Source organism: Caretta caretta, chromosome 9 (genome assembly GCF_965140235.1).
Source record: "Caretta caretta isolate rCarCar2 chromosome 9, rCarCar1.hap1, whole genome shotgun sequence".
Lineage (NCBI taxonomy): Eukaryota > Metazoa > Chordata > Testudines > Cheloniidae > Caretta > Caretta caretta.
This window is the reverse complement of record NC_134214.1, coordinates 39,817,025-40,393,740: the sequence shown is the minus strand read 5'-3', so window position 1 is coordinate 40,393,740 and position 576,716 is coordinate 39,817,025. Positions and strand designations below refer to the sequence as shown.

The 576,716-nt window shown below is 41.5% G+C and overlaps 2 protein-coding genes and 1 long non-coding RNA gene across 12 annotated transcripts; 1 reads left to right on the top strand and 2 right to left on the bottom strand.

Annotated features, from left to right (window-relative positions):
* Window positions 1–114,077: 114,077 nt before the first annotated feature.
* On the bottom strand, window positions 114,078–440,140 carry SPSB4 (splA/ryanodine receptor domain and SOCS box containing 4). 7 transcript variants are annotated; one of them, XM_075132230.1, is made up of 4 exons: window positions 439,655–440,140; window positions 279,204–279,288; window positions 229,032–229,887; window positions 114,078–115,347 (listed from the first exon to the last, which is right to left on the bottom strand). In XM_075132230.1, the coding sequence occupies exons 3-4, from the start codon at window positions 229,723–229,725 to the stop codon at window positions 115,220–115,222; spliced, it is 822 nt and encodes a 273-aa protein (XP_074988331.1). In that variant the 5' UTR covers window positions 229,726–229,887; window positions 279,204–279,288; window positions 439,655–440,140; the 3' UTR covers window positions 114,078–115,219. The 7 variants fall into 7 exon arrangements, with proteins under 7 accessions (XP_074988331.1, XP_048720776.1, XP_074988330.1 ...); XM_048864819.2 differs by lacking the exons at window positions 279,204–279,288; window positions 439,655–440,140 and adding exons at window positions 262,879–262,932; window positions 274,276–274,738; XM_075132229.1 differs by lacking the exons at window positions 279,204–279,288; window positions 439,655–440,140 and adding exons at window positions 262,879–262,929; window positions 274,276–274,738.
* On the top strand, window positions 194,608–217,287 carry LOC125642897 (uncharacterized). The gene is made up of 3 exons (XR_007358525.2): window positions 194,608–194,841; window positions 208,291–208,359; window positions 215,997–217,287. It is a non-coding gene; the product is annotated as an uncharacterized LOC125642897 (long non-coding RNA).
* A 70,055-nt stretch (window positions 440,141–510,195) lies between the features above and the next one.
* On the bottom strand, window positions 510,196–576,045 carry SLC25A36 (solute carrier family 25 member 36). Of its 4 annotated transcripts, none has more exons than XM_048863395.2 (9): window positions 575,750–576,045; window positions 572,287–572,509; window positions 571,833–571,941; window positions 553,134–553,304; window positions 538,665–538,742; window positions 533,440–533,540; window positions 523,081–523,147; window positions 516,667–516,956; window positions 510,196–514,790 (listed from the first exon to the last, which is right to left on the bottom strand). In XM_048863395.2, exons 3-9 carry the CDS (start codon window positions 571,838–571,840, stop codon window positions 514,597–514,599), a joined length of 909 nt encoding a protein of 302 aa, XP_048719352.1. In that variant the 5' UTR covers window positions 571,841–571,941; window positions 572,287–572,509; window positions 575,750–576,045; the 3' UTR covers window positions 510,196–514,596. The 4 variants fall into 4 exon arrangements, with proteins under 4 accessions (XP_048719352.1, XP_048719351.1, XP_048719349.1 ...); XM_048863394.2 differs by lacking the exon at window positions 575,750–576,045 and adding an exon at window positions 573,646–573,831; XM_048863392.2 differs by lacking the exons at window positions 571,833–571,941; window positions 572,287–572,509.
* Between the last annotated feature and the right edge of the window lie 671 nt (window positions 576,046–576,716).

The window sequence follows — 576,716 nt, the reverse complement described above, 5'->3', positions numbered from 1 at the left end:
GGCATTTGTTAAAGTCAAAAGGTAGCAAATTCAGACTATATAATGAGGGAAGCTGCTTTCTTGTCACATTGAACTATTGTTTTAAACTGAGTTCAGAGCACCAGGCTTGTTTCATGCAAGACTTGAACCAGAACATGACAGAAAAGTACTTTATCTCCTTCAAGCCATAGGATTCCCACTAGAATCATTACATCTATAATTTAAGATAAAATTTCCCAGGGTATAAGAACATTAAGCTTACCTTCAAAAGTCATTGACAGGACTGCAGCCATAGAAAACTGTTGAAAATAAATTTCAGGTTAAAAAAAAAAAAGGCCCAGCTAGAATTATCCTAACTCCTCGCATTCCTCCTCCCCCTTTGAAGGTGTCCCTGGGACTTTCAGTGTACTGTAATTACCTATAAGGGAGCTAAAACTGTATCTCTTCCTGGGCAACTCTACATCTGAAGCAGTTAGATATTTGTACCACTCTGTACATTTTGTATACATACTCCAATACGTAGTAATACAATCAGGAAGCAGGTTGTTGGAGAAAAGGCACAACTCTTTTACTAACTGTATTCCCATTCCATTATTCTTCTGTGGTTTGAGTACACCGGAAATGGTGCCAGGCCCAGTACAGCATCCCATACAAACATCAAAAAGCGCACGGGATGTGAAGGATCACATGCTGCACATTATCAGTAATTGGTGTTGATAGGTCTTTGGGATGACGCCCTGGGTCCCAAATCACTTCCAGTCATCACTCCTGTTTACCATTTCCTAAATGTCGGCAAATTATTACACAGTAAATGTAACTGATCTGTATTTATCGCATCATCGTAAACACTTGTAACAGGAGATTTTGAGCTGAACAAAAAATACCAGTCTTCTTCCTCGTTCTAATCAGTACTTTATCAGGCACAAACTTCCACTCCATTCTGGGCCTATCTGCAAAAAATGCCAAAGAAGGTGAATACTGGGCACAATAATTGCATGAAAAACAAGGTATATTAGTTCTACTGTTTTGTCTCTTTCTTTTATTATTCCATAGAACCTCTGGAATATCCCATTTGCCAGCGCGCCTTAGAATATATGTGTATACACACGTGCTTCTACCTACACCATTGTTTTGCTCATCTTTGTGTCATAAATTTATATTGTAGCTATTTATATGTTCTACTTTTTTGAACATTTCTTATGGGACAGATAAATCCAATAATAATTTCCCCCTCTTTCTCAGATCTATGAAGTTTTCATTTGTCACACCATTCTTTTTGTCAACTTGCCAAAAAAATAAAGCAAAGTTTTCCCTCCACCTTTTCCTTAAATTATGACCTTTGTTAAACTGGTGCAAGCCCACTTCTATACAAGTTCTTTTAACAAGTCCTTCACTCTGGTATCTGACTATGTTGAAATAAATGAGTTTAAAGGGGGGAAATCAACATCAGAATTTGGCTTCTGTTTGGTAACAACAACCTAAATCCTATTTCATCTAGCAAATCCTATTGCAATAATTCATTGTTCCTGATAATGTAATTTTTGGAATACTAACTGTATTTGGGGAAAGAACTTGTTGCCTGCCCATTAAACATCAAAGCAAAGATTGATATTCGCATCATTGTTTCAAAAGCTAATTTCCAGTATACTGAAAAAGATTAATACAATTTTCCCAATGACTTCATAATAAATTATGTTTTAGTTAAGGTTTATAGAAATGTTGTTCTCTACCCTGCATCTTTCTGAGAAACACTTCAGTTAATCCAAGAATCAGGCAGTTTGGGATAGAAGACCATCTTATGCTGAGTTAGAGGTTATCAAGTGTATTGCATCCTCTCTCCAGATTGATGGGATATGCTTCTATGATTTATAATACACTAATCTCACTAGAGAGAGTGAAACCCAATTATTCTTAAAATCTTGCCGCATGCACTTAACAACTTTAGAACCTTTGTTGTGTACTTCCCCTGCATTTCAAATATAAACTGTACTCCCCAAATGCCAAAGCAATCCTTTCCACACAGAAATTCTACATGCTGCAATTCAACAGGAAAATATTTTAATAATTTCTCAAGAGAACAATGGATTTTAAATTAAACACATATTAGAAAATAAGCACCACAACATTCACTTGCTAGAAGGACAGGTTATAAATATAAATACCCAGTAGGAGGCAGCCGTGTAACCCTTAGTTTCCGAAGACTGAAGTCTGACTGAGAGCAGTCCAGGAGCACCGCAAGTATGAATTAAGGTGTATTGCTCCAGAGTTGTTCACAAAAGTTTGCAACATAGAATCATAGAATATCAGGGTAGGAAGGGACCTTCGGAGGTCATCTAGTCCAACCCCCTGCTCAAAGCAGGACCAATCCCCAACTAAATCATCCCAGCCAGGGCTTTCTCAAGCCTGACCTTAAAAACTTCTAAGGAAGGAGATTCTACCACATCCCTAGGTAATACATTCCAGTGTTTCACCACCCTCCTAGTGAAAAAGTTTCTCCTAATATCCAACCTAAACCTCCCCCACTGCAACTTGAGACCATTACTCCTTGTTCTGTCATCTGCTACCACTGAGAACAGTCTAGATCCATCCTTTTTGGAACCCCCTTTCAGGTAGTTGAAAGCAGCTAGCAAATCCCCTCTCATTCTTTTTCACAAACTAAACAATCCCAGTTCCCTCAGCCTCTCCTCATAAGTCACGTGTTCCAGTCCCCTAATCATTTTTGTTGCCCTCTGCTGAACATTTTCCAATTTTTCCACATCCTTCTTGTAGTGTGGAGCCCAAAACTGGACACAGTACTCCAGATGAGGCCTCACCAATGTCGAATAGAGGGGAACGATCACATCCCTCGATCTGCTGGCAATGCCCCTACTTATACAGCCCAAAATGCCATTGGCCTTCTTGGCAACAAGAACAAACTGTTGACTCATATCCAACTTCTCATCCACTGTAACCTCCCTAGGTTCTTTTCTGCAGAACTGCTGCCTAGCCATTCGGCCCCTAGTCTGTAGCGGTGCATGGGATTCTTCCATCCTAAGTGCAGGACTCTGCACTTGTCCTTGTTGAACCTCATCAGATTTCTTTTGGCCCAATCCTCTAATTTGTTTAGGGCCCTCTGTATCCTATCCCTACCCTCCAGCGTACCTACCTCTCCTCCCAGTTTAGTGTCATCTGCAAACTTGCCAAGGGTGCAATCCACACCATCCTCCAGACCATTTAATAAGCTATTGAACAAAACCGGACCGAGGACCGACCCTTGGGGCACTCCACTTGATACCGTCTGCCAACTAGACATGGAGCCATTGATCACTGCCCGTTGAGCCTGACAATCTAGCCAGCTTTCTATCCACCTTATAGTCCATTCCTCCAGCCCATACTTCTTTAACTTACTGGCAAGAATACTGTGGGAGACTGTGTCAAAAGCTTTGCTACAGTCAAGGAACAAACATGTCCACTGCTTTCTCCTCATCCACAGAGCCAGTTATCTCGTCATAGAAGGCAATTAGATTAGTCAGGCATGACTTGCCCTTGGTGAATCCATGCTGACTGTTCCTGATCACTTTCCTCTCCTCTAAGTGCTTCAGAATTCATTCCTTGAGGACCTGCTCCATGATTTTTCCAGTGACTGAGGTGAGGCTGACTGGCCTGTAGTTCCCAGGATCCTCCTTCTTCCCCTTTTTAAAGATGGGCACTACATTAGCCTTTTTCTAGTCGTCTGGGACCTCCCCCGATCGCCATGGGTTTTCAAAGATAATGGCCAATGGCTCTGCAATCACATCCGCCAACTCCTTTAGCACTCTCGGATGCAGCACATCCAGCCCCATGGAATTGTGCTTGTCCAGCTTTTCTAAATAGTCCCGAACCGCTTCTTTCTCCACAGAGGACTGGTCACCTCCTCCCCATGCTGTGCTGCCCAGTGCAGTAGTCTGGGAGCTGACCTTGTTCGTGAAGACAGAGGCAAAAAAAGCATTGAGTACATTAGCTTTTTCCATATCCTCTGTCACTAGGTTGCCTCCCTCATTCAGTAAGGGGCCCACGCTTTCCTTGACTTTCTTCTTGTCGCTAACATACCTGAAAAAACCCTTCTTGTTACTCTTAACAGCTCTTGCTAGCTGCACCTCCAGGTGGGATTTGGCATTCCTGATTTCACTCCTGCATCCCCGAGCAATATTTTTATACTCTTCCCTGGTCATTTGTCCAATCTTCCACTTCTTGTAAGCTTCTTTTTTGTGTTTAAGATCAGCAAGGATTTCACTGTTAAGCCAAGCTGGTCGCCTGCCATATTTATTCTATACTTTCTACACATCGGGATGGTTTGTCCCTGTAACCTCAATAAGGATTCTTTAAAATACAGCTAGCTGTCCTGGACTCCTTTCCCCCCTCATGTTATTCTCCCAGGGGATCCTGCCCATCAGTTCCCTGAGGTTGTGAAAGTCTGCTTTTCTGAAGTCCAGGGTCCGTATTCTGCTGCTCTCCTTTCTTCCTTGTGTCAGGATCCTGAACTCAGCCATCTCATGGTCACTGCCTCCCAGGTTCCCATCCACTTTAGCTTCCCTAATAATTCGTCCTGGTTTGTGAGCAGCAGGTCAAGAAGAGCTCTGCCCCAGTTGGTTCCTCCAGCACTTGCACCAGGAAATTGTCCCGTACACTTTCCAAAAAGTTATTGAATTTTCTGTGCACCGCTGTATTGCTCTCCCAGCAGATATCAGGGTGATTGAAGTCTCCCATGAGAACCAGAGCCTGTGATCTAGTAACTTCCATTAGTTGCTGGAAGAAAGCCTTGTCCACTTCATCCCCCTGATCTGGTGGTCTAGAACAGAGACTCCCACCATGACATCACCCTTGTTGCTTACGCTTCTAAACTTAATCCAGAGACTCTCAGGTTTTTCTGCAGTTTCATACCGGAGCTCTGAGCAGTCATACTGCTCTCCTACATACAATGTAACTCCCCCACCTTTTCTGCCCTGCCTGTCTTTCCTGAACAGTTTATATCCATCCATGACAGTACTCCAGTCATGTGAGTTATTCCACGGAGTCTCTGTTATTCCAATCACATCATAATTCCTTGACTGTGCCAGGACTTCCAGTTCTCCTTGCTTGTTTCCCAGGCTTCTTGCATTTGTGTATAGACACTTGAGATAACTTGCCGTTTGTCCTGCTTTCTTTGTAAAATGGGAGGGCTCCTGCCTCATACTTTCTCCTGCTCATGCTTCCTCCCAGTATCCCATGTCCCCACTTACCTCAGGGACTCCTTCCCCCGGTGAACCTAGTTTAAAGCCCTCCTCACTAGGTTAGCCAGCCTGCTTGCGAAGATGCTCTTCCCTCTCTTCGTTAGGTGGAGCCCGTCTCTGCCTAGCACTCTTCCTTCTTGGAAGAACAGCCCATGGCAAAGAATCCAAAGCCTTCTCTCCGACATCACCTGCGTAGCATTCGTTGACTTCCTCAATTCGACGGTCTCTACCCGGGCCTTTTCCTTCCACAGGGAGGATGGACGAAAACACCACTTGTGCCTCAAACTCCTTTATCCTTCCCAGAGCCATGTAGTCCACAGTGATCCGCTCAAGGTCATTCTTGGCAGTATCACTGGTGCCCACGTGGAGAAGCAGGAAGGGGTAGCGATCTGAGGGCTTGATGAGTCTTGGCAGTCTCTCCATCACATCGTGAATCCTAGCTCCTGGCAAGCAGCAGACTTCTTGGTTTTCCCGGTCAGGGCGGCAGATAGATGACTCAGTCCGCCTGAGCAGAGAGTCCCCGACCACCACCACCATCCGCCTCCTTCTCTTGGGAGCGGTAGTCGTGGAACCCCCATCCATAGGACAGTGCATCTCATGCCTTCCAATCGGCGGAGTCTCCTTCTGCTCCCTTCCCTCAGATGCATCATAGTCCACTCTCCACATTGGTACCTGTGGAGAGAACATGATAAAGGTTGCTTACTTGTATCTGCACTGCTGATACATGGACGCTCCCCTTTCTTCTTCTGGAGGTCACATGCTGCCAAATTTCTTCACCGTCCCCCTGTCCCCGCTGCGCAGCCTGCTCTGAATCTTCAGAATATTGTGCCCACAGAGGCATATCCTGATGTCTGTCCAGGAAATCTTCAGTTTCTCTTATGTAACGCAGGATCGATACTTGTTTCTCCAGATCTTGAACCTTCTCTTCCAATATGGAGACCAGCTTGCACTTTGTACAGACAAAGTCGCTTCCGTCTGTGGAAGAAAGACAAACATGGCACATCCAGTGCAGGTCACAATAGCTGAACGCTCCCCATCCATATTACCTTCCTTCTACGAGCTTCCTCAGGAGTTGTAGTAACTACTCAGAAGCTGGCAAGATGTAAGCCTCAGTGGGCTCTCCCCAGGTGAACTCCCAGGCAAACTGTCTGTTAGCCTCTCTGCTGTTAGCTGTGAACCAGCTGAGCAGTGGACTAGCTTTTTATAACAGTCAGGCCTACTCAAGGCTCACCTGGAACAAAGCACTCCCAATTCACACTTTTCAAACAAACAACCAATCAAGCACGCGGTCAAACTGTCCCCACAACAGACACTCAGATACTCACCAACACAGCCTCCCTAATGCAGCCCTTAGCGTACTTCCTCTCAGACAGATCCCAGGCAAACTCCCTCTGTTAGCCTCTCTGCTGTTCACTGCTCACAGCAAATCATTGACAGATCCAGGATTATTAGGACACAATTTTATTCCTAATCCACTATACCTCAGTGCCATCCTGGCAAGTCACTTTTTTGCATCTCGCTTTTCATCTTCAATAGGAGTAGTGACGTTAAGCTATTAAAGAATATTTGTAATATACTATACAAATGCAAATTATGACACTTACATATTAAAGACAGATGGTGGAAAAGCTGGTTTTGGGAGGAACTCTCAGTCACTCCAAGTTCATTTCAATGGGTTACAGGGCAATTGAAAGAGAATTTTGTCTAGTATCTGTCCCTGGGCCTGTCTCCATAACAAGATGCCTTAATATGCTATTTAGTATTTAGCTATAATTAAGGCAGATAATAATAATGCTGCCTATACAACAACGAGTAAATTCTTTAGGATCTTAATGTTTTTCTCATTTCATTCTTCAATGCATTCAACATCAGATAAAAAGAATAGTACAATGAAAGACAGATGAAAATGAAAACAACATGAAGAGAAAGAGAGGAGTTCAAGAGCCATGCACAGCTGAATGGAAATTGTAAGAGGTTATCTTCAGTGACAGGGAATACAGTATTGTAATTTAAAACAAATCTTAATGGAAGCCCACAATAGAAAGATAATACAATAGGCTAATTTTTATAGCCTTGATGTCTTAGGGAAGGATTAATTAACTTGTCCCATGAAGTTAAAGAATTAAAATATCCTAAAAATATTGGTGGCCTAACACCTCCTAATTTCACAATCTGCTGCATCCTTGCCCTGAGACTCCTGGAGTCTTGACGAGGGCCCAGTGACTTGATCATGCCCTCCCTCTCTTCATTACAGTTACATTCAACTGATTAGGGAAGGGACATAGAGCAGTACCATGTAACTAACATGACCAATCCCATAATGAAATACAGACAGCAAACATGAGTGACAAAGAATCCATAGGATGAAAGATTTGGTGAAAATGTCAAATAACGTACAAATTAATATTTACCTAGGTCTATTAGTAAACAACCAGCAACAAGATGCACAATTCTTAGATGTAAGTATTCGCTACAGATATTTCACCCACAATCTGCTGGCTGTGTGGTGGCCTGTATGGAAATAGTTGGTGTTCAGGTGTTCTCTCTTTTGTGGAGTTGAGGTACATAGTTGTAGCAATGGGAGAAAGCTAGCACTGCTGCTAACTCAAGCCGTACCTGTTCTGAGGATATGCAGAGAACTTCAGTCTCCAGAGCAGTCAGTCTGGTACCTCTCACAAGAATGAAGGAAAGATGTTAACAGTTATTCAGAGTTATTAGAGACTGTTGTGTCAGTCTAGCTGTCTGTTCTGTTCTCCTTCCCATGCAATCTTGCATCTCCTATTAACATCAGTCTTATGGAGACAAAAAACAAGCCCCTTAATCTACATGGTAAAAAAAATCTTTAGTGCCAAATATTTTGTTGTAAAATTTGATTTTTTAAAAGTTCTGTTATTTCTTTAATTTGCTGGGTATGCAGAACTTTGCTAGGTGCTATACAAACACATAAGAAAGGAAGGCACTAAGTGCTTCCATTGAAAGTCTTAGTGAGGGAAAGCAATGCACAATAAAGGTGGAAAAAAGAGAGGGATGGATGAAGGTTTCAGCAATAAAGTTATGTGGCAATTTAAGGTCATTACATGGAGGTGATAGGTGTATACCTGGATGGTTGCAATAAATACTTGTGAGAAGCATGCATTGTGTGTGTTTGTGCAAAATATGAATGTTGTCTATGTATAGATTTCATTTTTGTCATGTATTTGTTACTTAATTGTAAAATAGCTGGATTTTTAACATTTATTTTTGTACAGGTGTGATTTTTGCTGGGAATGTGAGAAGCAGTGGTGAGGGAGATGAGAGGGAGTGATGATAGAAGAGCCTGACGGAGTGTAAGGAATGGGCTAGGAAATGTGTTAAGGATAGACATGGGGAAAAGGAGGATGAACCATGAGGACAAAAGCAGGAGATATGGCAAGGTGACTAGGGGCAAAGAACAAATGAATGACAGTAAATGTCGATAGAAGAGTCTACTAACTGCAGCTGGAAAAGTCTGGATACCAAAGGTGCAGATTTGGAGAAATACAGCTGAGGGTGATGAAGAGTAGAAATGCCAAGTTGCTGCTAAGGTGTCGCTTCCATCCCTGGGGATTCCATATCTGCTGGAACTTTCAAGCTCTGTCAGTGGTTGTGGTAGCTCCAGGTCTCCTGGGGGCTTTTAAGTGCTGCTCATTGGAATTCAGAATAGTGGAAGACATGGATAGTTTCCCCTGGGCTCTGTCAGGGAGGGCCACGAAGTCCAGCTGCCCCTTCATCTTCCCCCAGTTTCTGGTGCTGATGGCAATTTCACATCCACTGGGGTTCCATGGGAGGTAAATTTAATATTTTAGTCCACGTACCAGAAGCAATTATACTGCATTAGGCAGTAATCACCAATTGAATTTAATTGTTAATGAGGGATGTTTCTGAATGATGGGACTATGAAAAAGCACCTCACTTCTGTTTTACATATTAAAACTGTGATTTTAGCCCAGAAGCAGTTCAGAATATATGGTTGCTGTATTCAGGTATTCAGGACTTCTAATGGAATAATGTCCCAGTCCTTTGAACTTTAAAGTGGTAACAGATAGCCTTGTCTAGACACCAATTTTGTCTATCATAATTTTGGAAAGCCTGGCAGAAGCTATCAGAAAGCATTTGAGAATTGCTGGAGTTGTGACAGAGGGAGAGGAGCATAAGGCATTTTACTACTTGAATTATATCTTTTAGTGTGAACTAACCCAGAGAAATCCATAGCTCATTTAATGAATTAATACATGTTCAAAATTCTCTATATACAAAATAAATTGGAAAAAAATGTAGATTCCCTGTCTCAATTCTGATCTAATACCCTACTATCAAAATGGAACTTTGAAGGGCTACCAAAGGATAGAAAATACTCAGGCACTTCATTAAACAAAGGACTAGAAAATATGATAATAATGTTATGGACAATATCAATCTGGTAATCCATCCATTGGAAGCCCACTTCATGACCAGCATCAAATTGGTGTTCTCACTGTGGGATCAAACTCAAACCATCAAAATGAGAGTAGCTCTGAAATTAAATTACTTATTTAATATGCTGTCACAAAATCTCAACTAATTTGTTCTGTCAATGGGAAGGGACCAGACCAAGCATTTAACTAGAAAGTTTAAAAGGTCATAAAGCAAAAGTTGGCTTAAAGCTTCCAAATACAGACCTACATTACATGGCAAATGGTCATTTGCTATTGATTCATTTTCTTGTTTCCACTTATCCCCTTCCTATTTGGATACATTTAGAAGCTACAGTTGCATCTGTTCCATTCCAATCTGGCCTAGTTACACCAATGAAAAATTTGATCAATCAGGTATTAAGACACAGTATAGTTAGAATCCTTAGGGAAGAGATCGTAAATTCATGTGTTTTACCATGATTAACCTGTGATTCGTCACACTGGAACAATGCTGAAATAAAAAGTGAGGGTACATCTCTTCATTGAGAGGAATGGGAATTGGCAGGGATCACTTTTCCTGAGGATGGATATCAGGACCACTTATCAGCTACATTTTTGCAAGATGGTTTTAATTTGTGAAGCAATGAATAACTGAGATTTCTATCATTTCAAGTTGTCTGCATCTCTGCTTGCCGAGAGCCATCTCCTATAGCTCTTTCAGTATCAAATCTTGCATCCTCTTCTTACCTAAACTCAAAAATTGTAGTTGGCATTAGTTGAACTATTTTATCCTACTTGTGCATTTCAATCCCTTAAACTGAGATTTGTATGCTAGACAAACACATGTTGATGAGAGGTGATGATAAAATCTATTAACCCGTCTGACAAGAGCTGCTAGTGGTTCTAAAATGAAGTTATAAATACTTGCAACTACTGAAAGAAATTACTGGATGCCAGCACACTTGTTCAAATGGGTCCTAGTGGAACAATGAAGTGTATTGGTGGGGTAGGGTTTGGGGTGATAATTTGACACATATTATTTGGCAATGTCCTAATATTAGACATCTTTGGTCTAACGTTACAAATGTTATATGTACATATGTACAGCCTCATAAATTATCAGATGAGTAAGTACTACTGTATTTTTGCTATATGATTTTTCTTCACCTCATGGGACAACAAATTTTTTTCTAAAGACTGGACTTCATTAATTTCCAATGGGAACTGAGCATCCAAATCCTCAGGCAGCTTTGAAAATCCAACATGCTTTTTAGAGTTTTATATAATTGTTTTTAAAACAATGAAGGCTTTAAAAACATCCAAAACCTGTGTAATTACGATGGATTCTTCTAATTAAAGTAGCAAGTGAGAGCCCCAGTCATATTATAGTAAGAACTGTACACACATTTTTTTTAAAAGACAGTCCCCTCACCAAGGAGTTTAAAACTTAAGTAAACTTCTCTTTTGTTTTACACTCATTGAGGCAAATTCTGGGGAAATTGCACTTTTATAGCTGAGGGCAGAATGGCTCACACAATGCAGCTTAAGAAATGGCGAAACTAATTGTTAACAAGAAAGAAAACTTTAAGCACCTATTGAAAGATGGCAGTTCAAAGATGACATTTTATGGCTGAGTTATAAACCTTTAAAGAATGGGGTTTCTAATGAAATTGCTAACACCTTAACTATAGCAGCAAGAACAAACCACCATAATATACTTTAATGGCATATTCAGAATTCTATAATAGGTTTGCCAGTGACACTCACTTGGCTTTTTCACAGCTTGTAAGCCCTTTACTTGAGAGAAATGAGCCAAATTTCTTTAGATGTCTGTTTGGGGATGTACAAGAATGATGTATTCCATCCTTCCCACAAGAGGCTGACTATATCACCTCTGCAGTGTGTCTAGCTTCCTTTATGCCAAGGCCTGACTTAGACCAGAGATTTAGATCACAGTGACTTATTGTTATGCCAGTTAACAGGCTCTTTTGGCATTGCTTCTTTGCATATGCCCTTGCAATATTTCTGTGCCTATAGCGAATGATCCCTTTGCTCGTGAGTTCTTTTTAAGAAAGATGTAACAAAGAGACAGTGTTAATGATTGCAGCACTCGGGAAAACTCTTCATATTATACATTCCACAGCAGGCCTTCTGCATCTGTGAAGTTGATAAACTTCTGTATATCTCATACAAGCTCTGTATCTGTAGATTAAATAGAATTCTAACAAAGATACCATATAGAAATACATCTCTAGGGCAGCTTGATAGCACCAAGGTACCTTGTAAAAGACCTGGGTTCAAAGCTTAATCTTAGCCTTTCATACATTAAGATTGCAGGGAATAGAGTTGTGGACATAAAACTCTTAGCCTCGGGAGATAAATTATAGTTTTCTCATATATAGTTTCTAGCGGCTGATTTTCAGCAGCACTGCAATCCTAGAAGAGACTTAAAGGCCCTCTCTCTCAGATATTAGTTCAAATGCAACAGCATACACTGAAGAGCAGGTTAAGAAACATAATACTCATAATGGATTAAAGCCCACATTGCTGGGCAGACCAGCCTTGTTCTGCTGCGGGGAAGTGAGGGTCCCCTTGGCACACCTCCCAGCTGGAATCAGGCAGGGTGACACAAATGACAGTGCATTACATAATAAATAGCACATTTCTCCAAAAAAAGTTACACCACCCATCAAACTATTTTATTTATTAGTGATATATTGAACTGCTGGCAACTTTGATTCAGTATCTTAAAGCTAGGATTTGACAGAAACATATACTCGATTTACGGGGGCATTACCTGGTAAGGGGATGTATCAGATCAACTGAATTCAGTAGTGATATGGTATAAATGCACAGTGCATTGACTCAGTGAATGGCTTCAGTACTGCCTATGTAAAATGCATTATACAATCAACTACTTTCAGTGTGTCACATCTCACATGCCAAGTTTGTTTAGTCAGCGCTTGTGAAAAGTAACAGATTGGCAGCACCAAAATCCAACTTCCTCAGTTTATCTATAGAACAGGGATAGGCAGCAGCAATGCAAGCTCCTCGTACATGCTGCCCTGCCTCAACTCGAGAGGGCTTGACTTGAGACGGCTACCTCCAGGAAGCAGAAGACTATGCAGCCTCCAGACGGATTCAAATCTGGGCTCACTGTTGGAATTAACTAGATACTATAATAGGTGCCCCACAAATACCATAAACAGATAGAAGTAATGAAAATGTGGATATGATATGAACTGCAGTCTACCAAAAGTTGGACTGAAACCACCAAAGTCTTATTGAATGGACCACCAAGAATCCAAAAGACATCAAATACTTTCATTTACTAACAAACTGGGCCAAATTCAAATGAGCAATCTTTGGTAAAAGGGTCTATATCCTATGATCAGTCTCCTGAACTGCCCAGTCCCTATTTACATGCATATTCTTACAATGCTAAACACTTTATGCAGGTAATTTTGTGGAGTACTTTACCAGTGCTGTTTAAACAGAATGGCTATTTTTTCCATCTGCATTAATTTACCAGTCCCAGGTCAAAGAGGTATCAATTAGGCATTACTCTTCAATGACAGATCCAATACCACATCCATCACAAACCCAAGAAATTACAGTAAAATTTTCACTTTGAGCACCAGGGGTATGTTTATGTTCGAAAGTTCACTGATGTCTCTGGCCTCAGATAAATACAAGGCTCTTAGTGAAACAAAGTACATTGTAGACTTGTATAAGTCATGTGTTGTGATCATGAATATCTTGTGTAAATCTTACCATGGAAAAATTGCAAACAGTGATTTTTTTATTTAAAAGATGCCAGTCAGAGTGTTCGTTTCTTGTTCCTCTGGCTGTTGTGAATTTCAATGAGAGAGTTTTGAGTGAAATGAAAATTAAGCAGGACATTGTACAGATATAACACATAAAATGCCTGAGGCTCAGTTCCGTATATTCCAGAGCCTGTAACATGTGATTCTGAAATTCTGCTTACAGAGTTCACTCCAGTGAAGGAGGGAGGAAGCAATGCAACCTCCACTGCACCACTGCAGTAAATTGGCAGTACAGAGGTAGAGCTAATGAATCTTAGCTTTTATTATCAAAGAACAGACATTTTTAGAGAAGCATTTCAGCTATACCTGTAAATGCTTTATTCTGATTTTTCTCTCTCTCTCTGTCAAACAGACCCCTGGCTTCAGTGGAGCAGCACAGGTGTAACTGAGGGAAGAATTTGCTCATCAAAAGTTAAGGCCACAGTCATAAGTGATTTTAAGTTGTGAAGTACATCACAAATCACAATCATATCAAGCAGTTCATGGCCTCTTTTTTCCCCATTTTAATTTCAAGGAATAAATGAAGCAGTGCATAATCTCAAATCCCAGTGCACCTTTTAGACTGTAGCTTTAAAGGGCATAGTTGCTGGCTTCATCTGCCATTCATCAGCTCCTTATGCAAGCATGTCCTGCCTTCCCCCCCAAGTTGCCCCTTATGCATGGAATGACGTCCCTGAACTGATCCTCTCTTTCTTCACATCCCTTCAAGACTTACTACTATCAGGATGCTTATAGGAAAGCTGCCATTTAATAATGGTTTGAGGTGCAGGAGGGGATAGCGGTCATATAATTAAATTAAATTAAAATTAAAGTAAAAATTGTCAGAGTGCAAACACATAAAATTGCATTTATTTAGTCCTTTGCCCCACCCCTGCAGGGTAAAGGGCCCTCAGAATGGATGTAAATGTAATTTTAAAATATCAGAGCAGAGTAAAGCAGTCTCAATATAAATGAGATTAAGGATCTGTTTCTTAATAGGTGTTTGTAGACCATCTAACATGATGATGATTGCAGCATCTGGGCCGTATCATAATAGCATTAACAAACAATAACAAAGAGAGAAAGGACTTTGTCTAGGAAAATATTTACCTCTTCTACCCAAAGATCATTGCATCCAAGCATACAACACTGTTAGTTCTCCAAATTATCAGATGTTTTCCTAGAATCAGATGACAATTTACCAGGTTTGTTCTTTACCGAGTCCTTTCAACATCTCATTATTACAGACAGCATCTAAGACAGACAGCAAGGCAATCTCCCTCTCTTTCTCAGGGATACATACACACAATGTCAGAGGGCAGCTACATGCAAAATTTCCTCACATGTAACCTTTCTGTGGTTTGCTCATCTTCCTCCTCCATTTTCTTTGACGTGCTCAGTGAGCAGCACTGAACTCCACACCTTCTGGCAGTCAGAGAGGATGATGTGCTTCCTCCTTGGCCGCATTAACACTGTAGATGAATCACTTTAATACAGCTCATCAAGCACTTAAGACAGAAGAAAAAGGTTGGGAAGCAAGAGAGAAAAGAGATAAGTGAGGGGGAAGCATATTAGATTCCTTTTAGCATTAACATACTTACAGAGTGCATCTGTGTTTGAAGGATTTGAAATCTCTAGCAAATAGATCTTCTATTTAATAAGAATATCTTTGTTGTGTATTCTTATGCATGCACACACACACTTTGTTATATGCAGTACAGATATCATTGCCTATAATTAAGGTTGCTTAACATTTCCCATTATAAAAACCTGTTTCCAGTTCCTCATAAATTTTGCCAAACTTTAACCAGTGGCCTGAAATTTTCCATGCCACGTGTTTGCCTCAGACTGAATGTTTTTGGAATGTTTCAGAAAAAAATTGTTCATCTATTTCTAAGGAAATGATTCATTCGGAAATATGTTTTGCTCATGTTAAAAAAATTCTTTGAATTTTTTCATTGAGAATCTCTTGAGCATCCATTCTTTAGAGCTGTTCAATTTTCCTTGAAATTTAGCAGAGGTCTTTGTGTCAGTGATGTGCCTTTTGTTGTTCCTGTAAAAAAACACCCAAATTTGGCCACATTATAAGACTTTGAAAAATCTCAGTTCCCACATGCCCAAGAGTTTCGCAGCTAAATTCTCTGAAGAGTCCATCTGTACTGAGCATGGATAAACTGTGCTTGGGGATGAATAAGAGTTGTATAGTGAAGGAGACAACTGTCTGTAGGATCCCTGCCTGGTTTGCAGCAGAAGTTGGAAGGTGCATAATGAATGAGTAAGGGGACTGCAGGAAGAGAAAGGATGGTCTCATGGTTAAATCAGATGAGTGCTCTGGAGAACTGAATTCTGTCCCTACCTCTGACAAAGAGCTCCTATGTGATGCTGGGCAAGTCACTTAGACCAGACTCTTCACAGGTGGTCATTAGTTGTGTCCCTCGTTTTCTGCAAGCCTGTCTTGAGACCTACAGTTTGATGTGCAGAAGTGCTGAACACCATCAACTGAAAACAATGGGGGGTTGTGCTTTGAACATATAAAGTGACATCAAATGCTAAGTACTTTGATAGAAAAATGGACCAGTGGAGCATTTTCTAACAAGTCAAGGTTGAATATTGTGTAGTAAATAGGACATTGGGGGACACACTGAACAACAAGGAGAAAATAAAACATTGGATAGCTGTCCATCCAGGGCTTTGAAGAAGGCAGGGCTCCTGTGAGAACAATAGCATGTGACCATGTAACTAAAGGCTGAGTCATAAAGTACCTGCACAAGGGGACCAAATTAAGTTGCATAGGCAGCTTAAAAGCTGGAAAATGCCAGAATTAAAGTATTTGACTTTTCAACCTTAAAATTCATTTAACATAGTGTGTACGCTATATATAGAGGAAAAACTGGCGCTCATAGCATGACTGACCGGATTCTTCCAGATCCTCCAGGTTCGTTGCAACAGGCAATGGCCAAACTGTGAAGAAAGCAGTGGGCTGTTCTTTTGCATGCTGCCTCAACATCAAAGGAAATATTAACAAAGCAGGGAATGTAGCCAAAACTACGCACCAACAGTGTACTCCTCAACGTTTGGCCATTATGTGATGAACACACCTGGAGAAAAGATGGGAACTTGCTAACAACTCCTCCCACTTCCACAAATTCCAAGACCAGAAGGCACCAATATGATCATGTGGTTTGAACTCCTGCACTGGCACTGGTCATAAAATTTTGTCGCATGACTCTTTCTCCCAACTTGTGGCTGGTGTACACAAAACATGGTAAAATACCCTTAAGGCATCCAGGCCTCTCTGATATTTTGTTTCAAAGCCTGAGAGAAGAGACAAATTGTTAGTGTTTCCGTTTTTTTCACGGTGAGTCTGTGCTGCTTGTTTTCCCCTTGTAGATAATCAAACTCACATTCAAACAACTCAGTTCGCAGAATGTGGAAGTTTTATTTTGATGGCAAAGAAAAGCAGAGACACCATATTTTTCTGGTTATCGTTGTACAAAGTTGCTAAACTACAGCCTCTCCCTCAAAGAAATAGGACATAATTGGTTTTGTTGAGTGCATGAGGCATATATAGCCAAGGAGGGAACAAAAACCAATACCATCTAACCAAACCCAGCTGGAAACTAGAAAATACACTGCAAAAAGCTGCCTCCCATGCTGCCTTCTCTTGGGCAGCTATATTGCGGAAAATATTTTTCATGTAACTTTGGCATAGTTTTTGTTTGGATGAACAGTTCAAAGCAAAATGCGGAGCTCACATGGGAACCCTGGAGAATTAACAAAACTGGACTGGTTTTATTTTGTTTCATGATTAATATTTTGCACAGATCCAACAGCAAAATTAATATCTGTTTTTGCTATACAATGGCAGACTGGAAGTTATGACAGGGAAACTGCAAAATCCACCTAGCTTTGAAGAGACTTAAACCCAAGCTCCTACTGAGCTGTACAAAAGAAAGTTGTGAATCCTGAAAATAAGTTTACTTTTTCTTTTAATCAGTGGTAGGTTTTATTTTCTTCATATAATTATGCACTTGTGTTGTTCTCCACCCCCTTCAGGCCAAGGGACAAGAAGAGAGAATTATGATTACTTTTATTTATTGAGCACTGTGATGGGGTTAGGACTCACCACCGCTGGCGCCTACCACTGGTTGCTCCGTGAATTAGCTCTGTCCAGTCATGGAGCACCTTTTTCGCGTGGTGCCTCACCCTTCATCTGCTCTGCTGCTTTGGGGACCCTCATTGCTCCCTGCTCAGCAGCGTCCTCTTCATGACACTGCCCTCCGGCAGTGCTCACTGCTCCGGTCTCACCCCCTTCCAGGGTTGAGGTGTTATCAGCAGTCCATGATCTGCACCTGCTGTAGTGGCCGGCTGCAGTCTCTAAGTCTAGCCCCTTGTCACAGGGACCGGCCACAGCCTGGATCAGGCCACGCTCCTTTTCAGCCAGGTGTAGCAAAAGGGGAAGGGGGGGACCCAGGCCCACGTGCTACTCTGGGTCCCGACCCAGGGACCCTCTAGCAGCAACCTCTCTGCCCTCCTTCTCTCCCCTTGCCCTGCTATTGTCCCTGGGCCACTTCCCCTTCGGCCCTATGCACCTGCCTGGCCTAGACCAGCAGCCTGGGGTTTTCCTTGGCCAGAGCTCCCCAGCTCCTGCTGCCCTTCCCCAGCACCGCTCTGTCCAAGGTGCTACCTTCCAGCTCAGGAGACAATCCTCCTCCCTTGACCACCCAGGCAATGGGCAGCCTTTATATATGGCTGAGTCTGGATCTGATTGGCTGACTCTAACTCAGCCTCTGATTGGCTCCCTAGCAGACCTTCTCTGATTGGCCGCCCACATGCACTGCCTTCCTGGCCTGCTGAAGCCCCATCTAGCAAAGGAGTGGGGCAGCCACCCCACTACAAGCACCCATACACAGATGTATAGGAAGACACGCTATCTGTCCTGAACAACATGCCATCTAAAAGAGGCAGGAACTAACAAAGGATGAAGGAAACGAATGCAACACAGAAGTATTGTGAGCAGAGTGATACTAGTATATGTCTTGTTAGTTCAAAAACCCTTTAAATTATAATCATTCCCAACATGCCCCAATAACTAGCCATTGTTATTTTCATGTTTTCCTAGTCAGGGCAATCCCTAGCTGCACTTCTGTTTATCTGTCCCAGATGGAACCATCTCTCTTTATTACCCTGGCTCAAAAGCACCCTCTAACACCAAACTTCCCCTGCCTTCCTATTCACCAGTGCCCTCTTCCCCATCATAAAATGCATAGGCACCAACTCCATGGGTGACTCTGCAGCTGGAACACACAAGGAAAAAAAACAGTGGGTGCTCAGCACCCACCAGCCGCTCACCAATCAGCTGTTTGGGGCCCCTGCCAATCAGCTGTTCAATGACAGGCAGGAAGAGTAGGAGACAGGAGGCAGACAGGGTGGAAAGGGCAGAGTGAGGGTGGGTTGTGCTCATGGGAGAGGCATAGCGAAGGTGGGGGCGGACTCAGGGCTGAGCAGGGGTGGGGCACCCACACGGAAAGAAGAAAGTTGGTGCCTGTGGTAAAATGTGAACATAAGAAGGAAGATGGGGAGGAGGTACCTGGAAGCTCAGAGATCTAGTTGCCCAAAGGTTATATCCAGATTCGTAGCTAGAGTAGAGGCTTCTCCTCTTTACTGACTTTGGAGCTTTCCTCCGGCCAGGTGACATGGGAAGGGAATCATAAGTGAGACTTGGAGGAAACAATACTACAAGGGGGAAATCAATGTTCATGTCAGAGTTAATAGGTTTTGACTAACTAAAGGAATGTTTATTTTCCTGTCCCTGGAGGGATGTTTTAAAGATTGACAATCCTGAAGGGAGACTGCTATAAATATGAAGATGAACCCAGGAGTCAAATACACTAATTGTAGGTGCAATTGAACAGTAACTGTCAACATTTGGATATCTTGATGCCATCCTAAATTGTCATACTTCACTCCTTTGAAGTACCTCTGTTTCTCCAGAGAAAGATATATCCTACTTTTTCTTCTATAGTGTCGCTAACACCTTTCAGTTGTTAAACAAACAGTACAGCTGAAACTCCCACAGAACTTTTCTCAGTCTTGCAGGGCATTCATCAGAACATTTTCTGGATATTTTTTTTAAAGAAGCTTGATTGTATGGAATATGACCCAACATAAAACCTCTTCCATTTAGCAAGGTTATTTGTCTCAGCTGATGATTTTTTACTATTCTGCACTTCTCTAAAGCAGGACTCCTCCACCAAAGTTAACCACGAATACTCCAGAACATCAAGTGACAGGCCTGAGGACTGGAGTGGAGGAGGCAGCTGTGATTCTGTAAAATTAGGTCTGTGTGAAGCAGGAATGACCGTGGGGAATTGATTGAGAGGTCCAAGAGCTGTGAAAACAAGTGTTGACGGGGCGATGCTGGGGCAATCAGTATAAAACAGGCCTTGTTCTACTTGGCCTTGCACAGAACTCTGGGCGGAAGAAGGATGGGGGGAAAGCGCACAGAAGAACCTCTTACCCTAGAAAAGAAAATTGTCCATCAATGAACCCGGGCTGTATCCTGCTCTGTAGCAAAACTGGTGACATTTTTTTGTTGTTCTTCACTGCAAATGGATCCACTTGGATTGTTCCCCAGAGCTGGAAAATGGACCTTCTATGTCTGGGTAAAGAGACCACTCATGATTATTGATAAACCACCCGTTCAGGTGATCTGCTACCATATTCTGAACCCCCTGGAGACAGGCCAATTTCAGAAATATAGAGTTGTCAGTACAAAAGTCCCAGAATAGTGTTGCTTCCCAGCTGAGTAGTGAGGACCAGTCTCCCCACCGATTGTTCACATAAAACATAAAAATATTGTTGGTCCGCACCAATACACCCACTCCCCTGATGTGAGGAAGAAATGCCATGCAGGCTAATTTGATAGCCTGCAACTCCCTGATGTTTGAGATTTTGGAGAGACCAGAGACTTGCCTCTGCAGGGGTCACAGGTAACACCCCCCCCCAACCAAGGTCTGAGGCATCTATGACTAAGGTAAGAGACTGTCAAGGTGGAGCAAAAGGAACTCCTTTACAGACACTAGCTGAGTCGATCCACATTAGGGATGATAAGATGTGACTTGGTGTGACTGAATGCACCCCTCTATTCAGAGCCTACACAATATTGTAGTAATCTATGTATAAAATATACCTTGTGAGGTATCATTTGAAAACCTATAACTCACCAGTCAAAAGAATCATGTGAAAATGTATGTAGCAACATTATATGTAAAGTTATGAATTCCCCCTGAATTATGTTGTTAGCACATGTTCAAGCCCACATAGCCCTGACAAGGCAGAAGTTGTTAAACAGGCCTATCATAAGCAAAGAAATGTGTGTTCACCTCATTTTACATATAAGCAGTAAACAGGGTCCTTGGGACAGCAAGAGTGGGTAAACCAGTCCCTCAAAGACAAAGGAAAAGCTAATGCCTTGAGCCAAGTGTCATCAAAGTTGATTGGCAATCAACTGTCAGCTGGCCATCCTTTGAAAACGAAGGGGAGCAGGAACAGATCAATTGGCATTTTAGCAAGCAACAACATGGACCCTCTTTCACCACGAGACTCCACGTCTCCATCCTCACAGAGGGAAAGAACTTTATCTAGGGATAACCCTCAGAAAAATGCATTTCAAAGGGTGACTGAACTACAAATGTGAGGGGCAAAAACACCCCAGGTTATCTATCTTTGTTTCTCTCCCTATCTCTCTTTCACAAAAGATGACAAAGGAACCTGAAAATTTGGTCAGAAATGTTTCTGGGAACCTGAGGTAAAGATCTGACCTTGAACCAAGCCTAGCTAGTTAAGTTTTAGTTACTAGAAAGCGTTTTATCTTCATTTCTCTTGTAGCCACTTCTGAATTTAATGCCTTATACTTGCTGATTTAAAATCTCTTTCTTTGTAGTTAAGCAAATTGTTGGATATTCAACCAATCAACTGGCTACTAAACTACACTAACTATACAATGGTTACTATTTACAGGTTTTGACTACAGACTTGCAGAAGCAAGAACAGGGAGCTCCAACAACTCTCACAGACATAGGAAGGAACTGTGGGAGGTCAGGAGCAGTTTGGCTCTTCATGCCTGCACATGGTCCACGAAGCAGCAGAAGACACTCAAGACGCCCTGATGGGTACTACTGTGGGGAAAAAGTCATAGAATCATAGAATATCAGGGTTGGAAGGGACCTCAGGAGGTCATCTAGTCTAACCCCCTGCTCAAAGCAGGACCAATCCCCAACTAAATCATCCCAGCCAGGGTCTTCTCAAGCCTGACCTTAAAAACCTCTAAGGAAAGAGATTCCACCACCTCCCTAGGTAACACATTCCAGTGCTTCACCATCCTCCTAGTGAAAAAGTTTTTCCTAATATTGAACCTAAACCTCCCGCACTGTAACTTGAGAACATTACTCCTTGTTCTGTCATCTGCTACCACTGAGAACAGTCTAGATCCATCCTCTTTGGAACCCCCTTTCAGGTAGTTGAAAACAGATATCAAATCCCCCCTCATTCTTCTCTTCAGCAGTCTAAATAATCCCAGTTCCCTCTGCCTCTCCTCATTAATCATATGCTCCAGCCCCCTAATAATTTTTGTTGCCCTCAGCTGGACTCTTTCCAATTTTCCACATCCTTCTTGTAGTGTGGGGCCCAAAACTGGACACAGTACTCCAGATGAGGCCTCACCAATGTCGAATAGAGGGGAATGATCATGTCCCTCAATCTCCTGGCAATGCTCCTACTTATACAGGCCAAAATGCTGTTAGCCTTCTTGGCAACAAGGGCAAACTGTTGACTCATATCCAGCTTCTCGTCCACTGTCACCCATAGGTCCTTTTCTGCAGAACTTCTGCTTAGCCATTCGGTCTTCAACAATTGTGCACTGGAGCTCACAAACACCTACAGTTGAATCAACATGTCCAATCATTTGAGGAAGAATAGAACAATTACTTATAAAGAGAAGGGATTCAAATCCCAGGAAAAACTCAAAAGACAGAGCAGGTCCTCAGCTAGTGTAAATTGGCATAGTTCCAATTAAGCCCATAGAGCTACAACAATTTATACTAGTTGAGGATCTAGTGACTAGATTCTAGTCCTAAGAATACGACCCTTTGCTTTGATTAAATACCTGATTAGCACTGTTTTCATGTTTAATATATATTGTATATAGACGGCATATTATTAATAGTATCAACAAATACAATGAAGGAGGCAATGACCAAGTCAAATAAGAAAAGGGGACAACTTGTTCCCAAGATTTTGATTGTGCTAACACTAAGTCATCATTTTCCCTGTGAAGAGACAACTCCAGTAATCTATGTAACACTGCCATCAATAGTTTATATAAGGGAAGTGCAATCAATCTTTCATACAACAAGAAAAGTTAGTGGGAGGGTAATCAAGCCAAGCTGTCTGCCTGTTTTAATTTGTATCAAGAAACACCAAAGGATAGCATTTTGCAAAATGCATGCTATTCAGAACAGAGGTGTTTATCCCCTCAGAGACTTCTACACATTATAGTGTCTTTGGAAGAATTCCAATTAGAAGTGATGAACACTTTAAATAATTAACCATATTCTTCAAATAGGTCCCAGAAGCTAAAAATACTCGTGGAAAAGTCTCCAAGGGACAGTTTGCATGTGCTTTGCGCTTACCTGCATCCTACCCAGAAAGCCAAAGGGAGCTGTAATAGCAGTGACATAACCCCCATCTATATTCTATATTCCCTAATCTACATTTTATCACAAAAATAATATAGTTCTAACAACTCTTGTTCGCAAACAACAACAAAGACAGAGGGCTTCTGTCATAAATATAAAGGGAAGGGTAACCACCTTTCTGTATACAGTGCTATAAAATCCCTCCTGGCCAGAGGCAAAATCCTTTCACCTGTAAAGGGTTAAGAAGCTAAGGTGACCCCGCGGGCACCTGACCCAAAATGGCCAATAAGGAGACAAGATTCTTTCAAATCTGGAGGAGGGGAACAAAAGGTTTGGTCTGTCTGTATCATGCTTTTGCCAGGAACAGATCAGGAATGCAGCCTCACAACTCCTGTTAAATTAGTAAGTAATCTAGCTAGAAATGCGTTAGATTTCCTTTTGTTTAATGGCTGGTAAAATAAACTGTGCTGGATGGAATGTATATTCCTGTTTTTGTGTCTTTTTGTAATTTAAGATTTTGCCTAGAGGGATTCTCTATGTTTTGAATCTGATTACCCTGTAAGGTATTTACCATCCTGATTTTACAGAGGTGATTCTTTTACCTTTTCTTTAATTAAAATTCTTCTTTTAAGAACCTGATTGATTTTTCATTGTTCTTAAGATCCAAGGGTTTGGGTCTGTGTTCACCTGTACAAATTGGGGAGGATTCTTATCAAGCCCTCCCCAGGACAGGGGGTGTAGGGCTTGGGGGGATATTTTGGGGGACGACGTCTCCAAGTGGGCTCTTTCCCTGTTCTTTGTTTAAACGCTTTGTGGTGGCAGCATATCGTTCAAGGACAAGGCAAAGTTTGTACCTTGGGGAAGTTTTTAACCTAAGCTGGTAAGAATAAGCTTAGGGGATCTTTCATGCAGGTCCCCACATCTGTACCCTAGAGTTCAGAGTTGGGAAGGAACCTTGACAGCTTCTGAAAAAGAAAAGTTTTCAATTCGAGAATGAGACAACCATTGCCATCTAATAGTAATGTAATTTCCAATGGAGCTAAGGGGACTCTAAGAGCCATATATTATGTCCAGCTGAAAAGTAATAGGTAGAAGTGATTTGATTGAAGAATATGATTGCAGTAATATACACCAGTGTTCTCTCTATGCTCTCACGTACCATAGAAAGTGCAGACTAAGAGAAAAAATACTTAAAACCATTACCATTGAATTGAGTTGTGTGTAGGACAGCCCCATTGAAATTAATGGGAAACTACATATACAGCTGCTTAAAATATTTTGAAACAGTGTAAAGAGAGCCCAGGCTCGTGGGTCAGGGGGCCTCAGTGTTACCAGGTGGCACCCCAGGGGAGGGGGAAACCTGTCACAGTATGTTTACACAGCAATAACTGTGGACAGGTTAGCCTACCCAAGCTAGCTTGAATCCAGGTAGCACAGGTAATAATAGTATTGCCAACAGCACAGAACAGGCTTCAGAACAGTCTAGTAAGCCAACTACGTACCCAGGGTCTGTGCCAGGCTTGTACTACCCGTAATGAACCCCGCATTGCCCTGTCTTCACAAGTACTTGAGATAGCTGGTAGCTTGTACAGGCTAGCCTGTGCACAGCTATCACTCAGACACTCCATACATGACAGGGTTAGTTGTACGCTTCAGGTCTCTTTATTGTTATCAGGAAGTATAGCTCTTATCTATCATGCATGGTGCTGGGTAGCAATGCTTTCAGAAGGTGTTAAGCCTGCCCAAGGTGATACAAAGGAGTCTATTCCTTCCTATATTTCACAAAGAAAAAAAAAATCAGATCATCAATAACATTCTGAACAACTCTGGTAAACTCTTGCAGGATATAAAGTAAAGTTGACCATGCCAATCTATTTTCTTCCGTTGTTGGTGTGAAATATCACAAACCTTAGGGTTGGAAAAGTTTCCTCTCTACTCATCTTTGACATTGGGATGTCAGTAACCTCCAGATGGTTGAGCGAAATTGCTGAGAACAGGATGCGAAGGTACAAGAGCCATTTTGCAGGCCATTCATCATTACTCTTTCCTCTCCAGAAGTTTAGCCATATTGCATACTACCCTTGAATTTTATCTTTTGTCCTTTCAGACAGAAATGAGTCAGAAAGTTTTATAGCTTGGCAGCAAATCATTGAAAGATGCTGACCTAAAAAAACCCCAAACGATTTAACGTACTATCAGGGCAAAAAGGGAATAGAGAATGTTCTGTTGAAAGCAAAACAGCTCTTGAAAATCTGCTAGAAGATCATTTAGAAATACTGCATAATATAGCCATTCTGTAGTAATTCTCTACAGTTTTAGTGTCATGGGATCAGTTCTCCTCTGGATGAATCTGCACGAACTTCTTGATGCATCATTAATGCTAACAGGAATTACATGCACACATCAAGAGGAAAGTATACTGCTATGAGTTTACAGTTTTGCTGTCTGGAAGTCAGCTTGGCTTTGCTTTACTGCAGACCCATCTGACAAGCAAGTTCACTAACTACAATCCATAAATCATTAAAGGTATTCTGTGATTCTGAACACTGCTGCTCCAATTTGTTGATAGTTATTTCAATCAGAGACACCAGCAAAGTAGGTCAACGCTGGGTTTCTGAAGCACTACAGAAAGGCTTGAGAAATGCTCAGAATTGCTGATTTCCACCCGCTCTACTATGAATGGCCTTCTACAAACCCTTAACAGGAGAGAAGGCAGCTCATGTCAAAATTAATCAAGACAGTTGTCACCTGAGGGAAAGAATACCTTAAAAATCAGAGCACAAAACAAGGTTTGTTCTGCAAGTAAATCTTCACATGCTTATTTTATGCTTGTAAAAAGCCACGATTTCTTAAGTGTTATTATAGAGATGCAGACAGTAAAAACATTATTTCACTGATTGTTGCCTCATATTTATTATTTCAAGCAAATATGTGTCTTTGGTTGGTGGACATTTAATTAGTTGGATATTTAATTGCTTAAAAAATATTTAAAATGTACCTTTTAAATATTTATTTAAGCAATTAAATATCCAACTAGATGCTTCTATCTGTTTTCATTTTCATTTTTAGTACCTGAAAGGATCCATAGGCTGCTGCTCCAATCCAGTCTTTATCCAGTCACACACAGTGTACTCCAGAATCATACATGTTGCCAAATATAGCATGAGCTATTACATCAGTCTCATGAACAAACTTCAAAGTTAGAAGGCTGAATTCAGAGCTGATGTAAAGTTAGATTCCATACACTAATTTAGATTCCTTACACACACAATTGGATTCCTTTAGACCTATTTACACCTTCTGTACCAATTAGTAAGGGTAGGCACAGGTTTAAAGGTGTAAGTAAGATAGCTCTTTAACTTGCTTTAACTTGCACTCTGTTCCAGCTCCTCAGTGTGTAGGTTGTACCAACACACCAGTTGAATGGGTGTAAGTAGGTTTGACTGTGAAGAGGATTATATATGTGAAGAGGTCTAAGTCACACCACCTTATTGATCATCCCTCTGAATTTCACGTAACCTTCTCAGGGTTATTCCTTTCCCTGACCCAGGCCCAGCATTTCTTTGATCCTGCAATACTGCCTTGGTAACAGAAACAGTAACAGAAAATGTTCATAGGCCAGGGTAAATCAGGAGTAACTCCACTGCAGAAAATGGAAAACATTCAATAAATACCTGGAATTATTACTATTAGTGAGTGGGCTTGTCATAGGATGCACTCACTGCATGTGGTGCCTCCTCCTGGTGGCTCTAGGAATTAGCTCTTGCCAAGCGTGTTCATCCTTCTCTGGCAGTGTCTCTACCCATTGTCTCTTTCACCCTGTGACCCCTCTCACTCCCGGAGCTGCAGCTTCCTGTTTCTGGCTTGGCCCTCTGGTCAGGTCACGAAGGTCCTCCCTTTCCAGGGAAATCAAAGTCCTTCCAGACCAGCTGTCCAGCTGACATCTCCAACACCCTGTGCCACTTTCCCAGCAGCTGGTAGGGGAACCCAGGCCTGCCCTTTATACTGGGTTCCAGCCCAGGGACCCTATAACAAGCAGCCAAAGTCCGTGTCATATCCCTTGCTGCTGTTTCCCTGGGCTTCTTCCTAATTATCTGGCTTCCCCCTCTTTCTGGGTTTGCCAGCCCAACCTCTTTCTTCTCAGGGAGTGGCTGTAGACTACCTCCTTGCATCTCCCTTGCTGCTCACAGCTCCTGGACTTTATATATAAAGGCCCCTCCTGACCTACTCTTGCCAGCTGAGCCAATTTCTAGTTAGTGGCCTGCTCCCTGTCTCCTTCTTCAGGTGCAGCTGGGCAGTCAGTTGACCTGCCTAGATACTTTAACCCCTCCAGGCACCCCATCACAGAGATATAAAAAGTTTACTATGAATGGAATGGCGCCATTTTGGTCTAGTCCATAGTAAGTGATGTACAAGCACACTGCCACAGAGGAGTTTGCAAGGACTGGTGGGTGAAGGGGATTCTCCTTCAGTGAGGCAGAATTCCTCCCTGAGCTCCACAGAATGCAGGGGCAGCTACATCCCTTCAGGGGCTTACATCCCCTACTATATGGGTCCAGCTTTGCCAGCCAGTGCAGATGCAGGGAAGCCAGGGCCCCTGCTCCTTCTGTCTCTTATGTCTCCCCTCCCCCAGCACACACACCTTAAGGGCTGTTCACCCCCAGGAGGCATGGGAGGAAGCAGACCCTTCACTCTGACAACTGAAATTCTGCATGGCTATTACATGAGCTTGTGCAACGTGGGGAGGCTCTTTGGAGCTTCTTTAAACTTTGCACCCACACTAAGGCCAAGCACATCTGTTAATATAATCTACATGCAGCAGCAGCATCCTGTTCTTTACCAGGGATTGAAATGGGATCTCCAGAGCCAAATCATGAGCTAAAGGAGTAATTCTCCTAGCTGGGAGCTGTAGCAAAATCACATTCTTTGTGGACTGAGCATAGAAAACAGCGCTTTGCACGCTCATTGTTGGCATTATGCACACATATGGAACTGTGATTTCAGATACTAAATTGTATTTCTCTCTATTTTCTTCCCTTTCACTGAAGCTAGTGCAAAAGCTTCCTTTCCCTACCTCTGACAGGGGGAGTTGGGAATTCTTGTGGAAGGATCCAGGCCAAGTTACTGGGGGGTGCAAAAGCCATATAACATGTTGAGCTCTGGCTTCAAGTCAGAACACCTGTGAAGGGCAGGTAGCTTTTGGGAACTCTCCATTTGTGTTGAGAAGGCTGTGAACATGAGGTAATTGGACCTCAGGGAATGAGCTAGAAAGACTGTCAAAGAACATTCCAGAAAGTCCTGAGGCAGATGAGGAAAAAGAAAGAAAGTCTGTTTGTGCATACCTAGAGACTAGGGTTTTTCCTCAAAATTCCTACATAACTGCATGTTTTTATTTCATTTTGGGGATGCTTCATTTAATTTGTGTGCTATCAATCGGGTGTTTAATTTCCAGTAATAGTGAATTAAGTGTGGCATCTGATTGTACAACCCTGAAATGCTGAGTCTATTTTACAAAGACTTGGTAAATCCTACCTGAAATTTGTGTGCATCATCATTGGCCTCGCAATCCTCAGTTATATGGTGTCTGATAACAATTGCTTTGGTTATCCTACTGATTTTTTATTGCTGTGATATTATTCTTGACACTAGTACTAAGATGGTGAAATTATATTAAATCGTTCTTGTGTGCCTCAAATACGAGAGCTACATAAAACAAAGAGAATGGTGGTGTTATTGTATAGCTATCACAAGTGTTTCAGACTGGGTTATCAATACTGGGAGGCACTTTTCATAGCTCATTAAATAACTTATGTCACCGCTATATTTGACACAATGCTCAGTTAATTCATTTTTCACCCTCCTGATGAGTTATGTTGCAGTTGCCAAAGGACCCTCAATGTGTTTAATCAGTTTCCACTAACTCTTGCAGCCTATATTGAAGAAGTACATACAAGTTGCTATAATTTACCAAAAGGCTTTTCAGCCACCTGCAAAGTTCACAAAGAGAAATTCTGATCATATTTCATATGCTGGGCCTCATGCAGCACTCCAGACTGATTCTAATGCACCTCCATTGATTTCAATAGAGTTACACCACCATAAAAAATGGTGCATCCAGCACAGTGTTCAGAGTCTCCAAAAACTCAAAAAGGTAATTTGTGATATATAAACACCAAGTGATAGGTAAGAATGTACTTACTGAAGTGGAAATGCTGCATAACAAATTCATATCTTATCACATAGCTATTAAACTTCAAACATGTTGGTGATCAATTTGTATTTAAAGATGTACAATAAACACTGCAATTAGATGTATTGGTATATAGTTAAGAGATATTGCATGTTAATTATATAGCAACTGACTTCTCTGAAGTGTGAAATCTGTTATTGCTACATAGTTTTTTGATAGCCTTAATTTCACAGTCAAAATATCCTTGAATGAGATGTTTATTCTGGGTGAATTTCATTACTCGGAGAGAATTAGCACAAACCTAATGATCACCAGATCCAGGTAACAAATGCTTTTCTTAGCCCATGAATATTTATGATAATTAATTTGTTTTCCCCATTGTGAATCAGGACACAAAGTAGAAAACATGAAAATATTCATAAACACAAACAGATTTTGTTTGAGTCACAAAACATTGTTTTAATTTTGGCCATTTTTCTTTTTTTTTTTAAACCTTTCACTCCCTTTCTCCCCATCTAATTAGCTAAAATTTCAAATGAAAAGTAATTTCAAAACAATTTTATTTTTGTTTAGAAATGTAAAAATTAAATGTTTGACAATTTATTTTTGAGTTGAAAAATCAGACCACATTTTATAGACACATTTTAATTGGACAAATAAGCATTTTTCAATGAAAAAATGATTCGTTGAAAATCTCCTGAACACCTAATGATCATGTAAGTTGTACTTATGATCTCAAAATAGTGTTTAAGTGTTACTTTAGTGCTACATAGGCCTTGTGCATAAATAAGAGGGTTACTTACCAGTCTACTGTAACTGTTGTTCTTTGAGGTGTAGGCACAGACATTTATTAAACACAAGTGTTGGATTCAATGTTGATTTTCCTTCAAAATCAATCCCAGCTGATTGAAGAGGCCCAGTGTCAACTCGACATGATGAGGACTTGTTCTTCGGATCTGCTCCTCAGTAGCCAAGTGTCTAGGTATGGGAAGACATGAATTACCCTCCTTCACAGATAGGCCTCTACCACCAACATACATTTGGTGAAGATGCATAGGGCTGATGACAGGCCAAAGGGAAGAACTGCATACTGATAATGTTGACCAGTGACTAGGAACCTCAGAAACTTCCTGTGGCCCAGGAAAATCGTGACTTTGAAATAGACATCCTGAAGAAAGTGAGCAGCAAACCAGTGATTTTGATTCAATGTGGGAAGAATAGTAGCCAGGATATCCATGTGCAATCTCATATACTTGATGTACTTCTTGAAACCACAGAGATCAAGGACAGGTCTCTGCCCTCCTTGTATGGATACGTTCTCAGAAAGGTTTTGTCAGAAATAGAGCTGGCTGAAAAAATAGAACAGTTTTGCAAGAAATTTAAAAACTCTTTCTATTTCACAGGATCCAAGCTGCACACATTTGCATTTTCAAAGGATGTTCCCATGACCATTTCTAATCACTTTTTTAAAACCAAATTGAGTTCAAAATCATTATTGAACACTTGTTTACAAACAACTGCTCAATAACGATATCAAACATGACTGTAAAAAAATATTTTAAAATATAATGTAACCCCTTGGAGTTTAGAGAGCATGGCCCCTTTAAATCTTTTTCCTAGTGGGGAGGGGGAACAGTGAGAGAAAGGAGGGAAACTTGGGGGTGTGGCTCTGGAGCCCAGGGAGAGAAGGGCTGCAGCAAGGAGGCCCTGGACAAAGTGAAGGAGAGAGAACCTGCCTGAAGCCTGGGAAGGACGGGGCGGCCGGTCAGGGACACCCCAGGACAGGAGCCAGGAGGAGCACTGTGCCAGGGAGGAATCGCCCAAGGAGGACAGGCTGGAGCTGGACCCAATATCACTGCTGCCCAGAGCTGCATGGGGCTGTAAGTACTGGGGCCTGTGCCTCTGCATTGGGAATAAGGAGGAGGCTGCTAGCTAGTTAAGTGGGGAGGTTGTCACTCTGTGCGGCTTTGCAGAGAGCGGCAGAAGAGGGCACCAGAGGTTTGTTGGGGAAAGTTCACTGGCGCTGAAGGTGACCAGGAGCACCCAAGACTCACCACTGGAACTTTGCTCAGGACTCCTGAACTCTGAGTGTAGACACATTGCTCAGTGTCTGCCCTTTCAGACTGTGCTACCACTGGGCCTGTGGGGCCTTGGTTTGGATGCAACCCTGTTCTACTGCTCCCCCTATACTTCCCCTTGTTTTTCTCCTCTCATCCCTCTGTAAATAAATATCTCCCTTTATTATATCCATTGTACTTTTCCTGTGGGTGTGTGTGGGATTTGGAACATGGGGCGGAAGGAATTTTTCCTGCTGCATTGCTGCGTGCGCTGTCTCTTGGCCAGAGCTGCCTGCAGAGCAGACTCCATCTTGGCCATGAGGGCACTAAAGTTACAATAATTATAAGTGTCATGGGAACGTTTATGAGGAATGGAAATCTTGAAGTTGATAATTTGTCATAAAAATTGCATTTTTGAAAAAATGGTAATTGTTTGTTAGAAAAACTATGCATGAAAAATTTCAACCAGCTTTAGTGACAAGACATAACCTGTAGATATAGGAACCTATTGGCAACAACTATAATCTATCAACTCACTTTTCGCACAGCCACACAAATACATACAAGTTATACTGTTTCCTCACATACAGTATCTACAAAACTTTTGCAGTTTCCTGTGCTCATGGGCATACACTTGCTGAGCCACTGGTCAGTCCATTATTGATTCAAAGAAAAGATGGCCACATACTCAACCACCAAGACTTCTCTCTTGGAACATCCAATTACTGGCCCATCCTTATAATATTTATATTATGATACAAGCTAGGATCACAGCACCAAAGTCTACACCTGCAGGCCAAATATATGTGGCTCCAACCACTGAATTGTATAATATTAGACACTAACTCTTGCGTCTAAATGGTTAAATGATGACAGAATAGATGAAAGAAAACGTCTTCAGCAAGATGGTTATTAAAATAGCACTGTGCCATGATTCTCATCTGCCAGGATTTATAATAAAAATGTAGACCCCTCTACTCAGCATGTGTTATATATCCCCCTTCTGTGACTCATCCTCTAAAGATGTGATTCTGCTATAGATATCAGCTGAAGAAGTCACACCTTTGCCTTAAGTGGCATGATGCTTCTAATGCTAGAGGCCCTGGGCTCAGTACCTGGCAATGACCCACATTTATTGACCTGATTCCCTGGTTATAAATGAAAAATCTTCCAGGATTGCAAACAAGCAAGTCAGAATTTTCTGACTGATGGCGCTTTAGAAAGTATCACTATCACTTAATAAACAGAACCCACAGCCTTCTTGTCTAGTCCTGAAAAAAATCGGTTATTTCCATAACCCCAACTATTTATTTTTAAAACACAGGTTTCATTCCTCACCCTGAGGTTCTGCTGATTTTTTACATTTTAATGCCTTCAAAAAGCATAGCTTCAGTTCCTAAAAAAAGCTGTGATTAGTGTTTTTGGCAAATGAAAACACTGTGAGGCTGTGGGTGTAATGAAATGTTTTACAATCTACAAGTAATATAAAAAAGGCAAGAGTGAACTGAGGTGACACTTTCCTTTGATCAAAGTTCTATCAATTCAAATCTATTAGGTCTCACAAAATGTGACAGTTAAGATATCCATGCAGAAATTCAAACCTTCGCAAGAACTAGGAGAGAAATCTACAGTGCATTTTATCTGACCAGCAGTATATCACAGTTCTAATTATTTATGGGCGATATTTTCTCTTCCTCTTTTTTCTTTGATTTATTTCTGTAAAAGGACAAAACATGTAGAAGAAACTGCTTTTGCTGTCTAAATAAATATGCTATAAAATATAGAGTCAGATCCTCAGCAGGTCCAAACTGGCAAAGCTCTATTGACTTCACTGATGTACACCAGCTGAGGATTAGTGGGCCAGTGGTTCTGGAACAATTTTTATAGTGGGGATGCTGAGGGCAGAACCATGTATTTGGGCTGTTATTACTACTTCAAGCTGTGGGGTGCTGCAGCACCTCCCGAACCCCTAGTTCCAGCACAGGACCCAACTCTGCAGTAAAAGTGAGGAATCACTAAACCAATTAAATAGCTGAAAGCATCTGCCTGGGCTTAGAGGTAAGTTGTAAATGGTCCGGCCTGCATACTGCTGGAGGCAAAGGGTAATAAGGATAACCTTACAGAAGCTTGATCTTGTGACCAAGTAACATGCATTTTAAGTGTCTATGCTGAACGCTTGGGTTTTGAGTCAGATTCTGGCATATTTTTAAGAGAGGAAAAAGAAGTGATCCGGGTAACTACAGGCCTGTTAGTTTGACATCTGTAGTATGAAAGGTGTTGGAAAAAATTTTGAAGGAGAAAGTAGTTAAGGACATTGAGGTCAATGGTAAATGGGACAAAATACAACATGGTTTTACAAAAGGTAGATCGTGCCAAACCAACCTGATCTCCTTCTTTGAGAAAGTAACAGATTTTTTAGACAAAGGAAACGCAGTGGATCTAATTTACCTAGATTTCAGTAATGCGTTTGATACGATGCCACATGGGGAATTATTAGTTAAATTGGAAAAGATGGGGATCAATATGAAAATTGAAAGGGGGATAAGGAATTGGTTAACAGGGAGACTACAGCGGGTCCTACTGAAAGGTGAACTGTCAGGCTGGAGGGAGGTTACCAGTGGAGTTCCTCAGGGATCAGTTTGGGGACCAATCTTATTTAATCTTTTTTATTACTGACCTCGGCACAAAAAGTGGGAGTGTGCTAATAAAGTTTGCAGATGATACAAAGCTGGGAGGTATTGCCAATTTAGAGAAAGACCGGGATATCATACAGGAAGATTTGGATGACCTGGTAAACTGGAGTAATAGTAATAGGATGAAATTTAATAGTGAGAAGTGTAAGGTTATGCATTTAGGGATTAATAACAAGAATTTAAGTTATAAGCTGGGGACGCATCAATTAGAAGTAATGGAGGAGGAGAAGGACCTTGGAGTATTGGTTGATCATAGGATGATTATGAGCCGCCAATGTGATATGGCCGTGAAAAAAGCTAATGCGGTCTTGGGATGCATCAGGAGAGGTATTTCCAGTAGGGATAAGGAGGTTTTAGTACCGTTATACAAGGCACTGGTGAGACCTCACCTGGAATACTGTGTGCAGTTCTGGTCTCCCATGTTTAAGAAGGATGAATTCAAACTGGAACAGGTACAGAGAAGAGCTACTAGGATGATCCGAGGAATGGAAAACCTGTCTTATGAAAGGAGACTCAAGGAGCATGGCTTGTTTAGCCTAACTAAAAGAAGGTTGAGGGGAGATATGATTGCTCTCTATAAATATATCAGAGGCATAAATACCAGAGAGGGAGAGGAATTATTTAAGCTCAGTACCAATGTGGACACAAGAACAAATGGCTATAAACTGGTCATTGGGAAGTTTAGACGTAAAATTAGACAAAGGTTTCTAACCATCAGAGGAGTGAAGTTTTGGAATACCCTTCCAAGGGAAGCAGTGGGGGCAAAAGACATATCTGGCTTTAAGATTAGACTCGATAAGTTTATGGAGGAGATGGTCTGATGGGATAACATGATTTTGGCGATTAATTGATCTTTAAATATTCATGGTAAATAGGCCCAATGGCCTGTGATGGGATGTTAGATGGGGTGGGATCTGAGTTACTACAGATAATTCTTTCCTGGGTATCTGGCTGGTGAATCTTGCCCATATGCTCAGGGTTTAGCTGATTGCCATATTTAGGGTCAGGAAGGAATTTTCCTCCAGCGCAGATTGGAAGAAGCCCTGGAGGTTTTTCACCTTCCTCTGTAGCATGGGGCATGGGTCACTTGCTGGAGGATTCTCTGCTCCTTGAAGTCTTTAAACCACGATTTGAGGACTTCAATAGCTCAGACATAGGTGAGAGGTTTTTCGCAGGAGTGGGTGGGTGAGATTCTCTGGCCTGCGTTGTGCAGCAGGTCGGACTAGATTATTATAATGGTCCCTTCTGACCTTAATATCTATGAATCTGTGAATCTATGAATCTTTATTTAGAAGTCACTGAATATTCTGTGCAGCATGCCCAGGGCATGGAAGGAAGCAAGGGCCAAACCCCTTCTTTGCATCGGTCACATTGGGTCTTCCTGCATTGAAGTTCCTTGCAGCTGGATAAATTATAGCTCAGGAGAAGTGTAAGAGCTACTTCCCTGTGGGAGAAAGTAGGCAGGGAGCCAGGGTGGAGCTGAGTGGATGTGCAAGAAGCAGTATGCTGCACTCCCTAAAGGGGTATTGCAAATCACTTTCTCCAAGTGGAACAGAGAAGCCCTGGCTGGAACTGTGCTTCACTGACATACATGGGAAGCTTCACCTGGACATTGCACCCATACGCTGACCCTTACTCAAGCAGAGTTTAGTAATAATTCAGGATGCTGTTTTAAGAAGATGAGTAACCTACCTGGCGTTCATCTTGTGGAAACAAGGAATACTATAAATCAGAGAGGAAGCAATACTCCTTTCTCTAACTTAGGTCACTTTCAAGTCTCAAGCAGAGAGCTAAACGCCTATGGAATGGCAGAGGTGATTTGCTGAATTGTGATGGAATACATCTGAGAAAAGATGAAGCCAGAGGACAGGCATAAATTGATAGATTCATTCCATTACCCTCAGGACAGGAGGGATATATAGGGAAAGAAACTTAGTTTAACTCATTAGGCCAAATTAATTTGTGGTACAACTGCATGAATCCTACACAAGGGATAAATTTTGACCATTGGTACTAATGTTTTTATTTTGTATCTTAAATATTTTATTATTAACCCCGTTAGATTATGACATTTTTTCAGTGTAAAGTAGGGAAATGAATTTCCATTTTAGTGGCCAGGCCCATCTTCTTGTCAACATTTATTCAGATGTTATGTTTCACTTTAAATTTTGATTCTAGCTGCATTGGTATTGTTTTATAATTACATTTCTGCCTGAAGTTTCAGCCTGGTATTTGTATGATCTGAATTATTCACATTTAGGGTTTTATTGCACCTAAATTACAAATTTGGAGTGTTGCTTCACATATGATTAGTTTGAGTAATTATCAAGAGTCTGCCAAACAGCCTATGTCCACTGAGATGAGGGTTGTATAAATTAGGCAGAAAGTGAGTCTACCAGGAGAATTTGTGCAATAGATAAAGACCCTGAAATAGCTGGTAGTGTTTTCATGTGTAATTAGAAAATGCATTGTTCTCCAATTAAGGAAATTAATTAAAACTAAGCAGATGGTAATCAAGGCATATTGTAATATAATCTTCTCTGGCACCTGTATTACTCTCATGCCCTACCACTGTATTTATGTACAGTATGGTTTTACATTGAAAATTTAGCTGCAGGATATTTTATCTTGGATAGCTGTCTTTTAATGCACTGTTCTTTCTCATTCTTTCCAGTTGCTACTGCATCCTGCCATAGGAAATCTTACTTATTCTTTGGTACATTAAAAGATATTGGCAGCAAAACACATGAGTTGCTGGGATTTTTTTTTCCTTTCCTCAGTAGAGGCTGTCAAGGAAAACAGAAAGTGATTGGCAAACATTTTTGTGAATGAGCGTGATAGGTTCAGTTCACTGTTGCTTGTGAGGTGATATTACTCATTGTTTGTGAGAATGTGGACAGTTTTCAGGTACACAGGAAAATATTTGCAGAACCTGAAAATAACATTAAATTTAGCACAGATATTTTAGAAATCTGTTCTGAGAAATTGCATTGTTTTTCACTTTTTTAAAAGTTTGAGTCATCCTTTCAGAAAGCAGACTTAATACAGTGGGACCATGGGACTAGTCACACTCCATAAATAATGGACAGCAAGCACTTGAAGCAAACAATCCAGAAATGAAATAGAGACTGACATTTCTTTCCATCACTTATTTGGCAACTACTTATGAATAACAAATGAACTCGTAGAAATTAGGCTCAATTCATAAAACAACTGGGCAGAATTCTCAGAAAAATATTATTCACAATAATTAATTAAACCAGCTCTATTCCCTCAAAAGATGCAAGGGGATTTAGGTAAATTGTTACCATTAATGCAATGAGGATTTATACACACCGATATCCCTATGTATAAAAACGAGTGTATACTCCTGAAAGCTCTCAGGTCTCAATGCAAATCCATCAGGAACCCTCTTTCATTCCCATCATCGATCCATTCAGGATAGGAGTGACAGATTTCATTCAAAAACAACGAGGAGTCCTTGTAGATCCTTGATGATGCGCTGGAGAGGATCTACATCATCAAGGATCTACAACCTATTCTGAAGGACAATCCCTCACTCTCATAGACCTTGGGAGGCGGGCCAGTCCTTGCTTACAGACAGCCCCCCAACCTGAAGCAAATACTCACCAGCAACTACACACCACACAACAAAAACACCAACCCAGGAACCAAACCCTGCAACAAACCCCGGTGCCAACTCTGTCCACATATCTATTCAAGGGGCACCATCATAGGACCTAACCACATCAGTCACACCATTGGGGCTTGTTCACCTGCACATCGATCAATGTGATATATGCTATTATGTGCCAGCAATGCCCCTCTGCCATGTACATTGACCAAATCGGGCAGTCTCTAGGCAAAAGAATAAATGGACACAAATCTGACATCAGGAATTATAACACTCAAAAACCAGTAGAACACTTCAGTCTCCCTGGTCTCTCAATAACAGACCCAAAAGTGGCAATTCTTCAACAACAAAACTTCAAAAACAGACTCCAACCTGAAACTGCAGAACTGGAAATAATTTGCAAACTGGACAACATCAAATTAGGCCTGAATAAAGACTGGGAGTGGCTGGATCATTACAAAACCTAATTTCCCCCTACTGTTACTCACACCTTCGTGTCAAGTGTTTGAAATGGGACACTCTCATTACCACTACAGAAGTGATTTTTCCTCCCTTGGTATCCTACTGTTGATTGAATTGTCTTGTTAAACTGACCTCTCACTTGGTAAGGCAACTCCCATCTTTTCATGTGTTGTGTATTTATACCTGCTACTGTATTTTCCACTCCATGCATCTGATGAAGTGAGTTTGGTAAAAAAACATATAAAGTACCTGAGGTTTAATATTAAAAAGTCAAATGAGTTAGTAACTAATGCCCTGCAAAAACAGGAAGAAAGTGTGAGTGCCACTGGGTTTGGCCTAGAAGGCAACATGAGCATATACACTTTGACAAAATCTTGCCCTACATTGTACAGATACACTGAAGGGGTCAAGGAATGGGCACAAGCAAGGCTAGCTTAAAGCTTAAGCCCATGCCTAGGGCCAAAGCTCTTGGAATCATGTGATTACATCAGAATCCCAGATCTCTTTTTTTAAGTAAATTTCCAGCCCTCATGGTTGATTTAAAAAAAAAAGCTTGAATAGAAGAACCGGGGGTAACCAAAGCAGTAATAGCTATTTGAGTCTACAGAGAGCCTGAAACAATAGCTCTGAGAGGTATGAACTGCCCTATGCATCTCAAGGAGGTGTTAATTCCAAGATTCATGTGCTAGGGAGATCTGTCAACACCACCTATCCAGCAGAAGATTCCATAGGTAGCATGAAGGAAAGAATGCAGCAGGTTCAGTCACCTACCCAACTAGATACTCCCAGCTGCAGAGGTCCCCTTGCTGCCACCCCACCCTCTCCGCTGAGAAGAAGTCCCTGCTGCCATTCTTGGGACAAGACGGGACCTTGTGTCTCCTCCCCTGCTTCCTGGGAGGGGGCATCACTTGTTACTGGAGTACAAGGGGAAGGGGTCAGGTGCTGGGATGGAGCTACAGTCCTGTGTCATGGTACGCTAGGGCACTGGATGGTCTCAATCCAGCTCCAGGCATTCAAGGTGTTTATCTCCCTTAGCACATCCATGCCCAATCTGAGCTGTAGCAATTGCACATTTCTTCTGATTTCATCTCTCGTTAAACACGTGCCCAAATGCTAAGGATTCAAGAGGGAGTCAATGGATTTTCTGTAAGAGTTTATTTACTCTTCTTAGAAGAATAAAGGAGGTTTGGCCCATGTTATAGATATGGGCTAGCTGCAAAATCTGGATTCAAACCTGTCCCAAGTTCAGGAGATATTCATATGGTGCTTTGGTGTTCGGTCCTGTATCTAGAATGAAGCAGCTTTTATTCTTAGTAATGTCACTAATCAAGGTGACAATTCCTGGAAAATGTTTCCATTGATCAAAATATTTTTAAGACCATTACCATCCACCACAGTAAAACAGATATGTCTATGATGTCACATAAATAAGTAGCTGTTTTATCTTGGCTTCTGTACAAGTTGTTCTTCACTAATATATTGTGAAATGCATATTCAGGGATGAGAAAGAAAGGTGTTGAGGAGAAACTGCAATGTTTCCAGATGTCAAAGAGTTAATCTTTTCATCTGTTTGCCTGGTAATCAGTGCTGCTGCTTCAGGAGTAAGTAATTAGCATTTTTGCACCTTTTTATGAATCCGCCATCATCTACTTTGAAGAGTGAACATATGTTCAGTTGAACATAATTCCCGAAAAATGCTGCAAAATAATCATTCATTTGAACTGGATCAGCAGCAGCATTGCTGTCTTCAGAGACTAGAGAGAAAATAAATGTGTTATTTCTATTACTTTCTTTTTATTGATGTCTGATGCAAATACCTCAAGTGCTAGAGAAGGTTTTACACTTCTACATTTAGATAGGAGTTTACTAAGCACCAGCCAGCATAAAGAACAGCTCACACTGAAAATCATTATTTTCAGCCTAGTGGGCAGCTGTATAGATTACATAGACTTGCATTAATGTGGTTTAAGAATATTATGGTTCATCTATACCATGGAGACAGTTCTTGTGAGACAGGTTTTTAACAGCCATAGGATTACATTTGTGTTTGCACCTTCCCAAAGTCTTGACTTACAGGCATGAAAGAAAGATACAACTGCCCAAACTCCCACCCACGTGAAAACATTGGGTTCTCAGAACTCTGGGCCTCGGGTCCCATAGGCTCCTCTGCAAAGCACTGCTAAGAGTAACTTCTAATGTCTAAGGCCTAATTAAGGAAAGCACTTAAGTATGTGGCTAGCTTCAAGCATGTGCTTAAAGTGGGGGACTTGCTTAAGTACCTTAATGAATCAGCATTTAAATATGGATTTAGATGTCTAACTTTAGTCATCCAAGCCTGAATATTTTGGCTCTGGTTTTTCTTCTCAGCTCTGCAACTGACTGACTGTGTAACCTTGGACTAATCACTTAACCTTCCTGTACCTCATTTTCCCCATCTGTAAAATGGGGATAATACTCACCTGATTTCCAGGAGTGCAAAAAAGACTTAATCAATGAATGTTTATGAAGAATATTTGAATCGTCAGATGAAAAAGCCTTCTCGGAGCATGATCCTGATTTACATTTAGGGCTTGTCTTCCAAAGCAGAGTAATTACATTGGAATAGTCACTTTTCTTCCAGAATAGGGTGTTCACACACAAAGTTGCAGTATAATTATTCCACTATAGCTAACCCAATTAATGTATCTGTGTAAACACTTCCTAGGGACCCTTTACAATGCTCTGGCAGAATGACATAAAGAGGTCTTTTAGTAAGTGGAACTACGGCCCTGGGACTTCACAGTATCATGATGAGATTACCAGTGTTTAGCAAATAAAAACTAAGTCCAATGATCACAAAAGCAACCAAAAGAGTAGGTGAAGCTGAAAGCAGCACTGTGTTTACCCCATTATATTACGTGTATGGGTGTCTGTCTGTGTTTCTTTTCTTCTCTTACTAGTTTTTGTGATGAATTACATTAGAATCATAAGCTACAGCTCACAAAAGCTCCATATAAATTGGTTAGTCTCTAAGGTGCCACAAGTACTCCTTTTCTTTTTGCAAAGACAAACTAATACGGCTGTTACTCTGAAACCTGTCATTAGAATCATAGAATATCAGGGTTGGAAGGGACCTCAGGAGGTCATCTAGTCCAACCCCCTGCTCAAAGCAGGACCAATCCCCAACTAAATCATATATTGTTATTTGCTCTGAATCTGATGTGCTAGTGCGTTTCTTATTCCTCTGGCAGATTCATACAATTGTCCATAACTGTGCTCTTCATGTGCAAAGGACTGAACTCAACATTGGATTAAAAATAAAAATTAGACAGTGAATGGCAAAGTCACCTGGACAGCCATCCTGCCTGCACAGTGTGAGGGTTAAAAAAAAAAAAAAAAGACGCAGACCACAAATATAGGAAGTTGCTGGGTGGGAGTGGGAAGAAAAAAAATCACTATTTTCTGCAGAAGGAAGTGTTTGCCTCTGTATTTAAAAAGTTTAATCAAGTTTGCTAAACATCTGCACAACTTTTGAACTGCTCAAGGATTGGAAGTGGCCATGGAATGATCGCATAATAAGATTTCCATCTCCTCTCACAATTGCAGCCAGTTTATCACATTTAGTAAAGATTACCAACAATTTATAGCATAAATTTCTCAGAATGCCACAAGGATAATAGATGTTTCCAATAACAGCAGGGTCAGAAAATAATAAGCATTTGACAATAATAAATCTACAGGACCCAGCTTCACCATCTCGGCTACTAACAGATAGAATGAAAAGAACTTTATAAATCAAAATGGAAATGGTGAAACTGAGTAGCAGGTGTGACCCTACTCTCCTTCCCCCCCAGCCTCTAAGTATCTTTACTACTTTGTGGCAAAATGGATTTCCTGTAGATATTTGATTTTGCCAGGTTTTTTTTTTTCTATTTAACAACATTGCTGACCCCCCTTTCATGGGCACAAAGCAAATTTTATTGCTTTGAGAAACTGAAATCCATTAGTGAGTAAGTGGAAAGTGCAATGTATGAGTTGATGTGGTTTGCCTGCCAGAACAGTCCAGAAAAATTAATATCAGGAGGAAAACTAGGAATAATGAATGGATTTAATTTGCATGCACAAGTAACCATGGCTAGTTGATTTAAAAATAGTTGATTTAAAAATAGCTAAGAAGTTATCTCTGTCTTACTGTCCTCAGCTCCCACACACCAAAAATTACTATTGAATCCACATAAAGGAAATGTAAGCTCTTTTATGGCACAGTGCAGAGCAGCTGTCTTGGTCCTTCCTTAGTTCCTAACTGATGGGTAAAGTGGACATTGCCCATAATAAAAAAGGAGAAATAACCCAAAAACCTGCCACCTCCTCCTCTCACTTACACTGCTGTAAGGCAGGAGTAGTTCTACTGAGTTACATAGATGTACAACGGGTATGCTAGAACCTCAGAATTACGAACCCCTCCGGAATGGAGGTTGTTCATAACTCTGAAATGTTCGTAATTCTGAAAAAAAAACATGCTGGTTGTTCTTTCAAAAGTTTACAAATGAACATTGACTTAATACAGATTTGAAACTTTGCTATGGAGAAGAAAAATGCTGCTTTTAACCATCTTAATTTAAACGAAACAAGCACAGAAAGTTTCCTTACCTTCTCAAATCTTTTTTAAAATTTCCCCCTTTTTCTTTTTTAGTAGTTTACATTTAACACAGTAATGTACTGTATATGGGTTGTTGTTTTTCTTTTGTCTCTGCTGCTGCCTGATTGCATACTTCGGGTTCCAAATGAAGTGTGTGGCTGACTGGTCAGTTCATAAGTCTGGTGTTCATGACTCTGAGGTTCTACTCTGTAAACTAGATTCAGATCAGGTCCTAGATCTTGGGTGTAGGTCAGAGAATGTCAAATATAAACAGACCTCTAATGGCAGAGCCTGGATTCAGAGTTTGTCTGGTCACTTGCTGCTTCATATTACTAGCATGGCATGCTTAAAATATTGTCCTGCCTGTAGTATCCGAGTCTGATCCTTATTGTAACCAAATGATCTCTGAAAACTCTACCAAGGTCTTTCAACTTATCGGGGAACACTAAACTAGCTAGTAAGTGTTTGGAAGTGGGGCAGGAAGATATTAATTCAGCTTTGCTCTCACCTGGTTTTTTAGATTGCCATCTGCCTGCCAACAAAGTCAAGTTTATTAAATTCTGCAATAAATAAGATTTAGGATTTCTTTCACAGTACTGAGATCTGTCCTCTTCAAATGATATTACACTTTGCTACTACCTACCAGTTTCACTACTAACATCTTACAGAGCACAGAATTTTCCCATGTTTGCCATGAATATGTTACTAGTAAAAATGAGTGCTCTAATACAGCCGTGACCTCAAATACATTATCAGTCCTACTAAAGCCAGTGGGACTAACTCGTGGTTAAAATTAAGCACAAATCAGGTTTTAAATTAAACTGTATAATCAGTTAATGCACAAACTTTTCACAACCAATAAACAAAACCACCAACCCCAAGCACAGCCTCCAATAACCAGTGAAGGGAGAAGCGTAGGATACTCCATATGGTCCACTGGGAAACCTTTACGTGCATTTCATTTACTTGATTAGTGTTTAGTGCAATAGAAAACTCAGAGATAGATAACTACACATACACACACACACAGCTGTATGTTATGAACTGTACTCCTCACTCTGCCACCTAATCAAAAACCGATCTGGAGCTTGGTCGCTTACCAGCCTGCCATGCTCATTGCCATCTTGTTGTCATCCAGTTCTCTGACATCTAGCATCTGCCCAAGAATGGAGTGGATAGGACTACAATTCCCATCAACCTCAGGTTATGCAAGGAAAGAGTAAATACTAGCTTCTGTTCACATCCCTCACTACCTACTAGAAGTCCAGATACACAGTAATATGCGTACCTGGCTAAATAGACCTTTATTTGCTAGATGATAGATATTATGGAGCAAGCTGCACAACTTCACTCACACACACATATTCTCATGTATTTTTTTCATTTCTATACTCAGAATAATGCGTGCATAAATCCTGTGTGTCTGACAGCAATAAACAAATCTCAGTATTCACAATCATTATTTTGCTTTCTTTATACTGTCTTTTTTATAGCATGATATACAATAATGGGTTAATCTTTACCCCTAGCTATAATTTAAATTTTTAGTTGCAATATATTTTGCTACACAGAAAACTCTCAAATTTATTCATTTTCAGCCTGCTATCTTCATGGGGGGGGAGGGGGAAGGAGAGTCTCATTTTAGCTGAGACATCAATTAAATGAGGCTATCAGCCTTTTTGTGCTTCTTTAAATACCTCCTACCAAGAGGTATCTCTTGCAGGAAAAAAGTGAAAAGAACTGTAGTGACTGAGAAAATTTCCAGCCGGGAGGTTAAAATAATTTAGCAAATGTCACTGTGTTGTTTTCAGAATTTCCACAGTGGAAGCAACTTGCTATCTGGAGATGAATCTAATTACTTTAGATGGCTGCTGTGATGCACAATGCTCCACTGCTATAGAAGTGGGGAGCGGGGGAAATTCACTCAAAGTCAATCTGGTACAGTTGAGTTAACCTCCTTTCCACTGTCATAAAACAAGGCAACAATTGTCACTTTATCAGGCACAGTTATGCAAACATCACACTGGATGATATCTAAGCCAGAGTGTCACAGTGAAGAAGAGATGGCATGGTGGATAGAAACAGCTGTAATTAGAGTTGCTGCTTTCAGAACTTTGTCCTCAATGTCAAAGTTAATGCATCTCAGCTTTATGACGGTTGTGTCACTGTATTTCCACATGGGAGCAACATATGGTGGAACATCACTACTTGATGGCTCAGCTGTCAGTGCTCCTATGGCCTGATTTTCAAAAGAGCTAGTGCCCATTTAGCCACCTAAATAAGTAGCTGGATTTTCAAACGAGCTCAACCCACTGGGGGGGCACATTGAATGTCAAGTTCTTTTGAAAATCCGCCCCTAAGTGTCACAATAGGAGCAACTGGCTACTGAGCACTTTTGAAAAATCTGTGGTGAAAGCCTGGCCTCATTAGTCAATGAGTGTTTTGTTGTTGACTTCACTGGAGCAAGGGTTTCACTCCCGGCCCTTAATATCCACCAAAATTAACTTGCAACTTATGGGAAAGCTATATCAAAATCAGAGCTGCCCATAAAAGTTAGGATGGAGAGTAGTAAAAGTTTGAATACCCAGTATTCCACTTACGTTTGTATTGGGAGATAAGATATTATTTTGATGATAATTTTAGAATGTATGTGTACATTCAGATAAAATTGTAACAGGAGAAGGACCCAAGGTACACCTGTCACATTTGGTCTAAGGGGATTCCATTATATATTTCAGGCTATTCTTACTTCTTACTGAATGAGCAAGGCTAAAGCGTGAGCTCTGGTGGATAGAAAAGTGAGCACAGCAGCAGCACAGAAGTAAGCGAAGAGGAGAACCGAGGGCCAGATCCGTAGCTCACCTGACTGTTTTATGTTGCTGAGGCTGTGCAAATCAGTTAGAAAGCCTCTCTAAGGGGTAGGGGAATTGCCATGTAGCGGAAGTCAGCATAGCCAGCTCCTCCTACTCAGTGTTGGGGCATATTGGGGGAGGCTCATAGGACAACTGGAGCACTTTGAACTGCAGCAATTCCTGTCCAATGGAAAGATCTCTAGGAAAATGTTCCTGACAGAATAATTTAGAGGAAGGTGGAAAGGTGGCTAAGACCAAGTTTTGTCACTAACACTGCATGTGCTTTTGTGTACTGCACATTTGTACATCAGTCATTTTAATTCCCTGCGCCTTTACCAGACTCATACAGTACCTGCTACCAGTGTGGGTGAATCCATGCGAGCCATTCTCTCTTGCAACCCCAGAATGTGGGCTCTTCCGGGCTCGCATTACAACATGACGATGTTTGTAATGACTACTGACCTGGCACCCATGGTTGGCCCTAGGAATGCTGAAACTATTACATATTATGGTAATTATTATTGTTTCACTGTTTTCCTTGTCCTACGCCCATTTATTTTTAGAGATGTACAAAGATGGAAGTTTTGTTTCATGAAGTATTTCAAGAGTTTGAGATTTGGCTTCATTCCTAATCAGAACGAAAACTGAAAATGTTGAAACTGTCATTGAAGGAAAATATCAAGGTTTTTTGTTTGTTTGTTTGTTTCAGGTTAATCAAAACATTTCATTTTAACAAAATTAAACCTCTCTCCCTTCCCCCCATTTTAGTTTTTTACACACACAGCACAAAATAAAACATTTGAAATGAAAAGTTGTTTCAAAACAAAATCCAAAATGTTTCATGCTGAAGTTATCAAAACAGGATGTTTCAACACTGATAGAAACATTTTCCAGTTTTCTTCCAAAACGAAGTTCTGGTGAAAACCATGTGATTTTGCAAAGCATTGCAATTTCAACTGAGATACATGTTCTGATAGCATATGTTTCCATTGAACTTTCTCCAAACAACTCTATTCATATTATCTGTTTTATTTCCCCATTGGCTCATGTCATATGTGTAGATTGCAAACTCTCTAGGATAGGCAGCATGGTCCAGTAGACAGGCCACTAGACCGAGACCAAGGAGACATGGGGTCTATTCCCAGCTCTATCACTGAGCTGCTGTGTGACCTCAGGCAAGTCACTTCCTCTCTCCTTCCTTTTGTTGTCCCTTCCACCCTTTAGGAGTCTTGTCTGTCTGAAATATAAGCTCTTGGGGATATGGGCTCTCTCACACTATGTATCTATACAGTGCCTAGAACACTTGGGGCCTCTAGTAACTACCAAAATAATGGGGACATCCTTGAAAACATGGACACCGAAGGCTCATGGTGTGCATGCACAGTGGGGCCCTGAACACCAGTCAGGGCCCCAGTAATATAAATAATGATAAAAATATTCATGATTAACACAAACTCACAAAAGTTAATTTTGCCTTTATCAGATTCGAAAAGACCTGGTTTGGAGCAAGTTCTAATTTTTTTCCCAAATATGTTCGTGCAACTCAAGCATCCCTCAAATACCAGGACCCCATCAATGCAGCTTCATTTGGTACAATATCCATGCCTACTCATCACCAAGCTGAAACAACAAGAAAAAGGGACATCTTCCTTGTGTTTCCCTCTCCCCTCCATTTACAAACAACTGAATTTAGAGAGGAATTGCTTCCAAATGCTTACATCGCCATCTGGTGTCCATCTTGTGTAAATGTAAATATTTTCATACAGTAACGTAAAAAATGTGGAAAGATAACTTAAGAAATATTAAGGAACAGGAAAGAATGTTCAGATTATAAAAGTCCAAATATAGGATTTAAAAATGAAGCACCTATTGGCAGCTTGAGGCAGAAGTTAGAACTAATTTATTTAACCTTGAACTTCTCAAGCCTTAAGGACAGGTTTCAGAGGAACAGCCGTGTTAGTCTGTATTCGCAAAAAGAAAAGGAGTACTTGTGGCACCTTAGAGACTAACCAATTTATTTGAGCATGAGCTTTCGTGAGCTACAGCTCACTTCATCAGATGTTGTGAGCTGTAGCTCACGAAAGCTCATGCTCAAATAAATTGGTTAGTCTCTAAGGTGCCACAAGTACTCCTTTTCTTCAAGCCTTAAGGAATTCATATGCAGCTAATCTCCATTTTATAAAAAGGTATAAATGCCACTCAGAGAGGGCATTCTACAAACTGTTCAGATGCAGCCTAGGTGAAAAAGCTGAATGTGAGACTTCCATGTCAACAGAACACATTGTGTATTAACAACCACTCACTGTCAGACCCATACATGAGCAGGCTGACATAATGGTCAGAGCCCAGAGTAGAGTCAGGGTCCTGGTCAGGAGTCACTCCAAGGGTCACAGTCAGAGTTAGAAGCCACGCTGATGGTAAAACTGGAGTCAGAGTCATGCCAAGGGTCAAGGCAGAGTCAATAACTGGAGTTAGGGAAAAGAAGCAGGAACAAGGAATGAGGCAAGGTAAAAGGACCAAGGAGCATGAACCAGGCCAGGAGGCAGGAACTTGGTCTCAGGGGTCTGGTCAGCAGCAAGCCTAGCAAGCAGTTGCTCACATGAGGTGTGTAGCAGGAACGGGAAGCTTTATGCTAAGAGATGGCAAATCAGAAGTCTGCTGCTAGTCTCATGATCCTCCTGAGTCAGCTGGTGTAGCCCCTGTTTGTGGGGTATCAGCTACAGTTTCCCTATCTGGCCTTGTAGCACTGTGGTGAAGAAAGTAAGGTACTTGCTTGGTGGGCCTGCGTTCAGGGTGTGGCATACCTGACCCTCACCCTTGCAACTACATTCAATATTGCCAACCCCGTACATTCAAAAACTATGAGTCAGGCCACAAACTATCCTGATTTTGATTTTAAAATCACTCATTTTTTTAAAAAAATACATTTTTGGTGCGTTTTTTTAATTTGCCTTCTGGTTTTTGAGCCTTTAGTGTCCACATTTTCAAGTTTGTCTCTGAATCCCAAGGATCAGAAAGTTCCTTTTTTCCATAAATACTTAATAAAAATGAAAGCAGAGATTTTCATGCAATCTCTTGATTCCAGCAGCTGCAATGTTAAGAAAAACATCAAGTATCACAAAACTCACAATAAACGACATCATATTTGGTAACAGTGAACTGATTTCATAGCAGAAGTATGAGACTTTAGGACCTGCTGCAACACCAGCTGAAGTCAAAGTTCTTTTTGTTGAATTCAGTGAGCTGTATATTAGATCCAAAAGGAGTTAATTATTCTCATATTTAGATGTTTGTCTCAATAGTCACTCAAGTCTTCCTTTGGCATCTAGCCATAGAAGTGTGCACCATTGTGGGGTCAGAAAGCATTTTTCGGATATTATTAGGGCTCTCAATTAATCGCAGTTAACTCACACGATTAACTCAAAAAAATTAAAAGCGATTAAAAAAATTAATCACAATTAATCACAGTCTCAATCATACTGTTAAACCATAGAATACCAATTGAAATTTATTAAATATTTTGATGTTTTTCTACATTTTCATATATATTGTATTCTGTGTTGTAACTGAAACCAAAGTGTATACTATTTTTGATTACAAATGTTTGCTCTGTAAAAATGATAAAAAAAAGAAATAGTATTTTTCAATTCACCTCATACAAGTACTGTAGAGCAATCGCTTTGTTGTGAAAGTGCAACTTACAAATGTAGATTTTTTTTTGTTACATAACTGCACTCAAAAACAAAACAATACAAAACTGTAGAGCCTACAAGTCCACTCAGTCCTACTTCTTGTTCAGCCAATTGCTAAGACAAACAAGTTTGTTAACATTTACGGGAGATACTGCTGCCCACTTTTTATTTACAATGTCACCAGAAAGTGAGAACAGGCATTCACATGGGACTTTTGTAGCTGGCATTGCAAAGTATTTACATGCCAGATATGCTAAACATTCATATACTCCTTCACACTTTGGCCACCATTCCAGAGGACATACTTCCATGCTGATGAGGCTCGTTTAAAAAAAAATGCGTTAATTAAATTTGTGACTGAACTCTTTGGGGGAGAATTGCATACCCCCTGCTCTGTTTTAACTCCATTCTACCATATATTTCATTGTTCATAGCAATCTTGGATGATGACCCAGCACATGCTGTTCCTTTTAAGAACACTTTCACTGCAGATTTCACAAAACACAAAAAAACCCAAGGTTTAAGAATTTGAAGTGCCTTTCAAAATCTGAAAGGGACGAGATGTGGAGCATGCTTTCAGAAGTCTTAAAAGAGCAACACTCCAATGCGGAAACTACAGAACCCGAACCACCAAAAGAGAAAATCAACCTTCTGCTGGTGGCATCTGACTCAGATAATGAAAATGAACATGTGTCGGTCCATACTGCTTTGGATTATTATCGAGCAGAACCCGTCATCAGCATGGACACATGTCCCCTGGCACGGTGGTTGAAGCATGAAGGGACATATGAATCTTTAGTGCATCTGGCATGTAAATATCTTGCAATGCCTGTTACATCAGTGCCATGAGAATGCCTGTTCTCACTTTCACGTGACCTTGTAAACAAGAAATGGGCAGCATTCTCTCCTGCAAATGTAAACAAACTTGTTTGTCTGAGTGACTGGCTGAACAAGAAGTAGGACTGAGTGGACTTGCAGACTCTAAAATTTTGCATTATTTTATTTTTAATGCAGTTTTGGTACATAATTCTACATTTGTAAGTTCAACTTTCATGATAAAGAGATTGCACTACAGTACTTGTATTGAGTGAATTGAAAAATACTATTTCTTTTGTTTTATTACAGTGCAAATACTTGTAATAAAAATAAAAATAAAGTGAGTACTGTATACTTTTATTCTGTGTTGTAATTGAAATCAATAAAATTGAAAATGTGGAAAACATCAAAAAGTATTTTAAAAATGGCATTCTATTATTGTTTAACAGTGCAATTAATCACGATTAATTTTTTTAATCGCTTGACAGCCCTAGAAGTTATCATTTTTAAGTTACCCTCCTTATCCCTTTTTGTTTCTTGATACCACATTAACAATAATTCAGGTTTGCAGTTGTGTAGCCAGAGACCTGCGCCAAACAAGCAGCTAACTTTTATCATTTGTTCAACACAAGAAAAAAATAACATCTTTAATAAATATTTCAATTGTGAGTCCCCTCATATGGCATCTCCACAGGGTTATCTTCTTCATTAAGACTGTGATACAAGGCCCATTGGTACTACAACAAGGCAGTACAACCAGGTTTGGAACAAAATGAATATGCCACCAATTCCTTCTGTGCTAAGGATTTGATTTGCCACCACACCTGAACTCCGCTCACATGTAGTGCTGAGAGAGTTGGTGTCAGGGAGTTCTCTTTTTTTCCCTTACACAGCCAACCTCAATGCAAATAAAGCCTCAGGAGAGGAAGCTTTAACTTAGGCCAGTGGAGAAACAGGCACAGTTGAGCCACTGTCCCTGCCCTCCCAGCCTCTCCTAACCCTCATACGAAGAGGTGGGGCTTTCCAGCACAGAAGGCAACACAGCTGCTTCTGCCAGCTTTATACTAGGGGAGATACCCCTTACACAGGGGAAAGTCTTCAGTGACAACTTCTGGAAGTTTTGGCTTCACTTTAAGTGGCACCAAGAGAACTTGGCAGGCTGGCACGCCTTGATTTGACTGCTTGGGAATTGCTAAACCTAGTCATTCTCCTCTGATGTATATTTCTTCCTCATTCCTTTTGTGGCTTCCTCCATGTGTGTTTTAAAAATTACAATATGCTGGAACCATACTGTCCTTCAGCTCCTGTGAGCTGTTCAGTGAATCCCCTCTTTTCCACTGGTATTGCAGAGAGTAACAACTCTCCTTTCTTTTCTGAAGAGCTTGGATTCCAAGTTCTTGGTTTTTTACACATCAGGATGGTAAATTCCAACTGTAACAGATTTCCATCTTTCTGAAGGTTCCGGCACCTGCTGAGAGTGTTCTTCTCCAGAGCCGCCCGGGGTGGGGCGGGGCAAGTGGGGCAATTTGCCCCAGGCCTCAGGGCAATATACTATACTATAGTATTGCAACTGTTTTTTTTATGGAAGGGGCCCCCGAAATTGCTTTGCTCCAGGCCCCCTGAATCCTCCTGGCGGCACTTTCTCCTCTTCGCTTGTGTAAGAGCTGAGTGATCCTGAAATATTAGACTCTTGAAGCCTGGATGATGAAGACCATTTTCTCTCTAGCATTCTTCCAGAGAGGTTTTTTGGTATTTAATCTCTCTACCTAATCTCTTGTACAGACTATAAACCCTTTGGGCCAAGGTCTGTCTTTTTAGTATGTGTGTGTAGAGTGCCTAACACAGTGGAGTCCTAATCAGGGGTTGAGGCCTCTAGGTTCTATCATAATAGAAATAATAATGACGAATCATTGACCTGTGGCTGGCTCCCAGATTAGAAATAATACATGGTGTCTCCATTTCACCACCGCTCCCTCACTCATGCTGGGTCCCAAAGCTTCTGTTACTCCACTCTGTACAAAGTTAGTTTTCCAAAATTTACAGGTACCCTTTAAGTTCTTAGATACTCTCTCTGCACACTGCAATTCTGAGGCCATCAAAATTCACTTTCATCTTTTTCTCTCTGCCCTTTGCTTTTGTACTGTCCCGGTGCACCTCAATCATTAAATCTGACCTCTTCCTCCACAGCCAAAACCCTGCCATACAAGAAAAGAATCTCTTTCTGACTCTAAAACTTTGGAATTAAACTCAACTCTCAAATATTTGAACTCAGACAGGAGTGCTGTGAAATCTGCTCTAGTTACTGGCTAGTTATTTTATTTCTTAGACTTTGATTCCTTCAGCATCATCATATTTTCTTCCAAGTCTATTCCTTCTGATTGTAAGGAGCAACTTACCTGGCCTGATCCAAAGCTCACTGAAGTTAATCGGAGTTTTTACATTGACTTGAGTCGACTTTGGATCAGATCCATAGATGCTTGCTTAGAAATGAGTGTGATGATTTGGACAATCTGTCAATGTGCAACTTACGAATTCTGGCTGATCTTATGAAACGGCTGTATCATTGAATGCCTGAGCAGAAATGAAGTCAGATGGTATCAGGGCTCTCATGTATCTCCTAGTCCAGGGACAATGGAGGATCATTAAACCTTGATGACAATGGGATGGTTAAAGTCATCGGAAACCAATCCAACCAAGTTTGTCTGCAGGGTTGGGGTTTAGAATAGTGGAATTTCCACTGAAGCAGAATGGAGAAATTAGGCGTTAACACTGGGTCTCGAAAAGCACACAAAGATTGAGAAACTCAAAAGAAACTCAGAGGGACTCAGAGAGCCACAGTAAGCTTGGATAAGGGAGGGGCAGGCTTTTGTAGCAGGGGGGACCTGTTCAACTATTGACCAGCCAAGAAAGAAGGAAACTAGCTGCACAGAAGCTAGTTTCATGCTCCTCCATGAACTGGGGGAGAATCAGGAAGTTGGGGGGGGGGGAATCCAGGACTTTAGAGGGCTCTGAACTATGCCCAAAGAATACTCAAGAATGGAGAGGAAAATGAGGCTGAGAAATGCGTGTAGGCATTCATTATATAGTCTAGATCTGTGTATTACTTGTGCCAGCCAAAGAAAGGGATGACTGTTTTTGGAACCCTTACAAAGTTTGTGTGTCTGTTTGCTTTCACTATCGTATGCCCCTGAAGAACTGAACTATAAATACAGAGTGCCCAAAAGATTGGAGCCCTGGGAAAGGCTGGACTTAAGCTTTTGAGGAGCCCAGGGCGTCAGCACTCATCCTAAGGGCCATGAGGTGCTGGGCCATAAGGTCCCGTTTCCATGAAGGGGTAAAAAACACAGAGCCTGTACCCAGGAAGTGTGCCAGAGAGGCCAAGGAAAGAGACAGTGCTGCAGCCTACCCAGACCAAGGGATACTTAAGAATGTATGGGACTGGTGTGTTGGGACCCAAACTCAGCAGCCTGGTGTGTGACCTGTTAGGGGAGCTCTACCAAGGGCTATGAGACACTGCGTTTAGCTCTTAGACACCTTCTATCATTTCCAACACTGCTTGCCAAGGCTATTATTCTCAAAAGTGGTCATTCATTTGGAGTTCCCAAGCTGAGACACAATGGGCTTGATTTTCCAAGATGCTGAGTAACTATAGCTGCTACTAAAGACAATGGAAGCTCTGGATGCTCAGCACCTTTGAAAATCAGTCTGGCCAGGTTATACTTCAAGTTCACTCCCTTTCCAGGGTAACAGAAAAGTCCAACAGAAAATCACATAAACTTAATGGCCTTTATGTGAGGCCTTCAGCCCCCATTTGGGGCTCATCAGTTTTCCCCTCTTTTAATTCTTAAATTTACATTCTACTCTTGCAGAGGTAAGGGAAAAGGAAGAGAAGCCAAGACAGCCCTCTCCACTGGTTTGCCACCCAGATACCTTGTGTTAGGCAGTTAAGTACTGTTCCCCTACAACTCCTGGGCGGCTCCTACCTTTTCCTTGTTTGCCAGTATCCCTCCTCCTACTGCTGTTCTGGAGTTCTGTCTCCTCATTTGGCTTCTGCTCAGCCCACTACTGACGAGCACCCTCAAGGCCCTCCTAAGGCTTTCTGGCAACCTCCTGACTTCAGAGTCTTCCCTCTACTCTGTTTGAGGCCTGTCTTTATGGATCCCCCTCCTCCTTCTCTGTTGATATTAAATTAGTCCTGGCCTTTCCCATTCACCCCTCCTCCCCACTGTGACCTGGTGGGCTAATTCAGTCCTCAGTCCACTCCTGTTAATTCTGAATTTACACCCTAGCACAGGACAGTCAGAGACAACCACCTTTTTGTGAGAGGTTGATTTTCTTTAAAAATTGGTGATGGTTTGAAAGCTGCTCAGTAATTTAGAATGTTGGAAGTAGTCCTGGCAGAGGTGGGTGAGAGGGTGGAGCGCAGGACAGACATTCAGAAGTTCATGATAAATGCAGTTTATCACATGATTCTGTATTTTATGACAGTATAATCATCCATACATATGAGGTGAGGGGGTAACCTTATTTCATCATTGAGATAAGCTGTAGATATGCAGTAGAACCTCAGAGTTACAAAGACCAGAGTTACAAACTGACATGTCAACCAATCAGGCAACAGCAGAGACCAAAAGAAAACAAAACAAATACAGTACAGTACTGTGTTAAACCTACACTACTGAAAAAATTAAGGGAAAGTTTAAAAAAAAAGATTTGACAAGGTAAGGAAATGGTTTCTTTGCTTGTTTCATTTCAATTTAGGTGGTTAAAAGCAGCATTTTTCTTCTCCATACTAAAGTTTCAAAGCTGTATTAAATCAATGTTCAGTTGTAAACTTTTGAAAGAACAACCATAACATTTTGTTCAGAGTTACAGACAACCTCCGTTCCCAAAGTGTTTGTAACTCTGAGGTTCTATTGTAATTGGATAGAATAAAGCTCCACCAGTTTCCAACATACAGTCAACTACCTTCATATTATTTATGAATCATATAGTGCAATAGATAGGCATTTGTAACCTAATATGCTGTAGGTAGTTGCTTACATTTAAATGATTCTACAATGAGTTTGGTTTCCAATAGAGGGGAAGAAAATGAAGTGAATCCTAATGATGAATCCCAGAACCTCTCACCATATGGGTATAGAAGGAACATTAATTTCATATAGCAGAAGAATCTCCACTTTCAGAAAGGCATGGAATTTTCTTATCAGAAAACAAGGCTGTATTAAAGCACCATCCAGTGGTAGCTCAAGAAACATCATAATTACTTAAATAGAATAACCAGGGCTGTGAAAGGTCATATTCACTGTAATATTAACCAGCTGTGATAGTCTACTATAGGTACATGAGTGCAATAGGCCACATATGTCATAAGTACCACAGACTGGTGGGTAGATAGATTTTACAGGAAAAGAACAAAATAAAATCTGGATTAAGTACAAAACATGTTGGTGCATGCCATAATTATATTCCCTTTTGTCCACTCCTAGATGCAACAAATTACTTACTGTATTTTTATTAATGGGAAGTGGTCTTCTGGCTTTGTCACAGTTCAGGGCAACAGCACCAGTACTCCCGCTCTGTGGTCCACAAGGACACCCTCTCTTAGGCTTTTGGCTCTCCAGAATCACCTTTCTTGGGCAGAAACACGTCTGTCCTCTTCCTGATCTGAGTATTTCGAGGTTTCAAAATTCCCTGCCTATACTATGAATTCCGAGTAAGTGAGACTGCCTCAGCAGGCCTGCTTTGCCTTCTCCTCAGAAGCTATAAACAAATTGCCCATAGGTATATCTTACCACACAGCCCTTTCTAAGCAAATACATTTATTCTTAAGGTGAAAGCATTACAGTGAAGACATATTAAAACAGTAAATGAACCTACACCCACCCAAATAACCTTACCAGAGATCACCCCATCTCCAACAAAGGCTCTAGCTGGTGATCTGTCCTTCAAACTCCATCAAAGGTTTTTTCTGTGGTTACAACTTTGTAACAGCTGTTAGCTCCAAACAAGCACTCCCACGAATAGGTCAAGTGCTTCCAACCTTCCTAGAAAGGATTGGGGCCTCCCTTAAGACACACAGTCCTGACCATTTGCTAGATCAGAAAGCAGGCCCTGATTCAATTTGAACTCTGGTTATTTATCCAAAAGTCCTTTATTTCTCTGTTGGTCTCTGGACAATCCAATCTGAACCAGCATATGCAAGCCTCTCCCGGTGGTGGTCCCTCTAAGCAAATTCAATCAGGTTGTAACACCTCCTGAATCACCCTCAATGTTCTTAGTTCCTGGGGGGTTGTGGTCCTCCTTTTTCATAAAATCCTTAGCCCACAGTCAGGCATAAACTTAATTCAATGAGGTTTAACTTAATTCAATACAGCTTGTCCAGGATATTGCAGAAAAGTGCCATACCTGTCGCAGGTTACTCCTCCATTTGCGTTCTGGTTGGACATGAATGTTGGGATTTTCAAAGGGGCCTAAGGAAGTTAAGAGCCTAACTTCCATTTATTTTCAGTGGGAGCTGGAGCCTAAATCCCTTAGCAAGTTGAAAAGCACAGCCTAAATTTTGGACAAAATTGAAATAATATACCTAAGCCCTCTCTTCCACACATCTGAATAGGGGTTAAAGACCTTACATACCCCAAAAGACTTGGGGATAAAACCCTCACTGATTCATCTTCACACTCTCCACATCTCCACTATTTTGTACTGTGCCTATTCCAGGAGGTATTTTTTTCCCTTTCAAAATATTTCATTTATTTTACAGTGACACCCTCAATATGAACTTTCCACAACTCTGGTTGTTCTTTTTATCTTCCTCCAAAGTTTCTAAAGTAACACTAGAGGGTGCTTTAATACATCTTTGCTTTCTGATCAGCATACCTTCCTGAAAATGGAGATCCTGCTGATATATCCGGAACAAAGTCAAAAAAGTGTTTCAGTTTTGACAGGATCCCAAACATTTTGTCTCTTTCCAGGGGAAAACAAACTCATTGGAAAATCATTCAAATGTAAGCAACAGGCAAAATTACTTATCTGTTTCACCATATGATTCTCAAGAGCTCTGAAATTAATAAATTTTGCACAGGGAAAACTGATTGCATTGCATTCTATTTATATAACTTTAACTCCATGCTGAAAAACCATTGCTCTCCATGCCAAATAAAGCTAAAGTCTGGGACTCTGAGAATGTGGGAAAACTTTTGCTTCATATAATGAGAAAGTAGGGTCATCTGTCTCCTTGAAATGCTGTGATAAAATAACAAAATGAACTCCTTTCATTAATATTTAAACGAATTTGCCTGGATTTCTGCTGGACTAATAATTCCCTCCCCCCACAGATAAATGGTGTTTTCTTAATGTTAATTTCACTGGTGGTGGTGGGGGGGAACAGCAGTGAAAATACAATGAAGCAAATACAGAGGAAAATATAATGAAGCTGTTTGTGAAGAGCTGCTGGTTTTATAGTACACTTCTTCTTTAATTCACTAGGAATCTCTATCAATTTTACAGTGCTTACATGCATGCAATTTTAAATGAGAATGATAAATGCTCTCTTGGTTGTGGCTGAATACACCCAGCTGGTCAGGAAAACAACATATAATATGGAAATACATGAGAGATTAATCTATGGTGTAAGTGCATTGGACTGCACAGAGTTGAACATGAGGTGAATATCACCTAACAAAATCAAACAGAGAAGGAAATTCTGTATGTGAAATATATTGAATAGTTAGGTTTGCAAGACTGAGAACCACTAGTAAATTATGAGCTGAAATGCACTCTTGTACAAACATGGGAGATGATGTACACATCTGGTGGAACATGGGCTACTATTGCTAAACCCTTGGCACCAAACTGATTCATAGTTTTGTGCCTATTGTAGGTCCTGATGTACACTCCTAAGGAGCGCTGAATCCTGTAGAACTTTTCATCTTTAACCGTAATTGTAAAGCTGATATATTCAACGGCAACTAACCAGCGGTGACTGGAGTGGGATCACTGAAGGCTTGATTCTGTCACCCTTGCTTAGGTTGAGTGAACCTTATTATGCAAGCAGTCCCCTATTGGAAGTAAGGTATTATGTGAATGAGGCTGATAGAACTGAGGGATGAGTTTCTGGGACTTGGAAATCATTTTCTAAATGCAATAAAGAAATTTGCTGATTAAGTGCTTGTTTGTGCCCTTAAAGTACAACTCTCCATTGGTACGTGTGTGAAGTACCACAGTCTCCCTTCTGGTTGAATCACCAGAGTGCATCAAGGGAGTCTCCTGAGATGGTGCATCATGGGAGATATGGATCATCCAGGGATCTCAGCCCAATGGAAAACAGGGACATGAAGCACCCAAATTACAACTCCTATGGCACTGAGGCAGCTCTGGCAGGCACCGTTCAATGTCAAATTGAGCTGAAATGAAAAGTTTTGATATTTCCAAATCGAAATATTTCAGAACTTTTCATTACATGAAACATTTCAATATTTTGACTTTTTGTCCCAATTAAGGGCAAAAACAAATGTCAAAACAACAAATGTCAAAATATCGGAATAGCCTGTAGGATAGAAATGCTGGTTTTAGACCAGCTCTGATGCATATGTGCATCTACATGCACACTTCTCATTTAAAGATCACTCCTATAAGAGGAAGGAAGATATCTTGCCATCTCATTTCTGAATGCCCCCACCATGTGAGCCTATATAAAGACCAGGCTCAAACTGGCCCTAAAAGTCTGGCATGAATCCTGTCTGTTCTATCTATCTCCAATCCAAAGAAGCAAACAGTTGATGCAATATGTTGTGTAACGTTGGATATATTGTAAGACTTCCCTTATACAGAGCACCAGAAAAATAGCTATTTCAGAACAATCCCAAAGCATGGGATATGCTTCAATCTTTTCTTGCTTATTTTAATGTTATTTTTTATTTACATTTATGCCTTTTTTTAATATTTATTCAAGCTGCAGAGATCTGATTACACAGATTGATTTTTTAAATCAGAGTTAAAATTTGTTTGGTTTTCATTTAATCAATAGCAGAATGGAAAAGGGAATAAGATTACATTAATTAATTTAATGAAGACCTAAATTATTTCCTTTCAGATACAGTTACAAAACCAGGTACATAAGCCAGGATCTAATGTTCCCTTGTGATTTTGCTTATTTGGCAATAAAAGTTATATAACTGTTTGTTTTAGATTTTGCTATATGAAAAGGATACGTTATCCAATACTCTCCCAGTATAATTATGTAGCTTTTATAATGAACTACATTTAACAATACTCATTGTCTATCTGATGAAGTCTGATTAGTAATTTTTATAGAAACTTCAGGATGTCTTTTGAAAACAATCTACAGCAGAAAGTGATTTTGTAAAGCAACAAAGCACATCTAAAGAAACATAGAATATGAGGCCCCAGTTTACTTGATTTGACCTTTTCTCCTGATGTATCTTCTTTCAATTGAAGCTATGTGTTTCTGTACAATATCACCGACACACTGTACAGTATTCAGCACTCAAAGTAATTTAAGTATATTTTTGTCATTCCGTTGTGTTTCAGTGTCTTACCTGGCTGCTATTAAAGCTAAGCTGGAAAAAACTAAAGACAACATGTGCCTTTCATGAACATGGAGCATTTGAATATAGACCAATCCAGAAATTCTAACAATGGGAGCCATGAGTGCTCCTGGATTTTCGCAGTAGCACCTTTAACTAGCCACATTTACAAAGAAAAAGAGTTGAACAGTCGTGCGACCCAATTCTGATTTCACTTACACTGGTATAAATCAGCAGCAATTACAACTGAAGTCAATGGAGTTAAATTGAGAAAAAGAGAGAGATTGGTGCTAGGAGACCATTCCTGATAGTGTAATTTGTAATCTGCTCTAATTTATACCAGGGGACAGTCCCACCAGCAGCCCTCTCCAGGACTGGGGAGTATAAAGGTGGCTTAGAGGTTGTAAACTATATCTTCCCCTTCCTCCTTAAGCCATGCAGCAAGCACAGCTCAGTGGAACAAGAAGTTAATCTTTTATTTGTTTTCAAGAGTGTCCTTATGATGTTGAATTATAAATAAATAACAATACAAATCTTAATAATTCTCTCAAACATCAGTGATTCTAAAAGGTCACTTCACTTTTTCATACAGTCACATTAGCTCATATCGTACAACAGCGAATTTCACAATATTAATGAACTAATCTAGTAGCATCTATGTTTCTGAGGTATTACCAATGTGGAATGGCAGGGGGAAAAGATCAAGAAAGAGGAGAGGATTGTTTTCATGGAAATAATTATTGTAGTGTTCAGGATATTAAACGTGGGCAAATCCTGTACACATTTAAAGATACACAAAAGAGAACAAGAGTTGCAAGACTAGTTTGCAGAGTTCCATGAAACTTTCATAGTAAAACTGGGGGTGTCATTACAAATGCAAAACTCAAGCCAGGCTACCTAATATTCATGCGCCTTTCAGGCCTAGTGTCAAGTAACTCTGGGCCAAGTTTGAAGTGGACAGTCAATTTCTGGTTTTGGGTGGAGACTCAATGGGCTTTAACTGTGTCTCACTTTGATCTGGTGATTTATTTGACTCTGAAAACTATAATGAAACTTGAGCAGTGTGAAGCAAAACCAGAGAGTTGAACCCTCTGAGTTTTGCACAGCTCTGCTAATTTACCTCACACCATGCAATGAAAATTTACCTTGTGCCCTTCACAGTCAGCTGTCAAAGCTCTTTGACTATCTTACCCACACTGGCTGACAAGCTGCCCGCCAGCCATTCCTCAAGGTAAGAAGGTTAACTATACAGTTGGGAGCGTGGGACGTAACCTCTGCACTGTCAATGACACTTTGGGTGTTTCTGTGATTAAAGCAAGCCTGAAGTCAGATCTTTGCCATCCACCTTTGGAGTCTGTGATAAACCATCATTTCCCAGAGGTGCTCCTCTCTCAGATCCTTCAGCTTGTGCTCAGCATAACTGACAACAACAACAAAAACAAACAGAAGAGGAATAGTTTCTCTTCTTTGGTCCCAGGGAGAACTGCATTTTCCCCCCAGGAGTTGATGTGTTCCATACTTGTTACAGTCTTTACCAGCTGAGCCAAGTGCAACACAGATACATGTTTGCCAGCATCAAAAGACTTTTATAAAAAGCATTTTTCATGGTTTCCTAAGGGGCCTATGTACAAAGCTCACTCTGTGTACCAGAGCTTTGCCCACATCCACTTCAGGGCACATCCTCCAGATGCGGTGCCTCCTTAGATGTCTGATAACATCGGAAATGTAGAAGTGACCATTTCAGTGTTCAAATATACATATCAAAGAAACCATCTCTAGGTGCCCAATGCTCTCTCCATTTCTACTGGAGGAGGAGGAAGTAGCACTGGGAGAATGGAAGAGTAAAACAGCTTTACGGCACCATCCCTACAATATCCCTATAGCCTATAGGGCCACTACATTGGCACCTTGAGGCTCTGCTGGGTGGGGTGGGGTACGGTGCAGGAAGAAGATGGACAGAACTGGAAAGCCCCTCTTTGGACCTGGTGGATTCATGGTCTGTAATCTGGATGCAAGTGAGCAAATGTTCCTGTTCTCCTGACTGTCAAAGGCAGGCAATTATAAAGCAGTCACTGTGGTATCTGAATGCTAATTTAGATCCCAACTCTACAATTCTATTCTACTGTGTTCTATATAGATTCATATACCATGTGCTTTCCCCATAGTATCTGAGTGCAATCAGATTCAGGCATACTGAACTTAACACCCCCAGAGAGCACTATTGACTTCACTGAAGCTGTGCATGGTTGAACTGTTGCAGATTTAGGTCTTACTTTTCACTCACTGTGCAGTGTGTTCATTGTTCACATTTATATCACTTTGGACAATGACGATGGGCTAGCCAGTTTGATTTGTGCTCAGAGTCAGTTTTTTAGTTTATGTTACTTTCTTGTTCTCAACACTAATGCTGCAACATATAGGTCTTTGCAAATACTGCTTGTAAAGTCCATTTTCTAGTGAAATTAGAAGATAAGTAGATGTTTCCCATTAGTCTTAGTTTTAGTTAAAACTTAGTTTTACAAAACCCAAAATGGGCACAATTTGACAAGAGAGTATCTCTGTAACTTCTCTTTTTCCAAATTTCTTGTTCACATGTTTATTTGCTTTTCATCTTCCTGAAAGGGAATTTTCTTCCCTGACTTTATTCTGTGATTCAGTACATGTTTTGCCAGATCTTCAACTGGTGCAAGCAGGTTAAAATCACTGGAGCTACCTGAAGAGCTAGCCCACTATGTTTACTGGGTTTTCTTTAAGACTAAATAAAATGCACTGATTTTAAAGAAAAGAATATTAATGCAACAAGGCTATTACACTACATTGTAAAATGCTCTGATATGATAATAGAAGTCCATGGGAATAAAATTATGGATCACAAAGTGCCCCCTCATGGTACTGTGTGCATGGAAATTGCATTAGCTTGTGAGGAGAGCCCCCTTACATTGCAAAGGGGATTACATTAAAGAGTACAACAAAAGAGCACATCTGTTTAGAAACTGCTCAATAAACTACCCCGCGGCCTGCCCTGAGGTAAGCAGGGAAGTATGGTGTTTTCAGAGTTTGATAAATGTATGTGATTCATACAAAATAAAAATCCACATTGATATATAAAGCCACACTGTGCTTATCTATGGTATAGAATGACATGAAAGACTATCCCATTTGATCTAATATATTTTCTTCTGGCATTTTCTGAACCATTGGCTTTTCTCTCTCTTTCTAAATGTACTGAAGATTAAACTAAATTCCCTGCCAGATGCAGAGGTCATATGGGGCCAGGAGTCATCAGAGGGCAACTATTTTCCAAAGGCGCTTTGAGCATGGTGTGAATGAGTCTACCATTGTAAAATATAATTCTATCTACAGACGGGCCCTTAGAACAAGGAGGTGGGGGGTCATACAGCTCGAACAGGATATCTCTATTGGAGAATGTGACAGGAGCTGTGTGATTTTTACCCTTTCTTCTCATTTAGTTATGGCCATTACCCCCATCACCAGCAGATATGAACAATGAACATCTGGATCGCTGGCTCACATGTGTGTATCCCTGTTTTCTCAACAGCAAGTTGCCAACTTGTGATACAGAACACTGGATTCAGAACCGAAGGGACAAACACACAGGCCACGTGCTGAACCCTTCCTGACAAGCAATTATTAATAGCTTTCCTCTTCCTGTTGCTGGGCTACCTGTCACCAGCAGCACTGAATCTTCACCACAGCAGCTCCTGCCAGTCACCAAGGCCACCTGCCATTTCAAGAGGGGCTGACTCCATGTGGCAGAGGACAGATGGCAGCAGCAGCTGGAAGCCTGTGCAAAAACATAAACATTAAATAAAGAACAGCATACATGGAGAGAGGTGCTCCCCCTCAGAACTGACCAAGTAGTCCAGAGCACAAGTGTGGGAGAGAAGCCATTTAATTAGGGGAATGTTATTCTTGCAATAGAAGAGCAAAACAAAGGTCCATCCAACTTAGTATCCCACCAAAAGCAGTCACTGACATGACATGGGGATAGGCTGCCAATAGTTTAACACAGGGCTCCTACAGAGAATCCCCTTCACCATATACTGTGGTGCACATGCTTGCAGAAAGGAGAGATGAGGGACTGGTTGGGGGTATACATTTGATTTTTCCATCTAAACACACATGCTTTCTCATAACCAGCACCCACTGGCAAACAAACTGACAGTAAGAGCATTGTCTGGAAAAGTTCATGCTTTGTTCTTGAAAAGGATAGAGCTGGCCCTATGGGGTGTGGTGCAGCGCTCCAGTTCCTATGGGGAACAATCAGAAAGAGCATGCTTCAGGAAGGAAAAGTTCTTCCCTGGCTATGTATTGGTGAATTTGGATGATGCAGCTTGTTCCCACCAATGCACCCAAGCCGCCTCTGGAGGCTGGTGTGAAAGGAAGCAGGGAAGTCATTGCTCTGCCTGTTTTGAGTGTCTTCCATCCCAGTGTGTACATAGATGAAAGTCTCTGATTTCCTCAAATCACAACAACTTAAACTGTGGCTGGCTAGGAGAGGGGACCATGGAGGTGTATTGGAAGGGTTGTACTCCCCTCCCCCCTCCGAGCCCACATAAGGACTAACTACATCTAGCTCATAGCGAGAATACTAATATACCTTATAGCCAATTGAAATTGAACTACAGAGCCTTTATGTGGGTCTGGGAGAGCCTAGGAAATTATTTTAAAGTACCTGCTGCAATCATATCTATTCCAAAGGCAACAAAATGTTGTCTTCAGAAGTATTTTTCTGAACCCTAGGGACAGGTCATCTCTGGCAGGGATAATTATCAGATTTCAAATGCAGGGAAATCATACAAACTCTACAATCTGGGGGAGCAGAATTCACAAAGGACTCATAAATCCCCTGAAAAACTCCCTGCAGCACATTTCTGGACTAATACCCACCTTTTCTTCTCAATTTAAATAATGTCAAACAGCTGTGCAAGCTCATATAGAGGGAAAAAATGCCTTCCCAGCTTCCACTCTTCCAGTCTCATTATTCCTTGGAGTCTAAAGTTTGCATGTCTTATCATCATTTGAATTCACATACTACTGTACCTTAAGTCCATGTATCTATGTTATACTTATCTCCGTCCAGACCCCTTTTAAATCCAACTAAACTTTTTCACTTGATTACTTGTGGGAGTAAATTCATCCCCCAGTTAATTACACATGGTAAACAAGTACCTCTTTTTATTCATGCTGTATTTTTACTAGTCAGCTTCAAAACATTTCCTAGTTAGAGTAATACAGGCAGGAGCAGCAGCATCTTGCAATCCAGGCTAAGTAAGGAGCAGCACTTAAATGTACTGTCATAGGAGTAGGGCAGGAACCAAATGGTGATTCTAAGGGTTGCACAGTTCAGTCTCTGCCTGCCGCCTGCCCTTTGCTCCATGGTGGGGAAGTAAGCAGCATTAATCCTTTTCCTGACACAGAACATCTCCCCATCCACAGAACTCAGCTGTGCTGGCCAGAGCAGTGGGGAGGGTGGAACCGAGTCTCCACTCAGTCCTCAGCTACCTGTGCAAGAGGTGAAGTAGCCACCCAGAGGTTGCTGCTTTCCCTGCTCCTCCCCTCAGGGTCTGGTGACAGAGCTAGCCCTGGGGAGTAGCCCACACCCTTTATCCCCTGCCTGGGTTTGCAACTGGGCACAACTGAATCCTATGAGACTGGAAGAGAGGAAGAAGTCAATCCAACGTAAACCTTATTTTGAATACCTCTGTCATGTTTCCCCTAAAGCTGCACAAAGTAGTTTAATTCAAATTGCAAAACTATTCAGCTTGGGCTACATACTGGTGGCAGCAGCAGCAGCCCTACTGTGCACAAGAGGGTTCAGTAAATCATGCACTACCAAAGACCTTTTGAACCAGCTGGAGATGAGATCATATCAGACTGGATGCCTAGTTTCTCTCCTTAAACACTGCTAATGTGGTTCATACAGTGTGTGACAAGGGCACCCATCTTTGTGCACTGCCTCAGCTGAAACGTTGAGGGAGTCCTGCCTGGAGCAATGGGCATGGAAAGAGGATGGTCACCAGAAACTCTGGCCATATTAGCCAGTCCTGCTCACAACACAGCACCGCACTGCAAGGAGGTGCTTCCCTGCCAACAGCTTGGCTGGCATGGCTATCTGAACACCACACTGTAATCTAGAACATTTCCTTCAGTCCCAGAAGGACACTGGTCTGCATTTCTGCACCATCTTAAGACCATTTAAGCATTTAAGAATTAGCTACATTGGTACCACTGGGAATTTTGTCTAGATTACATTTACCTGCGTAAGCAGAACACAATCGTCTCCTAAAAAGATACTTCAAGAAGTCACATTATCCAATATCAGATCGCACTTGATAGCATCAACTTTGAGTTGGAACACTGAGAGCCGGCATTTGACAGTGCAGCAGACTTCAGTTCAGGGAGTTAAATCCTTGTGTCTGCAAACAGAGGTGTACATTGCACTTTTTCAAAATATGCATCCCATTTCTCAAACAGCTGATCTATTTTAATCTCATCCTGGCTGAAAATACAGCACATTATTAGTAATGCTATAGCAGGATACACCTGTCTGTGCGCAGTTGCACAAAGACATACTGGGGTATGTCAGATAAATAAAATGAGGATGTGAGTATTAATGGAAGTATTTCTTTGCGCAACGCACAGTCAACCTGTGGAACTCTTTGCCAGAGGATGTTGTGAAGGCCAAGACTATAACAGGGTTCAAAAAAGAACTAGATAAATTCTAGGAGGATAGGTCCATCGATGGTTATTAGCCAGGATGGGCACGGATGGTGTCCCTATCCTCTGTTTTCCAGAAGCTGGGAATGGGCGACAGGGCATGGATCACTTGACGATTACCTGTTCTGTTCATTCCCTATGTGGCACCTGGCATTGGACACCATTGGAAGAAAGGATACTGGGCAAGATGGACCTTTGGTCTGACCCAGTAGGGCCATTCTTATGTAATGTCATTTTATTCCTAACTGCTCCTGGGAGGCAGTGGTAAACACCCATTTTTTCATGGTTTGTGTGTATAAAAAGATCTTGTGTACTTTCCACATTATGCATCCGATGAAGTGAGCTGTAGCTCACGAAAGCTTATGCTCAAATAAATTGGTTAGTCTCTAAGGTGCCACAAGTACTCCTTTTCTTTTAGCAGTTATAATGTGTATTATGTACCCTGACACCCAGAAAACCTACCAGCCATGCCTGTTAAATGGTACTTTTTATTTTTCCCCCTTTATAGGAAGGCACTGTACTACCCAGGATGTATGACAAACTACATAAATCACAGGGCAAACCAATTATTTCTGGGATTAACTCCCTCAGTGAAACCATTTGCTATTCTATTGACTTTATGTATCAATATATTATGAGAGTAAAGGAGCCAGAAACTCTCTTTCACAAGAGATTATAAGGAAACATAAGAATTACTGCTGGTCCAACTAGTCTTAGCTATTGGTCAGTGCCAGATGCTTCAGAAAAAGGTGCAAGAAAACCTTATAATAGAAATTATGGAATAAACTCCATTTATGGGGAAATATCCTTGCCCTAGCCTAGCGGCTCTGTTGGCTAAAAAGCACAGGTTGAGCACAGCATTCTACGGGAGGGCATACCACTGATTTAGATAATGCATCATAATATTCTCACTATTGTTTTCTCTCCCAGTCATGTTCCATCTTAATGTTCTGTTTGCCCGTCTCACTGCCACTGCACATTGAGCTGAGGCTAGTATTGAGGTCCCCACAATACCCTCCCCTGCACCAAGTCATTATTCAGGCTAGTTCCAATTAATCTGGAACCCAGCAATGAGTAGTTCAATAGATTTATTCCAGTGTGTATTACCTTGCTATCCTCAACACTGATTTTCATCTGCCATGGTGCAGCTTATTCACCTAGCTTTAGAAAGTCCTTCTAGAATTCTTTAATCTTCTGTAACCTAAATAACAGTTTGTCATCTGCAAATGTTGCCATAGTACCATCCACCATATCAGTTAATGAGTCTATCCTGATAGAGTCAAATTGTGAAATCAGCACAAGAATTTGACTGGTTAGTTCAATATATTGGGAATACACAGAAATGACTAAGAGGATGCTGAGTCATACAAGCAGAGACATGACTCACAGGAGAATTGGACATAATGAGGTGTGAGTTCACATGTGTTATGAGGGTTAATACAGTCAGACAGCAGGAAGTTGACTTGCAATGGGAACATGACTGGGTCTCTTTTGAGACTGAACTTGAGAGAGAAAACTTTGCTACACAGGAGCATATTCTAAACAAGACTCATTCCCTTTTCTCCATAAGGAAATGAGCCCTATACCACCTACAACATTAATTTGATTCATATTATTTTAGATTTGCAGCTTAGTAGTGAGAGAGTGGGAAAGGGAAAATTTAACGGCTGGGAGAAAGGCAAGGGTGGGGGACACTGTTGACTACCTAGTGCTACCAAACACCAACTTTTATCAGCTGCTAGATTAATCTTTCTTCTTGCTTATATTCTGACAGAAAAAATTATGGAGTCAGGCAAGGAACAGAAATTATTTTCAATTATTTGCATAGCATTTTTACTTTTATACTAGAAATAAGGCCCATTGACAGGGTTTCATTCATATCTTGCAAACAAGTTGGAGGCCTCCACTCAGCATGATACTTAAGCCTATAACTAATTTTATGCAGGCTTGTAGTTCCATTACATTCAATGGGACCACTTTTGTGCTTAAACCGGCGCATGCTTAAGTACCTTGCTGAACTAGAGCCTGAGTGACAAAGCATTTGAAAACCCTGGGCCTGATTCACCACTGCTTTGCTCTAATGGAGTGACTCTAGTATAAAACGGGAGTAGTGTATTGGGGAATTAAGCCCATTATTTTTCAAGTTTCTTTCCTCAAAAGTGCCTCCCCAGATCTTCAAAATAATGCCACAATTTTGGAAGAAAAATTAAGAACATCACAGAAAGTCACAATTTTTCTAATTGTTTGTGAATATGCCCCTCAAATAAAGGTTAGAATACAATGCGGGGAAAAATAATGGGAAAATACAATATGGGAAAGAGAGAAGAGGAGGAAATATAAGCAGCAGGGACCATTCTGTTCTGCTTACTTAGGGTCCACTCCTGCAAGGTGCTTAGACATCCTCAATTCCCACTGATTTCTTCCCTCTCTTTTATTATAAATTCTCCCTCTGGGACAGTTTCATCAGTGTTTGAACCTAACTTTTCCTCTGTTGCATTCACATTGGCTTCAGCAGAAGTTGTCAGTGGTCAGCACCACCCAGGACTGTGCCATTAATCATCTCACATATATTCCTAAATGGTAAAGACGAGCTTCTGTAGCTTTATTAGAAATAATTTACCTTGTGGCAGACAGATCAGTTTGCTTGTCCCTGTTGCAATTTAGTATTTGCCTCAATGTCAACATTAATTTTTTGTTACCAAGGAACTCCTCCATTAAGGAGCACCTATTGTACCCCAATGTTATTGTACCCAGCAGTGGAGTGCCCTTAAGAGCTCTTGAATGTTTGGACTTTGTTTGATTTACAATGTTCTTAGATGCTAAGGAGAATACTAGCTCTAGGTAATATCAGGACCAGCATGTTGAATTTATTCATTCAGCCGGGAAAGCAGTACAAGAATAATTCTGCCACCACTCATTCGGCTACAAAGATATCCTGCCTCTACTTGACAGTTTGGATAAAGCATACCACTTTCTTGTGTGCCACTTGTGAGGTGACTTATCATCATATCAAAAGGCAATGACTGACTTATGTGGATTACACACTAAATCCATTGGCATGTGGACAGAGTGCTGTTTAATGGGGAACACTTTTTTTTTTTTGCATGTGACACAACAGGCTGGTGTACAATCATGATTTTGGAAGAAGGCTACAAGTCACTGACCCCAAATAGGGAAGTGGCAAGAAAGAAGACCTTTTTTTTTTTTACGTGGGGGAAGTGTGATTCAGCTATTGTTCTTAACAGCATTGTAAGCCATGCAAACTCTTAAAGAGTGGCCTTGAATGTTTAATAATGAAGTCAATCCTTCTTTCATATGAGGTTTATTTTTAGTTACTCATAAAAATACTTATTTATGTCCTAAACTATTTGAATCTATCCATGTGAGGTACTTATATAGCCCCATTACCATACTATGTGAGGACCTCACAATCTTTAATGTATTTATTGATCCTCACAACACCTCTGTAAGGCAGGGAAGCGCTATTATACGCATTTTACAGAGGGGGAACTATGGGTACAATGAGACTAAGTGACTTGCCCAAGGTTACACAGCAAGTCACACTAGGGGAGGGGAGACCCAGGTTCAATTCCCACAAGTTCCACTTCAGCATCAGCCCCACCAATCCATCTTTGCTCTCTGAAAACAAAATTACCATAAACCGATAATTCCAAGCACAACTTCATTTACTAAAAAGACTTAATTTAGCATGTGTGTTAGGCAGGAGCTCAACGTCATGCAGCCTTTTCAACCCTCCTTCTCCCACCAAACTGTATTACAGACATCTTTTTAGAATATGTTAAAATTTAAATAAAAGAAATAGATATTAATAAGTTGTGCAGCTCTTTTCTAAGCTCCTGAAATACAGTCCTCAAACTTTCTCTGTTCACTGTAATACACTTTCCTTTTATGCACTGAAACAATTAATGTAAACCTAAATATACACATACCTTTCATGTAACTCCACCCCTAGGTGCATAACTGTATCCAGTGAAATATAGGGGAATGAATTTATTGCAGACAAGTAGAGCAGATTCACTTCTAGCATTCACATAACCTACAAGGGACAATTTGCACAAGTAGAATATATTGTATATATTGAAGTGTATAAAAATATTACTCTGTCATGTCACAGGTCAATTTAATGATGATCATGAAAAATATTTTTAGCTCCAAGCAGTCCTGTGCTAAGCTTCGGAATGACTGCCTTGATTAAATCCTATCAAATATAGTGCCAGTCCTAGAATACGCTCTTTAGTCACCGAAGAGTCCCATAAAATTCAGTAGGGCTACATCATGCGTAAGTATTGAACTTGTAGACTTTAATGACTTGATCCTGTTCCCATTCAAGTCAATGGGAAAATTCTTATTGACTTTGTATAGTGCAAGATCAATCCCTACGACATAAAGAATCCGGAACTTGCACTCAGGTACGCACAGATGCAAATGTGCGCCTGTGTGGAGTTGATTGCAAGATTGGGCCTATGTACACCTCATCAGAAGCTATTCTTAAACTCATTTTAAAAAAAAAATCTAGTTACCTGCATAGGGTGTGCCATGTTTGTCTTTCTTCCACAGGACAGAAGCAACTTTGTCTGTACAAAGTGCAGGCTGGTCTCTATACTGGAAAAGAAGGTTCAAGGTCTGGAGAAACAAATATCAACCATGCATTGCATAAAAGAAACTGAAGATTTCCTGGACAGATATCAGGATATGCTTCTACGGACACAACATCCTGAAGATTTAGAGCAGGCTGCGCAGCGGGGACAGAGAGACAGTGAAGAAATTTGGCAGCATGTGACCTCCAGAAGAAGAAAGGGGAGCGTCCATGTACCAGCAATGCAGTACATTTTTTTGCCTCTGTCTTCACGAACAAGGTCAGCTGATACAGGTAAACAACCGTTTTCAGGCTCTCTCTACAGGTACTAATGCGGAGAATGGACTAGATGATACATCTGAAGGAAGGGAGCAGAAGGAGTCTCCGCCGATTGGAAGGCATGAGATGCACTGTCCTAGGGTGGGGGTTCCACGACCACGACTCCCAAGAGAAGGAGGCGGGTGGTGGTGGTTGGGGACTCCCTCCTCAGGGGAACTGTCTCATCTATCAGCCTCCCTGACTGGGAAAACTGAGAATTCTGCTGCTTGCCAGAAGCTAGGATTCACGAAGTGAATCAAGCCCTCGGATCGCTACCCTTTCCTGCTTCTCCACGTGGCACCAATGATACTGCCAAGAATGATCTTGAGCTGATCACTGCAGACTATGTGGCTCTGGGAAGAAGGATAAAGGAGTTTGAGGCGCAAGTGGTGTTCTCGTCCATCCTCCCTGTGGAAGGAAAAGGCCCAGGTAGAGACCGTCAAATCGTGGAATCAACGAATGGCTACACAGGTGGTGTCAGAGAGAAGGCTTTGGATTCTTTGACCATGGGATGGTGTTCCAAGACGGAGGAGTGCTAGGCAGAGATGGGCACCACTTAACGAAGAAAGGGAAGAGCATCTTCGCAAGCAGGCTGGCTAACTTAGTGAAGAGGGCTTTAAACTAGGTTCACCGGGGCAAGGAGACAAAGCCCTGGGGGAAGTGGGATACCGGGTGGAAGCATAAGCAGGAGAGCACAAAAGGGGAGAGTTCCTGCCTCATACTGAGAAAGCAGGAAGATCAGCGACTGATCTCAAGTGCCTATACACAAATGCAAGAAGCCTGGGAAACAAGCAGGGAGAACTGGAAGTCCTGGCAAAGTCAAGGAATTATGATGTGATTGGAATAACAGAGACTCCGTGGAATAACTCACATGACTGGAGTACTGTCATGGATGCATATAAGCTGTTCAGGAAGGACAGGCAGGGCAGAAAAGGTGGGGGAGTTGCATTGTATGTAAGAGAGCAGTATGACTGCTCAGAGCTCCGGTATGAAACTGCAGAAAAACCTGAGAGTCTCTGGATTAACTTTAGAAGTGTGAGCAACAAGGGTGATGTCATGGTGGGACCAGGGGATGAGGTGGACAAGGCTTTCTTCCGGCAACTAACAGAAGTTACTAGATTGCAGGCCCTGGTTCTCATGGGAGACGTCAATCACCATGATATCTGCTGGGAGAGCAATACAGCGGTGCACAGACAATCCAAGAACTTTTTGGAAAGTGTAGGGGACAAATTCCTGGTGCAAGTGCTGGAGGAACCAACTAGGGGCAGAGCTCTTCTTGACCTGCTGCTCACAAACCAGGAAGAATTAGCAGGGGAAGCAAAAGTGGATGGGAACCTGGGAGGCAGTGACCATAAGATGGTCAAGTTCAGGATCCTGACACAAGGAAGAAAGGAGAGCAGCAGAATACGCACTCTGGACTTCAGAAAAGCAGACTTTGACTACCTCAGGAAACTGATGGCAGAATAACAGGAGGGGGAAAGGAGTCCAGGAGAGCTGGCTGTATTTTAAAGAATTCTTATTGAGGTTACAGGGACAAACCATCCCGATGTGTAGAAAGAATAGAATAAATATGGCAGGCGACCAGCTTGGCTTAACAGTGAAATCCTTGATGATCTTAAACACAAAAAAGAAGCTTCCAAGGAGTGGAAGATTGGACAAATAACCAGGGAGGAGTATAAAAATATTGCTCAGGCATGCAGGAGTGAAATCAGGAAGGCCAAATCACACTTGGAGTTGCAGCGAGCAAGAGATGTTAAGAGTAACAAGAAGGATTTCTTCAGGTATGTTAGCAACAAGAAGAAAGTCAAGGAAAGTGTGGGCCCCTTACTGAATGAGGGAGGCAACCTAGTGACAGAGGATGTGGAAAAAGTTAAAGTACTCAATGCTTTTTTTGCCTCTGTCTTCACGAACAAGGTCAGCTCCCAGACTACTGCACTGGGCAGCACAGCATGGGGAGGAGGTGACCAGCCCTCTGTGAAGAAAGAAGTGGTTTGGGACTATTTAGAAAAGCTGGACTAGCACAAGTCCATGGGGCCAGATGCGCTGCATCCGAGAGTGCTAAAGGAGTTGGCGGATGTGATTGCAGAACCATTGGCCATTATCTCTGAAAACTCATGGCAATCGAGCAAGGTCCCGGATGACTGGAAAAAGGCTAATGTAGTGCCCATCTTTAAAAAAGGGAAGGAGGATCCGGGGAACTACAGGCCAGCCAGCCTCACCTTGGTCCCTGGAAAAATCATGGAGCAGGTCTTCAAGGAATGAATTCTGAAGCACTTCGAGGAGAGGAAAGTGATCAGGAACAGTCAGCATGGATTCACCAAGGGCAAGTCATGCCTGACTAATCTAATTGCCTTCTATGACGAGATAACTGGCTCTGTGGATGAGGGGAAAGCAGTGGACGTGTTATTCCTTGACTTTAGCAAAGCTATTGATATGGTCTCCCACTGTATTCTTGCCAGCAAGTTAAAAGAAGTTTGGGCCAGCTGAATGGACTATAAGGTGGATAGAAAGCTGGCTAGATCATCGGGCTCAGTGGGTAGTGATCAATGGCTCCATATCTAGTTGGCAGCCGGTATAAAGTAGAGTGCCCCAAGGGTCGGTCCTGGGGCCAGTTTTGTTCAATATCTTCATAAATGATCTGGAGGATGGCGTGGACTGCACGCTCAGCAAGTTTGCAGATCACACTAAACTGGGAGGAGTGGTAGATATGCTGGAGGGTAGGGATAGGATACAGAGGGACCTAGACAAATTAGAGGATTGGGCCAAAAGAAATCTGATGAGATTCAACAAGGACAAGTGCAGAGTTCTGCACTTAGGACGGAAGAATCCCATGCACCGCTACAGACTAGGGACCAAATGGCTAGGCAGCAGTTCTGCAGAAAAGGACCTATGGGTTACAGTGGATGAAAAGTTGGATATGAGTCAACAGTTTGCCCTTGTTGCCAAGAAGGCTAACGGCATTTTGGGATGTATACGTAGGGGCATTGCCAGCAGATCGAGGGACGTGATCATTCCCATCTATTCGACATTGATGAGGCCTCATCTGGAGTACTGTGTCCAGTTTTGGGCCCCACACTACAAGAAGGATGTGGAAAAATTGGAAAGTGTCCAGCGGAAGGCAACAAAAATGATTAGGGGACTGGAACACATGACTTACGAGGAGAGGCTGAGGGAACTGGGATTGTTTAGTCTACAGAAGAGAAGAATGAGGGGTAGCTTTGATAGCTGCTTTCAACTACCTGAAAGGGGGTTCCAAAGAGGATGGATCTGGACTGTTCTCAGTGGTAGCAAATGACAGAACAAGGAGTAATGGTCTCAAGTTGCAGTGGGGGAAGTTTAGGTTGGATATTAGGAAAATCTTTCTCACTAAGAGGGTGGTGAAGCACTGGAATGCGTTACCCTGGGGGGGGGGTGGAATCTCCTTCCTTAGATATTTTTAAGGTCAGGCTTGACAAAGCCCTGGCTGGGATTATTTAGTTGGGGATTGGTCCTGCTTTGAGCAAGGGGTTGGACTAGATGACCTCCTGAGGTCCCTTTCAACCCTGATAGTCTATGATTCTATACTTTTTCAGTCACAGGATATTTCTAAAAATGGGGAGGGGCGAGGGGAGTATACTGTGCACATTTCATGTTTTTAAAAAATGTATGTTGAATGGAGCATTCATTTTCCTCAAAAGGTAGTAAGATGTAAAAATTGTTCAGAAATTTCATAAATGTGGCCAGAATATTAAGGGGGAGTGATTTTCAAAAGCATCTAGATTATTTAGGTCCACGCATCCTATTGGCCGTCAATGGGATTTGTGTACCTAAATCCCCTATGCATCTCAAAATTTCCCCCCAAATTGTGGACAAGGGGTAAAATTTTCAAAATTGACTCAGGGGCCTAAGTCTCATTTTCAAAAGTGATTTAGGCACTTACACATTACATGCCATTTACTTTTAATGACACTTACGCTCTTAAGTGCCTAGGTCACATATGAAAATTGGACTTAGGCTCCTAAATTACTTAGGTATCTTTGAAAATTTTACCTAAGTCACTAACTGCAGATTAGTAATAATAGGGCTGACCTGTATATTTCATGACTTTATGATTCCACCCCACCTTTTTTTTAAACGTGTAATTTTCTTAGTGTATTATTTCATTTCCTGATGCAACCAGGGGCAATGAGTTATATGGTGCCTGGGCTCCAGCAAATTCAGGGGGGTTCCAGCTGCACCAATGTTTGGGGCCGGGTTTCTCCCCCAGCCCCGCCCCATGCGCCTCCGCCAGAGTGTCCCCCAACCCCACCCGCATGCCTCCCCCGAAGTGTCCTCCGGCCCCGCCTGCTGCCCCCACGCACCTCCCCCTAGTATCCCTGCCTGCACTGGGCGGCTACCCCCTGCAGCTCTGCGCTGTGCTCCCTCGCCAGCCGCTGCCACTGTCGGCTACAAGGGAGTGGCATTGGGGGAGGCTGAAGCTGTTGCTGCATCCGTGGAGGGGAGGAGGCACATGGCAACCCCCCCCCCCCCCCCCACACACACACACACACAGACACCGGCAGGTGTCTCCGAGTTGACTCCGGGGGAGAGGGGGGTTATCCTGGCTGGACCTCCTGAACAGCAGCCTGGGGGATCTTGGATGATTCTCATGGTGTGGGGGCTGGCGAGGGGACACCCGCTCCCCTGGAGCTCGCTGCTGCCAGCGGGGAGAGGGCTGGGGGAAGTCCTCCCCTCTGGCCCCCTGCTCCAGCGCAGGCTGCCTGCTGTGTCCCAAACTCCTCATCCCCGGCCCAGCCCCATGCCCCACACCCCCTCCTCCCACACCTAAACTCCCTCCCAGAGCCTTAGGCAGGTGTGGGGTGGCGTGGGACTTGGACCCGTTCTGGCCACCACCAAAAATTATACAAACCTGCCACCCCTGGCTGCAATGGGTGGCTGTACATCCAATGAAGGGTTTTTCCCAAGCTGTTAATGAAGTGTAACTCATTAAAAACTGAGGATTCTTTTATTTCATCTCTTATTTTGATTCATTCACTCCCACTGAGACAATATTTTAATACCTCATTTGAAAACATTGTTAACAGTCACAGATTAAATTTAATGCTGGTTCTATAAGGATTTGCTTAACACAATGACTCTTATTAACATGGCTATATTTGCCCACTAAAATTAAGGAGCTTGGCGTTTTCATTGTAGGACTATTTGCATAGGTTTGCTTTGATCCATTTTCTAGTTGTAGCTGAAATGGTACTTCCATTCTGAACCTCATTCCCTCCTCCCACACCCAAGAGATCTTATTTGCTTTTTTTAAAATTACCTTTCAGAGCTAAAATTTCTCATGCTTCTGTTCACCTTGTAAAGCATTTTCATGATAGTAGTTCTTTAAAAATATACCCTTCCTCTTCAGTTAGCCAAACATGAAACAAACCGGGGTTTTCAGCTGTTTAAAAATCATACTGGCAATTTTAACGTGCACTGAGATAATTAGAGCAGCTTGGATTTAAGAGTCCATACTCTACATGTGCAGGTCCCTCCATGGGAAATGGATGCTCTCTCAACCCCTGGGGACAAAAATAGTTGAAAAATACAGTAGTAAATGAGCAATATTAAAATAAATATATTATGTTCCTTATCAATTTCAGCATGCACTATGAAATGCATGAGCCAGTTAAGATGCTCTTCGAGTCTTCTTTACCTAATTGGTTAGTTTGGCAACTCTAGACCTTCTCTGCACCCTCACAAACCATACAACCCCTTCAGGTGCCCTGAGGGGTACTGGAAGTAAGATAAGCACCACATGACTTGAAGAAATAACAATCAAATGATTTACACTTTTGTTCACTAGCTTTCAGCTCCCCCACTACAAAAATTATTCCTGTGCCCTTGAATCTCCTTCACCTTAGAAGTGGAGTAGTAGGGGCTTGATAGATGTCATGGCCTTTCCAAGGGGATCTGGAGCTGCACTTCATCATTTGTTTGTGCAGGGTTCTCTCTGCTACACCTTAAAGTGCCTCAATTTTATCTGCCGTATAGAATTTCTAAAACTAAAAACATTGTTATTTATGTGAACTTATGGGATTCATTTGGAATGAGGCAAAAGACAAGAATGGTAAGAGGTACTTTAAAACCTGACGGTCTCAAGAGGTTTCTGGAAGAACTAGACTTCACAGCCTATTAGTACAAGGCTTGTCAGCACCAATTCATTAGGCACTGATTTGGAGAGACAAGTTTTCCACTACATACAAAAATAGAGAAGAAGCTGTCATTACCAGAAAATTTGAGTGGCTTATTATATAAGAAAGAATCCCTATTAAGACAAACGCCATTATTTCTCATGCCTATCAAGAACGGGCAATAATAAATAGTATCGGGTTTTGAACTGGATGGATATTTTCCCCACTGTTTTGTCCTCCAATTATTGAACAATAATGGCTTGTCAGTAGCTTTAGCAGTTACAGGGAATAAGGAGCCTAATGGATGTTCAAAACACCTAAAAAGAAGAGCAACATCAGGGTACTAGCATTATGTGTGTTTAAAATGGAGGTTATTGGCTTAGCACTTATATTTCAAATATTAATATTAACCCACTTCAATGAAGTTATTCTAGGGTTACACCGGTGGAACTGAAATCAGAATCCGGCCCATTGGCTTTCTCTCAGGAACAGGAGAAAATCATGGAAGAACTGATGCTCTAGCAATTTTAAAGCCCTCGCCACTGTTTTCTCTGAAGAATGCAATCTCCTGTATGTTTTAAACATTCCTTTTTTTCAGTTGGAAAAAAACAGGCACCTTGATGGAAACATGCTGCTGTCCTCTTAGCCCAGTCTGCAAAAAGTGCCTCCAGCTAAACAGAAATGGTAGCAAAGGAACACACCCTTCCATCAGCATGCACAAGGAGTGAAATACAAAGCCTAACTATGGTCTCGTCAATGCTAATATTGAGCATGAGCAAGTTATTCTCTTTTTTTTTAAAAATGCAGGAATTAAGTGCCCAGCCCACTTCCTCCCCACTCTGTGACAACTGGTACCCCAGAAGAGGTGCTGGCTAGCTCAGGGGTGTACCGGGATTGCAGTTGTGCCTGACCCTTATGAAGAGGGAATGGAGGGAGAACATTCACAACATTCTCCAATAGACTATATTCACCAATAGACTGCGTCACACCTAGCCACTACCAAACTTCAGCCACCTTTGAGATGAAACAGGACAACCATTGGAACAATGTTAGCACAGTATTTTCAATGTCTAGTTACCTGTAGTGCCCATTGGCAAAATTCACATTTCTTGCTGAATGATTTTGGTTCAGATGAGTTTAGTGGATCACCTGGTTGTTTTTCTAACTGTTTCAGACAGTCCTCATTGTAGTTAAAAAAAAAAAAAATTTGATTGAATTTTTATTCCATGGGCCAAATTCTATCCTGTGCCATGCCAGTGGAGTTAAAGGCATTGCACCTGGCTTAAGTCAAAAGTGTAATTGGCTCAGTTACTTTCAAATTTCCGTAGATGAATAAAAAAAGGTTAGAAAGGTGTTGTTTTGGTTAGAACGGTGTTGTTTTGTATGGAACCTACAACTGTGAGACACCTGCCTTCTCTGTAGCCAATCCACTGTTTGATTTAAAGTTTGATATCTGTGAGCTGGAGAACCCCAACATTTTGAATCTTTTGAAGATGGGCTGCTTAGACAGTCTGAGAAAGAACCTACAGGGAACAATTCCTTTCAACATGGCCACTACCCAATAAAGTGATCTTCAGAGGTAACCCTTTTGGATTGCTTAGATTAGATGAATTTGGAGGTTCAGGACCATATTGTGTAATTTCTTTTTTAATCATAGACCCGATGCTGCAGTCCCCAAACTCCCTAAGAATCAGGGGCAGGTCCCTTAAGAGAAGCCTATGAAATTCCTCATGTCCAGTGAACATGGTAACACTCTAAAAGAATAGTAAGGTGACAGCTTTTTCAGCTCACAAGGCACTAGTTTTAATCGGGACTGCATGCCTCCTATCCAAATATTCAACCTTTTCCAAAGAGCACAGCTTTCTACACTGCAGTCACTAAATGGTATGGTAAATATCTCGTCAGCAACACATTCCCACAAATAAACCAGTATCTTAATAAATGATTAGTTTTGGGGGGGTTAATGTTAATGATGAATAAAAGATTCATTGTTCCAACCGTTTATTTATAAAAGGTAAGCAAAATAATTTGCTAATTCAAAAATGCCATTGTTACTTTTCTTTCATTCTATTTATGTTTTTATTTAATATGTATTCTGTGTATGTACTATGTAAACTATAAAACTCACATTATTAGAATTTAAATGACATAAGAACAAGTTAAATGTTTGTAGTAAGGTATATTATATTTGCATTGTATTTTGTATGTTTATTTTAATAGTAGCAAGGCTGTCACCAAATGCTAAACTAAATTATACAAGGCTCTATCTCTCTGAGTTTGTGAATTTATTAAAATAGCTCAAATATATATTAGCATATAAAAAACAAATGTAACGTTTGCATTTCATGGATCCAAATAGATTGCCCTTTAAATAAGATTTGGAGGTCATGCTTTCCTGCACTCACACTTTTTAAAGTCACCTTGAATTTCAACAGAATTTCCAGCTTGCCATCTGAAGATTTTATTTAAACAAATGATACATCTTTGAAACACCTGAAGATTTTATTTAAACAAATGATACACTAAGACTGAATAAAGTGAAAGTAATGTTAACATGCTTATAGACTAGACTCTATTACGGTCCTTGACTTTCTCTTGTTTCAGCGTCAATGCTACCTATTCTTGTTGAATAAAAAGCATGCAAGGCTCCCTTCTTTGCAGAACACCCACTCCAGCCATTGAGAGCTCTGCTCACTAAGCATGGAGCTATACTGTAGCTATACTGACTTTGTGGAAACCATTTAACCTCTCTGTATGTCCTTTCCCCATCTATGTAATGGAAGATAATGCTTAACCGCTTTGTTTTGAGATCTTCGCAAGAAAAGCGCTAAGCAAGTACAAAGTACTACTATTTGTCTGGAATTTTAACAGCTACAAATGGTTTCATAATATTAAAAAACTGCTAGTTCAGAACAAAATGTTTTTCTTCAACATTTTACCAATATGCTGTTTTATCCTTGCAAGGTATTAAATTGGCAACATCACCACATATTTCCATATAATTATGGCTCACCTGTAACTGCTCCTCACCCAGGACAACTCTGCTCACTTCTGGGGATGAAAACCAAAAAGATCTGGGAAAGAGCCCTGAAGCTGTTCCTCTGGGGAAAAATCTATTCCAGCTGATAGCATCTGAACAAAAGCTTGCCAGGAAAGGGTAACAAAATCAATGTCACACTCAGAGAGTTTAAGGCAGCAAGGGACAAATCAGTCCCAGCCTAAAGCTGTGGTGGAGCAGCTGGAGAATGGAGGCTTGCTGGGGTGTCAGGGAGCTAGAGGTCCGTTTGAATCTCCATGGGGACCTTCAATAGTAGTTGACTATTACTGCCTACAGTCCACTACTTAGGCAGCCATGCCATAGACAGACTTCAAGACAAGGGCAAACTGGATGGCCTTGAGTCAGGCACACTTCAATCCCACCCTTAACTCCTACCTGTTGTACCACCATCATGGGTGCTCAGCAGATCTGGGAAGCTCTAAGAAGCTGGCTCGCATGTGCAAATAGCAAGATTTCAGGGGTTCCTATTCCATCAGATCTCAGATTTCTGCCTCTTCCATTCATGGGATCTGTGCGGGTGCTACCGGCACATCCAGGGCCGTCCTTAGGATTTATGGGGCCCTACGTGGTATTATTAAACTGGTGTCCCTATGCCTGATGGAAGCCTGGACTCGCAGCCCGCAGGGTGAGGGAGAGAGATGAGGCAGCAAAGGATACCGAACCGCCCTGCCCGCCTCACAGTGGCGGAGAGTCACAGCTCCCCACAGAGACCGCCGTACCCTCTCCCTCATGCAGAGTGCGTGGCACCAGCACATTCGGCTCTGTGAATATGGCCCCTGCCTAAAGACACTGCAGCACGCACTGGGTGTGCGGGAGTCAACCCACTTTGACCTGCTGTCATGGGCAGTGGGTGAAGCTGCCACTTGGGGAGGATAGCTCCCCAGCCCACCTCTTCTCCCTGTGGCCTCGCCCATACTCCACCCCTGCTCTGCCACAGGCCCTGCCCAGGCCCCGCCCTCTCCTCTCTTCCCTCCCCCTCCCTGCCAAATCCCTGAACCCAAATGAAGCAAATGACATTTGAAAAAAACACTCTTCTGCAATTTCTTTCTAAAGAAAATGGAGCATGTTTTCCACTGCAAGCCAGAAGGTGAAGACTGGACCTGTAGAAGGTACCTAATTAAAAGCACTAAATTTGGGAATAAAAAATGTCAGTCACAGGTTTTTTGATAAACCCTGAAGTTTGTCAAAGATTTATTTGCAAAAACTTTGTAGTAAGGGCAAGTCAGCTATCCTGCTGAATACAATATTAAATATTATGGAATACATGATGCAGCTCTTCTCTGTTTTACATTTTCTTAGTATTTCTAAGCTGATTTTATATTTTAAATGTACTCTTAAGCCTTCATAAAGTAGTCATTCCAGATTACTATATATTTAACTCACTGAAACAAAGACATTATTTTAAATTAATCAGTCACAGAGGTTTAGTGTGTTCATAACAATGTTCATTGCTTTTAGGAAAGGGGAACACTAATTTACTCTGTGTGATCTCTATAACAATAGACATATTTATGAAATTTCACCAACTTTAAAAAATATGTTTCCAAAGATTTTAGGTATAACAAAGGATTTTATATCTTACTAAGGTACTGATTTTGCTGGAGGGCTCTCTTAAAATTAGTTCATCAAATAGTCAGAACTAAAGAAAGCTGGACAAATGAGTTTCCCTATCTGGAAGGAAAGGGGTGTTGTCTCTTTAAGGGCTCTCTTCAACAGGGGGGTGAAGGGAGAAAAGGATGGACAAAGGACAGAAAGACTTTGGAAGCAAGTTTTTTGTACTATAGTAATTACAATTAAAATGTGTATTTTAGAGAAGGGTGATCTTTTGAAGGATTTACTTAAACTATAGGTCTGAAGATCCAAAAATTTAAGGTTAAAGGTGAATACTCAGATTGTGCATCTAAAAATCTATGCAAGGATTTTTTAGAGATGTGATTTTATAATCTTCAGCAACACATAATGAAATATATTAAAAGCAAATTTTAAACTACAGTCCTATAGACTAACATGTTCTGAGTAAATATTACAGTAACGCACAACTGTTTTTGTCAGGTTTCAGAGTAGCAATCAGTAAATTCAGAAACTGACAGTATATACCTGAGGGTTGGCAAATGCCCGTTAAATGGCTTCATTACCCCTTGAATGGATCTTTAACAGTTTGCTGTAGCTCACGAAAGCTCATGCTCAAATAAATTGGTTAGTCTCTAAGGTGCCACAAGTACTCCTTTTCTTTTTGAAAATACAGACTAACACAGCTGTTACTCTGAAAAGTTTCAATGTTGTGCTCATAGGTCTGGCAGGCTTTTTCACTTTTAAGTTACTAGATCCCCTCCAGAGGAAGACTCACCAGGCTGCAGCAGCTAGCTGTGGGAGCTTGCAGGAAAAGTCAGAACAAGGATAGGAAGAGACGGGAGGGTAGACACTAAGACCCAGGGGTGCCCCAGAAGTACTCCTTTTCTTTTTGCAGACTAACACGGCTGCTACTCTGAAACCAAATTTTCGGGTGACCTACGCAGGCACATATGCTGCGTATGCCTGAGGATGGCCCTGTCCACATCCCACGAGTTCTGATGCTCTGACTAGGGGAACTCACAAGAGTTGAAGATAACAGCATCTTAGAGACCTGAAACCTAGTGGAATAATAGGGAGACCCAGTTGTGTGTTGGGAAGAGTGATTGGATGGGAGGAAGGGTCCTAACATCATGAGCCTTAGGAGGCCAATTCAGGGGCACAAACATGTGAACAGGAAGAAAAAGAGCAAATCTCCCTCTAAAACTGTTAGTGCTGCTTCTTAAATGGTAAAGCAAGTGCCTCCATGGTATAGTCACAGGCCTCTCCTTCCCCTCCTTTCCTCTGTGAATGCTTGGAATGAGATTATTTCAACATGACACACAAATCCTTCACCACTGGTAAGATATTGTTGATATGCTGCATATGAAATCATATTGGAAGATAATTAATCAACAGCCAGGCTATAAGGACCAGATCCCCACCTGGTGTAAATCAGCATAGTTCCATTGGCTCCAGGGAACTGAGGATCTGGCCCATAGATTCTCTTGAGGGTGGGAAACAAAGGATTGTGTTTATGGAGATTGAACCTTTGCAGTAAATAAAATACACAAACAGCTTGTATTGTTTGTTTCTATAGATGTAAATATAAATATTTCTACAGATGTAAAGCCCATTTATTTCAAAGAAATATCATATGGTCTCCTCAGCAAAATTGCCATCCTTGAAGGTCAGAGTATAAACTGGTTTCAGAGGAACAGCCGTGTTAGTCTGTATTCGCAAAAAGAAAAGGAGTACTTGTGGCACCTTAGAGACTAACCAATTTATTTGAGCCTGAGCTTTCGTGAGCTGTAGCTCACGAAAGCTCAGGCTCAAATAAATTGGTTAGTCTCTAAGGTGCCACAAGTACTCCTTTTCTTTTAGGGTATAAACTGTAAACTCGACAACAAGAGCTGCTTACTAACATCATGCTGTTGTGAGATAAAAACTGCTTTCCTAGCTCTGTGCAAGCAGGTAGGTTTTAATTCAGGCCACAATGTGTTTGAATAATAGCAGCGACATAGTTTAATAATTTATGTGCACACATGCCTTGCAACCCTCCTTTAGCTCAGTTCTTGCTCTTAAAATATTCCTCGCTGCAGTTGGCTCTTGATTACTGTTTGGCTCACTCCATGCCTGATTATAATGATTTTTCTATTATTTCCCTAAAAATGAATGTGGGATTAAGATGAATTTATTTTAAACCGTGCTCTTCCAGAAACCTAGCAACCTGTAGAGTTTTGTACAGCTGCACCAGGCTCATCTTTAACTTCTGCTGACTCTGTATTTGACAGCTGGATCATCCCTAACCAGACAAACATTTCAAGAGAACAGATATTGTTTGGAGCCAGGTGCACTGTGGCTACAATCACCGGGATGGAAGCGTGGGAAGCTTTATTGTTCAAATGTTCTCTTTCCACTGGTTTCGATTGACTGTGTTTTCTGCTGTTCTTGGACTCCTGTTGGAAAAGTTTCTTATCCTTGCATCAGCTATTCCCACACAGAGCTCTCTCACTGGAGTTTCAAACATTTATTCATCTTCCTTGCTTCCCTCTTTTAAATTAATGGCATGGGGGGATGGAGATATTATTGCCAATAAATAACTAGGGCTGTAATCAGGAGTTTACATGTGTAAAGTTGAGCACATGCATAAGTATTTGCAGAATTTAGGCCAATATTGGGAAATATGTTATTTGTGTCAGAGCTGGGCAAAAGCTTTTTGTTGAAAAATTTTGCCCAGTTCTAATACAAATGACACAGTTCTCAATATCGGCCTCAATTCTGCAAATACTGCAGAATCAAGCTGAACAAAATATTTTGTGACTGTGTCAAAATTTGCTGGGGAAAAAGGGGAAAAAAATCACCCGCCGAAATGATAGTTTTGTTGGGGGAGGAGGTTGGAACTGCCAGCGAAATGAAAAATCAGTTATTCAAACAACTCGAAATTGTATTTCAAATATCTTTAAAATTATGTGGACATGAAACACTGTGTGGAATAATAGGTTTACTTAGCTGGACAATTGGGGTGATCCTTCTGGGGCCAGTTGCACTGGAATCTATGGGCAGAATTCACCAGCGGTACAGTGCAGTGTGCCCATGCTCTACCCTCTAATAAGGACAGGTTTCAGAGGAACAGCCGTGTTAGTCTGTATTCGCAAAAAGAAAAGGAGTACTTGTGGCACCTTAGAGACTAACCAATTTATTTGAGCATGAGCTGAGCTGTAGCTCACGAAAGCTCATGCTCAAATAAATTGGTTAGTCTCTAAGGTGCCACAAGTACTCCTTTTCTTTCCTCTAATAAGGGTACATCTCCCCTGCAGCTGGAAGGTGTGATTCTGAACTTGGCTAGACATACATGTGGTAGCTCATTGTCCTGTTGAGATAAAAATAGCAGCGTGGCTACCATGGCACAGGCAGTGGCTTGGGCCAGCTGCCCGAGTAAAATCCCATCCTAGATCCTACGTAGGTACTCAGATAGCTAGCCCGTGCTGCCACTTATGCTGCAGTGGCCACACTGCTATTTTTAGGATGCTAGCTCAAACAGAGCTAACACATGTCCACCTATCTGAGGAGGGAATTATACCTCCCAGTTATAGAGTAGAGAATACTGCAAGCCCTCTGGCAAAGTTACATGCCTAACTAAGGCAAAATTGTGATGGTTTTAAGTGTGACCACTGCACCTAGCCCTACTTTTGAGTGTATCAGTTATTTAAAATTCAAGTATTTAAAAAGAGAGTGTCTATTTAAGATACAAGTAACATCTAAAGCTTGCAGATTTGCTAATCACTACACTGCTTACAGGTATATTTTAAAAATACACCTCAATATATGGCCTTTAGAAAGCTGACATTTCAAAGGAAGAAGATTCAGTGAGATAAACTTTAGAATTCAGCTAGCAAGATAGAATACACTCAGAACATCACATATACAATCTCTATACAATCTCTCTCTCTCTCGCTCTCTGGATACACATATCATGCATATATCAGACAGAAGAACAGTTCACCTCTACGGATTCAAAATTCACAGAAGATGTGAACTGTCAGAATGTTACCTCTGGGCCCTTTCAGAGATCATCTCTTTCAGAAAAGGTAAGCAAAAATGCCTCAGAAGAACTTGGGCTGTGATACAAGAATACTCCGAGGTTTTCAGTCTGATCTGTGTGACCAAGGAGTGATTTCCTTGAAGTCACAGGAGTTACGTGGGCATATGTAAGATCAGAATCAAGATTTCCATACTTATTATGGAAAAAAAAAAGAGTAAAGGGTCCAGGTTTAAACCAGAGAGTAAAGTTCAGGATATACTGGAAACAAGGCTAAAATATTCCCAGCATCCAGGGAAAAACTTACTCAGAAACTTCCCCAGGAAGCACAGGTGGTTGCTCCAATAAGATTTTATCCAGATAGTAGCCCTAGGCCCACCTAGCCTTAGCAGGTACACAGGTGGCAGAGGGAAGCATAAAGAGAGGCAGGGAGGAATTGGCTGCGGGTTATACTTCTAGAGTGGGGATGGGGAGGCAAATGGGCCCAGGAAGTCATCACAAACAGAGGAGCACTCCTGTATATTACAGACACATTCTCCCTCTGCTTCCTTTGGCATAAGTAAAGAATAAAATAAGTAAATAAATAATTTGTGTGTGAATTTAGAGCATCTGAAAAGTCCTGAATTGAAAGTCCTGGAGACTGAAGTCTCTGTTTAATCCATGGAGCAGATATAACAAAAGTAGCAGCAGTGCACGCTTCTCATACAACCCTGCCAATATTCCTTAACCCTGACCTAGACCTCGAAAGGAAGTATGTCTTTCTTTTGTTGAGATTAGTAACATGTACACAAATTATAGCCAGTGGTGGTAGGTTTGGGGATGAAGACACCTGTCCCCAACAAGATGGGCTGAGAACAAACTAATTTCACATGGGTAACTGATCAGCCCTCAGAAGGTGCAGCTGTTGGGCTAGATTTCAACTGGCTAAACAGAGGTGAAAGGCTCAAATCTGATTACCACTCCCCTGAATTTGCTGTTGGTGGATCACCCAGACAAGATGCTGAGGATCTGCATTTACCTTTGATTTGTTTGTCTCAAGTACTTTGCTGAGTGATGAGGTTTTCGTTTGAAAAAGAGAGAGAGGGATGTGTGTAAAGATCTGGAAACTTCTCCTTGTGCCCTAAAATAAATTAATCCCAGACACCTGTTTTACTTGTGCATTTTCAAATTTGTATAAGTCATTCATTAAGCCTTGAAGATGTGTTAGAGCTATAGCAATACTTCTTTTGCTTGGCCTTACAATTCCAGTAGCTGCAAATGCTTAAAATTTGCGGGAAGACAGCCTGTAGTGATTTAGACAATTGATGAATGGCAAAAATCAGGTAGAGCATTTATTTCACGAAGAATGTTCCCAGAGTTCTTATGACACTGAACAACACAACTCCATTAGGTATTCATACCCATTAGTTATTCCTGTATCAGGAATTCTGATTCTGTAAATATTGCTCCACATGTTTTCCTGGTAAGCTGTACAACTCCCATATCAAAGGTGCTGTGGTTGGCTTTTTTCATCTACCCTGACATGACAGAGTGAAAAAGAAAGGAGAAAGCATTAAATATTTTTATATAAGCACATTGCCTTGATTATAATTGCCCTCTTCTCTTTTCTCTGCCTACTTTCAATTTTCTCCTCCCAAAATAAATTTGAGATGCATTTTGAGTTCAGAGCCTAAGGTCCAGCCTGAGCCATAGCTTCAAAGTGTTGTCTACACAGATATTTTTAAGAGAGCTAGCATGAGTTTTCTAGCCCAAGTCTGTCAACCAGACCTGGGGGGCTCACTTTCACTGACTCCAAAATTCTGTGTCATCGTACCCTAAGTGATTTAGGAGCTTAAGTGTCAGACATTCACCTAGGCACTCTTGAAAAATCTTACTCTTGTTGAATAAGGATGGACTTGAGATTGTTCTTACAATGTTTTGCTGAATCAGGACCTTATTCTGTACATATGTTCTATCCAAGCTTCCTATTTATATCTGGGACCATAATTTACTTTGGCACCTAGTTTTTATAAACAACCAGTGTAAAAAAATTCTCTCTATCAGCTTCAGTTCAATCCCCAATATTTCATCTAATTCACTGTGACTAGACCCAGTTCCTATACTCTTTCCCTTAACTTGAGTTCTTGAGACTGTATATCATCCTTGTTGCTGTACATTGCATCCTATCAGAGGTAATATTCTTCCTGTAGTGGAGTGACCAGTACTGCATGGCAATATTCCAGGAGAGGTCTAAGCACTTCATAATCACAGTTAAGTATTACCTCCTGTCTTTTATATTGTCCTTCTGCTAATCTAACCTACTGTTCCATCTTTCCTTCCTTTCCCCCCTCTCTACTGCTGCTGCTGTACACAAGGCTAATGGTTTTAATGATTTTTCCAAAATAACCCCTATATTCTCTTCCTGATTAGTTTACTGTATGACTGTTCCATTTAGCATTTCACTCCACCACCTTTATTGACACTGTGTCACTAACCAGGACATGGGTGGTCAGGCCTAGCAATTGGAGCAGGATCCAGGGATCCGAGCTGGAGTCAAAAAGCTAGCAACCAGAGTTAAGAGGTCAGAGCCAATCAGGAACTGAAGCCGGGAATCAGATAGTGAGGAAGTCAGTATGGAATGGACTGGGCAAAACAGGAGCAGGGTTGGACAAGACTAGGAGTAGGGCAGGCACAGGATAGATTGCAGCTATGGGCGCATGCATTGAGCAGCCAGCATCCTGCTGCTGCTGGTCTTAAGAGCAGGTCTGCTGATCCCTTCAGCCAGTTGGGCAGTTGGGCCAATCAGGCGGCTAAACTGGGGCCCAGCTGCATTTGTTAGACAGTCTGAGGGGTTAAGCTATCAGGTAAGCAAGATAGTTGTAGACCTTACTCCTGACACTCTCTCTCTACACACTTGTCTCCTCCAACAAACTGCTTAGCCTTATAAATTATTTACTGTGAACTGTACCCAAGATGTGGTGTCTGTCTTGAAATCAGATTGCTGCTCCAGCTTTGAAGTCCCTACTGGAATATGTGGAACAGCTGGTCTCCCTATATAATATATGTGGAAGTTGCAAGCATCAAGCTGTCCTGCAGTGGCTGAAAACCTCAACCTCAGGGCAGACAGTTAAGAAGCAGGGCGCACACACCAAACTGGTTGAAAGTTCTGTACTTATATTTCACCAATCAATTATCAAGTGTAAACTCATCAAGCACTATATACACTCTTAACATGGAGTCACAGAGAGTCCCCTTGGGTACTCCGGTTTATCTTGCCACTCAGGTAAGTTTGACTTTATGATAGATGGTCCCTTACACCAAAGAATCACAATGATACTCAGGCTATTCCCAGTCCCAAAGGGCCGTTCAATTACACTAAGACAACTGCACCTTAAACCTCACACCAAAGACAATGGTTGTAACCAATCCCATAATAAACTATCTAAAGGTTTATTAACTAGCGAAAGGAAATAAGAATGATTTGCAAGGTTAAAGCAGTTAAAACGTAAATACACACAAATGAGTTCCAATCTTAAGTTTCAAAAAGAACTAGAAGCTTCTATAATAAGCAAACTCTATGTAACCCCTTAGGGCTAACCCAGGCCAAGCACAGGGGATCTTTTGCTTGTGCTTAGTAAATCCCTTGCCCCTCAGAATCCAAGCAGCATAAAAGAGGCACTTCCTTTTTGTTAGGGCTTTTTACTCCTTTCCCCCTTCCACTTTGAGTTGCAAATTCACATGTTGGGAGGGATTCACTTGAATGTCTCCACTTGGTGGGGGAAGGAAGGGGGGAATCAGCAAAGCCTTTTTTGTCCTCTGATATTCCACAATAGTTTGTCTGGCGTTGATGGGCCTCCTTTGACAGGCAGGAGAGAACACCTCCTGTTGGAACTAGTATTTCACAGTTGCTAATGATTCTCTGCTGCCTGGCAAGTTACAGTTACAGAGTAAACCCTTAAATAGTACCTTATAACGTGAGATACAGATATTATAAGTATGATCAATGCATTCCGCAATTTACAAGTATTTCATAAAGTCTCAACATGGAACACATTCTTATAACTCTACTACCTATTTGAGCAATACCACCACACAGGTGAGCCAGACTGATTCCAGCAATGTGTTTGTCAGTGTTCAGTTGAGACCTAGGAGCCTTGGCATGAGCTGGCAGCTGCTCTGCCACCATCACAACAAGTTATTTGAGTTGATCATCTCATTTTTCTGAATGGTACAGTGCTCTAAGTTTTCAGTAGCAGAATTACAACAGTTTCATTAACCAGCGGAAGTTGGTCTAATAAAAGAAGTCACCTCATATCTAGTTTCTCTCAAATGTTTCTTGGGTCAGAGTGCAATTATTTTGCCTCAAAATATACAACTATTGATTGATTTTGGTGGTGATGTACCAAGGCTCATTTCAATTACTGGAGCTCAGCCAGTATATTCCAACACTGAATAAAACTCTAAAAAACAATCAGATTAATATTTGTGTTAGCAGGTTTTTTAGCCATTAGAAAGCAGGATCTCAACAGGACACAATTTCATTGACCACCAAGTGGCAGTGTAAGGGGGGAAAAGCAAGCATGCTTTACTTCCACATTAATATGATCACAGAAATTATCAAAACATATATGAACGTCCACATTATTAGAGGAAATACATATCCAAGAAACATTTTAACTTGCCTTTGTTTCACATAAATTATCTTTTTTTATTTTGGTCATGTGTTTTCTTTTGCTGTCCCAATTTTTTTTAAGTATGGAAAGAAGTCTTTTACAATTTAATAGGGATGAATAGGTTTCTATAGAAATTACTCAAAAACATATAACACTGAACAGACGATAATCTCCCTCCTGTAGAATTTCATAGCGTGAAAAATCTATAAAAAGCTACTTGTTTCTCTTTTAAGTTCTATGGGATTTTTCCATAAGGGTTATAAATCAATGTAACTGCTTGATGTGCAGACTGTCATGAGGGGGAGTTGCACTCCCATATCAAATGAGTACTCCAATAATAAGGGTGTTAAAAGCTATGAGGAAATGTTTGAAATTGACAATGTGCAAACACATGAAATATATTCTACAGTGATGACCTCTGAAAAAAAATCCAATAATCTTGACATGGTATCAGAATAATGAACAGTACACAGAAGAAAATGCTGTAGGAACTCTAGTATCACAGCACAATCATAGTTTATTTCTTTTTTAAATTGCAATCAATGTGTATGCCTTTTAGCTCCTTAAGCAATTCAATCAGTTATATGATTATATATACAGCATTGTATTCAAAGAGGAAGTAACCCTTGGCTGGCCATTGCTAGTCTTTAGTTCTACCTGGAAGTTAGTTTCTAGAGCTGAGAAAACAATCCTGAAAGGGGAGAGTGTTATGATGAATTATTCATTTGTATAGCCTCATAATCTGAGGGCTGATGAGGAAGAATGGCTGAGGTGGGGAGAGTCAGAGACGCTGTATAAAGTAGTCTAAATGCAGAGCAAACTTCAGAATGAACTAGAGGGAGTAAAGAGGGAAATGTTTATTGTAACAGAGCTCAGATGTAAGAAGTTGAAGAAGGTATTATTCACCTTTGATCTGATTCATCTGCCAGAGTAGAACAAAGGACAAAAGATACATCTACATAACCTGGTGGTGAGTGCAATGGGTACTCAGATACCTACCAATCTATGTTTTTATAAGGTCACCTAGTAGTCAGAAGAAGAGGTGACACTTGGGTAAAATCCTGGCTCCACAAAAGTCAACAGGAGTTTTTTCATTGATTTCAATGTGCCCAGGCTTTCACCCACAGTCTCCTGGTTGCCCACCTAGTGCATTTGCCCTTAAACCAAACTATATTTTTAATTCCACATTAATGAGTGCAGTATAAATGCTGAGATAGGCAGATTAAAAACAAAGACATGGAAAATAGGAACAGCACTAAGACATTTACTAATATCTTTTTGGAGAAGAAAACAGGAAAAAAAGTGTGATGTGTGGAGAATAGGGAAAGAGACCTAGATGGCTTGTGCCTGGAGAGAGAATGTGGCATCAACCACCACCTAGGAAGGATTAAATAATGTGCCTTTGTCACAATGCATTCAGATGCTGGAAAGATGAAGGCAAGGCAGCTGTTTATATCAACTTTCACAAGGTAGTGCAGCAAAGGTGAATCTGACCTACTTTTACAACATGGCTTCTCAGCTCAGCTACAGTATCTCTCTAGTCGAGTGGTTCTCAACCTATTTACCATTGTGGGTCACATATGCAACCCACAATGTGTTATGTGGGCCACATCCAATACTATCTGTATGGCCCTGAGGTTGTCACATGGGCCGCAGTTGTGCGCTGATTGGGCTGCAAGCGGCCCACAGACCACAGGTTGAGAACTATTGTTCTAGTCCTTGGCTGTGCATGTAAGGAGGACTGTAATTAACTTAAAATGAATGTGAAGATGCTACTGAATTTTGCTAATCTGCTAGCAAATGGGGCTAGAGTTTCCAAGGGTCAGTTTTCTGATAGTCTGGCTGCCACACAAAGTATTCTATTTTGGGGGCACAAGGTCTTAGGAAGGTCTCTGTCTCAGAAAAGTAAATATAACAAAGACTGGGGAAGCCAGTTTTAGATTAGACAAGCTAATGCTTCGAACAGAGAGGTACCATCCCAGATGGCTTATTGGCTAGTGAATAATGTTGGGGAGAAAATGGGTTTCCAATCAGGAAAGTGATTTGGATCCCCAAAAGGCCTGATTTTGCAAATGTTGAGTGCCCTGAGTCCCTTTGAAGTCAATGTGAGCTGTTCTTTTTTTGCCTTTGCTTTCCTTGTGCCCTCTCCTCTCCGGCTACTTCCATTTCTAATGAGCAAAGGGCAGAAACTTCCTTTCTGTGGTCCTGAAATTCTAATGTAAAAGAACAACCTGGGTCTATTATGAGGAAGCAACACACATTTCCCTGCTCCATATAAACCTCTCACTAGCTGCCTAGCAATGATTCCATCTGACCCCTTCTCGCCTCTCACTCTCCGTCCAGTCTCTCACAAACAAACCTTCCCCACACAGCTACCACTCCATCTTCTAAACCGACCGTTCACCTGCTACCTACCCCCACTCAGCTAGCACCAAGAGGGGATTTCCAGTGAGACTTCTTTTCCAAATTTAGACTCCTATCCTGAAATCATATATATTTGCTTAACTTTATGCACATAAGCAATCCCATTCGTGTTGTTACCAAAGTCTGTTCAAAAGAATTTGGATGAATGTATGGCAATGCTTTCATAAAATGGACAAACAGGTTCAAGTTTTTAATCATTTTAATTTTTGTTTAATTGAACAGTGCTGAAAATCATGAAAAATGTGATTCGGAATTGGTTTGAGTAAGGTTCTATTAGAGCTCAATCATGCTTCACTCCTCCTTCAATGTAGCAAACTAAAATCCAAGGCTAATCAGGATTTCCCATCTCTCCCAGAGTTCAGAACTGAGAACATATGGAAACTGTACACCACTTATCCTGGTAAGAAATGTCCAGTTACAAATGAGTAAGCCGCAAGCTAACTAGCATCTGAGGGCAAATTTATATTTAGTGGCAAACCGGCACAGGGCATCCATAAACTTTTCTTAGAAACATTATTGAATATCTGTTGTACTTCACTCATTGAGGACAATTAAGCAATAAGACATGACAGAACATGTATTATGCTGTATTAATTTATACATAGTTTGATGTTAAACATGAGCCCAAAGGCAGAATGTCAATGCAATTTGGCACAAACTAATATAACACAATTATAATATTAGCATCTTTATTAAAATTATAAAATGGGGGCAGGGTTAATGTCTATTTGTTAATCCTCGGAACCAAGCCCAGTGAGCTGTGCCAGTGACTGGCACCGATGTTAGAATTTATAACAGCCAATAAGATTACTGGATTTCTCCTGTCTACTTTACATTAAATGATGACCTCATGGCCTGTTGCCATCACCATGGCTCTCAAAAGCTAAACAGGATCAATTTGGATGAGGTTCGAATAATTTAAAATCATTTCATGAATCTTATCAGAAAACAGATTTTGAAAGGTACTATGCAACATTGTCATGGCTGGATTGCATGCTCTCTCACACACACACACACACAGAGGAGAAAAAAAAAAGTAGCAGCCCATAGGGCTGGCTTACCTTCATTATATTTGGTTGTAATGCAAGGAACCTCCAGACCTGTATCCTACAAGACATTAACTTCAGCAAGTTAGCATAAATATAGTAGGCTTGTCACCTTTGGCACAGATAAATGATCTGACAGTTACCCTTAGATTTTGGGGAGCTAATAATAGCTTGCTTAATGGCAGGAGTTGGAATTTAACAGAAAATAGCAACTGCAGGAACGTGGAAGTGATAGCCGCAAATCTGCTTGAGTAAGAGGTGACAGATATGGTAAGTTAAAATAGCATTAATATGTTTAAATATGCTAACCTGTAGGATAAGTGCACCCCAATATTATGAGGGTGAGTTAGATTTGGGCACAATAGGCTGAGCATTAGCATGAATATTTATAATAGTGCTCAGGCCCTATAATAGGTCAGACCACCATGCGGAGGGTTCTTAGCTATCCATTATTTGACCCTTCAGCTCTATTGTTATCTACCATCAATCTTGGGCATTGAGGTACCTGGACCATGGGACACATTGGCATGCCAGAGACAGGACTGGTCCTTTTGCCTCAAAGAAGGGTGCAAGTGTGCGAATTTCAGAGCATATACAAAGAAGAATACCACAGATATCTCCAGTACTGTATTATTCGTTTCTGGTTTTCTGGCATGGAGCTTTTCTGGCTTTTTCACTAATTTTAATAAAAGTCTCCAAGGCTTTGCTTTGCTCACAGTGTGAGTGTTCTTGCCATACACCTCAAGGTTCACTACAAGATAATGAACTTGTTGGTTTTAATTCTGTGTAGCCTGATACTGGGACAAGAACCGTACTACCCCCCTGCTCATTAGTTAGATCAATTGGCAATCAATACATGTATTATTAAGCATTAAAAGGGATCAGGCAACAACAAACACACACAAAATCCTGTATGGAGAATTTCTTTGGATGGGGGTAATTAAGACTGTAGGTCAGAAATTCTGCTACCACACAGGAACAATGTGAGGGTTAGTTCACCGATGCTTGCATCACAGGGTGAGCTGGCCCTATAAGGGGGTTATTCCTCAGCCTTATCTATGCAAGGTGCAGCCTGTCTCCCCAGGTAGAAGAAATGAAAGTAGAAAGGTCATGTGACAGAAGCATGTGATTGAGAAGCAGCCCTGATGGAGGATCAAAGGGAAGCCCGTGGTCATTCTGAAGAGAAAAGACCTGTGAGTAAGTGCTCTGGTAAAGTGCATGAGACCAGGTAGCAAAGGGCCAATGAGGGGGTCTAGGCTGGGTGCATAGGAAGAGACTCTTGAAAGGAAAAACATGGAATTATGGCATCATTAGGCTCCCTGGACTGAGGATCTGCTGTGGAGGGTGTGTGTGGGGGGGGCCATCTATGTTGACATGCTGTGGGGGCAGGGGACCACCCTTTGAACAAAGGACTGAGTGGAGCCCACAGGACTGGAAGCTGAGCCCAAGAGGAAATAGTAACAATAAAGACTGTTTTGGAAGAGGACAGATCCTGATAGGATGTGCCATGCCTGGCAAGAGGAAAACTGTTTTTTGTGTTTCCTTTTGGATTTTGATCTAGCTCAGGAAAGGATGGGCACCAATAACAAAGTTGGAAAGATATATCACCACAGTGACCTAAAAAGTACTGAAAGCTGTTGACATCTGAGAGGTGAAACTGAGGCAGTGGACAGGCCTAAAGCCAGACCAGATAAATCAATACTACAGCTTGTAGCGTACTTTCAGATCTTTTCATTTGTTATAGAAGCCCAAACATTGTTTCCTAACTTACAAATGAACTATGATGTCCCTTATCATTTTGACTTACTCTTTTGGGGTTTTTTAGGGAAAACCTATTGTCATAATAATTATACAACACATCCTTAAATGGGAAAGGAAATAACTATAGATTTGCAAGACTAAAGCTCCATCATTTTCTGACTCTTACCTTTATGGAGGAAGGATGACATCCGGGGCATTGGACTAGCACATTCAGCATTGATCTAATGCAGCATTATTATCTGGATAGCTTGATTTGCCACCACATGCAAGAGAACAGAGAAGGTTCTTCTGAAGATTCACATCTTCTTATGGCCTTTGGAGCAAAAATCACAGTATGTAATTGACACATTCAAAATTTCTTTCACTGCTCTACTCCTACATCAAAATAATGAACTGAAGAGACAGGGCGATACCAATAAACAGGACAGTAGTTGCAAGGAGCCTAGGATATTACAAAGTATGGTGCTATATTATATTGAAGAAGAAGAACTGTAACTGAATATCTTGTGAGTTATTCATCACAATGAAAATATGCAGTTGTATTTTTCTACTCTGAGAACTAACTTCTTCGCACTGACATGTATTCAACTTCCACTGACCTTCCTATGGAATCTAAGATTTCAGTGGGAGCTGCTTTCACAATTTAGTGGACAAAATGTGGCCATAAGGATTTCCTATCATTGGGGATTGAGCTAGCTTTATAATTCATCACAGGGGAGTGGATCCATTCGGGAACTTCATTCTCCCTGAGTGCATCCTACATTTTCATGTCTTCACTTTGGGTTCTCATTTGTGCTGCAGTTGTGAAGGGATTATAGAATTCCTGGCACCCACAGTTACCAGAGAGGACCAGGGTGTGTTGTAATGGGGAGTTTAATAAATGGAAGAACTTTCTGATTAGGGAGTTCTCTAGTTGATGCTTGAGCCATAGCACTGTGTGTTTATGTCATCACACTACAAGATGTCAGCGGTTAGTGAATCCCTCTCTCTAAAGATTGGAGAAAGGAAAGAAAAGAGACCTACCCCCAGGCTGCCAGATCAGTGAGTGGGGAAAATGGAAAATCCAGGAGGAGATCTGTGAAAGCCGCAGCAGGAAGGAAGCAGAGACTTCTCAGTGCATCAATGGTGACCATAGCACAAATGGCTCTGTTAGAGAAGTTTGATTTTGGCAACTCAGGCAGCTGGACTTGCTGGATCTGAGTGATTCTATATGACTTCTGGTTTAACAGAAGAAGTTCAAGGATACAAGGTAAATGTCATGGGTGATGCTGATGACAATATCCTATGTGCCTGACCCCACACTGATGAGGACAACAAAGATTAAGTTAGGGGAGTTGTCAGTTCTTGTATTACATATATTATTTGTTGAAGAACTTTCTGTCCTTCCTCCTCCAGTTTCCCAGGGAACTGGCCACAAGCATCCAGTGTGGTGGTGTTAGTCCCACATGCAATTTGATTTGGTCTTTGCAGATCTCCATCACAGGAATAATAATAATATACATATTTTTGGAGTGGCAGTGATGGCTGCCCCAGTGTCACTTTTAATTTTAAGGTTTTGACCATTTAGATTTGTGCTTGTGTACAAAGACGATGTTTGCTCTATGAGGATATAGTCCATAGAAGTATGGGCTCATTGTCATCAGATGATAACATTCCCTCTTGGATTGTTTCCTCTACTCTTACTGATGTGCATGCTATTGAAAAATGTCCCATTTTGTGGCATCTCCTAGATTGTACCCCAAGGTTGCCAGCAATATAAGGACTATATGCAGTAGAAAAACTGGAATGCATTAATATATAAGAGATGTATCCATATATCTTCACAGGGCTAGGAAAGCTGTTAAGGAAGTACAAAATAAAACTGGTGCCCACCAGAGACTCCCTTCCTCTTACAGCCCCAGGCCATATCCTTAGATCATTGCGAGGGAAAGGCAAAGAAAAACGTAAAAGAAATGAAGATATGGGGGTTATTTCCCAGATAGAAGATCCACTGATTTCTGTGTGGTTGTAGTACCCAAAGCCCTGTGGCAAAATCTGGATTTCGGTGGACCTTCCACAACTTAATAAAAGTGTATGCAGAGAAAGACACATGCTTCCCACCGCTGACGAGACATTAGCTCGGTTATCAGAAGCCAAAGTCTTCTCAAAATGAGATGCTACAGCAGGATTCTAAGTAAATCCCCCTTGCTAAAGAATCTACATTAGTCAGATTGTTTGGAAGATACCATTTCAATAGTCTTCCATTCTGCATATCTTCAGCACCCAAACATTTTCGAGAGAGAATCTCTCAGATTGTGTCAGGTTTGCCAATCATCCTTTGCCATACAGATGATGTGTTGGTATATGGCACAGATAAAAATGAACATGAGGAGTAACTACATGCAGTTTTGAGATGATTGCAACAAGCTAACTTCATTCTGAATAAGAAACGTGTATTTGGCAAGGAGCAGATGAAATTTGTAGGACACATAATTAGCAAACAGGAAATTAAGCCAGATTCGGATAAATTGAAGGCTTTACCCACTTTACCCAACACACAGAATTTTCTGCTGTAAGAAGATTCCTGGGCATGACTAATTTTGGGAGTGGTGGGGGGGTGGGAGAGGAATTCTTAACAAGTTTAGCTCATCGAACAAAACCTTAAGAGATCTCCATAATAGTCACAGTATGTGTTGCATCTGCATAAGCATACAACAAAACGCATTTAAATAAAATAAAAATTACTGAAGTTTCCAATAAAATATTCCAACAACAGTAGCAGCAGACATATTTTCCTATAGTTCAGGAGCAGTGCTCACACAAAAGCAACCAGGAGGCAGCCAGAGACCAGCTGCATTCATATCACAGGAACTGAGCAGTAGTATGCTCAAGTGGAAAAGGAAGCTCTAGCAATCACGTGGGCCTGTGAACAGCTCAGTGCATGTCTGTTTGGCTTGAGTTTAACACAGAAACAGAGCACAAGTCCTTAGTGGCATTATTGGGCTCAAAACCACAGGATGACCTTCCACCTAGAATTCAAAGATTTTGACTAAGGCTGATGCGATTTTCTTTCAGCATTGATCACATACCAAGCAAAGAAGTCAGAGCAGCAGACACTCTGTCTAGACCCCCCATTGAGCAGCCACCAATGTGACCTTAACATGACTGACTGCCTGCTACTGAAAGGAAAGTACATTTTTATCCCTACAGTACTTCAGGAGATGCTATCCAAAATCCATAAAGGACATTAAGGTATAAACCAGTGCAGGACATGAGCACAGAAATCGGTAAGGTGGCTGAGTCTGAGAAGGCAAATTCAGAACTTAGGAGAGGGCTCTGAGGTATGCAATGAGGAAAAAAACAACAATCATCACCAGAATGATTACTGTCTACAAAACTACCTGACAGACCTTGCAGTGGATAGCCATAGATTTGTTTTTTCTGGAAATTTTCTAGAAACATACATTATTGAAGTTGATTACTTGTCTATATATATAGTTTCTTGGTTATACTTACTCAGACTTCACTAGCACAGGTCATCCAGAAACTAAAGTCAATATTTGCAAGACATGGCGCTTCTGAAGTCTTCATATCTGATAATGGACCTCAATTTACCTCTAAATATTCCTAGCATTTACACAGGACTTTGATTTTGACCACCTTACTAGAAGATGACCAAGAAATGGGAAGGTGGAGAGAGCAGTGTAGACTTTAAAAAGACTTCTGTGAAAATCAGTGGACACATCCTAAAGCACTCCTGGCATATCAGTCAACACCACTTGTATCTAGACTATCTCCAGCAAAATTTCTGATAAAAAGATGCTAGGGATGCCTTTACCTGACCTGTGGGATTTTGAAAACAGAATACTGAAATAAAAATTCAGCAGCAACAAAATGACAGTGTTTGGCTCAGAACAAAAGCACTGCCTGATCGAGACCAGACAACAAAGTATTGCTCCAAAGTTTCCAGACATTTGGAACTGTTCAGAACCTGCTGGAAACTCACAGATCCGAACTGACAAACTCCAAATGGACTTCTCTGGGTGAATCAGGTTCATCTTCAGTATTTCCCAGTACAACAAAGAGAGGATCTAGGGCCTGCAGGTACTGTCGGGAAGTGAGCCCCCTCCACAGGGAACTCCACTCATAAACTCAACAGAAGTGAGAACACGGTCTGGAAGACTGATCAGATCCTCTCAAACTATCCAGGGAAGAGGTGGATTCTCCATCTCTTGCTCTCGTCACATCAATACAGGATTCCTTTCTGGAAGACATGCTATAGGTAATGTCAGCACTACAGCCGCTACAATGGTCCAGCTGCACTGATGCGGTTGCACCACTGTAGGGCTTCTGGTGAAGATACTCTAAGCCAATGGGAGAGAGCTCTCTCCTGTCAGCTTAATAATTTCTGCCTCCATGAGAAGCAGTAGATATGTCGGTGGGGGAAGCTTTCCTGCTGACATGGTATGGTCCACACCAGCACTTAGATCGGCATAATTTACGTCGCTGAGGGGTGTGGATTATTCAAAGTCTTGAGCAATGTAAATTATATGGAAGTAATTGTAGTGTAGACATAGCCTCAGTTAACCACAAATAATTGGGCTCAATACAGGGGTAACTGGGTGAAATTTAATGTCCCGCGGTATGCAGACCTAGACAATCCAACGGCCTTAAAATCTATGAGTCTATGAAAAAATATCCATGAATTTTACACTCTTTTCCCACCTAGCTGCAGTGGAAAAACATGGCTCCAAGTAACACTTTTTCCTTTTGTCTCCCCTCCTTCAGACCATTGAGGGTGGGACAGCACAGTTTTCACTAACTTGCCAGATAAATGCAAACTTTCTTATGGCTTGTAGCCAGGCAGTTAGCCCTCTCTGGTGGAAAAAGGCTAGGCTGATTGGGGAAGCAGCCACAGCTGGGGCCAGGCCCCAATGGGGCCACACCTGGCCATGTTATAAGGGTTGAGGGAGGAGCTGGGTCAGCCTCTCTCTAGGAGAGAGAAGGACCTAGTTGCCTGAGAATGGGTACCTGGAGCAGAGCAGTGCTGGGGAAGGGCAAGAGGAGCTGGAGAACTCCATCCTGGCAACTCCCCAGGCTGAGGGCTTGATAAAGGCCTATTCGGGTACTGGGGCTGGGAGGTGCAGCCTGGGGTTAGGCCGAGGGAGCTGGTCCAACCTCCTTGCCAATGATGAGTGGCCATGATAGACTGCAGTTTGCCCCAGTGAGCGGGGGCTAGATGATGACTGGCAGTAGCCACTGAGGCAAGGTGGGTGTAGGAGGTTCCCTTGGAAGGGGAGACCCAGGGTGTGGGGGTACTGCTGGGGCAGAACCCTGAGGGTAAGGGGCACCGGGGTCCAGGAGGAACACAGGGGCCTGAGGCAGGTGAGACACTAGCCACCAGGAAGTGCTCTGAGTGGTGGATGAGCTAATTCCCAGGACAACCAGCAGGAGGCGCCGCACCAGTGAGTCATCACACTGCTCTTTGTGCTGCCTCATAAGTATTCTAGAGTACAACTGTGATCTTGAACCTACTTGCTATGCTTGTGCCTCAAGCAGAATGAGCATCTAGCTTGTGGATCTTGGAGAGCCACAGATGGAATCAAGGAGCACTGCACTTGCTTACGGTTCCTTGAGTTAAAAACCACCAAAATAGGGAATTCTGATTTCTGAAAGGTTTTTTGTTAAATGTGCAACATACCTGTCCCTTTCAATTATGGGCAAGTCAACACCATCACCAGTTCTCCACGGAATTTTCCAGCAAAACCAAAGAAGCTAATACCTGAGATGTTATATTTCGAAGTTTAAAAAAAACAAAACAAAAAAAAAACCAGAAAACCAACCCCCACATTCAGGCCTTCTTTCCATATCACAAAATAGCAAAACTGGGGCATCACCTAAAATTTTCTTTCAGGTTACCATCTAGGATCTTCTCTGGGTACAAAAGACTAAGATCTGAAATAGGAACAGAGCTACTCACTCAACTTGGTGAGACAATGAAGCTAATTCCCAGCTGATTTAACTGGGAATTGGTCCTGCTTCGAGCAGGGGGTTGGACTAGATGACCTTCTGGGGTCCCTTCCAACCCTTATATTCTATGATTCTATGATCTTAGAAGTTCAAACTGGAAAGAGGAAAGCTCTTTGAAAGATCTGTATTTTGGGCTTTTAACAGAGATGACAAAAGATTGTAGGACAGTCTCTTATCATTAATGCCTATTCATCACCAGCTATTTGACAATCCAAAAACCCCCCACTCTTGTTTGCATTTGAGCAAGAGGCTGGGGATTCGGGAATACCAACCAATGCACAAAATTTGGCTCTGTAGTCCTTTTATGTTTTCCAACTCAGATTTAGCAGGAAACTAGAGGTCATGGAGTTCAGACAGCCAGAAATGTCAGAGCTGTACCTAGATAGAAGTGGGTGGTGTGTTTTTTTGTTTTGTTTCTATGTCAAAATGATTCCTGACATTTTGGACTGAAATAAGTCAGCAATATAACAGGTATCTTTTAGCAGATAAATTCCTAATTAGGGAAGTTGAATACCTGAGCGAAAAAGTAAAAGCATCCAAGCAGGTCCGTTTTATTCCAATTGTCCCATTGATTCTTGTAATATAGTATGCCTTCCAAATTGTTCCTGGGATGGCCCAAGGAATTTTGACCTCTTGAAACAGACTATTTGGTGGAATATTGCACATCCTGAAGAGGAGACCCATAAATTGAGCTCCCTCAATGTCAGAACATTCACATTTATCTTCCTCTTTAATGAGAGGAAAGTGGTAGACAGGCCAGGAGGAATTGCATATAAAATACATATTGTAATATACAAAGTACAAAATGCCTGCAATCACCTTCGTGTTGGGAAGACAGCGCACTTAAGGCCAAAAAGTGAATAGTCCTTGCCAGAAGGAGTGGCGGCCAAGTCAGCAGAAATGAACAAATTCAGTACATCAACCTCATCAGGCTTTACTGACTGGGATATTAGGGAACTCCGAGCAGAGTTTAAAGATGTTCTCCTAGCAGAAATCCTGAGGGAAGGCAACAGTGGAAAGTCTCAGATTCACTTCCTAGGGTGGAACAAGGTGGGAGAAGGGTCACCATCCCAAGTGAAGTTAATCTGGCCCAATATCTGTACACTTTGATTGCTGAATGTGCTTTGACAGCATGGCATGCAGATGTCTAGCATAACTTCAAACCTGTGCATAATTTTTGTATTAGTTCATTATTTATCTGTATTAGAGTAGCACTTAAGAGGCCCAAACCAAGATCTGCAGTAGGTGCTCTGCAAACAGCTGTTAAAGACAGCCCCTGCACCTAACAGCTTCTGATATGAACATACAAAACAGACTAAGTCAGAGGGGATGTACAGAGATGTAAAGTGACTTTAAGGCACACAGCAGGTCAGTGGCAGAGGTGGGAATAGAATCCAGCTCTCCAGACTCCCAGTCTCACACCCTATCCACTGAAGCATGCAGCTTTTCACTTTTATTTACCATTTACTGATTTACTTTTCCATTATCCTCAAATATGTCCCTCCTTCTTGTTCCCTATCATTATTCTGGAAAAGGTCTGAGGGGAATAAGGGTGCCTCTTATAGTATGTTTTACAGATTGCCAAAATCTGGGCTGTGGTGAACCTAGATGGGAAATGAGTGGCCAAGCCCGAGACCCTCACCATAAAATACCCCATTACCAGTAGGAAGAATCATGTAAAATGGAATAATATTGGTAATTAGTGCCCTGCCAGTCTAACATCTATGCTCAGTAAAATACAAGGACCAAATATTCAGGAGGTAATTATCAGCCTGAGCATTAGCTTCCCAAAGGAAAGAGAAGCTCAGTGATTTATGTCCATCAGTCTTCACCAGCAAGGATCCTGGGGAGATGCCGAAGCCCAAGCTGCTCTTTGCTGGGAATAAAGAGAAGATTGTGGTGTTAGAAAAAGAAGTTCTAGGCCAAATTGATAATTTGAAAAGCAGCATGTCATCAAGCCCATCTTATATATAGCCAAGAGAAGACTAATACTTCCAGTTCTTCCCGTTTATTCCCCATATTCTTTGCATTTGTGTATTGACATCTAAGCTTGTCTACACCACAGAGCCTACTGTGGCATATCTAAGGTGCTGCAACTGTGCTGCTGTAGAGTAGACACTTGCTACAGTGATGGAAGGGGTTTTTCCTAGGATGTTGATTACCTGTTCTGTTCATTCCCTCTGAAGCACTGGCATTGGCCACTGTCAGTAGACAGGAGACTAGGCTAGATGGACCTTTAGTCTGACCCAGCGTCGCCATTCTTATGTATAAACTGGTTATTTATTGGTTTAGCATGAATATCCAGTCAAAATACTTCATAACGTATTTGTGGAAGGGATAGTAAACCTCATGCTTCAGGGCTCAAGCCATTATCTAATAAGAGAGAAGGATGAAACCTAATATGAGCGGCGGATTATCCCACCTTTGCCTACTGTAATGTCCTTACATTTTCCTCTTAAGCATCTGGCGCAGGCCCCTGTCCTATGGAATCGCATTGGTTCATACCTTTAACACTCGGGACAGCGATGACAGCCACATAAGAACCTAGAGATGTAGATGGAATTTCTTAGCACATGTTCCATTGACACCAAAGGTTGTACAATTAACGCCACTGCATATATTTTACAGTTATTATTTATATTACAGAAGAGTCCAGACATCCCTACAGAAATCATGACAGCCTACACTTAGGAAGAGACAGTCCCTGCCCCAAAAAGATTACAATTTAAATAGATTAAGCAGATGAAACAAACAAACAATCTGAAGACTGTTGCTGGTAGGGGTAGAAGCAGCCAATGCAGGGACTCCTACACTGGAGGGGAGGCTAAAACAGGACCCAGGAAGACCCATCCCTCCCTGGATCCAAAACTGTGTGGCAAAGAACTACGTCCACTCTCGGGGTACTAGAACCCATTCACCCATGGGGGAAAACTAGACAGATGTCTTCGCCAGAGACTCCAGCCCATAGGACCTTCTGCAGAAGCAGCCAAAGCAAGGACCCTTCAGCCATTCAGAGCACTTTCTGTAGTTTAGACTGTACTTTCTCTGCCCTGTTCTGTTTAGATTATAAGCTCCTTGGGGCAGGGATCATCTACTATTCTGTTTTTGTACACTGCTAACACGGTGGATCCCCATTTTTGGTTGGCCCTTAATTATTACTATAATAAATGTGAACAAGAACAAACAAACAATAACAGATGGGTGCAATACTGGCCTGATTTTACAGAAGGGGAACTGAGGCAGAGTGATTAAAAGATTCACCCAAGTTCACCCAGGAAACCTGAGGCCAACCCAGATCTCCTGAGTCCCAATTTAGCATCTTAAGGACAGATCAACAGATTCTTTTCAGGAACAGATTCAAAAGAACCGTCTACTGACGGAAGCTAGAAAAGGAAGAGACCTCTTAGGTCATCAGATCCACCAACCTATGCATGCAAGATTATTTTTATGGTTCGCAATTCTGTGTTGTCCGTAACAGCTTTAAATCTCTCCTCTCACATCAAGGGTTTAACATGAAAGGGGAAAAAAAGACTTCTCACACAAGAAAAAATGTCTGTGTGACAAAATTACTCCTACATTTTTATATTCGACTTCTTCATTTCAGGGCAATGAATGCAATTTGACAACAGCCTGTGGGAAATATTTTGTTAGCAGCAATATCTGATGCCATGGTAGACAGACAGGCCCCTGACAGATTACCCTTCTCCTATTAATTCACAATAAATATGTGCAGTTTTAATTCATTTACAAATTAGACATCAATTCCAACCCCCAAGACAACTCATGAAGGCAATTTTATTGTGTTTGAAAAGTCATTTCCAAATGCTTTTATTGAAATTCTGGCCACATGCCTTAAAGCTGTTCTCATTTTGCTATATGAGAAGCAATTCACTTGCCAAATTGATTTTCTTAATGAAGAGTAAAAAGGCTGAAGCTGTCTTCCATTAAAAACATGAGTTCGTTTTCCCAGGTATGAGTGCAGCTGGGTTATTTGTGTGTCTGTGAATAAAGCCCTAAGTGTAATATGAACATTTTATTCCCTGAAAGAATGTTAATTTTTAGGTGAACTTGAAATGTTTAGTTTTTTAATACATTCCCTGTCTTCCTCCCCTGCCCTCCCCCTTTTATTTGAGATAATGTTTGACCCAGGAAGATCACTGAACAGATGTTAACCTCATGTGAGTGCTGCTTTGACTATGGCTTAGGGGAGGTCTTTGAAACAGACAATGGAATTCATTGTACATGAGAACCATCAAAAACGTCAGCTCATTCTTTTCTTAGAAATGTGGAGATAGCAACAGTACTCTGAAATGTAGGTATTCTATGGCCAGAGAGGGCAGTGTATTGAAATCAAACAAGTTCTTCCCTTGGAGAAGACAAGGGATGTTATTCTCTTAAATAGAGCACACTTTATGATTTGTAAAAATTAAAAACATCACTTCTGCTTGTACCCCTTATTTTTCTCTTAACTAGATTAAAGGCTATATATTGGTCTTGATGTACAGGAATTTCAGAGAGACGAGAATGGAGCAATAAGGGCAAGATGTTGATACTTTCATTTCATGTCAATTGGGATTTGCAAAGAAACCTAAAGAAGTTAGGCACCCAAATCACATTGAAATTCAGGCTCCTTTGAATATTTCACCCATTGATTAATACCTTACACTGCAAATTGACCCATCAACTCTAGGGAAATGACATGTAGAATAAAGTGCCCATGTGGATATCAGATGTGAATAAAAAGAATATGGACCGAAGTTTGCACTGCACAATTTCTTTAGACACTTGAAGTACGTGCAGAAAAAAAAATAAAAGCCATGCTACTGCTTAACATTTTACTTCCGGAATAAAGATGTGTGGTTTGTAAACAAATCTCATGAAAATTCTGTTAATTTTGACATTCTCTTCAGAATTTTAATTATACATTTCCTTCTAAAAAATAAAAGATTTATGATAATAGATCAATCTCTGACCAGTTGTTCAGTACTGTATTTATACTAGGCTTTTGTAAACACTGAAAGCCATTTTGTGCTATTGACTTTTTCACCAGCACACCCGCTTCCCACTAAATGGATTCAGACTCCTTACAACAGTGATTTTAGTAAAGAATTCTACTTAACAATTGATAGTAGAGTATGGTTTGTTTTACATATGTTCAGCATAACAGCCACAAACTCTGTATTTAAAGAACTGCTGCCATCTCAGGAAAGCCACATGGAAACATTTCAGCTGGTATATTTTATCTGGTATTTCTCTCCATTCTGTTTACATGAAGAGAGTTTGCTCAGGGACAAGTTCCTATTACCAGTACCTTTGCACCTTTTCAGCATCCCTCTGCGACATCAATCTGTTAAAAAAGGGTGTGGGGGGGATTTTGATATTGTAAGTATTGCGTCTTCTGTTGTGAGATAAGCAGGAACAGATGAATTCAAATGAAGATCTTAAGTTCACAAGTATTTTTAATTAAAATTCTGGGTGATGTTTTTAAAGATTTTCAAAATCAGATTTTTTTAAAAAAAATTGCCATTGAAGAGCCATGCTCTCCCATTATATATCTACTCAGTTTCAAATAGAAACATTTTGTGGCTTAACTTTCTCAGTCTTTACCCAACTTCACTTGGCAGCATGTTGTGCCAAAAGCTTCTGCTGCAACAATCTGTCTGACCTCACTTACGTCTACATGGATCATGCCAATCAGTGTTTTGGAAATGTTTGGAGATCTTTACATGGGAACCAAAATCTGTACTGCTGACCCAGGCATACCTCCCGCTGACTGACTGCAGTGGGGATTTTATGTGGAACTGCTGGAGTTGACTAAGAACTGCAGTTGAGGGATGTGAGAACGCACGTTAGTTTAGCAATGTTAAGTTCACCAGGGAGGAGAAGAGCGCATTTGTGGCTTGCTGGTTCTTTAGAATGATGAGAAATGCTCAAATGACTCATTTGCTTAAGTCTGCTCCTAGAGCATTTTTTTCCAGATTCAACAGACTTCAGGATGAGATGCTACTTACACTGGAAGAAGGTGAACAATCCATGGAGATACAACTTGCACAGCAGAAATATTACTTTGTGAGTCCAGTACACTCTGGAGATAGGGGTCGAGTTTTTAGTCTTCTGATAAGTTTGTATTCTGAATTTGTTATATTTAGCTGAAAATGCCAGAATTTTGGTATACTGTACTTCGGCTAGTTTGAAGCCAGAAGCAAATTAATTATGCTATCAACTTTGCCTCCCCAGTTGGAAGGGAAATGTACACGACAGTGAAATCAGCAGCTTTAAAAAGCAACTAAGAAAAAAAACTTGGTGGAATCTAAAGTTCAGGTAAAAGTCTTAGGCACACTTGTAGGGAGTACATTCCTGTACTCCCAGATCATAGAATCATAGAATATAAGGGTTGGAAGGGACCCCAGAAGGTCATCTAGTCCAACCCCCTGCTCGAAGCAGGACCAAATCCCAGTTAAATCATCCCAGCCAGGGCTTTGTCAAGCCTGACCTTAGAAACCTCTAAGGAAGGAGATTCTACCACCTCCCTAGGTAACGCATTCCAGTGTTTCACCACCCTCTTAGTGAAAAAGTTTTTCCTAATATCCAATCTAAACCTCCCCCACTGCAGCTTGAGACCATTACTCCTCATTCTGTCATCTGCTACCATTGAGAACAGTCTAGAGCCATCCTCTTTGGAACCCCCTTTCAGGTAGTTGAAAGCAGCTATCAAATCCCCCCTCATTCTTCTCTTCTGCAGGCTAAACAATCCCAGCTCCCTCAGCCTCTCCTCATAACTCATGTGTTCCAGACCCCTAATCATTTTTGTTGCCCTTTGCTGGACTCTCTCCAATTTATCCACATCCTTCTTGAAGTGTGGGGCCCAAAACTGGACACAGTACTCCAGATGAGGCCTCACCAATGTCGAATAGAGGGGAACGATCACGTCCCTCGATCTGCTCGCTATGCCCCTACTTATACATCCCAAAATGCCATTGGCCTTCTTGGCAACAAGGGCACACTGCTGACTCATATCCAGCTTCTCGTCCACTGTCACCCCTAGGTCCTTTTCCGCAGAACTGCTGCCTAGCCATTCGGTCCCTAGTCTGTAGCTGTGCATTGGGTTCTTCCGTCCTAAGTGCAGGACCCTGCACTTATCCTTATTGAACCTCATCAGATTTCTTTTGGCCCAATCCTCCAATTTGTCTAGGTCCTTCGGTATCCTATCCCTGCCCTCCAGCGTATCTACCACTCCTCCCAGTTTAGTATCAGATAAAAGGGCACACCTCACTGTACCTATCATATCACATTAGCTACTGTGCCTGCACTGTAACTGGTTTTATTCAGTGTGCAGAAACGCACAGGCATGTATTGTATGAAAGCAGACTGAAGACCACAGATTTTGCCTTGTGCTTTGCTTTTGCATTATAAATGTTAATGTCAATGTCTTCATATATTTACACATTCTGTAGAAGTTTTCAAAGGATGTCAGGTCAAATTTAGTTCCCAATTTAGGCTTTGTAAAAACAAATTTTTAAAGTCTAAAAGCCAATAGCAATATTTCTATAAAACCATTTAGAAATATTTTCCCTTGCAGTGTGTGCTTCTCTGACACTGCACCACTGCTCTTCCTGAAAGTGCGATTAACTAAATACTAAGCATATACAAAAGTTTAATCCTCTATCCTATTTTCATTGTTCAGCTGGGGAAAGTTAACAAACAAGTCCATTTGTTTCGGATTCCTGCTAGCTGTTCCCTGGAAAGACATGGGTGGGTCATGCAAATATAGTCCCGCTGACTCAAGAAAGATTTGGGGCTCCAGTTGCCATAGCAATGAAAGTCTACATCTATAGACAGTAACTTATGGTGGATGGGAAAAGTCAAAGAACATTTAAATTAATCAAAAGCCAGGGAAGACATCTTCCAGGGGAGGAGTAAAAGGTTGAAGAGAAACAGCATTAAAGTTAAGGAGTGTCAGAGGGAAGCTGAGAGGGTTCAACCAGAGTCCTCAATGTATCTGTCTGCAAGTTTGAGTGCATGGTGCTGACACAAGGGATCTTAAGCCCTGTACACTACACTTTCCGAGGGGACTTCACGGAAATGCCAGGAAAGAGGACCAGAGACAAAGAGGAGGAACAATCCTTCTTAGTGTAACCCACTGGTCAGTTTGTGTTATGAGTCCCCCTCTGTGCCCAAACCACAATGAGTGAAAGTCTGTTACAGCTCTCTGCTACAGGACCTGGTTCCTTAGATCTAACAGGATCATGCTTTTAGCTATGGAGATCCCCAGTTTAATCCCAGTGTGTCATACAAAATGGCTGCCACCACATTAAGACAAAGGGAGACCTGACCCTTCCCTCCTAAGAAATACCTGGGCCCTTGGCTCACCCAGGTGTTAGTAAAAGCACGCGATTGTTTATATTAGAGGAGGTGATCTGGATAACATCCTACAGCAGTTTAGAGTAGATGTCACAGTTTCACCCTGACACAGACTCAGTAGTTGCCAAGAGATTTTCCATTACTGCTTTGAAGACCCTCTCTCCTACCCCATTACTGGAGTCCCTTAACTGATGCAAGGGGCTCAATGAAGGTAAGCTGGCAAACTTTTGTGCACTTCTGTCCAAGGCCGTGGGGGTGAGGAGAAAGGGTAGAGAAGGTTCGAAGAGTATTTGCTAGCCCAAGTGAACAAATGAGGTGTATTAGGAAAGATCGGTTACTTACTCGGTAGTAACTGTGGTTCTTCAAGAGGTTGTAGTCAGTGTGGATCTCACTATAGCTGTGCATGTGTTCCACATGTGAGAGATTAGTGTCTTTTTGAACAGCAGCGTCTGTCAAGGCCGGGCATGTGCCCTGTGCCGCCTCGTGCTCCCATTGAGGCAAGGGCAGAGTCACTATGACCCTTCCTCAGTTCTCTGGCAATTCAAATTGCTGAGTAGCTAGGAACTCCAAAAAGTGGGGATCATGGGATCCACACTCATTACAACATCTCAAAGAACCAGTTACTGAAGGGTAAGTAACCTTTACAGATTTCTGATATTGGCACATTCCTGAACCAGAGTGAGCCCTCAAATTTGGTGGGAGAGATACACCAGCCAGCTAATAGTACAGTGAAATACATTGTGTTGTCCTTTTCAATATTCTTTGTGATGAGATGGCCTAACCTTTAGAACATCAGCCTGTGGCTAAAACTAGACAGGATGACAGTCTGACTGGTTTGATCTTGTCAATGAAATAAAAACAAGTTCTGGCTGCCTCCAAGTTTGAGCAATTCCTCTCTCGTAGTGCTGAGGGTGGCTACAGAATATTGAATAAGGTGGTTTGGCCATAAGTGTCTGAAGCTCATTCACCTTCCTGGCTCACATGATAGCTGCTGGGAAGCTGACTGTGGAGAGGTGATGTAAGAAGTATTCTGAGAGAAGCTCAAATGGTGGTTTCATGACCATGAAGAGGACGATGTTGAGACCCCAGGCAGGAGTAGGTGGGTAAGTGTGTAATAGCACGTTGAGAAACTTTGACACCATGGGATGAGACAAACTGAACATAACAAGATCGTACAGGCATATGCCAAGCTGAGATTGCTGTGAGGTGAATCTTAACCGAGACAAATGAAAGGCCAGACTGTTTCATGTGAAATAAGAAGTCAATGATCTTCAGTATAGAGGCCTGGATTGGGTCCAGACCATATTGGGTGGCTGATATCAATAATCCCTTCCGTTCAGATAATTGTTAGTCTGATAGATGTTTTCTTGCTCTGTACCAGGATTTCCTGAACCTGTAGGAAGCAATCTCTGCCCATGGTATTCAACCAACCAGCGCACTTGCTGGGTTCCATCTCACTGCCATGTACAAAGGAACAGAGTGAGGGTTGCAGCTGCTCTGTCCTTCACGTCCTTACATGGCAGCAGGTGGCAGCACAGGTGCATGCATAGCACCAGCAGACACTGCTATGCAAAGAACTCCAATCTTGCCCAAGACGTCTAGGACACATATTGAAAGAACTAGTCTGTCTGTGAAGGTGGCTCCGTTGGCTGTTTTCGGGTTGAGACACGTTGGATTGTAAGGTTTTCTATAATGTTTTTGGTAATAGAGATGTTTAAACAGCTTTTTCAAAAAAATCCTGTTTTCAGTTTTTTACTCACTGTTAGTGTAAATAATGCCATTCAGGGTGACTGTCATCTTCTGTGTCTTTACTGTCCACTTGTATGTGTGGGTGTTTTTGGCTTCTTAGATTGTAAGCCTTGATCTCATCACTATAAATGGGCTGTGCTTGTTTCCCTATAAAGTTTCCTGGAAGGGGACAAAAGCCTGTTTTTGCAGTGTGATGACAGGAAGACGTACTTCACATTCATTAATCTGCTATAGGGCTTCTCTTCCTGGAGAGACATCACAAGCTACCTGCAAACTCAGGTCTCCTGCAGGTAGCCTGAGAACTTCTCTGAAGATGGCACCATGGCCAGGGGTTGAATAAGAGCAGGAGAGGCTATACCAAATGAGTGGAAGGCAAAAGGCTGCACTGCATGGAAAATCAGACACTGAAATCAATGTGCTTTTAAAATATTTTATTACTTTAAAATATTAAAACATTTTTTTTACATAATCAAATCTGCTTTTTGATATGTGCTGTTGTAATACCTCCATGATTATTAACCTGACACTTTCCTTCCCCGACACAATGGGAGAATGGTAATTGAACATTCCTCTACTGGAAGTCCAAATCCAAGCTGTATCATTAAGCCAGATATTGACAGAGTGTAAGGGGAGATTTGCTATGGATTTGTTTCAGTTCTGCTCCCAGTGGACATTAGTATATGTGTGTGTCTCTCTCACACACACACACAACTTTTGCATTGACAAAAGAAGATTCAAGCATGGGTCACGGTACAAAAGGGTTTTGAAAGATAACATCTGAAATATAACAGTTGTGTGTTGGCACAGTCATTAAAAGGAATGACTGTGGGTCATTCAATGGGGCTAAAGGACAAGACACGGATTTTCTGAAGTGCTTACCTGAGATGTCCTTCAGTTCTGCACAAAGTCTTCCTGTCACTCTGCACCATTCTAAAAGTTATTGTCTTTGCCTTACATATGTCAGACTGCCCAGCACAACGACATGTTGGCATTTCGGTGGTTTCTTATTTCCTCTCCTTACTTCTCCTCCCCATATCCTCAAACAATAAGATTATTTACATAGCACCATAGGTATACACACCATTTTAAAGGGGTCCTGTGAGTCTTCCAATTTAAACTGGTTAAAAACACAAGAGTATCGCAGGAGACATGGTGGGATGGGCTATAGGAAAGGAAGGGTATTCTGTAGCAGGGCTGCCCAGAGGATTCAGGGGGCCTGGGGCAAAGCAATTTCAGGGGCCCCTTCCCTGTCTCAGACCTCAAGATATTCTCGTGGGGACCCCAGTGGGCCTCGGGGCCTGGGGCAAATTGTCCCACTTGCCGCCCCGGTGAACGATGGGAGGAACAGTCACTGCTTTTTGAGAAGTATGATTTGCCATAGATCATACATCAGATGGGAGAAGTTTTTTTGTTACATTCTTTCAAATTTGTATGATATTTTGGGGAACACTGATTGCAAGGTTTCATGGAAAGTTTCTGCTTTGAAGAGCGAGGCTGACTGGGCACACAACTGGAAGATTTTTTCAAGAACAAAGAGCAGCAATGGAAGAAGGCATTAAGATAAGAGCAGGAGAGGATAGAACAAAGGAATAGTTAGGCAAAAGGCTTGAGTAAAGCAAAAAGTGAGTGGACTAGGAAAAAATGAGGGAAGAGATATAACATGTTTTGTAATTCGCAGCCTCCCCCTCTGCAAGACCTATTGCAATATAGTATAGAACTGATCTCGGTGCTGACAAGCCCACAGTGACTAGGACATGTCAGCAGCAGGGCATTGGCACTGTTAAGATAGAAGAGTCCATCTCCCTTTTTACCTACCCCACTGTCATAGAAACACCACAAAGAAGCAGCAGCGTAAGTGTTACAGAAACAAACTTCAACTCGGAATGTATTGCTTCTGTTAAGTATATCTAATAGTTAATGAAAGGAGACACTGGTTTCATTTTGGACAGTAGACTTTATTAGAAATTTTCTCCTCATTCATCAGTAAATTCACATTAAAATATGCTGAAGGCAGTTAAGTCTCAACAATCGACATCCTGCCATTACAACAACTTCCAGTTTAAAAACTAGATAACTGATCAGACAGATAACTTGAAACATAAGAAATGCAAACAGAAAGCAGCATCTTTAAGAACAGGTTGAGCCTGAAAAATGAATACAGCTGGGGGGGAGGGGGGAATAAATCAGTCCTTCCAAGATGGAAACAGTTAAATGAGGACTCCACAGATGTTAAACAGATAAATAAACAATATATCACACATACATTAAAAAGAGAGCAGAAGTATTTAGAGTTGGTATAACAAAAATAATAATTTTGTTCAAATAAAAAAGTGACAGGCTTCTTAAAATGTGAATATCCTAAAATCTCAAGATAGTGAACAGCTTTGTTGTTATAAACTATGCAGAACTTTGGAGGAATGAGATTTGGTCTTGAAAACACTGGACTGCATTGACTTTATTACCATATCCAATTTGGTTGATATTCCACTCTTCAGGAACAATTTTTCTTATGTATCATTAAATCCAGCACTGATGTTCTATGTAATGACTTACTTCATATATTTTAAACATGATAGGTCCTCTAACACATTAAGGGCTAAGTATTCAAGACTCCAGATAAACTGTGATTACTCAGCATCTCTGCACATCAAATTTTAAGATTTAGACATTATTGTTAACTTAACACAGTGTTATTTCTTTCACTAGTAACCACATTATTCAAAGGATGCTCTTGTGCATAAGGATAACTCTTGGGGGCCAGATTTTCAGCTGGTGTCTACTGGAAGTCAGCGGAGCTAAGCCAATAAATGCCAGCTAATGATCTGAGTGGGAGAATTCAATCTTGGATACTGTCCTAGAGGCAACAGATAATTTGTGACTCTAGATCAAATTCATATTTTTGCATTCTTTAGTATGCAAATTGTTCTGCTTCAGATGATTCAGAAAAAAATATATATTAAAAATTAAATAACACTCGTGTCCACCACAAAGATTTCTATTTTGATGTAAACAATAATTTCTGCCATTTGCATTGATTTAGTCCAATGTGAGGCCAGAAAAAGGGTTCTAAGACTTCTTATTGATACTGTAAATAATTTTTCAGAGACTGGGGCAAAGGTAGAGATTCTATGTCATGCAGGCGATCTCTGCCAAGAGCAAAGCGAATTGATCTTCGGCACAAGTCCATTAAAGGCAGGGGTTCCGCTGAAAAATGGAAGAAAAAAATATAGAATTAGTGTTTTGAAATCTACATTTTATTAATTATTAAAGAAGAAAATGGACATCAACATTTTCAAGAGCAAAAAAAGATGATGCTTGGCAAAGGATAACAGTTTGTGGTAAAATTTTCAAACTTGAAAAAATATCTACAAGTGACACTGATTTATGAAGCAGCAGAGTCAACATTTTATCACATTACATATATAGTAAAACAAGCATAATGTTTCAGCTCAGTATTTGACTCTATAAAATATGAGCTAGTAATCCAGCACTACCCCAGTATTGCTAAAGTTATGGCAATAGTGGGGGGTTAGTTTTGTTACACAAGTGTTCAGGATGTCCAATAATAATGCAAGATCTTATAACCTGTTAACACCACAACTTTCTGCACAATTACACTAATAACTCCTGACCTTTAAATACCAACTCCCTTCCGGTTTTAGGGATGATAAGGGGTCTCTTAAGGCTAAAAGCACTTCTCAGCAAACCTAGCTTGGCCCTACAGGTCATGCCTAGCCTTCCTTTCTGGGGGTTACCAAAAGTAGAAACAGGAAATTTCATTATTTTTATTTATTATTTTTCCCCACAAATAAAGAAGTTTCTTTCAGTTGACAGGTTCTTATGCCTGTCTGGCAGGTTCTGATTTTACTTTTCTAAATCTGAATTATGTGCTTATGGAAAGTGCTAGATTGACACTTTGGCAACATTGAAAACTGAAAATCCAAGAGCAATGATATCCAAGCTCCTCCATCAGCACACTTTATCCTGACCTACAAGAATCACATGGACATGCAAGTGCATAATACAGCCTCTATATCCATTCAAACCATTAACACTTCTGCCTTCACTGACAACATGGATACCTATTGTGATGGTAGCCCTCCTGATGAGTATATTGATCTGATAGGAACTGGATTAAGACCACCAATGAATTTCACAGAGGCCACCAAATCTCTGCCAAGAGTTATGACTACACAACGACTATAGCAACTGCCCCGACTGGATTTAGATGCTTGAAAACACATTCCTAAATTCTTAAAACTACATGAAATTCTTCAATACTATTGAACGGAAACAGCAACTACAGCCTTTTAAAACCACATCTGCCTGGAAACTGAAACGCTTCCAGAGGAACAAAGTGAGTTACAGTAGAACTCGGGAATGTTCGTACAATTCTGAAATGTTCATAACTCTGAACGAAACGTTATGGCTGTTCTTTCAAAAGTTTACAACTTAACATTGACTTAAAACAGCTTTGAAACTTTACTACCAAGAAGAAAAATGCTTTTTTTCTTTTAGTAGTTTACGTTTAACACAGTACTGTACTGTACCTGCTTTGGGGGGGGGGAGGGGGGAGGGGGGGTTGTCTGGTCTCTGCTGCTGTCTGATTGTGTGCTTCAGGTTCCAAATGAGGTGCGTGATTGACTGGTCAGTTCATAACTCTGATGATTCTACTGTACCTTCTCTAGAAAGGTGACTTGTGACATCATTCAGCCTACAAGCATTTGTGACTGTACAATGTCAATTTCTGTTTATAAGGTTTTTATGTTTGTTTTACATGCGTAATATATTATTTAAACTAGTGTTTTTCAACCTTTTTGATACCAGTGAGCAGTTTGCTGCCTTCCTAAACTGTGTCAGGGAGATCTGAGGGACTGGGGCCAGCCCACGGAGTGGTCATTGAGAAACAGTGATTTAAACCATTGAACTGCAGCATGGTTTACAAAAGTTACCTACGTTCAGAAAAATCAATTACAAAGCAAAAGATACACAAGTTTTAAGAATTAGTGAAGCTCCATTGACATCATGGAGTTTCACTCATTTAGACCAGCAGAGAATATGGCCCACAAAGTCCAATGATTAATCCAATCTCTTTGTCTAGTGTGTCCAGTGGTGAAACTTTTTGAAACAAACATTCTCTGGTTTCAGAGTAACAGCCGTGTTAGTCTGTATTCGCAAAAAGAAAAGGAGTACTTGTGGCACCTTAGAGACTAACCAATTTATTTGAGCATGAGCTTTCGTGAGCTACAGCTCCTAAGGACAGTGGGGTGGGAGGAGGTATTGTTTCATGATCTCTGTGTGTATATAATGTCTGCTGCAGTTTCCACGGTATGCATCCGATGAAGTGAGCTGTAGCTCACAAAAGCTTATGCTCAAATAAATTGGTTAGTCTCTAAGGTGCCACAAGTCCTCCTTTTCTTTTTGCAAACATTCTCTGGAAACACTGTTCAAAAGATTTTAAAGTTTTTTCATCCCTACCATCACCTCGACCATATTGGATAGGTTATGGCTGATGGCTATTATAGGAAACACACACACCCCAATTCAGCAATGCAGCTAAAACTTCTGCAAATCTGTGATATCTCAAGTTTCTTTTACATAGAACTAGGAACATAAATCCTAGGACATGGAGCTGTTTAATTCATTAACAAGGTTTAGTGATTATGAAATGGGGGAACATAGATAGCTCGCAGATTCCAGGACTTGAGGAATAATACAGTAGACACTCCAGATACTCCATGCTGAACTGAAGTAGTTTGCTGTTGATCTTCCAGGCATCTTTTATTTCATTTAAAAAAATGACAATGACTGAAGCTCAAAGATGTTACAAGCTCTTGAGTGACCACAGAGCACTAAGACTTTACTATTTTTACAGCCAAAATTTGCAAATAAATGTAAGTAATTAACCAGTCATGGAGTTAATCCAGAACTTTAAAATCTTATATTTAAACATAAAAGGCATAAAATATTTCTCCAGCTTCACATGCTAAATATGGGGGCAGGTGACCAAAGCCCACAGGTAAGTCAAAAACATGGAGACCTTGGAGATGGGTCGGAATCTGCGGGGAGCATGGACTGTTATAGACTAAATAAAGGAAAGACAAGACAGAACCGGGGTGGGGGGGGAGAAGGGAGATAAATCAGTATCTTAGATGTCTGTATACTAATGTGAGAAGTATGGGGAATAAGCAGGAAGAACTCAAAATGCTAGTAAACAACTATGACATAGTTGGCATCATGGACACTTGGTGGGATAATACACATGACTGGAATATTGGTACAGAAGGACAAAGCTTGCTCAGGAAGGACAGGCAGGGAAAAAAGGGAGGAGGTGTTGCCTTATATATTAAAAATGTATACACTTGGACTGAGGTTGAGATAGAAACAAGAGACAGACTTGTTGAAAGTCTCTGGGTAAGGATAAAAGGGCTAAAAAAATCAAGGGTGATGTCATGGTAGGGGTCTACTACAGACCACCAAACCAGGAAGAACCAGGTGGATGAGGCTTTTTTTTAAAACTAACAGAATCATCCAAAGCACAGGACTTGATGGTAATTGGGGGGGGGGGGGACGGGGACGACTTCAACTACCCAGACATCTCTTGGGAAAACAACACAGCAGGGCACAGATTATCCAACAAGTTCTTGGAATGTATTGGAGACAATTTTTTATTTCAGAGGTGGAGAAGGCTACAGGGGTGGGGGGGGGAAGGGGAAAGAGGATGTTCTAGATTTGATTTTGACAAATAGGGAAGAACTGGCTGAGAATTTGAAAGTGGAAGGAAACTTGTGTGAAAGTGATCATGAAATGGTAGCGTTCATGATTCTCAGGAACGGTAGGAGGGAGAACAGCACAACAGAGGCAATGGATTTCAAGAAGGCAGACTTTAGCAAACTCAGGGAGTTGGTAGGTAAAATCCCACGGGACGCAAGTCTAAGGGGAAAAACAATTGCAGACGGCAGTTTTCAAAGAGGCATTATTAAGGACACAAGAGCAAACTATCCCACTGTGTAGGAAAGACAGGAAGTATGGCAAGAGACCATCCTGGCTTAACCAGGTGTGCATTACAAAGGATGAATATAAACAAACACCACAAGTATGTAGGGACAATATTAGAAAAGCCAAGGCACAAAACGAGATCAAACTACCTAGGGACATAAAAGGAAACAAGAAAACATTCTACAGATATATTAGAAGCAAGAGAAAGACCAAGGACGGAGTAGGCCTGTTACTCAATGAGAAGGAAAAGACAATAACAGAAAATGTGGAAATGGCAGAGGTGCTTAATGACTTTTTGTTTCGGCTTTCACCAAGAAGATTGTTGGTGATTGGACGTTTAACATAGTGAATGCCAGTGAAAATGAGGTAAGATCAGAGTCTAAAATAGGGAAAGAACAAGTCAAAAATTACTTAGACAAGTCAGATGTCTTCAAATCACCACGGCCTGATGAAATGCATCCTAGAATATTCAAGGAGCTGACTGAACCATTAGCAATTATCTTTGAAAAGTCATGGAAGATGGGAGACATTCCAGAAGACTGGAAAAGGGCAAATATAGTGCCCATCTAAAAAAAGGGGAATAAGGACAACCCAGGGAATTGTAGACCAGTGAGCTTAACTTCTGTACCCGGAAAGATAATGGAGAAAATAATTAAGCAATCAATTTGCAAATGCCTAGAAAATAATAAGGTGATAAATAACAGTCAGCATGGATTTGTCAAGAACAAATCATGTCAAACCAACCTGATAGCTTTCTTTGACAGGGTAACAAGCCTTGTGGAAAGGGGAGAAGTGGTAGATGTGGCATATCTTGACTTTAGTAAGGCTTTTGATACGGTCTCGCATGACCTTCTCGTAAACAAACTAGGGAAATACAACCTAGATGGCGCTACTATAAGATGGGTGCATAACTGGTTGGAAAATTGTTCCCAGAGAGTAGTTATCAGTGGTTCAGAGTCATACTGGAAGGGCATAATGAGTGGGATCCCGCAGGGATCGGCTCTGGGTCTGGTTCTGTTCAATATCTTCATCAGTGATTTAGATAATGGCATAAAGAGTACATTTACAAAGTTTGCAGATGATACCAAGGTGGGAGGGGTTGCAAGTGCTTTGGAGGATATGATTAAAATTCAAAATGATCTGGACAAACTGGAGAAATGGTCTGAAGTAAATAGAATGAAATGCAATAAGGACAAATGCAAAGTACTCCACTTAGGAAGGAACAATCAGTTGCACACACACAAAATGGGAAATGACTACCTAGGAGGGAGTACTGTGGAAAAAGGATCTGGGGGTCATAGTGGATCACAAGCTAAATACGAGTCAACAGTATAACACTGTTGCAAACAAAGCCACACATCATTCTGGGATGTATTAGCAGGAGTACTGTAAGCAAGACATGAGAAGTAATTCTTCCACTCTACTCTGCGCTGATTAGGCCTCAACTGGAGTACTGTGTCCAGTTCTGGGTGCCACATTTCTGGAAAGATGTGGCCAAATTGGAGAAAGTCAAGAGAAGAGCAACAAAAATGATTAAAGGTCTAGAAAACATGACCTATGAGGGAAGACTGAAAAAAAATTGGGTTTGTTTAGTTTGGAGAAAAAAAAGACAGAGAGGGGACAAGATAACAGTTTTCAAACACATAAAAGGTTGTTATAAGGAAGAGGTAGGAAAACTGTTCTTCTGAACCTCTGAGGATAGGACAAGAAGCAATGGGCTTAAATTGCAGCAAGGGAGGTTTAGGCTGGACGTTAAGGAAAACTTCCTAACTGGCAGAGTGGTTAAGCACTGGAATAAATTGCCTAGGGATGTTGTGGAATCTCCATCATTGTCCAACCTGCCCTTAAAAATCAACAAACACCTGTCAAGGATGGTCTGGAGAATACTTAGTCCTGCCTTGAGTGCAGGGGACTGGACTAGATGACCTCTTGAGGTCCCTTCCAGTTCTATGATTCTATGTGTCCTCTCTCACTAAATTCTACATAGGCTCTAAAAATTCAATTACTAAATAGTAATAAGAAAATGCCCTCAAGTGTTTGCAGCAGTTGCCAAACTTCAAATATTAAACATGTTTGTATAACCTGAAATCTGAATTATTTTGTCTCCTCCCTTAAGTCCTACATCAGTTCTGAAACTTAGCTATATTAGGGCAGATTAGGTCTAAAATATTTTAAAGCAGTTTACTTTTTTTTTTTTTTTTTAGTTTAGAGCAATTTAAAGAAAAAATAAAAAACACCACATGAAAATTTTGTAGTCAATTAACTGTTTGGCACAGTAATAGGAATTCCTTATGCCAAAAAGAATGAAGACTGCACTCCTGAGCCATAGAACACCAAAAAAATACGACTATTCAAAGAAGTTGTGTGTGACACCTGAAAAAGTGAACCACATTTAGTGTGTGCAATTAACTTGCCAAATGAAAATTTATTTGATGAAGAATTTTGTAAGATGTAATAATGTGAAACATTTCTTGCATAACGCAATGTGTCTACTCTTGTATGACTTTGCATTAGTAAGAAGTAACCATTCATCTATGAAGGGCCTTTTTATTTTAAGTTGCAATTTTCAACCTGGCCTCAGAAGTCAACACAAAATTAAAGCTGGATGAAAAATTGGATTTTTCATATTAAAAAATTCAAAATTAGAAAAATTTCCAACAGATCTACTCAGAAGAGAGAAAGGAAATAGCTCAATTCAAAACTAATGAAAGTTTGATGCACAAAGTCTGGAAAACTAGGAAAATATCTGGTGCCCTTGTTCAGATCTTAGCTTTGCTACATAGATTTCTGAATAGTGCTTTCAACACTTGATGCATGTAATTAATTCCTCCTCTTGCCCCAGACCTGCTAAATACCTGTCAGCCTCCCTCAGGTTTCTGTCCTCATCCTCTTCTCCCTTCTCAAATGTTACCTCAAATGTCATCATGATTAACCTCCACCTTTATATGGATGAAGTCAAAATGTACCCTTTATGCCAAATGTTTTGACCTCAGTCCTTTCACACTTTTTTTTTAAGTTGTCAGGCTATCATAAAGAAACAAAAAAGAGGGGGAATACACACCCAATTTTTAATTATATTTGCAAGTCACCTTTAAAAATAAATTTAAGGCCAGAAGGTACTATTAGATCATCAGTCTGACCTAATGTAAATCCCAGGCGATTAAATTGTACCGAGTTACCCCTGTATTGAGCCCAATAACTTGGGTTTGAGTAAAGCAAATCTTCCAGAAAAGAATCCCATCTTAAGTTGAGGACATCAGAAGATGGAGAATCCATCACTTCCCTTAGTAGTTTGTTCCAGTGGTTAATTACCCTCACTGTTACAACTTTGTGCCTTATTTCTAATACGAATTTGTCTGGCTTAAGCTTCCAGCCACTGGTTCTTTTGTCTTTCTCCGCTATATTAAAGAGCCTGTTAATATCAGTATTTTTGTCCATGCACTTTAATCAAGCCACCTCTTAATCTTCTTTTTGATAAGCCGAACAGACTGAGCTTTTTAAGTCTCTCAATGTCAGGCATTTTCTCCTGCCTGCAAATACTTTTTGTGGCTTTTTCTGTACCCTGTCCAATTTTGCAATATCCTTTTTGAAGTGTGGACAACAGAAGCAGACACTGTATCCCAGTATCAGTCTTACCAATACACAGAGGTAAAATCACCTCCCTACTCCTTCTCACTATTCCCTTGTTTATACCTTCCAACCTTCTTGCCACAGCATCATACTGGGAGCTCATGTTCAGTTGCTTGCCCACTATACCCCCTAAAATCCTTTTCCGAGAGACTGCTTTCCAGGAAACATTCCCCCATTCCGTAGGTATGATGTGCATTCTTTATTCTTGTACATCGGGGTGGGCAAACTACAGCCCACAGGCCGGATCTGGCCCCTCAGGGCTTTGGATCTGGCCCATGGAATTGCCACCCCTGTGGCGCCATCGGCCCTGCTCTGCTCCGGGAAGCGGCTGGCACCACGTCCCTGCGGCCTCTGGGGGAGGGAGAGCAGAAGGCTCTGTGCATGTCTCTTGCCTGTGGGTACCTCCGCTGAAGCTCCCATTGGCCAGGAACGGGGAACCGCGGCCAATGGGAGCTTCGGGGGGGGGGGGTACCCACAGGCTAGGGCAGCATGCTCAGCCCTCTGCCCTCCCTCCCCCAGGGGCCACAGGGATGTGGTGCCAGCCGCTTCCCAGAGTGGGAGCGGGGCCAGGAATCTACCCTGGCCCCAGTGCATGCCGCTGCCACCCCGGAGCCCGAACCCTTCCTGCACCCCATACCCCAACTCCCTGCCCTGAGACCCCTGCCGCACCCCTCCTGCACCCTGCACCTCTCCTTCACCCAAACCCCCTGGCCTGAGCCCCCTCCCGCACTCTAACATAGTTAGCTATATAAAATATTACAATACTACATTTTTATAAAATTATTCTCAAACCCTTACCCAAATTGTATCTGTGTCAACGTGTGTCCAATTTAAACAAAACACCAGTGTCAATGTTTCTTCTATGCATACTTTTGCATATCTGACCTTGGTTCTTTAAAGTGTTCTGCTCCTAGTATTCTATTATCCTCTTCCTAATACATGTTATCTTCAAAAGTCATGCAATATAACCCATTCAATTCTTGTAACATGAGCTTAACTCTGTTACTGCTCAGAACACACGTGCATACTCCTAAATCCCCACCCCATCCCACTCTCCCCAGCCTGCCTCTTCACATACAAGCAGCTGGAGCTATTGTGTTTTCTTCTTGAAAAGACTAATGGATGATGGATGCCAAAATCTTATCAGTTAAAACTGATAAAATAGTCACTTTAATGTCTCTACCATTTATCTACTAGGGGAGATAACGTTTAATCTGGTGCCATGCCGTGACCTTATTTTTTGGCAGAGTTAAAATGTAAAAATTAATTATTTAATCACTGTTTAAAACTTAAACCAGGTATTTAAAGGATCTACTAAGTTGAAGAAAACAGCAGAGAAGCAACAGTCTCCACAGTCAAGACATTCTTACCCATCTGCATTACTTTAAAGAGAGGAAGACAGTTGAAAAGCAGACCAGAGAAATACAAACCCTAAAGCTAGCTGCATATCATTAGCAATTTTTAGAAAGTATGTGTCATTTTGAGATTGAGTAAGAGCCCGACCCTGCAATCTCCTTCTTGACATTTTCCTTGCTCACACTAGTAGTTTCATGAGGGAGGAGTTTTAGGAATGGACCCTAAGATTTTAGACCTCAATACAGGAAAGCATCCCTATTCAGGAAAGCACTTAAGCATGTGTTTAAACTGAAATCATTGGACAATACACAATATTAAAGATTTGAAGTCATTGGACTTAAGCACAGGCTTATGTCCTTTCATACATTAGGGTCTCAGTTGCCCACATCCAGATGCCCATTATGAGGAAGCTATCCACACTGTCAGGCTGAGGTGGAATATATTGTATCAGACAAGGCAATTGTGATGTATCCACAATACAATAATTTAACTCAATGGATCATCTACAGTTTGGGGGAAGGCTGTACATTCAACAATATATTTACACTATGCCTTGCTGTAGCAATTTTCTTCCAAGGACTAAAACTACTTTACAAATATTAATTCAGCCCTAACACCTCTGTATAGTAGGAAAGCAGTATCAGAATCAAAGAAGATTAGGGTTGGATGAAACCTCAGGAGGTCATCTAGTCCAACCCCCTGCTCAAAGCAGGACCAACACCAACTAAATCATCCCAACCAGGGCTTTGTCAAGCCGGGCATTAAAAAGCTCTAAGGATGGAGATTCCACCTCCCCCCTAGGTAACCCATTCCAGTGCTTCACCACCCTCCTAGTGAAACAGTGTTTCCTAATATGCAACCTAGACCTCCCCCACTGCAACTTGCACAGGGTCACACAAGTCTGTGGAAGACCCATAAACCAAGGCTCCTAAACTGTGCTCTGTGGCCCACCAGTGATGCAAATAGCACTTGCTGGTCATCCATAGGGAACTGGATGGTCAGATGGTTAGGCTCCCCTTGTTTCCAGATAAGAGAAACAAAACAGATGGGATTGAGGAAATTAAATTAAAAGCCAAAGGAGATGGTGTGATGAATTTCCAGAATGGGCAAAATGTGTTACAGTTATAACTGTCTTTATTGCATCAATAGTTTCCTCTTATTACTTCATCATATCCTGTTACTACTTTATCATATAAGCAATTACAATAATTGCCCTAGAAATGTCATATGATCATGAATGAGAGAGAAGCTGAGCCACGAAAGAATCTCAGTATTGAGTTGTGGTCCACACCATGGAAAGGTTTGAGAATCCCTGCTCTGAAATGAAACTAATCTTTCTTGTCTCCCAGCCCTGTGCCTTAACCAAAAGGCTTGGCTCTCCTCTCCTCCCCTGAAAACAGGGAAGTTTTAAGATTAAGCAAGAGTTTCTTAGCAGGGGTTAGGAGATAACTTCTTAAATCTCCACCTGATGCTAAATCCAATTTCTTGCAATCTCCAAAGAAAAATAAAAGAAAGAAAAAAATCAGATATCAAAGCGGGAGGGAATTCAGTATACGAACTGATGTAACCAAAAACCAGGCCTGAAAATTCAAGTACTGTAACTACAAAACAGGCAGAGCTGGAAGGTGTGGAAAGGAAAAGAATACTGGCATTCTATTGCATTCTGAGACGGTACATGTGGGATGCACATTGAGGCAAGCAATGAAATGCTCATGTTCCATATGACTGTGAAACTACCGGTCAATCTTGACAAAGGCTGGCTATACAAATGGGAAATGGAAAAAGACTGAGATTTTCTTAGAATACCTCATTCCCGCTCCTAGGTTTTTCTATGCTATATGGGAAAATACACTTTTTTTAAAAAATGAGAAAAACAACGTGTGTCAACTTTAATTGAATCTATAAAATGGTCGGATTTAAACTCTTCTCTATGGGCTGTTTGAACATACTAATCTTCATGCACACCCTCTAATGTATTGAGCGACAATTCGTTGACTCCAGTGTTTTTAACTATGGAAACTATGTGACATAAAAATCACCATTTCAAAGGGCCCAAGCAAATCCCACAGAGCGTAAATCTCAGGCCAGATGCATGAGGATAGACTGACAGAGTGATATTAGTACAGAGCATCTTTAGATGCTTCTTTATTGGGAACGGCCATTTTTTGACTTTTTGCTGATTACTGTGTAAGAGTTCAAGCTGCTTGGACCTTTAGGACTTATGCTGTAGGAGATGAATAATCGGTATAATCTTGAATTGCTCACTTTTATACCATTGAACCTGTACCCAAAACAGCCCCACCCTCTGAATAAGCAGAATAGCGAGGAGCAAAATTTCTTGTTGTGCTTTCTTAATGGCAGCCTTCTTAGAATAAATCAGCAATAAGCAAAGAGGCTGAATGTTCATACACTGGCTATCCTGAAGAGTTCAGCTTTCATGTGCCAGGATACCTACTTTAAATCTTTAATCATAGAAACCTATGACTGGAAGGGACCTCGGTAGGCCATCTAATCCAGTACCCTGAACTAGAATCAGGACTAAATAAGGGCACGTCTACAATAGAAATGTAAGTCAACTGTATTAGGTACAGTAATTACTGCGGTGATGCATTCCACACTCCCCTCCTTGGATTGGTGGTGGACGTCCTCATTCGGGCAGCATGTGGAGCTGAGAGCCCTATCCCTCAGTTCCACTGGGAGCCTCCTGCTGGGAGCCTGGCTGCCCCTCCCTGCTGAGAGTGGGGAAAGCCGCTTGCGGCTTTTTGGCCAGGCAACTGAGTCAATTTAACAGTTCAGGGCTATGAAATTGATAACCCATTTAACTGACACAGTGTCTACACAGTCACTGGGTCAACCTTACTACACCGACAAAAGCCTTATGCCTCTCGTGGAGGTGAAGTTATGATGTCGGTGTAGTAGGGCACTTATATTGGTGGGAGGAAGGCCGTAGTGTAGACACTGACATAATTAAATCAACATAAGCTGCCTGATGTCAACCTAACTAAGTAGCGTACACCAGCCCTTAGTATTATCTAGACCATCCTTGACAGGTGTTTGTCTAACCTGTTCTTAAAAACTTCCAATGACAGAGATTCCACAACTTCCCTAAGTAACTTGTTCTAGTGCTTAGGAAAAACGTCCTAGCTGCCAAGTAGCTAACATCTAACCTAAGCCTCTCTTGCTGCAATTTAAAAATAGTGAAGGAGAACAATTTATCACCCTTCTTAATGGAGGACAACAGAAGAAAGACATTAAGAATTATATAATTGTTCAATTGAATTATTATAAACAAACCCTAAATGCATTTGCTATTTCAAGGGACCCATTGGACTTTTGGGATAACTGTTATTGTATTAAATACCAAACCAGAACAGTATCTCAGCCCCATGTGACTATCTGCCACTGAGAGACACCTAAATTAAAGCAGATAAGGATGAATTATTTTAGCAGGTCAGTTGCCTCAAAAGACTAAGTGGGTTCTCATTGCAAGTTACAAGCAGCAGCAAAATATATCATGTACATATATGATCCCCAGCAGGATGATGGGGAAAGAGGAGAGACTTGGAAAGGTTTTGTTTTCTGATGGAAAGGTTTTAGTTTAGTTGTGTTTCTTTCATTATTAACTTTCAAATATTATCACAAGGCTATATTTGATGCCCTTAATGTGCTCTTGGACATTATACAAAGTTTGAGTAGCGACATTTTGTTGCAGGAAGCCTCAATGCTTGATGATTTCAAACATGAAAAGTATGAAGCCACAAACATTGGAGATCAATGTAAACCACAAATACTGGATCCTCCAGACTCAAACTTTTCCAAAGTTTAAGGGGGTTGGACTCAGAGTTTTAGCTTGGGCCCATATCAAATGTATACTTCATGGATTTTACAGTCAGAGGCATGTTTAACACCACTAAATCGAGTCTGTATTCTTCCAGGCCATGACAAAGGGAGGTACCAATATATAAATGAGAGAGAGATGAGAGTTTGTACAAGTATTTCAACAGATAGAGTACAAAGGCAATGTTGTGCAGTGTGTAAAAGGCAGATTTACAAACATACAGTAATAGATACGGGAAGTTAAGGGATGAAACAATGTAAATACCTATTGCAGCAGAAGTCATACTGGACAAACAGCATACAAACTGGCTTGTTCTAAACCTGAGAACAAGAATGCAATAAAATCTTGCTTTGCCTTTCTCTTCATCATAAACTCGACATGTTTTAACCCTTTTTAAGCAAGTATATAACAGTGGGAAGGCATAACACCTCCAAACCGTTTGAACATATGAAACAGCATACGAAGATTTATTGGGCTTTATAAACAACCTTACAGGCAATGTACACTTACATTATCAAGCTGGTGAAGTAGTTTAGGGAAGAGCTTTTGGTCTCCGTTCCAGAGACAGGGAGGAAGAGACAATATGCTAATAGAAATGGGGACCAAGCCTACAGCTTTAATAAGAGATTGACATAATTACACAGAGAAAGTGACCCAGTGGATCACGTTTAGGTAAAGCCTATATAGTCTCTAAACTTGAGGCGGCTGGGTTTGAAGAACAGACAAACTACTAGCCAATACATCAGGGTAGAGTCTCGTATTGCCATATTTTTCAGAGAAACAGAAATATAATTTGCACATTTTATGACATAAGGCACAAATTACTAAAAATTCACTATAATCCAATTTCACAGGAACTGTACAAAAGTGGGAACCTAGATTTCTGATGTTCTACTTTATTTATTTTGAAATGAATGCTTGGTGGCTTATTTGTCAGAGTTCTTGAAGAAAAAATAACCAAAGAGTGAAATGTACTTTTCCGGTACAGCCGTGCTTATCTGCACCAGCAGAGAAGCCCTGGTGCCTTACAGCATGAAAGACTATTAAAATTTGTATTAAACTTCAGTTTCCTTTGATCTATTAAAGTTCAAGACAACTTTTAGTTCTGAGAAACAAATTCTCCTGTAACTCAGGGGTGCAATTTTGTCAAGAATTCTAGCCTCATAAAATTAAGTCAGGTTATTTCATGTTTCCTCAAAGGTTCAATACACATAATGCTAATTACAGAACTTGTAGTACCTTATCATACAAGTTCCCCCATGTGGCAGGACTTTTAAGACTATGTGGAGTTCACTGAAGGATTTGGAGTTTACTGAGCAGTCATTCAGAATTTTTAGTTGGTTTTAGAAGGATCTTATGAGATTTAAACATGGTTGTGATTTGCTATAACATAGACAGATAAGTGGTAGGTAGATGGGAAGAAAGGAGGATAGCTTGTTTATTTGGTTTTCAAAAGAAATGTTCAGAACAGTTTTTAGAAATCACTCTTTCAGTAACTCCATTCCTTGAAGGGAGCCAGTGAGGACAGTGAGCCAGTGGCAGCCGGTATCAAGTGGAGTGCCCCAAGGGTCGGTCCTGGGGCCGGTTTTGTTCCATATCTTCATAAATGATCTGGAGGATGGTGTGGATTGCACTCTCAGCAAATTTGCGGATGATACTAAACTGGGAGGAGTGGTAGATACGCTGGAGGGGAGGGATAGGATACAGAAGGACCTAGACAAATTGGAGGATTGGGCCAAAAGAAATCTGATGAGGTTCAATAAGGATAAGTGCAGGGTCCTGCACTTAGGATGGAAGAATCCAATGCACCGCTAGAGACTAGGGACCGAATGGCTAGGCAGCAGTTCTGCGGAAAAGGACCTAGGGGTGACAGTGGACGAGAAGCTGGATATGAGTCAGCAGTGTGCCCTTGTTGCCAAGAAGGCCAATGGCATTTTGGGATGTATAAGTAGGGGCATAGCGAGCAGATCGAGGGACGTGATCGTTCCCCTCTATTCGACATTGGTGAGGCCTCATCTGGAGTACTGTGTCCAGTTTTGGGCCCCACACTTCAAGAAGGATGTGGAGAAATTGGAGAGAGTCCAGCGAAGGGCAACAAAAATGATTAGAGGTCTAGAACACATGACTTATGAGGAGAGGCTGAGGGAGCTGGGATTGTTTAGCCTGCAGAAGAGAAGAATGAGGGGGGATTTGATAGCTGCTTTCAACTACCTGAAAGGGGGTTCCAAAGAGGATGGCTCTAGACTGTTCTCAATGGTAGCAGATGACAGAACGAGGAGTAATGGTCTCAAGTTGCAGTGGGGGAGGTTTAGATTGGATATTAGGAAAAACTTTTTCACTAAGAGGGTGGTGAAACACTGGAATGCGTTACCTAGGGAGGTGGTAGAATCTCCTTCCTTAGAGGTTTTTAAGGTCAGGCTTGACAAAGCCCTGGCTGGGATGATTTAACTGGGATTTGGTCCTGCTTCGAGCAGGGGGTTGGACTAGATGACCTTCAAGGGTCCCTTCCAACCCTGATATTCTATTACTGCCTTCTTAATAATACAGCATTATGTTTCTCAACAGGAGGCCTACTCTCATGAGACAGAGGAACAATGAGAAAATTCAGGTCAAAATTATAAGTGTTTCAAAGTTGGTTTAAAGATCATTCTATTTTTTTGTTAAAACCACCATTAAAATTAAAAACAATTAAAACATTTTCCTTTGCCATTTTCCAGCTAAACGCTGCTCATTTTGTTACGTCACCTTTCCACCATGCCCCATTCCATGTGTCTATTTTGTCCAGCTGTTACATTCTGACACCTAGATTGTGAATATCTCTGGGGCAGGGACTGTCATCTTTGTCTGTACAGGGCATAGCACAATAAGGACCTGATTCTTCACTCAAGTTCCTAAGTACTACCATACTAGAAATAAATAATAAATATTCACCCAAGCACTCAGGCGTCTATTGCTCACAACCCAAATGTTTTCAGCCCTAATCTGCCCCATAAAACCATCATGATAGTTTTCTGAATGAGTGTTAATTATTCTTTATTATATTTCAGTGTTTTAGTCATTTACTCCGCTTTGTAATTAGATTTAGTGGTTAAGGTATCCTGATTAAATTTAGATATACAGTGCTGAACTGTTTAGAATGGTAAACATTGTGACCATGTTTCTTGTATCATACTGTTGTACAACATTTTCTTAATTATTTAAATTTAAATTACCTGACGCTCCAGATATCCTCAAATCAAGTGAAAAACTGGGAGCAGGCTAACATTTAAAATTAAAACTTGCTTGTAAATCAACTAACGCGCTCCAGGGGAGATTTGCAAACAACAAGCTTGATTCATCACTTCATTATTCCAGTTTTGATTTCAGCTGAATTTCATTGGCATAGGACTGGAGTAATACATTAATAAATCAGGCACAATAACTAAAGGGATCAAAATTATTATAAATACTATTTGTATTTGCATGTCTTCAAAGTGTTTTCTCCTCTTAAACACCATCATCTTTATTAGCAAGAAATTTAGTATTTGCCACAATCTGAGTTACCAAATTAAGGATTTCTTTCTTGTTGTTGAGTAGGAGAAAACAACCTATGCCTTATGGAAAGTGTTCGTAAAGCATTGTATTTAGCAATACGTCTGCTTGCATATTAATGGCAGCACTAGTATTACAGCTTTTAGTCAAGGTTGCCCAACTCATCCAATTACAAGTTCCTGTTTTCAGTTGTTTATAACTATGCCAAATTAACTGTTTAGACTGAGATTTCACATGCTGGATATATGCCTTTGGCTCATTTTGGGGGGAAATTTTCAGCAAAAATGGTTCAGCCATTTCCTCGAGTGAGTTAGGAAAAAAACTCTTACAAATCTTTTTTTAGAAGCTCTAGCACCTCAGTGCTTAGGATCAGGGGCATGCGGTCACGGATGTCCTGTCAGATATGTATCTTTTGCTATTAAGGATGAAAAAGACCAAAGAGCAAGCTGCAACTCAGGACTGTCCAACATAGGGTGATCAGATAGCAATTGTGAAAAAACGGGACAGTGGGTGGGGGGTAACAGGTGCCTATATAAGAAAAAAGTTCCAAAAAACAGGACTGTCCCTTTAAAAACAGGACATCTGGTCACCCTAGTCCAACAGGTCTTTCCATGCAATTGCTGCTTCTGGCTGCTGTGAGTTGGCGTGAGTACTGGAACCGAGAGCTAGGAGCCTCTTTCTCAATATATTCTCAATGTAGCCCCTGCTGAAACCCAGGAAGCATGGAGGATGATGCAGCCTGACTTAAATGCAGAAGAGAAAAGAGCTGGACTGGGTGTAGGAGACTGGGCCTGGCTGGGCAATGCTGTGATTCTGCTCAGTACAGAAGAGGGGACTGTCAGGGGCCAATTACAGCTCCTTGATTCTCCAGAGTGGACCTGTATCTGGAGGCAGTTCTGACCCAAGTAACCTGGTTATAGTGACTCCCACAGGACATAAGCTAGCTGAGTATGGTTGGAGCATGGCACTATGCTCCATCTCTTCCCCTTCAACCCTCCCAACATACTTCCTGTTCTGGGGCTGAATGGGATGGCAGTGCAGAGGCTAGGTATGGTAGTTTGCACCAGCTTCACTCCACCATGGGAATTCTCAGTGGACCACATCTGGCTGCTTTATGTCCCTTTGCATCTCTCAGACTGCACAAAAGGGCCAGAAAGCAAACAGGAATCTGGTCTCTGATGAGCTTGGCCAGCGACAGCTATTCTAGTGATTTCCATAAGCACTGTGTGCCTCTGATCACAGGTTTTAGCAATGGAAGAAGACTGATCTCTTTTATCCTGAGACTTTTTCCTAAGGGTGGGGTAATGTCTTCTTACTGGCCATCCATCCCTGTAGTTCTAAACATATTCTCCATAGAAAAGAGGTTTGATGCAGGATGAGCAGAAAAACAAGTATAGCTGAACTGTTGCAGTGCAATTTCACTCTAAAATACTATCATGGGGTCTGAATTTATTGTGTCTCACCGATTCATTATCAAATGTGCTCAGTCTACAAAAGCCTTTAATTCCAGCTGCCAGCTGGATAATGAGGTTGCACAGGTGTAAATGAAAGCAACATTTGGCCTGCAGAAACTTTATTACTGGCAATGATGTACGAGCAGGAAAGAATCCAGCCTGATTTCAGATCCCAAAGTGAGTTTTTGGGGCAGGCAATTAGAAAAGCATTATTAAGTGTGAGAAGTTACATTACTTGTAAATTGAGCAAATTTGACCATTCCATTAGTATGTCTAGATACTTACATGTCCCTTCACTGCTACAGTATCTGATCTGGAATCTGTGAGAAATACATACACACAGGAAACCCCACAATCATATTTGTATGGTCAGTTTTCAGAGTACAACAAAATACAGCCTATGTCCTTAGTATTAAGGTTAAAGGGAAGAGAATCAGAGAATATGCAATACATTAATAAAATAGTTTCTAAAAACTTTATGTTTTTCATATTTTGCTAAGAGGCATCAGAAAGTAACTAAGTAATTAAACTATGATAAGAAATCCTGCTATCTCTAAAAATATTGTAAAAGACTAAAATAATGCATTTATTCTACCATCAACTGCAACAAGTGCAAGATGAGTGAGAGAAAATGTCTCAAGGGGAAAAAACAAACACACACCAATGTCAACAAGTTTCTATGCCTACCAACAGAGTATACTATAGTTAGCATGAACACTATTATTATTTGTATTGGTAGTGCCTAGGAGCTCAAGTCTTGGATCAGGACTGCATGGTGCTAGGTGCTGTACAAACACAGAACAAAAATGACCCCTGCTCCAAAGATCTTAAAATCTAAGTAACAACCTAAGAACACTGTTGATCAATTAGTAACACCATGTAGCCATTCCTAGATTTCACAGCTATCTATCTCTTACCATAACCCTCAGCTATCCAGCTGAAGTGTGTGTCTATATCACTTTCAGGAAATGGAAAAGAAACTTAAAATGTAAAACTATTTATTTAACACAGTACAAGCACAATACAAAACCGGTACAATGTTCACTATCATGAATAAAGATTATATTAAAATAATATTCTTGTCTGAAACCAAATACATCTGACAGGGCCATATTTCTCAACCTTTCCAAAAGAAAAATGATTGTAATATGGAACATCAAAGGGGTTGAAGACTGGGGTAAATTTGAAAGGTGTTTTTTTTTGTGTGCGCACACGCCAGTCCCGCTGTACAGAGATCTATCATTCAAAGCCCCCTAAATAACCTGCTTTTATGTTTGAACAATATCCATTAAATAGATAAAAGATCATGTAATTTCTGAAGTTTTTAGTTTCCTATCTGCGTAGTCTATGGAAAATGCTTTAATTAATAGCAGAGGACCATTCTTATTTTTAGCATTCTATTGTTCTGCAACTTGTTCAAATACAAATTACTTTCTTAAGTATTATGAAATATGCAACACAGGCATTAAAGGCAATGGTAAAATGTTTTTTTCAGATCAAGAGAAAAAATACTTTGATATCCAGGCACTAGTATGCGCACAGATCAAGATTTTCAAAACCAGGTGCTTAAATTGAAGTGTTTAAGTCTGTATTTATTCTTTGAAATAAGTGACTTGAATCTTTACAGTACTGAGCAGCCTGCAGCTCAGTCCATAAAGACTTTTTTTTTGCCTCTGTATATGTTTAGTAGCCTAAATTTTTACTCCTACTTTTTAAAATTTTGGGCAATACTATACTCTAATCACACCCTACATTTTGTTGTCAACTGGAATTTTTCAAGGAGCATAAAGGAGTTAGGTGACCAACTCCCACTGAATTTCAATAGGAATTTGGGAACCAAACTCCCTGACACTCCTTGGGCATCAAATTTTGTATTATACTGATGAAAAATTATGATGCACAAAGGGAGAAATAAAAAGGAACAAAAGAAACTTACTTTCACAGTTTTACGTCTCAGTATCTCTTTTTGTCCATCTTTTCCAATGTGTTTTTTTAATCTAGGTTTTCTATACCGTTAATTACTTCTTTTCTCTCTCATCATCATCATCATCTTTCTTCCCTGTGTTATGTTCTTTCTCTCAAGCAGAGTGATCAAAGTGCCAGTTGGTATACACAGTTTTAGGAACGTAAAGTTCCATCGATTTCTATTTGCTGGTCCATAAACATCAGGGACTGTGCCATATTTCACCAGCTCATGTTAAAATGTGGATGATAATGATACGGTAGAAAAAACGCTGACACTATCGATATGAGATTAAAACAACAGCCTGGAGGTATATTAAAGAAGGGAAATTCTGTCAAACAAATGCATAATACAATAACTGCAGCATCAAAAGTGTGTTCAGAATTAGGCACATGCCACAAGGATCATTATTCATGTTAAATTTCTTTTAATTATAGCCCGTTTAGCCCTTCTTTCTCCAACAGACCCACCTCTGAAGCCAATGCGAATCTTGCTAAATGTGGCCCAAAGCATTCATAGGTGAGGGTAAACCTAGTTTGCCACCACAGCTTGTCTGATAATCGGTTTGCCTGTTGTAGGACATGAATATATTTCACTAAATCTCTAAAGTTCTAAGACAAATACTGAACCCTCAGGCTTAGAATACACTTGTGCCATTTTAAATTTCCAAGTATTTTAAAGCCCATTAAGCACTGTGATTCAATTAAAAACAAAAAAACAAACAAGCAAACCTGTTCAATTTCCATACTGCAATAAGACACATAAGACAACCTTAAAATCATTCTTTCCAAGGTTTGGGTGACCAGCCATCCTAGTCCCATGGAGGGGCTTTATTTAACCCTCATTGATTTGTATAAACCACTCAAATTATCCACACTGATTATGGCCTTTATCCCACTGACTAGAAGGAATGTTCAAGATCTTTTTGTATTACTTCCTGTTTCAAGTGTCCTTGCAATAGAATATAGAATCAAAATATTAAACCAGGATAAACACTTGGTTTTCAATTTAATGTCAGAAGTGAAATTCCTTACTTCCTAAGACAGTCCCCCAACACCACAATTCATCATTATAGGTGAGCAGGCCTGGTGAACTTCAATCTCTTCTACTGGCCCACTCACACATTGTGTTTCTTAGGAATACCTGGTACAGATAGGTTTCTCTCTTCCCTCCACTTTCCAAAACCACCAGATAAGGTTCTTCAAAGAGCAGTTCAGTGAGAATCCTAGAACCCTTTCCTGTTCTGTTGCTCAGCAAAAATCCTTGCCTGGTGGATTTTTGGGGGCATGTACTCTCAGGAATTTTTTGAGGGGGGGCAGTGAGAGAGAGGTGGCTAATTGGTCAAGCCTTGAAGATTCTATGTGAACAGGAGCATGGTGGGGAGAAAGAGACCAGCTGAGTCCATCCAGAAATGTTGACAGTTGGAAGCTTCCTGGCTCACTTAGACTTTCACAGGAGTGCAAGTCTCAAAGTAAATAACCACAGGGGACAAACCCACACTACCCAAAACCCATTGGTTTTAGTTTGCTGAAGCCATGCAAATCAAACAGATGAATTTTCAGTAGACCTAGTTTTAAGTGTTTTACTAGTTTTAAGTACCCTTCAAGTCAGTAACTATATTTCCAGTAACTAAATAATCCTAAATTACTGTAACTCCAGTTATTAAAATGAACAAAAGCCCTACAAACCAAGATGACAATAAATAAGCCTGTGCTTTTTGCCAAGTTGTCTGGACCACTATATTTCTCTTTAAAATTATAGATCTATGTCCATGATTTCTGATGTGTTAGGAATTGTACATATGGGTGGATGTAACAGTAACAACTGAATCTATTTGAATGAGAACCTCTACTCAAGAAGGCCCTGATTCAGCAAGATGCTTAGTGTGCATCTACACAGCCCATCATAGTGAGCTACCCAGCCCAGGTTGACAGGCTTGTGCTCTAAAGATAGCTGTGTAGACAGCTCTTTGAAATTTCAGCTCAGTCTGGAGCTCAGGCTCTGAAGCCCACCCGGTAACAGGTCCTCCTCGGTTCTGCTTCTGTCTCAGTCTATAAACCACACAGAGAACCTTGTGCTGGTTCAACACCCTGTGCAGTTTACATATAATTGAGTCCCACCACCTCCAGAGAACACCTAGCATCTTTACAAGCGGGGCAAGAGCAATCTCTCTCTCCCTCTCATTGCCTGCTTTCCCCGCTTTTCACTTCCTTCCTGTCTATTTGTGGGATCTGGCTAATGGCTTAATTAGCCTTTCTGCCCTGCCCAACCCACAAATTAGGCACAGGTCTGCCTGGTCAGCTCCAATCTGCTATGCCTGATTGGAGCTGCTGGGAACAGAGAGCTGACTCGGGGTTCCACACCCAGCACTCTGTCACACACCCCCTTCCCAAATGTTCAGAGACCAAGACACAACTTCAAAGAGCTCTCTACACAGCTACTTTGGAGTGGTAGCACCAGACCTACAAAACCTGAGTCTGTTGACCAGGGCTGGAAGACTGACTGCAATGGGCTGTGAAGATGTATCCTTAAGCGTATATCTCATTTTAATCACGTAAATAGTCTCATTCACTGCAACAAGACTACTCATATGTCCCTTACTGAACTAAGGCCTTAGCTCACCCCTCCTGCATCCAGCTCTGGGCTCTAGACAAGGCAGGAGTGCAGAAACAACTCCACAGAAAGACGAAGGACAGACCAGTGACCTCCCAGTGAAAGACTTATTACTTCCAGTGATAACGGCTCCTTTCCAAAGGTGTAAAGAAGGAAGGAAAAATGAGGGTTTACAAAGATTGGTTCTGAGATGGCAACAACTATGTTCAGATCCATCAACTTATTACACCAGTATGGTTGTTTGCACTAAAATGGGGAAATAAAGGTTCTGTGAGGCCTGTAATACTTTGTCTAGTTTTACTGCATTTCCAGGACTTTTTCACCCTTCCCACCCTTTGATGTTTTACTACCATTGCCATGATAAAAAACAATAAATCCCTAAGTGTGCTCATAAATCAATATATAGCCTCTACTACTACACAATGGGACATTTATGAAGTATAATGATGAAGGCCAGTTAAAGAAATCACTTCTGACGCTGATTGGTAACATACTGCTTTAGCATATATATGCTATTGTTTAGAGAGAGACTTTTAAAATGAAAAGTACCAAAAAAAGCCTGATATGTGATGTCATATATATATATATATATATATATATATACACATACACACACACACACACATCCACCCACCCCTTAGAATTACCTGCTGATGTTGTTTAAGTGTTCTCTGAGACACCTCTTATTTTTGAGATATATTTCAACAACATATTTACTACTACATAATCAGAACTGAGGTTTATGCTTTCAGGATCTTAGTGCAGTTTAAATTATTCATTTGACTGTCCCTAAGGTAACCTCCATCCTTAGAAAAAGGTCAATGTTTTCATATAATTTGCTTTACTGATGCACTTTAACATACAAAAGCAGGACTATACATTATTTATCATGGCCTTTCAGTTGTTTGAGATCATCAATTAAAACTGACTTTCCAAGAACTTTTTTTTTGTGAAAGAGTTAATGATCAAAGTTGCCCTATAATCAGTAAAATGATATAACTAGATTTAAGATATAAACTTTTGCCCCTCTGTCACAGACCACTTTGGAAGTGTTCTCCAGCACTTAAGCAGAAGCAGGTCATGGCAAACTTCAAAACAGGAAAATTAAGCTTGCCACTTGAAGATTCCACATAGGAACAGAAGCTGCCCCTTGAGGACTCTAATGGCAGTACTTACATTTCTTTTTCACTGTCCCATGGCATAATCTTGGACATAAAAAATGGCAAAATATACTACATTTGTAAACCTATCAATGACATTCCAAATAACTGTTCTGTACCTAAAGGACTCTTCTCGGAAATGTGTTACATACAAAGATTATCTATATGCAATGTTTCTTGCTTTATCAAACTAGTGGGCTGGTCCCTCCATAAACATTTTGTAATTGTTACAGAGAGTAAAACCATTAAATTCCTTGTGTTTCCAACCCCACATCCCTCCCTTTCTATTCTTTGTTCACATCAGAAAAGTCTCTTTTCTTACTGAAGATTTAACAAGCAAATACCCAGATCACGCGGGATTTTATTTCCTGCTTCTCTCACAGGCTTCAAAGTCAGCACTGACAGCACTGGGTTATTGGAGGTCGAAGGGATCTCCTTGTTTAGTTCAATCATGTATGCTCTGCAAGAAAACCCTTCTACATTTTCTTCTAAATGAAATTTTGCTGAAATCTGCTATTTTGTAGAAGCAGAAATATTTTGTGAAGAAGTATGAGTTTCAACAAAGTTTTCATTGGGAATTGTTTGTTTTTTGTCAAGAGAGAATGTATTCCCTGGGCCCAAAAGAACTTTCCAAATAGAAATGCTCAGGTTTCAATCCAAAAACAGACATTTAGGCAATTCCGTTTTTGCAAAAAACATCTGAAAGGTTTGGTTTACATTCCAAATTGCTATTGTCCTCTGGACATTTCTAATCTGTACATGCCATATGCTTGCCCTGAAGGCCTCTTCTGGAAATACTGTTTCTAACTTGCTAGAAAAAACCTTAAGCACCTTATTATTTCCTATAATCCACATCACAATTACAGGGTTAGCTGCACCTCTGTCCTCTTTATGGTCTCTCCGAGGGCTCCTAACCTGGGGTGGAATTTCAAAATTCTCCCACTCATCAACCCTGATGATAGTACTCTGTGTATCCACCATTTTTTCGCTGCAGGTCTGCCTGAACTCAGGCATCTGAGGTTTCTTCCTTTTGGTAGTCTGAGACCAGTGGTGAATATAGTGACCAGATAGCCTCTTAAAATCACAGTATTGTTTATTTAGGAGTATGAACAAAGCATTAGAGAAAAAAGATTTTAAAACAACGAACAGTCTGCACACATCTAAAGTCCTACCACCCCAGGATCGCAAAAGCCAGCCCAATATACAGTATTCATAAAGATTACAGGGCATCTCCGTATCCATGACAATCCAGATTAATCATATCTCTAATAAACCTATAATTCATTATCACTCATTTTAATACTAGTGTCCAAACCAATTATTATTTTGATAACAAGAGAACCCCAAGGATCAGAAACAGGGAATTCGAAGTACTGACCCTGAAGTTAATGGCAAGAAACGGAATATAAAGAGCTGATAAACTGGGGGTGGGGAACCTTTTTTCTATTAGGAGCCATTGACCCATAGGAAAAAGTAGTTGTGGGCCACACGCAGCCCTACCTGCGGTGGGGTGGGGAGTGTCAGAGGCTTGAGGCTTCCCCTAGGCTCTGGGGTGGGGCCAGAAATGAGGGGTTCAGGGTGCAGGAGTGGGCTCTTGGGGCAGAGGGTTGGGGTGTGGGCTCTGGGAGGGAGTTATGGTGCAGGAGGGGCTGTGCTGACCTGGGGCAGGAGGTTGGGGTGTGGGCTCCAGTTGAGCATTGCTTACCTGAGGCGGTTCCTTGTCGGGCGCAGCAGGGTTAAGGCATGCTCCCTGCCTGCTGGAGCTCCGCACGGCTCCTGGTAGCATCTGGCATGTCCAGCCCGTAGGCAGAGGGGCCAGGGGGCTCTGTGAGGTGCACGCTGCCCGTGCCCCAACCGCCACCCCTACAGTGGTTCCCAGCCAATGGGAGGTGCGTAGCTGGCGCTGGGAGCAGCATGTGGCGCTTACCTGATCGCCCCTCCGCCTGGGAGCTGGAGGGACGCCGAGGCTCGGGGCTTCCGGCCTACGGACCGGAGACTTGCCACGGGCTGAATTAAATTAAGCAGCGGGTCGGATCCGGCCCGTGGGCCAGAGGTTCCTATGATAAACTCTGAATAGTATGATACTTAACTAATTTTCTTTCTAGATATCCTGTGAAGCCACTTCCTAGAGACCCATTTATACAGTAAGCCTCATTCTGTTTGCAGTCACAGCACAGAATATAGTCTAGGTTGTAAACATCATGGCTAAACCCCCTACACACCATAGAATTAAATCAGCACCTTTGGAAACCTTGTCCTAGAAAGGTGAGACTAAAATATTTTCCGCTTTTAAATAAGCAGAAATAAACCACCAAAAGAACCCTCCCCCAAAAGCCACAAGCAACTCATAATGCCATGTGTTTAATCTTGATTTCCAAAGAGATGTAACTTCTTTGGATTAGGGCAGCAACAGCTCTTAGCACTTAATACTGAAAGTATTAGTGGTCAAATGCAAAATTTGCATAAGAATGGAAATGGTTCCCAATGGTAATAGAATGTTTTAAAACCTAGCTCAACCTTTTAATTTCCAATTTACAGATGTGATAGCCTTTAAGACGATGGTGGTTGCCCCTGTCCTTTCCCCATCCTCAACAGACAACTATTATCATTTGTCTGCAAGCACTCTGGAGTCTAATGATGCCAGCTGTGCTTCCCAACTAGCCATGGCCCAACTCCCAAACTCACCAACTAGGTTCAGCAGGTTGCATATTATACTTTTTCATACTGTTGTAACATATGACAAGTGAGCCTGCTCCCTCACTTTGTACCCGAAGGCATTAGGGGTAACAGAGATCACTATTTCCTTCTTTAAAGGTCTTATTCTCTAAGGCCACGTCTACACTACCTGCCGGATCGGCGAGTAGTGATCGATCCCCGATCGCTCTGCTGTCGACTCCGGAACTCCACCAGGGCGAGAGGCGGAAGTGGAGTCGACGGGGGAGTGGCGGCCATTGATCCCATGCCGCGAGGATGCCAAGTAAGTGATTCTAAGTCCATCTAAGATATGTCGACTTCAGCTACGCTATTCTCATAGCTGAAGTTGCTTATCTTAGATCGATCCTCCCCTACTAGTGTAGACCAGGCCTAAGACAAAGTTGAAACCTAACCTTGGAACTTTGGAGAGTGCATCACAAAATGCTGAACAAAGCCTGCTTTACTTGGGTCAGAACTGGCTGGCTAAAAATTGGCTCAAAAGCCTGAGGCAAATCTGTTTTTATTGTCTGAACATAAGAGAATAGCTGATCTAAGGTCAGACATTAGGACATACGCTTCAGCATCCTGAGCTCTGGTACCTAACATCTAGAATTTTTATTAAGAGAGGTTAGTAAACCAAGACTGGAGTAACGATAGGTTCAAGATGAACTGTATGGAAACAAAAGAATCACTAATTATATCTGGGCAAAATGGTGGAGGTCCTTGTAGGTTAAAAACAATAGTGTAAAATGAATTCAAGCATCTGTAGAAAGACTACATGGTGACTGAACACAACATTCTATGTTACTGGATTAAACTTATTGGCGCATTCAGGCTCAATTGCAGCACATTTTTCTCTAATGACAAGATAGGAACCAAAAGAACAACACGTGATGAAAAAGATGTGAACAAACAGCAATATCAGCCGCTGATAGATTCTTTCCTCTGGAAGCCTCTCTCAAGTTACAGGTTTTCAATAACTTCAGGTGTGACTCACATATCCAACAGGAGCTTCAATTTCCTGTTGGTGGTGACAGGAACCAGGAAATCAACATTTAAAATATAGGAAATTTGGGAATACATCTCCAAATTCACTTAATTCCAATAAGAATTTATGAATTCAGTTTTATTAATGTTTTTGCCAATTTTTAGATATCTAGCCATGCATATTACACATGCATTGAAATAACATGGAGAGGAAATAACATGGAGAGGTTATTGTTCTGGTCTGTAGGAAGAGAAAAATAAATTGAAGTGTCATCAGTATAAGAACACACACCTAGATGGCAATGGAAATTTATAGAAATCTACATTAGAAATAAAGACATCTTGTTGTCTTGCAAAATACTTAAGACTATGGGTATCTGGGATAACCACATATGTCAGGACTGGTTAGCCAGATGCTACAAATGTTACAGAAAACATTATAGAAAAAAAACCACTGGGAATTGGAGTCTAGATATCATTGTTTCTTGGGATCTCAAGGCACTGGGCTCTCATACAAGAGGCTGGTGCATACAAAGCATGCCAGAATCATGGCAGATATATTCCTCAATCTGCAACATATTTCTTGTATGATGTTAGGCAAATCACTTAACCTCTCTGAGTAGATCTTCACTGCAAAGTTAACCTAGCTCTGGCCATTCAAAGTAGTCTAGCCCATGGGGTGAATATCCATACTGCAAGCCCACTGTTGAACTGAATTCAAGTTGCCACTTCCATACCAGTACTGCACTCACCATGGTAGGAGCTAGGACTTCTTGGGGCACATCCCCTAGTTCTCAATGCTGCTCTAAACTGCACTGCTCTCTAAATTGTTTGCAGAATACTGTGGAAAAACATTCTGCCCTTCCTGGCCCCCTGGGCAGAAGTGTTCTTAGCCCACCAACTCACCTTGAGATGTCTGTGCATGACCTCCATTCCAACTTGTGCAAGGCATGGATCTAACTCCAGGACAACGATCTATTCCAAATGTTGGCATTAATGCAATTAATTTAAGCAACAAGAGATACATGAATGGCATGAGCCACAGCAGAGGGTATTTCTGCAGTGGGTTGTCACCCTGAGAAATCACCAGTGGGTTTTGGTGAAGAGATCACAGAGTGCCTGCCCTTCCAGAGCAGTGGAGACACCTGATCAGGCTCTAACAGCTGTAGAACTCCCACTGTGCTGCCTGGTGTTTCTGGGGCAGGACCACAAGCACAGAGCAGTGGAACTACATGATCATATGGACCTGGGAGGATAGGTAGTGGATTCAGAAGGTACACATGAGGAAGGCCACTTTCACACCACTGTATGAGTAGCTTGCCCTGGTCCTTCAGTACCAGGACAAACAGACAAAAAGCCATACCAGTCCAAATATAGGTTGCTATTGCCCTCTGGAAGCTGGCTACCCCAAAACTGCGACAGGTTGGTGGTTAACCAGTTGGACATTGGCAAGTCAACTCTTGGTGTCTCAATCTCCCCAACAGCAGAATGGAAATAATACTTCTCTACCCCACGGGTGTGTTGTGGAGCTTATTTCACTAATGGTTGTAGAGCACTGAGGTCTTTGGAGAAAAGGCATTAGATAAAGAGCATTATTGGTCTTTACATTCTGGAATTTACATTTTTGCTAAAACAATATTTTTACTGCACAAAATTACACTGTAAAAATAAAACACTTGCTCACTTCCCCTTCAATAGGATTTTGAAAAGTCATACCGTGATGCAGTAATACAGGATAATAGATACAAGAACAAAGTACTCACAGGTGCATCTATTCTCTTTGGCAAAGTTCAATAATTTGCCGTTATCTGCTTTCCCTGCTTAAAAAAATATTCCTTTCAAACCCCCATATTTTAAAGTATAACATGTGAAGACCTTTAGTTTCTCATATTGCACTATTTCTATTACTGAGTGAAGTAAAAGCAAGTCATTAAAGAAGGTGACCTTTATGCTAGAGTAATTTCCATTAAAGATTTTCTCACCTTTAAAACAGCTTTAAAGGATAGGCATTTATAGTTTCTCCAAATGAAATGAAATTTGTTCATTAAAAAAAATGAAAGCGGGATGAGATCTAGAAGGAATCCAGTTGCAGCTGTTAAAAGGAACATTCCGTGCAGTCAAAGTGCTTGTCTGTAACCTTCTATAGAATCAAACTGGTGGCTTAGAACAGAACTGGGCATTAGTTCTAAATCTTGTACAGCCCTGATCTTTTCCAGTAAAAGGGGAACACTGATTTTTACGGAAGGAAGAAAAAATGGAGAGGTAAAAGATGAAAAAACACACTATGGCACACTTGGTCATGATGGATGAGGATATGGATTGAGTGAGAGAGGTCTCAGCAACTCCAGGAAGAGATATGATGATGATGAAGAAGACTACCATTCCATTTACATCAGGGTGCCAAGCCACGGGGCTACAGGAGGAAAAGGTGCAGGTGGAGATCCACCTCCAGCCGGGATAAAACCAGTGAGAACGAAAGGCTCTGAGCGCCAAGACCGATCCAATACCGATGAAGGAGGGCAGGCAAACTACGACAATGGGAACAACGCCAGCAGGAAGACTCATTCCTCTAGTGGTTCGGTCATGATGGATGAGGATGATGGATTGAGTGAGAGAGGTCTCAGCAACTCCAGGAACACTATGACATAAGTTATTTTGCAAGGATATAGAACATATATGTTATAGTTGTGCTGGATAAGTGAACTGTAATGTTTGATTTGTGATGGAAAAGCTACAGGTTGTAGGGTGCTTACACTCCATAGCAATTCCTGTGGCTTATGCATTACTAGTACAACAGTCATATAGCTACTTAAGAGCTAGATTATGGTGGTTAATTACTCACTGTCACAGGTGCAGTGTAGAAGCACATTGTCCTAGCGAGGCACAGGGTCCCTGGTGCTTCCTGGCATGCTGGGAGTCAGGCCTTCAGAATGTGCTCCCTCCTCTGCCAGCCAGGAGGCTGGTACAGGGTAGAGGCATGGCCCTACCTGATCAATAGCTCGTGTTCTCCTGAGTACTCGGACTGCAACTGTGGCAGGCCCTGTGGGGGTGATGGGAACATATGGAGGGAGAAGGCTCTTTGGATCCTTGCAAAACTCACCCCAGGCTCAAAATGTGGCTCTAAAGTCTTTAAAGCTATTTTGTGCAGTTCTACCTAAAACCATTCATGCTCCCTTTAGTATCTAAATTTGCTCTTCACAAAAATGAGGAGCACATAATACTTCCTAAAGCCACAAATACAGTGGGCATAGGCATTTTGCTAATCACTCCCATAGCTCTGTCTCAATCTGATATCCAGGGAATGGACCCTACACAAACATTGCCCCTGTCATGACAGAAGTTGTGGTAGAGTTACAATGACAGAATTTCACTAAAGACCAAGGAGACTAAACTCATTCACACTTGATATTTCAACATTATTTTAATTATAGTCTTCATGTAGCCTCCAGCATTTTAAATTGTTTGTGTACTTTAACTGAAAATGTATAATCTTGTCTGTAAAACTGGACAAAATCACCTCATCTGATTCTTACCTCAATCAGATTTAGACAGATTTCATTTGTACACCATAGCACTTATGAGCCCCAGTCATGGATCGGGACCCGATCATGTTAGGTGCTGTATAAACACCGAGCAAACATATGGACTCTTCCCTCCAAAAAGCTGATAATCTAATATATTGAACTAAGAAAAGAAGAGTTCAGGCAGATAATAAAAAAAGCATTTTTAGAAAAAAGCGGTTATGTCAAAAAGGAAGGTCAGGTGAATTTATGCCAAAATGGACTGGAATATCCAGAGACAGGGTTACTTACTTCCAACACCAAATGCTAAACTTGTATTGTTGCCATTACTTCACTTGTACAAAAGCACAAAATCAATGGAATTGTTGTGCTAACTTAACAGGGCAAATGCCTGTCAGATTCATATTTGACATGGAGAATGTTCTCCTATTTGCTAAACTTATGACAAGCTGAAAAGAATCACTCTGGTTCTTGACATAGGCAAGACAAAAATTAGAGCTGTCATGTTGTGACTGGACTAATTCTAGTATTAAGCTGTTCAGTTTGGAAGAGTAAAGCTAGATATCAGTCATTTCATAACTTAGGGCTTGTATTCACGGGCAGTGCTATAGCGGCACCGATGGCGTAATAAATCCACTTCTACAAGAAGCAGTCACTATGTTAACAAGAGAAGCTCTCCGATCAACACAGCACTGTCTACACTGGGGGTTAGGTCAGGGTAACTACATCACTCAGGGATGTCAATTTTTCATGCCCGAGAGACTTAGTTATACCGATAAATGTCGGTAATGTAGATCTGGCCTTAGACTTTTCCATTTACAGATTGAAAAACTGAGGCATGTCCTGGTTAAGTAGCAAACAAGGAATTGAATGTAAGAGTTCCAAAGGCCAGTCCCCCATGCTAAACACCACTTCATCCCTTCCTTTAACAGAGTTACACAAAAACTAGAATGTGGGAAATGATGTTTGCATATTCTTCTGTCAGTAAGAACAGGCATGTATTCACTTAAAAGGACATTTAATTTATTTTAACTGTTTGTTGTACTCTTAGAAGCTTGAAGGTAACATTTATTATGCTGGCCTTTTCAATTTGACACTTCAGGGTGGGGTGAAAACATGTGCTGTATTCTGAATGGCAGTAAAGTGAATGGGAATATCATTTTAATAAACTTAAGCCAGAGATGGGTGCAAACATCAATGAACTAAGCCTGGTCAGAATGCATACCTGGATCTGGTCCCATTCTTCAGAAGGGGCTGAACAAAAGCCCTGGATCCAAGCATTCTCAAACTTTAGGAAGTTCAAAATTTGTATTTGTATTCAAATTTTGCAGCCTGGATCCATTTCTAATTTCAACAGACAAGGTTTATCATCTCAGTGTCCAAAGATGCATAGTAATAGTGCTTGCTTACTACCGTAGCAAAGCTGGCAGAAAGGCAACATAGTATTTTGCTGGCCCAACGGAAATATTGCTATGTAGAAGGGAACAGAATGACAATAGATAATTGTTTAAAATCCAGATAACTTTTGCCATCAAACTATAAATCCATAAACAAATTTTTTGGTGAGTGAATGAGTAAAAAAACAAAAAAGGAAGGCAGAGTGGGAGGGGAGTAAACAAACAAATCAAATCCCAAGTTAACAGAAAAGAAAAATCAAACTGAACTAGGGAATATTTAATTCCTCAATATTATTGATAGTGGACAAGAAAACAGCACCAGACACGCAGGAAGGGATGTACAAAAAGAATGGATGAAAAAAAGATTACAGCATCATCTTTTATTTTTGTAATGAGCGTAATGAAATACTTTATTGACTGGTGTTCTTAGCGAAAACTTGATCTTTAGTTTTTATGAGAATTAGAACCCCTTCTTCCCCTTCCAGAGCAAACTGGGCAAGAATACGATCAGCCTGTGGGAATTATGTGCCTATGTCACTTTTTTGATCCTGGGTCAATGCTTTTCCTGGATTTCCATTAGCTTCAAACAGAAGCATTACACAAAGTGAAAGAACCTACTTTCATTAAAGCAAAAAAGCCCAGAGTGGAGTCAGAATAGCAAGAAAAATTCTCCCATGAAAAATGCACCATCATCTAATTTAATATTCTGAAACAGAAGAGTGTTTTAAAAGTTCTTGCATATTTATCTTGTTGATAAACTGGAAGGAAGTCAGAGACAAGCAATACAAACGATTAAGAGGTTGAGGAATTTGACTTAGGAGAAAAGATTAAAAATGGAATGTAGAGCTTGGCAAAATGATAAAGGAGAAGGTAAGATAGGGTAACTTGATACAAAGCATAAATGGTTTTAACACTAAGGATGGAGAGTAACTGTTTAGCAGAAGCAGTTATAAGTTTAGGAATGTTTAGAAGGGAAAGTTTAGGTTGAGTATCAGGAAATAGACTATGGAATAGCTTCCCAAATAGCTTCCCAAGTGGTGGAAGCCCAGTTGCTTGGACCTTTAAAAAGTGAAACAAGTACTAGAAAATATACTGCAGGGAACAATGCTGCTTTGGCAAGTAAACGGAAAAGTCATTTAGTCCATCTCTAATTTCTGTAACTATGATTTTCATAACCAAGCAAATAAAGCTGTTTTAAATTTTAAAAAACAACATATAATCCATAATCAGGAATAAAGCTGCATTTGGTATCCTTTGTTATTACTCCAACTGAAATTGAATTGAGTCTCTATAAATAGAAGACTAAAGTATTACATTCCAATGTAAACAGAAATATTATCCACGATACAAAAAGTCAAATCCTTAACATTTTTGTGCAGATTATAAAGTGGTGACTGATTATCATGTTTCTTTCCAATTTTCCTCCTTTGTTTTTAATAAAAATCTATTTTAAATAAACAATTGACCTAAAAAAGCCCTATGTTTCAAAATGTTAACCTCTTCTTATAATAAGGCTGCCATGAAATTACTATATTTGAAAGTGAAATATATATATATTATTTTTCTCTCTCTCTTTTTTCAAGTACCTTTACCTTGTGGATTTAATTAAAATTTTTATAGTTTTTAAAGTTTTCCTCTTTTCCCTGCTTGGATGGGTCTTTTATACAGGAATAGGGAAGATAAAAATAATCTTAATACACACATGAAAATCTAAGTCTAAGACCACAAAATTAGCAGGGGGCACAGGGTCAGGTACAGTAGCTGAACAACCTTTAATTATAAAGTTTCAAAACAGACATTATCAATTTGAAATCTAGTCAAAGTGTTTGTTTCTTGCAGTTGACATAACAAGAAATAGACTAGCTGGGTAGAATACTGTAAAATTTAAAATGCTTGTTAGGTTGCTTAGGTTATTGATTTGTAGCTGCTAGCACTCAGCATAGTGTAAATGATTGCGGATGTAAATGTGTGTGTGTATACACACACACACACACACACAAACTGGGTCATAAGTAACTAGTCTTCTCAAAAAAAGAACAACAGCTACTGATATATAAGGTGTGTGTGCACACGCGCACTCCCAGAGCAACTGACACACAATTTCTTACCCTGGGCAACTGTCAGTACTGCTCAGAGTTACAACCAAACTGAACCTAGTTCTCTCATGCTATGGAACATTAAAGGTTTCAACGTTCTGTCTAACGTTGCCACTCTCATTTCACAGTCTAATAAAACATCAGCTAATGAAGGCATAGCAAATAGTGAGTAATGATGTCATCCTAAATTACTGCTCCTACCGCTAAGTTTCTTTTCAACATCACTCCTGGTCTTCTAATTAAATAATTTTTTAAAAAAGGAGAAAAATTATGTTTAGAGTCTGTCTTTTGATTTTATCGGTGGTATATTTTATTAAAATAGTCAGACCTCAAAGGAAAAAACCTAGTATGAAATATTGACATTTGTATTAAGTTAATTTTGCTGCACATCTTAATTTTTATCAGAAAAGCTATATATTTTGTGATACCCTTTGTGATACTAAAAGAGACTGAATTACACAGAATGAGACTTTCAACCTCTGTAATCTCACAGAAAATGCCCACCTAGAAATCAAGAGTTATTTTGAGGAATACATAAAGGGCATACTGGCTTAATCTCATCCCTTTTCACAAATAAATTAACTTGGATGACTCTTAGATAATGAAGTAGGAAAAATGGATACACCTGGGCAATATATAAATAGTGCTTAAATAAGGAGTTATATGTGAAATGGGCATAAGAGAAATGCAACCAAGTTTCCACATTTGGGTTTAAAAAATAGCAAAGTTAAAACATTTTAATCTGAAAAATAATTCAAATTTAATCTTAAAAATTACACACATTTGATCTAGGATTGAAATGAGGCACCAAAAAGCTAAGGGCATGTCTTCACTAGCAATGTTAAAGTGTTGTATGTCTGTGTAGTCATGGCATGGCTATAAAAAACCCCACTTCCCTGAGGGGAGTAGCTCCCAGTGCTGGTGCACTATCTACACTGCCACTTTGCAGTGCTCAGGGGTGTGTTTTTTCAACCCGAGTGAGAAAATTGCAGCACTGTAAAGTGGCAGCGTGGACAAGGCCTAAGGCTTGATTCATCAGAGTAATTAAGCGTGTGCCTAATGCTAAGCACATAATTCCACTGCTCACTCATGGCCTTCCTAATCAAGGTCTTAATGACTTCCTCAATATCACAGTCAAAAGGCAAAATTAGAAAGACACTCTAGAAGCCTGACTCATTGATGCACAATGGTGAACATCTTTATGAAATAAGATGCTCACCTTTGACACGTGGTGAGAAAGTTGCCAGATCTTCAACATCACCAGTGAAAAGCTGCGTTGTATGGGCATCCAGAGGGACAGACTGGATGCCTCAAGTGAAATTTTCTAGTTCTAACATCTGTGGTTCCACTAAAGAAATATGATCAAGGCCAGAGCTATGCTGATTTACACCAGATGAGGATCCAGACCCCCAGCTATAGAATGACAAATAAATAATAAATGGACGTAATATACTATTTAATGTATAATGCTTCAGGTCTAATGTGGAAGAAAACTCAGTCTTCACTCTAAGGTTGTTTGCAACACGTCAGACAATGTTATTTTCTGGCAATTGCAAGAAGGAAGACAACAGTTTTGGACGGAGTGTCTGTCCTTATGCAAATCTTCAAAATACAAAACAATATAAAGCAGTATTTATACCTTTTCATTATATAAAGCTGTGTCTTATTTATACATTTTTCCTTCTGATATCTTATTTGTTTTCAACATTTCCTGCTAACAATTACATTCCATTGTTATCTCAAGGCAAAGGGGAAAAAACAGCTTTGCTTGCTGTTTCTCATACACTTCACCAGTCCTGCCTCTACAAATCTCGTGTTATTATGGTTCTGTGTTAGCCTGACTGTTCCTCTCTCTCTCTCTAACAAAGTGAGATGGCTGCACTCAAATCCTTTTTCCCTCTTGCTACTTCCACACTAGTACTGAGCTGCTAACATGGTATAATAACTGAGAGTTACGACCATTCTCAGTTGTTCTTGTGCTCTTCCTTTATGTCACTACATGCTATAAAAAACAATTTTAACATCCCAGTTTTCTAATCTTCCTATAGCTTCACCTAAAATGAATCAAAAAATCATTTCATTAGGGTTTAGTTATTTCTAGGAATACTCTTCATAGGTATCAACAAGCCAGGGTACTAGTTGAGGCGCAATATATATAGCTTGAATACAGTGAATTGGTTGAAACAAAATTGTAGGGTGTCACGACCTGGCTATACCTCAGATTATGCAAGGATTATACACTTAGCCATCACCAGAACGTATTTTATTCAAAGTACAAGGAAACTCATTTCTCTATCAGCACTTTGCTTATTAAAGAAAACATTTGAATTACAGATTAAAATTACTAGCACTCCTCAGGAGCTGCCAATTCTGGCCTCTCATGCTTTACTTTTCCTACATTACTCATATAACCCAAGGTTCAGGGAGCATTTTGCTAAAAATTAACGTGGCATGATAGAAACCCATCTTTGTGCTTCCTTGACTGGGAAATTGGGGGATGGGGAAGAGACAAGCCTATGCTAGGAGAGTTCTAGTAGGCAGGAGAACAAAGAGAAAGAAATCACAGACAATAGTCCTGTATTTTATATTTTCTAGCCATCCTATTGGAATTGAGGAAAGTATCCCATAGACCAGTGGTTCTCAGCCAGGGGTCCAGGACCCTCTGGGGGGCCCTGAGCAGGTTTCAAGGGGGTCTGCCAAAATAAACCAGAGAGCAGGGCCGGAGTTAGACTTGTTGGGACCTATGGCAGAAAGCTCAAGCCCAAGCCCAAGCCCCACTGCCCAGGATTGAAGATGAAGCCTGAGCAACTTTGCTTCACAGGGCTGCCTGTTGTATTGGGCTCCAGCCTACTCCTCTGCTTGCTACCCCCCTAATGCTGGCCCTGGCTTTTCATCTACTGGATATGCAGAAAAACAGTTGTCGCAGCAGAGGTGGGCCATGGAATTTTTATGGCATGTTGGGGGGAAGGGGCTCAGAAAGAAAAAGCTTGAGAACCCCTGCTGTAGACCTACTCAGAAATAATAAAGTACACACAAAATGCAGAATACATTGGTTAGCATCTCATGTAGTCCTGAAGATGCATGGAAAGACAAAGAAAGAAAGTGTTGTGGAAGACAATGTGCTCTCTGGAGAGAGAACAAGGGGTTAAGATTAAGTAGGGTTACCTAGTAGGCAAATTGTAGATGTATTTGGACATGGTGGCCCCCCGCATGTTGTGTATCTTCCAGGCTTAGCCCTCTTCCCCCTCAGGTTCTATTCCTTTTTTTTTTTTTTTTTTTTGAAAGACAAATCACACTTTTAATCAAGGGATACTCCAGGGAAAGCAGAAAGAATAAATGGATTTAAAGAGCCTACACCTCCAACATCTTCCTTATTCAAAGTGAAATAGAAGGGGACATTGGGGATGTTTTTAAAGAAAAGATATCAGAGAAAGATTGCACAAGGTACCAGAACGTTTGCAGCTATATTTTCAATAGTAATAAAAATAAAAATAAAAAAAATATAAAAACAAAAAATCATCTATTTATCTTGATATCTATACACTACCATACCCATCACCATGGTACCAAAGTTCCTTGTAAAAGACCAACATGTTTACCACATACAGGGAGACTAAAATCTCTGCTGAAGAATTTGGAGAGAGAGTCTACTTTATGCACATAATATGAAACTCTCCTAAATTCACAAAATTTTTCTTTCCTGTCACATGTGTGGTTGGTGGTTAGCAATAACGGAAGAAACTAAAGGCCAAAAGAATTATTAACTGAGGTCTTCTTATTGCTGGCAAGGTCAAATTCCTGTCATTCCAAGTACGAGCAATTTACTAATCTGTGATCTATCTATCAATCTATTACAGCAGCCATTTTTTCACTACAGCAGACTCATCAAAACCACAGTTTGATTCTTCCCTGTTCTTAGGTTTGTGGGTAAAATAAGTAAGATCATTTTGTAGAAACTTTCACACACAGATTTGAAAAACCTCTGAGTTATAGTATAGTATGTGCTTTTCAGCTGAGCTGTAAACATGTAAAAACATGAAGTCCAATCCCGCAGTTCTTTTTTCAGACAAATACCTCCATTGATCAAAAATCCTGAGAAAGGACAGATGATTCTGATCAATGGTTTTTATGGGGAAGATATTGAAAAAAATGCATAATTTAAAGTGTGCTTTTCATTAATTTCAGACTTTCACAGTTGAAAAGCCAGCTTTAGAATTAGAGCCTCCCCTTTATTCTTTCGCTGACACTAAAATGAAAATTTTTACAATGTGTTACAGGTTAAAAACAAGGCTAGATGAATGGTGAATCTAATCTTCAACGTTTTCTTACATCAGATCAAAGACTATAGTGACTTGCATGAACATTTAGGCCAAATTTTCACAAGTGGTCTCCAATTTTGAGGAATTATTGGCCTTTTCCCTCTCCATCCTCAACATCCATTCCATGGTTTTCTACATCTGAACAGTTGCTTGTGAGTATAATATATTGGTCTGAATTTGATTGTGAGATCTTCTAGGCCAAGATCGAGGACCATTATTTAAGTTGTGCCTAGCCTCTGCTCTTCCTGCTCACTTAATGCTTTCCTAGCCTCTAACACTGAATGCCTGCATGCATTCAGCTGTGCCCTATCAGTGCGGGAGGACTGCATGAGCTCAGAAAACACGTCATTGCGAGGGTGGTTTTTTTGCCTTCTAATCTGCGATAACCTCAGGGACGGCGATGATGGGGGAGCCTAGAAACAGTTACACCTGGGGAGAGATAAAAGGGAAGAATAAAATTTAAGATGATACATTTCTGAGAACAAAAGGGAGACTCTTTCACAGTGAATCAAGCAATTCACAGCAGACAGCACATGTGCTTTAGGTACAAGGTCACATTTTGCCTTCAAAATTGAGCGCCTGCCGGTATGGTGACACATCACACATACATTGTGCAATAGAATTCGGTTTCCATGCAGCCATGGTAAGGCAAAGGGTATGCAGGGTTGGCTTCTTACGCATAACATGTGGGAATGGTTTCATATTGCAGCACCATCCTTTCTCATAGCAAGCAATGGGCTGGGTTTCACATTTAGAAGGAGGGGCTGCGGTTTTCGGGTGGATGTGCAGTACACGCCTCCCCCGACCCCACCACGTGGCTATTCTCCAGGATGATCCCTTTTAGCAAAGCACAAACAGCCCAGCATGAACGGGGTCCTTTTACTGTTCCCTTACAAAAATTCCCCTATTTCAACTAGGTGGCCATGAATTATATCGCTCTCCTGAGGCTAACACAGAAAGATATAGACCGAATGTTGCTTGAATGCAACCAAAATACAGGACCACTCATTGCCATGCTTTGTGCTGCAATGATTCCAGAATACTTTCAGAGTACCTCCAGGAAAGCTTCATGGATATGTCTCTGGAGGATTCCTGCTCCATCCCCAGACATGTGAACAGACTTTTCCAGAAGCTGTACTGGCCGTGAATGCATCCCAATTCTTCAGGGCAAATCTGACATTAAACACTATTGCTTTTAAACCCTGTACTGTAGTTACAAATGTGCACTCACCAGAGGTGCCTTCTCCAGCTTCAGGGTTGGGGATCCCGCCTTCAGAGGGTATTGGCTCCAGGGTGATGAAAAGGTCCTGGCTGCCAGGGAGAACGGATTCACTGCTTGCCTGCTTCACATTCTCCTCCTCCTCTTCCTCATCCACAAAATCCTCCTCTGTTGCGTGAGACTCCCCCCTTGCAGGTGTCCACAGACGGTAGTGGTAGGGTCCCCTCCTAGAATGGCATGCAGCTGATCATAGAAGTGGCATGTATGAGGCTCTGACCTGGAGCGACCGTTTGCCTCCTTTGTCTTTTGGTAGGCTTGCCTCAGCTCCTTAACTTTCACGTGGCACTGCTGTGTGTCCCTGCTGTAGCCTCTCTCCAACATGCCCTGTGAGATTTGGCAAATATATTTGCATTTCTTCTTTTTGACTGGAGTTCTGCCTGCACAGATGATTCTCCCCACACAACAATCAGATCCAGTGTCTCCCTTTCGGTCCATGCTAGAGCTTGTTTGCGATTCTGGGGGGACTGCATGGTCACCCGTGCTGCTGAGTTTGCCACGCTGACCGAACAGGAAATGAAATTCAAAAGTTCCTGGAGCTTTTCCTGCATACCTGGCTAGTGTATCAGAGTTCAAAGTGCTGTCTAGAGTGGTCACAATGGAGCACTCTGGGATAGCTCCCGGAGGCCAATACCGTTGATTTGCGTTCGCATTAACCCAAATCGACCCAGCAAGGTCGATTTTAGTGCTACTCCCCTCACCGGGGAGGAGTAAAGAAGTCAATTTTACGAGCCCTTTAAGTCGATGAATGGGGTTGGTTGTGTGGATGCATTCACTTTAAAATCAGCCTAACATGACTAAATTCGACCTAACTCCATAGTGTAGACCAGGCCCTATATTCCAAAGTATATGAGCAAAAGTGAAAATTTATTTAAGCCCCCAAGAAGAAAACGTTGACTAACTTAGAAGTACAGTTTTTATATTTCTAATTCATTGTACTTTAATTCTTCTGCATGCATCTGTATCTCTCATACATTATTAGGGCCAGGAGATTTTTCAACAACATCCTCAAGGAACATCTTTGCTCTTTTTGTTGAAGACTGGACTGATGAATTACTACTTCATCATGAGGCCACTATAAACCTTTCAAATTCCTTTCCACTTCTCTGTGGGACTTACTTTTCTTTCACAAATTCCTTCTGTCCTCCCAAGAGGATACAGACACTATAATCCCACGACAAAGCTCTCTGAACTCATTACTGTGGGTTACTTCAGTCAAATACTATACTTGCTGTAATATCTTTTGTACATTTCCCCATAAACCTTCCATGAAGCCAACTGCTTTTATCATACACCTTCAAACTGCAATCCCAAGCAATTATATTTAATTCTCAACGCTGCAATATTATCCAGGAAAAATATTTAAAAACGTACATTCAACATGCACGTAACATTTTTCTGAAGGTTGAAAAACCCTGTAAAAGGTTCAAAAGAACAAATTAAATACTTTTTAGAAAATTAAGCTACAAAAATCACTTCTTAATAAATTACCTGAAAAGATCAAGTCTGCTGTGTATGGACTCATAGTAATACTTTAGGTGGGAAAAGTTTATTTAAAAGACCTGTGGAATCAGATTATTTCTCATTATAATACTTCATTTAAGTATGAAAATCATCTTCTCTTTATCTAAACATTAAGAAGAGCACAGATTCTTCTTTAGCAGTTCTTCTCTTAATTCAACAATGACTGTTCCCACAAGAGGATACACCAGTCATTTCTCAGGAAATTCTGTTTCTTGTTTTATGAACCAGAAAAAGGCTTTCAGACTTTCACATTAAAGGACTCTGTACCACCATTCACCCTGCTGAGGCATGAATTGCACTTCAAGAGAAAGTTCAGTGAGCATGTCAACTATATAGAAATACAGCAGTACAGATCACCACTTCTCATCTTCAGTTCTTGAACATACCATGTGTGGGGTTACTGTGGCTTTAAGAGAATGAATAGACTCTCCATGGTGAGGGTGCTGACAGTGGAGAAGGCACCTGGTTTGGAGTTAGACTGATGGATTGATGCGAGTTAAGATGTAGTCTATATGTTAACAGTCTTTATTAGATATATAGTTAAGTTACTAGCAATAAATTATTATTAAAACAAGTGGATTATTTCAATATACAACAACATCTGGTATCACGAGTGAAGGAAGTCATTAAAAGAACTGGAGCAAGTTAAAACAAAAAACCCTGAAGTAATAATAGCTGCTCAGAAGTGAAAAACAGGTTTGAATGAAATAAGACTGATCAATTAGGAGTCCCCACATTTCTTCAAATCTTGAGAAATGCTGCAGAAAATTGGAAAAGGTTTAAACAAGAACTAGATTTATTTTTGAGGGCATCGGGATCTACTCATAAGGAAGATGAACGAAAGGTTGCCACCTTTTTGAATATTGTGGGTACTCAAACAACTTCATAATATAATTCATTGGAGTTTAATGTTAGAGAAAGAACTGGGTTTGTCTTAAAAAAAAAAATAGGCGGCATAGTTTACCAAAAAGGAATGAACCAGTTGAAGGATTTCTGTTTCATTCGAGAATTCAAATGGAGGGAGAGACTTCTGAACACTTTTTTTTTTTTTTAAACACAGATCTAAAGGTAAGAAGTCAGACATGCAATTGCTGGAACCTGAGTCAACGATAAGAGATCAGATTGTGACGGGTATAAAAGATGTCAGTGTAAGAAAATGACAATTAGAAAAGCCAGATCTAGATCTGGAAAAGCGAGTCACAATTTGCCGAACTGCTGAACTTAATCAACAACTGCAGAGTTTAGAAAAAAAACCTGATGTGAATACAGACTTACGTAAAAAAACAAGTCTGTGGAGGAAAACCAGGTGAAAGTTAAAATAAATGAGCATATGAACGAATGTTCTCGATGTGGAAGGATACATCAACTTGGACAATGTGAACATATGGTCAAACCCATCATATCCACAAGTAATAATCATGTCCCAAAAGTTTGTAAACAGAGAAGACTGAAAACTTTTATATATATTTAAAGACTCCAGACATGAAATTTGTACCAGTCTGTCAAGATTTCTCTGGGAAAACCTACTCTGCTGAAAATAGTGACTAAAGCTGTAGTCACTGTTTCAATTTCAGTATTAAAACAAGGCTGTGGCTTCACGGTAGCTGGTGGCAGAATTCACCACCACGAGTATCTCTTTCCATCCCTGGAAGGTTTAAAGAGAGGTCCCGCAATATTACAGACACTCTGGCCAATGCCTCTTTAATAATGAGCAAAGGTTGCTATGCTGCTTTGCAAGGTCCCTTTAACCCTTACGCTTCTGACGTAAGTCACAACTCCTGCAGTAATCTTGCACTGTCTCAAATATGCAAGGCCAACAGAAATTCTGTTTTAGTCTGTCACAGGTTTTTTTCCACTCCTAGATGTCCTGAAAATGGACAGTCAGAGCTACTTGAAGCAATTCTCTCCAGTATTTCTCACGCACAATTACCTGCTTGCAACTCTCACCAGGATACCTCCTTTTTCCCCTATAGGAGCTCACCTATACAGTAAACCTTCTTGCATTAAAAAAAATCAAAAAAATCTACCCTTTCCTTCCCCAGCTGGGGCATCATTCTGAGCTCCAACTGCCTCTTGTGCCAGAGAAGGGTCAGCTTGTTGGGCAGTCACAGACTCCTTTTATGTTTCACTTAAGCCCAGAGCAGACTCTGGCACAACAGAAGAATTTTCAGATTCCTCCTCAGAAGGCAAGCTGCTACTGAGCGCATTTCCCTCCCCTTCATAGCCTTCCCTGCTGACCACAGACAAAGCAGGTGAATCAGATCCATACTTTCTCTGGGCTTATAACACTAATATGCTTAGACGTGGCTCTCTCCTCAGCTTCCTCAGTTTCTTTCTCCTCCTTGAGCCTGAGTTCCACCATTCTCATTTCATGCTCACATTCTATCATGGCTTCCAGGAGCCTCAGGCGAACCAGTTCTGCTGAAGTGGTCTCTGTGGCATCTTGGGTATGGGGGTGCTCAGACGCCTCCCTGTGGTCAAAGTCCATGAGCAAAGCTCTCAGGTCCTGCTCTGAGGCTCTCTTTTTATGGGACAGTCCCCTACTTGTACATAATTTTTCAAGGTCTTTTGCGTCGAGACCTTCATATGATTGTGATTCACTCATTGTGACTATCTTTAACCCTTACAACTCTCATTATCAAATTTAAAGTTTTGACAGTGTTGGGTTATGATCTTCAAGCCCAAACTGACCTCGGGCATATGAATCCTGCCATGACAATACCAATTGTCACGCTATCTGGAGTGGCTCATGACCGTGAGTGTCTACCTCAGGGCAGACTGTCAGAAAACAGGGTAGACACCCCAAACTGGTGGTATGTTCTAAAATTAGATTTCACCAAGCCAGTAACAAATGTGAACTTCTGGATCATTATGCCAGTCCTACCAGAGAGTCCTTGGTTACAAAGATTATTTTTTTCAACTGTACTTATATGATATAAAAATAGAATATCAGTCAGGCAAATCATTAATTGTTGCAGATACTCTTTCTAGAGTTTATGATGTAACCAATGTAACTTAATAGGATGATGATGATGAGACATGTAGATATATTTAAAATTTGTTTCCTATGTCAGAAAGAGTATGGGAAGAAATTGTACAAACAACCAGACCCAATGAAAATTTACAGAGGGTTATTATAGCTATTGAAAAAGCATATATTAAAAAATGATACTGAAGCCATATAATAAATTTATACAAGACTTATCAATAATTGATGGATTCTGTTTAAAGGTAATAGAGTAGAATTTCCTCTAGGATTAACAGCAGAGATGTTGAAACACATACATGAGGGACATTTAGACATAGAAAAATGTAAACATAGAGCAAGAAAGGTTCTGTACTGGCCACAAATAAAAACAGAGGATTATATAAAAGAATGGGACCTATGTCAAAAATATAGAAATGCTTGGTCTAAGCAACCTTTGACATTTATTCAAGAAAACTTAAGACCTTGGTCTAAAGTAGTTTTAGATTTATTTGAATGTGAAGGACATGCATAGGTTATAGTTCTTGATTATTTTTTCAAATTTTACTGAAATATCTATCACATCACATGTGCGAAACAAGTCATTAACAAAATTAAATGAACTTTTTCAAGGTATGGAATTCCCAATATAGTAATGACTGAATATGGACCTCCATTTCACAGTCAAAAGTTTAAATGTTTTGCCATAGCGTATGATTTCAAACATATTTCAGAGTCCAGGCTATCCATAATCTAATGGGCTAGTTGAAAATAGTGTTAAAATAATGACAAAAAGATCACGAACAACAGCTCAAGAAATGAATACTGATTTATATTTGGCACAAAATCGGAGACATCTGCAATATTTACCGGCAAGAAAACTGAAAGAAGAAATGATATATATATATAGTACAGCAACGAGAACAGCAAGAACATGAAAATGACAGCATTCCTCTAAGTAATGCAAACAACTTCAATAATACAGCAAGTACAGACATCAGCCTGTCATTGCATCAAAGGAGACCTGTTAAGAGACTTATAGAAAGCTGTTGAGGTAATCTGATATACAGACAAATGAATAAATGTGTACTAAAAACATACAAGTAAGGAGATGTGGTGTATTGGGGCTTTAAAAGAAGGAATAGAAACTTCAGGGTGTGGGAGCTGACAGTGGGAGGTGGTGATTTGGTTTTAGGTTAGACTGACAGATTGACCTGAGTGAAGATGCTCTGCCCACATGTTAACTATGTATCTAATAAAGACTGTTAAATTACTAGCAATGAATTATTAAAGATACTGGATTACCTGAATATAAAAACATACCACCTGATTGCCCTTGCCTACTCTGGATTTAATTATTAAGATACACTAAGTGTTGTGATTAGCTAATTTTATGCATGTATGTGCTATACATAACTGCAACAAATGACTACTTCATATTTGCCTCATTGCTAATCAGGATTTCCAAACTCTCCACCCACCTAAGGAAAAATATTGGACACCTCCCAGTAATTCCTTTGGTAAAAACATTTTAGCATATCCTGAAGATCAATAAACTTGGGATCTGACATGTACATGTTGGTAAAAATAAGGGGTCCAGAGTGGAGAACCCATTATTGAAAATTCCATGGTACCAGCCCCTCCTGCTTAAAACTGAGATTTGTAATCTTGGGTATCTTAGCAGTTCTCAACTGCTGCAATGTGGATTTTAAGATTTTCAGCAATGTGTATATCCATATAACATTAAGACTGACCACGTATTACAATTTTATTCAGTCAATATTAATATATTTAGATTTTTATTGGTGAACAAATTATTTAATATATTTAATCAGTCAATAATATCATAAAAGATATTCATGGCAAATTGGACCACAACATTCAATTGTGTCTGAGTGGGGAAATATACCCTTACAACTCAGATTATACTGGAAAGTCATTAGGAGAGGGTGAGCAGCATCTGATAAGTGTAGGGAAGTGTGGAAAGAGTCAGAAAAGAGAAACAAAAGATAAGATGAGAAGGAGAGGGGCAGGGAGTTGCATTAGAAACAATGATGAAATCCTGGACCCACTGGGTACACCTACATTGGAATAAAAGACCCGCGTCAAACCCACAACTGATCCCGGGTGAGCCGACTCAGGTTCGAGAGCTAAACATTGCTGTGTAGATGTCCAGGCTTGGGCTGGAGCCTGGGCTCTGAGACCCTCTGCCCTCACGGGGTCCCACAGCTCGGGCTCCAAACTGAGCCCGAATGTCTACATAGTAATTTTACAGCCCCAGGAGCCTGAGTCAGATGACTCAGGGCAGCTGATGCTGTTAAATTGCTTCACAGAAGTACTCACTGAAATCAATAGCAAAGCTCCAATTAATTTCAATGGGGCCAGGATATCTCTCAAAGCCTGTGGTCAGTCACAAACCAGAAGCACTTGATGTTATCAGTGAAAGTTAATTAACATGTTAGATACAAAGGAGAGGAAAGGGCCAAGACACCTAATCCAAAGTAGTTCAACTAAAACAACACATATATGAGCACAACCCTTTTAAAATCTTGTCACCTCTATCTTCTCAAATGGTACACTGAGAAATTCTCCCATTCACATATTTCTGAAATGAATCTTGAAAAATGTTAAACTGCAATATGATAAGCCACTTAACTGCTAAATTAAAGATGAACAGGATGCCTTAGGCCTGATCTGCACTACGAGTTTATGTTGGATTTAGCAGCGTTACATCGAAATAACCCTGCACCCATCCACACAACGAAGCCATTTTTTCGACATAAAGTGCTCTTAAAACCGATTTCTGTACTCCTCCCCAATGAGGGGATTAGCACTGAAATCAACATCGCCGTTTCGAATTAGGGTTAGTGTGGACGCAATTCAAAGGTTTTGGCCCCCGGGAGCTATCCCACAGTGCACCATTGTGACCGCTCTGAACTCGGATGTGCTGGCCAGGTAGACAGGAAAAGCCCCAGGAACTTTTGAATCTCATTTCCTGTTTGGCCAGGCAAGCTCATCAGCACAGGTGACCATACAGTCCCAGAATTGAAAAAGAGCTCCAGTATGGATCAAACGGGAGGTACTGGATCTGATCACGGTATGGGGAGAGGAATCCGTGCTATCAGAACTACGTTCCAAAAGATGAAATGCCAAAACATTTCAAAAAATCTCCAAGGCCATGAGGGACAGAGGCTACAGCAGGGACATAACGAAGTGCCACGTTAAACTTAAGGAGCTCAGACAAGCATACTAGAAAACCAAAGAATCAAACAGACACTCCGGGACAGAGTCCCAGACATGCTGCTTCTACGCTGAGCTGCATGCAATTCTAGGGGGGGACTGCCACCACTACCCCACCCCTGTCCGTGGACTCAGGATGATGGGATACTCTCCGCCATGCCTGAGGATTTTGCGGACGGGGAAGATGAGGAGGAGGATGAGCTTGAGGAGAGCACACAGCACACCATTCTCCCCGAGAGCCAGGATCTTTTTGTCACCGAGTGAAATACCCTCCCAACCCAACGAAGCCGGAGAAGAGACCTCTATTGAGTGTACTTTTTTAAATATAATACATGTTGTAAAAGCAAGCGTTTTTTAATGATTAAATAGCCCTGAGGACTTGGATTCATTCGTGGCCAGTACAGCTACTGGAAAAGTCTGTTAACTTGTCTGGGGATGGAGCGGAAATCCTCCAGGGACATCTCCATGAAGCTCTCCTGGAGGTACTCTAAATGCCTTTGCAGAAGGTTTCTGGGGAGAGCAGCCTTATTCCGTCTTCCATGGTAGGACACTTTACCATGCCATGTTAGTAGCAAGTAATCTGGTATCATTGCATGACAAAGTCTGGCAGCATATGGTCCCGGTGTTTGCTGGCATTCAAGCAACATCCGTTCTTTATCTCTCTGTGTGATCCTCAGGAGAGGGATATTGTTCATGGTAACCTGGTTGAAATAGGGGAATTTAATTAAGGAAACATTCAGAGGTGTGCTATTTGCCCGTGGCTGAAAAGAAATCCTCCCCGCAGTTAGCCACGCGGTGGGAGTGGGGGCCATTGGCGCTGAGCTGTTTGCGTTTGGCTAGCAGGGATCTTCCCCGATACCAGCCACGCAGTGGGGTGAGGGGTAAAGCAATCATTCCAGAGAATTGGATGGGGGTGGGGGGTTAGTTTGGTTTCTGCTGCTGCACGTTAACAGGAGAACCGCAGCACTAAATGGCCAACTCAACGTGCTTTGCTTGGTATGGGAGAGGAGGGCGCTGCTGTTATGAAGGTTGCAGAAGCTGAAAGACTATGGCTTACCATGGCCGCCTGCAAGCCAAATTCTGTTGCCCGGCACTGTGTGTGTGATTTAACACCAAAGCCACAGGCACTCAATATAAGATGCAAAATGCGAACTTGTACCAAAATCATATGTGCTATGTAATGTGAATAGTGTTGTTCACCGTGAAAGAGTATAGCCATTGTTCTGTAAAATTTATCTTTTTAAATACTTCACTCCCTTTTTTTCTTCCAGCAGCTGCAAATGTTTCAAGCCTCCCTCCTCTGTCCCACAGGCTCTCTCAGATAAGGCGGCAAAAAAAAAAAAAAAAACGCACACGCGATGAAATGTTCTCTGAGCTCATGCAATCATCTGGCACTGACAGAGCTCAGCAGAACGTGTGGAGGGACACAATAGCAGAGTACAGGAAGGCAGCCGATGAATGTGGGGAGAGGTGGCGGCAGGAAGATCAGAGGAGGCATGAGGCAATGCTGGGGCTACTGTGGGATCAAACGGACATGCTCCGGCGCTTGGTGGAGGTTCACGCATGGCAGCAGGATCACAGACTGGGGAGGAGGGAACAAGGGCTGCAGCGGCAAAGTTCCCATAGCCTCCTCACCCAGATGCCCAGGAACTGCTGTTGCTTTCACAGAGGGAGGGAGGGTTGACTGACAACATTTACCCATAACGACCCATGACAAATTTTTGGCCCCATCAGGCACTGCGAGCTCAGCCCAGAATTCCAATGGACAGCGGGGACTGTAGGATAGCTATCCACAGCACACCGCTCGGAATGTCGATGCTTGCCATGGTACTGTGGACGTACACCGCCGAATTAATGTGCTTAGTGTGGACGCATGCACTCGACTTTATTCAATCTGTTCCCAAAAATCGACTTCTGTAAAATCGGAGTACTTTCATAGTGTAGACATGGCCTTACAAACACACAAAAATTTCATAGCATGAGCAAAATATGCAACTTAACTGTGGATAAGAGTTTGACCAAGGAGCCAAAGAACGGATGGGTTGTTCCTTGACTTTAGCAAAGCTTTTGACATGGTCTCCCACAGTATTCTTGCCAGCAAGTTAAAGAAGTATGGGCTGGATGAATGGACTATAAGGTGGATAGAAAGTTGGCTAGATTGTCGGGCTCAGTGGGTAGTGATCAATGGCTCCATGTCTAGTTGGCAGCCGGTATCAAGTGGAGTGCCCCAAGGGTCGGTCCTGGGGCCGGTTTTGTTCAATATCTTCATAAATGATCTGGAGGATGATGTGGATTTCACTCTCAGCAAGTTTGCAAATGACACTAAACTGGGAGGAGAGGTAGATACGCTGGAGGGTAGAGATAGGATACAGAGGGCCCTAGACAAATTAGAGGATTGGGCCAAAAGAAATCTGATGAGGTTCAACAAGGACAAGTGCAGAGTCCTGCACTTCGGACGGAAGAATCCCATGCACCGCTACAGACTAGGGACCGAATCGCTCGGCAGCAGTTTGGCAGAAAAAGACCTAGGGGTTACAGTGGACGAGAAGCTGAATATGAGTCAACAGTGTGCCCTTGTTGCCAAGAAGGCCAATGGCATTTTGGGATGTATACGTAGGGGCATTGCCAGCAGATCGAGGGACGTGATCGTTCCCCTCTGTTCGACATTGGTGAGGCCTCATCTGGAGTACTGTGTCCAGTTTTGGGCCCCACACTACAAGAAGGATGTGGAAAAATTGGAAAGAGTCCAGTGGAGGGCAACAAAAATGCATTACGGGACTGGAACACATGACTTTTTTTGCCTCTGTTTTCACTAACAAGGTCAGCTCCCAGACTGCTGCGCTGGGCATCGCAAAATGGGGAAGAGATGGCCAGCCCTCTGTGGAGATAGAGGTGGTTAGGGACTATTTAGAAAAGCTGGACGTGCACAAGTCCATGGGGCCGGACGAGTTGCATCCAAGAGTGCTGAAGGAATTGGCGGCTGTGATTGCAGAGCCATTGGCCATTATCTTTGAAAACTCGTGGCGAACGGGGGAAGTCCCGGATGACTGGAAAAAGGCTAATGTAGTGCCAATCTTTAAAAAAGGGAAGAAGGAGGATCCTGGGAACTACAGGCCAGTCAGCCTCACCTCAGTCCCTGGAAAAATCATGGAGCAGGTCCTCAAAGAATCAATCCTGAAGCACTTGCATGAGAGGAAAGTGATCAGGAACAGCCAGCATGGATTCACCAAGGGAAGGTCATGCCTGACTAATCTAATCGCCTTTTATGATGAGATTACTGGTTCTGTGGATGAAGGGAAAGCAGTGGATGTATTGTTTCTTGACTTTAGCAAAGCTTTTGACACGGTCTCCCACAGTATTCTTGTCAGCAAGTTAAGGAAGTATGGGCTGGATGAATGCACTATAAGGTGGGTAGAAAGCTGGCTAGATTGTCGGGCTCAACGGGTAGTGATCAATGGCTCCATGTCTAGTTGGCAGCCGGTATCAAGTGGAGTGCCCCAAGGGTCGGTCCTGGGGCCGGTTTTGTTCAATATCTTCATAAATGATCTGGAGGATGGTGTGGATTGCACTCTCAGCAAATTTGCGGATGATACTAAACTGGGAGGAGTGGTAGATACGCTGGAGGGAAGGGATAGGAGGGAAAAATAAGGATAAGTGCAGGGTCCTGCACTTAGGACGGAAGAACCCAATGCACAGCTACAGACTAGGGACCGAATAGCTAGGCAGCAGTTCTGCGGAAAAGGACCTAGGGGTGACAGTGGACGAGAAGCTGGATATGAGTCAGCAGTGTGCCCTTGTTGCCAAGAAGGCCAATGGCATTTTGGGATGTATAAGTAGGGGCATAGCGAGCAGATCGAGGGACGTGATCGTTCCCCTCTATTCGACATTGGTGAGGCCTCATCTGGAGTACTGTGTCCAGTTTTGGGCCCCACACTTCAAGAAGGATGTGGATAAATTGGAGAGAGTCCAGCGAAGGGCAACAAAAATTATTAGGGGTCTGGAACACATGAGTTATGAGGAGAGGCTGAGGGAGCTGGGATTGTTTAGCCTGCAGAAGAGAAGAATGAGGGGGGATTTGATAGCTGCTTTCAACTACCCGAAAGGGGGTTCCAAAGAGGATGGCTCTAGACTGTTCTCAATGGTAGCAGATGACAGAACGAGGAGTAATGGTCTCAAGTTGCAGTGGGGGAGGTTTAGATTGGATATTAGGAAAAACTTTTTCACTAAGAGGGTGGTGAAACACTGGAATGCGTTACCTAGGGAGGTGGTAGAATCTCCTTCCTTAGAGGTTTTTAAGGTCAGGCTTGACAAAGCCCTGGCTGGGATGATTTAACTGGGATTTGGTCCTGCTTCGAGCAGGGGGTTGGACTAGATGACCTTCTGGGGTCCCTTCCAACCCTTATATTCTATGATTCTATGACTTATGAGGAGAGGCTGAGGGAACTGGGATGGTTTAGTCTGTGAAAGAGAAGAATGAGGGGGGATTTGATAGCTGCTTTCAACTACCCGAAAGGGGGTTCCAAAGAGGATGGATTTAGACTGTTCTCAGTGGTAGCTGATGACAGAACAAGGAGTAATGGTCTCAAGTTGCAGTGGGGAGGTTTAGGTTGGATATTAGGAAAATCTTTTTCACTAGGTGGGTGGTGAAACACTGGAATGCGTTACCCTAGGGGGGTGGTGGAATCTCCTTCCTTAGATATTTTTAAGGTCAGGCTTGACAAAGCCCTGGCTGGGATGATTTAGTTGGGGATTGGTCCTGCTTTGAGCAGGGGGTTGGACTAGATGACCTCCTGAGGCCCCTTCCAACCCTGATATTCTATGATTCAAATGCTGTCAAATTTGCATACTGTCCCTGCAGATCTCTTTACCATCAAATCTGGTGCAATTAATACTCCCTTGAGCTTTCAAAGCAAATTTCAATGTGCATTACAAAAGGGGTAAGCATAATTTTATAGATAGGGAAATTCAGGAACAGGGAGATGAAGTGACTTGACCCAGATCCTGAGCTGGGAATAAAGCCTAAGTCTCCCGAGTCCCAGTCCAGTGCTCTACCCACCAGGTAACACTGCCTCCTCATCAGGACAAAGACATACACACACACACACACAGATGTATCACAGTTTATCATCTCAGTGGGAAATTTCGGACAGACCATGAGCACTTACTAAAATCTGTAATAGTTTGTAATTATGTCCTATGGAGTTGACTGCTCCATATGCTATAATAAGGGATAATGAGCTACCAAAAAGGCTTGTGTATGCATGATGTTATTTTAAAAAAAAATTATACATAGCTTTTTCCTTAAGGAATCCAGCCCTACTCCTGCAGTAGAATGAGTGAACCTGGCTGATTTGGAAAAGAAGAGGGTGTGGTGGAAAGGGAAGCTGCATAGCATGGGTGGGGCAGAACATGGATGTGTTCAAGGATCCACTGCTGGATAAAACCTACAGTCCTCCCTCAGCAGTAGACATACACCGGAACTGCAGAAGGCTCCTCAGCTATGTCTGGGCTGAAACACCCTCCACAGACACTTGCCTATTCGGGAGGAGCACATCGTCCTTGCTACCTATTCAAATTACTTGGTACATTTATGCCTGGGCTCACTGACTTGAAAAGGCTTTTGATGTTTTCATTTACAATGTATTTTTGTAAGATTAAACCAGGCAATATCAGTGTAAGTAGGAGAGAAATCAAACCCTTTCTGTAGTCAAAGCAGAGCATTTAATCAAATGTATTGTGTCTGACTCAATGTGAACAAATTTAGATTTCCAGGAATACAGGATGTGTCTTAGGCAAAGATATTTAGCTTCAAGATGAATGCAAACAGGATGCCCTCTTATCTAAATAAGGTACCGTTTACCCAAAGTCCTTCTCAAAGCCTTTTTCAACCAGGATGTCCAAGAGTATCCAGGTAGTTTGCTCCCCACTAGATGAAGGATGCCAGGGCATCTTTCTGCAACCCTAGATAAATTAGTAGATAGATTCATAGATTCCAAGACCAGAAGGGACCACTGTCATCATCAGTCTGATCTCCTGTATCACATGGGACATATAACTTCCTCAAAACAATTCCTGGAGCATTTTTTAAAATAAGAAACATCCAATATTGATTTCAAAATTATCAATGATGGAGGGTCCACCACAACCCTTGACAAATTGTTCCTTACCCTATCTGTCAAAATGTCACACCTTCTTTCCAGTCTGAATTTGTCTAGCTTCAATTTCCAGCCATTTGCTAGACTGAAGAGCCTACTAAAAATTTGTTCTCTGTGTAGATACTTATATACTGCAATCAAGTCAACACTCAACCTTCTCTTGTTAACTTAAATAAGTTGAGTTCCTTGAGTCTATCACTATAAAGGCATGTTTTCTAGTCTTTTAATCATTCTTGTGGCTCTTTCTGAACCCTCTCCAGTTTATCAGCATCCTTCTAGAATTGTGGACACCAGAACTGGACACAGTATTTCAGCAGCAGTTGCACCAGTGCAAAATACAGAGGTAAAATAACCTCTACTCCTACGTGGGATACTCCCTGTTTATGCATCCCAAGATCACATTAGCTCTAAGAGTTCACGTTCAGCTGATTTATCCGCAACGACCCCCATATCTTTTCAAGCATTGTTCCCAGGACAGTCCCCCATCCAGTAAGTATGCCCTACATTCTTCATTCCTTGATGTAAACATTTTCATTTAACCATATTAAAAACTACATTGTTTCCTTTCACCCAATCTACCAAGTGATCCAGATCTCTCTGAATCAGTGACCTGTCCTTGATGATTTCCTTATCCCTAATCGTTACCGGGCCAATGTAGTTAGTAGGCACCGATTCACTGAAGACAGCATCAATTGATGACTGGATGTCCAGCTGGTAGAATGTGAAGGTGGTACGGACAGATGACGGGGTAGCTGCTTTACAAGTTTTCTTGTATGAGGTATAAATTTTTTTTGCCCATGAAGCTGCCACATCTCTGCGGGAGTGAGCTCTGATACCGGAAAATGAAGTTAGGCTTTTTGACAGCTATGCTTCTGACAGACAATCTCTCAGCCACCTAGCAATGGAGAATTATGAAGCCTTCTTTCCCTTTGACTTGGGACAATATAAAGCACAAAGGGTTTGTCCTTCTGGCCTGAGCTGTGTAGTGAATATGTACTTTAAGAGCATTGCAGACATCCAAAGCATGCCAGAATTTTACAAGCCAGAGCTGGGCGGAAGGATGCCTCCTTGCCTTCCTCATTGTCTCCAGTGCCAGTGGGCTGTGCCTGTGTGGGGTAAGGCCAGGGCACCGACCAACTATAGTACTGTATTGTATGGCAAAAAAAAAAATTCCCTGGAACCTAACCCCCCGCCTCCCATTTACATTCATTCTTATGGGGAAATTGGATTCGCTTAACATTGTTTCACTTTTTCACAAGTCGCATTTTTCAGGAACATAACTACAGCGTTAAGTGAGGAGTTACTGTAATTTGTCCAGGTTCAGAAGCAAAATTTCAATTTACTCTGCAGAAAAGTAGCCATCTGTTTTGATTTCTTTGAACATTTATTTAATCATGATTCTTATTGTACTAGAGAACCGTCAACATTTAACATGCTTAATGTTTGGTTTTAAATGTTACCTTTTCCTATACGATGGCAAATGGAAATACACACTGCTAATGAGGAAAGAGCTATAAAACTACCAATTATCTGCAGTATTGCCATGTTTTGTTTTAATAAGACGACCTGCACTGGGACAGTCAATGGGAGGAGGGAAGGGAAAGAAAAAGAGAAAAATTAGTTTCCATTGACTTCTGCAATGTATGAATATTCTATCACTTCACTGCATAAAACGTGAGCAGGAACTGAACCTAAACAAGAACAACTAATGTCTCTGTGCTAAGCATTTTTCAATACAATTTAACATTATTCCTTCCTTTAAAATGAAAAAGGAACTTTGACAGAAATGTAACCACAGCACAATCAATAGAGTATACTTAAGAGGATCAGGAGCAGCACTTGAGTGTTTTTCTAATATTAGACTTCACTTAACTCTGGTGTTAGCAGTTCTAAGAAACGTCAGGGACTCCAGCTTGCACAGCATTATATTTGTTTCACAGTAGAACACTCTCTCCTCACCCCCAACCCCAAGAAATAGAAAATAGCAATTCAGTATGGAAGAGCTGGTAATTCCATCAACATGTATAACAGTCTTAACAGTTAACATCATGAATAATTCATTCTAGTCTGTCTTAAAATCTACTTGCCAGAAATTGATCAGGATAAATACACCTATAGGAAAACGTTATTTACAAATATTACTGGAGTAGTTTTCTTCCTGTAGCTGGTATTTACTTCTTAGCTGTTTCAGGAACACTTCTACAGTATTATTTCTGGCATGTATATCTGATGCATGCCAGCCAAGTCAATGAATAAAAACTATCATTTTAATGTTCAAAGCAATCCAGGAACTTAGACATAGCACCTTCCATTAAAATTAATGGAAGATATGTGCTGAAATCCTCTACACAGGTTTGAAAAATCACAACCGGTACTATTATATGGCCTAGAAAGATTTTTCCCTTTCCAAGTGATTAAGTCCAAAGTGAAATCAATGCAACGATGGTGTCACTTTCTTGTATAAAGATCACAGCAAGTAAATCAGTACAACTGATAGAATGTATATATTATCTTTCTGTAAATACCTTAACTAAGTTCTGTACCATTATCATATATTATATCTTAACAAAAATGGAAAGTTGACCTATGCTCCACTGAGTTATCCAAGTCATACCAATTTTACTCTATTTGGCTAAGCTTGTTTGCTGGGACCCAGGAGCCAACTGTGCTGTAGGCCCTGCACAGTGGTCTAATATTAAAGTCTGCTAATGGATTTATCATGTTTATTTGACCTAGCTGGACTATACCTTAAAATAAGAGAGCCAAAAGAAAGGACACTGATTTATATTCTCAGCAGGGAAAAGATGATGCATGCATAAATGCTTGGCCATTTCAAGAAGCGGGAAGTACCATAACACAGTTTACAGGCATTTAAAAAGGTAGACTTCACCCTACCCTAAGATATATTGTAAGACATGCAGATAAAAGCAGCATACTTCCAACATGCTGGAAGTACATTTTCATTACAATGAATACCTTGTCCGTGTGTTGTGTCATTTCATAAGACAATTGTATGTTTTGAAACAGGAAAAAAAGTTAAAGACACTTGAAATTAATCGCTGCTCCCCCGCATCGTTATGAAGACTATGAAAGAAGCAGAGAACTTAGAAAAGAGATTTTTGTAACCTCTATGTATTAGCTTCATTTCAAAGGAATATTGCAAGCTTCGGAATCCTGCAATAACTGAAATAGCCACAGCCCTTGTAATCATGCCTGCTTCCTCGTGAGCTGTGCCAGTGCTAGGCAGACCTTCTGAAAATGAAGGAACATCTCTTTTCTGCTGGCATCACAAAAGAATGCTGCACTCTCCAGACCTGAGAAACTTTTAAGTTTCCTGAACCAAACTCCTATCAGGAGACAGCAGAAGTAGGCTGAAATGCAGGTACTCTGGATTAGACCCAATACGCTCAAATCTCACTGACTGCAAACATAAATTGTCTTCTTGCTGAGGCTCCACACATACAGTTATCAGGATTTTGGAGGACTGTAATATTTATTTTTAATAATTTTCTTAATATATCTCCATACTTTCTAATAAGGTTTGTGTAGACATGGAATTGCTGCACAGACATAGGAGGGAAATATTCAGCACTGCTGTCTAACACTGGCAAATTTTAGAATATATAGGTGTGATGGAGTAGACTGCCTATTAAGGTTAGTGGTACCTAGTGGTCAGCCCACCACATCATGTCCCTTTAAGATTTTGAAAGGTCACACCCACCCACGTGCCTACGATATATTGATAGGGAGGAAGCAGTCCCAAAAAAAAGTGGTGATTCGATGGAACTCACATCACTGTGTCCTTAAGGCCCTGGGGCCAACCAAAGTGGGCATAGCAAGGCTCCCCTCTCACTCAGCCAACAAGAAATAAACTGGGATAAGGGGAACCAGCATAAATGCTGCCTCCTCCCTCATAGCAGGGCAGACACCAGCAGGAGAAGGCTGCCTGCTGAACCCTCTGAGCCTGAGGACTAACTGGGGGGAAAAGGGGCTAGCCAAAGGAGAAGTAGTCTGAGGCCATATTTCAGTGTGGCTCCAGAAGGAGGGCTGAGGACTCCTGTGGTGAGGAGAGAGAAAGAGATGACCCAAATTACAACACATCTCCAAGGAGGACAGTTAGGGGCTCCCAGCTCAAAGAGGAACTCCCAGCTCGAGGAGGGACAGACTGTCACCATTTAACGTGCAACTCTAGTTCCAGGATGCGGGCTGGGGGAATCTGTTGAACAGAGTCGATAGATCTGACTAGGACCCAGAGTGAGATGAACTGGAGCCACTGTGTTACACTTCATAGAGCAGATCCCACAAAGGGGGTACATGTTTTGAATCAACTTGTCTGGATAATTGGATGAAAGAACATGGGGGGCTCTCAGTGCAATGCAGGGTTGCCAGTTTTGGTTGGCCGTATTCCTGGAGGCTTCATCACATGACAATCTTTAATGAAAGATTAGTTTTTAATTCCTGGAGACTCCAGGAGAATCCTGGAGGGTTGCAACCCTAATTATGCACTTACAGGGCCACAAGGAGTGTGTGTATGCTGGAGGGCAGCGCCTCATGACAATAGGGATGAGACATAATAGGGCTCATGATCACCGCTTCATTGACAGTCTATTTCATTCAGAGTTCCATTGTCAGACTCCAGAAATTCTGATTTAAAGCTTCTATGCTTTAAATGCTATGCTTCTATAGGCATATTAGGGATGTAAATATTAGTTTAAAAAGTTAACCGGTTAAATGATTAAAATTATATCGTTTAACCAGTTAACTGAGGTAGCTCTGGGGGCCTGTCCCTCTGGATGGTGCGGGGCCATCAGGGTTAATAGTTAAGGTTGGTTAACCAGTAAGCCTAATGCTTACCAGTTAACCTTTTATATCCCTAACGCGTATTGTGAGGGTACGTACATACGAACTCTTGGCTGCTGTGGGGGAAAGGGAGGGAAGGCTCCAAATGGCTCGTGCAGTAAGATTCAGCCTTAGCCAGACTACCTATATGGACTGCTCTACAACCCAGCCTTGGTGCTGAACACTTCAAGCACAACCTCACCCACTGCCTCCCTCCCCATATATGGGGCAAAGTGCAGGGTAAAACTGATGGTCAGCTCTGTACTGCTCCTGGAGCACTGTGGCTCCTTTAGGGCCTCAATACAAACACCGAAGTATAGGAGCCAGTACAGGAGTCAGAATCCAACCCATCATATTCACACACACCTGACCCACAGCAGAATATGCACACTTAGTATCAACAAGTCTAGGAGTCCCTGTGATACGGTGATCTCACACATACAATTCTCAAGGATTTTAGAATTCTGTTATCTTGCAATTCTCAGAGGACTGTGTAGTTCAGTTGTAGACTATCCTGGATACTCTCAAATATTTGTAAGAATTTCATGAATTACTTGATCAATTTCACTGGCAATTGTTAAACTGACACTGTTCAGAAAGTAGATTCATTCACCCATCGCTTCTATAGGCAGCTCGGGCATAAGAATTGCCCACAAGTAGAGGGGTACCAGAACTCTGTTGAACAAGTCAGCACACTCCTATATACCATTATCCTAAGTGTACAGATTTCTTCCAATAAGTTGGTTTACAGTTAGGCAGCACAGCATTAATATTTTAACTTTATTCTTTAAGCTTCATTCTATAAACTGGGGTCAATTTCATTTGCTGTATTAGCATATAATAAACAATTGAAGAGTAGCTGCTAAACTCACATAGGAGGAAAAAATCTGTTTAGAACAGGCGTGGGCAAAACTATGGCCCGCGAGCCGCATCCACCCTGTCAGACCTTTTAATCCAGCCCTCAAGCTCCTGCTGAGGAGTGGGGTCGGAGGCTTGCCCTGCTCTGGCGCTCCAGCCGGGGAGCAGGGTTGGGGGCTTGCCCCACTCCACTCGTGCTGTGGCTTCTGGAAACAGTTGCATGTACCCCCATCCTGCTCCTACACATAGGGGCAGCCAGGGGGCTCCGCACACTGCCCTGCCCCAAGTGCCAGCTCTACAACTGCCATTGGCCAGGAACCACAGCCAATGGGAGCTGCAGGGGTGGTGCCTGCGGACGGAGCAATGCACAGAGCCGCCTGGCCAGCGCTGTGCCTCCATGTAGGAGCCAAAGCGGGGACATGCCACTGCTGCCAGGAGCTGCTTCAGGTAAGCACCGTGCGGTTCCTGCCCCCCTCCAAAACCTCGGTCCCAGCCTGGAGCACCGTCCTGCACCCCAAACCCCTCATCCCCAGCCCCACCCCAGAGCCCACCCCCACAGCTGGAGCCCTCACCCCCAACCCCCTCAGCCCCAGCCTGGAGCCCCCACACCCTGAACCCCCCCATTTCTGGCCCCACCCTGGAACCTGCACCCCCAGCCCAGAGCCCATACCCCCTCCCACACCCCAACTCCCTGCCTCAGCCCAGGTCCCCCTCCCATACTCCTAACCTCTCTGCTTCACCCTCAGTCCCCAGCCCGCTCCTGCATCCCAAACCCCTCATCCCTGGCCCCACCCCAGAACCCGCACCTCCAGCTGGAGCCCTCACCCCCCCCACACACCCCAATCCCCAATTTTATGAGCATTCATGGCCTGCCATACAATTTCCATACCCAGATGTGGCCCTTAGGCCAAAAAGTTTGCCCACCCATGGTTTAGAAATACAAGGGCTGCATCCAGTTAAAGTTTGACTACAATTTCATGATTCCCACTTGAAATCACCTTCTAATGTTGTGTGTGTGCGCACGCACCTGTGTGTGTGGGGGAGGGGGGGAGGAGAAGCGGGGGAGGGGAGGCAGTAGAACAATCTATGGATATTTAATGTGATAAGGTAGCTGAAGACTAGACGGCCAGAGAGAAGCAGTCCTGCTAATTCTTTAGGATTACTGCTAATGATGAGAGATTGCTGCTATAAAAGTTCATATACGTGAACTTAGCAACAAGGGACACAAACCTGCTATAAAAAAGTTACATCCAGAGAACATTATCTTAATGTAGTATAGGAAACAGTTGATAAATGGATGTCAAAGAAACATGAAAAAGCACTTTATTTCATAATGTGTTCCCCATGATTGTACACATGACAATCATGGTTGCTTAATGGAAATTTAATATCTTTAAAATGTTTTTTCTATTTGCTATTACCATTTTGCATATAAAAAATTATCACCAGATTTGCATTTGAGAGAAGGGAAGGGAAAAGGTGTGACCTGTGAAAAGCAAGGTTGCCAGTCTTCCCTGGGGTTTATTCTAAAAATAGTTTAAAAAAAAATAGTCTTATCACTGGCACCAGGCTTCCAGCCCACTGTGCTAAATCAGGACCTCCTGAAGTACTACCTTTTGGCCAGTGTCAGTTCAGCCTATTAGAGAGAGCTGCATGAATGGTAACAGTAGGATGCCTTTTAAATTTTTTGCAATTATCCAGTGCTCTGGGGTTCCAATGATCACACTGAAGCAAAGTTCTCCAGTACCTGAGATTAAAAGTACTGGCCAGCTCAACACGTATCATCAGGGCCTTCCTAAGACTTACATGCTAGGGTAAACTATGAAAAATAGCAGTTTTATAGGGGAAACAGGATCACCACATCTGTATTAAGGAATAACCTAAAGGTACATTTTAGACAGTAAACATTTAAAAATTCAAAAGTAACTTAGGTGGTTTGAAAGTTCTTAAACTACCACAAAAATTCTTGCAGATAATTAATTGAAAAGGAACAACACATGCATTTCCAAGCCAAATTGAAGAGTAGCATCCATTATCAAATATAATTCAGTGTAATGTAGACATTGTGAACATTTACCACGTTATAAATCATATTCTGCTACTCTGATGGCAGAAAAGGGATGGAACTGACCCCTACTGAGGATTCCTCAGAGGGAGACCTTCCTCCTTTGCAGCATGCAGTGGAGGGGGCATGTCAAAGTATGCCACTAGCATGTTGTACTCCACCTGGGCGATTAGGGGACATTGCCAGACAGCAACCATAAGGGCTGCTCTAACCCGTGCTAGGGCTGATCCTAGAATGAAGTAGGCCAATTGGAAAGAGTCCAGCAGAGGGGAACAAAAATGATTAGGGGACTGGAACACATGAGTTATGAGGAGAGGCTGAGGGAACTGGGATTATTTAGTCTGCGGAAGAGAAGAATGAGGGGGGATTTGATAGCTGCTTTCAACTACCTGAAAGGGGGTTCCAAAGAGGATGGCTCTAGACTGTTCTCAATGGTAGCAGATGACAGAACGAGGAGTAATGGTCTCAAGTTGCAGTGGGGGAGGTTTAGGTTGGATATTAGGAAAAACTTTTTCACTAGGAGGGTGGTGAAGCACTGGAATGGGTTACCTAGGGAGGTGGTGGAATCTTCTTCCTTAAAGGTTTTTAAGGTGAGGCTTGACAAAGCCCTGGGTGGGATGATTTAATTGGGGATTGGTCCTGCTTTGAGCAGGGGGTTGGACTAGATGACCTCCTGAGGTCCCTTCCAACCCTGATATTCTATGAGTCTATGAGTTACTGCCCACCACCACCAAACCTATCTTGCCATATCGAGTGGAGTTCTGGCATAGCTAAGAAGCTAGGTTATAGTTTTGTTTTACTAATTGTGGTTTTATGTATTAAGGTGTTGAAGTAAACACCACTTACAGTATGACAAATACACAAATTAATATATCCTAAAAATACTGTACGTATTCATCTTTTAGAGAGTGCAAGTGCTTCTCAACATCACCTTTTTGTTACACCCTTTTAACTTTGCAGTGTTTACATCCTATTGAAGCTTTTCCTGTTTACAGTGATGCAAATATATCAATGCATCCCGGGATTAATACATTATGAGTTTCACACCATATAACAAGTGATAAAGCAGTAACTGTATAATGGAATGTAGATGATCTTACTAGGCCTAATAAACAGCTGTTCTAGGATTGTAGCTTGTCTGTGATATCACTAAAAGCAACAGGTGCTATTTTATAAACACGATTTATTGTACAATATTTTATGTATTTCTGGGAGAGGAGAGTGCTGTTCAGCATTATGTAGAAGCCTTAGATTTGATTCCTTCTCATTCTTTCACTCCTGAGGATTCAGCAAAAAGCCCACTAGCCTGCAACCATATGCCAATGGGCTTTTATCTTCTTAGATCTCAATTTAAACAAGGATGGGCCCAGTCAGTATTTGGATCAGAGCCCACCAAGAAACAAAGGCCTCTATGGAAACATTCACGTTTTGTGCACTAGACTGCACCTGCTATTTCATCTGCTACAGTTGTCCATTTTTTAAATTAAATTTATTCTTAAAATATCTGTGAAAATATACTTCATTACCATCAAATTATATCAAGGTAATACTACAGCTGGGATTTTAATTGAAAACATCAGGACATTCAGAATTAAACCTGTTGTGACAATTCTGCTCTCTTGTACATATGCTTTACAGCACAACAGGGACTCTCTTTACATGACCATACATGATTGAGCATAGTGATGTAATATTCACAAAACAAAATGTAGCCAAAGACAGGGACACATTTTGCTACACCGTTAGGCACAGCTCCTGCAAGCTACTCTATGCAGGTGGGTCCTGCGCCTATCCAGAGCTCCGTTTGCTTCAGCAGGGCTCTGCAGTGAGTAGTTTGCAGAATAAGAGCCTAAGATACAAAACACTATATACAATGTATGGATTACTGGGGAAAAAATCATCTTTAAAAACAAACTAAGTTTTGTTTTAAAAACATGAAATTTCAAGTGGCAATAACAAAATTGCATAAATTACAAAACCCAGGGCACATAAATGCAAGGAAATGAACAGTTAAGGGCAACAAAACTTTTTTGTTAGTGACATAAATGAATAGAATACTCTTATGACGTATAAAGAACACTTTCTGAATGAAACCTTTCTAGTTATCACGGAGGTAACCTTAAGTTGAAGATGCTTATTTTTGAGCTGTAAAGGGAAATCAAATAAACTTTTCTAATGGATCCATGGTTACAACCTAACTATAGTGGTGTGTCAATTCTCCATAATAGAGAAAACACACCTACAGAGCTGGAATGTGAAGTCTGATACCACTGCTCCAAACACACAGGTCTCCAATACGTAAACTAAAAGAAAAGGTCATCTATATGAAAACCCTATGTTCTTTCCAAGCCACAACCAGCAAAGGCGGCAACACGCTCTCAATTACATAGAGAAGTGACGCAAAGACCATTAGGGTTAAAAGAATTACTATATTTCAGTGGACTTTGGACCATGTCCATAATGCCCAATCCTGCTACCACTAACATCAATGAGAGTAGGATTAGGCCCCAAATCTAACCATGACAAAATCAGGTATAAAACCTTGCTTAATTTTAACCACCCCTCACTTCCAAATACAACTGAAACACAAATGATTTAACTAGACGTAAATATTTTCAAGCTAGAGGGAGACAAAGAAACATGAGACAAAAGTCAAAATTTCAAATCAGGATCAATTTTGATGATTTGTTTCTCAAAAGAATATATGACATTTTCTTCAGAAACTTTAGATACATTTTCTATTACCTTCAGAGCAAATCTGGCAATATTCAGGCCAGTTTTCTCAATTACAATTATAGAGAGCTGAAATAGAATGTGTGAAAGCTGGCTGGAATCTTGACTCTTATGCATATAGCACACACCAGGGGGTAAGATTAAGATTGCTGTATGAATTGTACAGTAACTGAGTTTCCTGACTTGTCTAATTAAGACTTGCATTTTAACATTATACAAAAAAATGTTCATATATATATATATTTTATACACACGCCCCACTGAAGATTTCTTGGTACGAAAATGCATGAAACACTTCTCCCCCACCCCCCACTGACAATGGTTCATTAGTACCTTTAATACTACTACTATCTTTTTTTTTGGGGGGGGGGGGGGGGAAGGGGGAATAAAAATGGGCAACAAATACAAGCTACTTTCTGAAAATTCTTCTTCCTAAATTTGGTTTCATAGGCTAACCCAGGAGTATTGTCTTATTCATCCAGGACAATTTTGGAACTCTTGGATAGAGGTTACTAGAGCTGGAGACGTCTCTGCACCAGCGATTAAGAATTTGTTTTGAATAAGCAGTGAAGTTGGCAGGCTTTCAAGTCCTTAGAAAAAATGTAGGTGGCTGCAGAAAGGGTAAACATCATACAGCTTTGCAATACAGAACTCCCCTGGAAAAACAACACGCATTTCTCAGATTCTAATTCCAAAAAATGTAAACTGACAACTATCACTTGTTTATAAAAAACTCAAATGTAACCAATCAAAATAATTAATGCTAAATATTAATCCCCAAGAGAGATCATATTTGTGCTAGTTAATACATAAAACCAATATGTTCACTTATCTTCAGATATGGTCAACAAATTTCAAGGGCTCAGAATATCTTGACAGGGTAATTCAGCAAATAAGTACCTTTTCAATACACATCATTAAACTGATGCGTCTCTCACCTCAGATCACACCCTATTGCCCTTATTTTAATTTTTTAGTATTTGAAGCATCCCATGATGTACTGTACCAGTCATCCTGTGTGTCTTATACACATTGCACAGGGCTGGTGCTGTGAAAGGCAGTGTTCTTGGAGATGATTAAAGATAATCAAATTACCACTTTTATAGTGCAGTATGTCAGGTCTAGGCATTTATCACACAAAGATTCCTGAAGCTTTCAGGGCATTTGGTAATTTGCGCTATCCCAGATACTTGGATATTGTGTGTTACCCCAGAACTGCTCCCATTTTTAGTACCAAAATAGTAGCTGCCTAATGTCTGTAACAATGACACATGCTATTACTTTAGCAACATGTCCTGTGGACTAGTATTGTACTTCAGTGGTGCAGTTATTTTTCATCAATGATATTTTTCAAAATAAGTAAAGAAAATGTGAAAAAATGGCAAGTGCAAATAATTGAATCTCCCATCCATCCACTGATTATTTCTAGAGCAGCGGCTCTCAACCTTTCCAGACTACTGTACCCCTTTCAGGAGTCTGATTAGTCTTGTGTACCCCCATTTCACCTCACTTAAAAACTACTTGCTTACAAAATCAGACATAAAAATACAAAAAAACCTACTTGCTTACAAAATCAGACTTAAAAATACAAAAGTATCACAGCACACTGTTACTGAAAAACTGCTTACTTTCTCATTTTACCATACAATTATAAAATAAATCAATTGGAATATAAATATTGTGCTTACATTTCAGCATATAGGACATAGAGTGGTATAAACAAGTCATTATGTGTATGAAATTTTAGTTTGTACTGACTTTGCTAGTGCTTCTTACATAGACTGTTGTAAAACTATGCAAATATCTAGACCACCTCTGGGTATCCCCATGGGTACACGAACCACTGTTCTAGAGCACTAAGCATTTTAAAAAACCCTTCTAGCCTCCATGACTACTTGCTTTCCTTTAAATTAAAAACGTCCTTTGGGCCCTGATCCAAAGCCACTGAAGTCAGTAAAAGTCTTTCCAGGGCCTTCAGTGGGTTTTGGATCAGGCCTTTAATAGCTAATACGAAGATTACTGGGGGTCCCCCTGTAACACTGAAAGATTCTCTCCACACCATGTGATTTTTTTAAAACTACATTGCAGATATTTCTAATTAACTCACAGATTTCATGGATTACACATTTTGCCTATTGTTCTTAATTATACTGTTTATTAGAATTAAATAAAAAGAAAAGGAGTACTTGTACTCCTTTTCTTTTTGCGAATACAGACTAACACGGCTGTTCCTCTGAAACCTTAGAATTAAATGACTCACTTTGTGTAATTTGGGAGATATATTTCTTAAGAGAAATTATATTTATGCTTGCTAAATGTCTATATTTGGCTAATGCTGGATGGACAATTGTGAAAGTGAACAGCATCAAGTATGTTTTTTCCATGTCTTATATTTCATCCTCCCCTCCCTAGGCAGCACTAACAGGCCTATCACAAGCCCAAATGAAAACATCTTTGTTGTTCAACCAATTTCCATTTCAAAGCAGCAGAACGAGACATTACTGTTTGAAATATTTCTTAAGCCTCATTTCCATATGCCAAGCAGAACAGAAAGTCTGTCTCCTGCATTCTGTACTTTGAAAGCCTTCAAGCTACAGATTTATTTGATAAAGATATGAATACAAAATATACACTGCTCCCCTAGGCTGTATGCCGAGAACTTGACTTGTATGAAGCTAGTACAAATTGGCCTTTTTAAAATAAATCCCCAAATGTTAGTTTACCCAGAATAAAACACACATATTGTAATAGTGGAAAACAGTAAATAAATGTAACTTACTATAATTGCTTTCAGACGAGGTGGTTTCGCAGAGATCCTCCCCACACTAACCATTTTAGAAAGAAAAGGGTTTACAACAACCACAATCATCTGCTGAACCACTGTTCTGAAGAGAACTTCCACACTGGGCTACAGTTTTTGTTGTTGCTGAAGCTACAGGGTTACTTCAGAGTGAAATCTTTCCCTCTTTCCATCCTATACTCGTCATCACAGAACATATTCTAAAGTTTGAGAAAATGTAAGCAAGAGCCTGTCTGCCTTTGGCTTTTTCATACTGTATGACATGGTACTGATGTAAACGACTGAGTGAACCGCAGTGCTGCTGCTTCGAATCTCCCTTTGGAAACCAGATATTTTGCTTCACTAGCACTACCAGGTTCAAACATTCAAAGTAACTCATTAAAAATATGTAGGAGGTGTGGATTCACTGAAGACCAACACTGCAATTCTTATTTTAAAGGCTATCCCGGGCGCCGCATAGTTATTGGTTCAGATGCACCAATCCATCCGCGTCCCTACGCATGTAAAGCTACAAATTACAACTCCAAGACAACAGCAGCAGTGCATTTTTGATTCCTCATTCAAAGGGCAGAAGTGAGAGAGATCATGAGGCCGTATTGACACTTTTGAGTGGTCATTATCAGCACATTAGATGTCTGACTTCTGCCAAACTTCAGCATTTTATTTCCTGCCATGTAAAATGTCACTTTTTTTCCTGAACTCTCTCTTTTAGAGTCAGAGTTTAAGGCCAGAAGGGACCACCAGATCATCGAGTCCAACTTCATGTATATCACAGTCCATCATCACCACCCAGCATGACGGTGACCAGATGTCCCGATTTTATAGGGACAGTTCCGATTTTTGGGTCTTTTTCTTATATAGGCTCCTATTACCCCTCACCTCCTGTCCTGATTTTTCACACTTGCTGTCTGGTCACCCTACCCAGCACCCACACACTAACCCAACAACTGAAAGTAGACCTATGTATCACAGACTTCTGTGCACCACAGGCACAGAATAAGAGGGACTGAGGTGAACTGATGTCAGGGAATTAAGTGAGATATACCCAGAAGATCCCACAAAGCAACCCCTACTCCATGCTGCAGAGAAAGGCAAAACCTTCCAAAGGTTACTGCCAACCTGACTTAGGGAAAAACTTAGATCATTCTAGACAAATAAATATCAAGCTCCCTATCAGTAAAGCACAGTAGATATTCTCCTCTCCCTCACTTCAAGAAGTTCTGTCCAAACACCCCAGTGTGTCCAGTCTTATGGAGCTCATCATTAAGATGATGGAAGTTTAGTTCATATGCCTTTAAATCTTAGAAATACTAAAACCACACAAACTAAAGCAGAACATGTATTCCACATTCGTCACATAACTCTGAACTTCCAAGGGCAGAACTAGAGGTCTCATCTCATGTTTACACCTAAATCTCTACAGCTACAGAAGCACAATAAGAAAGTCGTTCTATGTATCATCAATATAACTCCAATAAGTCCAGAGAAGTGTCTGACCTGTACTTAGTTTCTTCTATTAAAAAAAGAAAAAAAAATGAGGCAAGATAATGCATTCCTGGAGTGACAGACAAGAAGTTATTCTTACACATGTATTCTATTTAGATTGTGATCCCCTAAGCAAACCTAAGAAAATGTGCATTCATTTTCTATGAAACACACAATATTTGTTGTTGATTTTTCAGTCTCCCCTCCCCCCGCAAGTTTTCTGCGTAATCCAGCAGCTATTGTATGCTGATTACTGGAATCAAATCTCCAGGCAGGATATATTTACACCTATCTACACTATCTACAATAAACTGATGGATGATTCATGCTCTTTCCCTCAAGTCACAGCGTAATGTGGAGCCACAGTGAGTCTGACATACTAGATATAATCCTTCACAATTGGTCATTTTTCATGTATACTATAACACACTACTGAGGAAAAGAGTTCAGTCTTTATTCCAGTGCAATGTTAAAACTATTTTGGGTCCAACTTTTAACACGATTTGACTGCACCATCTTTTAAAGTAGCATCAGAATTTAATTGTTGTAAATCAGAGTGAAAGGCCAACAGTAAATTCCAGAGAATTTAACAATTTTAAAACTGAAGTTTAATGGAAACACTTATAAAGGTCATCTGACCCCTCAAAAAGAAAAGGAGTACTTGTGGCACCTTAGAGACTAACCAATTTCTTTGAGCATAAGCTTTCATGAGCTCACAAAAGCTTATGCTCAAATAAATTGGTCAGTCTCTAATGTGCCACAAGTACTCCTTTTCTTTTTGCGAATACAGACTAACACGGCTGTTACTCTGACCCCTCAAGAAACTCAGCTAGCACAGGTCTAAAAAGTAGAGCAAACAGTGAGGGATGGTTTAGGGGAGTAAAGTGCCCTAAATGCCTGAACCCTAGGGTAAGCTCTTTACACATCCAAGCCAGGCCCCCCACAGCTATACTGTGATTTTTAGCACTGTAGTGTCCTGGAGCCTCCTTCCTGACAGAGCCTTTCCCTGACATAGTGAAAGACTCCAGCAGCAGGGAAAGGCTCTGGCAGTGGAAAGGCCCTTTGGTGCCAGAGCATTTCCCCACTGCCGGAGCCTTTCACTGTCACATGTAGCTCCACACTGCCGTGTGGATGCAGCCTGCCTTTCACTGCGGTGTAGCGCCGCATGTATCCTACATGCTGTTGCACATGTAGACAAGGTCTTAAGCGTTAACTTAAACTGTAAAAACAACTAGGAGTTCTGCAGTTTGTCGTTGGAGTCTGTTTTTGAACTTTATTTTGCAAATTAATTTGCAAACTGGACACCATCAAATTAGGCCTGAATAAAGAGTGGGAGTGGATCGGTCACTACAAAAACTAATTTTCCACTGCTGATACTCACACCTTCTTGTCAACTGTTTGAAATGGGCCACCTTGATTACATTGGCCTCATTAGCACTACAAAAGTGATTTTTCCTCCCTTGGTATTTCACCCCTTCTTGTCAACTGTTGAGAATAACCCACTTCCACCTTAATTGAATTGGCTCATTAGCATTGATTTCCCCCCCCCCTTGGTAAGGCAACGCCCATCTTTTCATGTGCTGTGTATTTATATCTGCTTCTGTATTTTCCATTCCATGCATCTAATGAAGTGGGTTTTAGCCCATGAAAGCTTATAACCAAACAAACGTGTTAGTCTCTAAGGTGCCACAAGGACTCCTAGTAGTTTTTGACAGGTTTCAGAGTAACAGCCGTGTTAGTCTGTATTCTCAAAAAGAAAAGGAGTACTTGTGGCACCTTAGAGACTAACCAATTTATTTGAGCATGAGCTTTCGTGAGCTACAGCTCACTTCATCGGATGCATACCGTGGAAACTGCAGCAGACTTTATATATACACAGAGAATATGAAACAATACCTCCTCCCACCCCACTGTCCTGCTGGTAATAGCTTATCTAAAGTGATCATCAGGTGGGCCATTTCCAGCACAAATCCAGGTTTTCTCACCCTCCACCCGCCCACACAAATTCACTCTCCTGCTGGTGCTAGCCCATCCAAAGTGACAACTCTTTACATAATCAAGTCGGGCTATTTCAGTTTTTGCTGATACAGACTAACATGGCTACCACTCAAACTTAAACGGCATTTAACTTTAAGGGTATCTCTAAGTTTCATTGAGTTCAATGGGACATAAGCACATGCTGAATTACTTTCTTAACAGGGTTGCTTTCCTGGGGTCTCTGGACTCAGCATTCAAGGGATATGGTCCATTTTCAGCACCTAGCTTTCTACATATTTGAAATTATGGCATTATTTGTTTCTTGTAGAAGGTGCTTGACTGAACTAGACAGCTTTGCTGAAATTTGGCTTTCACTTAGTATTATAATCCATGGCATGAATTATGTATGAGTAATTTGTGAAATTTATACTTTTTTCATCTTCTGCTTTAAGAGGCTGAACCGTAGTGTATTGTAGCACAATACTGTCTACAGTGTAACCAGATAAATAAAGGGGAATACAGTATTGTTTATACATGACCTAAAGGAGATCCAACAGAGGCTAGTGTTGATCACATAGTTCCTAACAAACTATGAAGCCTGCTTTCTTGTAGGTAAAGCATTCACCTGAAGTCTGAGTAAAACCAACTCAGCTACCTTCCGAACACCATCCCCCCCAACAGGAGGCAAGAAACTTTGCTTAAGATGAAAATATATTTGAGCCCCACGATTACTTTTCTCATCCATTAGTCCAAGTTATTGCTGAGCAAATCACAGAATATAATATTCAAGAGATGAACCTATTTACCCATTTCACTATAATTTTAATTTTTTTGTGAACAAGACAGCTTTCAACCCTTCAAAATCAGATCAAATCCTCAGTCAAACATACCCTATTCTTCCCTCTTTAGATGCAAAAGTCTATTGAAATGGAAGATTCACTGACATTCAGTGATAACTAGAAAAAAAGATGACCAAAGTAGTAAATCTGATCTCACATCAATAGCACTAAGTCCATTAAGAGTTACACCAGCACAAAATTGGTGAGATCAAAAGACTCAGTGTTTACTACGTGTATATGTAGCTAGTGTATCTCATCCTCACCCTTGGCTTAATATAAACCACACTGTTTTCCTTTGTGGAGATTGGAGAGTCTTAGTTTTAAAGTAATATGGGTGGGGGGCATTTTTAGATATATTAACATATGGAGGGAAAACTTAAGTTAAAAAAAACAAAACAGGCTTCCTTTGGAAGCTTCAGGTGATGCTAATGCTCACTAAAATCATTACCCAACCACTCTTAACAATATTCACACTCAGGCCAATCTGCATTGAAACTACAACGGACAACAAACCTTGAAATAGTATCTTTTGTAGTCCATGTAGTACAGAAAATTGTATCTATTTTTATTAAGATTCCAACATCCTGGTGATAAAAGATACCCTAGTAGCCCAATTCCAAATGCTACTGTAGATTAAAAACTACAACCTGGCATATGCCTCCGCAAGTGCGTTTGTTTAAGGGTTTGAACATGAATTCTGGGTGACATAACAAATATCACCTCAAGTTCCAGAAACAGCTCAATGCTGCTTCACACCTAAGATAAACAGGTGGACATATGCCATTATCTCATGCATAAAAAATTCAAGCTTTGAAATTTTCTCTTGCGGAGTTAAGTGTCTAAACATTGCCTTCAGGGAATGCTTTGCCAGCCAAAAATTTAGTTTGTAATCCACTATTTGGTTACCTATAAAAGGCAAATGTACATATTGCTTTCTACATGGCTATAGCAATCCTAGGTTCCGTTTTATATAATACCTTGAAGTATTTCTGCTAAATCCTGCTATTTCCTTGGAATCTGAAGGGGTGAAATCAGGCTAAATTTTTATCACTTCTTTGAGAAGGCAGTTCAGTAGAATTCATTAAACTTCCTATTAGAGTAGACCAAGTTATCAAGTTTGGCAACCGATCAGATAAGAGGCCCTGACTAACATGGCTGTTACTCTGAAACCTACTATAAAAGTGTGCCCAAATTTCTGTGACTGTGCACAAGAACATTGAGAAGTGTTGATTGATTTGACATGGGATGACACACAAAAATTAGTAAACTAACTTATAAATACCCCCTGAAAAGTAGCAATTTTCCAAATGTTTTAAAAGACTGTCATGAGGTCTACTCACGACAAGTGGTGTCTCCTTCTGGCCATTCTGGGGATTAGCTCTGCCAGTTTGCGCTCTCCCTCCAGTGTTGTCTCGCTCTGCTGCCCTGCTCACTCCTGGATGTGCAACTTCCTCTCTGTGGCTTGGCCCTTCGGCCAGGTCAGTAAAGTCCTCCCCTACCAGGGAATTCACAGTCTTTCCAGACCTCCTGTCTCCCTGGTGCCTCTCGTGCCCTTGCTACTCCCCAGTGGCTGGTAGAGGAACTTAGGCCCACCCTCTACATTAGGTTCCAACCCAGGGACCAATGTTCCCTCTAATTTTTGACAGGCTGTGTGTGCAAAAAATTTCTTCTGTGCAAATTTTTGTGCGCATGGTGTTCTGCCATGTGTGTGGGGTTTAGGATCTGTGTGTGCGCGCGCACAGCTTAGAGGGAACAGTGCCAGGGACCCTATAACAAGCAGCCACAGTCACCCTAAAGTTCTCCCTCTTGCTGTGTTTCCCTGGGCTTCTTCCTTCATATCAGGCTTTCCCCCACCCTTTAATTTGCAAGCTTCCAACTCCTTCTACTCAGGGAGTGACTGCAGTCTACTTCCTTGCAGCCTTTCCCAGCAGCAGCAGTCCCCTTCACTGCAGCCAGCTACCCTGTTCCTGGACAGGTGAGCCGGCTGCAGCCTAATTAGCTAATTGGGCTCATCTGGCCTAATTCAGCTCTTGCAGAGTTAGTGTGGGGAGTCCAACCCATCAGAAAGATTAACAGTTAAACCGTCACAATTTAACATATTTCTAGCTACACTCTTGTCTTTGTAGTATAGGTTACTTTGTTCCAGGGATATTTTTAGTATTGCATAGCCATATCTTGGGGAATAACCCCAAGTGCTTATAAAAGCAAACTGCCTAATTAGCCTTCTTGCTTCTGTTACAAGGCCACAATTAGAATCCGCAGATAAACTTGAATCATCAGCACAAATCTCTTGTGGCCAAAGACTTACATTCTGTTTTATGCTTCTCTCCCCGAACAGGGGGGGAAAAAAAAAAATCAATTCTTCAAGTGGCTCACACTGCATTATTGATGTGGATATGGCATACACTATCCATAATCCCATTAGCTGACCTCTAAAAGAAATGTTTGCAAGTGTATGATGTTTAATGATAAATAAAAATCCTACCATGCCCTTCCTACAGTCACTGCCTGGTCAGACAGCTGAAGGCATATTCTTGACAAACAACTTATTAAAACAGCTGTCAGTCAGCCATCAGTCAGCCATTTATGAATTATTCAGAGACTTGATAGGGGAGGATTTGGGACCACAAAGCCTCTCTCTTTTGTGCATTATCTAGTCAACCATGCAAAATCATTCAGCATTCAAGTTACTGTGCTACATATGTTACTGAAAACCCTTTACTTCCATACCCCAGTCAGAGGGAAAAACTAGCAGATGCTTGGTTGTGTCAGGAGTTCAAGTACAATCAGCCTGCTCTGATTTCCTGTTTCTTAAGTGCAGAATGTTGTGCCCGTTGGTGTGTCACTTGTCAAAGTTACAAACTTGTTTCACACAATTAGCGGCAAGCTAATTATGGAAATCAGGCATTAGCAATTTTGAGTGGGGTTTTCAAAAGCACTCAGCGCTGCCCTAACACTGCTCCTGTTGAAATCAGCATTACAACTCCCATTGACAAACTATTATAGACTTTCTGATTCACATATTTTAAGGCCAGATAGGGACTTTACAATCATCTAAGTCTGACCTCCTGCATAACAAAGGCCATAGAGGAATTTCACTTAGCAACTCCTGCATCTAGCACAATAAATTGTGGCTAAACCAGAGCATACACCTTTTAGGAAGGCAGCCTTCCCTGAATTAAAGAATCCAAGTGATACTGAAATACTACATCCTTTTGGTAAGCTGTCCCAATGGTAACTACCCTCACAGCTAAAAACTTGAACCTTATCTTCAATTTCTAACGTCACCATCCAGTCACTGGATCTTTTGGGCCTTTGTCTGCTAACTTGAACAGCACTCTAGTATCAGTGTGTCTCTTGTTGTGTAGGTAAACCTCCTAGACAGTGATCAAGTCACCTCTTAACCTACTCTGTCAAGAAACATTTTTGTTGCTACTGAAGTAGCATTTGGCTCAGGCAGCTCACATGGAAAAGAAAAGCAGCCTGACTTTCAGAGCTACATTTTTATAGAGCAGTCTACTTCCAGTCACAGTGGTTCGCAGACAGGAATTACAAACTGCAGGCTGCAGCTGTAAAGAGAGCAGCAGTGGTGGGGTCAGGATGAGAGCTATTCAAGGATCTGCCAATGGAGTGTTTTCCCAATCACAAATGCCAACTCATCAAAAGCAAAAACATTTTGCATACATGCATCAATTTTGATGAAATTCCATTTAGGAAAAAAGGGGCAGCCTTGCAATAATGTCAAAACGTTGTTTTGACACTTTCAGAATGGAACTGACTTTTCATTTTCAAATGACTGCTTCAAAAATTTTATGGTTTTAGTATAGTTTTTTTTTTCAAAGTTAAAATCAAAATGTTTCATTCAGAATTTATCAAAACAAAATGTTTCAATTGACTAATTTTTTTCCCCAGAATTTTCTTTTGAGTTGAAATTTTGAGATTTTTGTTTTTGGTTTCATTCCAGAAATAAGTTTAGATCACGAAATAGTGCAGTCCCACAGGCATCCTTTGAAAACAAAGGAATTTCCATAGCTGAAGACAGAGGCATAAGAATCATAAAATCAAGGTACATTTTGTTTAGTTTCGTCACATCCCAACACAAGCCTTTTATAGTTTAAAAGGTGCCAAACAGTTTTTTCCCTGTTGAATGTTTTAGGAATACCTGGCCAGTTAATTTGATGGTAATTCTAGCTGGCTAGATTAAACAAGGGTGAAAATAATAATTCCCACAAAAAAGTTTGTATGTAATAACGTCAGTAGAGTGGAATACATAAACAGTAATCCAAAAGGTTTTTTGGGGTAGAAGAGCAGGAGGGAGAGGGTGAGTGGAAGGAGGGTTGTAGAAATAAAAAAAGCAGTATCTTCTAAATATCAATTATTAGATGAGAATGCCTTTGTCTACTACATGGTTTTATAATGAACAAAAAGGTGTTTTCTCTAAACTCTATCTCTATTCCAAAATAAGTTTAACACTAGTATAAAGCTCAACTGACTTCCCCCCCCCCCCATATAAAAAAACATGTTTCATGTTCCTGCTAATATGTGAAGACTGAATTTAACTCTTAGTTCAGCTTCCTTTGGTGTTTGTGCCCACAATCCATCACATGGTAAGTACTAAAGTACTACACATCATCAAGCCATTTAGGCACTTTAAACCCAAGAGCCTTAAATATAAGGCACAAATTAACTTGTGCACATGCTACTCTCTATCCTGAAGCTTACTTAGTGTTCTCAACACAGCACCATTAGCTAAATCTGAGCTCTCTCTCCCTGTAAACAATACATAGTCAATAAGCATTAAATATCATAGGATATTACTAACTCATTGATTATCTTTATTTAGTTGGATGCTACGCTGGCAGAGATATTATTTGCTTACTTTAAATATTTTTTATTTATTCTAATTTTAAACAAAGTTAGTGCCTGTGAAAGGTGACTTAAAACAGCACTTCAGCTTGGAGTTCTTGATTTACTCCAAAAAGAAAGGTAACAGAGACAGCAGTGGCAGCAAGTTTCTTCACATTGTAATACTGACATGCTTACGTACTCCAAACTGATTACAGATAAGAAGTGTTTTCAAATGTCATGTCTATTCAATCGTCCTTGGCTGATTTGCTGCAACTGCCACCAAGATAATAATTTTGGTGGTTATATTACTCTCTCTCTCTCACACGCACAGACACACACACACACAAAGTAGGAATATCTTTTTGCACTGACCATTAGCCTAATTATTCGGTACTACTGGAAACTGAAACTTTTTCTTTCTAAAGACTACCTTACATGGTGGCCAAGATATCAGTTTCTTAAGTATTCTTCCCTTGAAATGTAAAAGCAAAACAATACTATACAAATTTCTTTTCTTGAATTTTATGTTTGCACTATCTTAATGCAAACAATCTCACCTTCAGATCTGTCATGAAGGAGTATTAAATATTCCAAAGCCATTATGTGCTCACAACATTGTTGTACTATAACATTAAAAAGTTCCACCTTTTATTCTCACTAAACTAGGGAAACGCAAACAAACAGAAAGGATTGTGAAGATTGGAATATATGGGACATTGCAAAATTTTTAATTTTCACATTTGAAATTTCACTTTGCGGTATCTAATGTGTCTGGTCTTGGAATATTAACAACAGAAAAATGAACGTAAAATATTTCAACAGATATGAAGAGGGAAAGATGAACAGAGGACTTGCTCACGCTGTGATAGTAAGCAACCTCTTTTCAAACCATCTCATGGTTGGAGTGTTTTATGAATGTGTGGCTAACCTTAATCAAGGACACAGAGCTTAAAAGGAGAAACACTATACACAGGAGAAGCCACAATACACGTCACAAAGTGGCTGCAGAAAAAGAGGGTGTTTGTGAAGTAAAAAGATAAGTTAAATAAAGTTTAGGTAAAATGTCCCTGCTTTTGAAGTGCATATATTTGGATCTAAAAAGGGTCTTATAATGTTGTTACAGCCTATGCTGAAAATAAGATTTTCTTTTATGAACATTAACCAAACCAACTGAAAACCAGGAGAGGCAAGAGAGATACCAGAATTAACATATCCTTAAATATTTTCTTTAGAGCCTAGAAAGAGCTGATCATATCCCCAGCTAATACAAATTAGCTTAGCTCCACTAACTTCAATGGAAGTGCATTGATTTATACCACTTAAGAATCTGTAGTGACAGTTGGATCCGAAATTCAGCTGCACAACTTTCAAGCAAAAGTTAAGAGAACTTGCTCCACTGTTGACACAGTGAGTCATAAGCTGCATTACACAAAGTGAAGTAGTAGCCCAATTAAAGTTCCATTAGTCCTAGTTATTCAACTCAGTATTTTGAGGCTGATTTATCATCATATTCCAATAGCTAGCGATAAAGGACTATTTTTAAAATGGCTGACATTTTAAATCTTTTCTTGGAGATTACTTTAATTTTCCTAGTCATTGAAGAAAAAGTCAAACTTAAATTTTTTAAAATAATTTATTATCTGGTGCCAGTGACATAGAAACTGCAGCAATAAAATGTTAATGATTTTTCTGTTCAAATCTTTCAGAAACCCACAAATCAGACTGGCAATAAACAGTCTGAGGGACTTAGCCTTGGTCAATGGAAGCCTTAGGCCTATGTAATGCACTACTCTTCCAGGGGCCAACACTCCCCATCACCAGCAGGTTCACCAGTCAGCATGCCATCCTGGAGTTCCTATCTGTAATCTCATCCAATTGATATCTGCAAACTGGGAGGGAGAGAGACTTGTGCTTTAGTATCATCCTCAGACCTTTGGAACCCCTGGGTGAGGAAGCTGTCAAACCACAAAAGCAAGTGGAGGCAGTGGTTATTGACACCCTCCCCCATCACCAGATATCAGAGCCTGGGCTCCAGCAAAGAAGTGAGAATGTCAACACTGCAATTTTTTCGCCCCGCAGCCCAGCCCCATGAGCCCGAGTCAACTGACCCAGGCTTTGAGGCTCTGCCATGGATTTTTCTTTAGTGTAGACATACCCTGAGATAGCAGCAGTCAGTGCAAAGAATGCAAGAGGCATTATCAGATCAGGCACTGCAAAGTACAGTATTTTAAGTGATTTTTTTTCTTCTTCACAACTTGGTCTTCATTCATTTTCCTATGGAAGAGAGAAACAGAGTAACTGCTGTTGCTGCTCAGAAGTGAAGGTAGTTTTATAGATGAGACGTAACAGTGACTAATGATCCTGCATGCATGATCAATCAGTGGCTATGAGAGCACCTAAGAACAATATGTTCATCCTATTTTAGTTTGAGAGATTAGAACTAAATATGAACAGATGTCCATATTCAATTCAATGAAAGCAGAAGAATCAATTCCCCATTACAGTTTACCAGGCGTAATTCTGCCATCTGCCTACAGTTATTGAAAGCTTCAGTTTGCAGGCACACCTACAAATATTTCTGATTTTAAAACAGATTTGATATACATGTGGAAATAACCAGATAAAAATGGTTTTCATTTTAAAGCTGATGATTCATATTTTAAAAAATATGGATAATTCAAAACTTATTCGTTTTCTGAAGATAAACTTTAAACATGTATTTTATGCAGGAGAAGACATCCAATTTATGACATGCTATACAATTCTTAATATTAGCATTTAATGTTCTTATTTTAATCTTAATTATGGATGTAAAGTAGAATTAAAATAAATCTTATAAATACATGACCATACAAAATGAGTCCCATCACCTCTGGTGCATTTTCATCAGCAGCCATCTTCAGCGTATAGCTCTCTGGAATACTTGACATTTCAGTACGTACGAGTCATGCCACTCATTCTATCAAAGACTAACATATGTAACAGGCACCCAATTCACTTCTGTTACCCTAAGGCAATCGTGGCACTTTCATTTTTAAATATACATATTGCTGAACCAAGTGCTGTATTTATTTTAATGTACGGTAAAGCGACATTCAACATTTCCCTTTTTTTTTTTTTTGGCTACTGCTACCTGCACTCTGTTTCTTGTAGGCTGTAATCTTCTGTGAAGTGGTTTTCTAGAATACTAATGTAACTCCTTTGGGGTTTAGAAAGAGCATGGCCCCTTTAAATATTTTTCCTGAGGGGGGGAAGTGTTGATTGTTTCAGAAGGACGAAGTACTATTGGTGACAGGGAGAGCAGAGAGAGAGGGGAGAGAGCAACAGAGCATATGTCTGGAGCTCCAGCAAAGCAAGCAGGCCCTCACAGAGCGAAGCAGCCAAGAACCTGCCTGAAGCCTGGGAAGGACAGGGCGGCTGATCGGGGACACCCCAGGACAGGAGCCAGGAGGAGCACTGTGCCAGGGAGGAATCGCCCAAGGACGACAGGCTGGAGCTGGACCCAGTATCACTGCTGCCCAGAGCTGCATGGGGCTGTGAGTACTGGGGCCTGTGCCTCTGCATTGGGAATAAGGAAGGAGGCTGCTAGCTAGTTAAGTGGGGAGGGTTGTCGTTCTATGTGGCTTTGCAGAGAGCCCAAAAGAGGGCACCAGAGGGGTTTGCTGGGGAAAATTTACCGGCACCGAAGTCTACCAGGAGCACCCAAGACTCACCACTGGATTGGAACTTGGCCCAGAACTCCTGAACTCCCTTTCAGACTGTGGTACCACTAGGCCTGTGGAGACTTGAGTTGAATGCAGCCCTGTTTTACAACTCCCCATATATTTCCCCTTGTTGTTTTTCTCCTTTCATCCCTCTGTAAATAAACATTTCCCTTTTGTTGTACTTTTCCAGTGTGTGTGTGAGTGAGTGAGAGAGAAAGATCTTTTATTGGACTAACTACTGTTCTGAAACAAGCTGTCAAACGTACACAACTCGTGTTCACGCGAGAAGAGCTCTAGGTGATTTAGACACTTAAAGGAAATCAGGTAAACTTACCTACCTATACACAGGTAAATTCAACTAGGTGCCTCTTGGCATCTTAGGTTCCTAAGCAGCTGGTATCTAAATCTTGAACCGAAGATCTAATCATAATTCAGATCTGCCTACCACCTCCACAGTCCAATCCAATGAAAATTCAAATCTAAAGCACAGTTTACTGTTGTAATGGAAACCCATTGTACACAGTGATAGCTGGGACTTGTTTTCCCAACTGTGGCTTCACATAAATTGAGAAGTACAGTGCAAGTAGTCCTGAGACTTCAATGGGACTAACAAGAATGTGTTCAGAGTATGAGCCCAGCAAATCACTGTTAAAATGCTGTAAAGTCACCACTCCAATGGCAGTTTTTTTCCCCTTTGACTTCATGGATGCAAAGTAGTACTGAAAAAGTGACTGCTACTGGAAATAAGTGTTTAAAATGATACACCACAGCAAATTAAAATGGTGTCCTCTATGTGGTTCCTCTAGAGAAATAAAGGATTATTCAGTACTGTTACTGATACCTTTTACTGGAGACCACCCCTTCAGCCATTACTTTACATTCAGGTGTTCTTCAGGCACAAATCTCAACAGTGATGTGTTTCTCAAAGACAAATCCAAAGGGACTCAATGCTTCTATGCAGACCGTTGGCACTCAGCTGCAAATGAATTCATGCAATATTTCCATATAGCACTTTTAGGCACTGAAAACATGACGACTGGCCTGACAAATACTTAGACACATGCACTGATAAAAGACATGTAAGAAACTACAACAAAGAAAGCACACATAATGGCACCGCCTTCTTAGGCACTTCAAGGCATGCATTTTTGTCCACCTAATTGAAACCGGAAGTCATTTACTGTTGTTAGTTTTCCCCGAAAAGCAGAAAACAACAGGAAACTGATAGGAGAAGCAGCCCAGGGAGCATTAAGAAATCCCTGTTGCAATTATCTAACAGATGAGTAGTAGTAATGCCATTAGAGACTATTGTTTGCAACAGGCACACAATTATGTGTTTAACCAATCAACTGATTTAGCTTCTTTGGAAGCTATTGGAGCACATTAAGTTTAGCAAGTAATTTCAAGACAACCCCTATATGGAGGCAAATGAATAAAGAATAACAGAATCGACTGCAATATTATTGAACGGTTATGGTGGTTGTCCACTACTTGATATTCTGTTATTAATTATTCCTCTGACTATTGCGGCAAGTACAGCGCATACTTTGTATTAGATAGATCAATAATAAATAAAAACAAACACTTGCAAATCTTACAAAACTTGCAAATCTATTTCTATGTAATCCACAGTATTCTTTTTTCATCAAAAGTACGTCTGACTGAAATCAGGACTTCCATGAAGAGTTACTGCATTTGTTTATAGTTGTACGGAACTTTGAAAATGGAAAATGCTATATGACTTATTAAAAGGTATACCAACCTATCTAACAGATAGTTGAAGGGCTCCCCTCTCCCCCAAAGCCTTGAGAGTGACAGCACCCTGCCTACTTTGACATAGAAATAGAAGAGAGATCTCCCACCCTCTGTGCTGGCTGCAAACAACTCATAGAAGTTATTTTCTGATTTTCTGACTAGCAAAGAGATTTTTTTTTAACATTTTGTTTACCTGCATGGTGAAGAATATGCTTTTTGACTGCACCCTTTTTCACTCTTTGATTTTTAACAATAAATAATGGGCATTAAAGAAACTGGCTGGCTAAGAGGAATTCCACTTTTGTGTCTCACATTTTATTTAGGGGGCTGTGTCAAAATGCCAATTGGATATGCTCTCATCTTTTTAGCAGAATTTGCACTATAGCATTTTACATACATATTTTTTTATGATTGACTTAATGTGCTTACCCAGAATTATTCAAATATAATATCTAGATTTGTCCTAAAACCTTTTCTTTTCTTAATGCTGAATAAGCTCCTGCAAAGTAACCAGCAAGAAGGAGGACAGAGTCAATTTTTTAAGCCTGCAGCAACACAGGAAATGTGACTATACATTAAGGAAAAGAAAAACAATGCTAATAATGTTTTACAGCCCACTTCTCTTGAGTCAGAACAGCACTGCATTTTGTCTCCTCTTTCATAGAAAACTCAGTATTTTAAAATATTCAGTGTAGACATGCTAAAACAAATTGAGTTATCCACATTCCTCCTCCTTCTTGGTTGGAGATATTAGTCTATCACTGCTTAAAACATCATTCAGTATTCTCCGCAAAACACTTTTGCATGAGGAGAGAGATTACCGTTAATGACAATCTGTGGTATTCAAGACAAATACTTAGTGTTCGTCTGCTTCACAGAGGATGATGATATTATAGTCAAATTAGCATCTGGAAATGGATTTACCATCTGCCTTTTTGGCATAAAATCTCAGAAAACATGACTTTATATACCTTTAGGAAAAAAAACCCTCTCATAATACTAGACACACTTCTTGAAAGAAAAACACATTTAACTGCCACTAACATCACTGTCTTAAAAATGGATCATTTGCTATTAAAAATATTTAGTTTCAAAACTTATTTCAAATACCAACCATAAAATGTGTATAGTAGCTTAAAGCTCTACTATAAAGCAATAATCTCTTTCAGAGGAAAGCAACTCAGCAAAGGCAATGGTGCCCCAAGGAGAGATAATAGGTAATAAAGAGGTAAGTTATAATAGGTTTAGTGTCTACAGCTTATCCTAATTATTAAGGGTGACTAAACATAGAATGCAACAAGAATGATAGGAAAGGACATTTGTCAGTTCAAGTAATTGTCAACGATAGAAGAAAATAGTTGTGCATAGTGCTAATTCAACTCTTCCTGTGTGGAGACATTAATATTCAGATCCAAACTGTCTCCTGTACAGAAGCCTCTCTCAAACTTTGATGGGTTTCCACCTGGAACAGATCTTTTAAACTGGAACGCTACCAACGGCCCATATGGATATAATGCACTTAGTATTTATATCTGTATGTTCACACTTCCCATCAAGGTCTTTGTGGAATAGAAGTCACATTGATAATTTAGCAATGGATATTTCAAAATGAGTTGGTGTGTATGATTTATACAGATACGTCGAGGGGATTTTTGGTATTATTTCTCCATTCAGGAAAACTGAACTTTTATTTATTGCATCAGATGTAAATTATTCTGATTCATTGAGATGCATCTGGTCTTATTTACAGTATATTAATAAATAAAATAGGTTTCAGTTAAATCATAAGATTGACTCACAGGTTAGAGCAGTAGAGGTATTAACGCTTTGTTGAAACAGACATTTAGACTCTCCTTGATCATGTTTTGTGGAAAAAAACAGGTGATGACAGTTTGTTTCTTCCTCTGTCTGGGTGGCTACATTTTAATATGATCCATCATCAGACATTTGGAACCAAAAAATGCAAGCTGTAGGCTTGGCCCACTAGTGGCCCACATTCAAATACTTTCACAGCAATTGATCCCATTCCCATGTGGTGATGTTTCTTGGCCCAAATCCCACCCTCCTTTCCAGAGAGCTAGTTTGGGGGAACATTTTTAACAATCAAACAAGACCATGCCTATCTAATCCTCCCTGATCAAAACGGTGCAGGCAAAGATTCAAAATTAGTACAATAGACAAAGGTGACCTATTTCAGCAATAGTCTCTCCTCCCGTGAAAGAGAAAAGTGATGTAGATCTCAGTTTAATAGTTCATTAAGCCAACAACATGGTACAGTGGAGCTGTAGACGTAAGAATGTTGGAAGTGACCATCTCCTCTGACAGCTTGGAGTCTAGAAAATTGAGAGATTTTATCCCATTTTAAAAGCTGGCAATCAAATGGTTGTCAAGAGCTTTGGTAGTCACAAGACTGCCAATGATGGACAAACTGAATATACAACTAGACCTCCTTAAGCATCTTGCCAGGGATCGATCCCAGTGGCACTCAGTTTGCAATGAGGCCACGTACCTTTAAAACCTGCCATGATGGAGGATGATGATCCCATTTTAAAATTAGAAATTTAAGGGAACCTCCTTTTTCAACAGCCCCACTTCAGATTTTTTGAACCGAGGGGGGGGGGGGGGGGAGGTTTGAAGAGGGGAAGGGGATGCCGAAAAAAGCCAAAAAGGCATTAATGGAACTGTGTGTCTGTGTCAGCTGGTGAGACTATCCCTTAAATGATTGCTAGTGAATGTAAAGTATTTTTAACTCTGATGCATTTTTAAAATAGGAAAGATACTTTTATATCTAACAGGATTTAAGTGAGGCTACAATGGTTGTATTTTTTTAAAATAAGTTTTTCTCTTGCATAAAGTTTATGGAAATTACATTCTGGGTTTGATGGCAGTATTTGAACTGCTTACATGATGTTTGTTTCTAGTGGCCCCTCTTCGAAACAGAGACCAGAATCTCTTTCATAGTACATAAAAAATAATGAGGCTGTCCACTTACACCTTTTTTTGAGTAATTTTGAACCAATTTTTAATGTGGAAAATGCATAGAGATGAAAAAAGAAAAGGAGTACTTGTGGCACCTTAGAGACTAACCAATTTATTTGAGCATGAGCTTTCGTGAGCTACAGCTCACGCTCACGCTCATACATCTGATGAAGTGAGCTGTAGCTCACGAAAGCTCATGCTCAAATAAATTGGTTAGTCTCTAAGGTGCCACAAGTACTCCTTTTCTTTTTGCGAATACAGACTAACACGGCTGTTCCTCTGAAACCTGTCATAGAGATGAAAGAATCTTTGCTGTCCAAGACAATAGAGCAGGGATGGCCAACCTGTGGCTCTGGAGCCACGTGCGGCTCTTCAGAAGTTAATATGCGGCTCCTTGTATAGGCACCGAATCCGGGGCTGGAGCTACAGGTGCCAACTTTCCAATGTGCCAGGGTGTGCTCACTGCTCAACCCCTGGCTCTGCCACAGGCCCTGCCCCCACTCCACCCCTTCCTATGCCCTCCCCTGAGCCTGCCATGCCCTCCCTCCTCCCCTCTTCCCCCCAAAGCCTCCTGCATGCCACAAAATAGCTGATCGGGAGGTGCGGGGATAGAGGGGTAGGCGCTGATCGGTGGGGCTGCAGGTGGGTGGGAGGTGCTGGGGGGGAGCTGATGGGGGCGCTGTTGACGTATTACTGTGGCTCTTTGGCAATGTACATTGGTAAATTCTGGCTCCTTCTCAGGCTCAGGTTGGCCACCCCTGCAATTGAGGAACGATATCTTACTGGTTTCTCCCAACTTGTTGCTACAGGTATGGAAGATACGCTGTCCAACATTTCTAGATTATTCTGTTGGATAATGAGGGAATCAATACTTTGAGACAGTTTTGCACCACTCTGAGCTCTAGTTGCCAGAATACAGATGATAGATGAATGTGTGTTGGTGGATGAGATTACCCAAGGGATAAGGGGGAGAAGAGAAGGGAACCAAGGTGAGAACCCTGTGGAACCCTCACATAAAGCTGAGTGGAGTTGAGGAAGAGGAGGATCCTCCAAAGGACAGACTGAAGCAGTAACTAGAGGTGGGAGAACAAGGAGAAGAGAGTGTCACGGAAGCCAAGGGATGATACGATTTCAGGAAGAAGAGCATGTCTGACTGTGCTGAAAGCAGCTAACGGGTCAAGGAGAATGGGGATGGTATATGGACTCTGAACTTTAGCTAGGAAAAAGTCATTAGAGACTTTGGGAGTAGTAGTTTCAGTGGCATGCAATGGATGGAAGCTGGATTAGAGAGCATCCAGAAAGGAACTGGAGAGGAACTGACAGTGACTGTAAACAGCGCGTTCAGTGAGTTTAGAAATGAAAGGGAGAAGGGAGATAGGGGGTAGTTGGAGGCACGAGTGGGATCAAGGGTGGGATTTTTAAAGATGGGAAACCTTAAAGCATGTTTGTATTGTGAGAGGTAAGAGCCAGACGAGAGTGGGAGGTGATGGAAAAGAATAAGGAAGGAGTTGAAAGTGAGCGTGAGAAAGATCAGGACATAGGATATGATAGGGCTAGGGTGGGCAAATAGAGGAGTTATAGGAGAGCAGATGAGAAGCTTCTGCATCTGACAGGGAAGAAGAAGAAAAGAGTTGTAAGAGGAAAAGGGGGGAGAAAGGTGAGCCGAGAGGAGAGGGAAGGTCATGTTGTATTTTGTCAATTTTAACTTGGAAGAAATCAGCGAGATCCTGTGAGGAGGCAGAAGTGGACAAAGGAGGTTTTCAGGAGTTAGTCAGAGATGGTGAATGGGTGGGTGTGATTTTGGGTGTGGGATTCAATTAAAATGAAGTAGAGTTGTTCACAGCTAGGAAGATGGCAGAAATGAAGGAGGCGAGAATGAATTTGTAGTGGAGGAAGTCAAGCCTGATCATAGGATTTCCAGAGATGCCTGCAACCCATGAGCAGGAGTGAGGAAGTAGGTGTATGGGTGAGCCAGGGCTGGAGGTAGCAGGAGGACCTTGCACCAGGGGAGATGAGCTGAAGAGATGAGGAAGGGGAAGAATGAAGAATGATGATCCAAAACTTTTGCTGGTGGGAGGAGGGGGAAGAGGAGCAGAGGTGATAGGAACTGTAAAGGGGTCAGGGGAACCAGGATGGGGAAATGGAGTCAACAAGTAGAAGGAAAGGGGGAGGACAACAGATGCTATGAAGCAGGAAGAGGGAGTGATGAGAGCCATTGGAGAGTGGCAGATGGGTAAGATTAAAAAAAGCAAGGTCTGAAGGTACGCTCAAGCCTGCCACTGAATCCAAGCCAGCTGGGAAGTGTCCTTTGTCCCAGCCGCAGTCCCCATTGGTGTTGAGGGGTAGGGCCAGGCTGTGAGGTCACAGCAATGGCAGCTCTCTGCCTGGGAATGCTCCTGTCCTAACTGTAGTTCCTGTAGTTTAGAATAAAGTATTTTGGTAAACCTCTCACATTTTAATCCAGAGAATAAAGCATGGTTAATGGATTTACACGTTTGATTTTCACTAGATTCAGCTTTAATGAAAAAGGTCCTTTTTTTGAAAAAAAGGACAATATAAAAGACAGGGATCGGCAACCTTTGGCACGCGGCCCGCCAGGGTAAGCCCCCTGGCAGGCTGAGCTGGTTTGTTTACCTGCCGCGTCTGCAGGTTCGGCCACTCGCGGCTCCCACTGGCCGCAGTTTGCAGCTCCAGGCCAATGGGAGCTGCGGGAAGTGGCGGCCAGCACATCCCTCGGCCTGCACTGCTTCCCGCAGCCCCCATTGGCCTAGAGTGGCGTACTGCGATTAGCCGAACCTGGGGACGCGGCAGGTAAACAAACCGGCCCGGCCTGGCCCGCCATAGGGCTTATCCTGGCAGGCCACGTGCCAAAGGTTGCCGATCCCCAATATAAGACATGTATCAACAGAGCTGCAGGTACCCAGATCCTCTGAAGATATGACTCTTACTGTGCTTTGAATCATTTAGAGTACCAATTTGTACTCTCAGAGTAGAGCTCTGAACAGTGCATATGCACATTATGTAAAAACACGCAGGCCATTTGAATGACAGTCATACTCAAGAAAGGTTTCAGAGGAACAGCCGTGTTAGTCTGTATTCGCAAAAAGAAAAGGAGTACTTGTGGCACCTTAGAGACTAACGAATTTATTTGAGCATGAGCTTTCGTGAGCTACAGCTCACTTCATCAGATGTTTACCGTGGAAACTGCAGCAGACTTTATATACACACAGAGAATATGATGGGCTAGCACCAGCAGGAGAGTGAATTTGTGTGGGGGGTGGAGGGTGAGAAAACCTGGATTTGTGCTGGAAATGGCCCACCTGTTGATCACTTTAGATAAGCTATTACCAGCAGGACAGTGGGGTGGGAGGAGGTATTGTTTCATATTCTCTGTGTGTATATAAAGTCTGCTGCAGTTTCCACGGTAAACATCTGATGAAGTGAGCTGTAGCTCACGAAAGCTCATGCTCAAATAAATTCGTTAGTCTCTAAGGTGCCACAAGTACTCCTTTTCTTTATACTCAAGAAAGTGTCCTCTTATGATCATGCTGATAAAAGAACCTTATTCCAACATTTGAAATACACTTAAATTACCCATAATGTTATTGAAAGTATTTGCATAATAGAAAACTAAGGTGCAAATATTTTAGCTGTGTGTATAATTGTCTTTCAGTCCTCAAGAGCTGAAATGGAGAAAAATCAGCATTTTACAGATTAAGATGTAGAGTTAGTTTGTATCGTTAGTATGTGTTTATTCCATAGGCTCTCTTTTTGCCAGTGAAATGCCTAGAAATGACAGATTTAATACAGAAGTTACTTTTCTGAAGATTTGTTTTCATTATCTTAATCAAAAGGGAATTTTATAAAGAAATTATATTCAAAATACATGTTAAATTAAGAGAATTAACTACCAGTATTTCTATTAGAATAACTGCAGGATCACTGTAAGTTGTCCAGCAGTCACTGGGACCCAGGACTATTAGCAGTTCACTTTTTGAAATCCTAATCGGAAAAAGATCGGTCATATGGAATAAATGAAAGGAGACCCACTTCGATTCCAATAGCGCTACAGTAACTACTGTGAGCTCTCTCATGAAGTGGCTCTCTAAGCAACATATGCTTGAGACACAGCAAATTTAGTAAACATGCGTCGACTACCAGCTGCCAGCATGTGTGAAAAATGGAAAAGCAAACCTCCAGTTAAAAACTGATTAACACCATGGCAGTTTACTTAAATAGTACTAAGACCCACCTGGTGCTCCCCTCCACTCTCCCCTTTCACCCAGAACCTTGAGGAAAAATTGCAGAAAAGGAACCAGACTCCAACCAGTAGGAGCAGCTGCAGAAACAGCTAAAGCAGGGACAGCTGCCCTGGAAGGAAGGGGGTGTAAAATGGGCCCAGCCAGGGCCACTCCTGTCCATGCATCCCCTGGACTCAGAACTGCACAGGGGAGACCCATGCACCACTAGGGCCCAGTAGTGCCTCCCCTTTTAAAAATCTAGGTCAAGTCATTTTCTAATTCATTCATGCAGGGCCATTTGACCTTCCTGTATCTCACTCAACTCCATGTAAACTTGGGTAAAGGAAAAATATCTTCCCTTACTCACCCCAATAAAAGAGCCACCTTACAAATTAAAGATTCAAAAAAACCAGCATGAATAACTGGCCAACTCTTTTTAAGCCTAATTGGGATGGGTGGGTCCACTTCTGAGTTTACTGAGCTCAACAATTAGGATGCATTCTATACAATCCTGAGAGGAGGGATTTTCTTTATGTTACTCATTAAAGATCTTGGACAGGAAAGTTGTGATGTTTCCTCAAGGTACCCACGGTTCGGACACCTGCTACATTAGAATCAGGAAACCTTGTCCATGTCTGCTGGGGATTAGCTCCCCGACTCCACCAGCCACGTGCAACACAAACATTCCTCTTCCAGCCTACGCAGGCTCCCCTGTCCCTCTGCATATTAGCAATAGGCACATTCCAACCCCCAAGAACTCAGTTTCCCCCTAGAGCATCCAGCCCCTTATCCACTGGGCACTCTCAGAAATCCCATATTATATATAACCAGACAGATAGAGAAGCATCTCTCGCCTGAAGGTAACTTTGATAGTATAGACATGGCCTCTTATGTCAGCAAAACTTATGTCGCTCAGGAGTGTGAAAAAACACCCCCTTTCCCACCCCCTGACATAACTTTCGCTGGTATAAGTGGTCGAATGCACAGCACTATGTTGGTGGGAGAGCTTCTTCTACCGACATTGCTGCTGCTGCCACTCCTGCAAGCGATTTTATTATGTTGACAGGACAGCTCCTTCCTTTTAGCACAGAGCGGCTACACGAATGATCTTACAGCGGTGCAGCTGCATCAGTACAGCTATGCCACTGTAAGGACACTAGTGTAGACATGGCCTTATTTATCATATTCTGGTGACCAGCTCCAACTCACAGGCTTTAAGAACATAATTTTCAGTATGTACACACAGCTGCTTACATATTATTCATACGTACATTTTGCAATCATTGCATTGACCAGTGACGCACAGGCTTTCTGCAGAGATCTTACATGCTACCCTTCGGTGAACTATTATGTAGATACCAGACCCTGGAAATCCCATAACCCTTATGTGCCCCCTTTGCCCTCTGCCAGTTGTCACCAAGAGGTCTCTGGATCAGGTAGCTAGTTATAATTTGAGCCCAAAGAGATTCAAGTAGATTTGTCTTATATCAGCAAACCACAGTCCTTTGCAGTAAGTCGCTCTCTTTCTTTTTACTTCAAGGAGAGGGTGAAAAAAGTGATTTGAGTGAAAGGTAACATTTCTTATGGATTTTTATAAGCCATTTTAAAGATGTATATTAACAGGGTGGAGGGGCTGGAGCAGTATAAATTAAGTGAACATTTTGCATAGAGGAAAGTAGACATGGAATATTTTGGCTACCTAATATCAATTTTAGCACACTTATTGAGAGCTAATTACTACAGCTGATCCACAGTGCACATACGTAAAACACACCACAAAAAGTAGGAGCCATCAATGTGCAATTTAGAACACAAGAAATTAGGAGTTCCCAGAAAAGCTACATTATTGTATTGGCTTAAACAAAATGAGTGATACTGTATACCAAAAAGAAGGTTTAGATTTTAATGAGAATACAGTGGGTGAACCCACAAATTCAATCTTGTCTTAACAGTGTGAGAGCTCATACATTTTGGTAAAAGTTGTAATGCATCCTCTCTCAAAATCCACTGAAAACCAAATCCAAAGATTCTCTTTAGTCAGAGTCCCTTATCAGTGGTAGATTCAGCTTCAAAAACTGAGCCATGGCAGATTGTGAACAGATGACAACATGACCCTTTTCAAAAGTGGAGGAGGTTTACAAACCAAAGGCAGTCTAACACAAGAGATTTCAGAAACATGATCCCACAGCTGGTTTTGATACAAATTGTTTAAGCCAACATACTTTATCACTTTGAAAAAGCGGTACTCTACTACTTTTGTGGTCTTTCCACACCAGTGAGTCACTATGAGAAGTCCTATACACTAGCCAGTTAGGAAACTGTATTTAGAAAAAGGAACTAAATGAAATTAAAAGAAAAGCCAATTAACTAACTTAGCCATTAAAGGGACACTAATCTTGAACTATAGAGGGGAAACAGGGAAACGGACTGCACAAAAGTCCTGATTCAGGAAAGTAATAAGCACATGCTGGAATCCATCCCTCTTCAACAGAGCACTTAAACACATGCTTACTCCAGGGACCACCACAGTGCTATCAAATGCAAACATGATATTGAAAAAAAAAAAAAAGTTTCTTCTCCTCTCTAACCTTTCAGTTGCAGTAATATTAGTTGTTACTCATAACGATATTCAGACAAGTGTGTGATTTTTTTTTAAAGTTGGTGTCTCTTTAAATAAAGTAGAACCTATTAATTAGTGAAGCAGATAACAAAAAATATTTGGAGATTGGTTACAAAGCAAGCTTTATGATCAAACACTAAAACTGAACTATAGTTAATGGACATTACATCTTGCAAGATGTTTAGAAGTTCTTCCTCTGATCTATTCAACCTTTAAACCTTCACTTGTTTTTATAAGCAGAAGCCAAAAGGTCATAACTCTAAAAATCAGCAAATTATTTACACACATGGCAGCATATATCAAATCAAACAAATGCATCCAAGGCTACAACCATAAATGAAACATTAAAGCTACTGATTCAACATAATATGTGCTGCTGAAAAGTTTGCAGCACAATAGAATCAAGTTGAACAAATGGTGCAATTACTAGGTTATGTTTTCAAGGACAAACGTAAGTTCATGTCCAATCTACTCACCAAAAAAATCACTTGATATGTTTAATGCTTGTTTCATAAAGTGGCAGCCTTGGCAGATGATTAGATACTGTGTTGTAGGGGCTTTCACAGTTCCTAATTTATGTAAACCTGGCAGTATTGTGATTGGTTAATGTTTGTGAAGTGCTCTGAAGAGAAAAAGTATATGCATTACTTACAAAATTTACTGGGGGAGGGGAAATGTGGGGGGAAGACCTTCATTTCATTTATATTCAGAGCAGCAGTTCCTATGTTATTTTAAAACCACATTTGTATATCATATTGGTGGCTAGATCATGCATATTTTATTGGGTTTGGCTGGTTACAGAGATATTCTATATCCTGTAGAAAATATTCCCTACTTACAGTAGGTCTCGGGTTGACTACTAAAACGTTCATTTTGTTTACAATACAGCAGTCTTGGGAAAAAAACATTGTAAGCAAAACATTTAAAAGACTGCACTGTGTGCTAAAGCTGAGTTTTAAATTTTTCAGTGTTTGTTGGAAAGTTCCTCTGAAAAGACTATTCTAACTTTAACATATGAACAATGATTTGTAAAATAAAAAAAACTTACAATTGTTTGTGTATAGATTAATAGATTCATTAAAAATATGTTAAAACATTAATTCATCGCTTTTAGAAAATGTATATACATATTCATTCTAAAACTGTCTTTTTATCATCTGTTCTTCTATGCAGTTTTGATATGCACAGGAATGTATTTTTGAAAGCTGATTGCATACTTTCATGCTCATACTGAAGTAGAGACTGAGGTAGCCAGAATAAAACAAAACTGACAAGGAAAAATCACCAGGCTATAAGTGAAACTCACAACTGGTCTCTGCTAAATGTATTTGAGATGTCCATTTGCTGAAGCTATGCAAAGAGAGAGCAGTTTATTTTCTTCTCCATGATGCTTCGCCAAGAATTTGAAGAATTCAGAATGAACTGAACCAGTGAAATATGTAAGGACAGCATTATCAAATATGTACAGCTACTTTAAAAATATGCTGGAAGTAGAAGGCAGGCTCTTTTTATTAGATTTCCCAAGCTATACATGCAAATATGAATACACAAAGTAAATGAAAGTATGACATGATAAATACCGTTTGCCACAGAATATAGATGTGAACCTGAACAGTATAAATTGTGGGAATACAGTACTGTGTTATTTTCACCTGAATTTGCTTAATCAAAGATTTTTTCTTTCAGAAAACAAAAGGTACCAAGAAATCACCAAGTTAGTGTGCTGTATACCATCAAGGAAATTGGTATATCCTGGTATGATATGAAATATTACACACGTCTTCCTTAGCACCTGATCCTGCAGAGACTTGTGCATGTGCTTAACTAAGCATGTACATAATCCCGTGAGCTCAATGGGACCACTCACACACTTAAAAGTTAAGCGTGCACCTAAGCTTTGCAGGATCATTACCTTTGTTACCAAGGGTCTATCATGGGATCTAACACAATGATACTTACAGGAAAGGCACCTGTGCACATTGTTGTCTGTCCATGCAATAATCACCAAATTAGGAAAATGTATGCGTCTGACTTGAAAATGCCCTTTCTTGGATTTATGAGGGCCACAGACTCACTGGTTTCTGTTCTCTGGAGTCTTAGACCAGACCTATCAATCAGTACACCTTCACTTCTGAGAAGCCACCAGCTGAGACACTTGAATAGTTTAGGAATTCTCTAACCACTCTAAGGGCAAGGAGCATTAAGTATTAAGACTCAATAGAACAATCCTCCTGCACAGCAAGAAATTCAGCGAACAAACTGCTCCACTTAATAATCCCATATTTTGCCACAATTAACAGCCTATTCAGGGTGGGTGGGATTTGCCGACTTCATTACTCAAAGAAAGGACATTTTAAAGTAAAGCACAGATAAATTTTCCTCTATAATGAGGTCCACAGATATATAACATTGGGACTTTTCATAGCTGTGTCTAAGGTGCCACAAGCACTCCTGGTTTTTTTTTTGCAGATACAGACTAACACGGCTGCTACTCTGAAACCTGATACTTGGGTAGAGAATATTATAACAGTTATGTACAGATGCAAAAGGGGATAATCCTTTCCTAATAGTTATTGGGAGCACAAGTCTAACAAAGGCAAAATCAGATGATGACTGGATGTCCATCTTGCAGAATCTGGGGAAGGTATCAATAGATGACTGGGTGGCTACTTTATAGATTTTCTTGCATAAGGGATGTGATCTTTCTGCCCATGAAGTTGCCACAGTTTTGAGGTAGTGAGCTCTGATTTTGGAAGATGGAGTTACATTTTTTTTTTACTTGTATGCTTTGGAGATCTATTACACTAGTCACCTGGAAATGGAAAAAAATTGAAGCCTTCTTATTTTTGACACCAGATGATAAAGCACAAACAAAGCATTTACTTTTCTGAACTGAACAGTGTGATAAATAGATAATTTTGAGAGCTCTGTGGGCAGCCAAAGTATTCCACAATTTCTCTCCGAGGCACAATGGAGGTGAGCAGAAGGATGGAAGCACAATTTCTTATGCTCTATAGAGCCTGGAGTTGATCTTTGGTAAGAAGGAAGGGTTGGTTTCGAGTACCGCTTTAGCGTACACTGTCTAGTACTGAGGTTCCAGGAAAAGAGCTCCTAACTTATTTAAGACACCCTGTAAACTGATGGGATTGCAATCAAAAAGGCCACTTTAAGTAACAAAGTAATGAGACCCTTTCATGAGTGGTTCACATGAAAGGCCTGTAAGGGCACTGAGCACTAGTTTAAGAACTAGTTGAAGGATTTAAAATGTTTCCTCTGTTGTTCTCAGGATATATCTCTGTATTTGTGAAGACATAGAATTGGAAAACCATGACACGCAGTATTGGTGAATATCCATAAAATCATGTAAAATGGTCAGTATGTTCTAAAGAATTAATAAGCAACCTTGGTATTATGCCACAACCTGCTGTAACTGAACACCAGCTGTTCAAGACAGAGCTTCAGCACTTCATGATGGCAAAAGATTACACTATATGAAAGATACAACCTGGAAGTTCTGTAGCTAAACTCCAACACTGTTGATCATTTCTAGTGTAACTTGGTTATGGCAATTATTTAAACATTGGAAACACTGAAATTAAATTAAATAGCTTTTTGCACCTTTTGCATGTATTATATCAACTTTGCCTACTGAAATGGACATATCGATCTTCAAACTGTGATTACAATTTACAAATAAAGTGATGAAATTGCTACTCCTGGGAGGAATTCTGTACTACTGCGTGTGTGCAGAATTCATGTCCCCTGAAAATGTCTTTGCTTTCCCACGGAAAAAGGAGGAGAGTGTGTCACGGAAGCCAAGGGAGAATAAGATTTCAAGAAGAGCATGTCTGACTGCGTTGAAGACACAGAATTCCCTCAGGAGTAAATTTCCAAGTCATGTTTGATAGTTTATATGACACAATAGTGAGATTTTTATAAAAAAGCCTTCATGTAATGCTTTGTTGGTGGCTCACTGGTTTTAATTCCACCTACAGCTCTGCAACTTTGCCTGTTACAATACAACATAAGGTGTCAGTGAATAAATGAGGTCCATTAGAATAACTGAGTAATGAAATCAAGAGAGAGATGTTAGCCCTCAGATATAATTAATTCCAGTGACTTGAAGAAATAACCTTATTAATTACAACTAGAGAGAATTATTAGCCATCCTTTCCCCTGGGGAAAAAAAATCACTTAGCAACCATCTCTGACAGCACACACTTGAGCAGTTTGAACTCCTTAACTGATACTCAAGTGCCGTCGTCCTCCTGAACCCTGACATTTGAAATGAGCCATTTCACACTTTTCATACTGAAGTTGATAATGGTCTTTCAAATCAATCAAATTCTGTTTAGTTAACTGGGCAGGGAGATAGACACAATTAACCTCTCTGATATGACGACAAAGGTTTGCCGGCCACATTCCAATCATCTATTCTTTTTCTTTACCAAAGGATTAGACCACAATTCCAAAATAATTTTCAACTAGATGCCAATACATTAATTTAAAGCCACATTTTCTTCAAAACACAGAATCTAGAGCTTGATGCACTGTTTTATGCCTGATGAATTAGTCCAATTTCCCATTCTTTTTAGTGACCCCCCCCCTTTCAGTTTCAGGACTACCTAAAAATGCCTTTTCTTCTATTTTGTTATAAAGATGGAAAAACAAAACTCTAACTACCAATTTGTTCACAATGTTTAGTGTAATACAAGACTAGCTTATAATGTATCAGGTTCCTTTGCAGAATCCAGCAGCACACTGAAATATGTAACAGTATGAATCTTTAGGCTTGGTCTACACTTAAGTTATACCGGCATAGCAACATAAGTCAGGGGTGTGAAAAAACACACTCCTGACCGACACAGCTATGCCAACACCACCCCAGGGTAGATGCAATGATGGTAGCAGAGGGCTTCTGCCAATGTAGCTAACCTTGTTCAGGAAAGCAGCATTTCTGAAACAGAAAAACTCCTTCTGTTGGTGTAGGTTGTGTCTATACTAGGGGGCTATGCTAGCATTGCTATGCCAAAACAGGCTCTGTAGTGTATACATACTCTTAGCCCTGCCAGGTAAGTGCAGAACTGCAACCAAATTAAAGAAAAAAGAAAAGGAGGACTTGTGGCACCTTAGAGACTAACCAATTTATTTGAGCATAAACTTTCGTGAGCTACAGCTCACTTCATCGGATGCACATCTCTAAGGTGCCACAAGTACTCCTTTTCTTTTTGCGAATACAGACTAACACGGCTGCTACTCTGAAACCAAATTAAAGAATTTCTCCATGCTAAAATTGCTCTCTCTTCCAAAGGGTACCAACGTAGTATTAATAAAATAGATAGTATCCGGATATTGAGGGAGAGAAATCTTGACAAAAGTCACTTGCTTACAAATCTGGAAGTAGTCTAATAACCTCTAATGGCTGATCTAGTGTAAGAGGTTTAACTTAATTGTTTAACTATAAGAAATTGTGTGAAATGGAAAATTAATGTGCTTATTGATGGAGAGGTAAATCGTGGTGTCCCCCAGGGGTCTGTACTGAGACCAGTCCTATTCAACATATTCATAAATGATCTGGAAAAATGGGTAAACAGTGAGGTGGCAAAATTTGCAGATGATACAAAATTACTAAAGATAGTTAAGACCCAGGCAGACTGCAAAGAGCTACAAGAGGATCTCTCAAAACTGGGTGACTGAGCAACAAAAATGGCAGATGAAATTTAATGTTGATAAATGCAAAGTAATGCACATTGGAAAGCATAATCCCAACTATACATATAAAATGATGGGGTCTAAATTAGCTGTTACCACTCAAGAAAGATCTTGGAGTCATTGTGGACAGTTCTCTGAAAACATCCACTCAATGTGCAGCGGCAGTCAAAAAAGCGAACAGAATGTTGGGAATAATTAGGAAAGAGATAGATAACAGAACAGAAAATATCATGTTGCCTCTATATAAATCCATGGTATGCCCACATCTTGAATACTGTGTGCAGATGTGGTTGCCCCAGTTCAAAAACGATATATTGAAACTGGAAAAGGTTCAGAAAAGGGCAACAAATTATTAGTGGTATTGAACGGCTTCCGTATGAGGAGAGATTAATAAAACTGGAACTTTTCAGCATGGAAAAGAGACGGCTGGGGGAAGATATGATTGCGGTCTATAAAATCATGACTGTTGTAGAGAAAGTAGATAAGGAAATGTTGTTTACTCCTTCTCATAACACAAGAACTAGGGGTCATCAAATGAAATTAATAGGAACCAGGTTTAAAACAAATAAAAGGAAGGATTTCGTCACACAACATACAATCAACCTGTGGAACTCCTTGCCAGAGGATGTTGTGAAGGCCAAGACCATAACAGGGCTCAAACAAGAACTAGATAAATTCATGGAGGATAGGTCTATTAATGGCTATTAGCCAGGATGGGCAGGAACGGTGTCTCTAGCCTCTCTTTGCCAGAAGCTGGGAGTGAGTGACAAGGGATGGATCATTTGATGATTACCTGTTCTGTTCATTCCCTCTGGGGCACCTGGCACTGGCCACTGTTGGAAGACAGGATACTGGGCTAGATGGACCTTTGGTCGATCCAGTATGGCTATTCTTATGTTCTTATTCATTTTTAAATAGTACAGAGACAATATTGTTTTTTGGAAGTAAATCATACATAGAATATATACAACAACATGTGACAGGACTTGAAATCTAAAGTTTCACTATATTCTATCAAATGCTTCCTCTGCATCAAGTGATAACAAAAGAAACGGATTTTTTTCTAAAATCTGGGATTATGAAGGTTACAAAAATTATGAAATCATATAACAATCTTTAATTACATGATCACATACTATTTTCCCCCCCAAAGGATTCCTTCCTCATTCAGAACACTGAACAAACAGTACACATTGAATGTGGTGCTAGTCATTACTTTGTTTTAATCCTCATTTTGCAGTATGACTCATGCCTTATTTACTGCACACTACTGAAATGCTGTTCTGAAGACTGAATTACTAAATTTCTTCTCAAACTTTTCTAGGACACTCGCCACTACAGTATTCAACTGCTTCATGGCTATTAATGAATTTATTTTCCCAATGCCTCTGTGAGGTGAGGGGATTTGTGGTGTTAATGTTGATGGAATAAATGAGCCCAGAGAGTGAAAGGTGTTACTGTACAGTGCTAACCAGTTAAACACGGCTCAGGATTTTGAGTAGAGAGCTTGGCAAGTACAGCATTAAAAATCTTCATAATGACCTACATTATAGAAAAACAGTTAAAGCAACTGAAAGATAAAGTAAAGGTTCATTTTAACAATATCCCTTTATCCCTTTCCCTTTAGCTGTAGAGAAGTTCTGTAGGAAAAACGGACAGTTTTTATGATGGTATTAAAGATGGTAATAACTGGCACTGGGGGTGGGAGAAGTGGAGAATGTTAACTGATGGCTTGTCTAAACAAACACTTAGACCATAGGAAGCAAGAGTGTTAATCTACCCCATTAGTCTGCTGAGATCAAACTGCTCATGTGCACCCCGCTGATGCCCAACAACAGGTCTTTAGATTAGAGTACTTTGAACTAGCCCTCTTTGAAAAGGGACCAGCCCAAAGCATTTTAATTAACTATTAACATGCATCAGCAAGGTGCACATGAGCGGTTAGACCATTGCAGGCTAAGGTGGGGTAGATTCAAAGTCCCTACCTTCCTGCAGTCTAGTTGTTAGTGTGGACAAACCCTGAGATATTGTGGAGATGGCGTTGCTTTTATTGTGAAAGTTCAGATCTGCTTCCTTTAAGGCAAAAGGAGAGAAGCACACACAAAATGGGACAGCAAAGAGAGAATGCAGCTTCTGTCTCTGGGTGACTCTGACTTGGAACCTCATTGTTGGAGAAATACAGGCATAGCACAGAGTCTTTTCAACTGTTCCAAGACCTGTCAAACTTGTACCACCAGTGGGCTATTTAGGACACTGCTTTTATCTGCCCCTCTAATCACAGGGGCTATGAAAGAGATTGGTTTTGCTGGCCAAGCCAGACTCTCATTAAGAAGGTGCGCACACACAAAAAAGAATGAAAGTAAGGTGAGGGAAGGAGAAAGGACACATGAAGGTGGGTTGGAGAGGTGACAATAGGGACCAAAGTCTCCCATCCTAGGTGATATTCAGGATTTAGCCAGAGCTGGTACAGGTGGTGATGTCATTTGGGTCCCCCTCTCTGGTTCACTCCAGACAGGTCATCTCTCTGGATAAAGACAATTAAAGTACAACACTGTCACAATGGAACCTGGGGTCCCAAGAGATGGTGGGAGTTGCAGCCATGATGGTGAAGCTGGCTCCTTCCAGTTCATCCATTTTCCAGTCTGCGATTTGATCTTCCCACTGATGTCTCTCTTTAAAAGGACCCCAAAAGAGAGTGGTGAGCAGAATAGCCCATCCCCTTACTATTTTGTCCACCAAATTAGGCCTAAATTTCCAACACACCAGTTTTGGTCCATTGATTTCTGGTCCCAGAGTCCTCTGGTTCACCAGACCTTATTTCAACTCTCTGTGAGTTATCTTAGTAGGCCTTTTAGTTAAGCCAATATAATGTCTCCTTCCAGTACTTTTTCCTATCAACATACGTTGTGAGTAACAAACATTTTTTAAATTTTTATTTCACTTTCCACAGTTGAGCTCACAAGGGGCGGGGGCGGGTAGGACCATAAGGCCCTAATTATTACAAGTGATATTGTCCCCATTTTACACATGGGAGACACATACATTAAGATCAAAAGTTTCAAGTGCCCAATTTGAGAGCGCTAGGCCTGATTTTTCGTAGTATGCTATATTTTCACTCACAGCTGCTACTGAAATCAATGGAAGCTGTGCTTTTCTCAGCACTTCTGCAAAGCAGTCCCCAGGGTCTCAAGTCAGGAAACCAGAAAATTAGGAATACAGTTAGTGATCATATGTGAAGAGGTCTATTTCAGTGATTTACCCAGCATCACAAAAGACGTTTTTGGTGGAGAGACAGGAGAGAATCCAATTCTCCTGGGCAGCATTTAACTGCCTTAAACACGACACCATCCCTTCTCTTTCTGCAATGTGCTGCCTCAGTCTCTACGTACCTTCCCACTTTTGCTACAGACTAGGCAGGGGCCCTACAGGCAACAATCTCTTTTACTAAACAACCCTCACTCAACCCTAAAACAGGTCTGCCCATGCACGCTGAATGATGAAAGGGTCCTGTGGACAAAATAGTATGTGATCATGTAATTAAAGGTTGTATCATAATGCATACGCACAACGGGTTAGGTGGGCGAGTTAAGGTTCCACAGGAGACCTAACTTTTGAGTGCTTGCCTTTGTAATGCCAATAATAGTCTTTTAATGTTTTTTGTTTTTAAATATATTTTGTAGGATGGGAAAGGTGAAGGCAGAAGAGGATGAATAGGCTCAAGAGAATACAAGATGGAGGCACTGACTGGGAAGAAAGGAAAATAAAGAGACAGAGGGACAAAAGGAAGACCAAAGAGGACCTTGGATGGTTGGGAAAGTGAAGCTGGCTGTGAAGGAACTGTCATGGGGAGAGGTAGAAGGTGATTGGCTCTTTGCCTCAAACCAGCAGACAGTGGTGTAATGTTATTGACAATGTAAAATAAGGATTCAGGTTATTGTGAAAATTAGAAGTTGTCAGCAAAATTGGGATTATAGAAGAAAAATGTGTTTGTGGAGAAGAATTCCAATTAGTTGCATAATAAGAATTGCAAATGCCTTTTTTTTTAAATTTATCCAAAAAAACAGACTTTCTTCACAATGCTAGCTAGTTAATTACTATCACTTCATTCTCCAATTGTCTGTGAGGAATGCTTCTGCACATTGACAGAAGCTTTCGGCTTAGATACCTTTATAACATTTACAAAGGTATCTTTATAACATTCTATATTTAATATTCATGCTGCATTACCTGACAGATCAATGTTTTCAGTTAAAACAAACTAAAAATAAAAAAAAACTAAAAGGACCAGGTGCAGTCATAATAAACCCCTGCTCTATTGGTGTTCTTCAGGACAAATGTGTAAAGGAGGAATTTGCATTTGATTGGGAACTGAAGGTTTTAACCTCAAGAACACACACGGCAAATTTTAAAACTGAAATGTCTGAATCTTCCCCATTGCTAAAGAAATAGCAGTGGACTCTGCCTCCGACGGGTTTGCCTCCAAACCCTGAAACAATTCTTGGGGGAGCTGGAAGCACTGTGAGCACCTGCTAACCTCTAATAGTTATATCTGAGCTAGGGTAAACCATAGCAAAGGGTGGCTTCCCTTCCCACAGCCACCCAGGGCAGCTCTGAATGGGATGGGGGAAAGATCATGAAAACCAAAAAACAAATTGTGGCTCCCAGATTTTCTGCCCTTTCCCTCTCCAGAATAACCTGGGAGCTGCTCTAATGTGGAGCAGCTGGCTGTGGTCATTAAAAACACTAACTACTACTCTTTATGCTTGCTCTGATTCATAGCAACCATGTTGTAGCACACAGAAGACTGACTCAAGGAACAAATAGTTAAGCAATTGTTTTTATTCCACCTGTTCAGTCACAGTAGGTGTTGAGTTTGAAGCATGCACAAATGTTTATTAATAGCTCTGTTTCTTTGGGGGAGTGAACCAATAAAGGTGGAGGTAGCTATGCCCCACTTTATATATCGAATAATGTCTATCAGTTATGAGAATTAGAGAATATTAGCATATTTTCTGAGATGCACAAGACACCATTAGAGACCTCAAAAAAGATCAATGCCCCTTCAGAGTTTACCCACAGAAGTATTTTGGAAATGTGAGAATTTCAGGAGGTGGGTTTTGAATACCTAGAGGCTCTCTGTATTTACAAAACACTTCTCACCAACTGTGTGTATTTACCTGCGTAGATGTCTGAATTCCAATACTTGTTATGACAGCCATTACAACCTGTACAAGGTAAATTAATGGAGATTTTTCCCCCAAAAAAACAGAAGAGCCAAATATTCATACTATCACCACATTAATGGTTTACTTGATAACATTTCAAAGTAACTGAATTCCCTGAATTCTGGCAACAGAACTTCCAATGAAGCAATTTCAAATAAATTATCTAACCTTAAAGCATGTGATTCAACCCTAAGTCAAGAAACATCCCAGAAGTCTTGTAGATTTAACTCTCAGATCTACAAAACCTTCAGTTTAAGTACACATGGAATTCTGGAGGGGAAAGATCCAGGAGGGAACAAAGATGTTAGGGCAGTTTCTCTCTTGTACAGTTGTACTGTTCACGGCTTTGGGGTTAATTTGGTTTGTTTTTTTTATCCCAAATTCGAGTCGATTTTTTTTTTTGGAACTTAAGGCGGCAAGGAAGAATTTTTTAAAGTAATAATTGGCTCAGATGGACACCAGATTATGCTGCTGACCAGTTGTTTCAGCAACACTTCCCAAAAATCTTGCCAATTCCCATTGCCTCCTGAGAGGTTCAGGGATTTGTATTCAGAAAGATATGTTTTCTGTTGCAATTTTCTTATTCTTATGGCAGTTATAACCCATTCAATATTTTGATATACAAAATGAATAATTCAGAGTTTTTCTCTACCTTAGTCTGATTTTGTTCCATTTGGGCCTATTACAATTTTTAATTCTGGAATAGGTGTATCTTGAATTAGAATTCACAATTGCAATTCAGGTATGAGTAGAGTAAATTGAAGTTTCTCTTTCCTCATGGAATTTCTCTTATTTGAGATTTGGGGTGTCTAGTTAGAAAGGACAAATATCTGAATAAAATGTAAATCTGAATCAGTTGATGTACCAACCTACACGGAATTTGGAAGAAAGAACACAAGTTGCAGGAGAGAAGAGTTTGGAGGAGACTCCAGGAAGTCAGTCTGTGCGTACATGGCTTGAATGCTAGCTGCAGTTGTAGAACCTCGGTAAATAGTTATCTGAATGAAAAGCCAGTTTAAAAAGTGTACCATTCCTCTCGCATTATTACCAAGCATGAGGTACATGCTCAAGATCTTCCGTTTTGCGCCAAGTCACCCAATCTGTGTTTATCAGTAGTATGCCCTTTCATTTCACCCATTGGGTTACCCAGTTCACACTTCCGAGTAACCCAATGACGCAGGTGTGGCCGTCCTGAACCCCACCTTTCTGTATGCATTCTGCCTTGGAAGCCTGTTCAGTCCAGGGTTCTGTAGCTAAAGATTGCTTATTGTTTCACTTCTTTGGGAGGTCTTCATGGTTCCTTTTCACTGTTGGTACACAAAACAAAAAAACCCAAAACCAAAAACACCTTCTGTAGTACATCTCTAAAATATTAATTATTATGGTAGATAGAAATGCAGCCTCAGTAGAAATCACTGTACTGAATTTACATAATACACCTCTGCCCCGATATAATGCTGTCCTTGGGAGCCAAAAAATCTTACCGCATTATAGGTGAAACCGCGTTATATCGAACTTGTTTTGATCCACCGGAGCCCGCAGCCCTGCCCCCCTGGAGCACTCCTTTACCGCGTTATATTGGGGTAGAGGTGTATATAAATCCCCCACCATCACCACTAACCTGTCCTCCCTCCATTATTCTGAATTTTTAACAATGTTAACCAGGATTTATAGGATATATTTATGTACAACATTGACTATTCCCCATTTCAGTATCTGCAGCTAGGTTTCCCAAGATTCCTTATTAAGTCAGATAGCATACACAATATCTCTTAGTGGTCTTTGGATAAACATATACACAGGGAAAGATATGTGTGGCTTTATATTTGTAGCATGTTTGTGCATTGAAGTGAACTGTTTTTAGAAGTGTTGAAATAGACATCAATGTATCAAAGTCTGACCTCCAATCTGTACGATCTCAGATGTCAATAGAGCAAATGAGGGTAGAATTTGGCCAAAAGAGTTTGTCCTGAAAGGAGCTGAAAGTCGTACATTTCCTCCTCTCATTCTTTAACCCCCCTCCCCTCACATGCCCAAAGCAAATTTGCCAAAATCTAGACTAATATTTTCACTTGCAAGTCTACTATATAAATGTAAGGGGGGGTGGGGGGAGGGACACACATTGTGGAAGTTACAACACATTATTATAGGACTTGCAAAATAGTCTCCAAAGTTTTTGGAAGATTTTAAACCAGACCTTTCAAAGTTGTTTTTCAAAGCATATGAACTGCCTGAACCCCTAAGTGATTCATAAAAGGTTGGAGAGTTTCTGGAAAGAGAAACACTTAAATATCAGATACAACTCTTGTCTTAAATGTGACTTTGGCAAATAATTTAAAAGGACGCACTTTCTCCACCGTAAGGAATTACCACTGTGAAGTTTTACACTCAGTTCAGCTTTTCAGAATGAAGGAAATGGATGTAAAAGCCTCCTCGTTCATTCTACATCAATACTGGTGTCAGTGGATCTGTTGATGTAGAGAGTGATTTTTTTTTAATTTTGGTGCTTTCAACAGTTTATTGACAAATGTACAGCCAAATCAGCTGCTCTGTACCTAGCCATGTGCCGAGATAAGGCGGCAAATCTCTTACTGCACAGTTCTCAGGGACATCTCAGTTCAGAACTCCTTCCCAGCACACTATAGTGCTGAAGTGATTTTCTGCAATAGTTTTATCCATTGAAATATTTGATCCATATCAGTGAAAAATGTTTTCTCCCAGAACAACTGAAGCACATAATGCCCCTGAATGAGGTCTCAAATTAGTTCCTCCAAGGTTACATAGGAGCCATGGTTCTGTCCACTTCAAAATACAGGGAAATATGCCTTGAACTATGACCCAAAGTGGTTCACTACAAATCAGTTGTCTGACAGATGGCCTTTCACAAAAGATTCAACAAAGCTGAGCTAGTATGTCCTAGATAGAAATGTATTAGCGGCAGTGGGATACAATACAGAGTAATGCCTACATGACGCCACTGCATATTAATATTAATAAAGGCTTAAGTAGTTTGCACAGTTTTTGTACTAAAGGCTTAAACTAAAAGTTAAATAAATAAAAAAAACTCAGTCTATGCTACAGAACACTAAATTTAATCTCAAATTCTCTAAATGCAACAGTGGAGAAATTCTGTGTAGATGCTTGATGTGCTTAGTCAGCTACTGATTTTAACATTTCTAGATGCTATTGCTCTAGAACAAGCTTATTGAATTCACTTAGATATTCCATTTCTTCTCATTTAGTCAGACTGGTTGCTGCCAGTACCTTCTATAAAAGTACTGAACTAACTTGAATAGGTCTCCAGCGAATTTAAGAGACGCAGGATGAACAAGTAAATCATAGATGGGGATTCTTTCAAGAGCTCACTAAGATGAGTTGACTATAGCAGGCATTCTCAACCTCTCTCTTTCTGAGACCCCCCTCCCCCACCCCAACATGCTATAAACATGCCACGGCCTGTCTGTGCCACAACTGTTTTTCTGCATATAAAAGACAAAGCCAGCATTAGGGGATAGCAAGCAGGGCAACTGCCTGGGGCCCCACATCACAGGGGGCTCTGTGAAGCTAAGTTGCTCAGCCTTTGGCTTCAGCCCCAGGTGGTGGGGCTTTGGCTTTCTGCCCTGGGCCCCAGGAAGCCCTATGCAAGCCCTGCTTGGCAGACCCCTGAAACCTGCTCACAGCCCCCCAATGGGCCCCAGACCCTGGTTGAGAACCACTGGACTATAGGAAGTGATTATTAGCATATATTTCACTGCAAATAAACTTGAGCTTGATCCCCGACTATATCAGCATGCTAAAGACCTTCAGGCTCAGTTATCATTCCCCTAGCTGCTGTAGCTTTTATGCAGTCCATTTGTCTGAACATTTGCCTGCTGGGAGAGACACACTGAGCAATATAAGAATCTATTTGCGCCACTGCTATAGAAGCATCCTCTTCTTTAGGTACCTTTTTTAGGGAGACCCCCCTAATCCATCTGAGCAATAAGATGCATTTGAGCAGTCTGAGGTCTAGAGCAAGGTAGAGAGCTTGTAACTAAAGAATATTTATGTCTGCCTGCACCATTAGCTGTGAACAGCTTCATGTCTCAGATAAGGCCCCTTAGGGTATCTGTCTACTCTTCAATTAAAATCCACCAGCTGGCCTGTGCCCGTTGACTCGGGCTTGCAGGGCCTGGCTAAGGGGCTGTTTAATGGCAGTGTAGACATTAAGGCTTGGCTAGGACTCTGCGAGGTTGGAGGGGTCCCAGAGCCCAAGGTGAAGCCCGAGCACAAACGTCCACACCACAATTAAACAGCCCTTTAGCCCGAGCCCCGCAAGCCCGAGTCAACTGGTGTGGGCCAACCATGGATGTCTAATTGCAGTGTAGATATACCTTTAGACTGACCAAGCTTGCCTATGCTTAATCTAACAAACGGAGTAAATCCTTCATAAAAAGATCCAAGGTTTGAATCTCCACTCTGGAGCAGGGATTTGAGCTCAGATCTTACTCCTCCTTGGTAAGCATCCTAACCACCAAGCTATTCTGAGGTGGGTTACTCTCAATCTCTCTCATTTGAGATGTTCCACTTGTTCAGATACTTATATATATTCATTATGCACATGCGAGAAAGAGAGAAAAGAATGACTCCAGAGCCTGGTGATTCGGCCACTCACCAGGGAGGAAGGAAATGGGGATTCAAATTCAAATTGAGTGGAGCAGTTCACTGGCCTAGAATGGACTTTTCCAATATGTTTGCAAATTTTGAACATTTTTGGAACCAACCCAAATGTTTTCCTTAACGAATCGCCCACCTCTACTTGATAACCAATTAGAGTAAAGTTCACTGCACTGAATGTGGCAACAAGAAGGATGTGTTCTTGTTGGGGTAAAATACTGTCCAGAAAGCACTGGCACCCCTTCTTCTTGCATTTAATTTAAAAAAGTGAAATAGTCTCTGGAATTGAAGAGGAAAACAGGGAAAAATTATTTAATTTTTACGTTTGTTGCCAATTAAAGGTCTCTCAATTTAGCTAGACTTTGTTTAGAATCCTGATGTTCATTTACTTTACAATCTGCTTTTGTACTAGATTACACAAAAAGAAACATTAAAACTATTCACCTTCAATGACACATGTTTTTGCTAACCTATACCCAAGGTCTTGCAATCAGATGCTAGAGCCCAACCACCTCAAAGAGCTTACCAAACCCAAAATGTCAGAACCTGTCTCTCATGGTTTAAACTAGTCTTTATAAACAGGAATACACAAAAATCCAGGGGTCATCCCTGGCAGTGTTTCAGGAAAATATTTTAACAGTTAAAGCTGAAGCAATTTTGAACCATTATGGAGACCATCTTTAGGTTTTCCATCCCTTAAATTTATTTGCAGTTAGGAGATTACAGAGTTTTAACTATAAAACTTCCCTGAAGAAAAAGTAGATGAAGCCCTACTTAGAACAGCTGAACACCACATCACATAGCAACTTTGCCTATTAAGCCATGTTCTAACATCTGAAAATAACGTGTGTGTGTGTATTGCGACAAAGTTCCTCCTATGCCTTGGTGGGTCCTACGCTTATTGGTGGATTTTCTCACCTCAGAGGTTCACAGCAGCCCTCAGTTTGGCCACTTTCATGGCTCAAACCTGCCATTCACCCAGTTAGCCTCATCACTGTCCAGCATGGGGAAAAGAAGAACAATCCCCGCAGTCTCTGCTGATTCACCTAGTGGATCGGGGAACAGGCCAGAGACCTTCCCTTCTGGTGGAACCCACAGTCCAGTTCAACTCCTCCGGTATCAAACAGGGAGTTGGGGGGATGGAGGGAACCCGGGCCCACCCTCTACTTTGGGATCCAGCCCAGGGCCCTGTGGATTGCAGCTGTCCACAGTGGCTCCTGTAACAGCTGCATGAGAGCTACAACTCTCTGGGCTACTTCCCCATGGCCTCCTCCCAACACCTTTATTCTCACCACAGGACCTTCCTCCTGATGTCTGATAAATGCTTGTACTTCTCAGTCTTCCAGTACTACGCCTTATCACTAACAACGTCTTACGCCTCTTGCTCCCAGCTTCTCGCACGCACACCACAAACTAAAGTGAGCTCCTTTTTAAACCCTGGTGCCCTGATTAGCCTACCTTAATTGATTTTAGCATCTTCTTGATTAGAACACCTGCAGCCAATCAGCCTGTCTGCCTTAATTGTTTCCAGAAAGTTCGTGATTGTTCTGGAACCTTCTCTAGGGAAAAAGGGACCTACTTAACCTGGGGCTAATATATCTGCCTTCTATCACTCTCCTGTAGCCATCTGGCCTGACCATACGCAAAGGTAAGGCACCCTATATATCAGCAGTGTGTACCGGAAAAATACATAATTGAATGAAAAATCCATTAAACAAGAGATCAAAAACTGAATAAATCTGCATTCCTAATAAAAACAGCTCTGTTTGACGAAGCGGGGAGAAGAGATCATCATGTGCGAGATCCTACGTTGCACTCAGCACCCACTCAGTGTAATGGGAGTGGGGGACTGACAATCAGACAGCCTGTTATGGTTCCCTGAGTCTCTTCCCAGTCCAAGGCTAGAGCAGCTTAAATGGGTGTTCCATTATGCACCAGCTGGCAACCAGCATCAGCTGGCAACTGTCCTCCAGGTAAAGATGTCCAAAGAGTAGCATGCTCTGGCCACTCTCCTCATCCCTCTTCACAAGCTTTCCATGCTGAGATCGTGGGGCAGGGAGGCATAGGCATTTAGTAATGAAATACTATCAGATGGGGACAGGAGGAGAAGAACAATGCTTTAGACCTACAGTACTATGTTCCATATTCAAAGATGACAGAAAGATAAACACTACAATCAGAGAGAGCATTGTTATATTCAGGTCACAAAGATTCACAGAGCAGAGTTGTCTTCTTTCTTTAGGACACATCACTATCAGAATAATGATGTATAAAGCCCAAGGTCCATATCAAATTTGTGCCACTGTGACAAGAACAGACGTTTATCACAAATATGTAAATCCATCACTTAATCTGCCATCTTTATTCCTTTTCCTTTTTTCACTCTTTGCTAAGCAACTGTGCTATATGGGCTTGGAGGATTCTAAAATCCTCATCTGAACAGCAAGTATTCAGAGCACTTTTGTGAACAGGACACTTCAGAAGATAAAACAAATAAAAATGTAAAAACGGACTTTACCGTAAAGCCATTTGATTTGTGTATTTAGTGGGTGCATGTCACCACACCCAGGAGATCTGCCTGTTTGAATCTTGAGAATATGAAAAATTATCAAAATATACAAGAAGATCTAGCTCTCCAAAAGAGATAGAACTATGAACCTGTGATCAGAAACACCCTGAGTTAGTCGGCGCCTAGCCAGCAGTAAACTTCATTACACCAATCAGCCAAATTTTTGGGCCTAGATAAATATACTCCTAATCCAGTCTATTTTTAAAATTAGCCTTAACTGTGCTGACCCATATTAAAGGTCTGAAAATCCACCCATTGACTTCCTAAAACCTAAAAGAGCTTTCCCATGCCACTGAAAAGATCAAAGATTTTCTCTTTAAGTGAATGGAAGTCCAGAAGATTATCCCTCAAGAAACAGGATGGAGGATTATTTCTTCTCCTCCTCTATCATTTTATAGACCACAATTATCTAGCATGGTGTAACTGAATTACCTCTTCCCAGATATGACACTGCACACCATATTCTTCATAGTGATATTATATGATTATGGCATAATTATGATGCATTTTGTTCAAGATGAGAGTATAGAAGTGATCATTGGAAAAGTTATGATTTGCTGAATATGATTATCCTATTTGTGTGCTTGTATCATTTTTCAGAGTAGCAGCCGTGTTAGTCTGTATTCGCAAAAAGAAAAGGAGTACTTGTGACACCTTAGAGACTAACCAATTTATCTGAGCATAAGCTTTCGTGAGCTACATCCGATAAAGTGAGCTGTACTCCTTTTCTTTTTGTATCATTTTTGTATCTGAAGTTATGAATATTGACTATGTATCAGTATTTCAAATGTAGTTACACCTGGGCAGCACCCACTAGGCAAAATGCTTCTGGCCTAGATAGCTGGCTGTGAAGGCCCTATTCAAGGTAATGGGCCATTAGGGAAAACAATACACCTTAGGAGAAGCTTATGCCCTACCTGGTGAGCCTTCCTGAGAATGCTCCAGACAGCCTGAAATGACTGCCATGACTCAGCAAGACATGCAAGGGCATGTGACCAGGCCACATGACTATGGACTTCATTTTGGGATGGCTATTTTTCTACAAAATGGTCTGGGAACCAAGTTTGAAGAAAAAAAAAGGAGGGGGGTCAGAGGGGGAGAAAGGGCTCCGGCCAAATGCTAAAGTTATGTAAGGCAGGGAGTAACATCATCTGTTGTTCATCACTCCCCACACAACAAAACTCCTTGAAACACCTGAGGAACACCCAGGCTAAAGGGATTTTTAGCCTGTGTATGAAAACCGGGGGATCCCAAGCTACAAAGGAAGTGCAGCTTGTGCCTTGAGAATCTGCAATCCTGCTTGTATTGTCAGTCAGGGTGAGAGATTGTCATTTCAAATCCTATCTTTCTAGTATGTTAAGCTTAGTTTGCGTTTTTGTTTATTTACTAGGTAATCACTTACAGTCACTTAAATTCTATCTTTTTGTAGTTAATAAACTTATTTTATGTTTTAATCTAAACCGTAAATTTGAAGTGAAGTGCTTGGAAATCTTAGCTCAAGGGACAGGGGCTGTTGCATTTCCTCTCAACATTAAAGGGAGGCAAACTGGATAATAAATTCATACTGGTCAGGGTTTTGACCAGAGCAGTATGGTACAACTCTAGGATCCTAAGCTGGGAAGCTGGTGGTTGTTTTGGCTGTAGACTGTCTATTGTTGGTCTATGCAGCGGCTGGTCAGAGAGCCTGCACGTAAGTGCAGCTGGGTGTGTCCCTACCTGTGTGAATGCTGGTGGAAGTGTAGGACTGGGAGCGGGTCTGTAGCTTGTCTCAGCAACACAGTGAGAGGGGGAGCCCAGGCTGGTGAGTCAGAGGGTTCAGTGGTACCCCAGTTCCAGGAGGCACCCCAAGGGGAACCCATAACACCTGCTTTTTATCCATTTTGTACCTTCTATTTTTTTCTGCCTCCTCCTTTCTTCCTACTTGTAGACATCCTCTCCCTTCTTTCTGTCTTTTGGTACTCAGTTGAGTAACCCACAAAATAGCTAAAATGCACAGTGGAACATAACTGACTAACACGGGGTAGGCAAACTTTTTGGCCCGAGGGCCACATCGGGCTTCCGAAATGGTATGGAGGGCCGAGCAGGGAAGGCTGTGCCTCCACTAACTGCCGGGTCCCCTCCCACTTCTCACCCCTTGACTGCCCCCCTCAGAGCCCCCGGCCTATCCAACCCACCCTGCTCCTTGTCCCCTGACCGCCCCCTCCTGGGATCCCCCGCCCCAACCACCCCTCCGGGACCCCACCCCCTATCCAAACCCTCCGCTCCCTGATTGCCCTGACCCCTATCCACACCCCTGCCACCGACAGGCCCCCTGGAACCCCCGACCCACTTCTTGTCCCCTGACCACCCCCTCCCGGGACCCCTGTCCCTGACTGCCCCCCCCCCAGGACACTACCCCCTATCCAACCCCCCCTGCTCCCTGCCTCCCCCCCACAACGGGACCCCCCCAGCAACTCCCATCTCCTGACCGCCCCCCTCCCCGAACCTCCGCCCCATCCAACCGCCCCCTTACCATGCCACTCAGAGCAGCAGGACAGGCTTATTGTAAAGCCTGGGAGGTGGGCAGGTGCAAGCCTTGCGGGTATAACTGCAGGGGAGGAGCGACAGCGGGGGAGGGGCCGGGGGCTAGCCTCCCCAGCCAGGAGCTCAGGGGCTGGGCAGGATGGGCCCGCAGGCCGTAGTTTGCCCTCCTCTGCTTTAACACAACAGACACTGAGATTTTGCTTATCTATGTGACATCACCAACATGCAAAACAAGTTGCATGTTTGCAGTGAATTTGTATTTATTCAGTTTCCAAAAATAAAAAGAAGAAAGCCAAGTTATAGCACACTGTCAAAAAGAACTCTTTCCAGGTTTCAAATTAATGGCTACAGAACTTTTGATCCTTTACTCTTCCTCCTTTTAAGGCACTCAAAAGTTTCATTTGATTTTTAGCCGCAGTATGCTTGTAAGGGTTCTGCTGATAAGTTTTTCTCCCCGATGAGAGTGCTATGTATATGTGTTAAAAGGTAATCTTAAACAGGGTCAAGTTCTTTAATTATGATTTTACAGCAGCTCACACATCAAATATAAGGCTAATGAGCAGAGAATTACTTTTGGTGGAGAGAATTTAGACTATCCCATTTGAAGCAAATCTAAAGGGATATATCCCTCCCAGAATTATTGTGTGTGAGTGAGAGAGAGCGTGCAATTTTTATTAAATTCTTCTTTACAAGAAATAGTCAATAGTCTGATTCACAACGTAAAGTTCCAGGACCAACAAACTTTTATCCAGCTAGCTATTTCGGTCACACACACTATGAATTTACGTTCATGGTTCAGGGCCAGATTGCTGGCCAGATTGTACAGCCATGGGAACCACTAAGAAGAAAGTGCCCCTTACCACCTTGAGTGGCCTGTCTGTTCCAACCCACACAGTACACGAGTGAAGCAGGCTTCAAAGAGCAGCTGCATCTACTCTCTAAACCCCCACGCACGCTCGTCGACCACAGTGCCCAAGCAGTAGAGCTGTGCCAGCACATCAGTAGATGTTTGCTAAACTGGGTATAGGGCTTATTCTGCTCCCGGAGCTGCAAGGAAACCTGGAGGTAGGCTGTGATTTGCAAGCCAATCTCCCTTGCACTGCCACCGGAGGAGCCTATATGATCATACGGTCCTTGTTCTGGATAGTTTGTTAATTCATGATCAAGCCTCAAAATCAGAGCTAAAGAAGAATATTAAACTTCATTTTCAGAGAGGGTAACTCATCTTCTGCCGTAATCTGTCAAGAATATACGAAAAGGGACTCACTTTCAAATCATTTAAATTTCAATATCTTAAATAGATTAATTTCAAATAAACCAGAACTTTACAATGAAAATGCATTAAAAGCTTTCTGGATATTTTCCCAGCCTGCCCATTTTACTGAAATAAAATGACTTTTGCAAGACTGAGATTTCCAGATGTTCTCTATGCCAGAAAACCAAAAATAAGTTAGAGAGACCGTAATTTGTTCTACAGGATTCAAAAAAAGGTCTTAGGACCTGGGTTGATATTTTGACACAATCCACAGCCACATGCTGCTGTCTGTGGAACAGAAGTTAATGGGAAGGAGTTTCATCAGGTTGGATAGTTTTCTAGAGGGTATTTACTAACAGCAACCAGGGGTCCTCTGTCCAGCACTCTCCATTTACAATATGAGAAGGGGTTAAGAAGAAAGTTAAATAAAAAGAAGTAGTTTGGAAAAAGTTGAGATATCAGAATGCAAATGTTTGATAACACTTACGATCAAGTCCATTGATGTAGCTCATTGTAATTTCACAGTGCCCCCAAACTGCACTGACTACAGGGTAAAGTTTTTTCCCTTTCAGTCCTCGGAAGGCCACTCCAAGATACTGTCCATCTACAATGAAGCTAAGCGTTCCTTCATCCATATCCAAAACTACCAATAAGGAGTCTGGGAGTACAAAAGACTCATCTGGTTCCAAAAAAACAGGATACGTCACCCCAGGTTGGTTTTTACAATTATGATAAAGTTTGTTACGTCCCAGATCCCAGCCCCATGATTCACTATTGCTACCAACCAATGATGTATATCCTACAGAATGTAATGGAGCTTCTGCTGTTGATACACCCACCACAGCATGTGTTCCTCGTTGCCTAGTGGGCCAGTGAATTTGCCAGACATGTAGGCCTCTTGTGTAGCCAACTTTGCCCCGGATGCAATCTGTGCTTTGGGCAACTGGGTGCCTATGAAAAGTGAGTTTGTCATCTTCCTTTACAAATATATTTAAAGATCGATCTTCATTGTTCCAAGCATGTTTATACTGGACCTCCAGTTGGGAAGGGGGCATATCCAGCAGCATGTCTAGGCGAGCAGGCTTGCAAAAATCTGGTCCCCTCAGCTTTCGTTTAACAGGTCTATAAGGGGGCTCCCTCACATCCACAGACTTTATGCTCCCTGAGATTTTCTGGCCCATTTCTCGGCTGAAGATTCAGAAAGGAGAAAGAAAGGTTGACTTTGGCCCAATGTTACCTCATGAAAGCACTTTCACACTGAGCCAGGGACTCGACAAGCAGACTGGATTTATTTCTCCCGTTTGGAGCCTTTTAGCAGCAATGGTTTCAGAGAAAACACACTCCTGAAAGAAAAACGAGAATTTTCAGTTAATTAAAGAAAGCCAGTTTATCCTCTCAAACATTTTTGAAAACGTCTTCTTATCCCAGCTAGGTTATTTTAAACAACAACAAGAACTAACATTTCTCTGCTTTTTGTTCTCTGTCCTGCAGTACTAACCAGACTGCCAGCAGGATATTCTGAGCCCACCAGCATACAGAATACAGACAGTAATTTCCTCCAATTCATAATAGGATACAGACATTCTCCACCTTCTGCCCTTCCACCCATTTAGTCTAGCCAGGGCCATAATGTCTTGTACAAGGCATATATTATTCCCCAGGAATAGGGATTAACTTCATATTCAGCTGCATAACGATTTTTTATTTACTCGTTTTGTTTCATTTTCTCACAACTAGGTCCTATGTCAGAGCTCCCTTTTCTTTCTTACTGTTCCTGTCTTTATATGACCTTACAATCCAAGGCTTTATCTTGTAACAGCAACAAACAATGCTAGTAACAAACAGCTGTGAAACTTGACTGCTTACCTTTAACATACCCTGCCCCTTCAATAAAAAGGGCACAAAACTGTCAAGCTTTATTTTCACTGAGTTTGGCGGGAGAACAAAAAGGGAAGGAGAATAGGAGGATATAAATGCAGTAATGGAGTTCTCCAAGCTATCGAAACTAAAGCATGGCAATTTCAGCTCTTTGCCAGCCACCCCCGATGGGGATATCTGGGTCAGAATGCAAGCTCTTGTGCTATGTGTGTGGTAGCGTATGTAACTGCAGTATTTCACTATTTTTAGCACAAAAAGGATAAGAAGCACTGGGCAGTACACATGGATTTTAAGTATTCTATGCACAGGGCAGGGCAACTGAGCTGGAAGAGTCCAAATATATTTAAAAGAGGGTGTTGAGGTTAATGGACATGCTCAGTAGCTGTTTCTAAAGCTGTATAGGAATGTTTCATTATAGGCAAGACGACTGCCAGGTCACACCACTCTAGAGACTTGAGCCAATCAGAGCACAAAGATGAGAAGGTTTATAAATATAGGAGTGGAAGGCAGCCAATTAAGTGGCTAATTGATACAGTGCCAAGAGATGTGTCTACTGTGAGGTCTCAGTCCCAAAGAGCTGTACCACTTTGTATACAGACTTGAGATTTCTGTTTTACCAACAGCTGTGGACCAGTCAACCAATAACCCAAGGACTGGAATGCTGCTATATTATGGAGATCCTGATAGTTGGTGTTTGCTGACAGAAGAAGGGAAGGAGACTGATTTTTCTCCCTTTTCTATCACATGAAAATGGAACCAGTGTAATTTCTGTTGCAGCTGGTTCTGAACGGGGACTAAAAGTAGTTTTTGTTTTTTGGGTATTTTTAAATGCAGTTAATTTTCCTCACTTATTGGAGCAGCCAATCTGTAACATTCCCGATAGCAGAAATATTTCCCTTACAAGTATATTTTCAAAGAGATACCAAACCACTTCTTACAGCACTTAAGCGCTCATTGCTGTGCCGCTATTCACCTGTAAACTTTCTGGAATTAATGAATAAAATAAAGAGAACTCTCATGGCTAATGAAAATATGCTGGGAAATGCTTCCTTTCTTTTTTCTTGTGTGGAGCTCTGTATTTTTCAGTGAATGCAATAAAGACTGACACCAGACCCAAAATGTCAACTCCATTGCTAGAAAGCTTACTCGCTGAGCCAAAGGAAACCAAAAAAAGACCACAAAGATTCATGGAATCTGCTAATACTGAAGTGCAAGACCATAAAGAGGAGCTGGGAAAATTAAAAAGTACCTTTCCAGCCAGCAGGACAAATTCAGATACATGCACACTTCAACTTTTGTGTGAATTGGGCATGCTTGTGAGAGCACAGAAGTTGGGCCAGTGAGAAAGATTTTATACTTCAAATCTGTGCTAATGGGCTCGAGGGAGATAAAAATATTGACAGTAAAAATATGCAATATTAGTATTAAAGAGCAAATATGGTCAATTAAGTGTTTTCCTGGGAGATGTGCTGAGCAGACCGATTCTGCTTAGGTTGTTTATAAAACGTGCCTTGTTACAAGAACTTAAAAGATGTATACAATCCGAAATAAGGAGGAGAATATCAGAAGGCATAAAGGGCAGTTAGTAATCCCATTGAATTTTCTATGGGAAATGGGCATCTAAATCCCGGATTTAAAAGTCTCCCCCACAAAACACAGGACTATTGTAATTTTTCTGTGGGCACGGTGAGGGGAATTTCTCACCAGTGCAGTGCATACACAATATTGCTGCTTGCACTCCTCAAAGCAAAGGGGCAGGGGTTTACCTGCTAACGCTAGCACTGGAAACCCCAGAGGTGACGTACCTGAGTAGACCATGGCCATAACTCCCTCCCAATGCACCACGAATTATATCATACCAATAACAAGCACTGCTATACCTGCATCACTGCCTATACTAGAAATTGTTACAATGTACCTATTTCAGTTTCAGATATAATTAAAGGGGTACGATTATGTTATGCAAGTTTGGTATTTACTTAGTTTTGTGCAAAACAAGAGTAACATTGGGCTAATAAAAAAACAACCTTCCACACAAACTTCCTCGTGGCTGGACTTTACTAAAACTAGACAAGCCATTTACACCACACACTTTGCTTCTCTACAAAAGAAAAAGGACACTAAACTTTCTAAACTACTACATGCCACGAGGGGCCACAGCAATGGTTCCCTCAACCCACCCAGCAATATTGTTAACCTACCCAACTATACTCTTAGCCCAGCAGAAGCAGCTGTCCTATCTCGGGGCCTCTCCTTCTGCCCCTCCACCCCCAGGAACATGATACAGTTCTGTGGTGACCTAGAATCCTATTTTCGACGTCTCCGACTCAAGGAATATTTCCAACATACCTCTGAACAACATACTAATCCACAGAGACCTCCCTACCAACACTACAAAAAGAAGGATTCTAGGTGGACTCCTCCTGAAGGTCGAGACAGCAGACTGGACTTCTACATAGAGTGCTTCCGCCGACGTGCACGGGCTGAAATTGTGGAAAAGCAGCATCACTTGCCCCATAACCTCAGCCGTGCGGAACACGATGCCATCCACAGCCTCAGAAACAACTCTGACATCATAATCAAAAAGGCTGACAAAGGAGGTGCTGTTGTCATCATGAATAGGTTGGAATATGAACAAGAGGGTGCTCGGCAGCTCTCCAACACCACTTTCTACAAGCCATTACCCTCTGATCCCACTGAGAGTTACCAAAAGAAACTACAGCATTTGCTCAAGAAACTCCCTGAAAAAGCACAAGATCAAATCCACACAGACACACCCCTGGAATCCCGACCTGGGATATTCTATCTACTACCCAAGATCCATAAACCTGGAAATCCTGGGCGCCCCATCATCTCAGGCATTGGCACCCTGACAGCAGGATTGTCTGGCTATGTAGACTCCCTCCTCAGGCCCTACGCTACCAGCACTCCCAGCTACCTTCGAGACACCACTGACTTCCTGAGGAAACTACAATCCATCGCAAAAAGAAAAGGAGTACTTGTGGCACCTTAGAGACTAACCAATTTATTTGAGCATGAGCTTTCGTGAGCTACAGCTCACTTCAAAGTGAGCTGTAGCTCACGAAAGCTCATGCTCAAATAAATTGGTTAGTCTCTAAGGTGCCACAAGTACTCCTTTTCTTTTTGCGAATACAAACTAACACGGCTGTTCCTCTGAAACCTACAATCCATCGGTGATCTTCCTGATAACACCATCCTGGCCTCTATGGATGTAGAAGCCCTCTACACCAACATTCCACACAAAGATGGACTACAAGCAATCAAGAACACTATCCCCGATAATGTCACGGCTAACCTGGTGGCTGAACTTTGTGACTTTGTCCTTACCCATAACTATTTTACATTTGGGGACGATGTATACCTTCAAATCAGCGGCACTGCTATGGGTACCTGCATGGCCCCACAGCATGCCAACATTTTTATGGCTGACTTAGAACAACACTTCCTCAGCTCTCGTCCCCTAGCGCCCCTACTCTACTTGCGCTATATTGATGACGTCTTCATCATCTGGACCCATGGAAAAGAAGCCCTTGAGGAATTCCACCATGATTTCAACAATTTCCATCCCACCATCAACCTCAGCCTGGTCCAGTCCACACAAGAGATCCACTTCCTGGACACTATAGTGCTAATAAACGATGGTCACATAACCAGCACCCTATACCGGAAACCTACTGACCGCTATTCCTACCTACATGCCTCCAGCTTTCACCCTGACCACACCACACGATCCATTGTCTATAGCCAAGCTCTGCGATACAACCGCATTTGCTCCAACCCCTCAGACAGACACAAACACCTACAAGATCTCTATCAAGCATTCTTACAACTACAATACCCACCTGCGGAAGTGAAGAAACAGATTGATAGAGCCAGAAGAGTTCCCAGAAGTCACCTACTACAGGACAGGCCTAACAAAGAAAATAACAGAACGCCGCTAGCCGTCACCTTCAGCCCCCAACTAAAACCCCTCCAATGCATTATTAAGGATCTACAACCTATCCTGAAGGATGACCCAACACTCTCACAAATCTTGGGAGACAGGCCAGTCCTTGCCTACAAGCCCCTAACCTGAAGCAAATACTCACCAGCAACCACATACCACACAACAGAACCACTAACCAGGAACCTATCCTTGCAACAAAGCCCGTTGCCAACTGTGCCCACATATCTATTCAGGGGACACCATCACAGGGCCTAATAACATCAGCCACACTATCAGAGGCTCATTCACCTGCACATCCACCAATGTGATATATGCCATCATGTGCCAGCAATGCCCCTCTGCCATGTACATTGGTCAAACTGGACAGTCTCTACGTAAAAGAATAAATGGACACAAATCAGATGTCAAGAATTATAACATTCATAAACCAGTCGAAGAACACTTCAATCTCTCTGGTCACGCGATTACAGACATGAAAGTTGCGATATTACAACAAAAAAACTTCAAATCCAGACTCCAGCGAGAGACTGCTGAATTGGAATTCATTTGCAAATTGGATACAATTAACTTAGGCTTGAATAGAGACTGAGAGTGGCTAACTCATTATGCAAGATAACCTATTTCCCCTTGTTTTTTCCTCCCCCCTCCGACGTTCTTGTTAAACCCTGGATTTGTGCTGGAAATGGCCCACCTTGATTATCATACACATTGTAAGGAGAGTGGTCACTTTAGATAAGCTATTACCAGCAGGAGAGTAGGGTGGGGGCAGGTATTTTTTCATTCTTTGTGTGTATAAAAAGATCTTCTACACTTTCCACAGTATGCATCCGATGAAGTGAGCTGTAGCTCACGAAAGCTTATGCTCAAATAAATTAGTTAGTCTCTAAGGTGCCACAAGTACTCCTTTTCTTTTATTGGGCTAAAACAGTGTTTTTTGTAACCTCATACTGATACTAAATAATTTGATCTTACCCGGACGCATTTTACCATTGGGTTAAAAAGGACACAGGATTGAACCATGTTACAATCTTGCTGTTACTGATGCTCCAAAGATTGTGAAGGGCACTAACTTAGTGGTTCTGCTCAAATTCATCCTTCCAGCAATTCCCTACTCTCACCAGCCTTAACATGTTACCTCTGCTCTGTTACACAACTCTGCATATCTACAAAGTCATTCCCTTTATTATTACTGTGAGGCAGCCTATGTCACAAGGCCAGCGGAAGGCATGTTTGTTTAATCAAATACCACTGGACTAGAGCAGCTGAATGAAAAATTGAAGACTTAAAAAATACGCTGTTACATTTAATCACCTATACTAGAAAAATTTAGGTTTTTCACATTGTGATGCAGTCTTACATCCTTTCTTGGAGACAATCTGCACTGTAATTTTTCTATTACACAGATATTTTGAAGTTACTGCAACATGTGTAGGTTCCATTGCAGCATTTTTACATAGCTCTTGTACAGTACTAGCAATGGATCGTACTGATTCATAATTTATAGGCACATAATCTTGCATTCTGGATCAGTTAGCATTAAATATTACACACGTGAAAAAGGATGAAAACTTTATTCAGGTCGCAAATCAAGCACTCAAAATTTAGGAAATATTATGAATTAAGGTTGCCCTTGCAACCTCAGTGTGACCCCTTTGAGCATATGCATTACAATATAGGTTTGTAATCATTACAACCACATCTTCCATGGGACCCCTGTTTCATTCAGTGCATGGGATGGATTTGCACTGCAAATGAATAGTGAAAGATTGCTGTTGTCTGTAGGACCCCTGCCTCATTTATTGCAGAATCTGGAAGTAGGGTTGCCAACTTTCTAATCTCACAAAACCAAACACCCTTGCCCCGCCCCTTCTCCGAAAACGCGACCCCATCACTTCATTCCCTCCTCCCTCTGTTGCTTGCTCTCCCCTACCCTCACTCACTGGGATGGGGCTGGAGTGGAGTGAGGGCTCTGGGGTGGGGCCAGGAATGAGGGGCTCAGGGTGCAGGAGGGGGCTCTAGGCAGGGGGTTAGGGTCCCGGGGTGCCCAGGGATGAGGGATTTGAGGTGTAGGAGGGGGCTCAAGGCTGGGGCAGGGGGTTGGGTTCAGGAGGGTGTGCGGACTCCAGTAGGGAGTTTGGATGCAGGAAGGGGCTCAGGGCTGGAGCAGGGGATTGGGGTACAGGCTCTTGGAGGGGGTTAGGGTATAGAGAGGGGGTTCCGACCTGGGGAAAGAGTGTTGGGGTGCAGGAGAGGATTCAGGGTGCAGGCTCCAGCCAGGCAGCGTTTACCTCCGGTGGTTCCCGGTCAGCAATTCAACGGAGCTAAGGCTGGCTCCCTGCCTGCCCTGGTTCCACGTAGCTCCCAGAAGCAGCCACCATATCTGGCTCCTACGGGCAGGGGTGGCCAGGCAGTTCTCCGTGGTGCGCGCTGCCCGTGCCCACAGGCACCCACCCCAGCAGCTCCCATTGGTCATGTTTTTTACCTCCATGAAAGCTTGACGCCTTCTGCCTAGTCTTCTCCAACCTGTCCCTGACTCAACCGTGGCTCTGCATCCCATATTCCTCCTCTAGACAGTCCCAATTTCCATTTATGATGTTTCTCATCCCAGTCCCAGGCCCTTTGCCTAGAAAGTAGTAGCCTCAACTCTATGGACTCACTATCTCAGTTTCCTTGCCAATCATTCCCAGTAGCCCTCAGTTCCTGGTCTCAGTCCCTTCTACCAGCCAGCCTTAGTTCTCCCCCAGCCCACCACCATCACCATCACCCAGCACTCTTAGGCACCAGGTCAGATCTGTCTTATTACAACCACCACCTTCCCCCCGCCCCCACTCACTCACTGTTTCCTAGCCTAGGCCGTCCTAGTCTCCAACCTACTCCAATTCCTAGTTCCAGCTTCCCCCTCACAACTGCCAGCCTCTTGCCCCAGTCTCTTCCAACCCCACCTCTAATTCTTTCTCCTCTGCATTCAAATCAAGCAGCTTCCTTCTCCATGATGACAGGGCGCAACTGGCAGGGCATTGATCACACAATGCTCCCTGCTCTCAGTGTCAGTAATCAGTCACAGCCTGCAAAAGCCTGCAAAAAGTGGTTCTCCTTTTGTTTGTTATATTAATTGCATGGAAAGTCTTGCTTAGCCTCAGGCTGGAGCATGACCAATGCAGTTGGAATTTAGCTGCTAAAAATCTTAAGAGTCTCTAACAATCATACACAACCTTATACATTGTGCATTAACGCTTATACATTGACCACATTTGGGTGGATTTTCACAGATATAGCCTAAGTCACATCCCTGACATACAGATCACCTCCTGCTAAGTTTTGAGTCCCTGCTCCAAAGCCTGGGGATGCTAGAGCTTCTCAAAGAAAAGGTCACCATTTCTTAACATCTCTAGCCTTGTTCTTAAAAATGGCTGAAGCATTTTGGCTGAAATTTTCCAGAAGAATACATGCTGAGGCAGTCACTCTGAATGGAATCTTTCATCCCAAATAGTTCAAATTTGGTAAAATGATAAGCAAGGTCTTAATTATGGGAGATAGCAGGCAAGCTTAGTAATAGAAGGTGCTAGCAAACCTACTTAATGTATAGCTAGATTACAATTATGTCCAGGGCACCATGCCAGCTGAGATTGTTCAAATTCACTTCAGCAATTGCTCCTGCATAAAATTACCCTTTGGTCTGCCCACAGGTTGAGAACTCTGTAGGGGCTGCTGGGGAAACATGCCAGTCGGGACTCTTGTTCTCCTTGCTCTCACTTGCAGAATGAGAGAAGTGCTATTTATGGGAGTGCTCCTGAACTAGATCAAGTGGAAAATACAGAGCAAAAGAGGACCCAACAGTATAGTATTCCCCGAGTCCTCCTCTGTCCTCTCCACGGTCAAACTCAGCATTCCCAGACAGAGAATGGAGAAGTGGTTCTCCTTTTGTTTGTTATATTAATACCCAAAAAATAAAATATCTCGGGCCTCAGCTTTTATTAATGTTTTTCTCTAGTCATGGTGTTCTGGATTATGGGAATTAAACAGTAGTAGAAACCCTTCAGCATTTTTCCAGACATCTTAAATATTATGGCCATGTCTTTACAGTTAAGATTGAGTGTAGGCTTCCACTCTACAACCCTCGCTTTTGATAGCAGTAACTGATTTATGGGAGACTTGGGCTGCTTTTTTTTTTTTAAAAAAAAATAGGACACATGAAGAATTTTGGAGTGTAGAATTAGAGTAGCTTCTATGATGCTTAAATCAAAAATAACTGTTTTTCGCCCACACTCCAGCATCTCCTGATTTTTCATTTCACATGTTCCGAGATCCTAATATCTTACAGACTGAATGCAAGGAGTCTCTCATACAAAAGGCATCGTCTAGGGCAAAACTATATAGGCATTTTGTCCCTATGGAGTTATAGGGAGAAAGAAGGGATCAAGCTGGACAAGTTGGTTTTGTTACTTATTTCATTGTCTCCAATTACCTCTGTATAAAACCTTTACATCAGCTACTGTACTTGTACCATACTGTACTTACCTTCGTATGGCACCACCACACCTAGTCCTTCAAATGACCACATTTCTTATCTGTGCCTAACCACTAAAACAGTTTTTATATGTAAACTTGTGTATTTACGGATCTTGTATCCTTAAATATTTTTTTTAAAACCTATTAATTTCTAAGTTTTAGTTTTTATTTTGAATGCTTTTTCTATTCATATTATGCTACTGCAGAAACCTCATCATATCAGAGAACATGGGAATCTTGTCAAGGGATTCAGTTCTGATTACACAATATAAATAAGACCCCGATTATATCCATCTAAAGCCATATCTCTTTCATTTTCTATACTTTAACCGTAACATTAAATTTCATCAACAGTTACTTTGCTGAGAACTTTTCTAAGTGCCAGTATCTGAAAAAAAATTCCTTTCATGAAAACCTAAGCAGAAGGGGGTGGGGGAGAGAAGGAACATGTTAAGAATTCATTTTCAGTGCAACTATTGGGAAATTGGAGATATTGTGTTGAGAAAGATGCATCTAATTCCTATAGCCTAAAATATTTGTTTCATAATTTCACATTCATGCCACACTTTGTCAGGAAATGATTAGATTAAGAATACTACACACAGCTGAGAGCTAGCCAAGTCCAAGCAAGGAAAAAAAGTGTCAATTTCACTTTCCAGTGCCCTCATGGAGTCTGCCAAGATATTTAGGGATATTATTCACATCAATAGGGAAATTGCAGTTTAAAAGAGGCTTGAGGGATGTTACGTAACTGTTAAAAATGCTGACTGATTTATACAGTGAAGTATTTCAGTATCAGTACAACGTGCAAATGTTACTAAAATAAAAGAATTTTCTTTTTGACATTTTAGTTTCAGCATTTACAATTACACTTCCCCATCCTTCCAGACTATGAGGAACTCTAACTAGACATACAGCAAACTTGAACATACATATTGTTGTGACACCACAGTTGAAAATGAAAGTAAGAACATGCTGTAACTTATGTTAATGCCACTACACTGTTGCTTGCTTAGAAAAAGGAAGCCATGTGAGTTCAGCCCAACAACACCGACAAATAAAGTCGCACATCAGTGCGAACAATTGGAGTGCAAACTTCCCACAATGCCCTACCAGGGTTCTTTAGGAAGACCCCTGTAGGAGGGAGAGGATCATAGAATATCAGGGTTGGAAGGGACCTCAGGAGGTCATCTAGTCCAACCCCCTGCTCAAAGCAGGGCCAATCCCCAACTAAATCATCCCAGCCACGGCTTTGTCAAGCCTTCCTTAGATATTTTTAAGGTCAGGAGATTCCACCACCTCCCTAGGTAACGCATTCCAGTGTTTCACCACCCTCCTAGTGAAAGGATATTTCACTGTGTGCGCAGTCAGTGCTTGATCTCCTGGGAGGCTATCAACAAAAGTCACAAGCAGTTGCCAAGTCCATTAAATCATTATAAAAGGCATGCAAATGACAACAGTTTTCACTGACTAATGACACATGCCAAACTGCTGTATCCCATTACTTCTGTCATGAACCTTTCCCAAAAAGCCTTCAATTACTGTGTCTAACTTGCATCACCACCAGATCACTCACTCCCACTATCTATTCACTTATCAACAATATTGATATTGGTCTGGACTGTCTTAGACCATTACTCCATACATTTCTGAGTTTTACTTCAGGGAAATAAAATTAAACTATATTTATATTAATGTCTCTTTATAACCCCCACCACACACGAGCGAAGCACATTAACAGTATTGAGCAGACACCCAAGATCAATATCTTTTTGTTGTTGTTGTTCTTTAGGGGTATGGGCTTGGAGGGCTATACCCTATTCAATAACTTAGAAAACATAAGTATTTATGAACAGCTGCCATTCCTCTGACTGATTAAGAAATAACATTAGTGGGCTCCCAAAGGAGCCTCATTAAGTCCTTTTTAGTTGAAATAGCGAGTAGAGGTGAAGACAAGGGTGATAGAAATTTAACAGGAGGGGAGGAGTCTGCAGGTGTTCTTTTTGTAGCTGTGATGTAATTAATGATTAAGACAAGTCCCACTGTAATTTTGCTACCTGGTCAGATATTTTTCAGAAGCTCTCAACTACTTCTCCCATCCCACACAAACAAAAAAAACCCTAGAATTTTGTTTTGTAGAAATAAGTATTACTGAGTTTCAGCTAGAAATTATGGTTATAGTCTACACAGCAAAAAAACAAAAAACAAAACAAAATCAAACCACACCTCCAACAGCAGCGAGTCTCAGAGCTCAAGTCTACAGAACCATGCTTGCGCTACAGAGCTAAAAATAGCTAGGTAGACATTCCAGTTTGGGCTCTGAAGCCCAGGAAAGGAGGTGGGCTCATTCTACAGCATGAGCCAGAACATCTACATGGCTAATTTTAGCACGATAACACGAGCCCCAGAAGCCGAAGTCTGTAGACCCAACCTCTGAGACTTACTGTCACCAATTATTTTTTGCAGTGTAGACATGCCCTACATGGTCAAAGATTTAGACTAAACCCATCAATGTTCATGACACACACACAAAAAGTTACTTCCAGAAATTTCTTCCAGCCTATTGCAATAAGCATGACAGATGTTATCTGGTACTATTTTTTGGCTCAGTATCAACATCCAAAGAAATGCATAGTAGGGAAGTACAATTAGTATTTAGATGTGTTTTTCAAACCTTTTCTTTAGAATTCCTTAAATATATAACCATCCAGTTCTAGTATTGAGAAAAACACTCTACCTCAATAGGAAACACCTGTGACACAAGCACAGTGGTGTTCTCAAGAGCAGTGTTGCAGTCCCCAGAAGAGGGGCATGCTTAAAAGGAAAGCAGAAGTTTATTGTAATTGATGCTTGACTTCTACCCCAGCTGCTATGAATTCTTTGGATTTGAAGAACCAGAATAGGGATACAAGAGTTTAACCGGTTAACTGATAATCTTCATGCTTATCAGTTTCTGTTAACGGTTGAACTCTGCCCAGGGTCCTGGCTGCTGGCCCCGCGTGCCCGGGGTCTCTCCGGGGCTCTGCTGCCGCGGTGCCTGGAACTCTGATGCTGCCCACCATCCCTGTGCACCTGGCATCCCGGCTGCTGCGCTGGGGCTCTGCTACCTCCCAGGATGCCAATCCTGTGGCTGGGATCCATCCCGGGCTGCTGGTATGCCAGGTGGCAGCGGGGACCCCCAGGCGCGGGGGCGGCAGCGGGGACCCATGTAAGATGTGGTGATGCTGCAGCACTTCCCTCACCCCTAGTTCCCATGGTAAACATTTAACTGTGTAACCGATAGAATTTTAATCGGTTACATGGTTACTGTTTTTACACTTCTTTACATCCCTAATCCAGAACTTGACATCCATCTACTTTTATTCAAAAATTTCAAGAAAATGTGAACCCACACGCTACACACCAAGGCTAGGAGAGTAATGGTGCTCAGTAAACGCAACAGAATGATCAGACTAAGACTCCCAGACTTACAGGCCCATTGTGGCAGCAAGAGCCATGATAAAGCTGGCCTTGCCAACCTCTTGAGAATTCCCCCCACTACAAAGGAATCCTGGAATGGTTGAACAATGCCACAGCAGCTGCTGCATTACCCCTTCCCTAGCCACTGGTGCAGAGGACATGCCATGAGGCATCCCCATTCCACAGTGAGCCTCAGCTGTCTGAAACTCTCTGCCCATAGCCGTCCAAGAGTCAAAGTTAGAGCAACATTGATTTGTCACTAACTTAAGCTGAGGGTCCAGGCCAGAGTAGACAATGCCCAGGATCTGGGAGCCATAAAAGTAGCTTATTATAGCAGAGCACAGGCTGGCCACATTGAGGAACTGGCCTTCCGTGATTAATAATGCCAAGAGGTTTTAAGGTTTTTCTCCCCTGCTCCAAGATAAAAAGCCAGGTTAGATTTTCATTTATACACATTTGATTAAAATTTACAATTCCCGTTAGACAGTATATTTTTTTCAATTTCTATTTATAACAAACATACAAAACCTCAGAAAGTCCAGCCAGAGTCAGACTACAAGGCAACTTTCAGCACAATCAGGTAGTAACACAAACACACATCCTCTCTTCTAACTCGCCTTGGAAAAAAAGTTCCTTTGGGAACACAGGCTTCATAGTCTAAGGACTAGTCTACACTACCACGCTACATTGGTCGGTGCAGCTGCGCCACCGTAGCACATCTGGTGAAGACATGCTTTGCTGGTGGGAGAGCGCTCTCCCCTCGGCATTACTCCACCTCAATGAGAGCCTGAAGCTATGGCAGGAGAGGGTCTCCCGCCAACTTAGAGCTGATGTGGACAGTGCTTAGGTTGACGTAACTTGTGTTGCTCGAGGGGTGGCTTTTTCACACCAAGTGACATAAGTTACATCAGTGGTAGCGTAGACAAGCCCTTATACAGGAGTAGCAATGACAGGTTTCAGAGTAACAGCCGTGTTAGTCTGTATTCGCAAAAAGAAAAGGAGTACTGGTGGCACCTTAGAGACTAACCAATTTATTTGAGCATAAGCTTTCGTGAGGTACAGCTCACTTCATTGGATGCATACTGTGGAAAGTGTAGAAGATCTTTTTATACACACAAAGCATGAAAAAATGTGCGTTTACCACTACAGAAGGTTTTCTCTCCCCCCACCCCACTCTCCTGCTGGTAATAGCTTATCTAAAGTGATTACTCTCCTTACAATGTGTACGATAATCAAGTTGGGCCATTTCCAGCACAAATCCAGGGTTTAACATTACCTATTTCCCCTTGTTTTTTCCTCCCCCCCCCCAGACGTTCTTGTTAAACTCTGGATTTGTGCTGGAAATGGCCCACCTTGATCATCATACACATTGTAAGGAGAGTGATCACTTTAGATAAGCTATTACCAGCAGGAGAGTGGGGTGGGGAAGAGATATTTTTTCATGCTTTGTGTGTATAAAAAGATCTTCTACACTTTCCACAGTATGCATCCAAGAAGTGAGCTGTAGCTCACGAAAGCTTATGCTCAAATAAATTGGTTAGTCTCTAAGGTGCCATAAGTATTCCTTTTCTTTTTAGGAGCAGCAATGTGATGAGGATCCTTTATATAATATAATGCAGGGAGAAACTTTTAAGAGAGAAATGGGTTATGTAAAAACAGCCCCAAAGTAGGGCCATAGGTGCTGATGGCTGTCAATTTTGAATGGGGGTTAAAAAGTCAGTAGGGGGAAGGGTAGGCAAGTCCCAGCACATGAGCTGAAAGAAAAAGACTTTGGCTGGATTTAAAGACTTGACTCTGTCCCTGAGGACAGAGGAAAGGGACTATTATGGAATAGACTGACTCTCAGACCCACAGAATATAGGGGTCTGGGGTAAGACAGACTCCTGGGAGTGAGACTTGAGGGAAATCTTTTCTTGTATTTAAAATCCTTCTTTCTTGTTATGATTTGTTCCTACTATTCAGAACAACGCTTTGTTTTAAGGAGGCCGTGTTGGGTCACTTTATTCACGGCTGGTTGCAAGGTCCCAAAATGGGTGGGGAGCGGGAAACCCACAGATACCACATTCAGTCAGACTCTCTGTGAAAGCACAGTTGATGCACAGGGTGCCACAGCCTGGGACTTGATTTAAGAACAGGAGAATTGTGGGATTCCACCCCAGAAAAGTTAAGGGCTTGAGGCCTAAGACCTCAAAAGCCAGAGAAGGGGTCAGAGGGGCAGTTAGCATAGTAACCATGATAGCACTGTTTGAGGTGTACAGCGAACTGAGCATGTTCTTAGAGCACAAGAAAAGCTGACCAGCTTAATTTTGACCACAGAGATTGTTTTTAAATTATACTGATTTACTGCATATTTTGACCGATGTTTGGTCCATTTGCCAAACCGGGAGTAAATGGTAATAGTAGTACTGTAATCCTTGGGACATTTTAAATTTCATTGTGCTATAGATAAAATTTTATGCTGTTTACATATTCAGGGAAATGACATTTAACAAGAGGGATGAATACTGTGGGAAAGATACTAACATTCATGTCTTGCTCAATTCCTAAAGGAATGCAAGTCACAAAAACCCTAAGGATGTACTTCCATAAAGGCTACATTTTTGTAGCATTACACAACAAGCTAACTCCTCAAAATTCAAGATAAACATGCTAGCTTAAACTTGCCATTAAAATAGACTGTATACTTATCTGCTCTGTATTAGGATAATATGAAATGCAGTATGTGACACCAAAATGTAGATTTAGTTTAGTCATACGAAGAATTCAAAAGAGAATGTGAGTAAGCTGTGAATACAGCGTTGTGTATATTTTTAAATACTTTCCATCTACTGTATCTGGGAACTGTAGACATCAGTCTATTTATCTATTTTTTAAATCTTGTTTCTCTCTTCTGCTGACCTTTCAGGCAATTTCACATCTAGAACTGGAAACTGGTTTTTGATGCAAATAAGGTTTTTTGGGCGGGAGGGGTGTGGGGGGAAACAATGCTGCAGTAAAAGGAACATTTCCCAAATGATGTGTTGCAAGTCATTTGGATTAGAGCTACAGTAATTTGAATAAGGACGAAAAATCAAGTCTAGTATGATGATGATACACAAGATCAGTCATATTTTGACCACACGAGTACTAGTTCTAAAATGTGCAGCTCTTTTTAGATGAAGCTATCTAGAAGTTGCAGAGTCTGGTTCCTTTTATGGTAATTAATCAGTTTAAGTTACTCAAAGGAAATGTGAATTTTCACCATACCTGAAACGTAAGTATTCCAGTCCCTGTACTTTATACACATGCATTACTTTATTATTCTTTGTTTCAACTCTAGACATCTAAGAGCTGGAGAACTCCATCTATTAATCAGAATTACACAAACCTACTTGTCACATTTTTTGTGGAAGACTGAAGTTGAAATTCATTTATATTTTTTTCCCCTCCGCTATTCTCAAAACCATGTCCTGAATAGGAAAAAAAAGTCTCTTTTGCTGCTATAGCATGAGAAACATTAATTTTTACTTGCAATTTAACAGCATTTTGTAACCAACACCAATTCAAAGTCCAAAATCTGTTTTTTCACTTTGCTGCCTTTCGGAAACTACAAAGAAGAATGTTGGCTTTTTCTGAAGTCCCCGATTACATTTTCCATACCCTTGGGTAACAAACAGTTCAGTTCTCATCCTCCAAGCATCTCTCTAATAAGTATTTTCCTTTCTCTCCCCCCCTCCCCAAAATAACCACCTGAATTTTAAAATGTCAGGTTTACATTGAAATGAGGCTACAGAAAGCAAACGAACACGTGAAAGTTTTAATACTAAACTTAAAATGATGTTTCCATCCCATACTCTGCAAAAGATACAAGTATTTCCATTTTGGATTTCAATTGGAACTACTGATTTTTAGTGAGGATGGGCATCAGAAAAACACACGATACTCATCTCTATAATGCAAGGAGAATTTAAAACTTCTCAATTTCTCTTTGGACATAGATACTCTTCAATAGAGACTTCCTTAAGACTTCAGTTTTACTTTTCATGCTGTCGTATTTTCTTTTCAATAGAATTTTTCCCCTTATGATTTAAAAAGAAAAAAAATGTTTAAAACTTTACAAATTTAGCCTGATTTTCACATAAAAAAGGTCTCCATTTTGGGAGGGGGAGGAGTTGTTTTTAATTATTTTCCCAAGCCATTCACTGTGAGCACAGAATTGTGAGTTTTTTACATGCACAAATGGATGACCAGTTTCAAAAAATCAGGGTCACATATTTCACTTGCTAAATATTCTTAAAGCAATTTGCATGCAGGTGCACAAGACCGCAGCATGCCTATTTCTAAAATGGGCACTATTAATTAGAATCTGGTTAGCGGACAGTGGTAAGAGTGAATGAGATCTGACTGCATTCTAAGAGGAGGAGGACTGGAAACGAAGGCCAGGAGATACCAGGCAGCCTGGTTAGGAGACGTGCCTAGACTCCCTTCCCTAGTTTGAGCACTTACCAGATAAAAGTGTGCAGAGGTTTTGGCTTGAGGGAGAGTGAGCATTCAACTCTCAGTCATCCTGGCAGTAGCGTAGGCACTACTGCTGAAAAAAAAATCAGTGACCTCAGGTCCTTCCCACCCATCCTATGGCATCTCAAGACCTTGGAAAAAGGAGTGCAAGAAATGAATGGCCAAGTAACTTCTCCTTTTTCCTCTCTTGAGGTACAGTGATTGGTCGTCTAGCCCCACGTGAATACTGAATGACCACTACAGATTATCAGGTTGAAGGAGTATGTACGACTCCAGGTATTTGGGTTTCCTCTAATGCAAAAGGGAGCCATTGTAGGATGGGCTGGAAAGTAATACAGAAGGGAAAGGCAGCTATGTAGTAGCATCATCCACAGTGTAGGTACCTGCTGGGGTGACCAGATGGCAAAATGTGAAAAATCAGGACAGGGTGGGGGTAATAGGAGCCTATATAAGAAAAACACCCAAAAATCGGGACGGTCCCTATAAAAATCAGGACATCTGGTCACTCTAGTACCTGCAAACCTTCAGAGGGAAGGTGGGAGATGACCTCCATTCACAGAGAAGGGAAGGGAAGCATGAAGATGCAGGAGAAGTCAGACAAGAGCATTATGCAGTAACTTAGCACCAGATCCTCAGCAGGTGTTATTCTATGTAGCTCTGCTGAAATTAATGGAAGTAAATGAATTTAAACCAGCCGAGGCTCTGGCTCTCAGTGCAAAATCTAACAGTACATCATTATGTCTCATAAATAGGACCCTACCAAATTCACGGTCCATTTTGATCAATTTCATGGCCAGAGGGTTTTTTAATTGGTCAAGTTCACATTTTCAGGTGTCTGGATTGTGGGAGGTGGATGGGGAAGGAAAGAGTGAAGAGGAGCACCCCAAAGGCATCATGGCAGAGTCCATTGCTACACATCATGAAGGTTCTTCAGGCTGACCAAGTTCCACACAAGCTAGCTCTACTCCCACAGATCTTTACTGTCCACATCAGCCACATTGGTTTTAACATTTGGTTAAGACACTTCTTTGAACTTCTCTCACTTTCCTACAGTTTCAGAAATAAATCTGGCAGAGTCAGCTACTGCTGATTTACAATTTTGAGGGCCTATGATTTCCTATAACAATTTGCTAGATATACTCCTCTTAAGTAGTCTCAACAGGACTCCTAGAATAATGATGGACGTTGTTATTTATATGTATTACAGCAGTGCCTAGGGACCAAATACTGATGATGCTGTGCCTTTATTTCTATAACATTTAAAGCTCTTATTTTGTGATCTTCTTGGAATGTCCAGAATATCCTGCCCTTTGGATTTTTTAGATCTTTGACTACTTTTTACAATTGAAATCAAAACACAGCATATGACTAATGCTTATCATATGGTATCTCAGTTGGTGGGCCAGGAGCAAAGATGTCCGATACATAAATTGAAGAGAACCCTTAAGAGACTGCTCCTAACAGATTTAACAAGGATGCCTTTAATAGTTACAACGCCAAACTTTACTGGCAAAACATTTTGTGGTTCTAGCAAAACATGACAGACAATAGCTGACGAGGCCACCCCCTGGACCTCCCATGAATCTGGATGGACTGACATAAAGATGCCTACAAAAATAGTTGTGCCTAGCTAATCATTAGAGTTCTAATCCAAACTTCTGCATATCACATAGGACAGATCATAAAGACAATCATGGCTCAGTCCTGCTCTCTCAACACAAAGTTTAAGATCCCAGATACTCCATTTGCACACACTTGCACAGAAGCAGACTACATGAGTGAGAGCAATCACATACTAGAAAGCAAGATCAACTTGTTCCTCAAATATCCTTCAGTCTGATGTTTGACAATGGCTAGCTACTAAGATCCTACATTTTTTTAGGTACCACCTTCTCATATTCAGGCGACCCTGGTAACTTCACATTTCAATGTGGGGGGAGAGAGAAGAAAGAACTACCTATGTGAGGTCTGAGCGCTCTACCAAAGCACAAACAATAAGTAGAAAGTGTTCTCTCAAACATTCTTCAGTCAACCTCTGCCTCTCTCTCACGCACAAAAGGGATCAAAGATCTACACTGAAGCCAGTTGCTAACAGAAAACAATTATGCTGATTGATGGGAATGAAAGAGAAAATATTGCAAAAGAAAAAGGACTGCATAGTTCTAAGTGAAAAGGGCTGTGAATTGATTATAAAGTACTTACAAAATCCTGCTTTATAGACTTGAGGAATGCATGTGACTACTTAGGAATCAGAAAATTTTTCAACATGAGAATCTGAGAAGAGAAAAAGCTTCTGAGGAGTTATAAAGGTTACAACCAAGTTTCTCCCCATGATGGGATCCTTGACTCTCACTGAAGTCACAGGAAATCCCATGCATTCATAAGGGCAAAATTTGTCTGATCTTGCAACGGTAACAAGGAGCAAGTAACATGGTAAAAAGCATGTTTAGAGACAAGAGGACCAAGCCGGATTTAGGGAAAAGACGGCCTTTCAAGCAGAACTAGATTAGAAAGTCCATGCACCTTTAAAAGGAGTGGGGAGGACTAACAATTACAAGATGTTTTATATGTTAAAAATCAGAGAGGTCCTCTTCCATTCAGCAATGTTGTAGTCACTATAGTAGGTATTAAATGAAGCAACCGACGTGGGGAGCATTTACATCTCAGATATTGCTCGCCTCAGTACTGCACAACCTTAAATGATTTCATGCTGCAAGTGCCAATAATTTCATGTATTTTATATAGCATGGGACTATTATGTTAGCTGTCCATCTAGGTATATCTACAACTCCCAGTGCAGACAAAGGTACAAATAAGTCAGCCTTTTGCAGAGAGGAATCCCTTATACATTTAGAGAGTTACCCTATGCACTATCCATTTCCTGGAGCAACTGTCACTTAATATCTGTTGCTAAATATTTTTAACCATGTACAATTATCTTGCAAGCACTTTAGATCACACTCCTATTTCTTTAGTTTTAGGAACAGACACTTGCAACATTTCCTCCTTTAATGTAATAAATATTCAGCAGAAAATTGAAGAAAGAGCTTTAAATGTTATAGAAATAAAGGCACATCATCAGTATTTGGTCCCTAGGCACTACTGTAATACATATAAATAATAACTTCCATCATCATTATTCTAGGAGTCCTGTTGAGACTACTTAAGAGTATATCTAGCAAATTTTTATACGAAATACCTTGGAGAGAGTAGTAAATGATCTTCAAGACACCATGTGAGCCTGCCAAGCATTTAGATACTTCAATAAGTTTCTAAGATTCATTGCCCAAAACAAAAATATGCTTAGTTCAAGTCTGCAACAATGGCACTAGCATGGGGGCAGAGGGGGGGGAAGAGAGAGAGAAAGTGATTACAAGCTCAGCTTCATCAACAGGCATAGGACGAGGTTATTTTAAACTACTCAGTTATTAATTATTAAGTGTATGCAATTTGGTCAAGCCAAGCCACAGCGTTCTTATTAAAGATGTTCAAGGCATAAAGATCTCCAGGAAGTGAAGTCACTTGTCTGTCCTCAACAATGTGCACCACGGTTTGTGGCTGCACATATTGATCAAATGGACTGTCTCTAAAATGTCACCAAAATTCTACTGCAGTACAAATTCCATGTCCAAACCAGTTCAGAAGGCTCCACTGCCTTCATGATAAATCAAACCTGGGTTGATGATGAGCAGGGACTGAGACAAGATGATTATTTATAACTTTCTCTGAGGACCATGAAGCTTGCCACACATGTTCTATCATAAATCCCTCACCCGGTAAACTTAGCCACAACAGGCTACGTGAGGGCAGATGACCATGTGATGGATTAAACAAGTCTTTAATTAATGGTACATGTGGCATATCATGCAATTTTGTCACAAGGTTTGCTATGCTTTTCTCTCTGCGAACACTGGGTGGAACAATATTGCAGAGAACTGGTAACATGGTAAAGGAGTAGATTTGTGTGTGGTGGAATTAAGTTATACATCAATCATTGTGTGAGATGAGGGAGCCCATACTCGAGAGCAATACTCCACAGCTGAACAACAGAGCCATGGCTGAAGTGTGTAACATTTGGGTATTGGTGCCCCATGTTGGTCAGGCCAGTTTTCCAAGCAGGGTGTTTCACATTTTAGCCTTAGTCACTGTCTTTGTAAGATGGTCACATATGTGAGAGTTCTATCCAACATGACGTCTAAACAGACCGGGTGTGAATCATGCCTTTATTTGCTGATCATTGAGAACCATGTCCAGCTCTCTGCCCGTTTCTGCATGATGTAGGCAGAAGACACTTGACACAGTCTTACTTACACTTCGTATCAGGCACCACTGAAACAGGCACAGATGCATGCTCATCTCTACTAGGATTACATTGGGTGCATACACAACCAAAATTAATTAATGATACTCTTTCAAAAGGATACCTTAAATTTGTGAAAACAACTGAATACAGATCTCTTATGCAACTCAATAAAACCCCAGATTGCAGAGCAATTCAAAAGACACTTGGGTTTCATCCAAGGAAATAATTAATTTAGTTGAAATACAAGACTGTCCGGGAGATAACAGATCACCTATCGAGTTATACATATTGTATGAAACTCATTCTAACAAATGCTTGGAAAGCAAGTCTCTTCAGCCCTATCAGATTTAAATACATTTTTAAATGTCCTTCATCCTCCAAGAGGACAGTGGCTGGGACTCTAATCATAGTTATGCAATTGTAATTCCAGAATAATTCCATTCCAAACTGAAGGATTTACATTAACATAACTGAACCTTTCTCCAATGAGCAGGTGTTATTCTATGTAGCTCTGCTGAAATCAATGGAAATAAATGAATTTAAACCAGCTGAGGCTCTGGCTCTCAGTGCAAAATTCTAACTGTACATCATGTCTCATAAATAGGACCCTACCAATTGAAATCAAAACACAGCATATGACTAATGCCTATCAGATGGTATATTTTTCTTAATTATCACAGACATGAAGTTGTTTGCCAAAACTCTATTCTGATGAAGAAAAATAACTGGTCAGACACTGATAAATAGTTCATTTGGTTGAAGAGAGCAAGTACCTTTTCACACAATGCACAATTAGACCGTGGAACTCTCTGCCACAAGAAGCCATGAAGGCAAGAATTTATCAACATTTAAAAAGGGATTGGACATTTACATGGATACAATATCCAGAGTTTTGTTAGTTAGGCAAACAAGAGTTTTGAAAGGGATATTAAACCTCATGCTTCACAGTTTAAACCAATCTTTATTACAGATTAGAAGATTACCTAATATAGAGGGCAGATTATCCCATACCTGCCTACATGTTTGGACACAAACTATGAATTCCACAGAATGGAATGGAATTACCAGGCTGGTTTTTAAACATCCTCTATATGAAGATTTAGTCTGCTGCAAAATTACACCCAAGCTATTGTTCATAGTAGTGACCAAAATATACTTTATATTTTTAAGGTGTTCACTCTTGCATTTACTTTTTGTGTTGGCTCTCAAACAATAAAGCTTGGGGGAGAGAAGAGAAGAAGATTTGGAAATAAAAGGTCCAACTGTGGTGAAAAGAAAGAGTAAGCCATTATGTAGACAATATTTGTAATTTTGAAGAATCCGGAACAATCTACCAGAAATTAAACAAATTTATAGGCTTGCTCCCCCTTTTAGCAATATAAAGTTAACTAGTCACAAAACAAGTTTTTCAGTTTTCTCCATATCTGCTCTAAAGTATTCTCTGTGAGTGTTTTTTTTGGGGGGGGGGGGGGTTGGGTGGTTTTTTTTAAATGAAGCAAGCAAAGAAAGTACTTAAGTTACAAAATATCACAGAGGACGTTGTGAACCTCCTCATTGCCTGGTTTTGGTCTAACCACATGGGGATATTACAGCTTTTCCTCTGTAAGCTTAGATTTTAAAAGTGGTACTGTGATTGCTAAATCAACATTTACCCAGTGTTATCTGAGATTTCACAGTAATGTCCTAATATCTGCAAATATCTCAGAATTCAGTGTCTGGTTGCTTTTTAGAATGATGAAGTTCATGTAGTCCAAGTTGCAATTTTTAGTCAGGAATACACTCCCACAGAGAGAACCAATCCCTTGCAAAAGGCATAGGACATAAGAGAAAATTGCTTTTCACTGCAGAGGGGTCGAGAGTGGGGAGGGTGTGATCATTTCAGCAATGATGCCAGCAGGAGGAGCTTTTATAGTTTCAATAAATAAAATAAGATGGTCTGCCCCCATTAAGCTGGATCAAACAAATACTTGATTTATGACTTCTGTCCAGACCCAATCCAGGAGAAAGCATTGCTAGCCATGTGTCACACAAGTTAAGCATATACCTGTGCATCCTGTTACCACAAACACACACTTTATTAGGGTATGTCTACACTACGAAATTAGGTTGAATTTACAGAAGTCGATTTTTAGGAACTGATTTTATACAGTCGATTGTGTGTCCCCCCACTAAGCGCATTAAGTCAGCAGAGTGCGTCCACAGTACCGTGGCTAGTGTTGACTTTCGGAGCGCTGCACTGTGAGTAGCTATCCCACAGTTCCCGCAGTCTCCGCTGCCCAGTGGAATTCTGGGTTGAGCTCCCAATGCCTGATGGGGCAAAAACATTGTGGTGGGTGCTTCTGGGTACATGTCAGTCGCCCCTCCCTCCGTGAAAGCAACGGCAGACAATCGTTTTGCACCTTTTTTCCGTGCAGATGCCATACTGCTGTCAGCTGACAGTGCAGTAGGACTGCTAACTATCATCATCCACCGCTTCCGCTGCAACTCTGTTCTGCTGCTCGTCTCAACCATTGTCGTCATCCACAACTTCCGCTGCAACTCTACTCTCCTGGTGCCATGAATCCACCTCGCAGGTCCTCTCGTCGTTCTGTATAAATATCTATTCTCGTGGCATCCGTTGGTATCCACCGCAACTCTGCTCTGCAGACGACATACCACGGCAAGCATGGAGCCTGCTCAGACCACCGCTGCTGTTGTGAGCATTGTAAACATCTTGTGCATTATCCTGCAGTATGTGCAGAACCCACAAAAGCAGGCAAGGAGGCGACAACAGCGCGATCACGATAGTGGTGACATGGACACAGACTTCTCTCAAAGCACGGACCTTGGCGATTTGGACATCATGGCGGTAATGGTGCAGGTTCCTGCTGTGGAACACCAATTCTGGGCCTGGGAAATAAGCACAGACTGGTAGGACTGCATGGTGTTGCAGGTCTGGGATGATTCCCAGTGGCTGCGAAACTTTCGCATGCGTAAGGGCACTTCCATGGAACTTTGTTACTTGCTTTCTCCTGCCCTGAAGCACAAGAATACCAAGATGAGAGCAGCCCTCACAGTTCACAAGCGAGTGCCCTCTGGAAGCTTGCAACGCCAGACAGCTACCCGTCAGTCAGGAACCAATTTGGAATCGGTAAATCTACCGTAGGGGCTGCTGTGATCCAACTAGCCAACGCAATCACTGAGCTGCTGCTATCAAAGGTAGTAACTCTGGGAAATGTGAAGGTCATACTAGATGGCTTTGCTGCAATGGGGGTTCCCTAACTGTGGTGGTGCGATAGACAGAACGCATATCCCTATTTTGGGACCGGACCACCTTGGCAGCCAGTATGTAAATCGCAAGGGGTACTTTTCAATGGTGCTGCAAGCACTGGTGGATCACAAGGGACGTTTCACTGACATCAACATGGGATGGCTGGGAAAGGTGCAGGATGCTTGCATCTTCAGGAACTCTGTTCTGTTTGAACAGCTGCAGGAAGGAACTTACTTCCCAGACCAGAAAATAACCATTGGGGATGTTGAAATGCCTATAGGTATCCTTGGGGACCCAACCTACCCCTTAATGCCATGGCTCATGAAGCCATACACAGGCACCCTAAACAGTAGTAAGGAGCAGTTCAACTATAAGCTGAGCAAGTGCAGAATGGTGGTAGAATGTGCATTTGGACATTTAAAAGCTCGCTGGCGCAGTTTTCTGATTAGGTTAAACCTCAGCGAAACCAATATTCCCATTGTTATTGCTGCTTGCTGTGTGCTCCACAATATCAGAGAGTAAGGGGAAGACATTTATGGCAGGATGGAAGGTTGAGGTAAATCACCTGGTGGCCAATTACGCGTAGCCAGACACCAGGGCGATTAGAAGAGAACAGACGGGCGCCCTGCAAATCAGAGGAGCTTTGAAAAACAATGTCATGACTGGCCAGGCTACGGTGTGACAGTTCTGTTGGTTTCTCCTTGATGAAAACCCACCCCCTTGGTTGACTCTACTTCCCTGTAAGCCAACCGACCTCCCCGCTTCAGTCACCGCTTTCAGAGGCAATAAAGTCATTGTTTCAAAATCATGCATTCTTTATTAATTCATCACACAAATAGGGGGAAAACTCGAAAGGTAGCCCAGGAGGGGTGGTGGATGAGGGAAGGACAAGGCCACACTACAGTTCAAAATTTATTGAATGCCAGACTTCTGTTGCTTGGGCAATCCTCTGGGATGGAGTGGCTAGGTGTCCGGAGCCTCCCCCACTGTGTTCTTGGACGTCTGGGTGAGGAGGATATGCAACTTGGGGAGGAGGGCAGGCAGTTATACAAGGGCTGCAGCAGCGGTCTGTGCTCCTGCTGCCTTTTCTGCAGCTCCACCAGATCCCTGAGCATGTCAGTTTGCTCCCCCATTAAGCTCAGCATTGCATCCTGCCTCCTCCCATTGTTCTCCTCCCTCCTCTCATCACGTTTATTTAATGCTTTCCTGGACTCTGCCATTGTTTGCCTCCATGCATTCTGCTGAGCTCTTTCAGTACGGGAGGACTGCAGGAGCTCTGAGAACATGCCATCACAAGGGCGTTTTTTTCACCTTCTTTACTGTGCTAGCCTCTGGGACGGAGAGGATAGGGAGAGTGTAGAAACATTTTGCAGCTGCGGGAGGAAAAAAGGGAGAGTAGTATTTAAAAAAAAAAAAAGATACATTTTAGAGAACAAAGGGAAGACTATTTCACACTGAAATCAAGTGATTCACATTACATAGCACATGTGCTTTTGGTAAAAGGTCACATTTTGCCCACTGGTTTGTTGTGAGATATCACATATGCTCGGCTGGGCAACAGAATTCAGCTTGTAGGCAGCCATGGTAAGGCACAGGGTTTCGGCTTCTTCAACCTTCATAACATGTGGGAATGGTTTCAAACAGCAGCGTCCTCCTTGGTTGGGTTGGCCATTTAAAAGGAGGGGCTGTGGTTTTAGGGTGAATGTGCAGCACAACCAAACATCCCCCCCTGCAATTCTCTGGGATGATCACTTCACCCCCCCCCCCACCACCACCACCACCACGTGGCTAGTATCAGGGAAGATCCCTGTCAGCCAAACCAACAGTTCAGCATGAACAGGTCTCCCCCCACCGCATGGCTAACAGCGGGGATGATTTCTTTTCAGCCAAAGGCAAACAACCCAGCAGGAATGGGCACCTCTGAATGTCCCCTTGGCATGGTAAAGTGTTCTACCATGGAGGATGGAATATGGCTGCCCTCCCCAGAAACCTTCTGCAAAGGCTTTTAGAGTACCTCCAGGAGAGCTTCATGGAGATGTCTCTGGAGGATTTCGGCTCCATTCCCAGACATGTTAACCGACTTTTCCAGTAGCTATACTAGCCACAGATGCATCCCAAGTCTTCAGGGCAAATCAATCATTAAACACGCTTGCTTTTAAACCCTGTATTATATTTACACAGGTACACTCACCAGCGGTGTCTTCTCCGGCTTCATGATCCAGGAGCCTGCCTTTGGAGGGTATTGGCTCCAGAGTGAACAATAGTTCCTGGCTGCCGGGGAGAAGGGATTCTCTGCTTGCCTGCTGTGCCCTATCCTCAATCTCCTCCTCCTCATCCACAAAATTCTCATCCCTGTTGCGTGAGACTCCCTCCTTGCAGGTGTCCACGGTCAGTGGTGGGGTAGTGGTAGGGCCCTCCCCAGAATTGCATGCAGCTCATCACAGAAGCTGCATGTATGGAGCTCTCACCCAGAGCGACCGTTTGCATCCTTTGTTTTTTAGGAGACTTGCCTCAGCTCCTTAACTTTCTCGTGGCACTGCTGTGTGTCCCTGTTGTAGCCTCTGTCCATCATGCCCTTGGAGACTTTGGCAAATATATTGGCATTTCATCTTTTGGAGTTCTGCCTGAATGTATTCTTCTCCCCACACACCGATCAGATACAGTACCTTCCGTTCGCTCCATGCTGGAGCTCTTTTGCGATTCTGGGTCTCCATGGTCACCTGTGCTGATGAGCTCTGCATGGTCACCTGTACTGATCAGCTCACCAAGCTGGCCAAACAGGCAATGAAATTCCAAAGTTTCCGGGGCTTTTCCTGTCTATCTGGCTAGTGCATCCGAGTTGAGAGCGCTGTCCAGAGCGGTCACAATGGAGCACTCTGGGATAGCTCCCAAAGGCCAATACCATGGAATTGTATCTACACTACCCCAAATTCGATCCAGTGAGGTCAATTTTAGCGCTAAACCCCTCACCGGGTAGGGGTACAGAAATAGATTTTAAGAGCCTTTTAAGTCGACAAAACAGGCTTGGTCGTGTGGATGGGTGCAGGGTTAAATCGACCTAAGGCTGCTAAATTCGACCTAAACTTGTAGTGTAGATCCGGGCTAAAAGACTGGTTTATACATGTATCGGAGGTCTAAAATATTTTAAGAGGAATTCATTCTAGGTGATGGAAAATGGGAGTTTATATGGGAGTTATACTTTTTATTCAGACTAAACTTCTTAATTTAATACAAGAAATTAAGAAAATGTTCTGGAAGAAAAATATATCCAAGTACTATTCTTTAGTTCTTTCTGATCTTTTGTGTTATTTTTATTTCCTGTGTTTTTCTCCCCTGGCATTATATTACTTATCTTAGGCCCTAAAATTAATAGTGATCTGTTCAAAAAAAGAGTTAATAAAATAAATGAAGACAAATCTTGTATTAATTTATTGAATATTTTTTTCAAGGCTATTTCAAGAATACTTTTTCTTCAGTTATCTTCTACTTTTGCCACTTATGCAACATTCACTATAACAATGAGCACCAGTAAATAACTGAAGCGTTTACATAGTAACAAAGGAGAAATTAAATACGAAATTTACCAATGGATATTTTTACATTTGTTATCCAATAGCCTTTTTATTTTCCTTATTCTGTATGAATTGTTCCAGTTTTTGGAATCAAAAAATAAGCAGAACACAACAAAAAGAGGCAAAAAACTATCTAAAAGAAGGCAACTGATTAGAATACGCATAACAGTGGTGAGAAACCTGTGAGAATGAGAGTTTAAAAGCATTCTAGGAATCAGCCACATAAATATAGAAATTCAATTAAAATGTCACTTAGAGAAGGCACTGGAAAGAGCTATAAACCTTATGAAGCAGATTTTTTTTCCAGCTATTAAAGTGATTAAAATGAAATTTTTTTTTTTAAAAACTAATTACTTGCAATAAAATTTTTTGCAGACCATAGAAGACCAAAATAGAAGAAGTCCATTATATTAAAATTATAAAAAGCTACCCATACACCACAGCATCAATATGATAATTAATGGCTTGAATTAAATATGTAAGACAGCAATGGACTATCACCATCGCTGGGTTCAGCTTTAATTGAGCCAACTAACCTGTTGCATTTTACAGAAGCAGCGTTGCTGTTTACATCTGAATTTCCTTATTTTGTGAGTTGAAGAATTTTAATTATACTTTAAGTTGCTAATTCCCTTTCTTCTCCAGAAGATCTAAGTCAACTGTATGGGAAGCCTCCATAAAAGACTGACCTTGGAAGACACTGAAATCTACCATAAACTCCGTACAGTGACTTTGTATAACTTATGCATCGGCTTCATGATGTCCAAATATGATTATTCCATTACAGTACTTAAGCAACAGTGTTAAAGGCCCTGTACTCAGAAATATTTATAAGATGGGGAAAAAAAATACAAAAAAGACACCACTTCAGTAGGCTTACAGAAGCTTTTTTTGTTCTCTTTGTGTAAGGCTGACAGACCCTGGTCATCAGCACGCAGGAAAGAACCGGGGACCTCTGGAGCTTAAAGCATAAGCCTCTACCACATGAGCTAAAAGCCAACTGCCCATTAGCTAAGGCTGTACAGCAGACTCATGTTCTCTTTCTCTAGTGGTCTCAGTGCCAGGAGGTGTGTGGGTTACACTTGCATCAGTTAACTAAAAACAGTATCCTGAGTGCTACACTGACATCAATAACACACTTCTTTTCCTTCAACATATATGCAGCATAAATTAAAAGAATAATCATTTTTACAGCACCAGTCCACCAAAGCATTTGGTGCTTTATAAATTCAGACCCTGATCTTGCAAAAACTTATAAATGGACAAATTGTATACACATGCACAATCTCATTGCATTCAATATTCATGTGCATAAAGTAACATTTACAGGACTGGTGTCAAATATCTAAAAACCCACATCAAAAAGTCAAATACATATATCAAAGGTGGTGGTAAAGAAACAGGGAAAGGATAATAAGTAGAGGCACAAGAATGGGTGCAAGAAATACCATGATTAAATTAAGAGATGTTTTAAGGTACAGAGAGATGGATGTGGAGATAGACTAGGTCATCCCATCACAAAAGCAAGGTTAGTTGCCAATGCAAGACACAATGGGGGAGAGCCTTACAACATATCAGTGGGCAGATACTAGTCAGTACAAGGCAGCACAAACTTCAAAATAGCAGTCTATCCTGTGCAGGCCACCCACACAGAGAATCTATGATGGACATAATAGGATGATGATTCCTCAAACATGTCACTGTTTTCTGAGCAACCTGCAAGCAGTAGAGTTGACACATTGGGAAGGGATTACAGCAATAGAACCTCATGGCTCTGAAGGCATATTCTACTGTGATCACATGGTTAGAGGATAAACAACAGTGCAGCCTGCACAGATTTTTATACTACCTTTAACACCCAACAGACTGTGATCAAAAGCGACTTCTGTGTTCCTCATCTGATCTTTTACCTCTGTGCATTGCCATGAGCAGGAGCACAGAGGAGAAAGCCTTGGCATTCCATAGGAACTGCAATAGTAGACCCTCTGTCGTTTCAGAGGAATGCTTTAAACCCCAATAATAATTCTGCTCATGGCACAGAAGCTTCTTCCTAGCTCCAGGCATTCGGTGTTTGGGAATATGTTCTGAAGTATGTAGGTTTATATCCTTTACACATTTAACACACCTTTGGATCTTCTTACCACTCGTATAAATGTATAAAAATATCAGCAGCCTCTATACAGAAACAAAAACTTATTTTTTCCCCCAAGAATGGGAAAAGGGTACAGCATGCAAGAGGAAATATTGTTCAAGCTTTCTTCCAAAGGATGGGTCAAACGTACATTACAAGTATTAGAGGGGTTACATATACCACACAGAAAAGCCACTAAATATGGCATATAGCTAAAGCCAACCAGTGAAACATATACAACAACAAATAAATAAATCCAGGAACGGACATGAGAATGAACTATGCGGAACCAATGCTGAAGGCACGTGGAATTTCAGTCTCCTCCCTCCTCTTTCTTGCCAGTCATTTTCTCTGAAAAAAAAATGAAAAAAAGGCAAGATCGGGGGTGGGGGCAGGTGGGGAGGAATACCCACCTACCCAACGCTCATTACACAAATTTGTTTTTCCTTGGGAAGTATACACCATTCTTCTTATGTGCCACAATTGGCTCAACCAGTGAGCACACAGAATTTGGTAGAAGCAAGAGAATAACGGGCAATAGGAGATTCCCAAACCCATTCCACATCCACCCTGACTATACAGGCCTTGTCAGCACTGGCTCTCCACTTGTAAGATAACTCCATTCTCTTCGTGTGTCAGTAAATTTACGCCTGCATTTGTAATTTTCACTCCATGCATCTGAAGAAGTGGGGTTTTTTACCCATGAAAACTTATGCCCAAATAAATCTGTTAGTCTTCAAGGTGTCACCAGACTCCTTGTTGTTTCTGTCAATATAGACTAACACGGCTACCCCTCCAATTCTTGAATGTGGGTTTCTTTCATCCCCCAATCACAGAAGTACCTGCACAGGAAACAAATAGGGTATGTTTACACTGCAATAAAAAACCCAAAGCACCAAGCCTCAGAGCTGGGGTCTCAAAGGCTTTAAGACCAGAAGGGACCATTGTGATCCATTGATTCAGGCCTGCAGGATTAATAGTAGAAGCATAGATGTTTGGGCTCAGGCTCTTAGATATGTATACAATGCAATTTTTAACCTCACAGCTCAAACCTCACAAGCCCAAGTCAGATGACCCAGACCAGACATGGATCTTTTATTGCAGTATAGATGAGCTTTTCTTAATTTTCCTTAGCTTTTCTTAATTTCTTTTACTTCATTCCTCTTTTCTCCAAGTCTCTTTCCCTCTCCTGCTCCATTTGGGATTTCCTGCAATTCCCTCAGCCACCTCATCCATTCTTTGCCCCAAGCGTTTGTCCTGAGCATCTCATGCCACCCTCAAAAGGAGACCAGAATACACATTCTCCATCACTAAGCTGCAGCTGCATTCTCCCCAGCCAGGACAGTTAGAGATGGCTCCCTCCTTGTTCATGAGCATTGTTCCTTTAGTCAGGCAGAAGACACAGACAGGAAGTAATAAGAGGTACTTGCTCCCCTCCCCCCAAAGGTGGTTATGCTCTATCTACAGGGCTTCTATCCTTTCCTGTCCCACAGGGAAAATGCTGTTCCAGCCTAACATGTGATGCCACTACACTAGTGGCACACCTGCCCTCCATTCCTTTTGTCTTTTTCTTTCTCTGTGTCTATCATTCCTCATTATGTTCTCTCTTAACCATGGTTTTCCCAGCTAGCTCAGGTAGTACAGAGAACTTTTGCTCGCCACTCACCTGGGAATAGTTTAACTGACTTTACATACATTTGTAAGAAGAGAGAGCGCCCCAGGCTGACTTTTAATTACTTAACTAAACCAATGTTTCTCTCTTGGTAAATTCCTGATCTGGAACAACAAGGAAAAAAACAAGCTGGCATGCACATATGGGCCCAAACATTTTGGGTTTCCTTGGCATAAGAGTTCAACCGTGGTATGGACCAACCATGTGAGTTAAAGCATTCTGAGCATTGCCATGAAAGCGATCCTGCCAGGCACCCCATGCTGCAGTCAGAGGGGCACACCCATACGTTTTCTTTTGCTCACAGAGCTAGAACCATGTCTCATTAGCTCCCCCACTTCCAAGCTATTTCACAGAAATACTGGTAGCCAAAATCTAGGAATAAAAGATATGGACGGCTTGCGTAGACAGATTTTTTTCTAGCGCTATCCTTTGCGGGCAATAATTGTGAAAAGCTCCTTCGACTCAGCCTCAACATCTTAGGGCACAGGCTTAGAATAGAAATATTGATAGTTCATTGATGATAGGGATGTCACTGGAGTATAACCATCATTTAGCTTGATTTTTCTTTATTCACCGTCCTCCACCAGCCAAATTTGGCTTTTGTAGGTCGCGTGTTAAATAAAAAAAATGAAATCATTAAAAAAAAAAAACTATCAGCAATCATTTAGCATTGCTGGAGAGAGATGCATCTGAGTGGACATAATTAAACTGTTGATTCCTGCTATGGGGTTTAAGGTAGGAAATGCAAACCAATTATTGATGCTGTAAAGGGCTCTCTGAAAGAAAAAATAAAAAGACTGCAGCATCCTAAGGCATTAATTCAAGACAGCAATTTCAAGTGCTTCCTCCCATACCACTGAATCTATAGTAACACAATTGCTATACAAAATTAAGATAATGGGAAAGAGATTGTTACCACATCAATAGTAATTGCTATCAAATAACAAGAATACGTATTCGGCATTATAGCAAGTACCAGACAGAAACTGCTGTAGTTAAGGTTGCATCATTTCCATTATAACCCTATTTTCAGTCCCCAGCTTTTACAAAAAATTGCTGACAGATGTATGCTATCTACGTCTGCAGCTTAATTTACCTTTGTAGTTAAACTGTCTCCTCCCCAGATTTGCACCCATGGATTGATTTGCTGCTGGTTGAAAAGAAAAAAAATATAGTACATGTTTACTGACAAAACTATTAAAACATATTCTGAGAATTTTTCATATATGAAGTCTAAGATGGTCCTCTGTACACATGTAAAAATATCTTGTTTAAAAAGATTATTCGTTACAAAACTTCTTGTGTAGCTAAGTATTTTAATAAAACTTCTCGCATTTAAATCTCATTGGATAGGAGACAATATGTGCTCCAACAAGTATAGAAGGCTATGCACAGTCTTGATAGATTTCCACACACTTGCTGAATTGTCCTTCCATCTTAACATGTAATTTTGCTTGACAGAGATTACTGCAAATTTATAGTAGGAACACTTCACTTTTTTGGAAAAATCTCACTTATGTCATTCAGCATTGGTCTAACTGCTCCCACTGAAAGCAATGGGAGTTCTCTTATTTTAAGTTTAATATTTAAACTGTAATAATTTTAAACATCAGGAACTGCATCTAAACTGCCTGCTCTCAGCAGGAAAAGCTGCAAGCTCTTAAAGCCACAGAAAACCAGCCTTCTTTACCTTGTTTAGATGCTGCAATGCTCTTTGATAACAAGGACAGCTTTTATTAGTGAACGATCAATAGTCTCATTCAAGTGAAAGACTGTCAAGTTAAATATTTCCCAAATGTTGATTGTGTCAGAAATTAAGGGACTACTGTATCCCCTAGCTGCTACTGTGTGGGTGAAGTATGGTAGTGCAATCAAGATGAGGTTGATTAGAAGGGTCAGAGTTATAAAAAGTTAAAAACCATATCCCACTGAGACCATGTACTCTTTATATTCAAAGAACTTCCATTACCTTTTACTTGTGTCAACAGCTTTCAGCAGTACAATGGCTGAAAGACTTTTTTGGCTTCTTTAAGCCCACATGGTTATGCCGGAAGTATGAAAAAAGTTAGTGGGTTCTGAACACTAAAACATCCTAAAACTCATTAAATATACTTGTGTCATGCTTCAGGAAGTATTACACTGAAGATTCAGACTCAGGCTTTTCTAGAAAGGAGACCACCACGCTTTTGTGCAAGTTTAAAGAGTGTACCCATGAATGAACCACAATGGTTTTTGAAGTGCCCACAAAGTATGTACAAAATTCAGCTGACTCTAGAGAAAGGCTACCCACCCAGAACTAGATTAGTCAATACAGAGTAATTGCTAACACTCGCATTAAGGCCTACGTCTGCTGCTATTATAGTCAAAGGCAAGACTTCTACTGATGTCAACCTAAGTAATGACACTGAGCACTTCAACAAGTGCTCAGCACCCAGCAATCTATCCCAAGAGTAAGTAGAGTAAATTCTAGTTGCTGAATTAACCAGATGGATTTTCAATTCCACAATGTTGCTTTCTTTCCCTCTATGGGGGGGACGGGACGATGCGACGACACAAAAACAAGTAAATCTCTTTCCATACTAAATCTCAATAAAAATGCTGAAGACAAAACAATCAAGCAGATGGTGACATTATTAATATTTAACAGTTTTCAGCCGAATAAGATCCTTTTTTCAGCATGGGAGGAAATAAGTTGCAACACCTAGACAATGCCACTGCGAGTCAAGGGTTCAGTTTCAACCTTAACTCTTAAGGGTGCTACATAAGCCTAATGTACTTAATATGGGGTCAAAGCTTAAGACTGCTTTAACAAATTCACATAACATCTTTACAGTACACATGCTATTGTTTAATTAAACATATATTAGGGCGTCACCCAGAACACAGCATATTAACCTGAATTAACAGATGCTTATTGAAACAGGCATAATATTGTTGATAACTGCCATAGTTCTCTTGGAAAGAAACAAAACAAAACAAAAACAAAAAAACAAATCACAAAAAGTCATAACCATTTGGGAGGCAGGAATTACCAGTAAAATATATAAACCTGGAAAATTAAGCACAAATTCCCTCCCAAGATGTTTATATTTTAAGTCAGTGACTTAAAAAGAACGAATAAATATTCAAAAAGTAAAAATAAAGTTTGCTTCTTAGGAAATCTGTTTTAGATTTATACAACACCATTGTAGCCCACAAAAGCAGACATTGTGTATGTTCTCTTCTGCTTCGCTGTTTCAATCCTCCCACTCCACACACAGCCGATTTTTAGGCTATGCATTGATGGGACTTCCAGATTATTCTCCTGATACAGTGGTTCATTTATTCCATTTTACTGTTTATAGGGTTGCTGCCATACAAGATCATTCCCAATAAAAGCAACAGTAAACAGTAAGTTTTTAGGAAAACTCTTTCGGAACCTTAAATGCTCTTTCACCTTGATGAGAGTCTTCCTTCCCTCCAGTCACCTCTCGTCCACTTTGGCTGCTCTGCTGCTGCTACAGGGCTGACTCACGAGCTGAAAATTCTGTTCTGCACATCCTTAAATGTGTCTATTCCAAAGCAGAACCTTCATATGCAGAAATATTTACAGGTTTTGGATGCAGCTCCAGCCTCAAGATGCCAGACACTTGGGAAGAATGCACCACAAAGAACTAGTCCACACTAGAAGAGCTACAGTAGCATAGCTGCTCTACTAGAGCATGTCCATTGAAGATGCTCTATGCCGACAAGAGAGAACTCTCCTGTTGGCATAATAAATCAGTTACAACCTCTCGTGGAGGTGGTAACTATGTTGGTAGGAGAATCCCCGCACTGATATAACGCTGTCCCACTGGTGCTTAGGTCGGTATAACTTACCTCACTCAGGCAGATGGCTTATTCACATCCCTGAGTGACATAAGTTGTACCGACGTGAGTGGTAGTGTAGACTAGCCGAAAAGTTATTAGCATTGCATCACATGGAAGAGTCACTGTGACACAGTCAAAAATATAGTAAAGGGGTACATATGAGCATAGGTGCACTCAAGCCAACATAACATCCATCTTACACTATCATAATAATCCTTTGACCACTCCAAACTGGAAAGAGCGTCCCCAACTCAACATGCTGAAGAGTCTCAAAGCTTTGATCTCCTCTTTGTCAGTGGTGTCTATATTAATATGGCCAGTCCTCATTTGTTGATTGAAAATGCCATGTAAGCTTTGTTAAATTCAGAAGTATATTTGATATATGAGAAATTTAAGAATGCTGGCAAAATGAAAACTATTCATTATAATTTATGTATTTTGGATGTTTGGCCTAAAGTGAACTATCAAATGGATTGCAGCAGTCAATTCGTCTGCTAGAATTCCAAGTCATGCACTTATGAAAGCATAATTCGAGAAGTCAGCAGTCAGCCAGAAGCCAAATATAATCATTTTGTAAACTCAGCAATACACTTCTTGGAGTTTAGCTAGGATAACCATGTGCATACTTCCTGAGTGACAGAAACAGTCTGTTTTGACCTGTGTATTTGAGAGGTGTACAGGGGAGGCCACTAAGTGGAATGTTGACCACCTGTAGTGGTTCTGAGCATTTTATTCCAGAATGACGCAGCAGCCAGTTACATATATGGATGTTGAATACCCACAACATGGGACAAGTATTCCATGTTCCCCTTTCAATGTAAGTCTTGTTTAAACTGGCTAAATATAATGGTTAACTCTTCCTTTTGATTTAAATATTTCTGCATGACTTTAATAGATCATCAGTTGTAAGTTTTACTAGCCAGCACTGGTAACAACTGCAATATCATGCCTTTTACCTCATTTTCACCCCATTTTTAACTGTTTTAAATAAAAAAATGTTATGATTTCCAGTTATATCAGTTTTGTTGGGTTTTTTTGTAAAAAGCATACTACTGCAAATACTATTCTAGGTAAATCCTGTTGTGCAGTAAACATCCTTTAAAAAAACAAAACAAAAAACAAACAAAAAAAAAACTTTGACCTCTAGCATTGCACCCCCCCACAGATGTGAATTTCTGCTTCACACATTTAAGTTAAGTAGGCAGAGAATGAAGCATCCAAAGGGATTTAGACACCCACTGAAATTAATGGTAATTGAGCATTCAAATTCCCCTGGCAGTTTTGAAATAGCACCCCCCCCCCTTTTTTTTTTGCGCAAAAGGTTTCTAAAGATATGAAGTTGCTCAGGTATAATAAATAGTGTGTCTTGGAAAGAATAATTATGTGGTGGGTCTCTCTCCAGCCCTCCCCTGCTGAAGCTTTCACTTTGTATAATTATTCACTGGGGCAGAGAAAGACGAACTCCACAGCACAGTAATGGGAGCACTCATCTGGGAGGGGAAAGGCCTGGGTTCAAATCCCCGCTCCACATCAGGTAGAGTAGGTATTTGGACCTGTCTCTCCCACTTTCTGGGTGGATGCTCTAAGCACTGGGTAACTGAGTATAAGGGGGCACCACCAACTCCTGTGGCTATATTTTGTTTAAGGGCCAATCCAACAGACTCTTACTACAGCAGTGAGAGAGCACATCTCAGATTCTGCAGTGAGATAGGAGGGAATGTCTATTTTGTGCATCTTGCTGAGGCTGATGCATGTTAGCCACCAAGCTGTTCAATGCTGTCGAGACGGAGACAGCTACGCACATTCCCATTGACAAATTTAAGCACCCAGAGACTGGCAACAGCTATGTGGGGGTTTTGAGGATCAAAGTTTTGGATTTGTGCAACTCCAGGGGCAGTTAGGCACTTAAGTTCCTTTGTGAATCCCACCCAGTGCCTCTTTATGGAGTTCCCTAGGCTTGTATAGATCCCCAAGGTTTGAGGGCATGACCTGTATCCTTTTCTACAAGCCCCATCCTTCTGCCAGGACAATGTGCGTGGGAGGAATCTTCACAGAGATTTCATCCCCAATGTCACTTCCTGAAGGGATTTGGTCCATTAAATGCACAAGAGTTAAACAAATTTTTATCATCTTTTTAGTGGGACAAGTGAGCTTTGAATAGCTTTTTGGAAATATTTATAAGAAAGCCCACAATATTGGCTCTGCTAAAGAGTTCACTCTACAGTTCTGAAATGCTTGCTTTGCTAGTGAATCCAAGCTGCGCTTAGTGTATTTTCAAACTGGATTTTACATCTCACCACAACTTACTTTTTATGCTCAATTTGAGACACATCCCAAATCCACAGCTGTGACCTCTCTTGCATTTTACAGGATGACATCAAATTTATTATCACAGGCCTACTATGAAGAATCTTCACCCCTCCACATTTGGAGGATGAGCAGGATCTGCACTCCAGTCCCTTGCCCAACAGGATTGGGCCAGGTAGGAAGGAGACGGTGAGAGGAACAAAGAGGGAGTTGGGACGAAAAAGAAAAGAACACAGAGGTAGAAAGTTCACTTTTCCGGTACACGAAGAGAAAAACAAGAAGGGTGAGAATTTCAAAAGGGCTCAATTCCCATTGGATTTCTACAGAAGCACAGTTTGGCCAATGCTAAGCACTTCCAAAAATACTACCCATGTTGTTTAGGGCATATCTAAAGTTAAAACAATGCATGAGCACAGCACCGCTGCCGTGCGTGAATGAAGATGCTCTAAGAGCTGATGGGAGAAAGCTCTTCAATAAGCTTACTTAATCCATTTCCCCAAGAGATGGTAGCTACGTTGGTGGGAGAAGGTTGCCCGCAGACATTGTGCTGTCTAGATAGGGAGTTATACCAACCTAACTATGTTGATCAGGTGTGTTGACTTTTCACACCCCTGAGCAATGTAGTTATACCAATTTAGGTCTGTAGTGTAGACCAGACCTTAGACTAGGCACCTTATTTCAGATAAAGGAAGGTGCGATAAATGAAGGGGGAGGGGTAGCTCCCTTTTAAGGACATGCAGCCAGCCAGTTAGCTGTAAAATCCCTCTTGGTAGCTATTCCTCTGCTTGCTTTACCTGTAAAGGGTTAAAAAGCCTCCCTGCATTGGTACAAAAAAGTGGGCACCTGCCCAAAAGAGCCAATGGTAGGGCTAAAACTTTTTAAAATTGGAAAAAAGTCACCACTGCTCCACAAACACCAGTTTCGTCTCCTCCCCATTCCAGTCTGTGCATTTTTCCATTCTACCATCCGCAGGTGCAACATCCCCTTCTATCCTGCATAGTCCTCTTCCTCAATGGTGCCCATAAGAAGTGAGATAATAATCAAGTTTCACTCCTCCCCACATCTAAATGATACCATGGACCTCTGAAATTCCCAGTGCATCCTGTTTGCTTTTAGGTCTGGCTTTGAGAATGAAAGCATTTTGGGGCAGAGATTCCATTTTTGGATAGCATACAGCACTGAACACAGTGTCAGCTCTAAACAAACAGAAACAAAGCCACTATTCAAGCTTAAAGAGAAAGGATTGCTGTAACTGCAAAGTCATTCCTCGGTACCCCACCAGGTAGTATTCCAAGAGTTTGTTCATCTGGCAGCCAACCAGTCAGTCTATGCCACCACAAGTGGTACCTATAATCCTACACCGTGAGAGGGCCAGCCAATGAGTACATCACTCCCTATCTCCAGATGACGAGCGAGAGTCCTTAGAGTGCAATGGTGGAGTTTCCTCAACTCAGAGAGATCGTCTATCATTCATTTTTGTTAAGCTGTGAACCCAGAGCTGTTCTGGTGCTGGTTCTCAGGCTGCATGGTAGAATCCAGTCAACATATTTTACCAACAATCCATATGAAATAAGATTGAATCTTCCAAAAGAAAAACATTAAAGAGTTAGCAAGAAAGACGCATTTTATGCTCTATCTCAGAGGTGGGCAAACTTCTTGGCCTGTGGGCCATATTTGTGAATAGAAATTGTATGGTAGGCCATGACTGCTCATGAAATTGGAGGTTCCTGGCCAATGGGAGCTGTGAGGGGCGGTGCCTGGGGTAAGGACTGCGTGCAGAGCCCCCTGGCCCTGGCCTCCCTACCCATAGGAGCCAGAGGGGGAACATGCCGCTACTTCCGGGAGCCACGCAGAAAGCCCCCAACCCTGCTACCCAAGCTGGATTAAAAGGTCCCATGGGCTAGACGTGGCCCATAGTCTGCCCACCCCTGCTCTATCTGAAAGAAAGAGAAAAAAAACTACTTTATAGAGGAATACTGTGGCTTCTAGGGGAAAAAAGCATCTGGCTGTAACAACATCTTTTCCTATAAGAGTGTGTACATCAACTGACATCAATAGCCTGCTTAGTAATCCGTACTTTGCACCAACAGTCTATAAAATTAATTTTAAAGAGAAAGCTTAACACCAAAAATCGTGGGGAGTGGGGTTGAAAATAGTGTGACATGGACTTATAGTTAACAAAATTACAAGAAAAATAAGTGTATGAGTTGCAAGTCTTAGGCGAGTGGCAGACAGCTATTTGACCAACTTTAATGTACCCTCATACATCATTTGAGACTTATTATGTCTACTTTAAAATGAGGTATGGTGTGGAGCTCTCAAGTGGTACCATTCCCACAGAGAAGAGAATTAAAAAAAATGCCATAATCAGAAGTGAATACAAATATTTCAAAGAGGTCATTGTTAGTTTAATGACAATGTATTATGTCAAGACATGAAATTGGATTTGTGTGACCTCAAAGCGTAACAATCTAGAAGTATAACAAAATCCAACACATTTCAATGATACCTAGAAATGTCAACATCATTATCATCTTGTTCATCATTATGATCTCTGCGAATATGCGCTTACTGTTGGGACAGTGCCAGATTATTATGAATTACTGTGGCTGATATGAATGAATGTGGTAAGCATGAGTTTGGTATGGATTGGTACGTCTAAATTTGCTAGAGGATTCTGGAAGCAGGATTCTCTTATCAGACAGAAGGTGAAAGTGCTGAAATTGCATTCCAATGATTAATAAAAGCTCTGTGTGTGTGTAAGTTTCAACATCAAACTTTGGAAAATATCAGCCGGGAGGCCCAGCCCACCAGATAAAGAAAATGTAAAAACGTGTGGATCAGTGAGCTTGGTACAGGCTGACCCAGGTCAAAATGATGCTCTGGATGGCATGCTAAGAGCTCAAGTGAATGATTGATGAGAGGGTAAACGTAGTCATTGTCATGCTGCTGTGTTTCTGGAATGATAAAAAAGATCACACTGGTTTTGGGCACCATTGTTCAACCTCACCTGCAAGCTTACGGCACCACTTGACATTTCCACATCCTACTTAGTCTGAACATACATGAAATAACCTTTCAAATGATATATGACATAGGTGTGCCTAGTGTGGGTACATTAAACTCTCAAAATAGGGTCATCTATGGAGAATTGCTGCATGCCTGCCTATCTGGCAAGTTTTAACCCAGAGCAAATGTTTATATTTTAAATGATAAATCCTCAAGTATGGTATTCTATGGAAATATTGCAAACTTTTAAGTAAGTAAGTAAGTGTGTGTGTGTGTGTGTATAAACAGCACTTTTATATTAAATTTTGATAAGACAATATTGATTTAGTTCCAACTGGCCAATCTTAAAACACAGTTTTTATAATGGGAACCAGAAAAAAAAAACTGCCTCACTACATATTTACATAGTACAACATACCTGATCTTTTCTTTCCATTACACTCTAGTAGCATACTTTATTTATGTGGCTCAGCCAGAGAAATCTAAATTAGCACTGTCAATCTAAAGAGGGTTTTGTCAGCATGACTCCTTTACAATTCAACAGACATGAGTTAAGGTTCGTGTCTTAGACCACACAATAAAGGAAGGCATCTCCACAGAATACCAGCCATTGCTGCTCCATGTTGTAACCCTTTCTTTGGCCTGAAGCCAGGATTTGCAAGTTCCACTAAACTTTATGTCAAAGTACCATCTTGGGAAACTTGGTTAAAACTGAAATACCTTTATATTTCCCTTGTATTTATTTTCTATTAAGACAGACAGCATATCTACATTACCATTGTTTAAGCTGGAATTTACAGTTCTTGGAATTCCTTTGAAAGCTTTCTTAAATTTGCACTGAAGCAATGTTGCCATAGCGCAAAGGGATTGTAAATGAAGGATGTCAGCATTGCTGTAGAGAGCAGCCAAGCAAGCTAAGTAGAAGAGACAGCTAAAAATACACTATGATTTACAAGACTTGAACCTGGTAAAAACATGCCCTTATTTTAAGCCAAGAGGAATCTGGTAGAAATGTTTTTAGCATGAGGTTGCTAATCATTCTGATCAAGGTCTTGTAACAGTGAAAGGCTAGTCACATCTCAGAACCCCACATTCTAATTTTAACCCTACCAAGTGCATTACTACAACAGTCTGAGAACAAACAAATTAGTCATAGGGGCTAGTCACAAGGTCAGTAAAATTCAAGAGCATATCATCAGGATAACCATCACATGCAACCCTGTACAACTCATGAAACAGCACCAAGCTCTATTATAACACTTTCCTCCCCTGTAGGGGAGAGGATGGAGTGTTAGTGACCTACACAAAGAAGTGGAACAAGCAGTGTCTGTGGAGGAAGACAAGCCAGAAATAGTTTTCCAGTTTTGGTATCTTTGGTACATGAAAAACCTATTGCATTAAGTTTACAATGCAACATTGAAGTCTGATGAGTTATTGAATTGCTTTATTTGGACTAGCATGAGAGATGGTCTATCACTCAGTAATTCTTATGCTACAGGAAACTTACGAAATCATAAAAGACAGTCATAACAGCCTCAACAAAAATTAGCAATTTTAGTCTGCTCTAGCGAGTGTATATTTCTTAGTTAGTGCTGTATCTTCAGTTGGGCACCTCTGTGCAAGTGATCTCAGCATGACTATTATAAAATGTATTTCCCAAAAGGGAACCTTATAATCACTGTATTGCACCAAAGGACTGAGGAATACTGAGCGAGAAGACTGATGATATCAGATGAATTTAAGTGAAGTCTGCAAAGAAAGGAGGTCAGGAAAACACATGCATTAGGGAGCTGCTAAACTATTGTTCCTGGATCCCCCTAAAACAGTTAAATGCAGAAGTTCAGCTCTTAGTTCACAAACCTACAGTGTATAAAGGTACTTACAGTTCGATCCATCTGAAGACCTTCAAGTGCTTCAAAGGCATTAATAAATTAAGCTTTAGCACCATTGTGATGTAGGGAAGTGCAGATGGAGAAATGGGAACACAGAAAGGTTGCCCAAGGTCACACAACAAATCAATGGCAGAAACAAGAATATATAAGCCAGGTCCCCCACCACCCAGTTTTGTGCTTTAGCTACTAGAACACACTTCTGTTAATAATACCACTGTACAAATGTTATAAACCCATTGCCCAATAGTTTTTAAAAATGAATTCACGTTTGACTTTATTCTGTCATCAGCACAAAATACGTCTAACTGCAACTCTCATGTTCCTGCTTTTGTTACGGAAAAGACATTAAAAATGCATTGTGCCTTGACATGCACTGCACAAACCAAACAAACATTAGGAATAGCCCTGGGGGGAATGTTATTTTTCTAAGGATAAACTCTTTCACAATGCAGTGTTATCTTGTTATGGATAGTTTCTGTCACCAAGGGCAATAGAAGCATTGTGAAAAATCGGTTTTGACTAGCAGCACTCTGGGCTGCAGCCAATATCAAACTGGTGACCAAAGTAATAACTGATCAAGTCTGGATCCGGAATGCTTCTCACCCCATAGCACTGTGTAATGTATATTTTACAAAATACAAGGGAGGAAAACACAAATTTAAATTAACATGCCAAATGGCACATCAACTTTATCTACTGATCTTAAACTAGAATGTTCCTCCTCCTCCAGGATGAATGGGATTCTACGCTGGAGGAATTCAATAGGAAACAGTTGTGGCACATTATTCAACAGCCTTTATGCTTTCAAAAAGTATTACTATTCCAAATATGGATCAGACCAATTTCGTAGAACACCCTTGCCTGAAGTTTTTAAAAGTAGCAACAGGGCAAACTAATTGAATACATTTTTTCACTAGAACTCACACATACCATAAGAACTTGGCTTGGTTACAGACAAAATTATAACTTGTGTTACTTGTGCCAAAGCGATGTTAAATATTTCAAATTTTTCTAAGTAACTCACCTGAAGCCTAAAAGTCTTTTGCCTTTAAAAGTCATTTTCTAAACGTCTAAAGATATCGCACAGATAGAAGCATCACAATCGGCCTTATACACAGATTTTTGTTTACACTAGGATTGTTTGAGCTCCACCAACATCTAAATTCACAACCAGGCAGCACAAACCTATTGGGTTTGTTTTGTTTTCGCATTTTTGTTGTTGTTGTGAAAACCAAGACCACAATTAAACATGACTTTTACAAGCATTTCTGAAAATGTGTATCAATATTATTTCAACCACAGATACAGGGGGTTGTTTATTTGTTTTTAAATACTAAACTTGTAGCCACTGTTTCAAAAACGTACGTCACTAAATATATCACGGAATAAAACAACATTCGTAATCAGTGGGAAACATTCACCTTGCAAGAACTTACCATAAAAATATTAAAGCACCTCTTAGCCTGATCCGTTATGGGAATACAAAAATCCAGAGGAAAAAGGTCGAACCACAAGTAAACAAACGAAACGAAAAAGGGAGCTGTGACTCGCCAAAGTATTTCCTTAAACAGTATTTTCCTCTTCAACGGCAACCGATCTACGCTTCCAAACTCCGGCAGCTGTAGCTTAGCACAAGCAAATCCTCCCGAAGAGGCAGGTTTAAAAGCAAAGATATAGTTGAAGGCTGCTTAACGAAGTGTGAGAAAGCCACATCTGTGTGGTGTGTGCTGGGCTCCAAACAGGCAAGCCAGAGGAAAGAGGGGAGGGCGGGGGGGGATACTTCCTTAATCAGTAGGATACAAGCTTGTAACACAAAATCGAAGCAACCCAACACAGCCAGGAAACACTTCACAACTGTTCCCGGAGAAAAAGTGCCGTCACTCCCCCCCCCGAAGAAAACCCTCCTGCCCTTTGCCGACCTGGTTTTGTTGCTCCTTCAAAGGCTAATTTACTTCATGCCTCAGATTCCTCTTTCTGTCTCTCCCCTCCAGAGAGACAGCCCAGATGGGAAGAGCCTGCAGCTGAAGCGAGTGCAGTGCCCCATCGGGAAAGCTGATCCTGCTGATCTCATCACTAAGGGCTACTAATCCAATGACCAGGGAATTAAGAACAGATGGTGACGCCCCTTCCCCCAACACCAGCATTGCCACACAGACGTCGAAACGCACACAAGCCTGAGCCTACCAGCTGGGTAAGAATAGAGCTCCTCTTGCTATTGCACAAACTGCAATTCCTCACACGCTTTCCTGTGCATGTCTGTCTGTTGCTCACCAAGAGCACAAGTTCACTGAGCCAGCCCAGCGCTGCATTGTTTAACCCCTTGGGTCACAAAGGGTGCATGGGATCCTCATGTGCAACCAGTGGGGCTGGAATTAGGGGTGCTACTGCACCCCCTGGCTTGAAGTAGTAATAACCAGGGCTTAAATTCAGCCAGAGCCCACGGGAATGGAGCACCCATAAATATTTTCAAACCTGTGGGAGGTGTCACGCTGGGACTCAGGGCATCAGCCCCAGGGGAGATGCCGTGCCAGGGCTGAAGCCCTGAGCCCCAGCACACCTCCCTCTCCCTGCCCCCTGGGGCTGAAGCCCTGAACCCCAGGGAACTCGCTCCCCCCTGGATGAGAGAGGGCTCCAGGAAATAATCATTACGAATTTAAGCCCTGGTAATAACAAACATCAAATACATGGTTTCCATCGTCAGCACCCCTACTATAATAATTGTTCCAGCACCCCTGTGTGCAACTTCTCCTTTGGCACCTGAAGATTTCTGTTTGTTTAAACACGCACACAGGCCGCCTGTACCAGAACACATTGTTGACATGAACTTTTGAGGTGCTGAGTGCCCCTTGCCAATGCTCCCACAAAAGTCAATGGAAGCTAAGGTTGCCCCAGCACCTCTGAAAAATCACCCTACCAATGTACTGGTGTGGACTGTAATAAAGAGTAGGAACAGGAGGGCAATCTTGCAAATCTATCCATCCTTACACCCCACCCTCTTTGTCTGTAAGTGGTCTGATTAGGCCATGATCCTGGAAAGACAAAGTGTGCTTAGCTTTATTGGAAAGTAGTCCCAGGAAAATCTAAAGGAACTATTCACATGGGGTAAAGTTAAGTACATGTGATATGTACATTTTTGTAGGATCGTGGCTTCAAGTTTTAAGCTGTTGGAATAGAGACCAGTCTTTTCATAGGCCTGTATAGCTCCCCACAAACTTTTTGACGCTAAATAAACAAACAACTCCTAAATATGGCCCCGATCCTGCACTGTGATCTGCTCAAGCAAACTGTGTCACTGACTTAGAATCCAGTGCTGTGCATGTGGAAATCACAGTGCAAGATCCGGGTCTTTTTTCCCCCCAGAACACTGTTTTTATTAATTCCATTATTTAGTTAAAATGAAACCCAATGTTTTGTGATGCTAATAATGGCTCTGATTCAAAACCCCACTTAATAATTTGCATATGTGCTTTTTTCCCCATATTTGTGCCAGCCTAGCAAGTTGAAACCTTTTCTTTCAGATGCTGACTTCAGTACTATTATCCAGATATTTGTCACCTTAAGACCAGGTAATGGACTAAGGAACCTTCAAATACAGAAAAAAAGTCTTTGAAATAATACAACATCTTAAGGTTTAAAAGAACTCTTCCTTATGTGCAGGGACAACAGGGGTCAGGACATATGGTCTTTTTGTATTCTCTGTGTTTTAAGCTGTATTCTCTGGGATCTAAGCTTTCTTTAAAAAAAAAAAAATGACATTTTTAACCCTACTGGTGGTGGTAGCCTTCCCAATGTAAACTAATGCACTTTTTTCTACTGGAATCTCCAGCCAGACAATCTGAAACAAAAGCGGTAAGAAGTGTGAATTTTCACTTTTATCTGAACTGAGTGTTAAACTTGAAAGCCTAAACTGGACCAGTTAACTACCAAACTACTCCTCTGAAAGGATGTTTCAGGGCAGCAGGGGTGCAAGTTCTGCGCATGCAAACAGTTGAATATTCTGAGGATTGAGAGCTTGCTACTCTTTAAAATCAGGGTTAAAGTGAAGTTCGCAACATCGTCAATTATAAAATCATTGGGGTTAGTAATTTGACTTGCATGAATGTGAGTTTTCCATACAATTTGATTCAGCTCCATTTAAGGCTGTTCAGTTTTAAATAAACTGATATTTTAAAATAACTCTCCCCGTGTCTTTTGCAGTGCTACGTATTTAGGAAAGTAGAGATAAATGAAAGAAAACAAACTTCCACACCCAAAATTGTAGAGACTGGAGGTAGACCTCCCTTATTTATGACTGTTTGTTTAATAGACTTTATTGGGACATTCCTAGCACGAGCATTAGTAAAAATTAGTGAAAGCCCATGTTGTTGGAAGGGTGTGGCAACTAAGCCAGTAATCTATCATCTACGTAATCTCTCTCATACAACCAATTAAATAGTTGTATGAAAATTAGCTGTATAGAAAGGGTGGTAATTAGTTGAGCTACCTCTCTTAGTACAATGGCATAGATATGTACATTGTTGTCACACAGGTATAATTCATGAAGTCAAAATGGCTGAGAACTTAAAACTTGGACAGTGACAGACTGCAAATCCCAGCAATGATTGAACCTGGGGATATTCTGCACAAAAAGATCTCTCACCCTTGCTTTTAGCTGTTTCCATCGCTTCACATGGATTCAGACATTCTAGGCTTCAGAGCGACACACAGTGACAATCCAGAAATCTTATTCTGGAGATGATTCACACCATAAACAGGGGGGAATTGTGAAACAGTTGCAATGTACTCTGTGGGATAGAGGAACAGCGTTGGAACAAATGTTCTGGAACTCCAACAAATGTTTTTTAAAAAAGCATACAGTGAGAGTTATATTAAGCCTATATCTCCCCTCTTTCAAAATCTCTCTCTCCACCACTTAGGTAACCATTAGAGATAGATGAAATAGAAAATATAAGACCCAATCAGAACTTTAACCTTCTTCCAGGTTTGAAAAAGTTTGCGTAAATATTTCCATTGCTTTCCACTCAAAAAGAGCAACAGGCCTTTGCAAGTCATGCTATGACCCTAAGATGAAGGTTTTCTGGCTCAGATCCTCAAAGGTATTTAGGTTCCTAAATTCCATTGAAATTAAAGCAAGGTAGTAGCCTAAATACCTCTCAGGATCTGGGTCTCTTGATATCTAATGCTAGGCCAGTCACTGTATTCAAATTTAATTTCTCTGCTCCATCCTTTCCTCTTCTCAGCCTTAAACAGGGCTGTTATTTTTCTAAAGATAAGCCCTTTCACAATCAGTATTATCTTGTAGGATAGATTTGTTACCTATTTTCTTAGATCCTATATTCTTCCGTGCAGGGACCATGTCTACTACAACATTTGTAATGTGACTAAAACAATGGACCCGCAATCCTAATTAGGGACTGTAGGTGCTATTATAAAAAAAATCTGCAATGGAAGATTAAAGAGCAATTTTGCAACTCAATAACTTCTTCCCTTTTATCTTCCCAGATATTTTTGGGTACTTAGGCCTGAAACTCAAACAAGGGAGAACAATCAGGTAGCAGGGAGATTTGGCCAACACAATGCACATGCAAAATGTACGTTTACTTGAGTGTATAGAAAGTGGTGCTACTGCCTATACTGGTTACTGAGGACTGACACATACTGTTTGCGTATGGATAGAAATGATAGACCCTTTTGCCTATGTCTCGACTTGTGGGGGGGAAAAGGTCATGTTTTAACTAAGAATTTTAAACAGGGATTTGCACCTAGTGTAGATATAGCAAGTTGTGTTTGGAAATGTGTTAGCTGGTCATGGCCAGTACAGGACAGTATTTGCACACTAAATCTCTACGTAGCATAAATCAACAGTGATTCAGCCCCGTGGTAGAGATGTTTGGAACTGCACACCAAAAAACAAAAAACACAAAAAACAAAACTTTAAATAATTATTCGCTGAGGTTGATCAGGAAATGATCCTGAGAATTTTCTCTGCCAGAATAAAGGTGTGATCATGGCATCTAAAAAGGAAGGTTTAACAAAAATATACACTAGGAAATAGTGATTTTATTAGATGGCCATATAGAAAATCTTTTCTATCTCCCAAACGGGAGATCACTAAGGCCTGTCAGAATTGCAAGACAGCCATCTAAGAGAAATGAACGTTGTCCAATGCATTCAATTATGAGTAAATAAGCATAAGGAAATTACAGTATATTGAAAGAAATACCTAATTGCAAAAGCCAATATAGGTTAAACTTGACTGCTACTATAGAGAGGATAAGACGACACAGAGCTTCAGCGACCCCCCCCCCCCCCGTAACCAAAAAGTTTGTTGAGATTCCTTGCTCGTGTGACATTTGACACTCACCTCCCATCGCTAAGTGTGTGGGTTTCATGTTGACAATGTCATGAGCCTCCATCAGCCCTTGAGAGTAGATATTTCAAGTTCCTAGCTGAAAACAATCAGAACTACACTTAAGTACATGCACCAGGAGCCAATGTGATTCAGTGAAGGCCCAGGACAGGGTTCATCAGATACTGAGGCTACTAATTTTCACTGAATGGAAATGAGGAGCCTCAATACCTTGGAGAATCTGGGCCTAAATGACAGTCACACAGAAATTTGGGGCACAGCAGAGACTTGAAACAAGGTGTGAAGTGTGAAGCTAGTCGTGCCCTACCACTGGATCATCCTTCCTCTCATGGTTGTTCATTATACCTTTTAAGGCCCAGATCCTGCAAACACTTATGCAGGTCTTAAAATCGGTGGGACTACTCAAACTAGTCAAGTTAAGCACGTGCACAAGTGTTTGCAAGTTCTTTTGTACATCTCATTTTACAGGTTATTTTAGCAAGATTTGGTCATCCTCTAATAAAATCTTTGGTTTCTAACCCTCCTATACGATGAGCCTCTCAATTAAAAATAATGAACACCTTACCAAAGACATGATATTTTAAAAATTAAATACTTTACTGCAAAACTAATATTTTAAAAATAAGTCCCATTACACAGGGAGCTAGATCAGGAAGTTACACCACCCTCTCAAAATAACAGGATGCCTTCATTTTCAGCAAACTCCATTCCACAAATTCATTATTTAATTGTTAATGTGAGTGGTCACCCTTCAAAATTGCTATTTGCTGCCTTTACCATTCTTTTTTTTAAATGTTTGGCAATTGCTATATTTTATACTTAAAATGGAGAACAATCACATCAGTGCAGAAAACATTTTAGGCTGTGATTTTTAAAACTGATGCTAAATTTGGATCTGGATCAAATTTGGCAATTTCATATACACTTTAGTAAAAGTGTTTGTTTTTTTTAAACCATCTCTCATCTAGCCACACAACCATTCTTGACAGGTTTCAGAGTAGCAGCTGTGTTAGTCTGTATTCGCAAAAAGAAAAGGAGTACTTGTGGCACCTTAGAGGCTACCAAATTTATTTGAGCATGAGCTTTCGTGAGCTACAGCTCACTTCATCGGATGCATGTTTCTTGTAGCATCCACAAAGTACGAGGCAACTTCCAAACATACGAAGTAGCATAGCTCTAAGCTGTGTCTACACTACGCAGCTTTTAGTGACACAGCTGTGCCGCTACAGCCTTGCCACTAAAAGGTGCACGGTGTAGGCGCTGTTTGTCAGCAGGAGAGAGCTCTCCTGCTGCCAAAATCTTCCACCCCCGATGAGCGGTGTTAGCTTTGTCGGCAGGAGAGTGCTCCTGCCGACAAAGTGCTGTTCACACCAGCATAGGTGCCAACTTCTAGTGGTGCCGGTGGGTGCTCGACCCCCGTCTACCCCCAGCCACGCCCCAACTCCACCCCTGCCCCGCCCCCATTCCAACCCCTTCCCCAAAGTTCCCGCCCCAACTCTGCCCCTTCCTGCCCCCATTCCAACCCCTTCCCCAAATCCTGTTTCCGGCCCCACCTCTTCCCTGCCTCCTCCCCCTTCCCTCCCAGAGACTGCTACAGCTGTTTGGTGGTGGCAAATGTTGGGTGGGAGGTGGAGGAACAGGGACACGGCGTGCTCAGGGGATGAGGCGGAGGCGGTGGGGGGGGCGGGGAGTTTGGCTGCCAGTGGGTGCAAAGCACCCACTAATTTTTCCCCGTGCGTGCTCCAGCCCCGGAGCACCCACGGAGTCAGCACCTATGCACACCAGCACTTGTCCTCGACAAAATTTTGTCTTTTGGCGGGGTGGAGGGTGTTATTTTTTAACACCTCTGAATGACAAAAGTTTTGTCTTTCACTTGCCAGTGTGGACAAAGCTCTAGTTTTCAAGAGCTTAGGACCTTACATAATAAAAGATATGTTGAGATGCATTTGATAAATTGGTTATACTTGAAATTCAGGTACTTTAGTTCAGATGGGAGAAAAACAGATGAAACAAAGTCACAAAGACCTGTAAAAAATTGTCAAATTTGATCCGAAACAAAATTCTATACTCTTGCTCATCTCTAGTAATTACTAAATTCCAGATGACGAGGAGAAAAATCATCCTTTATTTAGAAAGGTGATACATATCTACAGGAACAGCTGTGTCACATTACTATTCAATCTTGACCTGAAGGGACCACCTATAGCAGTGCATTGAGTCTCTGGTTGTTTGGTACTGGTTCTCTGATCACAAGCAAGGCTGTCTGAGGCTATGTCTACACTGGCAATTGAAAGACAAAAGTTTTGTCTTTTCGAGGTGTTAATCTCCCTCCCCCACACCTGAAAGACAAAAATTTTCGGTGTGAACAGTGCGTTGTCAGCAGGAGTGCTCTCCTGCCAACAAAGCTAACCCCGCTTGTTGGGGGTGGAAGATTTTTGTTGGCAGGAGAGTTAACTAACAGCGGCTACGCTGCACGACTTTTAGCAGCATGGCTGTAGCGACTCAGCCATGTCGCTAAAAGCTGTGGTGTAGACAAAGCCTGAGTCATGGGGTTTTTTTAATTATATGAACTGCACTAGGAACTGGACTGAGACCAACTGCTCATTTCACAGAGGCTGCTGCGCAAAAGTGGTAACGTTTTTGGGTCACTACCATATACCCCTGCATTCAATGCAAACCACTGCTATAAAGGTGAAAGGCTGTATACACTGGTCCAGACAACCCAGCCATCAAGACCACATAATTTAACTCTTATGTAAAGGGTATTCCACACAGCTTCTCAAAAGTGGGTAGTGATATTGGGTCCCGCAACTTTGCGTGACCAATCTGAGCTATTTTAAAGGAGACTGATTTTAAAAGGGTAGGTGTTCAGTATATTCTAAAAATAGGCCCCTTTAAGGGGTCTTAAATTGGGTACCCAAAATCATTACTCTCTTCTGAAAATCTTGGTTCCAAAGTTCAATACATAGTTCATATCCAATAACATAATTAATTATCCCTCCTACACACACAGCCAGTTTCTCAGAATATCTGCATACAATATCCATGGGTAAGAGGAAAATTTGTCTTTTAAATCCTTTTGTATTTCACTCATATCCCATCTTCATCAAAGCGCATGGTCTCATTGTTTATGTCAGCTTCAACTGTCAGAACTAAATTGATTTCTCTATGGATTTGGTATCCAAAAGTGTGCCTTTTCTTCATGCAAGATGTAGTTGGAAATAGCAGCCACACCACCACATTACGGTGAACAGATGAAAGTCACCTCAACTATTTTATTTAGATTTATACAAAATAAACCTAACTTTCAAATAAATATTTTAATTGACTACTTGCCCTACTCCACCAGTAAACAAAACAAGTATTCCCCAGAAGACATAATAAGATAAAAATCCTTTCCACTGCGAGAAAGCCTAATTCATGCTAAAAGGCCTATCCTAACTATTTCGGGTTCTGGAAGCCAAGGGGCTTAATGCCAAAGCAAAGGACCCCCTCATGGAAAATGATCTGTTTAAATGAGGGAGCTCTGCACGAATGCCTCTGCTGACCTCAACTGCAGCAGTCTGGCATGGGGAGGTCGCCTTTCAAGTAAGTGTCTCCCAATTATTCAGATCTTTTTAAGGCATTACAATGCCATGAATTCCACCTGGACAAGTTAGACAGCTATTGTAGATCCTGGAGCTTTGGTATAATATGCTCTTGGCTTGAAACTCCATTGATGCAGCAAGAAATTATTCTGTACTAGCTTTCAGAGTGTAGCGGCTTGTAGTATGCATGACAGCAATCTGATCTCAAATTAACAAAGTCAAGGGTAACTGTGACAAGATCAACCTCTGAGAAACAAAATCAAATTCTTTTTATCAGGGGCAGGTGAGTGTAGGTGTCCTTGACTAGTCCTGGCGCATCTAAGACCAGCCCAGGATACAATATACTAACTGGTGCAGTACATTGTTCACCCATGTTACAAAAAGCAGTTACTCTCCTTCAGTTAGTGGGGTCAGTATAATCCTCATCAACTCATCCAGGTGCTTCACCCAACACATCAACATTATCTCAGCCTTATCTGAATTGACATCCAAGCCCCAAAATCACCTGGACATTCCACTACCCCATGCCAAAACGTATGTGATAGAGACTTACAGCTGGGTATCATCAGCACACTTAGTAAGTCACAGCGCATTTCTCCTTTCTAAACCTTCTACTGCTTCACATATTTATTGTGCCAGCGAGCTGACAAAACATACCCGTGTGGTCCCCTCATGAGTAAGGATTTGGGACTGGAGTTAGTAACATGTTATTGCTATGGTGTCTGGTTTTTAACATGTATACAATGACCCGAAGCAACTACTCCTGGAAACTCCTCAATCCCTTACATTGGGTCATATCTATGTTTAGAAATAGAGATCATAATGTATGCACACACAGAGACATAAACCTTACTTCTCTTGTGCCTCAAACCAAGAATACTTCCATTTATAATGCCTCTGACAAATAATTGAGTCAGTTATTTAGCTATGATTGCAAATTCTGTCATGATACTTTGTTAATTTGGACAGAAGTGTCACCCAAATGTAAATACATTATCTGTTTAAGAAAATCTAGAAAATATATGCACTACCATGCTTTATCTTATGTAATACCTTAAGAAAATGGAACTGACTAGTTACAGGTTTTTTCTTCGTCAGGGTCTCCTTAAGCTACCCTAGCAGATAACTTCCATTATATTTCGAAATATAAATGTCAAGCAGCTGGAAATGTAGATCCAAAATAAGCATTTCTCCTTCAAGGTATCTTCCTTGCAAACAGAGTCTCTTTACTTAAAGGTAACTCCAGATTAGTCCCTTGTTTTCTCAGGAAAAATCCAATCTTCTGCAAGACAGAGCTTTAATAATGCCAAGAGCTAAAGATGTATTCCTCCAAAACAGACACGCTATCACTGTCACTCAAGGTGTTCCAGCTGTTCAACCTCATCAAAACATTAGACAATCAATTAATATTGCAGTAATTTTACTATTTCAAGCTCTCTTCTTCCATAATATTTTATAATATTCTCTCTCAATTACTAACTACTTCCTAACTAGAAGAAGAACTCTGTTTACCATTTTAGCATTCTACCTTGGAGAGCTGAGGAAATAACCCACATCAATACTTTATTCAGTATGTTTAGACTTGTTCTGCTCCCAAAATATTTGTGAGCAGATGGCTTTTAAGCCATTATTTGAATTTGACTAATATCTTTTTTTTTTTTTAATTCTTATTACTTAAACTCAGATTGATTGCCAGTATTTCAGGCCGGAGTCTTAGGAGTCTCAGTTAAACCACAGGTTACTGTTTCTGTTCTCTGACTGGATGAGTGCACAAGGATTTTCAGCAAGAATATTTGCAATTGTAAATTCCTGTGAATATGCACCCTTGCAACTTTGAAATTTGTTTCTTGATAGTGTTTTTTCCAATACAACTACATCACTCAAATGTTTGTCAGTAAAGAACATGGCCTAAGTGTTTTTATTTAAAAATGGGAATGTTTGCATTGTTTGCCCAGCTCTAACCTCTAACGATAAATATTTGATTTTTATCCTTATCATATTATATTTTTGCCTTCGATCTTCAGTTTCTGCACTCCTTTGTTTTTCAGTGCACCCAGTAAATAGTTTAAGTAATGTTATCAATTCTTTAAATATTTCACCAAGATTTGCAGTAATATGCATTTTTGGCAATTTCCCCTCAGAGCCTGTTTGTTAAACTTGGAAATTTTCATTTACTTCAAAAGCCCAGTAAATACAGTTTATTTTCCATTACACAATTTGTGTATGATTCTTCTGCAAAAGGCCTGCGGCTGCAGGCAACCATCTGGGGTCTGGACATACAAAAGGCTGCTGGAAGGGTGCAAACACAAAAGCGCCTTGGGGATATAGAAGTGTGCACCATACAAAGACTCCTATTATCTTTTGTTGTATGGGTTTTTTTTTTAAGGGGTGCCATGAGCATCTAATCAGAAAACTAAGCATCAGGGAGGCAGTCCTCAGATGGCAGACATCAGTTTCAGCCAGGACAGATGGTGAACAAAGGTGAAAAGCACACAATACACATGGGCCAATTTATACAAGAAAGCAATTCTACCCTTCAATTAAAATTTGTTACCATTCTTGTGACAACAAATGTATTGAAGTGAAATGTATCATTTTCTTTATGGAACTGTCACAACCGCAGCCCATTTCCAGTAACCTATAGTTACCTACAGATTCTTCATTAATATTGTCTGTAAAATGTTATAGACTGACTTGTGGGACAATGGACGGAGTCTACAAGAGGACCAGAAAGGTCTGGTAAGAAGGTAAAAGAATAAATATTTCGGTAGAGGAACTGGTCTAGCATAATTGATTGCCAAGGTGCATAAATCTTACTGACTTATGTAAAGAAACTCAAGATCTGTAAAGGTAGAGATAGATAATTAAATTAAGCTGTTTAATTGGCATAAAAAAACCCAATCCCTATAAACATTTTTTATTCCTAAAATGTAATGCCTGGTTTTAGTTAAGGTTTATTAAGAAACAGGTTGCCAGAGAAAGAGGTTTTTCTTACAGAAAAGTGTGTTTTATTAGATGGTATCAAACACACTGTAGAGAAGGTATCCAGTAAGAAATGAGCAAAAAAAGGATTTAATTTCTTTTTTTTTCCCCTCTCTCTCTTTTTTTTTTTAAGAAACTCGGGGGAGAATTGTGAGGGTCTGAAAATACGTAAGTCAAATAACTTTTTGATTCCCTTAAACACAATGAGTATGTACTAAATGTATAAGCAGTAAAGCATAATTACAATGTTCAATGAAAAGCAACACAGCTTCAGTTGGAACATGAAAAATGAAAGCTCTCTAACTTTCACACTCCTCCTGGTTAGGGGAAGATGCAAAACCAAAAATCAAACGTCACTTTTATTATACCACAGTATGTGCTGTATCCATGGAAGACATTTTGTTGTTGTTTGGTAGGGGAAGGGAAAGTGAGTGGAAGTCCTTGAAGCATGTACTATTTTACAGAAAGTGTTACAAAGGAATAAGGTAATTAATGTAAGTGTTCTTAGCACCTGGGCCACACAACATCAATTTCTTACTTTACATTTTTTCACTGTTCCAAGATTTATATGTAGTAAAGACAGTGGAAGACCTCTCTGGTTTCGTGTCACATAGGCCAAGCCTGGACAGATTCAGAATGGCTGGGAAGGTTGTCAACTGTTCAATTTAGCCCCATCTAGGAACTGATCTATGAACAAATATTGGCTGTTTATGGATTAGTCCATCTGCCCTCCCAGATGGGGAAAAAGGTGGTGTAATAGCAGCAGCTGTTCAGCCAAGGACAGCAAGCCACAGCAGAGTAAGCAGGAAGAGTAAAGAGAGCAGAGCTCACACCCAGGATGTGTGTGAACTTTGAATGAGAACAAAAAAGCAAAGTAAGCAATACAACCCTATGTTCATGTTGTCAGCACACTGAAGGCTACTTCACAGAGAAGTTGTATGAATCAGAGACGAAAGCAGTTTTAAAGCATGTGTATTAACAATGTTTACTAATGTTGGAAGAGAGGAAACACTTTATAGGACTACAGCATAGAACCCTTTGCTATACACAGCTTGAGCGAAAGGGTCACAAAAACTTGATAGTCAAAATCTCTGTCATACTATATATCCTTTCACATACATCATCATCTCTCAAACTGGATAGCATATCTCTGTGTGTAGCTAGATACCTTCTCACTCATAACTCATCTTCTCCACCTTTGAAGTCTTAAAGCCCAACTATAGAATGGTGCTGTTTGTGTCACCACGCTTAAGGGTCTACCAGGGTTTCCTGTATATCAGCCTATGTTTCTTAAGAGTTCATAATTCTACCAGCAATTTGCTCCTAAGACATCACCCTGCTTATAAGAATTTAGCCAGCCTTTAGTTTCAGACAAGCTTTACCAAAAATATAGGGCCCATCCTGTAAGCACTTAAGGCACTGAGTATATGAAAGAAAAAATCAGGACCTTTCCATGGTGGGGGCCAAAGGCCCAGAACCTCCAAGGTACTTAGAGAACTAAACACTTTGGAGGCTCTAGCCCTAAATGATTAATTCCTCCTTAAAGAGACAAGTTAGGTGAGGTAGCTTTTATTGGACCAACTTCTGTTGGTGAAAGAGACGCTTTCGAGCTAACACAGAGCTCTTCTTCAGTCTCAGAAACTAACTCAAAATGTCACTGCTAAATACAAGATTTGAACAGATTGTTTAACATAAGTAGTTAACACATTTCAAGGGACCACTCAAGGTAAACACCCCTCCAGTCATAGGGAGGAAAGGATGGGGGGGATTGGGGGGAGAGAGTGGAAGCAAAGTGGGGGGGTTTATGAATTTAAGGCGGGGAAGGAGTTATGAATTTAAGCTCCCAGGCTCATGGGCGGTGGGTGAACAACCCGTTTTGGGGATGCTAGCTCGCCGGCGCCACCCCTTCCACCCAAGACCCCACCCCCTGCGCACCTGAGCTCTCCTTTCCTGTAAAACGAAAAGCCCTGAGGGGGCCCCTGCAACCAGAGGAGCCCTGACCTGCCAGCCCCAGCTGCCCTTCTTCCCCCCCGCCCAACGCCAGGCCCCTTCGAGCACTTGGCCGAGCCTCTGCCCCGCCCCCCACCCGAGTGCCAGCCTGGACCCAGTGCCAGGCCAAGCCACAAGTCCCCCCAAGCACCAGGCCAAGCCACCAGAACCCCCACCCCCCGAGCGCCGGTCCGGTCCCACTGCTGCCAGAGTTGGGCCAGCCCCAACAACAGATCGAGCAGCAGCCTCCCCGAGCGCTGGGATGAGCTGGCAGTCGCCCCGAGATCCAAGCTTGCCCCAGTGCTGGGCCAAGCTGCTGCCCTGGCCCCAGCTCTGGTCTGAGTCGCCAGCCCTCCCTCCCGCCCCCGCCACAGTCAAGCTGGGCCAAGAGCTGCCAGCAGCCTCTCTGAGCACCAGCTCCTCCCGGCCCTGAAGGCCCCCCGCCAAGCCGCTGGCCCCAGCAGTGGTCAGCCAAGCCTCCTCACTCCACTGGCTCTCCGTGTTGCTCCTCACTTCCCTGCCCCGAGGAGAAGGGACACAGGGAGCAGTGGGACCCTTGGGGTGGGGGGTCTCAGGGAAGTAGGGGGCACCGCAGCCCAGTTGTCCATCGGTGGGTCGGCCTATTATACCTGCCGCCCATGCCCAAGCTCATCTTTTGAAAGTGTGCAGGTTTCCTTTGAGGATGAGGAGTGAGAGATCAGATATAAAGTGATAGCTTTGTGAAAAGTGTTCATCTATAGGTGATAAGATGTTTTTGTCTTATCATTTTCCTGCGTGAGTTCATTCAATAGCATAGTGATTGTCTGCTTTTACTGGGGCATTTAGTACCCTGGATTAGGTTGTGATAGGTATGTGTAGGACCCAGGGATCTTAAAAGGTATGTTGTAGGGGGTATTGATCATTGTAGTAGTGGAAATATATCCACAGGTTTTGCATCTGTTGTTCTGGCAGGGTCTGGTGACACTGAGTTGGTGTGTCCTAGTCTGTGGGGAGCTTGCTTCTGAGGATGAGCTTGGAGAGGTTCGGGGGTTGTTTGAAGGTCAGAAGAGAGGGTTCAGAAATATTTCTTCCAGGATGGGGTACCCACTGGGCATGGGTTGTAGTTTGATGATACCCATATGGATCCCAGCATGGGGTGGTAGGTGACAACTAGGCATATGTGGTCATAGGGAGTTTTATGTCTGTATTGAAGCAGGTTCTCTCGGGGTATTTCGGTGGCATATTGGGGACCTATCCTAGTACCCATGATTATTCCCATGGTTTGGACAAAGTGCTCATTGTTGAATGTAAAATTGTTATGGGTGAGGATGAAATGGTCCCTTGAAATATGTGTTTGTTTAGCATAAATTATCTGTTCAAATCTTGTATTTAGCTGTGACACTTTGAGTTAGTTTCCCAGACCTGAAGAAGAGCTCTGTGTAAGCTTGAAAGTTTGTCTCTTTCACCAACAGAAGTTGGTGCAATAAAAGATATTACCTCACCCACTTTGTTTGTCTAATATCCTGGGACCAACATGACTACAAGAACACTGCATATTCAAACTTCTAAGGTTTGCCTGAACAAGAAAGCACATCTTGAAGACTATGATGTAATCACAGAACTATTGTTCAGAATTCAGGACAAGGCTTTCCAAGAAATAATGAGACAAAAAAATATAGCATATTTGGAAAATCTACATTACTTACAGAATTTTTTTTTTATTAAAGCTTCTGAGCTACAATCTAAAATACCCATCATTTTAAATTACAAAGAATTGTGGGGTGTGCAAAAATTGCTGATTTTTCCTCTGCTATATTCTGTTATGCCTGTTAATCTAAAAAGAGCAAATTACAATTTTATTTCACATATGGTGCAGTATAATTGGTTATATTCAGTGCTGCCAGCACCTGACAAATCTCTGAGAGTCTTTCAGTGTGACTGGGCAGGATCATCTCCCTCTATGGGTAGAGGTCATACCGTATAATCTCACAACAAACAGCAGATCAATGGGCAGAGATGATCTCTCCTCTCTCTCATAAATAAATAAATAAACAACCAATCACCCAGTATTGGTGTCTGAAAACACATTTTTGAATAAAAGTTGACATATTTTAAACCAAATCTCTAGAAAAAAAATTTACAACTTAATAAAAACATTAAAATACAATTTTTTTTGTATTGTGGCAGCACCGAGGAGCCCACATACACACACATATTGTAGTTCTTGAAAAGCCATTCTCCTATTCTTTCTGTGTAATCAGGCCCAATCCTTTTGGAAGCACAAAGAATGAAAGATTGAACATTTGATGGAAAAGTCATGAGGCATGAAAGATACACTATGTGACACAGTGAGGAAAAAAAACTATCCCCTTCATTTAAAAAGGGAACAGGAAGAAAGGGTGCATATATTAACATCTTTTTACAGCCAGAACTTTGCACCTATTTTAGCTTTTTATGTAAGTACCAGTATATTCAGCTGAACAATAGCCAAGTTCAAGTTATATATACAGTAGGTTAGCTTATATGGTATGTTCAGATGCTTTTGCCATGGACTTTCACATGAATTAAGCACTGTGGCCAAAATTTTCAACCTTGTTTACTTACAGTTAGGCACCTAAATGTATAATATTGATGTAGGTACCAGAGTGTAGGCAGTTAAGGCTGAAAATGTTGGCCTGTTCGTATTTTTGTTTTTACATGGTCCAAGCTATTTGGGGCAAAAATCTAACCAACATTCCACTAATGGAAATACTTAGCTTGGATATCAGCATGCTGAAGACAATGTAATCCACTTCTCCAGTCACCTCTTCTAACAGCCTCCTATGTGCACTGAAAAGGAGAGGTGACAGAACAGAACTGCGCAGAACCAAAACCTGAGGGTAAGCTCTGGGAGCAGATAATCAGTTGCCCAGTTCTACCCACTAACACTGAAAAATGAGCAATAGTATTTTTCCTCAGAACCCCTTTGAAACTCAATGGATTGCATTAGCACGCAAGGGCAGAGACCCCAAAACAAGTTAGGTAAAGTAAGGTGCATTTTGGCCTCAAAAACTGGAGAGGCAATGGCCCAGCCCTGGCAAAAGCAGTTCTCTCACCTCCTTTACCTTCAGGTCCTTCTTAAAAAGAAGACTGAGAAGCACTATGACTCCTGGATCCAAATGGTTCACCGAATGCACTATTCATTAGAAGCTTGTCTTCTCTAGGAAATTATGACCTTCAGTCACTGTGTTAACTAACCATGATATTAAACATCATTTTGAAGTCAGGGATTATCATGTGTAACATGATATCAACTGGTCATAGATAAATCCCAATTAACTGGAACTGCATGGTTTACCTTTGACCAGCTGGCCCAAAGTTAAAAGGATGATCCCTGTCTACACCAACGTCAAAGTCATATTGAACATCATGTTAGTTAATAAAACTCCTCAGCAATATTGGCTGGGTTGAAGTGAGATAGCATGAAGGTCCTGGCTTCTGCCCTCTCTACCTCCATTTGGGATGGCTTACACTTGAGATGACCGTAGGAGGCAGGAGGTAACAGGAGAGGGCAGTCCCTGCTCAAGAAGAAGGTGAAAAGATCCTTGCACACAGGCAGGCACACACGTATGTATGAGTCAGTCACAGTCTCACCCTAAATACTATTTCAAAGGATGATCTGGAAACAAACAGAATCCATTACTATCTAGGTCAGCTTCCCCACCTCCAACCAACGCGGTGGGAATAGGCTTTGCCTATTGAATCTTCCACTCCTGTGCCACACAGGGAATGTTCAACCATTTCAACCACTGTGAAATCCCCTTTGACATAAAGGACTTTTAGCACATTATAATATGAAGCAGGACTCAACTATTTTAAAGATGCTTTGTCCTTTTTCTGTAGGCTTCTCTAACAGCTGAGTTGGGAATCAGAAATGCGGCTGCTAAAGAAACTTCATAATTGTAAGCTAATTAAATTCTATATCAGCAGCTATATTGTTAAACTATAAAATTATTAATATGAATCAGAAAGCTAGATTCAAAGACAAAGGTCGTTAGTATGTTGTAGGACAGCTTTCATGTTGGTGAACAAATGCTTTAAAATTTAATATTATTTGTATTAAATCACTCTAAATATAATAAAAGCTTATTTCTTTAAATAATAGACCAAGTTATTTAGCTTTTAAATACTAAATGTATAGAAAGATACTTAGAACACAGCTCTGATGTCCCTTCCAGACAATTGACTGCTGCAGCTTCTACACACTTAAAAAAGCTTCTAACTCTAGTTCCATAGATCAGTACAAAGCAGTCAACCTGGACAGGATCTTTTAAAATTTTGTTAGGCAAGAAACTCCCACTTAGCAGAGCCTGTTGTAAAACCATTGTTGCAAAGCTATAAATTACAGTTTGCCAGAGCCATACTCAAAATTCTGAAGTTGACAGAAGCAGGTCACTGCAGAAAAACTAAAACAACAAAAGCACGTTCAACAATGGAATTTATTCAGCAGGAGTTTTTATAAAGATAGCAGTATGAATATGGTTAAATGTACCTAATGGTGAGTTTAAGATGGCCTCATAATCACAAGTTCTGAAGTTACAAGAGAGTTATGCATCTTCTCCCAAACAAATGGTCTGAGTTTTTGTATTCCTTTTTCTATTGAGAGATCTCAAATCCAGCAATTGAGATATAGATAGATGTGAATGCCTGTCTCTCTCATCTGCTAGAGATGTATCACTAGATTCTCAGTAAAAGACCTTTGAGAATGACTTTTTAGTCCTGACTAGGACTAGTAAAAAAAAAAAAAGATTAAATATATTTCAACAAAAATTTTGAAACACCTTGATTTCATTAGAATTTTTTCTTTAAATTTTATTTGTTTTGTTTCAGTGGGAAGGGAAAAATCACTCACATTTTTATTCCACTCTCCTCCCTTTCCCATCCCCGGGGGGGGGGGGGGGAATGAAAACGTGGGATTTCCACATCCTAAGCAAAACAAAATAAAAATTAAAAGTATCAACCAAAATGAAAAATTTTCATAAATTGTCTGTAAGTGACTCTGTTAGTACATAAATCTGAACAAATATCTGTGAGCTTTTCTAAGAGTTATAGGAACATAGGTCTCCTTGAGGTCCATCAGTGAAACGTAATCTCCCTAGAAGACTGTGCATAGGTTGGATTTGAGTCTCTTCATCTTTAATTTAAATTTAATGATTGGAGGTCCCAGACGGATTTCATGATTCAAAGATTGGGACCACTTGATCTTGTAGATTTAAAATAAACTTTGGTGGTGGGGAATTTAAAGCAAAATTAAGTAAACCTGATTATAATCTCTTATTCGTACATGTCATGGCTCCAATCTCCAAATGGTGTGATTTGCTTCATGGAATCTCCAGCATCTACTTTTTCAAGGCTGCACTTGTCCAACATCTTGTATGCTTCCCCCCTCCCCCCCCGTTAATTTCAGTCATAGGTCAGACATAGGTCTAGGACGTCATGCATTATTGTTGGAGAATGTTCTGTTGGAGAAGATTGGGCTAGACATTTTGCCTATTTCACTGCCAAAATCCTCTGGCAGTTAATCTCTTTTATGACATCAAGAGAATTTGATGCCACAGAAGGATTGTCTGGCTGTTGTGCAAGGCCTACATAATTCCTTTCTGCATGTCTCAAACAGGGCTGAGATTTCTTTTTTGAATGCCTTGGTCACCAACTTCTCCATCACTTCCCAAAATGTTTTCTCCCTGAATATTTTATACTTAGATTCCAAGGTGGCCATTCAGCATTTCTGTAAGCTAGCAAGGTTGTCCTGTGGTTTCTCATCCTAGCCCCAGGCTGGAACACTGTTTGCTTCCCTAATCATCGCAGCACTTTACCTGCATAAAAGCTGATCGCTAGTTTCATGCTGGGAAAATGGATTTCATTCACAGTGCCCAGTTAAAGCATATCACTAATGCTTTGCCTAAAAGTATCCAAATATGATTAATGTTTTTCTGATACATAGACTTTGGTATTTAAATACTCTTCCTTTGCACACAGAAAGAAATGAGTCTCCATGCAAATAGATTCTGTATATATGGTAAGGATTTAATGAGCACGAAAAAGTGAAAGTAGGAGATCTGAAAGAAACACACACAAAAGCCCAAGTTTATGATTTACTTGGAACTGCAGGCTGAATACCCCTCAACTCCAAATCCAGTAAGATTTCTAAAGAGCCTAAGTAGATATTTTTTCCACTATATTCATTCAGCTTATGAGTTTCCTATGGATCAGATATAGTCTTGCCTTTTTAATGGAATTCTCCTAGAGCAAATAGTAAATGGTGGATTTCGTAAGTATGAAATTCTCTATATTTGACTAATTGAGATTGTTTTAACCAATGAAATATTGTTTCCATTCCTTTAGCTGTAGTTTACCTGTATGATATTTTTGCCATATATAATCAACATTGCATACAGATCTTGTTGGTAAATATGTAGTTCAGGAAATTTTTCCAATTAGAATATGCCAACAAGCATAGGTCACCATCCTTGAAGTAAAGTAAGTTTTCAGACTATTGCAAATATTTAAGTTAGTTTTTCTTTTTATATGTTATGAGCCAAATCCTGCTCCACTCCCCTTGCCCACAGGAGTAATCTCATTGAAATCAATATGAGTGAAACAAACAGGATCTGATTTTATTTTGGGATCCAGTCTTGCCCACCTTGCTCACATGATCCTTATTCACTGAAGTAGTCCCACTGTAAATGGAACAAAAATTGCATGGTTGGGCCCTTTCTTGTCTCTCTTTTATATGATGATCTTTGTGAGAATTTTTTCTTTTACTACTGTGTGTATTCCAGCATGATGACTATATTGGTATTAGCAGCTAAGTACTGTACACAGGGAATTATTCATATAAGTTGTTACTGGTAGTTTATCTTGCTATTTACATTGTTCATATATGCGATTTTTTCCCTTTCCTTTTTCTATTTAATTATACCCCGTTGTTATGTCCTTAAGCTCAGATTTTGCTTCTGTGCACCCTCCACGATTAAGGAACTGAGAATTAAAATGTTAGTTTCCTTTAATGTGGAGCTTAAATTTCCTGTATTATATTTTGTAATGAGAGAGTCGAGAGGAAACAAAACTTGTTGAGTTCTCATTAGTTATGCCGACAACGACATGCAACCAATCTAGCCAGGTATGCGACACATTGTACTAGCTATACTTTTGTTATAATTTCGCAAAAATCATTCTCAAGGCTATCAGTAACCAGAGAAAGGAAAGATTGATTTCTGTTATAACACTAATTCATGCTGTTGACAACCATAACTTGTCATTTGGAAGATGGTAGTTCTGATAATGTGGAAACCTAAAAAAAAAAAAAAAAGGTTTTAAATCAAAATTCTGCTCATGTAATTGTTACCAGAACAACACTGAAATCAAAGACACTTAAGCCCTTTTCAAATTAAAAGGTGGACAGTCTAAGTGTGCTCTAATTACAAATAATTACACTTAGAAATACCTTGTTAGAAAAATATTGAATAGACAAGACAGTTGCAGATCTGAGTAGAAATTAAAATTCCATTAACTGCTCTTAAAAAAAAAGTAAATAGCTGCCAGTTATAGTAGCTAATTAGAAATGAAGAAGTGATTACATCGTCATCTAATCATTAAGGGAGAAGTATAAAGGTCTTCAGTAAGTCAAAACTCAAATGGTAAATCCTGGAAAATGTTTTTTCCATTGTGGTTCAGACATGGAAGGGATAATCCATGCATGCCTCTCCCACTTCCTGCAAATACGTGGGTGTCCTCTACCTCCATTGCACCACCTTCACCATCCTTAGACACCATTGAAGGACCTCTGCAGGGTCAAAGATCTGCACATGGGAAGAAGACAGCCAGTGATGGGAAAAGAGGCAGCAGGGAAGGCAGGTAAAACATGTACACAGTCTCCCCACTCAGGCAACCAGCTAGAATCCAATGAACAGTTAATTCAGTTGAAATTGTATTGACTATTCTTAGGGCCATTCCTAGCTATTCTGAGGCCCTACGCAGCCCCCCCGCGGGGGTGTGGGTGGGGGTCCCAGGCCTCCGTGGGGGGAGGAGCAGCACGCAGTTGTGCACTATGTGTATGGCCCTGACTATTCTGTAAGTATGACTTGCAGCCAGTGCAGAGGAACAAAGAGCCAGTGCTTAATTTGTAATGAAAGAGGTGCTGGGCTTCAAGCAATTTTTTTACGTTTTTTACTTTCATAACTGAAGTGGCAAGCCCAGAGGTGCCAGGGCTATGAACTCCCAAGCCTAGAGATGCCGGGGCTTTACCCTGACAAGCTCTGGCACAATTTAAGCACTGCCTAGAGCCAGTGCAGTAAAGCAAAGATTATTCTATAAGGGAACAGCAACCCCAACAGAATGAAGCTTTTGTAGAGGTCTCCTTCTTTTCTGTCCCCAGGCCTCTCCTGTACATTTTTCCACCAAAGGGGCTGATCTAGTTCTGAGTATATACTTAAATTCTTTCTATAGAGCAAACTAACTCTCAGATATATTGGTCAAATGCAAGCCATTTGCAGTGCTCCATTCTAGTGGCTCTAGGTCACTGTCTTTGTTCCTCTGCACTGGCTGCAAGTCTTCCTTGTTACTTGTCTGGCTCACTTGAAGCATGGCAGTAATGGGATCACACATGCAGGGATCCCTCCTTCACTTGCTGCCCTTGGAGAAGCTCCCACTGGAGAAGTTGTCTACAGCATGGAGGAGCTTTACAGTCAATACAATTTCAATACAATAGTCAATACAATTTCAGCTGAATTAGCCGTTCATTGGATTCCAGCTGGTTGCCCGAGTGGTTGTGTACATGTTTTACCTGCCCTCCCTGCTGCCTCTTTTCCCATCAATGGCTGCCTTCTTCCCACATGCAGATCTTTGACCCTGCAGAGGTCCCTCCATGGGGTCTAGGGATGGCAAAGGTGGTGCAATGGAGGTAGAGGACACCCACTTATTTACAGGAAGGGGGAGAGCTATGCATGGATTATCCCTTCCATGTCTGAACCACTGAAGATTTTCCCTGCAGCAGAGCAAAAGGTAACCAGCCTATCAGACTGTTCAGTATCCTAAAGCCATTTTTCTGAAATGATAGGTTTATTAGTGCTATTTAGAACAAAGCCTTTTATCATCTTCCTTTTATTACCTTGTGATATTAAAATTAGTCTTACAAGCAGCAGATTAAAAATTGGAATCAGAGTAGGGCATTTCTGTTCTACTTAAACTATTTCTCACTGAAGACATGCCATAAATGCAATTCATTCTAAACCTCTACATGCACCTCACCTTTAATGCTACTGAGAAGGACTCTGTGGGAAATAATTACAGTAGTATTTGAACAAATTCATCACAGATACTAATAGTACATAGCCCAACCAATTCATCCTTGCTATGTGCACTCAGATTTTAAATTTGTATATAAACCTTAAATGTATGATCTATATAAGGTACTCTCTGTAAAATCCCATAATTACATGTCCTTCAGACTTTGATTATATTATTCTAAAGATCATTGTCATAGTTCAGGGCAACTGCACCTGTATTCCCCTTCCATAGTCCAGCAAGGACACCCCCTCCAAGTTCCCAGGTCCACAGCTGTCACCTTTCTTTGGCAGAGACCCACATCTCTCCTGGTCCTGATTGCAGTTTTCCCAGGCTAAACAACTCCCAGCCTACACTCTGTTATTCCCAGCAAGACAGACCACCTAACAGGCCAGCATTTGCTCTTGAAAGTCACTTACTCTTCAAAGTCAATGAAGAATGTAATTGCCAGCAGCTGTAGATTAATACACAGCTCTTTATAATCAAGCATACCTTTTCATAGGACACTCCAGTAAATATCTATCGTATTTCAGTGTTATCCCTCACATGCTAGAAGACTATTTTAATTTCAATAAACCTATCTCAGAGTTAGGCATCTTATTTTCTACTCAAACTAATATATATTCACTCGTCTACACAATTAATTGACTTGTTGATAACAAAAGGAATTAACAAAAGCAATCTACAAACCTAGTTTTGGAAGTATAAATATATTCAAGCATGGTTTTAATCTAGAGTCCACGATGTTTGAGAGTGTTCTAAATGTGGTAAAATTAATTATTCCATCCATATTACTTAGATAGCATTCAAAAGCATGCTAGCTGCTTTACAGATATGAAGGAATAGAAGTCCCTGACCCAAAGGGCTTTCTGTTTTAGTAATCCTTAATTGCTTTTACAGTAACTCATCAAATGAAAAACTGAAAAATAAAATAGAATATTCCTGAGAAGCTGAAAATACTTTGGTCAATACCTGAAATCTTTAAAATGCTTAAATAAACTTCCAAAATATGGTAAAGTCATTCAGCTACTGTTTTATACCACATCATTGAACTCCTAGGCATGCCAAATGACTGTAATCCATACTTTACAATTTGGGAAGTCCTCGTCCCAACTGTTGACAGCTTTACATTTTTTACACATGAACCTAAATTTGGCTGTGCTCCCTCCGCCGCCACCTCCTCCCCCCGGCATAAGTTCCAAACACTGATTTTGCAATTTGTAAACCATCAGTATAGCAGTACAACTGGCAACGTATATAAGTTAACTTCCTGTTCCTAGGAATGATTGTGTGCAACAAGGCTGTTCTGGTAATCGTGATTGAAACTTCCTGAAAGATTCCAAACCAAAGAAACACATTTAAAAATAGAACTTTTAAGCCCAACCCCTTTGTTTTATATATTAGGAAATAAAACAAACAAACAAGCAAGCTATAAGCTAACTAAGAACCACTTAACCATGTCCAGAATGAGCAAAGCATGACTTAGTGATAACTGGGCACACGATGAATGCTCTTGGCTGTTTGGCACGTTGTATAGCGATGCTTTTCCTACATCTGTTTCACCTTATTTGAGCTATGAAGGATCACAGTTAAACAAAGAAGATGCTAAAAAGTAGACAGAAGATATAACTAGTGACCTTTCAGTTGTATCCTGGTCCTAAGTTCAGCCAGACTCAGCATGATCATTGTCTCTTCTTCCTTCACCTGCCTGCTAATTCCTTAACTGCTTAACCAGCTAGTTCCATTCAGTGTCTCACTAAGACATTAAGTGACAATTTTTGCCCTCAGATACATGCACAACACTCATTATGTGTGCAGCATCTACCAGATTCACTGAGAGATGTAAACACCTGCATGAGCCTGAGGGCAGAACCCAATTCTGAAGCAATAAAATAGACTGAAAAAGGTTTAGTTCTCATTTGAAGAGTCACAACTCAAAACTGTTAAATTGATTGTCTTAAAATTTTTGTCAAGGATTCCTTGAGTGTAACCTGCGAATCTAGTGACAAAACTAATCTGGACATCCTAATAATCTATAAATTCTCAGACAACAAAAGTTTCCAGGCAGTACTGTCTGCATGGTAAGAAAGTTCACAAAACTCAACAGGCCTGATTTTCCTCTCACTCATACTGGTTTCACTCCAGTGATTTCAGTGCAATTACTTGTGATGTATACCAGTGGAAGTGAATGGAGAATCAGGCTCATCATCCTGGGACAATTCAACACCTGCAAGATGATGCCTGTGATACCATAGCCCAAAACCTCCCTATCCAAAATGTCCAACTTAGATTTTTCATAAGTAATCTTATGCAAAAAATGTAATATTGCATTCAGCTGGCAATATCCTGACCTTGAACTGAATGTAAACATCAGAGCAAGAAGCATGCCCTACATCCTGGTTAGACCACTTTCTCCTCCAGGAAGAAATCAGAACTCTCCTAACACAATGCAAAAAGAAACTACCATTATGGTCCACTCCTAGGATATTTTGCACTCTGGCAGAATCCAAAGTTTACAGAAAACAGAATTTTTACAAATTTAATTAAAAAAAAACGCAAAGAGATTCTACTTCTCTGTTATAGATACAAACAAACCACGTCCTACAGAACTTGTATAGACTGTAAAAAAGTATCAGGAAAAAAAAAACACAACCCCAAAAATCTTTCAAAAGTCAGTTTAATCAAACCATTCAAATCTAACAGTGAGTTTTCTTTGTTTACAGATCTTAGTTCATTTTCAATTTTAAAAAATGCTGTACATAATGAATCTGTTGTGCATAAATCATGCAGAACTGGCAGTCTCAAATCAGAAAAGTCCCAGTAGTTAAGAATGTTACCATTATACCAAAACTAGCCATAGATTGGCCCCTCCTAGCCTGGATTAAGGTTATTACTCAATCATAATGGAAAATTTTATGGAGATAAGGGATCTTCTGCCATAATGGAGGCCTACTGTAGAATGAACCTATCAAAACATAGCACTTTGTTCCCCTTTTTTTAACTTATAAAAACATTCTACATAATCATTCTTAGCTGAAGCATTTAATTTTCTTATAAGAAAGAATTTGCTGTTGTAGGATTGCTACCATAAGGCTATAGGAAAGCAGTGCTTGTGGCACCTTAGAGACTAAAAAATTTATTTGAGCATAAACTTTCATGAGCTACAGCTCACTTCATCAGATGCATGCAGTGGAAAATACAGTGGGGAGATTTTATATACACAGAGAACATGAAACAATGGGTGTTACCATACACACTGTAACGAGAGTGATCAGGTAAGCTGAGCTATCACCAGCAGGAGAGAAAAAAACCTTTTGTAGTGATAATCAAGGTGGGCCATTTCCAGCAGTTGACAAGAACATGTGAGGAACAGTAGTGGGGGGAAAACTAACATGGGGAAGTAGTTTTATTTTGTGTAATGACACATCCACTCCCAGTCTTTATTCAAGTCTAATTTAATGGTGTCCAGTTTGCAAATTAATTCCCATTCAGCACTCTCTCATTGGAGTCTGTTTTTGAAGTTTTTTTGTTGTAGAATTGCAACTTTTAGGTCTGTAATTGAGTGACCAGGGAGATTGAAGTGTTCTCCGACTGGTATTTGAATGTTATAATTATTGACGTCTGATTTGTGTCCATTTATTCGTTTACGTAGAGACTGTCCGGTTTGGCCAACGTACATGGCAGATGGGCATTGCTGGCACATGATGGAATGTATCACATTGGTAGATGTGCAGGTGAATGAGCCTCTGATAGTGTGGCTAATTTGATTAGACCCTATGATGGTGTCCCCTGAATAGATATGTGGACACAGATGGCAGCGGGCTTTGTTGCAAGGATAGGTTCCTGGGTTAGTGTTTCTGTTGTGTGGTGTGTGGTTGCTGGTGAGTATTTGCTTCAGCTTGGGGGGCTGTCTGTAAGCAAGGACTGGCCTGTCTCCCAAGATCTGTGAGAGTGATGGGTCGTCCTTCAGGATAGGTTGTAGATCCTTGGCTATAGTAGTAACTGGGTTAAAAACACACTTTAAACTCCTGCTTTCAGATTGAAATTCACATACTTGTTCTTACCACAAAAGTTTGGTGTAAAGACTAAGATGATAGTTAGTTTCGTCTATAACCCTTTTATATGTAAAACACTATTGTGATCTTCCCCAGCAGGGATCACACAAAAGAGAGAGAAAACAGATAAAATAGAAAAGGAGGCAGAGACAGACAAAGTGTAAAGAAGGGAGGAAAGGAACAAACCAGGACGGTGAAACTGAAACTAAACACAGCCGTAACAGTGAGCCCACTGTCTGGAGACATTTTTCCTCTCAGAATTAAATCACAGTTTAAAAGTGCTCACCAACCATTTATCCACTTCACTTATTCCGAATTTAGAAAAGCCACCTACAACCATATCAATGTGGACAGCAAAGTTAAAATTACAGACTGAGGTTGTACATTACAATTTTCAGGTAAACTATCATCAACATGCAAGTGTATAGTTAGGGCCAAATCCTGCATACTTTATCAGTATGTCCATTGAAATTGGTAGGATTATTCATATAAGTGAAGCAATGGGATTAGTTCCTTAGCACCAAATTTAGGCTACATTTCAGAAATACAGTTTCCTATTAGCTTTTCCTTAACTTGTCAATATGTGAAGTGGGATGGAAAAGTGAGGGGTAAGAAGTGGCAACTGAGTAAGTCGAATATTGTTTTAAAAATGCACTGCAGAACAAATTACAGTAAGTGGTGTTTTGGTTTGGAGGGGTGTGGCGGGGGAGATAAAGAGAACCTCTTTCCCTCTATTTCACAATGTTCCGTTGCTGAATCTAGACAGTTACTGTATTTGCAGTGCTTAAGATAAGGCAGAGTTCACAAGAGCACCTTTTCCCCAGCAGGATCACAGGAATAGTTCTTGAATTTCTCTTTTAAAGTTACACTTTCATTATAATGAGAGGGAACAGGGTTGGGGAGGAAGAGTCTGAAATACAAGATTGAGGAAAATACTACTTAAAATTAAAGAATATTAAATGTCCTGCTTAAAAAACATTAAAATGTAATGTTTAATATTTAAAGAACATGACCATGTAGCCTTACTAATACAGCAGACCGGGTTCAAAGCAGGAAGAAAAATGTACTGGGAATTTGGCATGGGAGGAATAAAGCCAAAATAGAAATGAGCACTGCAGAATAACCCTATCTGACTGAGGTAAGACTTAATTCTGCAGCACTCATTTCTACTTGGAATTTATTCCTCCCAGACTGAGTTCCCAGTACTTTTCTCTTCCTGGTTTGAATGCTGGGTGCTGTGTTAGTAAAGCTATATGGTCAGAGATAGCCTGTGAAGCCTCAGAAAGCCACACAACAGAAAACATTCTCCCCCCCACCACCGTCTTTGTCAACTGATAGGTTTCAGAGTAGCAGCCGTGTTAGTCTGTATTCGCAAAAAGAAAAGGAGTACTTGTGGCACCTTTTCTTTTTGTCAACTGACTAGTTTACTACACTATTTGCACCTCCTAGCATAAGCAGAAAGTATTTCGGATATGTGAAGCTGTTAAGCTTTCAACTCTGTCAGCATGAAGTATGGGATACATCACAGCAGGAGCAGTGGGTCTTGGGCAGGCTTTCCTCCAGTGTAAGTTAAAGTTGAATTTGGAGTCAGGGGCTGCAGGGGGATCAGATGTTTCAACTCTACTTACAATAATCCAATTCCTCATCCCCTACAAACTACCATTAGATAAAAATAAATACACTAGCTATTCTCCGACGAAAAGCAGCACATGTATCAAAGTGGTCTGATATTACAAGACATTTTTTAAATAAGTTCCTTGCAGTTTGTCTTTTCAGTTGAGAATTTTCATCTGCAAAAAATAAAAACTTATCACTGATCAGTGAGACCTGTTTCTCCCCTTCCCCTTCATCAAAAGGAGATGATTCAATACAAACCCCACCCTGGCAGCCAGACAATAAAGCTGCAAATAACTTATTCTGATCAAAGCCCCATCTGCTTGGCAGCAGCAATTCAGCTGCACTTGTGGTTTTTGTATGACTGCAGCTTCTGAATTGAATGGTCCTTTCATTTAGATGGAAGTTTAAACAAAATATGGTAATTAGCATCGACCACTGTGGCTTTCATGGCTACTATCTACAAAGAATTCTCTAATAAAAGGACTTTCCTGCTTTCCCATCCAATTACATAACATTGTTGAACAATATAATTTAAATTTAAATCAGCCAATTATTTTTTTTAATTCAGTCAACATTGGACTTTCTGCCTTAAACTATCTATCAAGTGTCAGTAACGTCAGTTAAATATTCATCTTAACAGAAACAACCTTGATTTGATTCATTTCACACTAAGGCCTGTGTTTAATGTTACAGTTTAACATTATGGTTGGAAGCATAAAACCACCTCCCTGCATTTTGAAAAGGAAGCAACTTTGCATGCAATGTAAACAAAAATAAAAAAATCAATCTTTGGTACGTGATAAAATTGAAATAAAACATCAAGATGCAAATAAACAATGAGGCATGTTAAAAATGAGGAGTACGTAATACAATAATCAATACAATTCTTAAGTGCCGCAGGGAGAAGATTAACCAATATAACCCATTTTAAACTTGTTTAATTAAACTAGTGCAAGTTTTTGAGTAGAATAAGTTCACAGACACCCAAATCCCTGATCATATTTAAGTCAATTGTGGAAAGTTTACTGGTTAATTGTATGAAAAAGAATTAGTGGCAAATAATATTTTAAAATCTATGGCTCGGATTGGACTTGACCACTTAACTCCCCTCAGGCGGCTTAAAGATTTGGTTCCATACATTTGTCTCTCCCCCTTGCCCTCTCCAACCAAAAATCACAATATAGTCAGGCAGGTTAAAAACAGGGTGGGGATGTTGGTTAGCTGCTTGGGCTGCATTTATCTCAAGAGAAGACTTTTGTGTGACTAATTATTTAAAATAATACAAGACCTAAATCTTTACATTCAAGAACTGGACCTAAAATACTTAAAATACCTAAATAACTGCAGTAACACAGAGAGACACACACAAAACGTATTTGTTGACTAATGTTGATGCTAGTTTTCTTTCAAGGGAGGGATTGATCGTACCAGAAAAGTACAAGATGAGCTTAATTGGAATAAATGTTGTGTAAATTACAGACCAAAACTATATGCTTCTCTACAAAGGAAAGCTTTGCCAGTTATACCGATATTGTTGTGCAGGTATAATTCACTTGTGGACCCTTACTGCGGTATAAAAGCGGCTTTTTTGCAGTTTAACGAAACCCCCTTCCCAAGCAACATGAGCGAAATTTAAAAAGACACACTTATACTAGAATAAGTGTCCACATGAGGGACACTTGGTTTAAACTTACACCTTAGATTATACTAGAAAGCCCATTCCCACGTAGACAAAATCTCTGCCAATAAAAGTTAATTCACAACTCTCTGCCCTCCTCAAAAGAATTGTCTTGAGTCAACGAGTTTGCATGCATTTGGATAATGCAATGATGGTCATTGTCTTACGATTCAGTATGAACTGTATCTGTAAAGTTAACGCGGTTCAGTAAATTAAGACACGGCTATTCTATTTGTATAGCAAAGAACCATTTGCTTCCAAGAGGTGTCGATCAAAGAGGCAAATGAAATTTTATGCAAGCCACTTGTTGGTCATATTTCTACAGAACACTGTTTCTTAATCTTGGGGTCAAAACTAAATGTTAAAATAATAAACAATTAAAAATACCATCCTCAAGAGTCAAGCCTGAAAACTGAGTCTGCTTCAACAGCATCTGACAACATCTTCATATGATCATGCACAAATGTGACCAAATATTTACAGAAGTGGCCCATAAAGAACACACCTTCACTTTGAGTGTGTGCTAGCCACTGGGCCACTGCCACCTTCCACTGCAAATGCTCTGCAGCAAGGGTAGGGCTGACTTGATCTCCTCCTCACCACTGCAAGCAGGAGGGAGGAGGAAGCTGAACTGTGGGCTGAGGCTTAAATTGAGTCATTAGGAGGCTGAACTGAATCTTCATATCTTTCCGTTGAGATTTGATTTCCAGTTTGAACCATTCTTTTATATTTTATTTATAAATGCCAAAGTGGAGATTTGCTGTGAATTACAAAAATTTAACACATTCGTAAATTTGAGGCTGCAAAGGATTGAGACTAAGGTTATGATCAACATACTGCCAGTGTTGGTTAAGCACAGTGGAGAAACAGAGAGCCCATGTTTTAGATTAATCACCTCTGGTTAAAGTGGTGACAGCTTTTATTAAATGCTAATCAGTATTCTTATTATTAACAACATAAATAAATGAGCTATAACTTTAACCATGAGCAAAGCCTTTAGTTCCGAAACCTGAAAGTGACCATGACTGGGCAACAGTTGGGTCTGCACTGCATTACCAGATATGGACTGCAAAGAAAATATGCTCTTTCTAACATAAGGATATTGAACTGCAGAAACAATTCACTTCTAGAACTAAGGGGCACTGGGATAGATTAAGAAGGGAATGGGGAGGAATAGGAGGCAAACATCTTTCCTGGACATGGCCGACAAAGACATCCAGAGAGTGACATACTAGAATCTTAGACTCAAATCTTAAAATTGAGTGTCTGAAGTTAGGCATCTATATTTATATATAGGCACTTTAATAGACTGATTTTCAGAAGCACGGAGCAGTCGCAGCTCCCACTAAATTCAGCACCTCTGAAAGTCAGTCTACATATTTTCATGTCTAAATGTGGATATAGATACCCAAATTTAGGCATCCCAGTTTGAAAGTTTTAGCCCTATTTTACAGCCTGTTAGGCTGAGAAAGAGTATGTAATGTCTTCCAGTCCTTTTACTGATACTCTGTCACCAAAATCTTTAACAGCCTGTGTGCGGAACTAAGTGGAAGTGGGTCTGGTGCTTTGAATATAGTTGTCATGCTTTTGGGACTCACCACCACAGAGCTTCCTGTTGGTATCTCCGGCAATTAGCTCAGTCCATGTGAAGCACCCTCCGCTGGTGGTGTCCCATCCGTCTCTGGCCCTCTGTTGGCGTCTGGACCTGCGTTGCTCCCTTCTCACAGCAGCGTCTTCAGGACACTGCCCTCCGGTGCCCCCTAGTCCACGCTCACCCCCTTCCGGGGGTGGAGGTGTGGGGGGGTTAACAGCAGTCTTTCCGCTTCGCCCCTGCCGCAGTGGCCAACCACACCCTCAAAGTCTAACCCCTTCTGTCAGAGGTCGGGTGCAGTCCGCTATGGCCACTTCTAACGTCTGGGTGTAATACAAGGGGAAAGGGGAGGGATTCAGGCCCGCCCTCTACTCTGGGTCCTGGCCCAGGGACCCTCTGGCAGAAGCCTCCCTGCCCTCCTTCGCTCCCCTTGTCCGCCTCTCCTCCCTGGGCCGCTTCCCCTCTGCACCTTGTGGGCCCTTCTATCAGGGCCTGCAGCCTGGCAGGTACTGGGCTGGAGTTCCATGAAAACTCATGGCAATCGGGGGAAGTCCTGGACGACTGGAAAAAGGCTAATGTACTGCCCATCTTTAAAAAAGGGAAGAAGGAGGATCCTGGGAACATGTAGGCCAGTCAGCCTCACCTCAGTCCCTGGAAAAACCATGGAGCAGGTCCTCAAGGAATCAATTCTGAAGCACTTAGAGGAGAGGAAAGTGATCAGGAACAGTCAGCATGGATTCACCAAGGGCAAGTCATTCCTGACTAAACTAATTGCCTTCTATGATGAGATAACTGGCTCTGTGGATGAGGGGAAAGTGGTGGACATGTTGTTCCTTGACTTTAGCAAAGCTTTTGACACGGCCTCCCACAGTATTCTTGCCAGCAAGTTAAAGAAGTATGGGCTGGATGAATGGACTATAAGGTGGATAGAAAGTTGGCTAGATTGTCAGGCTCAACGGGTAGTGATCCATGGCTCCATGTCTACTTGGCAGCTGGTATCAAGTGGAGTGCCCCAAGGGTTGGTTGTGGGGCCAGTTTTGTTCAATATCTTCATAAATGATCTGGAGGATGGTGTGAATTGCACCCTCAGCAAGTTTGCAGATGACACTAAACTGGGAGGAGAGGTAGATACGCTGGAGGGTAGGGATAGGATACAGAGGGCCCTAGAAAAATTAGAGGATTGGGCCAAAAGAAATCTGATGAGGTTCAACAAGGACAAGTGCAGAGCCCTGCACTTAGGACGGAAGAATCCCATGCACCGCTAAAGACTAGGGACCGAATGGCTCGGCAGCAGTTCTGCAGAAAAGGACCTAGGGATTACAGTGGTCGAGAAGCTGGATATGAGCCAACAGTGTGCCCTTGTTGCCAACAAGGCCAATGGCATTTTGGGATGTATATGTAGGGGCACTGCCAGCAGATTGAGGGACGTGATCGTTCCCCTCTATTCGACATTGGTGAGGCTTCATCTGGAGTACTGTGTCCAGTTTTGGGTCCCACACTACAAGAACAATGTGGAAAAATTGGAAAGAGTCCAGCAGAGGGCAACAAAAATGCATTGGGGACTGGAACACATGACTTATGAGGAGAGGCTGAGGGAACTGGGATTGTTTAGTCTGCGAAAGAGAAGAATGAGGTGGGATTTAATAGCTGCTTTCAACTACCTGAAAGGGGGTTCCAAAGAGAATGGATCTAGACTGTTCTCAGTGGTAGGTGATGACAGAAGAAGGAGTAATGGTCTCAAGTTGCAGTGGGGGAGGTTTAGGTTGGATATTAGGAAAAACTTTTTCCCTAGGAGGGTGGTGAAACACTGGAATGCGATACCTAGGGAGGTGGTGGAATCTCCTTCCTTAGATATTTTTAAGGTCAGGCTTGAGAAAGCCCTGGCTGGGATTATTTAGTTGGGGATTGGTCCTGCTTTGAGCAGGGGGTTGGACTAGATGATCTCCTGAGGTCCCTTCCAACCCTGATATTCTATGATTCCCTTCTGCTCCCCCGAACCTGCCCAGCACTGCGCTGTCCCAGGTGCTCGTCTCCTCACTCAGGAGACAGACCTTTCCCTTTGAAGGTCTGGGAGACACTGACTGCCTCTTGCCTGGGCAGCCTTTATATAGGGCCTAGCCTGGCCCTGATTGGCTGCCTTTTGCTCAGCCATGATTGACTCTCTAACAGGCCCTCCCAGATTGGCTGCCACCTTGTGCAGCCGCTCTGGCCTGCTGTAACCCAATCTGGCATGGGAGTGGGGCAGCCACCCCACTACAATAGTACTGAGAGCTACCTTTTGAAAATTTAGGGCCAAGCAGACTAGCTCGCTGTGATTTTTGCAGATTAATTCAACTCTATTCATTTTCTTTTTATAGTCTACCAATCGATTAAGCAATCAATTTGCAAACACCTAGAAGATAATAAGGTGATAAATAAAAGTCATCATGGATTTGTCAAGAACAAATCATGTCAAACCAACCTGATAGCTTTCTTTGACAGGGTAACAAGCCTTGTGGGTGCGGGGAAGTGGTAGATGTGGTATATCTTGACTTTAGTAAGACTTTTGATACAGTCTCGCATGAATGTCTCATAAACAAACTAGGGAAATACAACCTAGATGGAGCTACTATAAGGTGGGTGCATAACTGGTTGGAAAATCATTCCCAGAGAGTAGTTATCAGTGGTTCACAGTCATGCTGGAAGAGCATAATGAGTGGAATCCCGCAGGGATCAGTTCTGGGTCCGGTTCTGTTCAATATCTTCATCAATGATTTAGATAATGGCATAGAGAATACACTTATAAAATTTGCGGATGATACCAAGCTGGGAGGAGTTGCAAGTGCTTTGGAGGATAAGATTAAAATTCAAAATGATCTGGACGAACTGGAGAAATGGTCTGAACTAAATAGGATGAAATTCAATAAGTGCAAATGCAAAGTACTCCACTTAGGAAGGAACAATCAGTTGCACACATACAAAATGGGAAATGTCTGCCTAGGAAGAACTACTGTGGAAAGGGATCTGGGGGTCATAGTGGATCACAAGCTAATTATCAGTCAACAGGGTAACACTGTTGCAAAAAAAGCAAACATCATTCTGGGACATATTAGCAGGAGTATTGTAAGCAAGACACAAGAAGTAATTCTTCCACTCTACTCCACACTGATTAGGCTTCAACTGGAGTATTGTGTCCAGTTCTGGGTGCCACATTTCAGGAAAGATGTGGACAAATTGGAGAAAGTCCAGAGAAGAGCAACAAAAATGATTAACAGTCTAGAAAACATGACCTATGAGGGAAGATTGAAAAAATTGGGTTTGTTTAGTCTGGAGAAGAGAAGACTGAGAAGGGACATGATAACAGTTTTCAAGTACCTAAAAGGTTGTTACAAGGAGGGAGAAAAATTGTTCTTCTTAAACTCTGAGAATAGGACAAGAAGCAATGGGCCTAAATTGCAGCAAGGGAGGTTTAGGTTGGACATGAGGAAAAAATTCCTGTCAGAGTGGGTAAGCACTGGAATAAATTGCCTGGGAGGGTTGTGGAATCTCCATCATTGGGGATTTTTAAGAGCAGGACAAACATCTGTCAGGGATGGTCTAGATAATACTTAGTCCTGCCTTGAGTGCAGGGGACTGAGGTCGATGACCTCTCGATGTCCCTTCCAGTCCTGTCATTCCGTTATTCTAATGCCTGTGGTGCTGCACAGCCACTAGCATTTATGTGGCCTGTCTCCGATGGTTCTATTGAGAAAGAGTATTGAAATTAAGGGGCGGGGAGTCAGATCCTTTAAGTTATCAGGCCATCAATCTTTACAGTTTCAGGTAACTACTGTCTGAAGGGAGCTTGCCATCCTTACACAAGGATATTGTCCAGAAATAATGTTCCCAGTGGTAAATGTTGAGATTTTAATGGAACCCAATTTACATTATTATGGTGTATGTCATATCCTCATAAAAGTTGCTCAAATTTATTTCCTCACAATGCAAACCCTAAAGAGTAAAGATAGACATTAGGTTAGATTCATGCCTTACATAATACCAGTGATGCAGTGAGATATATAGACATACAGAAAAGAGCAATACAGTGGTTTTCTTGAGGGATAATTTGTAATGGGGTGCATTTTAAACGTATAGACTACAAAATGTAACTAAAATATTTCGAAGGAAAAGAAAGGGTCCGTTATCTATCCTAAAACGGAAGAATTACCAATTCAGAAAACCCTATCACTAACAATGGTTTTGCAACCCAGTCCAAAGGATATTTTCTGATTGGCTGTCAGTGGGGTCACAGTACTGTCCACTGAATTACTACACATACACAGTGTGACCTTTTCTCCTTTAAAAATTTTCATTTCATACTAGCAGTAAAATAGTCCAGCACTGCATTTGAGTGATTACTACAGTTTGCAGCAGTTGAAGTTACTCGGTCTTTGGCTCATGCCTTACAACACACCAGAGGCATGCCATAATCCCCCAGAAAAGCACTGCCAGTCGTGTTTTATTACTTAAATATTGAAAGGCAGATAAGTATCCCACTTAAAAGAGACAGTGCTTAATCTGTAATCACTTCAAAGGGATCTCTAATGACTTGGCTTAAACTCATCTTTCTTCAGTTTAACTGCAGCTTTGATGTTCTCACTAATCTTCATCTAACCCTCAGCTCAGGAAAGCATAATCACACGTGAGTTCTTAGAATATGACAAGTACAACTTGCATGCCAAATGTAACCCACAAATAGGTTAGACTTGGCAATTTAATATACTATAGGTCTAAAATAGTTTCAGTATGTCACATTTATTTTTTATTGACAGCCAAGAAAAAATAAAGGCTAATACCATAAGTCTAATACCATGTGAACACTCAAGGTATGGAGGGCCAAGAAATTTTAAATGGTTATTGCTCCACAACTTTCACAATCAATTCTAAATATACTATAACAGTGGTTTTCAACCTTTTTTCACTTGCAGTCCCCTAAAAATTTTCAATGGAGGTGCTGACCCCTTTGGAAATCTTAGACATAGTCTGCGGAACGCCAGGGGACTGCAGACCACAGGTTGAAAAACTCTTGTTTTATGGTAACAACAATCTTTTGCAGACCCCTTTGAGGTGCTCTGCAGCCCCCTTGGAGTCTGCGGACCACAGGTTGAAAATCACTGTTCTATAGCAAAGGTATTTGCAGCTAATCTGTGTGTAAATGTTTTCATTTTCACCAGCATGATTAGAAACACACACACACCCCAGATTAAGTAACAGACATCACTCCACTAACTGAAATTTAGACCACTGTGCACACCAACATGAAAGACTTTTTAAATATGGTCAGATTTTTACTTGCACAATACGAATGATGCAAATTGACCTCCCTAATGTACTGAACAGAGTGATAATTTTACTCACAGGCTAGTTCCTGTCATCTGGCATTATTACAATACCATGCTTACATTCAATGACCTATTAGTTAGGCCAGTATTTCCCAAACTTGGGACACCGCTTATTCAGGGAAAGCCCCTGGTGGGCCCGGACGGTTTGTTGACCTGCCGCGTCCTCAGGTTCGGCCGATTGCTGCTCCCGCTGTGCCTGGCCAATGGGGGCTGCGGGAAGTAGCGGACAGTACGTCCCTCGGCCCGCACCACTTCCCGCAGCCCCCATTGGCTGGGCACAGCAAACCACGGCCAGTGGGAGCCGCGATCGGCCAAACCTGCGGACACGGCAGATCAACAAATCACAGGCCCGCCAGGGACTTTCCCTGAACAAGCGGCGGCCCTAGTTTGGGAAACACTGATGTATTTATTAGCTACAGAATGTCGAAAAGAAGATAAGTGACTGTCATGCTACTATTTCTAATGGGAGAGTATCTTGCTTCTCATGAAGGTATTATTTACAAGATCAGAATAATCCACATACTGTATTAGTCAGTGCAAATTGCAGTTATTTCTAGTCAACATGCTCTATGACAGACTCAGTCTGCCAACATTCTTGCTTGATATTGTTTTCTAGCAGGGAAGTATTAATGGTCCGCTACCTCTCTGGAGGATGGACCACAATGAACTCTGGAGATTTCAGAGGACATCATGCTTTGCTCCACCAAAATCCTGGATGGTCTTTGTGAATGGTGGCAATAAACAGGCATTCAGACAGCAGTGAGCACTGCAGAACCATTCTCTGTGGCTACTAAGATTATTTTCAGATTGTCGTAGAGACAGCAGACAAAACACAGCCACTGCCTCATACAATGTGTCAAAATGGGTCTGATAGACTCCTTATAATACTGGGTAGATTCAGCCAATCAGTAAAGTGACATATGATTTATATAATCCTCCAACCAAACTCCAAAATCAGAAAAAGCAATCAAAACTTTGCCACAAAATATGCAAGTGTTCACAATATTCATAAAGGAAAAAAAATGTACACACAAGATTTCATAAAGCTATTCTACTTCCACAAACTTGAAAATCTGAAGCCAGACATTTCTCTGACTCACCCATAGCCTGCTACTTATATTTCATTGAGCTCTAATAATATTTCCCTAACCCAAAGTGTTGTGAGGATTAATTAGTTAATGTTGGTAAAACACTTGAAAATAAAAAGCAAGATATAAGTGCCAGTATTCACAAGGAGGAAAAACACCTTACTGCTTCATATTTTTTCTGCCAATAAAAGATTTAGATACATCTCTACTTCATTCAAGCAGAGTTCCAATCTCAACATAAAATTCAATTTCCTAAAAAAGATAAAGACCACTGATCATGCTTTAAAATAATGCACAACTCATCTTGTTTCTAAATTCATTCTTTTAGTAGTTGCCTAGCAGATGGAACAATCTGCCCAATCTGCTAGGAGAGGAAATCAATTGATCTTAAATGGGATACCAAACATACATTGTTATTCTTATTATACAGGCTTTAGCAAGCTGTGCAAAGGCCTCCCTCCTCCTGTCCCCTCACCCCCACGCATGCATACTATTCTTCGGCTCTACAGTATCTTGGCAATCCTGTGGGACCAACTGCCATGCTCCTCTCTGACTAGCTCAATGTAAAATCTGTGCTACAAGAATGCAATAAAGTTTCCCTTGCTTCCTCAAAATGGAAAATTAACAGAAGATGCATGTCTGTGACAAGAATTTGCTTTAGCTGCTTTCTGTTTGGGATGGGGGTGTTTATGAAGCAATAAATACTTGCTAGTTCTGGGTACAGTGCAATGCCCCACAAACCCTTGCCAAATAACACCAAGACCTTGATCCTTAAAACACACACACGTTCTCAACTTTATGCACACAGGTCCTCTCATTGACATCAGTGGGACTACACACATGCATAGAGTGTAACCTCACAGAACTGGGGCCTGAGTAAAGACTTCCACTGGATTCAGTGGGATGCAGATCAGGTTCTGAGTGTTTAATGAAAAGTAATTAACACAGAAGCAATTTCTACTTGAGTCCACAACTCATTGGTCTGATGTCTGCAAACATTCAAATGTTCGAGGTTTGGTCATGCTAATACTTCTGAAAAGTGACTTTTAAGCTTCAAAGCTCAAATATTTGTTGAAAGTAAGTTTTGAACTGTATATTCAGTTAGAAATTTGCATGGTGTTGGAAAGTTATCCAATCTGATAACAGAAAATACTATCATTTGATTTATGCAACTAAGGCCTTATCCTGCAAAGACTTACATAACATATTTAATTTTAAGCACATTTGTAGTCTCACTTTAATGTCAATCCTTCTGGACCTTCATATAAGAGTATAAAGCAGAGGTCTACCTGCTTCAAACAACTTGCAAAACAGGGGCCCAAGTCAACACAGTGTGACCAGCAAATATTCACAACATACTGCTCTGCTCACCAGGTGACCTGTAAGCCAGAATTATTTGCTGAAGAAATCTGGGAATCGTTTCAAATAATTAATAAGTCTGAGAATTCTACAGTCTTTTTAAGGACAATGAACAAACATTAAAAAAAGCAACATTTTGAATAAATTATTTTTTGTGAATTATTCACGGAGCTCTACTGCTACTTGAAATACTACCTGGAATATAAAAGCCAGCTTTTCCAGCCCCCAGGACTGCAGATATGACTGGTTCTAAATGAAGCCCTCAGGCTGCAAAAATGAAGCCCCCAGGACAGCAAATATGATTGGTTCTAAATTGCTGAGGTGGTTTTTTTTTTTTTTTTTAATTTAGATTAATCTCTGTCAAGCATTAGGATAAGACCAGACAATTTCTTTTTAGTTGTGGCTTAGGGCAGAACGAAAACAGACATTTCCTGAGGTGAGATACGAGTACATTATCTTATTGTGTTATACACTGATTGGCAGAGAACTCAGAAGCAGCAACCACATAATGTATGAAATATTACCAAAATTACACATGAACTATCCTATAGATGGCATTACTAGGAAATGTATGTTATTGTAAAACCTGATACAGAGTTTAAGTGCCCATTAAAAAAACATAGACACTTTTGGGAATTGGTTAATTTATTTAAAGTAACAAAGGCTATTTTTACTTCCATATCATGGTACTCACTAGTGCATTGGTCGCCAAACTATGGGATACTGGTCCCCTACGTGGGCGAGGAGGAATGTTTGGGGAGGTGTGCTGCAGGGCCCGGATCAGCCCCCATAGGGGACAGGAAGAAAGTACCACCCAGCCCTGCTCCACCCCCAGCCCAGCTCCATCCCGGCAGCAGCCCTGCTCTGCCCCCAGCCCAGCTCCGGCCCCAGCCACAGCTCCGCTCTACCCTCAGCCCAGCTCTGGCCCCAGCCACGGCTCCACTCTGCCCCCTGCTCCAACCCCAGCCCAGCTTTGCCCTCATTCCCTCTCCACCTCCAGGCCAGCTCCGCCTTTAGCCCCAGCTGATCCCCTATCCCCAGTTCTGTCCCCAGCTCCCCTTTCAGCCAAAGCTCCTCTGCTGAGCCAACTGTGCAGTAATGGAAGCGGGGGGAGGTAAGAGCGGACACATTCCATTACTGGTAAGGGGGTCATGACCACTGCACTCGTATAATGGAAGGCTAAACTGTATTATACCATTCAGCCACTATGTGGCACAATATATAACATAATTTAACCAGCTCACAACAGCTATTCCTGGCAGTGCATTGAAGTGTCTTGAAGTGAACACACGTCTGGTGTATCTCTTTGGGAAGGAAGCTCTGTCGCCAGTCCAAGAGCATGACCTGCTAGCAGAAGCTGTGCAACCTTCTGTGTACAAGGTGTCCATGACATGGTATCAGAAATAAGCCAGTGCCAGAGGACATCAGAAACATAAGGAAAACAGCAACAAAGGTTGCAGACCAAAAAACAAAACAAAAAAAGCCACAACCCAACAACAACAAAGGCTGCAATATCTCATCAACATGCCACTCTTCAATGCCCCAGATAATTTCAGTTTTGACAAACCTTCACAATGGACAAACTGGAGACAGTATTTTTCAAGATTTAAAATTGCTACAAAATTCCACACGAAAACTGGAGATATTCAGATATCTTTAATATATGCTACGAGAAAGCAAGCAGAGTATAACGTTAAATCCTTTGACTTTACTGAAGACAACCACAAAGATGACAATGACAGGGTTCTGGCTATGTCTGATGCACACTTTACATCTCAGAGAAATATGGCTTATGAAAGAGCATGTTTTACCAAAGAATTCAAGAAACAAGAAAAAATACTAAGTCTTTTATTTTGCATGCAGTGTCAGAAAAATCGTGATTTTGGCAATGCAAACCATGAAAATATCAGAGATGGTTAATCATAGGTCTTGCAGACAAGAACCTTTCCCAGAAATTACCGCTGAAGACAGATTTAACCCTAAACACAGCTATCCAAATAGCAAAACAGTCTGAACCTGTGAAATGGCAAAACAAGTTTGACAAATCTGAAAAGCAAGAAACTAGATTAAAAGCTGTGAACAGATACAGCATGAGTGCTATAGTTAATTAGCATAATGCCCTTGAGGCTAAGAGGGACAAACTCCAGGCAAACTACAGAGCCTTTCAGAATAAATGTACAAGATGTGGAAAAATTTTATAGCTCAGGATGTGTGAAGTGAAATAAAGGTGAAGTAAATCCATAAAATATGGACACAAAGGCAATGAGAGAACTAAATATGATTAGATTACAGACAGTCAAAAACATGTGTGATGATACAGGGCCTGCCTGGAGAATGAAACTGAACATTCATGAAATCACCTAACAGTCTTGCCTTGCTTAGCCCTGAATGATTCTAAACTGCATAGGTCAGTTCACCACAGAAACAACTTAAAATGCCAAAAGCTATAAACGATATTACCTCACCCACCAAGTCTCTATAACATCCTGGGACCAAAACAGCTACAACATCACTGCAAAGGACACAAGCTATGCATTCAGAATGCATGAGAGCTAAAGATCAAAGACCAACAACCTTCTCAGCCACAATGTAGCAGCCAGGCTGGGCCTACTGAAAAAGGTGGAAAAACTCAACGTAGTATTTGATGATATTGGACTTTTGAAAGGAGATGCAGTACAAATGAGCTTCAGAGACCATGTAGAACCATACTGTATACAACCACTTCTACCAGAAGTACCTTGGAAGAGACTAGCTGCAAATTTATGTGAATTCAGAGGACATCCTTACCTAGTCATAGTGGCATATTTTTTCAGGTATATAGAAAGAATGTACTTGAAAGACATAACAAGTGGCAATGTTATTGTGCAACTGAAGTACACTTTTGCTTACTTGAATATTCCAGAACTAGTGATAGACAACAGACCACAATTCCCTGCAGTATAATTTAAGTCATTCTGAACAAAATATTATTTTGATCATATTGCTAGCATTACCCACAAGTGAATGGAGAGGCTGAAAAAGCTGTACAGACACCCAAGAAAATCCTACATCAGGAAGATCCATTCCTTGTTCTTCTGAGCTATCGATCAACACCAATAGCAGACACTGGATATAGTCCAGCACAACTCCTGATAGGAAGACAACTCACAGCTTCTTTTCCACAGTTGGAACAGTAGTTATCTCCAAAGTTGCCAGACATATAGAGTAACTAAATTGGATAAAAAGGCAAAAAGAGCTTACGAACACTTTTATAACAGATGTCACGCACTAAAAGAATTTTGGGTCCAGAATCTGGTCACTGTGTATGTGTCAAACTGGATGGAGAAAAAGGATGGACAACTCCAGCTGTCATAGAAAAAGTATTCTTTGCCTAGATCATATCTGATCGAGACCGACAGTGGAGAGTTCAACAGAAACCATCAACAACTACAACTTATTCCTCATAAAGAACAACCAGAATAAACTCTACAGATGGCAGATGCAGAATAATAAGAAGACGACAAAGATTCCAGACCAACCACAGCTAGTCATTGTAACTAATGGACAGACAGATGACGAAGATCTTACATGTTCAGGTCATACAATTAGAAAATGAATATGATACAGAGACAACAGACTGAGCCATACTGAACTTTAAAAATAGCATGGTAGTGTACATTTTGTAAATGGTAGGAATGTAAAACTTAGAAGGAGAGATGTAATGGAATGCTAAACTGTATTTTACTGTACAGCCACTAGGTGGAGCCATGTGTAACATACCTAAAGGTCACAACAGACATTCTGGACAGTGCATTAAAGTGTCTTCAAGTGAACACATCTCTGCTGTATCTCTCTGGAAAGGAAGCTAGGTCGACAGTCCATATCTGCTAAAAGAGCCAGCCTGCTAGTAGCAGCCTGCAACCTACAGTGTATGAGATGTACATGACAGCCAGTGTTAACTGGTTTGCATTTGAAAAGCTGGCAAAACTTTTATGTAAGAGTATAAAGCTATTGTAGTTCACTAAAAACCAGATTTTCCCACCCATGTCACATTGAGCAGTACCTTAGTCCATAAGTAGCTCCAATGAAGTCAGCAGGACTCTAAGGAGTGAGGTCCCTCACTGGTTCCAATTCACGTAAGTATGCCACCCATGTTCAAGAAATATGAATTCAAACTAAAAAAGGTGCAGAGAAGGGGTACTAGGATGATCAGGGGAATGGAAGGCCTATCTTATGACAGGAGACTAAAAGAGCTTGGCTTCTTTGGCTAGAAAACGAAGGCTGAGAGGGGATGTGATTGCTCTCTATAAATATATATAGGGGTAAAAGCCAGGGCGAGAAAAGAGCTATTAAAGCTAACGACAACGTTGGCACAAGAACAAATTGGTATAAAATGTCAATGAATAAATTTAGGAGAGAAATACATTTTGTAGCCATCTGACAAGCAAGGTTCTGGAACAGCCTCACGGGGGCTGAGCTCAACCACCCTGAATGGTCCCTTCCAGTTCCTGTCACATATTCCTAAAATCTCGTGCTTCGGGGCACCTGTCAGTCATCAGTAGGAATCCGGAAGGAATTTTTTTTCCACCCCATGTATTCTGTTTGGTTTTTATTGTCTCCTTCTGAAGCATCAGAGATGGCTGTGGCTAGAGATTGGACACTGGACATGGTGGGCCAATGCTCTGAAGTGGTTCTGAATTCCTTCTCCTGTGCTTGGCTGGAGGTTCTTGCTCACATGCTCAGCTAACTGATCACCCTATTGAGGGTCAAGAAGGAATTTTCCCCAAGGTCAGATTAGCAGGACCCTAGCTACAGAGGAAGGCAATCCCCTCCCACACCAAGGGGCCTGGATCACTTGGCAGGATTATCTGCATATATCTCACTTTATCAATTCCCTGCCTTTGCGAGGGCCTTGGTCACTGGTGGCACCTCAGTCCCTCCTATTCTCTGCCGGTGGCACATAATAGTTTAGCCTCCTGAGGGATCTGAGTCTCCTTAAATACTTTGATCTAATTTTGGTTATTGGGCTTGGTGTGGGGGTACTAGGTGGTGTTTAGTGGTCTATGATGTAGAGGAGTTCAGATTAGAGGATCTGGTGGTCCCTTCTGACCCTGCAATTTGTGACACATGATTAACTGAAAACGTATTCACTTATTTACATTTAAGCACATGCTTAAGGGCTTTTCTCGATCAGGCAGGACAATTATGGGTAAGGCTATCACAATCTGCCCCTCTGTGCTAAGGATTCAGATTTGGGTAATCAAGACAAGAAGGAAAGAGAGTTAGAGGGAACTGCTTTGAGTCATTTACTGCAGACAAATGAAAACACGTGAGTTTTTTATTTGCAATTTAACAGTGAAAAAAGATTCAGCATTGATACTGAGATCAGATTAAATTGCAGCATGGGGTTTAAAATCATTTCAGATAATACTCCTTCCCACACCTGACTGGCCCATCATTATTTATACACACTGGAAAAATTCACCCCCCATTAAACTGTAGTTTAAGCAAGGTTTCACAAAGGAGAACCTTAAGTCAGACATTTTGTATTTCAACCTATAAATTAATGTGGCTCTAGATAATGGAGTCACTCTCAGCGGATACTGAAGGTGAAGAAAACACAGAGGAAGCAGAACAATTCTGTTGGCATAAGAACAAGATCAATAGTATTCCTGATTAGACAACTGGCATCACAATACATGCATTCACATTCAATAAAACATTTTAAAATGAACTCTTACATTATTTAGGGACTTTAAAAAAAATCTAATGAAAAGGGTGTGGGGAAGAAGCATTTCACATGAGATCTCAATTCAAAAATCCTCATTAACTTCAATGGGAGCTGGATGGGATCTAAATATAGCAAAGATGGCTGATTGGAAGGATTATATAAACTAAAAAACAAAAATGGGCCTGAGTCTCATTGAATGTAAATAGGACAAAAGCTCCTGAAGTGCCAAAGTCACTCTTGAAAAGAGGAGTTAGGCTTCTAAGTCACATAGTGACTGCAAATTTTACCCTTGATCTTTCAGTTTTGTGGAAGAAACTGTGTGACTATAAGGGTAATTACTGCTGGAACAGTTTACTAAGGGTTATGGTAAATTCTCTCATTTTGGACTCAAACTCATAACTGACTCTCTTTCTCAAGGATATGTGCTAGTTCAATCACAAGTCATCAGGCCTGAGATTACTGGATAAAATTGTATGGCATATAGGTTTATTGTTTATAAACCATCCTATAGAATGTAACAGAAAATGATATCCATGCCATAGAATTCCATATGATGGTTCAAGACTTATAAAACAGGTATTATGCTCTACTGAAATTCCACATTTTTGGGGTACCATCTGCAGATCCCTATGAAATTTCTATTACACGCTAACGGTTTAATCCATTTTAATTTCTGTAGAACTTTTTCATAAGAAACTTTGGTGGGGAGACTGACACGGCATGACTTCACAGTTTTCAAACACATATCAATCCATCAGATATCCATGAGCCAAGAAGGGATAAACAGAGAATTGGGAAGGTGGCATGTTCCATGAACACACACCACATAAGCAAAAATATTAGGAGTGTGAAAGTACAAATAATAAACAAAGTCTGCATAGGAAGGACAGTACTGATAGTTGTACTAAGAGTTTTGTTTTAATAAATAGTTACTTTGTAAAGTATTTCAGGCATTGTTTAAAATGTTTTTAAGTAAACAAATATGTTGTACTATGTAATTGTGTGGGGATATTTCCCTTTGCTAATGACCGGTAGATCTTAAGTATTATTTGCTTAGTATGACATTCCCCTTTCCGTATTTCAGCTCCCTTCAGTCTTTTCAGACAACAGCAAACAGAGTCAAACCCAGACCCATTGCATTTAAACACTGAAGTTAGCTAATTTCAGGGATTAAATGCTATAGGTCTGGGTTTTACTCTAAAAGCTGAAGGATTTGAAGTACAAAGGGAATGTTATACTAATTATACATTATTTACTCATATACTTACATTCCATATAGGTATGGTTTTTATCTTTGCAGGGTTCCTTTAATTTAGTTTGACTGATGTCACTTGTAATTATGGAGAGTATCTAAAGCAGCTCTGTTTCCCTACCAATCAAACACAGCAGTAATTTTAGTGAGAGATTTTATATTTATTTCTCACATTATGCCACACCTGCAAATGAACCATAAATCAGGTTTTGCAGAACCTAAAAGCTGTTAGTTCTTTAAAGTTCATTGCCCTGATAATGTGGTATTCCTGAGGATGAAAGGTTACTGCTTTTAAGGGAAGTGGTGGAGAGAAGAAAAGTAATGCTCTTTTATATCCTAGCCAAGATAGCAGTCAGCTTTTCTATCTGGAAACTCCCACCTGGTAACACATCATGCAGTTAAGTTAGGCAACTCCACTGGAACAATGTAAACACCCAACTTCAGCCATAAACCAAAGTCAGCAAACTCTGAAAGCTTTTTTTCAGGTAATCCTGACAAACTGGCCAAGGAAATTAATGTTGATGCAATCATTAATTGGTAGGATGGAACAATTGAAAAGAAAAAAAAAACCCAGAGATAACTGGTGAGCTATACAGAATGGTTGAACTCACGCCTATCTGACTGCTGGTTTAGCTGTGGAACTACTGCACAACTAACCACAAACCTGGCCCATTTAGAAGAACAGTAAGCAGAACCTCTTTGCACAGGCCTTTTTGACTGACTAAATCTTGGTTCCCAACTAATTGGTAATGCTGCAAAGCCACACAGGAGTTTATTAAAATCTTGAGTGTCACAACTCCTGCCTCACAAGGCACCAGATACTACGGTGATGGACAGCATAAAAATGTAAGTTATAAAATCAATAATAATCTATCATTGTACACTTGATGTTGGCTATACACATAATAATCACCAGAGATATCAAAGCCATTGCTAGGTGAGGCTGGGGGTAATCAATAGTATAGAAACTACTTTATTTCAGTCTATCCAAAAACATATATAGACTGTATACCGTGTCATCTTGTGATTTACTAGATGCAATCAACAAGGCCACCACACAAGGACAGGAATCTGGACCTTCATATGGTGTGTGTTTATCATCCCACTGGCTGTACAATGTTACTGCATTAAAATGCAACTGTGTCTTACATTCATTGTATCAAAACTCTTTCGAAGCTCTTCTGATGGCTCTTCTGTGATCAGTAGTGCTGGCATAGTGAAGAATACACACACACACACACACACACAATTCGTCCCTAGTCTGTTAAAATAAAACATTTAAACTAGGGCTATCAAGCAATTAAAAAAATTAATCACGATTAATCGTGGTTTTAATCGCACTGTTAAACAATAATAGAATACCATTTATTTAAATATTTGTTGATATTTTGTATATTTTCAAATACAGGCTTGAGGTTGGAGGCTCTGGGGTTCAGCCCTGCTCAGGGCTCCACCCCGCCCTTCCCACAGCGTTCTGAGACGGGGCTTCAGCCCCCTTGCCACCGATGCCTCCCTTCCTTTGTTTTCAGTTAATCGCAGTGTTAAGGGCGATTAATTGACAGCCTGAATATAAACAAATAAATTGCTAGCAGGACATAATTCAATAATTTAGAAGTAAAATGACAGGGTCACTGATTCAGTACCATGCTAAGATATTTAAGACTTTCAGTGGCTATGTCACACTAATTATAAGGATTTTTACAGTAAACTAAGAAATTAATGTAGCTCATAGTGGATGTTAGTTTACACCTATAAAACATTCAAAATTAGTAGCTTTGTTAGCGGACACTTTTAGACAGCCAAGAGCAAGGTCCTCTCTGCATGTTTACTGAGCCTGCACCGACAGTACGGACAAATCATCTAATTCAGGGGTCGGCAACCTCTGGCATGCGGCCCATCAGGGTAATCCGCTGGCAGGCTGTGAAACATTTTGTTGACATTGACCGTCCACAGGCACGGTCCCACCACATCTCTCAGTGGCTGCAGTTCGCCGTTCCCAGCCAATGAGAACTGTGGGAAGCGGCAGCCAGTATGTCTCTGCAGCCACTGGGAGCTGCACCTGCAGACAGTGAATGTAAACAAAATGCCTCACGGCCCGCCAGCGGATTACTCTGATGGGCCACATGCCGAAGGTTGCCGACCCCTGATCTAATCATTACAGATTTGCCCCATGGTGCTCAAGGCCCTAGTTTACAGTGCTCAGGAGAAAATGCAGAAACAAAACAGCTCTGTATACTCCACCGTTGTCCCTCTCACATCATCTCCTGTCATCTTACTTAAAGTCCTACTGGATATCTCGTTTGCACAAATTCCTACTTTATTTCCTGCTCTTTTCTCCCTCCTGCTTTTTTTAACCCTTAAAGTTATCCTTGCTTCTATTTTCTCTTTTTCCCTCCGACACTTTGATATCTGCTTGTTCTTTGCCTCCTTGTTTCCATCCATATATTTTCTGCCCCTCACTTTCTCATACACTCTCTCATTTCTCCCCCTCACCTAAACATTCATCCTTTCCCTAACCCAACTCTTCTTTCCCTTCACTCCATCTCGCACAGCTACTACCCAGCAATCATCCACTTCCACCTCTCTCAGAAGCCACATTTCTCCTGGGCCACAAGAGGACTGAGGGACCACTACAAGAGACGGGGACAAAAGAATAGCACCAAAGCACAGGGATAAGCCATCCTGTGGAATGAGGGAAAGGACCATGTGGGGACCCTTGAGCAAGAGGTGAATCTCTGTGGGACAGGGAGAGGTGCTTCAGAGCCCTAGATGCAGCCACTACAGTGGATGGGTTCTAAAGAGGAAGTCAGAGGGGACACAAAGTCTCTACAGCAAGCGGAGGACTGAGACAAAGGCCCTGGCTGTCACTCTCTGGTAGAGGCCATGACAATGCTATTGAAATGGCATAGTTACAGACTGAAAAAAAAGGGTAGCATCGTGATTTTCTCCTTATTTGGCAATGTAACAACCACAGAACAGATGTGAATTTCAAAACATAATCCTTGCTAGTTAGTGTGTGGCAAACTTGGGTGTAAATCTACAGCACGCTAGCCTACCACACACTAACTGGCCATGTGAACCTGCTACTGCACACTGAAAGTTCCACACAGGAAGAGGTCAGAGCGCAGTATGAAACTTTTAGCGTGCGGGAGCAGGGTCCACATGGCCAGTTACTGCATGGCAGATTTACCCCCCTGGCTTGCTGCACACAACGTGTCCATGTGGAGAAGCCCTAATATTTATACAGAACTAACGTTGTCCCAATGCCTCAAGAGGGAAATAATCTGTGCCAGTGTAACCTACACACCTCCTGGGTGTGGTGTTCTGTCCCAGCTAGTGGCACCAAGACCACTTAGAGAGAGAGATTAATGAGTTTGCTCTACAGCCTTAGCTAACAGCCAGTTGACTTTTAGTTCATGCAGTAGAGGCACATGCACTAAGCTCCAGAGACCCCGGGGTTCAATCCCAACCGGGGTCTTTTGGTGTTATACCAGTTCTTCATCTGACACTGATTGCTTCCTCTTCCACACTGACTGGCAAATTGGGGGGCAAAGTCAATGCTCTACCTACCTCCTCCCTACCCACCCAGCTTTAAGGGAGGGCAAGTAGCAGCCCTGCTACTTTATTTCCCATCCTGTGAGCTGCAAAGTGAGGAGACTGCACAGGGAAATAAGAGCTCACTTTATGCCAGCACAGCTGGTGTTCTGGGTGAGTGATAGTCTCATCCTGTGTATCTATGATGATCTATGAAAAATAGTTGTAACAACTGAGAATTAAATGAATAAAGAGGCAAAATAGAAATAAACAAATAACTATAAGAAGCCTTTCAGGTTGCAGCACTGAGGATGAAAGGTTGGCCAGTAAACAACCAGAACCTGAAAATCAAAGCTTTACAGGCTGTTGTCTTGATACAAGTATAAATAAATACCTGTTTTCATGTAAACCTGACTTATCCGTTGTAGGTTTATTTTAAAAGCTCCTCTGGGTCCTTCTAACCTGTGATATAAAGGAGGGGGAGAGGGAGAGTGTCTGATTAAACAAAAAGCTGTTTACAGAAACATAAAAAAGCAATCAAATTGCCTGGTCTAGCTGAGACAGCCATCTGGTCTAAAAGGACCCAGTTTAACACTCAGATTAATTTCCAATTACTGGAGCTCTTTGAAAGGTCAAGGAAGATGAGATAAAGAGCTTTCAGTGTGAAAGGGCATTGCATTTGTAGATGTCGGAGGTCGACCTGCAGCAGGGATTTCACCCCCCAGCCCTGAATTTCCCCAACACGCCCCACCCGCCCCCCTCCCCCAGTTTTGTGAACTAGTTACATGCAGTGTTGCCAATTTAGTGATTGTTTGGAAACCTGAACTGAAATTGAAACATTAATACACACTTTAAAAGCATATACAGTGTATGATAAAATACGTGTATCGGAAAAAGTATAATAGATTTGAAAAGTATGAACATAGACTAGCTTCCTTATACAACTTTTGTTTTTACGACAATGTCAGTGCATTCATTTTGGTGATGTTGGCCAACCTAATAATTTCAAATGATGATTCGTAAGCAAAACCTAAATGAGCTCTCCCTGACAGCTAGTGATGAGCTGGGGGCTGGGGGAAAGGCTTCAGGATCAGATTGTATTTACATTCATAGCTAATCTGCCTAGGTATCCAGCAAACAGAGCTGTGTTGCCCAAGTGATAAATTTTGGCTGGGGTTGGGTTACAAATCACTTGAATGTGGGGGGGTGGGGGCCATGAAATGTAGTTATTCTTATTGTATGAGTAAAGGGCAGTAGAACTGTACTTAGCCTGTGCTGATTGAGGACACCAAGAGAGAGAGTGGGGACAAGTGTTTTGCATGATCGTCTGCCTGAGTCACAAGTACTATTAGACCTGCCCCTCTCCACAGTTTAAAGACAGAGCTGATTAGGCTCCATAGATAGTCTTTTGTTTTGTTAAGTGACCACTACATCTGAAATCACTGATAATCAGGTCTAAGTGCTTAGACCTACTGTGGGACAGTGTTTCTGTGGAAGAGACGTCCCAATCTGCATTAGCAGCGAGGTTCCCTCACTGAGAGCTCAGCTGAAATCACTGAGAGCTGGGTGGAACCTCAAGAGACCAACTCGCAGAGGTCACAGTGGCAAGTGGTGGCAGAAGGTGACGGCGCAGGACCATTGGCAACAGAGAGATGGAGTGAACGAGCAAGGTGCCTTTTTGCCCCCCACCTGGGAGGTGAACTCATGTGAAAGCACCTCTGAACTCTGAGTCTCCACTGATCAAGGACAACACTGGTGAGTGTTAATGAGGCTGTTAAGAATGCTGGAGACACAACACAGTTCATGCAAACAAACATGGCTGTGGCATCATACTTTCTATTTAAGCAAGAGATACCACACACTACAAACTGGAGGCCAATGTTAAGTGCATTGTCACTTGTTCATCCTGAAGTTGAACACTGGTTCTGAACAAGACAAGCAAATGCTCGCTATCTTTCCGCAAGAAACTCAACTGACTAGCTAGACGCATGTGGTGCAACAGTGAAAGATTCAACAGTTGAAAAAGTGAAGAACTTTCTCACCACATTCAAAAAAATTGCATACATGGCTGATGAATGCACCGATGCAAATGGGCATCAGGTATTAAGTCATTGTGTATGTCATCTTGATGTCAGTGGTAGGCCAGTAGATGTATTTCTAGATGTTCAAGTTATAGAAGACACATAGGCTGCATCTGTGACAACCCACATCTTAGAAAAGTTAAATGCTTGTCAATTGGACCCCAAACAGATGGCTGGTTGTGCATTTGATGGAGCTGCAAACTTCTCTGGAAGACATGGTGGAGCACAAGCTTTGTTCAGAAAAAAGTGTAACCCTAATCTCTCCTATACACATTGCCGAGGCCATCTACTCCAACTAGCGCTAGTACAAGCTGCAGACTCTTCAAAAGACATTTAAAAAAACCTATAAATTTAATGTCTTCATTATATTCTTTTTTCAGCAAGAGTCCAGAATATCTTGAAAAATATAGAAGATACACTGGGACTGAAGTTCAAATTAGTCCAACCTGGGAAAACCCTGTGGCTTTCTCATGAGCGATCCTTGGCTGTTGTCTTAAAATTACTCCAGCCATTATTACTGAGTTTGGAAAGTATCTACCAAGATGGGATGGATCTAAGTAGTGAGGCTGGTGGATTATTTTTGCTACTATGTTCAGAGAAGACTATTGCCATTCTCTCTCGTAAGTCTACTGTTGAAACCACTTGGGTCATTAAACAATGCCATCCAGGCATCTGCTTCAACAGTAGTAGATCTTTGTCCAGCAATAGAAGCTAAATTTGGATCAATCAGAGAGCTATCCGTTGAAAAAGTACTGGGAGAAGCAAAGACTTCAGTCCAGAAGTTGACTAATGAAGGCATTTATGTTGAATCCTTAAGTGAAGAGGACAAGAAGTGTTTGTTAAAACAACTGAAAAAGTACACAGACTTGATTCTTAAAAATTTACAACAGCGACTTCTAGATTCTAATCAACCTCTATGTAGCTTTTACAGATCCCTGTCGTATAAAACATAACAGTTGAGTGGAGTGAGGCACTACCAGCAATGGGGCTGCCATCTGCTCAGGACAGAATAGAGAATTTGAACACAGAGTGGAATATCATATGACGAATAAATGAAGATTTGACTTCAACTTCTTTTTTATCATCACTAGTGGCTCAACCCGATCTTTATGCTATGTTTCCTGGGATGAAAGAAGTAGGAATTCATCTCTTGCTACTCCCAGTCACAACAGCTATAGCTGAGCGTTCTTTTTCTTCATTGAACAGAATTTTGTGTTCTGAAAGAGGTCGCTTTCTGCCTGATCACGTGAATGAACGAATAAGCATATCAGTTGAAGGAATGGAAGTACTGGACACGAGAAGCCACCAAAGATGAACACATTGCATTCAAGAAGTTCATTAACGGAGTTCTGCAAAATTATAACAAGAAACCAAGAAGGATGTAGATGTTGTGCTTCATAGAAGGCTTGAGTAGCCAACATTAATTTGTGTAATGATTTTAAAACATGAGTTAAATCTAATAAAATGGTCATGAAACATTTTTCAGTTTTTATTATGGTGCCATACAGCCCACCTTCATCCTCATAGTCTCATCCCTCATTGGCCCTGACCCCTTCCACCCCCCCATAAATTTGAACACCCCTCCTAATTTCAATTCCTGGGGAAAACACTGACCTGCGGTGATAAATAATCTTTTTGAAGCAATGGGACTACTCACAGTACCTAATTTTAGGTATTAGTGGAAGCAGGATAAGAATCTAAATGTGGAAGAAATGTGGTACCAGCTCAGAGAAAGCAAATCTATATGCTTATTTCAAACACTCACTTTGCTCAGAGAAGTTGAGGAAACAGTTTTTTTTATTTCTTTTCTCACTTACCCCAGTGTTAGTCCACTGACTCCAGGGATGTAAAGGATAATATGTTCCCAAGCCTATATTACACATCAAGCCAATATATCACTGTGTCTCCTATACTTACTGTGAGTAAGAATGTTCCTTGCTGAATGGATTCTTCCCGCCTCCCCCACAGCCCCCCCCCCATGCATCATAGAGCAAAGGAAAGAACTGCTTTTGTGGTGCTTCTACTCTTCCTTTTGTAGTTAGATGGGCAGGGCCAGGGCCTTGTCTCACCCTCTTCACAGCTAAGCCAGTACTGAGGAATGAGTAATAGGCTACTAATGTAGACCTAGAACAAGGAAAGACAGTTTTAATTCGCTCCCCAGTTTGCTCTTGGTGAAGCAAAGCTAAACACTAACCTTTATTCAAGGCAGAAAGTAAACTTATGATCTAGCCCTATAGGAACAACAGTCTGAAATCAAGATAAGATAAGCTATTACCAGCAGGACAGTGGGGTGGGAGGAGGTATTGTTTCATATTCTCTGTGTGTATATAAAGTCTGCTGCAGTTTCCACGGTAAACATCTGATGAAGTGAGCTGTAGCTCACGAAAGCTCATGCTCAAATAAATTGGTTAGTCTCTAAGGTGCCACAAGTACTCCTTTTCTTTTTGCGAATACAGACTAACACGGCTGTTCCTCTGAAGTCTGAAATCAGTTTCTCTCTTCCCTGTACCACTTTTCAAAAAGCTAAACAATTTATACAAAAATGGACACCCAGTGTGTTCATACAAATGGAACTCCCTGAGTAGATCATCAGAGTCACACCCAGATAAAGGAGTGAACAACTGGAATCCATTTGTATTACAGGAATGAACTCATCTTGAATTTGCAAGCCTGCTCATTGGCTCAGTGCAGCTGAGCCCAAGTTTGTTTCCAACGCAAATGCTCTGGTTAACCGATTCAAAACTTGCATTCTGTCAATTATTTGCATTAATATTATTTGGTTAAATCCTGAATATTGTTGCTGGTCAACTCATTCACTGAATACTCAGAGAAATCAAACACAAAAGGCACTCAAAATGCAGGCAACATGAATTCAATTTTTGGAGTGAATATGGACAGAAAAGGTTTTGGGATACTTTATCAGCTCTGCTTCCAAATCTCAGTCTCATCTAATCCTTTAGTTAAATAAAGAGGGAAAATGAAACAATATGTAAATATCTGTTTCTGACTTTGATGTTTATTGTATAATTTAGGGTGAAAGGAGTATAATTAAAATGCTATGGGAAGAACCCATGTCAAGCCCTTGGACAGACTAAGAAATTCTACATGTTACTGAAGCAAGTCTGCAACTGAGGAAAAGCTACCAGTCGAACACCAGTTTATTTCCTTGACCTTTAGGTAGTAAATGGTAGGATTTGGCAAATAAGGAGCATGGACTTGAAAGGAATGGTCAATTTCTTTATTAATCATACCGCTGCCACTGCCCCCCAGCATCAGATATCAAGTGTCTCGTTTTGATCTGAAGAAAAGTCAGTAGTAAATTAAGACAAATTTACCTTGTTCACAGGCAGAAGCAAATGCTGTAACTTGCTTTAACACATTTCTATAGCGCAGAGCCCTGGAAAATTTAATAAGAAACAAGTTCTGATATATCACAGATTTTGCAGCAAAGGTAATGATGGTGACTTTTGCCCTGATGCATAAAAAGCAGTTTCCCAGCCCTAATTTGAGACATCATGTTCCTTCTCCATCCCCACTCCATGAAGAGCAGCTCCTACAAAGTGTGTGATTTAAAGGCACCCTCAATGAAGTGTAAATCTCTTTCTTGAGACACCGGCTGCCTTCCAAGGCCCCAATCCTGCAAACACTATGTGTACATATTTCACTCTTCTCACGTGTGTAAAGCTAAGCACACCCATGAACATTTACATTATCAGGGTCCAAGTTGTCAGTTAAAGAACAAGGGAGCTCTCATTGGTTTCATCCTCTGCAGAATGGCTTTCACACCCCAGACCATCCCCTAAATAGGAGTCAAATAGCTGAGTTTCTCTATGAACTAAAATAAAGTTTAAGAAAAAATATGTATTTACTATGGGGAGTAAGATTTTTATCTGGTTTCTGGTTTGCAAAACTAATGGCCAGGTAAGAAAATAGCTTTTATTTCATTTCTTTTATTCATTAATTATTATTATTATTATTATTAATAAACACTAACTCTCCTGACTCCATGGGCAAACACTATGTAGATACCTATTTGTACACATTGAGCATGTCTGTGGTGGATAGCATAACAAATGCGCTATCCAGTAATCTAGCCATCAAGGACTCAACTTCTTAATAGGAAAAGGCAAATAAAAGCAAGAAAAAATACCAATATTTCACCAAACAACACACGTTGCATATTTCACCACTATATATATATATAATATAGAATTATATAAAATATAGAAATGGGAACACATGTATAGCATTATCACATATACAATTCCTGTTGGTAAATTATGTGTTTTTAATAGTGCCCATGTAGCTCAATGCACCATCACTGGGAACTGAGGTTACTGTTCTTTGTCAAGAAAACACTTGAAAAATGTCAAGTATCGGGGGGGTAGCTGTGTTAGTCTGTATCTACAAAAACAACAAGGAGTCTGGTGGCACCTTAAAGACTAACAGATTTATTTGGGCATAAGCTTTCGAGGGTAAAAAACCACTTCTTCAGTGGTTTCCATCTGAAGAAGTGGGGTTTTACCCACGAAAGCTTATGCCCAAATAAATCTGTTAGCCTTTAAGGTGCCACCGGACTCCTTGTTGTTTTTGTTGAAAAATGGTGGATTTTTAAATGGTGATCATTACATAAATATGAAATAGAAAAGCTGCTGTACTTGTAGGTTCTCCCTGATACAGAGAGAATGGAGAAAGAAGAACCTTGACAATAAATACAGATTTCTAGGGAAATGGTGACACTAATCTGACAATCTGTCAGAAGCCCTGAGAGCTGGTTAAGGAGGGAAGGAGAAAAAATATGACTAAGCTATGATACAGGTAATATTTCCATATTTTGTAATGCCATCTTTGAGCCAGCTAAAAGGAATATTTAAATAGTGCCTGACTTGACACAGGTATAAACAGTACACTTTCCTTATATGTCTTTTTAACTTTATTTTCTATTCTATGCCAATGAATTGTATTAATCTAAGATAGAGTATTGGAAGAGGATCTTAAATTGGGGTCAAATTGGGCATGAGAACTCAGACATCAAAGGGAGATGAGTCATGAATAGGTAACAGTCTAAGTACCTGGTCACTGTTTAAAGGAGTTTCAATTCCCTTCCCCAAACAGTTATGTCAAGAAGGCAGTATGTACATAGGGAGATTCCAAACAAAGACTGGGTGCCAGATTTTGTTACACTTATCCTTTAAATATTAAAAAATTATTTTGTTTTTGTCCTACTAGCCAACAGGGGCTAACTAAGAGAGAGATAAATTGATGTTCACAGTCAGGTTCCTAATGAATAAATCTCTACCTTCTGAAAAACACAGCAAGTAACTTGGTTGGCAGTCTCAGCAGAGAGGCTAATAATTGAAAAAACATGAAGAATGAACTACTCTCAACTCTGGATATGACAGCTCCCATTTTTCTTTAAAGACACTTTGGTAGGCTGGTTGAAAAGTGGCAATAATTTAAGACATAATGGGTCAACTCCATTGGGCACAGCTTGTACTGCTAATGCCATACTCCAAATCTTTCTGGCGGACGGACATAGAATGTGAGTCTTCAATGATCTTCTTGTATAAGCACTAAATTCAGCTAATATTTCAAATTGTGGACCTGATTCTCCTGTCACTTTTACTGGTGTAAAATGAAGTCAATGGAGTCATGTTGGTGTAAATGTGAGAAAAAGCTAAGGGTATGTCTATTTTATAGCCCCATGAGCCCAAGTCAGCTGACCTGAACCAGCTGCAGAGGTGCTGTGAGTCTTTTATCACAGTGTAGACATATTCATAGGTATATATGTGGCCCCCGTAACACTAGTATCTGAGCATCTCCATCTTCAATGCATTTATCCTCACAACATCTTTGTGAGGCAGGGAAGTGCTGTTATCCTATTTTACAAATGGGAAACGGAGGCACAAGAGACAGTTCCAGATTTACAAAGGGACCTAGCCACTTGGCTATTCTGGGGAAGGTCCCTCTCAATCTCACCTGTTGAAGCTGTACCACTGTGTATTATCAAAAACTTAAATATTCATTGGGCCAGAGAGAGAGAGAGAGAGAGAGAGAGAGAAACCATAGCCCAATGGTTTGGGCACTCTTTGGGCAGTGGGAGACCCAGGTACAGGCAGAGGGAGGTACTGGATCCATGTCTATCACATCCTGGATCAGTGCTTTCATCACTGGACTCAAAGTCATAAGGAGGTACCTCCCCACACCTCCTCGTTTCTTCTTGAAAAAGGGCTGTCCTGGCCAGGGCACCTCAATTCAAGAGAGGGTTCACAACTGTCAATCCTAAGGGGACATAATAAGGAGGCTAAATCTTTTTGAGGGGCCTGGCTTGGAACATGCCCCTCTCCTTCTGCATTCCGTTGGGAGCCTTGGCACTTCACTCAGTATGGTGAGTTCCACTAGACAGCAGGGCACCTAGAAATTATGCCTGGCAGTACTCAAAGTCCCTCTCATGAATCCAGCCCTAAGTGATTTTCCTCAGCTGATATAGGAAATCTGCAGCCAAACAGGGAATTGAACCCAGGTCTTCTGAGTCCCAGGCCAGTGCCCTAACTCCTAGGTCATCCTTCTTCTCAGGGCACAAATATATTTTAAATATTAACTAGTCAGCCAAGTTAGATATGCAAAGGGCTCAGGAAGCACCATATGTGAATAGAACTTTACATAACATTGTTTTTTCATGACTTGATATTTTTGTGTAATTTGTGTTACTATTGCCCTCCCTTACATCCCTGTGACGGGGCATCAGCCCCACACTGGCTGTGATAGGGTTAAAACCCAGCCTGGAGGACTGCAAGGAAACAGCCAATTAGGGCAGTGGCTGCAGCCAATTAGGGCGGAGGCTGGACCAGCCAATCAGGGCCCAGCCAGCCCATATAAAAAGAAGCTGCAGGCCAGAGCTAGTCAGTCTGCTGCAGGAAGCCCAAGGGAGGGGACTGGCTTCCTAGGGGGATACAAAGACTAGCACCATGAACAGGGCAGCTAGGACTTTCAGGTCTGAAGCCCTGAAAAGAGAGTAAAGGAGCCAGAGGCAGGAACTGAAGGTGCTGGGGCTGTGGGGAGGTGGCCCAGGGAATTGAGACAGACGGGTGGAGAAAGAAAGGAGGGGCAGTGGGAAGCTGTTGTTTACAGGATCCCTGGACTGGGACCCAGTATAGTGGGTGGGCCTGCCACCTACCCTCCACTCACTGCTGAAGAAGCGGCCAGGCTGTGGATTGCCAAGCCACTGCGAGGAGTAGCTAGACTGTTGCGGAAGGAGTCCCCTGGAAGGGGGAACCCGGATTGTGACTTGGCTAGAGGGCTGTGCCACAAAGCAGAGGCAGTGAGACTGGAACTGTGGTGGGTCTGCAGGCAGAGACGAGGATGGGAGAGCCAATACCACCAGAGGGCACACGTGCTGACCAGAGCTAATTCCTGAAATGGCCAGCAGAAGGCACCAGTGTGATGAGTGACCCAGTGACAATCCCCCATTTCCAACCTACAATTCAGAATGCACTCACTAGCTGCATTCAGGAGACAGCCTCCATTATGCATGCTGTAAACTCCTTTATATTGTGACGCTGGTAGACCAGATTTCAGTTCTTGACAAGGCTGCATGCGTCAGCTGAGCACTGACAGATTCATAGTTGGAAGCCAGACCAGCTCACTTGTGTGTTAGTATTGTCCAAGATAGGTGTTAGACTTGTAAGAACATGTTTAGTCTCTATAAAATGCTTGTAAGGTGCTGCATATATTGATCTTACTTGTAACATCTGTATCCACTGCGATAAGGTGATATGTACCTTTTGCTTTAGAAAATTTAGTAAAAATATTCTGAACTTGTGAATCCAGGTAGGAGGAATGGTTTCCTCACCCATCAAGAAGGACTATCAAAACTAAGTGGGCCATTGTGGAGCATCACAATACAAAGACCAGGTTATTGGCCCTCACGCACCCAGGAAGGTGCTACATGCAAGAAATCCTGTCCCACCAGCTTGAATGCTGGAAGAAGGGGATAAAATATGGATACATTACATTTTCTGTCTCTCTTTGCTGTTTGGACTGTGGCAGGGCTGGAGCGAGGAAAGAAAAGTAGAGATCCCCAGGTTCAACCTGGATTAGCCCTAAAAAACATTCTGTGCTGACAGATTACTACAGTTCTAACAAAAACAATGAGGAATTCTTGTGGCACCTTAGAGACTAACACATTTATTTGGGCATAAGCTTTCATGGGATAGAATCCACTTCATCAGATGCATGGAGTGGAAAATACAGTAGCAGGTATAAATACACAGCACATGAAAAGATGGGAGTTCCCATATCAAGTGGGAGGTCAGTCTAACAAGACAATTCAATTAACAGTAGGATACCAAGGGAGAAAAAATCACTTTTGTAGTGATAATGAGTGGCTCATTTCAAACAGTTGACAAGAAGGTGTGAGTAACAATAGGGGGAAATTAGTATGGGGGAAATTAAGTTTTGTAATGACCCAACCACACCCAGTCTTTATTCAGGCCTAATTTGATGGTGTCCAGTTTGCAAATTAATTCCAGTTCTACAGTTGCACATTGGAATCTGTTTTTGAAGTTTTTTTTTGTTGAAGAATTGCCACTTTACGGTCTGTTATTGAGTGACCAGGGAGACTGAAAGTGTTCTCCTACTGGTTTTTGAATGTTATGATTCCTGATGTCAGATTTGTATCCATTTATTCTTTTGCATAGAGACTGTCCGGTTTGGCCAATGTACAAGCCAGAGGGGCATTGCTGGCATCTGATGAAGTGGGTTCTAGCCCACAAAAGCTTACGCACAAATAAATTTGTTAGTCTCTAAGGTGCCACAAGGACTCCTCATTGTTTTTGTTTATACAGACTAACACGGCTACCACTCTGAAACCTACTACAGTTCTGTAACCTATTGGGACCATGGACTATAACTCATTTCTGTATATATGTTGCCTGCTTTAACCTGTAAATAAGTCACTTATTTCTTTTTCCTAGTTAATAAATCCTTAGTTAGTTTACTATAGGATTGGCTATGAGTATTGTCTTTGGTGTGAGATTGCTTCCAGATCCAAAACACCAGTCACTTACCCAAAGTCAATCTGAATCGTTTGTGATCTTTTGTGTATGGCAATCAACCATCACTAAGTCTAGCTTGCCTGGGTAAAAAGATAGATTGGAGTGTCCAAGGGAACTGTCTATGACTCCATGGTAAGACTGTTTTCCTGCTTCAAGAATTCATATTTGTTACTGTGTTGGCAAAATCTAATTACAGAACATACAACCAGTAGAGGTGTCTGCCCTGCTTTTTGACTGTCTGCCCACAAATGTGGAGCACGCTGATTATAAATAAAATGATGAAATACCAGTATTTATTTAAAATAGTTTCCTGACTTAGTTTTTCTTAACTCTATATCTTGTAAATACTTCTGTCACAAAAAAATAAAATAAAAAATAGAGAGAACCAAAACCAACAGCCACATTTTTAGAGGCAAAATCCCCAAGTATAGCTCTAAAGGCCCAGCTCTGAAAAATTCTGCCCATGAATGGCTATATCCTGCAAATGGACCCAAATTGGTGTGTCCTTATCCAGTGTTAAATCAGTGAAAATATGCAGACCAGCAGAGAGTGCTTGCTTGAGTAAGTACTGCAAGATGGGGCACTAAAATGTCTCCTGATTTTGCTCTGAGATACACTCCCTTCAGCACTATAAGCTGATGTTAAGCATTGAGTCATTTCTATTCTGGAAATTCATTACCAGCAACTTGGACCTACCAGAAATCATAGATTATTCCTCTCCTCCCGTAACAGTGAAAGACATGGCTAAAGAAGGGACATTTTCATGCTACAAAGCCAAACATTACTCCCTTTCTGTGATCCATGTAGCTATGAATGTTATTGCTACTTGCGGTCTTCTTTTGCTGTATTCAAATAAGATAAACAACAAATTAAGGGATAATCATCTGAATTTATAAAGCAGCTCCATGGAACCCAGACAGTTTATAGTGGGGAGGGAAGTGACAAGTGTTTAACTGATTCTATAGTAAACAAACAATCAATAATAATCTGTTTAACACACTGTGGTGTTTAGATGCTGCTTGTAATTATTAGATCTGGGAGTACTGGCTTTTGGGAGTCTGAAAGGACAGGAAACAGGAAGGGGGGGGAGTTGAGGAGGCGGAGTGATAGCTACTGAGGGTGCAGCAGCAGCAGCTTGGTAAAGAGGTTTCCACTTTAAAAATAAAGTCCTGTTGAAGTTTGTTAGTTGCTACAACACACACACACACACCGAAATTATTTGAGAATACCTAAAACACTATAAAACCTTATTAATGGACATGAAAACTAATTGAAAAAGCTGACCGATAGCTAATGCCATCTTTGAAAAGGGAAACTGTCCACCAACTCCAATGCTCAGAAGAGTTTGGACATTACTCAAGAAGCTGTTGTTAGACCCTATGGACCTAGCAAATTGTCTCTCAGTATCCAAGCTTCCTCTCCAACTATTCCTACTAACTAACAAGATCCCCTCTCCTAATCGGGTAAGGATCACATTTCTCTTCACCTTCACCTTCAGTGAGAGGATATCTATTCTCTTCACAAAACACTACTCTTCCATCTTAAAAGTTTCAGCGAGGCTAATGAGAAAGCACTGTTTGGCCATCCTAACTTTCAAGCTGCAATCAGTCATGATGGGCATTTTTTCCAGACCTCAGAGCTCTGTTCTGTCACCTAGCTTGTTCAACATCTATATGAAGCCTCTGAAAAAACTCCCCAATAACCACAGAGTTCAATTCTGGAAGGCAGTGAGCATCTTCAACTCTCTCTGGCTTCAGTGGAAGGTCAGGATACTCATTACCTCACAGGATAAAGTCCCTTGGTGCCTAGCTGAGAAGCAAGTGCATTCAAGGCTGAAAGTGAGTCTGAAGAAGAAAACATTCAGAATATTTAGGTATACGCTAATCATGAAAAACAGATTCATCTTCAAATTCTTTATCATTTAGTTAATGTAACAATTACACCTGGGGGAATTCTGCACCAAAAATTAAAAATTCTGCACCCAATATTATAAAATTCTGCATATTTTATTTGTCAATATAATCACATCAGTTTCAATTATTTTGGTAATTTATTTCAAAATACCTGTCAGCAAGTATGTCTGTAACAATACAGACAACAAAAAAGATTCAGGAAATGATTTTTCAAAAATAGATTCCTTATTAGACAAATTAATACAGCACTCTGAGTAGTAATTCATTTAAACTACAGTACAGAACCATATTTCCTGTACCTCTAAGAAGCAATGGAAAGGCTTAGGGGAGTCGGGGTAACAGAGGAGCTGAGGGAGAGGGAAGTAATTGCTGGGAAGGAGCCTGGGTATGAACTTGAAGTGTTGCTGGGTATGGGTGGGAAAAGTATGGAAGAGGTATTTTTGGGTGGCGGGGAGGGATTGTTAGGGAGCATCCCCCATGCAGACCCCAGCTGGCCCCTAGCCTCTCCCATTCAGTCTGGCACATCTGCCCCTGTCCCCATGTGTCCATGCAACCCTGTGTGTCATTGCACCCCATCCCCAGGTGTCCCTGCAACCCTGTATGTCCTTACACCTCCTGTCCACACATGTTCCTCCATCCCCACTCAGACACCCCCTCCCCCAGTCCCCCTGTGTCTCTGTGCCCCCACTCAGCCACCCTCCTGTCCCCATGTGGCCATACACCCTTCCTCCCTGTACCCATGTGTCCCTGCACCCATCATCCAGCCCCCTCACCTCATCTTCATGTGTCTCTGTGCCCTCATTCAGCCACCCCCTTCTCCCTGTAGCTCTGCACCCCCCCCACATGTGGCCCTTCGCCTCCACTCCCATTCAGCACCTGCCCCAGTCTGTCCTCCCCCACTAGCCCTTATGAGCCCCTTTCTAAACCCCACCCCCCCCAGCAACCCCACGCTGTCTGTCTCCCGACCTGGCCTGACTGGCGCTCTGAAGAAGGCAGGCTCTTTCTCTTTCCTATTATAGCTGGGGCTGGCCAGGAGCAGCTGCTCTGTTCTAGTGCCACAGCGCCCTCTGGTGGACAAAAGAAGAAACTGCAGCAACTTTTCAGCAGAAGCTTTTTTTCTGTTTAAAAAAAATTAAAAATATGTGTGGCACATGAAATATGCATGCAGTGGCGTAGAATTCCCCCAGGAGTAAACAATGGAAACAGTAAGTGCTCCTCAATTAATATCATGTGACGTGTTTTGTAATTATTTCAGTACATTCCAAGCAATTTTCTGAATTCAAATTAAACCCAGGGAGTTCATGCTGTGGTTCATAAATCATTTATCTGAAAGAGGCTCTCTCTTCAAGACCCAAACACTAGTCTTGAAGAGTGGGGATGGCACTTGCTGATAAGCAGATAGAAATGGTGCAATATCAACAAATCAGTCTGGAAAAGAAGGTAGAATTGAAAGATTTTGTAAATAATATTGCTATTTTTTAATAAACCTAAACTTTACAATTTGGTTTATTTTCTGATTGCCAGGTGAAATGCCACAAATACATATTAACATTTTCTCCACCACCACTACTACTGGATTAGACTTTACATATCTAAACACTGCTGAGGCAGACTGTGCAATTTTACCACTGTTATAAATACTAAGGATTATAATAACTGATGTGCTCTCTCTATATGTAAGTTCCATTCAGATACTGTTACTCTGTTTTGATTGAGGCTGCATACAGAGGGCCTGCTTCCATTTTCATGGTAATGAACCACTAACTTTAGTGGTTAGGATCACTTGTCTTACAACATAATGGGTAATTATTCTATGCCAAATACATCCCTGTTGCTTATAGGGCTGAATTTCCCATAAATGTAAAAACTTTGACCAGAAATGAAATAGGGCACTGGTTTGAATTGGAAGTGGGGAGCAAGAAAGACCTTGGCCATGCCCACAGTAGAGAAATAGTTCAAAATTTTCCACCATTGCTACTTTTGGTTCATCCCCTTTGGTGTTAGCAACATTGGAGGCTTTAATGTAAATAGGCTGTTGCCACTGTTACAAACTGACATCTAACCCTATTCAGAAAATAGCTATTCAACAGGTCTAAAACATTGGTGGCTGCCAGCTACACTAGGGCTTCCAGTGTAGCTCATGCCAGTGGAGATGAAACTGTAGTAGTTATGCTGGAACATTTGTTTTAGAAGTCCAAGTGTAGACATCTCTAATGTTCTTGCACATTTAGAAATCTGAGTCAGCTGAAGCTGCTATTGGAAAAGGAATGTGTTTTATTTTATTAATGAATGGGACTCCCATAAAGGAAATTACCAGCCTGTTATGGAATTTGGTGTAATTAAGAAGCATGCATCTAATTATAATGTCTGGATACATGTAAAACCTTTGGAATAAAATAAAAAGACAGTTTCAACAACTTTTAACAGCCTTTTCCCCCAAACAATATAAATACTTTACTATGCCCACCAAGGCCCTTGCATAGCCAAAACTCAGAGATAAGGAAAAGATGTTGCAACATCATATCCTAAAGATAAATGGGTTTGGGCCTGTTGGTCCAATGGATAAAGCTGATTCCAAAGGCAAGAGCCCTTCACCGCGAGTGCCCTGTCACCATACCTATGTAGTGGTAGCACAAGCATTTCAATTGGTCTCAACTGCTGACCTGGTATGTGGGCAAGAGGCAGTTTCATACAACTGGGATCCAAACAATATATGGTTTTGGAAATTTAAAGTGAACACCTGGAATTGCACCTGAAAGCAACACAGGAGGACAGTGCAGTTCTTGAAGAACTGATTTAACATGTTCTCTGCAGATGCGCATTGCACCAGTTGTGGCTACTGAATGGTCTTCAAGGAGAGCTCTGTGTAGAAAGTATTACAACAATCCAATCAAAAAGTCACAATGGCATAGATGACCACACAAGGTCCAGATAGGGAGAGAGAGAGAGATGGTCTCATCTCCATAATTAGATGCAGAAAAGATGAAAGGTGTATTTTTGGCCACCATTGCTACCTGAGATTCCAGGAGCAGTCAAAAGAGAAAATGTTCAGTCCTCACCACCAAAATGTGAACCTTTCTGGGGAAAAGGTTTGGAAAAAATATTCAGTAATAGAAGGAGTAGTTCTCTCTCCTATGTGCTCCAGACCCTTCCCAAGCTTACCAACACCACCTCTGTCATGCCTGAGTTAAGTTCCAGCCCGCTCATTCTCAACCAAGTTCTTAGCTCAGGTAGGCAGCTGGGAAAGCAGTAGCCAGGGAAAGAGGAAAATGAGATATGAAGTTGTGTGGCACCTGCAGCTTCATTGTCTCACACAATGAAGAGGAGGGGTGGCAGAAGAAACCCCACATGGAAAGTCTCTCGGAGGAAATGCTCTTGGGAGAAATTGCCATGCTTTAGGAACCTATGTGGAGGCACAGAGCCTCACACAAGCAGCCAGACCCAGGAGAATCTCAGGTGTACATAAATCTGATCCTCTAATCCAAGAGAGGGTTAGAGGCAGAAACTGGAGCAAACTCAAGTTTTTAGTTTGTAAGCACAGCCTTGTCCAGGGCTTTTTAAACAAATTAAGAATAAAGGCAAACCCCAGGAAATGGATGAGTTTGTCTCACATCCTCTACCATGTGTGTTTCAGCACAAGACGCATGGAGCTCACACCGATTTACAGAGCTATTACAAGAAAACACTCTCAGTTCTCAGAGAGAAAAGAATGTAGCCATTCAAAAGTGAAACCCCATCTATGCCAGCTAGGGTCTGCTAGTCAACAGTATCAACAGCTGCTCACAGAGCTAAAGGAATCAGACCAGGCATCTGATCTTCATCTTTCACTAAGGTGATATCACAGACCTGTGAGATCAGTGCAGTCTCAGTGCTTTACTCAGACTTAAAGCCAGACTGAAAAGGGATCAAGGAAGTTTTAGATCCCCAAAGCCACCCAAGTTAATAAATGTTGTGGGAAGCAACCACAGCTGGATACAGGTCACTAGGGACTCTCTTAAAACAAACACCCCCAGCTCAAGCCCTCATCCAGAATTTCTAGGATCACTAAAAACCTACCCAGGGCACCCTTACTAGAAAATACTTCCTCACTCGCAAGCACTGAGTCTGTGTATGAAACAACGAAAACTTTTAGGAGAAAAGGGAACACAGCATCAGCTTAGGAAAACACAGCAACAATATATCCACATGAATGATAAAACATTTCCCCATAGCAATTTTGGCAGTAGTCTGTTAACTCGGTTCCCGTCCCACCCATGTGAACATAGAATCATAGAATATCAGGGTTGGAAGGGAGCTCAGGAGGTCATCTAGTCCAACCCCCTGCTCAAAGCAGGACCAATCCCCAATTAAATCATCCCAGCCAGGGCTTTGTCAAGCCTGACCTTAAAAACTTCTAAGGAAGGAGATTCTACCACCTCCCTAGGTAACGCATTCCAGTGTTTCACCACCCTCCTAGTGAAAAAGTTTTTCCTAATATCCAACCTAAACCTCCCCCACTGCAACTTGAGACCATTACTCCTTGTCCTGTCCTCTTCTACCACTGAGAATAGTCTAGAACCATCCTCTCTGGAACCACCTCTCAGGTAGTTGAAAACAGCTATCAAATCCCCCCTCATTCTTCTCTTCTGCAGACTAAACAATCCCAGTTCCCTCAGCCTCTCCTCATAAGTCATGTGTTCCAGACCCCTAATCATTTTTGTTGCCCTTCGCTGGACTCTCTCCAATTTATCCACATCCTTCTTGTAGTGTGGGGCCCAAAACTGGACACAGTACTCCAGATGAGGCCTCACCAATGTCGAATAGAGGGGGACGATCACGTCCCTCGATCTGCTCGCTATGCCCCTACTTATACATCCCAAAATGCCATTGGCCTTCTTGGCAACAAGGGCACACTGCTGACTCATATCCAGCTTCTCGTCCACTGTCACCCCTAGGTCCTTTTCCGCAGAACTGCTAACATCTAATAAGCAAATGCTCCTTTACCACATCATTTCCCCATCTACTGAATCCCACTTATAGTCTGATGACAGTGGGTAGCTGTGACAGTTTGGATCACAGAAAACCCCTTGGGAACTGCCAACTGATGTGGTGAGACTACTTCTAACCCATTTTTCCTGCCAACTTGGGACTCCAGAACCTTGCCAGTTTGAGCCAGACACGCTAGCCTGTTACAAACGCAGACCCAGGTCTAAATCACATCCCCCAACAGCTGCAGGCTTAACTGAAAACAGCTTAAGAAGTGTTCCTGTCTGTAACACTCAGACACCCAGCTCCCAATGGAGTCCAAACCTGAAATAAATCTGTTTTACCCTGTATTAAGCTTATATAGGGTAAACTCATAAATTGTTCACCCTCTATAACCCTACCACTGATAGAGAGATATGCACAGCTGTTTGCCCCTCCCCCCCCCCAGGTATTAATACATACTCTGGGTTAATTAATAAGTAAAATGTGATTTTATTAAATACAAAAAATAGGATTTAAGTGGTTCCAAGTGATAACAGACAGAAAAAGTGAATTACCAAGCAAAATAAAATAAAGCACGCAAGTCTAAACCTAATACAGTAAGAAAACTGAATACAGATAAAATCTCACCCTCAGAGATGTTTCAATGAGGTTCTATCACAGACTGGACACCTTCCTAGTCTGGGCACAATCCTTTCCCCGGTACAGCCCTTTTTCCAGCTCAGGTGGTAGCTAGGGGATTTCTCACGTTTGCAGCCCCCCTTGTTCTGTTCCACACCCTTAAATAGCTTTGGAAGAAGGCGGGAATCTTTTGTCTCTCTGGGTCCCCACCCCAGCTTCTAAATGGAAAAACACTGGGTTTAAGATGGATTTCAGGACCAGGTGACATGGTCACATGTCGTGAGAGATCCCAAGCCTTCATTCCTCCCAGCCTGACTCACATTAAGGTCTGCAAGCAAAGAGAGCCATCCACAGTCAATTGTCCTGGTTGATGGGAGCCATCAAGATTCCAGACCACCATTAATGGCCCACACTTTGCATAATTACAACAGGCCCTCAGAGGTACATTTCATATTTCCAATGTCAGATGCAAGAATGGTACATACATACAAATAGGGTGACCACACTCAGTAGATTATAAGCTTTGTAATGATACCTTACAAGAGACCTTTTGCATGAAGCATATTCCAGTTACATTAGATTCACACTCGTTAGCATATTTTCATAAAATCATATAGAGTACATCGTCACAGTAGTGTCGTCCCAGAGTCCTGAGGTACCTTGGTTGACTTGTCTCCAGTCCATCAGAGGCTCCACCATCTAACCCAGCAATAGTGATTTCAACTTTATTTAGTGGCTGAGGAGGAGGGGCCTCACCTGAGTTCATTCAACTCTGCTGATGTCCTGTCTCTTCTCTGTCTCCCAGTGGCATAGGATCCTTGCTGGAGAGAAACCAGTAGTAAATAGCAGCGGTTCTCAACTGGGGGGTCCGCAGGCCCCTTGGGGCCCTCGAGCCCTTTCAGGGGGGCCACAGGACCCCATGGCTGGAACCCAGAGCCTGAGGCTCGGTGCTCCCCATTGTAGGGCTGAAACCCTGAGCCCCGGTGCCCCCCACCATGGGGCTGAAGCCAGGAGCCGTGCGGCTGAAGCCCCTCCCTGCAGTGCCAGTGCAAAGCAGTCGCAAGAGCAGTGCCACAACCCTCCACACTTCCTCCTCTCCCCGCCCCCGAGGCCCCACCCCTTGTTCAGGTCAGAGGCGGGAAGTCAGAGTCGGGCAGTTGCTGTGCTGGCTGGTGCCATGGAGCTGGCAGCCATGTCGTTCCATCTCCTGCTGCTGAGTTACCTCCCCACACCACCTGCACACACAGCCCTAGCTACCCCCCCTGCCCTCACACAGCCCCTGGCTACCCCTTTCCTGTACCCTGAGCAATTTTCAAACATTTTGAGCTGAACCCCCACCACACACAACCTAGACAGGCTGGGTGGTCTTCTGGGGTGAGTCAGGGGGTGGAGGTGGTGCTGCCTCCCTGAACCCTGCTGTGTGCCAAGCCCTGCCTGCCCCTGCCCCCCCACAAAAAAAATAGAAGTCGAAGTATGCCTATGCCTGATGGCCCACCCCTGGTCCAGAGCCCTGAGTCTCCTCTCTCCCCTGCTGGGCCCTGGAGTTTTTATAGCATGTTGAGGGGGGCCTCAGAAAGAAGAAGATTGAGAACCCCTGGAATATAGGATTCTTGAGCCAAATCCTTGCCATAATATAGGAGCTCTTTTCTCCTCTCAGTTCAGTTCCATTACCCAACCAAATCTGAGTCTGCGTTCAGTTATGGTGTATGGTTAGTTGTGTACAGATATGATGACACAAAGTGTCACTGGAGGAATTCTGGGTAGAAAGCTTATGCAAATAAAGCTCTCTGTAGCCAGATTTTCCCCTGGTCACCAATAGATGGGGGAAGAGAGCTCTTTCCCCTCTGAAGCTTCAGGCCTCTTACCATTTTATACTTATTTATTAATAAGTCATTCCTATTGCCAGTACCACCTATTATTGGCCTTTCCTTCACCTTCTTCTAGGAAAAGTTATTGTGAAGATGGTAGCAAGGAAATAAGTCAGTACCAAGTTATGTATTTATTATTATTGATATAAAAGTCTTGCACCTTAGCCCTAAGTTGATTACTTAGGACCAGATTCTGCCACCCTTAGTCACATAGAATGACACTTTGCCGGACGAATAGTCCCACTACAACGAATAGGGCTACTCACCAAGTAAGGTACTATTCAACATGAGAAAGGGAGGCTGAATCTTTCCCTCAATGCAAATATCTCTGGAGCTAAAGCCAGAATATTTACCTCTTCCCCACAAATACGGTTTGTATCTATGCCAATTAAAAAAAAAATTAGGAACTATTTCTCTAATCATCCACTTGCCAAAAAGCATTGCTGAAATAGATGACAGAGAAGAAAATGATCTTCAGTCAGGATTATCAGGGAATAATATATTTGTATGCCTTCCTTCAAAACCCAGTTGTGCCACAGGAAATTAAACTGGCACCATCTAATTTCATGAAAATCCTTTCTGAGTCACTTGGAATAACAATGAAAAATTCCTGAGGGCTATCTCCAAGGTGGCATTGTCAATCAAAGATCAGCTAAAAAGCTTAGTCAAACAAGTCTGTGGCCAGAATGCTAGCAAATATCGACTCAGCTAGTTCTGACCCTTGAGGTATTGGAAAAAGGGCACTGAAAACAGATTGCACTTCTATAAAAGTATCACTGCCTTGTATTAGTTTCATGAAGAGAGTCACTTTGGAGAAGCCATATTGAAAAAGCCGTTCCTTAGCACTAGTTCCACTCTCCTCTCCTTTCCGGTCTTCTCAGAATCTTAGCTTTGATGCCATTTTGCTCTTCTTTATGTTTGATTGATTGCTGCCACTCAGCCACACACATGCACACACAAATATTTCTAGCAGAACTTTATGGAACCCCCCCCCACCCCAAATTGAATCTTGGCTTCAGTTTTGTTCTAATCAGGTTCCATTTCTGATAAAGCGTATTTTTCCAGAGCCCAAAGGAGGAGAGCCTTCTGTCAAGGCTCCCTCTCATGAGAGTGTACATTTTTTTCTCCCTTGACTAGCAAACTTGCATGGGAGAAGAGGTTATTCTTTTAAATTCCTGTCAAACTCTGGTAGGTCCTGTTCCCTGAAGTTAACATTTACATATTTTCATTTTACAAAATCATCAGACTCAGATTTTCTGACATGAATAAGCTTCTTATTAATTATTGCTAAGGCTACGTTTTAGTCACAGGTATTTTTAGTAAAAGTTATGGACAGGTTATGGGCTGTAAACAAAAATTCACGGGCCCATGAACTGTCCATGACTTTTACTAAAAATACCTGCCCTGACTAAAACTTGGGTGGGGGAGCTATTGAGGGAGCAGTTCGGGGGTGCCACAGGTGCTGGGGGTAGTGACCCAGGTCCCCTGCAGGTGCTGGGGGAGGGAGGGTTGTTGGGGCTGGCAGGGGCTCCCTACCTGGCTCTGTGTCCCTGCAACTCCAAGGCAGCGAAGGCAGGGGCCAGGGCAGGAGCTTCTCCGCTCCCGCCACAAGCATCTGCTGCAGAGCTCCCATTGGCCAGGAACCACAGCCAATGGGAGCTGTGGAGGTGGGTCCTGAAGGTGCTGGCAGCACCTTGTAGCATGGAGACCTCCCACCCCCACCCCTCTGTCACCAAGGAGCTGCAGGCTCCCCCCTCCCCGCCCTGCCCCAAATCTCTGCCCCTAGCCCTGAGCCCCCTCCCACACACCCAAACTGCTGCTGCTGGCCCAGGGGCTGCCCGGCTCAGGCAGCCCCTGAGCCAGCACCAGCCCCTGCAGAAGTCTCGGAAAGTCACAGAATCCGTGTCTTCCATGACCTCCATGACAGACTCGCAGCCTTACTTATTGCCACTATTAAGTACTTCTATTTTCTGAATCATCCTCAAATCTAACACAAAGAATTTTTCTTCATAGTTATATACTGTAATATTTATAGTAGGACCAAAGGAAGTGGAAGACATGATCTGAACTCCACATCATCAATCTAAAAATTATTAACATAGTCAATATGCGCACAACTCGCTCTGTGCATCAAAGAACATTAATCCACAAGTAGTCAAAGTTGAATTCACTTAACTCTGGAAGTAATTTGAACACAAAACACAAATTCATACATGAGGCTCAGAGGCTTAATATCCTGATAGGCCAATGAGTGCCTGAACAAGACCTAATTGCATGGATGAGGGAGATCAGGACATTGCTAGTGTGTGGAAGGGATGTGCGTAAGGCCTCGTCTACATGGAGGGAGTTGACTGACATAGCTATTCCAGTATACTGGAATAACTTTCCTCGAGGAAACACTACTCCAGAATAAAAATAATGCCAAAGTAATTGTTCTGGAACAAAGTGACTTTTATTCTGGAATCGTCTCCACATGGGAGCTATTCTGGAATAATTTATTCCACAACAGCTGTTCTGGTCATTTTCTCCATGTGAACAAGGCCTATGTATGTGATGAACTCAGGCTTTAGTTTTTCCTTTTGCTGGCTTGGAAACCTTTCTATTTTTGTTTTGGGTGATCTAAACAATGTTGAGTCACGGTGATCTGCCCTATAATTATAGAAATCTCTGAATATTGTAAGAAGTTATTTCTGGAATAAATAAATAAATCTAAGGTTTAATGCATATAAGACTGAGTAACAATGTATATATAACTTGTAGAAGAGGTATCTGTTTTTGGTAGTCAACATTGGTGGAGTGTTCCCTGCACAGTGGGCAGCTTTCTTTATTAAGACATACCCTGCGCTTGGGCTTTTATTCCCAGATATATGACCCCTGACCTCAGACTAAATGAACCCCAGGAAATGTAATTTTACACTCAGTTGGCCACTTTGTTTGGAAAAAGTTTTTTGTTACTGGGTGAATTATAGATTATGTAAGGGATTGTTTTTATTTCAGTGGGCTAATAAATTGTCTAAATGTCCATCTCAAGCGAAGAAACTGAGGAGTTGTACAAATACTTAATTTTGCTTTAAGTGCATTTGCTCTACATTGGGACATTTTAGCAGAAATTTCCTACTGCTGTTACCATTAGCTTAGCCCTATTGGTGGTAGCAACACTGGGGACTACAAGAGTAGGAAAGCTGCTGGAAATGCCTAATTTTAAATGTCTACCCCGAGTAAAGCTGGGCAGGAAATGGTTATTCTGTCCTGCAATTATTTCAAGGAGTTTGGAAATTTGTCCTGTTCTGTATTTTGGGACAAAATTGACATTTCAAAAAAGTTTCCACTGAAGAGAGAAAAAGACCCCATACCTCAGAATAACTAATAGCCTGGTGGTTAGAGCACTCCTAGCACTGGAAGGGACCTCAAGAGATCTTCTAATCCAGTCCCCTACACTCAAGGCAGGACTAAGTATTATCTAGACCATCCCTGACAGGTGTTTGTCCAATCTGCTATTAAAAACCTCCAATGACAGACATTTCACAACCTCACTAGACAATTAATTCCAGTGCTTAACTTTTCCTTTTCCTAATGTCCAGCCTAGACTTTCCTTGCTGCAATTGCCCATTGCTTCTTGTCTTATCCTCAGAGGTTAAAGAGAACAATTTTTCTCCCTCCTCCTTGTGACAAACTTTTATGCACTTGAAAACTGTTACCATGCCTCTCCCCCCACTAAGTTGTCTCTTCTCCAGACTAAAAAAAGGCATTTTTTTAAGTCTTTCCTTCTAGATCATGTTTTCTAGATCTTTAGTCATTTTTGTTGCTCTCCTCTGAACTTTCTCCAATTTGACCACATCTTTCCTGAAATGTGGCGCCCAGAACTGGACACAATACTCCAGTTGAGGCCTTATCAGCGTGGAGTAGAGTGGAAGAATTACTTCTTGTGTCTGGCTTACTATACTCCTGCTAATGCATCCCAGAATTATGTTTGCTTTTTTTTGCAACAGTGTTACACTGTTGACTCATATTTAGCTTGTGATCCAGTGACCCCCCCAGATCCCTTTCCGCAGTACTCCTTCCTAGGTGGTCATTTCCCATTTTGTATGTGTGCAACTGTTTGTTCCTTCCTAAGTGGAATACTTTACATATGTCCTCATTGAATTTCATCCTGTTTACTTCAGACCATTTCTCCAGTTTGTCCAGAGCATTTTGAATTTTAATGCTACCCTTCAAAAAACTACCCTTCCAGCTTGGTATCGTCCGCAAACTTTATAAGTGTATTCTCTATGCCATTATTTAAATCACTGATGAAAACATTGAACAGAACCGGACCAGAACTGATCCCTATGGGACTCTACTTTAAATACCCTTCCAGCTTGAATTTGAACCACTGATAACTACTCTCTGTGAACAGTTTTCCAACCCACTTTACAGTAGCTCTAGATTGTTTATGAGAAGGTCATGAGAGACAGTATCAAAAGCCTTACTAAAGTCAACATATACCACATCTATTGCTTTCCCCCAATCCACAAGGCTTGTTAACCTGTCAAAGAAAGCTGTTAGGTTGGTTTGACATGATTTGTTCATGACAAATCCATGCTGATTGTTATTTATCACCTTATTATCTTCTAGGTGTTTGCATATTGATTGCTTAATTATTTGCCCCATTATCTTTCAGGGTACTGAAGTTAAACTGACTGGTCTGTAATTCCCCAGGTTGTCCTTATTCCCCCTTTATAGATTGGTACTATATTTGCCGTTTTCCAGACCTCTGGAATCTCTCCTGTCTTCCATATTTTTTCGAAGATAATTTCTAATGGCTCAGATATCTCCTCAGTGCTTGAGTATTCTAGGATGTATTTCATCCACCCTGACAACTTGAAGACATCTAACTTGTCTAAGTAATTTTTAAACTTGTTCTTTCCCTACTTTAGCCTCAGATTCTACCTCATTTTCCCTGGCATTCACTATGTTAGACTTCCAATCACTATTAAACTTCTTTTGATGAAAATGAAACAAAACTCATTTAGCACTTCTGCCATTTTCCCATTTTCTGATATTGTTTTCCCCTCCTCATTGAGTAATGGGCCTACTCTGCCCTAGGTCGTCTTCTTGCTTCCAATGCATTTGTAGAATATTTTCTTGTTACCCTTTATCTCTAACTAGTTTAATCCAGTTTTGTCCCTTGACCTTCCCAATTTTATCCCTACATGTTTGTGTTGTCTGTTTATATTCATCCTTTGTAATTTGACCTAGTTTCCACTTTTTTTTAGGATGACCAATGTAAACAAAATGCATAGTTAAATCTCAAACCTTTAACCCTCTAATGCCACCCTTCCAAACAGAGAGAGCAGCAAGCCTAATATGGTTTTAAAAAATTCATAGTTTTGAATCCATTCATAAACCTCACTACATTTTTATTACATTTTCAATTTGTATTTTTAGTTTATAAATAAATTGTTTATTGTGAAATGTTAAGTAAAAAAAATAGCCTAACAGAGTTGTTTTGTGTTTGATTTTTATATAATTGGATTAAAAAAATGCTTCAGAAACCTCAGAAAGGCATATTATTTTGTTGATTTTAACATAGAATAATCAAATAAACATATCCAGTTGAACATTGTAATCTAGGCAATTTGGTTCAACTCTGACATTTTACCTGAGACAGTGACTGGAAAATTATGGTTTGTCTATAATAGCTAAATTGCCTCATTTTGATCTTGAAATTTCCATGCGTGTAGTTCAATCAACATATTTTGCTTTGCCTAATCTCTGAAAAGGCAACATTTCTACCACAGTCACTTAAAACTAATGTTTTCCTCCCCTTTTTAAAATCTTCACTGTTACCAAATCCCAGTTTCTTGATGGTTCTAGTAAGTGCTAATGGCAGTGAATGACAAATGTGATTCAATATGCACTGTTTGTTGTTTTTCATAATGGTGTAGGGTTTACCTGTGGTTCCTCCTTTTGGATGAGGGGTTTTCCTGGAAACCTCCTTCATCATTACCACCATCATCCTCAGAAGTCCCATATCACAGTAACCTTCCTGGAAAAGGTGTAGATGCATTTCCCTTGGGAACCAGTCAGCACCACTCTGAATGTGTCAGCTGAATGCGTAAAGAGGGTTGCTAGAGCAACAGAAGGTGTTCCTTATGATGATCTGTCACTGTGTTAAATGTATGAAATATTTGCATCCAGGCACAAGTGGAAGACTTGAAACTGTTACAATTAATAATCATGTTTATTACAGTAGTCTCTATGGGCCAACCAGGAAAGGGGCTCTATTGTGCTAGGTGCTGTACAAACACAGAGTAGTAGCTGGTCCCTTCCCCAAAGAGCTTATAGTCTACATAGACAGGACAGACAGTGTGGGGGAAGGGATGGAACACACCTGCAGAGTGAACAATGTGATGGCAGAAAACACGATGTTAGTTCCACTATTTTATTTTATTGGAGGGGGGGCAGTATTACTTAGGAGCAGATCAGATACATGGAAAGAGAAAAGAAAGGTAGTGGTGGTGGACAGGGCAGGTGTGGAGTGAATCTGAGGTGAAGACGCCTCTGAGGGAAAGAGAGAGAGAAGGTTGGAGCAAACAGCCAATCAGCACAGTATAAATGCCTTTAAAAAATACTGTGTGATAAATCATAAGGAATTAAATATAAATCAAACTATACTATACAATTGTGTCTAGAATGCTGTTTAGTTTTTTTCACCTTGCATAATGGAACATAGAGTGGTGCAATATAATATTTACTGATTTCTTATTAGTTCAATTCAAATACAGTACCATGACAGTAGTGTAGTTAACAGTGAGATGGCCATTGCATTCATGGGGTCTGATTCTGTTTTCACACTAGTATAAATCAGTACTAATTAAAACTTAAGTGAAGTCTGAATTGGGCATTGAGATCCTTATTCAGTAAAGCATGTGCATAAGCAATACTGCCAAAACCAAGCATTCAAAATGTATGACTCAAGCGCCCCAAAATCAGGAGATTAGTATAAAATAATAGATTTTGGATTATTTATATCTGCTTTCTGGTATCTGAGCTTTTTGGGTTCATGTTTTCATAGTCATAAGGCTAGGACACTTAAAAAAATTATGACTGAGATTTTAGTGTAAGTAATATCACTTTAGGAGATGGAGCTTATGAAGAACACCAATTATCCCTTCCAGTCCTATGATTCTCATTCTATTCCCTTGCACATTCCCATACATATTATAGAAAGTAACATTACCTCAGTATGTGAAGTATGAAGGTATTTAATTTTCTAGGTCCTGATCCAAAGTCTACTGAAATCAATGGGAGTCTCTCCACTGGCTCTAGAAGATCTGCATCAGGCCCATAGACACCATTTAAAGGCAACTGGTATTTTCCAGAGATGACTCAGAAATCAAATGACATTTGAAGAGATGTCTAACATATTATTATCACTAGTCCATTATCTATTTGTTAACAGTTACAGAATGTTAGAAACTTGGTTCTTCTGCAGTTTCACTTTGAAGGAACTTGGCAACACTTTCATTCAGACTACAGTCTGATAGTTCTATAGGGGAATCCTCTAGCAGCCACTGCAGAAACCTGAAAGCATTTTTCCCTGTTTTCCTTGTTTTATTTCCACCCACACATTTTTACAGTTTGCCAAAACCCAATTTACTTTAAATTATCTATGCCATCAAAGAAAAAGAAATAAACAAGCAAACCTAGTTCTTACAATTCTGTCTGAACTTTTACTCTAATTGATCTATTATGTCTAAAGTTTGAGTGGAGTTTATACATTCAAGGGTTTTTCAAAGCTAAAAGAACAGACACTCTGATTAGATAAGACTGGGTGATGGTATAAGAATCAGTTTCCATCTCTCCTTCTAGTACATTGTGTATACAATGCAGTCTCTTATTCAGCAAGCTGATTAGTGCATCTCTCTTCTCCCAAACCATCTTCTTCAGTTATACAGAAGAAAGTGATGTGTACAGGCTCCCCACCAATTAATTAATTATTAAACACCCACAGTAATGTATGTGGTAGGGAAGGGTAAACACCTTTAAATCCCTCCTGGCCAGAGGAAAAACCCTTTCACCTGTAAAGGGTTAAGAAGCTGAAGATAACCTCGCTGGCACCTGACCAAAATGACCAATGAGGACACAAGATACTTTCAAAGCTGGGGTGGGGAGGGACAAAGGGTTCTCTCTGTTGTGTTGCTTTTGCCGGGACCAGAGCAGGAATGCAGGTCAGAACTCCTGTAAAAAGTCAGTAAGCAATCTAGTTAGATATGCGTTAGATTCCGTTTTGTTTAAATGGCTGATAAAAAAAGTTGTGCTGGATGGAATGTATATTTCTGTTTTTGTGTCTTTTTGTAACTTAAGGTTTAGCCTAGAGGGATTCTCTATGTTTTGAATCTGATTACCCTGTAAGGTATTTACCATCCTGATTTTACAGAGGTGATTCTTTTACTTTTTCTTTAATTAAAATTATTCTTTTAAGAACCTGATTGCTTTTTCATTGTTCTTAAGATCCAGGGGTTTGGGTCTGTGTTCACCGATGCAAATTGGTGAGGATTTTTTATCAAGCCTTCCCCAGGAAAGGGGGTGTAGGGCTTGGGGGGACTTTGGGGGGGAAAGACATTTCCAAGAGGGCTCTTTCCCTGTTATATGTATTTGTTAGACGATTGGTGGTGGCAGCAATAAAGTCCAGGGACAAAAGGTAAAATAGTTTGTACCTTGGGGAAGTTTTAACCTAAGCTGGTAAAAATAAGCTTAGGGGGGTTTTCATGCAGGTCCCCACATCTGTACCCTACAGTTCAGAGTGGGAAAGGAACCTTGACACACCCACAGTAATTTATGTGGTCAAGCCAATAATGGATTTTTTTGTAATATATTGGGAGTAAATGGCTAAAATGGCTACATGACACTACAAAGTTAATTGTAGACAGTACATTTGTATTCTTTCGATTTTTAATAATTTATAGGATTCATCTAGATTGTTTTTTGTCACAGGAAGGGATTGAGAAAGCCAATGAAAAGCAAGAATGTCAGTATTAAAACAAACAAAGGCTGACATGTTGAAAAGGCCATCTAGCTCCTGTTCCCCTTATGTTCCAACATGAGTTCTTATAAAAAAATATGTTACCATCTCCAGCACTGATATTCTGTTTACATGAACACACACACTTAGTGAATTTCAAATACATAAATTAAGTGTTACTTATGAAAAGACATGTGAGGTAATCTTTCTAAATCCCCTTTTACTCTTGAAACTCATTGACCTCACTGACAAGCTCTGTAGAATGTTTCATCTTCTATATGATGACTCCTCAAAAGAACTGCCTTCTTCTGAATTTGGTCAGGCCCTTGACAAGGATGTGTTACTACCCCAGAACTCTTCAATGCTGGCACAAATATATATTTCACCAGACACTACATAAATGCAGTTTAGATATATGCCTAAATGATAAGAGCCTCACCAACATTGATTTTACCAACAACATAGAACTAGTCGTTAAATCAGTGGACAAGCTCATTGAGGCACTTAAAGAAAACCCTGGAAAGCTCAGTGACAAAAGTTGGTCTGAAAATTAATTGCGGTAAAACCAAGATTCTTCCTGTTGATGATTCTGAACACACTGCAGGTCTAGCATCTTAGTGGGTGACCACCCAGTCAAGATCATTGGTGATTTCACCTACCTTGGTTGTGTTGTCAATAACATGTGTAGCATTGAGAAACAACTGGGAGCCAGAAAGGCAAAAGCATAATCAGTAATGGAGTGCCTCATTAAGAATGCCTTTAACAAACCAAATGCTCTGATAAGTAGAGAGTCAAAGCTGAGGATATATAATGCTTCCAAGGTCAGTATTGTGACCTATGGGACTGAAAAATGGTGCCTCACTGTCAAGAATGAAAAGAAGTCGGACACCATCTAGATGAAGCTTCTCCAAATGATCAAACCATCAACTGGTACAAATTCAAGTTGAATGAAGAAATACATTTTCTAACTGATCAGATTCTACTCTCTCTAACAGTTGCTCAATAGTCTTTAAGGTGGCATTGTCATCTTCTTCAAATGCCTATCAACTTTCCTCAGAGAATCGCATTTGACATTTACCCAGTGAAAGCAGCATAGAAAAGACCCCTAAAACAAACACCTAAAACATGATGGATGGACAGCGTCAACAGATACCAGTCCCTCACAGGAATTCTACCATGTAACAAACCAGATTTGGCTCTGGCCAGAACATGGTGATGTTCAGAGGCCTTTCCATTGTCCACCTTATTCCTCACTTTCAAGCCCCATAGAAAAGCTCACTGAGAGTTACTACAGCCTGGGACTGCATCAACTCCTCTCCTGCCCCCTCTGCATAAGAGAAACCCTTTAAGTAGGGGGGTCCCAGAGGCAGTGGCTGCTGAGGGAAGCCCTAGCAATGGAGCCACAGTGTGAGAAAGTCAGAGAGGGGACCAGGGATTCATGGTACAAGTGTGGAAGCAAAGGACTTCCCCATACATGATTCTGTGCAAGTTCCCTGAGATCCAGTTTCTAGGTTAGGAACTATTGTTGCCCATTTCACAGGAATGCAGTCATCCATTCGACCATTCCTCCACACAAAATGATTTGGGGGAAATTCTGCCACGGGAGTCTAAAAGAGATTTCCTCTTCTATGGTGCTGTCCCATGGACATTCTCATGGTAGGGAATAATCTGGTCCCATCTATGCCTTTTGGTCAGAACACGTCAGCATTTTATCATGGAAATTTAAGAAGTTAAGCTTCACATTTTATTTGTCTTCCTCACATAACCGTATAAATTGTGGATTTTAGAAGTTTGAAAAATTTATCAATTCTATTAAAGACAAATTATCTTGTAATACTGAAAACACTAGACACTAATGTCTAGTGCCTACTGTCCTAGACCTTCTTGAAAGGATGAGATTTATTCAGCAGCTTAAAACTTTAAAATAATGTGGATTCTATTTTGGGTTGACATAATTCATCCTGTTATCTCAGTTTAATTATATTTTGCCTTCAGTCCATCACCAGCAGCACTAACATTTTACTATTTCCTTTGTTTAACTGTGCCCCAGAAAGATATAAAAATAACTAAAGATCACAACAATACTTCAGAAAATTAAGCCTAAAGCTCTGTTTACAACCAGCTCTCACTTGTGGGCAAAAAAGAAAAAAAAAAAAAGCAGTAAGCGGACAGTGATTTAGTAACCAATCCAGTCAACAGCAGCAGCCGTTGTAAGCAATAATAGAAAACAAAAAACAAAACAAAACACACATAGGTGCAAACTCTGAAAAAAGCCAGGTCTCAAACTACAACCTAAATTCTGAACTGCCTGATGGGCTCTAGTATTCCTTTGGCAACAAAATACCATAGTTTTACAGTTGCTTTATTATAACCTCCTGGATTCACATGCTTATAACTTTCTAAAGTCTCTTTTACAGCTGACATTTTCCATGCCTCATCTCAGCCAAAAGGTGATTTTGCTTTAATAAAATGAACAAAATCTGTTCACACATTTAGAGAAGGAGAATAACATGCACATTTTCTATTGTAAATATATTTTAAAGATGTATTTTTCAGTTATATAACTCAAAAATGGCTGAAATTGATGAGCTGAAATTTTCCTAGTGATAGGTCCTCATTGAGGACTAATCTCTCGTGGCTAATTTGGGGGTGTGAGGATTAAATTATAGAAGACCAAAAAAATTAGAAATGCAAAGGAAAAAATCCTTTATACAAAATACATTGGTCTTCCTTGGATTATGGAATAATAAATACATTATTTTATGTAATTTACTTGTGCCGTTGTGCTGATGTTTCACTATGGAGTTCCACTGTTGTAAAAAAGGGATGGATAAACAAGCCACAAGAAACAACAGGACAAATTTAGCCTTTTAAAATGTTCACAAGCTGTCCATGAACAGAATGATTTTTTTAGAAAATGTGTGAATTATCTGAAATTGTTCAATGATTTTTTTGCACAAACAACATTTCAGCCTCTGGATTCTCTCTCTCACACACACATACAAAGCTCATTTCCAGTATTCCTTCCAATGTTTCATATTCACAATCCAAATATGAGCTGTGGGACTGTTCGCCTAAGCCACGAAGGCCCAGTTCGTCTAGTTGTTTCATGCTGCTGGGCATCTCTACTCTCAGAAACACCTAGAGACTTCAGCGAGGATCATCAAGGGCCCGCCCACAGCTTGCAGCATTTGGGCCATAGCTTGTCTCTGTTCCTTGGTTGGATGATCACAACTTAACAGACTATTGAGGTGTCATGACTGGGCCATGCTCAAAGCAGGAGGTGGGAGTCAAGCAAGGGTCAGATACCAGGAGATCAAAGTCCGACACAGGCCAGAGTGCAAACTAAGAGTCGAGTGTCAAGAGGCAGGCAAGGTCAGGTCACCAGGAGATCAGAAGCAGGGGACAAATGTGACAGCAGAAAAACAGATTGATAATTAGAGTCAGACCAGGTCAGGATATCAGGAAGCCAAGCCAAGGGAGCAGAAGCAGGAAGTATAAGGTACACAGTCCAGCACAAGGTGGATTCCAGTTGCATGGACAACATCCTGCTCCTGTGCTGGGTTTAAATAGGGGTGTGGACCAATCAGGGCCCCCATTGTTCTTCCAACTCGCTCCCCAAGGACTGGGGTCCTCTGCATTCAGCTCCTGTTCTGACAACACTTGGCAAGTACCTGGGTGGCAGGTTGAAACCTACTAGCTCCGAAGAGCCCTGCAGATCAGAGTTTAAGATCCACAGCCCTGACATGAGGTGACAACAAAGAGGAGTCATAAAAAGAGTATAGAAAATTATGAATTGGATAGAGAAAGTCGATCAGGAGTTTCTGTTCTCTCTGTTTCAGAACAAGTAGACATTCAATGGGATTAAAAGGTGGCAAATTCAAAACTGAAAAAAAGAAATATTTCTTCACACAAAATGTCATTAGATTGTGGAATAACTACCACATGAAGTTGTCCAGCTCAAGAATTTAACAAGTTTCAAAAAGGAATTAAAATTTATATGGATATCCAGAGCCAACATAATTCACAATAATCAAAATTTTGGGAGAGATAATAAACTGAAGTTCTCACATCTGGACAAAAATGAATGCTTTAGGGAATAAATCAATCTAGATGTAAGCATGAGATTTAATATAGGGGCACAGATTATTCCATATCTGCCTTCTACAGAGTTGTTAAACCTCACCCTGAAGCATCTGGTCCTAGCCACTGTAAGAGAAGGATACTGAATTAGATGGACCTTGGGTCCAGTATAGCAATTCCTATGTACTAGTGCTTTCTCCTGTAACTGATTTTTTTCAGTGACAAAATGATTAAAAGAATTTCATCTACGGGCCCAAAGTTCTCTTTCAGAGAACATTATGTAAATATAACTTTGTTCGCACAAATGCTCATGAAAAGGGTATAAAGGAAAGTGTGAACATGGTCAAAGTGAGATTCCATCTAGAAGTCAACAAAATGTTAGTGAGAAAAATTATTCATAATCTTCCCCAGTCTAGTCCTACACCAGTTTTGAATATGCAACTGTAGAAGCACATAGTGAAAACAGAAGAGAAAATAGCATTTTAGGGCCTGTTTGGGAACAACCATAGAGTCAAGGCCCCAGTTCTCATTTTTCCCATTACAAATGAGGCAAATTAAATACAGTTATGGTAATGTAACATTTTGGATTATGGTTTTAAACACAAAATATGAGAAAATACAAAAGTTAAGTGTCTCATAATAACCTTATCTATCCAGTTTTACACATATGGAGAATCATGCACACCTACCCATGAGCCATAATGGTGCTATAAAGGCACCTCTGGCCCGTCTCCCTGCCTGGTCTCTAACTTCTATGCTATGCCTTTAAAGACTAGGGTTTGTGAGTGACTTTGTAAGAGAATGGTAGATTAACCTGAACATTCAGCATTCCTAAATAGAATTCAATATTTATTCTGGAAATTTAGATTCTATGATTTAGGAGAAGTCTATACTTGAGCTGCCCTGAAGTCGGATGATCAATCAGAAAATTGAAATGTATAGCTTGGTGGGCCTAACTAATCATGAACATGAGGTTTTTACAGGGAGAATGTTTTATACCATTTTTCTGGACCCACCAACACAAAAGAAAAAGACTTTACTCTAAATGGTAATGATTCCAGTAATACTGGTGTCCGTACAAATTAACATTAGATTGGCAACTACAAAAAAGAGACTCTCTCTCACCTTCTATCCACCCTGAGTACAGGTTACAGCTGCTAATACTTTATTGTACAAACTGTAGTGTTTAGTTAGGGGCTACATTTCCCTGTGGCTGATTATACGTTTGAAGGCACTTTAGATTTAGTTTTGGCCCAGGGAGAAACAAGTAAAATTCACCAAGATTTTCGCAAATGCAAATTCTAGTTAATTTTAGAGCACCAACCCAGAAACTCCTCAGTGTGTGTCAAGGTGTTTCAAAGGTAAGTAAGAAACAGCAGTTGCTAAGTTTTGGACCTCTAGAAAATAGAACTTAGTACCCTCTTGAGATTTAACCAGTTAACTTCTCTCCAACTCTTGCCTTATGCATTATCTTCTATAGCAGAGTTATGCTCAGCATTTTGCCCTTGGGTATTAAATGAAGCCCTTGAGGTTCTGCTGGAAGAGAATAAAAGCTTTTTTCCTCAGTTATCCAATAAAGAGAAAGTCAACAGCACTTCAGTAACACTTATTAAAGCCTAGCAGAGTCTAATAAAAACAGTTGCTTAAATATTAAAGCCATTTCATTAGTAGCAGCTGGAACATAAGAAAGCAGATATTTCAACTGGTTCAGGCCTTTATCAAGGCTGAAAAAGAAAAACTGTGGCCTGTTATTTACAGACACAACTATAGCAACAGAGCTCCTGTCAACCCATTTTATTGTTGGTGTAAGTAACTTCAAAGAAAGTTCATCTTTAAGCCAATCATTTGTAAGCCATACATTTGAAACTAAGGTCTCAGTCCCTTACATCAATGACACCATAATCAGATAATTAAACTGAAGATAACTCAAAATAAACCAACGTCAATCAGATCCAGTAATATCAACTGTGGAGAGCCTTCGGTTTATGAATTCTCTCCTACAGTTTACTAAAAATATCAAAAACTGCATTTCTGTTTGAACAAATCACAAGGCCCAACAGATCATAATAAGCTCACAAGGTTTAACAGTGGCAGTGGGTGTATGGAGAAATGAAGGTGAACTTCATATTAATAAAAGGCTTTAATCTTTCCATTACTAAATCTAGGATAAAAATAAAATTATGCTAAATTAGGCAATATTTAAATAAATTAGGCCATATTCCTTAGTTTGACTAAATCTTTAAGATATTTACTTTCTTCTGGGCAGAATTCCATAGATAGTAAAGTGAGTATTGTCTGACCCTTTCTTCCCTCCCACTTAACACCAGTTCCTCATTAAAAACAAGCAGCATATTCGCTCAGACTCGGTTCAGTGATAGTTTGGTTTTTAATGTGTCTGCCTCAGATAAGAACAGAGGCATTCAGGAAGTGGCTGATGATGATGATGATATGTTAGTAGATTGGAGATACTTGATATGAAATTCTCAGAACAACAGTGGGTCAGAGTGAAAATAGAATGCATTAGCTCTGGAATTTTGGCAGACTCCCAGGTACAAACCTGGAAAACCTGCCATTTAGAACTTATTTCTGGACTGCTTGTGCATGTCCTCACTGACTATTCTTCTGCTCTGAAGGATATGTGGACAGATATAGAGGACACTTTTATTCAGAGATTTACGTTTTCAAGGTGATCTTCTTCCCACTTTCATTATTCAAACTGGTAGTGTGGTTGAAAGCACCAAGGTGAAGGCTCTACCTTACTTCATCCAAATCTGGAAGATTTTTGGTTTTGTTTTAAGTATTTAAAACTCTTTAATCCCATTGTTTTCATCTAATTCAGAAAATCATTTAAGAATATGCTCAAGTTCATCCCTGTTCAGCAAAGCATTTAAGTACATGTATAGGCCATGTACTTTGCTGAACAGGAATGCACTGCTGATTCAGGGCCTTAAATCCCTCCTGAAATTACACTTTTGTAATGCCCCAATAAGGAATCAGTAATAATCATTGTCATCTCTTTAGTATCTTTATTCTCATATGTAACTTAACAGATTCAAGATGTGCACATTTCTACACTGAGTAACACAGGATGGTTTTGAAGTAATCCTGGCCCTTCCTCAGCCTAGCCTCTCCTACTGTCACATGACCTCATTTTGTCAACTCTAACACAAATTGGAAACTCTTGGTGCAGACCCTATGCTTTTCTGAGTCTTCCCTGAAGCTTTCATCACAAAATGGACTTATATTAAGTTAGATTATTAATAACAACATTCACTGCAAGCAGTAGCTCTGCAGCTAAGGACACAGCTGTAGTCAGAGTGACAAGTACCAGTTTTAACAGTGTATAGGGACAGTATCAAATTTTCTATACAGCATTCCTCAAAATAAATCCACACAATGTACTTTGTAAGCTGGTGATAAGTCTACACAGCAAAGAAAAATCCACTGCTGGCCTGTGCCAGCTAGGGTGACCAGACGTCCTGATATTAGAAGATTTGTCCCACGTCCTGACCTTACATCGGTCGGGATGCCCTTTGTCCCGATATTGGGACCATCTTGGCGCTGCCGCTCACCGCTTCCTGGGGCAGCTCCCGGCGCCCGCCCGCCAGCAGGAGCGCCGCATGCTGCAGGGGTGGGGCTTGCAGGCGCCGGGAGCGGGCAGAGAGCCCTCCGCCCCCGAACCCGAGCCGTGACCCTAGGAGCCAGAAGGACCTGCCTGCTAGATGCTTCCTGGGACTGGAGCTGCCCCAGGTAAGCACTGCCGGGACTCCCCATCTCACCTCCTGGCAGGTCCCTCTGCCTCTTAGGGTGGGGGGGCTCTGCATGCTGCCAGCGCCTGCAAGCCCCGCTCCGTGGCTCCAGCAGCTCCCATTGGCACTTTTCCAGGCCAATGGGAGCTACGGAGCTCGTGCTTGTGGCGGGCACAGCACGTGGAGAGTCTGGAGACTCCCCTCGCTGCTCTCACCCTAGGAGCCAGAGACCTCCCAGCAGGGCTGGTGAGTGAGGCAAGGGAAGGGGGCAGGGTGTGATGGTGAGTGTCTGGGAGGTGTGTGGAGGGCACTGGGTGAGGTTTGTGTGTTTTGGGGTGCTAAGCAGTGGGGGCCTGTTGGGGGATGCTGGGCAGTGGGGGAGATTTGTGTGTGTCAGGGCAGTGGGGGTCTATGTGGGGCATTGTGTAGTTGTGGTGGTGGGGCTGTGGGGAAGGGCACTGGGAGGGAGGAAGGGGAAATCTGTGTGTATTGGGAAACTAGCAAGTGGGGGGTTCTGTGTGGGATGCTGGGCAGCTGTGGTGGGGCTGTGGACAGGGGGGCGCTGGGCAGGAGTGTGTTCGCTGTGCTAAACCCAGGACAAACAGCTACAAAAGGGGGGGGTAGTAATTAGTCCCGGGGGTTTAAAAGGCCCCTCCCTATCCACTGAGGAGAGAGAACCAGGGGCAATAAGATTCAGCTGGAAAAGGGGTTGCTAGGGAACCAATTAGGTTCAGCTGACTCCAACTACTTGGGACCTTTTTAAACCCTCCCCTGGGTGGTAGGAGGGGGAGAGTGAGGGAGTGAGAGGAGCAGGGAAGTTGCCAGTAGGCTGTTTGCAGCAAGACACCAGACCTTCCCAGTAGGGAGGTTGTACTCGCTCCCCAGAAGGGAAGAAAAAGAAGCACAAGGGACTGACTGAGGAGAGGAGTAGCAGGACCCTGTGCCACCTATAAGGATTCGCCTTGCCCCAAACCTGAGTCTCCAAGGCTAAAAAGGACTGAGCCTACTGAAGCGAACAAAGTATTTTGCCACAGAGCACAGCACTGTGCATTTGTGATGGAAGGGTTGTGGGAGGGTTCTGGACATAAGGGATCCAGGGGCACTGGGCAGGGGAGCAGTGTGGCACAGCATGTGCCCCCGCTCATGGCTCCGGCCGGGGCTGTGCACCTGTGTCTGTCTCTTCCCCATTCCCCCCCACACTCTCCCAGTGTGTCCTGATATTTCACTCTTGCGATCTGGTCACCCTAGTGCCAGTCGACTCGGGCTTGGGCTGCGTGGCTGTTTCATTGTTGTGTAGACTTCCAAGCTCAGACTGGAGCCCAGGCTCTAGGACCCTGTGGGGTGGGAGGGTCCCAGAGGGTCCCAGAGCGCTGGTGAGTCCAGAAGTCTACACAGCAATGAAACAGCTCCACAGCCAGCTGGCACGGGGGCAGTCCGGGTTTTTCTTTGCTATGTAGACATACGCTGAGTTAAGAATGGGGGAGTAAGCAGCACAATTGTTAGCATTAAAGTGTTAAGCATTAAAACAACTGCTTCTGGTTCCAGCAGCTCTCTCAGCAACACCATCAGGAGAAAGCAGAAGGAACTGATGTCACCCTAACAGTGGGAATCTTTTCCCATGGTCATGACACACACAGGCGAAGGGTGTTCTCTCTTCTTCCTTTTTTAAAAAGTCAAAATCAAAACAAAATGATTTTTAATCACTCCCCCAAAATCTCAGAGCATCATTATGGTTAGTACAGCTGCACGTCCACTGAGTGGGTTGTTGGAATGTAGCATCTATGCAAATAGTTTTGGGCCAAGGCGAGCAGGTAGCATGCCTCTGAGGAAGTGGTGAAACTTCATAAGCAGCATCATATGCTATACTGTCAAAAAAGTACAGCATGGATACTCTTGGCTTTGGTTTCTAGGTGCTAGCAGATGTGCAGAGCCTTGGCCACGCTACCAGTCTGCCTGGTCATGCCCCATTGTGACTGTAAAGTATTGCAGATGTCCCTTCTTTAGTAATCAGAGACCATTATTTTCAGCACTGTGGATACCCTGGGAAAGGTGGCCCTATACTCTCTTAAGCATACCAGGCAGAGGCAACCATGGTTTAGTTCTAGATTCAAAACAGCCATTACCTCAACCAGATGAATGCTCTCCTGCTTTTGAGTTGTTACTCTATTGGATCTAAAGAACAGGAGCTAAATTATCTGCTAGTGCCTAGAGAATTTAGCCCCCAAAGTCCAACATATTAAAAAAAATGGATTCTTAGGGGGTTTGAGATGAAAATGCATTTCACTGCTCATCCTGCTGGCTCTGTCTTCTGAGCCAGCAGGGTAGTGAAATTGACAAGATGGTTCTCTCTAAGCACTTCAGAGAGGTTAATTTGCCTAATTTGATATCCCTCCAGTTCACAAGAACTGTGTGGAGAAAGCAGAGAAATGGCATGAGATTCAACATTTTGCAATTTAACTGCAAACATTTTCATACTGTTTTAGCCCTCATTTTGGATGATTGATGGATTGTCTGTTCCCTACTGCAATGAATCATTTTAAAAGAAAATGCCATTTGGCAGTGAGATAGAGGTGCATGTATGTGTCAAATGTGGAGCCTTGAGAATGTCCCGTAAGCCAGTGGTTCAGGCCCGTGAGGTTCGCAGACTATGTTTTAAATTTCTAAAGGGGTCTGCACCTCCATTTGAAATATTTTAGGGGTTTGCAAATGAAAAAAGGTTGAGAACCACTACCTTATGCTATACAACACCATAGAGTTTTGGAGTGTCAGTAGGGGAAATGGAATGGATTAAGTGTCCTGGTATTTTGACACAGATAAAAAGCTACTTGCTTTTACTTATGGTGGTTATAAAAAAGAAAAAAAAAACAGAGATAAAATTTAAGCTTCACAGATACAAACAATGCATTAACCTAATCTGCTATGCCATTCCTATCACTGATGAAAGAAATTATATATGTGAACAAAGTGTTATTTATTAGCATAATCCTAGAGGTGATCCAAAGCAGATAAAAGGCAGATGAATTGCCAGTTACAAAGGAACCATACCATAGTAAATGAACACACTATTTATGGCAACATTTAATTCATGTCTTAAAGGACAATGCAAAGGCTTATAAATCAGTCTGTTAGATTTGCCACAGAAAGAGGACAATCTAAAGCCCAGGGCAAAGTAGTTTTGCATTTTTCATTTCAATCCTCTCCCTGTTTGCCACCTGCTGGGACGTTCCTAATGACCAAAGACCAGAGCTCTGGAAACCAGTTAATTCTCCTAGCCTAGCCTAGGCTTTACATACCTTTCATGAAATTAACAATTACATTGCCACTCCTTCCCAAATAACCCCAACTCTACCTTTCTTAAAGGCACCCACCAAAATAACCAAGAGTCACAAAGAGCAAGAAAAGTAGAATCAGGGCTTAAGCGTTTGGATCATACCCACACTACAGAAGAAGAAAGCAATGTTACTACCATATGTTAAATGCCCACGGCCATGCTTGGACCCCACATTTTACACTGAATTCCCTGCAATGGAGAGTTTTGCTTTTAAAAAAAAGAAAAAGGTATGATAAGGCACTTTCATGTCAATTTCAACAAAAAGATCCTTTTACCATCTATGGGCCTAATTTTGCAAACAGGTATGTGAGTAATTCTGCTCACAAGAATAGTTCTATTAACATATACCTCTTAGGTTTTAAATAGGGGTACAGTTTAATGAACTACTGCTGTAATTTTACAGCGGGGGAGAAAGAAGAAAGCTCTTGTATTCCTAATATTTATCACGAAGTTACAAAAACTACATTTGAATCCAATTCTTCATTGTTTACTGTTTATTGGTTTAACTGACTATATCAAAACAAGAAGTTTACCCAAAGGTCATTTGCCATTAAACAGCTCAAGATGTAGAGCTGGTCAGAAAAACTTTGATGGAACTATTTTCCATCAGAGAATGCGCTTCTGTCTAAATCAAAATGTTTCACAAAATCACCCTTATTTTGCACAAATAATCAGGAAAAAATGTTACAACAGTGTTGAAACATTCTATTTCAACATTTCTGGAATGAAACATTTTGATTTTTCATTTCAATTCCTTTTTATTTTGCATTATATTACAATATCCTTTATCCGGCTTGTCTTCATCTGTCCCTCCACGAACACAAGTCTACACCACACCATTCCGTTTTGTTGTGAGCACGTTCTTTCCATTTCTGGCCAAAGAGTTTTGTCATGGGATCAGCCCAGCGCATTTTCGGTCTGCCCAGCGGTCGCTTGTGGTCTCTGAGGATCCAGTCACTGATGTGGGTTATCCACCTATTTTCTTGCCTGTGGACTACATGACCCACACATCTCCACTTTGCGTCGTACATCACCTGCACTACATCAGTCACCTCTGTATGCCTTCTGATCTCCTCATTCAGTATGTGATCACGGAGCAACATCTTACACATTCGCCTTTCCACTGCTCACTGAGCGACAGCGAATTTTTCTTCCTCCACTTTCGTCATTGACCAGCTTTCCACTCCATATATCATTGCTGGCAGAACAGCAGAGTTAAACAGTTCTTTGCTTTTCTTCATGGGCAGTTCATCATCCATTAGACGTCTTTATTTTGTTGAAACTTGCCCACCCCATCTTTTTCCTCCTACTGCATTCCCCTTCAAAAGAGTTGTCTCTTTTCAGCTGCTGATCCAGGTAAATATATTTGTCCACCTTCTCGATTACTTTCCTGTTTACGGTGATAATTCCTGCTGCATAATGCTCATTCTGCAATCACTTAGTCTTCAATGTGTTCACTTCCAACCCGATATCAAGTGAAAGTATTTGGAGTTGCTGCAATTCATTCTCCAGTTCTGCTACGTCCTTTGCCAATATTACAGTCGTCAGTGAAGAGAAGATGTGTTAACTGTTCTCCGTCAATTCTGATTCCTTCTTCCCAGTTCAATTTCTTGAACAGCGACTCCAGTACTGCTGCCAACAGCTTCAGTGAGATTGTGTCACCTTGTCTGACTCCTCTACGTATAATAACAGGACATGGAATAATGTTATCTCTGTCGAACAACTGCGGTTAATTTCTTCTGGAAGAAATATTATGATATCGTATGAATAAAAAGGCAAAATCAAAATGTTTCTGTTGGATCTACTCATAACAATTTTTTTCCAGAATTCCCTTTCACAGAATTTTTTTTAAATTTACAAAATTTATTTCTAATTGGAATGAAGACAAATATCAAAATCTCAAAATCCTTTATGAAATATGGTTTCTGTCCTCTGCACACTTCTACTGAGATGTGCTACTCTTGAGGAATACAGTACTTTACACCCACATAATACATCTACTTGACACAACAGGTCACCTGACTTTGGCTGCAAAGACAACCATAACATACTATTAATATGAGAATCAAGCATACAACTCCCATTACCATTTCTTTGTAGAAACTTCCACATCCTAAATAAACATGCCAAATTTTCCAGATCAGCACCAAGTATCAAATTAGGCAAGATAATAACTAACTACCAACCCAAGTGCAGCGTCTTTTGGACTATTAAGTGTGCTTCCAAATTTAATTACCACCTTGCTACTTTCCACAACTGTCAGAAAAGTACTCTCTGGCTAAATCTACACTACACACCACTGATGGCCTTGCATAGTGTACGTGTAGCTACACACCACAGTGAAAAGCAGGCTGCATCCACACTGTGCGGTGTTCCTTGACGGCTCAGTGAAAGGCTCTGGTAGAGGGGTGGTGGCAGGGCTGGATTACCCAATAGGCAGACTAAGCACATACTTAGGGCACCAGCAAAGCAGGGGGCACCAAAAAAAGAGTTGTTGTTTTTTTAATTTGATATTTGATATTTCAAAAAAAGCATCGAAATAGTCATCATGGGAAAAATCAGAATTTTGTTAGACTTCCTTACACTCTACTACACACCCTTCCCCCATTTTTCCTGTTCTCTTTTTATTACTTATCTCCACCTAAATTAGGGGGGCGTCCTACTAACATAGATTGAAATAATGCGAGGAAATCAGATCCTGTCATGTATTGCAATAAATTTATGTTTTATTATTGATAGAGGAAAGGCTTCAGCAACTCCCCACTGCCACAGACTTTCATCACAGGGAGGAAAGGCTCTGATGTGGGGGAGACACTGGAGAGAGGCTGAGCCTTTCCCAATTGCCTCCCCCCTGCTAGAGCCTTTCCTCTCTGCCGGAGTATTACCCTGCTGTGGGGAAAGCCTCCAGGAATGGGAAGCTGCCATTGCCTTTCCTTGCTGCCGCCACATGGGTACAGCCTCTCCACCGTGCTGGAGTCTCTCCCTGCTGTGCAGAAAGGCTCTGGTAGCACAGAAAGGCTCAGAAAGAACAAATGCAAAGTAAAACTCACAGTATATTCAACTGTTCTGATGTAATCAGGTGCTTTCACAGTCAGAAGACATCTGGTAAACTGGGAGGCTAGATTTCACAGGTGTCTCCTCCATTGGGAAAATGAGCAAACTGAGAGGTATCTAGTTCATGTTCACATAGTCCTGTTTAAAGAGGACTACGTTAACACCAACTAGGTACCTTTTTGTTTGCACCTCAAGCATTCACACAGAGGAGTTACAGCACAGGACGCTAGTGAGCACAGCAGTTCTCACCTCCACAGTCCAAACTGCAGGGCCATGTAAACAAGCCTTAAGACTGAAAACAAGGGGCAGAAAAATATGGCAACACCTGTGCTCAGGAATAACCTCACCCAAAAGGTTTACTTTCTCCAGAAGACAGAAGGCAATTTAAAGGCACAGCAGGACCACTGAACACTGTGAACTCCTGGATAAAGCTCTCAGCTACAGGACAGAGAAGGGAAGGAGACAATAAAGGAGAAAAAAATCTCTGAGAGCATTGCTAAGATTAGGTTCTGACCTCCTGGTTGATGAGAAAGAAACAGGGAAATGAACCAGGGTGATCCCTGCTTTTAAAGGGAGTGGGAGAGGTCCATACCAATAGGCCACACACAGTGTTCAGAAACAAAACAAGAAAACAAAAGCTACATATAGAATTCCTAAAGGGAGAAACCTAGGTATTAATTCCTGCCAACCCACATAAAAAATACTATTACTGTAAAACTACTGCCAGTAGCTTAGCTCAAAACACCAAAGTTTATAACAGTGATATTGCAGTGCCTGGGATGATTACTGTTGAATAATTTAGTATTTCTAAATAAAAGAGTGCCAGAGAGAGAGATTAAAAATGTGAAGAGATAACAAAACACAGCTCAGCTAGACAGACTGTTCCACATGCTGAGACATGAAATAAACTGGAGAACACAGTGGGTTCTGGTTCCTTTAGGGGGAGACTGTCACAAAGTTTGTTTTCCTTTCTCCCCTTTTTAAACTGCCAGTAAGAGGATAACATAGACACTAGGGAGGGATTCTCCCTCCTCCTACAGCCAAGGGCCATAAAACCCCTGGAGCTGGCCAAGGGAAAATTCTCCTGGAGCAGGCATATTTGCCCTACAAGCCCTTTTCCCACCTGCACTTTCACATAGGTGTCACGCTGGGGGCAGGAACAGGCCCCCATGCTACAGGGATTTGGGACAGTGCTGCTACTCAAAATCAGCTTGCAATAGGATACTGTAGTTTAGGCATCCTTCAGGGCTATTTTAATTACAGTGAGGGTACAGCTAGAATGTAAACTGATCTCCCTTGGCAGAACGGCTTTGAGAGGGCAGGTTGAGCAGTGACTGAGCCAGATGACCATCCCCTTAGTAAAATCCCCTCCAAATGTGGGTACAGCTGCATGAATCCTCCTGCATTCATAGGGAAAATCTGACCCTACATGGAGACTTAACTGGGCAAAGGATATTTTCTCTTATGAATATTCAAAATATACAACTTCAACGATCCAGCTAAGGTAATCTTCAGAGATCATAGAATCATAGAATATCAGGGTTGGAAGGGACCCCAGAAGGTCATCTAGTCCAACCCCCTGCTCGAAGCAGGACCAATTCCCAGTTAAATCATCCCAGCCAGGGCTTTGTCAAGCCTGACCTTAAAAACCTCTAAGGAAGGAGATTCTACCACCTCCCTAGGTAACGCATTCCAGTGTTTCACCACCCTCTTAGTGAAAAAGTTTTTCCTAATGTCCAATCTAAACCTCCCCCACTGCAACTTGAGACCATTACTCCTCGTTCTGTCATCTGCTACAATTGAGAACAGTCTAGAGCCATCCTCTTTGGAACCCCCTTTTAGGTAGTTGAAAGCAGCTATCAAATCCCCCCTCATTCTTCTCTTCTGCAGGCTAAACAATCCCAGCTCCCTCAGCCTCTCCTCATAACTCATGTGTTCCAGTCCCCTAATCATTTTTGTTGCCCTTCGCTGGACTCTCTCCAATTTATCCACATCCTTCTTGAAGTGTGGGGCCCAAAACTGGACACAGTACTCCAGATGAGGCCTCACCAATGTCGAATAGAGGGGAACGATCACGTCCCTCGATCTGCTCGCTATGCCCCTACTTATACATCCCAAAATGCCATTGGCCTTCTTGGCAACAAGGGCACACTGCTGACTCATATCCAGCTTCTCATCCACTGTCACCCCTAGGTCCTTTTCCGCAGAACTGCTGCCTAGCCATTCGCTCCCTAGTCTGTAGCTGTGCATTGGGTTCTTCCGTCCTAAGTGCAGGACCCTGCACTTATCCTTATTGAACCTCATCAGATTTCTTTTGGCCCAATCCTCCAATTTGTCTAGGTCTTTCTGTATCCTATCCCTCCCCTCCAGCGTATCTACCACTCCTCTCAGTTTAGTATCATCCGCAAATTTGCTGAGAGTGCAATCCACACCATCCTCCAGATCATTTATGAAGATATTGAACAAAACCGGCCCCAGGACTGACCCTTGGGGTACTCCACTTGATACCGGCTGCCAACTAGATATGGAGCCATTGATCACTACCCGTTGAGCCCTACAATCTAGCCAGCTTTCTTCCCACCTTGTAGTGCATTCATCCAGCCCATACTTCCTTAACTTGCTGACAAGAAGATTGTGGGAGACTGTGTCAAAAGCTTTGCTAAAGTCAAGAAACAATACATCCACTGCTTTCCCTTCATCCACAGAACCAGTAATCTCATCATAAAAGGCGATTAGATTAGTCAGGCATGACCTTCCCTTGGTGAATCCATGCTGGCTGTTCCTGATCACTTTCCTCTCATGCAAGTGCTTCAGGATTGATTCTTTGATGGCCCAGAGAAACATCTTCAAGTACAAATATGAGTACACTGATGAACTCTGGGTCCTTATGAATAAAACATGCTAATCCAGTGCTCAGACACTCCCGGAGCGGAGGTAAGGGTTTTTCAAAATGCTGGCTCAGACCCATAACAGAACTAGTTCTGAGGAAACTGATTAACTAAACCATACGAACTCTGGCAGCCCTAGGGAGTTATCTCAGACAGTATGTCACAGGGAAATGGAGGGGCTGAAAGGCTGAACCAATGAAAACTGAGATTGTGACCATTAGTCAAGAAAACCAGGATGAGGTGAGATGCCTGTCCACTGCTGGAACAAAACCTACATGAGTGTCTAAAAGAAGCAAGGAATCATCAGGCAAAGTAGTCTTCTAAAAATAATTGCACTTAGTAGTTTAGGATGGGGAAAAAGAACAACGACCAAACGATAAACCTTTATCTTGGTTAAAACCTAAAATGGTACCTAAGCTATAGGCAACATGCCATCCATTTCAGAGAACTTATGTCTCTCATTAGGAATTATTGCTTTTTGAAAACACCTTCCTTTAAAGAACACTCTACAAGTCAAATGCAAAATGCAAAATAGGGAAGGAGAAGAAGGGATTTACCAATAAACTAAAATTAACTGGCACAGCTTGCCAATGAGTCAGAGAGGGTGATAGCACTGGGATGTTAATCTGGGTCTCTTTCCACAGGGTGTTCTGTAGATTCATTAACCGATGTTTGTACAGCACTATGAACATGTAAACCCTTACTTAAAGGCTTAGTTTTATTATTAATTGGCTTACAACAATTTGTGTTTAACTATGTTTTAATCTGTGCTGTATGCATTACAAAATGAGTAATTAGGCTACTTTATCACTGGTGTAATTGTTCATGGTTGAAATTAATAAACAGCTGTGACATTCAACCCAGGACATTTACAAGCAACATTCCTTTTCTCAGACTAAACTGGGACAACATAACCAGGGCCCTCATGTACTCTAATTGTTTGACCATGGAATTTCTGCAAAATCTGCTCTAGATTCCAATCATCATCCACCCTTTACAAAATTAAGGCCCTGATCCTGCAATTTACAATGTGTAATTTATGACTGTGTGACTGTGCTGAGCCGTACTGGCTCCAGTGAGTCCTGCACGGCTGCAGAGTTTGCAGGTTGTAAACTGGAGAAACAAAGCCTAAAATTTACAGCCCATTTGATTGCAAGGAAAATCTTCCAAATGAGAACCAAGTGCAAGCCAACACTGCTGTATGCTTGAGTATGCAAACAGCCTAAAACAGTAGTTAAAAATAAGGTGGTCTGCCCCATTCAGTTCAATGGGCTAAGGACTAAAAATTGAATACTGTTAAATACTTCACTATTAAGTATTTTAACCTGCTGATTAGGTTCTCCCACAATCCCACCTACCCTCCCCAAGTCTCCCACATCAAAATAACCAGCTGTACCCTACCCACCCACCAAAACCTCTCCCTGACAACTACTACAATGCAGTTATGTATTTTCAATATAGAATTTTTCAGCACAATGACAATGTAAAATTAAGGGCCTCATCAAACTATTTAATATTAAATTTAATTCAGACACATAAGCCTGTATGGGATGTACTTTTCATGTTTACACTTAATTAAATAAAAACTGGGGCTGTCAAGTGAATAAAAAAAATAATCATGATTAATCACACTGTTAAACGTAGAATATATAAATTATATATTTTATAAATATTTTTGAATGTTTTCCACATTTTCAAATAGATTGATTTCAATTACAACACAGAATACAAAGAGTACAGTGCTCACTTTATATTTATTTATATTATAAATATTTGCACTGTAAAAATAAGAAATATTATTTTTCAATCAATACTTTAATACAAGTAATGTAGTTCAATCTCTTTATCATGAATGTTCAACTTACAAATGTAGAATTATGTACAAAAAATAACTGCATTCAAAAATAAAACAATGTAAAACTTTAGAGTCTACAAGTCCACTCAATCCGACTTCTTATTCATCCAATCACTCAGACAAACAAGTCTGTTTACATTTGCAGAAGATAATGCTGCCCACTTCTTGTTTACAGTGTCACCTGAAAGTGAGAACAGGTGTTGGCATGGCACTTTAGATGCACTAAAGATTCATATGTCCCTTCATGCTTAACCACCATTCCAGAGGACACGAGTCCATGCTGATGACGGGTTCTGCTTGACAACGATCGAAAGCAGTGCAGACAAATGCATGTTCATTTTCATCATCTGAGTCAGATGCCACCAGCAAAATGTAGATTTTCTTTTTTGGTGGTTCAGGTTCTGTAGTTTCCTCATCAGAGTGCTGCTCTTTTAAGACTTCTGAAAGCATGCTCCACATTCCGTCCCTATCAGATTTTGGAGGGTACTTCAGATTCTTAAATCTTGGGTCGAGCGCTGTAGCTATCTTTCAAAATCTCACATTGGTAACTTCTTTGTGTTTTGTCAAATCTGCAGTGAAAGTGTTCTTAAAAGGAACAACATGCTGGGTCATCATCTGAGACTGCTATAACATGAAAAATATGGCAGAATGTGGGTAAAACACAGAGCAGGAGACATACAATTCTTCCACAAGGAGTTCAGACACAAATTTAATTAATGCATTTTTTTAGTGAGTGCTATCAGCATGAAAGCACGTTTCTGGAATGGTGGCCAAAGCATAAAGGGGCATATGAATGTTTAGCATATCTGGCACATAAATACTTCGCAAGTGCCATGCAAACGTCTGTTCTCACTTTCAGGTAACATTGTAAATAAGAAGCGGACAGCATTATCTCCTGTAAATGTAAACAAACTTACTTCTCTTAGCGATTGGCTTAACAAGATGTAGGACTGAGTGGATGTAGGACTTGCAGGTTTTAAAGTTTTACATTGTTTTGTTTCTGAGTACATATATGTAACAAAAAAAATCTACATTTGTAAATTACACTTTCACAATAAAGAGATTGCACTAAAATACTTTTATATGGTGAATTGAAAAATACTGTTTCTTTTGTTTATCATTTTTACAATGCAAATATTTGTAATAAAAATAATATAAAGTGAGTACTGCACACTTTTTATTCTGTGTTGTAACTGAAATCAATATATTTGAAAATATAAAAAAATCCAAAATATTTAATAAATTTCAATTTGTATTCTATTGTTTAACAGTGTGATTAAAACTGTGATTGTGATTTATTTTTTAATCGCAATTAATTTTTTGAGTTAATTGCATGAGTTAACTGCAATTAATCGACAGCCCTAATCAAAACCTTGATTTTTAAAAATGTATCTGAAGCTGTTGCAGAATCTCCAGTATGTAGCAGTTCAGTATGACAGGATCCAGGTCTCTTGCCTGAGAACGGAGATCTAGCTTGCTACAGAGTATACAGGACCTTCAGCATAACTATTGCAACAATGTAACAATTCTGGGCCAGATCTCAGCTGGTATGAATTGGGGAAGCACTGAATCCTTTTAATGACAGTATTTAAAACACATTAACACACTGATACAATACATCAGCTTTGTAGCTAGATAACAATACCCTAAAAGACACAATCTCCCTTCATTAAAAAGAAAACAAGTTTTGACATCTCACTGCATTTTGTATTAAAACAAGAAAGTGTTGGACTAAACTAAGAATTCTATCTAAAGAGTATTTTTGAAAACCTACGTTAGTTAAAAATTTTGGAACAGGAAGACCTAGTTAATTAAATATAAACAAAAACATATGGAAATGGGGAGAGGGGACGGGGAAAACTCACTATGAGATACACTAGGAAACGAGACATCACTTGAAGTATTTCCTCACTACAAGTGTTATTCTATTTTCAGATGCATGCCTATCTCAGGAAATGTGACATGTGAACCAAGCTTTAATCATATAAATATGCCATCTTTCTAGAAATGTGCAGGCAAGTTTCTGCTGATACCACAAAATGCACAGAAGATGGAAGCATACGACAGGATGGATTACTCAATGATTGCCTGTTCTTCTTCATTCCCTCTAAAGCATCTGGCATTGGCGACTTTCGAGAACACTTCAATCTCTTTGATCACTCGATTACAGACCTAAAAGTTGCAATTCTTCAACAAAAAACTTCAAAAACAGACTCCAACGAGAGACTGCTGAATTGGACTTAATTTGCAAACTGGATACAATTAACTTAGGCTTGAATAAAGATGGGTTTGGATGGGTCATTACACAAAGTAAAACTATTTCCCCATGTTTATTCCCCCCACTCACCCCCCTCCCACTGTTCCTCAGATGTTCTTGTCAACTGCTGGAAATGGCCCACCTTGATTATCGCTACAAAAGGTTTCCCTCCCCCCCTCCGCTGGTAATAGCTCACCTTAAGTGATCACTCTCGTTTCAGTTTGTATGGTAACACCCATTGTTTCATGTTCTCTATGTATATAAATCTTCCCACTGTATTTTCCACTGAATGCATCCGATGAAGTGAGCTGTAGCTCACAAAAGCTTATGCTCAAATAAATGTTAGTCTCTAAGGTGCCACAAGTACTCCTTTTCTTTTTGTGAATACAGACTAACACAGCTGCTACTCTGAAACCTTTCAGAAGACAGGATACTGGGCTAGATGGACCATTGGTCCAACCCAGTATGACCATTCTTATGTTCACAGTTGAACAACTGTTCACGCCACTCACAGCTTTGCAAAGTGTAAATGGTTATTTTTTCCTCTCTCTTTTCTTTTCAAATTTCTGAAATAAGTTTTTTTTTTACCTCTTAGGTAAAAAATTCCCTTTCTTAATAAGATACTCTGTATAAAAGTAACAAATAAAGCCTAATATAATGAATGAAGCCTTCAGACAATGCTTAGCATGGCATTATACAAACAACAACTGCTCAGTTATATGTTTGCTACTGCATGAGACATGTGCATCCCACATGCAGCTCTTAGGCGTTAATATTAAAACACATGATTTAAATAAGGGACACAAACCCAAATGAGTTTCATCTTCATTTCCAAAAGCAATAGCCAAGTTAGGCTATTAGATACAGAAAAACGAGCAACTAGAGGTTCAGTGGGATTCTGGCTTCTGAGGAGAGTGATGATTTTGTGTTCTGTTCGGAGTGATTTTTACCGGTGTGTGGCTGGATTCAGTGCTTGTTGATATCCCTTAACAATAAGGGAGTGGAGGGGACTTAGCTAGGTTTAAAAGCTAGTCACTAGGGAACACTGAAGCAGGGAAGAGCTAGCAGCTAACAACAGTTTCTGTGGGTGTAAAGTTGGCCTTTTGGCAGGGAGAGGGTTTTTTCCACCCACTTCCCTTTCTTTTTTTTAGGAATAGGGTCTACCAAGAAAAGACAATGATGGCTACTGAAGCAGCACTAGAAGTGACCCTGAGGAGAAGAGGAGACAAAGGTGATGGTTGGATGCAGAAGTTAAAGTATGTAAATCAGTGGTTCCCAACTGATTACACATTGTGGGCCACAATGTGTTACCTGGGATGCAGGAGCCAGGTGGCAGGGCAGCAACAGCCTGGACCCTGACCCTGGACCCCTTCTGCACGGGGCTGGCTGGACCCCCACTGCATGACTGCCCCAGACACTGCAGAGTAGGCTGGCAGCCCCAGACCTGCACCCCCACCACATGGCTACTCTGGACCCTGGAGCTTGCAGGGCCAGCCAAGAACCCTGGTCCAAAACTCAGGAGTTTACTGGTCCAGGCAGCTGCCCTGGGCTCCAGAGCTTGCGGGGCTGGCCAAGAGCCAAGGACCCTGCAGGGTGGGCCAGCCGGCTGCCCATCCCAGACCCCGAACCAGCTTCCCTGGACCCCACCATGTGGGGTGGGCTGGGAGCCCTGGACCTCTGCTGTGCAACTGCCCCAGAGCTTGCAGAGCTGGTCAGCTGCCCCGGGCCCCCGACTCCACAGGGTTGGCTGGTGTCAAGGTTCCTCCCCCACTCTGAACTCTAGGGTACAGATGTGGGGACCTGCATGAAAAAACCTCCTAAGCTTATCTTTACCAGCTTAGGTCAAAACTTCCCCAAGGTACAAAATATTCCCCCCGTTGTCCTTGGACTGGCCGCTACCACCACCAAACTAATACTGGTTACTAGGGAAGAGCTGTTTGGACGCGTCTTTCCCCCCAAAATACTTCCCAAAACCCTGCACCCCACTTCCTGGACAAGGTTTGGTAAAAAGCCTCACCAATTTGCCTAGGTGACTACAGACCCAGACCCTTGGATCTTAAGAACAATGAACAATCCTCCCAACACTTGCACCCCCCCTTTCCTGGGAAATGTTGGATAAAAAGCCTCACCAATTTGCATAGGTGACCACAGACCCAAACCCTTGGATCTGAGAACAATGAAAAAGCATTCAGTTTTTTACAAGAAGACTTTTAATAAAAAATAGAAGTAAATAGAAATAAAGAAATCCCCCCTGTAAAATCAGGATGGTAGATATCTTACAGGGTAATTAGATTCAAAAACATAGAGAACCCCTCTAGGCAAAACCTTACGTTACAAAAAAGATACACAGACAGAAATAGTTATTCTATTCAGCACAATGCTTTTCTCAGCCATTTAAAGAAATCATAATCTAACACATACCTAGCTAGATTACTTACTAAAAGTTCTAAGACTCCATTCCTGGTCTATCCCCGGCCAAGACGACTACAGACAGACACAGACCCTTTGTTTCTCTCCCTCCTCCCAGCTTTTGAAAGTATCTTGTCTCCTCATTGGTCATTTTGGTCAGGTGCCAGCGAGGTTACCTTTAGCTTCTTAACCCTTTACAGGTGAGAGGAGCTTTCCCCTGGCCAGGAGGGATTTCAAAGGGGTTTACCCTTCCCTTTATATTTATGACACGCCCCCCAAATCTCAGCTAGGGTGAAACACTGGCTGGGATTTCTTCCTGGAGCTCTAGGAAAAACAGAGTTAATAAGACATATGCATCTCTAAATATACTACCAAGTACATAAAGACTAACAATATTTTCCACATCTCAAGGACGATTTTAACCAGTTGACTCTGGGAAACTTTCACGGGAGAGGGCATCAGCCACTTTGTTAGAAGCTCCTGAGATGTGTTGGATGTCGAAATCAAAATCTTGGAGAGCTAAACTCCACCGAAGAAGTTTTTTGTTAGTTTCCTTGACGGTGTGAAGCCACTTCAGTGCAGCATGGTCGGTTTGCAGGTTGAAACGCCGTCCCCAAACATATGGGCATAGCTTTTCCAGAGCATAGACAATGGTGTAACATTCTTTTTCAGTGACTGACCAGTTGCTTTCCCTCTCAGACAGTTTTTTGCTGAGAAACACTACAGGGTGGAATTCTTGATCAGGGCCTTTCTGCATTAAAACTGCTCCCACACCACGCTCGGACGCATCTGTGGTTACTAGGAACGGTTTGTCAAAGTCTGGGGCCCTTAGTACAGGGTCAGACATGAGTGTCGCTTTAAGCTTGTTAAAGGCCTTCTGACACTTTTCGGTCCACTGAACATCATTTGGCTGTTTCTTTTTGGTTAGGTCTGTCAGTGGGGCAGCGATTTGGCTGTGGTGCGGTACAAATCGTCTGTAATAACCGGCCAAGCCTAAGAAGGATTGAACCTGTTTCTTTGACTTTGGGACAGGCCACTTTTGGATAGCATCCACTTTGGCCTGTAGGGGGCTGATAGTTCCTTGACCCACCTGGTGTCCAAGGTAAGTCACTCTGTTTAGGCCTATTTGACACTTCCTAGCCTTAACAGTTAGTCCTGCTTCCCTTATGCGCTCAAGGACTTTTTGTAGATGTTCCAGGTGGTCTGCCCAGGAATCCGAAAATATGGCCACGTCATCAAGGTAGGCGACTGCATATTCTCCTAATCCCGCTAGGAGACCATCTACAAGTCTTTGGAAAGTGGCGGGTGCATTTCGCAGCCCGAAAGGGAGTACATTAAATTCATACAGCCCGAGATGTGTGATGAAGGCTGACCTTTCCTTGGCAGATTCATCTAGCGGTACCTGCCAGTACCCCTTGGTTAAGTCCAAGGTAGAGATGAACTGGGCCCGTCCCAGTTTCTCTAATAGTTCATCTGTGCATGGCATTGGATAGTTGTCTGGGCGGGTTACAGCATTTAGCTTACGGTAGTTCACGCAAAAACGTATTTCCCCATCTGGTTTGGGAACTAGAACCACTGGAGATGCCCATGCACTTTCAGAGGGGCGGATTACACCCATCTGTAACATATCCTGGATCTCCCGTTCTATAGCAGTTTTAGCTTGAGGAGACACCCGGTAAGGTTGGACCCTAATTGGGTGAGCATTACCTGTGTCAATGGAGTGGTATGCCCGTTCAGTCAGTCCTGGGGTGGCTGAGAACGTTGGCGCGTAGCTAGTGCACAGCTCCTGGATCTGCTGTCGCTGCATACGCCCAAGGGTCATGGAGAGGTTCACCTCTTCCACACCACCAGCACTTTTCCCTTCGCAGTAGACACCTTCAGGCCACTCAGCGTCGTCTCCTCCCTGGGCTGTAAACTGACAAACCTTTAATTCTCTGGAATAAAAGGGCTTTAGAGAATTAATATGGTACACCTTAGGCTTTCGGTTGGAGGTGGGGAATGCTATGAGATAATTAACAGCTCCCAGGCGCTCCTGGACCGTGAATGGCCCTTCCCACGATGCTTCCATTTTATGGGCCTGGAGCGCCCTTAAGACCATGACCTGGTCTCCTACTTTGAAGGAACGCTCTCTGGCATGTTTATCATACCAGGCTTTTTGCTCTTTTTGAGCATCCTGTAAGTTTTCTCTAGCAAGGGCTAAAGAGGTTCGGAGGGTGTTTTGTAGGTTGGTTACAAAGTCCAGAATGTTAGTTCCTGGAGAAGGTGTAAATCCCTCCCATTGCTGCTTCACCAACTGCAATGGCCCCTTAACCTCACGGCCATATACAAGTTCAAATGGGGAAAACCCTAAACTGGGATGTGGTACAGCTCTGTAGGCAAAGAGCAACTGCTGCAATACTAGGTCCCAATCATTGGAGTGCTCATTTACGAATTTACGTATCATGGCCCCCAAAGTTCCATTAAACTTCTCCACCATGCCATTTGTTTGATGATGGTAAGGAGTGGCAACCAAGTGATTTACCCCATGAGCTTCCCAAAGGTTTTTCATAGTTCCTGCCAGGAAATTAGTCCCTGCATCTGTGAGGATGTTGGAGGGCCAACCTACCCTGGCAAAAATGTCGGCTAGTGCCTGGCACACACTTTTAGCCCTGGTGTTGCTTAGAGCTACTGCTTCCAGCCATCGGGTGGCAAAATCCATGAAAGTCAGTATGTACTGCTTTCCTCTGGGTGTCTTTTTCGGAAAAGGACCCAGAATATCCACAGCTACTCGCTGAAATGGAACTTCAATGATGGGGAGTGGCTGGAGAGGGGCTTTGACCTGGTCTTGGGGTTTTCCCACTCTTTGGCACACCTCACAAGACTGGACATAGGTAGAAACATCCTTGCCCATTCCCTCCCACTGGAATGACCCCCCGAAACGGTCTTTGGTCCTGTTCACCCCAGCATGGCCACTAGGGTGATCATGGGCTAAGCTCAAGAGCTTGGCCCGGTATTTAGTTGGAACTACCAACTGTCTCTGAGGATGCCAGTCTTCCTGGTGTCCACCAGAAAGAGTTTCCTTGTATAAAAGTCCTCTTTCTACAACAAACCTGGATCGATTAGAAGATCTGAGAGGCGGTGGGTTGCTCCGTGCCGCCATCCAAGCTCTCTGGAGGCTTTCATCTGCTTCCTGTTCGGTCTGGAACTGTTCCCTTGATGCTGGGGACATCAGTTCCTCATTGGATTGTGGACCTAGGCTTGGTCCCTCTGGAAGCGATATAGGGGATGGAGCTGTTTCTGTTGACTGTGAACCGCTCTCCGCTGGTGCGCTATGTTGGGATTCAGGCTCCGGCTGAGCCTCTTGTGTAGGGTTATCGGCTGCTGCCAGTTCAGGTTCAGTGGGGCCCTCTGGTGTTGAGGTTGCAAGTACTGGATTCAGTGCTGGCACGGGGTCTGGTGTTGGTTTTTTGGCTGGTTCCGGTTCTGGGACTGGTTCCGTCTGGGTCTCTGGGACTGGATCCACTACTGCTGTTGCAGACATTGGCCTGGGGTCCGGGTCCATCACCTCTGACTGGGTCCTGATAGAAGTTTCCGGAACAGAGCTAGGCCTCACGGCTTGACCATTCCCACCCTCTTGGCCTGCTTCACATGATTGGCCAAGTCTTCCCCCAACAGCATGGGGATGGGATAATCATCATAGACTGCAAAAGTCCACATTCCTGACCAGCCCTTGTACTGGACAGGCAACTTGGCTGTAGGCAAATTGAAAGAGTTGGACTTGAAGGGTTGAATCGTCACTTGGATCTCTGGGTTGATTAAATTGGGGTCCACTAAGGAAGCATGGATAGCTGACACTTGTGCTCCGGTGTCCCTCCACGCGGTGACCTTCTTCCCGCCCACACTCACAGTTTCCCTCCGCTCCAAGGGTATCTGGGAGGTATCTGGGCCTGTGGACCTCTGGTGTGATTCCGGTGCAATGAACTGTAATCTGTTGGGGTTCTTGGGGCAGTTGGCCTTTACATGCCCCAGCTCGTTACACTTAAAACATCGTCCAGCTGACGGGTCACTGGGGCGAGGAGGGTTGCTGGAGAACGGGGTGGTGGGACGATAAGGGGTCTGGAGGGTTCTTTGGGAGGTAGGTGGGGCTTTGGGTGGCCCCCGGTAATAGGGTGTGGTCTGGGGTGGTCCCTTCTGGTCTCCGCTCCAACTGCGACCAGTTTTCTTCTTCTCTGCCACCTCCACCCATCTGGCTCCAATCTCTCCTGCCTCAATTACAGTTTTGGGTTTCCCATCTAGGATGTATCTTTCTATTTCCTCAGGAACACCCTCTAAGAATTGTTCCATTTGCATTAGGAAGGGCAAATTTACTGGAGATTCAACACTTGCTCCTGATATCCAGGCATCCCAATGTTTCACAATGTGGTAGGCATGTCGGGTAAATGACATGTCTGGTTTCCACCTTAGGGCTCTGAACCTCCGACGAGACTGCTCGGGTGTTATCCCCATTCTGACTCTTGCCTTGGATTTAAACAGTTCATACTTGTTCATGTGTTCTTTAGGCATTTCAGCTGCCACCTCAGCTAAGGGTCCACTGAGCTGCGGCCTCAGCTCTACCATGTATTGGTCAGTAGAGATGTTGTACCCAAGGCAGGCCCTTTCGAAGTTTTCTAGGAAGGCCTCAGTATCATCGCCTGCCTTGTAGGTGGGGAACTTTCTGGGATGGGAAGTGGTACTTGGAGAAGGATTACTAGGGTTTGTTGGGATATTCTGCTGAGCCTTTATCTTCTCCATCTCCTCCACATACTTCCTCTCTTTTTCCTTCTCCTCCAGTTCTTTGTCCCTCGCTTCCATAGCTCTCCTGTGAGCAGCCGCTTGGTGTTGTTCTGCCTCCCTTTCTTGTTCCTTCTTCAGCCGCATGAGTTCTATCTGTCTTTCATGTTCCCTTTGTCTTTCCTCAGCCTGAAATTTGGCTAATTCGAGCTGTAGTCGAGCCGCGGATTTTGCCATTCTAACCTCTCTGTTTTTAACTAACTTTACACCCGAGGTTTAGAAATAAACAAACAAAACTTGGCTGTAAAATTTTGCTGTGCTGGAATAGAATACCTATTCTCTGATAGTGATTGTCAGCCTACAGAAAAAGACAATTCCCTTGTCTCTGCTCTGGGCCCAAATTAAAGCAAAAAACCTCCAACTACTTGGAAACCTGCTTACCCAGCCCAAAGAAAAAAAAATTCCTTTTCAAACCTGTGCTCCTTGTAAAACAAAAAAAATCAAAATCCTAAAAAAAAAAAAACCCTGCCACTTTTGTCTCCAGGCAATTGGGTAGAGCACACCCCCCCTATTTACTTTTAGGAAGAAAAGAAAAAAAAACTCTGGGTTGGAAGACTGTGAATTTCCCTGCAGGAGTTAAGTACCCTGCCTCCAGGCAAAGAAAACCTGCAATTCACAAAGATAATCCCCTTTTGTCTCTGCTTGGCCACAAAGCAGAGAAAAACGAAGCTGCTTTCAGTTTCAAAGCTGCTTTCCGGACTTCCTTTCCAAAGGAAAAAAAAAATTTCCTTTTTAAAATCTGTATTTCTAGTTCAAAAAAATCTCAACTGGATCTCAAAATGATTTCAGGTTAATCCCACCACTATGCCACCATGTCAAGGTTCCTCCCCCACTCTGAACTCTAGGGTACAGATGTGGGGACCTGCATGAAAAAACCTCCTAAGCTTATCTTTACCAGCTTAGGTCAAAACTTCCCCAAGGTACAAAATATTCCCCCCGTTGTCCTTGGACTGGCCGCTACCACCACCAAACTAATACTGGTTACTGGGGAAGAGCTGTTTGGACGCGTCTTTCCCCCCAAAATACTTCCCAAAACCCTGCACTCCACTTCCTGGACAAGGTTTGGTAAAAAGCCTCACCAATTTGCCTAGGTGACTACAGACCCAGACCCTTGGATCTTAAGAACAATGAACAATCCTCCCAACACTTGCACCCCCCCTTTCCTGGGAAATGTTGGATAAAAAGCCTCACCAATTTGCATAGGTGACCACAGACCCAAACCCTTGGATCTGAGAACAATGAAAAAGCATTCAGTTTTTTACAAGAAGACTTTTAATAAAAAATAGAAGTAAATAGAAATAAAGAAATCCCCCCTGTAAAATCAGGATGGTAGATATCTTACAGGGTAATTAGATTCAAAAACATAGAGAACCCCTCTAGGCAAAACCTTACGTTACAAAAAAGATAGACAGAAATAGTTATTCTATTCAGCACAATGCTTTTCTCAGCCATTTAAAGAAATCATAATCTAACACATACCTAGCTAGATTACTTACTAAAAGTTCTAAGACTCCATTCCTGGTCTATCCCCGGCCAAGACGACTACAGACAGACACAGACCCTTTGTTTCTCTCCCTCCTCCCAGCTTTTGAAAGTATCTTGTCTCCTCATTGGTCATTTTGGTCAGGTGCCAGCAAGGTTACCTTTAGCTTCTTAACCCTTTACAGGTGAGAGGAGCTTTCCCCTGGCCAGGAGGGATTTCAAAGGGGTTTACCCTTCCCTTTATATTTATGACAGCTGGCAGTCCCAACCCCACCGCCACACTGGGCAGCAGGGCAGCCCAGACCCCTCCATGCCGGGCAGCTGGGAATCTGGCAGACCCCGGCACCTGCCTTTAGCACACAACTGAGCTGGGCCCCAGCTGTATGCTAACTGGGCTGTGGGTTGAGAATCACTGATGTAAATCATCCTTGAGAGGGTATGTGATGGAAGCTATTTATGCATGAAATGTCACCTGACAGAGCTCATGGTGAGAAAATTCAAGGATCAGAGATCAGCTGGAGACAATGATGGAATTCAGATGGGATATAATGCAGGAGAGGATAGAGGAGGGGGTACAGATTGCTCAAGATCTGCAGACACCTGCCCAACAAAATGAGGTTCCTAGAGGAGGGTGAAGGCATGACAAGATAACGAAGATCACCAGATGACCAGGGTGACCATATGGCCCCTTTTGGCCCATTTTTAAATTCTGTCTCAGACGTCAGGACTTTTTTGGCAAAAGTGGGCATTTTTCCCGTTTGCTATTGCCCAAGGGGGAGGGAGGTGTGCACAGAAACGTCTAGGCAAAAACAAATGGAACAAATGCCCTGTTTTGCCAAGAAAGTCCTGACGACTGTGATGTCAGCAGGGGCAAGCAGTGATGTCTGATGAGACTTGGGCGAGTTCCGCGTGCGTGTCCCTGATGTCCCATTTTTTAGTTTAGGAAAATATGGTCACCCTACAGATGGCTCAAGGATTTGTGCTATGAGGAAGGTTTTGAGATATCCATTATTTCCCCACGCAAAAGTGGATGATCACAAGGGAAGTCCAATATATCTCTCCTCTCAGTTCACAGTGCTTCCTCCCTGCTCCACCATACTACAGAGTTGAATGGAAGAGCCTGAAGAGTGTGGGTAGAATAGCACAGACAGCAGATGAGAATTTCCTTACCGGCGACCACCACAGCTCTCCTTTATGTCCAGTAAAGCAAGTTACACCAAAAGAAAGGAAATATTTTCCTAGCAATCCAAAACCTCTGTTTCTGAGGCCGCTGTGGCTGCAAAACTGGCAGGTGCAATGTGGCCACCTCCTAAAATTTTATCACAAGTGTCACAGTACTTTGTGGCTTTCTGAAAATGCCACCTCCTGAAGCCAAGGTGAGAAACTCAGCATTCACTAACACGAAACAAATTTCTAGTCCTCCTGGTTTCAGAGAGAACATTAAAAATGTGACCTGAGTGAACTCTAAAGGGTAAAGAACCCAGAAGGCAAATAAAAAGAATTCCAAATGTATTATTTTTAATATAAAATCTCCTGATTTTTAAGCTAATCATGATTTTTGAGTACTTATGCTTGCAATACAGCAGGTGGGCAAGGTTGCCTTATGTGGTGATGAGTACAAAGACAATGTATAAAATGCCACTAGTAATGAAAATCAGGCAACACATTTCAAATTGCATGTCAAAACACTAAGCTGGCCAGTTCTGTAGGTTTTCATTTTGTTTGTTTAATACTTTTTCTGTACTAAAACAGCTACATGACTTCCTGAAAAGTAGTTTAATAAAATTACTCATTAGCTGACTTTGCCTGAATTATAAATCCCCAAAAATAAGAATTAATAATGGAAACATTGTCACACACTGAGCAATCCATGACAAACACAATGCTATAATTAATCTGTTGTGGAGGTAACAAAAATTTTGCGTGCTGACTTTCACGCTACAGATCCACATAAATAGATATTAGCATCTTAGGATATACATTTCACACCCCAGAACCATTTCCTGATCTGTTTTCCAAAAACAAAACAAAAAAACTTGGCAGAGCACTTATCCCACAGATATGTATCACACTTCTACTGCACTTAGCCACCAAAAGGCAGGTCCATATCAAAGAGATACTCAGTTTACAAGACCAACTCAGAACTCAGCAAAACCAAATATCCACATTTCACACAACGGTGCCCTGTTCTCTTCAAAAATGGCACAAATTGGATTTAAGAAGTGCAAATAGTGCAATTTAATTAATGAAATCTGGACGCTGATCTACTTGGCTACGGATTACAAAGAAATGACCCAATGCTAAAAATAGTTGCTCGCAAATATAAAAAAATTATACACACAGCGAGTCCCATTGCTCCAGCGTTGAATTCAGCAATTGTAAGACAGCCTCTCTGCTCTTGTTGACCATGAACTACTGCTGCTCTTCTAAGGTGAACTCCAACTTTGTTGCAACAAAGAGTCCATTAGAAACACATAGTAAGGGTCTGATTCAAAACCTACTGAAGTTAATGGGGTTTTTCAATTGACTTTTTTGAGGTTTGGATCTGGCCCTGATTTGGTGAGACAATAGGAAAGCCTATTAAAATTTACCAACAATAAAAAATGAGTTACCAGTACGCCTGGTGGATATTTTCCTGTCAATCAAACAGTTGAATGAAAGCCTTGTTTCAAAAAGCTGAATATACGGTTTTGTTTAGCTCCAATCAACTGGATAAATCAAAAGAAAATGAAATTCTTATCAGATATTGTAAGCATCTTTCTTGCTTTTCATAGTGCATGAAATCTCTTTTTCAATACCTAATTTCTGCCTGTTCCAGACATAACACTGAGATCTGACAGTTGGGTAAGAAAAAGTCATGTAACTTCATTTATATTCGCAAAAAGAAAAGGAGTATTTGTGGCATCTTAGAGACTAACAAATAAGCATACGATGAAGTGAGCTGTAGCTCACGAAAGCTTATTCTCAAATAAATTGGTTAGTCTCTAAGGTGCCACAAGTACGCCTTTTCTTTTTGTGAATACAGACTAACACGGCCGCTACTCTGAAACCTTCATTTATATTGTATCTTACTGAAGTCAAATCAATTGCCAATGCTTCAACTTAATTATTTTTTAAAGAAGCCTTTTAGATTTAGTTTCTTCCCCACATTAAACTGTCTCCTCTCATCTCAAAAGAGATGAGTAATGAAAGATCATTGTCAAATGCTGCATGCCATACAATATTTGTATCAAATTTGTATCAAATGGAGTTGGAAGAACAATTGGTGGACTAGTTTAAATTTCCTTATGTTAAATTTTGGCAGATTTTTGGACTTTTTAATAGTTCCTAAGGAAACAAGAGAACCTGATTATTACTATTTTCTTTTATACTACATTAATTTACTATTATACATTTATAATGCACTGGAAATATACAGAAGCATAGGGGCCTATGCTTACTGATACCTTTTGCAGGACTGGGTTTTTAGTTGTTTGGTCTCTTATCAAATTCATGCTCCTAAGGTAGATTATAACTTTTATGGCATAAGGAGAGGTGGTATTCGGTTCTCTCAACTCATACCTTGCTGTCAAGACGACGTGACCAGACAGGAACACAGTAATTGCTAGATGAGAACATGTCAATGTCTGTCTTCCAGTAGTGACCCAAATTAAAAGTTTTCCCAAAGTTTATCCAGTTGAACAACAGTTCTTAGAGTTTATCAGTTGAAGTTACACAGGATGCCTGGTTTTGCATCATCGTCCCTGGAAAGAAAAGTTTTCCTCATGCTGAAAGTCTCTGAGTGAAATTCTAGCCCTACTGAAATCAATGGGAGTTTTGCCATTTAATTCAGTGAGGTCAAGATTTCACCCTCTGAGCTTTGTTGCATAGCCTGATCTAATCACGTGTGGGGGGAGGGGGGATCAAGCAGAGAATTCTTTAGGGGAGGGAAGAGGGAGCAAAATATGTCTCTTTATGTGTATAACTATTACAAACTGGGTCGACAGTCTAAGATCTCATTTATATTTAAACTGTGCATCAATTTAGCTACATAGATTTTTTAAATGATCTAGTTAAACCAGTGCAAAGCCCAGTGGAGATGAACTAAAACGAATTTACATGAGGTTAGAGGTTTGCAATGGTTTAACTAGACTGATCTTTAGTTAAACCAGTGCACTTTCATAGATACCTCAGACTTAAGTAAGCTACAATGTTCAAGAGTCCCTCTCAATGGAGATAGAAAATTAAAAAAGTCTCCTGACATACTAGTTTAAATGCAGGAGCACCAACCAAGCGTTTCTTTATTTTTTCCCCTGGATGTGCTCCTTTTTGGATGTTCAGGTGTTTCTTCCTTAAAGGGTTTAGTGATTACAAAAACATTTGTTTTTTTTTTTAATTGCCTAACTGCCTAAAAATTTGTTAGTACTGGATATGCAACAGAAAAATAAGACGGCAATGGCTGATACTAAAACATTCAGGCCAACAGCAGCATTCGTATGCTTCCCTTGCTGCAGGAAGGAGGTAGAGATTTGCTGCTGGCCTATACCAGCAGCAAACTTACAACACTTCCCCTGCTGGTTTAGCTGCACTGGCTGCTGCATTGAAGGCTTATTTCCTGATCCTCCCCATCCACCTGCTCTACAGGAAGTGAGTCTGGAAAGCCAATGCTGCAATGTAAGAGAAACTCTGACTCCCCTTCCCTATACTGGCATGTAATCCCAAGGCTCGTCTACACAGCAAGTTACTGTATGGCAAACCAGGGTGTGACTCTAGACTTTCCTGTGGCCCGCACCACTTCCTGCAGAACCCATTGGCTGGTAACAGCGAACCTGGCCCATGGGAGCTGCTGGAAGTGGCGGCCAGCACGTCCCTGTGGCTGGCAATGGCTAACCGCAGCCACTGGAAGCTGCGGGTGGCTGTGCCTGTGGACAGTCAATATAAAACAAATTGTCATATGGCCTGCCAGCGGATTACCCGATGGGCTGCAGGTTGCCCGCCACTGCTCTAGAAAGCCAAGCAGGAACGTCCCATGAAGATACTGCTACAGCTTAGCCAAGCCAAACTTTAGGACTTTCAATCCTCTTTGCACACCAGGTGATTCTCTCTGCTGGTTTCATCACAGTGGAAGTTTCTGTAGACATACTTGATTAAGCCTGTGTCTATCTCACAATAGACAGGCACAGGAGGGATTCAGCCAGAATTTTCAGCAGGGTTAAATGGTGAGGCGAGGATTAATATATTTTTACTGTGCCATGGGAAGAACGAATGCAGTCGGAAAAGTACAGATAGCGGAAATCCAAAGACTGTGTTTGAGATGGTCTTAAATTCTAGAGGTACAGCATGAGAAAGAAATGGGCCAAATCCTGCAGTCCTTACTCAAGCAAAACTCCCACTGATTTCAGTGGAAATTTTACCCAGTCAGCAAGCACAGGATAATTTGACCACTTAATCATTAGGAGGCAATAGCTTAAAAGAGAACTTAATTCAGCACAGCTAAATTGCTAAATAAAATTATAAATCTTAGTTGAAAGTAAATATTACTACTGTTATGAAGTGAGAGACGGACAAAGAAAGTATGCCTTTGTTCAAAGATAGTTACTGCAACCGGCAACTTTTCCTCCCAACTTTAATCAGTAGGTGTCTCCATAATTCACAAACAGTAAAGGTTAGACCAGTTGGCTTTTTTGGCACTCCATCATGAAACTCTATTCACTGTTCCCATATAGTCCAGACCTTTACGTTGTTGTTACTATATTTGAAAGTAGCTTTGTGACAAAAGGTGTGTGTGTGTGTGTGTGTGTGTGTGTGTGTGTGTGTGTGTGTGTGTGTGTGTGTGTGAATACTTTCCTTTAGGTTTTCGTTCTGTGTGTCTTTGCCATCTGTTGGCTGTGATTAGCTCCTGATCTGAGAATAGGTGGAATAGTATCCAGTCCTCAGGAACATATACATTTATTTCTCCTGGAAAAGGTCTGGCGCATTCTACAGCAATATTACATAATGTACATAAGGTACATAAATTACCATTTGTAACAACATATACTGAATCTTTCATTGTTTTCAGACCAAAATGCTTTGATATCTCTTTGGCTTTAGTCCACATCACTAAACTGCCTAACCTAATTCAGCACAAAGACCTCACTTGACAGCTTTAAATATGCACAGAGAAACATAGGATATTACATTTGGAGAGTGGAAAATTAGGTTTAGTGTACTCTGGGGGTCTCTAAGCACCAGAGTTAGAGGGTCCCTCAGCGACAGCAGTGGAACAAGATAGGTTTCAGTCAGAGGTGGTGCTAGCCCATTGGGGGCCCTAAGCAGGAATATTTTGGGTCCTCCCCCCAACACATAATAAAAAGCAAATAGAGGAGCCCCTTGAGCTGTTGGGGACATAAGCAATTGCTTAGTCTGCTTATGCCTAGCACCAGTTCTGGTTTCAGTACCCCTGTTGCTACAATATATTCCAAGAGTGCTCTATATCTGTATTGTTGTTCCTTGTTTTGATACCAGTATCCTGTTTGACACTAACATGTGCCCTCTGCTGAACAGTAGCAGATATCAGTGCTTTGCAGGTTGGCTTCATAGTCCAGGCAGAACAATCACTGACACAGATTGTGAGTACATTTTAAGTGTAACTTGCTTTATTTACACTAGACCTGATATGAGATATAGGCACTCTCTTCTTTCAAGAATCTCAGCACAACACCAAAGACCAGTGTCCAGGGAGCAATGCTGCCTCAAGAATTTACTCTAATCAGAGACCAAGGAAGAGAATAAACTTTGTATAAACCACAACAAATCTTTTCTTCCATAACAAAAAGCTTGCTTACTTACTAACAAAAAGAACTTGGACTTTTATGGGTAACAGCACCAACTACCATAACAGCATACATGTAAATAGTTAATAGACAACATGCCAGGAATATGTCACATAGCTTAGGGTTTTGTAAGACCAGTAAAATTTGTTGTGGTTGTGCATTGTAAATAGCCTCCTATGGGCAGCAATTTTCATAGTGCTTTTAACACACAACATGTGGGGCTGGGAAGCCAGCCTGCTCCCATAGCGACAGGCACACTGGTGGGGAGATGGTTCAAAGTAACCGCAGTGGAGTGGGGACTGACTGGGAAAAGGGAGAGGCTCCTTTGTGGGTAGGAGGGGGTCCATGGTCTTCACTAGCCTCACTTGGAGATCTGGGTAGATTGGTCCTGACATTGGATCTTCACTATCTTCTTCTAGAGGCTTAGGAAAGCAAGTGATCAGCAGGTGTCTTCTCTTGCTCTTTCTGGAGGCCAGTAGAATGGTGAGTGTCTAGCTGGTGAGGGATCAAATGCTGCCTCCTGGTCAGATCAGGTGGGCACAGAAGTGATGAGTGCTCCTAGCTCAGAGTAAGCATATCTGACCACATGCAAAGCAGTATCTGAAAATAGTGGCATCACCAAATACGGCTGGAGGGCTTTGGGGAAAAGTCATGATTTGATTTGCCCATGCCTTACTTGAGAAACCCATTCTGGTCTCTGCTGCATAGCAAATTACTGAGTATACATAAACACCCACATTTTACATACGATCTTTACATGTAAAGTGTCCTTTTACTAGAAAACTACTTCACTTTTAGTTGTCGAAACCGCCAGCTATACAGAACTGACACATGAATGCTGTCTGAAAGTCAAGAAGCTAAAATAAAGCACTGAACCATGCCAGCTCAAGAAGAGCTAAAACAGACTCATTTCAAACTATTTTACGTAATAAAATCTCAACACTGATTTAGACCCTGATTCCGCAGTACATAAGCATGTCCCTGACTTTATCCACTGACTTCAATGGGACCATTCACACTGGTTAAAGTTAAGTATGTGCATGCATCTTTGCAGGATTGAAGCATTAAAATGGAAAGGCATAGGGCTAGATCCACAGTGTAAAGAAGAAATGCCCATTGACTCTAGTGAAGGTACCAGAAGAGAATTAGGCTCATATTCTTTAGTTCTCATTACTAACAAAAAGACAAACATTAGAAAAGAAATGAAAGAACATTAAAAAAGGAAATCTTCTGAATGTGTGCTCACAATAGACATACTGATCAAAAGTACAGTTTTTAAGATGAGATCTAGTTTAAAGCAATAACCATTAGCAAAATTTAATTAATAAAATAATAATCCATTTATTCTATACAATTATTTTGTTTCATCTTCTAAACTACATAATATTAAATGGTGAATTGAAATTTGGTTAAATTCACAGTAATCCAATAATATCAGTTTATCTAGGGGAGGACAGAGCCGCAAAACACTGAAGTATTTTTCTGAAATACTTTGCTTATACATAATTTTGTTCAAGGATAGACAGACACAATTATATCTGTCAGTCAAAGCAATATGGTTAAAATATTTCCCTGTAAGTACTTTAAAAGATCAACCATGAAGAAAAATATACTGCGATTTAATAAGCTCAGTTCTGAAATGGAACAGCTTTGTTGGAAAGTGCTGAACCAAAGCAAAGATGCAAAAAGCAAAAGCACACCATGCACAAATTTTGTTTGTTTTGTTTTCCAACACAGGAGCAGCTTTTACAGAAAAAGTCACTCCAAAAACACTCAAAAAATTATCAAAACATTGGCCGCTAATGGAAAATGACAACAAAACTAAATGTCAATATAGTAGCATAGAACAATAAATGGTATATATTTTTGTTTCCAGGAATTTTGTTTACTGTATCTGTATAAGTACCTGGGTCTGCTTCCTCTGAAGTCACTGAGAAAACTCACTTTTTAAAAGCTATTTAACTCATATCTGCAGATGATAAGCTTTATATAATCATTACCATTGCATGGCTTGTTTATGGGAGGTGGAAGAGGAAGGGAGAAAAGCATAGGGTAACTCAATTCACTCAGAATCCTCTGAACAGTCTTGTCTCCTATTTCCTGCAATGCAAGAACAAGTATCTTGTGCATTGAACGCTTTTGGCTTTTTTCTCATCCAAACACAAAATGGCTATGATCCAGAAGCAGATCTGCCTGTATCACATGGCTAATAATCTGCTGTGCAAGGAAGATGAGTTGCAAAGCAATCCCATGAATAATAGTCTCCGAAACATGCATAGAATTTCTTCCTTCAAGGGGAAAGGGTGAGAAGAATGTAGAAAGGATTTCTGTCAGATACTCTACTAGACAGTTAATTGACATTAACTTTGGAGGAAGCTGTAAGACTACATGAACATTCTGAAATACAAAGGAGAGATACAAACAGGGTGCTATTTTGACAGGCTTCATCTCATCCACTCCTGTCCTCTTGGAATGCTGTTTTTCTCACAATAAACCTTGCAATCTTGGTGATTGAGGCAATCCCCTTGGTATATACACTTGCACACCCTTAAACAGATAAAGGACAAAGCCAATGCTCCAACGCTTACACAAAATAATAATGCTCATTACTCTACAAAGCTAAATAGGTGAAGAGCAACGGTATTTGCTCTACCTGAATGACATCAGTCGAAAGAGTACCCACCAACAGCTACAGAAAAGATCAGACTCCAAAAGGATAGTGGGTATGTGGAAGAGAGGACACCACAACATAGCTGGGAACTCAATGATCTCAAAGTGCCACATCTGTATAAGCCAGAGGGATCTTAACCCAAAAGTCCACTGCTCACTTACCTAATTAAGGGAAGAATTGTCTATGTCACCAGGCATATGATTTACCTAGTGTGCTGCTACACATGTAGAAAAACAAGAACTGGTGGCTAGCAAAGGGCCATTCACCTGGTTAGCACAATCCACAAGGCACTTTCCTAAAAGACTGGGGTGAAGTAGGAATTGTTTGCAGGCAAGCCATCACTACATAGCAGAGAACTCTCCTCACTTAAGTTCCTATAAAGAATCAAACACAATTTGAGAGTTATCTTTCCACTTGAGGCAGACCACAACAACTGAAACATGTCAACCAAGAGTATTTGTTTGGGGTTGAATATAAGGAGACACTCTGTATTTCCATTTGCGTACTTCTCCCCTCATTCTTCCAATGGGGAGGGCATGTTTGGCTTGGAATTTGAAGAGACTCCAAACTATCCATGCAAAAGCCCCGTGTCTCTACACTGACTTCTGATTCCCCCATCCCTAGCCTCCTTCAGCAACCTTGAAGGACCAAAATTCCCTGAAACCTTCTCTTTGTAGAAAAGAGAGAAGAAAGCAGAGGATGAGATTGATTAGTTTAACAAGTCAGCATTAATTTACTGTCTCCCACACATACAACATCCCACCATGTTTTGGGGGTTGGGGAGGTGGCAATTTATGGAGAGCAGCTCTGCTCAGGCTATATTTCTAGCTATGGACTTAACCCTTCATGGAAGGACTCCTCTGGGGAAGGTTGAAGGGAAGAATCTGGAGGATTTCTCCCCTCTGTTGATGGGAGCAGAGTTGATAGGGACCAATTTGTTTGTTTTGTTTGATTTTAAAGAAGTGTTTTGCCAGTGTTTTCTTGAAGCTAAGGGGATAGTACTGTACATGTGTGTAAGTTATTAGCTTTTGATATAATGCTACCTACTCACCAATATTAAAGGCAATAAAGAGGGAGGAGAAGCATGGGGATCATCTTTCATCCATGTAACAAGGCTGTAAAGCAGACTTCTAGCAGCAGAGTAAACCAAAAAAGTAATCAGGTGGAGAGTTCAGTGCAGACCAAGATTTTGATTACAATGGCAGGGTGTAGATTCAGACTACATTATTAAACCCAAAAGATGCAGAGATAAAAAGGGAAAAGCGTAAGTCTAAGATAAAGTACCAGCACTACCTTGACTTTGGTCCTTCTATTTCGTTATCTCATTAAAAATATACAATTTACAACTGCATTTTTTTTAAATTCAAACTAATGCATTTCAAATGTAGTGATCATCATTCCTCTCTAAATGATTCTGTCATTTGAAAGGAATAGGTGCATGATTAAGTGCAGCTATGACCAGGCCTACCAGACAGTTGGACATATGTCTGTCAGTTCCTGCTTTCAGCCATCCAGCCTGCATTCTCCCAGATATGGCTACACCAACCATGCAGCAAACATTAACAACCATGTGGCTGGAGGCCAGGTCTTAACTCCATGCCTGGGAAAGGAAAGGATTTTTGTGGTAGATGGAGGAACAGAAGGAATGGATTTGGGGGGGAAAGGCAGAAGAAATTAATATGATTTGAGAGGGGGATCAAGTAGTAAGTAAATTGAATTTGGACACAAAACAGAATCTTTCCAAGGTCATGACCTGGAAGAATAGTGAGGGCATCTCAGACGGTATTGCCCAGGGTACTGAAGTTTGTCCGCCTGCCCTTAGACATGACCTCAGAATCTGTAACTATCACACATGTATCTTCTGACATTGTTATCCTATGATCATCTTCCTAATGAAAGCATAAAAGCAGATCAAATAACATATCAACAGCACATTAACACTGGGGACTGAAGATCTTTAGTCACAAATTGATTACAACTTTGAAAGCAACAATGCAAGCTCCTCCACACTGTTCAGTCAACATGACTCAGTCCAGAGCTAGAGGGTGTGCAAAGAAGTAACAGAGGATACTTCAGTTTCTGCCAACCAGAACACCAACTGGTTGATGATATTTTTGTCATCAGATCATTCTATCACTAGGAAATTGGCTAAAAACAACTAATTTTAAATAGATCACCAAGTAGCATTAACTTTTAACCACTGAAGTTAGGTTTGAATGAGGAGGAGGAAGACTCTATGGACAATATTTGGATTATAGGGATGATATTTTTCTATTACAATTGTTTGGTCTTCTTTGAATTCTCAGTCCCCTGAGCCATTCTCTTTCCCCTCATTCTTATATTATGCTACAGTTTAAGATTTTTAGAGTTTGATTTTCAAGAGCATCTGAGTGATTTAGGTGCCCATGTCCCATTGAAAGTCAGTGGGATTTTTGTGCCTAAATCAGTTGGGTACTTTATTTATAACTCAGAATTAAGGCTGGTATTTTTGAAAGTAATTTTCTCTCTCTCTCTCTTTTTTTTTTTAAACAAGTTCAGAGATAGGACATTGCACAGAAGACAGAAGTAGAAATTATCACATCCAAGGTGGAAGCCAAACTCAAACAGCTTAATGGGACCAAATTGGGATAGGGTGACCAGCTGTCCCAATTTTATAGGGACAGTCCACATTTTTGGGTCTTTTTCTTATATAGGCTCCTATCACCCCCCCACCTCTGTCCCGATTTTTTCACATTTGCTTTCTGGTCACCCTAAATTGGGGGCCCCAGATAATCTCCATCAAGAATATTAAAGGAACTGGAACATGAAATTGCAAGCCCAATAGCAAGGATTTTTAATAAATCTGTATACTTGGAGACCGTACCTCTGACTGAAGAATGACAAATATAGTGCCTATATTTAAGAAGGGCAGGGGGGAATGTGAACTGGAAAACTACAGGCAAATTAGTTGACCTCAGTTGAATGCAAGGTCTTAGAAATATTTTTGAAAGAGAAAGTAGTTAAGGACATAGAGGTAAACAGTAGTTAGGATAAAATACATGATTTTGCAAAAGATAGATTGTGCCAGACCTAATCTAACCTGATCTCTTTCTTTCAGAAGATAACTGATTTTCTAGACATAGGAAATGCAGCAAATCTAATCTAACTGAATTTCACTAATGCATTTTATATGGTTCCACATGTGAAATTATTAGTTAAATTGGAAAAGATGGGAATTAATATGAGAATTGAATGGTGGGTAAGGAACTGGTTAAGGATGGGGGAGTACTACAATGAGTCATGTGGAAAGGTGAACAGTCAGGCTAGAGGGAAGTTACTAGTGGAGTTACTTAGCGATTGGTCTTGGAATCAACCATATTTAACATTTTAATTAATGACCTTGGCACAAAAAATGGGTGTGTGCTAGTAAAATTTGCAATTGACACAAAATTGGGAGGTATTTTCAATACAGAGGAGGACTGGAATATCAAAGTAGTGGTTTTGGACGACCTTGAAAACTGGAGTAATAGAAATGGGATAAAATTTAATAGTGCAAAGTGAAAGGTCATGCATTTAGGGATGAACAATAAGAATTTTTGCTAACAGCTATGGACGTATCATTTGGAAGTGGAAGAGAAGAAAGACCTGGATGTATTGGACAATCACAGGATGACTATGAGCCAACAATATGATGTGGCCATGCAAAAGGCTAATGCAGTCCTAGGATGTATGTGGTGAAATATTTCCGATAGAGATAGAGACGCATTATTACTTTTATCCAATACACTGATGACACCTCATTTGGAATACTATGTGAAATTCTGGTCTCCCATGTTTAAGAAAGATTAATTCAAACTGAAACAGGGGCAGAGAAGGGCTATTAGGATGATCAGAGAAATGGAGAACCTACCTTCTGACATGAGACTTAAGGAGCTTGGCTTGGCTGAGAAGAGATATGATTGTTCTCTATAAATACATCAGAGGGATAAACACTAGGCAGGGAAAGAAATTACTTCAGCTAAAGGTCAATGTTGTCACAAGAATAAATGGATATAAAATGGCATCAACAAGTTTAGGCTTGAAATTAGCTTAAGGTTTCTAACCATCAGAGGAGTGCAATTCTGGAACAGCCTTCCCAGGGGAAAAGTGGGGACAAAAAACCTAACTTGTTTCAAGACTGTGCTTCATAGGTTTATGGAGGGGATGGTATGATGAGGTTGCCTACAATGGCATATGGCCTATTCTCCATGTCTATTAGCAACTATCTCCAGTGGCTGGAGATGGGACATTAGATGGGGAGGGCTCTGAGTTACTTCAGAGAATTTTTTCCGAACTCCTCCCATGCTCAGGGTCTAACTGATAACCCATATTTGGAGCTGGGAAAGAATTTCCCTCCAGATCAGATTAGCAGAGATCTTGGGTTTTTTGTTTGTTTGTTTTTTTTACTTCCTCTGCAGAGTGGGTCACGAGTCACATTCTGGTTTGAACTAGAGTAAACAGTGAATTCTTTGAAATGCTAAGTCTTCAAATCAAGATTTGAGAACTTCAGTAACTCAGCCAGAGGTTATAGGTCTATTACAGGATTGGGTGGATGAGGTTCTGTAACCTGCCATGTGTAGGAGATCAGACTAGATGATCATGATGAGCCCTTCTGGCCTTTAAATCTATGAGTCTTCTTCCATCAAAATTAGAACTGCAGTTTAATTGCCCTAATTTATAATATACTTAAAAAAACCCACAAATGGTAAACCAATATTTTTAAACATACAAAATCAAGAGTTCAGATTTCTGTACTTTTCTGTAGCAGTTTAGAGCATTAACACATAATAGTGCAGGGAGCCGTGTCCCTTACAATGTTTTTGCTGTTAGTGCAGCAGTGGAAAGATACCTCTAAATATTGATATTGACAGGTGTGCAGGGGAACTGCTATCCAAAGATTTTGTGAAGGAATGTATTTGCTTCATGTGTATACTTTAAAAGTCAGGATCTTCAATACTTTTAATGCATTTCTTTTCATCTTCTAACCTTGGTTTTCTTCTGACACTCTGACATTAAAGAATGAAACATTGTTCCTTGAGACATTCCTACAGCGGACTAGAGCCAACAGTAGCATAGATTGTCTCAATAGCAGCACTGCTACTAAAAGTGATTGACATTTTTTTCTTTTGGATCATTGGTCCAGCATCAGTGCTTAGAAATGTATGCCGGGCCTCCAAGCCCTGAAAAATTGTGTGGACTTTAAACATCACGTCATTCTTATTATCTAGTTTTCCCACAGCCCTGCACTTGAATTCAGACATGATTTTGGCAGGCACTATCTCACAAACTGCTAAAGTTAGAGATTAATATGTTATGCCTCTTGAATGCTGCATTCCAGGCTTCCAGAGAGAATATAACTACAGCTCTGATTTCTAGCCTTTGCAGTTCCCAAGATAGCAGCTGCTAAAATCATGTTGAAACTGAAGGAGGAGAGAAATTATAGTAATCAGAATGCTGCGATTTTATACACCACTGGGAAGTGAAGAGTCTCATCTTTCCAGGGGTTTGCAGCATTTGTTTTGATCCCTGATGGTTTGCAAGTACCAGACTTTAAAACTGTGATCGTTTCCTCATTCTACAATGGTTGCCATTAAATTTGATATAGTTTTCCTCTAGCCTCATTAATGTTAGGAATCACACTTCGTATAGGGAATACCAGAATAATATTAATTATCTGGGTATGGCAATTCTAAAGATTTTAATTGAGATTGCTATAAGAGTGCTTTTTTGACACTGGTCCAGGAATGAATGGATCTTTTGCCCGTGAAACAAAGTTTGTATTTGCATCATTTGCTTTTCACGGAGATAGGGCAGGGGAACAAAAGGGGTTTGGGCTACAGGTGTGCTTGACCGGGAGCATGTAAAGGGGTGGTATGGAACTATACTTAGCCGTGTGGCTAAGGCACTAGCCTAAAACTGCTCTATCACAGACCTCTTGTGTGACCAATCACTTAGCTGCTTTGTGCCTCAGTTACCCATCTGTAAAATGGGGATAATAGCACCTCCCTACTTCACAGGGGTGTTGTAAATATATTAAAGATTGTGAGGTGCTCAGATACTTTGGCGCTGGGAACCACAGAAGTGGACATTCCACATAGTGAAATTGTTGGAGTAGTGTAGGAGACTGGCAGGGCATAGGATTGAGGGCATGCAAGGACTAGGGGAAATTAAGTGGGGGAAATATTCTTGGGACCACATTCCTTTCAGAATCTTTCCTACACATTTAGTAAACTATCTACAAAATTTACACTATACATCCAACAGTGTATTTCCATTATTAAGAAATCAAGAGGGCAAAGCTGGCTTGGGTGGGTAGGGCTGATAATAAGTGATGTAGGATTATATGGCAGTGGCAGACTGACTGGATCTCTGTGCTGGGGTGAATATGATTCCTTCCTTGCCTACTGCTTAGAGTGGAGCGTACAAAGAGGACTAGCCAGAGGGTTACTCACGACAAAGCTACTCAGTGTGCCTGCTGGAAAGGTAGAAAATACCCCTGATGAGATTATAGCAAGGATATAAAAAGGAAAGTGTCTTGGGCTGAGGCGAGTCCCACAGAGGAAAAAGGAAGAAAAGGGTGTCCGGAAGCTCTTGTAGCAAGCATAGACCAGGAAGCTAGGAGAAAGTGGGAAAGTAACTACCCACAGCAGGCCTGTATGACCTAATGGAGATTTTAAGATAGAGCTGGTTTATTTCTCTCTTCTCCTCTGCTCACATCTGAAGAAAAGCTTCATTCATATAGCCTTTTGCTCTCCTTTTGGACCAGGTTGAAGAAACTTCAGTCCTAACTTCAGTCGAGACACCCGGATCAAAGTAAACAAGTTCCATGCAGAGCATGTGCCTTCAAGTGGCAGGATACAATATTTTCTTTCCTTTTCCTCTTTCACTAGTATGCAAGGCTTTGGTCCTGAGCCACCACATTCAGACCCTTAGCTGTTCATTTCCAGCATTTTTTATCTTTTGGGGATTTTTTAAAAAAATTTTAAACTAAGCTGCAGAGCTTTGGAGCTGTGCTCCAGCTCCAAGCAAAAACATGCAGCTCCACGGCTCCGCGCTCCAGCTCCAGGCTCCGCTCCAAAGCCCTGCGAAGCTGTTTGTCAAACAACATTTGAACTACCTAGTCTAATGGTCAACTACAAAGAGGAGCAGCCGTGAAGCCTAAAAAGTGGATACATGCTGTCATGGAAATTAGCTTTAAATTTACTCTGACTTGTGTAGATAATTTCCTATGATTAAACAAATAGCAAATGATGTTTAACACCCTCCATCTTTAGCATCCCCATTATAAGCACATTAATCTGAGAATGCAACATTTAATTGTGTCTGCATTCAGAATTCTATCTTTTTATTTTATTTTTTTTAAAGTTCTTCATTGTTCCGGTAACTTGATGCCTGTAATTCAGTCTGTAACTGGCTGTAATCAGTCAGCTTTCAGTACAATAAAAAAACAGATGTTTCCATTCTAAATGTTCAAAAAGGAAGAACATACTGTGCCAGGAAGATAAAATCTGCTTACAAATGTTTACAGGTCCTATTTATCTTATTGACATTTTAAAATGCCACATGTTCTGTAAGTTTATTTCGGTACAGGTATTGAATTTTATTGTGCATAAAACACTATCAGGTAGGAGAATGGTAATTTGATAGACCAAGACCTCTAATAATGGCTGGAACCCTTCAGAAATACACTGAGGACTTCCTTTAGCAAACACATTTCCTAAGACCCCAATCAATAATTATGCCACAAATATGGACCCTATATTTACTGCTAATAATAAAAAAAAGATGTGCAATCTAAAAACAACACCATACATAAATGATCATTTCTACCACTTTCTGCAATTTGGTTTCTCCAATACTTCCAAACAAGTAGGTTTGATCCTCCCTTCTAGCAGGTGGAGACAGGAATGCATTAAAATTGTGATGTCAATGGAGTCATATCACTGTAAGAGTGATGTGAAACCACAATCAGCCGCACTGAACACACATGCACTTTTCTTGCTTTGTCACAATTTACAATTCAATTGTGAACAATTTTTGAACAACTGAATTGTTATTTTCCACTCTATTACCCCAGTTCTGAGTTCGTGTAAGAGAGAGAACAAAAATTAACCTTTTTCTGAGAGATTCCACAAATCCTTCCCTTTCACAAAACATTAGCTTAGCTGAGGGCTGTGGATCTCTCTGTAAATTCTTCATGGAAAAAGTTGAATTGTACTTGTTAATACCACTCCACATATACCTTCCAAAAGTAAATTAATTGGTGATCACTTTCTGCTGAAAATAAAAAAGCATGTATCATGCTATTTCATGACTAATTATAAAGGGAACAACCACAATGCCAGGTGACACTGTATGCTTCTAGAAGAAAAAAAATACATTTAATTAAATTTTTGGCCATCAGCCCAGTCATCGTTTACTCCTGGGAAGAAGAAAAAAGATGGTTCATAAGATTACACCTGGCCTGAAAAGCAGAAACAACTGTTGGGCTCATAAATTATTGGATTAGTTCTGCTAAGCCTGGTTTACCCTCCACAGATAAGTTTAACTGTGCTCAGTAAGAAATGGGAAAAGTGGTGCTAAATTCATCTGACATTACAAACAAGTAAAGATGGATGTGGAGATTTCCTGAAAACTATACTGCTGGTCTACGCAATTGAACCAAGCAGTGCTATTTTTAGCCGGATGAAAGTACACATTACAAGGACATCTCATTGAAATACTTCATTCTCAAGCTGAGTCATCCTTTATTTATTATTATTTACAGCTATGCCGCTGTAAGGTCTCTAGTGTAGACACAGCTAAGGTCACTGGGGGGGCTGCCAGTGCCCTGCCTCAGGAGGCAGTCAGTTGATCCTTTTCCTGACCCCATGTCTTCTAGAGACCAAAATGTACCCCAGCTGGTATCATCTGGGTGCAGCGTACACATCCCCCTTCCCATATACCCTATTCTTCCTTTTGGCCCTTTCCTCTGGAGCCGAGATGTGCTGAGATAATAAAGAACTCCTATTTGGCAAAAAAGTTGTAGATGGATTGTGGGTAAGTGGAGGGTAGAGGTTAGTTACCTACCCATGGCAGATCAAGGAGGAGGAGGAAAAATAGATCAGATGGCACACTCTAGACACCAGAGAATGGATGAGGGAGAGATGGGCCATCCTGGCCCCCTGAAAAGGCTTTTGGAGGAATGGAAGGGAGTGTTCCTAGAGCAAGGCACAAGGTAGCAAAACTCACCAATCACTTGAGCTTCCAGAAAAGATGCAATTCTGAGTGGACCACAAGAGTTGAGAACCTATGAAACAACAGCGGCTGAAACCTGTGCAAAATTCAATTGATTGGAGCCGCACAGCTCTTCCCTTGAGATGTGCTGACCACTGGCAATTCAGCATGTAAAATGCACATAACCCTACCCCACTCTTGTCATAAAAGTAGTACAGGTTTATTTGTGGGGTTTGTTAGCCTAAGGAGGAAACATTGCAGTCATGCTAACATGGGATATGAAGATATAAGCACATCCGGTAAAATTTTCAAAAGCACATATGTAATCAAGGAGGCTAAGTCCCATTTTCAAAAGTGTTTTAAGCTCTTCTGTGAAGTTACTCTGAATTTACATTGGTGCAACTGAGATAAGAATCTGACCCAAAGTGTCAGATTTTTCCTAAGATTTAGAACAAGTCCCACTGTTTTTTGTTTCTAGACCACTAGTTATATAAGATTTCAGTTTAATCTTAATGGCAAATTATTCACAGCTGAGAGTAAATGTATCTAGAGATGCATAGAGTCAACTCACTACAATGCTGGATTTGAACACTGGGAAATATTTTGTTGTTGATTGTTTCTGGGGTAAGGGAAAGCACTATAAACCCCAGCCCTAAATTGTGTTAGTCACAAAAAGTGTGTTTTGCTCTCTTTTAAACTTTTTTTCATTCATATTGAAGGACTTAGCAGTACACAATTTTCTTTTCATTTATGAACAAAACAACCCAAGACTGTCCTCTTTCTTGTGCAGCATGTCACCAACTTCAGAGCTAAAATTAACTGATGGTTAATAGTTTGTTCTGCAGGAGTAAATGTCCTCTTCAAATCTACAGATTTTTCTTCTCCATTGACTTTGTCTTCTTCCCAACCAGTTGGTAGATACTGCAGTGGTGAGGCTTTAGAAATTATATTAGACAGATATTATTTTGTTATGAATAAAGCTGAATTTGACATGGTTATTTCATTTTTTTTTTAACAACACTGTTTTATTATGTATCATCACACCTAAAGATATCTCTATTCTCTCCAGCAACATCAGCTGACCCTCTCCATTACTCTAAATAACAGGAAGATTTACATGTGCCTTTCACAATATATGGTGTATTTCATTCAGAGCACTAAATGCCCCAACAACAACTATGTGGGTGAAACAAAACAATCACTCTGCTCTCAAATGAACTCATACAGAAAAACGATAAAAGACAAAAACAACATATCACCTGTGGGTGAACACTTTTCACAAAAGCAAATCACTCCATATCTGATCTCACTGTGCTCATCCTCAAAGGAAACCAGCACAGCACCTTCAAAGGACAAGTCTGGGAGCTTACATTCACAACTTTATTGACACTAAAAATCATGGACTAAATAACAATGGATTTGAGGCTTACTACAACAATCTGTACCCCTTAACAGCTCCCCCCTCCCTTTTTTATCCTACAACTGCAGAGGTGTCAACTGGCCACTTCACCTTCACCTTGACAATGTGCTAAACAATCTGTTCCACCTTGTATTTAGGTGTGACACTGTGTACCTTTCCCAGGCCTGAATAGCTGTGTAAGCTGGAAAGCTTGTTTCTTTCACCAACAGCAGTTATTAAGGGCTTGTCTACCTGGCAATTTACAGCGCTGCAACTTTCTCGCTCAGGGGTGTGAAAAAAACACACACCCCCGAGCGCAGCAAATTTCAGCGCCCCTCGTGAACGTGGGTTTTTTTTTAGAGTGCTGGGAGAGCTCTCTCCCAGCACTCTGCCGCGACCACACAAGCCACGTTAAAGTGCTGCCACAGCAGTAGACTAGCCCTAAGATATTACCTTACCCACCTTGTCTCAGGAAGATTTATGCCATTTTTGTCTGCTAAACTCATCTAGCCTCCCAAGCAAACCACGCTTCTATTTTTGAGCTCCAGAGCTTGATGTCAAAACCCTAGACTGGGCTGGTATGTCTCTGGATTCCAGAGGAAAGAAAATTTTGTTTTGCCTTTCAGTTCTCATTGAATCTTGGAGCGTGACTTCCTTCTCTGATATGGGAGGATCAAGTTAATGTCAGAACTGTTCTGAGAATGGTCTGTGCTCGTTATCGTTTCTTGAAGAGTCCGAGTTCCAGAAAAACAGTAGTTGTAAAAAAACCCCAAACCCCAGTATATTCAGAGGCTATAGGCCTTTTCACATCGGATTATAGCAACACAAGGTGGGTCAAATTTTGGTCTTGTGGTGCAGCTATCCCCTGTCTGGGGAAAGGGGAGTCAATCAAGAGATCTGTGCACAAATCAGTATGTTCATGGTGATAGCCATATAATGTCAGAATTTACTAACCACTGGACAATATTGGTTGCATCCTTTACAACTGCAAACAGGTTCAAGGAAAAAACCATACAAAATCAGAAAAAATAACATGCAGAACGTACGAAAGAAGAATTTGAGCTGCATCAACCAAACCATGAAAAGACATTATTTTGAGGCTAGCCGATAATTATTATACAAAGAAGCTTACAGCTACTGAATATTGTGAAAGTCATTCCGGTCAAACATTGATACAAGAATGCTGTACTTACACTGAGGAAAAATTAGTCTTCAGAAAAATCACAACTCTCTCAAACTGTCTGTGCTCTGCATTGAAAAGTAGCCTGAAATACCCCCTGCTTTTCTTATTCATTGCCAGATTAATGTGGGTGAATAACAATACAAAGAGAACCTCAGATGTTTTCCTGTCCTTCCTCAAGGCAATGACATTTTAAACTTCTTTCCCTAACTTAGATCATGAAATTTTTTTTTAAAAGTTATTCCTAGCCCATTCTACAGAATCAGCATTTCAGTGTGAACCCCTCCTGAATCAAAAGTATTGTAAAGAAGGATTCATAACACTGAAACTCATCAGTCCTTTGGGCGAAGGAGAACATGCATAGTTTGCCAAAGCTCCTCTATAGTTTGTCACCCTACTTATGCCACAGCAGTTGTCCATTGTTCCTCTAGAGAGCTACTAAATTTACCTTTCCATGGTCAGTAAAAAGTAAAAGTATTTTGAACCATTATTCTGAAGGATCACACTGTAATTCTGCAAGGCAAATTCAGGCTCATATCCAGGAACTCGTGGACAGTCACTTATGCATATACACAAGTAATTCATGGGACAGGAGAGGCAGTGAAGTGGAATATAATATAAAGGGAAAATATACTCAGATATTTCAAAGTGACTGCTCTGTGACCTAATACAATTGTATATTTCTTCCAATGGACTGGTTATATACAAGTTTAAATGTTCTTTGTGAATAGGCAGTCACTAAGTCCATACTCTTATTCTTAGCACTCTGGTATATATAACACTTATTGTAGACAAATGACTTCCTGTGTAATAACTCTCTTTATTAAAAACTTTTCTGTAAGTGTTCCGGTTGCACTGGAGGGTTGAACTGTATCATAGAGCCACAACCTCTCATACAAAACAGTGCACTACTCCATTGGCAGCACTAGGGGGCATCATGCCAAAACTCAGAAAGGTGTAGCTAGGAGTCATTGCAGCTGCAGCAAATCAAATTTTCTGCCTCATACAGAAAGGGTAATGGCCCTACCCACCCACTGTCCCCTCACTCCTCTGGAGCAGTTTGTGCCAGCAGCAGCACTAGCTTGGGGAGTCCTTGCCCTACCTGTATACAAAGGTAGGTACCTCTCTTCCTCCCTCCTGCACCAGCACAAGGGCAGAGAGGAAGGATGGTCCAGTGGTTAGGCTGCCAACACAGCAATTGGGCAGTCTGGGTTCAATTTCCTAACAGAGGAACTTCAGCAACTTGGGTTCAATTTCCTAACAGAGGAACTTCAGCAATTTACTTGGCCTCTCTGGGTCTCAGTACCCCCTGTAAGTAGGAATAATAGCACTCCCCTACCTCACAGGGGTATTGTGAGACTGTGAGGTGCTCAAATGCCTTGGTAATGAGGACCAATAAATACCATGGAGAGGTAGGGCACAATCTGGCCCTAGGAACTGATAAATCAGCTTGTTTAAATGTTTGTTTTTAAATGTTTAAAATTGTTTTTAAATTGTTTAAATGTTTGTGTTTAAATGGCCCACCTTGATTTTCATACACATTGTAAGGAGAGTGGTCACTTTGGATAAGCTATTACCAGCAGGAGAGTGAGTTTGTTTGTGTGGTTTTTGGAAAAGGGGGGGAGGGCGGTGAGAAAACCTGGATTTGTGCTGGAAATGGCCCACCTTGATTATCATACACATTGTAAAGAGAGTGGTCACTTTGGATGGGCTATTACCAGCAGGAGAGTGAGAAAACCTGGATTTGTGCTGGAAATGGCCCAACTTGATTATCATACACATTGTAAGGAGAGTGATCACTTTAGATAAGCTATTACCAGCAGGAGAGTGGGGTGGGAGGAGGTATTGTTTCATGGTCTCTGTGTATATAATGTCTTCTGCAGTTTCTACAGTATGCATCCGATGAAGTGAGCTGTAGCTCACGAAAGCTTATGCTCAAATAAATTGGTTAGTCTCTAAGGTGCCACAACTACTCCTTTTCTTTTTGTGTTTAAATTGTATGTGGCAACACACTATCATAGAGTCAGGAGCCACCTATGTTCCTAAGCAATTAATTTTTCCAGTTTACCCTGCCCAGTACATCTATAATACTTATTCTACCATAATATGACGTTCTATTCAACATATCAGGTGTGAAACTTCAGCAGATTTACAGCAGTACACTAGATAAGACAATTTCAACAAGGAAAACTAGATTTGGTCATGAAATTTCCCTAATTCAAAGTCATATCAGATTTGACTGCACCTAAGTCATAATCATAGTACAGGTTTCAGGCCCTACGCTACCAGCACTCCCAGCTATCTTCGAGACACCACTGACTTCCTGAGGAAACTACAATCCATCGGTGATCTTCCTGATAACACCATCCTGGCCACTATGGATGTAGAAGCCCTCTACACCAACATTCCACACAAAGATGAACTACAAGCCGTCAAGAACACTATCCCCGATAATGTCACGGCTAACCTGGTGGCTGAACTTTGTGACTTTGTCCTTACCCATAACTATTTTACATTTGGGGACAATGTATACCTTCAGATCAGCGGCACTGCTATGGGCACCCGCGTGGCCCCACAGTATGTCAACATTTTTATGGCTGATTTAGAACAACGCTTCCTCAGCTCTCGTCCCCTAACGCCCCTACTCTACTTGCGCTATATTGATGACATCTTCATCATCTGGACCCATGGAAAAGAAGCCCTTGAGGAATTCCACCATGATTTCAACAATTTCCATCCCACCACCAACCTCAGCCTGGTCCAGTCCACACAAGAGATCCACTTCCTGGACACTACAGTGCTAATAAACAATGGTCACATAAACACCACCTTATACCGGAAACCTACTGACCGCTATTCCTACCTACATGCCTCCAGCTTTCACCCTGACCACACCACACGATCCATCGTCTACAGCCAAGCTCTGCGATACAACCGCATTTGCTCCAACCCCTCAGACAGAGACAAACACCTACAAGATCTCTATCAAGCATTCTTACAACTACAATACCTACCTGCAGAAGTGAAGAAACAGATTGATAGAGCCAGAAGAGTTCCCAGAAGTCACCTACTACAGGACAGGCCTAACAAAGAAAATAACAGAACTCCACTAGCCATCACCTTCAGCCCCCAACTAAAACCCCTCCAACGCATTATTAAGGATCTACAACCTATCCTGAAGGATGACCCAACACTCTCACAAGTCTTGGGAGACAGGCCAGTCCTTGCCTACAGACAATCCCGCAACCTGAAGCAAATACTCACCAACAACCACATACCACACAACAGAACCACTAACCCAGGAACCTATCCTTGCAACAAAGCCCGTTGCCAACTGTGCCCACATATCTATTCAGGGGACACCATCACAGGGCCTAATAACATCAGCCACACTATCAGAGGCTCGTTCACCTGCACATCCACCGATGTGATATATGCCATCATGTGCCAGCAATGCCCCTCTGCCAAGTACACTGGTCAAACTGGACAGTCTCTACGTAAAAGAATAAATGGACACAAATCAGATGTCAAGAATTATAACATTCATAAACCAGTCGGAGAACACTTCAATCTCTCTGGTCACGCAATTACAGACATGAAGGTCGCTATCTTACAACAAAAAAACTTCAAATCCAGACTCCAGCGAGAAACTGCTGAATTGGAATTCATTTGCAAATTGGATACTATTAATTTAGGCTTAAATAGAGACTGGGAGTGGCTAAGTCATTATGCAAGGTAGCCTATTTCCCCTTGTTTTTTCCTACCCCCCCCCCCAGACGTTCTGGTTAAATTTGGATTTATGGCTGGAAATGGCCCACCTTGATTATCATACACATTGTAAGGAGAGTGGTCAGTTTGGATGAGCTATTACCAGCAGGAGAGTGAGTTTGTGTGTGTATGGGGGTGGGGGGTGAGAAAACCTGGATTTGTGCTTGAAATTGCCCACCTTGATTGTCATGCACATTGTAAGGAGAGTGGTCACTTTGGATAAGCTATTACCAGCAGGAGAGTGAGTTTGTGTGTGTGTGTTTTTGCGGGGTGGGGTGAGAAAACCTGGATTTGTGCTGGAAATGGCCCACCTTGATTTTCGTACACATTGTAAGGAGAGTGGTCACTTTGGATAAGCTATTACCAGCAGGAGAGTGAGTTTGAGTGTGCGGTTTTTGAAAAATGGGGGGAGGGGGGTGAGAAAACCTGGATTTGTGCTGGAAATGGCCCACCTTGATTATCATACATATTATAAAGAGAGTGGTCACTTTGGATGGGCTATTACCAGCAGGAAAGTGAGTTTGTGGGGGGGGAGGGGGCGGAGGGTGAGAAAACCTGGATTTGTGCTGAAAATGGCCCAACTTGATTATCATACACATTGTAAGGAGAGTGATCACTTTAGATAAGCTATTACCAGCAGGAGAGGGGGTGGAAGGAGGTATTGTTTCATGGTCTCTGTGTATATAATGTCTTCTGCAGTTTCCACAGTATGTATCTGATGAAGTGAGCTGTAGCTCACGAAAGCTTATACTCAAATAAATTGGTTAGTCTCTAAGGTGCCACAAGTACTCCTTTTCTTTTTGCGAATCATAGTACAGTTTTAAAGTACAAACCAGCAGTGACAGAATGTTTCTACAAATAAGCATTTAAACAAATCTAACTTTTGTAGCCATGAATTGTTTTATAGCTATTTATAAAGCTAGGCCTATTGTAGATTATCCATGGGCAGAATCAATTTTTACGCAGGGAGCTGCAGCCACAAATCTTCTGTTAAGTCTTCTTGAGGTCTCAGAACTTTACTTCGTCTGTGGGTGATTCAGAAGCTTATGCAAATCTAAAATCCTAAATGGTTTCTCTTTTTCCTTTGACATGCTCCCTTTTAAGGGTTTTCAGTATGGAAATAGTATGCTTATAAAAACTGAAGATGAACCCAAGATGCAAATTTCAAAGCCAGATTTCTAGGGAAATAATCAAACGGTTTAACATCTGAGGGTCAGACGTGTAGATATAGTGCCTAAATGAGGAGCTAAAGTCCCAGTGAAAGTCACTTAGCAGCTTTTGGATATTTTCCCTTTAAGAGTCAGCAGTAAATTTTAGATTGGGATTAAGTTCTGGATTGTGAAAGGCACTACCCCACTTAGTAACCCAAATAAAGTTAAGAGGTGTTCAGATCTGGGTTGTGCTTCAGGCTTCTTTCTAATTAGGACAATCTAACTGCAGCTTGGGTCTGCAGGCTTTTGTATGTCCATATGAACAATAAGTGTCCTTTTTATTTATTGCCATGAATGTTAATACTGTGAAGCTCCTCATTCTCAACATAGCTCTGCTTTGGGCAGCACCTCAGCTCTCATCCCCCCCGATGTCTGCCTTGAACCTTGCACTCCTTGCTTTTTTATGATCATCATCATCTCTTGTCTCTGTTCTTCTTCCATGCTGCCCATGACACCATAAGCACCAAGCACTTACCCTCTCCTCTTTAAAACCTCTATTCTTCTTCTGTGAAGCATATCAGTGTTAGGTTTCAGAGTAACAGCCGTGTTAGTCTGTATTTGCAAAAAGAAAAGGAGTACTTGTGGCACCTTAGAGACTAACCAATTGCTCATGCTCAAATAAATTGGTTAGTCTCTAAGGTGCCACAAGTACTCCTTTTCTTATATCAGTGTTAGTTTACCATCCAAGGAAATGTTATTGCTAACTGCACCACTGTGTGATTAAGTCCCCTAGTGGCCATTCAGTACCTTGAGTGTCTCAATTCAATTGCTTGTCTATTTAGGTATTAAGCACCTTGAGACAGAGACTATGGGTAAAATGTTCAAAAACCTAACTTAAGAGCCTAAATTCTATTTTAAAAATGACTAAAGCACTTAGGCCCAGATCCTCAAAGGTGTTTAGGTGCCTAACCCCCCCGAAAGGGTCCTAAGTAACTTACTCACTTTTGAAAATGAGACAAACTTCTAAATCAATTGGGTGCCTTTGAAAATTTTACCCTGTGTCTATTGTGTGTTCTTTACAAAGATAAGAACACTGCAAGCATTCAACAAATAAATAATAGTTCCATTAGGACATTAACGGGAATAATTCCACTTACCCCAGTGGTGGGCAACCTGTGGCCTGTCAGGGTAATCTGCTGATGGGCCATGAGACAGTGTTTACATTGACCATCTGCAGGCACGGCCACCTGCAGCTCCCAGTGGCTGCGGTTTGCCACTCCCTGCAAGAAGCTGCAGATAACACGTCCCTGTGGCCCGCGCCACTTCTCGCAGCTCCCATTGGCCAGGGATGGCAAACCACTGGGAACTGCGGGCGGCCGTGCCTGTGGATGGTCAATGTAAACACTGTCTCATGGGCCACCAGCGGATTACCCCGAAGGGCTGCAGGCAGGCCGCAAGTTGCCCACCACTGATTTACCCTCTTCATTGGGGATACTGTGAGGATCAATGGTTGTATAGCTCTTCTAAGATGTAAAGCACTATACAAGTGCAAAGTATTCTATATATTTCATTATAATGTCATTATAAATTGTTATTTTATTAACTATTACATGCTTGCTAATGATATTTCCAGTTATGACAGATTTTTTGTGATGTGGATACTTTCAGTATGAAATGGAAGCTGAACTGAGGTTTTCATGCTTTTATAAAGGGAAGTGAAATTAATCAAGCACTTGGTTTTGTTTTCTACTGATTAAAAAATACTCTACAGGATTATGCAATCACTGGCTATTTTAAATAGTTTTTTACAGTGATCTAACTTGATAGGTCTGAATATAAACTTGAGTGAACCATAAACTCCTCACATGCATCTTCCTTTCTCCAGACTAAGTTTCAGAGTAGCAGCTGTGTTTGTCTGTATTCGCAAAAAGAAAAGGAGTACTTGTGGCACCTTAGAGACTAACCAATTTATTTGAGCGTAAGCTTTCGTGAGCTACAGCTCACTTCATCGGAATGCACCCGATGAAGTGAGCTGTAGCTCACAAAAGCTTATGCTCAAATAAATTGGTTAGTCTCTAAGGTGCCACAAGTACTCCTTTTCTTTCTCCAGACTAAGCCAATTTTACTGATGTATGCAGTTACAGCCTAATCCCCTTTAGTGCTACACACCTACCCATCTGGCACACAATTTGAAATATTAATGAATTCCATTCATATGCTATCCTTTACCTAGGGCACAATGACAGCAGCAGTTCCCACCTGCTAGACTTCTAATACAGAAACGCTCACTGAAAACTCTGTAACCATCTCTACAACCACCGACCATAAGACAATGACTTTGATTTTTTTTTAAATAAATTTATGTTGACCTGGACTGTCGAAAGGCATACCAGTAACTGAAGAGACAATGGACATCTTTCATTTAATTAACGCTCCCTTGAAAACTTGTAAGGCTGCTATGAACTTAGTTAATTCCATTTTGCTGATAACATGATGTAGAGTAGATTCAGTACATATGTGAAGACAGGTCATTGGCATTAATCTAACACCATGAATTCATTCTGTTGAAACAAATAACATGGATCCACCAAAAACAGGCCACTATTTGAGAAATTCAATATTCAAGGTTCTAAAAACTCCTTGTTACAAGGTGCTTACATGTTATTTAAAAACTGCCTTTGCTGCGGATGGGTAGGTGCTCAATACTTCACTGGATGCCGTAATGGGAATATTGTTCAGCCTAATGGGATTTAAAGTGATATACAAGTTTCAACATCAGGACTCTAGTAACTCACAGTGCAGGTCACACTAATATTTATTCTGAGCTATGAAATCCAGACATGTTGCACTTAAGCTCACATTTTTGTTCTGCCTTCCCACCCCCATCCCCACCAAAAAAGTGATTGTCCCGCCAGACATTTAATAAAGTGTATGGCATTAAACAACGGACAGAGAAAAGTATCTGCTTGACAAGATAAATAATTTCATTGTACTCATGGCCAGCACAGTTAGGAATAGGGAGTTAGCATCACAAGATGAAGCAGCAGACCACACACACAAAAAAGAGACATTCTACAGGGAACATTTACTTACCGTTTGAATGTAAATTGTTCTGTAATTTGCATAAGGAAACAAATCTGCATAATTGGTCATGCACACATCTGCTCCACTGTAATCAAAGAAGAAAAAAACCCACCTTCTTTGACTTTCTCTTCGCAACTCCTGGCTCGTTCCCCTATGCTATGTTAAAAATAAGCATCTGCATTTCTAAATTTTCAATCCATACGCACAATGAATCCTGGGTCATATTCCGAGCAGACAATACCACTTTTCATTACCAGAAATAAACCTTTTGTAAACACACTGCTAGAGGGAACAAGGCTTTCCTCTACTGGAAGCAGTCTGTGGGCCTGATTCTCCTCTCACTCGTAATGTAATCCATTCACCTCCCTACAGTCACTCCTGATTTATGCTGGCATTCTTTAGATCAGAATCAGACATTGTATCATTTTAAGTTTGTAATTTGGGAGGAGGAGCAAACCAATTTATTGTAGCTTCTGAGCAAAGGATTTCTAGTAACAATCTACTACAACAAAGCAACTGCTGAAGATATAGTGAGACTTGAACAAGCTTACATTAGCTAGATTCCTAGGGTCTAATGCTGGTCACTCATATACTAGTCTTATGCCAGCATAAATATACTGATAAGGCTTTAGAAGTTATAACATGAAGTCCAACAGAATGGTGCCATGACTCAGGTCACATAATCGAACCCTCAAGTACGCAAAAGACACTCCCAGCTTTGAACCACTTCAGGAGTCCACAAAATAACCATCACCCTTATTTTTCATATTGAAATATGTTATAGTAATTTACATCTTTGTGTAGGCATGAACACCTGTCCAAAGCGGGTGTAAAAAGTTACCAAATCCGAATGGTAGCGCTTCAGTATATCACAAATAACTACACAAGATGAAAGGCAAAGGGGAAATCAGACCCTGAAAAGTCAAAGCAGCATTTTTCAAAATGGAAACCCATCAACAGAAAAGATTTGCACATTTCAGACTGAGCTGTCCTTCACCTCGCTCTCCAACACACTTCCATATACAGCGAACAAGTGGACCAGGTGCAATCATTTACATTTCAAGAAAAATGATCTCCTGATTGAAAAATGAACCCACAAGAGAAAGTATATTTAAGCCCTCGGGAGACCCCTCCATTTTATCTTCAGCTGGCTCAAGAGATAGCCTCTCCACCCCCAAAGGATACCTGAAAGAAACAGGAACAAAGGACAATAAACACAGGTGTGTGAGTGATAGCTGGACCCAGACTAAAAGAAGGCTAGTCTGTAAAAGAGGCTTATTGGAACATCTCTGATCTGTAATCATTTTCTTACTGTATCAGAGGGGTAGCAGTGTTAGTCTGGATCTGTAAAAGAGGCAAAGAGTCCTGTGGCACCTTATAGACTAACAGACGTATTGGAGCATGCGCTTTTGTGGGTGAATACCCACTTCGTTGGATGTGCCACAGGACTCTTTGCCTTTCTTACTGTATTAGGTTTAGACTTGCCTGTTTTATTTTATTTTGCTTGGTAATTCACTTTGTTCTGTCTATTACTTGGAACCATTTAAATCCTACTTTTTGTATTTAATAAAATCACTTTTTACTTAATTAATTAACCCAGAGTATGTATTAATACGTGGCCAGGGAGGGGGGAGGGCAAACAGCTGTGCACATAAGAATGGCCATACTGGGTCAGACCAAAGGTTCCATTGAACCCAGTATCCTGTCCACCAACAGTGGCCAATGCCAGGTGTCCCAGAGGGAGTGAACCTAACAGGTAATGATCAAGTGATCTCTCTCCTGCCATCCATCTCCACCCTCTGACAAACAGAGGCTAGGGGCACCATTCCTTACCCATCCTGGCAAATAACCATTAATGGACTTAACCTCCATGAATTTATCTAGTTCCGTTTTAAACTAGTTCTCTGTCATAGTCCTCAGGCAAGGAGTTCCACAGGTTGACTGTGTGCTGAGTGAAGAAGAACTTCCTTTTATTTGTTTTAAACCTGCTGCCCATTAATTTGGTGGCCCCTAGTTCTTATATTTTAGGAACTAGTAAATAACTTTTCCTTGTTCACTTTCTCCATACCACTCAGGATTTTATATACCTCTATCATATCCCCCCTTAGTCTCCTCTTTTCCAAGCTGAAAAGTCCTAGCCTCTTTAATATCTCCTCATATGGGACCTTTTCCAAACCCCTAATCATATTAGTTGCCCTTTTCTGAACCTTTTCTAATGCCAGCATATCTTTTTTGAAATGAGGGGACCACATCTGTACGCAGTATTCAAGATGTGGGTGTACCATGGATTTATATAAGGGCAATAAAATATTCTCCGTCTTATTCTCTATCCCTTTTTTAATGATTCCGAACATTCCGTTTGCTTTTTTGACTGCCGCTGCACACTGCTTGGATGTCTTCAGAGAACTATTCACAATGACTCCAAGATCTTTCTCCCAATTAGCTGTAGCTAAATTAGCCCCCCCCCCCCTCATTATGTTGTATGTATAGTTGGGGTTGTTTTTTCCAATGTGCATTACTTTACATTTATCCACATTAAATTTCATTTGCCATTTTGTTGCCCAATCACTTAGTTTTGTGAGATCTTTTTGACGTTCTTCACAGTCTGCCTTGATCTTAACTATCTTGAGCCGTTTAGTATCATCACCTCACTGTTTACCCCTTTCTCCAGATCATTTATGAATCAGCTGAATAGGATTGGTCCTAGGACTGACCCTTGGGGAACACCACTAGTTACCTCTGTCCAGTCTGAAAATTTACCATTTATTTCTACCCTTTGTTCCCTGTCTTATAACCAGTTCTCAGTCCATGAAAGGATCTTCCCTTTTAATCCATGACAACTTAATTTACATAAGAGCCTTTGGTGAGGGACCTTGTCAAAGGCTTTCTGGAAATCTAAGTATACTATGTCCACTGGATCCCCTTATCCACATGTTTGTTGACCCCCTCAAAGAACTCTAAGGGTATGTCTACACTACGAAATTAGGTCTTTTTTTAGAAATCGTTTTTATATATTCGAGTGTGTGTGTCCCCACAGAAAATGCTCTAAGTGCATTAAGTGCATTAATTCGGCGGAGTGCTTCCACAATACCGAGGCAAGCGTCGACTTCTGGAGCGTTGCACTGTGGGTAGCTATCCCACAGTTCCCGCAGTCTCCACTGCCCATTGGAATTCTGGGTTGAGATCCCAGTGCCTGATGGGGCTAAAACATTGTTGCGGGTGGTTCTGGGTACATATCGTCAGGCCCCCGTTCCCTCCCTCCCTTCGTGAAAGCAACAGCAGACAATCATTTCGCACCTTTTTTCTTGAGTTACCTGTGCAGACGCCATACCACGGCAAGCATGGAGCCTGCTCAGGTAACCATCACTGTATGTCTCCTGGGTGCTGGCAGACGTGGTACTGCATTGCTACACAGCAGCAGCAACCCTTTGCCTTGTGGCAGCAGACGGTGCAGTAGGATTGGTAGCCGTCATCGTCATGTCCGAGGTGCTCCTGGCCACATTGGCCAGGAGCGCCTGGGCAGACATGGGTGCAGGGACTACATTAGAAGTGACTTGACCAGGTCATTCTCTTTAGTCCTGCAGTCAGTCCTATTGAACCATCTTATGGTGAGCAGGCAGCCCTCGCAGTTGAGAAGCGAGTGGTGATAGCCCTATGGAAGCTTGCAGCGCCAGACAGCTTCCGGTCAGTTGGGAATCAATTTGGAGTGGGCAAATCTACTGTGGGGGCTGCTGTGATGCAAGTAGCCCACGCAATCAAAGATCTGCTGATATCAAGGGTAGTGACCCTGGGAAATGTGCAGGTCATAGCGGATGGCTTTGCTGCAATGGGATTCCCTAACTGTGGTGGGGCCATAGATGGAACCCATATCCCTATCTTGGCACCCGAGCACCAAGCCGGCGAGTACATAAACCGCAAGGGGTACTTTTCAATAGTGCTGCAAGCTCTGGTGGATCACATGGGACGTTTCACCAACATCAACGTGGGATGGCCGGGAAAGGTACATGACACTCGCATCTTCAGGAACTCTGGTCTGTTTCAAAAGCTGCAGGAAGGGACTTTATTCCCAGACCAGAAAATAACTGTTGGGGATGTTGAAATGCCTATATGTATCCTTGGAGACCCAGCCTACCCCTTAATGCCATGGCTCATGAAGCCGTACACAGGCAGCCTGGACATTAGTCAGGAACTGTTCAACTACAGGCTGAGCAAGTGCAGAATGGTGGTAGAATGTGCATTTGGACGTTTAAAGGCGCGCTGGCGCAGTTTACTGACTCGCTTAGACCTCAGCGAAACCAATATTCCCACTGTTATTACTGCTTGCTGTGCGCTCCACAATCTCTGTGAGAGTAAGGGGGAGACGTTTATGGCGGGGTGGGAGGTTGAGGCAAATCGCCTGGCTGCTGGTTACGCGCAGCCAGACACCAGGGCAGTTAGAAGAGCACAGGAGGGCGCGGTACGCATCAGAGAAGCTTTGAAAACCAGTTGCATGACTGGACAGGCTACGGTGTGAAAGTTCTGTTTGTTTCTCCTTGATGAAACCCCCCGCCCCTTGGTTCACTCTACTTCCCTGTAAGCTAACCACCCTCCCCTCCTCCCTTCGATCACCGCTTGCAGAGGCAATTAAGTCATTGTTGCTTCACATTCATGCATTCTTTATTCATTTATCACACAAGTAGAGGGATGACTACCAAGGTAGCCCAGGAGGGGTGGCGGAGGAGGGAAGGAAAATGCCACACAGCACTTTACAATTTTACAACTTTAAAATTTATTGAATGCCAGCCTTCTTTTTTTTGGGCAATCCTCTGTGGTGGAGTGGCTGGTTGGCCGGAGGCCCCCCCCACCGCGTTCTTGGGCGTCTGGGTGTGGAGGCTATGGAACTCGGGGAGGAGGGCGATTGGTTACACAGGGGCTGTAGTGGCAGTTTGTGCTCCAGCTGCCTTTGCTGCAGCTCAACCATACACTGGAGCATACTGGTTTGATCCTCCAGCAGCCTCAGCATTGAATCCTGCCTCCTCTCATCACGCTGCCGCCACATTTGAGCTTCAGCCCTGTCTTCAGCCCGCCACTTACTCTCTTCAGCCCGCCACCTCTCCTCCCGGTCATTTTGTGCTTTCCTGCACTCTGACATTATTTGCCTCCATGCATTCGTCTGTGCTCTGTCAGTGTGGGAGGACAGCATGAGCTCAGAGAACATTTAATCATGAGTGCGTTTTTTTTTTTCTTTCTAATCTTCACTAGCCTCTGGGAAGGAGAAGATCCTGTGATCATGGAAACACATGCAGCTGCTGGAGAAAAAAAAAGGGACAGCGGTATTTAAAAAGACACATTTTATAAAACAGTGGCTACACTCTTTCAGGGTAAACCTTGCTGTTAACATTACATACATAGCACATGTGCTTTCGTTACAAGGTCGCATTTTGCCTCCCACAACTGCGTGGCTACCCCCTCAACCTCCCCCCTCCCCGTGGCTAACAGCGGGGAACATTTCTGTTCAGCCACAGGCAAACAGCCCAGCAGGAACGGGCACCTCTGAGTGTCCCCTGAAGAAAAGCACCCTATTTCAACCAGGTGACCTTGAATGATATCTCGCTCTCCTGAGGATAACACAGAGAGATAAAGAACAGATGTTGTTTGAACGCCAGCAAACATACACTGCAATGCTTTGTTGTATGATTCCCGAGTACGTGTTACTGGCCTGGAGTGGTAAAGTGTCCTACCATGGAGGACGCAATAAGGCTGCCCTCCCCAGAAACCTTTTGCAAAGGCTTTGGGAGTACATCCAGGAGAACCGCGAATGCCAGGGCAAATTAATCCATTCACATGCTTGCTTTTAAACCATGTATAGTATTTTAAAAGGTACACTCACTGGAGGTCTCTTCTCCGCCTGCCGGGTCCAGGAGGCAGCCTTGGGTGGGTTCGGGGGGTACTGGCTCCAGGTCCAGGGTGAGAAACAGTTCCTGGCTGTCGGGAAAACCAGTTTCTCTGCTTGCTTGCTGTGAGCTATCTACAAACTCATCGTCATCATCGTCATCATCTTCTTCGTCCCCAAAACCTGCTTCCGTGTTGCCTCCATCTCCATTGAAGGAGTCAGACAACACGGCTGGGGTAGTGGTGGCTGAACCCCCTAAAATGGCATGCAGCTCATCATAGAAGCGGCATGTTTGGGGCTCTGACCCGGAGCGGCCGTTCGCCTCTCTGGTTTTCTGGTAGGCTTGCCTCAGCTCCTTAAGTTTCACCCGGCACTGCTTCGGGTCCCTGTTATGGCCTCTGTCCTTCATGCCCTGGGAGATTTTGACAAAGGTTTTGGCATTTCGAAAACTGGAACGGAGTTCTGATAGCACAGATTCCTCTCCCCAAACAGCGATCAGATCCCGTACCTCCTGTTCAGTCCATGCTGGAGATCTTTTGCGATTCTGGGACTCCATCATGGTCACCTCTGCTGATGAGCTCTGCATGGTCACCTGCAGCTTGCCATGCTGGCCAAACAGGAAATGAGATTCAAAAGTTCGTGGTTCTTTTCCTGTCTACCTGGCCAGTGCATCTGAGTTAAGAGTGCTGTCCAGAGCGGTCACAATGGAGCATTCTGGGATAGCTCCCGGAGGCCAATACCGTCAAATTGTGTCCACAGTACCCCAAATTCGACCCGGCAAGGCCGATTTAAGCGCTAATCCACTTGTCAGGGGTGGAGTAAGGAAATCGATTTTAAGAGCTCTTTAAGTCAAAAAAAAGGGCTTCATCATGTGGACGGGTGCAGGTTTACATCGATTTAACGCTGCTAAATTCGACCTAAAGTCCTAGTGTAGACCAGGGGCTAATAGATTAGTTAGCCAAGATCTCCCTTTACAGAAACCATGTTGACTTTTGCGCAACAATTTATGTTCTTCTATGCGTCTGACAATTTTATTCTTTACTATTGTTTCAACTAATTTGCCCAGTACGGACGTTAGACTTACCGGTCTGTAATTGCCAGGATCACCTCTAGAGCCCTTCTTAAATATTGGTGTTACATTAGCTATCTTTCAGTCATTGGGTACAGTAGCTGATTTAAAGGACAGGTTACAAACCATAGTTAATAGTTCTGCAATTTCACATTTGAGTTCTTTCAGAACTCTTGGGTGAATACCATCTGGTCCTGGTGATTTGTTACTGTTAAGTTTCTCAATTAATTCCAAAACCTCCTGCACATCTCTCTATCAGTGTTATAGAGGGCGAACAATTTATGAGTTTACCTTGTATAAGCTTTATACAGGGTAAAACGGATTTATTTGGGGTTTCGGCCCCATTGGGAGCTGGGTATCTGAGTGTTGGAGACAGGAACACTTCTTAAGCTGTTTTCAGTTAAGGAAAACGGACTTAAAGGTAGTCTCAGCACATCAGTTGGCAGTTCCCAAGGGGTTTTCTGTGATACAACCAGTCACACTTGGCCTCCATAACTTCCTGTGACAATGAGTTCTAAAGTCTAATGGAGCATTGTGTGAAAAAATTATTTCCTGTTTCAAATTTCCTGTTCTATTTCTTTGAATCTTGTCTTGTTCTTTTGTTTTGAGAAAGGGAGAAGAGACGCTCCCAATCTACCTTCACTAGCCCATTAATTGTTTTTATATACTTCTATAATGTTCCTCTTTATTTAAGTCCTTCCCAAGGTGGACAATCCCAATTTTTAAGAGAGAGTATCAGCAAGACTTAAGTGGTGCATAGGGCATGTGCTGAGCCCCTGAATTGAGGGAATTTCACCCTTGAAAGGTGAAATGGTGCTGGAGTTTGTTTGTGCCCAGATCCTCCTTCGCGTTATAGTAAGAGAGAGAACTCCCATTGCCTTCAAAGGGACCAGCCAGCAATAGCCAGTCATGATAGCTAGCCACAGTTTATCTCCTTTTTTAAGACTTACATTTCAAATATGCAGCATAATTTCTACTCCAACACAGCCTTGCAAATAGCCCAATGTGTTTGATCAGAGTGGGAAGCATGCACAGATCATCAGCTTCTCATTTGTTTTGACTAATTTTAAGCAATCATTCCCTTATTCTGACAATGTTAAGGACAAATCATTCCTTCCTATGGGAAGAAAGGAGGACTCCCACTGCATTCTCTCCTAAGAGCAGGGGGCTTCCTGGTCATGCAGAGAAGGCAGGCCATGACACGGTGAAATTCCATAAAGTCTGAGGACTCCAGGATGGAGCCAATGTATTTTTATTTACACTACTTTTAAGGGTGGGATTTTCAAAGGCACTCACAGTGTTGGCCTAACTCTATTCCCATGTTTCAGAGTAGCAGCCATGTTAGTCTGTATTCGCAAAGAGAAAAGGAGTACTTGTGGCACCTTAGAGACTAACCAATTTATTTGAGCATAAGCTTTCTGAGCTACAGCTCACTTCATCAGATGCATCCGATGAAGTGAGCTGTAGCTCAGGAAAGCTTATGCTCAAATAAATTGGTTAGTCTCTAAGGTGCCACAAGTACTCCTTTTCTCTATTCCCATGGAAATCATCAGGAGTTTTAACATTGTGGGAACAGAGTTAGGCCAATTTGGAGTACATCTGAAAATCCCATCCTAAAATGTACAGACAGAAAAGTGCCTCATGCTATGGATGGCTTCATTTAAACTGTGGGACTGTTTCATTTTAAGGATATGCTGACTTGAAGAAAACATTCTGGATTTAAAATAAACCTATTCGTTTCATCCCTCCCTCCTAGGGTGACCAGACAGCAAATGTGAAAAATTGAGACAGCGGGTGGGAGGGGGAGGGAGTGTAATAGGAGCCTATATAAGAAAAGGACCTAAAAATCAGGACTGTTCCTGTAAAGTCAGGACATCTGGTCACCCTACTCCCTCCTCTATTTTTCAAAATTTTGTAAGTTAAGTATCTTTTTATAGTGCTCTGAGAGTACAGTCATTTGTACTGCAATATACTTCCCCTCGTTTGCAGTTCCATTAGGATAGGAGCACTAGCGTTCACTTTGTAGTCTTATAATTCAGTGGTTCTCAACCAGGGGTACATGTACCCCTGAGGGTACTCAGAGGTCTTCCGGGGGTACATCAACTCATCTACTTATTTGCCTAGATTTACAGCAGGCTACATAAAAAGCACTAGCGAGATTAGTAAAAACTAAAATTTCATACAATGACTTGTTTATACTGCTCTATATATATACTGAAATACAAGTACAATATTTATATTCCAATTGATTTATTTTGTAATTATATGGAAAAAATGAGAAAGTCAGCAATTTTTCAATACTAGTGTGCTATGTACTTTTCTATTTTTATGTCTGATTTTGTAAGCAAATAGTTTTTAAGTGATGTGAAACTTGGGGGTATACAAGACAAATCAGATTCCTGAAACAGGTACAGTAATCTAGAAAGGCTGAGAGCCTCTGTTATAATTCATATTCAGAACTGTTTATGATGCAATACCATTAATGGTATCCTTCAGAGTTCATGGGTTAAATCCTGGCCTCATGGAAGCCAAAGCAAATTTTGTTGTTGGTTTCCACGGGTCCAGGATTTCACTCTATATCTGTATACCTCAGCCAGTTAGATTGCTTGACTAGTTAAACATAGTGCTCCCTCATTGTTTGCACCTATTTAAGAGAGGGCTATGGCAGTGCTGTGGCACATCCTTCTATAACTAGGGATTCTTTCCATTGCTGGAGAAAAGGAAAAAATAAAAGTCTTCCCCAATTGCGCTTATTACGACAGTTGCTGTTGGGATCATTTGTGAATCACGGAGTTTCTAAAATAGTAGATGTTCCTCAATAGCATTTTAACTGAGATTACAGAGGTACATACAGAAGCGAACATAAAAGACAACTTTCAAATTATCAAACAGTCGCAGTTCCCATTTCAAAGCAGGTGAAAAAAGTATTGAACAGAGCATTAATTCATATCTAAAGCTTTTTAATGTGTGAGGTGTTGTTGCTGGGGTTTTTTGTTGTTGTCTTTGCAAATTCTTGGGTGTCTGCCAGATCTTGTTAAAATGAGGCTGCTACATGCAGTAGTAATAATGCGTTGTTTGTCATGACTTGAGCTGGGGGGAAGAATATTTTTAAAAAATAAAATATGAATTTAAAGTAAATCTCAGAACATCCATAAGTGCTTCATACATGTTATGTGCTCAATGATGTTTTCAATCATATTAAATGAAACATTCTCACGGTAACTAAGAGAACTATTCATCTTCACCTCAGTCCTTTTGATCTCACCCGAGCTGTTCATACAACAATCACACAAGTGTAAATCAAGAGCCTACTAGATTTATAAATATGTAACAGGAAAACCAGAAAGAGAGAAGCAGAATCAAGTCTGTCCCAAAAGAAAGAGAGTTTATTTTTGGTTATGGACTTTCTGAATCAGCGTATGTAGAACAACAGAGCTAAAATCTACTTAAAGGCTGGAGAAATCTTTTACAATAAGTCAATTATGTATAATTCCAGACAGTTTTAATATACAGTACTGAAAGTCCCCAAAAGATGAAAGAAAAATACAGACATTATTGAATTAGTCTGAAAAACTTGACAGTGAAGCACAATTGGTCTGGTTTTGAGAAATGGCCTCCATTTTTGTAGGTGTAATTTTGTGAGCATAATCAGTCACAAATGTAAATTATGGACCTAATTCAATGCCCGTGGAAATCAAAAGAAAGCCTCCCATTGACTTTAATTGTCTTTGGATCAGTACCCATGAACATGTAAGACTGCTTTGCAAAAAAATAGCTTGCAGTGAAAATGCTATTGTTTGCACCTGCAATTAATGACAGATACAATTTACACCCTCATTAGCAGAGGCAGGATTGAGGTCTTTCTAAAAATCGGGCCCAATATCTTCTGAAGGTCAAGCTTCATTACCATAATGTTTTTCAGAAATGTGGAAGACACTCCAAGTTTTTAAACTATTGATCTACAAAGATGTGTCATTAAGGGTTCATACTCATTGTGCCACCTACTCCTGATCCATATGACCACAGCCCTATCCCTAACTTAAATGGACTTCAACAGAATGAGGAGATGGTTTCTTGTTTTGTTTTGTGCCTTTTAAGTCATCATGATGATATAACAGAGGTCTTGGATGCACCAATTATATAGGCCATATGATACAAAGTTTATGAGAAACCCAGAAGGACTATCACATGAAAATGAATAAAAGAGATCCAACTAGCATCTGAGTGTAGTTCGGTTTCTTGTCCCATCTGGCTTGAAACACAAAGGCACCTTGATTTTCCTGGTAAGTGGAAACAGGAGTTTATCTTATATGTGAAATCAAATATACACATTTCAGTTTTGTTCAGCTGAAAGCAGAGGAAACTGGGATAATATGATGTTCAGAGATGAGCAATTTACCTTTGGAAAAACCACTTTCAGTAACAAACTCTGTGACAAGATACCAAAGGGATCTTTTCCTTCCCAAAAGGAAGGTAATGAAAAGAGTCCTCTCATGGTGTTGGAGAAATCTTGCTGATTTGTATTTCATCTCTGAACACAGAAAGTAAACTAATTCTTCTAAAATGGCCTGACAGCACTTTCCATCATGAAAACTCTTATCCCAGACTTTATTTACTTGGAAATTCTCTCCTTGCCAAAACATACCATATGCTCAAGTCATGGTACAGAAGGAACATACACAACTATAGTAAGAGAAAAATATTTGTATGTTGCTGCAGAGGATGTAGAGATTAGGGACAGGGTTGATGGATAATGAACAGTAATATACAAAAAAAATCCATTTTGTCTTTTTTAAAATGTTCCTCTGAACAGATTTTTTAATAAGGACATTAATACTTTGGGGCCAGATTATCCTGACCCCTTGTAGATGAGAGGACATCACAGGTCTTCCTACGTTGCCTCCCACCCTGGTGCACCCCACAGAAGTGCCTGAGACAACTGCAGACTGCAGTCTACATTTTTCAGAAGTGTCTATGAGACACCTGAAAAGTGCTGAAACAGGCCCTCAGAAAAATCAGGCCTTGTGTAGGACTCCAAGATGTCAAATACAGCCAAGGCATAGACATTTCAGGGGTCTGAAAAGCAGCACGGACAACTAAGTACAGTCATGGCAATTTCAATCTGTTGCTAGTTGCGAAAGCAGAGTGAGGCGCTACAGTTTATTCATGGCAAAGGAGGACTCAGATGACAGACTGTGGAAAGGGTAGACTAGCACAAACCCTTCCAACAGACAGGAGGGATGTGAGGAGAGGACAAATGTTTCTTCTTCATTCTCTCAGTTGGAAGGCTAGGGGAGTTTCAAATGTATTAGACATCTCTTAGCCAATGGCTTAAGATGGAACCTCATAGCAGGGTCTAAGAATTGTAGCATCCTTGCCACCAACTGGTGGGATGGAGTGTGGCTCCTCCCCACAGGTCACAACTTTCCTAACAGTCTCTGTCTAGTAGGTAAAATTTTAAAATTGCAAAATTTTACAGTTATATGAGAACATTCAATGCATTCAAAGTGCACCTCAAGGTACCAGAAATTCATCCTTATAGTGCTTTTCTTCCTAACTGCTCCACATGTCAGCTGAACATATGCAAGGTATTTTCCCTGTCAGAAATCCTAACTAAAGCCTGTTTTGGCTTCACTCTCCCACTAACTCTCCATAAACAAGGACAAAAGGTGAAAGACACAAATGATTCCCAAAGGGTACTTGGCCTCAATGTTCATACCTATCTGATAAATCCAGTCCAGGCTTAAATATCTTAAGACAAATAGTGGATTGGTCTCTTTCCAGTGTTCGGTCATATCCAGCTAGGGGTAAATGAACTGCTTAAGGGCCCAATTCTGCAATCCTTTTTCTGGGTGAAAAGTGCATACTCCCCAAACACACCTATTGAAATCAATGGGCTAGACACTGTTTTGCTCCAGCTGCATACATGGACCAGGTCTCCAGAGAATATTCCTGGTGTAAGAATGTTTCCTGGGTGATGAAGAACAGCTGGAGTTGCTCTGTGCCACCATTTCTCAAAATACCCGGTTTAGGGGGCTTGTCAGGGGAAGGAAGGGGCAGAGGAAGGAACAGGGTAGCATAACCAGAGTGCACTATGCTCCAGCTATTCTTGTCGGCCACAAAAGCCCGAAGGGGCCACTGCAGATGAGCATATTTTAGAGCAGCCCAAAAACTGCTCTAAATTATGCAAGACCCTAATCAGACCCCAGACAGCTTTAAAATAAGGGAAGGCACAAAATGACTTTAAATTTGGATTTTCCAATTGCTGAGTCATCACATTAACACACCTACTGCAGGCTCCAAAGATATCTGTAAATCAATGTATGAAATTATCTCTGTTTCTACACATCTTTGGCACCAGATTTACAGAGTACACATTTTCAATTCTGCATAAGTGACATAGGAGCCTGAGTCCCATTTTCAAAAAGTAATTTCAGCACTTAGATCCAAATCACATTGATTTCATGAATCACTTAAGCACTTTTGAAAATGTTACCTATAAAACCTTCAGTTTTGCATGATTTATCCCTACGTAACCTCCGCTGAAAGAATCCCCAATTTCCTTCCTTGGTTTGGTCTATAGACTTTTTGAAAGTGATCTCCCTGGGAGCTGCTTGTGAGATGATTGATACTTGAGGACTGAAAGCACAATTTAAAAACGCCAGCCACCTGCAAATTAGCAATAGTTTAATTCCCTTCAGAGTAATGAATCTAAGTAACTAAAAATATGGATACACTGGAAAATCCAGGCGTAAATATTTGATTACTATAGCAGCTTATGTGAGAGGAAAGAGATCACCAAGTAACTATATAACATATATGAAAATCTGATTGTTTATCTTATTCTCCCAGCTGAATTGCTAAAATGATGCATTGTATGTCAGGCTGGAGATAAAATGGCAAGAGTAGGAGAGATTTTAAATTTCGAGCAGCCCCTTTTTTTCTGAACCCAAATGGTATTGTGAAGCAGTGATGAGAGGTCAGGAACTCTGCTGGAGAGCAGGTGCCAACGTTTCCCTCTCTATTTCAGTCGGTGACATGGAGTATTCTCGTGCAGTGACAACTTGTAATTGAGCTGCCAAATAATAGAGAAAAGAAATCAGGTAAGGTTAATTCCCCTATTTAATAGTGATCTTTGTACTATTTCCATCAAAAATTGGGCACACTTCCCAGCCCAAATTAAGACCATTTCAGAGGTTTTATTTACTTTTTTTTTTAAATGCAATCATGAAATAAGAATGGGAAGCATCTCAAAAGGATAAGTCAGTCAGGGGAATGGCATTTCCTCTGTCAATCCAAAGAAAAGCTGCTTTTCGAAAAGAGATAAGAAAAAGAGCAGAGAGTAAATAGCAAAGGAGAAAATGGTAGAAAAGTGGACTGAACAAGTCAGATGGATAAAGATACAGAAATGCAACAAGATTTAGAGAAAGACATACATAGCATTTTTAGTTTGTTTATGCTACAGGATTATTACTGTATTTGACTTCACTGGGACTAAAGAGCATGGCAGAAATCTGCTCGAGGCCGCGAATGTGCATTTTGGACTCCATTTTCATATGGTGAGCTCCAACACCACTCCAACTGAAGTCAGTAGAGCTGCAATTGACAACCAGGCCCTTGGGATTTAAGGAGAAGGGGTTTGAATGAGAAAGGGTAAAGCTGTGCAGAGTGTGATCTATGAAATGTGTATTGGGCTACCACATCTCTCCCAAAAATATGTTGGTTCTTTTAAAAAAATATACTTTGTAATGCCTTGCTTAAACTAAAAGGAACAATATGTAGTCATCAGTGTGGGGGGCTACATGGAAGAAACAAGGCCAATAAAAATGGACTAGAACATGATCTATCGATTTTGTTTCTTTTTCTTTTCCATCCTTGTTTCATCCTGCTAAGTGATTATTTTTAACTGTTAGCGATGACAAGTGACGTTTTAACTGTTAGTGATGACTGTTAGTGATGACAAGCAGAGCTACTACTGTGGACAAGATGCCCAGTTTAAATATATGATGCTAGAATTGAATGCAATTAGTGAATGCTTGTCATGCCAGCATACCTTAAAGCACATAAACCAGTATTTTTCTAACCACTATACCTTCAAATGACTAGTGATGTGTCTCAGTGCTAAAGGCAGGGTTCCTGCAACAACACAGCAGGGTTACTATCCCCATCAATTCTGACATATGCTCTTTCAGTCAAAGAAAACCCTTGCATTTTCCCCCAGAAGTTCAATGCCATCTGATCACATCAAATCATAAAAAGGGTCCAGTGTTATCAGCAAAAATAGAGCTGTAAAATTTGCGGTAAAAACACTTTTATTCCCTATAATGCAGTCAAATTTTACCATTTGTAAGGGAGATCTATTAATATTTCGTGCTATGTAATTTCCAAAGTGCAGGTTTTATTTTTCTAAAAATTTTTCCATCCTCTCTTTCTTAGTTAACTTTGAATTTTGTTTGAATGATAAGTTAATTAAGGCTACTGTAAATAAATATACTATAATAGTACAAATTCACTAGGAGGTAATCCCCCTGCACTGCACAACTGGCTCTACTTCAGAGACCCCCAGAAAATTTCCCAGTAGGGTCTTTATGTTTAAATCTTTCATCTGTGAGTGAAGGTTGGAGACCCATTTCTGTAGCTCTTACTCACAGTGGGCCAAATTGTCAGACCTTCCTCATATTGCTTAGTATCTTACTTGCGGGGGAGGAGAATCCAGTAGGCCTAAACTTCCCAAGTAGGCCTAAAACTTTGGTCAAGCTAACTGTGTGTGTAAAAGCATAAGTAGAGGCTGAAGAAAATTCCATTGTGGGGTAATTGCAACAGAAGAGCTTAGGAAATGTAACCTAACCGCAAAGAACAACCTGTCAATAACAGGAAAAGCTTGTTTTGCTATATCCCAAATAAGGAAAACTACTGTTGGAGCCTGTGTTATATGCCAAATAAGGAAAAATGCTGTTAAAGGAAGTGTGCTTAACAAATTGTGGTTTTCAGCTATATAAACTCCTGTATTTTCTGCTTACGCCGAGCAGCTATGGCTCTCCCTGTATACGTATACTTGAGTAAAGTTCCTCAGGCGTTTCTGATTTCAGACACAATGCACGGTTAATTTTCTACCACATACTATACACATAACCCCCACTGAATTCCATAGGCCTGTTTGTGGAGTAAAATGCTACTAAGACCTTGATCCTGCAAGATTTATACATATGCTCTTTAAAGTGACACACTGTGAGTGGTCTGTGTAAATAATACCACCAAAATCAATTGGACTATTCACAGGGAGGATCAAGGCCTTAAGGTGAGTAACTGTAAGAAAATGTGGCCCAGTGAGTAGCACTTACACTGATTTCATGAGAGTAACTATTACTCACCATTAGTAAGGGTTAAATAGTCAGGTCTTGAATATGAAGCAAAAAAGATACTAAAAGGCATGACGGTTATATTTACTACAGAAGTATTCAAAAACCTATCTAAATATTTCATTAAACACTACACTAAAAGAACAGTCACTTGCAAAGCCCAACACCCAGAATGAAAGTTACGTATGCAACTCACTGCTGGCATAATTATTTGTGGGTACCAAATTATACATGCAAAAATAGCAGATACCAGTTATTAACAACCACAAAATAGCTAGTACTCTCTTCTCCAACAGGTTTTTGCATCTAAGTGCTGTACAGAAAGCATCTGAAAACCAACATTTCCTAATGGTCACCAGGGAAGGTGAAACTATTTCTTTTCTCATTATTATTTACAGCAAGATACTTGAGATTAGAGCAGGGATCGGCAACTTTTGGCACATGGCCCATCAGGGAAATCCGCTGGCAGGCCGGGATGGTTTGTTTACCTGCAGCGTCCGCGGGTTCAGCCAATTGCAGCTACCACTGGCTGTGGTTCACCGTTTCAGGCCAATGTGGGCTGCGGGAAGCAGCGCGGGCCGAGGGATGTGCTGGCCGCCACTTCCCACAGCCCCCATTGGTCTGAAACGGCGAACCGCAGCCAGTGGGAGCTGTGATCGGCCGAACCCGCGGACGCTGCAGGTAAACAAACCGTCCCGGCCCGCCAGCGGATTTCCCTGATGGGTTGCATGCCAAAGGTTGCCGATCCCTGGATTAGAGGATGACATATTATACAAAGCATGAAAACCAAAAAGGATGTTTAACTCTTATATGTAATTTCTCATTCAAGGTTTGTGCCTGACTATGTCAGAAATTGGCTGAATAAAAGAAAAGACAAAATAGAATGGGTGGGATTTCTCCATGATGAGTGTTTCTAATCCACCCAGTTTCCTTATGCTAGCTCTGTTGAGTCACATCCTCACACTCACTGAGAAGAACAACTAAATAAAGTCTCACACCTGTTTCAGTGACAGGGGAGGAAACCCATTTTGAAGCTATCCAGGAACAACAGTGACTAGTAATAAGAAAAGGAGTACTTGTGGCACCTTAGAGACTAACCAATTTATTAAAGCATAAGCTTTCATGAGCTACAGCTCACTTCATCAGATGCATACTGTGTCTTCTGCAGTTTCCACAATATGCATCCTATGAAGTGAGCTGTAGCTCACGAAAGCTTATGCTCTAATAAATTAGCTAGTCTCTAAGGTGCCACAAGTACTCCTTTTCTTTTTGCGAATACAGACTAACACGGCTGTTACTCTGAAACCAGTGACTAGTAATGTTAGTTCAAGATACATGTTTAATTTCCCTTATTAGAAAAGAGTAAACATCATTCAAACTGTAATTGAATTAATCTGGCATTTTGGATAAGGATGACTTGCATAATTGCTGTAGAAAGGACCTCTGCCCCCTGGTGTTAAACCCATTCTCCACAAACTGTGTTTTTGATCAGCTAATAGCCTAATGGCTCATGTCCTGTGGACCCCTTCACAGGAGAAAGATTGACTTGTCCTCAAAGAAAACATGAATATGTTTGTGATATTTTTATGCAATAAAAGGGTAAAAGCCATAAACACTGGCCACGCCATGCTAGGCAGCAGAAGGTCTGATACCGTGCATAACAAGAGTAATAAATGGTGTCCTTTTAAAAAATAGTTGTAGGAAAGATGTGGAAAAGGGGAGAGAGAAATAAAAAGAATCCTTAGTTTTTATAAAGAGCAAGGAAAAGCACAAGAAGTGAAGAGAGGGACCTTTTAGAGCCAGTTCATTTCTGTACTAGTTAACTTTGGACATTACATCTGCAGGGTGTGTGTGTGTATTCAAAGGGGCTGTTTTTACTTGAAATATATAATACTTCTGAATATGGTGTAATAAATGTTCCAGAAATATTGTTCCATTGCAAACCTACACAAACTATGTTCTACAAATTAATACCAAAAGGTCATTTAAGATTCATTTGTCTGGGACCCATGGAAAATTTGATTCAATGTAGATTAGCCAAACAATTTTCAAAACATTAATTTAATGTTATAGCTGATCAATATAGTAGTCTTAAAAGATTGGAGAATTAAATTACCTACTACCATAAAGTAATTTGCAAATGGTGATTTTTATAACATTACTAAAAAAAAACCCTTAAAAACACTCATCTGTTAAAAGGAAGAGATAAGATGGGTAACAAATGACACCACAAATAGACTGCTACTGGAACCTAGCTAAGACCTTACTTGTATCACTTTAGAACACGAAATGGAAAAGTTTACTAATTTTGCTCAGACCAGCAGTATAAATATACACAAGCTAAGAAACACTTCTCACTAACTAAATGGCAAATATAAAGCATTTTAGTTACAATTTGTGTATCTGACCCTAAGTTCTGTTGGTTTCAGAGTAGCAGCCGTGTTAGTCTGTATTCGCAAAAAGAAAAGGAGTATTTGTGGCACCTTAGAGACTAACAAATTTTATTTGAGCATAAGCTTTCATGAGCTACAGCTTACTTCATCGGATGCACTCAGTGAGGACCCAACAAACTGAAAAGTAATGTCATGTGATAGTGGTATCGTTAAGGTGTCTTTCCTCCTGCACAAAACTGAAATATAGCTTCCTTTTGGCCCCCATGCACTACCCCACTCAGTGCTTACCCCTGAGACAGGGAAAGTGAGGAGAAGCAGAGATGCCACCTTAGACTAGATTAGCAGTCTCCTGAGGATGGTGACAAGCTGCCGGAGCAGCCTAGAGACTAATCCAGGGATTGGCAGCCTTTGGCACGGAAATCTGCTGGCAGGCCGGGGCGGTTTGTTTACCTGCAACGTCAGCAGGTTCAGCTGATCGCAGCTCCCACTGGCCGCAGTTCACCGTTCCAGGCCAATGGGGGCTGTGGAAAGTGGCGGCCAGCAAATCCCTCGGCCCACGCCACTTCCCACAGCTCCACTGGCCTGGGACAGCAAACCAAGACCAGTGGTAGCTGCGATCGGCCAAACCTGCAGATGCTGCAGGTAAACAAACCATCCCAGCTCACCAGTGGACTTACCTGACGGGCCAAGTGCCAAAGGTTGCCGATCCCTGGAGTAGGCACTCATAGCACTGCCTATAAGCAAAGGGCCTGTGAAGTCGATCTGACTATGTGTAGAGAGGAATGACTAAAGGCCACATGGGAGAGAGGAAGACCACAGCAGATGAAGAGCAGGCTATCAACATGTGACAGATGCTGAAAGGGGTATCTTATCTCTGTAGCACAGCAACCTGTACTGCAGCCTGGGACTAAAGTGTGCTTCACAACACAATGGACATCACTCTGCTCTCTCTTACATTGATTTTACACTAACATTTACTCCAATGACTTCCATAGAGTTACACTGAATTCACTTCGTGTACTTAAGTGAGCTGCAAGTCAGGCTCAGTGTCATTCTGGAGTGAGTATGCAGGCATGCTGGTGCAACTGAACTCCCCGTGTTGTATTCATCATATAAGAATTAGCCCAGTATCAAATTATAGTTGTAATTTGTACCACATTGACATATCAGGGCTGACAAGAAAGGGGGTTATTAAACAGTCACGTTAAGGAACTGACAGAAAAATTCTCATTAATTCAATCTCAGCACAACTTTCCAATCAGCAGGGAGTTTGTCTTACAAGTGCAATTTATACCAAATTTAAATAATCTCCATTTTGCTAAAGATTTAAGGAGCACTGCTCCTGATCCAGAAAGAGTAGTTAGCTTCAGGAGAAGCAATTATGCACAAGAGACCACTCTGCGCTAAATAAACTATATCTTTGAGAAGTTCTTTCTACTTGTCACAAGTCAGGGGTGCATTTCCATGATGGATATCCCCCCCCCCCCCCCACCTAGAAAGGATTAATAGAGGATATGGAGTAAGCACACTTCTCAAGATTGTGCGTTATCATCTGTTCCTTCTGCAGGCTTTGAGCTCCTGTATCTTCTTTGCAACCCCTTTGCTATCCAAGAATCATCACTTTAGTTTCTAGTTATCACTATGTGTAGTGACTATAAGCATCAGAAAAAGTTTGCATGCTTCCCACAGAGCAATATACAACAAGGCACAGTTGGCTCATAGTAGGGCTATTTTCCTTTCAGAAACTCAAGACTATTGCTGAAATAAAAATAAACTACAGACGAATGAAATGGCGCCCTTTGTCTCAAAATTGAAAGTCTGCAGATTCAACAAGTAAGCCTCCTTTGAGGGTAACAAGGAAGCACCTTTGGCATATCTGGCACATAATTGATAAGTTCCGCGCTCATTTTGCACCCCAGATGTTTCAAATGTATTTGCAGGCTATAAAGCTGCCTTTTCACTAGTGTTCTGTGACCAGACCCATTTCTTAGCATGGTTTAAGAGGCCAATTTATAAACAGAAAATTAAAGATCCTTACCATGTGATAGTGGTATCGTCATAGATTGCACCTATGGGTTTAAAATCCCTATAATAGAACATGTCAAAAACCAAAAAAGTACAATTAACACTCAACAGCTGCTAAAGTACATTGGAACAGGTGTTTTAGAAAAATGCCTGCTATAGCATTTGTTCTTTGCTGGAGCTTGGCACAATAGCCAAATGGAACAACAAAGCCTTGAAAGTTAGAAGTCAAAAAAGGAAATTAAAAGTTTACCTGTTCTAAAGTGTAATTATTTTTAATACTTTTGAAAATGCCTGATTTTTTAAAGGAATATTTAACTGACATTTGTAGTGATAGGGCCAAATTATGCTCTCAGATACATAAACGTGTGTAAATCCAGAGTCAATTCACTTATGTCAGTGTAGTGACTCTGGTTTTACCTTTGTGTACATTATAGCAAAATCTGGCAAATGGTCCATAATGTAGATCCACTGGGCCAATTCTCTTCTCAGAGCAACAGAAATCAGGAGTAACTTCACTGAAGTAAATGATATTAAACAGTATAAAACTGGTGTGACTGAATGGAGAATCAGGCCTATTGTTTTTGTCATTTAAAAACTAAACAAACATCCAAGCTACATGTGAAGTAGATGCCTAGTACACAAGGACTATATGTCATAGAAATATACAGTCTGTGTCAGGAGCTCTAAAACGTAATTTTAAATATGATAATCTCTATGGTGAATGCACATTAACAACCCTGAAAGAGCCCTCATAAACTCCAGCAGACAAATGGGACTTCACATATACATGGCATACTTTATATGAAGACACAGAAAAAGTGTGCTCAAATATTAAGGATCTAATTTAAAATTAAACTTGGAGTCTAAATTTCCTAGCACAAGTTCTTAACACTAGTGTACAGTGCACTAACTCAAGAGCTCTTGATCTAGCCAGTGCCAAAGGATTAAATAAAAAAAAATAATAATACAAATTGTTTGCCACTTATACACTTTTTCCAAATAAAAAGTTGAAAAAAGTCTCTTACATTACCTAAGAGGTCATGAATTTCATAGCTTTACAGTGATTTATACACCTGTAATAGGTTACCGAACAAACCTATACGCAGCCTCTAAATACTCTCTTGTTGCTGGATAAGACATGGATTATGAAAAAACAGTCTGCAAGATTGGGATTTTTTGAGGGGTCAAATTGCAGCCCCATCCAAGGATTCAATGAGATTTTAATCCTTGGAACCTGAACTACAAAAAAAAGCATTTATTACCAAACTTTTCTCACCAGTTTCAGTATCTGCAACAGGCATCAAGATATCACACTTGAAACCTATTCACAGAAGACTAAAAAGTTACACTGGTCTAATATCTCAGGGGTTCTCAAACTGGGGGTCAGGACCCCTCAGGGGGTCACGAGGTTATGACATGCCGGGGGTCGCGAGTTGTCAGCCTCCACCCCAAGCCCCGTTTTGCCTCCAGCATTTATAATAGTGTTAAATGTATTTAAAAGTGTTTTTAATTAATAAGGGGGGGGTCGCACTCAGAGGCTTGCAAAGTGAAAGGGGTCACCAATACAAAAGTTTGAGAACTACTGCTTTATCTGATCTTGAGCCAGTTCCAAAAAGACAGATGCACTACTGACCTTTTAGCTGCCGATAACTCATGTACACTCAAATCTAGAAACAAATGCATTATTATAATGGGATAGCTGAAATTCCCTACATTGAAATGATTTAAAATATTTATTTCTATAATTACCAATTAACAAGTATTGTCTACTAAGTACTCATCAGAACTGAAGCGAGAGAAGAAGCAACTAATCAGAATCACATGATTTTTAAGGTCTGATTTTATACAACCTACCAAAGATAGAAAGTTTGATGAACCAGTACAAATGCTTTTAGAACCAGTAAATTTTCCCAAATAGTGCTCCAGAATTTGTGATCTGAAAGAAACGCTTATATCCTTGTTATATAGAACTCTTTATCTGCCTTTTGAAAGTGATTGAAACTAGAGTGAAGAATTGGAACCTGATATTGATAAACAGAGTTAGAAAATAATAGGGTGAGACAGCACGGTTCTTTTATTTATCATGTATATTGTACAATAACAAAACTCCGCAAGTGGAAACACTGTAAAATAACTAAACTTGAGTAAATCCTGATTCCTGCCTGATTTGTACACAGCAGTTAGGCAGACCTCTTTCAGCAAACAATCCTTGAGCAAAGTTTGATCTAAATATGTTAAACACTGTATATATTATAAGTTAACCCACATTAAGCACGCTTTAAGTGTGGCCTAACCCTGCTCCCATAGAGCTTGATGCTACATTCATTGAAGTCAGTGGCAAAGCTCCCATTTTATTTGATGGTGCAGGATGACAGCCATTGAGCAGTTAGGCTAATGCAGAGAGCATTTTTGAAAATTCCACCCTGAAAGGCCCTAGCTTCCGAAGTGTTTTCAGAATTATGCAAGGACTTGATGACATTAACTTCTTCTCATATGCAGATGTATGCATACAATTAACCAGCAGATTCTTTGGTGGCATTTCCTATTTGAAGCTGAACCCTAAAAGCAGTAACACCTTTGTGCCAATGTTACAATATACACAAGCCTTCAGGTAAGATATTATTTTAAGAAAAACTCCTTGCATTTTGAAGAATGTAAATGACTCTCATCCTTGCTCATACTGAATGATAAATAAGGATGAAACAATCTCTTTTTTTGAAAAAAAGAGATGGGTTTTTAACATAATAATTGACAGAAGCTATGAGAAATCCTTTCTACAAAGGCATCATCCTTTAGGATTTCTGACATTACTGCTAGCCACTGATTGCAATGAGAGCTAGATACACTTCCCTACAGAGGAGTACAAAGGATGATATATTCAGTAATTATGTGGGACTTGCTCCTTTGCACCATGGAAATCCTTCCAGAGAGCAGAGTCAGGGACAGCACTGCCATCCACGGGCCATAGGCAGCTGTGATGAGGCAGGGGACTTCAAAAGATACTCCTTGCCTTTGGCAGATCCACCAAGGTCTCCATGGATCTCCAAAATCATTCTGGAGTCTGAGCCTGAATCTTCCCTGGGGATGGGGAATAATCCACATAGTGAAGCAGAGGGTGAGCCCTCCATTTTTACAGTGATATTTTTGCTTTGATTTCTATTTGTCACTGTGTGTAATTCTCCACAACTTTTCAATAATGCCATTTTGGTTTTTTTTAATATTTTATTATTCTGTCTTTATGATACTTTCATTGACTGTTTTGACGAGTGCATCAAGGTGGAAGAGGTACTGGACGAGAGAACTTTATGAATTAAATTGTAAAATGAGTTTAAACAAATCAACAAAAGTATCACAACCACAACATGCCCCTTTGGTACTTTTAGTTTTCTTCTGATTGCCTATGCAGAAGAGAGAGAAAGAGTATTATTTTAACATGTGCTTTAATATTAAGCGGACACATATTACTAGGTATAGCAGTTCATAATGACAACTGGTTTTAACTACTGTTACTATAAACAGGTCACCTGTGATATTACAAAACAGTTGCACACAACTTCCTGATTAGCATCATTTCAATAACTCAGTTCAGCGTTGAGTATTTCCTTAGGCAATTCTGTACTTACTACAGAGAGCTTAGATGTCACTTTAGTGGTTTGGTCCTACCATTTTCAGTCTTGATTAGCATCAAGACATAGAATTAGTGACCCTCATGGCTGCTTTGAATACAGTAGACACTGTTATATAACATGTGGAATGTAACAACTGGAGGGGGAAAATCAGCTGCAGAAAGAGTACAATTAAGAACCAAGTTAATGAGCCCTGTCGAAAGTTTTAGCCCTAAATATTATTTAACTTAAAACATGACTGTTAAGTTTTCTGAACATTACATCTCTAGATTTTTTCCTAGTGGGAGGGAAGGAAACTAACAGTCCAGTGCTTAAAAATTACTCATGTTGCCATAGTACTTGTGGGACCTACAATATCTGTTGGCTGTGCTTACTCTGCAGCAACTAAGGGCAGGTCTACACTTAAAACGTTGCACCAGTGCACCACTTCAGTAAAGACCTGACCAAATATTCTGAGAGCTGTGCTAACATAATCAGTGATGTTGTATAAACATATTTTGGTATGAGATACCTTGCTTATTCATTTCCATTCACAAAACAGAAAATAAAATATTTCCTTTAAGTGGTATAAAGAAAAATGTAAGCTAATTAATCATAATAATAATACCAAGATCTGATATAGCATTTTGCATCAGTAGATCTCAAAGCACTTTACAAAGGAAGTCAATATCATTACCCTATTTTATAGATGGGGAAATTGAGGCTCAGAGAACTGGAGGGACTTGCCCAAGGTCTCACAGCAAACCAGTGTCAAGTTTCCTCAGTCCCAGTCCAGTGCACTGTCCACTAGGTCATACTGCTCTGAACAGAAATCAGAGCCGCGTCTTAGAAATAAAATGCAGAAAAATCCATACATTTAATAAAAATATTTGGCAATGTCTCAGTATATGCCCATTGACTAGTATAACAAATTATATAGGTAGTAGACTCCCCTTGGATAATACAGCTTAAGATGCAACATACTACCACAAATCCTTGATGTACAATATCCCAATATTACTTATATTGAGTAAGGTAGAGCACAATTTCTTTATCGTCAGTTACATTAATTAAACCTCAGTCCAAGGATCCAGAGTTGTTATCTACCCTTTTCTAGTTATGCCTCTTCATGTCAATAACAAAGCAGAGTAGAAACCAAAGTTTCTGATTCCAATAATGGCTCAGAATAGTGGAAGAAAATTATTTAATTCCTTCCCCAGGCCCTCAAATCTCTCCTGATTACCATCATACACCTTCTCCCAGGGGGCAATTTATAGTCCCTGTAGTTCCTACATTAAGGTGCCTGAGCTAGCAGCATGGAAAAGTTTTCCTTCCAGGAATCCTCTTGTTTTAAAAAGTCAAGAGTCACACTGGCCACTGTATCCTAGTAAGAACGACCGTGAAAGTCCAAATAAATGTGGACTACTGGTGTGCTAATTTCCTTCGGAAACATTATTATTGATAGGGTCTGTAGCTCAGGAAAGCTTATGCTCTAATAAATTTGTTAGTCTCTAAGGTGCCACAAGTACTCTTTTTCCTTTTGCGGATACAGACGAACACAACTGCTACTCTGAGACCTGTGGCAGGGTATTGAAACACTATGTATTCAAACTACAAGGCTGCCTTCACTTAGAAGCAGAGTTCATCATGTTTCATGCTAATATTTTTGAGATTTTCTTTCCCCCTCACAACTACCTAAAACCCTGCGGAGAGAAAGGGCGATTTCCTCTCAAATTCCATAACAGGACTCGACATATAGACTGCAAGGGAAAGTACAGAAACCCTCAGATGCCGCTTTTGACCCAAGGCAATGTGTCAGGAGCAGTCAGTGATGTGCAATGAGCCGGGAAGGTGCAGCCGGCTGCCCATTTTACCCTCACCCCAGCCCGGCCGCGCTGCGGGAAACAAGCTACCGCCTCACCCAACATTACTGCGGGCTCCAGAATTGTCGTGCCTGAGCCCCCCAGGCTGCCGTGATGGCCAGTGGGTGGAATGACCCTTTTAACCACGGGCCCCTTCCTTCGTCTCCAGCTCCCTCCTCCTCTTCACCTGGGCGCGGGATGGGGAAAGCTCAATCCACCCTGCTGCAGCACCTCAGCTGACTTCAGTGGAGTTACACACCAGGGATGCATCTGGCCCCGGCTCCCCAGAGCTGGGAGGATCGGGGGAGGGGGTGTCCATACATAGAGGGGAAGCCCCGGCATAGCACATTTCCAGCAGGGTTTCGTTAAACGGTGGGGACGAGTATTTAAAACAGCAACAGATTGTACCGAGAGCCGGGCAGACCTCAGCCCCCGGGGTTACTCACCGGGCAGCCTACCGCCGATGATCTCAGCGCGCCGCTCCGTCCACACGAGCCAACTTCACTTGGCACCGGGGCGCTCCCAGTCCCGCGCCACCTTGCAACGCGGCGCCCTTCCCGCGCCGGCGAGCAGATGCTCTGGGCCCCGAGCGGGGCGGCTCCCTAGGAGCGGGGTGGTGCACGCGCGGTGTGAGCCGCTGCCCGGCCAGGCAAGCCCGCGGCTCAGCCCCAAGCCCAGCAGCCAGGCTCACCTCGCCAGCCACGGCAGAGCTGAGAGCTGCCGCTCAGGTCCAGTCGCTCCCCCAGGGTCCTAGCGTCTGCCCGGGAAAGGAAGCAGGCAATAGTCCGGGGAGCGAGCGGACAGAGCTTCCCACCAGGGAGCAGCCTCCCTGGAAACGCCTCGGTACAGACTTGCTCTTGCCGCGCCTCGAGAGCGAGCTGCTTGTGAACGCGCTCCCGCTTCGGCATGGGACGCCTTCCCCAGCCTAGTCTCCAGAAGCCCCTGGCCTTCAAACCCCTCCTCAGCAGTACAACTGGAAATCGTCTGCGGGAAATTGCCAAACCACACCTGCTACGTTGTTGGGCATCAGGGACCCTCCAGAGTTAGCTTCCTTGTTTATTTAGAACATCGTTTATTTGTAAATATAATAGTTAACCAGCTCCAAAGCACCTAGCTGCCCGCAGAGCTGGCTTGTGTAAGCAAATGTTCTTAGAATCATAGAATATCAGGGTTGGAAGGGACCTCAGGAGGTCATCTAGTCCAACCCCCTGCTCAAAAGCAGGACCCATACCCAATTAAATCATCCCAGCCAAGGCTTTGTCAAGCCTGACCTTAAAAACTTCTAAGGAAAGAGATTCCACCACCTCCCTAGGCAACGCATTCCAGTGTTTCACCACCCTCCTAGTGAAAAAGTTTTTCCTAATATCCAACCTAAACCTCCCCCACTGCAACTTGAGACCATTACTCCTTGTCCTGTCCTCTTCCACCACTGAGAATAGTCTAGAACCATCCTCTCTGGAACCACCTCTCAGGTAGTTGAAAGCAGCTATCAAATCCCCCCTCATTCTTCTCTTCTGCAGACTAAACAATCCCAGTTCCCTCAGTCTCTCCTCATAACTCATGTGTTCCAGACCCCTAATCATTCTTCTTATTGTTTCCCTTGTCCTAGTAGTTTGAGCATTGGCCTGCTAAACCCAGGGTTGTGAGTTCAATCCTTGAGGGGGCTATTTAGGGATGGGGCAAAAATTGGGGATTGGTCCTGCTTTGAGCAGGGAGTTGGACTAGATGACCTCCTGAGGTCCCTTCCAACCCTGATATTCTATGATATTCTATGAAAACTCCCTGTTCCTTTTGGTTGTGATACCTAAGGGTTGTGCTGTTTCAAAGGAGAGTGCAGTGCCAGCTCTTCAGGGCCCGCTGTGTCTTCCTTTGTGTTTGCACAACACCTAGCATAGCAGACTCTGATCTTGATGGGAGCCACTGTAACACAGCTCAGCAATAAAAGGGGCTTTAAGGCTCAGTGGGTAGACGTAAAGGGTGTCTGCCAGACCAACACAAACTTTCCAAAATATATTTTGTACAATACCTCATTAAACTTCCAGTCAGTTTCTCCTTTTATTACTTGTGGCACTTTAGAGACCACAAGTACTCCTTTTTTTTTTTTGCGAATACAGACTAACACGGCTGCTACTCTGAAACCTTTTATTACTGGTTATCAAAATATTTGTAATAGGCACTGTGGTCGCGTGGTTAAAGAACAAGGTTTATTTTATTCTTTTCAGGTTCATATATATATTTGCCTCATTACCATGGTATCTGAATGCCCAGTGAGAGGTAGGTTCCATTCCTGAAAATGCCGCTGCCTTTTTCTGTGTGAAATTGGGTACATTTCTTAACCTCTTAGGTCTTCAATTTCTCTGTTAGCAAAATGGGGATAATAATAAATAGAAGCGTGTGAAACATTTACAATGTACAGCAAAGCTCTTCAAAATGGAGTTTTTAGACATTCTGTCCCGAACTGTAACATCGGACTCTTTTACTGAAAAACGTAACATTTTCTGAAAACCTCTTTTGATAGCATTGGATTCTGAAACAAAATTCAGTAGGGAGAAAGATCTTGCTCAATTTTTCGATATGCCTATGCATAGGTAAGGATCACAGCTCTCAAAACAGATACATATGGGGACAGACTGAAGCATCTCGTTGCAAATATTTCAGGATGGACATTTTGTCACAACATACTATCCCCATTATTACATGTGAGCACAGGAATGAGAACACTGTAAATCAAGATCCCTGCAATATGTAATAGCAGGGGAAATTTTCCAGATACTGCTGAGAAAATGTCACACATGGATGAAATGATGTGATGCAGTACAGGTGTTTTTTATAGATCCTTTTCATTCATCAGCATACAATATCCTTACTTCTGAATAGGGATCAGCTTTCTATATTGGAATTCTAGATTATGTTACAAAATGTAAGTTGTTTGTAAGCTATTTCTAAGCGGTGGTATCTATATACATCCATGCATATGGCTACATATACACCCAGGGAATATCTGATGGTGTGGCACAGTATAAATGATTTTTATAATCATGGCTTTTGGCTGCATTTCTCATGGATGCTGAAACCATGAGTCAGTTGTGCAGGCCCTTCCAAACAACAGTCAACAAAACCTTTATGTATAATATATAGGGTGTTAATTTTAGATAGAAACTTTTAGAAAATTAACTTTTTTTTAATTACTGTTTTTTTGTATCCCTCATCTGTAAATCCTGGCTGACTTGGTATTGTAAGTCCAATAATGCTAGCTTTGAAGGGAAGGACAAAATATACCCATAAAATTAGAATGGTATAGACATTATAAAGTCACTCCGATTTGAAAGAGCAGTGAGAAATATCCCAGTGTTACTAGTACTACATAATAATGAACCATAAATAAAGTCAAATCTGGTGATAGTACAGTAACACTATTCTAATAAGGTACAATTGGGTTATGATTGTACAGAAACTAAAGACAAGCTTCAAAATGGATTCCAGCCTGTATTATCTGAATGGGAACTACAGCCCATGTGGTAATTATTGCTGGATTATAACAAAATGGGTTAAAAAATATTTGAGAAAACTTTGTTTTATACAACTTTACTTTTTAATTATTCTTCCCACAAGGTGGTCTTAGTCACACTGTGAAAAATTGCACATTAATAATAGATAGATAGTAATTAGATAATGTATCACAGTATGCAATTTTTCACTTGACTTTGGAAACAACTGAAACCCCTAATTTAAGTAGTATATTTCCTTTTTCCCCTCCCCTTTTCAAACCTAGCAATATTTTTTTCAATCAGAGGCATTTTTAATACCAGTGCTCACTACTGTACAGATAAAAATCAAGAGGAAATATGAGAGGCCCATGGTAGGTGAGGTAAGGCTCAGAGTGAAGCTCAAAAGCTTGTACGTTCCACTGACAGAAGTTGGCCCAATAAAAGATATTACCTCTCCTGACTTGTCTCATATGCTGGGACCAATCTGGCTACAACAACACTGCAAACAAAAGAGTAAATATGGTCAGGTGAATTCCAGTATACTCTAAGGCAGGGTAACAGATTTAACTGGCATTAGAAGCCATGCTTCAACTTGTGAGAAAGAGATGAATTATTATTCTAGCTGGGAAAACAGAAAGCATCCTAATCAGGCTGTAAAGCGACACCCCAATGCTAATGTGATAAGCAGAAACTTAACTTGAAAGGCTGGTATTTGTTATACTCTTGATTTCCATACACTATGGAAATATATAGCCATATATTATCACTATGAGTGCTTCAGATGTTTAAGGGAGTCTGGCTGAAATATATTATCCCTGTGGCTATATATTTCACTATGGCATACAACTTTGAGCCAACTATTTGCCATCATAAAACAGTACTAGTAATGGGACTTTAAGAATAAGCTATTGAAATAACGACCCTTGGTATGATCGAAGGGAATATGATTTGTTTGTGGGGAGGAGGAATGTTTAAAAAAGATGTGGCAGAATTGGAAAAAACAATGGAGCAGAACAGAATATTCTGCTGACAAATCCTGAGTGTGTAGGGAAGCACACTACAGGGAAAGGTTTGGATTATGGAGCAATAATGAAAACAAGCTCTCCATTACATCGCTTTCCATTTTTAAGAAATCAAATTTTGTGGAATATTTAATTTAGCAAACTATAAAGCATAAAAAATACCTATTCTTGTACCAATAGCTAAATTTTCCAGGTGCTTCCTCAGAGATGAACAAACTCAGCTAACTTTTCATTAGTAAACTGAATAATGAATGTTCTAAGAAGTGAACGTTGTGGGTGCCTTGTGAATGACACCATGCCTCCTGGTAACACATTCAAATTCAAATTTTCAGCTAAAAACTACGTTTTGATATCTCCGTTCTTCCCAGTCTGAAACTAATCTGAGCCTATCCCAGACTTCCCCCAGTCTCCAGGGCATTCAGAAATAAAAAAAGGAATGTTAAACAGAGAACCAGGCTACTGAGAGTGACCTTCATAATTACTGTGACAAGATAAGAGTACTGGAGGCAGTCAGCAGGAAGGGGGAAACTAGAATTAAGGAACATTTTTCCCCAAGGTTGCTCCTTTCAGCTTCAAAGAGACAAGGCAGCCTTTAATTCAGCAAAGACATCTGTACCATTGAATCATGATGGTATTTCTAAGCTAAATCAGAAAAGCAACTCCTTTGTACAGCAACCTGCATCACTAGAGCCTGTGTAAAGGGAAAAGTATGCAGAGAAGGGCGGGGGGTGGAGGGGGGGAATCATCAACCAGTAGTTGCTAATCCCTCTCCTGTGCAGCTGGACTGGAAATGGACAATCAGGAGTGGGGGAGTGGACAAAGCCTTGACTCCAACTCCTTTACATGGTGGCCAGTGCAGAGTGGGAAATAAACTGAGCCAGCAAAAGGACTACTTCTTCACCTGGAGCAAGAAGGAAGTAGAAACCAGATAGTGGCTGTCAGAGCCAAAGTTTGTGCGGCTGCAAGCTTCTCATTACTTAGGCTGGATTGCAAGGCTACCATCCTCTTCCTAGGATACAAGTAGAGTCACAGTACTTAACTATCGGCAGTCCAGAGCAGTGGCTTTTGGGTACAAGATGTAAATGCTGTCTAAGAAGAGCTGAGACTTTGTTATGTCTCTAACTTGTGGGATGAAGCGGTTCCTCTCTTTATTTATGTCCTCCAGCAACAACTGGGATCCTATTGGAAAAGACATCACTAGGTCCCAGCTTAACTTTCATTATGTCTTCCTCTCCTAGGCTCTGTAGAATTTGAGCTCACGAGAGACAAATGATGTAGAAAGCTTGATCTAGTTTTGAGCTTAATTTTAGTTTTAGAGAGGAAGAGAGAAATTGTCATATTGGGCCAGCCCATCTGTTGACCTAATCTAATCCTTTTCAAATTCTGTTAAGCTTTTTTACTCCATAATATCTTGTGGCAAGAATTAATTATACTTTGTGTAAAACTATTTTGTTCTATCAGTTGTAAATGTATCGCCTTTCCATTTCATTTGGATGCCCCCTTGTTCTTATATTATGGGAAAGAGTAAATAGAACACCCTACTGACTTTCTCTGTGCCTATTATTTTAGAGAACTCTATCATATCTCTAACTGTTCATCTCCTCTCCAAGTCGTAATATTTTAGTCTGTCATGTAAAAGTTTCTCCATGCTGCTAAGGGTATTATACATAGTGAGTGAAGGTGTGATTGCAGCACTGATAGGCATATCTATGCCAGCTTTAATCTAGCTAGCACAGATAATAATAACCACACAGTACAAATATGCCAGGGGCTGTGGGTACCTGCTCAGAGTGCTAACCTATGCTAAAGTCTGTGTCACTTCTATGGTTACCTGCACCAGCTACTCATGTTACAATCACACCTTCATTTGCTGTGTACACTAAATAATTTTCGTCCCTCATTCCTGGGCTCTTCTATTTCTCATTTTTTCTTTGTCATAGGATGAAAACAGTATCTTAGGATAGGTATCATCAACTTATAAAATGATCTTATAACATTCTCAGCATTATTTTCTATTCCATTCCTTATACATCCTAATATTTTGTTTGCCTTTGCTTTTGCACATTGGACAGATGGTCTCACTGAGCTGTCCAAAATGCCACCGGCGCCTAAACATTCAAAAGTGAATGCTAATTTTGCATGCCCAACCTTAGACTTCTTAAAGTAGTCTGCTTTTCAAAGCATGTGCACAGCACTTTCTGAAAATCACGTCCCTTTAAGATGCCTGAAGTTGAGCAACCAAAAATGGAGGCACCCAAAAGCGCTAGTCACTTTTGAAAATTCAGATCAGAATATTTTTCCTGAGTTACTGCAGTTATTTTAGATTCCAGTTATGGACACTGACAAAGAGAAACTCGTCAAATAGACTCTCAGTTTCACGGAGGTATGATTCTGCCAGGTTCTGTGCATCTCAACTCCTAGTGGTATCATGTGGAATTGAGCATGCTCAGCATCTTGCAAATTCAGGCCCCAATCCCATGCCTGCACAACAACAGTAATTTAGCAGCTAAAGTGTATTATTGTTACTCTGGACCTTTTAGTGCATTTGTAGTCTCACTATTTCCTTTATAAGCCCCTATTTTTAGAAGTATAAATCTTGACTAGAAGGGTTCATTTGGGGCTGAAAATTGGTTTTGCATTGCAGATGCAATTTTTTACCAATTTTGAAAAACATCTACTGTAGATCTTTTCAAATTATAAACAGGAAGGAGGGAGGTTAGTGGTTTCAGGTGCTTTGCCAGGTCTCCAATACTTCTTTTATATTTAAACTGAATTTTTGCAGACCAAAATGTGATTTAATGCCTTTTAGCTGTTTTTAAAGTGTGTGTTGGTGGGGGAGGGAAGGGGACGGTCACTAGAAATTAAGTAGATTATTTTGCACTTCCTTGTTAGATGTTCTCAGCGGAAATTCCAATATTTCCCCCTTGCTCAAGGTCTGATCCGAAGTCCATCAAAAACTACCATTGACTTCAAGAGGCTTGGATCAGACTGTCACTGCACATGCAAGATAGCTGAAATGGTATGATTGTTGGATTATTGAGACGTAAATGAAGGCCTTGATGCTGCAAAGACTTACACATGTGAATGTCTTGACTTCAGCGAGGACTATTCACAGTATGTAAAGATAAGCATGAGTAAGTCACTGCAGGATCAAAGCCTAAGAAATGTTTTAATGAATAAATGTTTTGTGTCACAACCTTTCTAGTGTTTTGGGGTAGTATTTTTAAAAACACCACACATAGGTCTCTCTACTGCTGTACAAAGCAGCCAGAGTGCACCAGAGAATATGCCCCTATGCATTTTCTTTCCCTTTTTAGACCTGAAAATAATTTTCCAATTTTTTTCCCCAGGAATTCGAGAGAAAAAAAAGTTTACATTATTTTTTTTCCTATTGCTATTTCCATAAGTGCTAAGTTAGGATGTACACATCAACCTGACCAGCAAAGTAGTATAATTTAATGATGGTGCCATGGAGAGAAGTTGGTTAATGAGGAAGTGAGCTTAGACATCAAGATGTTATTTGCAATGTGAGTGAGATACTCTATTTAATTTTGATTTTACTTCTCCCTTATTGAAGGCCATTCATGACCAGCTGCTGACTTCAACTCTTTTAACCTGTTATAATCTCTTCACAGTAGGAAAAAAATTCATAAACTGGCCATAATTTCTTTTTTATCCAGCAATCACTGAAATAACTGTTATTCTATCTCTCCATTTCAGCTAATAAACTAAAAATATTTTTCATTTCTCAGGCACTGATGAAAGAGAGAAGAGAAAGATCAACCCTAGAAAAGTTGCCTTTAAAAAATCTGACTGGAGATTCACTATTTCTACAAAATGATAAATCTATACATTTAATCAGCCATTTCTTTCTATAAACCTCCATTCACAAAGGAATCTCCAGGGCTTGAAACATGTTCATCTTTCACAAATCCTATTAAATTCTCATTTTCATTCTTTATCAATAAATAACACTTGGACAAAACTTGAAATAATTACTGGCACTTCAATTATGTTACAGTAATTGTTCTCAGAACAGAGAAATTACATCTGCATTGATTATTTGGCTGTATTTGTCACAAAACTTAGTACTGCAAATATGAATCAAGTACTTTATATTAAGCAAAGCATAAAATATACTGTTCATGAAATTTTAATTTTTTTTAGTATATGCACAGGTATTTTTAAAATAAAAGTGGTAGGATCCATTGGGTCTGATAGAGCCAGTTCTGCATTGGGATTAGTACAGAGACCCACTGCTCCAGTAGGAGCTCTGTGCCTTCTCCAGGCCCAGTTCATCATCACCAGGCTCACTACATCATCTCTACATCATCCTGTTAAATGCTTCAGCATGCTCTTTTCTTTGTACCCAGTCAGGGGACAATACAAGCTGTGACACAGAGGCCCATTGGTGCCAGCTAGAAGGGGTTCACTACTCAGCAACTCCTAACCAGCCTGGCAAACTCACTGCACCTAACACATTCCTGTCCTAGTATTTATCTAAAAAGAATATCATGCGAGAGCTTGAATGAAAGTCAGGATCATGCTGGGCATTAATATTACTGTGATGTATGTACTGATGATATTTTAAAAGTTATGCCTATATTGGTGTTACTCCCCAGCAAAGGTGAGAAACTGGGTTTCTGCCAGACCAATGATGTTTATTGGGTATTGTCTCATTCGCAATCACCAGTCTGAGCCAAATACGTATGGAGGATTGCAAGATTTAATGGGTGGAGAAGAACTGGAAAGTGGAAAAGTGCTGTTTATGGGGATGCACTTCAGAAATTCATTTGGTTTGTGACTGGAGGCAGTGACAGCAGCTCCCTGCCATCCTGCATTTCAGGAAGTGATCAAGCAGTGCTATTATATTCATGAAAGTGATTCCCATCCTGTCCTGGAGCCATTAGGTGAGAAACTGCTCTAGAGAAGGATTTAGCCTGTTAAAGATAAGTTTTTGACCCTAAGAAGTGTGTTATACTTTTATATTTGATATGTAATAATTTCTGTTTCCATTATCCTTACTCAGCTCTTTGTGACATTACACCCCATTTTGATCATAGAAATATTATTATATATGATTGATTAGGGCATAATTATGATGCATTTTGTACAACATGGGTCATGTAAGGTGTCAATGGAAAGCTTGTGATTTGTAGAATATGCTTATCCTATTCGTATACATGTATCATTTTTGAATCCAAAGTTATAGATATGGATCTGTATTTCAAATCTGCTTACTCTGGAAAACACCCACAGCCAGACTTTCAGGTACAACAATGATGAAGCCAGACAGTGCTAATGGCTCATCAACAAAGACAATGAGCTGTGAAATAGCTTAGCCTTCCAGTGGATGTTTCAGCCAGCCTGTAAGTAATGGCTGCTGTGACTCTGCAAGGGCATGTGACCAGACCACATGACTCTGGACTTCATTTTGGATACCTGTATTTTTCCACAAACTGATCTGGGAATCAAGTTTAAAAGAAAGGGTTCCCGCCCTATGGAAAGGCATGTAAGGCAGGGAGTAACATCATCTGTTGTTCTTCACTGCCTCACAACTCAACACCTGAGAGAAATTCCGAAAAAAAAAAGGACTTGGAACAGGGGTGGGGAGCCCAAGCTCCAAAGCAAGTGCAGCTTGTCCCTTGAGAATCTGCAAGCCTGCTTGTATCGTCAGTCAGGGTACGAAATTCCTAATTCATATACAATCTTTCTAGTATTTTAGGCTTATTTCACAGTTTTGTTTATTTACTAGGTAATCTGCTTTGATCTGTTTGCTATCACTTATAATCTATCTTTTTGTAATTAATAAACTTGTTTTATGTTTCAATCTAAACCAGTGTGCCTTTAAGTGAAGTGTCCCGGGAGGGGCAGGGGGAGGGGAAATCTCAGCTCGGTTAACACAAGTTTGTTGCATATTCCTCTCCATATTGAGGGAGGGGTGAACTTGCAGAGCTTATATTGTACAGATCCCTGTGCTGTGCAAGATGGTACAATTTTGGCTTTATACTCCAGCAAGGGTGCAGGGTGAAGGAACTGGGAAATTGGCTGTTGTCTCTTGTCTGTCTTCGAGTAAGGCATGCAGGTAGCTCAGGTTGGGTTTGTGGCACCGCACCACCACGTCGTGTTGGGTGACCACAGGGCCTGAAGAGGCGGTGAGTCACCTACAGAGCAATATAGGAAAGGCCAGCCCAGCTGGGAGGTTAAAGGGGTGCAGCAGTTCCCACGGCTCACATACTGTACCCCAGGGGTGACAACCCATCACACTCTTAAATGTTAATCTTTGATAATTAACTTACGATTGTTTCACTATATCTCCATGCTGTAAAGGACCTGATCCTGAACTGTACCAATCTAGCTGGAGTGTACAGTGTTCCCTTGGGAATAGCAAACCTGGAATTACTCAGAGTGTCCAGTGACAGGGACTGGACAGTACAGGGGCATGCTTCAGTGAAGCTCAGGAACTGGGGTACACCAAGTGTTAACCTGTAAGGCCAAGTAGGGGCTGGCAGAGCCCTGAGGAGATGGTTTGGGTAGCTGACAGACTGGGGACAACGGCAAGTCTCTCACAGAATTGAGGAGTAACTCGGTGATTCACAGTCCTGGGCACCCCAAGCAAGTGTCGTGCAAGGGTAGAATGGAATGGCTTCACCTCTGAGGAAAATATGCCATTTCTGCTGGGTTTAGGCTCTCACTCAGCTTGCTACAGCTACAAAGTGATTTTCATCAGCTCAGTGAAGCCCTGCTCCTCCAAACGTGGAGTTTGGAGGTGGCTGCTAAGCAAGTTCCCAAGCCAGTCCTGTTGCCATGAAGTGGTGCTATACTCGGTGGCAGATTAGCCACAGGACCAATGGGGCCTGTGCCCAAGGGCCCTGCCAGGGCTGGCCCACAACATTTTGGCACCTGAAGCTGGGAGCTCAAATGACGCCCCTATGCCCCCTCACTTGGGCCAAAACTTTGAAAGGTCTCAATTCTGCCTTCTTCCTGTTCTACTCCTCTCATGGTACTGCTCTGCTACCTACCCCAATAAAGGAGAACTAACAATTTAAAATGACTTGTTCAAAAATTTTAAGTAACACTTAACTTTCAAACGCCTGAACAGCAAATGTAACTTTTCTTGTCTGCATAGTAAACATTGGCATTTTTATCTGTTTGAATAATCAAAGTGGTGCTCTCCATGCCTTCGTGGTTGCAAGGATTTGAACTGCTTCCTGCTGAAGGTCCACAGTCTGGGCCAGCTCATGCTCTATTGAGATGATTGCAAGGCTGACCAGCCTCTCCTCTGTCATTGTGGAGCGTAGATGTGTTTTTATTAACTTCAGCTTGGAGAAGCTGCATTCTCCACTGGCAACTGTTACAGGAAGCGTTAGATGTATGTGCAGAGCAACAAAAGCATTTGGAAAGAGGGTGGTCATCTTATTTGTGCACATATATTCCAGAACAGCCTTTGGAGTTGATCCTGCTGAAATGTATCTTGAAAGATCTTTCAGTTCATCACCTAAATCACTCGCATCAATATTGCGCATGTCATCATGTGTCAACACTGTCTCTAGTGCCCTGCATTGCTGGTGTAGGTCTTCTTCAGGTATAGTGAGGAGTTTTGGAATATCATAGAACATCCCAAATATACTGCTGTGTTCCTTGAGCTGCATGAAATATTCTTCAACTGACTGTACTGCACAATCTAGCACCTGGTTAAAGAATTCAACTTTGAATTGTGGTTTGGGGTCTCTTGTGGGATTATCCCGTGCCTCGTAATCAAAATGTCTTCTTCTTCGGTGAGTCTTGTATTCTTGAATGGGTGGGAAAATAGCTTCACTGTGAAATTCCTCTGCCAACTTCTGTGCACTCTTCAGAACATTTTGAAATCCCTCATCTGACCGGTAAGCCTGTAGGTATGACTTTGCTTTGTCCAGTTGTTCCATTGCTCCAGATATATCAAGGTCAACACCTTGGAGTCTCTTGCTTACAACATTTATTTCAAACAGTATGTCATGCCACAACACTAAGTCACACAGAAATTTGAAGTTATGTATGTTTCTGGTGATTCCATTTCCCTCTGCCACTGTTCTCCCATGAACAGTTCCTGTCATAGCATTATCCTCCATAATGGCAACTATGGCATCATCTAGCTTCCCAGTTTGGTGTTTGATAGGCTTTAATCACCTCCACTCGACTTTCCCATCACGTGGCACTCAGTGGTTTCAGTGTCACAGAGGATGTGACATTTTCACCTTCCTCTGTAGCATGGGGCACGGGTCACTTGCTGGAGGATTCTCTGCTCCTTGAAGTCTTTAAACCATGATTTGAGGACTTCAATAGCTCAGACATAGGTGAGAGGTTTTTCGCAGGAGTGGGTGGGTGAACTTCTGTGGCCTGCATTGTGCAGGAGGTCAGACTAGATGATCATAATGGTCCCTTCTGACCTTAGTATCTATGATGTTCCCAGATGTTGCTTCAAAATTTGCTATCGATGAGTTGATGTAGAGAAAAATATGAAGATGCTTTGAATTACATTAAAAAATTCAGCAGCCTCACTAGAAGCTGATGCTGCATCACTGACTACCAAGTTTAATGAATGAGAACTGCATGGGACAAAAAAAGCTCAAGGGTTTAACTCTCGGATCCGTGTCTGCACTCCACTGTTCTTTCCTCTCCTGTTGGCACCATTATTGTAGCCCTGACCGCTCATGTCAGCGATCGCAATTCCCGTCTCTTCCAGCTTTTTAAGAAGCACATTTGTCATACCAGCTCCTGTAGTGTCATCAATGTCAATAAATTCTAGAGAATGCTCTCTGACAGTCACCATTGCAGGGACATTTTCACAAGGTTCTGTTGTTACAAAACGCACCATTAAAATCATTTGTTCTGTATGGCTGCTGTCAGGTGTGCAGTTCAGAATAACAGAGTAATATCTTGCTGACTTCAGATCTGCCACAATCTTCTGTTTGACTTTTGTTGCCAGTAACTGTATGATCTCATTTTGAATTGTTTTTCCAAGGTAGTGGTGTTTGTACATTTCTTGGGTGGTGACTCTTCTTAGAAGCTCCTGGAGTACAGCATCAAACTCAGCCATCAGCTCCACAATTTTAAGGAATTTTCCATTGTTTGGCACATACAGCTGATCTGAAGTGCCACGCAGTGCTAGGTTTTTGGTAGCAAGCATTCTCACAGTGGCAATGAGCCTTTTCGGAACATTTTGCCAGTAAAGAGACTCTGATGCAATCTTCTCTTGATGCTGATCATCTATGGTGGCCTTTAACCTTAGTCTCATCTCAAGCTCTTTCCACCTATGGAATGCTCTCTGGTGATTTGCTGCCTACTCATGGCCTGCCAGATTTCTAGCCAGATTTTTCTAGTCCTTTGTTCCTGTAGAACCCAATGTGGCTGGAACATTAGATTGGAAGAGTTTGCCACAAAAACAGGATGCAGCATTCTGGGTTTTTGAGTACATAAGCCATTGCCTCTCCATTTTGTCACCACTGGGGATTTCACGCCAGTAATGTGTTGGATGGAAACTTCTGTTTTCATTGTCTTTTGGGAACATGACGTTTTTCACTTGCTGTGGCCCATGCAGTGCAAGGAAGTCCCTCAGGCTACTGCTCAAGTGGGTCCACAGTCCTGGATCATCTAGACTTAAGGAACTAAACTCAGCAGGAGCTGTTTCTTGCGCCTCCACCACACTCTTCTCTGATCTACACTTTTCTTCAGGAATGTGCATGGTTACAGCCATTTGAGATGGAGATATGGATGCTGCAGTAGCTACCAGGTCACCTGCACTCTGACTAACTGGAAGATCAGGCATCTCCTTACCACTCACATTCTCACTAGGACCGGAAGGCTCACCGTGAACATTTGTGTCTATGTATCTCAGGAGATCTCCTTCCTCCTTAGATAGAAAAGCTTCCTTTGCTTTCCTTCTTTTCAGAGGGGCATTTTTTTCTTTCACTCATGACTGCTGTTCTGTGCCAGCTATAGTGGCTCTCAACACTCAATTGAAGGGGCAAATAAGGAGGCTGGTAGCAGGGCCTGAGTGAGGGAAAATATCAGCATCTTAAGGGCCTAACTGGCTCCTACTACTTCAGCTGACTGCCTGTTCTCCTCAGGTGGGTTCAGGGAAGCAGCAGGAAACAGGAAGCGCCCTGAGAAGCTGGTGTTAATCAGTCCAGGCTCCTGGGGGTGCTAGAAAGGTACATAAGAGGCTCCTCCTCCTCTCTCTCCCTGCAGCTCCTGCTGCATTCTGTTATTCCCTCTCACCTTTTCGCCTGCCTGCCCGTTATGTCTCTTGTGCCCTCCTTCCTCCAGCACAGCACTCCACCATCTCTATGCATCTAGAGCAGAGAGAATACATATGCACCAGCAGCAGACACAATTTTCTACATTCTGGGTCCTACTAGCGCCCCCCTCCACCCCAGACTGGCACCTGAGGCGGCCACCTCAGTTCGCATCATGGTAAGGCCAGCCCTGGGCACTGGCCAACTGGGGGGCCCTGGAAAAATGGGCGCCCTCACACCCTGACCCCACTCCCTGGCAGGAGTTCTGGGGGTTGGGGTGGGGCAAGCCATTGTGCCCTGACCCCATTTCCCTGGCAGGAGTGTGGGAAGGGGACTTCAGGTTGAAGGGGTGGGGAGGGGCCCCCCACTTGTTGTCATCCAAGGCCCCACAAAACCATAATCCACCTCTGGTTACACTACATGGAACCACTGGACCAGCATACAGATGGTTCTGGCCTTGAAAGAAGTCCCATAGAAGTTTGGGCACCCTGTGTAGGCCATAGACCTAACTTAGCTTTGATTTTACTTAGCAGTTAAGAATCAGGCTTCAACCCACAAATGTATGGGGTGAACTCCTTGCCTATTTCACCCTCACTCCCACACAGCTATGAAGTGGAAAACTAAGCAAGTTAAAACTCAGAGTTTCTTGACATCTTTGTGATTTTTTCCCTGACACAAAAAATCAGTTGAAAGCTTTGAAGAGAAGAAAAAACTGGAGTCATGCATCAGAGAAAATAAGGCTATTCCCAAAGGATATTATCTGTTATTTATGCATGCTTAGCCAAAACTGACTGTCTTTCTTTCTCTCTCCTCCTATATACTGTCTTACTGCTAGCAAGCAGATTTCATGACAAGAAAATAACTATCTTGGCTCAAATGTTCATACCTGTCTGGTCAAAGTTAGCCACCTAAATACCTGTGAGGCACATAGATTCTCATATAAATTAGGATCAGATGCCTAAATCAACATTCAGGTGCCTGAATCAGGATTTATTGCCCCTTGCAACAAAGCACTTTCATAATGTTTTTATCTTCAAAGTCCTTTACAAACGTTAATCTTCATAACATCTCTCTGAAAAAGGTAAATATTATTAACTCACTTCTACAGATGGGAAAACTGTTGTGGAGAAAGGTTATGTGATTAGCTTAAGGACACAAAGGAAGTCAGTGTCAGGGATAGGATTAAAGCTAAAAGATGTGTGTTTTTATCAGGGGAAGAATAGGGAACTCTGCAGGAGAGAGATGGTTGGAAACTGCCTCCTGCTGGGTCTAGGAAATCAGCAGAATCACAATGATGCACTCTTCCTCCTGAAGAGCTAAATAAGAGTTCTCTTCCCCTTGAATGGCCCTATTCCTCCTTTGTTAGGGCCTGATCCAATTCCTACTGAAGTTAGCAGAAAGACTTCCTTTGACTCCGTTGGGCATTGGATGGGGCCCAAAATGAAGTGGCTGACTTTGAGAGAGGCTGCTGTTTCATTCTCCTCCTCACCAGCTGCCTGCACACTGCACTAATCTCTCCAATTTATTTTACACCAGCTGCCATCAACAGCAGGGTGAGCGATTATGTGGTACTAACAGGGATTCATGTTGCAGCTTCACAGAAAAGGAAATGATCTGGCCATTTTTATGTCTACATAATTACCTTGTACATATGGCCCTAGTGCCTGTACTCTTCCTTACTTCCTGTCCTAAATAGATATGCTTTGTTGCTGTGCTAAGTGGCTGTTGTGTTCCAGTCCAGTCATGGATTAACTGTTCCATACACGTCCCTCACCTACCTCAAGCTGAATATTTGTAGTGTGCTTTGAGATCAGAAAATGGAAAGAGGCTGTTAAAGTGCATCCAATTATTATTGATGAAAAAAACTATACTATCCTCATTCTTGTTTTTTAGCCAATTTATATGTGATTGGACATGAGTGCTGGAATGCAACTGTCTAATGCTTTCACGCAGGACTACACAGAAAGCATAATTTGTCTCCATTAATGGTTTGCTTTTGTTTGACCTTTTACTTGTTAAAAATTGGTAAACAAAAGAGAAGTGAAAACAGAACTTATGGAAAGCTCCAAAATTCACGCTAATTACAGTATTATTTTAAAATGAGCTTCCATATGCATCCAACTCTATGATGATGTATAAACTGAGTTTTTATCTTTAAAAGCTTATTTTTCTTCTTGCATAGCTACTAATGAAAGAAGATGTACTGTGTGTCTCCTGGATGGCTATGACACAGCCCCATGGAATGTTGTTGCAGTCAGGAATGCTGAAACTATTTTATGCATTCTCATGACAATTCTACTCTTGGAAATCCTGACCTTCAGTTTCCAGAAGGCAATAAGAGACTGATTGCATAATAGGCTTGGGACACAAGGCAACTGACAAAACTAATAAAATGTAATGACCAATGCAAATCTGAAAGCTGAATATTAGATTGAGAATGTGTAAAATAAAGAACGAAAGGGTCCACCTGGGAGCTGGTGGTTCTATTTAAGTCGGGGCTTTAATGAGTTTGGATTTTGGAACTGAATACCTGGAATTTGCAGCATGCTCAGCACTTCTCAAGACCAGAACTTTGAAGAGCAATATTAAAATGCATTCTACTGGACATAAACAATACATGTAGCATATGATATACATTTATACTGAATTTTGATAAGCTACTGGAGGTTTAAAATGGAGTTTCTGAATCAATGTTTCTCCAGCTTATTAACGTGGAAGATAAAGATCATTTGATGGAAACTTCCCTCTCAACCTTGAACTCCTTATTTCATATCCTCTCTTCATCAAATACAGCCTTTGGTTACATAGAAAGATAGTATTAGCAAAGTACCACCGACACAAAATTAAAACGAACTCTCTAATACAATAGTGGCCATCTTGGTTGATTCCCCCATTTTATATCTTTCCTGTGGTCTTGGGGCCTTTTCCTCTTCTTGTGTGTAGCAGTTCATTTTTATTAAATCTCCCCTTGTTCTTTGCAGCTCACACTGCACTACCCTCTCCAATGTATTTTATACCGAGTGTTTCCTACCCTTCTACCTTTGCTATACATTGCAGATCGGATCATGGCTGCATTTACAACAACGACAAAAAAGACATGAAGCAACTACAGACCTGCAAAGTGGGACATCCCCTTCCTAAGTTTAGTTGGTTAAAAACAAGCCTCTGGAAATCCTGAAAGAGTACTGGATGGAGCTACAGCTAGATAGGAGCATCACTGCTTTAGACTGACAGATAGTTCACCATTGTGAAAGGAGAAGTTCTGCTGACTACTTGGAAGTATTCCACAGACCTCCAGTGATCCGCAGACCACCCTTTGAGAACATAGATCTGAATGATACTCCACAAAGCAGTCAGAACAAACGTTGTATTTGTTTTACTCTCTTCCCATGTAAACACCCGATGCTAACTTTATGGTGCACACCAGCAATATACTAACCTGGGGAAATAACATAAGCCTATTAAATTGTTACATTAACATGACTGTGTGATGTGTTTGCTTGAACTCTAACAAACCAAACAGATCAAGTAACTGAAAGCAGGTCAAACTACAGGTTTGATGGCAAAGACATCATACAGTGATGTAATACCGTAAAGCTAATTTTAAAGACAGGGACAAGGCATATTTAAAGGGGGGTGCCAGTGGGGAAAACACAGATACTCCTCTCTGCTTTTCTGGGAAAGAAAGAGTGAATCCATAGATTTTACCCTATTAGACGATGTCTAATACGATCATCCCTTCTTAATCTCATGTAGCAATTAATACAAAAATATGAAAGTAACTAATTACACAACTAAAAATGGTTAGAGTCAAGGAAATGAAACTACAGACACTTAAATGAGTGTTGTGTAGTTTGTTATGGTGCACAAGGCTCTTTCAGACACAGGAGGGTCATTAAGAATTAAATTTATGTATTATTCTTGGCATGCATAATACCTTAGCATACAATACTTTCAAATTGTTTTATGGCCTAGACCTAATACTACTTAGCATTGACTGCGGTCACCATTAAATAAAATCAGTATTTTCCTTCAGTTCTATTTGAGACACAGCACTAGTGACCTACACTTAAAATAGGACATCGCAATGGCAACTCTGTAACAACTATTGCAAATGAATGGCAGCCACTGTATATAATACTTCATGAATTGTTGTTCATGACTCTCCTGTGCGGTAAGTATTACTATCCCTGCTTTATAGTAGTGACAGTAGAAAAGAATGGCAGAATGAGATGATTAGTCATGTTTGGAGAGCAGCAGGAGTATGGATGAGAGCTAGCTAGTGAAGACCCAATTCAGAGAAAACACGGGTGATGTTGATTAGCTGGAGAAACAGCCAGTAGAGAGGGCACAGGTCAGATTGCCCCCCTCTCCCGCCCCAACAGAGAGTTCACCTGCCATTTGTGCACCATCACCAGCACCTTAAATCTACGTAGACCTTGCTGGTGATGCATAATCCAGCAGCTCATTTGCTAGAGGGTGTATTCTGGGAGCAAATGACATCAGTACTTTTCTGTCTTCACTGGCTTCCTATTAAGAATGAGGTACAATGTAGGGTTTTGGTTTTGACCTTAACAGAAATGGTATGGGGCCTACTTAGCTGAAAGAACGTAAAGCCACTATTACTATCATTGGGGTGCTTGAGCTGGAGCCCCACTCATATAAAACAGGGCTGGGGGACAGGTATGGCATTCTCCATGAGGTCCCCTCAACTTTGAAATTCAGTGGTCTGAAATAGCCCTAGTTTATCAACCTTCATGATGCTAGGCCTGTTTGCCTCTCCTAGCTCCCTGGTGGGAGATCACAAAGACCAGGAATGTTATTTTAGCTGCTGGGATATTGGTTAAAGAAGGGGTTAGAAGAATAGTGTACTTTTATAATGGTAATATTAAAACATGCCAAGAAGCACCTAGAGCAAAGGGCTTCCGTTCAGAGAATGTGTGTGCAAACCAAAATAAATAAATGAATCCATACAAGGAAATGGTTAGCCATTTTGATGGGCACATTCAACAAAACTGTTTGGACCAACTCGGTCCTCTTGCTAAGTTCCATAACAAACCTATATACAGGAACCATAAATGGAGAAGAAAGACAACATTAACCGTATATAACTGTGTTTTGTTTAATGGTAGGGGTGGGCAAACTATGGCCCGCAGGCTGGATCTGGCCCGTCAGGGCTTTGCATCTGGCCCATGGGATTGCCACCCCTGTGGTGCCGTGCCGCTCCCAGAAGCGGCTGGCACCACATCCCTGTGGCCCCTGGGGGAGACAGAGGGCTCAATGTGCTGCCCTTGCCTGTGGGTACCTCCCCGCTCAGCTCCCATTGGCCAGGAACAGGGAACTGTGGCCAATGGGAGCTTCGGGGGAGATACCCACAGGCGAGGGCAATGTGCAACGCCCTCTGCTTCCCCCTCCTGCAGAAGCCACAGGGATGTGGTGCCAGCCGCTTCTGGAAGCGGCGCGGGGCCAGGGCAGGCAGGCAGGGAGCCTGCCCTAGCCCTAGCCCCAGTGCGCACCGCTGCCACCCTGGAGCGCTCCAGGTAAGTGGTGCCGGGCTGGAGCTTGCACCCTGAACCCCTCCTGCACCCCAACTCCCTGCCCTGAGCCCCCTGCTGCACCGTGCCTGCACCCCAACCCCCTGCCCTGAGCCCCCTGCTGCACTCTGCACCCCCTCGTGCACACCAACCCTCTTCTGAGCCCCCTCGTACACCTCGCACCCCTTCTCTTCCCCAACCCTTTGCCCGGAACCCCTTCCTGCACACCGCACCCCCTCCCACACCCCTCCCGCACCCCAACCCCCGGCCCCAGCCCTACCTTCATGGCCCTGCATGCAATTTCCCCATGCAGATGTGGCCCTTGGGCCAAAAAGTTTGCCCACCCCTGTTTAATGGGATCATTTACAGTGTACATAGCTCACATTCTTTGTCTCAGCTGGGGTTTTGTACTCTTTTCAAACAGTAAGATGACATTTTTCTTTACTTTTTCTGTAAATGTACAGTAATATAGTTAACACATAGCACATTTGCAATAAGTACCTTCAAACCATGAAACAGACCACATTATACAATAAGCAGCACAGTCATTATTTAGGAGTCACCAGAGTTTACTTCAGAAGTATTAATTTGGCTGCCGGCAGAATTCTATATTTGTCTATTAATGCCATAAAAATATATTGAATAATGTCTATAAAATTAATTTAAAAAACTAATGTAAGAGCCATATAGTTCAATGATGCTGTATTCTCTAGTTCTACATGCCAAGAAATTGTCCTGAAAAAAAATCAGACTTTGAGCTGTACATCTGAGTATGAATTGCTTATTTGACAAAGAACTGTTAAAATTGGACCAGGTTTCTGATCTTGGATTGGGATTCACTAGCATGGGCCCCAGCACACACATGAACTCTCATTGAACCCAATGGCATTCCACACAGTTGTCTGCAGGAGTGGATTTCAATGTAGGATTGGCCTAGGTTTGGATGATAAGTATAATTACTGGTATGTGTTGAAAATTTAGTGAACTGTTTGATACATGAAGAGGGAAATATGGATTTCTAGTTTAAAAACATCTCAATAGTGTTTGATTTCATTGAGTTAGATCTTCAGCTGACTAATGAGTCACTCGCTTACCAGTATTGTGAACATCAATGACCAGAGATCCTTGACTGACCTCTACCTCAGGAACACCCAGACAACACCAACCAAATGTGCGGGAACATGAGAATTTCACCCTCTTCTGGCATTTTCTAACTTCTGAATGCTTGAATTTATAACCTTAATAATGTTCTTTTAATGTAATAAATCTTTAGGGAATTTAGCCCATAAATCGAACAAGTCTCTACTGAGCATGTGCAAGCTGCAGTTTTTCAAAGGCTTATAACAGCCAAATGTGGGCAAATTTTCCTGGGGATGGCAAAAAGGCACATCCCTGACATAAAAGCCATATTTTAAATCCCTACTTCAAAGCATGAGGGCATTATAGCTTGTCAAAGAGAGGTTGCCAGAATTTTTTTCAATATGCACAAAACAAAGTATTTTTCCCTAGCCTCATTCTTGAAAAGCACTGAACTGTTTTGAATCATTTTTTAAAATAAAATAGCCAAAGGCACCTAGCATGGAAAATTTCAGCCCGAGTGGTTCAAGCAATTGAAAACAGGGTCTTCTAATGGGAAGTGTCAGGCAACCTTAGAATAGGCGGTGCTACCAGCCCTGCATTTAAAACATGGTGCAAACAAAGCTTCCCTTCAAACCAGTTTTGAACACAATTGGCTAGGTGCTTGGACACAGAGCCAGGCCTGTACAGCAGATCTCTCAGGTTGATGTATTATTGCACGGTATACTAACAATGTTTTGTTGCTTTTATAATATATAGGTTTATAAATTTCCTTGAACATGATTTGGCCTTAACCTAAGCCATCTGGCCAAATGCAGCTCTCTAATGCTCAGTGTATCTGAATTGTATTTAAGCACAGTTTTCAAATATCTCTATCTGTAACAAGTCTGGAGGTTAACAGAGGAACAGACTTGACCAGTTTCATTTCTGATCCTGAGGATCATGCAGTTTCTATCCAGTGGTCTCCAGTCCTCCATATGTTTAATTAAAGAAAAGTTAAAGAAAAAACATAGTTATGAAACTTACAAGAATCCTTCTACTCTTATGCTGAGCGAGTGAGTGTGGATGGTCCAAGACAACAGGCACTGCAATGACCCAATAGCCAAAAAAGCAAGTTTATGTCCACAGAAAATTGCCTATATATATGAAGGCTTGGAATAGGAACTTTGTCTGGATCTGTGGACTATTGTTGCTGTTAAGGGACAAACTTTCAGAGGACCTCCAAATATGGCCACAAACCTTGCAAATAACAAACCTTGCCTGTAAGTGATCCAAACTGGTATTGCAGCATATTTTGTTCCCTATACTGATTTCATTTATACCACTGACATGTAACTTCAGCAGGGTTACTCCTGCTTTAAAATGGTGTGAATGGGATAAAAAAGTCAGGCCCTCTAGATATATAATTTCTACATGGAAATGCACCCAACGTTACATGCAATTTGAACACAGCCATAAAGCAAGCATACTTGCAGGAGCCCTTTGAAAATTTGGTCCTAAATGTGTTTCCCAACAAAACATTAATAGTGTTAGCTGCCCTTAGTTGTTGTGCACCAGCTACATCTCATGAAACAGAATTTCTTCTGGGAACGCATGGAAGCATATTTCTTTGATGAAATTAGTTAGAGTGCTGGACACTAAGAAGTCATCAGTAAACAACTCTTTCAACAACATTCCTGTTACCTGTCTTCATCAGTTGTCCAACTTTAGTGTGTATAAAATTTGCAATTTGTATGGATAGCTTAAATCTTGACCCAATTACTTTTCTACAAATAAAAGAAAAGAAGTGATGTAATCAAAACCATTTAATAGGAACAACAGGAAAAAAAAGCCAAATTAATAAGATAGGTTGTAAATACTGTAGGTAAAAATGAAACTAGTTCAATAAAAATAAAGGTGAAATCATTACAATAGCCAACTTAAACAGGACCGATTTGGGGCTCAATTGTCCCTCCTGAGGGGTCCTAGGGTACATATGGCTATTTAAATTGCTAACCACAGAGTAACTTGGCTCTTTTTGTAGATCTCATATCTTATAGAGATGAGTTTTTTCTTGCATTTTTGGGTGCATGGTAAATGTGTTTGATCATAAAATAATAAGTATTATTTCAAACAACTGGGCAGAATTTAATTGATATCATAAACCAAAGCTCCTACAATGTAGTAACAGTCACCATGACTTGTCTCTGAACAAGTGAAAGCTGCTGCCTCTGCGTTCTGTATTTATACATGTCTCAGCTGGCATAGTCTAAGTTCTTGCACACCACATCGAAAAAGGCCAAAATTACTGTACAAGAGGCTGAAGCATGAGTACAAAACATCTCTAAAGATTTCTTTCTGAGGTGGGGTGCTGCAAAGAAGCACGTAGTGTAAAACTGAATTCCGCAATCTGTTATTGCACAGAGTACTAAAGTGAAACAGGGAAGAACTGAGGCATGAATGGGAAGATTGCTCAAGGTGACCGAAAAACACTTGGAAAGCATCAAATTGCTGTACAGGGAACCTTCTTATCATGCCATTTGATTATCCTGCATCAAAGGGATTGGGGTCTTCTTGCTCAGCAGCCTGTCAGCAGAATGATAGGAAAATTATGGTAGGGGAACTTACAATCACTTGGGAAATAACCACTCTTCCAACATAATGATATGCCCTTTGAACAAGGTAGAACCCCTGTTGTGGTGATTTTTTTATGTTCACTCTGATTTTCTGCAACACAACACACCATCACTAAAATACATTTCTCATGAATCCCACTGGCTCCCGCTTTAGCGTACTGCCAGTAATCATGCTCAGATAGACCAAGCTAGCCACTTCCATGAAAGTTAAATATCTCATTTGAATATCTGCATTAGTCACATCAATGGAGCCTCACTCTGCATCGTCGAAGTTATTCTGACATTTAGGCTGGAATTTTCAAAGGGGTCTAGGGAGCTAGCACCTACTCCGGCTCCCATTGAACGTAAAAGACTGCCTCCAGCGATAGAAGCGTGGCACAGCAACGTGGCTGATCTGGCAGCTAAAGAGTAGGCAATATTTCAAAGAAGAGAGAGCGCCAAAAATTTTTAAAAGATTTGATCTGACTTAGAAATCTTTGATTAATTCCTAGTGGATAGAAACTGAAATGTCCTTCTCCTTTCCTCTCCCTGCCCCACTTCCTTCCTTTACTCTTTTTTTTTTATTTTGTTGTTGTTCTTATTTTGTTTTCACCCCATCCTTATTTTTTGGGGGTTTGGGGGATTTAACTAAAAACAATGGAATTTGGGATCCTAAATCCCTTAGGCTGCTCTGAAAATTTTAGCCTTAAATTTTACTTAATTACAATTCCTATGTACTCTAAGGCCCCATGACTCTGGCAGAGTAAGGGGCTTTGAAGTGGGGAGTGAATTATATGTTCACCCAACTGAAATCCTCTTTACACCATCAGAGAGGTGTTAGCCTTAGTGCAAATGAAATTTAGGTTCTTAGAGAAACATGTACTATTTATGAGACATAGGATCTGTCAAATATCATTTGCTACATTTTACAGTCCTTCAAGGAGGAACAGGAACAGGGTAATCAAAATCTTGGCAGAGTAAGCTCCTTGTCCTTCTATATATTTCTACAGTGTCCAGCACTTGGGGCCTTTGGTCATTGCCACAGTATAAATAAGCATCCATTGCTCCCCACAACTCTGAAATCGATTCCACCCTATTGCAGGGGCCTGTTTCCGCCCTGTCCTCTTCCCTGGAGAAACCACACACACTCCACCAGGTGTACTCTCAGTGAAACTTTATTTTGATTCCCCTTCACCAATATAGCCACAGTCCCCCATACTCCCACCTATTTACAATATTTACCAAGCTTTACGCCCTTTCAGCAGGACCTGGGGGGGAGCAGAAGTCTCCCTACTCTGAGACCCCCTGTATGACTAGACCCAGCTAGCCTTGTTCCCTTCCCTTCTTCTCCACCCCACACTTTCTTCCTGTTGCCTCTTTTATCAGCCCTAGCTGATGGGGCCAATTAAGTTTTTACCCCACCCAGCACACTAGCTTGATCAGGTTATTACCCCAATCAGCTTCTCCTGGGCACTAATTAGTCTCTAAGGCCATGTCTACATTGACTCTTAAGCAAAGTAAGCTGTCATGGGATAAGAGGGAAGGCCCTCTCATGGAATGGTAACTGGTTAAAAGATAGGAAACAAAGGGTAGGAATAAATGGTCAGTTTGCAGACTGGAGAGGGAGTAAATAGTGGTGTCCCCAAGGGGGCTATACTGGGACCAGTCCAATTCAACATATTCATGAATTATCTGGAAAAAGGGGCAAACAGTGGGGTGGCAAAATTTGCAAATGATACAAAACTACTCAAGATAGTTGAATCCCAAGCAGACTATGAAGAGCTACAAAAGGATCTCACTAAATTGAGTGACTGGGAAACAAATTTGCAGCTGAAATTCAGTGTTGATAAATGCAAAGTAATGCAGATTGGAAAACATAACCCCGACTATACACACAAAATGATGGGATCTAAATTAGCTGTTACTACACAAGAGAGAGCTCTTGGCGTCATTGTGGATAGTTCTCTGAAAACATCCATCCAGTGTGCAGCGGCAGTCAAAAATGTAAACAGAATGTTGGGAATCATTAAGAAAGGGATAGATAAGAAGACGGAAAATATATTGCCTTTATATAAATCCATGGTATGCCCATCTCTTGAATAGTGCATGCAGATGTGGTTGCTCTATCTCAGAAAAGAGATATTGGAATTGGAAAAGGTTCAGAAAAGGGCAATAAAAATTATTAGGGGTATGGAACAGCTTTTGTATGAGGAGAGATTAATAAGATTGGGACTTTTCATCTTTGAAAAGAGACGACTAAGGGGGGATATAAAATTATGACCGGCGTGGAGAAAGTAAATAAGGCAATGTTATTTATTCCTTCTCATAACACAAGAAATAGGGGTCACCAAATGACATTAATAGGCAGCAGGTTTAAAACAAAGTTTGTAAGTATTTGGAAGTAGTATTTCTTCACACAACGCACAGTTAACCTGTGGAACTCTTTGCCAGAGGATATTGTGAAGACCAAGACTATAACAGGGTTCAAAAAAGAACTACATAAATTCATGGAGGTTAGGTCCCTCAATGGCTATTGGCCAGGATGGGCAGGGATGCTATCCCTAGCCTCTGTTTGCCAGATGCTGGGAATGAGTGACACTTGATGATTACCTGCTCTGTTCATTTCCTCTGAGGCACCTGGCATTGGCCACTGTTGGAAGACAGGATACTGGGTTAGATGGACCTTTTGTCTGACCCAGTATGGCCATTGTTATGTACGGTGCTGCAACTCCTGCAGTGCATGTGGTGAGGACACTCTATGCCAACAGGTGAGAGTTCACCTGTCGGCATGAAAACACCCACCTCCACAAGAAGCTCTCCCATTGAAATAGTGCTATGCACAGTAGTGCTTATGTTGGTGTAACTTATGTCGCTCGGGGGGTGGAATATTCACACCCCTGAGCAACATAAGTGGTAATGTAGACATAGCCTAAGTCAGTGGTTCTCAACCCACGGTCCACAGGCTGCATAGAGCCCAATTAGCACATAGCTGTGGCCCAGCTCAGCTGTATGCTAAAGGCTGCAGGGCCCGGTCCCAACTGCCCTGGCGTGCAGCGAGCTCTGGGCTGCCAGCTGCTGCATGGCCCTGCAAGGCAGGCTCCGGGATTGTGGTGGGCTCTGGGGTTGCGGCGGGCTCCGGGTCCCTGCCACCAGCCCCGTGCCTGGTGCTCTGCTCCTGGCCCCATTCTGTGGAGGGGTCTCTGGGTGGAGGGCACTGGGCATCAGGGTTTGAGGGGGGACACTGTGGTTCTCAACCTGTGGTCCAGGTGACACATTGTGGGCCGCATATGCAGTCCACGATGACAAATAGGTTGAGAACCACTGGCCTAAGTGATCAGAGTGCAGGCTCACCTACTCACTTCCTGCACTCTGCCTGCCCACCCTCCACCCCCCATTTCATGCCCATGTCACAATTTATGGATGCAAGATTCATTTCACACATAAGGCCAATTGTTGACTTCCTCACCGAATATCTGTTGGGAAGGAGGCATACTGAATACAGAGCAGGGACATTCAGCATATGCTGATTTTATGAATGCAATTTGACATGTGGGGCCAGGTACTGATCTCCATTCTGGCAGTGCAAATCCAGCATATCTTCCCTAACGTCACTGGATTTATGTACAATTTGCACTGGCATAACAGAGATCAGAATCTGATTTATGGCAGCAGTAACCCTGATGAAGTTGTTGGCAGCTTCACCGTATTTGCATACTCATGATGCTAACTTTACAGTACAGAAATGACACAGGATGTACCTAGCTATTAATTTTTTCCTTCAGTACTTGAAAATGTGCCTGTTTTTGTGAGCATCTCCGGTGGTCTGTCTCCATTGCTATGCAAAACTAACTTCATTACTAAATCACTGGCAGTTTAGGCAAGGAAGTGTAAGGTGCTGCTTACATTTCCCTATGTATATGTGTAATGCATGCTCTGTGCATCAATTTTATCTCTTACTCAGATTTAAACAGTGTAAAAGGTGAACAGTGTTTCAAATATCTCCCCCTGCTATAAAAGGGAGAGGAATTAAGCTGGCTCAGAATGAAGCAGAAACTCAAAGGGAAACCAGTCCATGCTATAGCAGTTTGTTGGTCATCAGAAACTAAAAGAGCCCCTTAAGAGTTAGAGTTCAACAGTCATTGGCTGAGGCTGAGAACCGCATAGTAGTTAGGTGCCCAACTTCCATTTAGATGTCTAAATAACTTTGATGATCTGGACCTAAAGGACTGAGTTACCTGACTCTCTTTTCTTTTGTTTTCTACTTCTTCAAATAAACTGTCTGTTGTTTGTGTCAATTACAGCCTGTGAGCTATACATTTTAGAACAAAACCTTGGGCCAAAACTCCAGGCATGGGGAAAGACAATTTTTGTTGGTTTGGGACCAGCTTCCCCCGGCCACTCTCTTCCACAGCCGTTGCTTTTTTGATGCATGGTTTTACTCTATGCAGCTCTCATTGTCATGAGGGTCCTGTGGGGACAGTAGCTACTCAGTGTTACTTGACCATTATTCAGAGCCATAAAAATGACAGAATGCAGGATATTCTGTCTAACACAGCGGACAACAACATTCAACAACCTCTATTTCAGTTCAGTTTGCACTCAGTAGAACATCAAGCCCTTCACTGGATAAATCAGTTTTTAAAGCAAAATGAGTACAGTGATCCAGATGTAAATCACTAGCTATAAACGAAGTGCTGGGCACATCCCTCAGCCCGCGCTGCTTTCTGCAGCCCCCATTGGCCTGAAGCAGCGAACCGCGGCCAGTGGGAGCCACGATCGGCCGAACCTGCAGACGCGGCCGGTAAACAAACCAGCTCAGCCCGCCAGGGGCTTTCCCTGAACAAGTGGTGGACCAGAGTTGAAAACGACTGATCTACAGTGAATTTGTTTTGGTGAGGTGGAAGGGGCATCACATCAAGAACGTGCACTGTATTCCACGTTCACTTTATTTATTAGGCAACAACGTATAGAGAAGGCTACAAATGCAAGGTAAAGTAGGAGATACACTAGAAAAAAATATATGCTGTCTAACTGAAGCGAAGCAAGGTAATAAGATTAAAATTATTACATTTTAATGGCACTGTGATTTGAACAATGGCATCATCTAGGCGTCACTGTGGTTAATGCACTGGAATAATCCGTGCAGTGTGTGGTATTACAAAACTGCATTATTACAGGAGAGGCCACTGAATGAAAGGCTATGAAGTCTGAACTCCCCTCTCCTCTCTAGAGGTTGTCCCAGCAGGTCAGGGTTGAAGCTCCTCTGTGGGGAACCTTGCCTTGCTGCTTCTAATACAGTGCTCATTCTGGGGATGGAAGATTTCAGTCCCTAGGTCTGTCTGTTTCATGGGAGCAAAAGTCACATAGAAAAAACTGAACTGAAATTTTAAAAATGCTAGGTGAATCTTTGATGGTACATATTAAAAATCTCTAGGGGGCAGATTCTGATATATTTACTCACATTGGGATTGGTAGCATCGTTGCCCACAAATAGTTCAAGTAGTTCCATTGACTAATAGACTGGAACCATTTGAAGAGTATTGTACAATACAAAATTAAGGTGTCTGAATCCGTCCCTCTGAGTTTGTCTGACCCTTTGCGGTTTCATTTAGACCAGTGGTTCTCAACTCTGGTCCACCACTTGTTCAGGGAAAGCCTCTGGTGCGCCGGGCCGGTTTGTTTACCTGCTGCATCCGCAGGTTCAGCCAATCGTAGCTCCCACTGGCCACAGTTCACTGCTTCAGGCCAATAGGGGCTTCAGAAAGCGGCGTGGGCCGAGGGACATGCTGGCCGCCCTTCCCACAGCCCCCATTGGCCTGGAGCAGCGAACCGCGGCCAGTGGGAGCCTCAATCGGCCAAACCTGCAGACGTGGCTGGTAAACAAACCGGCGTGGCCCGCCAGGGGCTTTCTCTGAACAAGTGGTGGACCAGAGTTGAGAACCACTGATTTAGATTCTTCTGATTTGCTGAGTTTCTGCCAGAAGCTGGAGGTAGATTGCACAAGTCTGGAAGGACATTAGGGGTGTTTTTATTCCTCCCAGTCCCCTTCCTTCAATTCTTTTCTGCCTACCTTCCCTTTATTCATGTTTTAAGATTGGTGACAGAAGAAACAAGCTGGGAAACTGCATCCCAGAAACTTAACTGAGATGTTGCATCCATTTGATGGTTTATCACAAATGATACAGGAGTATTTCAGTCCACTTGGAGCGGAGGCATACCCACCGCACAAGACCAGTCCCCAGCTGATGCAAACTGGCAGGACAGTTTGGGGAAGCTTGCAGTGCTGCTGCTATGTTATAATTTTTTGGTAGATAAACAGAGGAGTTCAGTCTGTCAACTTTCAGAGCGCTCCTTTTGCTCAAATGGTACAAGCATCTAGTTTTGGAACCAAAGGCTCTGGTTTCCAGCTTCTTAGATACATATGTAATAGTCATATTATTTGCAGCATGTGAATTACATATTCCCAGAGCAGGTTGCCTCTACCTCTCCTTCTCCCATTGGAAATAATTACTCAGATTTTGCTCCTTTTGAAGACAATCAGGCCTTTTATAAAGGAATATCTAGTGACCGCTAAAAACAGCAACTGAAAAGTAGATTGTCCTGACTCCACCTTCCACTCCCTTCCTCTGGAAGTCAGCCATCTCTACACCCTCTTTCCCATTAGCTCACTCATGCAGGTAAAGGCAGGACTTTGCCCATAGTCTGGAGTCATATGGTTCAGGTGAGTTGCTGGGCTGAAGGAGGCGAGTCGCTACAGAAAGAGCCAGTTACTAACTTCATGCATTTGGCGGTACTAATGGCTTTAGCTACAGGTAGTCCACAACATCCTTAAACAGGACTGGGTAACGAGCTGTGCCAAGACAGTGACTTTAAAACTACCTATTTTGCTGTCAAAACAATGGCAGTCAATGTATTAAACTGACAGAAAGGGAAAATGTTATATGTTAATAGGGATCAACTCTGAAATGGAACCTTATAAATTATAAAACCCAGCACTGTGGGATAGGGATAGAACATGGACACAATGATTGTGTGGTTAAAGCACTGGACTAGGATTCTAGAGTTCTTCTAGGTTTAGGTTCTGCCACAGACTTCCTGGGAAAGCCGCTAAATCTTGATATGCCTCAGTTCCTGAACTATAAAATCAGGATAATACTTCATTTCTCCCAGTCTCTCATCTATTACGGTCCCAGTCCTACATTCTCTGTACCCACACAAAGCCCAGCTGAAGTGACTTGCTTTAAACTGTAAGCTCTTTGGACAGGTCTCTCATTATGTGTATGTACACCACTACCAAACACAATGAGAACCCAATCTACGCTGGGGCCTTTAGGGATTATCATTATAAAAATAATAATCCATATAGCACTGCACCTGCGGGCTCCATCTACCTTACCTCACCCACCTCTGGGAGCAGGGACTGTGCACCAGAGGGAGGATGGGCATTTATGCATGTCCCCTCTTCCTCCTGTGTAGTCTCATTCCCTTCATAAGGGAAAACTACTAGTTGTACCATAAGGTGGTACTCGGTGCCAATGGAGATGAAGGCTGAGATTTGCCCCTATAAATTCAGTAAAATGGATTATAATATTCCCTTAACATACTGTTGCTCCTTTTGCTTTCAACACAAATCTCCCATTCTGACACCAGTGTCACCCCTCTGCAAAGCAGTAACAGATGTCCGGGGTCTTGCAAGTCAGCTCCCCAGCAGAGGAGAAATCAGTGAGCAGAGTTAGGATATATGCAACTTGTTTTATTTACATGCATACACCAGTCCTGGAACAGAGGTGATCTAACAGCATTCAGGGAAACCCTTTTTTCCAGGAATCTCGACTCAGCACCAGTGCTCCATTTCCAGGCACAATTCTGTCTCAAGAGTTGTATCTAATTAAAGACCAAGGCAGAGAACAAAATCCTACTGCTCATGCAGCTCCCTTTCCAAGGACTGGAACCTCTACACAAAAACTTATCACAAAAACTAACAACAACGCAGTGTGTCTTCCCAAGACTAAGCATTTGCTTGCACTCTAAAAACTTGAAAGCCTGTGTAAGAGTGCCATTGGGTGATACTTGACACAATAATATTAACCCAGTGGTTTCCATACTATCACGTGGAGAATATTTGTGATCCATAGAGAGCTAAGGGTCATATTGCTCTGGCTCTCCTTCTTTCCAGCCATTGTATTAACAAAAACTGAAAATACACTGTGAGCAATTCTTCTGGTATGTGAAGAGAAGTGGTTTGAACAATTGTAAATTGGAAGGGAGGTGGCCATTGGACAATCTCCTAAAATGTGGTCCACCCTATTAAACAGTTTGAAAACAATCTGAGACTTTAGTTATACTTTACTATAAATGGCACTTTCTATAGACAGGTTTCACTACAGATGCAATTTAAACTGTGATGAAAATGTTGATATGGTGCACAGTGTTTTGATGTTAGCATGGGGTAAGGGGTTTAAACAATACATTTTATTGTAGAAAAAAAGGGGGGGGCAGGGGGCGTTTTCACCTGCACAATAGTGGAAAAGACTCCATTAAGTAATTCGTAGCACAACAGGGAACTAAAAAGAAGAGACATACATTTGATTTAATGTTTTTATGATGCATTTTTAATGAACAAGGAAGCCTTTTTAAATAAGAAGCTGTCCCTAATTTAGAAAAAATAGGTTAGGTTCCTGAAAGGCTCTACCTTAACTTGTATTTTTAAATAAGTATAATCAATACATTATAACCATTTTGCAATAAATATGCAATTTGTAAAACAAAAATTAAATGAGTATAAAGATCTATGTGATTGATTTCTAGATCTTTTTAAAAAACATGTTTTATTTTTGTTATGCTTATTGCATTTTCCACAAGCTTTTATTAGCCAGAAGATGTTTGCAAGTGAAAAACATGTCTTGGGTATGTGTGACTTGTTCTACAGAGGCTGATTTGAGGACTGGAGTAACCAAACATAAGAATGTAATTAAATAAAGGGAACTTTTTCCCCTTACATATTCCTAATTTGGGGTGAAATTCACCACTGTGCAGAGGGGCAGCCCAAGGCAGAGACACCATTCAAGTTCTATATGAAGGATTTTTGTGGGACTTAAATGGCCCATATTCAGTGATGAGCTGCCAAAAGCTGAAGAACTGGTTCCTTCAGTTGCTCCGGGTCTTCGGTGGCACTGAAGTGCCGCCTAAGACCCGGAATGAGTGAAGGACCTGCCGCCGAAGTGCCGCCAAAGACCCGGAGCGCCGCCGGGTGAGTAAAAATTAAAAAGGGATTCTCAGAGGAGCCTCCCCAGCTGAGAGTTCAGGCGGGCCGGACAGGATGATCCCGCGGGCTGAATGTGGCCGGAGGTTGCCCACCCCTTTAACAACCGGTTCTAAACTGGCTTCAAAATTTAACAACCGGTTCACGCAACTGGTGCGAACCAGGTCCAGCTCACCACTGCCCATATGTGTTTTGCTAACTCTCTGCCTAGGGAATTAGTATGCATTAAGACAATCTAGGTATTGTATTGGTCTTGCAGATGGGAGGCAGGAAGGCAGATGGGACTCAGTTATGTAGTAGAATGAACTGAAGATAAATTGTCACTCTTCATTATGAATTTAGATGCCCTTGTCCCCTTAAATCACAACTGTATATGGGGAGGATTGTCAAAGTGGCTTAGAGGGGATACAGTATGACTCCCATTAACATTGATAGGTGCCTAGTTAAATCCGCATCCTGCTTTGAATATTTACTGGCCCAAGCGGAGGGTTCTATTGTGCAGTTGCCTGTATGAAGGTCACAAGCCAGCAGCACTGAGCCAGGTACTGCTGAATGAGCGTGGTGTTTTACTACTCATCATCCAACAAGAAGCAACAAACTGAGTGAAGCAGATGCTGCAGGCTGGTGCCCAGAATACTGAAGCAGGTCACTGGGGCAGGTATCGTCTCATAGGAACATTTCTTGACCTTCTTGACTGCCCCTGCTCTTATTTCCTCCCAGGGTTAGCTGTTCACTACACTGTGGGGCAAGCAGAGCCTTTGGGCAGATGCAGGAGACTCTTGCATTAACACAAATAGCTGCTCTCCCCATGGGACTGAGTTCACACAGAGTGCAATACTTCCCCCAGGTAAGGCCTATGCCCCCTTTTTAGACCCGCCTAAGTCTTCTGAACAGGACTTAAGTGAGACTTACATGGTGCATAAGCCTTGTGCTTATCCACTGTACAGGGGTGAATTGATCCACCGGTGTCTATGATGACCTCTGCTGGTCTTAGATCTGGCAGAGGACCCCTGCAGTGGAAAGGCTGTCATGAGGATGTTCAGGTGGAAGATGGCAGCTGCAAACTTTTGTGTGTCAGGTGACCTACAAGGGACCACCTCAGCCCCCAAAAATGAATTTAGCCCATCATTTGCATTCACTGGATTGCCCTTAAAACACCGTGCTCTCTGATAGCCCTACTGCTCCTTCATCTCTCTTCACTCAGCGTGTCTACTACCAAACCATGCTCAGACCAGTGCAGATGCAAAATTTTATTTGCCTTGCTGAGCGTAATGGTCCACATTCTGGGCCCAAGCCTGAAAGATGCGGAGTACCCTCAACTTCTACCAACATCATTAAGAAATAAGGGCCTGCAGAATCTTGCACGACTGGGTCCTACATACACCTGAGTAGCTACTGAGCAAAGGCTGAATAGTACTTAGCCTCACCACACCTCCTATCAGTGCTCTGGTGCCTGCAGAACCAGGACCAAAGAAGGTAGCAGCAGGAACATAGCCAGCAGCAGTAAGAAGTGCAGGCATCAACAACATCTAGCCACTTACACCAAATGGAATATAGGTCTGTTGCTCTCCTCTGCAAATATATATATAGACAGTTCCACTGGGGAACAGGAGTTTAGTTTAGAGGACCTGGAATCAAGACACCAAGACGGTGCAGTACCTTTTGTAGCAGCCTCAGGGCTGTCTGGGGGTTTCAGCGCAAGTTCTATATAGCTGTTAATTCTTATTATTTAAATGTACACAATCCTCAGTTTATTTCTTCTGAACCATGATAAACCCAATCTCCTTGAAAAGAGTTGTGTGGAGCCTTCAGTTTGGAGAAGTTGTGTTCTGACAAGTAGAGGCTCCCTGGGGCCAAGTTACTTCAATAAATCTATTCTTCTGCATACACAGAAACGGAGGCAAATCCCAGACCCAGTGAAGTCAATGGAAAAGTCCCCATTGCCTTCATTGGGACTGGGGTGTGACTTATAGGCTAGTATTCCTTACTGTAGCTTGCGCTGCCAGTGTGTCTTTAAAAGGGTGTAATTTGATGCCCTCTGGTCTCAGCCTATCTGTCTACTGAGGTGTGGGACCAGCATTCAAAGGATGCTCTCTTTTTCTCTTATTACCTTCTCCACAGCTGGATGAATGCCTCTGACATCGACTTGCCGAAATGCATCCATCTCCCTTCCAATGTGTCAGATCTATCCAGGTTTCTAATGTTATTTTTTCTCTTACTATTTTCAAATTCTTTCTTTTCAACGCTTCCTCCACTAGCATCATTTTCTGTAGTAGCTTTAAGGTCACATCAGCTCTGCAGCCTGTTTTCTGCTTCATTAAATTCAGCAAGTAAGGTTCCAACTGACAGAGATTTGAGGTACTTTGGGGTAGGATTGTTTAATGCCTCAGTGACCAAGCTCTGTGTGACCAGTTGCACATGCAAATATTTTTTTGTCAGGATCACTTTAGAGACATAACTGGCAGCTTCTGCCAGAAGTCTGAGAGAATGACTGTTCAATACACCTTTCAAAATGTGTAGTCATGGGGATTTGGCACAGGGATCTCATAAACCTTGACTTAGCACCAAAGGGCTACCTTCTTTCTCCCCCCATCAAAACAAATGTGAATTATTTATATTTGTGCATAAACTTTAATTTAAACAAAACCACTCTCACTTTAACTAAGCTACTGTATTGGTTTTTCTTGACAATTGTGACTTCTCCCTACATTAAGCATCAGGGAGATCACTGCAAGTTTTAGATGATAATAATCAATAGACCTGCTGAATATTTCATCCTTGTATATTCCTCTCATGCTTTACAGTGTTGCCACAGAAATATAGAATTAGATGGCCATACACGACAGATGCTGTGCAGCCTTACCAACTTCTCCTTTGTTCCCTTGTTTCAGGGGTCGGTCCCAAATCTCACTTCTGGTACCAGTGTAACGGGGTGCACTCACCTCTTGTGAGTGTCCCCTTGGCCAAGTGTGCACCTGCACACTCTCTCTCTCTCTCCGATTGTCCCTCCTCTGAAGACGATGTCTTCATCCGCTTGAGGCTTCCTGGCTACAGCTATCCAGCTGGGCAACTATAGTTCAGTTTCCCCCCTCTGGGGTGCCTCACTGTCCAGGCCACTTCCCCCAGGGGTTGAGGGTTAGAGGTACCCAGGCCTGCCCACTACTCCAGGTCCCAGCCCAGGGACTCTGTAGATAGATAAAGGGACACAGCAGATAGCTGCTAAGTCACGCTGCTGCTGCTGTAATTCCCTGGGCCACTTCCTATGGCCCTGTGCCTCAGGACCTCATCCTGATGGAGTCCCCGTGACCAGCTCAGGGCTCCTTCTCGCTCTCCCTGGCTTCTGGCAGCATGGCCCTATGCGGGGTTCTGTAGCTCCATCAGCCATCCACACTCCTTCAGCTCCAACAAGGAACTGTACTCCCTCTGGCCCTGCAGCTCTTCTTATACTAGGCTGCTGGGCCCTGACTGGCTGTGTCCCACACAGCCACTCTAGGCAGCTTGGATGACCTTCTCTGCTGCCCTCTTTTGGGGTGGGGTGTGGCAGGGCCACAAGACCTCCAAAAGGGGCCTCAGAGGGTCTGGTATACCCTATCACATGGGGATTCTTGGCCTCTTTCACAGAATGGACCACAATCTTCACAAAGAGATTGCTTCGTAGAGTGCCTGTCAATCACAGACCCATTCAGTATCACATAGCATCCATGTGGCAACTACAACAACCCCTTCCATAGGAATATACCATCAGGAAGGTATATAAGTCTTGAACTGCCCTTAGTGCAATTCGTGTTTTGCCCATTTTGGAAAAAAAAAAAGTGACTCAGCACTGAAATAGAGGGGAGAGTGCTACTATTGAACCACAACATTTTTTGTAACATCCTTGGCTTTCTTTGTGAGCCTCCAAACCAGGCGTTGAAATATGCTTTGGTTGTGAGCTCGGATGAAATCGCAGCTCCAGGTGGATAGCTACAAGTGACTGTACCAGAAATTCAGCTGTTCATGTTTGGGAAACTTATACCAAAATAATGTGCATAATTCTGGATACAAGAATCATCAATCCTTTCATTATGATGCATTTAATTATGATTTAATTGTAGGATGCCCTCAGTGAAATACTGGCCCCATTGAAATCAATGGCAAAACTCCCATTGACTTCAGCTGGGCCAAGATTTCACCCCATCTATACAAATGTACTTGGAATTAGTATTCAGCTTTGGAAAAGTCAAATTTTTTTGAACCATCTAAATACTCAGATGGCCCCCATTACGATGGTATTTGGGAGCCTCCCAACCCTTTACCCTCCCAACTCACCTATGAGGATATGAAGTGCTATTATCCCCATTTTACGATGGGAACTGAGGTACAGAGAAGTGAAGTGACTTATCCAAGGTCACAGAGGAAGCCTGTGGCAGAGAAGAGAATTGAACCCAGATCTCCCAAATCCCAGCGCAATCTTTTTTCCTCATGTCCAGCCACAAAGTAGGGCACAGAAAAATAAAGTTTTGATTTCTATATTCTCAAATCTTTAAAAAAAAATCTCTAATTTTGAAAGTGCAACGAAAAATTTCTAATGCAAATGACACAACACATTTGCTTCTAGACTCAGAAGTGGGAGTAATACAGAAACATAGAAAATTGGGCTGGAAGGGACCTCAAGAAGTCATCAAGTCCAGCTTCTTGCGCAGAGGCAGGCCCAAGTAAACATAGACCATCCCTGACAGATGTTTGTCCAATTTTTTCTTAAAAACCTCCAGTGGTGGGGTTTCCACAACCTCTCTTGGTAGCCTAGTCTGGTGTTTAACATCCCTTATGATTGGAAAGTTTTTCCTAATATCTAACTTATATTGCCCTTGCTTCTTGTCCTACCTTCAGTGGACATGGAGAACAATTTATCACTGTCCTCTTTATAACAGACCTTAACATATTTGAAGACTGTTATCAGGTCTCCCCTCAGCCCTCTTTCCTCAAGACTAATCATGCCCAGTTTTTTTTTTAAACCTTTTCTCATAGGACCATAGAGTTTCTAAACCTTTTACCATTTTTGTTGCTCTCCTCTGGACTTTCTCCAATTTGTCCACATCTTTCCTAAGCGCTGTGCCCAAAATTGGATCCAGTACTCCAGCTGTGATATATTACTGTCTTTCCAAAGTAGTCACAGAAGAGAAGGGAACATAAAGACCGAGTGCTTCTTTTGTGATGAAGGCGGTAGGTTTCAAGAAGGATAATTAAATGTTAAGCAACAAAATTCAAGAAGCAAAGAGATTTCTGCTGATCACCTTAATGAGCACAAGAAAATGAGGCACACATTAAGAGTTTGGAAAATCAAAGTTTTGGCTGCATAATACTCTTAACTCCAGTATGTTAAATAACCTGTTGGTGAGGGCTGGTGAGTCTGTGAGTCAAGTTCTTTCATATGAATAAATGAGTTTTACATTGCAAAGCAGGGCTGTGAAATTTATCAGCATTTCATTCATGCTTGTTATGTTAAGTACTTCAAAATGTGTGAGGCCCGCTGGACTTTACACTTGTGCTACTGCTTGCTGGCCAAATCAAAGAGAAGATTTTTCCAAGGCACAAATGACAACTAAGTACTGTTGCCAAGCTGCCTCACCCTCTGCATAGCTATCTCTAAGCCAGCAAATGGCAATCCATGCCATTCTTCCAGACCAGGATTTAGTCAAACCTGTATGGTAAGACTGGTTTCAGAGTAGCAGCTGTGTTAGTCTGTATTCGCAAAAAAGAAAAGGAGTACTTGTGGCACCTTAGAGACTAACCAATTTATTTGAGCATAAGCTTTCGTGAGCTACAGCTCACTTCATCGGATGCATTCAGTGGAAAATTCAGTGAGGAGATTTATATGCACACAGAACATGAAAAAATGGGTGTTATCATACACACTGTAAGGAGAGTGATCACTTAAGATGAGCTATTACCAGCAGGAGAGCGGGGGGGGGGGGGGGGACCTTTTATAATGATAATCAAGGTGGCCCATTTCCAGCAGTTAACAGGAACCTCTGAGGAACAGTGGGGGTTGGGGGGGGGGAATAAACATGGGGAAATAGTTTTACTTTGTGTAATGACCCATCCATTCCCAGTCTCTATTCAATCCTAAATTAATTGTATCCAGTTTGCAAATTAATTCCAATTCGGCACAAGGAAACTAGAGACCCAGGGAGTTACAGGTTTTGTGTGGGCTTAATAATCTCCTTTCTGTTCATTTCTACCCTGTCTTGTGCCCCTTCTCTTTTGCAAAAAAACACTACAAACTGCAGGAAGAGACCACTGGGGTCTCTTGGTATTTATACTAACAACTCTAAAACCGAATTAATGATTTTCCCTTTGAAACATCTCATTGCAGTAAGCATGCTGATAAAACTGTGATTTTGTGTTTATTTCTGGATCCATTTATATTTTGATTATAGACATGTTTGTTTTTTTATATATTGGTATTTTTTAAAAACCTATTATTAATTTTATATGACAGTGTAATACAAAAAATAAATACATAAATGAAAATGGTTATACTAAAAAAATAAAATTAAATTTAAAAAACCACAGCAGCAGATCACATAACTTTCTAAAGGCTCAGAAATGTATTTCAACTTTCCCCTCAATTTTGGAAACAGAAAAAAGGAATGTGATGTGCTTTCAGCACATTTACCTCTCATCCATAGACACATAAATGTTTGTATAAACATATTGGTAATTTTTTGCACTCCAGAATGTCTAGACACAAAACACTTTCTGCTGCCACTGCAAGTTAGAAAACAAAAAGGCTTCTTCCTGGAAACGGCCTTGGATTGGAATCAGTGGTGCAGTCAATTATATTTTAGTCTGTCAATGGTAAACTGAGTAATAAGAATATGAAAAGAGGCTCATAAAGTATGAATAGGGAAATCAGAGATAATAGTAACAAGGTGTGTAAAAATTGCTAAATTAATAGGATTCCCCAAATCCCAAAGAGGATAATGCAAACAAAATTCAAGTAATACAAATAAAAATTGTCCATAAATTGGGTCATTTAATTCTATAATTTGACTGTCATGCATCAGTAAAAATTCTTCCCATCAGGTCACATTAGCTTGATATATACTGTTATGCAAAGCTGAAATAAGCAAGATAATTTGTGTATGTCACTTAGAGGTTTCAGTGACAGTAGATGTTTTGCAGCCTGCTATTCCCATTTCCACCCCTCTTTCCTCTCCCTCTCCTTCCCGCCCCCATTGCTTCTGACAAGACAGTGAGTCTTCCATGCTAGAGAAAACATACAATGTAAATGGGACATATGATTTCAAAGAATGTGAAAGCTCAAAAAATGGCACTATTTCTTCCTGCCTTCAGTATTCAGTTTTCTGAATGAAGGAGCAGAAGGTATTGTAGCAATGCAAGAAAACAAGAGCAACATGTAGATTTCAGCAGTATTGTATTATAAGACAATAAATAGCATGGCCATACTGCAACTCCAGAAAATCAATGGCAATACTTGTATGATGGGAATGGTATGCAAAGGTAGGGTTCAGTAGTAATTAGAAATGGAAATAACCTGGTAGATCATTGAGTCACCTACCATGCAGCAGAGGACATAGTTCTGCTCCCACTGAAGTCAATGGGAGGTTTTCCTTTTCACTTATAGATATTGTGCTGCCTCTGCCTTGTTTTAGGTAGAGAAGTCCATCTAACACCAGGTAGTATTAGCAGGAATCACTGTACACCCCAGTTTCCTAAAAGGCTGAGGCTATGGCTTCACTACAGAGCTTACAGTGGCTAGTGCAGACACTCTAAGCCGATGGGAGAGAACTTTCCCGTCGACTTAATTACTCCAGTCCCCATGAGCGGCGGTAACTATGTCAGCAGGAGAAGCTCTCTTGCCGACATAGCACTGTCCACACTGGCACTTAGGTTGGTATAACTTACATTGCTCGGGGGGTGGCTTATTCATGCCCGAGTGACATAACTTATACCTACTGAAGTGCGTACACAGCCCTGAGTGTTTCAGCCTCCTTTGGATCATGCTGGGAGATACAGATTGCCTGGTCGGTCATCCTCTTCAGAGGGAATGGAGTAGAAAAACCTGCTGCCCTAGGATCCTTCCTTTCCACTTTCAGTAGGGAACGCTCCAATTAAACAAAAAAGTATACTCATTATTAAAGAAAGTCCTAACCAAACGTATCACAGGATGGAGTGCCAGAAGGGAAGGATCTGGCACCAGCAACGAAGTTAAGTGTGGCTAACGGAGTGTCTTGCATCTGAATTCTCCCTGATACTAGTTTTAGAAATCATGCAAATCTCTAGTGGACACAGTGCATCGAAAGAGACCCTAGCCCCTTTTATGGTCATGTATGCTAAGGTCTTCTCTACACACAAAAGATGCACCACTTTAACTAAGTCTGAATGCTTCAACCCTGCTAGCATGGGTGCTGTTGTATCAGCATAAAGGTGTCTTGTACCAGTATAGCTATACCTAAAGGCAAGGGGAATAAACTACACTGGTATGAGGCACCTTTACACTGATATAAGCACAGCCACATTAGAGGGGTTATACTGATTTAACTATTTCAGTCAAAAAAATCACCTCTCAGATTGAAATGGCTAAATCAGTTTAAAAAAAAAAAAGTTGGTAGACTGGGCTTTAGAGAGAAAAGAAAAAGGGAAGAAAAAAAAAATGACCCACAGAGGCCAAATTCTCCCCATCTCCTCAGGCAGTGCAAAGCAGCCAGAAGCTGGCCAGCTAACAATTCCCCTGGCCCCTCTGGGGGAGGTCTCAGGCAGCATAAATCTGGCATAACCAGTTCCTAAACCAGCCATCCTCCCTGGCTTGGCAAAGCCAGATGATGAATCTGGGGAGGGTGGGGAAAGGGTATATTCCCCAATTCTCAACTGGGGTATCATTCATTAGGGATATTGCCAGATGGTGTAAATTAGATCAGGCTTTTGAGTCAGGGATGACTAACCAGATATCTAAGTCAACTCCTTCCTATAACAAACAAATTTCAGTCCATGAGGCGAGCAAAATCCAAGGGTAACAGTACAAGCTTTAATACAACAGGATCAAGTTTGAATTGGGCTAAACAGATAAAAGATCCTCAAGGCTGAAATTAGCAGAAACACTTTCTTGTGAATTGCATGATGCGGAAAAAGCTAAAAAGGTGGGTTTTTTAATAGTCCATTGAAATAGGCTATAAATCTATTTCCTTTTGGTCTCAAGAGCAGTTCTTATAAAGACAAACTGAGTGAATCTTTTTCTAGGAAAATGAACATTGGCAGGTTAACTTCAACTTCCCAGGGCCTCCAGGCTGAAAACGAGTTGTTTTCACACAGCAGTCTTTTTCTATCAACATTCATTCCCAGAGTCAATACAGCTTGATTTTGATCTCTACAGAAGTCCATAGCCTGTTCTATAGATTATACTGTTCATGATGGCAAATAATGGGATCAGAAGAACTTTCGCAGTCAAAACATGGAGCTAATCAAGGCCAGTTTTTCAGTAAAGGTCATAATGTAACTGGATTTGTAACATAAAGTAACTAGTACAAAATACATCTGATGAAGTGAGCTGTAGCTCACAAAAGCTTATGCTCAAATAAATTTGTTAGTTTCTAAGGTGCCACAAGTACTCCTTTTCTTATTACAAAATACTTTCATTGTTAGGCTGTAATTTCAGTGCAATGCACTTAATTTCACATTCATCTTTTCATATCTGTTCTGTGAGCAGATAAATTAAAGCCTAGGAAAATGACAGAGCAATTGATTAGTCAAACATTGGTAGTATACACATCAGTGTGTATATACAGAAGACCTTTAAAGTCAGGAGTGGAAGAGCATGCTGATAGCAGGTCTCATGTGCCTGCCAAATATTTCACCCACTGAATTCTTTAGTGAACTTGAAGGTTAGACGATTTGTGATAACATTGGAACAAAACCTGTTTTTTCCCCAAAACATTTTAGCAGAGTCACGGAGACAGCAGACATGGCAAACAACTTGGAAGGGCAGCAGAAAGCCTGTCGGACACTTTGACAGCCATTTAATGACAGCATTAGATTGCATTAGCAAAAAATACAGAAATGCTGTACAATTATAGTGTGGTGTTAGAGCACAAACCTGCAATGTTACTGAAGTCAATGGGGCTGCTTATGTAAGTAATTTTTACTCAAGTGACAAAGGGTTGCAGAATCAGACTCATAGGAGGATGCAATAATAATTACAAATGAGGTTGCATTTTGATTGTATTACCATTTATCGTAAAATAAAGATGAAATGTAATGTCCATATAATATTATGTGATTATAAAAAAGCTTCTAAAGAAATATGCATGTCATTCCTGCCAGCCAGCAGTTTTGATGAGATATATAGCTGAAGCAATCTGAGGTAGTTTATCTGAGTTAATTGCCATGGGTGCATAAAAGCTTAGCCATCTGTGCTACTTGTTAACTATCGGACACAATAGCTGGCTGATTATTCAGGTTGTTTTCAAATAGTTCATTGCATTTCTACAAACAACAACCAAAAAAGGAGACAGCATTATTACTATGCAAATCATAAAGGACATACCAACATCATCTGGTTTTGCATTTATAGAAGACGTCTCCTGTCAACTCAAAGGCAAAATAAACCCAACTGAAAAAGAAAAAAAAAATCTGCAATTGCTCAGCTCTTGAATATAAACAGAATATGAAAAAACTTGAAGACTTGTGAGGGCTGATGCTGGACTCACTCAGACTAGTTATATTCTGGTGTGCCTCTATTGACTTTCATGGGGATTGTAAGCAGGGACCATATTTGTGTAATGTGTCTGTAGAGTGTTTAGCTTAGTGAGGCTCTAGGCAGTAGTGCAATACAAACAATAAATAATAATATCCTGATTTACACCAGAGTAAATGAGGTCAGATTCAGAACCTTAATGGAGAGTTGAGTAAGGAAATTTCTGGATTGGACAAACTAATGGTTGTTCTTGCTTAGATTTCCTGATAAACAATGCTGCAGTCCCTACACTCAGATTAGCCCTAAGTCCTGTGGAAGACTTTATATACCTAAACTCCCCAAAATTCTCTCAGTGACTGAAGCTGCTGAGAAATGACTTTCTGAAATGAAGATTAGAAAAAAAAATCCAGCATTATGCCAGCCTTAGACACAACTCTATGAGATAGAATTAAAATTACACCATATTCCTTCATTCACGTGTGGACTAGGCTAAACAAGAGAGTCCATCTCAAATTCAGGTTGTGCTTGATAAATTCTTAGCTGATAAAATAAATAGATTCCATAAAATACGTGAAGGTCACTCCACCCCAAGAAACAACATAAATATAATGGTCACACTTTACATTAAGGTTCATTTACAAAAGGTTATTAAATGATTGACAGATGTATTATGTATTAGATTAACAGAAGCACTTTGTGATATTGTACATCAACAGAAGAGGTTATAGGTAGTTGTAAGCTACCTACTGACCCTTTAACATTTATAATCACCAATTAACCACTTATTAAAAGTTCTATTAATATTTATTAACCTTTTATAAAGAATTTATAAATGGAATTTGAATATAAAATGTGACCAATGAAACAATGTTCTTTAGTAAACTCGACTAATGAAAGTTCCACCAGAGCTCTTGACCAACCCTTACTTACATCTGCCTGGCTTTGAGTCAGCTTGATGAGCCACACACGACAACCTGACTACTGTATTCTGTACATTAGAGGTTTTGCTAAGCTAGACCACCCTGAAGAACCTGATCCTGTGCAAACATTAACTCACATGCGTTGCCCCACTAAGCCTTCAAAGGGCTCTTGTGTAAAGACTGCAAAGGAGAGCAAAGGTTTTTTTCAGGGCCAGGCCCTAGCAGAGGGGTACAGTTTTATTTTTAAGTTTATCTCTAAAAAATCATACAAAAAGGCCTTGAAGGAGATTCACAAATGTGAGTTAGGCACCCAACTCCTATTGACTTTCAGTGAGGGATAAGCATCTAAATGCCATCTATGCCTTTGAAAATAACCCAATTCCTACTTTTTATTTTAAGGGTGGATATACCTTTGTTTTGTATTAGTGTAAAAAAGTATAACATTATTTCCCTTACATATAACGAAATAGAAGGTTAAAGAAATTTTGCCAGAAATCTTGGATTTCTGATAGACACAAAGCAATTGGAGAAGATGAAAGAAGACTATAATACAGAAGAGCTGTATTTGGTGTAGCATCTTTTATACAAACTGTATCCAGATATGTTCTTTGGAGTTAAATAACACCGTCAACATTAAAATTTTAAAAAGTGAAAGCCGATAGAGTGTGCAGCTAGTGAAAGAGACACTTTCATATGAGATATAAAAATAAAGAATAGGGTGGAAAGATGTAGAAAGACTGCTCAAGACATCCAGACCTGTGGAAAAAAAGAATCTTTCACTTACAGCAGGGAGTTTATGTGATTGGAAAGGAGGTGGCTGGCATTAATACAGGATAAAAGAGAGGAAACCAGGGATACAGGGTCCATGAGGAAGACTGAAGTGAATGACCGCACCATACCTTAAGAGGGGGCAGAAGGGAGTGTCTGGCTTGCCAGGGGAAGGGGTATATCACTTTAAGGTGGTAAGGGGGGAGAGAGGCATGGACGCTGCTGCAGAAGCAGAGCAGGTGAGCGTGGGTGACTCATCCCCCAGGGACCCAAAGGGCAGGGAGTTGATAAAGGGCAGGCCCGGCAGGAGAAGCCCCCACCTTTTCTGAACGAGACAGAGCAGCACCCACCCTCCCATCCTTGGAAGCAGCAAAATACCTGGTTTGGTCAGGACCTGCTGTGGACATTGTGCTAGCTGCTCTTTTCTGTGGGGGCTGGGAAGGAATATTTCCCTCACCACCAGAGTGGCAAAGGAGGATTGCGGGGGAAGGGTTTGTTTGCCTTCCCCATAGCAGGTTCCGAGAGGGGGGCTTTGTTAGGGTGAGTAGGGAACAGGAGTTAGGCTATGGCGTCACAACTCATTGCATAAATGTGGGGCGGATGTCCAGTGCAGGTACTCCATAGGGAGTGATACAGTGATCGGATAAATGGTTTGGTAAAGGATTTAAAGGAGTGGAACGGGGGTGTGGGGTAGGATTGTCTGGCTATGTAGACTCCCTCCTCAGGCCCTATGCTACCAGCACTCCCAGCTACCTTCGAGACACCACTGACTTCCTGAGGAAACTTCAATCCATCGGTGATCTTCCTGATAACACCATCCTGGCTACTATGGATGTAGAAGCCCTCTACACCAACATTCCACACAAAGATGGACTACAAGCCGCCAAGAACACTATCCCCGATAATGTCACGGCTAACCTGGTGGCTGAACTTTGTGACTTTGTCCTTACCCATAACTATTTCACATTTGGGGACAATGTATACCTTCAGATCAGCGGCACTGCTATGGGTACCCGCATGGCCCCACAGTATGCCAACATTTTTATGGCTGATTTAGAACAACGCTTCCTCAGCTCTCGTCCCCTAAAGCCCCTACTCTACTTGCGCTATATTGATGACATCTTCATCATCTGGACCCATGGAAAAGAAGCCCTTGAGGAATTCCACCATGATTTCAACAATTTCCATCCCACCACCAACCTCAGCCTGGTCCAGTCCACACAAGAGATCCACTTCCTGGACACTACAGTGCTAATAAACAATGGCCACATAAACACCACCCTATACCGGAAACCTACTGACCGCTATTCCTACCTGCATGCCTCCAGCTTTCACCCTGACCACACCACACGATCCATCGTCTACAGCCAAGCTCTGCGATACAACCGCATTTGCTCCAACCCCTCAGACAGAGACAAACACCTACAAGATCTCTGTCAAGCTTTCTTACAACTACAATACCCACCTGCAGAAGTAAAGAAACAGATTGATAGAGCCAGAAGAGTTCCCAGAAGTTACCTACTACAGGACAGGCCTAACAAAGAAAATAACAGAACGCCACTAGCGGTCACCTTCAGCCCCCAACTAAAACCCCTCCAACGCATTATTAAGGATCTACAACCTATCCTAAAGGATGACCCAACACTCTCACAAGTCTTGGGAGACAGGCCAGTCCTTGCCTACAGACAGCCCCGCAACCTGAAGCAAATACTCACCAACAACCACATACCACACAACAGAACCACTAACCCAGGAACTTATCCTTGCAACAAAGCCCGTTGCCAATTGTGCCCACATATCTATTCAGGGGACACCATCACAGGGCCTAATAACATCAGCCACACTATCAGAGGCTCGTTCACCTGCACATCCACCAATGTGATATATGCCATCATGTGCCAGCAATGCCCCTCTGCCATGTACATTGGTCAAACTGGACAGTCTCTACGTAAAAGAATAAATGGACACAAATCAGATGTCAAGAATTATAACATTCATAAACCAGTCGGAGAACACTTCAATCTCTCTGGTCACGCAATCACAGACATGAAGGTCGCTATCTTAAAACAAAAAAACTTCAAATCCAGACTCCAGCGAGAAACTGCTGAATTGGAATTCATTTGCAAATTGGATACTATTAATTTAGGCTTAAATAGAGACTGGGAGTGGCTAAGTCATTATGCAAGGTAGCCTGTTTCCTCTTGTTTTTTCCTACCCCCCCTCCCCCCAGATGTTCTGGTTTAACTTGGATTTAAACTTGGAGAGTGGTCAGTTTAGATGAGCTATTACCAGCAGGAGAGTGAGTTTGTGTGTGTATGGGGGTGGGGGGGATGTGAGAAAACCTGGATTTATGCAGGAAATAGCCCGACTTGATTATGTAAAGAGTTGTCACTTTGGATGGGCTAGCACCAGCAGGAGAGTGAATTTGTGTGGGGGGGTGGAGGGTGAGAAAACCTGGATTTGTGCTGGAAATGGCCCACCTGATGATCACTTTAGATAAGCTATTACCAGCAGGACAGTGGGGTGGGAGGAGGTATTGTTTCATGATCTCTGTGTGTATATAAAGTCTGCTGCAGTTTCCACGGTATACATCTGATGAAGTGAGCTGTAGCTCACGAAAGCTCATGCTCAAATAAATTGGTTAGTCTCTAAGGTGCTACAAGTACTCCTTTTCTTTTTGCGAATACAGACTAACACGGCTGTTACTCTGAAACCTGAGACTGGTATAGTAGGGAGCCATGCCCCCTCCTTTGTAACTCATCTTAACCCTCATTTGAGGAAGGGATGGTTCGGTCCCAGCAGTGGGTTGGCTAGAGACCAGGATGGAAAGGGGAGGGGCTGATGGAAGCCCTGGTTAGATATTGAACTGATCATGGAGTTACCTGCTCTGTACAATTTATCTGCTGGGTACTCCCAGACATCTCGTAACAAAGTTGTGGCCTAATGAAACCACATCCAGTGTCTTCTTCTGGTAAAGCTGGACAACAGGACTGATGTAGTTTTGCATGTGTGAGAAAGTGGGCAGCAGCAGAAGCGTTCTGAACATTGGAGGCTGGAGGACTGGGACTTCAGGAGATCACAAGAGAGGGAATTGTAAGAGTCACTCAAACAGGAGTTGAAGGCATAGAGATGCATGCTGCAGAGGTAGGGTCAGGGCAGCCTTATTCCTGGGCTACATTACAGAGGTGGGGGAGGCAGGTGGTGACAGGCAGATGCTTGATAGGAACTCCACTGTAACTGGGGCTAGAATCAGGAGCCAAGAGAGGAGGGCTGTTCAGAGTTGGGAAGAGAGGAAGACTGACGGCTTTGTAGTTAAGGCACCAGATGGTGGCTCAGGAGATCTGGGCTCGGATCCTGACTGTCACAGACTTCCTGAGAGACTTGGGCAAGACACTGTGCTTCAGTTCCATGTCTCTAAAATGGGGATAAATTAGAATTGATAAAAAAAAATAGAAGAAAATAAGAGTGAAAATTTTCATTTGTGTCTTTCACTATCAAAATGTCCTGACCCACTCTACAAATAATAGTAACATTTGTCCACTTCACCGTGGTGTGAGAAGATACATTCATTAAGGCATGTGAGGTGCTCAGTTACTACATTGATGGAGCCGCACAGGGGCTTAGATACTACAGTCACACTTAAAAGGATTTTATCAGTTTGAAAGTACTTACATTGCCCCATTATAGTTATATCTAACACCCCTATTCAGCAAAGCACTTAAGCAGATGTTTAACTTCAAGTACTTACTTATATAAAAATTAGCTCTAAGGGCCTAAGCCAAGGCTCAGTTAAGTTAATGGAAATCTTTCCACAAGCTGTAGATCTGGCCCTAAACGTTTTTAGGAACAGCAGGCCTCATGCACTGGTGAGGAATGATTCATGCTTCAGTGGTTTTCAAACTTCTTGTACTGGTGACCCCTTTCACACAGCAAGCCTCTGAGTGGGACCCCCCCATTATAAATTTAAAAATAGGGTGGTAATTTAATTTAATGGGAGCTCAGGGGCCAGGGATGTCAGCCCCATGGAGCTGACAGCTCGTGACCCCCATGTAACCACCTTGTGACCCCAGAGAGGTCACTACCCCCCAGTTTGAGAACCTCTGAGTTAGCATGTAACACAATACTGTTATGATATTTCAACTTCACTGAGAATCCAAGTAAAAATCTCCAGTCTGGGTCATGCTTGCAAATTAAACAGCTTTAGCTCTTCTTGAGTCTTATCTCTCCGACTCGAGAGAGCAGCAGTGACTCTATGTTGCAGACATACAGTTCTGCAAAACGATTCAGCGGCAAGTAAAGCAGATAGTTCATTTGATTTGTTAAGCCTGAATCTTATGTTTAGTACCAAACACCTACATAGATTTTTTTGTTAAGGGTAATGGTTTGGGTCAAGCACCTATGCGGGTTTTAGTCAGTTTAACTGACAATCAGTAATGGTAAATATGAAGCCAAACCTAATGAGTTTCCCCACAGCACAGAACAATTTCCAACAAGTAGGTAAAATCCAGCCCCCAGATTCTGTTGGTTTTTTTTTTTTGTTCGTTTTCTTTAAAGTATGCATATAAGTATATTTTCATTTTGTCACTTTAGATCAGAAACAGCCCATATAGTTAAAGTTTTATAAACTACCTAAAAGTATGAAAAAAACCTGAACCATAACCTCCCTTCAGTTCTGTGGGGCAGGAAGAATTCAGTTCATTTATGCAAAATTGTCTAAAACTCATAATCTGTAAATGATATCACACTTCCATTATTTATTGTTCAGTTACCCCAATAGTGCTGCTGCTAACACTTTAATGACAAAAGACTAAGATGGCAATATCAACATTAAGTTCAAGAAGCGTCTTACAAAATGTGTTGGGGCTTTCCTTACTGCTATGTGCTTTTATGTCAAAGTTGTGAAGAGATGTTTAATTGTCTATAAACAAATGGTATGAAGACAGTGCACATGTAAACTACAAGCTTTAACAAGAGCCATTTAAAATGGTCTCAAGAGACTAATCTAGCTTTCTTGCGAACATCCTGTGATCAGACATCTTTTCAAATGAGATTCCAGCAGAACTGTAAGTTTGGGACTCAAGTCTGCAATCTTACGCACCTTACGTGATGCCTTTCTCACATGAGTAGTCCCACTGGAATCATGGGACTTCTTGCAGAAGGTACTACTCAGTTTGAGTCAGGGTGGCATACGGATAAGGACATAGGTAATTAAAGACTTAGCCCCAGTTATTCAAGTTGTATCTCTGGTATCATATTTGTACTTTATTGTTTTCCTTGCTGTCCTTGACATCGCTCTAACTTATCAGTCCTTGAAAGCATCTGATTTTTCACATTACCTTTTGAATAACATCACATAATCCCCAAGTCCGAAGGGACTCATAAATCTGTACCTTTATGCTTCTAGGATATGCACAATTTTCTCTACGTTTTATATGTCCTCATTTCAGTAGACACCTTTGTCTTCTTCCAATATCATAAAAGCATGGCTGCATTTTTATTCTTCCCTGTTGATGAAGCAGGCTTCTAAGAAACCTTTGATAAAGACCAGGAACGCCTTTGAGAAATGATTATTTTATTTTACTTTGGGTTATGTTCTGATGAACATGTCATTTTAGGCAATTTTACCTCAATTCATCTCTTCTTACTAACTTGCTCTTAACTTGGCACCCCCAAGAAGGAGTACATAAACTTTGCTTAGTGAACCATATGAGTGCTTTAGCTGGCATCCTTCTCCCAAAAGAGCAAAGCACCATTTCTGCTGAGAAATTCCTAGGACTAGAAAAAACAGTGGAAAAACTATGTTTCTAAGCTCTTTTTTTTTTTTAATACATAAAAGGGATGAAATTTCTCCATGAAAGGATATACTTGTGCCTGAACAAATTCACCATTTTGCCCAGGGTAGAATTTCAGTCATTTAGACAATGAAAAGCAGTGTTGGCTGGCAGAAATAGCAAGTTGTGAGCCAGATCAAATTCACACATTTACTAGCAAAACTATCATTTTTCTCACAAAGTTAAAATTAGCAGTTTCACATAGCTCTGTTTTCAATATTTCTGATCTCTATCCCTTCCATGATCAGAAATCCCAAGGTCAACAGCAAGCCCAGGTTTCAGTGTCAAAACTTCACAGTGACATTTTACAAAAATAGCCATCTTACACTGGTCTCTCTTCGACTAGTGAGCTGTGTTGTAATGCTTCAGATTAAAAGGGCAAATAACAGCTCTGTCACTTGAGATTGTCACTTGAGTTGCTCTGTTATATAAAATCAAATACTGCAAGTGGAAATTTTTTACCTCCTACTACATTTTATCACATTTTGAAATGTGATGTGTGGAAGTTAAACCACAAAGTAGCTTGCACCTGAGAGAACCTTTGCTTAGCGAGAATGCTAGAAAATTGATGTGTGTGTGTCTATTACTAGTAGAGTGGGTTGAAATTTTTTTTGGCAAAAAAATTCAGATTTGAGTCAACCAAAGCATTTCGCTGAATTGTTTCTGACAAAAAAGCAGAAACAGAAAAACCCCAAGAAACGTTTAAAAAATGTGAAGAAGGTCAAAATGTTTTAATTCAGTCTTTTCAACACATTTCAATTTTTTATTCAGAACAACTTTTTATTTTGTAATTTCCTTCTATTTTATTTTTTAAAAAATAAAATATTAATGAAGCTTAAAAGCAAAATGAGATCTTTTGGTTTGGATTGAACAAAACATGTTGTTTGATTCAAAATAATTTTTTCTGAATTTTTGATTCTCCAAAATATTTGAAATTTCTTGTTTTGGGTCAGCAAAACCAATTTTTTAAACTTCCAGCAAACCAAAAAACTTGTTATTTGTACGTTCTAATTACCAGTAACCTGCATGATTCTGCCTTCACTGTGGTCCACTGTGTTACAAACTGCCCTTTCCCCAGAACAATATAGTGAAGTTTGAGAGATCGGGTGGATTTTAACCATTTATTGAAAACCACAACAGAATCCAAATGAACAATCTTAAACTACAGTACAGCAAGTAAAGTAAATAAACAATCTCACTCCCTGCTGGGTGGTCTCGCAAGGCACATCAGGTGTGGGCAGACAAACCTTTCTTTCTGTTCAGAGTCTATCACCTCTCCACACTGAGAAGTTCTTAGCCTCACCACACTTATATCTCTCATGTTATACATGCACCTTATGATGGTCACGTGCCCAGACAGGCCCAACTAAAGCTCTCCCTATTGCTGGAAAATGTGAAACACTTTCTAAGAAGATAAACATTAAAACAAAAAGGATAAAGGTTCCACACACCGGAAACACAGGAGCAACTAAAGGTGTGGGCTAGTAGGGGGATCTCCAGTTCCCTAACAACTGGTAGAAGAGCTGTCTACTACACCTAAAAAGAAACCAACAACCTAATCCAAAGCCCATGTAGGTTAATAGTATGATTTCAGCTAAATTCAATTGGCTTTGGATCCGATCCTTAATGCACAGTAAATATTTATATTTTCTGTCACTTGATAAATGTTTTTGAAAAAAAGGAGTAAAATTTGTTTCATTTTTGTCTCAACTAGAGCCTGAACCACGTAGTAGAAAGTCTTCCATTGACTTCATCTGGCTTTGAATGAAATCATTACTGGCTTGAGTGCATCTGCTTCCATTTGATTTAGTTCTCCTCTGTGGCTGCAATTGTTAACAGGCACGTTGTGTCCTGGAACCATTTGAGATATCCTGAACTTTCTTGGCCAATGGCATTTTAGGCCTTGCCACTGGGGGTGGTAAATAATTATATGTTTATGTAGACAGGGCAGCTCTCCAATTGCTCCCCTGCCTTCTGCAGCAATTTTTAATCTACACTGTGCCAGTCAATAACAACTCGGTAGGAAACAAATTAAACTGTGCACTAGGCTAACCTGTATATTAATCCTGTCCCCATTTGTTTGTTTCCTCCCCATGTCACGTACCAGCACTGGAAGCGCTTTGGGACAGTGATTAGCTTTTTACCATATGTTTGTAGATGGCCTAGCACAGTGGATTTACACCAGGGACTCATCTGGCCCATTTCAGTATAATATTTTCCCCTAAATGGGGACATGTTAAAGTTCACTATATTTATGGGGACACAATTATAAAAACTTTGTTATAAAGAAGAAGAAAGACAGTGTTGCCATTTCCCAATCAAACTCTATAATGTGATGGTGACATTTAAAACCTGACTTGGCAAGCCATTACAAGATGGACCATAGGGAACAATCCTCCATTGGCACAAAAACAGACCAGTCGTCAGATGGCCACCTAGGTAAAAACAACGAGGAGTTCTTGTGGCACCTTAGAGACTAAAAAAATTTGGGCATAAGCTTTTGTGGGCTATAACCCATTTCATCAGTTGCATGGAGTGAAAAATATAGTAAGCAGGTATAAATATACAGCACATGAAAAGATGGGAGTTGCCTTACCAAGTGCGGGGTCAGTGCTAATGAGGCCAATTCAGTTAGGGTGGATGTGACCCATTCCCAACAATTGACAAGAAGTTGTGAGTATCAACAGAGGGGAAATTATTTTTTTTAGTGACCCAGCCACTCCCAGTCTTTATTCAGGCCTAATTTGATGGTGTCAAGTTTGCAAATTAATTCCAGTTCTGCAGTTTCTCGTTGAAGTCTGTTTCTGAAGATTTTTTTTTTTAAGAGTAGCCACTTTTAAGTCTGTTATTGAGTATCCAGAGAGATTGAAGTGCTCTCCTACTGGTTTTGGAATGTTACAAAATGTCCTACTGCAGGACAGGCCCAAAGAAAGTAACAGAACGCCACTAGCCATTACCGATATCCCCCAACTAAAACCTCTCCAGCGCATCATCAAGGATCTACAACCTATCCTGAAGGACGATCCCTCACTCTCACAGACCTTGGGAGACAGGCCAGTCCTCACTTACAGACAGCCCCCCAACCTGAAGCAAGTACTCACCAGCAAACTACACACCACACAACAGAAACACTAACCCAGGAACCAGTCCCTGTAACAAACCTCGTTGCCAATTCTGTCCACATATCCATTCAAGGGACACCATCATAGGACCTAACCACATCAGCCACACCATCAGGGGCTCATTCACCTGCACATCTCCCAATGTGATATATGCCACCATGTGCCAGCAATGCCCCTCTGCCATGTATGTTGGCCAAGCTGGACAGTCTCTACGCGAAAGAATAAATGGACACAAATTAGACATCAAAAATTGTAACATTCAAAAACATTTGTCCTATGGGAAGGAGATGCTGCATCATGATGTCCTAACATTCAATCACCATATCACTCTTCAAACATCATCTCCAGGAAATTGTGGTGTAAGGCTGGCACATGATGAGGTCACAACCGTCATCAGGAAGGATAAAAGGCAGCTTCAGCAAAATTCTGATGGGTTGTGTTAGAAGATGTGTTTTGTACTTTATCCAAATAAATACCATAGCTATCTAATGCAGATGTAGTTGATAGTGCAGATGCATATAGTAAAATCAAGGTTTAGGAGGCTAAGGTCAACATACTGTCTATACCACTCCATAGAACATGCAGGAAATTAGAGCTTATTACATTGTCTTTCAACGTACATGGAATGATTTTTTCCCCCTATTTCAATCACAAAATTGCTCTCTAGAATCCCAGACCAGTACAATATAAACCTTTGTGATTAACCCTATTTCGTCCTTACTGCATTTGGACAGTCATAGTAAGGATTATTAGGAAACATATTTCAAGTACTCTAATAACACAATCTCTTGCTTGTGTGCAACATACCTCATTCCTTACCTCTGACATTCCACACTGGATTCCTTTTGAGCAAAAACTACCAGACTCATTATTTAGTTACAAGAATGCTCTACATAGCCTTTCAGCTGAAGATGGTATAAATGTTTATTGGTACAAGTAGTTTTTGCTAAATAATGCTGGTTTTAGTGTTCCTGGGCAAAAACTGATGTAAAACTCAGAAAACTAGATGAGTAGAATGTTCCTTTCGTAAATCCATTAGCTTTCATCCAGAGAGCTTGTATTAGAGAACCAGAGCTCAAATGAAAATGAAAACTATACAACAACAGTTCTTTAGGAACCAAAAATCTAGCACCTAGATACCAAAATGTGGGGGGACAACAGACACAGTCTGAATAATCCATCACTTTCATGCACTGGGATTTGTAATAAAGCTTTATAGTTTGGGTACAGATCCAGTAAAGATTTGGCTCCAAAATGTACCATTAAATAAATCTCATGACAACAGCAGAATTTCTTGAAATGAATAGTTTAATTATCAATATTATCAAATAGCCTTGGGCTGGTGGAAGCAAAGTCACTGAATGTCATTGGTTAATTTTTGAAATGATGCTTCCATTTGTAAAGTTTTGATCATAGAACCGCTGTATGCAATTGTAACCCACGCCACCTATAATCCTCTTAAAATCTGTTTTATCGGAAGGGCTGGTGTATTTCTAAAATAACCATTATCTGCTGGTAAGGACCAGTTTCATCAGGGATTATTCCTAAATCATATTTAGTTTAATGTGGTCAACCATATGCACAGCACTTTCTCTTATCATCCTTTCCCTCTCTCTCCCCCCTGTGCCACACACACAATTCTACTTAGTATTTTGAGAGGGAGAGTGTAATAGGAGACCTCAACCAAAACCAAAACAGAAGCCAAAGGAATGGCATCCTTTCATCCTGCTACTCTCGAATCACAAACCTGCTTCTTGGCCCAGGATTCTCTTCCACTGGAAGAGTCCCTCCTTGACAAAGTAGATAGGTTATTGTCCATGCTATTATTTTTATAGGGCCAGAAGATTGCTACACTTCACAGACAATATGAAGACAAAGCAAAAGTCTGTACCATGAGGAGTCTACAGACAAGGGCCCTTATTCCACAACAATTTATGCCCCAGAGAAGAGAAATCCCACTGACCTCACTGAGGTTACTTACAAGTGTAAATTAAGAACATGCATCATCCTTGGCAGGGAAACAGATGCACTGCCAGTGGTTATCTCCAGAATGTCACCAACAGCCATATCCCTAGACTAACCAAATTATATAGATGAGAAAATAGTGAACAAAAAGCCTCAGTGTCCCTAGCATTTTTAGACTCTTTCCCTTGCTTGCTAGAGAGGAGAGACCGGAAAGGAAGGAGAAGGACAAATGGAGGACCAAGATGTCTTGGGCTTTAAGGGTAACTATGATCCAATGGACTTGCAGGTTTCTCTGAAATAAGAGAGAGTGGGTGGGTGGGTTCTCACCCTTGAATATTAATTTGGGGATGGGAGAGAGATTACTCAAGTGTCCAAGCCATCCAAGTGAGCCCCTCGTGCAGCTGAATCAAAAGGGACAATGAAGAACCCACAGTGGTGGGGATTGACAATAGTTCTGGTATGTGCAAGGCCAGTTTCACTGTGGAGGGTGCTCCCCATGTTGTTTTTCCCTCCACTGTGCAATGGTACCAGGAACCCATGTGTGAGGATCCGATAATTACATAAAGGATGAGGATCCATAAGAGGGGGGCCATCATGGCTTTCTGGTACATAACACTAATATGTTGTCATCTTCAATTGGGGTGACATCGAGAAGATAGGTAGTAGCTATATGTCACCCCTCAACCCTTACCAACTGGGCAAATAGAATCCCAATCATGTCTCAGACCTTCAGCAATCTGGAAGTGGTGTAAGGGGATATCCAGGTAATAACATCCCTATGGGCCTCTACAAGCAGGACAGATGATAAGATCATCCACTTAGTGCCTGTTAATGAGGCGTGTGCCTTCCCATGCTTTATTTCAGTTTGACTGAGTGCAAACTGACTGATTACCTCATGAAGATTTTGTACAAGACAAGAGCCTCCTCAATACAGCCAACAGAGAAGTAGTGTTCAGTGTTAAGGAAATACCTATGCTGCATTGCCCACCCAGGATTTTGAAAAGGAAATGGTTGTTGCTACCTCACTGGTTTCTCTGGAGATGATGATCACCATTGTTAATGAGTGGTTCAAATTTCTACAGCTCCAGGTCTAGCTGGGCTTGAGTCCTGTCGTCCCTACCAAACCACTTTCAGTTTTCCTCACGAAATGTGATGTGGATATCCAAAACCACCTTCTTGCAAAACCAGTGTTATCTGGTGATAACATCATACATCTTGGTATGACTAAAAGAATAATGAGAAAAATCCCAGGTCCCCCACCCAGCCTGATGAGATTAAAGACAATTGCTTGGCCTACATGTAAATTACAGCTGGGTGAACAATGGGGGGTGGTGGGAAAGGTTTGTGAATAAATTTTAGTTGCACATATTGTTCACAGAATACTATCTGACCTGTAGAGCTGGGCAAATAAAATAAACAATTTGTGTCCCCAAATAATTTAAAGTAAAATTCCAAAAATTTATCAGACAAATTATTCTCAGTTAATATTTTAACCAGAGAGAGTGAAGATATCTCGCCTAGCTTTTGGGTTCCATCTTGGCTTCACTATCTACCTTCCACAACATATGACTCAGAAAAGTATGAGGAATCTGGCCCCTGCTTTGTTCACTATAAAGGAGTTCTAAATGGCATTTCCATTGCTGCCTCTGTTACCAACAAAGATAAACATGCCCAGACAAGTGATAACCACTTCAAACTTGCCTCTGGAAAGCCTATATGTGATGATAGGGCAGTGGTGTCACTGCCTTGACCTTTTGTTCAAGGTGACTGCTACCTTGGGGCACATTTAGCATAACTAACGCTTTGCTCTAAATCTTGGTGGTTTAACTGTTACTTGTGTTTTCCAAGGCTAACATTAACCATGATCAGTCTGGGTTTGAGAGCTCGTCAGAACATTTTTGGCTAAATGAAATTTTGTTGGAACTGAAATGTTTCAGAGACGTATCGGATTTTATAACATTTTATTTGGAGGGGAAGGGGGCGAGAGATGCACCTGTTAGCCTGATGGTTAGGATACTAGCCTTGGATGTTAGACACCCACATTCCAGTCCCTGTTCTGTCTTATTCAGAGTAATCTGGGGTGGAAATTTTTCCTCTGAATTCAGAACGAAAACAAGTTTTGAAACCTGAAAAGTTACCATGAAATGAAGTTGTCTTCCTTTGGATAGCTCTAGGTTGGAATATATTTACTAATGACACCCATCACCTACAAACTGTACATTTTATAGGATTTCAGATTACATTTGTATGGCGGTAGTGTTATCAGTTGCAAATGAACTTAAATATGCTGCAACTCTTTTTTATAGTCCTGTAACAATTTAACAGTTGACACACCTTCCCTAAAGTATCCAAGTCTTATGAACCAGTACATACCCAATGGTATGCATACAAATTATATGGATAAACAGGCAGAGGTCAATGGGAACTGATTGTTACTCAGCACTTTAGAAAATCAGGTTTCAGAAGTCTAACTTTAAACATCCATTTTTAAAAATCATGGCCTTCATATTTTTGCATTACAGTGAACATCTCATTCGCAAAGCCTCAGATCAAAGACTGTTACTATAATAGTAATTACTGTGTGGAAAGAAAATGAAGCAGTGGCATGCTGGTTTTATCCATTTGTGACCTCTCTGCCTGGTGGTGTTGGCAATAACAAGGACCAAGGTCAATATCTAGGGCAGGGGAAGTCAATAGGCAGCCCATGGGCCAAATCTGGTCTGCCAGATGCTTTTGAACAGAGCCTGAAATCTTTTAATTTACTTATTATTATTGTTGGGGTTCCTTTATTATTTTCTCTGGAGTCTGTACCTTGACTAGGCCTTGACCAAGAAGTTTGGACCTTGACAAAAAAGAATTGACCACCCGAGGGGTTCCTCTTAAAATTACAAAACCAGCTCGAGCTCTCATCCAGAAATCTGGGGAAAACTAAATACTCCCCTGTGTGCCACTGAGGTGATACTTCCCCATTCACAAGTGCTGAGTCAAGGGGAGAGGAAGCGAAGCATTAATTGGGACAACTCAGCTACAATGATTCAAAAGTATGCAAATAATAAGTAAAATACCCACCCCATAGTATCTTGGGCACTAGGCCTTTGCCTCTATTTTCTATCTTAATATGAAAGTCCAGTGAACAAAATGTCCTTTTTTAACATGCCGTGACATTATCTGATTAAAATCTGACTATATAGATCATTGTTGCAGCCACTGTTATATATTTGCAATAAATCTTGTACAAAATGTAGCATGTAAGATGTCTATGAAAAGGTTATGATTTGCTGGTTATGATTGTGCTATCTGGATGCATGTATCATTTTTTAATGTGAAGTTATGAACATTGGCTCTATACCTGGATTTCAAATGTTTGCTCCTGGGGTAACGCCCACCAGGTAGCTAGCCAGCACATTTTGGAGGGACTATTCAAATTGAGTGGCCCATCAAAAGGATACTTACCTCACAATGGACCATGGGAGATGCCTATCTACAGATAATGGACTTTCCTGCTATGTCTAAGCAAAAACATTCATGGACATGTGACTGGCCCATGTGATTCCAAATCCCATCTTGTCACCTGTGATTTTCCATAAGCTGTGTTGAGGGTTCTGTTTGAAACAATGGGTTTCCCGCTACACGGCAGAAGCTAGAAAGGGTCCTGGAAAACCTCCAGTTTGCCTCTTTCCTGCTCAAACCTCTAAACTTATACTAATGGGAGCATTCTAACCAAGGGACTGAGGTCCTTCCAATGCTTTGGAAGTAACCAGAGACTTTTCAAGCCAGTAGTATATTCCATTGCTGCTACAAGCCTGAACCAAGAGCTTTGCAATTACTGTATGTATTTGATTCCTTTAACCAATTTTAACTTTCACCTTTCTTTTTATGAATAAACCTTTAGATTTTAGATACTAAAGAATTGGAATCAGCATGATTTAGGGGCAAGATCTGAGTTATATATTGACCTGGGTGTGTGGCTGGTCCTTTGGGATTGGAAGAACCTTTTATTTGAAGAGATTTGTTTGTTTTTTAAAGAACCACTCATCCTTCCCTCCAGTGTTTTTGGGGGTGATACAAGGACTAGAATACCCAAGAAAACTGCTTTTATGACTTCTTGTTAGCCAGTGTGGTGAAACAGAAGTTTACTTTTCTTGCTGGTTTGGTATATTTTATGGAAGAATAATCATCTCTTTGGGGTGTGTCTACCTTATTTCTCAGCAGTTTGTCCTGAATGTGGTATTCTCAGTTGTGATCCACAAAGGCACGGTTACACATGCCCCTTTCCCTTTGCTGCCTCCCACTCACAGTTTGTTGTCTGAGATTAGCAAAGTCCCAGCATCCAGGAGTGCATTCAGGTAGGTTCAACTCCACCCTCTTGTGTGGAGAGGGAGAACAGATACCCCCACTGCTGCTGCCTCTTGTCCCTGTTACCTCTGCCACTGCTTTTCACCACAGCTGCTTCTCACTGCCACTCTTCTGGGTGCTTTGTGCAGCCTAATCCAGTCTTGTCCCACAGCACCACAACCACCATTCGCCCAGCTATTAGTAATCACAGCTGTAGGATTTGCTGGGTAGGGAGTGCCTTTTCTGCTGTTTGTCACCATGCTGCTTGTAGCTGTGATGCTATGCTCTAAGGTTCACCACCTAGCCCAGTTCTTAGTGATTTCAGTTCTGATGATTTCACTAGGGCGGGGGGTGGAGGGGAGAACTTCACTGCTACTGCTTTCTCTTCACCAGCTTAAAAGCTCAGCCCCTAGTCCAATTTATCAGTGATTTTAGCAATAGTAGCCACTGGGAAGAAACAAGGACACTCCAATTGAGTATATTTTATTGGAGGCAGAAGATCACATAGCACTTGGGCCCTTACACAAAATCCTCACCACTAGACCAGAACACCTGTCTCCTCATTGTCTTTCACCTGGTATTGGCTCTCTACCTCATGGTAGCTAATGAGGTATCAGCTATGGTGACTTCAGTTAGTCCATATGAAGTAGAGCTCTGCTTCCCTTTAGTCATACAGTAAAGATAAGGCCATTTAATTACTGCTGCAATCAAGATTTAAATGAATTTTAACCCTAAACAGCCAAAGTTGATTACCTTGGGGAAGTAGGTTTGTCCACACAAATAAGGTCTGTTCAGAAGTTGTTTTGCTCCAGTTCATCAATAGATGGCAGGAGAGTGATCATTCAGACCACTGAATTACACATGTTATCAAAAAAGTTAACTTTGCAACTCAAACTTTTTCAAAGTTAGAGATTTGAAAAAATTAAAAGTAAAGGCAAAGTGTGTGTGTGTGTGGAGACCTAGATATCCATCATTCTATTACATTCAATGATTAAAAAAAGAGAAAGGGAAAACCCCAAATTATGAAATTTTAGGTTATTTCAGTTTTGAAAACCAAATCAAAACAAAAATTTTGATTTGAATGGAAACCTACAAAATGTGGGTGTGTTCTGAAATTTTCTTGCAAAAAAAATTTTAATGAAAAGTTTTCATTTGAAAATTTTCCTGGGGGTAAAAAAATGGGTTGTTTTTTTACCAACTCTATACAGTACTTTCTCTTCCAGACACAAGCTGGATTTGGGCAGGCAGGCCCCAGCAGTGAATGAAGCAGGATGCAATGGCTGCAAGACACTCAATGCTGTAACTTAATCTCACCTCCTTCCTAGTTGCCAATATTTCAAAGACATGTTCTGGGATAATGCTGAGAATCAGCTAGCCCAGAGATTGGCAACCTTTGGCACGTAGCCCACCAGGGTAAGTCCCCTGGCAGTCCGGGCCAGTTTGTTAACCTGCCACGTCTACAGGTTTGGCCGATTGCAGCTCCCACTGGTCGTAGTTCACTGCTCCAGGCCAATGGGAGCTGCGGGAAGTGGCATGGGTCAAGAGACATGCTGGCCACTGCTTCCCGCAGCCCCCATTGGCCTGGAGCAGTGAACCACGGCCAGTGGGAGCTGTGATCAGCCGAACCTGCGGACGCGGCAGGTAAACAAACTGGCCTGGCTCACCAGGGAGCTTATCCTGGCAGGCCACATGCTAAAGGTTGCCGATCCCTGAGCTAGGCCTTGAGAGACCACCTGATGGTTTCCCCATTCTCAAGGCCTCAACAGTTTGAAGTTTCAGCAAAGCACCTAGCCTCTACAGTAGCACCTGCCCATCCCCAAACAATGCCTCCCTTACTTCCCGTTTCCTTCAGGGGCGAGGCCTAGCTGTCTGTTATTTCGCCGCCATCAGTTGTCTTCAGGGCGGAGGAGCAGGCCTGTTTCCCTGCTGGCTGCTTCAGTATATTCTCTCAATTGCAGAATTGGTGTGGGAGGGAGATGCACAGGCAGGGCTGGCCTTACCATGAGGCAAACTGAGGTGGCTGCCTCAGGTGCCAGACTGTGGAGGGTCGGGGAGGGAGGGCACCACTAGGACACGGACTGTAGAAAACTGTGTCTGCTGCTGGTGCATCTGTATTCTCTCTGCTCTAGATGCACAGAGATGGTGGGGTGCTGTGCTGGAGAAAAGAGGGCACAAGAGACATAATAGGCAGGCAGGCGAAAAGGTGAGAGGGAATAACAGAAAGCAGCAGGAGCTGCAGGGAGAGAGTGGAGGAGGAGCCTCTTATGTACCTCTCTAGCACCCCCAGGAGCCTGGACTGATTAACACCAGCTTCTCAGGGTGCTTCCTGTTTCCTGTTGCTTCCCTGAACCCACCTGAGTAGAACAGGCAGTCAGCTGAAGCAGTAGGAGCCAGTTAGGCCCTTAAGACGCTGATATCTTCCCTCACTCAGGCCCTGCTACAAGCCTCCTTATTTGTCCCCTTCAACTGAGTGTTGAGAGCTACTATAGCTGGCACAGAACAGCAGTCACGAATGAAAGAAGAAAACGCCCCTCTGGGGTAGCATTCAGAAAAAGAAAGAAAACAAAGGAAGCTTTTCTATCTAAGGAGGAAGGAGTGCTCCTGAGATGCATAGACACAAATGTTCAAGGTGAGCCTTCCGGCGCCATTGAGGATGTGCGTGGTGAGGAGATGCCTGATCTTCCAGTTAGTCAGAGTGCAGGTGACCTGGCAGCTACTGCAGCATCGATATCCTTGGAAAAACAATTCAAAATGAGATCATACAGTTACTGGCAACAAAAGTCAAACAGAAGATTGTGGCAGATCTGAAGTCAGCAAGATATTACTCTGTTATTCTGGACTGCACACCTGACATCAGCCATACGGAACAAATGACTTTAATGGTGCATTTTGTAATAACAGAACTTAGTGAAAATGTTCCTGCAATGGTGACTGTCAGAGAATATTTTCTAGAATTTATTGACATTGATGATACTATAGCAGCTGGTATGACAAATGTGCTTCTTAAAAAGCTGGAAGATGAGAGGTCAGGGCTACGATAATGGTGCCAACACGAGAAGAAAGAACAGAAGAGTGCAGACACGGATCCAAGAGTTAAACCCTCAAGCTCTTTTTGTCCCATGCAGTTCTCATTCATTGAACTTGGTGGTCAGTGGTGCAGCATCAACTTCTAGTGAGGCTGCTCAATTTTTTAATGTAATTCAAAGCATCTTTATATTTTTCTCTACATCAACTCATCGATGGCAAATTTTGAAGCAACATCTGGGAACATCCTCTCAAATTGGGAAACTAGATGATGCCATAGTTGCCATTATGGAGGATAATGCTATGACAGGAACTGTTCATGGGAGAACAGTGGCAGAGGGAAATGGAATCACCAGAAACATACATAACTTCAAATTTCTGTGTGGCTTAGTGTTGTGGCATGACATACTGTTTGAAATAAATGTTGTAAGCAAGAGACTCCAAGGTGTTGACCTTGATATATCTGGAGCAATGGAACAACTGGACAAAGCAAAGTCATACCTACAGGCTTTCCGGTCAGATGAGGGATTTCAAAACATTCTGAAGAGTGCACAGAAGTTGGCAGAGGAACTTCATACTGAAGCTTTTTTCCCACCCATTCAGGAATACAAGACTCACCGAAGAAGAAGACATTTTGATTATGAGGCACGGGATAATCCCATAAGAGACCAAAAACAACAATTCAAAATTGAGTTCTTTAACCAGGTGCTAGATTGTGCAATACAGTCAGTTGAACATTTCATGCAGCTCAAGGAACACAGAAGTATATTTGGGATGTTCTATGATATTCCAAAACTCCTCACTATACCTGAAGAAGACCTACACCAGCAATGCAGGGCACTAGAGACGGTGTTGATATATGATGACATGCGCGATATTGATGCGAGTGATTTAGGTGATGAACTGAAAGCCCTTTCAAGATACATTTCAACAGGATCAACTCCAAAGGCTGTTCTGGAATATATGTGCACAAATAAGATGACCACCCTCTTTCCAAATGCTTTTGTTGCTCTGCAAATACTTCTAACACTTCCTGTAAGAGTTCCCAGTGGAGAATGCAGCTTCTCCAAGCTGAAGTTAATAAAAACACATCTACCTCCACAAGGAGAGGCTGGTCGGCTTGCAACCATCTCAATAGAGCATGAGCTGGCCCAGACTGTGGACCTTCAGGTCAGGAAGCAGTTCAAATCTTTGCAACCACGAAGGCACAGAGAGCACCACTTTGATTATTCAAACAGATAAAAACGCCAGTGTTTACTATGCAGACAAGAAAAGTTACATTTGCTGTTCAGGCATTTGAAAATTTAAGTGTTACTTAAAATTTTTGAACAAGGCATTTTAAGTTGTTAGTTCTCCTTTATTGAGGTGAGTAGGTGGAGCAGTACCACAAGAGGAGTAGAACAGGAAGAAGGCAGAACTGAGACTTTTCAAAGTTTTGGCCCAACTGAGGAGACATGGGGGCGTCATTTGAGCTCCCAGCCTCAGGTGCCAAAAATGTGGTGGTCTGGCCCTGTGCACAGGGCACTTTCCTCACTTTTTCCATTGGCAGATTGGGGTGCTCCAGGTTACTCCTTTTATTTCTCCAGGGAGTTGGAAACATTGGGGGGTTTTCTTCATTCCTTAGGGCCTTTCCAAATGTTCCCATGTCCCAGTGCTCGCTGCCCACCCCTCAGTGTCTCTGTGTGCTTCCCATCCCTGGAAACCGGATTATTCTGAACCTTCCCCTCATGAATTTGGTGCAATAACTGGCCTGTTAGAAAAAGGACTCCTGAGACTCACAGAGCTGCTACTCCACAGCTAACTGCCCCCTTAATCTTTGAGGACTCTCCAATAGCTGCCCTTCTGTTAAAAAACCCACCTCTGTCAACCTTGGTAAAAACCTTGGATAGTCTCAGCTAAACTGGATTAATGGGCAACTATATTTTGAAAGTGGAGTGGGAGTCAAACTGTTTGTGGTGATGGCATTTCAACACTGGTGTGGTGTTGACCGTGCCTGAGCTACCATTGCTAAAGGGAGAGTTACTATTCCACCTGCAGCTGAGCTATAAGGATCTGGAAATGGGTTTCTCAGTTACAATAGCTGAGGCTGGTGTAACTATTCTTCTCTCTCATAACAAATGGTCGATATTTTTCTACTGATTCTAGTTTGGTTTTTTTTATCATGGCAAGAAAAGCACTTCAAATCTTCATTCATTGCTTTGCTGAATTAGTGAATAGCATTATACCACACTGGAAACATAACTGCACAGTTATATTTCACCATTTGCCTTCAACTGCTCTCTTAGGGAAATGAGTGAGTGATAATGGATCATTTTTGTTAATCAGGAATTTAAACTACATTCCCAAGTCTTTAAACATTTCCAGTATCAATCTGACTGGAAGTCTCTTAAGTAATTTGTGAATAATGTAATCAATGAGAGGGCCTGGAAGTGTTACTTGTGTGTGTGTGTGTGTGTATACACACACTATATTATATATAGGGGGCACCTACAATCTTTTACTGATACTTATTTTTTCTGGAGTTGAGAAGAAAGAAACATGCCAGGGAATGACAGATCAGCTGGTTTAACTTTAATAACCGTGGAAGTAGTTGAGCACAATTGTCATGAAAATTTACCAGCCCCGGGGAAAAAAATCTACTTGGCTGCCCTTAACATATGATGATGATCATAAAGGAAAACTAATCATATTTTACTTCCATGTCAATAAAGGTTACTGCTGATGGATGAGTAGAATTTTGCCAGGCTGTGTTAAAGAGAAACTGACAGGTTCAGAAAACATGGGCTATGTCCACAGGAAGAGGGATGGACTCATGGATTTATATGGAGGAGCATGAGAAGGGATAGTCACACAGAAAAAGGGAATGTCAAATCCATGTCCTCATGAATCCATGACTTCCCCACCAAAGCCCCTCCCAGACAGGGAGAGGGGGGCCACTCTCCACAGCATATTCTTGACAATAGCACTGTGGGATTTCCCAAGCAAATGATGTGATCACCGCATTCGCTTCCTATGGTTTTTTCCCATGTGATGATTACACTGGGGAGAAACCAGGGGAAGTGGCTAGAGGGGGACTTTCAGGCAGCATGGTTTGTATCTGGAGGGGCGGGGGGGAAACAAAGGGTTCTCTCTGTTTGTGTGTTCTTTTGCCGGGACCAGAGCAGGAATGCAGGTCAGAACTCCTGTAGAAAATCAGTGAGCAATCTAGCTAGATATGCATTAGATTCTGTTTTGTTTAAATGGCTGATAAAATAAGTTGTGCTGAATGGAATGTATATTCCTGTTTTTGTGTCTTTTTGTAACTTAAGATTTAGCCTAGAGGGATTCTCTATGTTTTGAATCTGATTACTCTAAGGTATTTTCCATCTTGATTTTACAGAGGTGATTCTTTTACTTTTTCTTCAATTAAAATTCTTCCTCTAAGAACCTGATTGCTTTTTCCTTGTTCTTAAGATCCAAGGGTTTGGGTCTGGGTTCACCGATGCAAATTGGTGAGGATTTTTATCAAGCCTTCCCCAGGAAAGGAGGTGTAGGGCTTGGGGGGATTTTGGGGGAAAGACGTTTCCAAGCGGGCTCTTTCCTGGTTATATTTTGTTAGACGCTTGGTGGTGGCAGCAATAAAGTCCAGGGACAAAAGGTAAAATAGTTTGTACCTTGGGGAAGTTTTAACCTAAGCTGGTAAAATAAGCTTAGGGGGTTTTTCGTGCACGTCCCCTCATCTGTACCCTACAGTTCAGAGTAGGGAAGGAACCTTGACACTTGCCTAATCCTGCTTCAATATATCCTGCATCCTTGTTCAATGGAGAAGTTCCTTTGGGTCACTATGAAAAAGACCAGCTGAAAATACTCATAGCCATGTGATAGGTGTTGCTGTTTGGTCACATCTGAACATTTTGTACAGCTTCAGTGCTGTTTTTCTTTTTCTAAAGTGCCAGACTTCACCACTGAATCTCTCCTCTATACCTGCATCCCAAATGCTTTCATCTTATCAGTTCATTTTGAACCACTTTCTGCCCCTCTGATGTTGAATAGTCTCACTTATATCTATGAAATAGTTCTGTCATCTTGTGACACAACCACTCTCCATTGACAGAAAACGTCAAGGATAATGATGGTCTGAGTCAGCACAAATTAAGCTTGCTGGCAATAGTGTATAAAAGACAAACTGAAGAGGTTTGTCTGGAGAGGGGGGAAATGTTGACAGATTTAAAAACTGTTTATTAAAATGATTGATCTCCTGATGTCTGCACCAACTATCCAGCGCTCATTGACAGCAGCAAAAGCAATCTTTTAGCAAAAAAAAAAAAAACTGAAAAAAATCATGGTACCAAATTCAGGAACTTTCTTTTGTGAAAGTGACATATGAATTTAATTCATAGCTGTAAGAAAGAAATAATATATTAAAAATAGAAACATTTACACCTATTTAGATCTAAGCTGTATTACTTTATTTATTTTAAGATATAGACTTGAGTTTATATTAACAATTAACACTGTAATTTGCTTTTGTTTACATTTTAACAGAAGTAAACTGTAAACCTGCTCAGACTTTGTCCAGTGGCTGTTATACATTGGTGTACATCTGCATGCAATGGAGTTACCTGTGCACCCTCTCTTTGTTTCTCAGCCTTACTTTAAGAGTTTGGACCCATACAGAATTTCCATATTGAACTGCTGTTTGCACAGTAAGGCCTGGCAGGTCACCCCTCTCTACCCCCCAATAGCTGCAGACTAGTGAAGACATTGGCCATAAAAAAAAATATCATCCATGTGCAGGTTCTGGGGCACAGTGTTGTGTATTTTGCTGATCTTTGCTCTGGCAACCAGGACCACCAAGTTCTCATGTGCAGAGTGGGATACACAGCCAGCATCCTCCTCTAGGGGAATGTCTTTTTATTTTTTGACTGCCTTCAAAATTGCAGCAGTTGTGCAAGGAGTCTGCCGTATCCTCAAGAGCTGGCTCAAATTAAGGTGAGGGCATGACAACAGTAGTGGATGGGACTTCTAGTCCAGGTAGCTCTTGCCTGTGAGATTTCCTTGCAGACTTCCCTACTGGCATTAACAGTAATTCAGTCCATTTAGCTACTTTTTAATAAAGCCTACTCCGCATTTGTGCAATCACTGTTCTGCTGCTCTCCTGCTATGAATATGTACTAATGCTTTGCATGACCACTCCAGGGAAGATCAGGGCCTAAAAGAGCACTTGGATTGTGCAGAGATCTGGCAGCTGCTGACAGAGGGCAAGAAGGAAGTGTCCAAAATGAAATGCAAGTCTTCAAGGCAAACTTAGAGATGAACAGGGAATGATTTGACCAGTGCCTGAACAGCCACCATGCCCCTCGCCTTTCAGTGCAATTGTCATTCCTAAGCACCCGAGGCATATTTGAGGATGGGACTTAGAAGCTTCCTAACACATTGGGATGAAATAGCTCTTTGAGTGTATTTTGATAAGCTAGTTGGTATTTTGACCAGATGCAGAACACTTTGGAGCCCATTCTTTCCATTTACTTGAAATCTATAGAGCACTTCATGCATTTGTACCTAGCCTCCCTGACCATAGGCTTTGGCAGAGTTATATATGGTACTACAGATAGGCTACATACTCTCAACCAGTGGTGATCAACTTTTGGGGCAGTACTAATAGCTACTTTGTTCCTTGTTACACCATTCCCTCTTCAACAATCCTTCCTCCCACTCCAGTATTTGAATTGCATCATTTGGTGCAGGGAGAGGGATAAAGTCTTGAGCCCAAGATGTATACACCTGTGGAGGAACCTTCACAGACACAAGAGGTTGGGGAAAGCAGATCATGCCACAAAGCCCCTGCTTCCCCTTCCCTTCTGCATGTCATCACTCATTTCCATTAAATCCCCCTTTCTTCTGAACAGCGTAGCAGAGGGCAGTATAGAGCCCTGTTATCAATAAACGCAAATATACCATTGAAGAGTTTATTTTAAATGTGCTGTCAGCCTTATTACAAGTTTTTGGTATACATGGGGCAGGGGGGTGCTAAAAGGCTCAGTCAAGCCAATTAAGCATCACTCCACATTGGCAGTGGTGAAAAGCCCCAGAATGAACTCTAAAGAGGAATTCAGGTTTCAGAGTAGCCGCCATGTTAGTCTGTATACATTCACTTCTACAAGTCTTCAGGGAGTATAACTCTCTCTGACAGAGCTGGCTGGACCACAGGGGGAAGGAGCACAATCTTTTTGGTCTCTTTTGTGCTGTCTTGCATTCAAAGGGTCATGTGTAGGAAGCAGTTACTGTGCTTCATAATGGGTGACCCTTCCTATCCCATGCAGCTAGGAAGCATCTGGACACAACCTGGCACTAAGTATGTTGTGCTGGGTTAGTGTGATGAACTAAGCAAGAGAGAGATTTGCACCATCAGGTTTTGTAACTATACACTTGCTGCAGGAGTCTAGTTACAGGCTCAGGAAATATTTTATGGACCAAGTAATTTACATTTCTATTAGTTGTAGGCTTTTATCGTGTTCTACATTATAGAACTGTAGAGGGCTGTATTGTAGCATTGCTGTGCATAAGCTAGCCACTAGACAAAGGATATAACAGCTTGTATCGCTAGAGCACTCTTCTGTAGTACATATTATCCCATAGGATCTCAGATAGTTTTATATACAATAGATGGCACACATTGCGCCAGTGAATTGCAGTCGTGTGTGGCATGGAAAACTGTCTAAATGGACAGCCAGGATTCTGCAAAACAGTGGAGGATGAGGATATGTTGACCAAGGATTCCAGGTCAAATACCTGCTCTTGAGAAAGTGTTATAAAGAACTTTAATACCCACGTAGATTTAGACAAGAGCTCAGGTCTTATCTCATCCAAAAGCCCCACTTAACAGTAACTAGGCAGAACCCAGACATTTTCAGAGACATCACAATTGAAATTGTAGCTTTCAGCTGTATTTATACTGACACATGACAAAACGATTTGTGGGGATTTCCCAGCTAGTCTGTTATTTTTAACATGAGCTCTCCAGCAAGGTATCAAGTATAAAAGTCACAGATATCTATTTTTTTAAAATCTTGGTCCAACACCACACACAGCCATCTTTGATATAAGCACATCATTTTATTATTTTAAGTTTAAAATATAGTCCAGACAAAAAAAAGTTAGCCGTATAATATAAATACAGAGTAAATGCACAAAGTTTACAGCCAACTACATATATGGTCATTTGCGAGTGTTTCGCTACAACTCCTATGGCATAATTATGTTCACATATGCAGGGTTTGCAGACTCTCTTAAATAGAACAATTGAAAACTTACATGACTTCAGTTTTTACAGAGCGAGAACTGCATTACAGAAAATTGGAAAGTAATACATTTAAACTAGCACACTTCAGTGTTATGCTTGTTTCTAGAATAAAAAACACTTAGGAAGCAACATTTTTTAAAGTGTCTCCAATCTGAATTCTCTGCAAGTAATCTTTTTTAAAATGCTACAATCTAAGGAATGTTTCAAATGTGACTATCAGGAGGCAAAAATAAAAATAGTAATAAAGCACAAACTGTCATTCTTGAACGTCTCTGAATTAAAGAGTAAATATGTGGAGTGTCTCATGTAATTGGAGAATTACATAGGTACAATGTCAACAGACCTATGGATAGGTTGACGTTTCAGTCATTCATTATAAAGAAAAATAAAAACCTGTCATCAATCACTAGTGTGATCCTACTAAGAACAATGTATGCTAACAAATCAAAGATTAGGAAAAAATAAACAGCAGACCTTGCAGTCAGTTTAAGGTTAGGAAGAACTTTCCATTTGGTACACCAAAACTCACCTTGCTTTGTAACATTGCACATTGCACGTAAGGATTTCTAAATCCAGGATATTGATTGAGAGGGATTATAAAATACAGACCTATCCATTGAAGATTTTCTGTCATGGCTTTCCAAGTTCCAGCCACAATAATTTACAGTGCTAAGCCATTATTTTATAAATATTCTTGTTATATAGTGTACTGTAGAAAGACAGAGAATTGTTTAAGACCAGATACAAGTTTAAATGGAACATAGATCCACTGCTGCTGTGAGCACCACACACTATAGTGCCACCGTCTGGCTAAAGTGGACACCTGCAATCTTATTATACAATGTTTCTTGACTCTTAACCAGCTGTTGAATAAAGTCAAATAACATATCATATTTAAATAAGAATGGGTGTTTGTTTATATAAATTAGATGGATATGTAAAGTCATTCTCAAATGTTACCCTTTCCAGAAAACTGAGGTTTAACCTCTGTTAGATAGAAAATCATGGTGGTATAACTTAATGTAAACTACATTAACGAATCAAGTAAGAGATGGTGACTCAAACATCAAAGTACACGCCTCTTTCAACTTTGTAATAATCAGTATTATTGAATGTTGCATCTTCTGTTTGCCTCTGTATGTTTTCAAAATAGATACCAAGAAAACTATGTAAAGAATTTCAAAATCTTTGGGAAATAATTCAGAGGTATCTTTGTACACTGTGGTAGCTTTTTAAACAAAACACAACACATAATTTGGTTTAATTGTTTTTGTTACAGAAAAAGTTCACCCCTGAAGAAATTTAAAAGTTTTGTCTTTGAAGGATTAAAACTCCAGGAAGAAGTTGAACAAGAGGTTGATTGTCTCTCTTCAGTCGATAACAAGGAGAGTAAAGCACAAAAGATAGAACTTTCTACTGACATATCTCACCTTTGGAAGCAAGATTCAGTGGGAGCTATTCTCTCCCTGTGAGGCATGAACACACGCACAACCTTGTAGGGTAACGCAAGTGATGCATGTGCACTGAAGGCAGACCGGATCTAGTGGGCCAAATTTATCCCTGGAATACGCAGGTACAACCCAGGTACAACCCATCGAAATGTGGGAATTATACCCATTAACTGCAGGGATGAATTTGGGCCTTGTGTGCTTGCTAAATCTAAAATTCAGCTGTAGTTGAACTACCCTGGTATCTCCTGAAGAGAAATGTGTTTTCAATGTAACTCATTCCACATAATTAGCTATTGTAACGTAGCTTTTAGTTTATAACCACTTTTGGCTTTCATATTACTGCGCTTAAACTTTTGCTGTTCGTTAAATGCTGGTGTCAACAGCAAGAGCTGAGGAGTCTGGCCACTGATGTTTGGAACCAGGAAGGCTAGTTATGAGTAATACAACATTAGCAGATTTCCCATAGAGAGGTCACTGGGAAAACTTCTTAACTGAGGTGTTTTTTTAAAAATAATCTCCTTGTACTAATAGGAATACAAAGATTGCCACGGTTAGTCTAAATGTGTGCAGCACAGGCTATACTGAGAACACTTCTGGTATTAAAAAACAGGTAAGAATACTCAGTTTTTAAGGAAAGCACATCAATGCAGCCAAGCCCCGGCTGAACGGGCATAGCAGTGATGCTCTGTGCTCTACAGGTGGCCCTTAAAAGGAGAGGCAGTTATTACGGAGTATTACTAACACCAAGGGATGCAAGTCTATATTAAAAGATTTCTGCCATAGTATGAAGGACACTACAATGCTCAAAGGAAAATAAAACAAGAAACTAGTTGTTCAGTATGCATCAAACTTTTATGTATAAAAGTCTCCAAAACTACCTGAACATCGATCCTAGCGATCTACTGCAAACAATGTCTTTTTCTGCACAGGTGTTTGGAAATCAAACCCCACACTTAGCTTCAAAAGATCTGTGTGTATTGAACACTGTTTCTAACTGCGCATGACCAATATCTAAAATCTTAAAACGGGAGGAAAAAAAATCACAAGCCAAAAAAGGCCACAAAGTGCATAAGGAGTTATTTGTAAGATAAAGCCATTGCACACAAACACACAGTTTCACATATACTGAAGTACCACACTGGAGGAGTTAATTGCACTGCTTTGTTATACCAGTGTAGTGGCATTTATAGATAGAAAGCTACTGCCGCAAAAATCACTGTGAACATCTTATCCGAAGGGCAGCAGATTTAATCTTGGAAGTATTCAAGGTCTACGTGTGAGTCTGAAAAACTACGCAGAATGTGAAACTTATTTCTCATACTCTGGAGCTGGAAAATTTGGTAAGTTACGGCAGAACAAGTAACCAAACTAGCTAAGATATGGTGTCAAACATAATGCATTATTCTGTAACTAGTATTACAAAACATCAATTAAAACCAATGCCTGAATATTCAGATAATTGAAAGGACAGAGTTATACTGTTATCCGCAGTTCTGCACCCAGCTTTAGGTTGAAACAAGGGACACAGCAACTTTTAAGGGGAATGTTTAAACAAAATATTCTCAATTACCATCTTCTCCATCACTCTGCAAGTAGCTGGGGTTTCACTGAAAATGATTTACAGCAACTCCAAACTTGTTACTACACAGAAATTTATCTATGTGCTTTCCTATAGCTTTACACATGGTGAAGTATGTGCCCTCCTCCTTTAACCCAGGAGAAGTGTTGGTACTCTAGTCACTAGTTTTAGGCTAAGCCTTGCAGGAAGAAGCTTTAGTATAATAAAGCTGCTTTTAGCTTGCATGAAGCTGTGTTTGATTGAACATTATTATATATCCTGCATCATGTAAAGCAGGTTCACTTGTTAGAATTTAACACTTCATTAAGACTCCTTAAAGACACTGTTCTGCAATTCCCTGTGTTAGTAGTGTGAGTCACATTACAGATCAGGTGAGGAGAATCCATGATCTGTTGTAACAGTACAACTTATGATCCTCCTTAGATTCTAAAAGGGAGCAGAGATCTATGATAATGAAAGCAAGAGGACTCAGCAGAACTGGAAATCCAAGCATGCCAATACTAAGAGACCGGTATCCCACAGAGTTAAGCAATGAGAACTTCTCACACAATAACTTAGAATGTACCTCAATATCACCTTTTGTAGCGACAGAACAGTTCAATTTTAGGTCCCTGTGCCACATTCCTTGAGACAGAAACACAGAAGTTGCATGCTGCGACTACTAGCTCAGTCTCATCAATTTGAGACTTCAGATGGAGTTGAAGAGAAGTTTCAGACATACAAAGTTATGAATCTATGCTTTCATCCTCCTCACCTTAGCAGGTATTATATACTGAAACAAAATGTATTGAAGACCAAACATTATGAGTGGACAAAGCTATCCCTTGCAATAGAATACAATATATGACCCTCTCCCTCCAAATCACTGAAGCTCATGGTTTTGCATCACGTAAATTAACACATGGAGAGAAAATAGCAATTTTGAAGTAAGATGTGTTTAAAGGCATTCCCCTTGGAGCAGCTTCTTTGTCACATGGTCACAAAAGGACCATACAATAAGGCAGCAAATTGATCATGGTTGCCTATAACCAATCTTCTATTTCGTCCACAGCTGCCTGTTCCTGATCGATAATTTTCTTCTGCCTACCACATTGGCATTGATATTTGGTGGTCCACTGCAATCTTTTGGTCTTCCACCTTCCTAGAGATAGCCTTGTAACATTGCTATCCATTCAGTAAGTAGACTACCACTTCATAGGTTGACATCATTATAGCTGTGTTTGGAATCTGTCTGATCAGATGTGTAGTTAGACCACGGTACAGGGATCCATACCCTTCTTCTCGCACAAGCAAAGATAGTGTCTGGAAGAAAGCTCTGTATTTTGTTCCCTCTTCACGTAGTCTTGTTCGTACAACCTCTGTGTAAAGAAAGTAACACTTGGTTATTTTGGTCATCACATTGCAATAAATGTAATGAAAACAAATTAATCAATTTAGCTGGCATAACCCCTCAACATTGTACACTCTTTAGATAGTACAGTAACGACTCACTAAAGTCGTCCCGGTTAATGTTGTTTCGTTGTTCTGTTGCTGCTCAATTAGGGAACATGCTCGTTTCAGGTTGTGCAATGCTCCCTTATAACGTCGTTTGGCAGCCGCCTGCTTTGTCCATTGCTTGCAGGAAGAGCAGCCCGTTGCAGCTGGCTGGTGGGGCTTGGAACCAGGGTGGACCGGCAGCCCCCCTATCAGCTCCCCACTCCCTTAAGTTCCCTGTGCAGCAGCCACCCAGCAGGCTATCAATTACCAGCAGTTCAGCTGTCCCTCCCCCCACTGCCACGTGCTGCTCCTGCCTTCTGCCTTGCAGCTTCTCTCCAGGGCCTCCTGCTAGCTGTGTGTGGGGAGGGGGTGGCAGAAGAGGGGGACTAATGTCAGGGTGTCCCCCTCCACCCTGCTCCTGCACCCCACTTGCCCCATCTTCCATAGAGTGGAGGGGGACACGACAGGGTTCAGAAGGGAGGGAGCTTCCTGGCAGCAGCTGCCGTCTGAGCTTGCTGATTAACTTAACAAGGCAGTGTACTTAGAGAGGGGTCAGTGTACTTAAAGGAGCAATGCGCCTCTCTCTCTCTCTCTCTCACACACACACACACACACACACACACGGTGAGTGTCTCTGTCCGTCTGTCATGCTGTCTCCCCTCCCTCCATTCGTGCTGCCTTGTAGAGTGTGAAGCTACATTAACAACGAGTTAACCCTTGAGGGCTCAGCCAATTGCTAGTTCATCATTTAGCAGTAAGGCATCCCCTGGGAAATATCCCACCTGACGTCACCACCTCAACCAAGCTTCACACTCATCATCGCTGTGTACCAGTATTAAATTGTTTGTTTAAAACTTATACTGTGTGTGTGTGGATAGTCTTTTGTCTGGTGAAAAAAAATTCCCTGGAACCTAACCCCCCATTTACATTAATTCTTATGGGGAAATTGGATTTGCTTAACATCATTTTGCTTAAAGTCGCATTTTTCAGGAACATAATTACAACATTAAGTGAGGAGTTACTGTAGGTAAAAAAGCCAACATGGCAATTACCTGGGCTGGGAATCTGGAAGAAAAAAAGACAAGCCATGTCCTTTCAAGAGCAAAATAGCCTAAAAGTTTAGCTACTTCCAGATGCCCAGTTAATGAGGTGAAGTAATGGTGCTTTGAGTGGCCCAGGTCAAACAAACCACTGTAGCATGTGAATAATCACAACTGTTTCACCTTAAAATTAAGCACATTCTTAAGTGCTTTGCTAGATTGAGACAGAGTAAGCAGCATTACTGGGGAAAACTGAGCAAAAGAATGGCATAGTGAAAGATTGGAGATCTTGCTGACATATCTCCCAAAACATTAAAAAGGAAAAGCAAGAGCTCTGTTGATTAGTTACTTGAAACTTACACAAATAATGAGCATAATATAGGAGTCCAAACAAAGGCTTAGTGTCCCTGAACCCGTGTGGACTGGATTGCAGCTGTTCCTTGGTATAAATTAATGTTACTGCCCAAAGGGATCAGACTAAATATCTGTTTAGAAATACTTTTATGCTGATTTCTGAATACTGTAGCCTCTGGCTGATTTGCTGAATCATAAATTGCCCATGCCAATTTTCTAAACCAAACAATAGACAGAAGTGTAGCTAAAACAAAGTATTCCTTTACTGAGACCTGATCCAGAGCACGCTGAAAATCAATCAAAAGGCTCCTGCTGACTTCTTTGGGCTTTGGCTCAGGCTCTTAAGGAACAACTTTGCCCTTACCATGTGGATATGCTATCGATGTGGCACAGGTTTTGGAAGTGGCAGCAGCCATCATCATTCCAACGAAGTCTGAAGCTTCTTTTACAGATTCATCCTCATTGTCCATACTAGAAGCAGTCTTAAATTCCAGTAGTTTTCGCTTAATACTCTCGTAAATAACAAAATGAATAACAGTCTCAGATATGCCTGCGTAGGAGGCCGACATTCCTCTGTAAAAGCCTTTAATTCCATCTGAATGATAGACTTTTCGCACACATTCGAAAGCACTCATTCGCTTTTCTCCACGATTCCTGAAAGAGAAGGAACATTGAACTGGTTCACAATAATCATTTAAAATGATTAATTACATAGTGTTTTGCTATAAACATGAGACCTTTGGATATAGCTGGAAAAGCAATGCAAAGAAGCTCCAATTCAAAAGTGTTTAAGAACATGCACAATTTCAGCACTCAAGTCGTCCCACTGACTTCAGTATTACACGTGCTTAAGTACTTTGCTGAATCAGGGTGAAAGGATGCACTGAATACTTAAAGGATTGTGGAGTCTCAGACAAATCTCCAGACCTTCTCATCTTCAAAGTTCGAAAATCAGCCTGAACCAGAGACAACCAAGGTATATAAATGCACGACCATTTGAAAGTTAAGACTAAGGAGCTGAAAGCCCCAGTTACCTACAGTATGTTACTTATTACAAGACAATAGCTTAACGTCAAAAGGAGCAAACAAACCATTAAACAGTAATTCATTATATAAACTGATCCCACTAAGCCACAATTGAGGTCAAATAATTATGCACACTGGGTCCAGCAGATTTTGTACTTGTAGGACACAAAAAGAAAGTTTTAGTCCTCAACATCCCCAACTTGCACATGAAAGTTCAGCTGATCATTTATATTAGAAAATAAAACAATGTGTATATACCGCACATAATGTAACACAGGATCAGTTAATAATGGATTAATTTAATAAACTTGTTTCCACTTGCTGATGTTTCACAAAGTACAAGTGGAGAAAATACACTTAACATGGAGTTATACAGAAGGAGTATGAATCCACAATTCATTGGCTACCTGCATCACTTAAATAGATTCTGCCACCAGAGGTCTCTTGTAGTATTGAGTAAATTGTACAAATAATGCAGGACATTGCCCTTTAACTACTGCTAGAGACATTTGGGACTGTATTTTATGTTGCCCTGACGCCTTTCTGAATTAAGGCATATGAACTCTGGCCTATATAGAATAGTTCCTTGCCTTACAGTAACTGATTCTTCCAGAATTTTGTCTTGTGGATCCCCACGTCAGGAGGCTAGCAAGCAGGGCCCACATGCAAGGTGGGATTTAACTACCACTAGCTAAAGACTGAATGTAAAACTGATGACACAAATTTTGCTTCTGATCTGGAGGCCAGGTCAATGATGTTTAATAAAAACAAGAGGATTACTCCAAGTGACTGCTTTGCATGTTTCAGATACAGGGATATTTCTGAAACGTATAGAGGCTGCAGCCTGGGTTTTAGTGGAGTGAGTCTTGATGTTAGAGGAACGGGTCCTCCTGCCATTTGGTGTCAGACAGAAATACACTGCATAATCCATTTAGATATGCTTGTTCTTTAACTACCTTGCTTAATGTAATAAAGAGGTGAGGGCATCGTCTCGGTGTACAGCTACACTAAAGCAAGGAGCCAGCGTCCCAGCCTGGGCAGACAGACAAGCTTGAGGAAAACTAGCAGCAACGCACTAAAAATAGCAGTGTGGACATTGCAGCATGGGTGGAAGCTTGATCTAGCCACCACAGCTTGGACACACCTCAGCCCAAGCCCGGAACCCCTCCTGCACCCCAAATCCCTCATCCCTGAACCCACCCCAGAGCCCGCACCCACAGCCCAGAGCGCATACCCTCTCCCACCATGCAACCCCCTGCCCCATCCCAGAGCCCGCTCCCCACATTCTGAACTGCTTGGCCCCACCTTCCTGCTAGGAGCCCCCTCCTTCACCCTAAGCCCCTCATACCCAGCCCCATCCCAGGGCCCTCCCCCACCACCGCAACTCCCTGCCCCAGCCTGGTGAAAATGAGTGAGTGAGTGAAGGTGGGGGAGAGCAAGCAATGGAGGGAGGGGGGGATGGAGTGGCAGGGCGGGGCCTTGAGGAAGGGGCAGGGCAAGGGTATTTAGTTTTCTGCAATTAGAAAGTTGGCAGTCCTAATCCAGCTATCTGTCACCATAGGGACTATTCAGTGCAGGATCAAGTGAAACTAGTGCAAGTCTGTCTACCCAAGCCGGGATGCACATTCCCAGTTGCAGTGCAGAGGTACTTTAAAAGTTCTCATTTTATCCAGATAATATAACAGGGCCCTGGTGATGTCCATAGTGTGCAGTTTCTTTTCCCTTGGAGTGGAGGAGGGTTTAGGAAAGAAGATAGGAGGAACAACTGCTTTAGATGACGTTCAGAGGCAATTCTAGAAATAAGTTTATGTTGAAATCTTAAAATCACTTTATCTCTGTGGATTATCATGTAATGAGGGTTGGCCCTAAGCACTTGGAGTTTCCTGCTTGCATAAGGACCACCAGAAAAACTCCCTTTAACAATTTCCAAGGATACAGAGTATTACTGAACTGGAGGGTGGCATGCTGAACTTGTAGCAAGGTGAACCTTGATTGAACTGATAGAATCTGAGAAATTTAATAGTAACCTGGGCATGAAGGACAGAGGCTATCACAGGGACCCGCAGCAGTGCCGTGAAACTTAAGGAGCTGAGGCAAGCCTACCAAAAAACTGAAGAAAACCTACAACTACCCCACCTCTATATGTGGACTCCTGCAAGGGAGTCTCACACAACAAGGATGAGGATTTTGGGGACGAGGAAGATGATGAGGAGGGGGAAGTTGAAGACAGCACACACCAGGCAAGCAGAGAAACCATTCTCCCCAACAGCCAGGAACTGTTTATCACTCTGGAGACTGTACCCTCCCAACTAGGGCTCCTGGACCTTGAAGGCGGAGAAGGCACCTCTGGTGAATGTACCTTTGTAAATATAATACATGGTTTAAAAGCAAGCATGTTTAATGATTAATTTGCCCTGAAGACTTGGGATGCATTCGAGGCCAGTACAGCTACTGGAAAGTCTGTAAACATGTCTGGGGATGTAGCGGAAATCCTCCAGGGACATCTCAATAAAGCTCTCTTGGAGGTGCTCCCAAAGCCTTTGCAAAAGGTTTCGGGGGGCTGGGGGGGGGGAGAGGGGGCAGCCTTATTGCGTCCTCCAGGGTAGGACACTTTACCACAGCAGGCCAGTAGCATGTAGTCTGGAATCATTGCATAAGAAAGCATGGCAGTGTGTGGTCCCGATGTTTGCTGGCATTCAAGCAACATCCATTCTTTATCCCTCTGTGTTATCCTCAGGAGAGTGATATCATTCATGGTCACCTGGTTGAAATAGGGGAATTTTATTAAGGGGACATTCAGAGATGGCTGTTCCTGCTGGGCTGTTTGCCTGTGTCTGAAAAGAAATCATCCCCGCTGTTAGCCACACGGTGTGGGGAGGGGTGAAGCAATCATTCCAGAGAATTGGATGTCTGTGTGGGGGGCGAGGGGGAAGAGGGGGGTTAGTTGGGTTTGTGCTGTATGTTAACCCGAAAACATCAGCCCCTCCTTTTAAGTGGCCAATGTGTCTTTTTCAATTTTACTCTCCCTTTTTTTCCTCTCGCAGCTGCAAATGTTTCAACACTGCCACTAGCATCTCCGTCCCAGAGGCTAGCGCAGATAAGAAGGCGAAAAAACCCATACTCGCGATGAAATGTTCTCTGAGCTCATGCAGTCCACCCAAACTGAAAGAGCCCAGCAGAATGTGTGGAGGCAGACAATGCCAGAGTCCAGGAAAGCACAAAATGAATGTGAGGACATGAGGGATGTGCGATAGTACAGGTGGCGGGAGCAACAGGAGAGCTGGCGGAAAGACACAGACCGCCACTGCAGCCCCTGTATAACTTCCTACCCTCCTCCCCAAGTTCCATAGCCTCCTCACCCAGATGCCCAAGAATGCGGGGTGCGGGTGGGGGAGGGAGAGGCCCTCCGGGCACCCAACCACTCCATCCCAGAGGACTGCCCAAGCAACAGAAGGCTGGCATTCAATAAGTTTTGAAGTGCAGTGTGGCCTTGTCATTCCCTCCTCCCCCAGCCCTCCCAGGCTACCTTGGCAGTTATCTCTCTATTTGTGTGACGAATTAATAAAGAATGCATGAATTTGAAACAACAATGACTTTATTGCCTCTGCAAGCGGTGATCAAAGAGGGGAGAGGAGGGTGGTTGGCTTACGGGGAAGTAGAGTGAACCAAGGGGGCAGGTTTTCATCAAGGAGGAACAAACAGAACTGTCACATCGTAGCCTGGTCAGCCACGAATCTGGTTTTCAAAGCTTCTCTGATGTGCAGCGCGCCCTGCTGTGCTCTTCTAACCACCTTGGTGTCTGGCTGCGCATAATCAGCGGCCAGGAGATTTGTCTCAACTTCCCACCCCGCCATAAACTTCTTTCCCCTTACTCTCACAGATATTGTGGAGCACACAGCAAGCAGTAATGACAATGGGAATATTGGTTTTGCTGAGGTCTAACCAAGTCAGTAAACTGCGCCAGCGAACTTTAAAATGTCCAAATGCACATTCTACCACCATTCTGCACTTGCTCAGGCTATAGTTGAACTGCTCCTTACTACTGTCCAGGGTGCCTGTGTATGACTTCATGAGCCATGGCATTAAGGGGTAGGCTGGGTCCCCAAGGATAACTATAGGCATTTCAACATCCCAAACGGTTATTTTCTGGTCCGGAAAGTAAGTCCCTTGCTGCAGCTGTTCATACAGACCAGAGTTCCTGAAGATGCAAGCGTCATGTACCTTTCCTGGCCATCCCACGCTGATGTCGGTGAAACATCCCTTGTGATCCACCAGTGCTTGCAGCACCATTGAAAAGTACCCCTTTCGGTTTATGTACTGGCTGCCTTGGTGGTCCTGTCCCAAGATAGGGATATGCGTTCCATCTATCGCCCCACCACAGTTAGGGAATCCCATTGCAGCAAAGCCATCCACTATGACCTGCACATTTCCCAGAGTCACTACCCTTGATAGCAGTAGCTCAGTGACTGCGCTGGTTGCTTGGATCACAGCAGCTCCTATAGTAGATTTACCCACTCCAAATTGATTCCTAACTGACCAGTAGCTGTCTGGCATTGCAAGCTTCCGGAGGGCTATCGCCACTTGCTTGTGAGCTGTGAGGGCTGCTCTCATCTTGGTATTCTTGTGCTTCAGGGCAGGGGAAAGCAAGTCACAAAGTTCCATGAAAGTACGCATGCAAAAGTTTCGCAGCCACTGAGAATCATCCCAGACCTGCAACACGATGCGGTCCCATCAGTCTGTGCTTGTTTCCCGGGCCCAGAATCGGCATTCCATGGCATGAGCCTGCCCCATTGCCACCACGATGGCCGAATTGCCGGGGCCCATGCTTTGAGAGAAGTCTGTGTCCGTGTCCTCGTCACTCTCATCACTGCGCTGCCATCGCCTCCTCGCCTGCTTTTGCACTTCTGGTTCTGTATATATGGCATGATAACGCGCGAGGCGCTTACAATGCTCATAACTGCCGCGGTGATCTGAGCGGGCTCCATGCTTGCTGTGGTATGGTGTCTGCAGGAGAGCAGAGTTGCAAGGGAAGTGCTGGTTGGATGATCAGTTTTGCAGACCTACTGGACCGTCTGCTGCCAGGACACAACAGCTGAGCGGACTGCACGCTTGCCGTGGCATGGTGAGACAAGAGCAGCCGAGCAGAGTTGCAGCGGAAGCAGCCCTGCAAGACCACCAGGAGAGCAGAGTGGCAGTGGAAGCGGTGGATGACGATGACGGTTAGCAGTCCTACTGCACCGTCTGCTGAAAGCAGTATGGTGCCCGCACGGAAAAAAGGTGTGAAACGATTGTATGTCATTGCTTTCATGGAGGGAGGGGCGACTGATGATATGTACCCAAAACCACCCGCGACAACATTTTTGCCCCATCAGGCATTGGGAGCTCAACCCAGAATTCCAGCGGGCAGCGGAGACTACGGGAAGTGTGGGATAGCTACCCACAGTGCAACGCTCCGAAAGTCGACGCTAGCCACGGTACTGTGGACACACTCCGCCAACTTAATGTGCTTAGTGCATTAGTGTGGGGACACACACAATGGACTGTATAAAATCGCTTTCTAAAAAAATCGACCTAATTTCGTAGTGTAGACATACCCTTAGAATCAGGTTAATGTGTGGCCTTACCAACTGAAATCCTGACTATAAAAACCACTCACAGTTTAGAGAAGAGAATCAATTTAATAGCATCCTACTATTTCAATTATTAGACAATAAAATTGGTAAACCTTCCTAGTATTAAAAGGATTCTTTACCTTGCATCGAGCTGCAATCGCGTCTTTATTAGCCAAATCGGATTGGTCGCTGTGATTGCAGTAAAACCTAAACAAATATTTAAAAGAAAATTAGGTTTGATAATGTGATGAAAAAAACCACAAACTTAGTTAAAAGTTAAATGTACACAATAAGTACAGTCCATGAGAAAAAAACCCCTCAAGACTACACTGATTTTTAAAAACGTTTCTATTGTAGGCCTCTACTGATATTTTATTACTTTTACAAGTCCAGAGCCAAAACTCTCTCTTTTTTTTTTTTACACTGACATTTCATATGTTCAATTCTTAGCAAAAAAGGTTCTTGATATTTAAAAAAAATCCCAATTGTACACATTTCTATGCCAATCTATTCATACACATCCCTTTTTGACACCTTTGAACAGCAAGACTAGCTAGCTAAACTGATATTAGTCAATTAATTTGGAAATGTTTTAATAAAAGCACATTGCAAATGTAACTGAAGTGAATTGAAATAGTATAAAAATACTCTCTGCAGACTTAATTTACTACCTGAAATACAATCTGAGTTTAAAAGCATGCAAAATGAATAATGTCTACTACGATGCAGCTAAAAGGCACAAGTTACTGGACATTAAAGACTTTTTAATATTGAACTATAAACTATAGTTAAATTGGAGAGTTTATTAATATTCCAATGTTTTATTTACAATTCAAAAGCAAGGATTGTTGGTTGGCCCCAGGAATACTTGTACAAGCATAAAAACTTTAAAATAGTTTTAAAAAACGGATTGCATATCTACTACTAACTAGTCAGACAGCAGCTATTTGGGTTTGCATTAGGGCTAATTCTCAAAGTTTTTGTTTTCTGTCCACTTGAAAAAAAAAAAAAAAAGCTTCTCTTGCTCCTGCACAACCAAGCAGAGTAAGATGTAACTCTGGATAAATTTAATTTTGTAGTACCATACATGCACCATTAATCAGGTGACATGTCTGCAGGAGGGAACAGAGAAAGGGAAGAGCTGGACATTTGCCAAGCAGCAAAAGATTAATTTTGATACTTTGTGTTTCCTGAGTGACACACATTACTTGCATATCTGCAAGCAGATGGACCCAGGGGCCTGGGAAAGTGTCAAAGAGTATCTTGTTCAGTGCATTTCTGATGTGCACTTCAGCTACACAAAACAGGGCTTTGATAAGTTTGTTTAAGAAGATCATTTACAATTACACATATTTAAGCAGAACTGCTTGCAGACCAGTTACTTCTGTTCAATCACCATCTACGTTTACACTGGAAACTTGTACACAAATGACTGAAGTACTCAAAAACAGAAATGCCAAAGGATCTTAACTGTTTTAAAATTTATTTTGGAGTTTATTACATTTTTAAAAATGGATTAAATCCTAATTTGAGATCCCAAATTGCACTACAAAAATAACCTTAACTACCTATGCTTCTTAACAGCTACTAAGATCATTCAAATACCTCCAAAGATATAGCTGCAGTGCTGCACCAAAGTGGTAGAAAACTAATAAACACAATTTAATCTCTCAGGATGCCCTGAGCCATAGCAGGAGCCGTGGGGAGTGACAGACTTAGGTTTATAACCTTTCACGTCAATGTGTTTAAACAAACTCCTTCAATGCCCTCCCAATTAAGTATCTTCATGTAACTTGCATTTTTAAAGCTACCAGTGCATATACCTAAAAGTACTCTTATTTGATTATGTTTTATGAGGATAGTTTGATTTTCGGTTTAACTAAACAAGCACAAGTGCCTTGGTGTTACTGTATGCACAGTACTTTAAACCTGTGCAGGAAGTGTAAAATGCTATCAAAACAGAATGGTAGTATTTTACACCCAGTTGGCACATCTGTAAATAACTACACAATATAGAAGGCAATGGAGAATTAGACCCAATTAGCGTTAGTGATGGGTTAGAATGTCCATAAAAGGGCATGGTGTAAAATATCTGTAAAAAGAAAATCCCCTTAGAAACAACTCTTATTACAAGAGTATGTGCCTCTTACACCAGAGTATGTGCCTCTTACATATGTGCCTCTTACAACTTCATGGATTTCACTGGAGTTATGCCTGATTCATGCTAATGTAAGAGGTGGAGGGTAACCAAGCCCTTTATATATTCTTAATTTCTGTAACAGTATTTATTATCATTAACAGAATTTGCTTATTCCGTACCTTAAATCATAATCTTTACACAAGAACATCACAATGGGTTGTGGTTGGAAGGAATGCATTTTCAAGCCAAAGATTTTGATTTAAGGTGGAGAAATAAGAGCAGGAGCATGTGAACTTTCAGGAAAAGATCTCTTTTCCAGAAAAATACCTTCAGTTAAAAAGAACACTAAACAGGAAAACACAGGGCCAAATTCTGCTCTCAGTCATGCCACTGTTAATCTGAAGTATCTGCACCAAAAATAGGAAATTTACATTAATGTGTAGGGCCCTAACAAATTCACAGTTAGTCAGTTTCACAGCTACAAGGTCTTAAAATTGGTCAATTTCAGACGTTTACATCTGAAACTTCACTATGTTGTAATTGTGGGGGTCCTGATTCAAAAGAGAATTTTTTGGGGGGGAGGGGGAGTTCCAAAGCTGTTGTAGGGGGGTTGCAGGATTGCCATACTCACTTCAGCTGCAGATTTTCCTATACCTGGAGGAGGCTCCTGGAGGTGGAGGTAGGTCTCATCTCCCCAGTGCTGCTGCGAGCACCCCACCCAGGGGCTCCAAGCCGCTAGTCAGGGCCAGTAATGGATTAACGTATGGGCCCATGGGGCCGAAGCCCAGGGCCCCTGGACAATTTGAAAAATAGGCCCCAGCTCTGGCAGGAGCTGAAGCCCCAAGCTTGGGCAGCCTGGAGCCTGGGCAGGAGCCCTGAGCCCAGGCACCCTGAGCCTGATTTGGAGCCACCGGCAGGGTGGGGGTGGGGGAAGTGAAGCTTGGACAGGAGCTGAGGCTGGTGAAAACCCCAAGTCCCAGCTGGAAACGTGGGGGATGGCAGCCCCCAGCCCAGGTCCCTGAGCCTGGGCAGGACCCGCAGTCATTGCGCCTCCAGCCCTGGCAGGAGTCACGGTGCTGGGGGGTAGCAGCTCCAAGCCCAGGCACCCACAGTGGGGTGGGAGGGGTGGGGGGGAGAAGCAACCCAGAGCCAGGCAGGATCTGCAGGGACTGGAGCGGTGGGGGATGCAGCCCCCAGTCCAGGTCCCTGAGCCTGGGCAAGAGCTGCAGCCACTACACACACCCCCAGCTCCAGGCACCCAGAACCCCAGCAGGAGCCACATGGGGGAGTAGTGGGTGGAAGCCCCAGCGCTGGGATGCCCTGAGCCATAGCAGGAGCCGTGGGGAGTGATAACCCCAAGCCCAGGTACCCCGAGCTCCAGCAACAGCCATGGGGAGCAGCAGCAGCCTGGAGCCCAGCTCTGTGGCTGCTCAGCACAGAAGTGTATCACCCTCACTGCTGCACTGCCTGTGGAGGCGGGTCTGATCTCCCCCCATAACAGCCATGCAGGAGAAGGACAAGTCCTGTCCCTCCCCAGCCCGGCTGATTTCGGGGAGATCAGATTTCATGGGAAGGGCTTATTTCACGGTTCATTACATGTTTTACACGGCTGTGAAACTGGTAGGCCCCTACTAATATGAGAGCAGATTCTGGTCCAGTGACTTTCACTTACACACTAAATTTTAAAATCAGACAGCAAGACAAAAAGGTATTTCACTCACCCCTGGTATTCATTAATTTTCCTATTTAATTAAATGCTTCTATATTAAAGAGGATATGCCTGACTGTGTTACCACTAGATTGCATTTGTAATAATTATTTACTCCTCCAAGTCTCCTCCTGTCCTATTGACCCAAGATAATCAATCTCACAGGGTTCAGGTAAAGCTCTTGGCCCCGGAGCCATACGGAGGAGGTAGTGGAGTGAGATGGAGATGCAACATCTGAGTAGGAGCGGCTGGAGTTACTGTACCTCCCCCTCAGGCAGAAGCAGGAATGGCCCTTGCTAGTCATTTGGAAAAGATGCAGTTTAATTCCACCCACTGCTGGCCTCTGTCCATTGTCAATACATGCAGGCTGGGATGAGACGTAGCTAGGTCCCATCCTGTCTAGGAATGCCCATTCTAAGCTGTTCTGTGACATGTTCTTTGTTGTATTTAACTCATGGGCTTTCCTATACTCATCACCACAGTATCAGAACACCTCAAATCATTCATTAACTTAACCTTACAACAGCCCTGTGTGGTAAGGAAGCATTATTCCTATTTTAAAGAATGGCCCAATCTTGCAATCAGTGTCCAATTATTGTGGGTGTCCAATTTGAGGCCTGATTCTCACAAGATACTGAGGGTAGTGAGTACTTCTGAAAAATCAGACCCTGTGGGCCTCAAGTAAAGCACCCAAAAATGGAAGCATTCAAAATTTTTGGACACTTTTGATAACAGAGGCCTAAATAACTTGTCTTATGTCACAAAGGAAGTGTGTGGCAGAGCGACGGTTAAGAACAAGACAGCTTAAACTCTCTCCCTCTCCCCCCCTCCCTCCCGCGCCAGAGTAAGGTAGGTGGGTAGGTTAGTGTGTTGTGTGTGGCTCCCTAGGCCTAGTGTCCTCCATTCTCTCATGTGGCTTTTACTCTGAAAATGTAAACAGTACCAAATGTCATAGTATCAACATTTTAACTGAGTAATTCGTAAATTAGGAGCAAGTGAATGTTGTCACTTGATAAAATATCCTGTATTTTAGTTTTACATGAATTTTGTAAAGGGAACACTAAATGGACAGATCAGAGATGCTGATCAATATAACACTCTTAATTTTGCTGTCTGCTGTCTAGTGCCTTTTGCAAATTATATCTGAATTTCAGATTGAAACAATTATTTAAGTTTATCTCTGGAGCCAAACAATTGACTTGGACCTAAAAACAGGTAAGATCCCAGGTATTCCTATTCTGCATCATCTTTGAAAGTTTGGCTTTATCCATAAGACAACTGTAATGGACACAGATGCACGTGAATACGTAATGCTGGATTAAAAATCCAAAGTAGTAAAATAAAACAAACCAACCAAACAACCAACCAAAAAAGAAAGAGGTAAAAGAAGAGGATGTCTTTGATACATTATGGCAACACAGGATATCAGCTGCAGCATTTTAAATGCAGCTCTGAAATACTTTGAAAAATCAAATGTCCTGGCTATAATCACCAAGGGACCTTTAATTAGCCAACATGGCTAAGTAAATGGCAGCTATCAGTGAAAGGTATTTTCCACCTTTCCCTGAACTGCACTAAAAAAAAAAAAACAAAAAACTCTACTCCAGAGTTAAAGAGAAGTAATGTTTTTGCACAATGCACATAAATTGGAATTCAGATAACAAAAGTGCATTCACCTTATTTTGTGTATTTAATAGATATTACAAACCCAAAGTGTGGTTCTTACACTAGAGGCTGCAAGAGACGCTCAGTTCAGTACTCACGAGGTTTAAGTTAGTCCATATTTCTGCAGGAAGTGACCTGCGGATGGGGAGCATGAGATGACACGATCTCACTCTTTTCACGGGAGAAATGTACAGTAAATGCCTAAAATAGACACAGGCTTTTCTGTATCATAACAACAAGCAGTGACCTCATCAGACACATGTGTACAAATTGAATCCTATTGGAAGGATTTGTGAAGTAGTTACTGTGAGATCTAACTTTTTCAGGTTAAAAGTTTAGAGAAAAAAAAAAAGAAAGAAAAAAAATCAGAACAGGCCACAGATATTAAAATATTTTTGTAAAATGCACTGAGTACTGAAATTTCTGCCATTTGCAGCAGTTCAAATTGACATCTTGTAAATACTTACCTATAATCACATATTAAAAAAAGAAACCAAAAAAATCAGTTAAAAAAATGCTAACCTTGTCACACAGAGCTGAGAAAACATAGTTAGATGTCTTTTGACATTAGGGCCAGGCTTCGTATTGCCAGAAGTCACTGACATCAATGGGGTAACGACCTACAAATATATTTATTTATTTGCTATTCGTTCAGCAATACTCTGTCCATACTGCTTAGTTTAAATCACAAAAACAAAATGTTTCCCTACTGTAGTCAATTAGTATCTAACTTGACACAAAAATTTATTACAAACTGCATTTGGCTCCTGCATTCCAGACTCAAACAACGTTTACTGACTCTGTTCTCCTTAACTGTGCCAAGATTTGCAATTGTACTTCATTTAAACTAACCTGTGGATCATTTTTAAAATTAAAAATGCAAAATGGACAGACTGACAGACAAAAACAAGGAGAATTCTAGCCTCAGTTACGTCAACAGGGTTGCACAAGTGTAACAGAGAGCAGAATTTATATGGTGTGCTAAATCCTTCGGTACAACCTTGGAACAAAGAAGGAACTAACTTTGGAACTAACAAACATCTTTACAGACACAAAAATATCTTTGTTTCCATTAAGGAATGTTTTCTATACGGTCACAGCCTAAGTATGAAAAAAACCTCATGATCCACTGGACTGGAAAGGATGCAGTACAATTGTATATTATAAACATCTTTGTTCATACAAAAGTGTAATATTTTAGGAATGAAAGTGATGTGAACTGAATGTTGGAAGCTTGTATACAGTTACAAGGAAGATCTCCCTGAAAGCTTAAACATGTGTCAATTTCCACTTGTATGCGGTTTCCATTACTAATAGAGGCCAGTGGCACAAGTTATCTGCCACAGAATAAGAGTGACTGCTATTGATTTCAGTGAGTTACTTGTATCTTGTAAAGGGAGAGTAAGGCCTAGGAATTATAAGCCTTAAGTTACAGTGAACTTTTTCTTTAAGAGTGAAGAAGGTACCTTAATTTCTCCTTGCTCCTAAAATGTCATGTGCAGAAGACAATTCTTCCACTCCTTGTTTAAACTTTTAGGATCAAATTCTAACTTCAGCTACGTGCACACAACTTTATTTTAAATCACTGGAACATAAACACATGCTCAAATGCTTTGCTGAATCAAGGCTCTAGGCCCCGGTCAGACAAAAGGCCTCACAAAAATCATCGTAAGTTCCATGATTAAGTTGACTGTTTAAAAAGATATAGGTACTTATCAAATTTTGTACTGCACAGTATACTGTTAGGCAATGAATAAAGTTCTTTTCTTGAGCCACAGCTATAGGTAATATTCAAGGAACATTAAAGACAAGTGTCTTGAATTCTCCTTAAAGGAGGATATAAATATATATATACACACACCAAACCACTGTCTTTTTATTATTAAATTATTATTACCTATAACAAATCAATGGATACATCATCGTTTCAGAAGACGAGCTGCATGGTACAAAAGCAACATGTGGTCTTTAAATTTTAGAAGCTTTTTAAACAAAAAAGTACCATCTGAACAGAAAAAGCATACTATGTGAAATCACTTAATTCAGTTTACTACTGAAACCAATGGCAGCTACAAAAATGTATATTTAAGTTGATCAGTTTTACTATTTGGTGGAACAAGTAATTTGTCTGATCATCATACAATTTAAGAAAGAAAACAATCATAACAAGTTTTTAATGTGAGACAGTTTCAAGAGGCTAACAAATTAGTACTTACAGAGAGGTTTACAATTCTGTCCTTGGGATTTAGAATCGTAGGATTTACTGCATTCTTAATTTTCAAGTTACTTTGCATTGTACGGCAATACAAATCTTGCACGCAAAATTGTTAATAGCTTATTTTAGTGCATTTTCTCAAAGACATTATTAGAATTAATTATAAAAATGACAAGGTTAGCATTTTTCTAGAAGCTATGTTAAATTTTAACTATGGCCCTTTATAGTAGCTATCAGACTAATACCTAATGTGCTAAAATCAAGAGATTATTAATATTTAGCCCAGAACTTTGTTTTACATGGCTTCTAAAGCATACTGTACTAGGCTATTTCAAGAAAGAAAGAAAATTAGCTACCTTCACTGTGAATCTGCATGGGGCATTCAGTTTCACCAACCATGTGGTTTAGGTGCATAACTGCAAAGCTAAATGTTAATGCTCATCAGTACTGCATGAGTACTCTGATACAATAATTGCAAGAAAACAGCCACAGAAATGGGAGAAAGTGTTCTCAGTAATTAAACTGGTGTGCAATATGCGCCTCCAAATGTAACCACAAACAGGCAGATGGCTACTAAGGCTCAAGGATGTTCATCCAGCACCCAATAATGATGAAGGCAAATCACAGTATCAGCCTTTGGGGTAGGAAACAAAGTCGATGAACAGATACAAAACTAACTGACAAACCCAGAATCAGTATTGCGGATTGGGAACATTGCAACTGTATATATTTACAGAGGTTCTTTTCATCAGGAAGCAATGAGTACAAGAACTTTCAGAGATCAGGGATATTCAGAACCTACATTTATTTGCAGGATTGCATACATTATATATGTGGTCTTCAATAAAAAAAAAAAGATTGCTAATCCATTTTCATGTCTTCAGCTCCTTGTCAAGAGAAAAATAACATTTCTTTAAAATTCTCTGAAGAAAAAAGAACACAGGTAATCGAAAAAGCTTTAACATAAGCAAGGTCTCTGAAGCAGTTAATTGATTGGGATGAATTATAATTAAGTTTTCTTTGTTCTATCTTCCTCTTCAGTCCTCCTCACCCATAAAATCCACAGCCACGTGATGCAAAGATACTGCAACCTCCAGGAAGGCATTAGTTCCATGCCTTTTCTATTTTTAAAAAAACCTCAAACTACTGGCCTTAGGGAACACCTCATTCTATCATGGGAAGGTTAAACCTCACTACTATTTATCTCTCTTGGATTTCTCTGTGGCACCCATCACTATATTACATAAGCATAGATCTAATGCGACTTTGGTCTCCCATCTAGATACTGAATTCTATGTGCCACAGTCAATTATCTGCTTTAGGACATTCCAGGGTTTTCCACATTGATCCACTGGTCTATCACAATTAACTGCACATTTGATATTCTTAAAGCCCATACCACAGACAAGAAATATCATATATTGGTTACATAATTTGGTGTGAATTAGCCAATTTCATTTCTGTTGTGCTTAAGCGGCCAAAGTTCAGCCCTCAAATATGCATAGAATAAATAGTATTTTTAAAATATTTTTTTACTACATCTAAATATGAGGGACATCATAAGCAGCAGGTATTATCTGGCAAGTGATATTTGTACTTCCCCAACACAATTTTGCCAACCTGACTTTTCATACCCCTGGTTTACTACCCCCAAATAAAGATTACGAACCAAGTAACATTGAGTGGCATCTCTGTTGTGCTGGTGGAAATATTTTAGGGACTATATTTAAGTGACTGATCCATTTCATTCTGGATCTATCTAAGTCTGATTCTATGATTTCAGAGTAGCAGCTGTGTTAGTCTGTATCCACAAAAAGAATGAGTAGTACTTGTGGCACCTTAGAGACTAACAAATTTATTAAAGCATAAGCTTTCGTGGGCTACAGCCCACTTCACTGAGGGGGAAGAGGAACTCCAAGTGGTCCTTTCCCCTTGTTCTTTGTTAAATCACTTGGTGGTGGCAGCGTTACTTAAACCCAAGGTACAAGGGAGAATTTGTGCCTGGGAAGTTTTTAACCTAAGGTGGTAGAAATAAGCTCAGGGGGTCTTTCATGTGGGTCCCCCCGTCTGTACCCTAGAGTTGAGAGTTGGGAGGGAGCCTGCGAAAGCTTATGCTACAATAGATTTGTTAGTCTTTAAGAACTCCTGTTCTTTTTATGATTTCAAGAGGTGCTAGGCCAATATATTAATGTACTCTGCAATCTAATTTCTAATCCCTCTTCATAGCCACAATCTGGGTTACTTAACACTAAAACAAACTTGAAATATTTTAGCATTTGAACATGGGACAGATGTACACTTCACCAAGACCTATGAGCATATTTCAGAGAAGCCAAAACATATAGCACATTAAAAAAGTTGTAACAAAAAATCAAGGGACGGGGGATAGAATATATTTTTGTCTCCATAATTTTACAGTAATGTAGACAACATTGTTTCTAGTTTGCTAAGCAAAAATAATTACCATATGCATGCCAGTTTTCCTAGAGAAGCTTGTTCACGCATACACAGTTACAGACATCCATTAACATAAAGGGCAAGTTTTATGCATTTGTTCTCAAGCTGGCTTCCCTATTTAACATGGAGGGAGAGGGGAGGTGAAGAGAGAAAGAGTGAGAGGAGGAGGGGAAAGAGGCACCTACACAGATATCTAGCTACTACATCCAGAATCATTCAGGCACTTCTTATTTTTATAATTTCACATTCATCATAGCCTCTCAATCATTAGCAAGCCTCTAGAATAAAGAGGGCAAAAAGTTACAGGTCCTTACCTGCCACTCCAGCTGAAATCATGTGTACCTGGGTAGAGTCTGGCTCAAAAATATTGTTCAACTTTTCCTTGCAATTTGAGTAAGCAGCAAAGTATATTGCTCTAAAATTAGAATAAGATTCAAGTTATGTTATTGTACCTTATGCTCAGATGTACCTACAAGTAGCACTAATGCATGAGAGACACTGGTTTCATTATACTACTGTACTGCAATGAGATGTTAGCTAATCACTAAAAATAAATAAAAATAAATAAATTTGTTAGTCTCTAAGGTGCCACAGGCACTCCTCGTTCTTTTTGCTGATACAGACCAACACGGTTACCACTCTAAAAAAATACTTGCAGAATACAGGCAGAAAGCTGTTCAAACAATAATTCTGCAAAGCAGTTGGAATATTTAGGAATGACGAAACAGAATTAAGAAAAAAATTAAAGGAATGGGGTCAGTTTACAATCTTCCTATCTCATTACCTCTGTAATGCATCCAATCCCCACGGACCTCAAAGAGAGAGGAGGTGTGTGCATATAAGAGGAGTTTGTGAACACGGAGACTAAAGCCTCTGTGTTATGCTGAGTGGCAATGCTTTGCTTAAGTTGCAGATGGAGTTGTTCCTGCAGTTGAACGCAACAATGCAGTTCAAGCAGTGCTATTTGTAAATGCATTTTAATGGCATTACCAAATGACAGAACAAGTAAAACATTTGTAACTGACATGTAAGATCTGCCTTAGGGTGGCAAAATATAAGGTTATTTCTGGCTTCTGAGTTGCTTTATTAAACATACGCATTTTACATGGTAAACTGGAAATACCACCTTTCCAGCTTCCAGTCTTCTCTCCTTGTTCAGTTTTGCTTTAAACTCTCAGAATAAGCGTTTTAACTTTCTAACTGTGTAAAAGAAATGAAGAGTAGCAAAGAATTTTTGTAAATTTGCATCAAATACAAAGCTATATAAAACTGTGTTTATTAGCATCTAAACTAATTTCTTTATCAATTAAAAAGTTACTGTTCGCTTGTTACAACTACGAAACTTATTTTGTAAAAGAATACAAAACATACAAGCTTACTGCCATTTTTAGGTTGGTGATAAGGCTTGTGCATTTTTAAAGAAATATATAATATCTACAGGATTGAAAATATAAACATTAATTTAACCTCATTAGTTATGCAAACATATTTTTCTTCCCAGCAAAATGATAAAGTGCTTGCTTTATGCTGCGTAAATTTTTTTAAATGGGATCTGAACCAAGTTGAGCATGCTGCATGTGTTATGAAACAAGCTTCTTTATAGCTTATTCAAACAAAGAACTGCTGTTAAAGCCACTTACCAAATGCTTAATTGAAACAAACAGTATTTGATCAAAGCTGATGACTGGAAAAAAACAGGATGTGCTAATTTATGAAGCTAAACACATTACCGAGTGGACAATTCTAGTGAGAGCATTGGAAAAAACAAGCTACCGTATTTGAGCCTCTTTTTGAAAAAGAGAAGATTGCAAGGTAACCCATGTAACAAAATTAATGTACAGCAGAGATCCATTTAGAATTAATTTTGTGTACACATGAAATATTTTTATAATAGTTTTCAGGTTGGTGTGCGAAAGTAATTAACACCACAGGCTCCATTACTACCCAACAGAATTTATGGTATATGAGTGGTTTACATATTGGGTCTGTACAACAAGGTCAGATCAAAAATATGCCACTAAAAATTGTGCAGTGAAGGGCAGCCCAGGGGTTGGGGTGCCAGCCTGAGACTTAGAGACTTGAATTCAATTCTCTACTCTATCACGGACTTTTTGAGTAATGTTGGGCAGAGACCTGTGTCTCAATTCCTTATCTATAATATTGGTTTATAGCATTTCCCTAAGACACAGTAGTGTTGTGAGGAGAATTTAATTAAGGACTGTGAGATGATCAGCCATTTACTCTACAGTGTGCAATAGTTATTAAGTAGAGATTCCTACTAGGTAAAGCAAAAACTTTTTAATTAGGTCCATCTGTGAAGGGAAATTTTTGAAAGTGTGAAAGAATTAAGCTATTTAAACAAAATCTAAGCATTTAATTAAAATAAGAACAGAGTACCTTCAAAGGGTTGCTAATGTCTCATGAAAACTTGATGAAAAAATTCTATTTAGAAACAACTCTTTCCTGTATGTGTGAGATTTTCAAGTTTTAATTTCTCATTTCTTATGAGGGATATTTGCATGAAAACAGAATCTGTTTCTGCAATGCTGATCTACTCCTGTAGCTGATTACGACATCGCTCATGACAACTGAAGCCAATTACACTGTCAATAACAGACATTCATGACATCAAGTGGAGAAATAAGCAACAGAACAGATTCTGTTCTTGTACAGATACCCAACAACAACAAAATAAAGTAAAAGAAAATAAACTGAACTGTTCCCATACATCAATTCGTTAAAAGAATGACATCCAAAGCTTTCCCATAAGGCAAGAGTGAGTGTTTAAGGACAAGACAAGGGATAGCTCAGTAGTTTGAGCATTGGCCTGCTAAACGCAGGGTTGTGAGTTCAATCCTTGAGGGGGCTGTTTAGGGATCTGGGGCAAAAATTGGGGATTGGTCCTGCTTTGAGCAGGGGGTTGGACTAGATGACCTCCTGAGGTCCCTTCCAACCCTGATATTCTATGATACCTCACTTTGATACCTCCACCCACCCCACATTTCCAGGGAGACTTAATGATTTAAGAGACTTTCAATCTCCAGTTTTTACAATTCTAATTATAAATCTTCATTCTCCCCTCTTTTGAATTCCTATACAAATTTTAGCAGTTGGTATCTTGAAAACAGCTGGAGCTAAAAGCTTATTAGCTATAAGTTTATACCCTCTGAAAGCACTGAATGCCAGCTTTTAGATAGTATAAAATGGTGACTTTGACCCAAGCAGATGAAGAGAATTCTGCTCCCAATAATCTGATCAGAAATTAAGTGAGGGCAATCAAGATCATAATCAGAATGATGCAATTTTACACTCCAGTATCTCACAACCAGTCTGGGCCAGGAATGCAAAGACCAGTAAGAATACTTGTGGGATTAGTATACTTTTGCAAGCACTGGTGCTGAATTTGTGATCAGAACAAAAACACACAGTATTCTACATTAAATAGACTTTTTCTGCAAGTCTTCAAAATGTTTAAAGACATTTTAATAGCAATTAAGCAAAATATACACTACAAAGTGTTCTCTAAAGTTAAACAAATTAAAAATCAAAAGAGTAGGAAATAAATTGCTCTTTTAACTTCTTGTTCCAGCAGACTGCATGACAAAGTCCCTAAAAGGGATTTTGGGAACTAGTAACTCACAACAGAAGCCAAATTCGCAAGCACAGTGTGCCGAGTTTATTCTTGGGTAAAAGCATGAAGTAACATGAAGGATACATTTTACCTAATGCATTTACAGCAGTAATATGATCCTTAGCCCTGGTCTACACTGTGGCGGGGGAATCGATCTAAGTTATGCAGCTTCAGCTATGGGAATAACATAGCCGAAGTCGACGTACTCAGATCACTTACTATGGTGTCTCCACCTCGGTGAGTCGACTGCTGCTGCTCCCTTGTCGACTCTGCCTGCGCCTCTCGTGGCGTGGAGTACAGGAGTCGAAGGGAGAATGCTCGGGAATCAATTTATCACGTCTAGACTAGGTGCGATAAATCGATCCCCACTGCATCGATCGCTGCCCGCCGATCTGGTGGGTAGTGAAGACATACCCTCAGCTATACTAAACAGCCTATTCATTTGGGATCATTTTGACAGGTCATGAAAGATACCACATCAACATTCCACGTGCAGCATGCCAAAGATCTACACAAGTATTTATTCACATGACAGCAACTCTTATGTCTGACAGTGGTACAAGCAAGGGAAATAAGGATAATAAACTGTCTGCAGGGTTATAAACTCTGAGAAAGGGTTAGGGCTTAATGACTAGATTTTCAAAGACACCTAAAGGGACTGTGCTCCTAAATTCTTTAGGCAACTTTGGAAATCTTCCCCTAAAATGTTGGAAAGTATACAAAAAGGGGACTCCATAAACTACAGGCAGTTAGCAGGCTCAAAAACAGACAGAGATGATGAGCTGAAGCTAAGAATGAATCAAGTTTAGGAGATACGTCTTTATGAAAAGGGGAATTAATACGTGGAATGGACTATAAGACAGCACTAGGAAGATATAATTGTAAATACATAGGGTACAAATACTGAACAGAAAGCAGCCATACCGATTAACCACACAGCCTACCAGCTATTTTGAAATGATATTAGGGTCTTTTCCATCCATTATTATTATTATTATTTTAAAAGAATCTCAGCTTCTGTTTAAGCTTGCTCAAAATATGAGGCTTGAGTCTCTCCAGCAGGTGCAACTGCACAATGCTGTGCCTACCAAGACAGGTATATCAGAAGCATTCACCCCTGAAGGAGGTAAATGTCAGCATCACGACTGCCCTCCCATCAGATTCCAATGGGTAGGGCAGATTTAAGTTCCAACAGGGGCTCAGCAGGTTTTGGCCGTGTGCCCTGACGCTGCTCCTGCACTGGCAGGTCCCACCAATTCCTTGGCTGCTTTAGCTGGCTCTAGGACCAGATGGTGTGGGGGCTGCAGACAGCTGGCATTACTGTGCGTTTTCCCAGTTCCAAAGGGGACTTTCCATTGCAGGAGGCCTCAAACAGAGGCCTAGCAGATCTCAGAGAGTGAGTCAGGCCCAATGCATTAGGAGTATTTTCCCCCATTGTCCTCTTGAAGAGGACAAGTTAACTGAAGATTTCAAATGTATATTTACTTACTACTTTACATCATAGGAAATGGTGTCCTTTTTTTTATCTCAGAGTCACATACTCATCATAATGCACACATACATCCCTGCAACCTGGAGGTGAGAATACTGTATACCTCACTGTGTACAAAACTGGACATCTGAAAAGTTCAGAGATGGGCACTATCAAAATACTACTGTAGATACAGAGATGCAGGTATGGAGGTTGCCCAGTAGGGGTTGCTCTGTAGAGGAGTGGCCTAACCTGTTTCTCTCAAATTTAGAAGTTATACAAAGGGGAGGAAAAAGTAGCCTTACCACTAAATATTTCCACATCAGATGTAACAGTTCATTTGAAGCAAGTCCCCCATGCCTTAAATCTTGACATACACATGTTTAAACACTAGACTAAAATTACTTCACTTATTGAATAGATGGTTAGATTTTTACCTGGAAGGAGCAACGCCTATCAAATTAGGACCTAGCCCTCTAAACAGAGAACGAGGACCTTCCTTTTGCAAGATCATCCTGGAAAACAAAAAGTGATTTTGAAACATTAAATACACATTAGAAGTGTATAACTGGCCTACATATTAGTGCTATAGTTTAGTTAAATTTAAGATTTGCTCATCTTTTACATACAAACTAATTATTCTTTTTAACAATTTAATACTGTAACTGCAAACAAAGAACCTAATTTTCCTAAAATATGCACAAAAAGTGAATTCAATTCTTTATAACATCATTGCTATATTACACAAACACTTCTCAGTTTCACTTCACATTTTCATGTGTAAAGAACACAGATAATCCTAGGGCTTAGCAACATATAAATGTTTTCTTCCAGCTACAAAAGGGTCCTTTTAGTAATGAATCCAAATGGCTACCATCTATTATTACTGCTGGACTATTCACCTTGCTGTAGATTCCTGTGTACCGTTTTCAGAATGTGGGACCAAACATTTAATTTTATTGTTCTTTTCTCCCACGAACCTCTATCCCTAACACTGAATAAAATACGACACCTGGGGAGGTTCTTCAGAAAAATGTACTCTAGGAGAGTTGGATACAACAATTCCCAACATCCAAAAGGTTCTCATTTTAGGGATAAATTAACTCCAGTTAATATCACCAATCTAACCAAGGCAAAAATCAGATGCAAGCCACTCCCTACTCCTCAAACAAACAAAACAAAAAACTCACCACAAACAAGCAAACACCAAAATACGATCTCTGGTTATTTCAACAAAATTTCTTCAACTTTACAACACACACAGCAGCATAGTATCTTTAAACTATAAATTTATAATGTATGCTGAAACTTACAGGAAAATACCACATTACATACAAAAAGCTAACACCTCCTTCCCTCCAGCATACAATTTAAATTAGTATTTTAAAAAAATGTATTATATGTTTCATTAGCACAATAGGATTTCTAGCAAAATACAAGTCTTCTGAAGTGTGAAAAAAATATTGTTAGCACTCAAAAGATTCACAGAGCTGTCAGATATTCAATGGAGTATTCAGTCTTCAGCCTATTTTTAAACTTAATTTTGTGTCTGGAAAATGACAAATACTAATTTTGGGCCTGAGTCTCCCCTACCATAATATGAACAGAGACAGATAGGGCAGATACATTGGAGAGCATGCAACTCAGCTGCATACCCTAGTCCCTTCCCTCAGCCTCCAGAAGCTCCTCTCCTACCATACAGCAGTTGTGGAGCCAGATTCTTCTTTGATTTGTATATCAAGAATTCCCAATAAAGTTACTGGGGTGAAAATCCAGGTTAAATCGGAGCCATTTCTCCTACCATTTGGATCATTCTTGCAAAATGCTCAGCATTCTGATTCCAATCCAGGAAAGCCCTTTAGCGTGTACTAAACTTTAATCACATGGGTAATCACACTGACTGCAGTGGGACTATTCAGGTTTAAAGTTAACCAGAGGCATAAAAGTTTTGTTAGATCGGGAACAAGGCATTCAGTGTCTTGCAGGATTGAGCCCATTATCAGCAAGGCTCTGGGAATAGTGTTGGCGGACGGAGATCACTACGCTTTTTTGAGGGACTTGCAAAGGAATGGACAAAAAATACTAAGCAATAAGGGGAAACTTTAAATTAATTAATGTCAATATATAAGAATTTTGAATACTTGTCCCATAGGGTTGTGACTTTTAAGGCAGATGTACGGCAGCATAGGATTTGTTCTGATCTCTTGACATGGTAATGTCTCTCTGAACTTCCACACTGTTGACCATACCAAAACCGTTTAAGCCTAAACTTTGATGCTAATTTCAGGGGTTGCTTTAAAAAAAGCAGGGAAATACAAGTATAATCTCGGAGCCACTGCAAACCCCCCTGGAGGTTCACATTTTAAAATGACTTTTTTTAACCGCCAACTCGATGTTGCAATATAGGACATCGAGCTTATCAGTTTAGATATGCCATCCAATACAGACAACACTTCTCAGGCACATTTCCTGTTCAAAAATGACATCCAGATTAACAAGAGAATTAGTTAGTTCTGCAAACTCAACTGTTGCGTAAAATGCCCCGGTCTGGAAAGGTTTCAAAAGATTAGTTGTATGTGCACATTCAGACAAAGTACAGTGCTCAAGTGGATTTCAAATCTATTCTGAATACCAACATTTGAAAACAGTCAAATTCTGAGCAAGTGTGACCACTCCATCACACTCTTCTGCTTAGGGTGACCAGGTGTCCCAATTTTATAGGGACAATCCCAATATTTAGGGCTTTGTCTTATATAGGTGCCTAGTACCTGCCACCCCCTCTCCCAATTTTTCACCCTGGCTATCTAATCACCCTACTTCTTCTACAGAACCAAAAATTTAGATAAAAAGTTTATAAAAAAAGTATCTGTGTTCCACAAAGTTATAATGGCATTATATAATCACAATCCCTCTTGGTTATGAAGTATAAGAGCATTCTTAGATGTTTGACAACATTTCAGCTTCATTAGTTAGAATGAGTTAGTACTCCTGCAGAAATTCTGTGCCAAAAAATTAAGCCAGTTCTGTGCCAAAAAAATAAAACTGACGCGCATATTTTAAAATTCTGCAAATCCAGGCACATACGGTATGGGTGGGCAGGCTTAACCCAGTAGGATCCAAGTGTGGAGGGGCTTAGTGTGGAAGGGATCCAGGTGTAGAGTGAGAGGTTTCTGTGTGGGCTCTCTCAGTGTGGATGTCTCATTGGGGGCTCTGGGTGCACAAGTGCTCATTGGGGGGCGGGGGGGTTGAAGATGCAGGGACAATCAATGGGTCTCTGCAGGGGAGCCAGGTGAGAGTGGTTGGGACTCAGTGTGTGGGGGAGGGGTCTGATGTGAGGAGATGGGGTTCAGCGGGGGGGTGGAGCTCAGTGTGGAGGGGTCAGGTGTGGGGTCATGGGGTTCAGCAGGGGACTTGGGGGGCTCAGTGGAAGGGTCTGGGGAAGTAGGACTTGATGGGGTGGGGGTCCAGGTGCAGCTGGTTGAGGTTCAGTGGAGCGGGGGTCTGGGTGTGCAGGGGACAGGGTTTGTCAGGGTGACGGTTCAATTGGCCCGCTTAACGGGGAGACCTTGGCTGCTGCTGAAGGGATGCCGCATGCCAGGTTCCTGCTTCCCCCTGTGATTCCCGTCTCCTTTTCTTCCCCATCTCATCCCCCTCCCACACTGCCTCATGCCCCATCCACCTCCCCTCACTTCCACATTCCCCTCCCCGTGCCCTATTCCACCCCCTCTCCTTTCCCCACTACCTCTTCCCCCCGCACACCCTCCTTTGCCCCCCCCCCCCACTTCACCCTACCATGGGCACACACTGTTGCACAGAAAACAGGAAGGCTCACAGCACACAGAAGAGGAGCATGACTGGCACTAGGAACCAGGAGGTGGTGTTCAGCTGCAGAGTCAGCAGAGCCCAGACACAGCCTCCTTCAGCTGGGCAACTCTGCACTTGCAGAAATGAAGGGGGGGGGGGGTAAGCAGTGGCAGGTAACCCCTTGTTCCCGCCCAAGCCTTGCCTCTTTGGAGGGGCAACTATGCTTTCCTGATGTTTTCTGCAGGGAAGCATAGGCATTCTGCCAGGGACGGGGGGTGTTCTGCAGGTGCGCAGTCTCACAGAATTTCCCCAGAGTAAGTTAGAGGTGATTTCACAATCTCTAAAGTGCTCAACTGAAATGACTGAAGTGCTAGCAACTTTCCAAAAATACTTTGCAAACCACTACAACAACATATACTGAAACAAATTTGCCATGTTAAAAAGAATTTCCAAACACATTGAAGGATTTATTCCAAATTTCTTTTCCTACAAGCTGTTCTGCACGGGCCAACACTTGTGGTCATGCAAAGTCCCTCTGAAGCAGCTCTGCACACATTCATCAGTAAAGGACAGATGGCAGGATCTGAGCCTACAGCATGATTGGCCTCATTTGCTGAAAGAGAGTCACAGGGAGTTAGACCAGTTGTTATTTAACCAGTTGTTATTTAAAATAAAATATCTTATATATTGATTTTAATCTCATCTGTGAGATGAGGCCATGTTCTCCCCCCGACCCAGCCTAGATTATAACAGGAAGCCCCATCCTTGCTGATGAGATAACCTGGAACTTCAGGGAGAGGAGGCACATATGTACTGGCCTCTGTGGCTGCCTCTTACAGCAGCAGCCTGGAAAGATCTGTAGAGTGTCAGGCTGGGATGTAGACACAGGATTAGTTTGTACATGATTCTGACTAATATTTTCACAACGCAAGGTCAGCCATTCTAGTTGTATTTAAAGGACATCATGAATTTGAGAAAAACACACTTCTGTCTGAATAGGTTACAGCTGCTAAAAGAAAAAGACTACACACATTTCTCTCCTTTTTTAGTTTACTTCATGCATTTGAGCAAGTCACAGTTTTGCCTGTATACTCAGGGCCAGGTTCTGCAATCTCGTCTGTACAGACAGATCCATACTCCTGTAGAGTCCCACTGAAGCCAATGGGGCACTGTACAGGTACAGGGGTCTGACCAGAGAGCACACTGCAGAATCAGGGCCTTCGTCACACCTCTCTCTCTAAGGGACCCTTATAAATATTAACAAGAAAGCCACTATAAACTGGCAACAAGATTATTAAAAAAAATCACCACACATCATGTTGGCAGGCAGAATAGTTCGTGAATACAGCCTAAGATGGGGACCCAGAAGACATGGGTTCAATGACTTCCGCCAACTTGCTCTGTAATCTTGGGCAAGTCACTTTACCTCTCTGCCCTGGTCTACACTAGGACTTTAGGTCGAATTTAGCAGCGTTAAATCGATGTAAACCTACACCCGTCCACACGATGAGGCCCTTTATTTCAACGTAAAGGGCTCTTAAAATGATTTCCTTACTCCACCCCTGACAAGTGGATTAGCACTTAAATCGGCCTTGCCGGCTCGAATTTGGGGTACTGTGGACACAATTCGATGGTATTGGCCTCCGGGAGCTATCCCAGAGTGCTCCATTGTGACCGCTCTGGACAGCACTCTCAACTCAGATGCACTGGCCAGGTAGACAGGAAAAGAACCGCGAACTTTTAAATCTCATTTCCTGTTTGGCCAGCGTGGCAAGCTGCAGGTGACCATGCAGAGCTCATCAGCAGAGGTGACCATGATGGAGTCCCAGAATCGCAAAAGAGCTCCAGCATGGACCGAACGGGAGGTACGGGATCTGATCGCTGTTTGGGGAGAGGAATCCGTGCTATCAGAACTCCGTTCCAGTTTTCGAAGTGCCAAAACCTTTGTCAAAATCTCCCAGGGCATGAAGGACAGAGGCCATAACAGGGACCCGAAGTAGTGCCGCGTGAAACTGAAGGAGCTGAGGCAAGCCTACCAGAAAACCAGAGAGGTGAACGGCCGCTCCGGGTCAGAGCCCCAAACATGCCGCTTCTATGATGAGCTGCATGCCATTTTAGGGGGTTCAGCCACCACTACCCAGCCGTGTTGTTTGACTCCTTCAATGGAGATGGAGGCAATACGGAAGCAGGTTTTGAGGACGAAGAAGAAGATGATGATGATGAGGTTGTAGATAGCTCACAGCAAGCAAGCGGAGAAACCGGTTTTCCCGACAGCCAGGAACTGTTTCTCACCCTGGACCTGGAGCCAGTACCCCCTGAACCCACCCAAGGCTGCCTCCTGGACCCAGCAGGCAAAGAAGGGACCTCTGGTGAGTGTACCTTTTAAAATACTATACATGGTTTAAAAGCAAGCATCTGAAAGGATTAATTTGCCCTGGCATTCGCGGTTCTCCTAGATGTACTCCTAAAGCCTTTGCAAAAGGTTTCTGGGGAGGGCAGCCTTATTGCGTCCTTCATGGTAGGACACTTTACCACTCCAGGCCAGTAACACGTACTCGGGAATCATTGTACAACAAAGCATTGCAGTGTATGTTTGCTGGCATTCAAACAACATCCGTTCTTTATCTCTCTGTGTTATCCTCAGGAGAGTGAGATATAATTCATGGTCACCTGGTTGAAATAGAGTGCTTTTCTTCAGGGGACACTCAGAGGAGCCCATTCCTGCTGGGCTGTTTGCCTGTGGCTAAAGAGAAATGTTCCCCGCTGTTAGCCACAGGGAGGGGGGAAGGTTGAGGGGGTAGCCACGCGGTGGGGGGAGGCAAAATGCGACCTTGTAACAAAAGCACATGTGCTATGTATGTAATGTTAACAGCAAAGTTTACCCTGAAAGAGTGTAGCCACTGTTTTATAAAATGTGTCTTTTTAAATACTGCTGTCCCTTTTTTTTTCTCCACCAGCTGCATGTGTTTCAATGATCACAGGATCTTCTCCTTCCCAGAGGCTAGTGAAGCTTAGAAAGAAAAAAAAAAAAACGCACTCGCGCTGAAATGTTCTCCGAGCTCATGCTGTCCTCCCACACTGACAGAGCACAGATGAATGCGTGGAGGCAAATAACGTCAGAGTGCAGGAAAGCACAAAATGACCGGGAGGAGAGGTGGCGGGCTGAAGAGAGGGCTGAAGCTCAAATGTGGCGGCAGCGTGATGAGAGGAGGCAGGATTCAATGCTGAGGCTGCTGGAGGACCAAACCAGTATGCTCCAGTGTATGGTTGAGCTGCAGCAAAGGCAGCTGGAGCACAGACTGCCACTGCAGCCCCTCTGTAACCAACCGCCCGCCTCCCCAAGTTCCATAGCCTCCACACCCAGACGCCCAAGAACGCGGTGAGGGGGCCTCCGGCCAACCAGCCACTCCACCACAGAGGATTGCCCAAAAAAAAGAAGGCTGTCATTCAATAAATTTTAAAGTTGTAAACTTTTAAAGTGCTGTGCTTAAAGTGCTGTGTGGCATTTTCCTTCCCTCCTCCACCACCCCTCCTGGGCTACCTTGGTAGTCATCCCCCTATTTGTGTGATGAATGAATAAAGAATGCATGAATGTGAAGCAACAATGACTTTATTGCCTCTGCAAGCGGTGATCGAAGGGAGGAGGGGCGGGTGGTTAGCTCACAGGGAAGTAGAGTGAACCAAGGGGCGGGGGGTTTCATCAAGGAGAAACAAACAGAACTTTCACACCGTAGACTGGCCAGTCATGAAACTTGTTTTCAAAGCTTCTCTGATGCATACCGCGCCCTCCTGTGCTCTTCTAACCGCCCTGGTGTCTGGCTGCGCGTAACCAGCAGCCAGGCGATTTGCCTCAACCTCCCACCCCACCATAAACGTCTCCCCCTTACTCTCACAGATATTGTGGAGCACACAGCAAGCAGTAATAACAGTGGGAATATTGGTTTCACTGAGGTCTAAGCGAGTCAGTAAACTGCGCCAGCGCGCCTTTAAACGTCCAAATGCACATTCTACCACCATTCTGCACTTGCTCAGCCTGTAGTTGAACAGCTCCTGACTACTGTCCAGGCTGCCTGTGTACGGCTTCATGAGCCATGGCATTAAGGGGTAGGCTGGGTCCCTAAGGATACATATAGGCATTTCAACATCCCCAACAGTTATTTTCTGGTCTGGGAATAAAGTCCCTTCCTGCAGCTTTTGAAACAGATCAGAGTTCCTGAAGATGCGAGCGTCATGTACCTTTCCCGGCCATCCCACGTTGATGTTGGTGAAACGTCCCTTGTGATCCACCAGAGCTTGCAGCACTATTGAAAAGTACCCCTTGCGGTTTATGTACTCGGTGGCTTGGTGCTCCGGTGCCAAGATAGGGATATGGGTTCCGTCTATAGCCCCACCACAGTTAGGGAATCCCATTGCAGCAAAGCCATCCACTATGACCTGCACATTTCCCAGGGTCACTACCCTTGATATCAGCAGATCTTTGATTGCGTGGGCTACTTGCATCACAGCAGCCCCCACAGTAGATTTGCCCACTCCAAATTGATTCCCAACTGACCGGTAGCTGTCTGGCGTTGCAAGCTTCCACAGGGCTATTGCCACTCGCTTCTCAACTGTGAGGGCTGCTCTCATCTTGGTATTCATGTGCCTCAGGGCAGGGGAAAGCAAGTCACAAAGTTCCATGAAAGTGCCCTTACGCATGCGAAAGTTTCGCAACCACTGGGAATCGTCCCAGACCTGCAACACTATGCGGTCCCACCAGTCTGTGCTTGTTTCCCGAGCCCAGAATCGGTGTTCCACAGCATGAACCTGCCCCATTAGCACCATGATGCATGCATTGGCAGGGCCCATGCTTTCAGAGAAATCTGTGTCCATGTCCTGATCACTCACGTGACCGCGCTGACATCGCCCGGTATTGTTCTGCCAGGTTCCGGTGCTGCATATACTGCTGGATAATGCATGTGGTGTTTAATGTGCTCCTAATTGCCAAAGTAAGCTGAGCGGCCTCCATGCTTGTCTTGGTATGGCGTCCGCACAGAAAAAAGGCGCAGAACGTTTGTCTGCCGTTGCTCTGACGGAGGGAGGGGCGACTGACGACACGGCTTACAGGGTTGGCTTCAGGGAGCTAAAAATCAACAAAGGGGGTGTCTTTACATCAAGGAGTATTTCAGGCAGGACTTCACGGAGGGTTCCAATAAGAAATGGTGCACCTAAGTTATTGTTCTTATTGGAACAAGGAGGTTAGCCTGGCCTCTGATTGATACATGGCTAGATTTACCTCGCTGCACCTTCTCTGTGAGTGACTGCAGTGTGACCTAGAGGAATGAGTCCCCTAGACAGGGGAGGAGGCAAATGAGTAAAAAACAAATCTGGTCTATTTCTTGTTTTGATCCACTCCATCTATCTTTTACATCTTTGGCTGGCAGGAGACGGTGCAGAAGGACTGCATGCCATCCGCATCTCATGGCTGCTCGGCAGAAGATGGTACAGTATGACTGCTAGCCATCCTCATCTCTTGCCTGCCTGGCAGAAGATGGTACAGTACGACTGCTAGGAATCCGTATCGCCTGCCTGCTCACCATAAGACGGTTTAATAGGACTGACTGCAGGACTAAAGAGAATGACCTGGTCAAGTCACTCCAAATTTAGTCCCTGCGCCCATGTCTGCCCAGGCACTCCCAGCCGACGTGGCCAGGAGCACCTTGGACACGATGAGGACGACTACCAGTCATACTGCACCGTCTGCTTCCAGAAGGCAATGGGTTGCTGCTACTGTGTAGCAAAGCCGTACCACGTCTGCCAGCACCCAGGAGACATAGGGTGACGGTTACCTGAGCGGGCTCCATGCTTGCCGTGGTATGGCGTCTGCACAGGTAACTCAGGAAAAAAGGCGCGAAACCATTGTCTGCCCTTGTTTTCACGGAGGGAGGGAGGGAACAGGGGCCTGATGATACGTACCCAGAACCACCCGCGACAATGTTTTAGCCCTATCAGGCATTGGGATCTCAACCCAGAATTCCAATGGGCAGCGGAGACTGCGGGAGCTGTGGGATAGCTATCCACAGTGCAACGCTCCGGAAGTCGACTCTAGCCTCGGTACTGTGGAAGCACTCCGCCGAGTTAATGCACTTAATGCACTTAGAGCATTTTCTGTGGGGACACACACACTCGAATATATAAAACCGATTTCTAAAAAAACGACTTCTATAAATTCGACCTTATTCCGTAGTGTAGACATACCCTTTGTGTCTCTATTCCCTTCCTATCCTTTGTCCATTTAAAACAGTCAGCTCTGTAGGGCAGGGACTGCCTCATTGCGTGTGTAGATACTACTCAGATACAAATCAAGGATAGCATACTATCTTAAAAGGCTGTCCCATCAGAAACTGCATTTTTTTTTTAGTTAATTTTAAAAAATTAATAAAGTTGACAATATCTCTTTAAATTTCCACAAATGTTATACCAATAAAATAAAAACCAGCAGGATCTTATTAAAGGGAAAAAGGCAAAATACCACATTTATTGTGAATACAGAAAGAATCATAGTAAGCAGTTAGTTATAGCTATAACATTCCATTCAATCTCATATTTATTCACACAATCATTCATACAAACACACACACACAGGTTCTGCAAGGTTGTTCTCATAGTTACCAGCCTTAGAGTTGCTCATGCCAAGCCACTGGCCAGGTGGCCTGGACATGAGGAGGGAGCGGGGCCTTGTCAGATGCTCATCTGATGCTTCTGGAAGTTGGTTTGCAGAATCAGACCCCAAAGTTCTCACTTTTTAGAGTCTATTTTTATAGGAATTTCTTCCTATGCCAGTCTATGGGAATTGCTTCATCATGCTGTTGCTTAATCAATCAGCAGATAGCACATTCCTGACGGCTCCGTGCTGCTAGATGTTATCTTGTTCTTTGGTTCTCCCATTCTAGAGGCTGTTGGGTGGATTCCAGTCTGCCCTCCGGGGGTCCTCTGGTTATTTCCACTTGACGCCTTCTTCAGCCGATGGACACTGGATTCTTAGGCTGGCACCTCCCTGATCATTCAGTTATTATCCACACCAAGCATCCATCCACGTACATCCTCTATCCCTATTTTAATCACAGTTGTTAATACAACAAAAGGGCGGGGAGTCTCTGGGTGCTGTTTCTGTTGTTAGAGTATTGCTTTGAGTCTCTCTCTCTGTGAATTGCTTTGAGAACAGACTCTGTCTTAGAATGTACTAACACAATTAGCAGCTTGCAAGTTTCACACATAGAGGGAGAGAAACAGTACCAAAAACCAAGAGACCTCTTAATTAGTAATACCCTGGAATTTAAACTATGGGGAATCAAACTCATTTGTGATTTTAATACAGAACTTCTTTAATATGATCCAACACTCAGTAGTGCTTCTGTGGCTTTAGCTCAGGCTTTCATCTGAGGAGAGCAAGAATAGGATCTCTGGAGAGCTATCCTGGGAGTCTAAATTCAATTACTTATATATACACACATATACACACCCAGTGGGAAATGGGTGCATTTGGACAAACAATAACCAAAGCTAGATTCAAATTGCTCTAGGTTTTATCAATTTGTCATCCATTGATAAAAATCAGCTTAAAATATTTTGGTAAAAAGCAAATTTTAGAGAACTACATCAGGGATGACCTTTAAGGAATACTGTCTACTTAACAACTCACATTTCTTTCTGAAATTTTTAACTACCCACTACAGTTATTGGTAACCCAATGATCAGAGATGACCTGACCCAACCCAACCACAACAGTCAGATACCACTGGGTTCAGGTCAGGTTGCAAGGCTTTACCGAGGACAGCAGTTCATTGCTTCTCATCCACCCCCCAGTTCCAGAATTGTTCTTTCTTTGCAACTTATGAACATTAGCATCAATTACAACTTTTCCATGGAATTATCCTTAAATTGAGACTGCCACTTGAACAACCTAAGAAACTGAAAGCTCTGGATTTTACTCCTGGAGGAATTCTGCACCACTGTGCAATGCAGAAGTTTGCAGAAATTAACATTGTGTGCACAGAATTTCCTTTCCCCCACAGAAATGGACTGCAGTGCTGCTAGCCGCCACTGGGCTCTGGGGGTGTGTGTGGGGGGGGGGGGGGGGTAAGGGGGGAAGCATGGCTGGGCTCTGGGCAGGGGGCTGGGAGAAAAGGACCTGAGAAACAGGAACTGGGTTGCCATTGTGGGTTTAACTCTCACAAATTCCCCCAGAAGTAGAGTGTGCCTTTATTGTTAAAGACATACTTGCTGACAGATATTTTGAAATAAATTACCAAAATAAACTGAAACTGGTGTGATTTTGTAGTATTATTCTGACAAACTAAAATTTGCAGAATTTAGCAGAATTTTAAAATACTGTGAGCAGAATTTTTAATTTTTTGGCACAGAATGTCCCCAGGAGTAAGATTTAGATGCAGCCTACCTGTTACTAGCCTAAGACATGAAGGGTGAAATTCTGGCCACACTGAAGTCAGTGGCAAGACTCCCATGGTCTTCAATGAAGCTAGAGTTTCACCTGTAATGTGTAGACCAACAACCAGGGAAGGAACATCATTCATGTATAAAATAATTAACAGCTGGACAGTATCAGAGGCCCGGTCTATCAAACTGGAACATTGCTATAATTCATCCAATAGCAGCAGCACCACCACTTGATGCTAGAGCCCAGTCTGCTGCCCTAGAGGTTAGATTCAGGGTTTGGATCCTTTGTTGTTTCACCCTACTTGTTCATTCAGAACTTGGGTGGAACCTTCCGGGTATGAACCCTTTCAGGTGGCTATGTCCAGCTTTTGATTAACTGATTTGTAGGCAGGGATAAAAAATTACTGCTATTCCGAAATTTAAAGTATTAAATTTAAGGCACAACTCTGACACAAAAGCCACCCCATTCCCTAACAAACTTGAAATTCTTGCTCCACAATGTGAGGTCGCTAGAAAAGTTTGCCTGAATTTTTTTTTTCTTTTTTTTTTCTTTTAACATGTGCAAAACAACGTATTTTTCCCAGCCTGAGAGACTCCCAAGCGTGGAAAATTTCAAGCACGGGTAGTTAAAATTTTGAAACGTTTTAAGCAAGTGAAAACAGGATTTCGGAAAGGGAAGTGTCAGGCAACTTCAATAATACACCTATAACAGAAAGTGTTGGGAAACTGAATAGCAGCTTTCCAGATCTTGGCAGAAGCAGGGTAGAGATTCTTCAGCTGCTCTCTAACCACCATGAAGTTTTTGGTTATCAGAGATAAGAGGAGGAGGAAAGACAAGGGATAACCATGTTTCCAAGTCACGTTGTACAGTAACTCCTCACTTACAGTCGTCCTGGTTAACGTTGTTTTGTTGCTGATCAATTAGGGAACATGCTCGTTTAAAGTTGTGCAATGCTCCCTTATACCGTCGTTTGGCAGTCGCCTGCTTTGTCCACTGCTTGCAGGAAGAGCAGCCCATTGCAGCTAGCTGGTGGGGGCTTGGAACCAGGGTGGACTGGCAGCCCCTCCATCAGCTCCCCGCTCCCCTAAATTCCCTTGCAGCAGCCACCCAGCAGGCTACCAATTGCCAGCAGTTCAGCTGTCCCTTCCCCCACTGCCATGTGCTGCTCCTGCCCTCTGCCTTGGAGCTGCTCCTGGGAGTCTCCTACTTGCTGTGCAGGGGAGGGGGGAAGCGGGGGTTAATGTCAGGGTGTCCCCCCCCCCCCTTACCCCTTCTCCATATAGGGCATGGTGGAGACAGGACAGGGCTCAGGATGGAGAGACCGCAGCTGCTGTCTCAACTTCCTGATCTTTTTAAAAGCAATGTACTTAGAGTCGGGTCAGCATACTTAAAGGGGCAAAGAGCATCTCTCTCTCCTCCCACCCCCACACACAGGGTGTGTGTCTCTGTCTGCCATGCTGTCTCCCCACCCTCCATTCGAGCTGCCTTGTAGAGTGTGAGGCCTACATTAACAACGTGTTAACCCTTGAGGACTCAGCCGAATGCTAGTTCCCTGGGAAACATCCCACCCTCTTCCACCCTCTGACTTCACCGCCTCAACCAAGCTTCACAATCATCATTGCTCTGTACAGTATTAAATTGTTTGTTTAAAACTTATACTCTGTGTGTGTGTAAGAAATTTCCCTGGAACCTAACCGCCACCGCCCCCCCCCCCCCCCATTTACATGAATTCTTAAGGGGAAATTGGATTCGCTTAACATCGTTTTGCTTAAAGTTGCATTTTTCAGGAACATAACTACAATGTTAAGCAAGGAGTTACTGTATTAGGGCCCTGAACTCCTCCCTGGGTCAGAATCTCTTTGGCTATCAAAGTCATCTGAAAAATTACAGGGAAACAAGGGTGCTGACTGGCTAGCAAGGTCATTGAAAACATTCTTGTGCAAACATAAATGCCATGAAAATAAAATGCATATTTAGGAGCATTCTGTATCATTTGATACTGTTTGGCATTCCTTAGTATAAGGATCAGTTCTTCTGGGGCTGAAGTTCCAGTCCGATCTTATTCTCTCACAGTGTGATCAAATGTTACATTTAGATAAAAACCTGAATTTATGCAGGAAATAGCCCGACTTGATTATGTAAAGAGTTGTCACTTTGGATGGGCTAGCACCAGCAGGAGAGTGAATTTGTGTGGGGGGGTGGAGGGTGAGAAAACCTGGATTTGTGCTGGAAATGGCCCACCTGTTGATCACTTTAGATAAGCTATTACCAGCAGGACAGTGGGGTGGGAGGAGGTATTGTTTCATATTCTCTGTGTATATATAAAGTCTGCTGCAGTTTCCACGGTATGCATCTGATGAAGTGAGCTGTAGCTCACGAAAGCTCATGCTCAAATAAATTGGTTAGTCTCTAAGGTGCCACAAGTCCTCCTTTTCTTTTTGCGAATACAGACTAACACGGCTGTTCCTCTGAAACCTGTCATTTATGGAGTGGAGACTGTAGCAGGACTACATTGTAAAGAACTTACATTCAAAAACCTCAGTGCACAAACCAACTATGTTTTAGAAGGCAAAAAGTTAGGGGCTGTCTGACATTATCTCTAAAGAAAAAACAAATAATACCCCATTAAAAAGGATCAGAAGAACAGGAACATGCAGATAGTACTCACTTCAAACAATGGAGAGGTCCAGGAGATACTCTAGTTACTCGATTGACACTAGCACCATTCACAGTGCTGAGATGAACTTCAGAGATGTAGAGTGTAACAGAGGAGGACTGCAGCCGTGTTTTCACAACTTCTAGTGGACATGTCAGAATTGCACCAACAGTACCCCCACATCTGCAAAAAGAAATAAGATTATTGCAATTCTAAGCCATGAAGGAACTAGAAAGGTCATTACTTTAGCTAAACGGAAGATGGCTCAGGATCATGGTGATAGAGAAGCTAACAATAATCTGAATTCATGATAGTAGTGTAGTTATTACTACATGCCCTTGAACTAGTGACACTGATTAATCAATTTCTCTTTGTTAATCCCACAACTAAGAGTGAAAATTTTAATGGCCAAAACAAGTAACTCTGATTGGTGCAAAAGTGCACTACCTATAGTGCATACAGGTCCTCTCTGATCTGGAAGGTGAGTGTCTAAAATGTTTAGCTTCTTATGGTTGAAACTTAACCTTCTCTTCTTAATTTTTGGTGCATTCCTGATCAAACCAAAGCTGTTAACATTCCCAATATGCAAAACTGGGGTGTTTATATGAGGATATGTACACAGTACATTAGCACTATACACAGGTAATAGCAGGGGAGGTAAAGAAACCAGTAAGGCAAAATGTTAAGAGCTATGTTATTCCAGATTATTTCAAAACCCCGCTTTAAATTTTGGCAATGGTAGCAGGGAAAGCAATAGTCTTCTGACAATTTACTGGCTTACTTCTTCAACACAAGGAAGTAGATTTACTGTTCAGAGAACAGACCACAATGGACCTGAATCTGGGAAAATGAAAGTCTTCTTATCTGGTTAGAAATGGAAAGAACCATGATCCTTTCAAGTTTCACTGTACAGTCCCGCCAATCATCTTTGAGAAGCGCTGCATCACTCCTCCTCCTCCCTCCCGCAGCACAACACAGCCAAGTAAATGGCATTCTGACAGTTTTGTAAAGGACTCATATTATTGTGCGGTGCTAATAATTGCTTTAACTAATATCTACATACCCATCTGCTCAATGCACACTTCGCACAAAAAAACCTCTCAGGGAAAATAAGTAAAAATAGAAAGTACATGAATCATGATTAGGGCATGAAGAACACCAATGGTTCTTTACTGCTACCACTGCTGAAAAAGTACATGCCTCACAACCTCAAAAAAGGCTTAAATATTATTCCACTTCCCCAGATGAGTTTATACAAACAATCCCCCAATTGATAAATCCAGAGTTCTAGACTTCACTCTGATCATTCTAATTTTTGCAGATTTAAGTCAGAACCTTACTGTTAAATTAAATATAATGATACCAATTCTACTTGCAGCTACACTAGGGGTACTCCAACTGAATTCAATAGAAGTGGTGCTTGCTTAGCTGAAGGCAGAACTGGGGGCATTGTTTGGAATAAGATTCTAACCATCAAATATTTTCTGTTGAAAGACTAGGAAAGTCTCAAAACTGATAACTGTTTAAAACTTCTGTTGATTTAACAGCTCTTTTCACCTACCTGTTAATATTACCATATAGTGTTTCACTTAATGATTAGGGGTAAAAACCCATTGAGTTCAACAGGGCCAGGATTTCACCTTAGGAGTTAAAACTTTCCGGTAATAGATAGTGATTCTAAAAAAATTAATGTAATGCTCATGAAAGGTCCCAGAGACAGAACCCAGGAGAATGAAATCCACTCTATCCAAAGAACAGGTAACAGTGAGAGTTTCTTCACCCTGCCACTATGCTACAGTACTGATATACTTCCCACCCAAATGTAGTTTAGCTTCTGTATGAATCCTCAATCCTTTCTTGCTGCACAGAAGGCCACAAAATTCATGCCAATTATGATTATGGTTTCTGTATTGCATCCCACTAGACTAAATTCACAAACAGTTATATAGGCAATAATAAAAGTTTGGTCATCTTCACCCATACTACATTGAAATGAGTGACCCAGAAATATCTCATTACCAATCCCCAGATCCATTCAGTCTCTTCTCCAATTCCAAGATTAGTCTAAAGTGAATTAGATTAACTTCCAAGTTTTAAATAGAAGCACATGTTTCTTGACCATTTCTATTCTCAGCACCCTGAGTCACTATACAGTCACTAAGGGATTAGGCGTCTCAACATACTAACAAAGAGTGTCTATGTATTAAATACTAAATAGATTCCAAAACTGGAGTTCAAATAATATAGTGATGGGGCCATAAGCACTTTCACACATAGAAAAGCTAAAATAGCCTAGGGCAATGGTTTTTAACCTTTTTTCATTTGCGGGCCCCTAAAATTATGAATGGAGGTGTGGACCCTTTTGGAAATCTTAGACATAGTCTGTGGACCCCCCAGGGGTCCACGGACCACAGGCTGAAAACCACTGGCCTAGGGAAGTACGATAGAATATTAGCTTATTAAATTAACTGCACATATCTTAACTTGGTAGTGAAAGTAATTTTAAAACTAAAACTTCTTATTTACAGCCATACAAATATATACATATATAACAGACCTGTTCTATCCTAGCTCTTATATACTCTTTTCATCATTAGATTTCAAAGTTCTTTACAAAGGAGGTGCAATTTATTTTGCACTGACTCTCTACTTCATGCCATTTGGAACATTTTCCATCCATAGCCTGAATATATTTTAAATGCTACAACATGTTAACAAATGTGTTATCTTTACACAAAGCGATATACAATCAAGAATATATGAAACTGCTGCTATTACCATGTTAAACCAGACTTATACAATAAATGCCTGCATTGTTTTTCCATTCATGGTATGTACATAACATCAGCTAGGGCGAAGCATTAGAACACTAAAGATACAACGTTCATTACAGTCATAGTAATAAATTTATTTCTAACACTGGCTTCAGATTCACATTGCCAGGACAAAAGAAGGAGTACTTATGCTTTCTATCCCATAAATGTTTTGCTTGCTGAGTACTTCCAATTTGTAAGGAAAAGAAACATATCATTTTCTTGGATGCAGGAGAAGAGGGGCAGAATATTAAGATCCAAATGAGTAAAGAACAGGGCTATACTTTCAGGGAACAAATGTTTTGCAGGTCCAAGGTCTGGGATTTGCTTTGCTAAATAGTAGCCCAGGTTCAAACACAGAACCATTACCTTATCAACCACAAAAGCTACCTATGAATGCTATTAACCAGTAGAAAACTAAGCTGGTAATACAGCATTTGATTTCACACTGGTTGGTTCTTAAGATACCAAATATTAATATATCTCACACTAATCAGAAGCCATCTTGATCTCTCCCACACAAACTTCATTCCAGCCTGGTTTTACTGGTGGTTATTTCACACATTTAGAGCATGCACCAGGGCTGTGCACCAGGCATTGTCAGACTTTCCTTTTGTGGATCACATTGGGAGACTGTCTTCTGAATCCCTTCCCCTCTCATCCACAATCATATGGAGGACCCCTGTCCCATTTGTCATCACATAACATCCCTGTGTGAACTACAGAAGTTGTTTACATGTAGGTAGTTCACACAGGGATGTTATGTGATGACATCTGAAAGTTTGGTAGCCTTTCCTCCAAACAGTATTAAACATTACTCTCTATCCCTAGGACTTTGTAAGGCTGCTATAGTGATTTTAATGATTGGATGCCACCTACTTAATACTATTTTTGCCCAATCTTTTTGTTAACTATGTAAAACTTTCACAGTTTTATAAGACTGGAGACATGATTTGTCCTTCCACTGCTTAATCAATCACAAATCTGGAAAAGTGGAAAATTTGAAAATCTGTGCCCATCCCCATGCCCATCCTCACCCCCAAAGGCTAGCTGTAAAACATCCAGTCTTACCTTTTAAAATCTGTGCAGTTATTTTTAACAAGGTTTTCAAAAATATCTTGCAGTACACATCTGAAGTAAGGTTTTTTTAAAAAGATTTTTCCCAAAAAGTTAAAGTTGCAGGCTTTAGAAAATGCAAAACTACAAAGCATTCTTTATTGTTACCTTGAACTTTTACCAAGTTTAAGTCATTAATCTGTGAAGGTTTCAGTAATTTAAATTAGGAACTAGTACATATATTTCTTCACACAAGTTTAGACAATGTTGATTCCATTTTTTAAAAATTATTTGCTGAAGGGGAAAAGAAATTAAATGGAATGAAACTTGGCATTCAAAGGACCCGTCTAGGAAATCTCTTCACCCCTATTTAAATCATCTATGCCGTTGGTTCTCAACCTGGGGTGCATGTATCCCCAGGGGTTCACAGAGGTCTTCCAGGGGGTACATCAACTCATCTAGCTATTTGCCTGGTTTTAGAACAAGCTACATAAAAAGCACTAGCAAACTCAGTACAAACTAAAATTTCTCACAATGATTTTTTAATACTGTTCTATATAATAGATCAGTGGTTCCCAAATTGTGGGCAAGCTCATTTTAATGAGGTCACCAGGGCCAAGCCCAAGCCCTGCTGCACGGGGATGAAGCCAAAGCCCGAGTTTTTAAGTGAGGCAAAACTTGAGGGTACACTAGACAAATCAGCCTCCTGAAAGGGGTACAGTAGTCTGGAAAGGTTGAGAACCACTAATCTATTAAGTTATTTTCAAAATAAGGGTAAAAAACAAATATAGCTATTTCAATATTTAGGTATTGTGGTTTGAGATGCTTTTTTTCCTTTTATCAATATACAGTAAAAGTGCCCCTTTTTAGATTAAGTAGAGTTGTGCAGGCAGATCATTTAAATGCAGAGTAAGTGAATGTTTTTAGAAATTTAGAAGTGGGTATAGGAAAGGGAAACAGACAAGAACTATTACAGTGAATTATTTTAAAAGAGGCTTTTTGGATTTTACTTATTAATGAGACAGATATAAATATTTTCTCCTCTCACAGTTACATGGATGTAGGATAAAGAATTGTAGAGTGCCTCATTTCTAAAATGATAGCATATATGGTGAATGCTTGACATAATAAACTCATATAACCTATGCCATAGTCTGCAGTGTAGATTTATATACACTCTGCATATGAATTATTGCTGATACAGGGCATGCTATTCTTTATCAGTCAAAGAACTACACAACCTTTAAGTCTCAGCACCATTAGAAGAGATGCAAATATTAACTTTTATAGACAGGAAAACTGAGGCATGGAGCTATTAGATGACTAGCCAAGATCATACCAGAAGTACATGACACAGCTAGAAACACAGCCGTGATTTCCTGACTCACAGACTGTGCTTTAGTCACAAGACTATCCTCTCTCTCTCTCTTTAGTCCTGTTGATTAGGAAGATCTTTAAAGTGAAAGCTTCTATTTCGTTATCACATTAAGAGTTCTCCTGCACAGCTCCAACATGTGTTCGGATGGTTGTGTACGTGGAAGTACATAACAAGGGGAGAGCTGTAGGTCTTATGACAGCTACAAATAAACAGCAACTGTGTACAATTTTCTTTGTGCAAACATTAACACTCTTAGTATGGAGATGTGTCAGCTGCACTGATAAAATAAGCTAATGGCCTTGGGGTAGCATGTTAAAGAGGTCTCACTACACACTGACAGAAAAGATTCATTCCCACCACCATCTCTCATCTTAAGGTACAAATCCCTTTAACAGTTTTTAAATGTAACACAGAAAGTTAAGGCTAAAATCACCTCCTCATTCTTTGGCTGGTGTTGGAGCTGATTTGAAGCCACCTGAAAGTGACCCTTGTTAGTAGCATGCTATTTGATACCATAGGAGCTCTGCAGGCTGTGACACTGACATCCAACAAGGCCCTTGGAGATGGAGTTTCAGCCCTTGCTTTCAAGTAAAAAGACATTTAAAAAAAAAAAAAATCAGACCCATTTCTTTCATTAGAGCTTGACATTTGGTGTCCTTATTTCCCCCTTCTCCACTTACTCTGCATGGGATAATTTTGTAGAGTTCACAATGAACTCTCTTTGGGCTTGATTCTTGCAGCATTTCCATTTCTCTTCAGCAAGACCTGAACCAGTGTGAACCATGTTTCACTATATTAAGAAAAAAAGTACCAGTACAGCTCATCTGTTAGGATTATAATATTTCATTTAACCACCTGCTTACAGTAGCTAAGAAGACAGGTACATGGAGATAAGAAGCTCACTTTTATGCATACGTTACTCCTGACAGAATTCTGTGCCCCTACAGGAGTGCAGAATTCATATGGCCTGCATATTTCTGTGCCCCCCGCAAAGAAAAGTGCTAAAGAAATCTGCAAGGGGACACGCACCTCTTCCCCAGCAGCCCAGGCATGGGCTGATCATCGTCAGGGGGTGGGGCTGGGCATGCGCACCTGCCAACAAGCAAGAGAGAAACTCCCTCTCCCTTGCTATTGCAGCTCACCTGGGACGTGGAGGGGTAGGGGCGTTTTGTTTTGTTTTTTATTATGCACCAGGAAAGCTCTTTCCCCCAGGCAGAAATGTAGCAGCCTGCCTGCTTAGTAACATTGTTAAATGTTCCTATTGTCAGTTAACTGTTCCCATTCTCAGTCAATTCCCGCAGGAGCATAAAACCTGTAAGAGTTTTAAGGCCCCTACATTGCCAGAGTGATGTAAATCCTTATAAATGACAGTAAGGGAATCAGCAAGGAAGATCTATGCGCTTTCTCACTTTTCTCCTGTGCCAAAGTGGCACAATGGAGTTAGATTACAGCTCAGGATTTATTTTACTTACATATTGCAAGAAGAAGAAAGGGGGGGGGGGGGAAGAGACTCTGAGGGGAAATAAAACATTTACCAAGCAGTCCAAATGTCAGGACAATCAAAACCAAGCACTTCCCAAAGAACCCAGCCAGGTCAAGGTCAATTATTAGCAAAACTGTAGGTCTTTCATGTGTGAAAGTCTGAGCAATTTAAAATGACATTCTATTTATTTTTTTTGCGCTGTTTGGTGTTCCATAATGTAATTTAAATGAAAATCCAGGATTATAATTGGAATACAAGGTATTAGTTACCAAGTGTTTGTAACTTAACTTTCATGTGTTTAGGAAATACTGAATAGTTATTCACAAAAAGAAAAGGAGTACTTGTGGCACCTTAGAGACTAACCAATTTATTTGAGCATGAGCTTTCGTGAGCTACAGCACACTTGAAGTGAGCTGTAGCTCACGAAAGCTCATGCTCAAATAAATTGGTTACTCTCTAAGGTGCCACAAGTACTCCTTTTCTTTTTGCGAATACAGACTAACACGGCTGTTACTCTGAAACCTGAATAGTTATTGTGACTTTTTTCTGTATTGTAGTTTAAATAAAATTACCAAAACAATTGAAACTGGTATTATTATACTGCATTATTTTGACAAATAGAATATGCAGAATTATTTAATTTTTTGACACAGAGTCCCCCCAGAAGTAATATGCCAGCAGTCAACGACTGGTCACTAAATTCCTGGAGACTGTAACAGACACTGTTTAATGACACATACTACAGCCTTATTAAAAATGTAACTATAAGCAGAAAGAATATGAACTAACAGGTAGGTACAATTGACAGTGGAAAGCCAACCACTAAAGTAGCCCTTTATGCTTTCGATACTCTTTCTCTACTTTTTGCTCTGTCATCAAAGCAGTGATTTTATGAACACCACTGGTTTTTCCTTGGCACAGGATTTGTACTCCTATGTACAGCTGGTTGTCCAAAAGGATACTGTAAGGTAAAAAGTTACATTAAGACAATGGCCCTTGCGTAGTTAATGGCCCTTATATCTTCCCTCCCACCCCCTATCATTTAGCTTGTTTACTTTTTGTATTTCATTTAGCTTTGGTGATGGGAAGAGATTAAACCATTTTCATTTCCAGGGAAAAGTAAAAGTAAAAAAATATTGTAAAAATATTTATTTTAGCATTTTTAAACAAAACAAAAACACACCACCACCACACAGACAATCAACTTCTCTAGATTTTTGCACTTGACCTGCCAGATTAGAGAATGGTGTAGGGAGGGGAAGGTTCAATAGCGATTTTGTAATAATGCATCAGCTGTTTACTTGTCTGGATGGAAGGAAAACTTCCAAACGTTGAGGAACTGAATACAATGCAGTTATTAACTGTAGTCACAAGGCTTACCGAACTGGCACTGAAACATTAAGTGAAGCCTTGATCCTGAAAATAAATGCATTGTAAAAAAGATACAAAATTAAAATTGAATTTTAATGTGAATTGTTAGTACTGACAAAAATAAACCTGTGCATGCCCCTTCACTATGATTCAACAGACAGAATCTGTGGGTAAAGAACTGAAATATCAGACATGCTGCTAAACATAAAGTTCCTTGTATGTCTGTACAGGTTATTTACAAATAGGTCAGTTACTCTGACAGTGGCATAAATAAGACCAAAGTGCATTTTAATAGGAAACAGGTGTTACCACTGTATAGGAGTAAATTCCCAATATTAGTCTTCAATATTTATTGCACACATAATTTATTTACTAAGACGGACACCAAAAATACATAGAAAGAAACACCCACTTCTTTGTGTTCATAATTCGGGCATACTATTAATAGATGGCCAAACTACTATAGTTTACTAAAGAGAGATTCTATACCCGTGTTACTCAGACTGAGGCTCACAAGCAGCCCTTTAAGGTGTCTTCTGTAGCTCTTTGCAGCACATGATATTAAAACACTATGTGATTTAATTAATAAGCTAAGATATTAACAGATCAGGATACTTTTATTACGTTATTAACCAACTGTAGTTGACAGAATCATAGGACTGGAAGGAACCTTGAGAGGTTGTTTACTCCAGTCCCCTGCACTCAAGGCAGAACTGAGTATGGGGGGGAGGGATAGCTCAGTAGTTTGAGCATTGGCCTGCTAAACCCAGGGTTGTGAGTTCAATGCTTGAGGGGGCCATTTAGGGATCTGGGGCAAAAATTGGGGATTGGTCCTGCTTTGAGCAGGGGGTTGGACTAGATGACCTCCTGAGGGCCCTTCCAACCCCCATATTCTATGATTATCTAGACATTCCTGACAGGTGTTTGTCTAACCTGCTCTTAGAAACCTCCAATGATGGAGATTCCACAACCTCCATGTAGGCAATTTATTCCAGTGCTTAACCACCCTGACAGGAAGATTTTCCTCATGTCCAACCTAAACCTCCCTTGCTGCAATTTAAGCCCATTGCTTTTTGTCCTATTCTTAGAGTTTAAGAAAAAACAATCTTTCTCCCTCTTCCTTGTAACAACCTTTTATGTACTTGAAAACTGTTATCATGCCTCCCCCATCCCCAGTCTTCTCTTTTCCAGACTAAACAAACCCAATTTTTTTCCATCTTCCCTCATAGGTCATGTTTTCTAGACCTTTAATCACTTTTGTTGCTCTTCTCTGGACTCTCTTCAATTTGTCCACATCCTTCCTGAAACGTGGCACCCAGAACTGGACACAATACTCCAGTTGAGGCCTAATCAGTGCAGAGTACAGCAGAAGAATTACTTCTCTGGTCTTGCTTACAACACTCCTGCTAATACATCCCAGAAGGATGTTTGCTTCTTTTGCAACAGTGTAACACTGTTGACTCATATTTAGCTTGTGGTCCACTATGACCCCCATTTTGTACTTGTGCAACTGATTGTTCCTTCTTAAATGAAGTACTTTGTATTTATTGAATTTCATCCTATTTACTGCAGATCATTTCTCCAGTTTGTCCAGATCATTTTGAATTTTAATCCTATCCTCCAAAGCACTTGCAACCACTCCCAGCGTGGTATCATCCACAAACTTTATAAGTGTACTCTCTATGCCATTATCTAAATCACTGATGAAGATATTGAACTGGACCCACAACTCATCCCTGCAGGACCCCACTCATTGTGTCCTCCCAGCATGACTGTGAAACCACTGATAACTACTTTCTGGGAACCATTTTCTAACCAGTTTTGCACCCACCTTAGAGTGTCTCGATCTAGGTTGCATTTCCCTAGTTTATGAGAAGGTCGTGCAAGACAGTACCAAAAGCTTCACTAAAGTTAAGATATACCATGTCTACCACTTCCCCCCATTCACAAGACTTGCTACCCTGTTAAAGAAAGCCATCAGGTTGGTTTGACCCGATTTATTCTTGATAAATCCATACTGACTGTTACTTATCACCTTATCTTCTAGACGTTTGCAAATTGATTGCTTAATTATTTGCTCCATTATCTTTCCGGGTACAGAAGTTAAGCTGACCAGTCTGTAACTTCCTGGGTTGTACTTATTTCCCTTTTTATAGATGGGCAAATATATAGTGCCATCTTCCAATCCTCTAGAATCTCTCCTGTCTTCCATGACTTTTCAAAGATAATTGCTAATGGCTCAGATATCTCCTTAGTCAGTTCCCTGAGTATTCTAGGATGTATTTCATCAGGCCCTGGTGATTTGAAGACATCTCATATGTCTAAGTAATTTTTAACTTCTTTCCCTATTTTAGCCTCTTCTGATCCTACCTCATTTTCACTGATATTCACTGTGTTAGACATCCAATCACCACCAACCTTCTCGGTGAAAACTGAAACAGAAGTCATGAAGCACCTCTGCCATTTCCACATTTTCTGTTATTGTTTCCTCCAAACACCCCCCTGCCCCCCCCCCCACCAACAGGCTCATCCTATCCTTGGTCTTCCTCGTGCTTCTAATGTATTTGTAGAATGTTTTCCCGTTACCCTATATGTCTCTAGCTAGTTTGATCTCATTTTGTCCCTAATAGTAATACCTGCTCAGCCATTTCACTGAGAGAATAATATCACTAGTATTTAATCAATTACAATTGGTTAACAACATAGTAAAAGTATCCTGATTTTTATATATAAAAATACTAAAAGAAACAATGAATTCACACCACTGTGGCTTTTTTGGGTATTGTTGATCGCTAATTTAGCTCCAGAACCACTAAGGTCTGAGTCTTACTGCTATACCCAAACTGCTATCACCAAAGAACTTCATCATTCTCCTCCCATAACCCTCCCCATAGACTTAACTTCTTTTTGAGGGGATGGGGATGGAGGCTTTTTTTAGTTTGTGGCTTAACACAAATCATTGTAAATCATGATTTAGAGAGCCAATATGAAAAAGAAGAGATACACTTACTTCTCTGTCATAGAACAGTCAGTATTTTGTTAATTATTTCAAGGCCTGATCCTGCAAATACTCATGCTTGTAATTTTACTCCCGTCAGTAGCCCCAGTGACTGTAACTCAGGTGAGTAAAGCTGCTTGTGAGTAACTTTTTGAAGGGGTCAGGTACTAGGTCATGTCACAATGCAAATCAAAACCAATGGTTTCTAATTGGAGAGTTTAACGCATACACCCCAATATCGAAAAGCTGCTTTGCACAGGCTGAACCCAGGGCTCACACACAGCAATTCACAAGATTAAGGCCTACATCTGGCAGGTACTGTATTTTTAAACGTATATTTATCAAAAGCCTTATCAGCTTTAGCAAATATTTTGTGGCATGTTCCTCTTATAGCCTATAATTTTTCCTCTGATTCGTAATTTTGTGTTATATCTTGGGTTCTGAGCCACAATTTGATCTGCACAAGTGGACTCCTGTGCCCACAGAGAGCCCTGATGATTTAAAGACTGCACAATTGGCACTTTGCTGTAAATCCACTGACGCACAAGACAAAAACTGGTAGGAAGATATTTAAAATAAATAAGTAAAAAATGAAGAAAGACTATCACTATTCCTCCTAATATACAAATTATGGCCATAAACCTGCGAATTATGGGGTACAGGCAGACTCCTGAGACCAAGAGAAGCTCCTCTGTCCACACACTGAAACTTGTAGGCCACTTTTCCAGCCTGTTTCTGCTAAGTTTCAACACAGGAGATGTATCCGTCTTTTCTAAACCATGGCTCTACTATAAAAAAAGGAGTATGTAAAAATGGCACATCCATGACAACAGATCTGATTCCTGTGTGCATTCAAAGGGCTATCCACTTACTTCAGTAACAAAAATGAGTCTGGCTTTGTTCGTGTTTTTAAATATCATTAGCACCACAAACACCAGCACAGTTAACACAGTGACAGTCTCAATAAAGGCAGGGGTGGGCAAACTTTTTGGCCCAAGGGCCACATCGGCATTGTGAAACTCTTATGGAGGGCCAGGTAGGGAAGGCTGTGCCTCCCCAAATGGCCTGGCCCCCGCCCCCTCCCACTTCCCGCTCCCTGACTGCCCCCCTCAGAACCCCTCACCCATCCAACCCCCCCCCAGCTCCTTGTCTCCTGACCGCCCCCTCCTGAGACCCCCCCCCCCGAGACCCCACCGCCATCCAACCCCCCCCCCCCGTTGCCTTCCCCTGACTGCCCTGACCCCTATCCACACCCCTGACCCCTGACAGACCCCCTGGGACTCCCACACCTATCCAACCCCCTGTTCCCCACCCCCTGACTGCCCCCCCGGAACTCCCTGCCCCTTATCCAAACACCCCCCACCCTCCCCCCCCAATCATGCCGCTCAGAGCAGCGGGAGCTTGCAGCCCCAACACCTGGCCAGAACCAGCCACAGTGCTGCGCTGCCCAGCAGGAGCGGCGGGCCAGAGCACTGGTGGCACCCGGAGGCTGCGGGGAGAAGGAACAGCGGGGGAGGGGCCAGGGGCTAGCCTCCCCGGCCGGAGCTCAGGGGCCAGGCAGGACAGTCCATAATGAGTGTGAAGCTTGGTTGAGGTGGTGAAGTCAGAGGGTGGGATATTTCCCAGGGGATGCCTTACTGCTTTGCAATTGGCTAAGCCTGCAAGGGTTAACTCGTTAATGTAGCTTCACACTCTACAAGGCAGAACGAATGGAGGGAGGGGAGACAGCATGGCAGACAGAGACAAAGACACACACCCTGTGTGTGAGAGAGAGAGAGATGCGCACTGCTCCTTTAAGTACACTGCCTTGTTAAGTTAATCAGCAAGCTGAGATGGCAGGAAGCTCCCTCCTTCCTGAGCCCTGTCATGTGTCCCCCCTGCACTATGGAGATGGGGCAAGCGGGGTGCAGGAGCAGGGGGACACCCTGACATTAGCCCCCCCTCTTGCCCCCCCTCCCCCCCATACAGCGAGCAGGAGGAGAGCAGCTGCAAGGCAGAGGGCAGGAGCAGCACATGGCAGTGGGGGGAGGGACAGCTGAACTGCCGGCAACTGATAGCCTGTTGGGAGGCTGCTGCTGCACAGGGAACTTAGGGGAGCAGGGAGCTGATGGGGGGGCTGCTTGGTTCCGAGCCCCCACCAGCTAGCTGCAATGGGCTGCTCTTCCTGCAAGCAGTGGATAAAGCAGAAGGCTGCCAAATGACATAAGGGAGCATTGCACAACTTGAAAGGAGCATGTTCCCTAATTGATCAGCAACAGAACAATGAAACAACGTTAACTGGGACAACTTTAAGTGAGGAGTTACTGTAAATACATGAGGAGTCGCGTTAATGTGAATGGGATTAGTCACCTGTTTAAAGCTAGCAGGTGCATGGAAGTGTTCTCAGGAGTAGGGACTTGGGTGTGACAGCAATAGGTAAACAATTTTCAGACAAAAAAAAAAAGATTTCTGAAGTCGATGGGAGCTACTAGTTCAGAATAGGGTTGCCAACTTTCTACTTGCACAAAACCAAACACGCTTTCCCTGCCCCTGTGGCCCTGCCCCTTTTATGAGGGTCCCGTTGTCCCCCCGGCTCCCTCCATCCCACCCTCCCTCTGTCACTCGCTCTCCCCACCCTCCCTCACTCACTCATTTTCACTGGGCTGGCTCAGGGGCCGGGGTTCAGGAGTGGGTGATGGCTCTAGCTGGGTGTGCGGGCTCTGGGGTGGGGCCAGGGATGAAGGATTTGTGGTGCAGGAGGGGGCTCCAGGCTGAGGTGCAGGGGGGAGTGAGGTGGTGCAGACTCTGGGGTGGGGCTGAGGGATTTGGGGTATAGGAGGGTGCTCCAGGCTGGGACCAATGGGTTCGGAGTGTGGGAGGGGAATCAGGGCTGGGGCAGGGGATTGGGAGGGGGTCAGGGGTACAGGCTCTGGGCGGCGCTTATCTCAAGCAGCTCTCAGAAACAGCAGCAGCAGCAGCATGTCCCCTCTCTGGCTCCTATGCAGAGGCGTGGCCAGGTGGCTCTAGGCGCTGCCACATCCCAACAGCTCCCATTGGCTGCGATTCCCGGCTGGTGGGGGCTGCGGAGCCAGCACTTGGGGCTGGGGCAGCATGCTGAGCCCCCTGGCTGCACCTACATGTCGGAGCTGGAGAAGGGACAAGCCTCTGCTTCTGGGACCTGCATGGAGCCATGGCAGGGAGGGAGCCTGCCTTAGCCCTGCTGACCAGACTTTTAACGGCCCAGTCAGCAGTGCTGACTGGAGCCGCCAGGGTCCCTTTTCGACCAGGCGTTCTAGTCGAAAAATGAACACCCTGGCAACCCTAGTTAAGCACAACAAAGCATCCAGGGAATGCACTTGATCCATAAAATATAGCAAGGGATCTAACAATATTAGCCAGCAGAAAGGCTCATTATTCAGCTGTTCAGGTCTTACTGGTTTATTTTAAAAGCTCAAAACTTAATTTTTTTTTTAAAAGCACATGACAAAAAGCCAACACCTTCTTATAAAAGCCTAAAACAAAAGGGAATATTTCCACCACTTAAAAATAAAATCCTAATCAAATTTTTTTTTTAAATTCTGATAGCTTTCAAACAAACACAAAGAATCTGGCAGTGACACTGAACTGATTTTCATTATCCAAGTTGAGAGAACTGCAAAAACATGAAAATAAAACAAAAACAAAGCATAAATAGTAACACATAAATTGGAGTTTCTGTTACTAACAGAAGTAAATAAATTTGTTTATAACTTCATCGTTATGTTGACAGTGACCCTTTAAATAACATCAGCTTTCTAACAGAACATTCTAGATATGCCACAATTCTCAAAATATCATCAGCTATTTTTAATGCACAGAAGTTCAAAGTAGTAACACCCAATTCATGGAGCAAATTACAGTGTCTCAATTTTAAACATACATTGGGTTTTTCTGAGAGGATTATTTGGGCAAAAGAGGAAGGGGAAGTTGCAGGGAGGAGGGCATTGGGGTAGCCTAGGAAAGGAAGAGGATCAGGACTAAATCTGAAATATATCAAAGTATACTAATTTGCGCCAAGAGTCTTAAGTTTGGGAAAGTGGGTTTGGTCCAGTGGTTAGGACAACTGAAACAAAGCTGGCAGTACTTTTTGCCTTATTGTTATGAATGACCTCCCAATAGTCTAATCATACAGGCCCGGTACAAAACAAAAAACAACTCCCCCCACCCCCCAAATTAGCAATGAGTTAACATCTTAAACTGAACACAGGGAACTATCAGTGCATGAATCCTTCCTTTTAGACACTAACACTGTTAATCTGTACAGTATACCTTCATCGTATGAATTAAAAAGACTTAACTCTGTTTCAGTATTTTACAGAGATTCACTAAAAACTACAGGCAAACAAACAGCTTCAGTTATTTTTAGGATTCCAAAGATTTCTGGTTAGGTGTATAGATTGCAGAATGCCCTGGAGACTACCATTGCAGCACGTTTACCTATTCAGGAGAAAGGTCAACTTGCTGCAGGGAACCAAAAAAAACCAAGAGAAAGTTAAGGAACTTCACAGCTCAGCCACACCACTCATTCAAAGAAGTTTCCCACCTCCTATGCAGTACTGTAATGCCTTATCCTTGACTGGTCCCTGAGAACACACAGCCTGAGTTCCTACGGTTTTAAGGATGAACTCACTCTGTGCAACCCCAAGGCCCTGGGCATTTCTGGGACAGAAAGCAAGTCACTCCAACATGGATGCTGGTTACTAAACTAATTTTCATTTGTAACTCTCCAATTTCTAGCACCCCTTTCCCCCCCACCATAAATTCCAAAGTCAGGTACTAAGATGCCCCCGCCCCCCATGAATTCCAAAATCAATTACTAAGGTACATCGTTCTTTTCTGTACAGATTTTTTAAAATGATTCCTGCTACGAACCTTTTCACAGAAGGTCCTATAATCAATCAACATATGTATTTAATGTACATGGTTGGATTGGACTAAAATCTTAATCTAGATGCTACTCAATACAGAAGTCCATTAACATGATTCTCCAATCTTAAAATGTTAAATATTCTGTACTTCCCCTTCCTGGCCTGGGTTAATATGCCTGATCTAGTACCCATCACCAGATTACCTGGGAATACAAATTCATGGACTCAACCAGAAGACAAAGGGCCATTGCTAAAACCTGGTTAATTTTATAGTTCTTAAAAAAAAAAAAAAAAAAAAGAGTTCTAAGAAGTGCAACTAAGCAAGTCTTCAGGTGACTGGAAATCTAACATAAGGTACTGATCCTACATCAAGATCCAGTAGTGCAGATTTCTAATCCCCAGTGCAAGGTGCTCGAAGTTAGCAGGACTCTGCATAGGCACATGGGTTTGTGGCTGTGGATCCTGATGCATGTCTAGAATATAGTACTAATATAATAATATAGTATTAACATAGTACTTTGGCTGTGTTGTAAGTGAGCAGTATCAGTGATTGCACAAGCATACTGTAACACCTACCCAGGCTTGACAGTATATCTAAAAGTACAAATCCTTTTTATCAACTTTTGGTGCTTCTGATGTACAATATTAAAAAGCTTCTGATTAAGCGTGTTAAACCAGGCAAAAGCAAAAAATGTATGTTTTAGTAGGGCTAAATGTCAATGTATACATCTAGAAACAAAGGCTGTAGGCCATACTGACATCATGGGGAACTCTATCCTGGGAAACAGGGACTCTGAAAAAGATTTGTGGGTCATGATGGATAATCTGCTGAACACGAGTTCCCAGTGCAACACTGTGGCCAAAACAGCTAATGTAATCCTTAGATGCATAAACAGGGGAATCTTCAGTAGGAGTAGAGAGGTTATTTTACTTCTATATTTGGCCCTGGTATGACCACTGCTCGAATTCCGTATCAAATTCTGGTGCCCACAATTCAAGAAAGATGTTGATAAATTGGAGACGATTCAGAGAAGAGCCATGAGAAAGATTAAAGGATTAGAACACATGCTTTATAATGACAGACTCAAGGAGCTCAATCTATTTATCTTAGCAAAGAGAAGGTTAAGGAGTTGATTATAGTCTTTAAGTACCTACATGGTAAACAAATATTCATAATAGACTTTTCAGTCTAACAGAAAAAGGTATAACATGATCCAATGGCTGGACGTTGAATCTAGACAGATTCAGACTGGAAATAAGGCATATATTTTTAACACAGAGTAACAAAATCTTTGGAACAACTTACAAAGGAACATGGTGGATTCTCCATCACTGGCAATTTTTAAATCAAGATTGGAAGTTTTTGTAAAAGCTCTGCTGTAGGAATTATTTTGGGGAAGTTCTATTTTGGATCAGACAAAATGATCCCAATGGTCCCTTCTGGCCTTGGATTCTATCAATTATGGTTCTACTGTGTAATTGTTATTTTGCAATAAAAAAAGTCTGAATACTGGTATTTCAGTATACAGATAGTAAAGCAAGGATTCATTCATTTGCTATTTAATACAATATTTCCTTGCAAGTTATTAAAATTGCTTTTCCTTTTTAAGACTAGATGTTCCAATAGCAGAAAAATTTACAAAGTTCTCTGTTACAAAGTGAACAAAATACGAAGTTCTTGTTTTAATAACACCTTTGAATCTCCTACTCATCTTTCTTCTACACATCAAAATAAGCCAATACTTATTTGATGTTTCCCTGCACTATTGACTTTATAGCTCCAAAAGTGACTTCTACCATATTTTGATATATTTTTGAAAGATTCCCATCTTTGAAATCTATAGTAGTCTAAAAGGCAAATTTTGCTGTGACACTAGTAATAAAGATTTCACATAATGGTAGTGACACTTTCATAAAGCTATTGAGGGAGCAGAAATGTACTGGCGGTCAAATTACTCCAGCAGAAATATGTAGTAAAACTTGAATGTTTATTAGGAAAAGGTTTGTGTTGCTTCAATATACACAGGGTATTTCAATGGACGTAAGCCCATGTAAGAAGAGGTACCCTAATTGTTTATTATTTTTAGATAGCTGAATATTATTTCTATTTTAGGTTGGATGTCATAAAACACTGATAATATTTACAGTCATCTTTACATGCTTATTTTTCATAAAATGAAACTGCCAAAGTAAAATGGCTTTAATTTTTAAAAACACTAAACAGGTTGTAGTTGTTGCATAAATTTTCAAAGTTCAGTATGCTACAAAATCAATCAAGCCTGCTATAAAGGGAGCTATGTGAATATGGGGCATGTACATGGGGCTGGGAGGTGGAGAGAGGAAGGCAATCAGAAATAGAATGTGGATCCTTTCAACTCTAGTTCTTTAATTTAAAATCCAGACCAAGCTGGTAGCGGCCAAGAGCTGTTACAATCAGATATTTGTTTGGTGCCAGTTATGAAATGAGCTAGTGATCACAATTCAGTTCTAAGAAGATGCATATGCATCATTAAGTCACTACAACTGACTTCTTTAGGGGTAGTCTCAATACAGAGGCCAAGAATTAAATGGAAATGAAGACTGAACTGCCCCCTCACTCCTAAAGCTAGTCCCCCTCACCCCTAAAGCAAGTGATGTTGGGAGTTTTCTGTTTTGGTCCCATATCTGGAACATTTCATAAGCATTACATTAACCCCAGTAAGATGAATAAAATCCTGTTTTCCTACCTTCCCATATTGTTCCCACCACACACGATTTGAGTAGAGCATTAGATATGGTAACAGTCCTGATAGAAAGCAATATTTTAAAGTGCTCTTCTATATTCTTCAGCAAAATCTAAAATAAAAGGAATCATTCAAGAAAAGATCACTCTTCAGGCTATAAACTAAAGTGACAGAGGGGTTGTTCAGTTACCCTAAATAAATTTCACACTGCTAAATGAATGAATACATACTTTTGGCTATGCTGAGCCAGGATTAGAAGCAAATCTGTGGCTAGCACCCAATGAAAAGTTAATATAAGGTGTCTCAGCACCTTCTGCACAACATAACTTTTGACTCATTTGAAGGGCCTGGTAGCCAGACCACAAAGTTAATAGACCAGACTTCTTCTCAAAGGCATGGAAATTCATTAGCTGCAGAGATTAATAATCTGCATCTGGCCTTGATTCAGTTTACAGACCTTAACCTTGTGTTTACTCTCAAGCAAACTTCTCTCACTCCCTTGGCCTTCCTTTTGTAGAGCTGTCAAGTCACGATGCTGAGATGAGGGTTCAGAATGTTAGAGGCAGCAGGGACTCTCTCTCTCTCCGGCTTTTCTGAAGCTTTACAAGGAGCTGAAACCCAGGAGGTGCTGTCCTGGGCCCTGCTGCTGCATTACTTCTCCTCTCCTTCCACTTGTACGTCTGGAAGGCAGAAACTGGAAGTAATTGTACCTGCCCAGGCACTGTTACAAGGAAAGTGCTGGGGATCAGACACATTCTGCTCATTAAGATCCTAGGTTTCAGAGTAACAGCCGTGTTAGTCTGTATTCGCAAAAAGAAAAGGAGTACTTGTGGCACCTTAGAGACTAACCAATTTATTTGAGCATTTTATTTGAGCTTATGCTCAAATAAATTGGTTAGTCTCTAAGGTGCCACAAGTACTCCTTTTCTTATTAAGATCCTAGAGTGTCTACTCACACCCAAATCCTATAGTTTGATTCAGCCTGAATCTACAATCTATCAGAGAGACCTGCCCTCCCACCAGGCCATACTCCCATCCATCAAGAACTAGGGCAACTAGATAGACCACCCTCATAATTCCTCACAGAACTCTCCCAGCTGCACCAGAACACCAAGCCCAAATGACTAACCCTGAATCCGTTCCCATTTCCTCCCTGACCTTCGCATCTGTACATACACACACACACCCCCCTATACGTACACACATGCATACACAGCTCAGTTAAGTCGCCCTTCTTTCCTATAAGATCTGGCTAGATGAACCTTCTCCTCTCCTCCCGCTCCACCCAGATGCTAGGTCCCTCTTCCCACCCTCAGAACTGTCTGAAGGCCCTGCAAGCAACCCTACAATGGACAGGCCATCTAAAGAGTTTCCTCACATTACAGATCCTGAGAAGATTAAGACAGACCCCTGGCACCCAACTCCTCCAGCAGAACAAGAGTGACAATGAGTTCATTCGCTATGCAAGAATATACAATGGTGCAGTAAACTGCTCAAAAACCATCCCAGCCAATGGGCCCTGCTACCAGCTAGATACATGCTTCTGCCTGCAGCACTTCTCCAATCTCTTCTGCCTTTAGGGTGGAGGGGGGTGTGTGCATGACACATTCCTCTCCTGGGAAACATACCATTAAACTATAAAATACCCCACTGCCATCTATGCCCCCAAGGCACACCTCCAATTTCCACTAAGAGGCAACATAAAAACAGAGAGATTCACCCACACCATCAGAGCCTCTCTCACCTGCCAGGCCCCCATACCATGTGGCAGTATAAGGAGTGGGGGCTAGAGAGAGAAACTAGTGGCTTCACCTACCCTCCAGCAAAGAGATGCACCAGGCTGCGTCTCTGGCTCATCCTCTCTCATGCTTGGCCCCTGCAGACAGGAGGTGATGGGCTGCCAGGTCCCTCACTGCTGCTGAGCGCAGAGCTGTCCAGAGCGAACCCACCCCCGCTGCCCCCGGCCACAGATGACGGCAGCCGGGGTTGCTGCGTCCTCCCGCGGCTGCAGCCACAGCAAACCAGGGGCCTGGACTTCTGAACACGCAGCTGGGCCCAACATGAACAGACACCGCCGCTGGCCCGGGCGGCAGGACGTGACATCGCCGCCCAGCTCCAACGGCCCCGTTCACATGACCAGCGCCGCAGCACTGGGAGGGGAGAGGCGGCTGGAGAGAAGCGGTGCAGACAGACGAGTTAACTCAGCCTCCTCCACATTCAGAAGAGGGGAGGGAAAGGAAAGGGTGGATCCCGGCCAGGGGGAGGTGGAAAAGGGGTTGCCGTCGGGTGTCCCCGGGGGAGATTTCTTAGCATCCGTGGGAGACTGTTATCTAGCAGAGGCGGGGGAGGTGTGTGTGTGGGGGGGGGGGGCGGAATTATCCTCCCTTTGCAGCCTCCCCACCACCCCTAATGCTCCCTGCGGATGCAGCAAGAGGCGAGCAGCCAGCAGGGAAAGGTGGGTCCTCTTTCAGGGAAGGGCAGAAGAGTTTCCTCCCCTGGGAGTGATAAGAAAAGGGGGTTTCCCTTCGTGGAGGGGCAGGAGACGCTGTGGTCTCCGTTTGAAGGTCTCAGAGACCCAGGTGGTCTCCGTTTTGTGACAGCCCCTCCCCGGAACGAACGGGAGCGGAACTAATGGAGGGACCGAGCCTGGCTCTGCGGGGGTGGGCACTGATGCTGTCCCGGCTCGGCGTCTGGTCCCCCAGGGCCCGGAGAGAGCGGCAGAGACTGGGAGGGGCGGGGCGGGCTAGGAGTGAGCAGGATCCGGAGCTGAGGCAGCCACACCGTGGTGGAGAGGGGAGAGGAAAATGCAGCGGGCTCAGGCCACCTTCACGGCCGCCGGCTAGGGCCTGGGGACTCCGGGCAGGGGCTGGGGTTTGCAGGGAAGGGCTGGGGGAAGGAAAGAGGAACCCGCTCGCTTGCAGAATAAAAGCTGAGCCGCCTTACAGGAAAGAGCGAGGTGAGAGAAAGTCTTTAACCCTGGTACCTGCGCAAGCAATACCAGCCTCGGCCCAGCCACCCGCTTGCTCGTCTAGCTACCTCTGCAAGACATTGCCCGAAAGTGCCGGGCTACCTCGCACCATGCCAGCAGCGTTCCGCACTGCAAACAGCCCCTGCATCCATGCAGCGCAGATACCTCCCCCTGAAACCCCGCCGCCGCCCCAAGACACCCTCTGACATCCCCGCTCGCCAGTTTCCACCTACAGTGCCCTGAAACCCCATTCCCTCCCCCCAAGCTGCCTTCTGCATGTTCACGGTCCTCATCCCAACCCTCCCTCCGCGTCGCGCACGGCAGCCAGCCATCTCACTCACCCCAAAGGCCAACCACGTCACTCTCAGCCCAAGCATCTCGATCCTTTGCCCGCACCCCCTCCCCCCAGGAGAGAATTAGTCGAGACACCCCCCAGCAGATCATTCCCTAGTCCCTACAGGGATCCTGCAGACACTGCAGTGCGTGGCCTCCTCCCATCCACCCTCCAGGCAAGCGTCCCTGCCGCCACTACCCACTCCCTACAATCACCTCGGCCCTCCACAGCGAGGGCTGTAGAGACCCAACCACCTACCTTCTCCAAAGAGCAAAGGAGGATTTGCCCCGCCAGCAACCCCACCCCAGCGGCTGCACCAGGCTGCAGATCTGGAAGCCATTTCCCTGGTGGCTGCAGCAATGAGGAGTCGCGGGGAGAGGTGCTGCTTTGCATGTCCGGGCCTCGCCGACACTTCGGAACGGGGAAACATCTCGCACAAAGGGGGATCTCCTTGAGAAACGCTAGGGAATTGCTTGTCCCCCTACCTCCTTCTATTCCTTGACAGGCCCCATTTCCCCCAAACCTCTCCCCGGCTGATCACATTACAAAGGCTCTGCACATGCACACGCCAATGGGGCACGAGGTGAGGCCGAAGTAATCATTAGCGGCTGCACCTACCCTCCAGCAAACAGATGCACCAGGGTGTCTCTCTGGCTCATTCTCTCATTCTCGTCCGCGGCAAACGGGAAGGAGGGAGGGAGGTGATGGGCGCTTCCGCTCTGCTCTCTGCCAGTTCACTCCGCTGGGCACTGAATGAGCAGACACGGAGTCAGAGCTGCCGCCAAGCGCCGACTCCTGCCCCCCTCCCGCGGAGAGAACAGCAGCCTGGATCACAGCTGCTGCCGAATCCTCCGGCGGCGGCGGCAACCTCCCGCAGCAAAGCCAGTGCCTCCACAGGCCTTCGCTTATGAATATGAAACTAGGCCCAACATAAACAGACACTGCCATTGGCCCACGGGAGGATGTGACATCACCGCCCAGGCCCAGCTCAGCAGGCGCCTTTCACCTGAGGAGGGACTCGCAAATTCGTCAATGAAAGAGCTAAGGGTGGTGGGGAGGAGGCTGGGCTGTCCGGAGAGGGAGCGTGGAGAAGAGAGGGATGTGAGGATACAGTGTATAACTAATGGACAGCTTAATGCAATGGCATGCTCCTGTAAAGCATACACGATCTCCTAGAACGCCATACGGCATAGGGGATAGCATATTGCTATCATGCGGTATTTTACAGCATGCAATACAGTACATCAGCATACCATTCATCATGGGAAATAATGTGTCCCTATAGTATGTTATCTACAGTATGGGAGAAGGCATATCACTATCGTTCAGTTCTATCTATGCCAGGGATGGGCAAACTACAGCTGGGGGGCCACATCCAGCCCTTCAGATGTCTTAATCTGGCCCTCGAGTTCCTGCTGGGGAGCGGATCCGGGGGTTGTCCTGCTCCATGTGTGCTGTAGCTCTGCACGGCTCCCAGAAGCAGAGGCATGTCCCCCACTCCGGCTCCTATGGATAGGGGTGGCCAGGGAGCTCTGCACATTGCCCCCACCCCAAGTGCCACCCCCACAGGTCCCATTGGCTGGGA

Excerpts from the sequence above, each read along its gene's own strand:
- SPSB4 (XM_075132230.1), bottom strand. The coding sequence starts at position 229,725 with ATGGGCCAGAAAATCTCAGGGAGCATAAAGTCTGTGGATGTGAGGGAG. Across the intron at positions 115,348-229,031 it reads CTACATCAATGGACTTGATC|CGGAACCCCTGCCTTTAATG; the intron begins GTAAGTGTTATC and ends TCCATTTTTCAG.
- SLC25A36 (XM_048863392.2), bottom strand. The coding sequence starts at position 575,790 with ATGAGCCAGAGAGACACCCTGGTGCATCTGTTTGCTGGAGG. Across the intron at positions 533,541-538,664 it reads ATAGGCGTTGCTCCTTCCAG|AGCAATATACTTTGCTGCTT; the intron begins GTAAAAATCTAA and ends TTCTAATTTTAG. Across the intron at positions 523,148-533,439 it reads GATTTCAGCTGGAGTGGCAG|GTTTTACTGCAATCACAGCG; the intron begins GTAAGGACCTGT and ends ATATTTGTTTAG.